The sequence below is a fragment of the Camelus bactrianus genome, chromosome 27 (genome assembly GCF_048773025.1).
Source record: "Camelus bactrianus isolate YW-2024 breed Bactrian camel chromosome 27, ASM4877302v1, whole genome shotgun sequence".
Taxonomy (NCBI): domain Eukaryota; kingdom Metazoa; phylum Chordata; class Mammalia; order Artiodactyla; family Camelidae; genus Camelus; species Camelus bactrianus.
The window spans coordinates 25,825,467-26,355,586 of NC_133565.1; the positions used below are offsets into that span (position 1 = coordinate 25,825,467).

Genomic DNA, 530,120 nt, shown 5'->3' on the forward strand with positions numbered 1-530,120 from the left:
CCCACACAGCACTTCCCTTATCTGAATCCAAGCCAATATAGAGAAGAGTGTGGCAGCTTGGCCTGGTTCCAAATCAGCTGTGACTCTGGATGCAAACTTAATGGATCTCTCATCTCACCGTAGCCACAGGTCTCTCGGAGGTCATGGTTACATAAACTCGGGACTGACCCACTGGTGTTATTTTATGTCTCTAAACCACATGGAAGAGAAGCCAGAGTGAGGGGAGATGGGAAAATCCCAGGGTCCAGGCCATGATGCTTCAGCACAAGGGGAATAAGGACTTCGGATACATGCAATGAACCCTCGGAGCTGGTGTCCCCTCAGGCCCCAGAATGAATGGAGCTGGCAAAACCCTACCAGGGCTGAGAGCTCAGATCCTGAAGTCATCCTGAGTGCTGATCTTTGGTTTATTCTTCTGTAAAATGATCACTTGAGCATAAAATGTATAAAGAACCCGATGCACAGGAAGTACTCACTAGTGGAAATGTATTTTCTATGGAGATGGTTGGCTTTATCCTCTCCCCACCAAGTTCAAAGCAAAGATGGACAGACTCCACTGGATGCCACTTTCTCACATGAAGCTCCACACCCTTCAAGCTGACCTATCTGGAACAGGAGGTGCTAAGCCAAGGCTGGGGGCAAGAAGAAAGGGGACTGAGCCTGTGTGCTTTGAGAGCTGAAGATAGCAAGAAACCCTCCCAACTCTCCCACGTTCTTTGGAGAAGGGGAAAGGAGCTTTGTGTCCATGTAGCATAAAAAGAACTTGCCAACTGACACCAGAACATAGTTTATTCACAAATAAATAAATACATACTAGGCAGAGCCTCCTGCCTGCCTCAAAGTGTCTACCCTATGGGTCTCTCCATCGCGGGAGGGATTGGAGAGAGCCATCCTGGATGGGGACAGACTCTCACGTTCAACAATGCCCATGCCAGTATCCCCGGTGCCCTCTTCCAGGAAAGGGAGCCTGGAGAGGGACCGCTTCGAAGGCGCGGCGGCCAAAAAGACGTCGGTGCTCACAGAACAGGGCGCCAGTTGTCCGTCGTCACTCCAACTGTTCAGGCCGGTGGCCACTCCAGGGGCATCCAGGTCTCCAGTAGTGCCAGCACGTCCCCGTCGCCGGGAAAGAGCTGTGGGGAGAGAAGGGACAGCGTGGACCTCAGCGTTGCCCGCCGAGCGTGGGTGTCCGCCCTCGCGAGCTCCACTCTCGGGGCATTCTGGCGGGGAACGGGACCCCGTCCCCTACGTGTCCTCTCCCTCCCCTTGCCGCTTGAGCGTCCCAGGCACGCCAACTATGTTGCCCGGAGAGGCTGGGCCACCGGTGGCGGGGCAGGTCTCCGGAGTGCGCGCCGGGAGCACAAGACAGTAGGTAGCGCCACCCACCACGGTGCAGAGCGAGGAGTTCCACGCGAGCAAGGAGGTACTAACCGGAGATGCGTGGTCTGGCTCCATCGCCTGCCCTTCGGGGCACGCCGCCTCGTGGTAGAGCACAGGCGGGTCGCGCGGCTTGGGCGCCTCTAGGGGTGCTGGGCAGGCGGGCGGGGACCCCCAGCACGCAGCGGCGCTGGCGGCTGAGCCCAGGCCGGGGCCGCACGTCTGCGTCTGCGCGGGGCCGCCGTCGGGGCACAGCGGGCAGCCCCGAGGGAGCGCAGAGTCGTTGCGTCGCCGGCGCCGGCGCTGCAGGCTCTCCTCGCTGAGGCCCAGCACGGACGACAGGTGGCCGATGTAGCGGATGGCCAGGCGCAGGGTCTCGATCTTGGTCAGGCTCTGGCCGGCGGGTGCCACGGACGGCGGCAGAAAGCGGCGCAGCTCGTGCAGGGCGCGGGCGAGCGTGCGCATGCGCAGCTTCTCGCGCTCGCTGGCGCTCTGCCGCTGCCCGCTGCCCAGGCGGCTGCTGCGCGCGCCGCGCCTCCCCGCGGTGGGGGCGCGGAGGGCCGCGCGGGCCACTGGCCGCCCGGGGCTAGGCACGGGACTGCCGGCCGGGGCGCTGTCCCAGGAGTCCGGGGACGAGGCGGGGGAGCAGCCGAAGTCCCTGTCGGAGGTCGGCGGCGGCCGAGCTGGGCCCCAGCTCGCAGAGAGGATCCAGGACTCAGTGAGCGGCGGACACAGGAACTGGGCCATGACAGCGGCGGCGCTTCTTGGGGCCGGCGGCCAGCGACCGCTTTATCCCGAGCCCGAGGTGTGAAGTGGCCCCTTCCAGGCCGCATCAGCACTTCAAAGCGGGCTCGGGGCCTGGCGGGGCGGGGCTTGACCCTTTGAACCAACGGCGGGGAGGCGGGGGGAAGGTGCCTGCCCTTTAGCTGAGCCAGGTTGCCCAACCTGGGCCCTCACGTTGGCACCTGACCCAGCCACTGGAGCCTCCTGCCTGCGCCAGTGGCCAGCGCTGTCTAGGGTTTTGGGCAAGCTCAGCAGGATAAAGGAAGCAAAATCAAGGAACTGAAAGTCCAGTACCTAGGTTTGGGGCTGCCTTCACCTTTTGGAGACCCTATGCAAATTCTTAAATTTTCTTGCATCTTTGTTTCCAGTTTGTATAACGGGGCATACTGCAGCCAGGTCTGTGGACTCGGGTATGGACGGGATGGGGTCCTGAATCCTGCCAGAAGGGAGAGGAACAGTAATCTGTTCCTCCTCTGAGGCAGGCTGGTCCTGGATGTGCCCTTCCCTGGTGGTGTTGAGTGGGAGGGACACCATGAGGAAGCTATCCCAGGCAAAGCCAACTAGCTGGCTGAATCTGGTAAGGTTCTGGATCGTCTTAGCCAAGAGAGGGGAAGCCCACTGCCCTCTGGGACGCCCTCAGCCTGGCAGTGTCAAGGGCTTGGCCTGGTGCCACAGCTGCCACCACTGGCCCCTAGCTGATACTCTGCCACTTTGGGGCAGGTAAGATGGGCTTTGCCAATGAAATGTGAGTGAAGATGACATAGAAAAAGCATTTAACAAAATTCAGCACCCCTTCCTGATAAAAATTCTCAGCAAACTCTGACTAGAGGGGAACTTTCTCAATCTGATGAGAGGCATCTAGAAAGAACCTACAGCTAACATACTAAATAGTGAAAGACTGAAAGATTTCCCCCTACTATTGAGAACAAGGCAAGGATGTCTGCTCCTACCCACACCTCTTCAACGTTGTATTCGGGGGCCGGGGGGGGGGGGGTGTTCTAGCTTGTGCAAAAAAGAAAGAGAAATAAAAGGCATACAAATTGGAAAAGAAGAAATAAAACCATCTCTACTTACAGACAACATGACTGTCCACATGGGAAATCTCAGAGAATCTCTATTGCCTGGCTGACCCCCCCAGGGGTTTGAGTTTGCACCTTGTCACAATAGCTACTTCATGCCTACTCTCCAGCTAGACTGTGAAGTACCTGGTGTCTGGCATTATGTCCTCAAGAGAAGTGGTATCTAGGGTCTCATTCAGTGTCGGAGGGTCTGGTGTTTTAAATCCCCCATGTTTTCCAGTTCTGTGAGACTGATGGGTGAGCTGGTTTGTAGCAAAGAAAGCTAAGTGGCTTGGTACTTTCCCTCTGGGCATCTTTGCTCACCAGGGCCTCCTCCCCTTGTCTCTTTTTTTTTTTTTTACTGCCTTTGGCCTCCTTTCACACCCTCTACACCCCCTCCTCTGCAATCTGTCCCAGCAGCCCTAGATGCTTATGCCCATGGTCACATTAGGAGAGGCAATGCCAGCCCCTCTTTGGGGAGAAGTGGAGGAGCCCACACTGTGGGCATATGCCATAGGACCCATCATATTCCCAAGGAGAGCCTGGCCCAGGAGGACCCTGCTCAGCCTCCAGCTGTCAGCAGGGTCTGCTCTGTCTGGACCCTGGCTGATGGATACCTTCCTGGGCTTCTAGATCCAAGCCAAGAACCAGGCATTGAAGCCCAGTGATGGGCCTCTTCAATCCCACTGGACCAGAGGTAACAAACAGTGGGAAATGGTTGTGCACCCAAGCAGAAGCGGGTGCAGAGTAAAGGCTGGACAGGCCAGAGGGGTGTGATCCCAGAGGTCTCTGGGCAATCTGCTGCCAGCCTCTGAATATAAAAAATTCCTCCAATTCTACATGATTTTGATTTCAACTTTGTAGCTAATAATTGAGAAGACTCGGGATGACCCAAATTCCTAGGCAATCAGCCATCCTTTTGTTTTATTGTCATATCTTTATTTATTTGAAAATGTAATACATGCACATGATTAAAAGTCAAGAGGTGAACAAGTAGAGAGGGTATAACAGATCTCTTTACTATCCTGCCTCTGAGGCCTCCAGTTTCCAATCCAGAGGAAACTGCTATTAATGGTTTGTTGGGAACAATGCTCTGAAGTGAATTTTTACTTAAGGACAAAATCAATCAGACATTCTATGGATAAGAGACCATATGTGTGGGAGGCCAACTATATATCCTGAAAACAGCTTGGCCCCTGAGGATTCTCAGATCTGGGGCCCAACCATTCATATTCACTGCTCACTTACGTGGGAGCCACCGAGAGACCTGGAGCAGGAGCAGGGCACCATGAGCGGTACATGGCAGGAGGATCTCTGATGTCAGGTCTGAGAGAGAGGTACAAGGACCCAGGGGTGCCTGTGGAAGCAAAGAACCCACAAAAATGGCATGAGAGAGGCAGGGCAGATGGGAGGGTTCCACCCCCAACTCCAACCTTGGGGTCTTCAGCCCTAAGGCTGACAAATGGAGGTGCCACATGGGAGTCCCTCCTCCTGTTGCTCCTGGGTCTCGGGGGCCAGTGTGTGCAACAGCCACGCAACAGCTATGGTCAGTGGGCCTGATGAAGCCAAGTGGGGGCAGAGGAGGGACCCCCCAAACTGGAGCCTGGGCTCTACCCTCTCCTGTCAGCCAGCTCCCTTTTCCCTCTCCTCACGCCTCTCACCTTTGATCTCCTTATCACCAGCCTCTCCGGTGGGTTGGGTTCATTAGGGAGCTGCCCGACTTAATGAGTTCTCCGGGCAGGGCCCACATGCCCTCCCGCTGGGGTGAGGACTTCACACCTCTGGGGCCTGTGTTTTGACAAGTGCCGGAGCCAGTGGCTCCTGCTCCCCTGGCCCGAGCCTGCCTTCTCCTGCCAACGTGTAAGGCTGGGAAACGAGGCCTTGGGGCAGCCCCACTGAGCAGAGGTGGGAGTTCAGTCGGGGTCTGTGGCCAGGGTTGGGGCAGGCAGGACAGAGCAGCACCCTCTCGGGTTTGGGCTGGGTCTCAGCCTTCCTGATAGGAACCGGCCAGCTTCCTCAAGCCAGGCCTGGGTCCTGGGCGCTGCCCTCCTCCCACCTCATGAGCCTCAGTGCCCTCATTTCCCGGCCAGCCCCTCTGACACAGGAGTGCTAATCAAAGGTGCAATGTCAGTGCTCCCCTTGCAGCCCCTAATCCCCATCCCCGCCGGAGCCAGAGGCCCCAGGAGTAGGAAGCAGCTCTCTCCTACCGCCAGCCTGTTTAGCATCAGCAGGCGCACCTCCTGGGAAGCTCCTAATCTGGGTGTCCCCTACTGCCAGGGGTCTTCCTGCCACACCACAGTACCAGCCCCAGGGGCAAGCTTTTTCAGGGGAGCAGTTATTACTTATGTCCCCCACCTTTAGGCAGCCTAGGACACCCCTTGGGGGTGTGGCCAGTGTGGCTCAGAATAGAATCCCTGTCCTGTCACGTACCACCTGTGTCACTTGGGTAACTCTCCATCTCTGGTCTCCAGCCTCTGCTTCTATGCCATGAATAATACCTACTGTGCTGACAGTTGCAAGGATCAAATCATACTGCATGGACTGTGCTTCATGCAGCGCCCACATGCATGTTCCTGCTGTCACCTGTGGCTTGGCACTGTGCTGGGGCTTGGCTGGGTCACAGCTCACAATCACACTGTGATGTGGGTATCACTGCCTCACTTTATAGATGAGGAAATGAGGTGCATAGAGTTGGTCTTGTGCCATATGGCTCAGAGGGGCAGAGGTGGGATCTGTCTGACTCTGTCTGGGACCAAAGCTGGTGTTCTGTCCTCCCCACCACCTCCCCTGTCTCTTCAGGAGGACTCCAGTGGCTGCTTTCCCCCTGGAAGGCTGCCCTGGGGTGGGGACACTGCTGGGACCTATGGAGATATAAAAAGAAAAAGGTTTCCAGACCCACCCTGGACCTGCTTGAACCAGAATCTCTAGAGATTTGGGGTATTAAAGGTAAAATCTGAGAATTACGAAGCTCAGCCACTTTTAAGCAGTAATGCCCTGTAGTGAACACCTTCTCCCCTATCCAGAGAGTGGAAAAGGCACAGGGAGTGCCCAGCCCCCCACCATGGGTCCTAAGCCCCCTTGGGTCATGGATAGATGAGGCCACGCTGGTGCCGGAGAGGGGGCTGCAGCCACCTGGAGCTCAGAGCAGAGGGCCCAGCAAGAAGGCTGTCAGCTTCTCCTCCAGCTCCTCCTTCCCCATCAGCCTCCCAGCTAAGGCCTCAAGTCTCCCAGGAAGCCCCTTCCTACTGAGATCACCCCCACCCCTCACACCTTTAGCTCCTGGAGCCACCGAATTGGCAAGCCATATGGAATAGATTATTCTGGACCCACAATAATCTGATTATCTTGGTCATGGATCAGCTGGATGCGCAGCCAGTGGAAGTCACAGGAGGCAGAGGAGTGACGAGGAGGGAGGGGGTGGGAAGAGAGGAGAGAGATTTGTCAGATTCTGGTAAAGGCTCAAGAGGAAGTGCCAGAATCTCTCAGGTTCTGGGAGCCGGGCTGAGAATACAGGGTAAGTAGATCATGCCTCTCTCCTTAGGGCTGTCACATTGATGCTCCTTCACTTCACCTGGCTTCGTGGAGTCTAAGTCTAAGCCTTAGAGTGAAACATGGGAAAACCGAGGCGGAAAGGGGTTATGCCCAAAGCAAAGACGCAGACATGTGAATGTGGGGAAACTTGTCACACAGCCCCTCAGTTTCTCCAGCTGTAAAATGGACCAGGGACTCCCAACTGCTTGCTGAGACACCTTGGGAGACTGCATGCCTCGGCTGGAAGGCACCCTTCTCAGGCCAGAGGTTTGCCCCTGGGTGTCTGGTATCCTTGCATTCCCAGTCACAGACAGAAGAGGGCGCTGCCCAACCACCTGGGATCTTGGGATCTGAGCTGGACAGCGCTACCTCCAACCAAAGGCCCTTTTTTCTGGGTCCAGGATAAGGAGGTAATGAGCACCAGGAGCCAAGTAGATGTGGAGCTGGGTTAAGAAGTGTGTGAAACTGGCTCAGTGTGATGGGCTTTGTGACTCTGGACAGGCTACTTGCTCTCTACAGGCCCCAGTGTGCTCATTTATTCACTGGGGAAAACATGCACCTGTATGCAGAGAGGCAGAGCAAGATGGAGCCCAGAGGAATGAGGAGAAGGGGAACAGGTTCAGGAGGGCAGGGGCCAAGCAGGGCTTGGGTCCCCCTATCTTCCCTACACACCCCTGGGAGCAGAGGCTGGGACTGATCAGCCCACAAGCTGACCAAAACTCTAGGCAGGGGATGCCCTGAGCTCCATGCCCTCGCCAACTCCCCAGTGAGGATTTGCAGGCCCAGCTCAGTCACCAACTTGGGGCGCCTCCAACACCAGCCCCTGATGAAAGCACAGGATGGAGCTCTCTCCAGGCAGGATGCACAGGTTTCTGGCCCCTTCTAACCCCACCCCTGCCCTGGCTGACGGCACAACAGCACAGTGAGGTGCCAGGACAATGGTGAGGTTCCTGCAAAGTCTCTGGGTAGCTCAGGCCCTCAGCCAGCTCCAGGTCATCTTTCCCAAGAGCAGGGGAAGGAGCATACCCCCATCTTACTTCCCAGAGGTATCTGATTTCAGAGCCAATAAAAAGCAAAGTAGGGGCTCCTAGGACTGAGCTGGACTGCCTGGGCAGGCCCTGGGGGAGTGAGGGGCCTCTGGGCATAGGATCCTTTGCCGGGGTGGGGGTGACAGCGGCATCCCTGGACAGAGTGAAGAATATGTAGGGGGAGGGGACAGAGCATAAGTTGGCCAGATAATCAATCAAGCAGAAGAAGGGTCTCTCACATGACCAGTACTGATTATGTGCCACAGCCTGAGGACAGGATGAACTCAACCCTCAGCTCTGGAGGTTTCCCCACCAAGAGAAATCCAAGATCCAGCCCTTGAATGAGCCAAGGAAGTTTCCTTCACCCTTGGAGATTGTGCCCCACCCCAGGCCCTGGAAGTGCACAGTCAGTGCCCCGCACAGGCGGCCAGGCTGGCTGAGGCCCCCGGGAGGGCCAGCACTGCTGCTGGCCACCCACAACCAGGTTGGCCTCCACAACCCACCTCCGGGGCTCCCCAAGACTGGCCTGAGGCTTCAGAACAGCCTCAGCATCCTGATAAGAAAAGATTAAAAGTGTAAGTGAAGACCTGCTGCTGAGTGACAGAACCAAGTCCCAGAAAAATCCCTTCAGTATGACTCCACTGATAAAAGGAAAAGCAAAAGAAAACAAAAATCAGGAAACCAACCCCTACACAGAAAGGCATCAAATGATACCACACATTTTGTAAGGGTCTACTGAGTGTATGTGCGTAAATGCATGCTCAGCGAATCTATGATGATGTACCAGGACTTACCTGGTGTGGGGAGTGGGGGCAGGGCTGGGTTCTGAGGGGTGAAAAAGGGAGACTTTAATCTTATATGTAATGTCTAAAAATATAGGTATAAGGTTATACCTATGTGGAAAACTTTAAAGCATCTGTATACACTAGAGAATTTGTTACCTAAACTGTTATCACCACACTGTGGAGTACCAGGCATGCCTTAAAAATCCCACTGCAGAAATACAGCTACTGATATGGAAAGTTATTAATACTTTAGAGAGAAAAGCTGGTCACAAAACAACATGCTCTTTTTATAGCCAACGGAATTGAATGCAGGGACTAGAACAGACATTTGTACACCAACATTCATAGCAGCATTATTCATAATAGCTAAAAGGTGGAAACCACCCAAATGTCCATCAACAGATGAATGGATAAACAAAATGTGGTATATTTACAAGAGAATATTATTCAACCATAAGAAGGAATGGAGTTTGGGCACACATTACACCATGGATGAACCCTGAAGATATTATGAAATAAGCCAGACACCAAAGGACAAATACTGTATGATTACACTTATGTGAGGTAACTAATTAGACAAATTCATAGATACAGGAAGCAGACGAGAGGTAACCAGGGGTTGGGGGGCTGGGGGTAAAGGAGATTTTTGGCTTAATGGGTATAGAGTTTCTACTCAAGGTGATGAAAAAGTTTTGGAAAAGTGGTGATTGTTGTACAACACTGAGAATGTATTTAAAGCCACTGAATTACACACTTAACAATGGCTAAGATGGCAAATTTTATGTTATGTACATTTTACCACAGTTTAAAGGAATTTTAAATGTTAATATACAAAAACTATTGAATTGTACTCTTTAAACAAGTAAATGTATGGTATGGGAATTATATCTCAATAAAGCCATTATAAAAAAAGAAACTATGTATTACCAGAAGTTTCAAAATATGGGGAAAAAACTCAACATGCTCTCTCAATATCTCTATCTCCATGTTCTGTATTTGTAGGGATGCTCAGAAAAGGTTAGAATGCAGAGACAGGGACCAATGTGTTAACCTGGTTCTCTCTAGGTGGATGGAAGTGGGGGTATTTAAAATTCCCTTCTTTTGATTGTATTTTCTCGCTTTTCTGTAATGAGTATGCATTGCTTTGATAAAAAAGAAAGAAAGAAAAGGAAGGGAGGGAGGGAGGGAGGAAGGAAAAGACTTTGCAGCCTCCTCCCCCCCCCTTTTTGCATTCCAGCCGTAAAGCCTGCAGACCCAAGCCCCCTTGTGACTTTCAGCGATCAGGCTGTGAAGGCTGGCTCTCCCCTCCCAGAGCCTGCAGGAGTGAGCACTGCTCATTCTCCCACTTTGGCCCTCCCAAGGGGTGCAGGACCACAGATGGTCACTCCTCTCCAGCAGGGAAGGCAATTCTCATGGAGTCCCATATGCTGAACACATGATGCTGCATCTAATCCTCCCAGCAAGGACACGTTTCACAGATGAGGAGGTTGAGGCTCAGATGTGGACTGAGCCCAGACATGGCTGTCCCTAGGCATAAGCCGCCTCTGCCCTAGGACCTGGACCAGGCAGTCTTGGGGCCTCTGCAGGCCCTTTCACACCAGCCTCCTTAGCTCAGCCTTCTTGTTGAAGGAAGAGCAGCAGGTCCACCTCCAAGCCCCTGGCCTGCTAAACAGCTCCATGGATGCCTGTGGCCCCAGTCCCTCCCATGTACCCCCAGCCAATAGTGGCCACATCCTCCCCACCTTTTTCCACATTCCCTCCCGTCAGATCCTCCGCCCATTCCCAGCACCCTGATCTAGTCAGCTCTTGGAGTGAGGTGACTGCTCTCTCCTGACTGGTTCCTGCCTCCAGCTCTTCACCTTCCAACCCCTCTCCTTCCTCACAGTTTCTGTGAATCTCATTGCCTCCCTGAGTCCAAACCCCTCACTCAGCAGGACTTTCCAACCCCATCTGGCTACCACCTGCTTGTCTACACCCCATCCCACCCTCCCCACCCCGATCCCAGGGTTCCAGCCGGCTTGGCATCGCCCAAATTAGTCCTGGGCTTCCATGCTTCCAGACTTGCGCTCACACCTTTCCCCTCTGCCAGGAATGCCCGACCTCCACTTGGAGAAAATCCACAATTTCAGGTCCCTCCCTTCCTTCAGGGACCCACCCTAATCACCCGGCCAGGTAGCTGATCTCTGTTACCCACGGGCTCCCAGCACATCAGGCCTCCACAGACTCAGAGCCAACTTGTCTTTTTCCTCCAACTCACAGCTCCCAGGGAGCAGCAGAGACTTGGCCTCCCTGGAGCCTCAGCCCCCTGATCCAGAGTGGTGTTTCCCAACTGGGCTACATGGCCTTTGTGGGTTTGAATTCTGCCTCTCGGGGAACTAAGGCAAAGGAAGTGGCCTCTCTGGGCCTGGGGTTTGAGCACTGAACAGGCACTGCGGGCGTGGTGCTGGGTGCTGTGCAGGGTAGAAGTGCTGAGGCCCGGTCAGGGTGAGTACAGTTCCAGGGGCTACTCTGTGACCTTGCCTGGTGTCTGTCAGCCTCTGGGCCCCCGGTGACACTGATGGCGCTCTGCCTGGCAGGGCCTGGTCATCGGGCTTCCCTGGCTGTGCCGAGTCAGGTACCTGCCCCTGGGGCCAGGGGAAGGGAGTATCTGGGCAGGCTGACTTAGCACTCCAGGAATGAGGGACTGTGCAGCACCACCCCCATGGCCTCCCCTGCTCCCTCCCTCCCCATCCCAGGGACACAGGCCCTGCCTTTTCCCTGGGCCTCCCAGGGTGGGGACCTGCAGGCTCCCACCCCCACCCTACAAGTGCTTTCTGGGGTTTCTGAGGGGACCTGCTGCCTGCTGTTTTGGAGGCCCCTCCAAACCCTCGTTCCCAAGTCAACACCTTCTGCCCTGGGGAGGCAGCCTTGTGTCAACAGGCAGAGGGGAGGTGTGAAGGCAGCCACAGTGGCCAAGGGGGAGGCTGGGCTGGTCCTCACTGCTGGCTGGTAATGAGAATACCACACAACCCCTGCAGCCCCCAGGCAACCTGCCTTCCTTCCTCCCTCCCATGTTCCCACAGCCTGACCACCCCCAGGGCCTGGAAGGGACCCAAGGGGAAGGAAGGGAAAGAAGACCTACAGGGCAGAGACCAGCCCTGAAGCTGGCTCCAGGGCCTTGGGCCTGTTCCCTGGGGCCCTGCACTGCCCATCCTGGGAGAAAGAGCAGGTGGAGAACTTCTGGGAGCAGGGCTGGGGGTAAACAAACAGTGAGGCTAAGCCACTGAGCACAGGCTGACCAGAGGCACTGCTCTCCCACAGCCTCTGGCAGAGCCAGAGCTGAATGAGCACATTCTGAGTCCAAGCTGGGCCTCTGCCTTGTCTGGGGCAAAGTCTTGTGAAGTCAACGAGGGGATGATGGGCCGGAGACCTCCATTTCCTCACCTGTATAATATGAACATTGGCATGGATACTGCCTGCCTCACAGTGCCAAACTGACTAGTGCCACACCGACAAGCTGAGCCAAAGGCCACGATGGCCTTGTAGTTCCAGCCCTGAGAGCAGGCCCAGCTGAGCCAGAGCTGCAGGCACAGAGAACAGGGGTGGGAGTGTCAGAAGCGCTGAAGCACCTGTGAGGCCTCATTCTGCCCTTCCCCTGCCCAAGACGTCCTGAAACCAAGGTCTCCTGTGGCTCCCTCACAGAGCCCTGTGGGGGCAGCTCCTATCCTCTCCCTGATTCTTGACCTCAGCTCTGAGAGCACCTCAGGGATCATAAGGTTCAATTGTCTTGTTTTATGGTACTTATCAGTGTTGGCAGAGGCAATAACAGCCATACACTCCAGCTCCCACCTGTTCCTAACAGGTACTCATCTGACCTCTTCCTGATCACTTCCAGGAACAGGCCACTCACTCCCTCACAAGACAGCCCATGTGATCTTAGAAAGTCCTTCAGACTCTCCTTGGAGTACTCCCATCTTGGCGTCTGGAGACAACTCCCGTGTCTTTTCTTTTTTGGATGAAACATTCCCAAATCCTTCAACTATTTCTCTGGTGACCTGGCTTCAAGTTCCCTCACTAACCTCCCTCCCCTAAGCTAGGGCTTGTCCCCTGCCCTCATAAACTATGGCCCCCCCAGGTTTGACCACTTACCCCGAATAGGTAATAAGACACCACTGCCTCCTTGGTGGAGGAACCCCTGTTTCTTGCAAATGTGAATGGGGTCACATGTGTCACCATTGGTGCCTGGAAGGCAAGAACTACCACGTCCTTTCCACAGTTGCTGCTGGTTATATGATGCCTCCTGACCATGAACTTAGAGGGAGGGTACAGAGGGCTCTATGGATTCCACCTTATTAGTAATTAGATCTGATGAGTTTTCCAGCCTGCCAGAATCTCTTTAGATCCTGGCTGTAACCTAGTTAACTTCTTGAGTTTGGATCCTACCCCAAATTAAATCAGTTCACATATCTTCTTTCAAGATCATAATGCTGCCCATGACAAGGTTGGGAATAGAGCTGCTGTCATATCACTAGAGACCTTCTTCCAGGTGACCATCCATCCACTAATCTGTGGGAACACTGAATCTGTTATAAATTCACTTAACTTAAGCTCACATGGCCCACGTGTTAACAAGGATACTCTAGGAACTTCTTTATTATGTGGATAGGAATTATTATGTGGCTGCTCATAGCACACATCCAAAATGACAAGGACTTAAACAAGATGGTAATTTTTCTCTCATGTTAAAGAAATTCAGGGTTACACAGTTCTGGGCCAGAATGGTACTTCCATGTTGTCATCAATGCCTCAGGCTTCCTTTTGCTCCACCATCCTTAGGTATGACTTCTGTCCTTGAGATTGCCTCAAGGTCACAAAATAGTTGCTGAAGCTCCAGCCATCACATTTGTTTTCCAGGATGACAATATAAGGATGTACAGCCACAGGAGTGTTCCTCTCTGCTTTAAAGAGCTTTCCTAAAAGTCCCATACAATATTTCTACTAACCTCTCATTGGCCATTCCATCTGCAAGGGAGGCTGGGAAATGTAGTTTTTTAGCTGGGCATATCACCATTCATCATAATATAGAGCCCTGTTATTAAAGAAGAAAGAATAGAGGCTGTAACAGATGCTGTATGGGCAACTGGAAGTGTCTGCCACACTAGTGAACATTCTACTGACCATGTTTCCCTGATCTAGCTATCACTTTCTCCTATCATGGGAAGCAAAGGGTAAGCCCAGTGTCACTCACAATGAGGCCCAGAAGTTAATCACCTTATCTAAGAGCACACAACCACAGATGTCCCTCCTTTTACCAGGTGAGTCAAATGAAAGAGAAGCAAAGACTGTCCAGTTGGAAGCCCCTATGGGCTGGGGCCCAGATGTAACTTGTTCATGCAACACCTGGGGCTGGTTCTAGCACACAGGAAGGAATATGCAAGGTTCCCAGGGCTAGGGACAGGCTGGACAAGCATCTAGGCCAGGACCCAGCCCACCAGGAGAAGCTGGTTCAGATCCTCTACTTCCTAGGCTTGAGGGGCTGGCTGGCTCTGGCCCCAGCTCCAGGCATTTGGAGTCTCCCATTGCCTTGGCATTGCAGCTCTGGTGACCCCTTCCAAAGGGAACCAGGAGCTAGAATGCCCTGCTGAGGATGACCCCCATGTTGGGTCCACAGAGAAGAAGGGCTGAAGATGGAGGATAGGGCAGGATGCCTGAGGCCTGGTGCTAGGGTGAGTCTCAGAGAAGGAAGGAATCACCCTCTAAGGCCAAGGCTGCAAATGTCAGCCTTCTTACCCACAGCCTGATCTAGTCCTTTACTCACTTCGTTCTGCTGCCCCTGAACTTGCTATATGCAAGACTTATAAACATAGGCTCTCTGCTAAGCTCTGTGGCATGTATATCTTACTTGGCCCCAACAACTGCCCTGGAGATCAAAATCCCCACTTTATAGAGGGAAAAACTGAGGTTAAGTTGCCCAAGTTCTGACAGCTGGTAAGGGGTGGAGCTGGGACTCCAAACCTAGGTCTGATTCCATCACCCAGCCTCCTAACCATTAAGCAACACTGCCTCCCTGTGCTAAGTGAGTGGGGCTGGCAGACAGTGTGCCCTGTGCTCCCGGAGCCTGGCTGAGGGGCCTAGTGAAGGGCCAGTGGCCATAGCAAATCAGCTCCAGGGGCCCACCTCCCAGAACTTATGCTCTGCCATCCCACAGTCAGTCTGAGGGCTGGGCTCCAGGGCTAGTTCAAACCAAGATAGGAGGAGGCCAGGCTACCCTAGAGAGGAATGGACAGCATGCAGGGCTTTGTGCTGATGGCGAATTCCCGTAATTCAACAAATCCTTTCACAGGAAGGCCCTCCGGGCTTACTCTAATGAGTAGGGTGTTGAGGGAGAGGAGGATTAATTCTAGAGATTCAGAACCTTCCTGGAAATCACAAGGCCATTCCACAACTCCATATTAAGCTACCTGTACACAAGGCAGCACTCTTTGGTAAGTAAAACCACATTAAAGGTGCATCAATAATGGACTGACTATGGTGTGAGCACACTATGGAATATTCCACTGCAGTGAAAAGGAGTAAGCTGGAATGCTCAATATCAACAGAACAGCAATCTGAAACTTCAGAATCCAGATAAAAAAAATATATGAAACCTGATGACTCTTGTTTAAAACTGTCAGTTACATTTATATAAATTCCTTGATGGTACAATATGTCAAGATCTTTATATTGTATTGTGCAGGTTTGGACAAATAATGGTTTATTATAAATGATTTGCCATTATTTTAATCCTAAAAAATATAAGACTGTTTTCTAAGTCCCTTGCCCTTAGGAAAAAGGATTATCTTTTTTTTTTTACCTTAGTTTAAACACTTTTAAATCATGAAATATTGCATAACTAATTGCTTCTTTCCAAAGACTTTGAAATCAAGGCCATTGTTAATTGATTCCACCTTCTTTTTGTGGGATGGACAAATTAAGAATGTCCCCTCCTCATTCATAGCGGCTAGAATAAACTAAACAACAGTTGCCCAGACCAATGTTATTCAATACCAATTATTGCTTCATCATGATATTAGAGTAGTAACTTGGCATATCTCCTCCAAAATTTAAAAAGTAAGTTCTGAGGAGAAAGTGATGCAATTTCATCTTTGAAGGTTTATCTGTACCTCCTGCCATTTAATTTTTTTCCAATTGAAATTATCCACTATGATTTAAATGGATGAATATTTCAATCAAGACCAACTAGGAGTCAGCTAAATACATGCCAAATACATTTTGACATGGAATGCTATAAGATATGCTGTTGAATGGAAAAAAGCAAGTTGCAATTATTATTATTACCATGAGGATGAGGCAACTTGAGCCTCAAAGGAGTTAAGTGAACTGTCCAAGGTCACACAGCAAATAAAGAGGGTCTGACCGAGGCCTGCCTGGGGGCCCACCTTCTCCCATTTTCATCACTCACTACACTCTGTGCCTCTTCTCCAGGCTGCTCTGTACTATTTTTCAGGGAAAGAAACTAACTATGGACAGTGAGATGGCCTTCTTGGTGTCAGCAAAACAGCAAGTGCAGGTTCTGGGAACCCAGAAATGGTCCACCTGTATGTCCCCTTTCCCCAATTGCCCACCCTCCTGCCATCACTCTGAGCAGGTCCCTCAGGGCTTGTCTTGACGCCTTATCCAGCACACTTGCAGGCACTGGGTTGGAGTTAACTGGGCACAGTCCCCCCGGGGAGTGATGATGAGGGAGGCGGCCACTCTATGCGGGGGTCCATAAGTCATTTGAGGGCCAGTCCGGCTGCCCCCAGACAATGGCACTGCCCACCACTGTCAGGCTCCCGGGCACTCACCAGCGCAGTGGATGGGGTGGGGTGGGTGGGAACACGGTGAGAAGCTTAGCAGCTCCATCCAGATGCGAATTGTCCCTCCCACACTTTCTGGGCTGCAGGGACCTCCATTAGAGCCCTTGAGGGGTCAGAATCCACACCTCCGCAAATGGGCCCGCTTTCCCAGGACCCCCCTGCCCAGACCTTCCCTGGGCTCTGTGGGTTTTGACACCTTTCTGTAACCTGGTGGGGGTCCACCTCGCACCTTGGGCCCAGATAAAAGCTCAGTCCTGGAGGTGGCCGGCCCAGCTTCCCAGAGCCCGCAGCCCGGCCATGGCCCAGTCCCCTCCTCTGCAGAGCCTCTTCAGCCACGACCAGTGGATCTTACCCCAGGGTTGGGGCTGGGCCGGCCACTCGGACTCCACGTCCCCGGCCTCCTCCTCAGATTCGTCAGGCTCATGTCCCTGCGACGGTGGCCGCGGCCCTTCGCAGCCCATGCCCCCAGCCCGCAGCTCGGCAGAGGCCTCCTCGACAGCGCCGGGACGTGCGCGGACCCGGCCGGCAGGCGGGCAGCGGCAGAGCGCCAGCGAGCGCGAGAAGCTGCGCATGCGCACGCTCGCCCGCGCCCTGCACGAGCTGCGCCGCTTTCTGCCGCCGTCCGTGGCACCCACCGGCCAGAGCCTGACCAAGATCGAGACGCTGCGCCTGGCCATCCGCTACATCGGCCACCTGTCGGCCGTGCTGGGCCTCAGCGACGAGAGCCTGCAGCGCCGGCGCCGGCGACTCAGCGACGCGGTGCTCCCTCGGGGCTGCCCGCTGTGCCCCGACGGCGGCCCCGCGCAGGCGCAGACGCAGGCATGCGACCCAGGCTTGGGCTCAGCTGCCAGCGCCGTGGCGTCCTGGGGGTCCCCGCCCCTCTGCCCTGGATCCCTAGCAGAGCCAGATGGCCTGGGGAGCAGGGTCCCCGACATGGGTCCCTGGGTGACACCCTCTTACTGCCCTGGGATACAGTCGCCCCCACAGCTGTCCCAAGGGAAAGCCCTTGACGCGGTGCTTTGGACGCCATCCCAAGCTTGTTCCGGAACACAGACACCCCCAGAGCACGGGAACCAGGCCACGCCCTGGACACCGCCGCCCGCATCTCTGGAGCTGGCTACAGTGTACCAGGTACGCGCCAAGGTTCTCTTCGCTTCCCTTGGTGTGGTCCCCAGGCTTCGATTGGAAACAGAGGGGGTGGGTAGGCTCTAGTTTGAAAAGAATCTCATACTTTTTACATCCAAGGTTATCTAATCCAGCTGTGGTTAGGAATGGAGAGAAGCTGAAGGAATAATGAAGAGTACCCTGACCTCCTTGGGGAAGGAGGTGGGGCCCTGGAAAGTTAAGGCCATCACTACCTCTGTCTAGAAGCCTTCACAGCCATGTGGAAGAGGGGTTGTTCCTAGGACTTACTTTAGAGTCTGGGAGGAAGGTAGCAGGGGCCACTTTCAAGAAATTCGCTCCAAGTGTTCCATTAAGAGTTGTGGGGGACGAGGCCTGGCTGACCCTCGCAGTAGGGGCTTCCTAAGTAGATGGGCCTGAATCTGGTGACCTTCATTTCTCCTCAAGCTTCATTCATTCATGAGGCCCATGGATGAGTAAATCATAGTCCATAAAAGAATATAGTAATGACCAAATTTATCAAACGCTTACTATTTGCCCAACACCATTCTTGGTACTTAACATGTTTTAACTTATCAGCCCTCCAGCAACCCTATGAAGTAGGTTTTATCATCATCCCCATTTTACAGATGAAAAAAACTGAGACTAAAAGAGGTTATCTGAGTTCTCATAGCTAGTGAGCGGCAGAGGTGGGATTTGAACCTAGCAGTGTTATTTCCGGAGCCTGTACTCTTAACTATGCTTCACTGCATCCATGGCACCAGGACAGTTCAGCAGCTGCCAGCCACACTGTGGGGAACATCCGGGTTCCAGGTCTCAGAGCATCAGGCAGTGGCTCACTAACCAGCTGCTCTTGTCTCCCTCAGGGTATCTCTGTGTCTACGGAGTCCTGTCTGTTGCCAGAAATCCCTCCCCTCCTGCCCTGCCCAGCAAGCCAGAGACTCCAGCCTCAGACCCAGTGGGGATGCTGGAGCCACAGTGCAGAGGTGCTGACCAGCTCAGAAGACCAGGGACCAGGCCCCGCCTTCCAGCTCAGTGATGAAGTCCCTCCCCAGAGCTCAGGCTTGCAGCTTAGTGGCTGCCCTGAACTTTGGCAAGAAGATTTAAGGGGGCCCACCTGGGCATCTTCTACTAATGGCCTTCCCTGCCCCCTTTTCAACCAGGAATCAGGCCTGTAGTGTATGATGCCCTCCTCACCTGCTATTTCATTGGTTATCAGGCTTTCCTTTAGCCAAGGATGTCTTTCCCAAATGATGTCTTTCCTGGAAGCAATGTTTTAAACAGATAGAGGGGTGGCCTCCCTGGCTGAAGTTGGGGCTGACATGGTCTGTCCACTCCTAGATGTCCCCAAGAACGACCAGTGCTTAGTAGAGCACAGCCCGAGCTGCAGTGGGATGGTGGCTGCTTGACCACAATAGTTGGTCGGGCTGGGACTGGCGGGGGAGTGGATTTTGAGGGGTGGGGTTGGGAAGAAGCCTTTATGCTTAGATTTTGTATGTCTTAAAAAACAAAAACAAAAACTTGGTTTGGTCTGTTTTTCTTCTGTCCACCTGGGTTTTTATTGCTTCTGGAAAAGGCAAAATGTTCCTATCCTGCAGGGAACAAGTCATGCTGTTTTTCTTCTGGAATCCAGGCCTACCAAGGTTGATGTTGCCCTCACTTGCGAGTTTGACAGTATTTATTGCCTGAGGGCTCCACCTGGCCTGCTGTGCCTTGTGGCACGGGTGGGCTAACACTTGGCCCTGTACACTTGTCTCAACCCCATCGCCACTGCCCTTTTCCATTCTTCTGGGTGCATTCCTGCTGACCCAAAGGGCTCTTTCACAATTATGTGAAATTGTTTCCAAGGGTCAGTAGTGGCTCCCACGCGCTAGGCCCAGTGTATTAGTTTACTAGGGTGGCTGTAAGACAGTACCACAAGTAGGGTGGCTTAAACAGCAGAAATTTATTTTCTCACAGTTCCGGAGACTACAAGTCCAAGACCAAGGGGTCAGCAGGTTTGGTTTCTTCCGAGGCTTCTCTCTTGGCTTGCAGATGGCCGCCTTCTCGCTGTTATCCCACGGCCCAATCTGTGTGTCTGTGTCTTAATCGCCTCCTTTTATAATGACACCAGTCATATTGGATTGCTCCCTGCTCCGTATGATCTCATTTTACCTTAATTACCTCTTCATAGACTCTATCTCAAAATACTTTTACATTCTGAGGTATGAGGAGTTAGAACTTCACTGTGAATTTGGGGGGGACACAGTTCAGCCCACAACACCCAGTACTAGGTGCCAGAGAAAACCTTCCTCCATTGACAGGGTAAATTACAGGGAAAGAAATGATCAGCAAGGGGGTTTATACACTTTGTGACCAGAGAGGCTGTACCAGCCTGGTTGGAGATGGGATTGACAATGCAGTTTGATTCCTGAGTTACCTGACCCATTAGTCCTGCTGCATTGATTTATGCAGCCTTGAGCAAGACTAAGAGGCACCTTAGATCTTGGGGAAAGTGTGCCATGATCCATTAGCAAAGGCTGCCATGGGCTTTGGAGCCAGCAGTGGTGGTGACTTCATCCTGTATCTGCTGACTGAGGAGGGGAGAGTTACAGGATGTTGGAACTGAGCATTGAAGGATGTGCTGCAGGAGTTCGCCAAGAGTAGGCAGAAGAAACAGTATGACCCTGGTGATGGTTGTACAGCAATGTGAATGTACTTATGCCACAGAACTGTACACTTAAAGTGGCTAAAATGGTAAATTTATGTTATATACATATATATATACATATATATCCAGATAAAATACTTTTTAAAAAGGTTTATCCTGAATAAAACCAAACTTGAAAATATTCTCTAAAAAAAAAAAAATGAAAGAGAAACCATATGAGCCAAGTTGAAACAGAGGTGGCTACAAGAAACAACAAACAAGCAGAGGTGGCTGAAGTCCAGAGCTGATGGAGAAAAGTGACGAAGTGAGTTGGAAAAGGAGCTCAGAGGCAGGGTTGTGGGCAGCCCCACATGGCGGCGTGGGGAGGCATCTAGCTCTGTGTCCTGGGTAGAGGAAGTGGTGATGGTTGGGGATAGGGGTGAACTGGTCAGAGCCCCTCTTGGTCATTTTGGCTGCTTCATAGAAATGCAGCCAGGCAGAGGCCTCTGTAATGGTGCAGCGCGAGAGAAGAGGGAGGTAGAAGACCGGAGCACGAGCTGCCACATGCAGGACCTCCCATCTGAGCCTGCACGGTAGCCCCGTTGCCTGGGGACATTCCCTTTGACATCAGGCAAGTCACTCCCTTTCTGTGCCTCAGTTTTCCCATCTCTTAAAGAGGAACTGGCTTAGGTGACCACTGAGGTGCCTCCTTCTCCTAACCTTCTAGAAGTGGGTTCTAGTTTCTGCCCCAGGGCCCTCTGTTAGAGACTGCCAGCCACAGCGGAGGATGAGAAAACCTCATGCAAAGTTACATACAGCAAGGAGACAGATACACGGCGCAGCCACCCTCGGTGCCCATTCTCCCTGCCTGTGCATGCTGCGAAACCTCCCTGAGCCTCGGTCTTGTTGGCCGTGAAGTGGAGGCAGTAATAGACGCTACCTCTCAGGGTTCTTAGACTTGGTACATAGTAATTGCTCAGTATATAACAGCTGATGGTCCAGTCCAGTGGTTCCCTAACCTGGCTGCGTGTTGAACCATCTGGTTCCAGGGTCCCACCCAGAGAGTGTGGTCCACTGCATCAGGCTGGGGCCTGGGAACCTTGGGTTGAGGCCCAGTCAGATTCAGGAGCAATGGATATCTTTTGCTCTATTTTACAGTTGAGGAAACAGGCCTGGGGCACGGGGGAGATTGGGGGAGGCATGGGGAGCAACTTCCTCTAGCTCTCCAGCTAGATTTGGACATCAGGCCCTGACTCCCTTTGTGCAGTGCTCTCTCCTTCCCAAGAAAACCCAAGGTCTTGGCTCCACAGTCCCACAGCATCTGCATCAAAGGCAGAACTGAGCAATGCCTGTCTCCTTCCTTTGGCTCCCACCTCTCTGGGTCTAGTCCTTACAGGGACAGAGAAAGGTTCTCGCCGGTCCAGTCCCTGATGGCCACGGCAAGGGCTAGAGTGGACCCCGAGTACTGGCTTTCACCAGCAGAAGTTAGAGCTGAGCATCTTCTGGAATTTGTCAGCCTTGTTCTCCCAGCTCCCCACAAGGGGTGCTCCTGTGGGAGGTGGAAAGGTGGAGGCAAGAGGCTGTCCTCACCCTAGCTGGAGTTGCCTGGGACATTTCGTAGATGCTGCTGGAGTGAGGGGAGCAGGGCCCAGGGAAATTGGACTAATGCCCCACCCCTGTCCTCATCCTGCGAGGGAAGGCTCAGCCCTGCCTCTCAGGGCAGCAGCTCTTGGCCTTCGTTTGTGGCTCCATCGCAGGCAGACTGCTGTTGGCTGCACATCTCTGCTAAGTGCCTGGATGGTGCCCTGCCTGGGATGACCCATCTACCCCCATCTTCATGGGCACCCAGTCACCATCCATGAGTGATGGGACATTTGCTGAGTACCCCACCCAGGCCTTTCAATGACCCTGCAGTGCAGAGGACATGCCCCCTGAGGAGCCTCACAGAGGGTGGGAGAGGGCACCACCCTCAGCTGCTTCTGGCTGATCCTCGGGGCCTGCCATCCCCTGCTGGCCATGGGAGATCAACCCACCTGCAGACAGAGCACTGGACAGGGCATGAGCAGGCTGGATTCTAGTCAGCTTCTGCTCTGTGTGCCACCTTGACCTAGGTTCTGCAAGCAGATCTCTGGCTCTGCGTGTCCTTACTGCATCCCTGGAACCGATTTCCTCCAGACATACAGGCCATTATGAATGCCTGCATTGTAAGCTGTGAGGCGATGCATGTGTCATGTGAGGATGTCACAGACCCGCCACAGCCCCAAATGGAGAACCGGCTTCCACTTATGTGCCGGCATCGGAGTCAGAGTCTTAACCTCCCTGCACCTCAGATTCTTTATCTGCAAAACTGAGATAAAGACAGTCCTTATCTCCTGGGACTCTTGAGAACCAAATGAGATAATGCGCATAAACGCTTAGCCCAGTGCCAGGCACAGAGACTAGGATCCCTGCTGATTCTCCTACCTGGAGGCCAGCCCTTCCCCAGGGACCCTAGGTGGAGGGGCTGGCCTCTTTCCCAGCTGGGACCACCTGAGGGGGCAGCTGCTCTCAGGTCCCCAGAAAGTCAAGTGCCAGCCGCTGCTGCTGGGCCCCGGCGACAGGAAGGGCTGGTCCAGAGGGGCTGGGCTGGGGGCCTGTTCCTGGTTGGTGGAGGGACCCATAACCAGGGCTGGGCCCGCCCCTTGGCCCGCCCCATCCTTTGATGTGCAGAAGGCAGTGGAGCACAGAGGAGCCTTCCTGGCCCCTGGCCTGCCGGCTAGCTTCTCACAAGAGGAAGGAGGCTGGGAGGGAAAAGGGCAGATGGGGCCTTGAGACAGGAGACAGGGCTAAGGATGATAGTAATACTCAGCTCTCCTTAAGTGTCAGACTGCATGCTAAGTATGTGAATCTCCTTAGATCCATACACCAACCCTATAATAGATTGTCTTTATCGTGTAGATGAGGAAACCAAAGCCCAAAGGTTTAGATCACTTACTCAAGAAACAATGGCTGGACTTCAAGACTCTAGCTAGAGCAGCTTATGGTGATGTCAATTGGAGGTGACCCCTGGGCTGTCTATCTGTTACCTCCCTCCTTCCCTCCCACAAGACTTGGATGCTCAGCTGGACCTTGTTTGCCAAGAAACTTCCACCAAGGCTGACGTGGGCCATGAAGTCCTGAGGGTCCCAGACCTTCTCAGAGTTGGCTCTTACCATTGGCTGACCTGATAATCTGGAAGGTACCTGCCTTTTTCTGTATGCTACTCTTGAAAACAACCAGTTTACAAATTGGTAAGTCCCCCATCTACCAGGGATCCTGGAGAAATGGTTCGGACATGTCCTTAGCCAGTGAGTGGTCACACCAAGCCTGGATGCAGGGCTTGCTATCCTCACTGCACGCCCCTTTCTCTCATTGTCCCAGGTATCCTGTGTGTGCTGGCTGCAGTACAGGAAGAGGGGCCCAGCCAGCGCCCCAATCCCTTGCCTCACATTAGTTCAGGTGCAGATTCTAGCTTCTGAAACCACGGAAACTTCTGCTTTCTGGAAAAGCACTCCCTCCACTGTCAGGACCTGCTCTGTGCCTGGCATCAAGCCCCCCTCTTCCTACTCCACCACAGGGACCACTGTGTCCAGGTCCCTCCACCTCCCCGTGGTTCCCTAGCACCCAGGGTCTCAATCCTGCCAATGAAATGACCACTGCAGGCAGACACTGCCACACAGGAGTTCTGTAGGAAGGGCCACCAGGCTGGGTACTTCTCCCCTCCTATGCTTCCTAGGAGTCCCAGACCACCATGTGCCCCAGGTTCCCTCCATCCCAGTCTCTCCAGCTGTTGTGCAGACCCACTCCTGTTCTAGTTTAGTAATGAGTCTGGAAGCTCATCTAGAAATCCTTTATTTACATTTTCTCTTAGAAAAAAAAATAAAGATCTGGTGCCCTGTTGATCCCTCAGGTTCGGGGTCTTTATGGGGAGGAGAGGGAGGGCACAGGGCAGCCTGCCAAGGCCATCCATCACCCCCTGAGGGCTTCTGTTCATCTGGCCCTGGAGCTGGACTTCCCTGAGATCAGTCCCAAGGCCTTGGGCGACAAGAGCCATGCCAGGCCTGGGGTGGGTTGGCACAAGGAGCAGAGGCTGGGAGGAGGCACTTGGACAGTCTGACTATCAGAAACTGGATTGGCCCCCAGGGCAGAGTGGAGACAACAGAGGCTGTTCCTAAGGGGAGGACGCTGGTGCCTCAGGCTTCAGGAATGGGAGCCCTGCTGTGGGCCCTGGGACACACCACACAGGCATCTCATATAGGGGCCAGGTCACTGTAAGGACCAGGGTCTGTTAGCTGTTTTCTGTGAACCACTGTAAGACCACCTCCTTGTTCTCTTTCACCCATTTGATGTTGGCTTTGGTCTTCTCCAGCGCTTGCTCCAGAGCCCGGGTGCCTGAGCCGAAGCCTACGTCCATGTTGTTCTGCTTGAACTGCTCCAGCTGCCAAGAGAAGGATAATTCTGAGCGCCAGGCTCGGTCTCTAACACAGCCTTGAAGAGAGGGCTGCCAGGCCCTCTGTCCAACCCCTTCACATTAGGGCCCCTGGGAAGGGGGACCATAGCCTGTTCTCCAGGACAGGAAGAGCCAGTCCTTCCCTCTCCTGGGCAGAGGTCAAAAATGACAGCCCCAAGGTTAAATCTGGCTCCTACGTGTATTTGGCCTTCACTCTGTGGTTCTTCATTGGGTTGACCCTTAGTTTTTAATTGAATTACAGTCTCAATCCAATCAAGGGAGGGGAGAGGGACAAATTAAACAGACACCACAAGGAAGCAACCAGCCAAATTCACTGTAGCCATTTCTGTTGTACAAATTACCTAGTTACTTGAACAAATAAATCTTCTTTTTTTAAATAGATGCTACAAATTAAAAGATACATTAGTATTGGAGGTTGTAGCCAGGGCAATTAGACAATAAAATAAAATTAAAAAGCATCCAGAAAGGAAGAAGTAAGCGATTTCTATTTGCAGATGACATGATTTTGTATACAGAAAATGCCAAGGAAATAGAAAAAAAAAAACACAACTATTAAAACTTATGAGTTCAGCAAAGTTGCAGGATATAAGAGCAATGTACAAAAATCAGTTGTATTTCTATACACTAGCAATGAAAAATCTGAAAATGAAATGAAGAAAACAGTTCTGTATACAATAGCATCAAAAAGAGTAAAATACTTAGGAATAAATTTGACAAAAGAAGTGCAAGACTGGTATGTTGAAAATGACAAAATGTTGTTGAGGGAATTAAGAAGCCCTAAATAAAAGGGGAAAGGGACTCAAATAAGTCTAATGGATTGGAAGATTTAATAACATTAAAATGAAAATACTCTCCAAATTGATCTACAGATTCAGTGCAACCCCTATCAAAATTCCAGCTATCTTTTTTTTTGCAGAAATTGACAAGCTGATCCTAAAATTCATAAACAAATGCAGACTCAGAATAGCCAAACAATCTTGAAAAAGAACAAAGTTGAAGGGCTCATAATCCCGATTTCAAAACTCACTACAAATCTACAGTAATCAAGACAGTATGGGACTAGCATAAAGATGGACAGATAGATCGACGAGATACAATTGACAGTCCAGAAGTCAACTCTCACATTTACAGTTAATTGATTTTCAGCAAAGGTGCCAAGATCATCCAATATGTGAAAGAGTAGTCCTTTTAATAAATGGTGCTGGGGCAATTGGATAGCCACATGCAAAAGAATGAAACTGGACCTCTGCCTTACACGATATACAAAAATCAAGTCAAATTTGGTCAGTCCTAAATGTAAGAGTGAAAATGATAAGAATCTTAGTAAAAAGCATCAATATAAATCTTTGTGACCTTGGATTAGGCAGCTTTCTTAGATATGACACATAAAGCACAAGCAACAACAACAACAAAAATAGAATTCATCAAATTAAAAAACTTTGGTGTATCAAAGATACTATCAAGAGAGTGAAAAGACAATCCACAAAATAGGAGAAAATACTTGCAAATCATTTCTCTAATAAAGGCCTAGAATCCAGAATATATAAAGAACTCTTACACCTCAACAATAGAAAGAGGTATATACCAATTAAAAACTGGGTGAAGGATTTGAATAAACATTTCTCCAAAGAAGATATACAAGACATTCCTCAAAAAAGCACATGAAAGGATGCTCAACATCATTAGTCTTCAAAGAAAGGCAACTCATAACCACAATGGGATACCACTTTTCACCCAGTAGGATGGCTATAATTAAAAAAAAAAAAAGGAAAATAACAAGTGTCTGCAAAAACATAAAGCAAATTGAACCTTTACACATTGCTGGAGGGAATGTAAACTGGTGCAGTTGCTTTGGAAAAAAACATTTTGGCAATTACTCAAGTAGTTAGACATAGTTATGAAATGACCTAGCAGTTCCACTCTTAGGTGTACGCCCAAGAGAAATGAAATCATATGTCCACTCAAAATGTGCACATAATGTTCATAGCAGCATTATTCAGAATAGTCAAAAAGTAGAAACAACCCAAATGTCTATCAACTGATGAATGGATAAACAAAATGTAGTATATCCATGCAATGGAAAATTAATCAGCCATAAAAAGGAATGACACATGCTACAACATGAAAACATTATACTAGGTGAAAGAAGCCAGACACAAAAGGCCACATATTATATTATTCCATTTTATGAAATATCCAGAATACGTATATCCATAGAGACAAAAAGTAGATTGGTGGCTGCCAGGGGCTGGTGACAGAAGAATGGGGAGTGACTGCTAATGGGTATGGGATTTCCTTTTGGAGTAATGAAAATGTCCTAGAATTAGATGGTGGTGACGGTTGTCCAATCTTGTAAATATATTAAAAACCACTTAAAATGGTAAATTTTATGATACATGAATTGCGTCTCAATTTAAAAATAAGAATGAATCAACCTAATGCAATGAGTTACCTTTGGCTTCTGATTCAAACATACAAGCCAACTGCAAAAAGAATTTTTAACTAATGACAGAGAATTTGAAAATGGCCTGGATATAAGATGATAGTAAAGAATTGGTAATTTCCTTGGATTTGCTAATGACAGTGAGATTATGTTTTAAAAATTCCTTTATTTTAGAAAGTAAAGTATTTATAGTGAAATTACATAATATCAGTGATTTGCTTGGAAACTGTCTGCCCCAAAAAAGTGTTGGCAAATATTGACAATTATTCAGTCTGGGTAATGGGTACATGGAGGGTCATTATAGTATTCTCTTTACCTTTTGCCTATATAAAAATTCTAAGATGAATATTTGTGAGTGAATCTTAGCTAAAATATGAATGTCTAGATTGGATTCCCCAGAAGCAGAGTCTGAGATAGGGTTTCAAGTGTCATACATCCTCCTTCAACTGCTCTTGGATTACCTATTATATATGCAATGCACAATAAAAAAAAATTGTGATTGAATTTTGACATTTAAAGAGTCTGGATACCCAGCTTCCCCTAGAAATGAGGAAGGCCAGGCCACATGGAGCCCTGCTCCACCGTGAACACATGCTGTGGGAGCTGAGTGGCGGATGCCCCTTGAGACTGGGGATGGGCCCCTGGGCACCACCCCAGGGTCTGGGGCTTCTTACCTCCTGCAGCTCTTGCTCTGTGGAGAATCTTCGGGTCACAGCCTGGATGAGGTTGGAGAAGGAGAAGGAACCACCACCATAACTGCAGGGCAGGGAGAGAGAGGAACTGTGAGAGGGGCTGGGAACCAACAACGTTCAGTGACTGGCAGGCGGCCCCGTAGCCTGTGCCTGTCTCCATCTCGTAGGTGTGATGAAATGACGCTCTCAAGGAGACACCTCTAGGGACTTGAACACAAGTGTCCATTGTCCTTGCTCCCATCTCTTCAGAGAACACTTGCACCATCAGACTTTCTTTCCCCCAGGTGGGAAAAGGGATGCCCGGCTGCCCTGTCTTTCGATTCCTGCCCCTACTCACACTCAAGCTGGGTTCTTTTTTGACCACTCCTATGCAGTGTCTACCCTCCACTCTGGACCGTGTGGGGTCCTATGCACACAGACCAGCCTGCGCACCCAGCCTTGGTGCTCCTTCCCCTGACATGCTCTTGGCCGACTCACTCCTGAAAGAGCTTCTTCCAGTTGCTCTGGACAAAGTCCCAGGCCAGAGGTTGCCCGATGACATTGCTGGCAATGCTGTTAATAGTGGAGGTGGCATCCTGCTTCCGGATGAGGTCAGGGTTCAGGGTGTAACTCAGGTACCTGGGAGGGCAGCATGCTGCGTTATAAAAGGACCCTGCCTGCCCCCTCCCTGCCCCCCATCTCTCCGGCATCCTCTCCTCAGCATGCTGAGGGTTGAAGACCCCTTGGTCCTACCTCCCTCTTGTAGATGGGACACTGAGTCCCCTAAGCAGGGTCACTGACTATGCCAGGTGTAATAATTGACAGAGATCTGGTGCCTGATAAATATCTTATGATGAATGAATGAAGGAAGGGGTGAGCCCTGTACCAAGTAAGGTGGGCACTCCTGTCTCTGACACTGGAAGTGACTCTTCTTTCCTTAAGTCTAGGAGATGGCATATGAGGCACATAGTGGGAGCCAGGAGCCTCATCCAAGGGTTTTGGAAGGTTGCCTAGCTGGATGTCCAGAAGGACTCAGGTCCAGCTGCACCAGAGCCCTTGACAGAGAAGAAAAGGCTAGGAGCCTGCAACAGTGAAAAGCACAGGGCGTGGACTCCGACCAGGATTCAAATCTTGGCTTTTTCATTTAGTAAAGCTTCTGCACCTTGGTCAAATTGTTTTGCTTCTCTGAGCCTCAGTGTCTTCATCTGTGAAATGGGGGAACATACTGCCCCACATCATGAGTTTGCAAGGATCCCACGAAAGAGAGTGTGGAGACCTGGCTGGTTCTTTCTCCTACACACTGAGATCCCAGTCCCTGGTAAGGAGGGCAATTCACCCAGCCCCATCCTCACCTGTTTAGGAGCCAGACCTCATTGCTGCAGGCCAGCCCTGAGCGGAGTTTGTCAGCCTCATTAACCAGTTGGGCTTTTTGGAACTGCTCCCAGGCGAAGTCCCACTCCTCCTGGCCACCCTGGGCGATGGCGTTGCAGTAGATGGTGGACCGCAGGTTGGGGTGGATCCTGGCGTGGGGTGGGGGTGTCAGGGGTAGAGCAGCAGCAGGGAGGATAGGACAAGGGTCTGATGAGGACAGAGCTGTGGGCTTGATGGACAGATGAAGATCAGGGGAGGAGTAGGGGACACACTCACGGGTTATTTTCAGGGTCTTTCATCCAGCTGCTGAAAAGGGTCTTGGCCAGCTCCTCACACTTGGACAGCCCATTGGAGCAGGCAGTGCTGATGGCATTAATCTCATTGTACCTGCCCCAGGGGTGACACTTCATCAGCATGCCTGGCCCTGACTCCAGCAAAGATGCCCCCACTGACACACAACTCTGGCAGGGCAGCAGCGCTGGGGCTCTGAGGCTGCAGCCCCCTGGCCCTCTGGGTCTCTGTATTTGCCTTGCCTTGGGCAGCGGGAGGAGGGCTTGCACAAGCTCCAGCCCCACCTTCAACAAGTAGAATCTGAATGACCAAGTCAGTGAGGGTACCTTGGAGTTTCAGTTTGGTCATTTGCACGAAGAGGCCAGGTGGGTTCACAGGCCACACAGAGCCTCAGCGCGGGGCCTCCTACTCCTAGATGGGGGTCTGTCCTTGACTGGTGGCCCTGGTCCAGCCAGGAGCTGGGAGCTCCAGAGGAGGATGCGGCTGGGGCATTGCTCTGTTCCCCAGGTCAGGGTGCCCAGGCCACCAGTAGTCTTCAGACCCAGGAGAGGTCATACTCACTGGTCCATCAGGTTTTGTGGGCGCTCTGTCCAGTTTTTGGTGATACTTTCAAAATGTTGGAAGAGGGGTTCGACCTGCTTCCTGAGATATTTCTGGGGAAAAAAAAAACATGAATAGCTTCAAAGAGGAGACTCATACCCGACCCACCTGGAGCCCCGCAGAGTCTCTGGTGTGAGTGGGCAGGTGTAGCAAAAACTAATGGTTACAGAAGCAAGAGACCAGAGGCTAAGGGCCTTGCCCAAGGCTAGACAGTGCTCAAAGGGGCCAGCACTAGTCCAGGTTTCAGATGACTGATCTGAGATTCTTTCTCCTTAAAGCCTCAAGCAGCTCTGACACTGTGTGCCTAAGTGTCACCATTTCCTAATATAGAGTTAGGACCCCCTCCCCCACTGCCTGACGAAGAATTCTGCCTTTATTGTGGGGAATGTAGGAAACACAGTAGAACACAGGCAGAAAACACTAACCACCCTAGAATTTACCAAAACCGTGATTTCCACATTGGTGAGCTGGCCCCTTTCTTGCTCTTTTCTAGTGAGCATATCTACAATTCTGCATGCTGCTCTTTACCTGGCATTGTCACGTAAGCCCCATCCCATGTTATTAAAATCCTTTGCAGACTCTGGTTCAACATAGTAGATTATCATGTGTGTCAACAAGAATCCACATCCAAACATAAAAGGAATAAACCCCTAAGAACCAAGAGAATAGGAGAGGAAACAACAGTGGATGAGACATCCACACAGTTGGGAGGCAGAAGGCAGAGAGAGGGAGATGTCACAGACTTGGCAGAGTGGGAGAGTCTGCAGCAGAGCACCTATCGTGGGGGATATGGGGACAGAGGCAAGGAGACTTGCTGTGACCAGGCTCAGAATTAGAGGGCTGAGTGTGTGAGGGACAGGAGTGAGGCAGGGCTGTGAACAGGGCGATGCAGTCAAAGTCTATAGAAGGACCAGTCAAACCCCCAAGCCCCTGCTTATCTCTTTGCATCAAGCAATACCCTTCCTTCCCCCATGGGCAAGGCTGAATCAGAGGCGCTCAGAACTAGGGTCCCCAGACACAGTGGGAGGGTTGTTGGACTGCATAGAGGGCCATAGGGGAAGGTTTCCATGAGGAATGGGGGTGTCCCTGCTTTCCTTCCCTACCCTGATCCCGGAAAGTGAGCCTCATTCTGTAAGATAGAAGGTCACTCTCTGAAGACTGAATGGTCTCAAGGGAATACATTCATGGATATTCTTTTTTGAGGGTCCCCATGAGGAGTTACTGGGCCACCGAGTCTCCCCACAATGAGACTAGAGGTGACAAGCTCCTCCTCCCCATGAAGCTTTCAATCATGTTTTATTGCCTCACTTTCAAATCAGAAGGGGCAGCTCAGCCTCCAACTTGAAAGAGGAAGCCAAAACAAATAGAAGACTTGGGGGAAGTGAGTCAATGGAAGAAAAAGAAAACTTTGTAAAAGCCGGTGACAAATATCCTCTGAAGGTTCAGAGAAGATATTGCACAGGACGCTGGAGCCAGGAACAGCAGTTGGAAGCTTAAAAATATGATAGAAAAAAAAAAAAAACCAATCTGCAGAGGAGAGGTGGTGTGCTAAGCTGAGGGCATAGCCCAGAAGGCAGAACAAAAGTCAACAAGCTGGAAAATAGGCGACAAGAAAACTAGAGGGCCAATGTGAGAGCAGTGAGTTGTATTAACAGGGGTCCCAGAAAGAGAGAACCCGGGGGGCGGAAAGGGTGGGGAAGAAAGTTTAAGGGGGTAATGCAAAATTACCCAGATTGAAAGAGTAGAAGGATGAGAAAGGACCACAAGAAGGACCACCAGGATTGAGAGAAGAGCCCACAAGCTTCCAGAAGGAGGAATCCGGCCACATTCAAAGAACTGGGAGTGAGAAAGACTCTGGGCTTCTCAACAGCAGCATGAGAGGCTTGATGCCAGTGGAGCAAGATCTAATTTTTCTGAGGAATAATTTCCAACCTACAAACTTCTAAACCCAAGTAAACTCTCAATTTAGTGTGAAGGTGAAATGAAGACATTTCAGAAAATCTACCTGAAAAAATCTACCGCTTACGAATCCTTTCTCCAAAACTCCTTAAAGATGTGCTCCCCAAATAGAGAGAAAACTCAAGGAGGAATCCATGGATTCAGGAAGCAAGAGATGCAACAAGGGAGAGCCTCCCAGCATGGGAGCTGAGTAGCAGTTCTAGAAGGGAGCAGGTGGACAGAGGGCTCCAAGAGGGAAGCCTCCAGGAAAAAGCAAAACTGCTGTATTGTCTGATACATTTGTGTAAGATGTATAAAAAAGGAGACATCTATGTGGCTCAGCAGAGAATGATATTTAAACAATCACATAAAGTGGGGGGAGGCTATAGCTCAAGTGGTAGAGTGCATGCTTAGCATGCATGAGGTCCTGGGTTCAATCCCCAATATTTCTTCTAAAAAATAAATAAGTAAACCTAATTACCTCCCCTTTGCAAAAAAAAAAAAAAAAATCACATGAAGTAAATTCTGAATACTGAGTTGACCAAATATTGTGATTTAACTACATCAGGAGGATGGGGTGAATCCAAGGTGTAGGTAGGTTAATGAGTTAAAATAAGTTAAAACCTCATTAACCATAACAGGAAGTTAATAATGTGAAAAAAATTTTAATGATCTCTTCGAGTAGGATCTAATGGCTAATCTAATAATATTCCATCAAATGGATATTCTAATTTACTTAACCAATCCCCAAGTGTTGGATATTTAAGAGTTTTTGCAATGAACACCCTATGGATTCAGCTTCATCCAGAGCAAGCAAGTTTCCCTCTGATCTGCGACCCCCCTACCCTCCCCATCATGCTTCAAAGCCCTTAACATCTGCATCTCCCTCCAGGCCCCTAGGGCAAGCTAGGCAGGCACAGTCCTGCTCCTTTCACAGAGGGGATCACTGGGGCTGGAGAGGATTGCCCCCCGGGCGACAGAGCTGGTGAAAGATGGGCTTTCCCCTCCACCTCCACGCCCTTCCTATACCGTGGCCTTTTCGGTTGCCTTCTGAAGGTGTTCGTTTCCAAATCTAGCAAATTCTGCTAGAAGTCTGTGTTCTTGCCATGTCCTCTCAGCCTGCTCACCTTTTCAGTCCCTGCTCTCTTCACCTCCACGTCCCTCCTGACCTGTCACCACTGCCAAGCCCACTCGCAGCAAAGGAGCTGGTGTTGTGTCAGCCTGGACGTTTCACCACCCCAGGCAACATTTCTATTCACTTCCCCATGGTATAATTTGGGGCACTGGGGAATTCGTCCTTGAACCCTGCCCTGTCCCTCTGTACCTTCATGGGGCCGTAGACCTCGGAGCGGTCGAACATGAGCTTGAAGTAGCTCAGGCTGTTCAGGGCGGCCTGCCAGGGCATGTACTCTGTCTCTTTGTTCAGGAAGAGGGTGTTGTTCAGTGCCAGGGTGACAGAGACAATATGAGCACTAGGGACAGATAGAGGGGCTCAAGTAAGCACCCCCACCCAGCCCAGCCTCACTGTGGGAACCCCAGCCTGCTCCTAGAGCCTGAGGTCCCAGAGTCCCAGCTGAGCCAGCTCCAGCTTTCCTGGGGAAACGAAGATCTGGAGGGAGGGGGGACGTGGATGCTGGGTGGTGCCACCAATAAGGCCAGCCCAGGATTGGCCCTCACCCACTGCCAGTCACATTCCTTTTCTTATTAACCCCATTTTACATATAAGGAAACTACAGCTCAGAGAGGTGAAGTGCCTTGCCTAAGGTCACACAGCCCATAAGAAACAGAGCTGAGATTCAAAAAGACAAGAGGCCTGTGCCCTTTACTCTGAACACCTCTTCTCTGATTTGTTTGGCCCTCTGGGCTTTCCTCCCTCCCCCTCCTCCTCAGGCCATCTGTGCACATTTGGTTCATAAATCCCCATGTCTATGGGTGACATCACTTATGTCAAGAACTTAGCACCTGCCAGTGCTTACACACACAGCAGCTGCTCAATAAATATTTGTCTATTCATGCTGCATCTCTCCTGTCCTGTCCTTTCCAGATTCTTTTTAGCACCTAGCACTTGCTAAGCACAGTTAGCCCTCAGGAGAACCTTGGTGCCATGGAATACAATGTGGTTTGGGAGTTGGACAGGCTTGTGTCTGGCTGTCATGGGCTACTGTGTGACCTTGGGCAAGGTATTCAAACTCTGAGTCTTAGATTTCTTATTTGGGAAATGTGGGCTGTAACACTAACAATCTCTGGGGAAGTGAGGCCAAGGGAGAGGTGTCTGGAGCACTTGGAGCCTGCTGCGCTATGCCGGGCACACAGTGAGGACACTGGGAGGGAGCACTGGCTCTCACTATGGAATTGCACTTGCCAAGTCACCAGGCTTCTGTGGCTGAGCAGGCAGGGCCCGAGGAGGAAGGAACACTCACTTGGCCAGGTTGAAACCATCGTAGATGACCTGAGCCCGATTGATGACAGGGATGGCCTAGAAGGGGCAACAGAGTGTGTGACCTTGGGCTGGCAGTGGGGGCAGGCCCTGCAGTCTGGGGCACCCCCCTGTGGCTGGGCCTGGGGCAGGGGATGGGGTGGGGAGGCAGGTACCCACCGAAGGGTCTATCTGCAGCTGAGACTGAATCATCCTCCAGTTGTTGTCATCGTAGTTCACCTGGTAATAGCCTGTCACGTTGACATTCAGCAGGACCCATTCATTCGTTCCAGTTTTGAACAGATTATCCTGGGCTGTGGGGAGAGACCAGAGCTGGGGCGGGGCTGCTCAGGCCACTGGCTGATCGGACCCTCAGCCCTCCTCTCTCCAGGCTTCTGTAGAGCAGCCTGGCAGCGGTGGGCCCTCACACCGCCCGGGCAGTGCCCAAGGAGAGGGGCAGAGAGGAGGTGCAGGACAGGCTGCCAGGCCTCTGGCTGGCCGCTGACCTCGCACAGAACAGTTGCCACCTCTGAACCTCAGCGACTGCCCTGCCTCCCACAGGCTCCGAGTGGCTGGGCCAGTGACATCTGCTGGACAAGTACATCACCACCACCACCTCTGGGGCCACTTAGACTCAACTCCCCAGGCAGTTGCTCCTTCTCCACCCCACCCCTTCTTCCTCCCATCACACCCCAGTCACAAAGTGGGAAACCCAGGCAGAGCCTCCCACCCAGCAAGCCCTGCAACGCTGCTCATCTGTTCCTTGGGGCTCCACGCCCCCTCCTCGCTGCTCTCCCGCTACCCTTTCTCCTGGCAGCCAGAAGGCATCCTTCCACATCTGCAGGTCAGACCCAATTGCTCGTCCACTTCCCACCTACCACCTACTCGGAATCTTCCTAGCCTGAGGACATGGCCATTGTCTCCTGCAGCCTGCAGGGACCCACTTCACCTGGAGCCAGGATACACCTCTGCCGGAACCACACTCAGTCCCCACATTCTCTCCTACCTCATGCCTTGTACTTGCTGTTGACTGCCTGGACTGCTTCTCTTTGCCGCCATTAGCCTGGTGGACTTCTACTCTTCCTCCAAGACTAAGCTCGCCTCCTCCAGGAAGCCTTTCCTGACCTCTCCATGAAGCTGAATCTCCCTTATTCCCAGCTCCCTGCCCCCCTGCCCCAGTAGCTCAGAGACCATACGTGCCTCTCCTAAAGCGCTCAGCACAGCTCTGGAAAGTTTGAACTCCTTGTCTTCCTTCCCTTCATCGGCAGCCTTGGCCTAGGCAGAGGGTGACTCACCTTGACCTTGATTTCCTCAGTGCCTGGCAGAGAAGGGCTGCTCATATTATGTATCAGGCACTGTTGTAAACATTATGTGGGAATCCTCTCCTTTAATCCTCACACAACTCTATGGGGCAGATGTTGTTCTTAGCCCCATTTTATAGATGAGGAAACAGAGACAAGAAAGAGATGGTAACTTGACCAGAGTCACACAGCTGGGCAGCAACAAAGTAGAGCTTAGAACCAAAGAAGCTGGCTCCATCTGTTGAATGGAGCAATGAAAGAAGCCCCCCGGAGGCTGCCAGGACCCCTGGGATGCGGGCCAGGAGCGGCTATCCCCCAGGGCAGGCCAGGCTACCTTTTTCCTGGCCCTGCAGCCAGTAGTGGGCCTGCGGTGTGCCATTTCTGATAGACGAGATGGGAACAATCCACAGATAGCTGCAACAAGAGACCCAGAGGCCAGGTGTAAGAGATGGCGGCTCTTGGCCACTGCTGGCAAAGGGCAGCCCTGCCTGGGCTCCCAGTTTCTGCCTGACTCTGGCACCAAGCACCCCCATCCTCCTGGCCCAAGAGGGAGACTGTCTACAGCCACCAGGGCAGGGGCCACAGCAGGCCAGGCCCTGCTATGGTCAAGGGCCCCATAGCAACTCCCCCTCATCCTGCCTAGGCACCTGTCTCGGTGACCCCATCTGCTCACTTGAACTCTGAGGGGCGGGTGACGTTGGAGTCGGGGTCAAGGAGGAAGTGTTTCTGTGAGATGTCCCCTGTCTTGGTGTCCACAGTGATGACAGGGAAGCCCATCTGCAGGGTCCAGCGGTCCATGATAGCTCTCACAGTGTCTGGCAGTTGGATGGACGTCTGATTGTTTACAGCCTTGGGCAGAGTGAGATGGTCCAGCCATCAGCAGACTGCCATTCTCCCACCCCACCCATCCAGGGCAGCCCCTGCACCCCTGGCCTCTCCCTAGTGGCCCCACTTTGCTGGAAGGCAGTGGAGGAGCACTGGGCTGGGAGGCAGAAGCTGGGGTCCTAGGCCGGCTCTCTCTCTCCTCGGCTGCCCAGTGCTGGATAAGCCAAGTCTTCTTGGCCTCTGGTTCATCCTGCACTAACTGAACAAATCTATATGGTCCCTCCATTCTATGATCCAACCTGGGGTGGGGGGCTGTCAGGGAGGGGCACCCAGGATGCCCATGGCTCAGCCTGAACAAACCTGGGAGAATGGGCAGGGAAAGGAGGCAGAGATGAAGGAAAACCAGTGTCCCAGTGTCACAGGGAGGGCGAAGGAGAGAGCTGTGGGTGACGTGAAGGAAACACCCCTGGGTTGGGGTCTGGGGGTAGGCTTAGGGTGGTTGTTATTGTCTTAAGTCTTTTTTCATCTTGTTCCATGTGTGTGCCTCGCTTTTGTAATAAACCAAACACATCTGTTAAAAACTGAGAAAATAAAAAACTAAAAACAGCATACAAAGAGGGCAGACCATGTCAGAAAGTGCAAGCCAGTGGGGAGAGGAACTCTGGGAGGCTGCAGAGAGAGGGGGCTCAGGGTAAGAGGGAGCAGGAGGGAGAGATGGAGCTGGAGGGTGCCGGCATCGAGGAGGACTCAGCTTTGGAGGAGAGGAAGGAGAGGACAACTGCGGCAGGGCAAGAAAGACAATGGAAGGGGAAGGGAGGGACTGAGGATGTGGGAGGTGGGGAAGGTGGATCAGGCTCATGGCAGATGGATGTTGGGCTGGAGACCGGCCAGGAGGGCACTGGAGCCCACCTGTGACTCTGTGACAAGGTCCTGGGCCTCCCCTCCCTGTTCAGGCTGGTCATGGAGCACAGGCACATTGAGGGGTCAGTCGGGCTGACAGGGCCACAGAGAAGAGGGGGCAGCTATAAAGGAGAGGATGTGATGGGGGAGGATGGAGAGAATGCAGACTCCAGTCTCAGGAGGGGCAGGGCGGGCAGGAGGGTGGGAGCGATTGGAGGGTTTGCCCCACAGGCAGGGGCTGTTAAGGGTCTAAGTGGATAGGAATGAAAGGTGGGGCTGGATGGGAGGGTCAGAGCATGCACTGAGGGTGCTAGTGTGGGCAAAGTCAGGCCTGGGAGGGGCCAGCGGGGCACAAGGCAGCCAGAAGTGCTGAGTAGGCAAAAGACTGGCTCCAAAGTTCCAGGCAGAGGAAGGCCTGGGCTTGGGCTTGGGAACATGAGAGCCTATTTCCTCACCCCTCAGCTCCCATCACAGAGCTCACTGCAGCGGGAGGCAGGCTGCCAGCCAGGACTCCTGACCCAGGCTCCCTCAACACCTCCCCCAGGAGTCATCATTCTGCCCATTTTACAGATGAGCAAGCAAGGCTCCCAATGACCTGCCTGGGAGGGTAAGCAGTGGAGCTGGACACATTCTCTTACATACTCCCCAGGGACTTTCAGCATCTCAGGACCCCCATAGAATGGCTTCAGTGGGGCTGGCTGTTACTGACCTTCTGCAAGTGCTCCCACAGGTCTAGGTAGGTGGTGTTCTGATAGGCAAAGGCATTCAAGTAGGACTGTGGAAAGACAGGGCATGGTGAGGGTAAAGCTGATGCCCCCAGCCTCTACCACTCAACCTCTGTGGTAGGCTGGGGCCTGGAGGAAACGCCCCCCACCTCATGGCTGAACCAAGGGTACTCACTGCCAGGCCCTTCTTGAACAGTTCCTCAGTCAGGAAGTCAGAGAGCATCCTGATGACCGAGGCTCCCTGGTGGAGGGGAGGGGGCTCAGAAGACTGCACTGAGCCAGCCGGACCCTGTGTCCCCACTGGGTTGGGACAGGTGCTCCCAGAGCCCCGGCTTCAGTGGGGCCCCTGTGGGCTGAGTCCCCACCTCCTTCCTTATGCCCCCCACTGTCTCAGGACCAGCACGGAGGCTGGGCAGCACCTTGCTGTAGGAGATGGTGTCGAACATCTCGCTAATCTGGGCAGGTGTGTTGACCTCCTTGGCAGGGGTTGTCAGCGGGTGGGAGGAGGCCAGTGCGTCCACAGCCATCACAGGGTACACGTCATTCGTCACTATGAGGTCTTTCTGCAAATCCCCAACAGCCATTAGGAGACTGGCCTGGGAGGGGGTGACCCAGGTTTTCCCCCACCCCAGACCCTAGGGGCTCCAGGGCAGTGGGCTCACCAGATTCCAGTTGGGCTCTGCATAGTCAGCACCCAGGTACTCCACGTAGGAGGCAAAGCCCTCGTTCAGCCACAGGTCATTCCACCAGGCCAGAGTCACCAGGTTCCCAAACCACTGTGGGGGAGGGAGGTCAGCCCGGCAAACCACTCTGGCTTGTAGTCACTAACAATACCCAGGGCTACCGTTCACCAAGTGCACCCCGTGTGCCAGTCTTGAGCTCGAGACTTTACTGGCATCACAGTGACGCCTCCCTGCTATCTTGCCAGGTGGAACCCTCTGCCTTCCTCAGCTGCGAAGGGTAGAGTCACAACATATGCCATCTCCTCTCAAAGCCCCCCTCTTTCTTTGTCTGCATTCCCCATGATGGGGGCTACCTGGTGGGCCAGCTCATGAGCAATCACAGTGACCACCCGCTCCTTGTTGCTGATGGAGGAGGACAGTGGGTCGAACAGTAGCGCATTCTCCCGGTAGGTCACCAGCCCCCAGTTCTCCATGGCACCAGCATTGAAGTCAGGCAAGGCAATCTGATCTGGGGAAGTCAATGGCATTGGCAGGATGGTCTCTTGGTATAGACACCCATCTGCTTCCCCCTAGCACAAGGCCCCTCACTCACCAGATTTGGGGAGTGGGTATGATGTAGCATAGTGATGGGCAAAGAAGTCTAAGATGGGACCTGTCTTGTTCAGGGCATAAATGCCATGGCCCTCCGCAGTTGCATTAGGCCGAGCCCAGATCCTGATCTGCAAAGAAGATAGGGGTAGGTCAGGGGCTCCTCTTGGGTCATGGTATAGGTGGGCCAAGTCCCAGGGCACAGCAGGCTAGGGGACCAACCAGGTTAAACCAAGAGCTTGGTCACGGGGTAGAGGTGCAATCTTCACCAAGCTTTTGAGTTGTAGGGAGGAGTTTTTGGAGCATAAAATAACAAGTCTTCACCATGAGTCTGGCACCCAGGGGCTGGGAACTCTTTCTTTGTGAGGAGGGTCTAATTTTTGAGATGCAGAGACTGAGAGTCAGAGAACTTAAGACATTTGCCCGAAATCACTCAGAACTGGGATTCACTGTCTAACAACTCAGGAGCTGCGACAAGGATGAGGATAAACAGGAATATCCACTCCCTAGACCAGGACCAATCCCGGGGAAGGACAGGTGGGCTCAGCTCCGTACCAGGACATCATTGGCTGACTTTCCCTCCACACACGTGAACTCGCTCACGATGAAGGCCAGTAGGTACGTGGACATTTTAGGTGTGGTTTCGAACTCAGTGACGTTCCAGTTGGGGTCTCCCTCAAGTGGGACACTGGGACCTGGGCAGGGAGTATGCAGGCATGTCGGGGTGTGCCCTCTCCCCTGCCCTGAGTCCCAGCCCTAGGGGCCTGCTTCCCAAGGCTGTGTGGTCCCAGCCAGACCCACTCACCTTTGGGCAGCATGTTGGACAGGGCCGTGAGGTCCTTGGGGTGGATGAGGGTGATGTTGAACGTGGCCTTCATGGCTGGTTCATCAAAGCATGGGAAGGATTTCCGGGCATCTGGAGCCTGCATCTGTGTCGTGGCCAGCACCCTGCCCAAAGCAGGGGGTTAGAGGGTGTGCAGCATAATGTCTGTTCCCGTGGGAGTAGGCAGGATGGGGGCTATAGGGTGTTGCTGGGTGTCCACAGGATGGGGTGCACAGATGGCTCTCCGGCCTAATCCCTTCCCTCCCCACCTCCCCCAGGCCGCCTCTGGGCCCACAGGCCAGCTGACAAGGGGGACAAGGCTCCTTCTGGACTGAGGGTCAAAGTCCTGACAGTCTCTGTCACTGTATTAGCTGGGAGACCTTGGGCAAATTTCTCTCCTTGGAGCCTGTTTTCCTATCTATCTAAGAAGCACTGTCATCACTAATCCCTGACTCCCTAATGTGGTGTAGAGGGGCCCTCTGAGAAACGGCTCCATAGCTGCTCTACCAGAGCTGTGGATGGAGCAGTGGACCAGCCAAAGGCTCCAGAAGGTTCAAAGGCCTCGAGTCCAAGCCCTTCCTTGGCCCCCAGGATCCAGCTCTGCCTCAGCATCAAGCATCTGCCCCCACCCGGCAGACCGAGCTCCGACTTACTTTTTAACGTTGCCTTCCATGTACTCGCTGCGGTAGAAGCCTGCCAGGTCGTCGGCCAGCTCCCCTTCAAACTCAGTGTCCATCTCATACATTCTGCCTGCCTCCAGCGAGCCCTTGAGGTGCACCACCAGGTACTGGGTGAGCTCTACCAGCTCAGTCCTGTCGATGCTGGGAGCCTGGGTGCCCCCCACGCCCCGCAGGACAACCATGTGCTCCTGGGTGGTGGTGTAGTTGAGCTTCTTGCTATGGATGATGATGACATTGGTGGGCTCCTTGCAGATGAAGCGGACGGTGCTCGTGCCCTTGAAGATATACAGGCCCTTATCGTTGGGGGTGAGATAGGGCCTCAGCTTCACATTGTAGGAGTCGGGCAACAGGGTCGTGGGTAGACGGTATTGGTTCCACGGCTTGCTCTGGTCCAAGGTGGTGGCTGAACTGGTGGAGGGGGTCGTGGAGGGGGTCGTGGAAGGGGCCACAGTGGCACACTCGGCATTCTTGTTCTTCTCCTGGGCGTATACCACAGACAGAGCAATGATGGTGGCCACAGCCACCACGCCCAGGAGGATGCCCAGGATGCCCAGGGCCTTGGAAATGTAGAATCCCTTTCCCATGGTGAGGGTGGGGAGGGAGCGCGGGGAGGCTCAGGACAGGCGAGGAACAGGGCAGCCTCGGGCCAGGTTTATATCCCTGAAGGGGAGGAGCCCTGCAGCCTGCAGACTGGGCAAAAATTAACCAGGACTCAGACAGGCGAAGGTCACTGGATTGGGTACGAACACACTCTGCCCAGGTTCCGGAGAGGAGATCCAGGAACAGTGTGCGGAGTGCGGCTCAGGGGTGCCTGCTGGGAGCAAACAGTGTCTGGTTACAGGCTGCAGGCTGCCTGTGAGCCCACCAAGGACTGAAGGGCAGGCTGCGGGCCCAGCAGTGAGAGGGAGCAGCCAGGTGGCACAGCTCTGCCTGCGAGCTAAGTGGGGGCAGGAGCAGAAGGACTGAGGTTAGATCCAGGAAGTTAGAAGGACTTCCCAGGAACAAGAGATGGGAGGTGAAAAGAAGAGGAGAGTTGGTTTCTGGCTTGGGTCAAGAACACACTGGGTCATCCATGTGGTTACATCCTGGAAGGATGCCCAGGGCTCCTCAGCAGCATGGTCCCAGCCTCCCTTGCATTCTTCCAGAGCAGGGAGTTCTTCCAGGCTCCCCTCCCTTTCCCTTTTTTGCCAAAAACTTTTCCCTCAATTATCAGCTCACTGAGTAGAATGAAGTAAGTTGTTTTGCCTTTTTTTTTTTTTTTTTTAAAGAGAGGAGTCTGGTGGAGGCTTAACCTCTCCCCAGCCATGACCTTGGGCAGGATATTCACCTTTCTGAGACCCCTCTCCTCATACAAATAATAGAATTTACTTCTTATATTTGTTGAACAGATTTAATGTGAAAACATATTAAACATCATATGGTAAAAACTAAAAATCCTTCCTTTCTTACCAAGAGCTCATTCATTCTATCCTTAAAAGGAACATATTACTTATACTCAATACAGTATGTTTTTACAGGAAAATGATGCTCATTGTCACCCTTCCCATCTACCAGCCCAATTTCTCAGACCTCAACACCACCTGACCCTCACCCCAACATCCACCTCAACCTGTCCTCCAGTCTCACCATGTCCTTGGTCACAGCCACTCTCATTGTTTATGTGGGCACTGCTGGATCCTCATGGACTCCTCATGTCCATTGGGGCCCCTCAAATCAGTTTGCCACACAAATTGGATCATTTTACACCACTTCTTAAAACCTTTTTGCTCTTGGAATCCAGACCAAACCTTCTAAAGACACCTACAAGTTCAAGTGCTATCACTTCCTAGCCTCATTCTTACCACACTCCCCTGTGTTGCAGAACTCCAGCTACTCTGGGCTTCTTTCTGCCTCTCCACCACAGGGCTTTTGAATATGCAGTTCCTTCTGCTTGGCTCATTTTCTCCCCCTTCTTGCCCTGTTTCCTAGTCATCATTCCTATTCATCCTTCAAGTCTTTCTCAGAGAAGACACCCTGACCTCTCTGACCTGGTCAAGCCCCTTAGCACCACAAACCTCTTCTTCAAAGTCCTATAACTCAGTGCAGTTTTCCATTTGATCTGCATGGTGGTGACTTGAGTGTTGCCTGTCTCCCCCACCAACTGCAGGTCCCGTGAGAGCACGTTCTTAGCGGCTTCTGCTCACTGGCACTAGACACGGTGACTGGGACACAGTAGTAGCTCAATACATACTTGATAAGTGAATGTACACATGCATGAACGAGTGAATGGGTGAATGAGTGAAAGAGTAAGTTAATTCAGGAATCACTCCTTATTGAAGTCTTTCTAGTCCCATTTCCCCACCCTCCCATCCCCACTCCCACTCTTGCTTTGAGAGAATTGTCTGCCTCTTTCTCTCAGCTCTCCTCCCACCATGGCAGACAGGCAGGACTCTCACTAAGGCCAAATGCATCTCAGGGCTCATGCCTGTCTCCTCCATTAGCTTGTCAGCTCCTTGAGGGCCTCATTCAACTCCCACTCCCTGCCTTGGCTTGGGCTGGCCACCCTCCGAGACTGCTTGAAGGCTTGGTAAATTAATGCGTGCTTGGACTGACTGTATGCATAGATTAATTCATTCAGGCATCCCTGCAAGAGTGAACGATTGCCACCTGTCATCCGGCCATTGGAAGCCAGGGTCTGAGTGTGGGGTCTTCAGGGGAGTCCTGGATGCCCATCTTTGAGCTTGAGGGTGCTCTGAGCCCTCAGCACATCCCTCCTTCTCTCTAGAGACCCGCCCCTAGGGCCCCGGTCTGGGCAGTGTGGACTTCCCACTGCAGTGACCTGCAGCCACCCTCATCAAGCCTGGGCTGATGGCCAAGGGGCACAAGTGTGAAGCCAAGTACCTGGGGAAGGCTCCAGCTTGGGCACAGTGACAGAGGGAACTGTGGCACCCGCGGCTGACTGAGGATGAGAAGTCCGTGCTTCCAGTTTCCTTCCGTGAGAGCTAAACTTGCCAAGGGAGGCCGTCTTTATTGCATCGCTGTAGGCTGGCACGCAAAGACCATCCATTTCCCTGCACTGAGTTTCACTCTGTAGGGCCTGCAGCCCACTTTCACCTTTGCAGCAGAAGGACGCACAAGCCTCCCTGAGGTAATCCCTACTCCAAACAAAGAAAGAGGCCCTGCCTGACCCACTATGGCCTTTTCCTGTTTGCTTTGGACACAGACCACTGGCCCAACTGGCTGGAATCTTTACTCTTTTGGAAAGGGCCTCTGGTCTTCAAAGTTAGTGCAGCAGGCAGTTCATTGCCCTGTAATGAGAGGTCCCTGTTCTGGGCACCAGGCCAGCCCAGGCTGGGGGCACAGAGAGGGGCATGTTCCACAGCTTCCGCTTCAGTGATAATGAAAAGGGACCCCTCTTCTAACTCCCTGCTGAGGCCCAGGCATGGCCATCTCCACACCCGACTGGGCAGCAATAACCATGCTGTCCTCCCTTGTCACCCAACCTGCCCACACACCTTGGCACAGGGATCTCCCTAACCTGCTTGAACCTGGTCTCTGGCTCCTTACTGCTTGCAGAATGAAACCTCAACTCTGGATTGAACCTGAAAACCTTCTGTGAACTTGACCCTCTGACCTTTCCTCTTTCCAATGGCCAATGTGGCTCCAGCTGTTGCAATTTCCCTGAACTCTCTGGACTTTTTCATACCTCTCTGTTCCTTTACCTATGCAGCTTCCACTGCCAGGAATGCCTTTCCTCTCCCTCCTGTCAAACTCCTACCCATTCTTTAAAACCCAGCTCAAATGTCACTGCCTTCTCATGCACAGGCAGCCCCTTTCCCTCAGTGCTTCTCTGGCCTCTGGTCCACACCTCTATCACAGCACATATTAAAGGCCATTTATTTGTTCAAAAGCTTTTCAACAGACCTAGGCACTTCAAGGGAAGCCTCTGTGACTTTGTACACCCCTCCATGCCTAGAACAGGGCAGAAGCCCAGTGCTAGCTAAATGAATGACAATGTCCACAGTCCTTGCCATGGCTTATAGGTCCAGTGTGATCCAGCCTCTGATGATGCTCTGGTTTCATCTCAAACCCTCTCCCCCTGTTACCTTCTGTGCTCTGGTGGAATGGATACACCAATAAGAAAATGAGAGGCAGTGGTTAAAGATGGATCTCAGCATAATTCAGACCCTTAATCCTTGGCACAGATTTCCCACCCATGCCTCATGCTCCTTCTTGGGCTCCGAGATTGTGCATACAAATCACCTTTGTGAGTTTTGCCGCATCTGTGATCCTGCTATATGTTACTCACTTACTAGTTTTCTTCAAATCAATTCACTACTTACTCCCCTTCTGAGCAATAATGATATTTTAACTTTTCCAATACACATTTCAATTTATGACTGTTGATTTAAAAACTATTCATCCAGGTAGCTCCTAAAATCATCTTATACAGCTGCACTCACTTTGGGAATCACTGTTCCATTGTGTATGATTCTGGGGGTGGCATCACCTGCAGGCTGTCTGGCGTGGAGCCTTTCTGTAGGTGAATTAATGTGTGTATTCCTTTTTCTGTTCATCTCTTGATGTGGGAGAAGCTGAGTCCTCAGCCTTGGTCTCAACCAAAGCAGCCTTTCTATCTACGGGTTTATATTATTTCTGCTCTGCTTATGTTTTGGTCCAGAGAACAAAAGTTCTAAATTAAGAAAAAAAATTAAGGTTGACAAAGATCATGCTAGAGAATATTTAAGGCATAGCCTCATATGTAGAAGATATCAACTGAATAGGAAAAGATGGGGCTACAAGTTGCTTTCTACATAAACAAGAAAATACCAGGAGCCTGGGAGGGGCCGTGGTGGGGAGAGTTGAGGACCAGCTGACAAACAACTGTGTGATCCAGGCTCCCTCACAGATCACAGGTCTTGGGGAAGGCTGCTGTTCATGCTCACTCAGCTCCTCCCTACTCTTGCCCTCCTGCCTATCAGCCACAAGGCTGGGCAGGCAGGGAGCTAAGGAACAACCTGAAGTCCATCTGTCTGCTCTGAAGGAGCAGTGAGTAGGGAGCAGGGATGAGGCTGGGGCCCCAGCACAGGCTTCTGAGGTCTCTACTCACAGCTGCATGAGGCTGGGCCTGGGCCAGCCCCTAGGGTGCTTCCTCTGGGAGCTTTGGACACTGTCCACCCTGTGAGAACCACAGAAGGCCCCTATGGGAAGTCAGCTCCTGTCTTGTCCTCTGGAGCCAAAATGCAGGGCACTCAGGACAGAAGGAGCAGAAGGGGCCCTCGCGGAGTTGGAAGAAGTACACCAGCCTTAGAAGGGCAATTCTGGGCTGCAGATCCTCCCTAGCAACTCCCAACTGTGTAACTGAGCAGATAGTCACCACCAGGATAATGGTGGTGACACCATTTGGCTGGTTCTATTGCTTAACTGTATATGCCTCCTAAAGCATCTTCCCACACAGCCCACAGTTCCTACTGTGCAGTGCCTATGAGGTTAAAAGACCAAAGGAGGAGACACACACCTTTCAGCATAACACATGATAGCAAGTTATAGAAGGCTGATCGGAAAAGGATGAAAGGTCTTATCATCTTTTAGAGGAACTTTGTGTCCCTCTTCTGAATGTTATAGGTACACTAAGGGGCATGGAGTGGGAATGGCTGCTGCAAGGGACGGCTGAGAGACTGGGAACCTGGTGGAAGCCAGCTTGGGGCTCTGCAAAGGGGCCATGAACTCCCTATCCCCAGACCAGGACCTGGAGCTGGTGGTGGTTCTAGGAAGTAGAACTCCTTATCCGCAGGGGAGTGCTGGGTGTTGCTAGCAGACACATGCCTCTGTGGAGGACCCTGGCCTGCCTCCAAGGGTGCAGCCGGACCACTGTAGCATCTCGGATGACAGACACCCAGGGTTGGGCCCAGGCAGCCTAGAGGTGATGACTGTTGTCCTATGTGAAGGAAGGCACCCAGGAGCCTCAGTGTGAGCAGCTAGCCCACTGTCCATGCCATCCCTTGCAAAATGTCATAAATAGCCTTCAGCACAGGGTCTGGATCTTCCACCAGAGTCACAAGCCCAGGAACAATTCCAAAACACTAGCACCTTCCCACATGGGATCCTCACCTGTCTCCTCAGGATGCTTAGTGGTAAAACTCTTGAAGCAAAGGGGCTGGAGGGCTTGGCTTAAGGGTTGTGGAAGTGGGAAGAAGCCAGTGCCCCACTCCCTAGAAGGCTGAGGGAAGCAGAGGGCAGGGAGGGGACTGGGCTGCCTCACACAGCTGAGCTTGTTTCTCCATCTGTGAAATGGGAGCAGCTCTCCTGGGTCAGCTTTCTGCCACTGACAATCTAGCCTTAGACTCTAGGGCTCTTTAGGGAGGTGGGCAAGTGGAGGATGCCAGCCCACTGCCAGAGAGGGGCCAGTTGCCCTGCCATCCCCAGCTCCCCTGCCCTCAATGTGTCGGGCCAGTCTTTGGTGGATTGGAGGCCCATTTCCACATCTTCTGGGCCATGCCCTCATTTCTCACCTTCCCCACCTCACATATCTACTGCCAACTCCAAATACAGACGACCAACCCAACGGCCAAACTGGCCCAAGACTCCCCTTTTACGTGTGAATAAAGCAAGGCTCGGGGAGGTCCAGGTCATTTAGAGACTCAGGGACGAAGCCACAATCAAGCCTCAAGTCTGAGTGAGACCAGTGCTCTTATCTCAGTCACACTTCCTGGTAGGAGTGGTCCCTGGGCTGGGATGGAGGGAGGAGGCAGATCCAAGTCACAAAACCTCAAGGCATGACCCAACTGGGCCCTCCTGCCCACTGCACTGCTAGGGGTTTTGGAGGTGCTGGGGAAGGACCCCACTGGCCCCATTTGGAGGACTCCTCCCCAGAACAAGTGTGGGTTGCAGTAGGAACATTGGTCTGTCTCGACTGCTCCCCAGGGAGTGCTGGAGAGCCTCGGTTCCCACCGCAGGAAAACCTGCATTCCAACAGTTGTTGTAAAGAGCAAGGGAGACCACGATTGTAAAACGGGTGCTTAAAAATAGTAATTTCCTTTAAAATAGGAGTCCGCTGGAGGGCTTTGGACAAAGGCAAACTGTCCAAGGTTGGTGAAGGGGGACTCCTGCTGGCGCCCTGGCCCCGGGCGCCCTCCTCCTCTGGGGCCTGTACAGACCCCTAGGCTGGCCGGGATTGCGTTCATGTTTGGCTCCGCCCCACCCACTACAAGACTGAGCAGCTGTACCTCGCAGTCACCATGCAAGCAACTTTAGTCCCCAGGCCAAACTGCCTCAGACCCCAGCAGGGCAGAGTCCTCTGCACCAGCGGGGTCTCTCCATCCATCCTCCCCAAGAGGCGCCAGCAGCGCCCCTCCCCACCCTGGGGGCCCCCTCTCCAGGTGGGCGGTCCCCTGACCGGCTGACCGGCCTGCTGCGGAGCCAACCTGGTCGGGAGATCCTAGCGGGATCTTGGCCAAAAGAATCCTTCGCGCTCCCTGGCCCTCAGTGTACCCGTCTGAGAAGGGGGCGTCAGCAGCGGACGTCGGGGTTTCTGCGCGCTTGCGTCAAGGTCCCTTCCTCACTCCCGCTGCCGCCCGGCAGCCACCCCACAGCCCCTGCGCACCCCGCAGCCCCTCTCCACCGAGCTCCACTTGCCTGCGGCCGCCGGGTCCCCCAACCCTGGCCCGCTCGGATCCTCCTCTCCGGAACGACGAGCCGGGCCAGCCACCGACGCTGCCCACCAGGACCTGGCTCCTCCTTTCCCCGTATTTTTAAAGGGAAGTAACCTGACCCGACCACTACTCCTCTCGGGTTAACCCCTACCCTCCCGCAGTTCCGCCCGGACTCCTCCTCCACCCGCCCGCAGGCTCCCTGGAGCCCCAGGATAGGGAGCGGCTCCAGCGACGGCCGGGCCCGCAGGCGCTGTCCTCGCTCTTGGGTTCCAGGTCTCCTGCTCCCTCACCAGCACTTCTCCACACAACCCCGCTGTGGCCGCAGCCCCAGGGCCCGCCCCTCCACACCGCCACTGCCCCTGAGAGAGGGGCACAGCCTTGTCCTTCTTGTTGGGCCGGGGGGGAGGGGTAGGGTTGGGTGGGGAGCCCCAGTCATTCAGCAAAAGAAATCAGGCATCCCCGGGCGATGATTGTTTGAGATAAATAAATCTCAGAAGGACATCATTTAACTTTCGTGATACCTGGGGCTCATCACTGAGAAGGCAGAGAAGTAGCAGGACCTAGCCAAAAAAACCTCCAAAAGACTGGAGACAGGAGTATGTGGCTTCCAGAGACTGTGCAGCCAGAGGCAGGGCAGTCCTCTTCTCTGCGCATCTTTTTACTGGGCAGTACCAGATGATATTTGTAGTCTTTTCCTATGGCTGCTGTAACAAATTAACACAAACATAAAACAACACAAATTATCTTACAGTTCTGTAAATCAAGTCCAAGATGGGTCTCACTAGGCTATATTCAAGGGTGTCCACAGGGCTTCCTTCTGGAGGCTCTGCGGAACATCCATCTATTTGCCTCTTCCAGCTTCTAGACACTGCCCACATTCCTTGGCTTGTGGCCCTCCTACCATTTTCAAAGCCAGCAGTGGCCCATCCAGTCTTTCTGTATCTCTCTGACATTAACTCTTCTTTTGTCTCCTACTTCTACTTTTAAGGATCCTTGTGATTACACTGTGTCCACCCAGATAAGTCAAGATAATCTTCCTATTTTAAAGTCAGCTGATTAGCAATTTTAATTCCATCTGCAATTTTGATTCTTCTTTGCCACATAGCACAGCATATTCACAGAACCCAGGGATTAGGACAAGGACATCTTTGAGGAGGGGGGCATTACTCTGCCTACCAAAGGTTCAAGATACCTTCCAGAATCTCAGGTTTAGAAGCAATTTGGAAATCACTCAATCAAATTGACTCTTCCTCATCCATTACTGGGATCTCTGGGATAGTTTAGCACTGTACCACACGGTCCAAAGTGGTTGCTTTTTGAATGACTTGCACTTGCTCTTCGTTTGGAAACAGCACAGTGGGCCAGGGTGCCTCCAAGTAGCAGCCTTACTTCCCCTTCTAATTTGTTGCTGTGCTCTTAAAAGCCAGGTCACAAGTTTATTGGAATATAGAATTGTGTATAAAGTAAGAGTAAATTGGCTCTGAATGAGATCCTAGTGCTACTTTGGGTTTTCTTTCTCTCCCTGCCTGGCCCCCTCCTCCAGCATATTTGACATAATCCCCTCTATGGCTGACAACCCAAAGAAAGGCTCTATCACTCCCGAGAGAATCTTCCACCCTGGGTCCCTACCTCTCTGCCTTAGAGTAGAATACATGCCGCTGTGGCAGAAGTGCAGTCCGACTTTCTGGAGGGAAGTTTGGGGATAGAAGTGAAGGTCACTTTTAGGAATTTAGCCTAATGGAATAGAGTATTTATGGACAAGGCTTTTACTGCAGTATTATTTATAATTTAGGAAAATAAAAAAAAAGCCCAAATATTCAGCTATAGGTGATTGGTTGAGAGAATTATGGTCTTCCCATATGATGAAATACTACCCCACCATTAAAAACAAATCATGTTTCATAACTACTGAATGAAACCATGGGAGAATCTTTTTAGAAAAAAATCCCAGAGTGGGGAAGTCCTTTATGAATATTATATAAAACCTGAAGCCTCAAAAGAAAAGATTGATAAATTTGACTACATTAAAAGTAAAATTTCTGTGTTGCAAAAAACGACAACAAGGGAAGTCGAAAGAAAAACTTTAAACTGCAGGGGTGGGGGAGGGGAGGATCGGAGACTACAACTCAGAACATAGGCAAAGGGCTGATTTCTCTCATATGTAAAGAGCTCCCACAAATCATTTCAAAATGAACCACCAATGACTCAAATGGAGGAAAATAAGTAAAGGATATGAGGAAACAGTTAATGGAAAACAGAAAATTTTAGTGGGCCCTTAAAGATATAAAAAGATGCTCAACAACTCATCAGAAGGAGTATCTCCAAAGATATTATTCTTCACTTACCAGGTCAGCAGAAAGTTTGGTAACACAGTATGTTGGCAAGAGTGGGAAGAGAACAAGCACCCTCATGCATTGCTGGTAAGTGTGTAAACTGACTCACATGAGAGAGGCGATTTGGTAATATTTATCAAACATCTAAACACATGTCCCTTTGGACTCAGCACTTCCACTTCTGGAAACTTATCCTACAGATATCCTTATACCCAAGCGAAATGGGGAATGTACAAGGCTTTTCATTGCAACACTGTCTGTAGCTGGAAAGGACCTAAATGTCCACCAGTAGAGATGGGAAAACAACTCTTCTTGTATGTCCATGCAATGGAATGTATGTAGCTATAAAAAAGGGATATGATGCTATCTATGGAATAATTTTCAAGATCTATTGTTAAGTAATAAAAGTTGGGTGCAGATGGTTGTTCAAGTAGCTTGTCAATTGTACTTTAAAAGTAGAAAGAAAAACACATAATTTACTTATACATAATGTATATAATGACCCATAGATACACAAGAAACTGCTAACACTGATTCTTTCCCAGGTGGGTAACTGGACAGCTAAAGAACAGTATGGGAAACAGATTTTTCAATGTATCCTTTTGTTCTTTTGAACGTTGAACCACGTGAATACACTGGCTATTCAAAATATAAATAAAATTAGAAGTGCAAGACAAAAATACCAGAGGATTAATAGATTTTACGATATAAAAATTTAAAAACTTTCGTATATATGAATGAAATTGATTTGATGTTTGGGGTTTGCTTTGAAATAATCAAGGTGAGGTGGGAGAAGTCAGGGCTGGCTGCTCAATAATACAAATGATTTAAAAAGTCAGAGAAAATCAGAAACAACTTAATGTTCAGTAATTGAGGATTAGTTAAATAAATTATGGTCCTCCGTGTGAAAAAATGCTGTGCCACTTTTTAAAAAATAATAAATCATGTTTAGAAGTACTAGAAGAATCTGCTTTGTTTTGTTTTAATAATGATTTTGGAATGGGAAGACCTAAGTATTAAACAAAGCTCAGAAGCCACAAAATGAAAGACTATGAAATTTTACTCCACAGAAACAAAAATCTCTGCATTGCAAAAACCACTATAAGCAATGTCAAAAGGAAAACTTCATACTAGGAGGAAAATTAGCCTTATCTTGATCACTGTTGGAGCTCAGAAGTGGGAATGTTGGGAGTTCATTATATTGTTCTCATTACCTTTGAGTATTCTTACAAATTTCTGTAATAAAGAGTTAAAAGTCATTTAAGTATATGCAAACTTCTGTATAGCAAAAGACAACTATTACACCAGACTATAAAATTTGCAAAACGTACAACAAAGGATTAATGTCAATAATGTTCAAAAAGTTCCTGCAAGGTAACTTTTAAAAATAAAGATGTCACAATTGAAAACTGGCAAAAACTCAAGGAAGAGGAAATAAAAATGGACAATCATCACATGAAAAGTTGTTCTACCTTACTTGTATTCAGGAAACACAATTTCAAAACAATGCAACTTTTGCCCATGATATTGGCAAAGATTTTGACTATTAGTAACACCTAGAGCTGGCCAAGGTGTGGGGAACTCATGTTTCCCTATGCTCCTGGAGCTCTTGTGAAGTGCTCTGACTGCTTGAGAAAGTAAGATGGCAAGACCTATCACAAATTTAAATGCACATCCTCTTTGACCCAGTAACCCTGCTATCCTAAACCCAGGGGGAACCCAACTAGAACTTAAAGATGTGTAAGAGGAAGTTTATTGCATTATTCCTTGTTATAGAGGGGAAAAAAGGCCAAAGCATCCATAGAGCCTCATTTAAACAAAGTATTAAACAGCCACAGGAAACATTACACAGCAGTTAGAGAGATGGGAGTTAACTCTGTTTATATTACCTTGGAATGATGTCCCTGGCATATTTTTAAGTTAAAAAAGCAAGTGCCAAAGTAACATATTAACTATGGTCCCATCTTCATAAGAACTCTCTTGGAACATGTAGACTTGTAGAGTGTTATGAGTGTTGGGCTGGTGAAAATGCACCTGCCAAATGATTAACCTAATTGACTTCAGTGAAGGAGACTTGAAGTAGGAGATGGGGGAGCAGGGGAGGGTGGGACTACCATTTTTAACTCGTACACCTGTGTATTCTTTGAATTGCTGTACTACTTTTGGAGCAACCAGCACCACCACCAAAACCATTAAAATACTATTTTTAAAAGAAAAGGAGATAAAAAGCATTTGAAAGGGGGAGATGGAAAGGGTTAAGTTTATTCACATACTCATCTGGTCGATCAGTCAGTCAAGAAACACTTAAGGAGCACACACTTCCTGTGGGTACCAAGCTCAGCTCTGTGCAGGCAGGTGGTACCCGTCCTGGAGGACTCATGGACTACCTGGGCAAAAGCAGCAAAGATAATTATAATGTCCGTGGAGCAGGGGCTGGGTCTGTACTGTTTTCTGCTGTGCCCCAGTTCCTAGCAAGGGACTTGACACATTTCAGGTGAATGAATGAGCCAAGTTTCACACAATTGTCATGACAGTGGGGAGGAGGGCCACTCTGCCTGGGGAGGGCAAGAGAGGGCCAATAAAAGAGGGAACTATTTGAGTTGAGTCTTGAGGATTGAGTTGGATTATCCTGACGGACAGGTGAAGGGTGTCCCAAGCAGAGGGACCCAGCATATGTGAAGGCAGTGGGGCAGGTGCCTGGAGGAGTGCGAGGCTGGTGGGGGCAGGGACTGGACATTGGAGACTTGAAGCCATATTAAGGAGTTTAGACTCTATGAAATCTGAGCAAAGGACAATGATGAAGTCAGATTTGTCTTTTACAGTGAGCCTCTGGGGATCATGTGGGGACCAGCTTGAAGGGGAGTCAGGTGGGAGGCTGGGAGAGCCACTGGGAGGGGTAGAGGCTCTCCAGAGTCAAAGGATCTAACCAGCAGGCAGAGACTGAGGGGCTTCAAAGAACCAGCAGTTAGGGAATATTTAGGAGGCTTGATACCCAGAATTTCACGTGGGTGGGCAGAGGGAGGGTTTTGGGGGAGAGAGGGAAGAGAACCAGAGCTGCTGCTCGGTGCTGGAGTCAGCACTTCCTGGAGCTGAGATTTTTTTTTCCTTTTTTCTCATTGTTGTTGTTTTCAAGAATTCAGCTTGGCCAAAAATAGACTCTTGGACATAGAAAACAAACAATGGTTACCAAAGGGGAAAGGGCAGGGGGAGAATAAACTAGGAGTTTGGGATTAAGAGATACACAGTACTATATATAAAACAGATAAACAACAAGGACCTACTGTATAGCATAGGGAACTATATTCAATTTCTTGTAATAACATACAATGGAAGGGAATCTGAAAAAAAATGTGTATGTATATGTGTAGCTGAGTCACTTTGCTGTACACCTGAACATTGTAAATCAACTACATTTCAATAAAAAAATATGGAAAGGAATTATATATATATGTATAACTGAATCACTATGCTGTACACCATAAATTAACACAATATTGTAAATCAAGTATACTTCAGTTAAAAAAAAGAAATAAAAAAAAGAATTCAGTCTGGGTTTTACAATAAAACTGATCAAAAACACATTTTTTGGAAAAAAAAAAAAAAGACAAAGAACAGCTTTTAGAGCAAACTGTCTTGGTGAGGCCGGAAGTGGGAAAGAGTCTGTTGTTGATGTGAAGCTGGGCCCAGTGGGGTCCCAGGCGTGGAAGGGACAGAATGGACTAGAAGCCTAGCAGGAGGACAGAGGTCCCTGAGGCTGGGTAAGAGAGAGGGACAGGCCAGTCAGGGCAGGAAGGCAGAGTAAGCCCTGCTCCCCTGGGCGGGCTCCCATCCTGGTGCTCCCTCTGCACCCCTCCCACCCACAGGCTGCCCTGGGAGCATCCCGTGGGCAGGATAGGATGCTCAGAAGGACGCTAGCTTTACAGGCGGACATGTAGTTCTGGTCAGGGTCCGACTCCTACAGGCTGGGCAACTACCTTGGAGGATTACTTACCCCCCAAGTCTTCAACTTCTTTGTCTGTGAAATGGGAATAACCCCTTATAGACTTCTATAAGAGCTAGGGTGCATGATGTTTACCCAAAGGCGCTCTTAGTATTGATACCTCCGTGGATGATATCTATGCAGTGTCCATCTTTGACCCACTTGGCACGGCCCATGCCTCTTCTGGCCTTGCCTCTCCCTGGGCATATCAGCCTCTTTCTCCAGAAATTCTCAGCTCTAGGGGCTGTCTCCTCAGCTACCCCTCCCACATCTCTTCCTAGGCCCTGCCATCTCCTGAAAGTGCCCTTCTCCTGAGCTCCGTCACGGACCCTGGCTCCTCCACACATCTGAGAGCTCCAAGCCTCACCTCCTACTCACCCACCCACAGTCTTTTCTGTCTGCCCCCCTCTGCAGGTCTTCCTTCTGCCCACCGTGCTCCCTGCTCTCCCTCCGTTCCCCTACCTGCCAGTCTCCTCCTTTCCCTCCCAGCGCTGCCCCATGCAGTGGAGGAATCTCTGTAACATGCCCATTTTCACCCCCATTAACAGGTTTCCTAGGGCTTCAGTAATATATTTCTACAAACCAGGTAGCTGAAAACAACAGAAATGTATTCTCTTACCGGTCTGGGAGTCACCAGTCTGAAATGACAGTGTCAGCAGGGCCACAGTCCCTCCAAAGTCTCTGGTGGAGGAGCCTTCAGTGGCTCTTCCAGCCTCTGGTGGCTCCAGGTGGTCCCTGGCTTGTAGCTGCATCACTCCAATCTCTGCATAGGGGTCACATGGCCTTCACCTCTGTGTATCTCCTATAAGGACACTTGTCATTGCATAATCCATGATCTCATCTCCAGACCCTTAACTTAAATACATCAAACATGCTTTTTCCAAATAAGGTCACATTCACAGGTTCCAGGGATTAGGACTTGGACATGTCTTTTGAGGGGACACCATTCAACCCACTACACTCAGCAGGGCCCTGGGGCCCTCCTCAGCCGCCTCAGCCTCTTCCAGGCCAGCCTCAGCCCACTCCCCATGTGGCTCACCTGAAGCACACCCACCTCACCCCCAATCCTGTCCTGCAGCCTCCCCTACCTCCAGCATCAGAGAGAAAATCACAGGCATGATTTCCACCCACCCAGAGGGCCCCACCTTCGTGGCACCTCGAAGACCTGCTCCAACATGTCTGGCCTCCCAGGGCTTCCTTCTCTTGCTCTGGCAGCCTGAGACCATTTCCAGAACTCCCTTCTCTGAAACCCCAGACTCTGGACAGTCAGCTCTTTCTCATTCCCTGGGACCTCTCCACTTCCTCATCCATGAAGAGGACAATCTGGAAGGAGGATCTGCGAGGCCCCTCAGGCTGTGGCATCCTGGAATTTCTTTTCTCCAGAGCCCTCAGGAGGCACGGGGCCTCCACCAGCCCTGCTTGGCCCCTAGTGCTCCAGGGCTCCTGAGAGGCCCAGGCTGTTTTGGAACGAGGTCAGCCTGCCCTTGGCCTCTCCCTGGTACTCAGCTCTGCACAAACCGTAGCCCCCATGACAGGCTGCCACAGGAGAAGTGGGGCCGTGGGCCGAGTGGTCGCTGAAGCCGACTTCAGGCTCCTGGGGGACCTGGGGCCTGCGCCTGGCTGGAGGTTTCAGGAAAGAGTTAGGCCAGACCCTGTGTCCAACACTGGCACCTTCATGGGGCGGGGCTGTGTGGACAGCAGCAGTTAAGGGTCAAGCTTTGTACCCTGGCTGGGACACTTAATTAGCTGAGTAACTCTGGGCAAGTAATTCTGTTTCCTCATCTGCAGATAGTAATAGCTCTTTACCTCACAGGGTTGTGGTGCGGATTAAGTGAGGGAATACACAAAAGATTTGTCAGGCAGCAGGGCTCAAGGCATGCTAGCCTTTTCATCACCATCATTTCAGGCAGCCCTGGGCCTCCAGCTGTCTGTACTTGCCTCTTCCTTCAGACCCAGACCTGAGCCTCCTGCCCAAGACCCTAGGGTTCAGTAATACGATGATTAAATGCTTAACAACCCGCAGTGGGTGGACATGAGGGGTTAGCCCTGATTTAGTGTTTTTCCCATCTCCATGGTGTAAATAATCCCACCAGTCTGAATTCAAGCTGCCGGAAGAGGTGGAATTGAGAAGAGACCGCCTCCACCTGACAAACACGAAGTGTGTGTGCAGAACCGCCAGGAGCGTAAATACCAGCCAGGCGTGGGAACATGATTAGGAGGAAGTAAGTTCTGACTATTATTACCTTTGTTTTTAACATGTTTTATTTAATTGTAAACATATATAATTTTTAATAATGGCTATGTTTAACAACTGTTTCATGACATTCCTGAAATTTTAAGTCAGCTCTCCCAAGTGGGTACAAGGGGGCTCCAGAAGCCCACTGCTGCCATGCTGTGCCCTCTCTTCCAGGGGACATGGGGCTGCTCTGAAAACTGTGAGGCCTAGCATCTGCCCACCTCCTCTTCCCCCAGTGGTGACTCTTGGGGAATGCTGCATTTCAGCAGGAGCTGCCTCTGGGGCTCCTTGTGAAGCCCACATTCAAGCCTCGGGACCCTTACCCCTGGACACTTGGCCTGCCACTCAGACTCCTTCATGGTTAAAAGACACAGGTTTTGAATTCAAGCACACTTGGTTCAGATTCTGGATCCAACCTTTAATAGCTGAGTGACTCTCAGCAAGTAATTTAATCCCAACGAGCCTCATTTTCCTCATCTGTAAAATAATAAGAATTTTATTAGAATTCTAGTCTAATAGTTGGGTCTCCTTTAGAAACAGTTTATTGAGGTCTACTTAACATACAATAAACTGTACATATTTAAAGTATATATGTTCTGACTTCTATATATTCATATAACCATCTCCACAATTAAGATAATGAACATATCTGTCATCCCAAAAGTTTTCTCATGTCCCTTTGTAATCCCTCCCTCTTGCCTTTCTCTTTCCCACCCAATCCCCAGGCAGCCACTGATCTGCCTTCTGTCACTATAGATTAGTTCATGTTTTCTAGAATTTTATATAAATGGAATCACATGCTCTGTGCTCGTTTCTGTCTGACTGCTTTCACTCATAGAGTTGTTTTAGGATTAACTGCTCAGTGCCTGGTGCAGAGTAAGCACTCGCAATCCACGAGTTGCTGTAGCAGTCAGCTGAGGCTATGTTATGTGGCAGTAACAAACAGCTCCCAAAATGTGGCAGCTAACAACAAGGTTTATTTGTTGCTCACACCACATGTCCGTCATGGGTTGGCTGCAGCTCTGTACCAAGTCAGCTCCACTCCAAGACTCAGGTTGAAGGAGCAGCCCTTATCTGGCACATGCTGGTCCCCTGGCAGAGATAAGAATGAACATGGTAGCACCATACCATGACTCCTGAAGTTTCCTCATAGAAGTAGCACACCTCACTCACACTCAGGTCATTGACTAAAGCAAGTAAGGTAGCCAAGCCTGATGTCAAAGGCATGAGAAGCATCATGCTCTCTCAGAAAGAAGCAATAGATATTTTGAACAGTAATAGCATCTACCACAGCTGCATTCACTATTATCGTTGATAACTTTCCACGAGTGGAGATCACACAAAGGCTCCACACACATGATCCAGCCTGCTGTCCCCTAATGCACCACCATCCTGGGCCGGGCTCTCTCCTGCCCAAGGGCCAGGGGCCTCCCATTCTCCAGTGCCTGGCTCATTGATTTGGAAATTTAGAGAATAATTAAGCCCACCAGGCCCCACATCTCTGTCATCTTGGCCATGGCCCACTCTGTGCATGCATCCCATCCCCCTGTCAACCTTTCCTCCACTTCCCACTGAGCCCCAGAAACCCTCGTCCCATGGCCCATGCACCTCATCTGTGCCTCTCCTCTGAGCTGGCTGCCTAAACTGGGCAGCATCCCCGTAAGCTGGGCATTCTCTCTGCACACGGCTTCCCTTCTCTCCCGTGACCTCTCCCTCACAGGCTTTGCCCACTGTGTCTCAGTCTTTTCTCATTCTGCTCCCCAAACCTAACTTACACTCACCCCCAACCTTGCTCTTCTGTGGTGCTGGAAGGAGCAGGGTCTGTTATGGGTGGGGCTACCCAAGCTCCTGGTCATCGTCTGCCTCGCCCTTCCCCATGCTTCTCTCTGTGCTGGATGACGATCCCCAAGTCCTGTCACTTCTAACCCTAGAATTTACCACAAATCCTCCACTTCTCTCCACCTCTACGGTCCCACCCTGACCTGATCAGGCTTCCTAATTGGGTTCCTGGAATTTTTTTTTCTCCCTTTTCATTCATTCTTCTCACGAAAGCCAGGGCAAACTGGACACATACACCTCCCCCACCGATGCCCAACAAACACACGGCACAGACCCTCCCTCCCTGGCTTCCTGCTGTCCTCAGGAGAGGCTCCACACTGTTCCCTGCCTCTGAGGCCCCAGCTCTACATCACCTCCCCAACCTGTTTCTACACCTGTCCTCAGCTACTGGCAAGTCCTTAATTGGCCCAGTTCTCACTGTCGCTGGCCTCCCAGCCTCTGCAGGAACTGGCTAATTCCTTGATGAGCGAATGAGTTGTGCCAATCCAGGAGGTCTTTCCCCACCACCCACACAAAAATGCTCAGGCCCGCTGTGCTTGCGGCACCGCTTCTCAACCGTACAGATGTGAGGGCTGAGAACACGTGGGTCTTGTCCAGCCTGGGAGGACGGTGCTGGGGGATGGGCCATGGTGGAGTGGGGGAGAGTGACAAGGATAATGGTAACAATGACCTAACATTTATTCAGCTCATCCCATGGGCCAGGCACTATCTCCAGTGCTTCCCAGGGACAAATTCTTTTTATTCCCTTCTTAAAGCCATATGTTATTATTGAAGTATAACAAGCCTGGAGAAAAACACAAAATCATAAATTAAGAACTCAGTAAAGGGTCAGTAAGGTGAGTATTCCCCGCACCAGGAACCCCACTCCTGCCTCTTCTTCTCTGTCCTCCTAGGACACCCACTATCCTGTCCCAACTTCTAAAACCATACATTCAATTTTGCCTGTGTTTGAAGTGCAAATACAGGAAACCATACAACCTACGTTGTTTTCTGCCTGGCTTCCCACGCCCGCGTTGTGTCAGATTTCTCCATGCTGTTATGCGCAGTTCTAGTTTGCTCTTTCTTGCGTCTGTGCAGTATTTCAGGGTACTTACTTATTCATGCATTCCATTCTTGATGGGCATTTAGTTGTTCCCAGTTTTCGGAGGTTACACATAGTGCTATTAACATTTTTGTTCCTGTCTTTTGGTGGACACTCATTTGGCATTAGTGAGTCATAGGATAAGCAATGTACTAATGCCAGTGGATTCTGCTAGGTTTCCCACCAGCTGTGTATAAGCTTCTGGATTAACTCTTAATCCTCAGGACAACCCTCTGCATGCGATGTGGTAGACAGCATCTCTTCCTCGCTCAGCCAGCTCCCCACTGTGTGATGCTGGGGCCAGCCTCCTCTGCTTGCCATCCTGGTCCCTGGCCCTGAGCTTCACTGATCAGAAGCACTAACCTGGAGTCTGTCTATTCAGGGAAGGCCAGCAGGGTCTGTGGCCTTGGGGTTCAGTGTTGGCAGTGCTGGTGGCATGTTCTGGAGGATTTTTTTCTCTTTTGTCCAGGTTAGCTTGGCTTTGGGCTTCCCCTCCTTCATTTTGAGCCTGTGAGTGCTTCCCCATAGCCATTTTAGTAAGCTTCTGGGTTGGTTCTATTGTTTGCAACCAAGAACCTTGACTAATTCAAGGAAGCTGTTTTACTACCATTTCACAGATGAGGAGACAGAAGCAGAGAGAGGTTAGGTATGTTGTCCAAGGCCACACAGCAGGCAAGTGGTGGAGCCAGGATTCAAACCCATTTAAACCCAAGTTTATAATCCATTCAGGGCTCTATGCCTAGATGATAAGTGTGCTCTCGTACACTATTCCTACAACCAGAAGTTGGCAGCTAAATGACTCAGAGGCTCACACAGGAAATCAAGAAGCCAGGCCCCATGACTTCCAACCCATAGAGCTTCCTGCCTTCAAGTCTGGAGTGGGTGTGGAGTTTCACAGACGTTGAGAGGGAAAGAGCAGAAGTGTTCCTTCATTCATTCATGAACAATCATTTTATTTACTGACAGCTGAAGTGGGTCAGGCACTGTGCAAGGCACAGCAAAACAGCAGCAAAAAATAGTGAAAAAACAGAGGTTGACATTACATACACTCATGTCAGGTGATAAGTGACATGAGAAATAGAGAAGGACAGGGAAGTCCTCTGAAGGTAACATTTGTGCAGAGATTCTCCTGAACTGAGGGAGTGAGGAAGACCTGAAGGCAGGCAGAGGGGACCACCAGGGCAAAGGCCTGGCCAGGCCTGGAGTCTGTGGCCTTTCTGGGGCCACGGGAGCCCAAAGCAACTCAGCAGGGCTGGGCTGGGCTGGGGCTGGGAGTGAAGGACCTGACAGGAAAGGGTTATAAACCCGGCACTGCGGCTCAGAGAGAGGCCTGCCAGGGAGGGCCCGCTGCAGGCGACCAACCTGCACCAGGCCCAGCGCGATCCAGGTAGCGTCATGGTAACACCTGCCTGTTTGGCACAGACCTTGGACTGAGGGATTTCCTTCCAATCTTGCAACATCATCGTACACTTTTAAACAGCTGATGGGTTGGTTAGAGCCTAGCCAGACCCCAGCTGGTGGACAGGAGGCAGGTAGAGGCTGGGAAACTCAGCAGAAACGAGGGGGAATTTCAGCAGAAAACACCCCGAAGTGCCCAGTCCAGCATCTGAGCGGGAGCCACCTCGTCGTAGACTGGTGCTGAGGAAGCAGGTCCAGCTGTACCTCCCGGATAGACAAAAGAATTTCGAGAAAAGCTGGCTTAGCAATTGTCAGTTCAAATCCTAGCTTGCCTCAGTTAGATAAGCTCTTCCCTAGCAAGAAAGGATTACCTCCCAGGATGTACATGTTGCCATCTTTGGCCTGCAGCTACCTCATGCCTGCCAGAGTAAGATTTGTGTGGCCTGCAGACAGCTGAGGAGCCACTCGGAGGCTTGGAGAGAGGTCAAGGGAAGGGCACCCAGTGCCCAATACTCAGAACTGGTCAACTGGAGGAAAGCTTCACACCCAGGCCGCCCAGGGCAAAGGCGGTGACCTTCTGTGGGGGGTGTGTCCAGAGCTTGTGGTTGTCTCTTGGCTTCCAGTTTCACTGCCAGCTTGTGAGGGTCTGGGGATGGGGTATGAGAAGCCTCCTTGTCCCTCCAACTGCAGTGCCCGAGTAGTAAGCGACAGCCTGACTCACTAAGCCACAGGTGCAACCAACAAAGCTTTATCTCCCCCTTACCCAGGCCAGCAGAGGACCGAACAGCAGCTCCAGGTGTGGCAGCCTCCTGGCTTCTCCCCGTTGCCACAGAAGAGGCAGGGGCCTGGGGGCAGAAGCATCTTGGCCCAGCAGTAACCTCCCCAAGCCCCCATTCGGTATCTTCACCTGTCAGTGCCTGAGCCATACCAACTGGTAAATATTTTGAATATCACGTGAGTCTGGGGAGCCAATGGACCCGTCTTTGAAAAATTTACCCAGCTCCCTTTTCTCAACTGCCACCAAGTGCTTGGTCCCTTTGAGTAAGCTCAGGTTGAGTTGGGGTGAGGCCCTCACTTCAACTGGCAACTAGTGCCCAGCAGTGCCTGTGCAGCACCAGCCCGCACCTTGGCCTCCGACTGGGAGCTCGCCTGCATCTTCTCGGCCCTCATCCCATATGACAATGAGGTGCTGGTGGTCAGAGGATAAGATCAATGCCCTCATTAAAGCAGCTGGTGTAAATATTGACCCCTTCTGGCCAGGTTTGCAAAGGTTCTGGCCAATGTCAATGTTGGGAGCCTCACCTGCATGCAGGGGTGGGGGGACCTGCCCCAGCAGCTGGTGCTGCCCCAGCAGGAGGTCCTGCCCCCTCCACTGCCACCCTGCTAAAGAAAAGTGGAAGCAAAGAAAGAAGAAGCTGAGGAGTCTGATGAGATGGGCTTTGGGCTTTTTGACTAAACCACTTTTGTAATGTTCAACAAAAAGCTGAACTCTCAAAAAAATTTTAATATTTACCCGTACCTCTTTCTATCACTTCAGCTGTGCCTTTATCCCATGGGTTTGCAAAGGGCATTCATCCTCATCGATGCAGAAGACAACCCTCAACCTGACCTCCTGAAGGCATGGCACAGTCCTAAGTGGCAAGGGAAGGCATCCCTGTTCCCAAGTGCTCTCAGGAGGTCAGGCTGCTGTTAGAGTTGAACAAAAAGGTAAGGTTTGCTCTTGGAAAAGCCCAAAGATCCCATTTCTCATGGGAAGCATGGAGTCCCTATAGGACCCCAATTCTCGGCCAGGTCTGCTTGGCCAGAGGCCCTCACCCTGGTCCTGGCTAAATGCTGATTCCTTCCACTGTGCCTGCGGGACCTCTCCATTTCCCGCTGATTCTGGAGGAAGGGGGTTCCAGGCTGTGTCCCCCACACTTCTGGTCCTACCAATCACGTTTGCTTTTCCATGTCTTCAAATTCCTTACTGTAAGGGAAGCTTCACTTTCCAGAGATTTCACCACTTTCTCTACAGCTTTATCTAGTGGTGGCCTCTAGATATGTGCCTGGGACCCCACATGTGGGGCCAGGCCAGCAGCCACTGTCCCTATCATCCCTCCGCAGCACCACCTTTGAGGCCTTCTGCCAGGACTTGGCACTACGGACTGCAGTCTCTCCTTCCCAGCGCCACCAAACGTCTCCCAGCTAATTGCATCTACTCCAGCTTCCATCCCTCTACAAAAACCCCAATGATGACAGCAGCCTGTGCTCATGGAGTCTTTTGTGGTCTTCATCAATTCTCAGTTATCCCTCAAACAACCCCCGAGGCAGGAGCTATTGGTACTCCTTTGTGGATGAGGACACTGACCTTCCCAAAGCTCTGTACGTCACAGAGCTGGATTGTGATCCATGCTTACACGACCACCTTGTAATTTAGATCTGCCCCACCACTAGGCTAGAACCACCCCTTCGAAGTTCCCTCACTTCCTTGGTGGGGGCAACAGCAAGACTAAGAGAGGTAATCTCTTCTCAGTCCCCAGCCCTTGGCCTCTCAGCCTTCCCACTGAAAGTCCTCCATCAACTTGAAGTTGCTCCACTGTCGAGACTCCCCTCTCCCTTCCTCTGCCCACAGGCTGTGTCCTCAACCCTCTCCTCTCATCCCTTGGCCACATTACTCACCCCTACGGCTTCAACCACCATCTCTCTGGGATGGATGCTCATTTCCTCTCCTGCCCACTCCCACATTCCCAGCTGGCTGGTGGATATCTGCTTCCAGATACTCTCAGGCAACTCTAACTTCACATGTCCACATTCAAACATGGCTTTCTCCCTCTCAAACCCTTCCTCCTCTCTCAAGTAACACCCTTGCTGGTCCTCCAGTCACTTGGGCTCCGCTGTCAGCAGCTTTGCCTTTCTCCTCTCCGTCCTCCACAGGCCATCAACTGGTCCCTCCCTACTGGCTGCTCCCAATACCATTACCAAGGTTCTCCTTCCCAAAGTGCTGACTGAGCATGAGGTCCTGGAGAGTGTAAGCTACAAGTTACTGTAAGAATGACTTACTGTTTGCCTCAACCATTTGCTGATCTGATAATTTATTGAGTGATACATACCAGGCATATTCCTAGCAGCTGGGACACAGCACTGAACAAGAGGCAAAACTCCTGCCCTTGATGGGTGTACTTCCTAGGAGTGGGGACAATAACTGCAAACCAAACACATAGTATGTCAGTGCCATGGAAAATGGAGGCAGAACAAGGGCTGGGCTCAAATAGGTGTGCACTTTGTACAGGGTGGGCTGGGGGGCACTTCCTCCCTACAGAGGACGTCATGGTTGTAATGGGCTGAGGTCAACCGCCAAGATCGAATGGAAAAGAACTCTTTTGGGAAGGTACACTCAGTTTTGGTAATAAAAATCAAGGGGCTTTGTTTCTTAATCTTTTAAATTGGAAACACTTGTTCCTACCAGGGATGGGGGTGCTTAGAAATTTGGGGGAACAGGATGGAAGCCTGGCTGAACAACCTTTTATTTTAAATTTTGAACTATGTGAATGTATTTCCTTTTAAAAACAGTAATTCATTGAAATAGGAAAGAACTTAAACAGTCTTTTGGGAAAGATTACTCATTTCCGTGGAACCATTTCCTTAAAGGAGGCCTGTCTGCCTATCTGCTAACTGCTGCCAAAACACTGCAGATGTGGGACCCTCCAGTGTTCTCCAGTGGTCAACGATTAACCATGAAATCAGTCATTCGGCAACCTGTGGGCATTGGCCACGTGCTGGTATACGCAGGTATGCAGACACTAGGCTCACAATGACCACAATGAGATGGGTACCCTCTTGGTGGCAGAGTAGGAGACTTGGGAAGCTGAAGACCAGGATGTGTATGAGCAGCCAACAACCCCCCACCCCCAACTGGGTCTCTCTCCTACCTAGTGGCTCTCTGTCTTGGCGATCACACTCACTCCTGATCTCTTATCTTCAGGCATCAATCACTGCTGCATTCTATTTGGAAACCCATGGATCACATTAAGGAAGCCCCCTACTAAAGGCTGGTTCACAAGACAGGGTTTAGCCAGCAGTCTGGTTTTAGCCATACTCCCCTGGTTTCTTTTCTGATGAACCTGGGGCCAGAGAGGGCTTCACTAGGCTGGCTCCGTGGAGGTGGAGGCGGTAGGGAGGAAAGGCTGGCTCTGCATGTGGCAGAGGCCTGAATAACAGGGACCTGAGAAGACTTGAGACATCTTGACTTAATCTTCAATGTGACAAGCACAGGGCCATTAGTAGGCCTAAAAGAAAGGTGGGTAATTAGGTGCACTTTATGGACTGAGTGTCTGTGTCCCCCTAAATTCATATAAGTCCAATTCCCATTGTCATGGTAGTCAGAGATGGAGACTTTGGGAGGTAATTAGGTTAGGATGAGCCCCCGGGGTGGGATTGGTGATCTTATAAGAGGATGAAGCGCTCAGAGCTTTCTCTTCACGATGTGAAGACAGAGCAAGATGGCCCTCTATGAACCAGGAAGTGGGTCCACATTAGACACCAAATCTGCTGGCACCTTGATCTGGATCGGCCTGCAGAATGGTGAGAAATGTTTGTTATTTAAGCTACCTGGTCTATGGCATTTCTGTTATACCAGCTTGAAGATAGGCTGTTTGGAACATGGACAGCAGGGGGTCAGCTGGGTTTGGGAAATGGGTTATTGTCCTTTAAATATTCCATATAGCACAAAGTCACTAACTACACTTTCCACAAATTCAGGCTGCCAGTCAGATTCAATCTGAGCACTCAGAAATCCTCAGTGGAGACAACAGTAGGAGGCAGAGCCTCATGTCTGTCTTCAGTGCCTAGAACTGAGCCTGGCATTCACCGGGCACTTAGAAATTGCATAATGGATGAATATTAGATTTTAATTAGTGGCAGTGAGCACTAAAAACCCAGTGTTCTGTACCATTTTAGGAAATTCTCAGTATAAACCATCCAGGGCCAAGGACTCCCAAATTCAAACCCAGCCCCTATTTTCACACCTGACATCTTTCAGCAGCAATGTTTGTATCCCTTTCCAAAAAAAGGCCAGTGAGGATTTCCTCAACATACTAAAGCTTATGGCTTTGCTGATAGCAGGTAAGAAAGCTAGCTGGATTTTCAGGCAACCTCAAGCAGTTAATGAACAATTACTGTGGCCTGTCCAAAGGGACCAAGTGTTCCAAATAAAAGACCAGACTCCAGTTTTATGTCACTTTTAGAGGCAGTACAAGGGATGATGTTGGGACACCCACTGCTGGAGTCTATAGGACCAGTCAACAGTTTTGGGGAATCACTGGTTTCCGACAGGCAAAACATTCAAAGACCATCCCAGGAAATTCAGGACATGTGGCTGTCCTGCAGCAATACAATAAACCATAAAGTTTAACTCAAGAAGAATGGTTCTAGGTGTGTGACCCTCAATACAACACTTAACACTCTGGGTTCCGTTTCCTCACCAGTTCAGTGGAGGCATGTGGAGGACCCTGTGGCTCTTACACTCTATGCTGTCACCGGCTACCTTAGAAAAATACCCCCAAAATTAAACCCTTTAAAAGAATGATATCGGAGGTTTCGACATCAGATATATTTGCCTACATTTCCCTCTGCCAACATGAGGGCCTACCTTCTGATCAGCACCGCCCATCTCGGAGGTTACCGGACAGGTTCACTAAGAGTGAGGACAAGAGGCTGCTGGGAGCAAAGGGCAGCAACCACGGGAAGCAGTGTTCAAAGTGGGAAAAGACACGGTTCTGACACAGGGTCATGTCGGGCACCATCTCCCATGGGCTCTGCGAGAGCATCAGGAGGCTTGAGGAAACATTTTGGGCCATGGGCTGGTAGGCACGAGAAGTCCCCAGGTGAGGAGACTTGACCGTGACGGTGCAGCGAGCTCCCTAATCTCAAGGTAGCTCAGCACTGCATCTGAGACCTGGCCTCTGAGGCAGTGCAGGACTAAGAGGCACTACTCCAAGGAGCAGTTTCAGCTCTGAGTTAACCACAGGAAGAAAGTCTTATCATACCTTATTACATGTTTCCACAGCTAGCTCTGGGGGACTGTCACCAGAGGAGAACAGGGCATGCGCATAAGCAAGCTTAGGGAGGTATCCCTCGCACACTGGGGAGAAGATGCTTCACTGCCGCAGGTCTCAGTCAGCATGCTGCCTGTGTCCCCAGCCTTTCTGTGTCAGGTCCAGGACGGGTGATCCCAGCTGAGGCTCTCATGCTCCAGAAGCTGATACAGACAGCAGTGGGCTTTGGAGAAGACTCATCATTCATAAGACAGCAGCTGACTCGTCTGCTCCTCATGAGGAGAATGTATTTTAAACCTGGGAAGTTGTAATTCTGAGATGTTCCACGTGTTGCCAGCCTTGCCTTCTATAGATACAGGGCCTCTTCCCTCTAGCTATGGGGGGTGCTCTCTGTATCGGCAGAAATGGGGGCGCAGGCACCAGGTTTGTGACTGGACTGTGTCCTGCATATAAACACCTGTGGGATAGAGCCGGGACTGTGGCAGTTGGGGGATGCACTCTGCAGGAGGTGGTGATTGGAAAGCTATACAAAAGGTTTCTGGGTATGACAATTCTAGGAGAGCAGGTAGGCAATTCTGGTTCTCATAAATCTTGTCCTTGTTTGCCACTCACCACATCCCTTTTCTAGCTATGGCACCTTGCCAGGAAAGTCAATTCTACAGGACCTCAGGAGCCTTATGGTGCTAAGCTTGAAGACTTGAGTCAGAGAATGTCCTTATGGTAGAGTTCTGGGAGCAGAGGGGCCTCTTACTACAGTTCCCAACCCCTAGGAGTGGCTGCACGTGGGAGGTAAAGGGGGTGAATGGCTTGGTCACCTGACCCCTACCGAGGCAGCCGGAGCCCCTCACATCTGCAGCGGCCACGTGTATGAGAGAAGGGCAAGGCTGCACATGTGAGGAGCGAGCACAGGCTAGTGGTGACACAGGACTCCTTCCTGCTCCAGGACAGAAGGGCCAGGGCCCGAGACTGGACTCCTCTAGGGCGCAGAGTGGATTCTGCTGCAGGACTGGCTTGGCTTTGCTGGTTCTAAGAACTCAGTTCAGCCATCTTCCATTCTCAGACAAACTGGGACAGGTTGGGGACCTTGATGTTGAGATCGCCAATGTTGATGTTCCGAGGCATCTCTGGCAGGTTGATGTTCTTCACAGCAGACACAGCCCGGGCGGGCGCTGCCGAAAGGCCACCCTGAGGAGATGTGAAGGTGGGTATGAGACAAACCCTCAGTGTCATCTGTTTAATGTTTAAAAAAAAAACAAGTGAAGGAGGCCTAGAAAATGTCCAAACTGAGCACAAGAAATGCAAGTTTTAATTTTTCCCTCCTACTGCCTCAAAGGTAGTCAACAAAACAACCTTTAGATTAGGGGGAGATCATGGTACAGGGACCCAAACTCTGAGCTCCTAAAGGCAGGTTGTGCCTTATGCAGTATTACAGCCCCAGTGCCAACAGCGCCTGGCACATAGTAGGTGCTCAATAGATGCCTGCTGAAATAATCTGAGGTGGTTTAACCAAGTTATGTTCCGTATCAGGGGCACTTTTCAGGTTATGAAACAAAATAAAACCCTTTCCTTAAGAGACTGAAGACCCTTAGAGACAAGTGTTGTAATCACAGGGAAATTCTCAAAGGGAAAAAGGAATGTCACAGCTTAGGACAACCGCCTGCCAACTAATAATGTGAGGTGGAAAAGAGTCGGCTTTGGAAATGTCATGTGGCAACAAGATGGGAGGAAGGACACGTAGGAGGTGGAGTGTACCCACAGACACAGATGGTCTGGAAACAACACAGAGAGGAAAGATGCCTACGGTCAGCCCTCACGCTCCAGGCTCAGCCCTGGTGTGTGAAGAAGGGGAGAAGCTGACGAGGACATTCTCAAAACCATTTCTCCTTATTGATCACTTTCAGGATTCACTCCCGTTCTACCCTCGCCCAGCAAGTCTCCATTTCTTCTGGTTTCCAAACCCCTTGCCTCTGACTCACTTACTATTCCTGGAAGCTTCCCAGCCTGCATTTCTAAAAGAACTAAGTTGCCACAATAGCTGCGGTCTGGAAAAGCTTCTTCAGCAGGACTGCCAGTCCTCACAGAAAGAATTCCTGGTTTCGCAAGATCAAGTTCCATTACACAAAGCGATGAAGCTCTTTAAGACATTCAGATAATTAAAGAGGTAATTTGTTCTGCTATTTCTGCCACGTGTGAAGGTCTATGCCTGTAACCTCTACTGCCTGGTAAGGCTGATGAAGGCTATGGAGAGACCTCAGGGTAGGTAGAATTTACTGTGAGCATTTGTATCAAACCCAGCACTATGTGGGGGCGGACCTGGGGTATGTTATTTTCAAACCCAGCCCAAACTCTACGGTAGCTTTTTATAAGTCTAACTGGAAATAAGGAAATTGGCAACTCTGAGGTCTGAAAGACACCATGAGAAATGGCTGCTGGGAGATCGGACTCATAGGCACACAAACTAGGAAACCACATTGGAACTGGAGAAGGGGATTCTGGGTCCCTCCAGTGAATGTGTGGTTTTTAAAGGAGGAATTACAAACCACAAACATGGGCCATAACCCTTCAAGCCAGAAGCTATTTGCCTTCCTGTGCTATCTGGCTTTTCAATTCACACTTTTAGCCTTATTCTTACCTGTTTAATTTTCAGGGCTGGCCTTCAAACCAATGAGTTTTGATGGACTCAAGGAAGAAAAAGGGTAAGCAGAAAACATTCGTAAGGTTCCCCAGCAACCCACACCAACACATTAGCCATTCCTCCTTCTGTCCAGGACTTCTCTAACCAGCCAGGGCAAAATGATTGCTGCATACTCACCTCAGATTTCTCCAGCCTGTTCTGAGCTTCAATCTGAGCCACAATTTCATTCATGTTTGTTTCCAACACCATCCCACCCATCACCACCTCCTGAAGGATGTAGTGTACCTGGAGGAGAAGCAAAAATAAGAAGGGTAGAGGCCTTTGTAGTAAGTAGGGTGTGGCCCCAAAGAAAATCTCATGGGCTTTCCCGGAGCAGTGTGTGGTCAGACCTGACACTGGCTCCTGATTCACAACAAATGCCTCAGCCCCCTGGACCACCCACCTCTCAAGTCAGACCACAGGGGACTCACCCACATCCTGGCATTTCAAGACACAAATCTCTTTCACTCAGGGCAGGGTGGTGGTGGCTGAGGGCACAGGCTTCATTTGAAGTCAGACTGTGTTTACACTTTAGCTCTGCTATTTGTTAGCTGGGTGACCTTGGGCAAATTATCCTTTCCATGCTTCAGCTTCCTTCCAGGACTGTGGTGAGGGCTGAATGAGATAACCTGTGTAATGCACCTAGCTTGGTGCCGGGCACACACTCTTGAGTTCTAAATAAATCATGATGGCTTTCATTACTAGTGTTACCATCATAAACACTGACTAGCATTAAGTCAGTACAGCTATGACAGAACAATCCCTATCCAAGCACATTTCCATGTGAAATATCTCATCTCCCAGGGCCTTCATATGCTAGATCCTCTAGCCTGTGCTCCGTTGGAGGCAAAACAGGCCCATTCCTTTGCACTTGTCCTCATCCCATATCTTCTAGCTTAGATAAGAAACCAGGTTCAGCATGGATACTTTTCTGGTCATGAGGCTCACACTTGGGTTCAGGTTCCATCTAGCTAGAAGTTTTCCCAACAAAGCTGAATCTCAGACTATTGTGGAGCAGACATGTTGAATGAATGAAAGGCTTTTCATGAAGTCTAAGTAGCATCTGCCTTTGGTTTTAGGGGCTTAGAGGATGGATGACAGTGTGGTGGTGGAAACTTTACGGAGAAAGTGTAGTAGTAAAAGGTCTAATATAGGGTATTATGGGGACCAGCAGTTGGTTAATAGAAAACGTCAGTTAAGACTTCTGATTTGAACACTGCATCATGAAATCATAATTTTAAAATGTTATTCAAAATGTGTTTCATGGGCAAAAAGGAGAAATAAATAAAAATGCAATCTCCATTTTCAACAAAATTAGATTAGCACAATCCCAGTCCTCAAAACTGGTGTAAAAGCTGTCAAAAGCAGGGCGCTCAAGCAAGGGCTCTTTTCCTTTTGAGAAGGAAAAGAAAGGATGTTACAGAAAGAGGACACAGGAAGACCTGCAAAAATATACTTCTTGTAGGTAAAGGGCACATCCTTTGAGACCAGAAAGAATCCGTTTTTGCAAGACAGGAACTTCCTTGGACCTGAAGTTGGGGCTAAATGAGAAACCACCCAAACAATTTGCCTCACAGAGCCGGTCTCTGTGGCAGCAGAGAAGATCAGCTTTGCATGGTGGAAAAGCTCACAGATGCCCATTTCTCTAGGCTAGGTAGAGATAAAGGGCAAAGGAATTCATCCAGAACCTGAAATCACGAGAACTGCAGCCAGCCTGGAACACAGACTTGGCGCCTCCCCTAAACAAGCAACCTGCAAATAGCTAGTCCCTGAAAAACTCACCTATTTAAAGATGAGTTAAAACATGTAATCTGCACAGGATCCAAATAAAGATACAACAAGAAGTAAACTAGGAATGAAACAGGAAAACCAAAAAGCAGACTAAGACTACAACACCGGAACAATGCTGCCATGGAGCAGATAAAATATAATATTTTGCAAAGTTGAAAAAAGAGAACTATGAAGCAAGAGCTCAAAGCAGAAGAGCAAGAGTTTATGGGAGAGGTAGGGAGACAACAAGAAGAGAAGACGTAAATGGAAAGGAAAAAACATACAGATGAAGATGAGACTGGAAGGAACAAAAGGGAGAGGAGTCAATGCTGAAAACAGGAAGAAACAAAAAGGAGAGAAGTTTTTTTAAAAGCAAGTAATATAAAATGAAAGAGTGATAAGGAATAGAGAGAAAATGAGTTACAGAAAGACAGTAAAGGAGATGCTACACGTGCATAAAAGAAAACAATAACATGGAATGAAACAAATGTGTAAAGACTCAGTTCATAAAGATGACAAAAATAAAACCCAAGATGTTCCTGAAAGGGCACATTGTATCCCAGGGACAAACTGACCCAGCACAGTGAGTGCCGAGATAGACCTTGAAGGTGAGAATTCTGGATTTCTGTAACCAGGCCAAAAGATCAAATCACTTAAAAAAGGGACAAAAATCTTGAGAATTTCCACAGTAAAAATTCAACAGTAGCAGAAAAAGGAGCAATACTGACAAAAATTCCCAAGAAGAGAGAGCGTAACCCAAGAATTTTACACCCAGTTGACTGTCAACCAAGAGTAACAGAATGGGAAATATTGTTCCTATGAGTTTTTGTTTTTGGTTTTTTTTGAGCAACCTACAAAAGAAAACACTTCTGCCAACCAAGAGGTGATCGAAAAACTATGGCAGAAAGACTGGCAGTGAGCACTGTATCTCCTTAATGGCAGGACTAAGACGGGATTAGAGTGACAACAGAATGTCAGTGCTATATGCTTTGACAATGCAGAAAAGCTACAGCTAGCAAAAATTAGGGAGATGGGGGTGTGGGGGTGAAGGAGGGAGACAGAATAATAACACTGATTTCTTTTTTTTTTTTTTAATGGAGGGAGGTAATTAGGTTTATTTATTTAGTAGAGGTACTGGGAATTGAACCCAGGATCTCATGCATGCTAAGCATGCACTCTACCACTGGGCTATACCATCCCCCTAATACTGATTTCTTTATCCTCAATGACTGAGAGCCAGTGGACAGCACTTAAAACCGACAACTCTGTAATAAAAGATAGTTATTTTGACTTTTATTGTGACTTCCCCACCAAAGTCTAAGCCCACAATTGTCTGCTATAAACAACACTGAGAGCCATCAAACTTTTGATGTAAGGCCAACAAGCTCTTTTCTGCTGGCCTTTATTCTTGTATAAAATTCACCCATAATGCATCACCTACAATTTCCAGTTTCTCTAAAGGAGAGGAAGAACTCACACTCCTGTGAAGCAGAAAGTACAGAATTTTTCTAGATTTTAGGTTACCTCCATCTCTAGCCTTCTATAGTTATCCTGCCCATACCTAATTCAATTTCATTTCCTTTTTAAAGTAATTTGCTTTTCCAAAGCATTGACCTTAGTTTTCACAGAACAATTCTTGCCTCACCCATGGTTCATCTGTATATTAGTTAAATTACATAATTACATACCAATATAACTGGCATTAACAGGTCTGAAACCATCACAACTGACCTTTGGTAAGCAAAGTGACTCCCGTGGTGTAAATGAGCAAAGGAAGAGCAACTAGGGATTAGCTCACCAGCTGCCCATGTTAATCTGACAAGTCACTGAAGACTTCCTTCCACTGAACATGAAGTAGACCATGAAAGATGGGTGACATTTCTCTGAGTGAAGATAGGGGGGCCTTGAGAAAGCTGGAAGTTGCCAAGCATGAGTGTGGGGAAAAGGCAGCCAAGAAATAGTACCAAACTCACGTACCTAAAAAAAGAGATACAGTGAGATCACAAAGAATGGTTCTGTAAATGGCAGGAGCTGACTGATGGACTGATCTAGAGTATGCCAGGAGAAATGTAGGTAAACACCTCAGAGAATACTGAGAGTTAAAAGATCAAACCAACACAGGGAGGGGAAAAAGAAATCTGAAACCTGAATCATGTAGGTGGCAATAAAAACTAAAAGAGAAGAAAGCAGAGAAGTAAAGGTCCTCAAGAGCCCTGAATCCAGCCTAACACAGTGCGCACTGAACAAATATGAATTATCAAGTAATAATAATTCACAGTTTTCTGCTATTTCAGCAACCGTCTAAAATAATGTTAGCAAAATTCATTCAGAAGTGTTTAAAGTTTAAAGAAAGTGCTACTGATTGTTTAGTTCTTGATAAATCCCAGGAGTAATCACAACAAGGAAGAGTTTCACCTGAACATAAAGATTAAGATAACCTCAGTTAATAAATAGGTTATCTTTAACAGGAGGCAACAGAGGAAACTTGGTTGATGAATCAGAAATGTTAGTGGGTAGAATGCTGGTTGGAAACTGGTGTTTCACAAGATCAGGATACATTAACTTACAGCCACACTTTAATGAGTGAAAGCCGGTGTTTATAATTCTGTCCCATTAAAATGTTTCTCTTAAAATCCTCCAAAACATACAAAAAGGAGGAATGATTACCAGAATCAAAATGTCTATTTCTCTGAAGGCAGTCTAACCTGCTGTCAAGACTATTCTCTCCTCCCCACAAATTTGGACATCTCACTCCCTTCATTTTTCTTTTCCAGAAGTTGTCACATCCTCCTCCCTCCTTTGAAGGTACTTGCTTCTATGAAACTGGATCCACAAGGCATCCAATTTGGCCCCTCTATTCTTTTCTGTCACTATAAGCTAAATGTTTGAGGCCTTTCCCATCTCATTCCCTAGAGGCAATATGAATGTCCTGATCAGGATGGAGATCTTTAAGTTTGTGCCCTGGGCTCCCCAAGGGAGCTTTTCTGTGACCCAGTTTACTAATAGATAAAATAAAAAGAAATTTGGTGCATGCTGAGCATTCAACAGTACTTAGGTACAGCTTTGGGACTCCTGGAAGGTGTGATTGTCCTGTTCTGAAGAGCTTGAATCAGACGGTCTGTGCCAACAAAGGCCTGATAAGCAGTTTCACTATGAAAATGCACAGAAAGGGGGAAATAACACTGGGAAGCATCAGAGGAGAGTTAAATGTCTAACCTGCAGAGACTTCCTGATGGCAGTTGGAACAAGGGCCTGTAGAACTGCTGACTCTGCTGAGAATTGCTAACCCTAACTCTCACTCTCTCTACCATTCTTCTTGCTGATCCCATTAAGCAGTTCTGTAAAAATCAGAGACTACAAAAATCATTCTTCCAAGATTTGAGGTGACGAATACTAAGGCTTGGGCCAAGTAAATTCAAGGAAGGCTAAGGACCTCTCCAGGCTGAGATAATCACCCTCTTCTCAGTGATCCTGCTGTGCCCAGCGTGCATCTCTCCTGAGGCACCAATTCAGTACACTGTCACATTTTTCACTTGTCTGCCTCTCCTCCTCGACTATGATTTTGCTTGAGGGCAGGTTCTATGTCATACTCATCTCTGAGTCCTCAATACTGAGCACTGTGCTTGGTTAATGGTGGTACTTCATAAATGCTGGCTTATCTGGCTCAGAAGTCCTGATTTTGAGGAGACACAGGCCTTTTGAGTTGGCCTGGCTTCCCTTTCTGGCACTGAGAAGCACGCTCTACTGCCTGGGACACAGGGGTTAACCTCTACAGATAAGAGTGGGTTCAAATGAGCTTGCTGCTTTCATGTCAGGATTGATAGAATCTAAGAAGGAAAATAAAAGTGTCACTTCAATGATAGAGGTGCTCCTTAGGGACACAACTCTGGAAGTGCTGGGGATGAAGATAAGACAGATCAGTTTCAACAACCCTATCTAAGGACAGAGGATTCCAGGATCTTCAAGAGTTCATCCTTGGTTATATTTCTCACTGAAGTCAAAATAGTCCTGAATCCAAGCCAGGTCAAGAGAGACCATCCCTGTATGGCTATTAGCATAAGTGACACCACTGTAGGCCTGTACAGTTCTTCTTGTCCTTCTGCTCATCCTACTCAGGACTGTACTGTGTGGTAAATCCGTTCTCTGTTGTCAGGGGCCTTGTATGTAACAGATACTGTTTAATAATCATTAAGATCAGGTGGCCTCTATGCTCTGTTAATCCCCAATGATGAGGACCTTTGCTGATGTATACCTGGCATCCATGAGACTAGTAACCCAGTTATAAATCTTGAATTAGAAATGCACATCCTGTTTCCAAGCACGTACACCCGCTACCCTAGGTTAACTATAAAACTGTCCCAGAGGCCCCCTGGCAGTGTGGACTGCAGTTGCAAATGCTTCTGGATCACTGTCCGATCCCACCCTGTGAATAAGTTAACCTGTAATAAACTTATCCATTGACTATATAGAGCTGCCTGCCTTGTTTTTCAGCCTCAACATAGCTTCTCAGTTCGGTGGGCAGTTTCTGTTTCCTCCGTCCTCCAACAATCACTAAAAGCAAACCGATCTGGTACTTGAAGATAACAAACATTACTCTTTTTCCTCTAGTAAAAATTCAGTCTCCAGACATTAAGTCGGCTATGTTCCAAAGGTTTTATTTTTAAGTGTTAAATTTACAATGTATTTTTCTATAGATATAGTAAATAAGGTTCTCATACTAGCAGCACAAAAAAGCTGACTCAAATCCAAAATACTATTTGGAATGTGGTACCACACAGGACCCCTGCAGCTACAACTAAGTTCCATGAATACTGCTATTTCTATAGTAAAGTGCAGTTCTATTTTGGGATGGCAAGAACTCATCTAGCTGAACTCCACAGGCAGTGAGCGTAGGTAAGATCTTCCAAGACACTAGTGGCATATTAATGCACACCACACTCCAAGCTCAGTCACATCCATAGAATCTCTAAACGTGATCAATCCCTACCAGGTGTTTTGCATTGGAGGACAAAAGCCTGTTGTACCACAAAAGACAAGGGCTCACATCCCCACTGCCTATCCATACTTATATCTTTTTCAAAGCCACTATTACCACAGAGAAGACAATAAAACACTGGTCAGATACAAAAGAGCATGGTCACAGTGCTTGTATTGGAACACAAGGATGCCAATACTGCAACCCTCAAGTTTTAAAAAAGAACTATCAATCACTAATAAGATATCTAGTCTACTATATAAAAACTAAGTGCTAATAACTTTTTCTACCCCTTCTTGGCCTGAGTGATTTCATCAGTTCCTAGGAAAGGCCTCCAGAGAGTAAGGAGGGAAGAGATTGTTGGTAGGAGGGGGTACACATTATCTCCTTGTTCATGCTGGAGGCTGTGGCCGCTCTTAATAGGCCAAAGTGTAGGAGGACGCTCTAGAAGGACTCAGCACCGATAGGGGAAGAGAAAATCATCTGAGAGTCATTTTGCCCAGAGTCAGTCTCTAGTTCCCAAATTATCCACTTTAAAAAGAAATGAAAAGGGGAAGAGAGCATAAAAATGCCTTCCAGAAACCTGGTATGCTCTGCTAAAGTAAAGAAAGCAGGAAAATGTCTCCTGAACCACTTTTGACCTTCCTTGGTCTTTAGACTGGACATTTCCATGGTTCTCTCCAGATATCTTCTTGTCTTGAAATTCCACAAGACTCAGTCCCTAGCTCCTGGTTTTCTGTTTCTTTGTCTTTCACTCACATGATCACACAGACTTTAATGAAAAAAGCAAATGAATCTTGTGGAATCTCATTTTATATAAGGTTTAAGTTCTAAAGTCACCAAGTAAGATGGAAACTATACAGAGCCCAAAATCCCTTCAATCATCTATGTAGTCCAACCTGGCTAGTCTTTCCTCCACCAACGGAAATGATTACTTTTTTCGCCCCCGTTAAGCACTAGATGAAGCAGCTGACTTGTTACAATGAAAATCTGTATTGTATCTTTAAGCATTAAAATCACTCTGAACATTGTAAGACGCTCATGACAGGCACATGACAGACACGTGACAGCTGATTCAATTCTTCCATCTCACACTCACTCCAGGCATACACTAAGGGAGTAGAATTGTTGGCAGAATCATTCTGTATTAAGAATTTTTATTCTCTTTCTTTTTGCCAAGTGGTTACATACACAAGATAATGTATTAGGTTCAAGGCATTCATTCATTTTCACCATATGACTGTAATCTGAAACAATGTCTATTTTCAAATATGCTTAGTATCGTAGAATGTTAAGAGTTGGAAGGGAGAAATGAAGATAAGATGTGGACCCTGTCCTCCAAGGGCTTAGAGAGCAGGGAAGATAAAATATTTATGGAATTAACTACAATAAAAGGAAAACTGTGACAAGTACTATGACCCAAGTACAAAATATGAAGTTCAGATGAGGATAGGCCTTAAACTAAATGGAAGAAAAGGCTCCCAGGCAGGGGGAATGGAATGGCAAACCACCCAGTAACTCATTAACTATTCTTTATGGCTCTGCTAATAATTCTCCTTCTTTAATAAAAGGACCTCTCACTGGTTTCATGTTTTGTGCTCTTGAGTATGTATCATTGACTGTAGCAAAGTATAATCACTGCATACTATTCTTTTTTTTTAAAAACAAATTTCTATTATGAGTCAATGTTCTCTGTGAAGTAATTTTCTTAAAATGTTCTAGTAGGACTTTTTCTTTTTTGTCTACCGTTTCATCTTCCCTCATTTCCTGCCTGCTGGCAATATTGATCCTGAATTCTAAGCACAATACTGGGTAAAGGAAATGGTCCAGGCCTTGTTCTCTTGAATTTTATCCTCCTTCTGGCTGGTTATCTGCTAACAAAAAAAAAGCCAAATACATTCCTTACCACACTGAGGATGCTCAAGCAGGAGAGGACAGCAAGGATAGCAGAGCAGCGTGGAGAGTACAGGCTCTAAAATTAGTGTCCTGGGTCTGAATTCTGTCCCTGTCACTTACTATTGTGTGACCTTGGAGAAACTGAGGAATCCTAGCTCTAAAACTCAATTTCTTCATCTGTAAAATGGGGGAGAACTACAGTTCTTACTTGACATAGCTACTCTAAAGAGAAAATAAGATGATACAGGAAATAAATGAGTCACCGTATTCAAAGCACTCAGCCAATATGTGCCTCACACTTACAAGTGAGCACCTGATGAATACTAGTTAATGTAGTCATTATAATTTAAGTCATCTTGTCCAACCTCCTCCCCGATGCAGGAATTTATCCTTTGGCTCTTCAGACAGAAAGATCCTTCACTTTGGTGAAGAGGGCTCACTACTGTTCCTAAACTGTCCAGTGTACTATGGAGCAACAATAACTGTCAGAAAGTTCTTAACTGTCCTGAGCTACAAAGTGCATGGAACCATTTCCATTGCCTGGCCCTACCTGTGTCCTCTGGAGCAGCAAAGAGTAAGTCCCTGCCCTCTCACCTGGGATTCTATCACTCTCTCTAATCTGACCAAATGGCGGGCAGTCAGGTATGTAAAGCACAATTTATCTGACCATCAAGAAAAAATCCCAAATGCCATGCTTAGATCCACAAACCCATTTCTAAGGAGATGAACTGCATCCCCATCCTTCCTGTTCCTTCTAAGGCACTGCTCCTGGAATGGCCCTGGGCCCTACTCTACCCACTCTAGCCCTTCACATGCTGGGCCAAAAATTTACAAAGCAGTAACATCCCTAAAGGCAAGTTATATAAATAGTCGGTGTTGCTGGAACATGACTTTCAAAAAAGGAAATGGCAAGAGGTAAGGCCAGAGAAGCAGGCTGGGAAAGATCCTGGAGGTCTTTGTAAATGATGTTAAAGGGCCTTAGCTCCATCCTTTTGGCAGTGGTCCTCAACTCTGTTTCTACATTCACAAAAATTCACTTGTATAACATACTTCTCTCAATCACTCAGTGTCACTTAACATTCATAAGGGTTTTGAGGAAGGCAGGGGAAGGAATGAAGCATGCCCTCCTTTTCCTTAGGAATCACTGCTGTGGGGGATACACAGCCATTGAATAATTCAAACAAGGGAGTTAGACAGTCAAAAACACACTTTTAATATGTCATTAGGCAGGTGTGTAAAGGATGGATTTAAGGAGGTAATACTAGAGGGAGAGAGAACAGTAGGAAAAAAAATTAAAATAAAAACAAAAATCATCATTTATTGAGCTAAAGAATTACTAATTCCAATCCTCAGAATAACCATGAATGGTGGATGTTAATGTATTTCATCAAAGCCAAGACGCCTTGATTATAAATCACATCATTATTTCATGTATCACTAAAAAGGAAAACATTGAAATGCTAATTAAACAATGAAATGCCACTGACTATAAGACAAATCTGGATTTGATATGCTAAAATTATAAATTACAAAAAAGGGAAGTCTAAGAATTGATGAAATATGGTATCATTCCTGTTTTACAACTGAAGAAACTAAGGCACAAGGAGGTCTGGAAGAGGGTTCCTAAGTCTCACCGTTAGAATCTGGTATAGTCAGAAAGCAGCCTCCAAAGCCGCTTCAGGCAGAATCCCACTCAGGGAGCACGGGGCTCCTCCTGACTCCACCCAGAGGTTTTCTCCCACGGGAGCAAAGGCACCCTTGAGTGAGTCCTACCTGACACTAGTGGGAATACATAGGTCATAACCTTAAAGTCAAGGTCTAATTAGAATCTAGCTTTTAAAAATAGGCCTCTAGCTGTATTAATGAGACATTATATCAGAAAAGTACTTTGAGAAGTAAAAAAAAAAACACACAAAGAATTTGGACAATCAATCAACTATATCAATTAGCCTATCAACTATATTTTAGTGCCCTGTACTATTCAGATAATCAACAAAGTATCACATACAACACTATTCTAAGAGTTTACAACCTACTGGAAACAATTAGGACTATAAACTTCAAAGCATAAGTAAGAAGACACATTGCCTGGAGAACAATACTGGGATTCAGAGAAGACTTAATCAAATGTAAAACTTGAGCGGGGAGCCAAAGTCTGGAAAGCTTATTAGGGGGAAGGTGAGGATTATTTCAGAGTGGGGATGTGGTATGGCCAAAGGCAAAGAGGTAGGAACTAGCACTGTATGTATGAAAAACAGAGGAAGGTATGGTATGTCTGATGGGCCTGAGGGGTCTGTGTCCCCTCAGCAGAGAGTCTGAGGGATGAGAAGTCCCACAATCCAAGGTCCTTTGAGGCCAGAGGGAAGAATGTTGACTGAAGGGAAAATGAGAGAAATGTTTTCTATGGAAGCTTAAGATGAGTGAAAAAGGTTGGAGGAAAGATGGATATAGCTGCTATAATTACCTAGAGCCGATATGTTAGTCACCTGGGAAGAAAAGGGAAGGCAAAGGAACAGGGAGAGGAAGAGGTGGGACTGAAGCAAACACTGAAAGAAGAACCAACACCATCTTGTGACCACTTGGAAACAGAAGGCAAAGTAGGCATCCCTGAGATTTCTTGCCTTGAAGAAAGATGGTGTTGCTGATAGAGTTGGGAAAGTTAAGAAGACAATGGGTGAGGGGGTCAGTGGGTGAAGGGGCAGGCATAAAAGAAGGTGAGGAAGAGAGGAGAAAATGAGTGGACTGATGTACACTAAGTTGGAAGTGGTGGCAGGTCACCCGGCTGGAAAGGTGCTATACACTTCTGGAAACAAAAGCCTTCAGCTTGGGTGGGAATGAGATGTAGATCTGTCAGCCATTTGTATCAGAGCAGATAAGTGCCCAAGGACAGATAAAGAGAAAGCCAGCAGGGTGCCAGGGGCAGACCTGTGGGGAATGTGCCCATTTCTCACACTCTGTAGGCAGGAAAGGAGCAGTGTCTTAAAGCTCAAGGGGTCAGGCCCAGTCAGCAGAGAAACTTCCATTCCTTCCCTGAGATTTCTCTAACCAACATTAACACGATTCTCTTAGGGTAAATTCAGGTATATGGATTCTGAAAATCTAAAGGGACGTATGTGTGTAGTGACCGGACAAGAAACCAGCAAGTGCTCAGCTTCAGGCTGACTTCCTTTCAGTGCTGGTAGTAGTTAAAACACAGGGGATGAGCCTGGGCATCCCTCTGGCACAGACTGCTGAAAACGTCTCCTGGTACAGACCTGGCCGACCTCAGAAACAGGTTCAGCAACTTGTCTTCTACAGAATGTGAACCTTAATTCTTGAGGTCATAAGATGGTAAGGTCACAGAGATTTATCAGTGATGAAGATGTCAATGTAGTGTACTGTCTTCACCCATCTAGATCCATTGCTTTCAGACTCATTAACATGCCCTGAGGCGTACTCTCGGTGTATGCTGTACACGCTCTCTGACCTCCCCACCTGTATTCCGGAGGTAATCACAGTAGTTCCTAGGATAGGGTGAAGGATAAGTTGTAGACAATCTATTAATTTATCTGGTTTCAAGCTAAGTCTTTGCCTCAGAGCAGCAGAGAGCAATTCAAACTGTTTACTGTACTAGGCAATCAAACTTATATAGAGAGAAGATTGTACTAAAAGACTCAGGTTGCTAAACAGGCATATGCACACTGTACAACATTTCTGAGAAGTTAGTCTCCACACTTACCTAGCTCCCCTCTCCAGAGGCAGTGACTCTCACAATCACTTCTGCAACAATCGCCCACAATGATTTATCTGCTCCTCCTTCCCCATTCCTACCTCATCACCTATTACCTCCCCTCTTTCTCAATTCCATTCAACTATACTGGCCCCAAGGTCTTTGGACTCGTTCAATCTACCTGGAATGTGCTTCTCTAGGGAGCCACATATCTCTCACTTCTCTTACTTCTTTCAGGTTTTTGCTTAAATGGCATCTTATCAGAGATGCCTCCCCTAACTGCCCTGTATAAAATATCAAGCCATATTCCTCTGCTCCTTTTCCTGCCTTATTTTCTCCCCTGCAATTATCACCACCTAACATTTATTTTACTTTGTTTTCCTCTAGTAGATATAAGATTCATGAAAACTGGAATGTTTGATTAACTATTTCCCTAGAATAGTGCATGGACAAATGAATTCAATAATGAATAACTAATATGTGCCAAGTACTGTGGTAATAACTGAAAATACAGCAGTGAACAAGACAGTGTGATCCTTACCTTAATATCTGGAGGTGGGAGGTTGTCAAACAAACAAAAGAATGAAATACTTACTATGTATAGGCCCTGTTCTAAGCACTTTCCATATATTTAATGCTCACATCCACCATATAGGCTAGGTGCTATCATGATTTCCTGTCCACACATAAGCTCCTAAGGCACAAGTCGTACAGTTCCTAAGTGGCAGAGCCAGGATTCAAGCCCAGACATGGAATGTGTGCTCTTAACCAGGCAAATAAGCAAAAACAACACACTGTGTTAAATGCAGTGGCAAAACCAGCTGAGGATGCTGGGGGGAATGAGACAAGTATAACTCTTTCAGTCTACAAGCAAGGAGGGGAATGTCAGGAAAGGTTTCCCTAAAGGATGAGTCAGAACTGTCAGTTCAGAAATAAAGGAGGTTGGAAATTCAGTTTTGGACATAACAAGAGTTTGAAGTGTAGTGAGCTGAGACGGTACTTTAGGAATCACCAGCAGGAAGAAAACTGAAGTCAAGGGATTGAATGAGATTTCCTTAGAAGAGAGCATCTAAAAGAAAAGAGAAAGACCATTTAAGAGGTAAGAAACCCAAAACGCCAGATAAAATGGCCAGGAAGGTAGACAAAAACATCAGGTGAATGTGTATCATGAAACTATGAACAAAGAATGCTTTAAGAGTGAGGAAGTATCTAAATTGCTTAGTGAGTAGGATACTGGGAAGTGTCTACTGGACTCAGAAACGCAGAGGACAGGCTCTCCACAGTCTGATCATCATCTACTTCCTCAAACTTCTCTGGACTAATCCCATATACACACCCTGCACTCTAAACTAGTGCTCTTCAACTAGGACAGTATTGCTTCCACCCTAGAAGGCAATTGGAGTTTATCAGGTAGGGAGCCTATTGGCATTTAGTAGAGGGGGTCAGGGATATCAGCAATTTAATGAAAAACTGCACTGCCCAAAATGCCATGAATGCCTCTGCCAGCAGACCCTTTGTCTAGCCAGAGTTTATACAAAGTTCCCAATCTCCTGTGGCCTTCACCTCCTAATGTTCACATGTTCACATTCCTCCCCACCCCTTGCCACATCTTTAGCCTTTGTTCATACACAGGGTTATCACCGTCTAGTTTATTAAAGATTATTGGACATAAAGTACCTAGCAGAATGCCTGGCACTTGACAGTTACCCAATCAATGTTAATTTCCCTTCCTATGATTACCACTTCCTTTGATGATTACAGTCCTCCCATGGTATCACTGGGCGGTTGCTGATTCCAGGACCCCCCACCAAATACCAAAATCCATGGATGCTCGAGTCCCTTATACAAGCTGGTGTAGTGTTTGCATATAATCTACACACATCTTCCCTCATACTTGAAACCTCTAGATTACTTATAATACTTAATACAATGTAAATGCTATATAAATACTTATAAACACAATGTAAATGCTATGTAAATAGTTGCCAGCATGGCAAATTCAAGTTTTGCTTTTCAGAACTTTCGGGAATTTTTTCCCCCGAATATTTTCAATCTGAGGCTGGTTGAAACTGTGGATGTGGAACCGCAGAGGACTGACTGTATTCTACTCAGGAATTTATACAGTCTCATCACTCTCCTCAATTGGTACTGATCTTCCGCCTCAAATTGCTAGCGTTTTTCCCCAGCTATCCAATTTGGGGCTGTCACACTTGTGCTCGTCCAGCCTTGCCAGAATCAGCACGGGCCACAGCACTCAGTGAGTAGGCTGCCCAACATGCTCTGATATCTAGGACCCCAGACTCTCAGCCAAAAGCCACAGATGGACCAGCATCCATCCTGCCCTCCTCCATATCAGAGCCTAGTCTCAGAAACAGCTCTTTCTTTAAAGTCCCATTCTTCTTTCTCTACTGCTGATTAAATATCATTAAGTAAAAGAGCTCATGGTTAGGTACTGTACTCTTCTGTATAAATAATTTATATACACTTTAGTTTTATGGAGTATAATATGCGGAAATACTATATATGTTGGACTAACTGCAGTGCTTGTGATCACTTCTATAAAAAGTAGTACAAAATGAGAGTTCCCTCCTGTAACACTATGCCTACTGAAAAATCATTCAATTTACGGCACCTTTTCTAAAAAGGTTGCTTACTCCAAGACAGAGGAATGTCTGTGTGACTCAGCTTTGTAGTTGGACTATGAACTTCTTGCAGGTAGAACAACTGTCTTTTCCATCTTTGTACCTCCATATAACACAGTGTCCTCCTCATTAATGTTTGCTGTTTGATGATCAGAGAAAAAAAGATAAAAACATTCTTAACAGACAACAGTACTTTACCAAGGTAAAGTACAAGTACCAAGTACCTTGGCCAAGGCAAGAATAGATAATTTGAGGAAAACCTCTGTAAGGAGGGAGGTCCCTGCCCCTCAGATATGGAAGCAATTTATCCTATTGGGGAATTTTAATTTCATATGTCACCTTAAATTCATTTGGGAAGTATATAAGATATAAATGCCAAATATTCCATTAGAGAAACTGAAAGCTGATAATGAGATGCCTTTTCCTAAGATTCAACCGTGTTTCCTTCTTACAAGTGTTCCTCTACTTTTCTGATACTTAAATTTCTAAGTTCCCACCTATAAAGTGATACTGAAAAAAATGTCAGTTCTTCCTTTAAGAAAATAAATGAAAAAAACTGTGTTGATCATTACCAATATTCAAAACCACTTCAGGTTCTCCCCCATCCTGGGCACATGGTAGAACTGCACTTCCCAGGCCCTTAAGTGTGGCCATGTGACTGGCTTTTGGCCAGTGAAATGTGAGTGCAATGGATGTGTCACTTTGAGAGCCAACACACAAGTGCCCAGGTGGAAGTACACACTGATGAAGATTTCCATCAGCTGGATGCCCCCCAAGTGACTACAGTCGGCAGAGACACCACAATGGCCACACAGTCAGAGAGAGAAATAAATCTTGCTGCTAAAAACTATTGAAAATTTGGAGTTATACTATTATCTAGTCTATCGAGATTGATAAACGTATCAAGCCTGGCAAAGGGTTCTCAACTAGGGATCAAGAAATTTTGTTTTCCATCGCAGAGTAAGCTGATTCTCTCCTGCATCGTGAAGGGTAACAGCAAGAACAGCAGAACTGCATCCCCATTCCAGCCTTTTAGGGCACGTACACCTACATATCAGCAAGCAGAGTGATATACAACTTGTTTTATCTGCAACACAAGCAAGTAGTATCACTGATAACAAGCTTTGCTATAACTACAATCTTGACAAACACTAGGTTTTATTGAAAAGGCCAGATAACAAACAGCTCTAAAGGTCAAATTGTGCCGTTTTGTGTACACAGTCACCCTAATGCCCTTAACCAGTAACAGAAAATGATGAAATAACCAGAAAGGTTCCTGTAATTTCCAGTGGCCATCAATGAGATTGTACATTGAAGCAGTGCAAAGTTCAAGTAAGTAAAGTGAGAGTGTGTACTGTAGCAGATTTCAAGGGTGGTTTGGAGCAGTCTGAGCTTTTCTTTCCTTTTTTTAAAACAAAGTATAGAAATGTTAGAAAAAATTAAAGAAATCATTATTGCTAATCTCTCAGCTGTTCTGAGAGAACAAGATACTGGTTTCTGAAAAACATTTGCCACAAAATTCTTATCTATCAGGCATCAGCAGAAAGGGCTCAGGATGTGATGGGACAGAAGGCAGGCCTCAGTGCCCTCGGCTCTCTTAGGCACATCCAGAAAGACAAACAGGTAGTGAGAGATAGTCAGACGTGCCAACTAGCACCTTTCACAAGAACTAAAACTCGAATAGAATGTCGTGTTCTTCTAGGCCCAAACAGCTCCTCCTCCCTCACTAAAAACACACAAAACCTGTGTCCTTTACTATTCCTTGATCTGGGAGACACGCAATCAGGACATCGGTCTCAGTGTCACTGGGATGTGGATGCCATTATGAGCTTTCTTATCACAACCTCTACTCCCAGAAGGGACACTTAACAAGCACCATCCATTACTACTATTTATGATCCTTTCATCTTAGGGCTCAATAGTTCATTTCAATTTTGAGCCCTCAGCATTTTCCCATTTCAGCAGCCTATATTTAGCAGAGATTTTAAATTCCATAGTACAAGGTTTCTTGTGCTCAGGCCTGCCCAAAAGCATATGTTCCAACTCTCCTGAGACACGCCATTACAGACTGAAATCTAAAAAAAGGCTGGATGAATTCCCTTGACACTGCCATTAAATTGTGACTCTGATGACCAAATGTTGAAAGCCCAACTGAGTTCCAAATCCAGCTTTGCTGATGTATCAGAACATTAGGTTATTCACATGGTTTTCTTTGAACAAAACTCAATTCACCAAAATTAACACCACTACCTAACTCAGTCATGTTGTTGAGCTGTGTCTGGGGATTTCTGAGAGCAAAAGGGAACTAACTGCCCAGGCAAGGAAGCTCTACATGCACAGTCTGGAGAGGGGAGGACTATGCCAGAGACTACGAAATCAGACATTACTCCAGCCTGCAGCATTTTAAACCACGAACAAGCTTATGAGGCTAGAGACCTGAGAACTCTTTAGTGATACTCACCTGTAGACAACTCACTCAGTGAGAGGCACCATGCTAGACCCAGTGAGACAAGGGCAAACACAAAGAAAAGAACTGTCTAATCAAGTTGAGAAAACATACAAATCTACATAAACTAAGGTACATAGGGACAGAAGTTGCACTATATATTGTCTACAGATATTATGACAGGTCAGGGTGACCAGGACAAGCTTTAGGGTTATAGGATCTGAGCTCACCTTGAATGACAGGCTGGATTCAAGTTACAAAAAGATGTGAAAAGGCAATGTAGGCAGAGGCTCTGAGGCAGGAATTACAAAGTAATGATGACTATGCACTCTGGCTAGAGCAGAAGGTCTCGGGCTGGAAGTAATGGTAAATGAAGCCAAGACAGAATAGGGACATACTGTGGACAATCTTGAATGCCTGGGCCAGGGAGTCCAAGCTTGATAAAGGGGAACCAAAACAGGTCTGTGATAAAGGGAGCAGCTAGGCTAAAGGGTGCTATAGGAAAACGAATCTAATTCCAGTGTGCAACATCAACAAGAAGAGATAAAATACGGTTAGAAAACCTGATAGCACAACTGAAATCAAGAGACACCATAGCTAAAGACAGTGTTTAACCCATAATTGAAACTAGGATTAAAAAATACATATAGATAAAGGATATTACTGGGACAAATGGGGAAAGTTAAATATGAACTATATATTGAATAACAGTATTTATTAATGTTAAATTTCCTGAATGTTAATTATGTTGTGGTTAATTAATTAATTATGCTCTAATTAAGTATGTTAGAGAATTATGCACAACACTTTATATAAGACAGTGTCCTTGTTCTTAGGAGATGTCTGCTGAAGTATTCAGGGTTGAAAAGTTATGTCTGCAACTAACTCTCACATGGTTCAGGGAAAAAAAACTATATCTAAAGAGATATAAAAGCAAGTGTGACAAATGTAAATAACTGGTGAATCTAAGAACAAGATATAGGAAGGACTCTACTGGTTATATATATATCACATACATACACACACACACATATATATATGTGATATATATAAGATATGAGAAGCAACGGTTTTAGTGACTGATTGGCTGTTGGGGGCAAGGAAGAGGGAGGAAAAGTTTTGAGTGTACAAGACACAGAATGGTGGTAGCACCACTAGAAAAGGGAAGTTGGGGGAAGAAACATTTTTCAGGAGACACATGCTGAATCTGGCTTTGGATAAGAAGTGGCAAGAAGAAACAAGATACTAGAATAAAATGAGAGAAATGTCTTCAGGAGGTTGGAAAAATAAGAATAAAACTCAGGCCACACATCATGACTAGAAATTACCAATTTAGGAACCACCTAAGTGGATAATAGTTTAAGTATAAGAAACAGATGAGACCTGAGATAGAAACACAGGAGGAAGAAGAGTGAGGTGAAAGATGACTGACATCATAACTTACTGGTAGAAGGTGGGAAGAGAGTAAGAGAAAACATCAGGAGGGTTCTATGTGACAGAAAAAAAAGGATTAAGGCAGTGCTCCATGGAATGATCAATAGCACGAAATATCACAGAGACATTAAAGACAGCGATGACTGGCAAATGGGATTGGGAAGTCAGTGAATTTTGGGTAGAAGTGAAAACCAGGCTACAGGGCTCCAGAAAGGGGACAGGTGAAGTAGAAACACAAGACTGGGTATAAACCACTCACTGATTCAAGACGTTTCCCTTAAATGAAATGATGGAAATGAAACTATAGTTAAAAGGAGCAGTAGAAGCATGGGAAGAGCTAGACTTTTTTTTTTAACATTGTTTTTATTGAGTTATAGTCAGTTTACAATGTTGTGTCAATTTCCAGTGTAGAGCACAATTTTTCAGTTATGGGAAGAGCTAGATTTTTTAAGAGATTGGGGCAATCTGTGGAGATTTGTAGTTACAGAAAAAGCAGCAAATAAAGACACCTCAGAGATGAGTTGAAGGAGTGAGATTATGATGTATGTTGAGGAGACAGGAAGAGTATTTAGTTCTAGAAAGGGAATGGAATATACCTTTCTTTAAGACAGGAAGAAAGGGTGAGAGAACAGGTGAAGAGAGAAGCAGTGATAAAAAGAGGATACACACAAAAACAATTTAGGAGCTGAGAAAGAAATCTCAAGATTAGAAATAAACAAATTTCCAGGGCAGTAGAAATTTGGTCCTATCTGGTCCTTACACAGGCCTGCTCCTCCAGGCACACCTGTTTAGGGGAAATGGGGCAGCTATCCATGACAACACAACACAGAGTGTAAAGGTCTGATGGGAGTTCCTGACGTGAGGTGGAGAGATTCTTCAGTTAAGGATGGCGTTCAAGATGATATTCCTATTTGCGTCATAACAGGTCTTTTGCCTATCTGAGTAAAAAGACCGTTTTCTACTATCAATAGGAGATATGCCTGAATTAGCAGCTGCTCTATATGAGGGCAATGATAAGTCTGAAATCCCGCTGAAAGACAGTCACCTGCTGGAAGACAACTTCAGATATTCTAGAGGCGAGTACAGTAAGATTTGGACTTCTTGCATCATCGCTTTTCAAAGACCTCAGGAGATATGGACAATAATTTCCTGATGTCATATGAGTAACTAAAAATAAATGGTTTCATAAATTGTAAAAGAAATCTGCAGCAGCAGCAAAACACTTTATAGAACTTATCTGAAGATAAGACATATGAGATTAAAGAACAATATTTTTATGGCCTTTTATTTCCTTTAAAAGGAATGCCCAATAAAATAGCTGGGTTGGAATTACTTTACTGCTTTAGCAGGTATCCTTACAAATATTTAAAAAACAATATTAGAATAGGCAAAAAAAATCATGATTATTTCAGGAGATGGAGAAAAAGCTTCTGATACATTTTAACACCCTTTCAAAACTAAAAACTCTTAGCCACTAGGAAGAGAAGAAACTTCCTTAACCTGATAAAAAATATGTACCCCAAAACCTACTATACTTCAAACACTATATACATATAGCAAATACTAACAGGGTAAGGCTTCCCTTTAAAATCAGGAACAAAATGAAATGCCCACTCTCACCACTTCTATTCAACATTAAACTGGAGTTCCTAGTCAGTGGCGTAAAGCAAGAAAAAGACATGAAAGGTACAAGGATTGAAAAGAAATAGGCAAAATGTTTACATATAAAATACCAGAATTAGTAAGAGTTTAATAAAATCTCTGGATTCAACATCAACATACAGAAATAAAGTATTTCCATATTATATAGCAGCAATAAACAAAAACCAAATAATTAAAATATCATTAAAAAATTTATACCTAGATACAGGTATCTAGGTATAAATTTAATAAAGGATATGTAAAATCTCTATGGGAAAATTGTAAAAGCTCATTGAGAAAATGCAAAGAAGACCTAAAGAAATGGATAAAATTGATATTGCAAAAATGTAAATTCTCCTCAAATGACCTATAAACTCAATGTAATTCTAATCAAAATCCCAACAGGGGTGTGTGCGTGCCTGCATGTATTTGTGCATGCGCACGTGTGTAACATAAACTGACTCTAAACTGTATACTAAAATGCGAAGGACCCAAGCTCAACTTCCATAGGACCTGCAATTGCCTTCTCCAGATGTATCACCCAATAGGCCCCTAAGTTTTCGTGTGTTGGGCAGCTGGCATTCACAGACAGCTTCTGTAGACAGCTGGCACTCGACTATAGGTTCCCTAGTATCCAGGCAGTTTGTGTTATCTCCTCACTGGTAAGGCTATTCTTGCTGCTGCCTGATAAAAAGTGAGGAGGGGAGCAGGGAAGTCACTCCAGTAGAGACAGGCCCTGACACACCTCTCCATGGGGACAATGCGTGGATGGGAGACCTGTGCCTCCTCTTCCCTTGCTTGGGAATTCCCTTTCTCTAGAAAAACCTGTCCCTTAATCCATGATCTGAGATGTGGATTCATCTCCGGCCTGGGAAACAACAGGTGACATCTGCAAATGAATCTGCTTTGAACCAGATGGTAACCCCAAGGTAACACCTTGTATTTCACAATTTAAAAAAAAAAAACAAAAAACTTGTTTTAAAATAATAACAATAAGGCCTACTGAAGGAATTCCTCTGTTCCGGCCATATTCTCAAGTCTCTTTATCTTAACCCCACTAGTACAGAAGAAAACCAGATTTCAGCTATGGCTCTCCTTGGCAGAAATTACAAGACAGAAGCACCTTAAACAACTGAAAGGCCTAAAACAAAGCTAACTGCCTGCAAAGAGGTGGGTAAGAGGTCTCTGAAGATTCTAAGATCCTTTCATATGAAAAGGGAGAGTGAGCACCTCAAAAGCAACAGTGAGCTCTGGAAGGCTTGTGAGGCTATGAGGGAGCCCCAAGTCAAGTATCTACAAAAGGAATGGGGTTCTCTTGCACCAGGCTGCTCAGGGGGCCACACAGCCAAGCCAGATGTTGACAGAGAAAACTTTACTCCATGCCGACACTCAACCTTAAGAATGCACTCACTGCATTAGCTCAGAAAGTGCCATCTGAGAACCCTGGAGAGACTGAAGACCTATTAGAAAATGAAAAAAAAGCCCTCCGGATTGCAATAATGGATCTAAAAATACCTACCTCATCATGATGAAAACAGATTAATAAAGGATCATGGCTTAGTAATGAGTAGTAGTCTCCTAAAAATCATTATTGCCCTCCAAGGGCCATGGACATAGTGACAATAACCAGTGGAAGAGAAACCAGGACCAGGTAAACCTAAGATGCACCAGCCTCTACCAATGCACAGCACTGGGTACAGAATGTGCCCAGATGAATAAAATAAATATGGCAGTTCCTATCCCGTTGCTGGCTATCTCCCATAATGAATCTGGCACATAAGACATAAGACATAAGCCATATCACAGGTATGCTAGCAATGCAAAACTGAAAACAGGTACTTTGGGCCACTTCAATTCTGCCCGACAATCTGCTTCTCTACAGAGTATCACCTGACCTTAGACTATGTTACTGATGTCTTAGTCACTGTATTACCCTTTAGGAAAAAAATGTAAATTTCACTAGCTAAGTCAAAAACATCTGTGTTTATTTCAAAGCTTCACTGTCATTGGACTATGCCTAGGAAATTCATTTCATAATCACATAAAACTATTTATCTGTCAGCCTTATAGCCATTCTAGTGATATTACTGCCCTAAAACAAGATGAAAAGATGAAACAATATAGGCCCAGTAATAATCTTATGTGTGTTAAAACTGGTAACAAATCTTAGTAAAATACTCCCAAACTATAAACTTAAGTTATTAAATAAAACAAGTTCTAGGACTATCCCTGGAGTGAAAAAAAAAAAAACAAAAGAAAGAACATGAAGCTGTACAGATGACTAGAGATGTCTTAGGTTCTTAGTTTCCTAGTAACCCTGGTTTGAGAGAGTAGGTACCTTATCCATATGGAAGATCAAATCCAATTCACAAACATTTTCAAAACATTTATCCAGAGTCTCCACAAAAACCTAGGAAATAAGGAGAAATAGATACATAATTCACATCTTCATAAATGTCACATTTGAAAGGGGGCAGTCAAGATACTATTTACCTTGTGATAAATCTCAAAAAACAAAAATAAAAACAAAAAACCAATTCAAACCTACCAGCACTAGCTGATTACACTATTTATCCCAATTCGAAGGGGACAACTGAAGACAGGACAATCTTGTTTTTAGCACTGCAACACAACCAGCGGACACATGTGGCTTTCTTTCTTCTTTTATAAGCACTCATTCATATAAAAGAATAACAAATTTAAATAACAACTGCCTTTATACTATGTCCTTTCCCCAACCCTCCATGTATACATGTACAAAAACTTTTTCATTATTATAGTGTTAACATAATTCTGTCCTGGTAATTTCAATTAACTTCAAATCACTTTCCATGGATCAACTTAATTAACTGGCTTACAATTTTAACTTCTTCATTTAACTTTTAAATATAACATTTAAACAGAAAAGTGTACAAATGATAACAGTATAGCTTAATGAATTTTCAGAATGAGTATATCATGGAGCCACCATCCAGATACTGAAATACAGCTTTACAAGCTCCCGAGTAGCCCCCTTCATGCCCCGCTAGACAGTACCCCCTCTCCAAAGGTAACCACCCTCCTCGTTCCTACCATCACAGTTAGTATTGTCTGTTCTTGAGTTTACATAGAAGGAGTCATAATATCATGTACTCTTTTGTCTGGCTTCTTTCACTCAACAATGCTTGTGAATTCTTCCATGTTGCTACATGTCATAAAAGCTTATTCATATTCACTGCTGTATAGTATTTCATTCTTAAATTTATTTATCTATTTTCTCTTATAAATGGTACATTTGAATGTTTTTAGTTTTTGACTGGGTATATATTGATATAAATGGAAATTATATTTCCAATGACTTTGTAACAAACTATTTGACATTATTTACTAGTACTCTACAACATAGCAGTTCTACTCCTAGTACTTACTCAACAGAAATGCATACAAATATATGCCAAAAAGTACATACAATAATTTTATAACAGCACCATTTATAACTCTTTACATTTCACAGTGACTGAAAATCCACTGTAAGGATAACACACATAAATATGGGTTTATTTTCAATCACTGCGCTAGGCACAGTGAGCCATTACAATTTAGCAACTCAAGTCCTTCAGTTTGAGGAAATTCTACCAAATAATTTTGTTGAGAGTTTCCTCCCTTCCACAGTCGTAATCTTTCTTTTATTGGAGCTGTTTATACTGGGGTATTGGACCTCCCATTTTCTTATCTTTTCTCTCCTGTTTTCCTCTCAGGTTTTTAATTTCTAAGAGATCATTTTGCTTGGTGTTTCTTGTTTGTTTATCAGCCCATTTTCATTTGTCATCTTCTATTTCTCTGTGGCTTTATTGTTCTCCTTTTTTTGTTTGTTCTTTGCTTCTATTTTCTCTGAGTTGTAGTTTACAGTTTGTTCATTTTAATCTCCACCTTCCATGTCAGAGGCTTTTCCTAAGATGTCTGATTATCCTTGTTTTTTATTCGTAAGAATGAATGGCTGATTGGAAGCTCTGTAATAATGGCTAATTTCCCCGGGATTCATTCACATGACGTTGCCCTCAGACATCCCCAGGAGGGCCTCTTGTAAACTCAGGGACACTGACGTCAGACCATGACACTGTTCAGCTTATCTTCTTGTGGGAGCTTTCGTCTAGCAGTGGCAGATTACCCTTTTCTTACACAGCTACTTAGACTCAGTTTTTCCAAACTAGCAAAGTATCATTGAGAGAATATACATCACATGATAAAACTACAAAAAGAAGCAAAGGAATGATGAACTAAAAAGTCTGAGGAAGGATGCAATGAATGAGGGGGATGGAATTCAGGGGGGATATACAGGAGCTTTAAGGCACTGGCAGCATACTGTTTCTTAATCTGAGTGACAGTTTCATTTTATTGGCATTCTTCAAAATGTATGGGCATATTTTGCAAGTTCTGTATTTACATGTTTCACAATGAAAATAATTTAAAACAATAATAATCTTACTGGGATTCTGATTGGGTTTTCAGTAATTTATAATTTGGAAAGTACAGTTGACTTGAACAACACAGGTATGAACTGTGCGGGTCCACTTACACTCAGATTTTTTCCCACAGTAAACACTACAGTACCACACAATCCCCAGTTGGTTGAATCTGAAGATACAGAGCCATGAATATGGAACTATGTACATGAAGGAGCTGTGTATACAGAGGAACGGGGTATACGGGAGGGCCCACTGTAAGTTGTATGTGGATTTTCAACTGAGTGTAGGGTCAGTGCCCCTAACTCCTGGGATGTTCAAGGGTCAATTGTACTGACATTTTAATGAGTTTTCTCAATAGGCAAAGGGTATGTTTTATTCCTTTATTTTGCTCTTTTATCATATTTTCAGTATAGTTTTAAAGTTTTCTTCACACAGACCTTACATACTTCTTATTTATTCCTTGGTATCTTATGGAACTTTTAGCTATTGTGAATGGGTCCCTTTTAAATACTGTATTTTCTAACTTATTATTGCTAAGGGAAAGCTATTAATTTTTATATGTTAAACTTGTATCCAGGCCCCTTCCTGAACTCTATTGCTAGTTCTAATAGTTTTCCAGTTGATTGTTTTGGATTCTCTAGGTAGATAAGAATTTCACCAGCAACTATTATATATTCTGAAGCCTAGTAAAGCCAATCCCTCATTATTGCCCTTTTCCCCTCAAAATATACTTCTGCATTTCTTGGCCATTCATTTTTCCTGATAAACTTTCCTTCCAAGTTCTACAAGATCTCCTGATGGACTTACACTTGGTTTCCCATTTAAACTACTGATTACTACTGTCATCTTTGCCCTGCTCTTCCCAGTAAGGGGAGGGCTTCTAGCTCCACTTATTTCAAGTATTCCTTTACATTTTCCTTTAAGATTTTATAATTTCACTGGAATCAATGTCAAGTATTCCATACTAAGTTAATTCCCAAACACTAAGTATCCTTTGTCACTTCTGTAAGTGAAATTTCTTCCTTTGCTGTTATTTCTTAATTTTTTTATTATTCATTAAAAATGTTTGTTCAAATTTAAATAAACAGTAAGAGACACCCTTGTTTTCATGAATGCCTGTGGATTTCTCCCCTGAGATAACACTGGCTCTGGCTCGTGGTTTTCAAACTAAAATTGGCTGTTTCTATGTAACTAAGGGAGAAGAGAAGAAAGATGCTTTTCACTGTATACTCTTGGTATGCCTTTTGAATTCTGAACCACGTAAATGTATTATCTCTTCAACAGTAAGTAGTTTACACTGAATAAATAAACATACACTAAATAATCAAACAAAAATGCTTTCTATTCCAACTTATAAATATTTCAGAAATATAATTTGGGTAATTATTTCTCTCAGCATCTACTGATGAAATTATATTCATTCCCATATTTTTCTTACTGCTGTAATAGAGACTCTGAAAATTTTTCATTGTTAAACTGACTTGTATCCTTGGAATAAAGACTATTTCAACACAATGAATAATTCTTCTTGTATGCAGTATTCCTGAGAGAGAGAATTTTAGAGCTAGAAAAGAACATCCAGTATACTTATAAATCAAAACAAACACACACAGAGCCAAAACATGTAACAATAATCCTAAGGCCAACAAAACGTAAATGATTTAAGACCACGCTGCTTGTTAATGGGAGAGTCCAAAATAAGAGCCAGGTCTCATGACTCCTTGGTTCAACTGATTATTGGCTAAGATTTTATTTAATAATTCTATACCAATAATAACATGCAATATTTGACTAACATTTTCTTTTTGAGAGGCTTTTGGATCACAACCAATTTACTCCATAAAATGCATTTAAGTAGTATGATTTTTTTTAGTGAGTCTAAAAAAAAAACTTTTATAATAAAGAGGTCTTATTATACTTCAACATTTTTTAAAAATTCCACTGAGTCTACTAGGGAGTTAAGTTTTTCATTTAACCTTTCTTATTTCATCCTGATGTTGGATTGTCTTTTTGTGGACCTACTTTGGATATTTATTTTTTTGGAGTCAGCTATTTCAAATATACTGGCAATGTAACTACACATATCACCCTCTAAAAATATTTTTATGTTTTCTATTTCTGATTTTTACCTTCTTTATATTAAGATAACTGTTAATTGATTTTATGCCTTTTCAAGATCAAACCTGTTAGTTCCTATTATTTTCACCTTTTATCTATCCTCCCAAATCCAGTGCACACTAAGTATTTAATAAATGTCCATTACATTATAAAACTACATTTCTCTTTTTGTCTTGTTAATATAGATATCTGAAGTACATTTCCTTTAACAATTGCATCTCAATTTTTTAAATATGTTATATTTCCTTTATTTTCTAATACACTTTTATATGTACCTTTCTACAGCATTCTACAGTTTACAATACTATAAAGTATGCTGTCACAATTGAATTCTATAACCTAGTATTTCACTGTTTAATTGAAATAGAGTTGACATACAATATTGTTAGTTTCAGATATACTAGTGGTTTTACATTTGCAAACATTATGAAATGATCACCACGATATGTCTAGTAACCAAACTGTCTGTTTCCACACACAGTTATATTATTGACCATATTCCTTAAGCTGTGTATTACATCCCTGTGGCTTATTTATTTTATAACTGGAGGTCTGTACCTCTTAACCCCCTTCACCTTTTGTGCCCTCCATCCTCCTACCCTCTGGCAACCACTCATTTGTTCTCTGTATCTGTAAGTCTGTTTCCATTTTTACAGCCCCAAACTTCTATATTCAGGTGGTGGATCCATGACTTAAACCCAGGTTTTCTGATTCTAGATCTTGAGCTCTTTCTGTTATGCCACACTGACTCTCAATGTCCAGTCTGACTCGGATGTTAAGAAAGCACTCAAAATTATCTTAGACAGGAATCTTTTTCCAGATGTTTTCATTATTTATTTATACTTTTATGCATGATAAGTGAATATGATATACGAAATTTTTTGCTATGAAATTTTAATCATCTTAAATCATTTTCTGAACATGAGTGTAAATAAATAAATAAAATTTTAAAGTTGCTATGTCCAAGAACATCACTCTTTAGAAGAGTATAGTGTATTTGAAATAAAAATACACATTCAAAATTTCCATTTATTTGTCCCTATATTACATTTATCTTCTTTCATTTTACCTTAATAGAATAAAATACAATTGTAAGCATGTAAAGTTTGTATTTTAAAACTAGAGTTTTCTTTTCTATGATTGTTGTTATTAGGTTCTACTGCAAACTTCTTTTGAGTGCTTTCAACTTAAGCGACTTGTTCAAGTCACTTAAAGGAAGCCCATCTAGAGTATCGTGTATGAAATGATGGAATTGTACTAAATTAATGTTTCCCAATGCAGGGTCCCAAATATCTCAGTTTCCATGAAGGTAATGAAAAGAATCTGTAAGCTATTTCTAACTCTCCAAAAGCCTAAAAAAATCATGTTTACCTATATCAAGAATGCACAGACTAACTAAAACATCAAGTTTCTTTGTTTTAGGTTAGAATTACAAGTGAAAATATAAAGTATGCATTTTTAAATGTCATTTGGTTTGACAGTTGAAAAAAATTTCAAAACATGATGTGATGTTGTAACTTATAATGAGAAATATTTAGCATTCATCCTTGCTTCTGGCACAGCGCTCCTAAAAATCTTGGAATTTCCTAAGTGATAAAGGTGTCTTTTGTTCTGTTAATAAGGACTTTTTGGAAAGCAATTGAAAATGAGGACTGGCTGCCAGGGGAAACAACCATGTGACTAGAGGTTTGGCACTTTCAGTCTCACTTCCTGACCTCTGGGGAGGGTAGAGAGGCTGGAGACTGAATCAATTACCAATGCTCAATGATGTAATCAATTACCAATGTAAAAAACCCTCCATAAAACCCAAAAGGGACAGGGTTCGGAGAGTTTCCAGGTTGATGAACATGTGGTGATCGGAGGAAAGGGGCATGCCTGGAGAGACTGTGGAAGCTCCGCACCCTTTCCCCATACCTTGCTCTATGCACTCTTCCATCTGGCTGGTGCTGAGTTATAGCCTTTTATATTAAGCTGGTAAACTAGTAAGTAAAATCTTTCTCTGGAAAGTTATGTGAGTCGCTCTAACAAATTAATCAAACCTGAGGAGGAAGTCATAGGAACCTCTGATCTATAGCCAATCAGTCAAAAGCACAGTTGACAGGCAACTTGGACTTACGATTGGTGTCTATCTCCAGGTAGATAGTTTCAGAGTAAACACTATCAAATTTACTACTGAGTAAATTTGTGGGACACCTGGTTAGTGTACATGGAGAACTAAGTTAATTGTTTGGGGTGGGGAGAACATACACACCGGAATTGGTGTCAGAATCATATAAGAAAACCGAGGGCATTAAGAGGGCTGGGAAACCAATGAATCCAAAAGTAAAAGTTCTGCAAGTTTTTATGGGTTTCTAAGGAGCTTTCTCACAGCACCATCTGGTGGACATCTAGCAACTTTTACCAGTATCAATATATAGAGACTGACAAAAGGATCTATACGATGGTTACTCAAAAATCCAGTGCAAATTCTCTAAAGTGGCTGCCATCATTACCTGCTACACATACCTGGATGAGGTCCAAGATCCCAAGTTCACTCTCTGATGAATCCACACAAAAAACAAAGTAGAGGGTAGCATAGTGCCGATAAATCAGTTTGTAGTCAGAGCCACCAATCAAACTGTAGAAGATGGGAAACAGTTAATGCCCATATCTTAACTGAACATATCAAAGAGAAACTCTGCACCAAGGAATGAGAACAGACCCAATAGAGAGGGGGAGGACAGGCCGAACAGGCCATTTCTGCCAGGTGAATGGCAACCAAATTTGGCAGAGGTGCCTAAAGCCATTTTACCTCACTTTTTCTTCTGCACATCCTCCCAGAAACCAAACACCTAAATATCTGAAGCACAATCATTTATCTGCTTCCAAAACAGAACTGGGTCTCTCCCTGAGCATATCGTGCTAAGATCAGCTCAAGCTGCATAGGCACTCACCGGACACTTGAGTACAGCCTGAAGAAGCAATAATGATGAAAGTGGATATATGGGGAGAAAACTGATCATTTACCTTCCACCCTCCAAGAAGTTACAGATGTTGTCATCCCGCTTGAGAACTAGATGGAAGGTCTCTCGAACAATCTGCTGTTGAATTTCTTCTGGCTATGGATTAAAAGAAATAAAGTGAATCAGTGGGAAAACTACATCCCATCAATGGAGATGGACAGGAAGGGAAGAGCTTCCAAGCTGGGAATGATCTGAACATTTGGTACCAGTGTCCAGAAAAGATAAAAATGATGAGTAGAGAAAAAATAAAAGGGGACTCTTTGGAAAAAGGGACAACAAGGCTCTGTTAAAGGGATTAAAATGGAGTATATTTACCTAAATATCTAGTCTCTAACCATTACCGTCCTGACAGGTAAGCTGATATTTCTTTATTGTTAACAACCAAGGAAAGAAGTACTGACAACCTCTCATACAAGGTCAAAGAATAACTAGAAGGCCTGGTCCTGAAATATTTAGTCTTACCCTAGAAAACATCTATGCCATGGTAATTAACAAATGTCAACAGGTCTAACACTTCAATGAAGTCAAAATGTAATCGCGTACATGCTTTAAAAACCTGAATTTGACATCTTTTGTACTGGTAATACAGATATTACATTTAAGATGCTGTGTTATCAACAAAGTACTACTGAGAAAGACAGAAAATGTTCTATTTACAGATTAGAATTTTGAACAATTGCAGAGCTACAAATATGTTTTTTCACTTACTACACATGAGAAAGCCCAACTATGATGGAATCTGTTGATAACCCACATTTGATTTCTACTTGTACATATCAGTTGCATAATAAGCATGGTTTAAAAAAAGGATAATGAGAGGGAGAAATCAGTCATTAAGACAAAAGTAATTAAAAGCTCTACACCAGTGCTCTCAAATCTCAATGTGTAATGAATCACCTGAGAATGCTGTTAAAACGCAGATTCCAATTTAGTAGGTCTGGGATAAGTTCTGATAGTACAGTTCTAACAAGCTTCCAGCTGATACCAATGCTGCTGGTCTGGGGATCACACTTTGAGCAGCAAAGCTTAAGGAAACCTTCAGATTGAACTTGCCTTAAGAGTCAGATAATAGATTCTAGTAAAGTTAACCCCTTTCTTTCTACAGCATGAATTTAGGCTTGAAATGCTTAGTTATCTAAAAGAAAAAGATGAAAAAATAAGGAAAATGTCATTGTACAGAAATTATTTTCCATAACTTTGATTTAACATGGGTATACAGTGGCTCTCCGTATTTACTGAATGGATGAATGAAAACCTGCCAGTCACTGGTCACTATAAGTTTGAGTAAATTAATCTCTATTTTCTGGTTTCCATTTAAAGAACTCACAAAGCTCACAGATGCCAGGATGCTGTAAAGGATTAACTCTGTGTACTCAGAAATACAAAACATGCTAAGCATGCTAAGCATCAGCACTTTTTTTTTTTTTTTGCATCAGCACTTTTTTAAACCAACAAAAACATCTTTCAAACTAAAGCCTTTTATCTGACTCTAGGGGGAAGTGGCAGTAGTTAGTGGGGTAAATGGTGAAGCCACCTAATTTCGAATTCAACAAAATGGCAACCTACCAATTGCTTACTTATCTCAATTATTTTAATAATCCCTCCTATCTTTTAGTACTCTGCAGTGTTCAAGGTTAATTTTCACTCAGGAGCTAATTCAGTTCTTATAAAAATCCTATGCTCTCCAAACATATACACATGGTCAATAAGGACATGAAAGATGCTCAACATCATTAGTCATTAGGAAAATAGAAATTAAAAACCACAAGGAGAATCCACTATAAACCCATTAAAATGTCTTTAATCAAAAAGATAATAAAAATGTTGATAGGGAGGTAAATTGGAACTCATACATTGTTGATAGGAATGTAAAATGGTGCAGCCACTTTAGAAAACAGTTTGGCAGTTCCTCCAAATGTTCACCATAAAGTTACCATGTGGCTCAGCAGTTCTACTCCTAGATATATACCCAAGGGAAATGAAAATACATGCCTGCATAAAAGCCTCTACATGAATGCTCATAGCAGCATTATTCACAACAGCCATAGGTAGAAACATCAACTGATGAATGGACAAAACATGGTACTTCCACACAATGGAATATAACTTGGCAAAAAAAAAAAAAAAAAAAAAAGAATGAAGAACTGACACATGCTAGAACATGGGAAAAAAACCTTGAAAACATACAAAGTGAAAGAAGTCCATCATAAAAGACTACATATTGTGTGATTCCATTTATATGAAATGTCCAGAATAGGCCAATTTAGAGAGACAGAAAGTAGATTAGTAGGCCCTAGGGCTGGGGGAGTTGAATGGGAAATACCGAAAGACTGCTAATGGGTAGAGGTTCCTCTTTGAGATAACGAAAATGTTCTAAAATTGTGGAGATGGTTGCATAACTCTGTGAAGTATTAAAAACCATTCTATTGTATATTTTTAAAAGCTGAACTGTATGGTATGTAACATATCTAAAAACACTTTTAAAAACCTGAGGGAAAAATTCACACACACACAAATGCAAATACAAACTGAACAGTGCTATTGAATGCTAATATAAAATGATATAATTATTTAACAAAATATAACCTAGCTAAAAAATTCTATGAAAAAGGTAATTTTGTTTTCTTTACTATCTAACAAAAGAGGAAGTAAAATCTGAAAGAGGTTTGTTAACTTGACATAAGGGTAAAAAAATGTGTTGCTGAGACCTGCACTAAAGTTTTCTGACACTTTCCTTTCTATGGTTTCACCAGCCCATAATTATGTATGTAACATTTTGAAATCTAGCCAGGAAGGGATAAAACGTCGGGGGAATGGGGGAGAAGCGCAGGAGGCAAATAATTTTTTTTTTCCAGAAGAATGTTTTTGGACAATGCAAATTCACATATCACGTACTGAGCCCTCATGTGGCAGCATTTATAATTTCTCATTTCCTACTTTCACACTGACTTTCTTCAACTCTGTATAGCGTGAAGGCTATCTAGTCCCTGGGCAGTCCCTGCCAACACTGAAGCAAAATAATTCCAAGAAAGCACTTTTCCATATCCTCTGGCTAAAGCAAAACCATTAAAAAGCTGCATACTTCTTTCTCCTCGAGAAACTGCGTTTAACAACTAACAAGATTAAAGTCACTTCAATCATTCAGGTTGTCAATGAGGCACACCCACCCACTACCACTTCAGTGCCCTGAGACCCTGGGAGAAGTGTCACAAAATGGCACAGAAACGCCAGGGTCCAGGAAGAGGTGGGAAAGAGCAAGGGCAGCGGGCGTAGGGTGAGGGCCTGACACTAGAACCCCAGTCCGGGGAAGGCTGTCTTAGGGTTACGCGAGATACAGGAGCCCGAGGTGGTCAGCAGGCTGTACGCCAGTGCGCCAAAGAAAGGGAAGGGGGCGCGGATGCCCCGAAAGGACATGAGGAAACTGGGCCGCACTCACGAAACGCTGGTAGAAGCGGACCAGCCGCGGCTTCCCGTGATTATTGAAAACAAGAATCGCCTGAATCATCTTTGCCCGCCACGCTTCTCACCACCGGCAGCTGCCAGAAAACATCTCCTTCCGCCACAACACGGACGCTTCCGGTTGGTGCACTGCTGAGAGTGGCCCCCGGAAACTTGTCCTGGCGCCCAGAGCCCCGACCAGGAAGAGTCCGGCTTCCCGGCACGCCTTGGAGGAGGCTGCAAGGTGCGCGGCGCGTTCGCCGGGGGTGGGCTGGTACGGACACTGAGCTGGGGAGGGCAGTCATCTCGGCCAGAGTCGGTTGTCCAGTCAGGGCCTGGGCAGGACGGGAACCCGAGGCTCTGTGCCCTTCGCTCAGACCGACTGATTGCAGCAGAATCCGGGGCCTGACGCAAAGCCGAGCACGTCGGAAAAGCAGACCCAGAAGCAGAATTCCCATCAGCAGCTCCCAGGTGAAGACGCCGCAGGAGCCTCCCTTTCTCATCGTCTGCGTTAATACATACAGCCCTGCCTTCCCCTTAACTCTGCAGAATGTTCCGCGGTGTGGAGATGCCAGCTAATTTAGCCATTCTCCGGGGAACGATAGGGTCATTTTTTAATTTTTCAGTATTATGTACATACGATGCTGCAGTGAATCTCATAGATGCCTCGTGGGCAAAACAGCTTTTTGTCCATGATAGCGAATGGTGGAATTAGGGGATCTTTAATGCAATTCCATTTAAAAGGTACCAGCGATTCCAAATTGGTAACGTTTTTGTATTTCCTTTTAATGACTTACTCGGGGTGAGGTGCAGCACGTCCCTATGCTGCGATAGAGCTGCAAATTAGAATCACCTACCCAGAGGGCTGTTGACAACATGTATTAAAAGTCCTTAAAATATATAGAACATTAGGCTCAGCATTTCCAGTCTTAGAATTTATAGTAAAGTGATTGTGGACGTGTGAAAAGATTTAGCCACAAGAACGTACACCTTAGCAGTGTTATTACAGGGGAAAATGGGAAGCAAACTAATTATTCCAAAATAAGAAATCGGTTAAATGCACTGATCCACATGCATATGAGAAATATTAAAGATTTGTTTTTAAAAAATCACATTGTGAAAGATTTACGGTATAGGGAAATGTTCATGGCATATCTGTAAGTGAAAAGATTACACAAAGTATGTACAGGGACATCCAACTTTGTAAAAGATTGTAAGTATATACACCAAAATATGAATAATAATTGTGTTTGATGGAATGGCAGCATTGTCGTGTACAGCACAGGCCTCTGCAACCACAATGCCCTAATTAAAACCCTGGCTCTGTTGACCACCTGGGCACCTTGGGCAAGTATCATCATTTGTAAAACAAACATAATACGTTTCATTTACTATAAAACTGGGGTTTTTTTCTACTTGAAAAAAAATGATTCTACTTACTTCAGACAGTTGTTATAGCACAAGAGGAGTCAATATTTGTAAGTACTCGAAGCAGTGCATGGTATATAATTGAGTACTACATAAGTGATTGTTTTTAAATGGTGGTGAAATTATTTTTTCCTTTTTTAAATTTTCTAAAATAAAATGTATTACTCTTGTAGCCAGAGTTTTTCACTTAAAAGAATGCAAAGGCAATAAATAGGCACTGAAACCTTACAAAATGTTTCAAATGTTGAGGAGGAATACCAAAAAAAAAATTCAAAACAGAAGAATAATGAGTGAGACCTAATTCAAATTGTCATTACAGGGAGACTTACTGAAACGTAACGGATAATTTAAATATAAAATTACTTTAATATGTGATGTAGAAGACATCGTACCCTGACAGTAGGAAGGAATTCAATATATTGTGATAACTGGTTAGCAATCTGAAAATAAGCAATTTAGTTATCTCACTTCATACCCTCTCACAAATTAAAGGCAGAGTGGATCAGAGTTAAACATAAAACCAGATAATGAATACAAGAAAATCATAGTGAGCATCTAACATCTGAGAAGACTATATATTACGAAGTTTAGAAGCAGTAAAAATCACAAAAATTCAACAGACTTATCTATATAAAGATTTTATGTTTGTAAATCAATTTTTTAAATGGAAAAGTTTTTAAAAATATGGCAAATGGTTATACTTAAAATAAAAATAACTGATACACCAAAAAGACCTTCCCCCTCAGTAATAAATGGGGAAAGGGACCAAGTAACAAATGAGGAAATAAGCCTAGGAAATGAACATGAAAAAAAAAAATGTTTAAGCTTGCTAGTAATGGGGGAATGGGCTAATTAAAATGAAAGTATTAACTTTAAAATTAAAATTATAAAGTATTATTTTCACCTTACCAAATACCATTTTTAAAAATATTACCATACCCATGTCTGGCAAGGGTAGCATGAAAATGGTCCTCTCCTACATTGCTGGTGAGATTATAATTTAGAACAAACCTTTTGGAAAGCAATTTAGCAATATAACAAGACCTTTACAAAAAATTCCTAGGTTCCCAGTAATCCGACTCCTGGGAATCCATCCCTAAAGAAATAACCTCCAAAATATAGCGTGTGCATGTGCGTTTGTGTGTGTGTGTGGCAGGTGAGACTGAGGAAACTATAATTTACAAAGGTTTTGACACAACTCCAAATAGGGATCAATTAATTACCCCTATTTTGGAAAAATGACAGTTATTAAGGTAGTCAGTATTAAAAACAATAGTATGAAGACTAGCAATGTAGAAAGTGGTTATATATCATTAACTGGAAAAGGATTATCAAATTTTATGTGTTGGTATAATATTGCAATGACAATGTCTAGAAATTGCATATTCCAGATTAGGCCACTCCCCCAACTCCATGGCTTTGCAGGGCCTCTTCTCTGCCTGTCTCTAGATTTCTTTCCATCCCCACTGCCACTGCTATAGATCAAACCGCTTTAGGCTCTACCCCTCAACTGCAGCAGTCTCCTAGTTGGGCTCATTAACTTCAGTTTCTCTGTAGTCAAGTGATCTTTGAAATAATCAAGTCAGATCTTACTGCCCTCCCTAGGATCACTGGCTCCCAAGGTATTAAGGATAAAGTCCCCAAATACTTAACATGCTGAAGGTGCCACACCCGACCTCCAGCCTCATCTCATATACACTTCCACTCCCACCATTCTCTGAGCTCCAGCCACGATGGCCTTTTCCTTCCAGGAGCTCATCCCCACCCATCCGAGACATCAAGCCCAGTTGTTACCTAGGGCTTTCCCTACTGACACCCTGGGCTTCCTTGTTTAGAAGAGTGGCCTGCCCTTATGAGCTTGCCAAACCCTTTGGCCACAGTGCTTTGGGCAGCAGGATGCCCTCACTGGGTGCCTCTCCTCCAGTCAGGGTCCCCAGTCCTCTTCCTGTTTAACCCCTCCCCTGACCACTGCCATCGTTGAGGTCCCAGTGTGCGCAAGAGTGAGCCAGCCCCATTCGGACACAGGACACCAAGGAGGCTGCTTCTACAATAGCCGAGGTGAGAGATCACAAGGATGTGAACTGTGAAAAGGGCAGCAAGAACAGAAGAGACCCAAGAGCAGTGTAGTGACCTGTGACTGCAGGTGGCCTAAAGGAAGTGTTAATCCTGAGCCTCACAGCCATATTTTTGAGCCCAGGCTCAAACATGCAGGAAGGCAAATGAAAGTTTGAACCATGACAATCAATGCTGGGACCTCAACCATGAAAACCATGTGAACCATATGAAAAAAATGGAGATAATAATCACATGTGCCTCTTGGGATTGTTGTGACAATTAAGTAAGATACAGCAAGTGCTTGGCACAAGTACTAGCACCCAGAAGCACTCAACAGTCAGTGGCTATAGTTATTATGACAGAAAGCATCTAGTGCTGTGTTTGACACATTAAGGGACTCAATAATATTGTTAGTTTACCACCACCCACTCTTTCCTCTGAGGCAAGCAAGAGCCACATCCCACCAAGTCCCTACCCATTCTTAGGACATGTAGATTTCAACTCCAGATCTCTTCATAGATCTGGGTGCAGGCACACAACCCAGCAAGGCAATGTTCATGGCCAAAAAGATATGGCTTTTGTCTTATAGGGAGGTTGCTCAGCTGGAAAGCTGTTTACATTTGATAATAACCCCGTCAGTGTAGAAGAATCCTCTCCTGAAGATTCACTCATTCATAAAAAGTTCTCAAGGTACAAAAGAACAAGAAAAAACGGTGTTCTGGCAGAGTGAGTCAGAGATGGGGACCAGCCAGCCACACCTGTGAATGCCCTCGGCCTCCTTGAGAAGAGCATCCCCAGGAAAGCAGCCAAAGGAGGTCAGGAGACAGGAGCCCCCAAGGTGGTAGAGAATCAGAGGAGTAATAAAGAACTGGCAGCTCTGTGGGCTGAAAAGGGCAGAGGGGACATGGAGATCTGAGCAAGAGAGCAGAGACTACAACACAGAGTGCTGCCGGGTGGGGCAGGGGGAGCAGGTGTGGAAGGAAAGCAGGAAATACACCAAGGGCAGAGGAAGGAGGCCCTGCTAACTTCTCCTCTGAGCTACTCTGCTTGCAGATGAGGGATTTCCCCCAATTCTGCACCAAGACCAAGCCCAGGCCCTCTGACTGCCCTGCTGCTTCCAGAAACAAGGCTACCACTCAGGGCGAGGGCCATCATGAAAATGTCTGGGAAGACTAGACTCACATCCCAGGAAGGACCCTCCATGAGCCACAGCATCGGGTCCCACTGCTAACGTTGGGGTCTTGGATTTGATTTTAGTAGAGCTGGTTCAAAGGGTACTCCATGGCGGCCTTGGGGAAGAACCAGGTAAGGCTTGGTGGACTTCTCCTTCGAGCTCCGGAGTAAAAGTTGATGGAAGAAATGCTCAACAGTGCTGGTGGGCCCCGGAGGCACTCCATCTCCTCAGTCATCCTGGGGGTAAAGAGACGTGAATAAAGCACATTTCATAAGAGTCTTCTGTAAGTCATCAGACAAACAAACAAGTCATCAATTGAGTGGTACCAGTGGGGCCTGCCTTGGCCTCATCTCAGAGTTGGCCCAGAGAGCCGGCCTGGCAACTCCAATTGTTTTTCAGTCCAAGACTTACTCTATTAAGACAAAAGGGAATCCAGACCCTCTACTCCACCTGCCCCTGCTTTCTCTGGCAAGCGTCTTCATCTTCATCACCTAGATAAACAGCCCATTTTTCTGACACTGTTTTAAACGTTCAGTTTGGGACCTTTTGACAACAATTCAAATCTTCAGGTGAAATATACCTCAAAAAATCAAATCAACTGTGAATAGGCTGGGGATCAACTAGGAGGCTGACCTCGGGGCCAAAAAAACTATTAAGGACCAAGTCAGCCATTTTCCAGCCACTCTGGGCAGGGAGCCCAGAACAAAGGGGGAAAAGAAAACTGCTCATTCAGCTGCTCAGTTGCCCCAACACGGCTAATGTATTCACTAGAAGTGGAAATGTTTGGAGCCTTAATGGCATTAAGTCTCCTTGGTTCCCCTCTGCACTCCATTCTTTCGTTTCCTGCTTTCATAAATCTTTGGGGCTCTCTTGTTGGTTAGCACAGTTCAGACTCACCAGAAAGAAAGGTCCCAGATTGTCATCCTTCATACCTTGAAAGAATTTTCCTGATGCTAACACTTTCAGGAATTCCACTAGGAAGTAAAGTTTATGCTGCTGTCTCTTTGCCCAACGTACATATAAAATTCCTGCCAAGAGATAAACCACACCAATGCCAAGTCCACAGTCGCCTCCCCTGACTTACCCACTCCTCGTCTTCTGCGCCGTCCCCCTGCTCTCGGGTCTCCACCACAGCCCCTTCTGAAGACTTTTGGGCCATGATGTTGTCTGTCCAGGACGCCCCTGTCTTTCCATCGCCAGTGAAATTACACTTGGTCACTGTTCCAGCCTCAAGTTTGGCTAATGAATCTGAAAGAAGGGAAGAAGATGAATGGCCTCTCTCCCTGCGGTGGAAACAGTGGGAGCTGGCCTATTCTGCTGAGTCCCCTCGGCCTGGGTTAAGCCATTGCTCTCTGCAGCCTGGGTGTGCTTAGGGAGGCCCTGGGTGGGACCCCCAAGCACTAGATAGGAAAGGCCACCTACAGGAACCAGGGGATTGGGTAGCACCCCAAGATCCAGACTGTCCAGGCTACTAGCCCTAGGGCACTTGTCCTGGGACTTAGGAATAAATCTCAAGGGGTCATGTCCCCAAGGAGGCCAGACCTGGCCGGCTCCATGAGATCTATGCAAGAGTGGGGAGCCTTGGACAGGAGGCCAGGAGCCCCCACAGGCCATAAGGAGCATCAGATCACAGTGAGGGCTGCACTGCTCACCCAGGAAGGGGCCATCGCCCCGAGTTTTCAGCCGCACCCCAGCCCCCAGCTCGAGCTCCATCGCCTCCATCTCTGACTCGGGCATCCAGAACGCCACTGTCTGGTCGGGGGTGAGGCTCTCTGTCAGCGCAAGCAGCTCTGGCTTATTCACCAGCCCCTTCAGCGCCTCGGGCGTGAGTCTATCGGTGTCCCCCTTGGCTTCCACCTCTGCAAGCACACAGCACAAGAGGGTTATGACCACTATAATATTGCAAGCACTTTGGGAGGGCCTTTTAGGAGCCAGGTGAGGGCTAAGAGTTTTACGTGCTCACAGCCACATGCAGGAAGGGCTCTGAATATCTATCCTGCCAGTACTCACCAGGATCTCATGGCAGAGGAGTTATGGGCACAAGTTCTGGAGCCAGGCTGCCTGGTACAAATCGGCTTATATGCTATGTGACCTCAGGCAAGTCACTTAACCTTTCCCTGTGCCTGACAAATAGGGATAAAAGCAGTACCTACCTGATAGGACTGACATGAGATGTAAAAAGAAATTTCTAATGCACGTAGAGGACTTAGCACCAGGCCTGATGCACAGCAAACCCTCAGCAAGTGTTAGTGGCTTTTTCGGGGGGGTGGGTTCTTTGGCTTTTTTTAGTGGAGGTACTGGGGAGTGAATCGAGGCCCTCATGCATGCTAAGCATGTGCTCCACTACTGAGCTATATACCCACCCCAAGTGTTAATGTTATTATTATTCCCTTTGCACAGATGAGAAAACCAAGGCTTAGAGAGGTTATGTAATTTGCCCAGGGTTACATGGCTAGTCAATGGAAGAGGCAGGATTCAAGCCTTTCTCACAACTCTGCCTTTCCACGGAGACGCCAGTGACCAGGCAGGGCCCTCTTCCTGCTCTCAGGGTTTCCCTGGCTGGGGTGGGGTCTGCTGGAACCAGCAGCAAACTCTGGTGGTCCCCAAACTCTCTACTGGCCTGCTCGTCCCAGCCCAGGCAGAGTGCAGAGGCTCAGGAAGGATTCTAACTGCGTCTCACCTGCCTACCCTGAAACTCCCAAACCTACTAATCCCGGGTTAGGGGTGGGGCGCGGGTCCCAGTCCCAAACTAAGAAGTGAGGCCTCGCAGGGCTGGGAGTGTGGTGACCCTGCAGCTGTCCACAGGCATAACCAGATGGCTGCCAGCCACAAAGACCGGACCACACCTGCTCACGGTGTAAAACCTCTGCCGCTCCGTCAGGGATGCCTTCTGGGATTCCCCAGACACCTAGCTCACACAGAGGACTTTCAGACTGCTCCATCTCCTCAGCTCCTCCTCACACTGCCCAGTGTCCCCCGATAAACCACCTCACTGCCTGCTTCACAAGGTAACAGAAGCCAGAGGTGGGACCACTCACCTCCCTGCCACCACCTAGCCATCAAGTTACCTATAACCAAAAGAAACCCTTCCTCCTTCCCTCTGGTCTCAAAGGACAAGGTGTCCCCCTCCTGCCTCAGGCCAGTTCATCTGGGCCCCAGGTCCCAACCCCGCCCACCTCCGGGACCTGCCTCTCCTCCTCTCCCAGATCTTTCCTTAACACCTTCCTGCATTCTGGCTTGGACACCCACTACCCCAGACCCTGCCTCACCCACCAGAGCCACTGGGTGAAGCCCACTGGATGCTACCAATTCCGACCTCACTGGGCCCTGGGCAGCACCTGATCCCATTGCTACCTCCTCACTCCTGTCCCCCTGGGCTTCGCTGGGCTTCAGAGACACATACCCTCCCCATCCTGCTCAGACCCCTCCAGTGTTTCTTCCCCTGCTCCTCACAAGACTCGTTCTCTGTCCCTCCCCCATTGTTGCTGTGCCCAGGATGACCTCCCAGGGAACTTCGTCCACTGGCACAGCTTCAATACCACCCATGTGTGATGACTCCGTAACGTGTGCTGCCAGCCAGCCCTCTTCCTGGGGTCCAGAACTGTATCGCCAAGTCCCCATTGGACATCTACCTCTCCCCGGAAGTGCCACCATGTAGCTAATGGCATGTGTCCCAAACAGAACTTTTCTCCCCAGACCTGCTCCTCTTGCACTCCACCCTTCAAACCTAGCACCCGAGCCCAAAGCCGGGGGTCATCCCAACCCCCTCTTCATTCTCCCCATATCCAAACCCTGAAGCCATGGTCCTTCCTCTATCTTGAGTCTACCCAGTCTCTGCATCCTTGCTGACCGGTTCTTAATCCTGGCCCTCTTATCTCCCTCCCTTGCCATCACAGCCTCCTAACAGCCTCCTGGTCTCCAGTCTCTTCACCTCCCCAGGAATTTCTAAAAACAAATCTAATCACATCACTCACCTGCTTAAAAGCACCCACTGCTGAGCACCCCTGCAGCCTCGATTGAGCACCCTCCCTGCATGGCTTCTCTTCACCTGCATCCGGAGCACTCAGTTCCCAGAATGCCTTTGGTACCCGCCCCCTCCCTGAAACACCCTTCCAAGCCCTGGCACCTGGCTGATTCCTACTTGTCTTTCAGGATTCAGTACTGGCGTTCCCTCCTCCAGGGAACCTCCCCCAACCATGCCTGCCTGGACTCAGAGTCCCTCCTCAGGCTCCAGTCATGGCCTGTCCATCTCCTCTACCAGACTGAGAACATCTCGAGTACAAGTCTGAGTCTTGTTTGTCCCTGGACCCTCAGTGTGTAGTTTAGGATCTAGCATGTGGTAGATGCTCCTTAAATGTTCAGATAACTAATGAGCAACTGAAAACAAGAATGGATAAAATGATAGAGGGATGGATATTCCCAGTCAGATTCAAAAACTTCTCATGCACGACAGGCAGCAAGGAGGTCCTTCTACAGCCAAAACTGGGAAGAGGAATGAGACTACAGAGGGCCCAACAACGAAATGAGAATTTTGGCAGGAAAATGAAGGTCAATGGGAGCCAGGCCTGGGCTCCGCATAAAGGTAGGTTCATGGATGGGTCTGCCAGACTGCAGGAGACAGCAGGAGTGGGAAGGCAACCCAGCCCTCAAGACTGAGGTGAGGCACTGCAGATCTTCTGAGTGTGTGGGGGACCCTCGGCCAGTCATGAGCTTTAAGGCCACCCATGCTAAGAAGACACTTTCTAGGGGCCAAGAAACCCTGAAGAAAAGGAAGGCCACAGTGTAGGAGGGCCCTGAGGGAGGAAGGGCGGAGGGTACCTACTGTAGGATGACATGAGGAAGCCTGTGTTCACCTTCCTGGTGGCACTGAAGTTGGGTTCGATTTCATTTCCTTTGGGGTCGAACTTCCGGCGATGGATGCAACTAGGCCGGACATACAGCACATAGTAGCGCTCCTGGGGCCGGGCAGAGAGAGAGTGAGGGGCTGCTGCCTTCCCTTCACCCTCCAATACACATACTCCCCACGGGGCTCCAGCTGCAGCCCTCCCCCACCTCTCTCTCTACCCTAGAATCCTACCTCAGCTCCAAAAGATACTCAAACTGGCCAGAGGTGCCCACTCCCAATATTCACTCATTCATTCATGCATTCATTCATGTGTTTAGTAGAGCACTTGCCACCCACGATGAACCACGCTAGATGGGCGAGAGAGGGCAGGCTCGGAGCCTGCTCCCAAGGCCTCCACACAATCAGAGACAGAAAGAATATACAGGAAACTGTAACCCAAGCACCAAGGACTCCAAATACCATAAAGCAGGAGTGGAAGCATCCAGAATGCCATGGAAAGGACACTGAAATGGAGTTGTGAGTGAGGACAGCCACTGTGCCTCTTCCAACGGATGTGGGTCCTGGAGCAAATCACTCCTAGCCTCAGTTTCCCCTGTTGCCTGGAAACAACGTGATGTCTACTTTCAGGCATGTTGTAAGGGTTCAAGAAATAACAAAGGATGACTGAGACATTATGCTGTACACCAGAAATTGACACAACATTGTAAACTGACTATACTTCAATAAAAAAGCATGCAAAAAATAAAAAAAGGGGGAGAGGAAGAGAGATGACAAAGGGACAAACACAGCGTAAAGTATGAAGTGTGCTGTAAATGCTGCTGCCAGCTATCCTAATCAAACAGGCGGCCGAAATGCTCCCACAGATTAAAGAAAAGGAAACCACCTTCTGGGAGAAACAGGAAAGGTGAGGTCTCAAAGGGTGAAGAAACCTGCAACTGTGGGAATAAGGATGAAGGAAGATTATTAAAAGCCTGGGCAGGAATGTAAAATAAAAGACAAGGTTCCATGTGTATGTTAGAGCAATGCAAGACCCCTCCAGGCCTCGTGGGAGTCCAGGCTGGGGATGTAAATGGGATCATTTAAGACCGGCCTTGAGCTGGCATTTGGAGTTTGGATTTTACGTGGTAGACTAGAAGGAATCCTGACAGGTTTTAGAACAGCAGCGAGATCTGAGAGATGCCTTTCAGGAGACAGGTCAGCAGCAGGGCAGGAGTGAGTGCTGGGGACAGCCAGAAGGCAGGAGGGCGAGGGCGAGTGCGAGGTTTGATGGGGACAGGCTGAGTTCCCGAAGGCCCCTGGGAGGTGAGTGGACATGGAAAGACGAAGGGAGGGGACGGGAAGATGGTCAAGGTAGGAGGCCAACAGGACTAGGATTACTCACCTGCGGAAGGGGTGGAGGGACACAATGGAGGTTTGCAAGCTTGTGGCTGGAGAGGGCAAAGGGGTGGGGTAGGGGGTTACTGCACTATCATTAGGAAAGAGGAACTCAGAGGAGGCAAGTTTGGAGAGGGGCTACGAGAACAGCCTGCTGTTGAGGACAGACAAGACAGGCTAGTCCCGCATCAGCGGGGGCTACTGCTGGGCTCTCCTGGGCAGGCTGGCTGGGGGCTCCAGGTTGGTGCGCCCACCCTGCTGACCTGCGTGCTAAGGAGGGGAGGATGCAGCAAAGTACCTCTTAGCATGAAACTAGTGCGGAGCCTGGAGGGGAGGCTGTTACCTGATATGCAGGAGAGAAACCAGTTCTGTGTAGTCCCAGGCCTCTGAGAGGGGGTTTGATAAGCTCAGTTCTAGAGATCTAGGAGATACGGTGGTCAGCACATCTGGTGGGGGAGCTTTTTGAAATGGAGGTGGAAATGCAGAACTAGTACTCAAGAAAGAAACACTGGCGAGTCCAGGATAGTGAATGCCAGGTGTGTCCATGGACCCCTGAGATGGGTGGTGATAAAGCCACATGGTGATGACCCCAGGAGGCTGAGAGAGAAGGAACAGAAAGGGATGGACATGGGAACTGAAACCCTGGGTGGTGTCAGCAGCGCAGATTTCACACTCAGCCTGGAAACAAAGGCCCAGAACACAGCAACCCTTCTCACACCCCAATGTTCCTGCACCTGTACACACGTGGAGATCCAGGTCCTCATTGGTGACCTGCTTTATAAAAACCCAATATTCTAAAACATCCTGTCACACATGGTGATGTCAAAAGACTAATGAGTGCCTTTTAAAATATTCACCACTCTGCAAATGGAGTCAATTCAAGGCACCTTCTGACAGCAAACTCCACCAGTACATTTAAAGTAATTCAATTCCAAAAAATTCAAAGTGCACCTGATGTCCCAGCCACATAGGCTGGGGAAGGTCACTGCTGACCCTGAAGCCACATAGGCTGATAACCTGCTCTGACCTTGTCCATCAGGCCCCGGGGCAATGGGGACCACCAGACCAGAGGACAGGAGCTGGGCCCTCAGCCCCACAATAAAGAGCCACTCATCCTGCCCACCCAGCAAGCCTCCCAGCACTCTAAATCTGTCCCATCAGAAGGTGACAGGACCTCTTCAGAGGGACTTCCAGCCCACACAGCACCGCATCCTGAGTCCCGAACCACTCACTTCCCTCCTCCCTGCTTTCAGCCCTCCCAGTACGGGCCACAAACACACCCCTTGGGTTTAGGGCCTGATCTGTCTTCTCAGCAGGAATGCTGGCCCTCCCATCTGTTTGCTGCCCAACATGATCCTAACTGATCTCTTCCACTTATGGCCCCTTTTGGCTGCTAATCTCCCAACCCACCCATTCGCCCTGTGAGCCCTTCAGGGAAAGAGCTGGACCCCAAGTCTTGGCACTGGCAGAGCCAAGCAGAGAGAGATGCCTTGGTAGGTGCTCTAAGTAAACATCCTCACCTTCCTGCCATTGGCATCCAAGATGCTGTGCCGAGATACATCGACCAGTTCTCCCTCCAGTAGGACACCATTTCCCCTGGAGATGAGAGAGAACGAGGGATCAACTAGTGCTGTCAGTCCTCAGGAAAGAATCACAAGTGCGGCCCAGGTCAGAGCCTGCACTGGAACAGAACCAAGTCCCAGGTGTGTCTCCCGTTCACCTGGCCCCTGATTCACTGGGCACCTGACAAATACGGAGCAGCCCCTTTATCTGTGCTTCCACACGGGGCCTCCACTCCTCTGAGGCCCCCAAAGGCTGGGGTACCGTCCAAGGAGTAGGAAGGAACATTGTCAGGCTGCAAGACCAAGCTATGGCCCCTCCTGCAGGGACTACTATAACCAGAGCGTCAGTCTTACCTACAAAATGGGAGCGTAACAGCCACTTCACTCTATGATGATGACGTAAGATCATGTATGTTAAGGTGCTTTGTAAACTATTAAGCATTTACTAAATATAAAGGATTTTACTTTTTTATTTAACCAAATTGGGGGTGGGGGGTTCCCTAAGCTGCTATAAAGTATCTCTTCACCTGCTTTAAAACAGTTTCATATTCCTGTTCTCTTTCATATCCACTTCAGAAGTGGAGAAAGCCAGACTCGGAAGTCTCTCATTGAGAGGAACTGGACTCCTGCTTCCCAATTCTAGTTTTCATAGCAGAACCTGGTGACTTCCTTTTTTGGAACCATGGAAATAGGAGAGGGGTGGGGACAGCTGAAGGGATGGGGATGAAAATTGAAAACTCCCTGTACCTTGTTTGCCCCTATCCACCCCCCTTACCCTCTTACCCCCTTAATTCTTTGGCATTGTAATTGCAAACGGAATGGTCCATTAGTTGTCATAACCGCCATGTCAGTGATGGCAGGGCCTGGCCCTCCGAATCCAACACACGCCTCTAGGCAGGCCTTGCCCTCCCCTAGCCCTGGCCAAGCCAACACCCACCCGCTGTTTGGGTCACAGCACGACATTGTCCCTTCTGGAGCGGGAGTGCAGCCTGCGCAGAGGCCTGAAGGCACGGCAGCGTGGCAAGTGGTGGAGTTTATAGTCACCGGGGTTGGGTAGAGACAAAGGTTGGCGTGAAGTAAGCAACGCCTTTTGAGCCCTGTTTTGGAGTCATGACTGGACCCTCTCCCGAGGTTACGGGAAAAAGAGGGGAGTTTTACGCGGATCTGTGTCTTAGGGAGCGAGCTCCAGCTATGGGGCGAAGGGGAGCAATGGGAGGAGTGGACCGGAGGCCCGGGAGGCCTTTGGAGAGCCCCGTCTTTCCTCCCACCTGCACCCAACCCCAGTGGCCCACTACCCTCCGCAATCAGGGAGCCCAGCTTCAAAGCTGAGCCTCGGGAGCCGACAGAGGCCGAGCCCCGGAGTCGCTGGGGAGACGAGGGCGGAGCCTACCCCTGGTGGGCAGCGGGGTCCCAGGCCCTGGGCAGCCGCGCGCTCTGCACCGCCTTGTTCCGGAGGACGCTGTCCTGGTAGATGCGGCTCATTATCCCCGCCGCCGAGCGCCCTGGAGACCCGGCGCAAGGAGCAGGCACTCGGGGTTGGGGGCACCGCAGGGGGAAGCGCAGGGAGGACCACAATTCCCAGCAGCAGGTCTGGGACAGGCGCGGCCCGGGATCCGGGCGTTCCCGGGCGGAATTTAAAGGGGCCGAGCCTCATTCCTTCCCGCGAGACCGTGCGCGAGGTGGGAGGTGGGAGGTGGGCTTCCGGGAAGACCCGGCTGGGGCCTTAGCCCGGGGCGTGGGATGGGCGTGGGATGGGCGTGGGATGGGCGTGGGGTGGGCGTGGGATGGGCGTGGGGTGGGCGTGGGGTGGGGAGCCACGCCCTTCTATTTCGCTCCCCTTTCCTTGTTACTAGAGGAAGACCCATGCCCCACACACGCACAAAGGGGAAATTAAGGCCCAGAGAGCCTATAGGATCAGCTCTGAAGGATGGGTTTCCAGAGCAAGAATGCAAAAAAGGGAACAGCCTTCAGAGACGGCCGGGTGGTAAGTACAGAGCTGCTCTTTATGCACCCCCCACCCCACCCCCGCGCTTGGTCGCACAGTGGCTGAGGGAAGGGTTCCAGGAGTCTGTAACGAAGGAGCCTGGGCTTGGGTGTCAGATCAACAGCCTACCAAAGTTATCCCAGCTGTGTGAGTTTGGACAAGTTCCTCAACCCTTCTGAGCCCGTGCCTCCTCCTCTGTAAAACGGGGTCAGTATCAGAGGGGTTGTAAAGACTTAATAAACTCACTCTAGAACGGAGCATTCGCACAGTTCTTGGACCCCTCCCCAGCTCCCTACTGTCCTTTGCCCAAGTATGTAACATTATAGGGACGCATTTTCCAAGCCTGGGTGCAGGGGTCTGTTCTGACCCCGGGATGGTTGGAGAGCCTTGGTTCTCCTATTTGACTTATTTGTGCCAAGTCCTGGGGCAGACGGAGCCCATTAGTGAAGTCAGGTGTGGCCTCTGGGGCAGCCTTCAAAGGGGAGGTGGCCAGGTAGATACCTGGGAGCCCAAGATGAGCTGAAGAAGCCCCCCTCCTCCCACACATTCTGACTTTTGTGGGGTTTAGTCATTTTTGTTTTCAAGGGCTCCCTCCCTCCCCCATAAAAATGTTTTTAGATTATATTTTATGACTGGGTTGACATAAAGATGAATATATTAATATATATTATGACATTTTCTTTGGCCTTTTTTCCCTTCTAATTTAAAAAAAAGCTAAAATATTTTCTGATGTCTTAGGCATTGTGCCTAATGGATTAGTCAGCCCCACACCTATCTGTCTGTCCTACCTGGCTGCTCCCTAACTTCTGAGAAAGAGGGACATAGAAAAGCCTTAGTGGGAAGCCCCTCTGGGCAGAACTGCCCTTTGGCTCTGTCTTTTCAAAACTCCCCAGGCTGATAGAAGAAACTCTCATAACTCAATAGAAAAAACAAACAACAACAACAACAACAACAAAACACTACAATCAAAAAATAGGCAAAGGAACTGAATAGATATTTCACCAAAGGAGACATAAACATGGCCAACAGGTATCTGAAAAGCTGCTAAGCATCACTAATCATCAGGGAAATGCAAACCAAAACCACAATGAGATATCATGTCACAACTGTAATGACTATTGTCAAAAAAAAAACGATGTTTTAGCAAAGATATTGAGAAAGGGGAACCCTTGTACAGCATGGACGGGAATGTAAATGGGTGCAGCCACTATGGAAAACACCATGGGATTTTCTCAAGAAATTAAAAATAAGACTACCAAATGATCCAGCACTCTCACTTCTGGGTATATATCCGAGGGATTTGAAATCAGGATATCAAAGGGATATGTGCACCCCCATGTTCCTTGCAGCATTATTCACAGTAGCCAAGACATGGGCGCAACCTAAATGTCTGTCAATGGATGAATGGAAAAAGAAAATGTGGTATATGTATACAACGGAATATTATTCAGGCTTAAAAAAGAAGGAAACCTTGTCATTTGCAACAACATGGGTGAACCTGAAAGTGAAAGAAGCCAGACGCAGAGAGACAAATACTGCGTGATTTCATTTACATGAAGAATCGAAACTAGTAAAGCTTATAGAAGCAGATAGTGGAATGCTGGTTGCCAGGGGTTGGGGGGAGGGAAAATGGAGAGATAGTAGTCACAGGGCACAGTTTCAGGTTTACAAGATGAATAAGACCTAGAGATCTACTGTATAGCAGAGTGCCTATAGTTAACAGTATTGTATTATATACTTAAACATTTACTAAGAGGGTAGATCTTATGTTAAGTGTTCTTACACACAGACACAAAAGAAAGAAGACTTGGGGAAACTTTTGGAGATGATAAACTATGTTTATAGCATAGACTGTAGCAATGGCTTCACTGGTATGTACTTACCTCCAAATCCATCAAGTTGTATATCTTAAGTATGTTCAGCTTTTTGTGTGTCAATCATACCTCAATAAAATGGTTAAAAAAAGCCCAAACAAACCAAAAAACTCCCCAGGCTGGTCACAGCCACAAGGCTGGCACGCCACCTCCTCCTTCCCCTTTCTTTGTCTTCTTCCCGCTCAAATGGCTCCAGATCTTCCCTGCCTTTTATGGCAGCTACCAGCCTGATATGGCTATTTAAATTCACATTTTAATTAAACCTAAATAAAATTTAAAAGTCTATTCTTCAGTCTCACTAGTGCCGTTTCAAGGGCTCAATGGCTAGCAACATGTGGCCAGTGGCTACCATGTTGGACAGTGCCGAAACAGAACATTTCCATCATTGCAGAAAGTTCTATCAGACAGCACTGCTCTGAATCCTTTCTTATAAGAGTGATCTTCTGCTTATTGGGCTCTCACCTCACCCCATCAGCACAATAGGCAGACCAGGCATCAGCAAGACAGGGAACAAAAAAGAACAAGAACATTTTTTCTTTTGAAAATTTTGGTATTTCCTAAAAAGCATCAATCATTTGGGGGAAAAAAACAACTTTGTTGGACTTTCTTACACCTATTTGTGGGTTAATGATGTCTCTATACTAAATTATAAACCATAAGGTGCAACATGGAGACAGTTTAAGCTTTGGACCCATCAGTTCCATGGTCCCTTTTAAGGACAGGGTTGAAGGGCCCTAACAGTGTGTTCACATGGGCATATGCTTTCGTAAAATTTTCATAGGTAACGCAGTTTTGGTTCAGTCAGTTAAGACCACTATCTCTTCTTGCCCTAATTGTCCTTTGCTTCATGTCAGATGATGTTGGAGTGAATCTGAGTGGGGGGAAGCTGACATGAGATACGTATAGTTTGGGTTTTACAGAATAGATTTATGTGGTCTATAGTCCTTCCTACTTATAATTCGGTTTTTGCCAGCCAGCCTGGTGTAGGAGAGCCCTACCACCCTCTGTGATGACTCATCTGATGTAGGGCACAAAGTGTGTGACATAGAGGAGCAGAGCACGGGGGTCACATCACAGTAGAAATGTGCCCTGCAGTGCCTGGCACTCAGATGGTGTGGGGAGGATAGGAGGGACAAGGTGGGAAACTAAGGAGCCAGAAGCTGATGTGTAGAAAATTCCTTCACTTATCAAACAGGGAAAGTTGTAAGCAGAAGATTTGGTCCTCATTAACCTGAAACGGAAGCACTTTTAGGAGTGTCCTCACTAAAGCTGTGCATGTAATGGAAAAGCAAAATGGAATTCATCAGAATTTCTGTCGGGCACAAATACGTAACCAGTAAAACAAACCAGGAGTGCTTGTGCATGTGGACTCTTAGCTTTTATGCGTAAGATCACATCTTAGCATATCTGACACATCTCGTCCTGACAAAGTCTGGTGGTTCCAGAAGAAATCGTGTGCTAAATTGCTGCCAATGCAGTGAAATAGCCTGAAGAAAACACATGCACACCACAGAGCAAAAGATGCAAAACAAAGGAAGCACTCAAGAGGGAAAGCAGAACATAAAACAAGATGCCAGAATGAGAACTAAATCTATCCATCACATTACATCAATAAATGCAAATGGAGTAAACCTAGTGTGGAAAGAAAATCTATGATGTGCCTTTGTATCTGACATCTTTTAATGCCACATCGGAGCCTCTTGGCCGCCAGTGCCTTTGACCTATCCTGTCCTAGCCAAGCTGCTTGGGCTCCAGCTGACTTTATGCAGAGACAATCCCCAACACCTCACCTCAAGGCTACACTGCACCACCTTAAAAGAAGACATTCAGGATAGGATTGTGAAATTGGATTACCTGTTGTTCTGACTGGCAGTAGGGACAGTATGGCTAGTGGCAAGTGGGTGGCGATAACGCTTAGCATGATGGGGCATCCAAAATACTAAAGTTTTCTTCTGTGCTTAATTGGGATGAGGTGCAGGTGGAAGGTGAAACTGAGCTGGAAAATGGAAGGTAGCATTTGATTGTAGGGGGGCAATGATAATTATAAGAAATGTAGAGTAGGCTGGCTTTTATGAACAGCATAAGAAACCTGCAAAAAGAAAATGATAGGCTTAGAGTAGCTAACAGCCAACTTGAGATGTGTAAAAGCCATGGGGAGCTTAATGGCAGTTTTTAAGGAGACTCTTATCTCCTGCAGCTTCAGGGCAAACTTTTGAAAGTCAGGGTCTGCAGCTGATTGTAAGGGGGACTGTGCTGCCAGAGGAGGCTGACTGTGCAGCTGTGTTAGATCTGTCAAATTCAGAGCCCTGCTAGGAAAAGCATGGGTCTCTGGGGTGGGGACAGTGGGTGCATGAGCATGAACACCTTGAACCCCCAAATTCCCCTGAATTCTCCTGGCCAGGAGCAGCCTCTCCCCTAATCTGGAGACAGTGCAAAGACCTCACTGGAAGCAGGTGCCTTGCAAGATGTCATTTGCTTTTCTTAAGATCTGCCTCTTTCACCCCTCATTGCCTCCAGGCCCACAGTCAGAATCGGGACTCACCACAACCTGAGCAGGAAGTTACAGTCCCTCCTCCCAGAGGATCAGCTTACCCACCCAAGGAATCACAGGACCTGGTCAACATGTGCCATCTGGAGTGAAGGGAAGCCATGTGGCACTGGATCTGAGGTGAATGACTAGGGGGGATGGAGCATAAAGCTGGATTGGAGAGAATTTATTGACATGGGGCATTCACCTGTGATGTGGCCTTCAATATTCTAGCAAGGTTCCCTGGAGCTGGTCTTAATAGTATGTGGAGATGCCAGAACTTCCTTGACACACACTACAAGACTCCAAGAGAGAGGGCAATGTTAGAAGGGATTTACTATGTAAGACCTGAGAACCCACCATCTGACTAGGTGCAGAGGCAGTGAGCAAGCAAGCAGAGGGCCACTGGTATCTTGAGATGCCCTCTGAGGTTAATGAGAGTAAATAAGTAGTTCGACCCTGGAATTAGACTCCCAAATAAAAGGAAATTTATTTATTTATTTAGAGTTAGTGAGTTAAAGGCTGATGTCATCCAGTGTTATGGATAATTATGGTCCCTTGTCAATACCCAAACCTGAGTCAGTTTTCAGAGTTCACTGAAGGGGGAGCCAAGTCCCCTTGAGGAACAATAAGAGGTCTTTTATCACACCAACCATTTCTCCAGTTCTCTGAGACCCACCAAGTGTCTTACAATCCAATTTAAATCAGACATTAGCTACCTGGAGTTGGTATCAAACTCCACGTTTAAGATCTGTGTCCTACTTCAGACACCAGTCTCAAGTTTCAGATCCCCAAGTTACCTACAGTTCTCCCTGACTTAGCTACAAAGTTCGGGGGTCCCCACAACCCCTCCTCTCAGGTTCACTAAATTGCTAGAATGACTCATAGAACTCAGCAAAATGCTATACTTACTATTACAGTTAATATAAAGGATACAAATGAACAGCCAGATAAAGAGGCTCACAGGGCAAGATCTGGAATGATCCCAAGCACAAGCACTTCTTTCCCTTTAGAGTTGGGGTGTCCCACCCTCCCAGCATATGGATGTGTTCATCAATCTGGAAGCTCTCCAAACGCCACCATTTAGGGGTTTTTATGGAGCTTTCATTATATTGGCATGATTGATGTAATCACTGGCCATTGGTGATTAACTCAATCTCCAGTCCTTCTCCCCTCCCTGGAGTTTGGGAGCTGGGGCTAAAAGTCCCAAGTTTCTAATTAAGCCCTGGTCTTTCTGGAGACCAGCCCCTATCCTGAAGCTATTCAGGGGCACTAAGACTCACCTCATGAGAACAAATGATTCTCCTATCACCCTTATCATTCAGGGAATTCCCAGGTTTTTAGGAGCTTTGTGCCAAGAACCAGGACAAAAACTAAGTATTTTTCTTATTATACCCAAAGCACCACCACAAGTATATATATAAATAGTCTGCCAGTCCTGCAAAGGGATCTGTGGCCACTGACTGAATAGCTATGCATTGGGATAAGGGGATATCCAGTTCTTTAACAGTTCTTTAAACCTGTTGAATAGAGTTGAATAATGGATACCCGTAATGGGGTCTCTGCTGAAGCTAATACCAAAGGACCTGAAACCATCATGGCAATCCTATCAGAATGGGCTGATGGAAGTCAGGCAGTAAATGGACTTTTGACCCAACTCAATCTTTCTGTCCATTCAGTGGGACTGTGGAATGACCCTGTGCTAATTCCCCTAGTTTCCACATTAATATTTTGAAAAGATTTACTTGGAAGCTAACAGTAACCTTATGTTGGTTTTCTGACCTGGGGACCAGGGGCCATGCCCCTGAGGACCAGGGATGGGAAGAACCAGCAAAAGCCTGTGAAACTGCCTCCTCATCTCCTAGACAATAGAGTAACTCAGAAGTAATACCACATCCTGGGAGGAACTGCAGAGACTAGTGCCACTCTTAGACACTTAGAGGGTGCAAGGGTGCTGGCTTCCATCATATCTTTGTTCAATTTAGCCTTTTGTTCAACCTTGTCGAAGCTGATTTTTGCTCTGAAACTCCTGTTGGGCTGGCGTGGACTTTGTAAGATCAACTTCAGTCTCTGAGGCTCTCCCTGCCCCATCCTGCTTCCTCCCCTACTTTCTGTTCACAGGTGTTAGATCTGCATTGTGGTCTGAAAGCTCTGCCTGCCCAGTCCTGCTTCCTCTTCTTTTGAGTTGTCACCGGTGTTACCTCACAACAAACCTCTTGCACTCCTAATCCCATCTCACCGTGGGCTTCTGGAGGACCCACGTGGCATACCCTCCTCTCAGTTATCCTGCCGGGTGTGGTGTCTACTCTGAGCAGCTCAGCACAGCCTCTGGTACTTTGTTTGCTGCTGTAGAGGTAATGAATGCATTCTTCCTGATCCTCATTGGTTGAAAAAATAAAAATATGCTTGCTTTTATGTGGGAAGGACAGCAGTACACAGTCACAATTTTTCTCTTGGGCTATGACATCTCTCTTGCTCTTTGTCACAAAACACATCACAGGGACCTCAGCCATCTTATCCTACAGAACATTAGGTTAGTCCACTATATTGATGACATCATCCTAATTGGACCTGGTGAGCAAAAATTGGCAAGTACCCTAAATGCCCTAGTAAGACACATATGTGACAAAGAAAAGACACATATGTGACAAAGAGTGAGAGATAAAGCCCACAAAAATGTAAAAGTCTGCCGCATTGGTGAAATTTTTATTTAGTACTCTTGGATACTCCGAGACATTTCTATTAAAGTAAAAGGGAAACTGTTGCAGCTTGCACAGGAGAAAGAGCACAGTGCTTGGAGGGCCTCTTAGGTATTGGAGTCAGCATGCAACACCCTTGGAAATACTGCTGCGATCTGTTTGCTGGGGAACTCAGAAGATTGCCAGTTTCAAGTAGGGCCCAGAGCAAGGAAAGACTGACAAAGGCGGGGCAATGACAAACTCATTTCACACCTATGAAGATGACTGTTATATGGAAAACAAAAGCAGAAACAGAATTAACAAGTGTTGGCAAAGAATGAAGAGAAATTGGAGCCCTTGTGCATTGCTGGTGGGAATGTAAAATGGTGCAGACGCTGGGGGAAACAGTATGAAAGTCCCTCAAAAAATTGAAAATAGAATTACTGTATGATCCAGCAGTTCCACTTCTGGGTGTTTACCCAGAAGAACTGAAAGCAGGATCTCAAAAAGAGATTTACACACCCATGTTCAGAGCAGCATTATTCACAACAGCCTAAAGGTGTAAACAACCCAGATGTCCATCAGTGGATGAATGAATAAACAAAATGTGGTTTTTACATACAGTAGAATATTATTCAGCCTTAAAGAGGAAGGAAATACTGGTAAACGCTACAACATAGATGAACCTTGAAGACACTTGCTAAGTGAAATAAGCCAAACACAGAAGGACAAATGTTATATGATTCCACTTATATGAAGTACCTAGAGTACAGACATACTTCATTTTTATTGCTCTTCACTTAACTGCATTTTTTTTTAAAGTTGAAGGTTTGTGGCCACCCTGCATTGAGCAAGTCTATCGACACCTTTTTTCCAATAGCATTTGCTCACTTCGTGTCTCTGTGTCACATTTTGGTAATTCTCACAATATTTTAAACTTTCCCACTAGTACTATATTTGTTATGATGATCTGTGATTTTTCTTCCCTCTCTTGGTTTTTTTCCTCCGTTTTTCCTTTTTTTTTTTTTTCCCCCTCATGTCCTAGTACTTAAGGATAGAACCAGCAGACTAGAAGCTGCTAGTGCCAAAGACATGATGCCAAGGGGACAAGAGCCCTTTCTCTCTACCTCTATACATTACAGGGACCAGGACCATATGCCCAATCCCCACCAAGAAAAGGAGGGTTGATCTGTGATCTTTGATGTTACTATTGTCACTGTTTGGGGGTGCCACAAACCTCACCCAGATGACAGTGAACTCAATAAATGTTATGACAATGGGAACAGCTCAACTAATGTCTGTTGGCCCATTTCTCTCCCTCTCCTCAGGCCTCCATATTCCCTGAGACACACAGTATTAAAATTAAGCCAATTAATAACCCTCCAATGGCCTCTAAGTGTTCAAGTGAAAGGAGGAGTCCCATGTCTCTCACTTTACATCAACCACTAGAAATAATTAAGCTCAGTGAGGAGGGCATGTGGAAAACTGAGACAGGCTGAAAGCTGGACCTCTTGCACCACACAGTCAGCCAAGTTGTGAATGCAAGCGAAAAACTCTTGAAGGAAATTAAAAGTGCTACTCCTGTAAACACTTGAATGATAAGAAAGGGAAACAGCCTTACTGCTGACATGGAGAAAGTTTGAGTTGTCTGGATAGAAAATTAAACCAGTCACAACATTCCCTTAAGCCAAAACCTAATCCAGTGAAAGGCCCTACTCGCTTCAATTTTATGAAGGCTGAGAGGTGAGGAAGCTGCAGAAGAAAAGTGTGAAGCTAGCAGAGGTTGGTTCCAGAGGTTTAAGGAAAGAAGCCATCTCCATGACATCAAAGTACAGCTGCAGCAAGTTGTCCAGAAGATCGAGCAAAAGTAATTAAATGAATTAATGAAAGTGGCTACACTAAACAACAGGGGTTTAATGTAGATGTAACAGCCTTCTATTGGAAGAAGATGCCATCTAGGACTTCCATAGCTGGAGAGGAGAAGTCAGTGCTTGGCGTCAAGCTTCAAAGAACAGGCTGACTCTCTTGCTAGGGCTAGTGCAGCTAGTGACTTTAAGTTGAAGCCAGTGCTCATTTACCATTCTAGAAGTTGTGGGGCACTTAAGAATCATGCTAAATCTACTCTGCCAGTGTTATAAATGGAACAGAAAGCTTGGATGACAGCACATGTGTTTCCAACATGGTTTATTGAATATTTTAAGCCCACTGTTGCTCAGGAAAAAGAAAGAAAGAAAGAAAGAAAAGATTCTTTTCAAAATATTACTGCTCATTGACAATGCATCTGGTCACCCAAGAGCTCTGATGGAGATGTACAAAGATCATGCCTGCTAACACAACATCCATTCTGTAACCCATAGATCGAGGAGTAATTTGACTTTCAAGTTTTGTTATTTAAGAAATATATTTCACAACGCTGTGACTGCCATAGACGGTGATTTCTCTGATGGATCAGGATAAAGTAAGTAGAAAACCTTCTGGGAAGGATTCACCATTCTAGATGCTGTTAAGAATATTCATGACTCTTGGGAAGAGGACAAAATGTCAACATTAACAGGATTTTGAAAGAAGTTGATTCCAACCTCTATGGATGATTTGGAGGAATTCCAGACTTCTGTGGAGAAAGTCACTGCAGATGTGGTAGAAATAGCAAGAGAACTGGAATTAGAAGTGGAGCCTGAAGATGTGACTGAATTGCTGCAATCTCATGATAAAACTTTAATAGATGAGGAGCTGCTTTTTATGGAGGAGCAAAGAAAGTGGCTTCTTGAGATGGAATCTACTCGTGGTGAAGATGCTGTGAAGATGGTTGAAATGACAACAAAAGATTTAGAATATCGCATAAACTTAGTTGATAAAGCAGCGTCAGGGTTTGAGAGGACTGACTCCAATTTTGAAACAAGTTCTACTGTGGGTAAATGCTGCCAAACAGCATTGCCTGCTACAGAGAAATTATTTGTGAAAGGAAGGGTCAATCGATGTGGCAAACTTCATTGCTATCTTATTTTAAGACATTGCCACAGCCACCCTACCCTTGAGCAGCCACCACCCTGAGCAGTCAGCAGCCATCAACGTGGAGGCAACACCCTCCACCAGCAGAAAGATTATCACTCACTGACAACTCGGATGATGTTTAGCATCCTACAGCAATAAAGTGTTTTTTAATGAAGGTAGATACATTGATTTTTTTTAGACATAAAACTATTGCACACTTAATAGACTATGGTATAGTATAAACATAACTTTTATATGCACTGGAAAACCAAAAAATTCATGTGACTCACTTTACTGCGATGTTCACTTTATTGTGGTGGTCTAGAACCAAACGAATATCTCCAAGTGTGCCTGTAGTCAAATTCATAGAGACAGAAAATAGAATGGTGGTTGCCAGGGGCTGAGGGGAGGGAGGAATAAGAAGTTGCTGTTTAATGGGTATAAAGTTTCCGTTTGGGAAAAAAAAAAGTTTTGGAGATGGATGCCTCACAGCAATGTGAATGTACTCAACGCTGCCAACCTGTACACTGAAAAAAGGTTAAGATGGTCAATTTTTTGTCATATATGTTTTACCACAATAAGAAAAAACAGAAAAATCAGTACACACATCCACTGTAGAAAATATGACAAGCGAAAGGAAAATATTTTTAGAAATTGCCTAAGGCGGAAAAAAAGAAACAGATTGAGTCTATATCTAAGATGATATATGTAAATTAAAAAAACAAACACATCCCTATCCCAACACTGGATGTCTTAGTTTGCTGGGCTGCCATAACAAAATACCAAAGAGTGGGTAGCTTCAATAATAGACATTTATTTCCTCACAGTTCTGGAAGCTCGAAGTAAGTCTGAGATCAAGATGTCAGCAGAGCTGGTTTCTTCTGAGTCCTCTTTCGTTAACTTCTAGATAGCCATCATCTCCCTGCATCTTCACATGGTCTTTTCTCTGTGCACGTATTTATCTGTGTCTAAATTTTCTCTTCTTAGAAGGACATCAGGCCAACCCTAAAGACCTCATTTTAAACTTAAGTACCTCTTTAAAGACCCGATCTCCAAATACAGTTACATTCTGAGGTTCTAGGGGTTAGAACTTCAACATAGGAACTTTGGTGGGAACACAATTCAGACCATAACACTGTCATTTAATGAGACGTACGTAACCAAGGACACATAGTTAAATACATTATATCATTTGATGAGATGTATGTAACCAAGGACACATAGTTAAATACATTAGTGGGCACCAGGGGACAAGAGTGGGGAAGAGAAGAGTTGGAATGGGAGTGGAAATGGTGCAAAAAGGGGAAATGTCATTAAAAATTGTGCGCACGCAAGCATATGTGTGTATATTAGAAATGCAATAGAAATGGGAGACTTTAATTTACCTCTCTCAGCCCAGAACAGATGAAACAGACAAAAATTATTCATTAGTATCTTAGTATGCTATCTTGCTATGAGTGTGCTTTGCCATTTTTTTCTTCATTGTTATTTACCAGTTTTTAATTTTTTTCTCTCCAAAAATCATTCTTTGGGTGTATTTATTAGTTCTGGCATCTTCCTCTTTCCTAATTCATTATTTTATCTTTTTAGCTTTACACATTCCTTCCTTTTGTTTTTTTACATTTGTTTTGTTGTTCTTAAAAAAATGTCCTGAATTGAATGTTAAGTCCATTTTTTTTTATTTTTTATTTTTTTAAATCATAGTTTTATTGTGTAAGTCCATTTATTTTTGATCTATCGGGCTTAGCAATCTCAGTTTGTAAGGTTGTATGTTTTCCAAGCTCTAACGCCTTCAGGCCTTGCCATCTTCCTGATGCCCTGGCGATAGAGGGCAAGAGTCCCCCCACCAAGAGCCCCAGATTCTGTCCTCTTCATAGTTTTGAGAACTACTCCTTTCTCGGTCCTCTCAAAGGGACTTGCCTCTTTTTCCTCCACATACCATATGCCTCAAGACTCTTAGGCTTCCCCAGAATAAAATCTCAAGTCATTCATGTGTGACTCCACATTCCCATGGGGAGGGTGTAGGTGTGCATATGAAACACCAGTATATGATAAAGGTGCCATTGCTGCCTGGCAGGGAAGAGAAGGACAGATCAATAAATGGTGGCAGGACAGCTGAATCCCAATAAGGATAAAAAATTTAAAGTACTGTGAAAATACCAGGAAAAAAAAAAAAAAACAGAAGAAGGCCTAATAATTTCAGTGTGGGATAGCTTTCCTAAACAAAACCTAAAGTCTCAGCCGTAAAAGAAAACTTTAATAAATTTGCCTCTTTGAATTCTGCACTGACATGCCAATGGCATGAAAAAAGGAGGTAAGAGAATAATTGTTCTAGCTTTATAAATGGCCTGTGAACATGTTAAAAGATGCTCATCCTCATTCATAATTAAAGATATGCAAATAAAACCATTGAGTGTGGTTAAGCATCTTTTAACATGTTTTAAAAGCCACTTATATTTTCTGTGAAAGCCAATTTTTGCTTTCATCTGTATTTCCCCCTAGTTTGGTAAAGATCAGAACATTTGATAATACAGATTTGGATACAACATGAATAAATAGACACATACATTTTTGGGGAAAATATGTGTGTGAATTGGTGCTACTTTTTTGAAAGGACACCTGACAATGCTATTAAAACTACAAAGACATAGATCTTAAAAGCTTTCATCACAAGAAAAAAAATCTGTAACTATGTATGGTGAAGGATGCTAATTAGACGTCTTGTGATCATTTTGAAATATATACAAATGTTGAATCATTATGTTGAACAGCTGAAACTAATATAATGTCAATTATATCTCCATAAAATAAAATAAGCCATAAACACATCACTCTTATTTCCCAGGGATTCAGTTTCTAGGAACAAACAATTTCTATGAATATATTCCTTTGTGTGTGAAATAACACATATTTGGGCATTGTTTGAAATAGAATACTAGAAACAACCTAACAGTCCATCAGTGGGGGACTGGCTTAATAAATTGTGAAACATCAATTCAAAGAAATACTATGCAGCCATAAAAAAAGAATGAAGCATATATATACATAATATATATAGGTGTGTGTGTATGCAATATTTAACTCTCTCACTTGCAGTTAAGTAAGAACAGCAAAGTAAAGTAGTGTGCTTAACAATCACTCATTCAGTAAATATTAAATGAAGACTTGCTGTGTGCTAAGAACTGTCCTAGGTACTGGAGAAATAGAGGTAAACAGAACAGCTTAGATCCAAGCTGTCATGAAGCTTGCATACTGGTAGAGGAGAGAGGCAATGAATAAATAAAACAACCCAGAAAGGAGATCATTTCTGATGGTTGTAAATGCTATGAAAGAAATGCAAGAAAGAGATGTGACAATGAATGGTTGGGTGCAGGGGGGCTGCTTTAGAACAGGTGGTCGGGGAGACTTCTCTAGAGGTGCTATTTGAGTTGAGGAAACGGGGCACAAGAAAAAAGCCTTCAAAACAGGAAAGAACTTAGGGTGCCAAGGGCCACAAAGATGGCCAGTGCAGTCGGAGTGTGGTGATTGTTGGGGACATCTGTACAGATGAGGTCTGAGGGGTTTGTATTTCACTCTAAAAACATGTACTCATCATGTTTTAAAAGGGCAAATATATGTATACATAAATACATTTCTTCTTGCATATGTGCTTGTTTATGTACATAATATTTTTGGAAGGAGAAACAAGAAACAGATCATGGTGGCTGCCTCAGGGGGACTGGGGCTCCAGGGCAGGAAGGAGACTTATGTTCTGTAGTGTATCTTATTGCTGTTTGATATTTCTACCATGTACATGAATTACTCTTTCAATTAAAAACTAGTTAATTTTTTAAACTATGAAAAAGATCTTAATATTCAATCTCAGTTGTAACCAGGGAAATGCAAATTAAAACATCAGGGAAATAAGATTTTTTAGGAGGGATTTAAAAACTTATAAAGCTCATGAATTGATGAGGATATGAGAAAAAGGACTTGTGTATTGTTTGTATATTTTATTTGTGGGAATGAGCCTTGGTAAACCTTTCCTGAGGATCACAGGCCTTTTTTTATATCAAAGGTCTTGACTTTTTTATTATCTCTTTGCCTCAACCATTCCATGTCCATGAATTTCTCCAGAGGAAAGAACAGATGCAAAGATTAAGCTACCAGGATATTAAACCTATCATGTTATAATAGGGAAATTATAGGAGCAATTTAAATTCTAGCAATAGTCTTTTATTTAAATAAACTATGATATATCCATACAATGGAACTTTATGACTATATTTAAAATACTCTTAAAGAATATTCAATGATGTGCAAAAATGTTATCAATGTACTGTTAGGTAAAAGATAAAGTTACAAGAGTGTTCAATTTTCCAATTTTAGCACAAATATATATATATGTATACACATACATATACAAAGACTGCAAAAATATTAACAGTAAATCATGAGTGATTTATAGACTCTTTGCTTAAAGAGTATTTTAAAAATGATTTTTACGTTTTGGTCCTTAAATGCATGTAATTAGATTATAATTCTCAGAGAAGAACACTCTATCATTGTTTAGTCCATGCATGGTCACTTTCATTTTATTTATTTTGATTTGTTAATGTTTGCATTTCTATGAGGAACTGCCATGAATCCACCACCCAACTAGAATTGTGCCGATAACTATTTGGCGCCTCTCCTTTCCCATTTCTGTCCTTCCACAACTAAAGGTAACCACCATCTTGAATTTTGTGCTTATTATTCCCTTGCCTCTTTTCATTTTTTATTTTTTTAAATTGTGGTAAAATACACATCACATAAAATTTAACATCTGAACCATTTTTTTTTTTTCATGTAGGTACTGGGGATTGAACCCAGATCCTTGTGCAGTCTAAGCACTCACTCTACCACTGAGCTATACCATCCCCCATCTTAGCCATTTTTAAGTGTACAGTTTAGTGGCATTAAAAACATTCATATTTCTGTGCTACCATCACCACCATCCATCTCCAAAATGTTTTTCATCTTGCTGAACTAAAACTCTGTACCCATTAAACAATAACTTCCCATTCCCGCCCCTGCAGTCCCGGCAACCACCATTCTACTTTCTGTTTCTATGACTTTGACTACTCTAGATACCTCACGTAAGGGGAGTCAGACAGCGTTTTTGTTCCTTCGTCACTGGCTTATTTCACTTAGCATAATCTTCTCATACATGTTGTAACATGCGACTGGATTTTCTTCCTTTTTAAGGCTGATTAATATTCCATTATATGTATAGTCCTCCTTTTGTTTACTCATTCAGATTATCAGTAGACACTTGGGTTGCTTCTAGTGCAATTTTAGCTGTTGTGAAAAATGCTGCTATGAACATGGACATACACATATCTCTTTGAGCCCCCACTTTCAGTTCTTTTGGATATATACTCAGAAGTTGAATTGCTAGGTCGTATGGTAGATCTGGGTTTTTTGTTTTTTTTTTTTTTTTTTTTTTTTTGAGCAACTACCATACTGTTTTCCATAGCAGCTGCATCATTTCACATTCCCACCAGTAGTTTACAAGGGTTTCAACTTCCCCACATCCTCACCAACAGTTGTTATTTTCTATTTTTTTGATAATAGCCATCCTACTGTGTGTGAGGTGGTATCACTGTGGTTTTGATTTGCGTTTCCCTAATGATTAGTAATGTTGAACACCTTTCATGTACTTGTTGGCCATTTGAATATCTTCTCTGGAGACAAGTCTAGTCAAGTCCTTTGCCCACTTTTTAATTTGGTTGGTTTTTGTTGTTGAATTGTACGAGTTCTTTATATATTCTGCATATTAATCCCTTATCAAATACATGCTTTGCAAAATTTTCTCCTAACCCATGGCTTGCCTTTCCACTCTGTTGATTGTGTCATTTAATGCACAGAATTTTTTCATTTTGATGTAGTTCAGTTTACCTATTTTTTCTTCTGTTGCCTGGGCTTTTGATTTTATATCCATATAGCCCTTCCTTTGTAAAAATGGTTTTATCGCACATATGGTTGCCTTAACAATATATTTCCCTTGTTTAAGAGTCTTGTAAAAAAGTATATTGCACTCTATGTGGTCATCTAAGGAGTACTTTATTCACTCAGCATTATGCTGTCCAGATTCATACCTATTGTTTAACACCTAGAGCTAGAGTTCATTTATTTTCAGAGGTATATAATATTCCACCATGTAAATATACCCAAGTTTATTCATTCATTCTCCTACCAATGGACATTGTATCAGTTCTAGTCTTTTGCTACTCTGCACAATATGTCTGTGAACACTTTCATGTCCCCTGGTGCATTTGTATAAGAGTCCTCTCAGCTATCCACCTGGGAGTCATTGGGTCATAGGGTATAGGAATACTCAAATGTACACAATAATTCCAAATTATTTCAAAGTAGTTGAATCAATCTACACACTCACCAACAATATTTATGAGATCTCATTGATCCATATCTTCTCCAACACTTGGTATAGTTAGATTTCTTATTTTTTGTTAATCTCATAGATGTTATAGTGTCTCATTATGGTCTTCATTTTCATTTCCTTGATTAATATGGAAATTGAACAACTCTTCAAGTGCCTATTGGCCATATGTGTTTTCTCTTTTATTAAATGTTTGTGTCTCTTGCCCATGTTCTGGTAAAGTTGTTTATTTTTTTCTTGATGGATTTGAGGACATTCTATGTATTCTTGGCAGCAGTTCTTTAGATACATATATTGTAAATATTTTCTGCCTTCTTTCCTCTCAATTTTTTTATAGTGTGTTGACGAATAAGTCTCTTAATTTAAATGAAACCTATAAATCTTTCCTTTCATAGTTAGAATTTTTTGGCATCTTGGTTAAGAAATCTTTCTCTATTCTAAAATTAGAGAGATATTCCTTGTATTTTTTTGTAAATGTTTTAAAGTTTTACTTCTGGCATTTAGGTCTATAATACCCCCAGAGTTGATTTTTGTGTGTGTGTTGATCTGAGGAAGGGATACAATTTATTACTTTTTCGCCATATGGATAATCAATATGCCTAGCTCCATTTATCAAACCGTCAGAGGCAACACGGCAGAATGTGAGAAGCAGAGAGTTCAATAATTGGATATGGGTGTGGGAGGCCTGAGCCTCAGGGAAGTCTGCTGGGGGCTGCTGAGGTTTATTCCTTAATAATAATTGACGGGTGAGAGGAGACTGCTTTCTTCCATGTTGTCATATGAGGATTTGATGCTAGGGGCCGTTGCAGCCATTGTGTCCCCAGTGGGGATTGTTGTTGACACACAGAAAATGGACAACTAGACATCTGTAAAGGACTAAAGTCTTTGATGATGCTATTGAGCAGCTGAACCAACTCTAGAAGCAAGCGTCTGGCACATATTAGGTCCTCAACAAGTATTTTGGAATAAGTAAATAAATGAATACGTATACCCACACAGGACCACTCCCTGTGCCACCATAAAGCCCAGTTCTTTTCTGCCTCTGTGCCTTTGTATTTTCTGTTCCTTCTACCAGGAATGCCACTCCCTCACCATCTCCATCTCCTAAAATTTGGCTCATCCTCCAAGACTCATCTGGAATGCCACCATTTCTCTGAAGCTTGCCCTAATCTCCTAAGGCTAATGTGATTTATCACTCCCTTGAATACCCATAGCACTTTGTAATTATCACAACTACCTTTTTAAACTTTTAAAATTTAAGTAAAAGTTTAAAAATTAAGACCCAAACTCTGCAAACTAGAATAGAAAACCAAAGCAAGGACAGTATTAGAAAGCATATATGTAAGCCATGGAGTCCACAGTTATTAAATATGAGCTAATTCTTATTAATCTATAACAACTCCTCATATTCCCCTGATTTGTCTTATATTCAGAACTAAATACATCCCCCAAAGGTTATTTGAGATGCCATCTTTGTTGTGTCATTTTTCTCTTTTAATGTGGAAGTTCTACTTGCAAATATCTCTTGGCTTTTTATTCTGGTCCACTGATCTGTCCGTGTAGTACTACACTGTTTTAATTTTTGTAGCTCTGTGAGATATTCAAGAAACCGACAGGGCAAGTTCCCCTTTGTAACTCTTCTCTGGCTGTCTGCTTGGACATCTGGTCACATTTTGATGGTATTTAAATCTTCGTCTTAGATACTCCATGGGGAAGTAAATGATCTCTGAGGGTTAGAATGCAAGAATCAGGGTTTTCCTGAGTCTGCCAGCATGCATGCCAGTCTGACTGGAAAATTCCTCACTGGCTTATTCATAAAGAAATAAGTGGTGTTAAACAATAAATAACATTTGTGAACGATCTTGGAGAAACACTGTATTTCTGCTTTGAGGGCTGGTGTTATAGAGATATCCTGTGGATTTTTCCTTACAAACTGTCGTACTTGGGCTGGATATTGGGGAACAGGGAAAAGTTATCATTTCCCACAGCCAGGTCACCCACATCCTGCTACAGTTGGGTTATGTTGATTTGAGAAGAGCGAGGGGCTTCAGAAATCCACCTGTGACAATGCTATGTGAGATTTTGTTTTAAAATTTTATTATTTATTATTTTTTCAGATCTACATGTTCACTGTAGAAAATTTAAAAAACAGAAATATAAGGAATGAAAATAACCTATACTCCTTCATTCAAAATAACTATTGTTAACATTTTAATGAATTTCCTCCAGTCTATTTTTTTATATATAACTGAGATCTTTCAGTATATACACATTTATTCCATGACTTCTACTTGTATAATTAAAATAATCCATAAAGATAATTTTTATAATCATATAAAATTATATTTTATGTACGTGTAGAAACTTGTTAAACCATTCCCCTACTGCAATACATTTAAGTTCCTTCCAAGCTTTCATTTTTATAAATGTAGCAGGGTCTCAAAATGCAATACGATAGCTGGGATGTGGAGGAAAAGATGTAGTGTTTTTTGGGTTGTTTTTTGTTTTTTTTTTCTGGTTTTCCCAAGTCCTATTCTCTGGCTAATGTGAAAAAAAAAAAGTTACCTTTAAAATCTTAGTCCTTTTCAATAATCCTTACATGAAAGGCTCAGTCTTTCTAAGAAAAGTGGTCAGTCTTACATTCCTGACCAGTAGACAAAGAAGCCAGTAAAACTTTATGATAAGACCAAGCAGGTGCTGATTAAAAGAAAACTCTGAAATGAGGATCTCTGATTATTTCAATATGGGAAGTGGGAAGAAGGAGAGAAATCAAAGAGAGAAGAAGGGTAAAAGAATTGTTTTATTTGAAGGTATGATATAAATTCAGATTAAACTGTAGAGCTGGCATATAAATATAGTTCTAAATATTTGCATTAAAATTTTAAGGGTAGAGAAATTCCTGAAAAACCAATAAAAATTATAGCAAAATATTTTTTAAAAGCATAGACCTGAGAGGTGTGGAGAATGGTAGAGAGAACAAGAGCAGGACAATAAACAGATGGACAAGTGGGAAAGAATGCAGTGGACCCAAGAAACTTGAGTCCTAGGGTAGAAGTTGGAGGTGGATGTACTGCGAAGAAAGAATACTACAGAAAAGAAATATTTGGAGAATAAAAAATGAACTTTTTGGAAATTAAAAACATGACAGTAGAAAAGAAGATTTGGAAATTAAAGTGGAGAAAATCTCTCAGAAAATAGAGCCAAGAGACACTGAGATGGAAAACAGAAAACAGAGGATCAATCCAGGAGGTCCAATGGTCAAATAATTAGTCCAGAAAAAGAAAATGGAAGACAGGAGATTATTTAGAAAACAACTTAATTTTCCAGAATTTTTGCCTTGATGCACAGTACCACTGTGAACACTTTTATATAGTTAAGAACACATTTTCGTTGCTTAGCCTATGCATGCTCTCTCATTTTATTCACTTTGCTTTGCTTATGGATGCATTGATTTATATAAGGAACTCCCGTAAATTCACCATCCAGCTAGCCAATAACTATCTATGGGCTTCTTGCCTTTCCCATCTGAGTCTCCCCCAACTAAAGGTAACCACCATCCTGAATTTTGTGTTCTCATTCCTCTGCTTTTGGTTTTTTATTTTTATCTTCTATTTCACTATAGCTGATTTATGCAGTTGTGTTAGTTTCAGGTGTACACTTCAGACTCTTTTCCGTTATAGGTTCTTACAAGATATTGAATATAGTTCCCTGTGCTCCCTTGCTTTTTAAAATAGCTTTATCACATATGTAATGCCTACTCATCATTATACTGTGCAGATTCATGCCTATTGTTGCCTGGACTGTAGTTTATTCATTTTTTACAGCTGTGTGATAGTCCACTATATGAACATACCAAAGTTTATTCATGCATTCTCCCACCTCCTACCAGCGTAATAGGTTGGGGAAGGTATGTATATGTGTGTGCGTGCATGTATACCAATAGTGAGAGTTCAATCTTCATCCTCTCCAGTGGAAAGTCAACGGATGATGACTAAAAGTGAAAAATCAAGAAGTACTGATAGAGGTATCACTTGGAGATATTATTTGGAGATAAAGAAGTAAATATGAGAAGAATCAGCTGAAGGAGTGAAAATGGTTTCCGCTGGGGAGGAAGAATTGGTGGGGGGACTTTGGAGGCGATGGCTCTTTTGCATAACAACTGATACAATGATTAGAGTTTTATACTAAGTGCACATATAGCATTGGAAAAAGGTGAAAACATTAAAGGTAACCACTGAATAACAGAAATGGCATATAGAGTTTGCAAACCATCAGTGAGGAAAAAAAAAAAGAAAGAAGTGTGATTAACAAGTTTCTTCCATATAGAACAGGGAACTGTATTCAATATCCTGTAATGAAAAATAATATGAAAATGAATATATGTATATATACTTGAATGACTGAAACATTATGCTGTACACCAGAAATTGACACATTATAAACTGACGATACTTCAATAATAAATAAATAAGTGTGATCACTCCAACAAATGGTAGGAAAAGAAATAAGAAAAACAATTTTAAAAAGTGTATTCGTTTCCTGTTGCTGCTATCAGAAATTGCCACAACCTTGGTGGCTTAAAACAACAGTTCTGGGACTTAAAAGTCCAAAATGGGTCTCACTGGGCTAAAATTAAGATGTGGACAGAGCTGCATTCCCTTCTGGAGGCTCGGGGGGAGAATCCATTTTCTTACCTTTTGCAGCTTCAAGAGGCTGTTCATGTTACTGAGCTCATGGCCCCTTCCTCCAGCTTCAAAGCCATCCTGGTCGAGTCTTTCTCATACCCCGTATCTCCCAGACTCTTCTGCTTCCCTCTTCCGTGTTTAAGCGCTGTCATTATTACACTGGCCACACCTCGATAGTTCAGGATCCTCACCCTATTTTAAAGTCAGCTAATTAGCAACCTGAATTCCATCTGCAACCTTAATTCCCCTTTGCCATGTAATTTAACATATTCACAGGTTCCAGGGATTAGGCCGTGGACATGTTTGGGAGAACATAATTCTGCCTACCACAAAAAAAATATAGCCAATAGAAATCATAGTTAAATGGAAAAAATAGATGAAACTCTAGAAAGAGGGGGGAAAATGGAGAGGAGGAAGTAATTGAAAAAATAATGGAGACAAATTCACCAGAATTAAACTCAGATGAAAGATTTCAGATTGAAATGAGCCACACAGACCAATGAGCAATAAGGAAAACCCACACTTAGAGAACTAATAGAGAAATTTAAGAATGTCAAAGACAAAGAGAAACTTTAAGTTTTACAAGAAGAACAGATTTTATCGAAGGAAAAAGATCCAATTTACATCAATTTTTCAGTAGTACTGGAGGCAAAAAGGCAATGGAAACTTCTTTTCAAACGTTTGAAAGGAAAAGAATTTAGAGACCTAAAATTTTACATACAGTCAAACTTTCTTTTAAATATGAAGTCATGATAAAAAAAATCATCAGGTATACCAGGGCTAAGGTTTGCCACAGAAAAATCTACACTAGAAATACTTTCAAATAAAGTATTTAAATACTAGATAGTACAAGAGGTATAAGAATTAAAGGTGATCAAAGTTGTCTTTAAAACACTTTTAAGATGAAACTAAACGGTAAAAATACAGTATCAATGTGATGGGCTATTGTCTTATTAGGAGTTATGAAAAAAGAGAAAAAGCAACAAAATAATAAATTAGTTGCTACCAACACTTCCAATTATATTAATCACTAAAATAATTTTTAAATGTCTAAACTCCTTTTAAAAATAAAGACAGACATTGGATTTTCAAAAATGCAGTTAAACATCATTTATATGAAATGCACCTAAAATAAGGACACACAAATCTTAAAGGTAAAAGGATGGAAAAAAACATTGTGTAAACATAAACTAAAAGAAAGATGGTGTAATCATATTATTAGATAAAATGGTCTTTAAGACAAAGAGTATTATTAGAGAGGGAGAAGTTCACTATATTATGAAAGACATAATTCTCCAAGAAGTTATAACAATTTTAATCTTGTATGCAAGTAATAAAGTATACAAACAAAAACTGATAAAGATGTGGGGGAATTCTTAAATATATCATCAAAGTGGGAGATTTCAACATACCTCTCTTGAATATTGATAGGTCAAGCAGAAAGATATTCAGCAAAAAAAGAAAAAAGAAAATATTCAGCGAAGATATAGAAAATCTGAACAACATAGATTTCATGTGGGAGAGGTGATCCTTCGTCAGGTGACAGAGCCCAAGGTGAGTAAGAAAGGCATTTCTAGGGGAGATCCGGAGGGTGGCAGCAGCAATAGACTAGCTACATACAAAGGGATTAATTGTATAATTTAATGTATCAAAGACAATGGGAATCAAGTTTCTCACTCAGAGAAGGGAGTTACAAATACAGAAAGAGAATGCTACAGTGTACCCTGCGGGGTTGGATTGGAGATGGAGATATCATGTGAACTTATGGTTTTCAATATAAATAGATAAAGGAATATATGTAGATATAAATACGTACATAGAAATACCCTTACATCCATTCCCTAGCTCTGTCCACCGAGAGATCCTGGGAGAAGTGACAACCCTACAGCTATGCACACACTTAGTGTCCATATTTGCAGGGCAGGCAAAGAGCAGCTGTAAGAGAGCTGTGAGCTGGTCTATTCCCATAGCTCATTCAGGGCTTGGAGATGGGTTCCAGCCAGCTTAAGAGGAGGGGTAGCGGTGAACACCTGGGCTATCCCTTGAAAAATCACTGAAAAACACAAATTACCAAAACTGGCATAAGAAGAAATGGACAATCTGAATATTCCTGTATCTATGAAAGAAATTGGGTTTGTAATTTAAAAACAAAATCTTCACAAACACATACGCATCCACATACATACACATAGGCAACTTTCCTAGAGGGAAATGTATAGCTGTGTAAATATTTGTATTAGAAAAGGAGAAATTTCTAAAATCAGTCTTCCACCAACTAGAAAAAGAAGAGCAAATTAAACTCAAAGTAAGTAGAGGGAAAGAAATAAGATAAGAGCGGAAATCAATAAAATAGGAGACAAGCAAACAGAGAAAATCAATAAGACCAAAAGCTAGTTCTCTCAAAAGATCAATAAAATTGATCAACCTCTAGAAAGACTGATCAAGAAGAAAGAAAGGAAGACACAAATTGCCAACACATTTTGATTGAAGTTTGTTTTACTCTTACGTTAAACATTCACATAATTCTAGAGTCAAATCTACAAAACAAGGTATATTCAGAAAACTATAACTTATACCTTTGTCCCTTCCACCCTCTTCCCTTCCTTTCCTATTGGTAATAAGTTTATTTATTTTTCTGGCTTATCCATTCTGTATTTTGGCATAAGAAAATACATGCATAGTGAATATATTTATAGCATTGTTTTAAGGAATGTTGTGTTTCACAGATGGGGGGGTCTCATAGGGTGGTTTAAGATTCTTGTGAATATAGTCATGTTCAAATACAATCAATAAATCCAAATAAAACTCTCTTTGTGTGTTCAAGAACACATGCAAGAGTGTGTTCAACAGATCAATGACTATAGTTACATTCCATAAGTATCTACAGAGTATGTAAAAGGGATTTGTCCTGACTCTGCAGACGGAGAGTTTCATCTTTTTGTTGACTGGAGAGTGACAAAGCATCTGGCCATCTGAATTAGGTTTCTGTGCAAAATTTGTTCAGTTTATTTTTCAGAATCCTATCTTGCATTCCATAGGTCCTGCTAATTCCAAGTGATGCAGATTCCCTTTATAATTTGACTAGTAATGTTCATGGCCCTGATATCATTGGTGGGCAAGTGCATCCTGGCTGGAGGATGGGTCTTTCAAAAGTCTTTTGTTGTCAGTGTTTAAATTTGTGATTCTTTTCATTTTATAGAGTGATGAACCTTAACTGAAAATCCTGACCAAAACAATAATTACTTGTTTGTTTTCTCCTGAGATGAAATGTAATATCAGCATTGATAATACAACTAGTGAATTGTCCTCAGTAGCCATATGGTGACTATACCTACCGGGTGATAAGCATTGGTCGTAATTCCTGATTCTGCTATGATTGTATAAACGCTTGCATAGCTGGATTCAATTGTTTGCATTTCTTTTCAAATTAGAGGTGATAGTGTTCTAATAACTTACAATTTATACCTGGTGGAGACTTTCTGCTACTTACCCTTACGTGGCAAATGTGTTTAGTTGCTACTGTGAAAAATCTCCTTTATAAAAGATGGGTGGAAAACCTGAGCCATCCTATACGAGTTTAGATCGGCCTCTCTCTAATTCAGTGCTGGTTATATGTGCAAAGTTCCTACATAAAAATTACTAGACTCTCTATATTTGTCTACTGTTTAAAAATATAAACGTTTATCTCCTCCCTCTTCTGAACTATCAAGGTTTTTGATTTGTTTGTTGTTCCTTTTTAGGCCCAATTTATATATATGCATATACAATCACACGTATGAAACATAATGTATTAAACTTTGTAAAAGAATGTGGTTTATGAGAGAAATGTTTAAAAATTGATTATTCAGAAAATAAGGAGCGATAAATGCAAAGAAAGTTTATTCTCTCTTCCTGTCTCTCTCCATATATATCACACACACATATATATGCATATGTGTGAGAGATTGTTATAGCAAACAATATTGAATTATTATCTTACTTGTAGTTTTAAAAGCCTTGATTTGAAAACATAATTAAATCTTAACATGGGAAAATTTTAAGCCCAAACCAGTAACGCATTAATTCTTTTGCTAGAACCAAAAAACATTTTGAGCTTAGGAAAAACCACTTTATTTTACCATTAGACAAAAACACAGAGTTAGATCTCACGTAGGGATTGTGCTGTGTCCATGAATCTTTTTTCCTTTCATTTGAGCTCAACTATAGTACTGATTTAGGGTGTAGAGGTCTAGATGATTTTCATGATTAGCATCATTGTGACACAATACTGGTTATTTTTAAAAGAAAAGATGTCTTAATTTACCCTTAGGGACGTATTAGAGAGAATACCTATTTATTGATAGAGTTTTATGTGAGTAATGAAGGTTGGAATCTAGAGAAATATGCACTTTTATAGTAGAGACAAAACTCTTTTGCATTTTATGTTGTGCAGCTAAATACAGACTCATTTTAAAATTTAATGTAAACATTTAGTTTATTTATGACATTATTTGTCTTTGTCACAGGAATAGTCTATTGATTTCCAATTACTCACAAATCTGGGATAAAGTAAGATATTTTTAAGGTCAGTATTGTTTTTGTCCAAAATCTCCAAAGCATAAGATGGTAAAAAAATAGAATTAAGTGAATATTAAAATATAATGTGTTACTGTTACTGTCAATAATAATTAGGGAAATATTATACTTTGAAAATATTACCCAGAAAGTTTAAGTAGAAAATTTCAATAGGTCTGTATATTTGCAATACTATTTGAGTTTCATAAGGACCAATTTATTAAAGGTACAATTGGATTATAATATAATCTTTTATATATATATAACACAACTTTTACTTTGTTTCATTAAAATCTTAAGCAGTTTTAAGCCCGTTTATTAATAATATTCATATGTTCCAAATTTTACATTCTGTTGTAATTGAAAAATGATACCACTTTTCAAATAATTATAGTAAAAAACATAAACATTGAATTTACCATCTTAACCATTTTTAAGTGTAAAGTTCAGTGGTACCACATATGTTCATATTGTTGTACAACCATTGCCACCATCTATCTCCAGAACTCTTTTCATCTTGTGAAGCTGAAACTCTGTACCCATTAAACACTAACTCCCATGTCCCCCCTCCCCAAGCCCCTGGCAACCACCATTCTACTTTCTGTGTCCATGAATTTGATGACTCTAAGTACCTTATCTAAGTAAAATTGTATAGTATTTGTCTTTTTGAGTCTGGCTTATTTCACTGTAGCATGTGACAGGATTTCCTATCTTTTTAAAACCAACTAGCATTCCATTATATCAATATGCCACATTTTATTTGTCTACTCATCTATCGATGAACATTTGGGTTGCTTCCACCTTTTGGCTATTGTGAATAATGCTACCATGAATGTGGATGTACACATATCTCTTTGAGACCCTGCATTCAATGCTTCTGAGTTATATACCCAGAAGTGGACTTGCTAGATCATGCAGTAATTCTGTTTTTAATTTTTTGAGGGACCACCATACTATTTTCCATAGCAGTTGCACCATTTTACATTCCCAACAATGGTGCACAAGGATTACAATTTCTCCACGTACTCGCCAACACTCATTTTCTGTTTTTCTCATAGTAGCCATCCTAATTGTTGTGAGGTGATACCTCATTGTAGTTTTAATCGGCATTTCCCTCTTGCTTGGTGATGTTGAGCATCTCTTCATGTGCTTATTGGCCACGTGTCTATTTTTTTTGGAGAAACATGTTACTATATTTTTATCCCCGTATCTTATTATAATATCTTATTATTTTTCAAAATGGCCTCAGTTCTTGGCAGCATAGAAGATAATTTTTTTCATGTTTTCAATTTTTTATCCTTTATTACAGTGATACAACTAAATCGTTCCTTTTTAGTTGGCAATAGAACCACAGGGCTTATAGTGCAAAGCAGCAGTCCCTGTCTCCCTCCAACCCTACCACTTAGTCTCACTGGTGAACACCAACCATTGTTAACCTCAATATTTTTTTTTTCTGGGTATTTATCCTGATGGGGTTCAGGACATGCTACCCAAAATATGGCACCCTGGCAAATTACATATTTGAAGTTGAAGGAATTGTTTTTAAAACAGCAGAGTCAGGAAGGTCACTCTGACCTCCCCCTACCCCCTTCCTCTGTGAAACAGGCCATAAATCTCTCACGTGCAAGGTACCCTCCATGCACCGGAAGGGGAGAAGACGTTCTTATCACGAGAGATGGGGAATTCAGGGCCAAGAAGTCTGTATAAACAAACCTTGTTAAACTAAACTTAATCGGCCTAGTTACTCCTTCACCATTTACTAACCCCAGCCCAAACCCCTTTGTCTTGTCAATGCTTCACAAATTTATTGTTTCTTTATCTAAAAAGGTATAAAAGCTTCCTGCTCTGGTCACTTCTTTGGGCCTTCATTCTCTTGTGAAGGCTCCCATATACACATAAAAATTCAGTAAGATTTTTAGGCTTTTCTCCAGTTAGTCTGTCTTTGTCAGTTTAATTTTCAGACCCAGTCAGGGACTCTGTGAGGGTGGAGGAAAACTCTCTCCTCCCCTAAAACGTCTTCCAAATAATATGCATTAAAAAATAGTCCTTGATTTTTCATTTTAGGAGATTATCATTTGACTTCCCACTGCAGAAGATTAGGATTAGCTATCATGCACATGCCTACACAGACCCCTACCTCCTACCCCATCATGACCAGATGCATATATATAACTGAATCACTATGCTGCACACCAGAAACTAACACAACATTGTAAATCAAATGTACTTCAATAAAATGTAAAAAAATTTAAAAATTAAAAAGAAAGAAAACACTTTCATCGACTAAAAAAATTACATTAAAAAATAGTATGGCCTAAAAGCAGACACATAGATCATAGAATAGAAAGCCCTGAAATAAACCCACTCTTATATGGTCAATTAATCTATGACAAGGGAGCTAGAATATATAATGGAGGAGAGACAACTTCTTCAGTAAGTGGGGAGAATCCCTCCAGTTGTGATTATCCTTCCGTTTGTAAGTCACCTCCCGGGGTGTGTGTCTTGACTATGCTGCATTTTTGCCCCTCTCCCCATCTCATTGTGGTGCCTTTTTTGTATCTTCAGTTGCAGAAAATCTTTTCTGCTAGTCTTCATGTCATCCTCATAGACAGTTGTTCTGCAAATAGTGGTAATTTTGGTGTGCCCATGGCAGGAGGTGAGCTCAGGGCCATATTGGCCATACCTCCACAATTTTTTTTTTTTTTTTGATATTTTGGGACGTCCATTCTGGAGCCCACCGTCATTCGTTCATTTCAAAATTATTTGCTGAGTGTTTCCCGTGTGACAAGACCATTCTAGCTGCTGGGGATACAGCATGGACCAGGACAGGCAAGGAGACTTCAGTAAGCTTCCACTCAAGTGGAGGATGGGGAAAATAGACAACAAGAATTAAATATTATGTTAGGAGATGATATATGCTATGAAGAAAAATAAAGCAGGGCACGGGGGATAGATGGTGCTGGAGGAGGCAGATTTTACAGAGGATGATCAGGAAGGGCCTTTCTAAAGAGGTCATTTGAGCATGGACCTAAATTAAATAATGGAGTAAGCCATTCAGCATCTGGTGGAGGAGCATTCCTCATGGAAGGAATAGTCAGTAATGTTGAGATGTTTGGTCACAAATTAAAAGTGAGAGTCTTCAGCAAGATCATGGATTTTCAGCAGTTAGTTCATGTGCAGCTACAGAGTTAGAGGAAGGTTGAAGCAACCTGGGTGAGAGTTTTGCCAGGGGAGTTGAGAGTGCAAGGAAGGGGCTATGATGATGTGATAATGGAAGCTAAGCTGTGTAATGAGGGTAGCTGGTGGAAGGGGGCTGAAGAAAGATGGTTGATGTACACTGAGAAAGTGATCAATGCATTGGAGGTTACTGCAGGGTTGAGACATTGATGGAGCATGAAATATGGGAGGAGGTGGTCAGCGAGTACAGTGTTTAGGAATTGAACTTTTTGAGGTAAAAGATGACAAGAGCTAGAATAAAACCACACTTTGGCCAGGAATGTGCCTTGCACAAAGATTCCCAGCAAGAGGGCAAGCAGGAAAAAAAATCCAGTCCACATTCCCCTCACCACTCCTGTGCCTGGGGCCTCTGTTGCCCAGAGGAGATGACTCTTTCTAATTTATCCCTGTGTGCTTTAGCGTCTACTCAGTAGCCTGGGTTCAGCAGCATTTCCGGGGAGGGTCAGAATTTGTTTAGAGCAAGAAAGTAAAGGCAACGCTTTCACAGAAAAGTTTGAATTTGCAGGGGAGTTGGCTGATGAGAGACCCTGAGACCCAGAGGCATGGTGGTAGGTTCAGGGGTAAAAACTATTAGAAGGAAACAGAATAGCTTTATAACCTTGGGGAGGGAAGGAGCTCTTAAACAAGAGTTTTTTTAATTTAAGGTCAAAAAAAAAAAAATCAATGCATTTGACCATTTAAAGATTTGAGTTCAATAGAGTGCCCTGTAGACAAAGTGAGCAGACTAATGACAGTCTGAGAAAAATTTGTGCAAAGCCAAGAACAGAGCCATAGCTAGAACATTCAAGAACTGCAGATCAGCAAGAAGAAGACAGGAAACTCAGTTTTTAAAATGGCAAAGGATTTGCTAGTTAATGCACCGAAGGGGAAACACACCTGGCTAGTAAGCACATGAAGGGATGTTCAGTTTCACCAGTAATGAGAAAAATGCAAATCAAAACAACAGATACGACTTTACTAAAGTCAAGAAGTTAGGAGTTATTAAGTTCTGGAGAATAGGGGTGAATAAGAACCCTCGGGACCCAGAAGTAGCCCTTTCCTCCTCAGCTCCAGCCCCACATGTCCACAGTCCTGCCATCAACCCCATTTGCCAAAGGAGCTAGGAGGAACCCCCTATAACAGGCCTGCTGACCTCGGACGTGACTGCAAACCCTGAAGCAGCCCTGTGACCCAGCTCCAGCCCTGCTTTATGTGGTTCCAGGGGCAGTTCTGCCTGCTCAGGGACCCAGCAGGAGCCACAGCCATTCACACCTCTGATAACAAGCCCACTGTCTCCAAACCCAACTTTGAACCAAGAAGCAGCCCCATGACCTGGCTCCAGCCCTACTTAACCACAGCCCTAGAGGCAGTCCTTTCAATCTGGGGACTCAACAGGAGAAGGTCTTTACCTGCTAAAACCAGTCAAGACTAGAAGTGTTTGCTTCTTCAAATGCACAGACACCAATGCAAGGTTATACAGACCATGAAGAATTAGGCAGTCATGACAAAACAAAGGACACTAATAAAGCTCCAGGAACTGATCCTAAAGAAATGGAGATCCATGAACCGCTTGACAGAGAATTCAAAATAATCATCTTAAAGTAACTCAGTGGGCTGTAAGAGAACACAGATAAACAAGTAAACAAAATCAGGAAAACAATACATGAAAGAAGTTTATAAAGAACCAAACAGAAATCCTGGAGCTGAAGAATACAATGACCGAACTGAAAAATTCAACAGTGAGCTTCACAACAGATTCATTCTTGCAGAAGAAAGAATCGGTGAACTCAAAGACAGGTTATTTGAAATTATCCAGTCAGAGAAACAAAAAGAAAAAAGAATGAAAAAGAGTGAAGAAAGCATTTGAGATTTATGGATCCTATCAACTGAAATAATATATGCATTATGTGAATCCCAGGAAAGAAGAGAGTGACAGATAATGGACAGACAAAGGGCAGAAAACCTATCTAAAGAAAAAATGGCTGAGAACTTCCCAAATCTAAGAAGGGAAATGGACATCTTGATTCATGGAGTACAAAATAAATAAAGAACTCAACTCAACAGCCAAAAAACAAATGACCTGATTTTAAAATGGGCAAAGGACCTGAATAGACATTTCTCAAAAAAGAACATACAAAAGGCCAACAAATATGAAAAGCTGCTCAAAGCCACTAATCATCAGGAAAATACAAGTCAAAATCACAGTGAAATATCACCTCATACCTATTAGAGTGGCTGTTATCAAAAAGAGAAAATTATGTTGGTGAGGATGTGGAGAAATGGGAACTTTTGTTCACTGTTGGTAGGAATGTAAGGTAGTACAGCCATTATGGAAAACACTACAGAGATTCCTCAAAAAGTTAAAAATAGAACTACCAAATGATCCAGCAATCCCATTTCTGATATATATCCAAAGGAAATGAAATCAGTATCTCAAAGAGATATCTGTGCACCCATATTCATTGCAACATTATTCATAATAGCCAAGATATGGAAACAACCTAAATGTTAAACAGATGAATGGATGAATAAAATGTGACATATAGAATAGAATATTATTCAGCCTCAATAAAGAAGGAAATCCTGTCATTTGCAACAACATGGATGAAACCTGAGGACATTATGCTAAGTGAAATAAGAGAAATACTTCATGATCTCACTTATATGTTAAACTCATAGAAGCAGAAAGTTGAATGGTGGTTGCCAGGGGTTGGGGAGTAGAGGAAGTGGGGAGATGTTGGTCAGAAGGTACAAGGTTTCAGTTATGCAAGATGTGTATTTGGGGATCTCATGTACAGCATGGTGACTATAGTTAACAATACTGTATTGTACACTTGAAATTTGCTAACAGGGTAGATCTTAAGTGTTTTCACCACACACACAAAAAAAGGTAACTATGGGAGGTGATGGATAGGTAAATCAACTTGATTATGGTGGTCATTTCATGATGTAAACATACATCAAAACATCAAATCATACACCTTAAATATACATACCTTTTGTCAATTATACCTTAATAAAGCTGAAAAAATTTTTAATTAGAAAAACTCATGTCATGAACCAACTAAAATTTTCAGCTAATGGGAGGGTACAATCATTTAAAAAACTGTTTCAGTATCTATAAAAGCTAAACATATGTGTCTGCTATGACCTAACTGTTCCACGGCTAGGTACACAATCAATAGAAAAATGGGCATATATATACCAGAAGACATATCCAAAAAAATTATAGTAGTTCTTGTGCAGAGGGTATAGCTCAGTGGTAGGGTGCGTGCCGAGGATGCACAAGGTCCTGGGTTCAATTCCCAGTACCTCCATTTAAAAATAAATAAATGAATCTAATTACCTACCCCCCTCAAAAAAAAAAAAAAAAAAAAAGAGAGAACACAAGATGGGCCTCCAAGGTGCTAATAATGTGTGTTTCTCATCTTGGGTAGTGGTTACCTGGATGTTCACTTTGTGGTCATTGAGTTAAATATGTTTGTTTTGTGTACTTTTCTGTATGCACATTATATTTTACAATGAAAAAGTTTAAAAAAGAAGAGGATTTACTGGCAAGGAAACATTACTGAAGTATCATAAAGTGAAAAAGTTCTACAAAACTATTTCTATGGCATGGTCTTAATTGTACTATGAATATACATTTATACGTGTTTACATAAATTAAATGATTTGGAGTGATATACACCAAGGTAAAATGGTAGTTATCCCTGGATGCAGTCACAAGTGTTTTTTATTTCTTTGTGTCTGTGTATTTTCTGATCTTCCTGTAATAAGCCTTTATTGCTTTTCTAATAAGAAATAAAGTCATTTTGTAGTATCAGCCTGGGAATAACAGATCAATAGAACGGAATAGAAAACTGAGAAAGAGATTCAATAGATATAAGAATTTGATGTGTGGTAACAATGGGATTTCGGTCAATGGGGAAAAGATAGGCAGTTCAGTACATTTCATTGGTTCAACTGGCTAACAGTTGGGAAGATAAAGTTGAGCTCTACCTCATACCAGATGCTAAACAAACCCCCACGTGATTTAAATGCAAACAAAAAACTTTAATCTTACTAAGTAAAAGCATAAAGTTTTCGAAGGAAATACAAGCAAACAGTTCCAACATCTTAGAGTGGAGAAGGCTGTTCTAAGCCTCGTATCAAAGTTGGCAAGCACAAAGGGACAGGTTGATGGACTTGACAATATAAACACATAAAACTGTAATAAAGGTATTTTAAACACCATAAGTTCACAATAATAACAGCTATAAAATACCTAGGAATAAATTTAAGAGGAAATGTGGAATGCCTAATAACTTTATTGGAAGTCACGAAAGAAGACCTGGGAAAATGGAGCACTTGGTAGAGGGAGTGGAATTTATGCACTGCAGCTCTGCCTGTATTTCAAAAGAGAGACAGAAAGAGAGAGAGAACCTAAACATTCGTAAATTAATTCTTCTGACTGCATGATGTGCTGTGGTGTAAAAGAATGCATTAGCTCTACATGCAGGGAAGATTTCTCTGCCGCTTCCTCTCACACCCCCAAGCCTGGAGGAGGAGGAGTTGCTGGGCTTAGATTGGGTCCTGCTTAGCAGGGGTGCGTCACTGTGTTGAATGGACATGCCCATGCGTGGTCTTCCCTATGCAGCCCCTCCATGCACACCCTGATGTTCTCATCACTCTCAGGCTTCCTTGAGACTGGCCTGGCCAAGCCCTACCTTCTGCCCTCACCCTGGGATCTGCTGACCTGCTTCAGATCCCCCTTACCTCTGGGCTAGTCAGATGCCCAGACTCAGCCCAGGCTCTGTGCTACCATCCAGCTTCTATCCCTGAGTCCTGTGTGAGACTGTGGCCAGGCCCGCGAGTTCAGATTGCCCTCAGCCTCCTGACCCAGAAGACAAATGAGGATGCATGGTCACATGGTTGCAGTGTGACTGCAACAGGCAATGTCTAGTCATCACTTTATAACCAGAGGACACTGTGGCAACGTGGCATCGTGCTGTAGGAAGAAGTGATTCCATGAACCCAGATGCTAGATCTGGATGGTGTGAACAACTAGAAGCAACTCTAAACTAGCTAGTAAGCTAGAATAGCATATTAGTGAAGAACACAGACTTTAGACTGCCTGCTTTCAAATCCAGGTTCTACATCTGTCTAGCTCTGTGGCCTTTGACAAGTTAGTCAGCCACTCTGTGCCTCAGTTTTCTCCTCTGTAAAGTACTATTATCCTAAAATAGTATTATAGTACTACCTCCCTTTCAAGGCTCTTATGAGGAATAACCGAGTTAGCATATGTAACGCGTACTTAGAACCGTGTTGGTTGTTAGCATCACTACAATGGAATCCAAGAGACTCAGAAAAGCCCCTGCAGAGCTCCACCCTCTCCAGCTGGCTGCTCTAGCACCTCTCCTGAGAGGGAGCCAGGAAAGGGGAGAAGTCACTTTCTAACACCCCCAGTCCTCTGTCACCTAGCAGTGCTGGCTGAAACTCACCTCCTGTGTGCAAAGTGCAGTAAAAAGTAATTGCTACAAGATGGAAGCATCAGGGCCCACATTTTGTGCTGGTTCTCAAACCCAGGCCTCTCTCGCATCAGGCATTTGCTCTGCTAATGAAATGAATGGTGCTTCGATCCTCATTTGGCTGCTGATCCAGGGACATGAGCTCCTTTCGGAATCTTTCATGTGATGGGCAAGTGTGACCTTCCAGGGGTTCCTGGTTGCGGTCCCTTCAAAACCCCACCTCCACACCGCTCAGGGATGATGTCAAAAGATACCCATCATGTGTTGTTGAATGAAAAAGCAAAAGGCAGAACAGTATGTCCAGTACAACAGTATGTGTAAAACACACATGAAAATGTATTTTCAAAGTCTAGAAAGATGGATGCCAAACAATTTGGAGTGGTTATCTCAGGCTAGTTTTCCCAGGGACAGGGGTGAGGGGGTGGAGTAGGGCGCACTGCAATTTTGCTGTAGACCTGTTAGTAATGTCTGTCGTTTCCATAGCAAGCATATGCAACGTTTGCTGTTAAAAAAAATAGTAATCTTTTTCAACGTATATCAAATCATGGAAAAATATTTGCAACACAGATGGCAAACTAAGGGTTAAAGCAATATCTAGAATTGTTTATGAGCAGAAAAAGTAGTTGAAAAGAATAGAATAATACAATAACAGTGGTTATCCCTAGAGTAGAGCTTAATGAGATATTTTAATTTTCTTCTTTATACCCTTTCCTATATTTTCCAAACATTTAGCAATAAAAATGCATTGTGCTTTTCAAGTCAGAAAAATATGATTTTTTTAATTGAAAGGAAATTCAACAATAAACATAATTAAAGAGAGGATCCAAAAGGAGACCAGAAGGCTTAAAAGGTTTGAAAGGACAGAAGGTAAAATGAGATCATTGAAAAAGGAAAAATAATGGGGAATAGTACAAGTCAGAACAGTAAAATATATACATGAAAATAAGACAAAAGAACAAGGTAAGATACTAATTTTTTTATTTTTAATATTAAAAATCAATAGCCAGAAAGGTTGAAAAGAAACTGCTGGAAAGCAGGCCGGGGTGAGTCCTCGTGCAGGTCTTGCAGGAAAGAGACCCTGGCTGAGCCCCAGGAGTGTGACACGACCTTTGCCAACTTTGTGACCCCCCCTCAGCAGCCAGGTGAACTTCCCAGATCCTCCGCCTTATCTCAGACTCATGTGCACACTTGTCTAACACTCCCAGGACTGCAAACTCCATGAGGGCCCATGCTGGATGCCCACGTGCTTCAGTTCCCACTAGATCCATCCCTTCCCTGCCACTTGCTCCAGACCATCCTGAAGCCTTCCAGGCTCCAGGCCGCAGCAGTCTCAGGTCAGGCATGCAGTGCAGCCCCCTGAGAAGCCTCGGCAAGTCATCTCACCAATCCAAGACTTGGCTCCCAGCCATAAAACATTGTGGCACGATTAATCACATGATATTTGCAAAGTGCCTGGCACACAGTAGGTGATTAGCAAATGCTTAGGGAGTCAGTGACTGAGGGGCATCCCATCTCCCAGAGGGTAGCACAGAAAATCAGAATTCCAGCCTACCCAGGCTCCACGTAGGCACCACTCTGCCCACCCACTAAGACAGACCCCTCTTAGCAGCTCCCTTGGCCTGTACATCAAAGAAAGCACAAAGCAGCCCCATACTAACCCCAGGCCAGCTGAGGAGACTCTACTCAAGATAGAATGGGGCCCACTGGGCACAGAAGGGAGCCCGGAGGCTGGCACCAAGCCTTCGGCAGGCCTCCTCCCTACCCAGCCCCCAGACCAAGGCCCCTCAGCCTGAGCAACATCCTATGAGCCTCGGTACAGCTCAGAGCCTTCAGCCAACTCAGCGGGGCCCCTGAGCTGCTGGCTGGGGATGCATTTGTGGTCATCAGTTAATTTTAGGGTGACACTCCTCCTTAACTTTCCAATATGTCCTTAAACTTATAGCTGTAGTCAGCCCACGACTAACTGTTGCTGGTAAGAGCAATGCAGGCTGTCCCAGGACTAGGGCTGTGCTTGGCAAAAGGTAATGCGGAAGCAAATCACCTGGGATTTTGTGAAAATGCAGATACTGATTCAGTAGGTCCAGGGTGGGGCCTGAGGTTCGCATTTCTAACCAGCTCCACACGGATGCTGCTGGTCCAGGAACCGCACTTTGAGTGGCAGCTGCTAGACGGTGCCTTCATGCCCATGCAATTATTAAACCGGGAGGACTCTGAGACCATGTTTTCCTTCTTCCTATTAAGACCAGAAATTCTTCCTGCAGCATTTCTGGTGACAGGACAGTGCCTGGCATGTACTAGGTGCTAAATAGATGTTAGTTGGCCCGAAATAAAATTACTTCCAGGAATAGGAAGCTCTTCTGGTGGAGGCAGTTCTCTTATGGTTAGAAAGCTCCTTCTGTTGAGCCCACACAGGCTCCTGAACCTGCCACCCACTGGCCTTGGCACACCCCATGCCGCTGCTACCACCAGGCCCCGTGGCACAGCACCGAGGCTGAGCTAAGTGTTTGCAACCTAAAACACAAACAACAAGCCAACAAAAAGGATGGACTCCCCAAAACTGAAAACAGTACAATCACAATGAATAAATGTTTAACTGTCTGCAAAATTTAACATTTGTCAAGCAGACAACAGCGATGCAACTCTTACATAGTTAGATACAAATTATATTTAATTGTGGATACAGGTGCATTTTAATAAGCTTCATGTGACCAAGGCCAGATGGCTTCATTGGAGAATTCTGTCAAATATTTAAAGAAGAACTAGGACCAATCCTCCTCAAACTCTTCCAAGAATGTTGAAGAGGAGGGAACACACCCAAACTCACTCTGTGAGGCCAGCATTGCCCTCATATTAAAGCCAGACAAAGACACTACAAGAAAAGAAAACCATAGACTGATAAACACTGATGCAAAAGTTCTCAACAAAATACTAGCAGACCAAATTCAACAGCCCATTAGAAAGATTATGTACCATGACCAAGTGGAATTTATTCCTGGAATGCAAGGATGATCCAACATACAAAAATCAATCAAAGTAATACACCACATTAGCAGAATGAAAGACAAAAACCACATGACCATCTCAATTGATACAGAAAACGCTTTAGACAAAATTTAACATACTTCTGTTACGATAACATTCAACAGACTGGGTGTAGAAGGAAACTACCTCAATATAATAAAGGCTACATATGACAAGCCAACAGCTAACATTACACTCAATGGTGAAAACTTTTCCTCTAAGGTCAGGAACAAGACAAGAATGTCCACTCTCCCCACTTCTTTCAACATAGTACTGCAAGTTCTAGCCAGAGCAATTAGGTAAGAAAAAGAAATAAAATGTGTCCAAGTTGGAAATGAAGAAGTAAAATTATTTCTGTTCACAGATGATACAATCTTATATGTAGAAAACCATAGAGATCACACACACACACACACACACACACACACACACACACAAATTGTTAGAATAAACAAATTCAGCAAAGTTGCAGGATGCAAAATGAACACATGAAAATCAGTTGCATTTCTACACACTAACAACGAACAACCCAAAAAAGAATCACACAATGAAAACTACAAAACATTGCTGAAAGAAATTAAAGAAGACATAAATAAATAGAAATTCATCCCATGTTAATGGATTAGAAGATTTTGAGCAAGGGTGCCCAGACCACTTAATGGGGAAGGAACAATCTCTTCAACAAATGGTGCTGGGAAAACTGGACATCCACTTGCAAAAGAATAAAGTTGGACGCTTTCTTTGCACCATATACACAAATTAATTCAAAATGGATTAAGACCTAAACATAAGACCCAAAACTATAAAAACTCCTTGAAGAAAGCATAGAGGAAAAGCTTCATGAAATTAGATTTTGCAGTAAGTTCTTGAATATGAAACCAAAAGCACAGGCAGCAAAAGCAAAAACAGACAAATGAGATATTACTTCATAACCATGAAAAACAGAAACTCACCCATTTAAAAAACATTTGTTTAAACAAAATATTGACCAGGATGTGGAGAAATAGTAACCCTTAAGGACTACTGTGGATGGGAATGTAAAATGGTACAACTGCTATGGAGAATAGTATGGCAGTTCCTTAAAATTTTATATAAAAATACCAGATGATCCAGCAATCCTACTTCTGGGTAAATATCCAAAAGAATTGAAAGCAAGGAGTTGAACAGATATTTGCACACTCATATTTATAGCAGCATTATTCACAACAGCCAAGAGATGAAAGCAACTGGAATGTCCCTTGATGGATGGATGGATAAACAAAATGCGGTATATACATACCTTTAGTCTTTAATCTAAAAAAGAAAGGAGGGGGAAATGGGAGTTTTTGTTTAATGTGTACAGAGTTTCCATTTTGCAAAATGAAAAATTCTGGAGATCTATTGCACAACAATGAGAATATACTTAACACTACTGAACTATACACTTAAAAATGATTCAGTTGGTAAATTTTATGTTATGAGTTTTTTACCACACACACACAAAATTTAAAACCATCCCCAAAAATGGGGAGAAAAGGAAAGAAATAAAAAAAAATCAGGTGATTTTGAAGTGCCCCATATTTGTAAACCACTGACCCAGTGTGAATCTGGATGGCTTCTGGGAGGAAAAGCAGCTTTGAGCTGAACAGTGAAAGGCAAACATGTTTTTGACTGGGTGAAGAGGAGGGGAGACATTACCAAAGAAGGAATTAGTTCAGCAGAAGCATCATTAGCATCATTGCAAACACTTCTTGTAAGTGCCTGTCCTGTGTGAGGCATGCGGTTCACGTGTTCTCTCACTTAATCCTTACAACAGCAACCCTACAATACGAGGTGGGCACTAAGTGTCATTTTGCAGAAGAGAAGGTGGATGGCAGTTCAGGGAGCCATCAAGGCAACTAAAGCAAACAGTGCATGTAGAGATGAGGCACACTGGAAGGGAGGAGATAGTCAAAGGCCTTGATACCAGGCAGAGACATTCACGTGATACCATGGAACAGGGAGTCATTGCAGGTTCTGGAGCAGAAGCATGATGTGTTTCCAGTGGTGCTGTCAGCAGGTGAATGTGGAAGCAGTATGTGGGGAAGGCCTGGCTGAGCCTCTGTGCTCTGCACCAGGGTGGAAACCTGATCAGTACAAAAGGGGTGACAAATAGATGTGCAAGTTGGAGGTCAAAGGAAATCAACCCTGAAGCAGATGCCCATTGTCCATCTCCTCCCACCCCCAACACTCCCAGGCCTCCTCTCTGAATGATTCATATCCCCTGGGGTTCTCCTGGTTCTCCTGGTACCTGCTCTACTCCCGCTGAGCAAAACCAGTTGGGGCAAGTCTGCATTTTCCTGCAGTTTGGCATGGGGGACACCACCGGTCCCTGTGACCGCCCTCTGCTGGAGGCTTCTAGGCTGGCAAGTGTCTGCAGGCTCTGGACATTGGGCCCAGTTAACCTTCATTTTTTATTAGAGTGATAGGTTGTCTTTCAGAGCCTCGGTGATATTAATTACAGCTGTTGTATAACAACATGATGTTTCACAGAGGACAGAGTTCTCTGTCCCAGAGGCATCTGGCCCCCAGGACCATCACCCACAAGAGGATTGACTTCTCAAGGATTCTGGACTCCCTCCTCTTTCTGCTTCTTAGCACAAGCCTTCAGCCCCCAAGCCCATCCTCAGGAGGGCCGATCAAGCAGAATCCTGGGGCTCCGGTGGGTTATGCTGGAAGCTGGTCTTTAACCACGGAGAATTCTAGAACTCTGATCTAAAAGCTGGACACAGATGACCATGACAGGACAGTCCTGCTTCAATAAAGAAAGGCAGTGAAGTCTACTGTTATAGGATTCTTCCAAGAAGGGCCTCAGCCTCACACGAGGAACACCATAATGGAGTCATACATTGCGCTGTCAGGTTTTCAAACCTCTTTTAGCAACAAACCCCTGGAACCTTGGCTGCTGGGCCTTCTTGGCACTGAGGCAGCTCTGCAGGGCCCAGGATTCCTGGGGTCACAGCTACAATCCCTTCCAACCATAAGAATCCACACTTTACCATTTGAAGCCAATCAAATAGTATTAAATGAAGGAAGACAAATATATTTGAAAATCAGATTCACCCTGGGGGGATCAAGTGTTTGTTTCTGAATTAACCCAGGCTGGATTCAGAGATTCCCAAGTTTCTGATTTATTTCTCCTCTTTTGGTAATAAAATGAAAAATTTTGAAGTATGGAGATGGAGAACAAGCCAGAGACCATACTAAGTGCTTTAAACATGTTTCTCTTTTCATCTTCACAGTAATCCTCTCACCCCCATGAATAAAAGGAAGCTGGAAAGTTCATAAGTGATCTGCCCAAGGTCTCCCAGCTGGAAGCCAGGATTCAGATTCAGGTCTGTCTGGCACCTAAATCGATCAGCCTGTCTCCCTTCCACCCCCTCAGCCCCTGTCCCATTTAACAGCCCCACCCCACCACTTCCACTATCAGGGATCCCAGCGCACACCTAGTTCTTTGTTGCTGCCCCACCCGCCTCCCTACCACGTCCTCCAGGGCATAAAACAGAGGTAAGTGCGTTAAAAATTTATACCGTACACTGGAAAATGGCAGGTCCCAAAACAGAGAATATTAAGACCACCTGGGGCAATAAAGGATTCTGGAGAGTTTTTGAAGTGTTTCCACATTCCACATTTCACTTAATGCCCACATGCATCCTGTGAAAGAGACCAGTGTTAATAGCTCTGTTTTATAGATAGGACATGAGGCTCAGAGAAGCTGTGACCCATCCAAGGTCACATAGTTAAGGAAAGCGCCTCAGTCAGGACTAAAGGGATGTAAGTTTCTGGATGGAGAGGCACTGGCTAGAACCCAGCTCTTCCGCAACCTGGGCCAGCGCTCCCGCCATCCACTCCAGGAAGCAGCAGTCTGCATAACGATCTGAAGACAACGTCTCCCCACTGAGCTCCTCCTCCCCAGCACATGCTGTTTTCTCATCCTTCTTCTTTTTTTCTTCCCTTCCTTTTTTCTCACCATAAATTACATCCCTTGTCTAAAGAATAATTAATGCCACTTAAATAAAGGGAGCAGCAGCCTCATTCCTGTGCTCACATAATTAAGGACTGTCACTTGCATCGCCTGCCTGTGGACACACCCAAGGTGTACCCACCTCTTACTGAGCTTTGAACTATGTGCCAAGCAGGTGCATGCTTAGCTCAGTACATCCTCACCACAAGTCTCTGAAGTAGGTTTCCATATGCCCTCTTTGCAGATGAGGCAGTAGAGGCCCAGAAATGTCACTCATGGCTTGTTCAAGGTCATATAACTTGTAAGTGGCACAGCTAGACTTGAACCTAAGTTTGTCTGACACTAAAGTCCATGTTCTTCACCCCACGGTTCCAACTGAGGGATAACCAAACTGTGGCCAGCCTTTACTTCTCCATCTTTAGAACTCTTCCTGTTAACAGAATACTTTAGCATGCATATAGGTTAGACCAGGCTTGAAGATATCTAATGATAATAATAATTGCGTTCACCACATAGTGGGTGCTTACTTTAGGCATTGTGCTTTACCCCATTATGTCTTTCAGTCCCCACCAATACTTTGTGAAGTGGATACTGCTAGCCCTGTTTTACAGATGAGGTAACTGAGGCCACCAGCACATAGTTTGTGTGTGATAAAATGAGGATTTGGACTCAGGTCTGGGTGATGCCTGAGCCCTTGCCTTAACCGCCTCTCCCCACCTTGCCTACCAGGTTTACTGTTCTTCCAAACATGACATGAATTCTCTCTGCCTCTGGAGTTGGGCCAAAAGAGGTATGTCTGGTCAGTTTGGCCATCAGGAGATTCAGAGCACCCTGAGTGTCCCGTCACCTTGTTTCTGCCTGAGGCTGGCTGCCTTTCCCTGCAAGAGAACTGCTCTGGGTTTCAGGACAGATGCCAGGTATCAGCTAGAATGTCTGCTGGAGACCTGGGAACATATGTGACTTGCCTGTTTGGAAGTACAGAGGAGACTGGAGCTCACACTGTTTAAAAACAGTTCCCTTTCTTTCAGCAAGATGTGTGTGCACTGCTTATCCTCCAAAGAGAGGAGTGGGGTATTTGAATCAAAAGTGTGGGATCTGGGAGTCTGCCAGGGGGCTCACTAAGGCAGCAGTCGATGGTTGTTCGAGAGAGGGCCCCTTGGTTGCCAAGTGACAGAAAACCCAAACCAAACTGATTTAAGCAGTTTGTTGACATACAGAGCTAAAACCCCAGGGTAGGTGGAGCTTCAGGTGCAGCTTGATCAGAGAATCAAAGGATGACTGACTCCAAGTCCCGCTTCTCAGCTTTGCTCTCCTCCACACTGGCTTCACTTCCTGTCACCGCAAGATGGCGGCCATAGCACCAAACCTCACACCCTCTCAGGAGAAGGGAGGCAGTGATCTAGTCAGTCAAACAACTGAGTTTCACTGGCTCTAGCAGGCGTGGCTTGGCTCAACACTGACAGTGGGAAATGTGATGCATTGATTGGCTGGGCCCTGGGGGTGGGGATCAACATACACCCAATAGCATGGACTTAGAGAGACAAAGGGTAGTGCCCTCAAAATCATATTGGGATGCATTATAAGAAGCAGGATAAGTAGGTGTTGGATGTCAGAAAGAAAGAGAAAAAAGGAAGGAAAGAAGGAAGAGAGGAAGGAAGGAAGAAGGAAAGAAAGAGTGGTTATGGAGATGTGCCTAACAGCTTCCAGACAAGCTATGCTCCAAAATTTCATTTGTAAATCAGTTTCTAACTCATTACATTTGTACCCATGTGGTTGAGAGGGAAGGGGGAATTTTTAATTGTAAAGTTCCCAGACTAGCCTAAAAATTTTTATTTAATCCATAATATAGTGGAAGTGCTTGGATATTTGCAATGAAAAATAGAATGCAAAACTTACAACCGTGGATGATAAATAAAAAGAATTGGGATCTGAAACCTTGTCTTTGTTATGAGTGCTGATGCTTGAGAAAAAGCAAGTTTAATTAATGAGACTAAGCTAGCAGATGGAGACTCCAGTGGGGATCTGAAGGGGGCTTCTGAGCACTTCCAAGGGCTCAGGAGGTTGATGGCAGGGCTTTCTGTTACGCTGAATTTCCCTTTACATATTATAGTTTTCTTTATTCTTGATATAGGTGTGTCAAGAACATTCTTACATCTTCTTCTTCCAGGTGTACAAGGAAAATGAGTCTTTGCAACTCCACTATGATTCAGATCATTCTGGATTCACAAACGCAATCCAAGGGAGGGAGAGGAGAGCAGGAGATGGTCCCACTGCACCTGGGCAAGAAGTGGTGGTTGGGGGGCAGGGCAGGGGAGGGACTGGAGGCTGGACACTGAATGTGAGAGGCTGGCCTACCTGGGGGGTACCCAAGCCTGCAGGACAGAGTAAAGGAGAAAGCTGCCAGCCTCCTCCTATTAATCACAGGCACAAGATGCATTCAAACCCATCTTTCTCCAGCACTCTGCATTTCCCCTGTCAGACCATCTAGAAGTATGGGGACAGCAACCAAGCTAAGCCTAGGCCGACGGCCCCCCTGTTGGTCGGTGAAGTCGGTGAGGTCCATTCTCTGGCAGGTACGTGCATTGCTTCTGTCTCCTTGAAGCAGCTGATTGTATATTTACTTTCCTCTTCTTTTCACTTTGCTTCTCTCCCCACTGGCAGCTGGGACACAGAATTTCCTTGCCTAGAACACAAATCTGACCCCATCACTTTGCACCCCTCAAAACCTTTCAGTTGCCTGGTGACTACAGCAACATTTCTCCAAGTCTGTCCCTTAGAATCTTCATTCTTTGGTCAAATAAGTTTAAGAAATCCTCTATCTCATACCCATTTTAGAGAATCCAAACCCAAAGACAAATGAAGGTCTCCAAGCAGTCTTTTGGTAAAGGACATCTTTTACTTTTTTACTCCATCAGTTCTAAACCTTGCTTGACATTGAAGCCCTTCGTATGTAATCTTATTTAACAAACACATTTGGGGAATCACTGGTCTGCAAGATAAAATCTAGATACCTTAACACAGCATCCAAGACCCTTCCTTTCTGACCACAACCCCTCTTTCCAGCCTCACTGCCTAGAGTTCTTCCACCGATGCTCCCTGGTTCCCACCACACTGACCACACACAAATGCTTTGCACTTTCATTTCTCTGTATTTTTGTTCCTATTATTCCTCATTCCTTCCCTTTTCCTTTTTCCTAGGAGCTCCATTCAGATGATTATTTTGTTGATATGAATGATGCACACCTACTGAACGCCTATGTGCCAGGCCCTCTCCAGTCAGCTTTACCCACTCAGGCCCCTGGCTTCAGAGCTGGAGCAAGATGCTGACAATGACTGTTGCCTTCTGTGCTTTGATACCCCTTTCCACTTGGCTCCCACAGCCTCTGATATCAAAAGCCCACTCTCAATTCTTGGTTATCCTAGACCCCCTCTCCCTAGCTTGGGTCTCCAATCAGATTTCCCCTCTCCACTTCCTTCCCTCTTAGAAAAGAGCTTTGCAGCACCTAGTTGACAAGGATGATTGAAACCCTCAGGGTTTGTTCATTCATTCATTCATTCTACAAATATTGATTGAGCATGGGGGTTTTTAAGTTCGGCATGGTCTCACTGCACCACAGGCCAGGGGAGACAGACAGGAAACACAGCCTTATGAACAATTCAATAATTGCTAATGTGCATAAGAGAAAAGCAACAAATAACATACAAAGGAACTCCCATAAGGTTATCAGCTGATTTTTCAGCAGAAACTCTACAGGCCAGAAAGGAGTGGCACGATATATTTAAAGTGATGAAAGGGGAAAACTTATAACCAAGAATACTCTATCCGGCAAGGCTCTTGTTCACATTTGATGGAGAAATCAAAAGTTTCACAGATAAACAAAAGCTAAAAGAATTCAGCACCACCAAACCAGCTTTACAGCAAATGGTAAAGGAACTTCTCTAGTCATCAAACCATAAGAAAAGAGAACAAAAGAGAGACCTACAAAAGATTGCTTTGGCAGTTCAGGATCTTTTATGGTTCCATATAAATTTTGGAATTGTTTGTTCTAGATCTGTGAAGAATGTCATGAGTATTTCGACAGGGCTTGCATTGGATCTGTGGATTGCTTTGGGTAGTATGGCCATTTTGATGATGTTGATTCTTCCAATCCAAAAGCACAAGATACCTTTCCATTTCTTTGTATCATCTTCAGTTTCTTTCATCAATGTTTCACAGTTTTCAAGAGTATTGGTAACTTCCTTGTGTAAGTTTATTTCTAAGTATTTTGTTGTTTTTGATGCAATGAAAATGTTTATGCCAGTTATAAAATTCTAGTTTTGAAGTGAAAAAAAAGTGAATGAAGGTCTGCAAATGGCAAAATATCTTTGTTTCTTATGGATGAGGTGTATTCCATTATATATGTATGCTGCATCTTCTTTATCCATTCATCTATTGATGTGCACTTAGGATGCTTCCATATCTTGGCAATTACAAATAATGTTGCTGTTAATAGCAGAGTGTATGTATTTTTTTGAATTAATTCTTATTTTGTGGTTGGCTTTATTCCTTTGATAACTATGTAAGTTTAAAAAGCTAAAGCTCTAAACATTCTTAGAAACAATGAACAGTACATATATGTAAATTTAAAAAATATGTGCAGTATATTGTGTATATGTATTTACATGCAATACATTGTATATGTGCAGTCAAATTGTAACAATTCTACCAAATAAAACTGAAAAATGAAAAATAAGAAACAAATAATTGCTAATGTGCAAAGTGTTGCCAAGAAGTGGGGGGAGGGGCCTATGGGAGGGACATACCAAGCACCTAACCTGATCTGGGAGTCCAGGGATGGCTTCCTGGAGGAGATGAAGGCCCAAAAGAGATGGGACAGCATGCGAAGGGCACAGGTGGGGGGACTGAGGTGTGTTTCAGGGCTGCAGTGAGTACAGAAGAGGAGGGTGGCTTTGGAAGAGGCTGGTGAGTAACACATAGGGTCCTGGGAGTCTCCTTGAACACTCAGCTCAGTGACTAAGGTCAACAGGCTTGGGCCATGTGCCCTCTGTGGGGCCTTGGGCGGGTTTTGTTTCTGTTTCCCTAGCTGCAAAATGGGGTGTCTTCTCCAACACCTAGCTAACTTTAATAAGCATCTACTATACACCAGGCATTTTTCTAAGCACTTTTCATTATACAACTAATTTAATCCTCACAATACTCTAAGAGATAAGGTACTGTCACGACTTAGCAGATAATGAAACTGAGTCACTAAATTAACTTGTTGAAGGTGACCCAGCAAGCTGGAAGTGGTAGTATTTACCTAGTAGGGCTTCCAGAGTTGAACAAGATAAAGTAGGTAAAGCACTTAACATAGCTCCTGGCACACAGTACAGTCAGCCTTCCATATCCACAGATTCCACATCCCCAGATTCAACCAACCTTGGATTGAAAATATTAAAAAAAAAAAATCTAGAAAGTTCCAAAAAGCAAAAGTTGAATTTGTCAATGTGGTAACTATTTACATTGTATTTACATTGTATTTACATTGTATTGACAACTATTTACATAACCTTTACATTGTATTAGGTATTATAAGTAAAATCTAAAGATGATTTAAAGTATACAGGAGGATGTGCTTAGGTTACATGCAATTACTGTGCCATTTTATAGAAGGGATTTGAGCGTCCCTGGATTTTGGTATCCGAGGGGATCCTGGAACCAATTCCTCATACTGAGGGAGGACTGTGGTTGCTCAATAACTTTTGCTATTTATTTTGATGTATCCTAAGGCCAATGGGAAGCCATTAACAGGCTTAAAGCCATTAAGAGAATATTTTTTATTTATTTATTTTTTTGCAGGAGGAAGGGTCAATTACTTTCCCAGTGTCAAGTACATAGTAGGTAGAGCTGGGATTTCAACCCAACTTGTCCAGATCCAGAAAAAGAGAGGCCAGCCACCTGTAGGCACACAGCAGCTCCACTGTGCATGCCCACGCAGCGTAGACTTGTGCAGCTCAAGTGTGAACAAACTCTGGGGATCCAGACAGCAAAAGAGAAGGTTCCTGTGGGTAAAACAGAGGGTTTCCACTCTACTCCAAGTGCTTCCAAATCCCTTTGTGCTCATCATCCCTGCCCACCTCTTCTTATGGTTTCCTCCCCACTCAAGGAGGCTGTAAAGCCAACCTTTCCCACATGCTCTTGGCCCTCAGTCCCCAGGAAAGGACATCTGTGTGGGGGCGCTAGACAGAATACCCTCAGTTTTGTCTGCAGACTGAGCCATCCCAGCAGCTCTCTTTGGATTTCTTTCTTTCTCCCTGCATTGCACCCTGATGCAGAAAATGCAGGCAGGCAAAGCCGGTGCAGGACAGGACCACTTACCCCCTGGGTAGGGAAGGGATGGGCAGCCCATATCAGCAAGTCTCCAGTTAGAAGGATTTGGGCAGGCCCCCTTCTGCCCCTGCCTACCTCCCATCCTCCCCTCTGCTGCAGTTCCCCCAAGTCACCCATTTCCCAAGATTGAGCTGATCCTGGGGCCCAGAAGAGAAGTTGGAATCCTAATCCTCAGAGCCAGCTTTCACTTCGGATTTATTTAAATGACTTTGAGTACGAACATTTTTCTCTAGTTTTGATTCTGGTATTTTCTCTTCAGTGACCTGACTCATGGTATGTTTTAACCATTTATCTATTGGATTTTACAGTTTGAAACACCATATATATGAGCTTTTAGTGTAATTTTTTAAAAGGGCTTTAAAAATATTTAACACAGGACTTTTTCTTTTAAAATTACACAAGTGATACATGAGTATATTGTTGTATAAAATCAAAATTCATACAGTTCAATTAGAGCGAATGTCCCCTTAGCCCACTCCAAATGTTTAGTTTGTGTATATCCCTCCTGACCACTTTCTAGGTATATACCCACCTAACATATTCATATAGCTTTGTTTTGTGCACATTTTTCTTCTTTTTATAAACATTATACTAATTGCAACTTGCCTTCTTCGTGTAACAATATATCTTGGAGATAATTTTTGTATTCTTAGCATGATAAAGTTTGCCTTACATAACCAAAAATGTTCTCTTTTCCCTTGATTTCTTCCATTGGTTCTAAGCTTAGGAAGTCATTTCTTCTCCAGGTGTTTGAAAGTGTCTCTTTTTCCTACAACATTTTAATGTTTGGTTATTATTATTATTATTATTATTATTATTATTATTATTATTATTATTATTATATTACATCCAAATAAAATTTATTTATTGTATTTTGCAAGGTTAGGATACAGTTTTTCCCCCTAAATTGTCAACCAGTTGGCTCCAAATAATTTTTTTTAGTAACACTTTCTTTTCCTGATGATGGTATTTTATTACACATTAAATTAATGTGTATCATTGTCTCATTCAGAGCTCCCTAATTTATTAAAACAACTATACATTTTTGCCCTAGTACTGCATAATTTTAAATATTACAATTTTCTAATACGTTTTGTGGCTAGAAAGTCTATTCCCTCCTTACTCTTGTTTTTACAAAATTTTCTTTGAAATTCTACCTACTTATTCTGCGAAATGAATTTTATAATTTCTTAGGTAAAGGTTTGAAAAAAATCACATTTGGATTTGCATTAAGCCTGTAAATTAATTTGACCTTTCCATCTTTACATCATTTAGCCTTTGCATCAGGCATTAAGTATGTCTCTTCATATGCAAGTCTATTCTTTTATGCCTTAGGAAAAAGTTGTAGTTTTCTTCACATAGAAAAGGCTGTATTCTGGATTAATTTATAATAGCATGAGGTTAGCCACGCCTCAGAAATTCAGTAGACACACCTCCCTTCCCCAGTAAGACGATCTGGACTCAGAACTTTGGGGGCAACATTCTTGATTCTGTCTTAAATTCTTCCTCAATTCATTTATTCACTAAACTAGTATTTATTTCAAATGCCTGCTATGTGCCAGGCCCAGTTCTGTGCAGCAAGCAAAACAGTTTTCTTACTATTATCTCAAAATAAAAGGTTTAATTAAAAAAACACAATTATCTCAAAATAAAAAAGTTTAATTAAGAAAACAAAACAAAGTTCTCTCTTCGCAGGAAGCTGACTCCAGTGGGGAGAGAAGACGGGAAACAAGTAAGCAATTAGGCATATGTCAGATCAGATGGTGTGAAGTCCTGCCGAGAAAAAGTGCAGCCTCCGAAAGCTGGTCAAGGGTAGGCGCTCTGTCCGGGGTGCTTCTGAGAAGCTGAAGGAGGTGGTTTAGATTTTCTCCTTCTGATTCTGTCAAACAGAGAAAGTTCTCTATTTTTTTTTTTCCAGAAAACGATCTCTGAAGCTTTTAAATTTGTCAGCCATTTCACATAATATCCTTTTATATTTTTAAAGTCTATTTTTGTTGTCATTTCCACCATTTCACTGGCAGTTGTATCTGTTTTGCTCTTTTTCCCCATGACGTTTGTCCATTGTATTATTTAGACCTTGTTTTTACAAAAAGAACCAACTCAAGGACATATGTGCTAATCTGTTTTTCTACTTTCTAATTTATTTTTTCTGCTTTTTTCCTGATCTCTTCCCCTTGTTTTTATTTGGGGTTTTTGTTTTTTAATACTTCTGAATTATTTAATGAATATTTTGTTTGTTTAAATTTTCTGAGTTTAATAATACAACCATTTAAAAAAACGAAATAAAATGTTGAGTAAAGCTTTGCACACATAGTTGGTTTTCCTAGGCGTGGTTCTTCCTTGTGTTTTTTTCTAAATTAACACTTAATTCCCGATTCCCTCCTTTTTCCAAAAGCTATTTTGGAGAACTTTAAATAGTCAGTTTCTAACATTAATTTCTAGTTTTAGCATGTTATAAACAAAGGATGTGATCCATATGACATCCGTATTTTTAATTTATTGAGATTTTCTTTGTGGAGGAAACGGATCCATTTTTTAAAACTATTTTGTGGATCCTGGAAAATCAGCTGAGTAACTTATAGCCCAAGCCAAAAGTCAGTATATCTTCAGGAACTAGGGGAAAGAACAAAATGTGAACAGGAAGTAAACTCCAAAGAGGAAGTGATTTTGATACAGAGGGGACAAAGAGCTGGCTTTTTTCAGTAAGGACTAAAGACCAGGCACTGTGCTAGGCACTTTGCATGTATTGTCTCATCCAGTGGTGAGGCAGGACTCCTCAGAGCAGGAAACGAGGCCCCAGGGGAGGTTAAGTAACTTCCTAAAGTCTGTTCCCCGCTTACAGCCCTGTCCCCCTTGCTTTGCTGAGCAGGTTCCCACGTTTCTTTTAAGACTCAGTTTAAATATCACTTCTTCTAAGAAGGTTTCCCAAAGAGAAGAGCTGGGTACCCCTCTTCTGCTCCTGTAGAAGTCATCACTAGTCACATCTGTCACCCTTGGTTACCTGGGAGACCCTTAAGGGTGGCCGACATATTTTGGGTTCTCAATAAATGTTTGTTGATGAAGTGAAGAATAAAGACAAAAGGGCCAAAATAAAGGACCAAAAGAGAGCTCCTGTCTGAAGAGTCAACATAGCAAAGCCATCACCTTATGGCACCCCTCCCCCACTTCTACCAAGCAGGTGATGCCTAGGGGTTTACAGGTAATATACTGACATTAATAGCTCGTTCTGTTTGCAGCATGCTTTGATGTCTACACAACATTATCCTAACTGCATTATCTCATTTGATCTCCAAGAACACAGGTCGCCCTAAGCCCATTTTTTAGATAGTGAATATTCAGAAACTAAGTCTGTCCAAGGTCACACAGCTGGCAAGTCACCCTAGCCGAGAACTCTTCAGACTCCTGTCAATGCCACATTCAAAGTGAACCCAGGTCCCTCTCCATGCTAAAGCAGACATGCAGACCCCGACGCCGCACACGCACACACCTTGCTGTCTCGGTAGAGAAGACTTCAAATTCCCCTCCTGTCTTGCTCATCATCATGGTTTCACAATGGAGTCTTTCTTTTTCAGACATGTTTAATTAATGCCTTAAAGGAAATTCATGAGAGTGATCCCTGATGTTACACACTTATTCATTCCTCTGTTCTTATGGACAATAAACACTGACTGAACATTTACTGAGCCCCTGTTATGAATGCAGAGCCAGGTACTCCGCTAGCCCTGGACACTGCGACCCAGGTGCAAGCTGTGGAGGACAACTTGGGGGGACCTTCAAGGCAGCTCTGCCCACAGTCCACCCACTGCTTCCAGGCCTGCCTCCTCCTCCCCCATCCTCCCAGTTCCCACCCCACACCCTCTTTATCTCCCTTCACAAAAAGCCCCATTCTCTTTTTTGCACAATACACTTTCACAATAGATAGTCTATTCAACTCAGAGCCCAAATCATCAGCAACCAAAACGCTAGTTCCTCTTTCCTCCTAGGTCTTCAGACATTTCCAGGGGAGGAGAAATAACTGCATTAGGTAGTGTAACTTCCTGTTTGCTTGGCTTTTTCTCCTGCAGACTGGAAGCTCCTTGAAGGTCTGGCCCTGGGTCTTTTCACCGTTGACTGTGGAGTGAGTGAGAAGCCCAGGTCTTGTTCTCTAAATATATAGGTTATTGTTTAAAAATTCTATAATCATTATAGAAATTTGGCAAATATAATTCCAACAAACACAAACAACTTTTTAACTTGTTTGTATTTCCTTCCCAGTACTTTATATCTATTTTTCAGGATAAATATATGTATATACGAAATTGGGCAAAAATATAATTGCATATGCCATTTTATATCTCGCTTACTATATCACATTTTCCAGGTCATTACATATTCTTCAAAAACATAGTTTTTAATAGCTGCACAGTGTAACAGTAAATGTGCATGCCATAACTTCTTTAAACATTTTCTCATTGTTGAATACTTCAGTTATTTCCTTTTTTTTTTTTTTTTTGGTTGTAGTTTTTTGCCAACATAAATAACAATTCGATAAACATCCTTAACTCACATCTTTCTCCACAATGATGACTCTCCCTCAAATAGACTTCTAGAACTAAAGTTTGCTAATCAAAAGACACAAACTTTTAAACTTCCCTTGACTTAAAATATCAAATTATTTTCCAGGCTTTGACCAATTAGCTCTCTCACAGCAGTATTTGTCATCATTGTGGCTTTTATGTGTTTATTTGTTTTCAACTCTTTAGTGAAGCTAGCAGTTTCCTGCTTATGGTAGGTGGCCCATGTTTCTTTTAGCATATTTTTATTCTTATATTTATGCAAATAAGGCAAGTTAGCATATTGGTCCAAACCATGATAGGAATAAAGCCATCTTTATACAAACATGTACCCTTGGACACAAGCGGCATCAGAGGAGGTGCACCCTGACATTATTCCTTAAGAAATAGTGCAGAAATGTCAGATGTTCACCCTATCTATCCACGCAGACTTTTGCTTTGAGTTTTCCTGCAAACTGAGTATTCCAAAATTGTTACTATATTTCTTGACAATTTTGAGTTGCTGCCCAACGCATCTTCTGTCGGACTCCAGCCATTGACTTAGTTTTCAGTGACTCTCCAGTTCCAGGTCCCCTTCCATCTCCCACAGACCCATCCTTTCAGGAGCCCTAGGTCCATCTCTGCTCTCTGCGGCCCCGTTCAGTTCCACCCTGGGGTCCTGCGCCTTGCACTGGCTGGATTTCGGTGGGAGGTCTGATAGTCAAAATCGAATATTAGACATTGCAATATATATCCACTGATATATATTTTTCATGTTTGTATGTTTCTGCCAATGAAAGAAACAGACTTTAATCATCACCCACTAATCTCCCAGCAGTTACTCTGGTGAACACATCAAGTGAAACACTGAAGAGCTGTTTCATACCTTTACTGGGCTTAAAGAGTCCTGATTTTTAGAGAGATGGATATGAACGTTCTGGAAGGTCTGTGACACGAATGTATCCTCTCTCAGGGAAATTGTGAGGATTGATAAACTTTATACTAACAAATCTTCTCTCCTGTTCCAGCTAGGGGGAGAGGGGGTCAGGGGGAACAACTGTGGGGCTCCTGAAATGCTCAGGGGAGGCATCTGTTCACTCCTGCATCAGAACAGCTGATTTCTTTCTCTCTGTTGTGAATCTGGAGGCTTCCTTCTTGGGTTTGAGGAGGTCAGGGGATTTGGCTAAAAGGTGGTGGCGTCTGACTGTGCACTTAGGCCCTTGCTAGTACTTCCAAACACTCGTACAGTCGTCACAGTTTACCAAATACAGTATCATTCACTACACGTCATACGTTACCTGTTTACATTCCTCCCAGCAACCCCAGGAGATGGACATTGTTTAAGTTACCCATGTCAGAGAATGAAGTGGGTCACCTGCCCAGACAGGTTCTCACAGGGAGGTGATCTGGAAGAGAAAAAGGTAATGGGGACGTACCAGGAGGGGACTGTCACTCTAAAGGAGAAAACAGAGATGCTCTCAACTGGAAACTCGGGCTGCAAATTCTGGCTCAGTCACTCCATAGATGTGACCTTGGAAAGGTTTTAAATTTTTCTGTGCCTTGGTCTCCCCAGCTGTAAAATGATCAGAATATAACATTTACCTGGCACAAAGGTGACTGTGCAGTGTGTTTATCATAGCAGGTCCACAAAAGTGAAAAACTGGAAATATCCCACAAGTCCAGCAATTTGTTTAACCAGTAAGAGAAGGGCACGGAATAATATCGTTCATTAAGAATGATAATGTGGATGTCTACAGACAGGGAAAAAGATTTGTGACACCATTACCAGGTAAAAGTGGTTGCAGTTTGGTAGGAATATACCATTCTTGTTTAATTTTGTAAAAATAATGTATCTACACGTATAGTCATTCACTTGTTTAACAATATTTACTTTGTATAGTTTTATTACTATGTGCATTTATGTTTAGGTATGTGGACATAAAATGTCCAAGGATATACACCAACACATGTCTCTACAGGGGTTCTTTTTCAGTTTTGCTTAGCTAGTTATCAAATTCTCTCAGAATGAACTTGTGTCATAAAGAAATAAAAGAAGTGTAAAAGGTTTACAATGCAGGAACAAGAACCCTGGAGTCTGCCTGGATCCAGGGGGGCATTTTGCTGGTGCCAAGTTCATCTGCAAACTGCTTGGAGAACAAGGAACCCAAGCAAAGGACTAAAGAGGTTTTGAGAGATTTAATTCAGGTTCTGGAGGAGTCAAAAGTCTTTCTCCCCCTTGCCTCACCAGTGTGAACTTCTGTGTCTAGTTCTCTTCACTGAGCAAATACAGCCAGGCGCCTGCTCCTAGGGGCCCTCCAGGATTTTACGAGGCCCACTCTCTTCTCTTATTTGTTCTTCGGTCAGGCTACACTTCCAATGATCAGGCCAGGCCTTAGTAACCACAGTCTTCACATTCTGGTCCTGTTTCGGAGACAATACCCTGACCACCTAGATCAGACATAGGTGTTCCCCAACCCCAGCCACCCACGGGGACACAGGGCATCTTTGAAGGAATGTATCCTCCACAGCCAGCTCATTGCGTTTCTGACATGATGAGTCACTCTACTTTTAACTCAGAACATAAATCTCATTTCCAGGTTGTATGGGCACCTCCCTGGCACTCCCTGATTTATAACAATGAATAAAAGCTCCCATGTATTGGAGCTTATGTCCCAGACATTGAGCTGGGAATGGGACCATTTAAACCTCTCAGAAACCCTGTGAGTCAAGTGTTTTCATCCCTATTTCACAGATGAGAAAACTTAAATTTAGAGAAGTCAACTTGCCAATATGCAGCAAGTAAGCCTGGACCCTTAAACATAAAAAGACGTCTCTGCACCCACAAGTCTTCTTACCCTTTTTATAAGTAAAGAAATGGAGTCTAAGTCATCCACTGAGGCTGTTAATCACCCCAGTTTCACGAAGTTAGCAAGTGGAAGAAGCTAAAATTTGAACATCTCCCTGGTACCCGGCCCCCTCCCCAACTTATGCCCTGACACACCCGCCACTCTCCCCTCCCTGAGTTGTGCCCTGACACTGCTGTCCCCACTCCCCCACTTGTACTGTCCATTGCAGCAAATACTTGTGGTAGTTTTAAGAATCTCTAAGAATATGCTATCTTGCCCTAGGGCCTTTGGACAGGCTGTACCTTCCTATGCATTTGCCTGGCATAGCCCTATTCATCTAGATGTAACCTCCTCCAGGAAGCCATCCCTGACCACCCTAGTCCAAGCAACCTCTTAGGTGCTTCCTTGGTTCATCCTTACATGGAACAAGTGGCATTTGGTTGTCTGTCTTCTTGCTTTTCCCCCTGCCAATCTGCAAAGCCTGAGTGAGGATTGTGTGTGCTGAAGGTCCTTAGCACCCAGAACAGGAGCGGGCACAGAGCAGAACTCAGTAGGTATTTGTTGTTACATGAATGCTTGACTCTTAGAGCTGTTTTGCTTTATCTAGAAGACACAGCTTAGGTGCATCAAGCAGGATATAAAATGACAGGAATGTGGCTTCTTTCCCAATAAGAGGGCACCGTGGGGGAATGCTCTGGGGTCATCCAGGGCTCACTACCCTGATATGAAAACCATGGTGTCCTCCTTGCTAAAGCAGTCTCAGGCTACTGTTTTCTCACTCCCAGACAGAAACAAATCATGTTCTGAGTGACTGGAGTCATTGCTCACAACACCAGGAGCTGGTTTAGGGTGGGGTGAGGGGCAGTGGCCTTGGGGATTCAGTCTCTAAAGGAGTAGGTCTGCGGGCTGAGGGGGAGGGGTGAAGAGTGGCAGGTCCTGTCCCCCGGAGGCTGCAGTCACTGGGGGAGAGACAATGGGGCTCAGCATCTGCTCCTCGCTGGGAGAAGGGACCCTCCAGTGAAAAGCCAGGGAGAGCAGGGAAGTGTGGGAGGAATTGATGAGGAGGAGGGGTGGAGCCAAGGAGACGCAGCCGGGAGGAAGGAAGAGAAGGGGAAGGAAGACAGAAGGGAGGGGAGAGGATCCAGGCTTTCCTTCCTCCCGATGACCTGGTCCCGAGCTGCAGCCTCCTCTGGCATTGTTTCCTGCGGCATCTCTCGGGGCCCACGAAGACTCACGTTTCTCCCAGGCCCTGGCAGCAGCCCCAGTCCAAGGGCCAGGCATCCAGCAGGTGCTCAATACTTACTTGGGAAAATGAGAAATGTGGCCAACTTTGCTCTGGGAACTTTTCCCCTGTCTTCTCCTCACTTCTCCCAAGAAGCAGAAGGCAGAGCAGGTCTTGGGAATACGCCCAGGCGCCCCAGGAATAATTGACCCTTTCTGGCGGCTCTGCCGCGTTCTGTCCGAGGGCTCCGAGTGGAGAAACGGCTGGGAGTGGAGGGCGTCCTGGAGGTTGGAGGCCGAGCGTCCGGCCTGCCCCGGAGCCCAGGGAAGGCGAGGTTGTGCCAAGCCCCGCGGCCCTGCGGAGAGGCGCAAGGGGCCTGACCCCCGCGCTGCCGACAGCCACGCCTCGGCGCCCCCCAGCAGTGCGCCCGCGGGCCGAGGCCCAGGCCCTGGGATTGAAAAGCCCACGAGCGGCCGATCCCAGCGGCCCCTCCGAGCCCCTTCCCCACCCGGGTCCTGGCGCTCGCAGCCCGCACCGCTCCCTCGAGTCTGGACGTCCAGGGCTCTGCAAACAGCTGTTTAAAGGCTTTTTACAGTTCAGTGCTCTGGGGGGATGTTTGTTCCAAGCCCATCTGCCTACTTTAAAAATATATAAGTAAAGAACACACCCAGCCCGCCACCTCTGGTGGGGAGGGACGGGCTCGGCGGCCCCCACCCGCACTTAGGAAGGAGCCGGCACCCGGCACCCGCGTCCCCCCACCCCCACTGACTCCTCTAGGGAGGACGCCCCCGGCTTCCCACGGTGGGGGGCGGCGTCCCCCGGCCTCCTTTGTGCCGGGCGGGGCCGGGCCCCCCATTACCATGCTCCCCCTTTTCCCCGCTTCAGTTAATCTTTGTTCCCCTTTTCTGCTGGGAGGGGAAAAAAAGAGAGAAAGAAAGAAAAGGAGGAAAAAAGGCGTGACTTGATTTTCAAACGAAACTCCCACAGCAAACAAAACCCTTTTAGAGAAATAAGAAAGGAGGAAGGAGGAAGAAAAGAGGGAAGAAAAAAGAAGGGGAGAGAAAACCCTCCAGGCTTTCAATTTGAGTGGGAGAGTTGAACCGAAAGAAAGAGAAAGAAAGGAAGAAAAAACCTCTCTGCGGTAGAAAGAGAAAAGAAAACTTGGGCTGACAAGAGGGGGGTGGGGGGGGGTGGAAGGAAGTGAGAAAACAAAAGAGAGATAAAAGGGCTGCTTTTCTGTCTCTCTCTTCCTCCGCGAGCTGGCTTAGGAGGAGCTGTTTTGCATCCCTTCACGTCAGCCCTGCCTCATTCCCTTCTTCCAGGGAGGGAGAGCGAGCGAGCGACCGAGAGAGGGGGAGAGAGAGAGAGCGAGAGGAGAGGGGGAGAGAGAGGAGAGGGAGAGAGAGAGAAAGAGAGGAGCCGGAGGGAGGGCGGCAGGAGCAAGCTGCGGGCGCGCGTGGAGGCGGGCGGCGGGCGCGCAGCAGCAGCCCGGGCGGTGGGCAGCCAGGAGCCCCCGGCCCCGGCCCGCCGAGGGCCCCAGCGCAGGAGCCGCGCCCGCACCCAGGGTGAGTGTCCCGCGCGGCCCAGGGCCCCGGCCCTGCAGACCCCCGGGCGGCGCGCCGGCGGGGGCGCGGGGGGCGCGGGGGTGGGTCGCGGCGGCGGCGGCGGCCGACCCGCCCCCCGTCTCTCCCCGGAGACGGCCGCGCGCAGGCCCGCGCCGCGCTGCAAACATGTCGTCTTTTCCTTTCACTTCCACATTCCCTCATGCCGGAGAGCTGGAGGGAGAGAGGAAGAGCCGGGGAAAGAGGGAGAGATGGCGTCTGGGGGGGGAGGGGGAGGGGAAAGGGAAGGAGGGAGCGAGCGAGCGAAAGAGGGCGAGAGCGAGGAGAGCGCGCGAATGAGAGGGAGAGGAAGAGAGAGAGAGCGAGAGAGAAAGGGAGGGGAGGGAGGGAGAGAGAGAGGCAAAAATGAAAGGAAAGCGCGGCGGCGGTGGCGGCGGCGGGGCGGGAGGCCCGGAGGCGGCGGCGACTCGCGGGCCCGCACGTGGGTGTCCCGGCGCCCGGTGCGCTACCCCCAACGCCCGCCCGGGACTTAAAGTTTCACCCCCTCGCCGCGCCGCCCCGCCCCGGCGGCTGCCCACAAACTTTATTCTCCGAGCGGGTGGGGTTGCTGCGCGTCCCCGCCGTCCGGGGTGGGGGAGGGCTGGGCGCGCCGCTGGGGTGTCGGGGGCGCCCCCAGGGCAGCCGGCTGCCGCGCGCCCGGGGCCCCGGACCTGTTGAAGGCGCTCGCTGGCCCGCGGGGTCCCCATGGCCTGTCCTTAGCCTCCTCAGTCCTAGTTCCCCTTCCTCGTCGCCCACTCTCTCCGTTTTCTTGCGGTCATTTTCCTAATTGGACAGAGCTGTGGGGTGTGATCGCCGGCGTCAGATTTGGGGCCCCGAGGCTGCCAGGTGGGCACGGGGACTCTGGGACCGACGGGACAGCCCCTGCTGGCGTGCAGAGCTCAGGGATCCGGCCCTTGTGCCACCGCCCCCCTAGCCGCGGACTTGCTAACTAGTGCGTATCGTTGTGTGTTTGTGTGTGTGTGTGTGTGTGTGTGTGTGTGTGTGTGTGTGTGTGTGTGTGTGTGTGTTCGTATCGTGTGTGTGTGTGTGTGTTCGTATCGTGTGTGTGTGTGTGTTCGTATCGTGTGTGTGTGTGTGTGTGTGTGTGTGTGTGTGTGTGTGTGTGTGTGTGTTCGTTCCCAACTTGCCTTTTAAGATGACTTTTATGGTCGCTGCAACTGTTTCCCTCCAGTCTGAGCTGTAGTTCGGGAAGATTTAAGAGGCCAGGGAGGTGCTTGCGTGGGTTTTAACTAACTAAAAACAATCAATGTATCTCTAAGCTCTGCGATGGTTCCGGCAAGGCGTATCCAGAGCCTGGGTGCGTTTTCACAACTACCAGGTGCTGGTCCTTCCCCGTCTGAGCGGCCCAGTGAGGGATCATCCTCGTGGCCCACTCTCGAGCTGCGGGCCGAGTGCCCTCACTGCTAAGGGCATTCCGAGCGCTTTAATTTCTGTGCAAAATGGAAACTCCAAGCTGGCGTAGACTTGGAGGGGATGTAACCAGTTCAGGCGGGCGCCTGGGAAATTCACGAAATTCCCCCACAGGTGTGCAGAGAGGGACTTTGAACCTTGGGGGTCACCTGTCCAAGTTTGAGACGGCTCTTTCAGTGCTGCCTTAGTACACGTGTAAGTAAAAACAGTCAAAGTTCATTTCTGCCAAATAGAGGGCCTGGAGCCTGCATCCCTGTTTTGCCCTCTCCAGCCGCCTTAAAAGAACGAGTGGGGCCAGGTGGAAGGAAAGAAACCCACCCCTAATCGTCATTAGACTTTAGAAAACGTATTCTTAGTGTTTATGATGATCAAAGCCATAGGCTTGTCTGGTTTTGATTTTTTAGACTTAGTATGGCTGTCCCTTTCTCGTTTGTTTTAAAGCAGATGTTATTTTCTAGAGCTTTCATGGTGGTTTTGTCAGCTGGCCCTCAAACCACGTGTCACCTTGTGCCAGGCACCTGCCAGTCTGGAATCAGGACCTCTAATTGGTCACCTATAGTTCTAGCTGCAGTAGTGCTCCAGTAACCTGCAGGACCCTGCTTTCTTGCATGAGGGCAGCAGGGGCAGGGCTGCTTTTGGAGAAAAGGAGGTGTTGGCCGTTTGGGTCACATTTTCCTTTTCTCCAGGTTCACCTGGTTGCCTGTGTGCTGAGGGAGGGAGATACAGTGAGTGGAAGTGAGAGCAAAGATTCACTCGTCTCAGAGCAGATTCCTGGGTGAGTCCTTGTCCTGTGGTGTGTGGCCAGCAGGCCATCTGTTCTGTACTTGGGTCACTTTCATTCCAACCAGGCATTTTCTACCAGGGAGACTTATTTTAGGCTCACTGTCTAGAGACAAGGAGACAGACAAGGTCTGCAATGGTTTTTGAATTGGAGGGAGACTAATGGGCCCACCAGAGATTTTGCATACCTTCTATTTTGGGTTTGCGTTGTGGCCCAGGGATATTTCCATCAGAGTTGTACTTCGAAAACCAAGTTTGATGTTAGAAAGGAGTAAATAAATAGAGGAGGAGTCGGGTGCATCTCAGGATGCTGCCCACAGGCTCCTCATCTGGCTTGCTCACCCCTAGATCCCAGGGCAGGGGCTCATTTTGTTGAATTAAGGAATCTGTGAATCTGGTGAGTCTCATACTAGTGGTGGTTGATCCCAGCCCTTAGACTTCAAAGCTGGAAGACGACCTTAGAGGTTGTCTGAAAGAAACTAAGGCATGAGAAGAGTTCCATACCTGAAGCCGCACAGAAGTGGCAGAGCCAGCCCTCAAACACAGGTTTTCTGAGTCCATTTCCAGTGCTCTTAACACAAGGCGGTGGCCTGTATTCCTGCTGAGGATCCCGAATCAGGCTCCATCCAAAGAATGTGCCTGTGAAAGCATAAAACCATGGGCTTATTCTACCCTCATGAGATAGGTAAATGAAGGCCCTTATGTTCCAGTTGTGTTATACTTACTGTTCCAGAGGATTTGACAGCCAGTGTGACTACTTGGGGAAACCGGGTGTTTCTGGCTTTTTAACACCTACTTCTTCAAAGTCCACCAGTTCAGCAGGGCAGCAGTTTAGTCATCGGGATGTGCCTAAGTCACCCTGAGTACTTTTTGATCTGGAATGCTTTCTTCATGCTTTGTACTTGTGTGTGATTTATTTAGGCTTAGTCTGAGGAGAAGAATGGGGATGTAAGAAAGGACCAGAGATGAGAACTGATCTCTATTCATGGGTTAGATCTCTTATTACCCTCAGTTCGTGAGGACAGAGGTCTTTCTTTGTTCATTACTAAGCCCCTGTGCCTAGGACAGGGCCTGGCACATAATGGGCCCTCGATAATACTTGTTGGATACATGTGCTGGACATTAGGAAAAAGATCTCTCTTCCAGGAGGAACCCACGGATGACAACACAGAGGCAGAGACAGGGAGGTGATTGATGGGAGCTGCAGAGTTTTGCAGTGAGTCATTGCTTAGAACAAGCTTTAGACAGGTAAGGCAGGAGGGGCTGGGAAGAGTAAATCTTGAATGGGGTGGAGCCACTGGATGGAGACTTGTGCAGAACAATAGGCAGGTCTATAATTTGACCGGATATGGGGAGGATAATAATAATCATAAATCTTGGGCCAGGCTTGTGTAAGTGCTTTATGTGTATCATCTCCGTTAGTCCTCATAGGTGGTAGTTACCCCATGGTTATTCCCATCTGGCAGACTGGGGAGCTGGCGCACAGAGGACTTAGTAACTCATCCGAGGGCACGGAGTTGGTATCTGAACCCAGGCACACTGACTTCAAACTTTGCCTCCCATAAATGATGATTTCAGACATCTCTGCCCACATCAAGGAGCATTCAGAGCTTTGGGGTTCCTCAAAAGGATGACAGCAGAAAATCTGGAAAAGAAATTGTTGGTCTGCAGTAGAATGAAGCTGGCAGGGAGCATGCCCTCTGCTTCCTTTGCCAGGGCCATCACGGTGTCCGAAGACTGTAAGGGAATACTGATTTGGGGGCCCTGACTATTCCCCAAGCAGAGTGGCTAGTTCTAGATCAGGACAATTTTGTACTTGATAAGGATTTAGGACAACTTTTCAACTTAAATTTTAGTCAGCATGTATTTGAGACTGGTGAGAATTTTTAAAGCCAAAAGTGTCACCATTGGCCATGAGGCCTCTAGAAGACGTTTTCCACGATCCATCCTACTCCAGGGTGCTGGTCCAGGCTATTCCAGCCCACAACAGCTGCCTTTTTATCGACAGTCTGTTGGTCCTCATGGAGCTTGCAGTCTCCCTGGGAGACAGGTATTAAACTGATAATCACACAAATACTCTTTGATTACAGTCGTTATAAATGCTTCAAAGGAAAAAAGTACAGAGACTATGGGAGCTGATAATCAAGGAAGATGGGGAAAGGGAGGCTTTCCTGAATAAAGGGCAGTTAAACAGCCATGCAAAGAGTGGGTGAAGAGGCTTTAACCAGGTGGGATAGTCCATTAACCTTGATGTAAACCTTGTTACTCTGTATGTGGTCTGTGCACCAGCAGCTTCAGCATCACCCGAGAGCTTGTTAGAAATGCAGAATCTCGGGCCCACCCCAGACCTGCTGAATCTTCATCTTAACAAGATTCACGTGCCTGGTAAAGTCTGAGAAATGCTGATGGAATCAAAGTACCCAGTTGGGAGGTTCGCAGCTGAGAATGAGTTGGGTGACCTCAAACAAGTCACCCAACTTGGAATGGCTTGGAGGAGTAATAAAGAGGGAAGGAGATCATCCTACAAGTTCCTTCTGGCTTCTCAGATCTTTGGCTTCTCCTGGTGTGTGCTGTCTCCAAGATTTTTGAGGGAAAGGACCTGGGCTTAAGACCGCATCTACTTCTGCGGTGCCTTTGGTGGCGGCCAGCAGGCAATACTAGTGCATGCTCTGGTCTGACTTCAGCGCTAGAGGGGTCAGACCTTTGTCTGGGGAAAGATGGGCGTACTTTGCCAAAAGCATGTGGAGCTTTGTGGAGCACACAGAGAGCAAGAGAAAAATGTGCAAAGGTCAAAGGGCTTTGAGGGAGGAAGGTGTGACATTTTGCCAGAAATGGAACCTAAACCAAGGGTGGGAGGAAACTGCTCAAGAGTTCCGTGCATGTGAACATAATACTTCAAGAACTGCCATGGTGTTTCGCCCCTGAGATCCTCACATCACTGTAGAGAGAAGCAGAGGATTGGAACCAGAGCTCCTAGACCCTCGCAGCCATGGTGGGCTTCAGTTACACCTGCACCTATGCAGACAGTTACGTGTATGTGCACTTTGCTAGGGAGAGAACCTGTAACTTTCACCAGCCTCAAAGGGGTCTGCAGCCTCCCAGAACTAGGGGCCAAAGGCTTTCTTGACTCATTTCTCCCAGCTCTTTTAAGCCCATATCAGTCGCATTGTTTGCAAATATTTTCTCCCATTCCATAGGTTGTCTTTTCATTTTGTTTAGTTTTCTTTGCTGTACAAAAGCTTATAAGTTTAATTATGTCCCATTTGTTTATTTTTGCTTTTATTTCTATTGCCTTGGTAGACGTAACCTAGGAGAATGTTGCTACAATGTATATCAGAGAAAGTTCTTCCTACGTTCTCCTCTAGGAGATTTATGATGTTTTATATTTAAGTCTTGAAGCCATTTTGAGTTTATTTTTGTGTATGGTGTGAGGGAGGGTTCTAACGTCACTGATTTACATGCACTGTTCAGCTTCTAGCTCTTTTATTATGCAGCACTTACTATGTGCCAGGCACTAGTCTAAGCACTTTCCATATATAAGCTCATTTAGGTTGACTGCTTTTCCTGAGGTCACACACCTAGTAAGTGTCAGAACCAGGACTGGCACTCAGGCAGTCAGGCCCCAGAGTCCCTGCTCCTCGCAAAGTCTACCTTAGTAACAGGGCAGGTGGGACTAGGGGAGAGCTCTTTTTGGTAGCGCAGAAATTGAGATTACAGAGGCCCCCGCTTTACAGGTAAGTATCTCCCAGTTGTTCATGCATAAAACTGAAAGCGGTTTTCCCAAGGAAATATGTAACAAATAGCACTGGGTTGCCAGGCTAGCCCGTGAGAGCCTGCGTCACTACTGGGCTCAACTCATGATTGTTTGCAAAAAGAAGAATTAGAAAACAAGACTGCTGCAGTACTGCAAGGTAAATTAAAAATTCTAGAATTGGACAGAAAGCACTTGAACACAGTCAAGTAAGGGGGGTGAGGTGGTTGGAGGATATTGGGGTAGATTCTGAAAGAGGGGATTAACGGATGTTAGAAGCCAAAGCAGGGCCAAATGTATGTCAAATCAGCAGCTTCCAAAGGTAAAATAAGTGGCTTTTATTACCTACTAATTAATGTGTGAGCCTCACAGACCTGACTCCTCCCCCATCCCTAGTGCCTTACCCCAAGTACAGAGGCTTTTTGTCTTCTCTCTTATTCACTTCTGTGCTATTTGAATATTTATCAGTATGTATTATCTTTATAATCTAGATATTTGTAAATGGAGTAAAGGGACTATTAGAAGTGGGTTGATCTCTAGGGGGGTTTTAGTTTTATCTTCTACGACCATCATCATTAAGGAGTTTCTGATATTAAATATGTATGCTCTATCATGTGTGTATTTCGGGAGTACCGAGAGGATTTTCAGGGCAGCGGGAAGCTGAAAATAAGGGCCCAGCTGCCTTCCCTTTCTTCCTTCCCTTCCCCTCCACGTGTAATAAATCGAGAATCAAAATCAGGTAAGACTGATCACTACGGAAAGCAGGAATGTCCACCCTGCAGATTTACACAGGAGAATAACTTCTGTGATGACTCTTGGTTATGTGTGGTTTGTCTTCTGGTTGGTGCCTGAACACCATCCCCGACCCCGTCCCATTCCCAGTGAGGCCAGTGGGATGGCTGGATAGGGAAGGTTGTTTTGCATGTGTTTGGTAAAAAAACCGTACAAACTTGAGTGGTTATGTTATGTGCCACATCAAGATGTCCTCACAAAGACCATGTCTCATCTGGCTTCTCAGTGAGCATGAGGAACCCTTGGGAGACTGATGGTGCTGGTTGGTTAACCTCACCCTATGATGTCCCATCCTGGGGCTCCCAGGCCCACAGTCTCACCTCCCATCCATTCACTAGCCACAGACCACAGGACCACTGTGGACTCTTCTGGACCATTATCCAGAAGCAGCTCACTGCTGAAATTCTGAATTCTTCCAGTTCTCCCACTGCACAGCCCTCCTTGAAGCAGCTTTGCCCACCACTGCCCCAAGCTAAGAAACCTCTGCCTGGTCACCCAGGCCTCATGACCACCGTCAACCCTCATTCCCATGTCCCACCCAGGATGCCTCCCTACGACTGAGCACTGGACATCCTCCTGTGCCCAGGTCCCCACTACAGCTACAGACATACCCTTCTCCTTTTCCTTTGGCCCTGGGTCTCCCCGACCCCACTCACATTTCAGTTCTCTTCACCCTAGGACTTCACAAAGAAGAGTCCACCCTTTCTATCCCTACTTCCTCTCTCCCCTTCTCTCCAGCTCTGAAGCAGCAGAGTATCACTCTGACTCCCACCTGCTCTCCCAGAGGTCATGGTCACCTCCTAATCACACCTGGTGGCCTCTACTTATCTGGCTTCTCAGTAACAGGTACTGTCATGAGACCCTTGCCCCCAGTGGGTTCTGGCTCGTCACTCTGGATCCTCCTCCCATCTCTCTAATTATGCTTTTTCTGCTACTCCCTCCTCCTCTGGCTATGCTTTGGTGCCTCAGCCACAGTTCTCTGCTACTTGCTTCCCATCTGTGTCTATGGTTTCAGCCTGCACAGCCTGGACTCTTGGTCTATATTCCTGTCCTCATGTATCCTGTTAATAGCCTAGAGCTGGGATTACTTAGTTATAATTTTGGGTATATATGGATATCTTCCTACCATCTTAGTTTGTGTTTTCTGTTTCTCCTTTTTCTGATTATTCTCTCTCTCTCTTTTTTTTTTCCTTCACTCTTTTTTCTCTTTACTGCTTTGGAACTTATATACTCTATTTCTGTTCTTTTGATGCATGGAAACTGCGTAAGGTTTACGGTTAGCTGGTGTCCATATCTTTTTCTGAGCAATGCACGGATCTGGGGATGCTTTATATAAAGTCACCATTGTCCCTGCTCACATTCAGTTGTCATATAATGGTTTAGCTCTGTCTTGTTTCACTCTTTAATACCACAAATTGGGCATTATTTTCAGTATTCTATATGGTTGGTTAACCTTTAATTTTCCACATATTTATCACTTTACTTATATTTCTCTTTGCATCTTAGGCTTTCTTTGTGGAATCAGAACATCATGTGGTGGGTGATTTAATTATAAACTTCAGGTTCCTGTTTGACTGAAATTTTATTTTGCATATATTGTTAAGAGATTGTTTTCCTGGGTATAAAACATTAGCTTGGCAATTGTTTTCTCTTTGTATTTAAAGATGGTATTCCACTGTCTTCTGCCTTTCGTTGCTGATATTGAGAAGTTGGTAGTCCAGTTATTGATCTTAGGTAATTTCTTCTCCCTGGTTGTTGTTTTGTTATTGTTGTGGTGATGGTGGGGTGTGTGTGCGCGCGTGTGTGTGTTTGCAGTTTATTGTATTTAGGAGTGGATTTTATTTTATTTAGCTAAGTGTTCATTAGACTTCCTGAAGCCAAAGATTAGTGACTTACAGTTTTAGAAAAATTTCAGCCTTTATCTCTTTGACTATTATCTTTCCATCATTCTCTCTCTGGTTCCTCCTTGGCAACTCCAGTCTGATGTATGTTAGAACTTATTCTCTCCTTTACATCTCGTAACTTGTTTTTCATTTTCAATCTTCTGGGGTTTGTTTGTTTTTTTTTTAGTGTTTTCTGGGTAATTTCTTATTTGTCTTCCAGTTCACTAATTCTCTCTTCAGTTGTCTCTAATTTTCTGTTTGGACCTTCCACTGAGGTATTTTTAATATCAGTGTTAACTCACAGATTTTAATATATTTGATGTGTCTTAATCCGTTTATTTTCCTTGATGTTCATCCTTTAGGTTTTTAATCTGGATGACTGTTTTTATTTCATGTTTCTATTTAATTCTTTTTCAAGTATGTATGACCTTTTTAAAAATGACATCTTACTCCTTACTTGTTTTCTAATTTATTTTGTTTTATTGTTTACTCCTTACTTGTTTTTAAATCTCATTTTATTTCCTTGATCGTATTAAACATATGTATTTTTTTGTGTCCAGTAATTCTAATACCTGGAACATTTGCAGGTATAGTTCTATTGTTTGATGCTCCTGCTCTCTCCCACTCATGAGGGCTTGTTTCCTTATGTATTTTAGGATTTTTTATTGTGAGTTTAATTCTTAGCTTGCAGTTTTGAGGACAGAGCCCACACCCACATGCGGGCCTGCCAGTGACCACAGATTCTCAGAGGAGTCTTCATTGAAAACTCTGCACACAGCTAACACTACTAGCAGGCACCCCACTTTATCCCATTGTTCCCTTATTGCCAAATGCCTTCCCTGCATATTTGAACATAGTCCTAGTCATGTCAGGTCCAATTAAAAACTATGTATCTTCAGAGCCTTCTCCATGCCATCTCTTGCAGAAGTAACCGGCTCTTCTACATTCATTGACACTCTAACCTTACCTATTCGTCTATAAGTGGGTGTGTTCAGACCCCACACTGGACTCTGAATTTCTTAAAAGCTCAGAGCTTTGTCATTTATTTCTGGAGCCCCAGTGCCTGGCTCACTTTGAACAGAGTAGTTACTTAGTAGATGTCTTTTGATTGAACAGAGTTTATGGCAAAATCAGTATTTCTATTCTTGTTGAATAGTAATAAAAAAAAAATCACAGGCACTACCCTACCGCATGATCTTAGACAAGTCCAGTTTACCTCTTTGGATCTAAGTGACCTTAGCTATAAAATGAAGGGATGCTTCTGAGATTGCTAGTTGCTGTAAGATACTGAGATTCAATATAACTTGTATGACTTGTCAGTCATCATCATATGGATCAACTCTTGGTTCACAAATGGAATGAAGGGATAAGAGGGTCTTGGAGAAAAAGAATGCAATTCTGAGGTAATGGCATGATTTGGACAAGAAGAAAGAGAAGGAACTCAAAAATTAATATGAAAGGTGACATTTTAAAATTTGTAACTTGAGACAACGTGGTGGCTATTCATTTTTTTAATGAGCACTTTATAACAAAATAAATTTCAGAAGGAGTAAAGATGGTACATATAAAAAATGAAGTCAGGGAAAATACTTTCTAAGTTTGACTTAAAACCCAGAAGCTATGGAAGAATAGATTAATATATTCATCCCTATACAAGTGAAAAATTTCAGTGTGGCAAAATCATGAACAGAGTCAAAAGAGTCTCTGCTTCTCAAAACTGGGAAAACATTTTTGCAACATATATCAGAGATAGAGCTAATTTCTTTAATATCTAAAAAGGAAATAAAAGACCATCAACACAATTTTTAAAATGGGCTGTGAACATGGACTGTTCACAGAAAAGGAAGTACAAATGGTTCTTAACCACAAAAGGTATTCAGCCCACTAGTAATAAGAGAAATGCAAGTTAACTGTGCTATGGAGAAGTGACAGTGGGAACAGATACTCTCATAATTGCTGATAGAGTGTGAGCTGATACCACCTGTATAGAGAGGATTTTGCCAATATTTATTAAAAGTGCACAAGCAACTCCACTTCTGGGAATGCCTCTCACAGGTATAAGCATGTAACATGTAAAATGATGCATTTTTCGAGATAGTGTATCAATATAGTTGCTGATGTATTTTCTTAAGAAAATACAGGACAGAATGCCTGGCTGTGCGGCATTCTGCAAGGATATCTAGGAGACTGGGAACAGTGGTTTCCCATAGCAGATACTAACTTTTCACTGTGTTCCTTTTTCTCCATTTTGAATTTTGTACTTTGTGCATATACTACCTAATTAAAAACTATTTTTTTTAAAGGAGAGAAGAAGGGAGGGTGGGAAAGACGGAGGGAGGGAAGAGGATCTCACCTTTGCATTTTCACGTAGGCTATTTTAATTACTCTCCTCAGCGGCCCCTAGCGAGGTTACCAATTTTATAAACCAAGAAACCGATGCTCGAAAGTCTGCAGTGACCTGCCCAAGTTCATGGAGAGAGCCTTCGAATCTGGCATTGAATCCAGTTCTCACTCCAGAATCCCTGGGCTCATGTCTGTAGATCCGTATTTTGTTTCCTTCCTTTATTTTTAACTGACATCTCATAGGTCGAGGACCAATGGCTGTGCCCCATGGCCTAGGCCCACCCCCTCAAGGGAGTGACTGTAAAGTTCCTTTGGCCTCCAGCTGCCCGGCTGGCTCACAGGTCATACTGGCCAGAGCTCAGGCAGGAGGTGGTGGAGCCAGCCCAGAACCCAGCCCTCCACATCAGACACAATGAGGAGGATTAGGGATGGGCTTTGCAGTCCTACCTTTGAAGTTCCCAGCTTTTATCAGAGTGTCTGAACCTTAACATTATTTCAAGGGAGCTTTTATTACTGTCTGTATGAACTGGCCTCAGGTAGGCACCAGCTGCTGCCAGGTGCCGAGGGAGCACTTCCTGGTGCCTTCAGCTGGTGCCTTCACTTTGTTTTATGGCAGGGAAGTTTTCAGGGCTGAAGGTACTTGGATGAATCTGGAAGAACCACTTTTTCTATTTTCCATCCACAGGTGCAACTGGATGGCATCTCTTTAATTAAACAGAGAGAGAGGTGGTTTTTTGATTTTTGGTTTTTGGGTTTTGGTTTTTGTCTCACAGAAACACCTGTGCTGTTTTCAAAGTAGGGTATTGACTACTTCCTCTTCGCTGAAGAGAAGTTCTTTACAGAGAACAAGGCTAAAGGTTTTGGCCATATATAATATGAGGCTGTAATTTTTAGCAGCTTCACCTGGGGGAAGAACTTGATGTCTTTAAGAGATACAGAACCATCTAGCACTACCTGTCCTCGTGTGCAGTGTCCTATTCATTTTCTAAGTTGGAGCCATCATTTCTTAAGAAAGAGGCAGAGTCCTTTGGGGCTGAGGAATGCTCCTGGGAGTAGAAAGTCTTCAGGATCTGAGGGCCTGAGCTGACATGTCCAGCACCCTGTCACTGTGCTACTTGGCATCTTTACAAGGGATGCATCCTAATGACCCACACTGTCCATTTTTGCTTGTTGGGCCAGTGGAAGTAGAAGTGCCTTGAACGTCACAGAGCTGTACCCACGTAAAGTTTGCACCTGACTATTTGCTGAATGCATGAAGGGATGGAGGCACCCAATAAACGTTCCCCAAATGGTTGAATTTAAACTTCGAGATAGATTTTAAAGCTATTGATCAGAAAGAGGACTGGAAAAATTCAGACATCTCCCATTGCTCCTCGGGTTTTCCTGATGCTTGAATAATTAAGCCCATGCCCTGCAGGATTTTTCCTTCCTTGGGCTTTAGCTCATTTTACACTAAGGCCAACTTCTGTCAGTGGTACGCTCTGAGTACTCCCGAGCGTTCCACTCTGTTATCTTCTTGTGTTCTAGCTCATTATCTGGAAGAACCTCTTGTGTAACATCAGGTAAGTTCTGTTGCTTCAGTTACAGAGCTTGTCAGAATTTCTCTTCCAAACCCCTCTTTGGGGGCTTTTATACCTTGATTATAAAAATGCATACTCTTTTACCAGCTAGGTGAAAAAAATCTCAGCTCAGGAACTGGCTTTTAAAAAATTCCTCCCTCCTCCCTTTTTAAAAATTAATTAATTAATTAATTATTTTAATTTTGGGGACAGGTAATTAGTTTTTTATATATTTATCTTTAATGGAGGTATTGGGGATTGAACCCAGGACCTCATGCATGTTAGGCATGCACTCTGCCACTGAGCTATACCCTCCCCCTAATTCCCCACTTTGAATTCACTGTCTAAAGAGATGGTCATTGTCTTTTCCTTGATCAAGGACAAAAGTAATATTTGTTTTGTTTTTTCACACCTCAGCCCCTCTGCCTGTTCTCATTTCCCTCCTCCCACTCTCCGATTACCCCGTGGCAGTTACTCCGAGGGCCTGGACAGAAAAGTGGGGTCCTGACTGTTCTCAGGGTTTGGCTCTTGACTCTTGACTCACCCTTCCTGCACTCACTTGGGCCTTCTGGAAGATTTTAATTCCTTTTCACTGGAAACTACCTCCTAGTCCTTGAAAGTATACTTAGGTGGTTTTAAGTGTCTCTGTCCAGTTTTGCTTTGTTTTGTTCAAATCCTGTTCAGATTTGAATGTCCAAGGAATGTACAATCTCTTGGATCTTGGATCCCCTCCTTTTGTTTTTTTAGAGAATAGCTTTTATTGATTTTTTTTCTTGTTACAAAGAGATTTATGATTGTTGCAAAAAAATTTAGGAAATAGAAACAAGCAAAAAGAAGAAAATAAAAACCACTTATAATTATTAATATTTCAGTATATGACACACCCTTCCAGTGTATATTTTTTAATTTAAAAAATGAGATTTTTTTCAGTTAGGTAGAATTATTACAGTTCGACTGCACATACACATTATATTGCATGTAAATACATGTATACAGTATACTGAGAAAAATGAGATTATACTCATCATGTCGGTGCATCTTACTAGTTTTGCTTTTACTTGACAATGTTATTAAATTTTCCATTGTGTTAAATGTTCTCCAAGTTACTTTAGAGGGTTGCATAGTAGTCTTTTGAACAGATGGATCATAATATATTTAAGCAGTTGCCTTCATTTAGGTTGTTTCTTTTTCTCTCATAAAGAATGCTGTAGCTTAGTGGTAGAGCACATGCCTAGCATGCACGAGATCCTAGGTTCAATTCCCAGTATCTCCACTAAGGAAAAAAAAAGAATGCTGTGGTGAACATCCTTGGGGTATTGTTTGATTATATCCTTAGGGTACATTTCTAGAATGGAATCCCTGCGCCAAGGGCACATTCTAAACTCTCTGGATTTGGATGGTTAAAATGGCCTCCAGAAATGTTGTGTAGTATTTTTGATTCCTTTTAGGTGAATATTAAGTCATCTTCTTTTAAAACCGGGTTGTGCGTTTTTAAGACACACTTTCGAACTGTTTCACACGTGTTGATTAAGAGTGACTGGCCTGGGAAAGGCCTGAGAAACCCGGGGCACTGCTGACCTGGGAAAGAGAACCTCCAGTCCTTGCCTCTTTGTTTGCAGTGGGTCTCAGCGCTGAGGCTGGAGGTCTTTTTTGTTTCCTCTGACTGCAGGCAGCTGGGCCAGCCTGTGGCTCCCCTGGGAAACCTCAAGGAGCCCATCCTTAGGGTGCCTGGCAGCAGTGCTGTCTTTGAGGATCCCTGACTCTCTCGGGGAGCTTAGGCTGGTCTTTCTTCCTAACTCCATAGACCGAGGCTGGTCCTCCCTGGCTCGGTTGGTGTTTGTGGGAGTGGCATGGAGGACTTCCTGTGCAGGCCTCAGACTTGTCCCGTGGGTCCTGCCGGGTGGGGGGGGGGTGCCTCTGCCCAGACCTTCAGCCCTTGCAGCCCGATTCCTCAGTCATCACCTTGCGGGGGTCGGGGGGCAGGAGGGAGGTTTGATGGAATTATGGCGGAAGTAACATATGCTTAGGCTAAATTGGGCCTTCCTGTTCCAGCTCCTCACTCGTCTTCCTCCTTTTCTGCCCTCTTCCTCCTCCATACCAGCACATTCTTTATGGTAGCTGGTGAGGCCTCTGAGGACCTTCCCTCCTTCTTACTCCTTTCTTCTTGGCTCCTGGTGACACCTAGGCTAGTGCCTACATACCCTCTGGACCTGGCACCTCCTGCTCTTTCCTGCATCTGCTCTGTTCTGGTGCCGGGCCCCCCATCACTCCTGTGTCCAGCTGAAGCCCAGTTCTAGCCTGCCCCCTCCTTTCTCAGGCCTGACAAGAGGCCACAAGGGCTAGAGGAGGCCCAAGCTCCCCCAACCCAGAGAGACACGGTGTGCCAGCTGCTGCCCGTTGGGTTGCAAAAAACAAAAACACAAAACCCAGCCCCTAGAGATGAGGGATGATTCGGTTTCTCTAAACTTGACGACTTGTGTGCTGGAAACAGGAGGCACGGGTTGGGAGAGGGAGGCTGGAGGTTCCCCTGGGGTGGGCTTTGTTTAAAATTTAATATACTCTTTCTTTCTCTGAACGCACCAGTGCAGCTTCTAGCTCCTTTGTCACTTTAGCCCCGTTATCTGTCTGGTGGATGAGATCTCTTATCTGCCTGGTCATGCCTCTCTTCCCTGAATGGACCATCCCCATCCCACAGTCTCTACCCTCCTCCCCCATTTGAGACACAATGTTACAGACCTCATTCTGCAACCTTAGATTCCAGTGAAACTTGTCACCTTGCTTCTTAGCTAATTAAGATTTGGAGAAAACCAGGGTCCACATTTAACAATCCTGGACCCACCCAAGGCACAAGAAGTAGGCAACTTTGGTGTCCTATGAGAGATGGTGTGGCACCTGCCCTTAGCAGTGTGGGAGAGTTGGGTCCGAGGGTGAGGGTCTCCGCTCTGGGTGGTCCAAGACAGAGTTGATTGTTTGCTCCCATGTGTGCTGCAACTTGGCACCTGGCACCTTGACCTTGGGAAGCTCTGCAGGGTGGAAAGCGCATTCTTCACAGAAACACAGAACCGCTCTTCTCCCTATGAGCAGGACCACATCTCAAATGTCGCTCCCCAAGGAAGTGGGCTCTGAGGCAAGAGGAGGACCCCACTTCAAGCCACAGGACTCAGGATCAGAGGAGCCATGGCGTTCCGTACTGGCTTGCCATCTCCTAGCCCCGATGAGCCACAGCCTCCCCAACCATGCCTTGGTTTCCTGGCCTGTGAAATGGGCTCATGAACCTGCTTTTCCTAGGTGTGCTTGATGCTGTGTAGTACATGGTTATCATTGTTACCTGTGTCCTGCAGGGCTCTGAAGTTGGAGAGAGCCCTGCACTGCCCCGAATCCTCTTTTCTCTTACAAATCTCCTTTTGTCATCTCTTTATTCCTTCATTCAGTCAGCAAACATTTACCGGGTACCTACTAAACTCTGTGATGTAAAGGGGAATGGCATGGTCTTTGTCCCTAGCAGGCCCTCAGCCAGAAGGGCTATGGGATACGCAGACAAGAGCACAGAAAGTTCGCTCTTGGGATGTGGTGAGGGTGTGGAGGTGTGCAGGGAAGACTGCCTGGTGGAGGTGGTGTTTAGCTGAGTCTTAGATGATGAGAGAAGCCTGGGCATTCCGTTGGAAGACTAGACTATGCAAAGGCCAAAAGAACAGGTGCATTTGAAGAGTCAGTGGTGGTTTGGTGTGGATGGGAGGTGGGGTGTGGAGGTGGGATGGTAGAAGATGGAGCCGGAGGTGTAGGTAGAGGCCCATCTGGCAATGTGTCCAAAGGCTTGGACTTCACCCAGAGGCCTGGGTGAACTACCACCAATGAGCAAAGAAGCAACATGACAAATCGCACTGGCAGAAGCCAGGGGACATGGGACTTACGTTGTTATTCTGTGTGGGGAAAGCCCCTTGGAAATGTCAGTCTGAGAGTTGAGAAGCCCCTCAGAGGAGTAAGTGTAACACTTTTGCTTGAATCCTTTCTCATTTCACCTAAAATTTCTGCTCGGCACCAGCTATTTACAGATAGTTTACTAACGTACATTTTCTATGCTTAATTGTTTCTTAAAACTCACCAAGAAATAACCCAGTAAACTTTTTCCAGTGGGGTATATTAACGCATATGTATAGTCACTAAATTGAGAAGGTAGGAAGATCTTCTAAAATGTTGCAGGAGTGCATGAGCTTTCAGGCTGGATTTCCCCAATCCCAGCAAGTGAAGAAGGAGACTGATGTTTGCTGAGCACCTGCTCTGGGCCAGGTACTGGGCTAGACTCTTTTAATTCAGTGACTGCAAGAAACAGCATTCCTGACCCATTTTAGAGGCAGAGAAACTGAGGTTCATGAAGGTGGCCACTTTTCCGAGGCCTTACACCTATAAGAGATGGCAATGGGATTTGAATCCGGGTGTGTCTGAATCCAAAGTTCACACTCCCTTCATTAAACTACTCTGCCACCTAATTCCCAAGACACTGGAAAAGTAAAGCAGGAGATGTAGAGGTGGGTCAGATAAGCTGCTGGAGAGTGTTGATTTTTAGGGAAAAATTCAAGCTAAAACACTTGCCCACTCCTTTTCTCCCTCAGCAAGTTCTGGGGGCCAACACACTGGTAGCACCCCTTCCCTGAGGAGCACTCTTCCAAAGGATAATGGTTGCAAGCCCTTGGTTACGTTCTGAGCTGGGCGATTCAGTCCACTGTGTAGACACTGCATGGAGAAGAGGTGTCTATAAGTGGCATCAGGATTAAACATTGACATGCTTGAAGTTCACTGTCCAGAACAGCTAGGGTGGTAGACAGAGATCTGCCTGGGTATAGGAAGCCATGGTGGGGTGGGGGGCGGAGGTGGCAGGGGCAAGGTTTATCAAGGAAGAGACAAGAGACATTCCCAAGACACAAGCTGCTTCTCCGGGGAGCTCTGCACAGGCCAGTATCTCTGCCCATCGTCACACTTCCTCTGGCCTTTGCCATCTTTGCTTGACCATCTTAATACATTCCCTGTGGGTCAGGATTCTCTTCCCTGACTTTCTAAGTGTCCCCAGACTCCCTACCAGACTGGGCTGGGGCTCACTGGAAGCCAGTTGAGACATCTGAAGGCCCACTGTGCCCCTTCCTCCCTCCCTCCTCTCTGCCACTGTCTTCTAGCAGAGGACTTGGTGAGGGAGGGTGGAGGGCAGAGAAACAGAAGAGAAAGACCCCATTGTGAGATGACTCCTGGTAATGGTGGTAAACGCAGGGCCACAGTGCCTGATTGGGGCATTTGCTGGATACGTACTTGTGAACTTGTGATACGTACAGATGATGGGGCTCCCTGGAACCACTGCTCCCCTCTCCTGAAAACACTTCCGGTCACAGACTTCTCTCTCCCTCATCCTTTCTCACCCCTATGGCCACTCCCTTATCTTCCCTCCCTGCTTTCTTCACAGTCACGGAGCAGGCTTCTAGACCTCTGCATTTTCCGGTCCCACACCCTGAGCAGGCAGCCAGTAGGAGCATGGCAGCCCCCTCTTCAGAGCTGCTGGTGTTGGGCTGAGTGGCAGGAGCTGGGAGAACAGCCACCTTGTCCATTTCCAGGGGCCAGAGCTCCTCTGAATTCAGATGGGCTGTACAGTTGACCTTGGGTTGAAAATGCAGTTTTTTGAGTGGGCCTCAGAGAGCATGTTGAGGTAGAAAGGAAATAAAAGCTTGCACATGTCAGTAGCAGTAGTTGGATCTCACTGCTTTGAGGGAAAACTTCTCCGTGACAGTGATGGGCGATGGTCATTTGAATGTGAGGAACATGGAGGGACAAGGGTGGTGCTCCTGGGTGCCCCTTGGGAATGTTCCTCCTGCAGGGGCACCTCCACAGCCGGAGGAGCTGTGGGCACCGTCCTCAGGTGTCAACACTGCTTGGGGTCCAAATCCAATTATCCCTCAAATCCTTCCTGGTGACTTCTTAAGTCTCTAGCCAGGGGGAGGTTGCAAAGACAAAGCTCAGAGCAGAGCATCTCTGTTACCAAACGTTTGATGAAATCTTATTATTAAAATAGTAAATCTTACGACTATATAGAAAATTCAAAAATACAGAAAATTGTGAAGAAAGTAAAAATTGCCTGTAATCTCACCAATTAGAAAATACCATCACTGTTTTTAGTACCTTTATACATTTCTTCGTAGTCTTTTTCCGTGCGTAGAGGTAAATGTATTGTATTTTAAACTGCTCACAAGCACGTTGAACTTTATATCCTTTTTCTTTTTCATTTGACATAACATTATGGCAAGCAGAAACTTTTAAAAAGCACTTGGGCTTTGCAAGCGAGCATATGCTCTGTGAATATTTCTGTCAGCCACCAGTAACCAACTGTAAGATCTCACGGTCTACCCAAAACAGAAATTGTGCCAGTAGGAGAGTCCTTTGATCACCATGTGGTAAATCTAGCCAAAATGCTGTAAATTTAAACAGACTAGAACTAAAACCTAACCACTTGAAAAAATTTAAAACACTCTCCTACATTGCTGTTGGGTCAAGGAAGAAATAAAGAACATAATGACAAATATTTAGAAAGCAATTGAAAACCAGAGTGCCACAGAACCAAACCAATGGGAGACAGCTGGCAGTATTCTCATAGCCTTGAATGTTTTTATTATTAAAAACGGAGAGAGAAAGAGAATAAACCAAGCATTCAGCCTGAGATCTTTAAAAAAAAAAAGAGTAAAAAACAGCCCCCAAGGAAAATTGGAAGGAAAAAATAGTAAAGATAAAGGCAGAAATCAATGAATTAGAAAATAGAAACACAGTGGAATTAGCAAGTATATCCAAGAGCTGATTCTGTTTTGAAATAAATCAGTAAAGTGGACTAACCTTTGGCAAATCTGTTTGAAAAATAAAAGAGAGAAAAGAAAAAAAAAATAGGAATGAGAAAGGGAACATTGCAATAGATAGATTTTAAAAAATAAAAATATATGCACAATAGGCTTAAATTTGAAAATCTCAAGTAAATGAATGCTTTTCTGGAAAGGTATACGTTTTGTTAATTGAGAAAAAAAATTGTAATCTTTATCAAAGCACTGCCCCCTCTACCCGAAGAAGGCACCACTCCCAAGTGTTTTCGCTAGGTAATTCTTTCAAATTTGATAAGACTGATAACGTTAAACTGTTCCATGGCTTAGCAAAAGATGGAGAGCTCTCCAATTCATTCTACAAAGCAAAATGAGCCTGATATTAAACATGGCAAAAAGACCACAGTAAAGAATGAAAATGTTATGTTGGAAACAAAATTCAGTAATATATTAAACAAGTCATCCACCATAACCCAGTGGGGCAAAGCAGGGAGAATTGTCAATATTAGGGAAGCTTAATATAGTAACTGCGTCATGCTAATGGGTTAAAGAAGTAAAACTGGATTGATTCCAATACATTCTGGGAGGGTAATTGATTAAAATGGAACAACCATTTCTAACTAATCAATACACCAAAAAAAAAAAAGAATAGAAGGGTGCATTCTTAGCATGATTAAGGATATCTATTTCAGACCAATAGCCAATGTTATAATTAACTGAGAAACACTAGAGGCATTCCTGTTGAAACCAGTAACAAAAAAAGAGGCCTGCCAATACCATCACTGTTTAACATGGCTTTAAAAATGCTAGTCAACCCAATAATACTGACACAAAAATATATAATAAAGAAGGAGTAAACATAACAACAGTATGTACAATTTATACCAAATCTTGGGCTGGAGGTTAGTTTCCAAAGTTTAGAAATAAAAAAAGCCATCCAAAAATTCAACAGATTTGACTACATGTAAAAAATTATAACTGCTTTGTAAATTCTACAAAACAATTGAGAGCTGGAGGGAAAAGAAAAGATCTCAAGACACTTAAAGGGTTTTAATATTTTAATGCAACCGGGAACTGGTTTTAAAAATCAAGATTTAAAGTTGAAGACAAAGTGAACAAATTATATAATTAGCAGATAAAAAACCCAACCCAAAGAAATGCTGGATGACACGCTCCATCAGATCAGGGATCAGGTCAGTTCAGTGCATGACAGATACTGTGTTGATTTAATATTTGTTGAACAAACGAATGCAGCACAAGTTTTTAAAGTACGATACCATTTTTTACCTTTTAGATTAGCAAGAGTTTTTTTTTCAAGGGTTTATTATGGAAAATCTCAAATCTATAGAAAAGTTGAAAGAGTAGTACAGTAAATACTCATCCACCCAACACTAGCTGTAACAGTTATGAACATTGGCCATATTTGCTTCACCTGTACGTGTATATATTTTTTTCCTGAGCCATTTTTAAGTAAGTTGCAGAGCACATATCACTTATCCCCTGAATACTTCAGCTTGCAAATGCCAAATCTCCCAGAATTTAGCAATCTGTGTAGAGGGTTTGGGAAACTGCCACACACCATGCCCTGCGGGTGTCTCTGCAGACTGCCCTCGTCCTCGAAAAGGCACTTGGAAGTCATAGTCATGCCCACATGATATGTAAGAGAAAAGAAGGTACACGTGTATTGAGTGTCAGTTCCTTAGCTGGGCGTTTTACTAATAGTCTCCTGTTAAATCCTCTGCACAACTGTATGATGGGGGTGTTTTGCCCACTTTGGGGGAAACTGAAGTTCATAGAGGTTAAGTAACTTGCCCAAGATCATATAATGGCATTAGTTAACCCTAACCCATCTGACACCATCAAATTACACAACATTTGCCTCTTCCCTCTATCTTCTCTCTGCATGAGAGAGTGCAGTGCAGACAAATCGAAAGCAATCTGAATGTCCTTCAGTGCGAGAATGGGCAGGGAAGTGGCAATTTGTGCTCTCTGGTGAATGTTCTGTTTATGAACGTGGATTATTGATTATGAACATGCAACACGGAAACTTGCTCATGTCGTCCAGGGAAAATAAGCAGGACACCAATCTGGGTTGTACACATCATGATCAAAACCATGTGAAAACCACATGCTTGAAGAGGACCAGAAAGAAATATACAAGAAATGGTTGAGTTAGGATGAGGAGTATTAACTTTTCTTCACTTCTGTTTTTTCAAACTCTTTGCAGTGGGTGGTTTTATTAATTTTATGATAGAAATTTTTAATCAAAACAATTTATACCCACTTTATAGTTTTGTAGGCTCATGGCAGGAGAAGGCTCTGCTCTGTTTATTGCTGTTCTTTTCTGATGCCCAGCCCCTGCCTGGCATATATGGACATAATAAATGTGCTGGATGAGTGCTCACTGGGAAACCCTGCAGAGTGGCTCAGCCCAGGAACATGTTTGCAGAGAGCTTCTGCCAGCTGGTCTGCCCAAGAGCAAGCACAGGCCAGGTGTGTCACGAGGTGTGGCATTTGCAGGATAGTGAGCTCTCCTGGTCCAACCAGAAAGTCTCCTCCAAGGTGCAGGGACCATTCTGGCCATTCAGCATCACCAGGGCATTTAGTGCTAATAAGAACCATCTGGAATAAACAAACCGGCTCATACAGAAACAGATTTTTTGTCATTCTCGGACTTTTGAAATCCATAATAATGATTCTATGAACAATTATTATTAAGTGCTTACTAGAGGCCAAGCTAGGTGCAGCCACCAAACCATTCCCTCATTTAATTTTTTTCCTCATTTAATTTTCTCAACAACCATGAGAGTTAGTAATTATTATTTCCATTTTATAGATAACGAAACTGAGGCACAGAGGAAAGAGGCATGAGTTCCAGGGCAAGTCTTAGTTTTGCCAAGAACTTGACTTTCAGCAAATCTCAAGCTTTCTGGGCTTTAATTTCCTGGCCTGTGAATAACAACAGTGGACCCTAGTTGAGTGTGTGCTGTGTGCCAGGCCCAGCTATGTGGAGACTGAGACCACCTTCAACAAACAAACTGGATTTATTCCATGGGTCTCTCTATACCACTTGGCCCAGTGGAATAAAAAAAAAAAAAAAAAAAAAACAAAAAACGAATTTGTTTTGTTTGGGCTTGTTTTATTTTCCTAAGACCAAATCTTCAGAGCCACTCACTGCTTACACCTCATCATTCCTGGTTCTTATGCAGTAGGGCATCTTCAGTGGTCTCACCGTTTGTTATTGCCTGCTGGGGAGCCTGTTAATTCGCAGTTGCCTGTGTCAAGCCCCAGATCCCCTGAATCTGGGTAGGACCCAAGAGTCTGCATCTTAAAATACCTTCAGGTGGTTCCTAGCTGCCAGTCTTGTCATGGCCAACCATGAACTGTTATTTGGCCTTTTTCTTCTGAGATTAAACCTGCAAAGTCCTGGGCTGGTATAAACCAAAGCCCGTTTTCATCTGGAGGAACCCAGCGGAGTTACATGGTTAAGGATTACAAATTTTGTACCCTCTACTGAGCACTTGTGAATTTCTCATTGACAGAACATTCTCTTCACACCTCAGCTCCATGGAACTCAGCAGATCACATGTAGTTGATTGTACATTCCAAGAACACTTAAGAAACTTAAATGTATTATTTTCTGTTTTTAAGAAAGAGGAGAGGCAGGTGAGATGACTGTGGGAAATCAAACGCCCCCAAAAATGTGGCAGTTAAGAACTCATGTTTGAAATATTAAGAAAGGGCAGATTTGAAGGTCTCTTACTTATGAGTAGACCTTTCATCTAAGAGAAAAGATATACATCTGCACTTAAAATTCTTGGTCAGTGTCACGCAAAAGGGTGAGCCATGGACTGATGCTGTTCAGCACAGTGTTACCCGGCCAAGAGAAATAGAGAATGAGGCTTAGAAACTTTTATATTTTAACATTGCCATGACGATGTCCAAGTGGGTCATTGGCAGCTGCATCTTGGACAGAGTGTGGACCTGTGTGGGCATCGCTGAGCTCCTGTGGCAGGTCAAGGGACCAGGAGCTGCCTGTTAGTGTTACTTCTTCCAGGGATTCAAATAAAACCGATCCTCCACTGCAGAGAGTATGAGAAACACTGGGTATGTTAAAAGGTGTGCTCTTCAGTTTAAGAAGTAGGAGAAGAGTTGGGGGAGAGGTGGACGACTTCTCACCACCGTCCTCCAAATCCCAACAGGCCAGTTCATGCAGAAGGGGGTCCACGGCGCACCACTGGATTCCTTTAAAACCTGCTCATGGAGCCTGCAGGAGAGATCTGTTGGTCCTGGGTGGGGCCAGGTGCTTTAAGAGATGGCCTTCAGACTCCTGCCAGGCCTGGCTTTGGAAACTCAGGCACTACCAGTTGTGACCTTGGTCCTCTCTGCTTCACACCTCAGAGTTTAGAAAATGGTGGGTAACTGGTCCCTCCTGGAAAGTTTTTCGTGTGAGATAGAAATGAGATAACACACACCGTCCGCACTTGGGAAAGGGAGGCTTCTTTGTATTGTTGTATCTGCGTTATTTGAAAAAATGGATTGCATTGTGGGTCTCCAGGAAGTTGCCAGCTGCCCTCCCTGTTTCCGAATTCCTCTGTGTGTGTGTGTGTGTGTGTGTGTGTGTGTGTGTGTGTGTGTGTGTGTGTGTGTGTGTGTGTGTTTGTGCTCTTGGTGGTGGTGGTGGAGTTGTCAGGAAACAACCATCAGTTTCCTGCTGATTAATTCAGTTCCTGGCGGGCCCTCCCTCACAGGCCTGGCCTCCTGCCTCCTCGGCTTACTCTCCTGGCCCCTTCTTAGAGGCCGGCCTGCCCTCCTGCTGCCCTGGGCCCAGACACCCTGCAGGCCTGCTGAACCTGGCTTTGTCCTGGCCATGAGCAGGGTGCTGGGGCCCAGCCGCCTCTGGTTTTGCCTGCACATGTGTTTCCTTTGCGCACCTGGCACCTTTGGGGACTTGGGCCTCTTCCAAGTCACCCCCTAGGTTGGGCCTAGGAGGTTTTGATGATCTGAACTGCAAGCCCTTGAAAATGATGCTGTTAGGGTCCTCAGTCCCTTTAGAGAAGGAGGCCTGATGGCTGGGGCCTCAGGAAGGTTTGGATGTAAAGTCCCAAGATTTCCCTGATGGTGGGAAGGGAGTCTGCAGGGAGTCTGCCTTTGGTCTTCAGAAGGGAGGTACCGGCTGGGGGAGAGACCAATGGAGTGTTGGGATTTGAGAGTCCCTTGCCTGTACCTTGGCCCTTGAGCAAAGGGCCAGCAGAGAAGGGGAGCACTGCAAGGGGAGGGGCCTGGGCTTGGCACGGTCCGCTGGCCGTAGTGTTGGGCTGAATCTGCCTCAGCACTTCACTTGGAGACTTGATAAGCACACGATGGTCTTGTGAACAATGCGGGAGCCACAACACAAGGGATAGTCTGGGTCCCAGACATTCCAGGTGGTGTCTCCAGTCTGCACAGTGGAGGATCCGGGTCCTCCAGGATGTAGGTCTTAGTGTCTCCTCAGCCACCAGCCAAGGGTGGAAGGCAGGTCTCCCAAGACTGGATGGGTTTTGTCCGACAGGCTTTCAGGCCTCAGCAGGACGATGCTTTCTGCACACAGGGATGCAGCCGGGACCATGTTGTACCTGGTGCACATGGCAGACCCTCATGGCTTCTTGAACACTTACACTTGGGCACCTGCACCTGCCCTGCTCCTCACACGTTTCGTCTGAGTCAGGCCCGGCTCTTCAGTTGGGGTGGGAAGCCCCGTACTTAACTACTACCTGGTGGCTGAGTCAACAGCACTGGCGTGCATATTTGGTTAGCAAACAGGGAGCAGCAGTTGGAGCCGGCCCCCTGCCTTCCTGCTCCTGTCTTTCTAGCAAAACGTCCTCTGGAAAGGTCATCTGGGACTGCCTATGAGATTTGTGGGGCCTGGTGCAAAATGGAAATGAGGGCCCCTCGTTTGAAAATCAGTACAAATTTCTAGACGGGCACAGCAGAGCATGGTGCCCGGGGTGGGGGCCCTGCGGGACGGCACCCCAAGGGCAGCACTGCCCAGCCTTGTGGACTTCGGGGTGAGGCTTCGAGGGTGGCAGAATTGGGCATCCCTTTGGTAGAGGAGGGACTTTACATCCAAACCAGCCTGGAGTTCTGAGACATGCTGGCCCCACTCTGTCCCGTGGGCAGCTTTTCTCAAGGGTGGGAGTGATTCCCACCCTCACGTCTCGTCTCCTTTTTGTTCCTCCCTACCCTGTTTCCCCCTTTCTTTGTAACCTCAGAAAGCTCTGAGGCCCTCTTTCCTTCCCATCCCTCCTCCTTCTTTCTTTCTTCCCCTCCGCCTCTATTTCTCTCTTCCTCTTTCCATTGCTTTCATCCAGGGGAAAACCCTTCCCATGTTTGCTGTGTAACATTTCCCACTCATTCACTTGATGCCGTTTGATTTTAACGTATTTTTGAAGGGCACAGGGGAGGGTGCTCCTTGGATTTCCGGAGCCTTTCTCTCTGGAGTGGCCCAAGTGAGCACCTTCCCCCACCGAAGGACGAGGGACATCCCTTCAGTGGCCTCTGGCTCCATCCAGATGGTCTCTGCCCACCAGGAGCCTGGAATGAATTCTCATTGTTAGCTTTCGTCACTCACCGCCTCCACCCCACATTCAGCTGTCAGCCCCACTGGCCACAGTGGAAAGAAAGCCTGCTCCATTCTTCCTGGTGACACCCATAAGCCCTGGGGACAGGCCTGGCTAGGGCTCCCAAGGCAGCAGCTTCCACGCAGGTCTGGAGCTGGAGGGCAGGGTGCTGGAAGGGATGAAATAGATCAGCCCATGAGACAATGTCCTGGCCTCTCCTCACCCTCTCCACACAGTAACCAGAAGGGTTTTCAGGACAGCAATTGGCTCATGATACATCCTCTCCTAAAAGCCTCCCCTGGTTCCCCCGGCCTGAGAATGCAGCAGACCCTCTGCGTGGCCTTCAAGGCCTTACCTTTTTGAGAGGCAGGCAGCCCTGGGTTCTGAAGAGACACTTGAGCCACAAGTAAGTGTCTTGAAGAATACAGGAGGTTTGGGAAGTTGGGGAGATGGAGAGGGATGGTTCAGAGGCACGCTTCCTAATGTGGGCATCAAGGGAACGTCTGGGGAGGAGGGGCAGTGGGACTAAACTTAAAGTCTATCTCAGCTCTGAGGACCTGGTCTCCTGGGAGATGGACCCAACCCTGGTCACTTTTGGGTCACCTGAGGGGCTTTTACAAAAGACCGGTCTCTGGGGGTGGGCCCATCCCGGGTGTTTGCGTTTGCTTCCCCTGAGAATCCCTTCTGCTTTTCTCTGTTGATGGGAGACTGCCTTGCTCACTCAGCCCTGAGCCCCCAGCCAAGATGAACTAAGGGAGCACTGTGTAGACATGGGGCCCCTGGAGAGTCAGCTGGAAGGGATTTTGTTCAGAAGGGGAAACTGAGGCCTGATCACCAGTGAGTACCACCACTGGGTAGCACAGCCTGGGGGTTTAGGCCTTCACCGCCTGGCTAGATAAGGGCTAACTAGATAGAATGTGACAGTTGGAATGATCTCCAACAGGTGCATTGTGACTGATAGAGCATCCTTGCGCTCGTAATCCCCACAATCTGCATCCTTTTCTCTGACCTTCAGATGAAGGATCTGTGCTTGAAGAGGAGAGAGGCAGGGATTCTGCCCTCAAAGAACTCGATATCTGGGGGGTGACGGGCCCAGGCATAAAGTATTAAAATCTGGATGCTGTGATTCCAGGCCTGTAAGGAGACAGGCTTGAGGGAGAAGGGAGGAGTTCTAGGGGAGACTTGATGAGGAAACAGAGAAGTGAGGGTCTGAGGGTGTCTGCCCCCTTAACCCACAGGCCTGGCTTGCCTGCTGACATGCTAAGTGCTGGAGCCACTACGCTGTGTCCATTTGTGTACCGATTTCCCCTTGGCCCACAGGCAGCTGGGCTGGGCCAGGCCGTATACCCCAGTGTATGGTCCCAGTGTATTTCCTGCGTGAACTGTGCAGGTTGGGAAGCACTGCAGTGGCCCCAGCTCTTCCTCACAAGCACACCACTTTGGGCATTGGGCAGGTTGGGTAAACAAACCGGTATCAGCTCAGCAAATGCGAAGAGCAAAGCACAAGTTGCCTGCGTGGTCTCTTTCCTCGTCACTTTTTACTTTGAAAATGTCAAGCCTAACAGAAGAGCTAAGAACCTTCGTCTAGAGTCACAGCTGTTAACCATTTTTGCCACGTTTGTTTTATCTTGCTCTCTTTTAAATGGTTTTGCTGAATCATTTGAAAGTGAGTTACAGGCAGCATGATGGTTCACCCCTAAATACTTCAGCAGGTATCTTTTAGGAGCAATGACTTTCCCCTATGTAACTACAATACCATCATCATATCTAAAAAATTACCATTATTCAGTAATATCATCTAATAAATACAGTCCTACTCACATTTTCCCAGTTGTCCTCTAAAAATGTTTGTTTAGGTTCCTTTCCTTATCCAAAAAGGCTCATGTGTTGCATTTGGTTGTTATATTTCCTTAGCTTTTTTTTTAATCTAGACTAGTCCCCCTGCTTTTTGTATGTGTGTGTGTGTGTGTGTGTGTGTGTGTGTGTGTGTGTGTGTGTGTGTGTGAGACACTGGCTTTGAAGAGTCCAGGCAAGCCAGCTGTTGGGTAGGATGGATTCTGACTTTGTCTGATTGACTATGTTCACGTATAACTTTGCATAGTTTTGAAACTCACCTGATAATCGCTTCATTGGGTCTAAAAGCATCCTAAGGCAGAAAGTACAGTGGAGGATGATTCCTTTGTCCCCTACCCCTGTGTGAGTTGTGGGATGTCCTATCCAGCCACCTAAAAAAAGAGGTGGCTTTTGTAACATTACATTTTATTTATAAAATGTTTCAGCTGACCCTAAAGGTCATTTCACTTGATGTCATGGTCACTCTGTTCCGTAGGCCAGAGCCCCTCACTCACAGCCTTTAGACTCAGTTCTAACAAGCTTGTTTATCTGGCTTCCCAGACCACAGGAGACACAAGGTGCAAACTAGGAGGAGGAGCAGGGCAGTGGAAGGGGTGCCACAAGCCTAGCCTGGGCAAGGCGTTCTCTTCATTTAGTGGATGGGATTCTGAGAGGTTGACTTTGTGCCCAGGTGCACGGCATTAGGCAGAACTGGACCAGAGCTCAGCCCTTCTGACCCATCACTGCAGTGGCAGCTGGGAGACTGGGCAGACTTCATGACTTTGCTGTGTTTGCCCCAGGACTGGGTAGGTTATAAGTTGGTGTCACCGAACCTCAGCCCTGGGCCCAACATACACATCCCTGAGTGCTAGACTGAGACTATTGAATATGCTTGAATATGATCTCACTTGTCTTGATGATTCTGGGTCATGGTGATGAGTCTAGTTAGCTGTGTTCTGAGGTGTTGGAATTGCTTGCCCCACCCTGAATGGCCCCAGGCTGCGCCCTTGCTGTCAGCTATCATAGTCCCCGCCAGCAGCACTCCTTCCGCTGCCCTGCTCCTCCTCCTAGTTTGCACCTTGCATCTCCTGCAGTCTGGGAAGCCAGATAAACAAGCTTCTTAGAACTGAGTCCAAAGGCTGTGAGTGAGGGGCTCCGGCCCATGGAACAAAGAGTGACCATGACACCAAAGGCCCTTCTTGGAGGCACCTGCTTCTAATTTACTTGTAGGCTTTCTGTGTTTTGGAGGATGGTACCCCACATTCTCTATTCTTGGGGGAGTTTAGGTTGCCAGAGAAGAGACTTCTGGACAAGTGGGGTGTTGCTGTTACATGTTTCAAGTTTAAAAGACCTAGAAAAGAGCGTAACATGCAGCAGGAGTGGCTGGTGAGAACAGTGAGCATGTGTGTGCGTGAGTGCCAGAGCGCCAGGGGCGCGGCCGCCATGGTGCTGAGGTGGCTCCGGCCGGGGCGAGGTGAGAGGTCCCTGGCTCAGGCCAGTGTGCTCCAACCATCACCCTCCCTGTATGTAACATGCTACCTTCACACAGGTCGGCTGTATTAATATACCTGCCATATTCCTGAGGCTCTGGGCCCCTGCAGGCGAGCTGCAGCACCCTGGTCTCTGGATCTCCTGGTCTCCTTGGGAAGGGTCCCTGGTACTTCTGATCTTATGATTAAAGCCACGTGCCAATATTCTGCAGTTCTTTCCTGAAAGTTTTTCCCTCCATTCTGTTCTCCCTAATTGTGTTATCTTGGGCAGGAGCCCACTGAATTCTGTCCTTCCTCAAAGAAATTTCTATTCTTATAAACATATAAGCATGGTACCCTTTGTTTCTTGGCTGAGGGCTCCAAGGAGTTCAGAGTGATCCCAATTTGACTTAACAGTGATTCCTTTGCCAAGCCTTTTTTGCTTGTTTGCTTGCTTTTAATTTTGTTTTTTATCAAAATAATCCATATGTATCTTTTTGTGTATGTCCAGCAATACTGATGGGCTTATAAGAATAAAGCAGAAGGCCCCTACCCACCTCACTTCCCCCACTCCAGCCCTCCAGACTGGTTCGCTGCTTTCAGTTCTCTAGTTTCTCCTTTCTCTTATTCACCTTCATACTCTAAAAAAAAATGTTTATCCTACTGCTTGTCAGTTTACCAGTTTTGAACGTTATGTATTACCTCCGTATTGTTGCCTTTCCTACTAATATTGTTCTGCCACCATTTAGGGTTAAATTTACAATATAAATACTGTTCACTGTGAGCCTAGCACTGAGCTATCACTTCTTTTATTGTTCTCACTGGCTTGGTTTTCTCTGTCGCTGATTCTTCCTAGTACACCAAAAGATCAAGAAACATCCATCAGATGTTTAATCTGTTAGTTTATTGATCTATTCCTTTTTTTCCCCTAGACACTGAGATATCTCACCAGTGAAATTCTTTAAAGCTTTTTCAGAACAAATGAAAATTTAGTTCATTTTACTATATTAAAATGATTCCATGCCACCTCCTCTGAGCTGCCCACCTCCCCACTGCCCCCGTCCTCACCCTCACACAGCCCTTGGCACACTAGATGCAACCATTTGTTTTCTTGCCTGTCACTCTGCACACCAGGAGTTCTTGAGGGCAGGGCTGGGCTGCTTCCGGGCTGGTGGGCACCTAGCAGGTGCTCAATAAATATGTTTTGCGTTTGCATTTGCATTTGTTGGGGTGAAATGCAAGAGTGATTATATGCTCCTGGTAGTTCAGTGACTTTTCTGGCCCCGTGTGTGCTCTCTTGCATTTTCCATGAGCCCCTTCTCTCGGCTTCCTTCCTTAGCTTTGGAGGCCCTTCTGGGCCTGTTCTGACTTAGCAACAGCCTTTCCCAGATGAACCTAGCAAAAGCAGGGTTTTAATTCCCAGATTTGTGCTGCATGTCCACCCCCACCCCCACTAGATTGGCCTCAAGCATCTCAGGGCCTGGGATTGGTCCTCGTCACTTTATAATCTGAGCCCACGCCACCGAGCTCCGTGCAGACTGATTGCTCAATAGATGAGTGAGGTTGAGGCTCGCTCAATCAGTCAATAAACCAATCAGTCTTCCTCCACTCAGCCTCTCTGCTCCCAGGCGTTTCTCATTATCCAGCATTTGGATGATCAGAAGGAAAAAGAAACCTCTGCATAAAGGTGACCCCATTTCAGGTTTCATCATGACTCACTGAATATTGAGAGACAAGAAGAGCGAGAGAAGGAAAGACAAAGAGGGGGCCAGGGATGCTCACCTGCGATCTCAGAGGACATTTGGTCACTAGACTAAGGGCCATGTGCAGGCAGGGGCCATCCTGTGCAGTTTACCCCAGAGATTGTGTCTTGTGCCGGTACAGCCCCTGCGCCTGGCAGGTACCCCACCATAATTGATGTCTGCTTGAGGGAAGGAGGAAAGGACAGAATCCAAATCCAGGCCTGTTTCAAAAGAGGGATTTGGGATTGTTTGGGGCACCTCCATGTCTTTTAGTCTTTGGGTCTTGGCCAACTCAGGAAAGTGCTGATCTGATGTGACCACAGATCCCTCAGAGCCCCCTCCCTTTTAGGACACTGATCTGACAGTTGGCAGCCAGTGAAAAGGACGGGTCCACCCTCTCACCCTCCTGGACAAGGGCCTGGCCTGAATAGGCAGCAAGCAGGTTTCCTTGAAGCAGTCCAGGGAGAAGACACCTGATCCCAGGGCCGATTCAAATTATCATTCACTTTCCACATACCCAGTGCCTCCTGGAATTGTCCCGCTGAGCGGACACAGCCCAGGTTGGCCTCCAGCCCGACCAGCTGCCTCACCCTGACCCTCCTCCTTTGCCCTCCTACCTGGGCTCTCCGCTCTCAGACCAGAGCAGGAGAACCAAGAAGGGCCAAGCTGCCTGCGGAGGCCGGGCCTCACCCGCAGCGTTGTGGCCTGGGACTCTCCCGGCCTTGGCTCACCCGGGACCAAATGGGAGGAGCCACAGCCTGGTGGCCGGGCCAGGGCAGGGGCGGCCGACCCTGAAATAAAGCTGATGGCCGTTGGCCTGTGCCCCCCACTCCCTGAGAGCCAGCACTTCTCTTGAGGGTGTAGTGAGTTTCGGGGGAAGCCTTTAAAGCAGCCCTTTGATGCTTCTCCAGGGGAAGTGCATTTATTTTTTGTACTTTTAGGAATTAACTTGCAGTTCCCAGCCTCTCCCTCCCTCCCTCTCTCCCCAGAAAGGAGAGAAGGAGAAAAGAAGAAAGGGTCTGCATTGTCCCAGTGATTGGCACCTTCTGTGAATGAGGGGTCACTGCATCGGGCTGCTCCTTTTCAAGAACTCCCTTCTCCCCTGCCCGCTGTATTCACGCTGAAACATTCTTTCTTTCAAAGCTTCTGTCTTTCTCTCCCCCTTTGTATCTCTGCTTTCCTTCCCTTCCCTTTTTTGCCTTTCATTCTCAGCACTCACCAGCTCCCTCGGGGACCGCTCTCTTCTAGTTCTCTTTTCTCGCCCTTTTTTTCTTCTTCTATTCAGTTCCTTTTTTTTTTTCTTTATGCCCCCTTTTTTTTCACATTTCTTTTTTTCTTTTCCTTTTTCAATAGTGCTTCTGTTTTCAAGGGATGGGATGAGTAGAGAAGTTGGTTTATTTGAGGAAGGCAGAATGTGGATGTTTTCCTTTTCCCCAAAGCTCTAAATGAATAAAAAAGAATCACCACACAGGACACCGGCTTCCTCTGGGCTCCCACTTTGAGAGGGAAAGGTGTTTGGAAAGGGTCTCCATCAGACAAGCAGGAGCTGTTCATCACAGGTCAGGCGCTTCTCGCTGAGAAATCCTGAATCCGTCACCAGGACAGTTGGCTACCAGCCTGGTGCCACAGCCTGCAGGATGCAGACACGGCCCTGGGGACAGTCTTCCTTTCTGTCTGGCTGCAGGGCCGGCCTTGATGCGAGGATGAGTATCAGAGGTGGATGCGGAGTCCCCAGACCTCCCTCCTCTGTGGGAGCCTGGCCTTCCTGGCCAAGGGAGGGCTCAGAGAGGCCATGGGAACCTAGTGCAGGGCTGAGCGCAAGGAGGAAGGCTGGTTCACATGCAGCACCACAGTTGTCAGGCGTGGCCCTGGCTGTGGGGGCAGTAGGCCTGTGTCGGCTAGCCCTGGAGGCCTGGAAAGGAGGCTGGAAAACTGAAACAGCAGAAAGGAGGAAGCTGGCATGATAGATGGCTCTAAGGAGCCGAGTAATCCTTGGAGTTTAGACAGGTGCTGACTGAAGGTCTGACTCCTAGGGAACATTGCAGGATGGGTAGGGGCGTGCACATGGTGACATCAGCATGGAGGTGAGAGTTGAAGACAGGAAGAGGGTTTCTCCGAAGCAGCCCCTGTAGGACAAGAAAGCAGAGGCAGAGGCCTGAGCCCGGCACTACTGGGATGAAGGAGGCAAAGGAGAGGCAGAGCTGGAGGGCAGGGCAAGTGGCTGGAGCCAAGAGAGGGTGGCGCTGTGGCCTGGTCAGGTAGAACCTCTGCTTGGAAGGGCTCACCTGTGACCTTCAAGAGGACAGTTTAGCTTCATAGGAGGAGATGGAGGACAGGGGCTGAGGAGGGGAAGGAGGATGTGGGACCTGATCCCTGTTCAGGGGGTGGAAATAAGGCAAGACATTGGGACTGCCAGGGGCTGCACCTGGGTGGAGAAGGCAGGCCTAGAGGAGAGAGGGGCCGGGTCTGGGGGCCCATTATTTCCCTGCAGAGGGAGGGACTCAGGTTGCAGGTCTGGAAGTCCCTTTGCCCCTCCTCAGAGTACAGGACAAAGGGCCAAGTCTGCAGCTGTGGTTCCTGCCATAGCGTCCTCAGACAAGCTCAGAATTGCCCAGGGGCCCCGGGAGGGGCCAGGGCACCTGGGGAGACACAGGGATCTCTGGGAAGGAGCCCTGGGGTGTGTGGCCTGGGTGACGTGGAGCTTGGGCTCCAAGCCTGAGTGTGCTGGCACAAGCTGCCAGGCCTGGAGGTCTGTGCTGGCGGGAGCCTCCCAAGGGGAAGCCCAGTTTCTCCTGATCCAAAGTGGTGCTTCATAAACATTTGAAGTGTGAATTGGATTCTCATTAGCGGATGGGGAATGGATACAACACAGCGTACAGCCAAGGGCTGTGTAAATTGGAGAGCCCCATACAAAGGAGGGCACAGGGCACAGGATCCCCCCAAGCAAAACTGGGGCAGAGTCCCAGCCACATCCACAGAGGAAAGTGGAAGGACAAGTCAGGACCAGGCATAGAGGGTGGTATGAGCAGAGAGCCAGCAGGACAGGTGGGGACAGTGAGCAGGCTGGTGGCGGTGACTGGGCCCAGGTGGAGGAAGATCATCAGGGAGGTGGATCTGAACCCCCCTGAAGGATGGTTCATTCAGGAGACACGTGTCGAACACTTGTGTGTAAGTTCAGTAAATGACATACACTTCAGAGGAGGACAGCCTGGGGCTCCAAAGGACTGAGAAGAAGGCTGTGTCCTCCCTCTGAGTCTGGGTGGCTGAGACAGGTGAGCTGTGGGTGGGGGAAGCAAATCCTGCCTCTGGGGTCAGTAGCAATTTGTACTCCAGGGAAGGGATGGAGATAGCTGGTGAGCAGACACCATTCCTTGCAGAGTCTCCCTGAGCAGAGGTCCTGGTGCCAGGCTGGGAAGACCACCCACTGCCCTCCTGGCCCTGTCAGCCTCTTAAGACACCTGCTGCCAAAGTCAAGCCTGCCAGGGCAGGCTGCGCTGCCCATCAGGTTTTTCTGGTTTGGGCAAGAACATCTCCTTACACCCCATTAAGGCACCCACAGACCTGGAGATGAAAGGGGAGCCTGATTTATGAAGGCAGCTCGCTCCTGGCAGGAGGAAGGGGGTCTGCGTTTGTGAACAGACTTCAGAGACAGACATGCTTCCTAGGCCCCTCATTTCTGCCCCCCAGGCAGAGGACCTGGTAGTCAATCCTCCCTTCAAGACCTGGCATCTAGGGGCTGGCTCTTCTAGTAAGTCGCTTTGTGGCCCCAGGCAAGTTACCGGATGCTAATAATAGTAGCAAACAGGCTGCCAGCTTCTGCTGTAAGCACTTTGCATATTTTCACTCTTGAAGCAGGTGCTGTCAGCACTGCCCCCACCTTAGTTGGGAGAAACAGTCTCAACGCTGAGAAGAAGCAGAGGTGGGATTCAAACTCAGGCCTGCAGATTCCAGAGTCTGAGCTCTAAACCAGTACTTCTCAACTTGTTTTTAAATTATCATTTTTTAAAATTATTATTTCTAATCCTTACAGGCTGATAACCTATCAGCCCTGCCTGGATATCATAGCAATGTGAAGTTGCTGTAAAGTTTTCTAAATGCTGCCCTCATCTCTGTGGAAGCAGTCACAAGGAGCACTGCCCTAAAGGAGTTAACCTTTCCGTGCCTCAGTTTCCTTATTTGTTGCATGGTGGGGGAAGGGTGTTACTAGTCAACCACACAGACTACGGTCAGTATTAAATTAGATAATGCACTCACAGTTGGCACAGGCTGGCGCCGTAGCTCTCAGGATGGGCAGCCAGGCCACTGACATCAGGATTTTGCCACCTGTCGGGTGGGAATAAGAGCACTGCCAACACAGGTGCTGCCCAGAGAGGCGCCCGCTCAGAGCGGGCAGGGAGTACCCAATGGCACAGTGCCTGGAAAAGGCTTTTGTAGACCATGGAGGGCCCTGCCCGTGCGACCAGGTGTGCTCGTCCCCCTGCCTGGCCTGTGTCTCTGAGTCCCTGCAGAACTTGATTTACCGGGCACTTGGGCACAGGTCTGGGAGTATTCAGAGGAGGGAATCCACTGAGCCCCCCAGAGGCGGCCCAGGACGCTGGCCAGTCATTGCCATAGCACAGGGAAGAGGGGGACCCTTGCCTCCTGCCCTGAGCACATGTGAGTTACATGGTCGTCACACAAGAAGCTTCCTGGGCATTTTAGGTTCAAGGAATGGAGGCGAGCACGAGGGGTCTTATTCTCAGAATCACCCCTTTACCCTGTGATCCATCGGCGCTGTGTTTGCTGAGGGTAGGGCATCCCAGCTGTTAGGGGCCAGGCTGAGAAGGTGCCCGATGATCCCAGAAAGAGACTCTACACTGTGGTGAGGGGAGTTGGGTTTTGTAATTCTTTTAGAAATTTAGTTTTTTGAGCTACCCTGATAAGTTGTGAAATTTCAGAAAAGAGAAACCGTCTGGCATCTGTGATGATGGCTTCTGCAGATGCATCTGTAGAAAAGGTGTCCCTACCGCTCCAGGGCTCCCCTCTGGGTCCTAGGGCCCAAGGGACCCTCTCGGCCCCTCAGGCAACCCAGGAGTTCTTGTGTGGGCCAAACACTGGCACTCAAACCTTCCTTCGAGACCAGGTTCAATTCCAGCATCTCTTCCCTTGCACCTGTTTCTCTCCCTCCAAATAGCAGCTGCTTTTTCCAAATGTTCATGCTCTTACCACTCCTATGTTGGATTTACTACAGATATTTTTAGAGTTAATAAGAAAATAGCAAATATTTCCGAGCCCTAGGTGATTCACATTGTGTGTTTACATATATTGCAATGGTAAAAGCAAAAAAAAACCATTTATCAAATGCCAGCCCCTGTGCCAGGTGCTGTCACTTACTTTATCTTGGCCATTCCTGTGGGAAAGGCAACTGTTACTCCCATTTTACAACTGGGGAAGCTGAGGCTCTGAGAGATGAAGCAACTTGTCCCAGGCCTTCCAACCAGGAAGTGGCCTAGCTTACTCCAGACCTCAGCCGAGGGCCCTTACCCTGCACTCCACAGCCTGCCCTGAGGAGCCTCAGCCCCACAGGCTGTCCTCACAGTGGGGAGAGTGGTGAGGAAACCCTCAACTCGACCGTCAACGCCTCTAGTGAAGGCCAGACATTTGCTTGTTTCATAATAGTCATTAAAATCATTTTGGCTTTAGGGTCAAATACCACATGCATTTGAATTTTAGCAACTGGGGACACATGTCCCAGAGCTCACCACTCTGCAGATGAGGTCTTCTGAAGGTCCTCGGTGTCCTCCTTTATGATTCAGGTCAAAATGGAAACCAGTTCCCGCTCTGGGCTGAGCTGGCCACACTGGCCACCTTCTCCTCTGATGTCTGCAGACCCACGCTCCTCCGGGGACCTGCCCTCAAGGTCCTCCCAGGCCCCACTGCCCTCCAGCCAGGTCTCCCCGGAGGTTTTCCTGTCTCTGTCCTCCAGTCCTCCTCCCACCTCTCCTCCAGCCTACAGATGACAGGCCCTCTCACTGTTAGTTCCTGGTAAGGTCCAGACCCAGAGGGCCTGACTGCGATGCCCCCATCCTGTGGCTCCAGCCTCTTCCTCCTGCCTTCTCTGCCGTGGTCTCCCCTGAACCTCATATCTCACATCTGTATCATCTGCATCGTGGGCTACCCCCACCACCACATGCATCTTCCCACCTGGACTGCAGGGCACTCAAGATTGCAAGCTTCCCCCACTCTCGTGGGTCCTGACCCACAACTCACTGTATGAAAGTATGGTTCGTTGGGTGGTAAGGAAAGCACAGATTGGCGCAGTGCTCCTGCTCGCGGCTGATTAGAGCTTGTGTGGACGGCCGTATGTGCCTGATGTCTGCGTGTGTACACTATTAGCCTAAATGTTTCCCCAGCTGTCCCTCCCCTCAGGAGATACATGCAGGCATTACGTGAATGAGAGAGGCATTCTTTACTCCTCTCCTGGCACAAATCCGTACGCAACTTGGGTGTGTGGGTGACTGCAAAATAAATGTTGATTACAGCATCGGCTCCAGGAGGCAGTTGCTGCCAGGGACGCAGGGGGATGAATCATGCTGGCGGCTGTGAGACAGGAGAGGGCTCCGTGGCCAGGCCACACTCCCCGCCTGTCCTTGTCCCTCGGCATCTTCTCTGCCCACTGCTCTTCTCCCTTTTTACCTTCCCTTCATCTCTCGCTGCATCTGCTGGGGGAGGGGGCTTCCTAGCCAGGTTCTCCCATCTCTAGGCCTCCCCAGCCCCTCCACCTGACCTTTGTGTCCTGAACACTACAGAGCATGCTTGTTGGGTTCATGGGCTCCAGTAAACCTCCTAACAGCTCTGGGAAGTGGGAAGTTGTTCCATGTCAGATGAGGGGACCCAGGCACACCCAAACCAACATGCAAGGGGTGAGACCAGACCCTGCAACCCGTGCCCAGTGGCTGTGTTGTCTCCCTAAGTGCCAGTTTACATACAAGAATGTTCATGACCCCTTTAATTTTTTTTCCCCTTAAATTTAAGGGAGAAAAAAAAAAATCAAAGTTGCTTTGTCCTTTTGTGGTACCTCACACATTTTGTGCTTATTTCCTCACTGTTAGTTTGCGCTCCTGTTTCATGGGTCTTAGTTGTTCTCTCAAGGCACATTGGGAGGTCCCTAAGGGTGGGGATCTTTATGTCCCACCCACAACCTGCGCCAGCCTGGCCCAGGGAGTAAATGATGATGGGGATGATCATAGCAGCAATAGGTCCCAGTAACTGAGTCGTTTCTATGCACTGGCCTTATTACCAAATACGTTATAGCTGGGCCGACTGTACTACCCTATTTTATTATAAGGGACTTGAGCATCTGCTGATTTGGGTATCCACAGGGGTCCTGGAACCCATCCCCCACAGATACCTGTATTTCCCTTATTTCCTTTACCTTAAAAAGCACAGGCAAAAAAAAAAAAAAAAGCACAGGTGTTTAAGTTAGACCCAAGAATGAAACCCAAAGTCCACTTATTCCTCTCGTGTATCTGATGACCTTGACTGGGTCACTCAACTCCTCTCTGCCTTGGTTTCCTCCTCTGTAAAGTGGGTGTGTTATCAAGATGTCCTTCTTTATATACATGATCTCCTTAGGTACAAGCCTGGCCTGAAGGAAGGGCTCAATTTGTGGTAGATCCTTTTCATATCAATGTCCCCATCTTACATACGAGGAAACCGAGTCCCAGGAGAGTCGAGGAACTTGCCCAAGGCCCCCCAGCTCACACATGGCAGAGATAGGAGTGCAAGCCAGGCCTGCCCAACTGAGAGCTGGGCTCCTCTCCCCTCGTTCAACAGCAGAGTGAGGGGCTGACCTTCCTGTTCCCCCTCCCCCTCTGCTGCTTCCCATCTCTTCCTCCTTGGGCTGTATTCCTGGGGTTCCTGAGGTTCTAAGCTAACCTTTTAGGGGAAAGACAGAGCTGTTGTGTCATAGGCACCTCTGTGGGCTCAGCAGACCTGGACCTCAGGCCTTGCCAGTTGCACCTGATAGAGCTACTCCAGTGGGGCATTTGGGTCCCAGGACTTAGCGGCCACCAATACCTCCCCCCAACCCCCCACCCACAATGCATCACACTGCTTGTGGGGCTCCTGAAGGTCCAGGGCCCCATTCTTCTTCATGTGGCTTTGGTTTCCCAGGGGACTTTATACCATTTTCCACCAGCCCATGTGTTCTCTCTGTCACTTTGAGACACTGGGGCTCCAGCCATGATCAGCTCAGCTTGCTTTGTTTTCTGGAGTAAATCTCTCTTTCTCCTGTCTTTCTGATCACTCCAGATTAAACATAGAAATGTAGAAAGCAGGGTTGGGGAGGCTGGGCCAGGGGTCGGCATGACCCTCCACTCCTGGGAACAGGAAGAAAGGGGAAGAGCATGATTATAACCAGCTCAAATCCCTCCTTTATCTTCTGCTGGCTCTGTGACTTGGACAAGTAACAGCTTTTCCAAGCCACAGTTTGCTCCTCTGTGAAATGAAAATTAAAATGCCCATCTCCCTGGCATGGCCTGGATCGAGGGCCTGGTCGGTAACAGAAGCTCAGTTAGCAATCACTGAAAAGAAATTGGAAATAGCTGGCAACCCTCACTCTGCCTTGAACAGCGGAGATACAGCCCTGGGTAGGAGAGCCCACAAGCTGGTGCTCTTCTTTTACTCAGGTAATTTAGGACCACAGCAAAGAGTGAATTTGAGAAATGGATGAATCTCACTATCCTGTTTGGAGTGAGGGGAGCTGGGTACCTTGAGCATCCGCTGTGGGCCCCAGTCTGGGGCCAGGCCCTGTGTCTCATCCAGGCATTCACAAGAGGCAAAGTGGGGCCTGGAGGAGGTGTGGGGCCTGGAGGAGATATGGGGCCTGGGGCAGTATATGCGTGGACCTTCCCTGAACTGCAGTGAATTCCTGCTGGGGCAGCGTTGCAGAGGGATTCTGGGCCTGGCTTAGTCCTGGGTCTAGGTCCTTCCTTGTTCTCTCCTGAGGGGGCCTCTGGTGCCTCCCGTAACCTGACCTCAGAGAAGCAGGGCCAAGCCCCCTAGAGTGCCTCCCCCCAGTGAGCCTTTGCCCCTGGACACCTCCCACCTGTGTGTTTTCTTCCTGTGGTAGGTGAGGTCGATAGAGGGCCTGCATGGTAGCAAGGCAGGAGGTCCATTCTGGAATCCGAGTCTAGCCTTTGGAGGGGACCCAAGAGAAAGAAGGCTGGCACTGATGAAATGGAGTTTCTTTTTTTTTTTTTTTCCCTCTTTCTTTTCTTTTTTTTTTTTTTTAAGCAAGAGATAAATAAATGTTGCCCTGAGATGACAAGAGATCATTGAAGGAGATAAAAGGCGAGTAAAAGAGATGAGAGACCAGAAGGAAAGGACAGAGGGGGATTTGGACTATACACTGCGATGAGGGGAGAGATGAAAGAGGAAAGAAAGAGATGGGAATGCAGGACTGAGTGGCAGAGTGGAGGATGGGGTTGCCACGGAAACGGAAGGAGGGACAGGAAGACAGGATGGAGAAGGCTGAGGGCTCAGTGCGGGAGGGGCCTGAGACAAGCCTGGGGAGGAGGAAGGGAAGCCATGAGGGCTTCCAGGTCTGAGTCAGGCCTCATTGTGGGGAAACTGAGGTGGGCAGGGGAATAAGACCTGACCCAGAAAGCTCATCCCCGCCCATAGGTGGCAGAGTGGAGAGCGCTGGGCCTTGGCGCCCCTGGGCTGACCCAGCTGGGGTCTGCTTCCCTACCTGTGGGGGACTGCCTCTCTTTAAGCCTCAGTTTCGACGGCTATAAATTTGAAACGGTACTCCCTACCCCAGCGGGCTGCCTGGAAGCATAGAAATTACATGTGTTCATCACAGGGCCTGACAAAGTTTAAGCCCAGTAAATGCTCCTGTTGTTCCTTCATTTGTGGTTCTTATCTTTGTCCATGAACTCGTAAGCCCAGTTTTGTTTGTTTTTCCATGTTACATTAAACTGGTGATCTTTGGGTCCAGCAGAGTGTGCTTGTTTGGATGATAGACATACTTTTTGCTTCTGGAAACAGAGCCTTCCAGAGACCTACTGTCCCTTCCCCTGGGAACAGACATTGGTCCTGAAGCTCAGGGAAAGAAAGTACAGATTTGGCTGTTTCCACCTGAGGCTCAGCAAGGGGCCTCTTATTTTTCTTCACACTTGAACATGGAGACTCTCAAAAGGGCAACGATTCATTCTGTATGTGCACCCTGCTGGGAAAACACTGATGAGCACACAGACGAGTTCTCTGCCCTGCCCTCATAGGGTCTGCTATCTAACTGGGATACCAGATATTAAGCAAGTAATCACGCAATTAAGTCTGTCATTATAAACTGTTAAAGCCCAGGAAGGAAAAGTATTCAACTTATAGCTGCTTAGAACTTGGGGGATCAGATTGGTTGGGGAGAGGGGAGTCAGGGAAGGCTTCCTGTGGAAGTGATCCCTGAGTTGAAAGCTGAAAGGTGAGGGACAAGGAAGAGCATTCCAGGCCTGGGAAACAGCATGTGAAAAGGCCTCATGCAGGAAGGGCTGTTCAAGAAAATAAGGAAAGCCCATGTGGTAGGAGCAGAGTGGTATGAAGTTGCCACGTCAGCAAGGACCAAGCAAGCAAGTTCTTACAGGTCCTTGGTGAGGTGTCTGGACTTGATGCAGGCCAACAGCCTGGTGGGGGAGCCTGAGTGTATCAGGTGGCTGCCATGTTTGATGTAGTTGGATAGATGGCTGGGAATACACCAGGAATTGAGCTCTCAAGTTGGTCCCCATCATGGGGTGGGAGCCTTGGGGCCTCAGTTTCCACATCTGTAAAATGACAGCACTGTACAGGAAAGTCCCCAAAGTTCCTTCCCTCCCTGTTGATGAAGATTCCAAGACCAGCCTTGAGGGTACACAGCCGAAGTGGCCTGGGTGAAGGGCCTTCAACAAGGCCAATGTCCTGCTGTGGGAGAACCTAGCTTTCCTCCTTTGTGGCAAGTGAGGTGTCAGGCATGAGGGCCCAGGGTCTACAGCTTCTGGGGACCTGGTGACTTCAGATCAGAGATGCCACATCACTCCTGCACTCGCGCTGAGGGGAAGCTGCTGTGTGATTTGTGTGGGGCTCTGCTCACTGCTCAGCATTTGCCCCCAGCAGTTTGTGCAGCAGACTCTCATTAGTTTGGGCAGGCTCGTTTCTACAAGGATCAGAGACCCACCCAGCTCTCCTCAGGACAAAGGGTTCAGCGAGGTTTCCCGAGGCAGGCAGCAGGGGCTGGGAGCCCACGGCTTTGCTTCTCTGGAAGCGCTCACTCCCTCCTCCTCGGAGGGCTGGCCCTGGCCTGCTTAGGGTCTCTGCCTCTTTGTCCCAACTCATCTTTGGTTGAGGCTTGATGTATAGCCTCATTTCCAGTAGAGGAACCTGCTTGGGCTAAGTCCATTTGGGGCGTGAGGAGGAGCAGGCTGTAGCTCTGGGCTCAGCTCCTGTATGAACCATTGGGGGTTGGGGGGTGCAGCACGGGGGCCCTGGGCTGGGGAGGGGGAGGAAGGGTCCCACCAGGGGTGGGTGTCACAACTTTGGGGGGAGGGCACTATTCATTTACCCTTAAGGCTAGTTCACGTGAGAGTGCGCATCAGTTCTGACTGATTACTTTCGAGAATCAGAGTGAATTGGGGAGGTTTTGGGAAATATGATGTCCAGGTCCCAGACCCAGTGATTCTGGTTTAACTGACCTGGGGTGAGGCCTGGCACTGGTGCTCTAACCAAAGCATGCCAGTCGGACCATGCAGAGCCAGGGTCTCTGTCCTTGGAAGAGTTGGAATTACGAGGTCACATGAACACAGTGGGCCTGAGAGTGTGCCTCTCACCATGGAAACTCCAGTCCTCCTTTCCTTGGGTTTAGAGGTCCCCATCACCTTCCTGGAGGAGAGGGCCTCACACAGTGGCCACTCTCCCAGCCAGGACCACCTTCCCTTCCTGGTGGGGAAGAGCACGGCATTAGCAGAACTCTCGGGCACGGATTTCCCCTCAGTCTCATTCATTCATTGACTCATTCATTCCGGGTCTCTTGGTAGCTAGACTTCCTCGGCTCCCCTTTCCCTGCCCTGGCATCCTTCTCTCTGGACACTCCCCTGCTGGGCCCACTCTGCTCCCCTGCAGGCACTGTCCTTTGGGGTGGTCGTATGGTGGGGGAGATGCCCGTAAACAGATGCAGTTATGAATTGGCATGATTGTATCAGCACTCTCTAGAGAAACAGCACCAGCAGGGTATACATACAGAGAGATTTATTTTAAGGAATTGGCTCGCACAATTGTGGAGGCTGACAAGTCCAAAATCTGTGGGGCAGGCTGGCAGGCTGGAGACCCAGGCAGATTTCTATGATACAGTCTTGAGGCAGAATTCCTTCTTCTCTGGGAAACTTCCCTTTTTCTCTTAAAACTTCTACTGATTAGATAAGATCTGCCCACATTAAGGAGGGTAATCTGCTTTACTTAAAATTTACTGATTGTAGATGTTAATCACATCGACTAGACCACTCACAGCAACATCTAAATTAGTGTTTGACCAAACAACTGGGCACTATGGCCTAGCCACGTTGACACAAAAAATTAACCTGGCTGTGGAAGAGGCCCTTGCCCTGCCCCAGGCTAAGGAGTGTCTGATGCCTGCACTGAATCCTAAAGGATGAAGGGATATTCACCCAGTGCCAGGGAAAGGCAAGTCCTGGCAAGTGACTCAGCCTGTGCAAGGGCCTCAAGGTAGGAAACAGGTGTGTGTGTGTGTCTGTGTGTGTGTGTGTGTGTCTGTGTGTGTGTGTGTGTGTGTGTGTGTGTGTGTGTGTGTGTGTGTGGTGCAGAGGGACAGGAAGGCTTAATGCAGCATCAGGGAGAGCTTGGCTGGAGACAGCCTTGGGCAGCCAGCTAAGACATGGGAACTTCATCCTATAGGTCATGTGGCTGAGGATAGGCCTCTGGGCCAGAGACCTGCTTTACCACCATCTCACTGTGTGACCTTGGACCAGGACAAGTCCCTTCCCCTCCCTGAGCCTCAGTTTCCTTATCTGTAAAAAGGGGTAGGTTTACATAGTAAGTATCAGGCCCTCCTGTGGTTTGTGGGTTGGTGGCCCTGCGTTGGTGGCCCAGCCACTCTGACCTCTGGAGACAGGGCTTAGCAAATCTGTCCCCAGAGGAAAGGGGAAGCTGAGGCAGAGAGAGACTTCTGTAAGGAAGAGACTCACGTACACACTTCCCCCTCGGCCACCCCGTCCCCACCCCACTGCCTCGTCAGCGCCAGGCCCAGAGCTGCTAAGTCGAATGAGGCCTTGTGGGCTGGACAGAAGTGAGACTGGCAAGGAGCCCCGAAGTTTGCACAAGCCCCCAGCTTTTGCTTCTGCTTCCTCTTCCTTTCATGGGATGTGAGCAGAGTTTACCCTCAAGTCTACCCTGAGGAGGACAACAGAACAAACAAAGAGGGTAGTTTTGCTATAAGTTCAAGTCCCGTGAGTGTTCTTCTACAGCCATGTGCATGCCTGGGACTTCTGTTCCCCCCCCAGGCCCAGCTACCTGCCCACCCCACTCCATGTTCAGCTTCTTGGGACCCAGGGCCTGGGGCTCCTGGGGCAAAGGACCCTGACAGTATAGCTGGTGACAGGGGCAGGAAGAGAAGCCAGAGCCAGATCCCACAGGACTTGAAAGCCAGACCAAGGAGTGAGCTGGTCCTCTGCTGCTCTGCTAGGTCCTGCCCTGGCCCAACCCCAGCGCTGTGCCTCCTGCCTGCCAAAGATCCTGGTGCTTCAGGTTTTAGGCTCAGCTCGCTCAGAGCTGCTCCCCGAGGGTGGGAACTTGTGCTCCCTACTATATCCCCGCAACCATAAACGGTACCCAGCACCTGGCAGGTACCCACTAAACGTGTGTTGAGCCAGTGATTCACTTGCAGAACTGGAGGCCATAGCCGCAGTCTCCTGGTGATTCAAGGCCAAAGGTCAAACTTTCTCCCGAGCAGAAGCCCGGGGGCACTGTGGGGCCTGTGTCAGGGAACAGGCCCCAATACCTACTAGGCCCTCAAAAATAGTCATCAGAGTAATCGATCACAGGGTGCTTGGTGACATCCCAAGGCTGGGCTGGCAGAAGCCCTAGAGCATTCCTGCGTCTTCAGTTGGTTTTTGAGATGTCCTGATTGTGGGAGTGAGGCAAAGGATAGCCAGGTGGTCACCAGGTCCTATTGGTTCTTCCTTCCAAATGGCTCCTGTCCTGCCAGCCCCAAGCCAAACCAGGCCTCAAGTGCCTTCCACCCGAACTCTGCCCCACTGTCTGTGTTCCAGGGACACTGGCCACCCTAAGCTCCCCGACCTCCCCTGCTCCCAGATCAGGAATACATGAAGGGGTCCCAGTGAGATGAGAGGAGCGTTTAGAGCAGCGTGGAGAGGAGGTGCTGTCATGTCTTGGGGAAGGGACCCTGGAAGACAGGCAGGTAAGCCAAGGATTAACCCACCCTCAAGATTCCAAGAAGCCTCTTGTGCCCATTTTATAGGTCAGAAAATTGAGACACTGAGGGGTCAGGTGACTTGTCCAGGGTCACACAGCAAGTCACTCATTAATGCACTTGACAAGCTCATGTCAGTATTTACAGAAACTGTAGTACAGCAGTAGATGAAGCAACAGTGAGAGCTCTGGGGGACTGGGTCCCTGCCTGAGTTGGGAAGGCCTCCTGCTGGGCCCCCTGGGATAAGACTTCGGTCCCTCCCCAGGGGCTGGCCTGGCCTCAGGCCTGGGAGGGGGTGATACCGAGCCCTGGGAAATAGGGCAGCCCTGGGCCTCTGGTGTCACCAGCACAGTCCCCTCCCCCTCTCTCCACTCTACTCCTTCCCCTCCCCCTCCCCGGCTTTTGTTTCTTGGTCTCCACAGCCTGCCTCTCTCTCTCTCTCTCCCTCTCCCTCTCCCTCTCTCTCTCTCTCTCTCTCTCTCTCTCTCTCTCTCTCTCTCTCTCTCCCTCCCTCCCTCTCCCCCCTCTCTCTTCCCTCCCTCTCTCTTTCCTCCCCCGCTCTGTCACTTTCTCTCTCTCCCCCCCACCCCTTCTCTGCTGTGGCCTCCCTTCCCCCTACTCCCAGTGCAAGTCTTTAAACTACAATCAGACAGCAATTCTGTTTCCTCTATTTCCCTGCCTTTGCCATTTCCTCTCTCTCCACCCCGGGGACTGAGGGTGTCCTGGTAGGGGACTGAGGGTGTCCTGGTAGGCGGCCGAACTGCATCTGCTCCAGCTCTGATGGCCCCTCATCTCATAGCCCAGTCTGTGCAGAGCCCGGGGCAGTCTCCCCTTTTTCTTGGACACTGTAGAGAGATTTTGTTCCGTGCTCTCTGATGGGAAAGAGGCCTTGCCCTGAGAAAGGAGGTGCCACAAGGGGGCCCAGGCCGATGACAAAAAGGGCCTTGAGGTGTGGGGCCCGTCCTGGCACCCAGATGGGGTGCACATGGCAGGCTCTCCTCCTGCCCTGGGCAGCCCATTCCAGACATAAAACAGGAGGGTTGTGGCCTGTGAGGACGAGCTGGTCGGGGGTGCCAAAAAGATGTCCTAGGAGGAGGAGGAATAATGACACTGGGCTTGCAGAGCCCCCGGCTTCCCACTGGCCATCCCTGTGCATGATAGATGAACACGCTTTCAAAACACAGGTGAATTAGATCCCGTCTGTCTTCTTTCTCTGGGGCTGTGTCTCAACAGAGCCCCTCCTACACACGTACGTGTACACACACATACACTGTCTGGCTGCCCCAGTGAACACTCAACCCCATGAGCCTCTTAAATGCATATTTACAGGGTGATGTGTGTCTGGTCAACCAAGTGTCCATCCAGTAAAAGAAAGTAGGGGCCTGACTGGCCAGACGGGCAGATGGGTTGATGGAGGCTTCCAGGAAAAAGCGCATTCTGATTGGAGACCCAAGAAGGGGCTTTGCCCTCGAGGGACACCCCAGTTCCCCAGTCTGGCCAGAGTTTTGGAACAGGTAGACCGGAACAGATCTGAGGCTTCACGTAGCAGTTTGCCCGGGGCCTGTCCATGCATTCCTGGGGCTCTTGGGAACCTGACGGGGGCAGGGCAGCACCTGGGAGCTGAGGACACTGGGCTCAGAGTCATGATGTGACCTCCTAGGTTGCAAAGATGGTGGAGTAAAGCTGCAGATATGGAGCCCAAATGGGGTTGGGCTGTGGGGCTGGACAGGCCCAGGTGCAGACCCAGCTCTGCCCTCACTGACAGGGCACTCTTGAGCTTGCTACTTATGCCCCTGATTCCTGGGCTGTAGAGTGTGCCACAGCTACCCCCACCCCAGTGCCACCCCTGGGCTTGTTTCTAGGATTAAATGGCTCTCCTGGGACCTGATGAGCACTGTCATGGGAAGCTAGCTCTTCTGCCCAAGTCTGTGGTTAGTCATTGGCACCTCTGCGTCCCCTCACTTGAGAACAAACCCCTCGAAAGCAAGGACAGTGAGCAGGTCCCCGTTGACACCCAGGCACAGCTTCAGTCCTCTTGCCCTAAAGTCAAACCTCATGCCTGTTCCTATAGGAGAGGGACACCTGGTGGTCAAGGGCAGGTTTGCCTTGTACCTGCGGTCCTGATGTGAGCCTATGGAGTGGCTCCTATCACTCTTAGAAGGTCCCCCCTAACAGGGATGGAATATTACACGATTACCCTCCCTGTAGGGACCACACCAGACCTGTGCTCCAGCTCCTGCAGACAGCCGCTGGCTGACTTTTTCACCCTCTCATCTGCCAATAAAGCAATATTAAGGGTTTCTTTGCTTCTGTTCCCTTCAGGTGCCAGAAGAGGGGTGGTGCTAGCACTGGGGCCAGGAGAAGAGCACGGGGGAGGGAACTAACATTTCCACTGCGGTCCTTGTCCCATCTCCTCACTACCCCAGGAGTCAGGCACCACTTCCTGCTCTGCAGAGATGAAACTGAGGCTCAGGATGAGACAGGATGTGCCTGAACCAGGAAAGGGCATAGCACAGATTTGGATTCAGAATCTGGGGCCAAGTCCCGGCACAGGCTTCGCTATTGAGGCCCAGCGCCTCCCCTCCACTGCCCTGCCTTTGGGGAAGTCTAGATAAAGTGCTGAGCTGCCTATTTTCTCAAGCCCACAGCAGACACGAGGGCAGCCGCTGGGTGCCGCTGCCGTGGGGGGCAGTGATGCTCCCCCCTCCACCGGGGGCTGCAGTGGGCACAGTGGCCTCCTCTGGACACCATGGGGGCAGGGACCTTCCTCATCCATCCTTCATCTCCAAGCACAGGGCCTGACCCATCACGGGGATTTAGCAGATATTTGTTGCACTAATCAGTGAATGAGTTCTCAGTCTCTGGAGATTGTCACAGAATTACCCACACCTTTGCTGAATTTGGGGCCCCAGAATGGAGAAATCTCTTAGCTCTGTGGTTTTCATTAGAAAAGGCTACTTCCAGAGATTTGGGCAGATTAAATAATAGTGGTCCTTTTCATTTGGTGAGGGCTTTATAATGAATTAAGCCCCTTCATCTAACCTGTGACCACTGGGCTCTCACAACCCTTCCATGGGAAGGTGTTTCCATCCCCATTTTTGGTTGGGGAAACTAAGATGCGGAAGTGATTCTGAACTGACTTTGCTTAGTCACTTGTATGTGACAGAGCTGGGACTTGAGGCCAAGATGCCTGACTCCCAGTTGAGTGCTCTTTCCAGCGTGGGTGGGAGGTGGGCTCTGAATCAGGTTTCGCTCCCCCCACCGCCCCCAAGCCTCTTCCTGGCAGACCCTGTGTCAGAGGTTTCATTCCATCTGACCCCTTCCATGAGAGCTCTGCTTTAAGCTTAATAGTTTAATCTTTAGTGTCCGTTTCAAGGAGGCTAAATTCCTCTCTGGGGTATTTTATTTTTAGCCGGCTTCAGGAAGGGGAAGCTCCTCTGGCCTGTGGGGGGAGGGAGACACCATGCTGGGAGCTGGTTTCCTGAGGAAGGGCCGCCGCCGACCATGCACCTGACCCTGGCCCTGGGAGGAGAGCTCGTGAAGCAGGCAGGAGCCACCCCATGCTTGTCTTTCCTCCTCCCTGTGGAGTGCCTGTGGTGTGCTGTAGTGTGCCGGGGGAGGGGGGTGGGGGGGTGGAGTGCAGTCTGATGAGTATCCAAGGCCAGAGAGGAGGCCCTCCCACATCCGGGCCCACGGGGAGGGCTGGGAAGCCCCAGGAGCCAGAGGAATTTGAGAGAAGCCTGGGGGACTGCTGGAAGGGGCTAGGAGCTCAGCCAGGCTGGGGAAAGGGCAGCCTGGTGGGAGAATCCCTGTGCAAAGGCTGGGCCACACGGAGGGCACTGGTGCGGCCGGAGCTCCTAGGAAGGCAGGAAGCCGACACATCCAGGATTTGAACTGGGACAGGTGGGATCACCGGCTTTTTTAGAAACACCTGTTGGATCAGAGAGCGTGGCTGTGAACCTGGGAACCAGTGTTAGCATTCATTCCAGCCAGTTTTCTCAAACATGTTAGCTGTCACAGAGCTCTTCTTTCAAATGAGATCTTCTGCGGAATTCCAGTGTACAAATCAGACACGAGCTGTATTTTAATCAGTATAAATTTAAGTATTTAAATATCTAACATTTAGCTAATCAAGAACAATGACCTGTTGTGATAGACACAGTCATTTTGCATCAGGGCTGGTAGGTGGTAGCAGCTGTCTGACATCGGCCTTGGCACCTAATTTATTTTTGTGTGTTGCCTTGTTTTTGCCGAATATATATATTTTTAAAAACCAAAACACTTCATTTACATGGCCAAGCCATTACAAATGGTGACAGTTGTTTAACACCTCACTGTACAGTCTCAAATTCTATGCAAAATTAATTATACCTTGGCAACAAAGTCAGTGAGCCTACTGAATGTGTTGCAGGGATAGATTACATTTGGGTAGATAAGTCTTTAAAAATCAGTTTTCAAAGAAGCAGAATCTTTATTTTTTGCAATTTTGGATCCAATTTTTGAGGAACTTCTGAAGGACATGCTGAGCATAATTTGAGAACCACTAAGGAAATCCAACCTCCCTGTTTCACAGATGGGAAGACTGAGGCTAGCAAGGGGGCAAGGCTTACCAGGATCCCACAGGGAGATGGAGGAGATGGTCAGATACACAGAGGATGTCATTGCTCCCTGTCATTACAAGTGTGTCCTGTTCCCGAGGCAGGAATAGAAAGACATCAGGGACAGACACACCCAAAACTGGCCAAGCCTTTGCTGAGTGTGTGTCTGTCTGTTGTCTGTCTGTGCAGCATTGAGCCAGCAGTGCTAATGTTCCCTTCTCCTCCTGCAGCGATGCTCTCCTAGCCAGCCGCCACGGGATGGAGGGCTTCATGGACTCAGGGACACAGACGGATGCCGTGGTGGTGCTGTCCTTGGCTCAGGCCGCTGTGCTGGGCCTGGTCTCAGAAAATGAGCTCTTTGGAGCTACCATAAGCGCCGAAGCCTTCTACCCAGACCTGGGGCCGGAGCTGTCTGGGGCAGCCCTCGGGGAGCCTGGGCCTCCGGGGCCTGACGTCTACCAGCTGGCCTGCAACGGGCGGGCCCTGGAGGAGCCAGCAGAGGAGGAGGTGCTGGAGGTGGAGGCAGCCTTTGAGAAGCACACCCGGCGGAAGACACGGCCCCCCGTGCGGCTGGTGCCCAAGGTCAAGTGTGAGAAAGTGGAGGAGGAGGAGGAGCAGGAGGTCTTCGAGGTGTCCGTGCCTGGTGATGACAAGGATGCAGGTCCAGCAGAGGCCCTGGCTGAGGTGGCCAGTGGCGGCTGCGAAGCCCTGGTGCAGAGCAGCGCCGTCAAGATGATCGACCTCAGCGTCTTCAGCCGCAAGCCCCGGACGCTGCGGCACCTGCCCCGAACCCCGAGGCCAGAGCTGGACGTAGCCCCTTATGACCCCCACTTCCCTGACCCGGCCCGGGATGGCTTCCCTGAGCCCAGCATGGCACTGCCCGGGCCGGAGGCCTTGCCCGCAGAGTGTGGTTTTGAGCCGCCCCACTTGGCCCCGCTGAGCGACCCCGAGGCCCCCACCATGGAGTCCCCGGAGCCCGTGAAGCCGGAGCAGGGCTTTGTGTGGCAGGAGGCAGGCGAGTTCGAGGCGGACGCGGCTGGCTCAACGGTGGAACGCCACAAGAAGGCCCAACTGGACCGGCTGGACATCAACGTGCAGATCGACGACTCGTACCTGGTGGAGGCGGGTGACCGGCAGAAGCGCTGGCAGTGCCGCATGTGTGAGAAGTCCTACACTTCCAAGTACAACCTGGTGACGCACATCCTGGGCCACAACGGCATCAAGCCGCACTCGTGCCCGCACTGCAGCAAGCTCTTCAAGCAGCCCAGCCACTTGCAGACGCACCTGCTGACGCACCAGGGCACCCGGCCCCACAAGTGCCAGGTGTGCCAGAAGGCCTTCACTCAGACCAGCCACCTCAAGCGCCACATGCTGCTGCACTCAGAGGTCAAGCCCTACAGCTGCCACTTCTGTGGCCGCGGCTTTGCCTACCCCAGCGAGCTCAAGGCCCACGAAGTGAAGCACGAGAGCGGCCGCTGCCACGTCTGCGTCGAGTGTGGCCTGGACTTCTCCACCCTGACCCAGCTCAAGCGCCACCTGGCCTCCCACCAGGGCCCCACCCTCTACCAGTGCCTCGAGTGCGACAAGTCCTTCCACTACCGCAGCCAGCTGCAGAACCACATGCTCAAGCACCAGAACGTGCGGCCCTTCGTGTGCACGGAGTGCGGCATGGAGTTCAGCCAGATTCACCACCTCAAGCAGCACTCGCTCACCCACAAGGTGAGGCCGCCTCCCCTGCAAGGCCTGGCCCCTGAGGCCTCCTCTCCTTCCTCTCTACCTCCCCTCCCCCTCCCCCAGGGGCTTTGCCCCCAGCCTGAGGCTCTGCCCTCTCCTGCCTTGCTTTCATCCAGTGCTTCCCAAAGTGCTGGATGAGATCATTTAGGTGGTGAACATTTCTTCTTCTTATAGTTATTTTTATTTTGATGAATATTAGAAAAAATGTCATTGAAATTAGTTTTTTAAATAGTAAAACTTTATTTAAAAACTTTAAAAATTGACTGTTTGAGGAACCCCTGCAGGACCCAGGGAGCACAGTTGGAGAATCACTGATTCTCTGTTTTATGGCTGGGAGGACCAAGGCCAGGACGCCACAAGGACGGGGAGGAGATGGTCAGAAGTACAGAGGGCTTCCTTTGCTCCTCGTGGTTACACAAGCATATCACAACCTGTGTGACTTCCTTTTAGGGGAAAGCTAAAAATATTTCATTTTAAAAGGAGATAGATGTAAGGAAAAATATTTGTTATGGAAAAGCACAGTTGGTTCTAGAATATGATGAAATGAGGCAAAGTGGTTTGTGGTTTGTGAAGACGGAAGATACAGACACACTGTTCCTATCCACTATGTCCCCAGGCATAACCTGGACCTCTCCTACCTTCCTCTTCCCTCCTTCAGGCCTCTGGCCACCCTGCCTTTCAGTCAACGCCACCTTCCTTTGAGAGGCCCTTACTTCCAGGCAGGGGGACTGAGTTCTCTCAGGTCCTATAGTCCCATTCTGGCACTTGGCCGTCCATAGTTGCAGCCCCAAATCCAACCAACTTCACACTTTGAAGATGAAAGTGCACAGAGCTTCCTCTCTCCGTAACGGCAGCCTTAGAGATACTGCAGGACAATCTTGTGTCCTCATCTCTCACAGTGGACACGACAGTGAGTGGGGGAGCAACAGCCTGCCAGGCCGAGAGTCCAGCCTTCCCCAGCCCAGGGGACTGTTTCTGCTAGAGTGGAGATGGTTTGTAGGTTTCATTGCAGATGTGCCTCCATTCAATTGGTGTCACTACCTAGAGTGTAATGTTAAGAAGGATTCTGAAGCCGAACCTGGGCTGGGCTATAAAACTAGATGATTGATTATTTATGCCTGCAGGGGGTGAGAGTGGAGAGTGATAAGTATATGTGCTATATATTTGCCATCTTTCTCCTCTACTAGGAGACTTTAAAATCCCCACAAGTCCACAGAGTGTTAAAAGATAAATAATACCGTGAAGAAAAAGGGGAAAGCAAAAATCAAAGGCTAATAGACACAACATTGTTAAATGACTATTACTCAATAAAAAAAAGTTAAAAAAAAATCAAAGGCTAATAAAATTGAAAACATTCCCATTAGCAGCCTAAATTTGTAGGATGCGCACATCATGCACTTATATAGAGAGCTCCCAAAGGCAGGGCCCCCTGGTGGTCATACATGTCATCTTCGCTGTGTCAAGCAAGCATACAAGACAGGAGACAGCCCCTGTCAGCTAAGAGAAATAGAATCAGGAACCATTACATTATAAAACAAAACTTTACCAATCAAGCGGTTGGGACAGCAGCTGTGACCACAGAAATGTGTCTGTTCCACTGGGATTCTACTAAAGTACTAGGTTTCTAGGAAAGAGTTCAGCTCCCGACTTTGGTTCTCACATTCCTCCCCAGACAATACACTGGGTCTCCTGTGCACACAGCACCTTGTCCTGCTCTGGGGGTCACCTCTAGACCATGGTAAAGCATGTTGATCATTCAAACCAGAGGGTTTTCCCTTGGAATGTTTTTTTTTTTTTTTAAGGGGGAGGTAATTGGGTTTATTTATTTTTGGAGGAGGTGCTGGGGATTGAACCCAGGACCTTGTGCATGCTAAGCATGCGCTCTACCATGTAAGCTATACCCTCCTCCCGTCCCTTGGAATCTCTGTCTCCTGGGGCTGAGTTCCCCTAAGTTCATCATTGATAAGAATCACCGGGGGAACCTGTTGGGATTAAAAATCCCTGAGCTTGCTGAATCAGAATTTCCAGGCAGGGGCCTGAGAGGCTGTATGTTCAATAAGAACTACAGTTGGTTCTTAATCACCAGGGAAGCTTGGAATGCACTCTCGGAGGTCAGTGGATGGGCTTCCAATTTCGAGAACTCTTTAAATTCTACACAGATCTTTGTGTTTGTCATTTTTCCTGGGGTTCCTATACCTTTAGTCATACTCTCAAAGGGGCCTGTGAACCAAAAAGACCACCGAGAAACAGCACTGAGGTGAAAAACATGTACATACATCTTAATCCAAGGAAGCCATCCAGACCACCAGGCTCTGGATGTGTCTTCTTGACCACAGGCACTTGGTGCCTGGTAGGATGCCGGCTTGTAGCAGGTGCCTGGTATATGGTTGCTGAATGAATGAATGAGCAAACGAACACGTTTGCCTTGGTGTGCTGGTACAGACCTACAGAAGGCTCTTTTTTTTTTTTTTTAAGTTTTGTTGTTGTTTGGTGGGGGAGCGGTAGTTAGATTTATTTATTTTTAGAGGAGGCACTGGGGGTTGATCCCAGGACCTTGTGCATGCTAAGCATGTGCTCTACCACTTGAGCTGTACCCTCCCCCGAGACCTACAGGTTTACCTACCCTGACAGGCAGGAGACAACAGGTGTGTGGATTTGAACAATACGACCCAGCCAATCTCTGCCTATCACTGGAAGGCTTCCCGGAGTCAGTGGTTCTGCCCCAGCCACTCCAGTGGTTTCAAACAAGTGGCACCTGTTTGGAACGTCCCCAGAAGTCCTTTCCTAGAAGTGTGCGCACGCTCTGACGCTGTGGTCCCTGCGCACACACTTGGAGAGCCTGTGTCCATTGTGTGGCCCTGACCATCGCTCCCACCCACTACAGGGTGTGAAGGAGTTCAAGTGCGAGGTGTGCGGCCGGGAGTTCACCCTGCAGGCGAACATGAAGCGGCACATGCTGATCCACACCAGCGTTCGGCCCTACCAGTGCCACATCTGCTTCAAGACCTTCGTGCAGAAGCAGACCCTCAAGACCCACATGATTGTACACTCGCCCGTGAAGCCATTCAAATGCAAGGTACCAGGCCCTCAGACCTCGAGGCAGGACTTGCCCACGGGTGGCCCGGGCTCAGCATGATGGCAGCAGCAGAGACCCAGTGTGGGCAAGGGAGCCCTGTTTGGGTGAAACTGCCTGGGCTCTGGGGGTTGGGTGGGCGATGGGGGTTCCATTGTACAAGCTACTGCTGTTGTTTTTTGAGGGTTGGAGGAGGGGATGAAGGTCACAGTGCAGCCACAGGGGAAGAGCCTAGGCCTGGGACTCAGTGCAGTCAGAGATTTGAGCCCTGGGTTTCTGACAACTCCGGCTCAGGGAATGTGGGGCAGACCCACAGGAACAGTGACCAGCAAGGAGTGGCTTAGTCCTCTGCCTCTTGGGGTTACATAGAGAAGACAAAGTGAGTACTGTCCACAGCAGATGGGATTCCAGCCCAGCCCTGGAGGTGGGAGTGGCTGGGGGTCTGGGGAAGGCGGGCTCCCCAGGCTGGTGAGGCTGGGTTGGTGTGTTCCAGGTGTGTGGGAAGTCCTTCAACCGCATGTACAACCTGCTGGGCCATATGCACCTGCACGCGGGCAGCAAACCCTTCAAGTGCCCCTACTGCTCCAGCAAGTTTAACCTCAAGGGCAATCTGAGCCGGCACATGAAGGTCAAGCACGGCGTCATGGACATCGGCCTGGACAGCCAAGGTGGGTGGGCCACACACAGTGGACGGAACAGGAGCGGTACTGTCATGGCACACTCAGGAGCCTCCTGTCCAGTTAGGGGCGTGGGGAGGCTGGCCAGGCCTGAGGCCTCGTTGGGGTGGGCTCAGGTCTGGAGAGGGGGCACCCTGGAGGGCCACCATGGTGATAATGATGAGATATTTATGTGCTCTTCAAAGGACTTAAATGGGCTCACATAAACAATAATAAAAATAATATTTGTTGAGTGCTGTGTGCCAAGCCTTTATTAACTCACATGACCCTCACAGGGAGGTTGGCTCTGTTATCACCATTTTACAGATGCAGACACTGAAGGACAGAGAAGTTAGGTAACTCATACAAGATCATTGCTGAGATGACATTTAAAAAATAAATCGATGGGAAAGAAATTAACAAAAGGGAAAATGGCAACTGGAAAGATAAGGGAGAGCCAGGTGAGGTTACAACTCCAAGTTCCCCAATGGAATGTCCTAGGGGCATGCAGAGGGCTCTGAGCTTCCCAGTAGCCAAGGCAAAAAGTGTAATACAATCAGTCACACTCTTCATAGTGCCAGCCAGAGAATGTAGCCACGTTCTCAGAAGGCTCCTCACCTCTGCAGTTGGTGGAGTTTTCATTGGCTGTTTGTTATAACATCCCTGCATGTGATAGCCTCTCCCCACAATGCTGGTCAGTAGCAGAACTTCAGTCTCTCTGGCCTCCTTATGGGAAGCACTTTAAGGTCTTACAGGAAAGAGAAGCCAACGGCACTTTAGGAAGGCTCCTTGTATAGTCTGGAGCTATTTGAATTTCTGTGCTCCTTCTGAGACAACTAGCTGGGAATGTACCATGCAATACCAAGTGAGTTGATTTGCCATATGAGATTGCTCACTAGGAGTCAGTCATGCTGGGGAGTGGCAGCAATAACCCTGATTTGGTTTGGGAGCAGCTGACCAGTGAATGGCCCAGGTTTTCTGACAGAAACAGGTGTCATCAGTTTTCCATTCTTGTGGAATGAAACCGTATTGACTGCACATAGATGCTCTATAGCCCCTTCTTACTCAAAATGTGGTTGTAGGACCAGCAGTGTTGGCATCACCTGGGATCTTGCCAGAAATGCAGACTCAGCTCCACCCCAGACCAGCTGAATCAGGATCCATATTTGAAAAACATTCCCAGGTGATTTGTTTGCACCAGAAAATTTGAAAAGCATTGACTAAAGTGATAGTTTTCAAACTTGAGTGAGGGAGCATGAGAATCACTGAGGGCTTGTTAAAACAAATTGCTGGGCCCCACCCTTCAAGCTCTTAATTCTGTAGGTCTCAGGTGGGGTCAGATAATTTACATTTCCAACAAGGTCCCAGGTCAAACCAAAGCTGCTGGTCTGGACTCACTTTGAGAACCTCTAATCTAGGCTCTAGAGAACTGGTTCTCAAACTTGGCTGCACATTTGAATCACCTGGAGAATTTTTGAAATGCTGATGCCTGAGTCTCAACCACAGAGGTTCGAGTTGATCTGGTTGGTGGCCCAGGATCCAGATTTTTTTAAGCACTTCAGGTAATTCTATGTGTGGTAGAGTTTGAGAGCCAATACTCTAGTGGACCTGCCAGGAGCTAACCCACCAGGTGGGACCAGAACAGGATTAGTCCTTTTGGAAGTAGCTGTCCCTGCACACCTTGCTTCCAGGAGGTGGTTAAGACATAAGCTCTTTCCTTCTGAGGTCAGTAACCAGGGGTGCATAGGATTGCTTTCTTCCTGACTGTACCAGATGACAGAAAGTAAAGCAGGAATTGGCATGGGAATGGCTGCGGCCAGGTCCGCCCGCCACTCACATATAACCTTGGTCTAAGAAGCTCAGGCTTGACACTTGTGCAGGAGGAAGGCAGCATACATTCTAGGTGGAATCACCTAATAAACTATAGGACTGTAATTTGGGGGATAGGTCAGTGTCCTTGTAAAAGATGGTAGAGATTATTATTCCCTGGGGCCAAATGGACAGGACCAATAGAGTTAATAAAGATAAAGAGAGGTTGCAAGGGTAACAGATACAGAGATAGAAATTGTCCCACAGTCTTTATTTACCTTGTTTTTAATCAACTATATGATATGAAGGTGTGGCACTAGGATCTGAGGAAGAAACAGCCTAGGGTCTATAAGGTTCAGTACAGTTGGCCTTGTTTTATAAAGTCAGAAAGACTTACAGTGTGTCAGATGCTATGGGCACAAGTAACAGACACTCCATTCAGACGGGCTTTAACAATAAGGAAATAGATTAAGAAATGACTTCAAGTCCAGGCTATCTTCAGAGTTGGCTCATTCAGCCCCTCAATAATGACATCAGAGTGAGGCTCCCTCTATCTGTCCAAAGAATTAGCTGTGATTTTCCTCATGGTCGCAAAATAGCTGCCAGTGGCCTTCAGGTCAATATGCTTCTTTAGTTAACCTCCATTGGAAGAGTAAGAGCCTGCTCCCCTTTGCTCTGTGAAACCAATGAGAGCATTCTAAGAACTCACTAGCAGGCCTTTCCTCATGATTCATTGGCCAGAATTGGGTCCCATGCCAATCCTGAGCCACTCATTGGCAAGGAGCAGGATTAGTCTTAGACTAGTGGTTCTCAACTGGGGGTGAGTTTGCCCCCCAGGGGACACTTGGCCATGTCTAGAGACATTTGGTTGTCACAACTGGGGTGATGCTACTGGCATCTAGATAGTAGAGGCCAAACATTCTACAATACTCAGGACAGTCCCCCACAACAAAGAATTAAGGCCCAAGACGTTAATGCCAAGGTTAGAAAACCCTGCCTGAGATTTATCAGGGCTACGTACACCTGGGCTGGGGTCCATTTCTCCCTAAAACACATCGCATTTCCTAGGTGGACAGGGACAGGATACATATTGAGAGGCTCAGCCACAGTCGCTGCCAGCCAGTCTCCCACTGTCCCCAGATCATACCCCGGGCTTCCCTCCCTCCATAGCTCATTGGAAGGCAGCCCCACCCAGGCCTCCTCTGTGAAGTTTTCCATCTGGCTTTTATTCCAATAGTAAGAGCTTTATAATAAGATTTCAACTTGATAAAATTATAAGAGGCCTCTGAAGAGTTTTTGTCTTTGTTAACCTACCTTGGGTGTTTGTTGGGCTTTGGAAAACAAGGCCTGAGGATACCACTGGGTGGAGATGAGAGGAGAGACAGATCCCTTCAGCCATTTGAGGCAGAGCAGCACAGTGGATCAAAATAACAGCGCCTGCTGGGTGCCCTCTGGCAAGTTGATTAGCCTCTCTGAACTTCCTTTTGAGCTCCTAAGTGGGATTGCTGTGAGCATTCATGAGACAGTATATGTGAAGTGCCTGGCATACAGTAGGTGCCAAATGAGTGGTGTTGCAGACATGATATAGCACAGGAGGCTTTCATATGGCAGAGGGGACCAATGAGAAACATCGCAGAGGATAAATAAGTAGGGCTTAGTGACTTAGGTGGGTGTGAAGCATGACCCTAAGAAGGGTTCAAGTCCAGGCCTGTACCCACCTGGCACACACACAGCTTTAAGGTTCAGGTCCAGCAACCCATCTGAGAAGCCACAGGCGTTGGAGGCCTCCCAGAGCAGGAGGGCAGAGGAGGCAGCTGAGTCTGCTGGAAGCAATGACTGGGAAGTCCTTGCTTTAGTTCCCCTCCCTGTGTGGGAGTGACTGGCTCTTGCCCCAGGTGGCATCCAGGCCTAACTGTGCCCTCCCTTGCAGACCCCATGATGGAGCTGACCGGCCCCGACCCCTCCGAGCTCGACAGCCAGCAGGAGATGGAGGACTTCGAGGAGAACGCCTACGCCTACGCCGGCGTGGACAGCAGCGCCGAGGCCAGCGTCCTCACCGAACAGGCCATGAAAGAGATGGCCTACTACAATGTGCTATAGCACAAGCCGGGCCGCCCAGAACGGGGCGAGGAGGGCGTGGGGCGTGGGGGGAGACCCCTGTGCTGTGGGCTGCACCTCCTGCAGCTGAGAAACGAGCTACTGCCCCACTGTCCCGAGCCCTCCCCTCCCACTCAGTCATTTGCACCACTGGGGACTTTTAGACCAAGTGGAGACTGTACTACTGGCCTCAGCTGTGAACCCGGCACTGGTCCCAGGCGTTCTAGGGAAGGAAGGGTAACATGGGAGGCCCAGGTCTGGGTCTCTCTGGCCTGCTGCTCTGGGAGGGCAGGAGAAATGCAGATGGGGGCCATTTGGAGACAGGTCACAAGGGCACAGGTTCTCAAGTCTCTCCAGGCCCAGCAGAGCTGGGGCAGCCAGTGAGGGCAGGGCCATCCTGACAGCTCCTCAGGGGTCCTGTCACTGGAGGAAGAGATCTCTTGAGCCATGCCCTGTTTTCCCTCTGGACCACCTCCTGCCTCTAGGGATGTTTTAGCTCTTGTGCTGGTCAGCACTGCCCCCCTCAACCCCTACCAACCCCTGGACTGGGAAGCGCCCAGGCCCCAGAGTCCCCTTCCCACCCTGTCCATGGACAGCTCGGCAGGGCTCTCTGCCTTCTACCTCCTGGTGCCTCCCACGCTCTCCTCCAGCCAGGTGTGCATGCAGCCCTAGTCCTGGCTTTAGGAAAGTGGGGTGTAGCCCAACTCCCAGCTACCGTCCTCTCCAGCCAACCCCCTGAAAGCCCCCATCTTACATCCCTATTTGGAGGTAGGTGTCCCTAAAGTGGATTTCAACAAACCATCATCCAGTTCTGTCTCGAACTGGGGCAGGGTTCCCCCGCAAAGCCGGGACATGCCTTGAGTCAGGCACACACTAACAAAGACAGATGAAGGCCCCTGGAGTGAGGGGGCAGGGCATGGTGAAGGGGCCACTGGGGACCAAGAGGGGCTGTCCTCAAGGACAACCTATATGGGGGGAAGGGGGACTGGAGTTTTTCCTCTTATTTAAGGACTAACAAGTATCCATTTTGAGGGTGGGGATAGCCGACAGTCAGCAGGGTCCTGGGAAGAGCAACATATTTAAAAAGGAAAATGAAGACCATAGAGAAGAAAAAAAAAATTTTTTTTTTGAGCAAATGGGGCTATTTTGAAGGTAATTTATTTTTTTCTTTCCAGCTGTGTCACCTATTTTTTTCTGATGGAGATGATTTTCTTTTTCCCAGTGGAAGCTCTCTTGTGTGCTTTGTGTGCTTTGTGCCTCCCGGACCAAGAGCCGCCTGGCTGGACTCGGGCTCGGAGGGGATTGTAGGTCTGGCCCTGGGGGTGCAGCTGCTGGCAGGGAGCCTCAGGAGGCCAGGGTGAGGCAGGAGGAGGCAGAGCCTGGCAGGCCCTCCAGCCCCTCAGGCCAGTGACTCAATCTGCACCACCCAGAGGAGTGGCCAGGGCCACTGACTCCCCTCGCCCATGGCTCATTCCCTCGCTTGCCCACTCTCATCCCCTGTCCCCACGCCATCTCCTGCCCCCGAACTGAAGACTGCAGGCCCAGGTCAGTGAATGAGCAAATTCAGGAATGCTAGGGCACCCAGACTCCCAGCCACTTGCCTCCTGAGGCCTCCAAGGGGAGGAGCAGGCAGGGCCATTCCCAAAGGCATGGGAGGTAAGGCCACCAGCTTCAGCCCAGAACCAGGAGGCGGGGAGCGACTGAGGAGGAGGTGCCAATTTGAAATGCAGCTATCCCCAAGGCTGTACCTTAGGACCAAGCCAGGCCTCAGGGTGGCTGAGATCAGGACCGATGGGAGGACAAGGTAGCCTTGGGATCAGGCAGCCAGCTGCCCCTTCCTTCTCTGCCAGAGTTCATGCTAAGCAGCAAATGAAAGGGCTGGGGGCTCACGGAAGCCTCTCCCCAGATGTGGCTCCTAGACCCCGAGGCCCCCCAGCCTCCCAGGTGCCCGCCATGATGACCCTCAGGTGGCAGTGACCCCGTCACTGTAGAAGACATTTTCTCCTGCTGAGCAGAAGCATCATCCCCTGCAAACTACCTCTTCCCACGTCTTTATCCCCTGGTACCAAAAAGAAGCCTGTACCTCCTCCTTCTCCTCTTTCCTGCCAGTGCAGTGGCCTTGGTCTTGGAAACCCACGGGAGAAGGTCTGGCCCCAGGGTGGGGCTCTCTCTTCCCCCAGCCCCACCATCAGCACCAGCCCTCTGCGAGGTTCCATACTTGAACGCCTCCCCCTCTGCCCTGTGCCTTGGACCTGGGCAAGGCTGAGAGAAGGAAACAGCACAACTCACAATTTGAGCTGGGGGGTGGCTCGGCAAGGCTCCTGTCCTCACCCCCCCACCCCCACCTTTTCAAAAGAGGCGTGCGGCCTCTCTGGTGACTTGGAAACTCCTGGACAAATTCCATTCTAACTTATTTTGACATGTATACAAACCAACTGTTTAGAAATTCCACTTGTGCAAAGCCCTACTGTGTTTTTATGTTCCTGTTTAAAAGAGACGTTTACTTAGCAATAATTATAAATAAATGAATATTCTTTAGTGAGGTGACTGCGAGTGCTTCCTTCCATGGTTCTTGGGAGCCTAGTCCTCACCCTTCCCCTGGAAGGAACTCCTTATAAGTCTTCACTCTCCAGGGGCCTGGAGGAGACCCAGACCTTCCTTAGCACTGGAATGACCACCTGCAGGGCTCCAAGCCCAAGAGAAAGGGGCGCAGGCCAAGGCACCAGAATTCCCACCACTTGCAGAGAAAAGCCACTTCCTCACCAACAGGCCACCAGGACAGAAGCCAGCTCATGATGCCAGCCTGGGCTTCAGAGGCTGTGCCTGCTGGGGCGCTGTCAGGCCTTTGCTACTGATGGAGAGGAAGGGTCCGGAAACCTTGAGCTTCCCCCTCCAACCAGGAGTTGGGCCCAGCAGAGCCAGCACACCAGCTTTTCTTTCTCAAGTGCTGGGAGTGCAGTGACTGAGAAAAGAGTGGTCTTAGAACAGAAGGCAGCTATCAGTGGAGGTGGGTAGCCACATCCCATCTCAAAGCTACCAAGACTCCCAATTGTCTGGTTTCAGGAGCCCACCCAAATTTGGGAAGTGGACTTTGGGTTGCCAGGCATTTGCTTTATCAAGTCAAAATGATACAACTCTTCTCCAGAACACTTTAACACTGCAAGTAGAATATAATCCCTGCATAAAGGATAGCCCTTTAAATTGGATCTGTTAGCTTTATAGAAACTTTTATAAACTTACTTTTCTAGTTTTGCCAAAGAATAGGGAAGAGGAACCCTGGACCACGTGGGGGCCTCCACTCTCGCTCCCAATCCTGAGCCCCAGGCAGCCATGGAGACGAGAACCAAGGCGGCTACTGGGTGGGACCTATTCTGAGGACCAAGCAATGAGCAAAAACGGAGGTCTGCAGGTGTTTGGATTAAAACCAGCAAAGGAAAATAAATGAAAATATAACCAGGATCTATTGGGAAGTGACAACAATCCTAAAGTGGAGAAGAGGACACAGAACCAGATCGTGCTGGGGAACTCCAGGGAATCTGTCCTCCCCCCGGGGGGCCCTTCAGACTGGACAGAGGCCTGCTGTTCCTAAGGCACCCCAGTGTGTCCCTGGTGGGACCTCCAGCCCTGTGAGGGCCTCTGCCTCAAGCCCCAGCTGCCTCCTTCCCCTCAGGGACAAACACAGCAGACCGTTTTGTGAAGAGCTTTTTAGTAGCTAAATACGGCACCATGTGTTCCGAGGGCAATATAAATTACAGTATGCAAAACATACCACTGGCTGAGGTAAAACACACCGTTTCTGCCTCACGTCACCATGAGGGGAAACACAGACACTTTTAAAAACATCTTGCTTATAAAAAATGTCCCCTAGAAAGGCCTCCTAAGAGGGGCTGTGAGGCTCACCCTCTGCCGCCTGGCGTCGCGGGGACCTGCTCGGCTCCGGCCCGGCCACCAGCGGCCTGCAGCGCTCCCGCCCCGGCTACTGCTGGCCCAGAGCTTTGTCCAGGTTGTTCTTGATGGTGTCCAGGAAGTCCGAGGTGTTCAGGAAGTGCTCATTCAGCTTCACACTGCCGAGAGAGTGCCTGCGCGTGAGGGCGGCTCCAGCCGGGCCTCCTGGGCAGTGGTGGGGAGGCCTACAGGCCAGAGGCCACCTACAGCCAACTGTCAAAGGGCCACAGCCAACTCAGCAGGACCCCAGTAAGGCCTGTCTTGTTTTTCCTAGGTGAATGGGCAACTAGATACAAGTTCTCCAGGGAGAAGCTGGGAGGTGGCTGCAGCGGGGGATGGAAAAGGTTCTGAGCAGTTAGCCTCAGGGATAGGGGCCCACTCTCTGGGCCTGGTGTGGGGAGGCTGGCCCAAGCCATCTCTCAAGGCCGTGGACTGTCCTACCCCAGGCAGCTGAGCTGACTCAGGAGGAGGCCTCTAAGAGGGGCCCTGGGCTTCTTTCCACCCAAACCCGAGGTCCTGGAAGGCCAGCCCTGCCCTCTACCCCAGGCCACCCACTTGCTGAGGCCGTGGATGCAGCCTGCCAGGTCCTTGGTCATGGCTCCACTCTCCACTGTCTCGACACACACCTTCTCCAGGGTCTGGGCAAACCTGCAGGGTACAGGGCAGTGAGACCAGCTGTGTGGAGGCAGGGCCCAGAACCTACCCTGGGCCAGCTCAGGCCCCTCCTCTGTACTCACCTCATGAGATCTTGGTTTCCGTCCAACTTTCCCCGGTGCTCTAGGCCACGTGTCCAGGCAAAGATGCTGGCAATGGGGTTGGTGCTGGTAGGCCGGCCCTGGGGCAAGGTGTCGCAGAGGGATCAGGAACCAAACAGCCAACAAGGGGGCCACCTGGACACAGCTGCCCACCTCTAGACTGACAGGGCCAGGCCCGTCCTCCCAGCCCTCAGGGCCAGTGAACTTGGGGCCACAGTCCTCGCACTCACCTTCTGGTGCTCCCGATAGTGGCGAGTGACAGTCCCATGAGCAGCCTCAGCCTCAATGGTCTTCCCATCCGGGCAGACCAGCACGGACGTCATCAGGCCAAGGGAACCAAAGCCTGGAGAGTAGGAAGACCCTCCTCTCAGGGCCAGCGCCTCTCCTCACACAGCTGCCCTCCAGCTGTTGTAGCTGCTTCCCAGCTTATGTCTCCACCCACCCCCAACTGTAACTAGGAAGACAGGGACTATTTCAGGCTTGTTCCCCTTGTCCTGGGTCTCCAGGGCCCAGCACAGAGCAGGGGGGGACTCAGAGGTGGCTCTCATCAGCCATTAGCATACATCTGCGACCCCTACCTCTAGGTACACCAGAGTCCACGGCCCTCCCGGGCCCGAGACCCCCTAGAGTTCTGCCCACCCACCCTGGCTGGTGACTGGGAGACTCATTCCAGCAGAAAAAATAAAGCCTGCTGCCAACTATTTCACAGCAATCACTTTATCTGCTCTTTTAAGCTACATTAAAGTTTTGTGATTTATGTCCAAATTTTCCCAAACCCAGATGTCAGCCTTTCATGTTGTCAAGGTCTCCTGGTCTTCTTCAAAAGCACCCCAGGGCACCAAAATAAGAATTGTAAAGGTCCAAGAAAGAAGAAGTGGGCAACTTCTAGAGGAAAATTATTTGTCTAAGAATTTTTGCTGTTAGGGCAGAGGAAGGGGGAGCCCTTCTCATTTTTACTGAGAACTTCACACTCAGCAATTACTTATATACTTAAAGGTACCTTTCATGCTTTCTCTTGTCTGCTAGGGCTTTTCATCCTTCCATCCTAGACAGGAATTGTTCTAGTGAGAGGATCACACCAAACTTTTCCAAATAAAGTCAAAGGTTTTTATAAAGTACTGGGACCTTCTGCCTTTTCATCGCAACCCAGCACGGCTTCACTTTACCCCTCATCAGGGGCTCGACCCCGCCCACTTCTCAGAGCCTGGCTTCTCTTCCACTCTCTGTGCCTTACCTGCTGCCACTCCCACCATCTTTCCCACCCTCGTTCCCAGCACAATTGGGCTATTTCTTTCAGTTCTTCCCTAACAGCTTCATGCAGGCTTTCTGCTGCAACCCAACTTGACTTTCAGGACACCCTAGGGCCTGGGAGTTTGCCATCTTCCTTAAGTATTCTCCTACATCCAAAAGGTTCCCTGCGCAAAACAAATTCTCTGTGATTTAAAGAACACCCGCTTGTGTTTGATTTCCTTTTTCTACTGGCGTCAATCACTTGGCCCCTTCATGGACAGGAACCAATTCAGGGCTCACACCTAGCCCTTTGGAACCTGAATTCCTGTGTCCTCCTTTCTCTGCAGCCTTAGTAATACCCCAGTCCAAACCTAACTTACGGTCCTTCCTCACTCAGACACCAGGGAGCTCCTGGCCCCTGCTGTCCACAGGAGACCCTGCAATGAGCACGCAAGATCCCATCCTGCTCCTCCACTAGAGAAGTTTTCTCCTCAAAAGATCTGAAAATTCCCTCCTCTAGGGAAAACGAACAGTCCACCCATGCAGGGGGCACATGTGGCTAGCATACCCTGGGCCAGGATGTCTGACTGCACGTCTCCGTCATAGTTCTTGCAGGCCCACACAAAGCCACCTGAAGACTTGAGGACCTGAGCCACCATGTCATCAATGAGCCGGTGCTCGTACCAGATCTTGTTCTTGTCGAATTCGGTCTTATAGTGCCTGGGAGCAAAAGGGTCTGCTGTGGGGAGAGCGCAGAAAGCTGACAGGTTGGGGAATCCCTCCCTGAGCCTCTGAGCTGAGACATGCACTGGGACAGCCACCTCCCCGAGTGGATACAGGCTGAGGGGACAAGGAGGAAGGATGCAGTCCAGGGAGATAGTAGAGGGAGAGGCAGTTACTTCTCAAAGATCTCCTGGAAGATGTCCTTGAAGCGCCCGTCGTAGGCTTTCAGAATGGTGTTCTTGGTGCTCATGTACAGCGGCCACTTCTTCCGGATGGCATATTGGAAGCAGCTGTGCGCAAAACCCGAGATGGACTGCAGGGAGAGAGAGGTCCCTGGCATGGTCCCCCAGGGCAGGCACGGGCACCAGGAATAACAACCCTTCCCTCCACACAGCCCTCACAGGCAGTTGGGGTTAACCCAGCCTCCCTGGAGTGAGCATCTGATGCTCCTGCTGGCCCAGCACCCACTCCCAGCTTCTGGGAGGAAGCAGCCCCCCAGCTTTGCTTTGGAAAGCTACCACCCTCCCCAGTTCTTAGACCATGTGGCTGGGGTGGGGCTAATACCCACAGTCCCCCTGCCTGTCTCTGGAGTTGACAGTGTGGCCCTGGCTTATCCAATCAGAGCCCTTCCTCCCCTCAGACTCCATGATTGGCTCAGAGATGGCCATGTGACCTAAGCCTGTACTTTTGCTAGAACCATGAGCAAGAAGACTCTTTTCTGATAGGATAGTCAAGCTGGCAAGGGATAAGCCTGGAGCTACTTGTGGCCATTTCTTCTTGGCCTGAGAATGAGGCCAACCACAGAGGAAAGGAAAGCCAAGCGAGGGGTGTAGGGAGGGGAGGAAGTGCTTACCCACTTTGCTTTAAGCCAAGAGTCTTGACAACCAATATGCCCCAAAAGGTGCACCCGAGAATGAGGGCAGGAACCTGAGCAGGAGCGTCTGGCTGAGCAGGAGAGGGGCAGCCCCTCCACACCAGGCCCCCCGCAGGTCCCTCTGAACACATCTGAGATGCGTTTGCTCACAGGCCTCAGACATTGTGCAGGCCACCAATGCAGGAACAGTCAGAACCACCAACCCGACGTGGTGGGAGACAGAGACAGGCGTGGGGGAGGGAGCCAGGCAGCCGCGTGCTCACCTCGTCCGTGTTATACATGCCCATGCCCACGCCGCCAGCAGGGAAGTTGTACACCTCCCACTCCCTAGCGCCGCTGCCGTCCTTCGGGGTGAAGACCACCTTGAACGTGCCGGCCCGGTCAGCCACGAAGTCTGTGGCCTTGTACTGCAGAGACGAGAGGATGGCTCAGGCCAGGGGCTCTGGCGGGGGCCCCAGGCCCCGGGAGCCCAACTTCTTCTGGGGCCAACCTGGTCGCCGTGGGCGTGCCTGCCAATGGTGATGGGCTTGGTCCAGCCAGGCACGAGGCGTGGGATGTTTTTACAGATGATGGGCTCCCGGAAGACAGTCCCCCCAAGGATGTTCCGGATGGTTCCATTGGGACTCTTCCACATCTTCTTCAGCTTGAACTCTATGAGGACAAGCATGAAGTGGCCCCCCTGCAGCCCTCATCTTCCAACCAGAACTTGAAACTTCCACAAGAACACAGTCAGATGGGGGTCTTAAAACTCATGTTGCAAAACAGTCCAGGAGGCAGAGGGGCAGACGGTTTAAAGAAGCTACCCTCACTGTGACAGCATCAGCATCCGCTTTCTCCTCCTTCCTGTGACTGATGACACCCACACTGGCCAGAGCCACACAGTGCAGCAGAAGCACCACTAGCATAGGAGCCAGGGACACAGACTCGGGTCCCAGCTTTGCCTGAGGCCAGCCCCTCAACCACCCCTCCCTCTACAGCCTCCTCCACAGCAACCGCCAAAGCTCCGCTGTTCACCAGGCATTTGCAACAAGACCGGGGTCATATCACAGCCGCTACCATCCCAGCCACCCATTCCCTATGCCCTCACACCTTCCACACGGGCCTCATCGGGGGTGATGGTGGCACACTTGACAGCCACACTGTACTTCTGGGTGGCCAACGCTGAGTCGATGGTGACCTGATCATTGGTCTGGTCCCGGTTTGGAAGCCCCAGGTCAAAATACTTGAGCTGGACGTCCACGTGGGGCAGGATGAGCTAGAGACAGATGGCCAGGGCAAGGCATCAGCCCAGATGACTCTGACCCAGGGGCACGTGGGGGCCATGGCAGGGGACACCCCATCAGGGCGGGGATGGGGAAAGCCAGCAGAGGACTGGCCAAAGCTGGTGGGAGGCTGGGGCTCTGGAAAGTAGCCAGCAGACCAGGCAGCAGCCCCTTGGAGGGCTCATCCCCTAGCATGGACCACATGCCCCCCGAGATGGCCCATCAACTCAGCTGAACCCCAACTCCCAGTGCATCCAGAGTTCTCTATACAGTGGGTTCCCTCTTCTTCCTCATTCAGAAGGGGCAATTCTCAACCTTCTTCTTGTGGGCAGACATACAATGCAGGGGTCACCACACGGTGACCACCATGCACTCTCCCCGGCAGAGCTAAACCACAGAGACTTTGGAGAAGCCAAGTAGCCACCCTGGGAACCATCTGCCATGGTGGCTCAAACATATCACTGTCCCTACAACACACATCACAGCCACGACTCACAGTGACATCCCTGAGCCGCTAAGGGAAGGTTAATTTCGTGCACAGCTGCAGGCTGTGTCACTGTCCTGCATGCTGGCCTGGTTCTCCTTTCACCCCCTCAAGGAAGCACTTCGGAATGGAGGAAATCAAGAAGATATGATACAGGATCAGCTCACATCTTTTAAAACATGCAGGCATCGGCACCAGCACGAGTGAGACACAGCCTTCTGAGAACAGCCCCCGCCTGACGTCACAAGAGCCAGAGTGGTCTGGACATGACAGAAGGGTGGATGGAAGGAGAGAAACAGGAATGCTCCTGCCCACCAGAGTGACGGGTGAAACCTGGGGACCTGAAGCAGGGCCCAGGAGACCTGTGCTGGGACTGAACACTGAGCCTGGCCAGCCACGGGGAAGGCCGCCCACTTCGGGAAGAAACTACCTTCTCCTTGATGAACTGCCAGATGATACGGGTCATCTCATCGCCATCCATCTCCACCACTGGCTTCGCCACCTTGATCCTCTTGTCAGCATCTAGAACCAGGCACACAGTACATCACACCTCTGGGGAGGGTGGTGGGGGAGCCCCTCTCCTCTCCGGCCAGACCCACCCTTCACCATGGAGGAGTGGTCAGCTGCAGTCCAGCTGCCCAGAATTTACTCCTCCTTTTGCAAGAGCAGCTCCAGGACTGCTCAGGGCACCTGGATCTCCACTCAGTATGGCCAGCTAGGACTAGCCAGAAAGTTGCCAGCCTGGCCAATCAGATCCTCTCCCCTAGAATCTGACGGCAGAGGAGATCAACACAGAGAATGAGAGCCAGCTGCGGCCACCTTGTCAAGCAGCAAGCTGGGGAAATACCCAGTTCCTTAGGGCAGCCTGGAACCCCCACTTGTCTAATCCCTGCAATTCTGTGAGCTCCCCATGTCCTTCCAACAACTTTTTTCTCCAAGTTAGCCAGTCACCAACTCTTGTCGGTTGCTTGCAACCTGACAGGCGACTAAATTGAAGTGAGGCGGGAAACTGTATGGAGCGCCTCCCACGTGCCTGGTGGTGTACCACACCCTTCACATGATTGCATTTAATCCTCCAAACCACTTCTCCCCACTTTAAATGTGAGGAAACTGAGGCTCGGGGAGATCATCAGCTTACTGCCAAAGCTCACACAGCCTGAAAACAGCAGATCCAGGAAGATCTACACCTTCCTCAATGGGCACTTGGGAATGGAAGGCAGAAGCCCTGATCCATCCCGGCTCAGGTCAGCCAGTCCTGCCAGAGATGCACCCAAGGACTGGAGGGGTGGCTGATCCAGACCCAGGGAGATGGTGGAGGAGGAAATAGGAGCCAGTAGAGGCTCTTCAAGGAAAGTCTGACTCGTGAGACGAACCAACAGTCTGGGAAGTGAATTCCAAAGAAAACGCAAGAAAATGGCCCATTCAGTTAATCAGTGCAGGCTGCCATGGGCGAAGCTTGTCGAAACTTACCCTGAAGCAAATGGTCACCCAAGCACCAGCATGTTCCTCCGTACACAGCCCGAGAAGCAGCAGCGACCGCAGAGCACAGCAACAAGATGTATGTAAATCCTACAACCCGGCCGCAGTCACCAGGAAGTCTCACCCACCACTGAACCCCAGATGAGAGCAGATCTGCTGAGAGCGGTGCCCCGCCCCCAGAGAGGCCCTCCTTAGCTCTCACTCGGGGCCCACTTTTATGTTACACACAATCCTTACAGATATGGTTATAGGTCTTCCGTCTCACCGAAGATGCAACACAGCAAATCAGAAGAGGGGACAAGGATGTTCACTTGAAAACTCCAAGTGACATCAGCTAATTTGAGAGCAAGGGATAGATGCTTATGAATAGCAGGCCTAGAAGATGAAGCAGCAAGGCTACTCAGGCTCATTGGTAACAAAAGCAACCACAGCCCAACAGACCCCAAAGACATCACTGTCCTCCGAACACACCTGAGCCATGACTCATGATGACATCCCTGACCCGCTAAGAAAAAGGTGAACTATGTGCAGCAAAATGATTCACTTCCCAAAGACGTGCAAACAGATTTTTTTCTCTTTTTTTTAATCTATAAAGCAAGAAAAATGAGACCCAGGGAGTCGGGCTTGTGTCAGCATCAGGACAGATCCCAGGGCCCTGGCTCAAGTGCAGCCTCTGGCTGCCCTTGTGGGCCAGATGTAGAGAAGCAGAAAGCAGAGACTCAAAACATTTCATTCCCCAGAGAACAAGGTGGACACGGCTGGCACTGTTCCAGGACTCCTCTCAAGATAGAATGGGGACTTTGGACCCAAGCACTGAATTCCTTCTGCTCTTCTGGTCTAAAGCTTGAGTAGAAGGGCTTTAGGACCTGCAGAAAGTCCACTGGGCTGTTGCAGAGCTAGCTTAGCTTTTAGAAGCATCTTCTATAAGTTAATGACAGCTACTTAATTTTTTTTTAAATTGTACTAAACCTATTGTTTTCAAGATCCCTAAGGAGAGATTCATTTGGGGGGCCAGTCCTAAAGGTTTCAGCCTCAGCCTGGGCTCGACTCAAGCTTTGGGCTTTAGGCTTTAGGCACAGCAGCCTGTGGCTGTGAACATCACACCTCCTCCAGGGGGAAGCTCAATGTCAAGATCACAACACGCAGCCCTCCCAGCTGGGCGTGCAGGTGTCCAACCCTCAGAGACCAGAGGGCCCACTTACATACAACCAGGTGCTAAGCACCCCTTCCTGAAACACCTAAACACAACAGTGCCTGTCCTCAAAGAGTGAGTATGGAAGGGAACACCTACAGGCAATGGAGAGAGCAAGCAGCACAGTTATCAAAATCAGAAGTGCAGCTTCCCTCAAAGCGACTTCCCAGAGGAGCTGGGGGACAGGACGGCGATGTGAGCCACAGCAGCAAAGGTTCTCTGTGTTTGGCCCAGGTAGTGGGATTTTTTTAATGTTAATTGGTGACCAAGGTTTAAAAATGAGGTGATTTCAACAATGAAAAAAACAAATAACCCAATTGATAAATGGGCAAAGGACTTGAATAGATTATTTCTCCAAAAATGGCCAAAAAGCACATGAAAAGATGCTCAACATCACTAATTATTAGGGAAATGCAAGTCAAAACCACAATCAAAACCTCACACCCATTGGGATGGCTACTATAAAAAAAACCGAAAGTAACAGATGTTGGCGAGGATATAAAGAAACTGGAACACTTGTGCACTGATGGTGAGAATTCTTTCTTTATGTAAATGGTGCAGCCACTATGGAAAACAGTATGACGGTTCCTCAAAAAATTAAAAAATAGTATTGCCATATAACCTAATAATCCCTCTTCTTGATATATATCCAGAAGAATTAGAAGCAGGGTCTCAAACTACATTCAATATCTTGTAGTAACTTATGGTTAAAAAGAATATGAAAATGAATATATGTATGTTCCTATATGACTGAAGTATTGTGCTGCACACCAGAAATTGACACAACATTGTAAACTGTATGTCAATAAAAATATATTAAAAAAAAAAAGCAGGGTCTCAAAGAGGTATTTGTATACCCATGTTCATAGCAGCATTATTCACAATAGCCAAGAGGTGGAAGCAACCCAAGTGTCCATCAACAGATGAATGGATAAACAAAATGTGATATGAAGCTTCAAGAGGAAAACGGGACTCTTTGTAAACGAATCCAGGAAGTTTAAGAAAAACTTTCCTCCAAAAAGTGACTCGATGTTCATGATTTCAAGTTTTTCCAAGGCTGTGCTCCCCACCACTTAAACATGGATGTACTTGCTTTGAAACTGAAAAAGAAAGTGCTTCCCAGTTTCTGTGATGGAGCTGAACCTAGTTCAATAGCTTTTGCTGCTTGTCCTTTTGTTTCAAATTCCATAAGGGCAAATTCCCTTTGGATCACTAATAGACTTACAATGTGGTATACTTAGATTAGATAAACAGCATCACCACATTTCCCAAAAACTCTTTCAATCCAGCTGTGATTAATACTTCTGGGAAGCAATATAATAAATTAGAAACAATATTAAATATGTAAGGATTTAATAGGTATAATGCCTAAGCGTTTCACAATTCCTATACTTCACTCAGAAGGTCAATAAATTTTAACTGGAATATTTTTTTAATGTGGTATATGCACATAATGGAGTATTATTCAGCCTTAAAAAGGAAGGAAATGCTGACACATGTTACAACATGGAAGAAACTTGAGGACATCATGCTAAGTGAAATAAGCCAGTCATAAAAAGACAAACACTATATGACTTTACTTCCATGAGGTACCTAGAGCAGCCAAAATTATAGAAACAGAAAGTAGAACGGTGGTTGCCTGGGGCTAGGGGGAGGGAGGAAAGGGTATTTGTTTAATGGGGACAGAGTTTCAGTTTTGCTAGATGAAAAAGCTGTGGAGGTTGCTGAACAACAATGTGAATGTAGGAGGGGAGGGTATAGCTCAGTGGTGGAGTGCGTGCTTGGCATGCACGAGGTCCTGGGTTCAATCCCCAATATCTCCATTAAATAAATAAATCAATAAATAACCGAGTTACCTCATCACCCCTCAAAAAACAATATGAATGTACTTTTTTTTTTAACTGTAGCTATTTAACTTGGTAGCCTTGTAGCTTTTTTGCTGTTGTTGTTGTTAGGGAAGAGGTAATTAAGTTTATTTATTTACTTATTTTATGGAGATACTGGGGATTGAACCCAGGACGTCAGGTGTGCTAAGCACACTCTACCACTGAGCTATACGCTCCCCACCGTGAATGTACTTAACACCGCTGAACTGCATGCCTACAAATGGTTAAGGTGGAAATTTTTGTTACGCATTTTTTACCACAATAAAAAAGTAAAGAAAATTAAATTTAAAAAATTTTCAGTTTAAACCAGTGAGGTGAGGGGGACAGAAGATTTTACTTAAAAATCCAGCCCTTGAGGAATGAGTCGCTTCAACCACACTGAGCAGGCGCTCACTCACTTGTGGCTGAGGACAGCCTCTCCCCCGATTCCAGGCCTGCCACGTGCCCCCCACCCCAGAGCACCCAAAGGCATCGGAGTTTGAGACCTTGTCTGTTGTTCAGCCAATATGGGGAAGGCACCCCTATTGTCTGCCCCTCCCTGGAAGACAAGTGGTGACAGGAGACCTGAAATCCAAGGAACAGCAGCTGGGCCTGCTTGAAGGCCTCCAAGGGACAACCACCATGAACTCTTCAGATGACATGCTGCACAAACGCTGTCCTCTTGGCCAGAGTGTGGGATGGAATTACACCAGTCGCAAGAGGTCCATTAGGCCAATTCCTAGCACCGAACACCAAGTAAGGATTTCAAAACCCACCCCCAGTTTCAGGATCTACTTGCTGCTCAAGTAAATAGATCTAGCCTCCAGGCTAGATGTCCCTCCCAGGAAGGCCGACCTCAAGAGCTAACTGCTTTCCCCACATTCCTACCTAGGCCACTCTCGCTCTGCTCTCGGCAGACAGAGAGGCTGCTCAGCCAGCGTGGCCCAGTGGAATGTGGAGGGAAGCCCTGGGAGCTCAAGGAGGCAGGGAGGCAATTCTGGAAGAGACTAGTATTTTCTTTGGTGACATCCTTCACTCCTCCCTTTCTCTCATACGCACATCCAAACCATCAAAAAATTCTATTGGCTCTTCTTTTAAAAATGTATCCAGAATCTAACCACTCCAGTACCGTCACCCAGGTCCAAGCCACCAACCTCTCTTGCCAGATCCTGACTATGGCCTCCTACCAGCTCCCTTAAGCCAGACTGCTCCTGTTAAAATGTAAATCAGGTCATGACACTCTTCTTAAAACCCTGCAAAGCCTCCCTTTTCACTCCAAGTAAAGGCCAAAATTCTCAAAAATGGCCTATCAGCCCCCCATGACCCCCACTACCCAACGTCATCTCCCCTCACTCACCACCGTGCTCTCTGAGCCAGCCTCATTCATGCACACCTTTCCTTTCTGTTTCTCCCTGTCTCCTCCACTCCCTCAGTACTTCATTCAGTGGGCTCTTTTCTGATTGCCCTACCCAGTCTTTCAGCCACATCTGCCTTGCTTATTTCTCCTTCTAAGCTCTTGTTACCGTATATCACACTAGCAAACTTCTATCTTGTTTACTGTCTGTCCTCAAATTAGAATTTAAACTCCATGAGGGCAGAAATCTTTGCCTCTTATTTCCAGCTCTGTCCCCAGAGTGTCCCTGGCACAGTGCCTGGCACATAGTAGAAGTACAATAACTGTTAAGTCCATTAATGAATGTCAAGTGACGGTCATTTCAGCTGCCCTGCCCTAACCTCCTCTTTGGCTAAACAGCACTCTCTCCCCTCCCTGAGCCGGGGATGCATTACCACACAGAGGCCGGTATGCTTTCACCATCAAAGTGCACCAGACCGTCACAAATGCACAAGGGTAGCATCTCTGCCGGGCACTGGGCTCCCAGCCCTGGAGAAGCTCACAACTTATGGTGAGCTTATTTGCAATCTGCTGGCATTGTAAACATGGGTTTATAGAAGTGTAAACTCCAGGGCAGGCCACAGAGGCTGGCTTCTAGTAATCAGAGAGCAGTTTCCAGCACCTCATCCTGGGATCAGCGAAAGAGGCCTCAACCTCACATAGAAAACTTGGGGGCAGGCCCCAGGCTTTTCCAAGACTTTTCTTCAAAACCTACTGGGCCCAGGAGGGAGCTCAGTGGTAGAGTGCCTGCTTAGCATGCATGAGGTCCTGGGTTCAATCCCCAGTACCTCCATTAAAATAAATAAACCTAAAATTAAACCTAATTTACCTTCCCCCATAAAAACAACCGTGCTGGGCCCAAACAAGACCTCCCAAAACAGCTCTGATGAGGCTGCTGTGGTCTTATCCCATGTGGTTGAAACAAGGCTCAGTGGAGAGCACATATGAACTCTATTGATGGGTCTGCAAAACTGTGAACAATCATTAAATAATCTGCCATGGAATCTAAGAGTGCAGGCAAGTCACCAAGATCTGAAAAGATAGGGACAGGGTGAGAAAATTAAGAAGTTGCCAGGCTAGGAGCTGAGCAAAGGAAGGCTAGATAAGTAATTCCTCCTCTGAGCAGTTGGTAAGAGCCCACCCTCACTTCCCCAAACTCACTTATCAGAACCACCACCAGCAGTCGCTGAAGGCTTATGAGTTGCAAAACTAGAAAGAAATACGTGTGGGAATCATCCGGCACCAAAAACACAAGAATATTTTTAACCAAAGCATATTCTTTCCTTGTCATTAAGGGGAATGCCAAGTATTCTGTCTCCAGCAGTGTTGCAAGTAATAAACTAGCAGAGGTCACAACTGCATAGTCGCGTGTCCAACTCAAACACCAGGCATGCTTCTCATTAATAACCAACCCCACTCGCAGGCTTCTGGAAAGACCTGCAACTGACTGCTCTTTTTTTGTGCCAAAATCCAGGCCCCAAAAGGGGCTTTGTATTCTTGTTTGGGGCGGGGTGGTTTCTTTTTTTACCATCAATGCAGGAAAAAAGGGAAAATTGGAGAATATATTAACTTCCACCATATTTTGCTGAAGGTGGTTCCATATGGGAAACTTTGCTTGGGGCCTGAGGGCAGTTGGAACCTTGGAGTTGTAGGGCTGACCCCTTAGAGACAAATCTTTTAAGTACAGAAGCAGAAATGCCCCTTTCTCCTTGAAAGAGGAGGGAGGTGCTGGGGCTCAAGCTCCCCTCCCCATCCCAGCTCTGGTCAGCTGCTCCCACACTAGGTTAAAGATTACCTACTCTAGCAGAAAGACTAGGCTGCCTGGGCTCCACCCCCTCTTCCTCACTCCAAGGGGCTGCTGGCCAGGTCAGGATTGGGGTTTCCATGGCAACAGGCATTAGACAGGGCCAAGGGACCCACATTGTTCCCTGCCTTTTGTAGCTGGGGATGGAGAGCCACGGGGCAGGCCAATGCCCACATGCCAAACAGTGCAATGAAAGTTTAGGCTAAGTCCTGCTTATTATGACCTGCTTATTAAGACAATTGTTTTCTCTCCTAAGCAAGAGGCTCAGGGTACCACAGAAGCTGTTAAGAACAATTTGGGAAAGTGACATTCTGGCGCAGCTGCCAGGTTTCCCAGCCGGGTGAGCGGGGCAGAGCCAACGAGCAGCGCAGGAGCCGGCTACCGTGAAGAGGCAGGTCAAGCCAAGGAGAGGCCCCACGATGGAGCTTCAAGTACGTCGACAAGGAGAAGGGGGGCGTCCAAACAAAAGGAGAAAATTAAAAGGACGCTCCTCCAGCTGTCGCGTAAAAGGCTCCAAAAATAGCTGACGAGGGCCTGACAGCGAGAACGGATTACTGCGCGCCTGGCTGAGAAGGAAGGGGAAGTGGATGCCTCCTCCCTCCCCTCCTTTGTCTGAGCAGGGACCGCGCCGCGACCCTCCCTCTAGTCGGGGGGGCAGGCCGTGAGCTCCAGCCCCAACTTAGTTGCTTTGTCTCCCTCCTGGGGCGCAGGGCGGGCAGGATACCCTCCCAACTCCGGACAACCCCCAGTACTCCCTGCAGGAATATCTAGGGGCGCGGGGCAGCAGGGCCGGCATCGCCTGGGCCACCAGTTGCCACCTTCCTTCAAGTCGCCATCCCTGAGCTTGGCACAGCCTGGAAGGTGGGACAGGGGAGCACTTCCCCGTCCGCCGGCTCTTGTGTGCCGCACCCCGCCGACCCCGACCCGCGAACGTCCCGGGTAGAGCTCGCTGATCCCCGCCCGGAAGGCCGCCACGTCGCGGTGCGGGGCGCGCACCCCGCCCGGACCCTCCTCGTGGCACTCACAGTGGCGCCGCGGCTGCTCTTGCAAGTTGGGGGCTGTCAGGGCTGCCGGTGCCCAGGCCGGCCCGGAGCCGGAGGCTCTGCAGAGCGAGCGTACGACCCGCAGGTAACCAGCCATCCCGAACGGTCGGGCAGGCAAGCGAACCAACTGGGTCAAAGAAGATCCGAGCGCCGGCCGCTGTTCCCGGCTGCCTGGCGGCTGGCTGCGGAGGCTTGCCAGGAGCGGGCCGCGCGGGTAAGGCTGGGGCGGGGCTGCCCGGGCCCGCCTCCCCATTGGGCCTCACCGGGAGGAGGCGGGGCAGGCCCCGGACTCCGCCTCCAGCCCTGCACCAGCCCGGAGCCCGCCCCTGCGCCCAGCCCGCGCTTTCCCGGGCGTTGCCGAAGCCCAGCTCCACTGAAGCGAGAGGCGGGTGAGACCCACCCGGACCCGGGAGTCGGGGCGGGAGGATTAGGGGAGCTGTTAGCGGGGCAAACCCCTCTTTCCAGGATGCCCTATTTAAACTAGGGTGTCAATTGCTGACATCGGCTTAAAACCAAAAAGGCTAATCTGAGCAAACTCCTGCATCCTTTGCGTTGGTTGGACTGACACGCCAAGGTGCATTAACCAATGAGCGCTCTGCGTTCTTGAACTAAGACCGTGGGCACCTCGGGTCTCTTCAAATTCGTTCTCAGATCCTCCTATCCCCTCCACGAGTTGCATAGACTGACTCAAGTTAACAGTTGAAACCCCTATGCTTCTCACCAGAAGGTCAAGCTGCTAGTCCTCGAAGTTATTCAGCATAGCCAGAGTCTGTTTCCTCCTGTACGAAATGGGAACTGTAACAGTAACAGGGCTGCCAGGAGGCGGGTGGAATAACATACGTTAAAGGCTTGGGGCGCACCCTGTGCTCAACGACAATCACCAATGCTTATCAAACAGTACTCAGGCAGCCGGGGCTGAATAAACTCAGCATCTACCCAGGCAAACAGTTCCAGTTTTGCCTGCTTTCATACAAAAGGCAATACTGATTGGTTCTACCATAAACAACCGAAGTCTCCCTCTCTCTGTCTTCATCCACAGTCTTGAAATGAGGCACCAAATGGACTGGGTTTTATTTTAAAAAATCTGACCCCAGCCCCCCACTTTCCTACCCACACCAGCTCACTCAAATACTAGCCTCCTCTTTCTCCCCTGTGTTCCCAGCTCTCCCCTTCATTGCCTCAGAGTCAACATTGCCAGATGGAGCCCCGCCAGGAAAGTGACCTTGAATTACTGACTTCAAAACTTCCTTCTCCCTATCTCAGCCAGGCAGAGCTACTGCTTTGGCCCAGAGATCCCGTAGACTGGGCCCAAGGGGAGGCTGTTAGGGGCCCCCTGAAGTCTGAAGCCTCAATCAAAGGCCTGACCTTGAGCCAGCATGTCCTAGAATGACAAATTATCCCTTTCATTCTGTTCCCAGTTCTCTCGCTCAGAACACAAGCAGAGACCATGGAAGTCTCTGATATTTGGCTTTTATGCCATCTGGTATTATCAGGTACCAGGGCCTCATTGTCTATGACTGTGAACTGAGAATGGATTCCTGAGGATCCTTTTGGCCCAAGCAATCAGATTCCATTACCTTAGTCAACTGCCTACACTGCCACTTCTGAAATGGTCATAAAGAAATTGCTGTCCACCCCCAGGGGCTCATCTGTTTCTTTATATGGTGGACCAGGGTGTCAGAGGCCTGGCAAGAGGCAATACTACAGCTTTACTGTGTTCCAGAGTCTGGCCTTTACCTGCGGGGGGTCAGGGTGGAAGCACATGTCCTTTGCAAGCACAACAGCAGCCCAGGGCAGTCAAAGCAAAGTCTTCAAATTAAACTGCTCTCATTGCCTACCTCCCATGTGCAGCCTTCCCCATACAGTATCTATTTGATGAGCCAGCTGGTGTCAGCTCCATTAGCTCAGAGAGGTTGGGACACTTGCTCAAAGTCACACAGCTGGGAAGCAGCGGAACTGTGGTTCATGCCCATATACCTGGTTCATAGTCCATAGCTCTCTTAAGGAGAAATAAGAGGAACCAGAGCCCCTATTTATTGCACTTGTTTGAAATTCTTGGTGGTGGTAACCACTGAAAGGCACTTCAGAGAAAGTTGATGTTTAAAGGAAAGGTGCTTAAATCTTCCAGTTTGGGGTCAGGAGAATTGGAAACTCCCACCCTTACACATTTTAATCAAACCTCAATTAGTTATTGAGTCTAGGTCATAGGCAAGTTCCCTGTGGAGGCACAAAAATGCCTATCACTCAGTCTCTCCCCTTCAGGAGCCAAAAATCACCACAAACCGGGTGCAAGAAGAAAGGGTCCAAAGAGGAGTTTAGATGACACATTAGGCATCTGGCAAAGAGAAAATCATCTGATGGGGAAGACCCTGGTGAGCTAAGAGCGGGAATATCCATGAAGCCTGCTCTTACGGGTACTAAGATGTGGGAGGAGGCTGGCCAGGCAGACTAGAGTGAGGGACTTCACTTCATCCACGTGGACACTCCAGGGCGTTAGTTTCCTGGTATGTCTGTATGCGAGGGTAACATCTGGTAACCGTGGTGGGAGGATGTCAGGGAGTGGGAGATTAGGCCTGGGGAAGGGAGGCCAGGATTCCTGAACCAGGGACAGGCCTGACACAGGGGCCTGGCAGAACCCTCAAGAAGTGCAAGACTCCACAGTGCAAGACGGTGGAGAGATGGCATCTGCAGGAATTGCAGCAGGCTGGATGGGGGAGGAGTCAGAGTGACTCAGACCTCCATCCCTGGGCTGGAAGAATGGTGATGCCATTATTAGAAATCAGACAAGGGGAGGGGGGAGGGTTGTGGGGGAGGTGTTGATAGCAGAGCTATTTATGGTCATCTCTAAACTGATTTCCCTGCCAGTAGTCTGTGCTCCCTCCCCCTCCCATCTGCCCTCCCCGTCACTCTGTCACTGAAGCACAGCCCTGAGCAGTCACTCCGCAGCTCCAATACTGGAGTAGCCTTCCACCAGCTGACACAACAAAATCTGAACGGCTTATAACATTGTATGGCCTTCACCTCCCTCACCACCCTTCTCTTCTACTATCCCCTCCCAGTAAGAACCCTAAATTTAGCCATTCCCCTGAGTCGTCCTTGACTCTGAGCAGTTAGTTGCACTATCCCTTCCTTCTACCAGGTGGATTATTTTTTAAATTTTTTTTAATTGCATCAGGTGGATTCTTTCCACTCCCCAGAGTCAGACCCGACTCATCCTTGATGGCCAAGTGCAAGCCCATCTTCTCAAGTCTGCACTGGGGGTGAGGGTAAGGGGTGGGGATGCACAGCATTCATTCACACCTGAATCATCACAAAAGGTCAACAACTCCCCAGACCCCCTCCTCCTGATGAAAGAATACAAAATATACCTCTGATTTTAACTTTGTAAAATGAATCTATGGACAAGGACAGATGGGATCCAGAAACAAATTTGGAAGATTTTAAAACAGTATTTAATTTCATGAAATTTTCTCTCAGAGTGCTTAAGTTAATCTTCGAAATTCCAAATAAAACATGAGATCCAAAGTTGGAACAGGGGAAATGATTGAAAGGCATTAAAAAGAACCAGAGGCAACATTACCACGTCGGTAACAGATACCCAGAGCATAAAGTTTTCTCCTAGTTTGTGGCAGTCTTTTGTTATGATTGTCTCATTGCCTGGGCAAGTCACTGAATTTCTCTGAGCCTCAGTTTCTTCAACTGCAAATGGAGATAATAACAATACCTATTCTAGCAGTTATTAGGGTTAAATAAATTCATGCAGATAAAAACGCTTAAAATCGTGCCTGCCATACAAAAGAGAAAACTGAGGGTGGTGTTAATACTATTCCTTTACATCCACTCTACACCAGTTTATTGAGCTCCTATGATATGACAGGTGTGACCCAGGGTTGGACAAGAGGGCACATTTTATCCCTGAGAGAACCTCAGTCCACTGGAGATGCAAACAGGTCATTTCAAAATACAACGGATGTGGCTGGAGCGCATTTCGGTAGCATCCATCCTATTATAAAATGCACATAACCTTTCATCCAGCAATTCCACATTGAGAGACTGACACCATAGAAATACTCACCAAGTTGTGCAGAGACGTAAGTGCAAGGTGTTCACTGCAGCACTGTTAGTAATAGGGAAAAATTAGGACTGACCTAAATGTCCCTTGTCAGTTGCATTAAGAATGAGGTAGATCTATATTTGCTGATGTAGAAAAATGTACTGTGATATACTAAGTGAAAACAGAAAGTTGCAGAGAAATATCCCACCGTAATATACATACATATATATGAAAAATTAAAGGCACGGAAAGCAAAGTATGGGGAGGGAGGATAATGAGAGACTCTCAATTTCTAATTTACACAATTCTATGGGGTTTGAATATTATATATCAAGCATCTATTTTGTAACAAGAAAAAGAACAATCAAGATTTATATAGCTATAGATACAGATTTTTTTTTAAATTTTAAACACAGTAGTTTATATGCAATTCGGTATCATCCAGAGTGTCCCATATCCCAGCACAATTTGCTCTGGCAGCTTCCTTTAAATTGAAGCTTTGGTCTCCCAATCTTTCCATTCTCGGGCAAAGCGGAGGGTTAAAGGGGCTAGGGGAGGGGAGGAGGAAGTGAGGTAAGTGAAGAGGGGTGAAGGCCCCCGCCGGCCACGCCCCCTGCCTGCGGCTCCGGCTGGAAGCAGCCACCCCAGGTGCTCCGGAGGAGGCGGCTGGGCTGTTCCTGGGGACACAGGAGGACGAAAGATCAGAAGTTACTGAATGTAAAGTTAGGTGGAGGTGCGACCTAAAAGTGTGGTCCATCCTGGAGGAGGCTTGAAGGGGGTGGGGAGGGTACCACGAGATCTAAACCATTTTCATAATACTACTAACAAGTCACTTGCCTTTCTCTCTGTGTTAAAATTTGCTCAAGTGGTGCAGAAGCACCAAGGGGGAAACTGCTGGCACCTCACCCTGAGTCATGACAGAAGCTCCAAACTGTACTGGTAGTGACTTTATTGTTCACCACCATGCACTCTCCATCATAAAAAAATTTTTTTTTAATTTAAAAAAAAGTATATTAATAAGATCCTCTTAATAAAGCATTGAAAATAATAATTTGATTAATTCTTGAGTATACATCTTTCCAATATCCTATATAATAAAAATGGAAATATATACAAAGCACTCGTGCTGCAGATGCAGGTAAGACGGTAGTCTCCTGGAAAAGCTCTCAGAAGGAACCCGAGTGCTTTATTTGAGTTGTGAGCCGCAGCAGCTGCTGTCTTCATAGAACACCATTTTTACCGGAAAGAGCAACTGATAGGCCATTCAGACTTGAACATTTGGCAGATTTTTTTTCTCAAAAATGAATGAAATGAGCCAGTCACTTCAAGGAAAATAACTGACAGTATTTGTCACCAATGATTTTTAAATTTGAGCTTTCAAGAGAAAACTAAAAAATTTTCCGGTACCTCCTCCAAGCGGAAATCAATGAAGAAACCTAATTACCTCCTCCTCAGCAAAGAGAAAACTAAACTTTTAGAAAACTTGTATATAATCTCCTTGAGCTTGAGAGCTTCCCAATTCTTAATGATGTTTCTAATGAGATTAATGGTATTACCAAATAGGATTTTTTTTTCATATTGTATAATGAAATGTGTCAACTTTTGGAAGATCTGCCTAACTCAGTGAACCAGTATTTTCCAAATGACTAATGCATGATGTTAAAAAATTATCCATAGGTAAAAGATCTATTCAAGAACTGACTTGAGTGCAAGGGGTTTGAATGTAACAGAGTAGGAAAGGCATGTTGATGTTGTTTCAGATTCCACATTGCAATTAACCTTTGAGAAAGTATCACTTGTGCATTTTGATATAGTAAGAAAATACCCTGGGTCAGGCCTCACCCAGTCTCAGCAACTGGGAGACGAAGGTTGGGCAGGAGTCCCGGCCTGGATACCCCCTAAAAAGAAGGCCACCAGAGCCTCGGCCCAGTTCAGCATATGCAGATCAAGGAGCCCCTGGTACTTGTGGTGCCCACCACGGCCAGATGCAGCCCCCAGACCCAGACCGTGGTGCAGGCCGGGTACATGGATGAATCCCAGGTTGACCCGCGGTGGCCTCCGTGGGCTGCAGCCCAGCTGCCCAGTCCGCATGGAGCAGCTGCACCAGCTTGGAGCCCTTTACTGGAAGCCGACAAATATGAGAATGATTCAGAATTAGCAAAGATTCGTAAAGAGAAACTACTTCTTTGGTGGACGTAATAACCATATGCAAAGATAAATTGCCAAAATACCAAGAAAAGAGTCAGATGTTTTGCTGGGAGCATTTGTACTTGGGTGTGAGATTTGCTGCCTCTTGGAAAGCAGTGGATACTTTGATGAAAGAGATAAAGAGGACTCAGATTTTCGTGGAGAAAGGAGACGTGGTAACTCTTCCTGCAGGAGTTTGTCACTGCCTCACGCTGGATGAAAAGAGCTACGTGACAGCTGTGTGGATGTTTGTGGGAGAACCAGTGTGGACCGCACACAGCCGGTCAGCCGACCATTTCCACTCTCAAGGACAGAACACGAAAAAAAAATTGGGGGGTGGGGGAAGGTAATTAGGTTTATTTATTTATTTATTCTTAGAGGAGGTACTGGAGATTGAAGACAGTACAGGAAATTTTTAGCAGGGACAGCAAGAGATGCTCCCTGGGACCTAATATCCTCCTTGTAAAGATCCTAAACATGATAACTGAGCAGAAAAATTTTCTCTTTGCTTTTACATTGTGGACTTGAAGCTACTTCATCTCCTCCAACATTATTTGATCAGAATATTTTTTAATAAAATGAGCTAGAAAACTGATTTTTACATAGAAACAACTGGAAATGTGAAGAAATTGCAGTCATTTTTTCCAATTTAATCAAGATCAGTGGATCAGACATTTGTTCAACATTAACCTGAATGAAAGTTTTATCTCCTGAAATAAAACTGCTTAGATGGAGAGGAAGGTATAGCTCAGTGGTAGGATGCATGCTTAGCATGCAGAGAGGTCCTGGGTTCAATCCCCAGTACCTCCATTAAATAATAAGTAAATAAACCTAATTACCCCCTTCCCCCCCAAAACTGCTTAGATGCTTTATCTGGACATGAATTTTAGACTTTAAGCCAGATATCAGTCAACACCATGCCTGCCTTATAAGAAAGTTGTAATATAGAAATATTTTTGGTCTTTGTCCCCAGTTCCTGGCACAGAGCACCTAAAACCCTTGGAATTTCCTGAGTGAGAGGAGTGGCCTTCTGTTAGCCATAGGTAATCCTTTCTGAGCATCTCAGTTCCACCGGAACAGAAGCTACTATGCTCAGAACCCTTCTGGACGTCACTCTGTGGATCTCTTCATCTGGCTGCTCATCTGTGGCCTTTATATAGACGAAAATAAATTGGTAAATGTAAATCAACATTTCCTGAGTTTTGTGAGGTGTTCTAGCAAATCATGGGACCCAAGGAAGTGGGGATGGGAATCCCTAATTTTCCGCTGGTGAGTCAGAAGCACGACTGTCCTGGGTGTGCGATCGGCATCAGTCTTGGGGGACTGAGCCCTTAACCTGTGGGATCTAATGCTGTCTCCAGGTAGACAGTGTCGGGGTTGAGTTATGCTGTAGGACATTCAGTCCTGCTGAATTGCTTGCAGTTGGAAAACAAACTAGTGGTATAATAGTAGATAACATAACTAACTAGATATAGGACACTTCTTTCTCCCAAAATTATCCCTTGGAGCGGAGAGTGGGACGGGGAAGAGCTCACATATTCAAGGCACGCTCTCAGTTGCTTATTCTACTTGCCACTTTCTTGTTCAAAATAAAGTAAATGCCTTAATTAATTCATTAATTTTCTAAACTATTCTTTTTTGGGGGAGGAGGAGTAATTAGGTTTATTTATTTATTTATTTGATGGAGGTACTGGAGATGCAACCCAGGACCTCATGCATGCTAAGCAGGCACTCTACCACTGAGTTGTACTCTCCCCCTAAAATGCCTTAATTTAAAAAAAACAGAAAACAAAAAAACATTGGTGTCCGGTCCCCTTCCTGCTGCAGTGAAATCTCAAGTTCCACAGATTCCTGGAGGCTCTTCTAACCCAGGGTGCTGCCTGTACTTGTTTTTCTCATCTCTCATTCTTTTTAAATTCATGCTTAACTCCTGTGGGAGAGAATAGCTGTCAACAGCTTTAATTAAACTGTACTTGTAAAAAATTATTTTCTTCTACTCCACTTTACATTTTTGGTATTGTTGATCTTTAAACATTAAATGATCTTTGATAATGGGAGGAAAAAAGAGAATATTCTCAATATCTGAAAAAGCTATTAAAATACCCCTCCCTTTTCCTTTTCCACCTACATATCTATGCGAGGCTGGATTTTCTTCATATACTGCAACCATAACAACACACGGCAACCGACTGAATGCTGAAGGAAATGCGAGAAGCCAGCTATTTCTGGTAAGTCAGATATGAAGAGAGCTGCAAAAAATGTAAACAAAGCAACCCTTGTCATTAAGTCTTCTGTTTTGGAAAGTGTAGTTATTTTTAAATGAACATATAAGCATGTTTAAATTTTTCTGTTTTAACTTTAAATTCAGTAAATACGGCTTTATATAATCCACATAAACAAAAGCTCTTTGGAGTCCTCACAACCTCTAAGAGTGTAAGGGGGTCCAAAGACCAAAAAGTTGGAGAATTATCCTAGAGGAAAGCACTAGCAGCTCAACCAAAATGCGAGCCACGTTGTCACACACAAGAAAGTCAACATTTATACAATAATGCGATGTAATATGTAATCCACATTAAATGGTCCCAAGATGTCCCAATAATTCCTTTAAATTTGGAAATGGGGTCTGGGATCCAGAATCAAGGAATAGGCATTGCATTTGGTTGTCATGTCTCACTAGCTTTCCGTAATCTAAAGTAGTACCTTGTTCTTTTGTGAGTGGATGGGTGGGAAGTGTTTATAACATTGCTGTTTTGGGAGGGAAGGTTTAGTTTAGTGGAAGAGTGTATGTTTAGCATGTACAAGGTCCTGGGTCCAATCCCCAGTGCCTCCATTAAAAATAAAATAATCAATCCTTCAATCAATCAATAAAGTACCTCCCCCCACCAAAAAAAATTAAACTCTTAACTTGACTGTACAAAGTTTAAAACTCATCATTTTCTGTATCCTTCTTAGGAATATGAGAAACTTAGATGATTTCTGTCCAATTTCTCCTCTCCAATCTTCCATGTTATTATTCCAGAGTGTATTCGTTCCACTGGGTTTTCTGAGGCTCTTCATATTTTTTAAATAGCTTTATCAATATGTCTGCCCTTTCCCTAGCTCAGCAAGGTGTCTTACATTCCACTCCTACCTCCTGAGTTCAGTTTTCTAATAACTGAAGGGCATCATTGAACAGACCTTTCCACAAAGATCTGTGAGTAATTAACTTTCTCTGTCTCAAATTGTTCAATTTTATCTCCATTAAAAAAAACCCCTGAAGTATAATATATACATATGCATATACAGAAAACACATAAATTATTAGTGTACAACTTATGATTGATTGTTGACCCATTCACTACCCAGATCAGAAAATGTAACATCACTGATACCCACCTAAACGCCCCTCAAATCACCTCCTAGGCGCTATGTTTCCCAGCTTCCCCAGAAGTAACTGCTAAACTAACTTCCACTAAAATAGGCTGGTTTTGCCTATTTTTGCTTTTCTGTAAATGGAATCATACAGTATGTACTCTGTGTGTCTTCTCAACATTGCGTCTGTGACATTCATCCATGTTTTTGCAAATAGCTGTACTTTATTAATTCTGTTGCTATATAAAATTCTAATTTATGAATCTGCCACAATTTATGTATCCATTCTACTGTTCATGGACATTTGGATTGTTTCCAGTTTGGGGCCATTGTTAATGATGCTTCTGTGAATGTTCTGGCACTTGTCTTTCACTGCACATGTGTATGAGATTCTGTTGGATGATAGTTAGGAGTGATTTACCGGGTCATAGGCTACATACTTAAGCATTCAGCTTTAACAGACTCTGCCTGACAATTTTCCAAGTGTTTAATTTATATTCTTCCAGCAATGTATGAGAGCTTCCGTTTCTCTGCATCTTTGCTAACAGTTGGCATTGTCATTCTTTTCAGTTTTAGTCACTCTTGTGGGTGTATAGTGGGTTTTATGGTGGTTTTAAATTGCATTCCCTGTGGTCTCTGTGGTGCAATTGCTCAGTGCGTTAAACTGATAAATTGCATTTCCCTGGAGACTAGTGAGATTGAGCTCCTTTTCATATACTTATCGTCCATTTGAATAATCTCTTTTGTGAAATGCCTGTTTCAAGTTTTTTGCTTATTTTTTCCATTGGATTGTCTGCTAGTTTGTGATTTATAGGAGTTCAGTATATATTCTGATGTATGAGATCCCCTTTGTATACATTCTAATGAATGATGATATATATCCCTTTTTGGATATATGTATTGCAAAATTTTCTCCCACTCAAAAATTCTTAATTTTAATTTAGTCCAACTTATTAAGCTTTTATGTTTATATTTTGTTTCCTGTTTAATAAATCTTTTCTTAACCCAAGATTATGAAAATATTCTCCTAGGGGGAAGGGTATAGCTCAATTGGTAGAGCACATGCTTAGCACGGAAGAGGTCCTGGTTTCAATCCCCGGTACCTCCTCCAAGCGGAAATCAATGAAGAAACCTAATTACCTGCCCCTCAGAATACAAACAATAGAAGACACATACGTGCTTTCACTTGCTCCACAAACTTGTCTTTTCCTTTAACCCATGCTGATACATGATGTATCTCAGATTTCTTGGAATTAAAAAAGAAAAGAAAATATTCTCCTATAGTATCTTCTAGAAGCTTCATTGTTTTACCTTTCACTTCAATATCTATAATTCCTCTGGAATTTATTTTTGACACACCCTATTTCAGATGTTAAAATGTAGAAAACCATATGTATCCAAGAATTGATAAAATTCAGTTACTTTGCAACCTCCATTTTAAATTTAAGTTTAACAGGCATTTTTCTCTACCATTAGATGTCCTACAAGACTTTTTAAAAGAGCTGCCTGATAGTTGTTAAAAAGAGACAACAGTCCCCAAATGGAGTCACTTTTGCTAAACCCCACGTCAGCAAATCAAGGCTTAATACCTAACCTAATGGCAATTTCAGCCTCTCCCAGGAATGTGATCTTTAACCAGCCAATTTGAAATTACCTGGTCAGCACTAGTGCAGTAACATGCATGATAGACCCCACCTTCCCCCCAAAGGGAGGTGACCTTGCCTGAAACAATCCACTTTTAACTAGAATAAGTTCCTTCCCTGCCTCCTTCTGCCTATAAAATCTTCCCTTTTGTACAGCTTTTCAGAACTCCTTTCTGTTTGCCAGATGGGATGCTGCCCAATTCATGAGTCATTGAATAAAGCCAATAAAATCTTTACATTAACTCAGTTGAGGTTTTTTTCTTACTATATATTTTTATTGAAGTATAGTCAGTTTACAATGTTGTGTCAATTTCTGGAGTACAGCACAATGCTTCAGTCATATAAGAACAAACATATATTCATTTTCATATTCTTTTTCACCATAAGTTACTACAAGATATTGAATATAGTTCCTGTGCTATACAGTATAAACTTGTTGTTTATCTATTTCATATATATTAGTTAGTATCTGCAAATCTCAAACTCCCAGTTTATCCCTTGCCACCCCATCAGTTGATTTTGTTTTTTAACATAGTAATCAGATGCCTCTCACTGGAGAAGGAGCTCTGGAATCAGACAAGCCTGGTTAATATCTTGTCTTCATGTCTTACAATCTATGTAAACTTCAACGAGTTATTTAAAGTTTCTGGGCTTGAGCTTTCATGAGAGGTACCAAGGTCTTGAACTAAGTTGGTTCCATAGCTGGATCTCAATTCCTAATAGATAATTGATTGATTTAGAAGCACTACATCAACTGAAACAGTAGATCAGTTAACTATAGAACAGTCTTACTTATTCATTAAAGTCTCCCAAAGACCTGGGACATTCTGGGAGTCCACAGTTTTATGGGATGTGACTAAGAACAATAAAACAATGTCAAAGTGAATGCCCTTTGGCAGCTGAAAGCCAAAGTCAGGGCTGGCGCCATGAAGGAGTGGCCATTGAACCACTTAGTCACATTCCTTTATTAGAGTATCAGATTATTCTCTATCTGTAGAGCTAGTGATTATAAGAGGATTCCACCTTGTCTTAGCTGGTTGCGTTGGGGGAGAGTTGCTAACTTCTCTGTGGCTTACTTTATCCTCTATAAAATGGGTAGAGTAAAAGTTTAATATGGTGATATTGTGAAGGTGAGCTGAGGGAGGATGAGATTAGTGTTAAGTGATCAATAACAGACACTATTATTCACACCAGTGGTGGCGGATAGACCAGTAAGATTCGGGATTACACTGCAAAACTGGAGTGGGGAAACTCCAAAGGCTAGAGTGGGACTCTGACACTGTTTATGTGGGACAGATGGAGAATGCTGAAACTCATGAGAAGTGGCTAAAGACAAAATTCCAGACATCAGTTTATCCAGTGAGGTGCTGGTAAATGTTTTTAACAACCAGCTCTATGGAGGGGGTGTGTGTGTGTGTGTTGATTTATAGTATTTGCTGATTTCTGTGGTGTAGATACTTCCACGTGGCCAATTTCAAACTATCAACATAGCATCACTGAACACAGAGTTGTATAGGATTTGCATCTTATAGTATTTCCACCAGATAGATACAATACATGTAAATATCCTCAAGAGGAGAAATACTAGCAACATACAGTAAAATAGGAAGTGATGAGTTTTGAGTCCTTTAATATGATTTATTTAATTGTAAGTTTATATCACTTAATTTTTAAGAGCATCTATGTTTAGTAACTGGCTTACAAAATTCCTGAAAATTTAATCTTTGGCTTTCGTGAGCCAGTATAAGCTGGCTCCAGCCACCACTGACTTGGTCCAAGGGTCCTCAATGGGGGCCTGTGCTGTGAACAAATAGCATTCATGTTTAAATTCAGGACCTGGCAACTGGACAAGTGCTAAGGGCAAGTTCAATGTACTTCTTAAGAACCAGTGCTCGTTCCCCTGGTAACTGTGTCCCTTCCTCCAGGACACAGCCTAAAAGGTGACCTTTTCTTTCCCTGGCTCTAAACTGTTTACTGTTCTGATCCACCAGCACCTCCCCCAACGTCAGGACAGACTGTCTCAGGAATGCCTGGGACATGCACGGAGGGCATTTTGGCCAGCCACTTGCTGAAGGATAATCAGGTGCTCACAAGGTCATCCAGATGACCAGAAGGAGAGCAGCAAGCGTGGGAAGGAGCTGCCGGCTCCTGGACTCTCAGCCCCATGGCATCTGCACTGCTGGGTTAGGAATGCCCTTGGCAAATAGACCGCATCAGTCTCCTGCCCTCATATGTTTCAAAACCTGGATTCAAACTACCATCTCAGTTTAACCTCACTTCTCTCTGTTGCTTCTCTACCCCTAGCAAGTAACAGAGACAGTCATAATGCTGACAACTACGTGCACTGTGTATTTGCTCTAGAATTATCCCACTTAAGCCTCATACCAACCCTATGAAGTAGGTACTATTCTTATCCCAGTTCTGTGGATGAGAAATCCAGGACTTAGGGTGCTGTGCTGATTTCGCCACAGTCATATGGGAAGGACCCAGTATTTTTCCTTTCTCCCTCAACTGACTTCCTTCACACGGTAGCCTCAGTTCATACGTGATTATCTTGCATTCTTCAACATGTTGCTTACCGCTAGATATTCTCAGTACAGAGATGGTGGTGGAAGCCAAAAGATTGCTCAAAGAGAACGTGGGCTGTGAGGATGCAGAAGGGGAGGGGAGGAGGGATGGTTGAGACCCTGGGGGGCATCAGCACCTATGGACCCTGAGGAAGAGGAGAACTAGAAGTGCTGTCACAGAAAGTGCGAGCTGCCCGGGGATGGACCACAGAGGGGGAGCTACAGAGTGGACAAGTAAATGAGCACTGAGAGGTATCCCCTGGATTTAGCAATCCAGAGGCCATCAGTGACCTTGGCAGGGGCCGTTCCTCCATTTCTCAGCAGGATGGTGAGGAGAGCAGGAACCCAACAGCGGTGGGTTGAGGAAAGGCTGGGAGGTAGCAAAGTGGGTCCACCAGTGTAGGCTTCTCTTTCACAAGAAGGAAGCAGGAGGGAGGTCCTAGACGAAAGGAGGGCTTTGGGAATTTGGGTTTTAGGTTGATTGTTCGTAGCTGGAAATATCCTTAGCAAATGTAAAAGCTGAGGAAAAGGAGCTGGCAGAGGCAAGGCTGACAATGCCAGTGAGAGAAGAGGGTAAAGGTGGCGGAGGCCACAGCCCCGTGCGGGGTCCAAGCCCCAGACAGCAGACAGGAGAGCCTCCGCCTTCTCGCCTGGGGAGGAGGGAGCTGCCATGGTTGCTGCCTGGTGGCTTCTATTTCCTCTGACAGGTGGGAGGCAGAGAGTGAGGGGGGTGAATGGTCAGTCGGGGGCACTGGGGAGAGTGGTGGACTTTGTGACAAGCAGTTTGGGAGAACTGGAGAAGGAGGCTGCAGAGAGCCAGCTGAAGCAGGAAGTAACGTAGGTGCGACAGTCCTCGCAGGTGGCTTCACCCAGCAGCCTTAGACTTAGACTTCTCTGGGAATGCGGGTGTGTCTGTAGCCCTGAAGCTCGTTAAACTCACTCATCATCAACTTTCTTACTGCTTTTGCCAGCAGGAGGTGACACTCTCTCTGAACACTAAAGACAGCTCCCCACTGCCGCCCAGTAAGAACGGCATGGCGCGAGGGTGCTTCTGGATTTCTTCTCACCACACAAGGTCACCAGGAGAGGTCAGCCGTCTGCAGCCTGGAAGAGGGTTCTCACCAGACACGGAAATGGCCAGCGCCTTGTTTTTGGATTCCCCAGCCTCCAGAACTGTGAGAAATAAGTGTTATTTGTTTAAGCCACCACCAGCCTTTGGTAATTTGTTAGGGCAGCCCGAGCTGACTGAAACAACATGCGTGGTAACTCCACGTGCAGAATGAAGAAGTGAGTCATTCTGCCCAGAACAGAGGAGGGCTTCCAGCTCCAGGTCAGTGAATTTTCCACCGTGTCACGGGATGTATCACAAGGGGCCGCGGTCTCCTGAGATCTCGCCTTACTTGATCAAATAGTAAATATGTCCTTGGGATTGACCTCCCGGGACTGAGTGTAGATGAAGAAATTCATCACAAGCATGGCCCTTTTTCTCTGAACCAGACTTAACCTCTTCAGTCATTTAGACCTGAGTTTCATTAGGAGGCAACTAGGTTTCCCCTTTGGTCAGTCAATGGTGGTTACACAGGAGGCCCATCTGGAGAGAGTTCTGTGATCAACTAGTCGGGTCTGCCAAAGGCGAGGCAGCAGGAAAGTTAAGACCTGCGTGCTAAATATTTGTCCAAGCAGTAACAGGTGGAGTATGTGATAGACGGTAGGATTAGCTTTGCTGAAAGCTTAGAAAAGAAAGAGATTAAAGATTCTACCAGGACAGGGCCGGGTAGGGGGGTAGGTTATAGCTCAGTGGTAGAGTGTGTGCTTAGCATGCATGAGTTCCTGGGTTCAACTCCCAGTACCTCCAAAGAGAAAGCTTCTACAGGAGGCTTGTTTCTTCAGCCTCCTTGCTGAGTAGTTGAGAGTGGTATAGCTTCTGATGGAGAATGTTTATCTCTACTTGGGAAGTCAAGGTACTCAGAAGGGAGAAGCACAAACAGACAGCAGCTCTTGGAGTTTGGAATCCCCCATCCCATTCTCCGCCACCACTGAATCCAGGGTACAGTGACCAGGGCAGTTACCAGGATTCCTGGGCAAGGCTTCCTCTTGGCACCCAGACCTGAAAAGATCAGCAAGGCCAAGGATGTGTTGAAATAGCCTGGCAGGAGGAATGCTGAGTTTGTCTTCCTGCCAGAGGCAGGCACAGGATGTACCAAATACAGCCTGGTCCTTTGCTCTAGGTACAGATGAATTTGGAGTCTATGGGGCCTGAAGCTTACAGTTGGGTTGCCAGGGCAGGGGATCCTTTTTAAGAAAATAGTACAAAATTAGGTAGACCCTTGGAAGGGGCCTATGCAAGTGAGGGACCTGGAAGCTTAAGCTTCAGAAAGAGATATGTGTGGAGAGGAACATAAAATAGGATGAGGAGATAGAGCATAAAGGAGGGGGAGACTGCTCTAGACTGGGGTCCTCAGGGAAGATTGACTTCTGAGCTGCAAACCAAATGACAAGGAACTGGCCAGGGGGCCATCTGTGTGAAGAGCATTCTGAGCAGAAGGAACAGCACATGCAAAGGCCCTGAGGCTAAAACAGGCTTGGAATGCCAGGACCCGGAGAAGATCAGTGTACCCAGAGTATGGTGAGCTGGGGAGAGGGCTAAGTGGTGAGTTCAGAAGAATGGGCAGGGGCTGGTTCACACTGCGCCTTGAAGGCCTGGTAAAGACACCATTATTCTGGGATCTGTGGGAGGCCACTGAAGGCTTTTAAGTGAGGCTAAATATAAAAGGAGCGTTACAGTGGTGTGTGGAGAATGGTTTGTACAAAATTCCAAAAAGAGCACAGCCAGTGGAGGGTGGGAGTGTGTCAGCAGGACTTGGCCCTTCTAGGTCTGACAGTCAGGGGGACCGCCACGGGGACAGAGTGGTGGTTCCTCCCATTTCCTCTGAGTCTCCCTCTGATGAGCCTGCCCATTACTCACGTTCACCCCACAGAGCACTTGGGAAACCAAGGGCTGATCTGTACCTGCACTGCTGGACTTCATGGGTCTGGACGGCTTCGGAAATCCCAGGTCAAACCCGTTTCATATAGACAGCCTCAAGGTGCCCTGAGCAACCCCCAAGGACCCCGGGAGTGAGCACCCTTGTTTCCAGCATATCCGACAGCCATGTTTGAGGTGGAAGGGAACGAAGCCCTCTGAGCAAACACCCTGCTACGGTCTGGCTGGGACAGCGGCGGCCATGCCCGCTCCTCGGTCTTCAGATGACTGATGTCCATGGGAACCTCTAAGATGCTCCAGCCTCGAGCGGGAAGCCTGCCACTCAGGAGGAGAGGAAGGAGTCGTATTGCTGCAGGTGGCTCATAAACAGGTCTGCCCTGTGGTGAAGGGGGAGGGAGACTGGAGTGGGAAGAGAGTCTTCAAGCCAGGGAAGGAGGGGGCAGTGGGGGCCTGTGGAGCTGGAGCAGCAGGGGGATGCAGTCAGGGCCGGGAAGCCTCGGGCTCTCCACCCCCACAGCGCCCCAGAGGAATCCGCAGGGATTAAGGGCCTCCCTGGACAAGGCCAGGACAACATCCCTGCATGCCTTGGAATCTAAAGCAAGAAACCAATCAATGTGGTAGCCCACCTGCTTGGGTCTTGGGAACGGGAGGACCAGGTGGGGAAGAGCTGGTCTCCTCTCCTGTGGTGTCTGCTGCCAGAGAGGACTGGGTTGTAGCAGTGTGTGTGAGACATCCGAACAATGGGCTTGGGGCCAGGCCAGAGTGATTCTTGCTGGGCCAGGAGGAAAATGTTTGCTCACAGTTCAGGTAATGAGAGAGTCAAGCTGGAAAAGGGGAGGTAGAAAAGCACCTTGATAAACTTGAGGAACTGGTTAACTACTAATCGGATCCCAGCAGGCCTGCCTTAAGTGGGAACAAAAAACAGCTGGGGCGGTCCTGGGGATTCCCAGAAAAAACAACCAGCCGACCATTAAACAAAGAAACAATGGAGAGAGACTACAAACAGTGCTTGTGGCCTGGATACTCGACACCAGTGATCCTCAACACCAGTCCACCCTGAGACCCTGCCCCCAGTCTACTGAAAATTAAGGCAGGTAAAGCTATCTTTGGAGAGAGGGAAGCAGTGAGAGTTGTGTTCAGCTGTCAGTGGAAGGAGACCAAAAGACTGAAAAGGCTAATGCAGGCAACCTGGGTGGGGCCCCAGGAAGATAGGATTGTAAACAGGTAAAAGAAACCTCATTCTATCTCTTTTACTTGGTCAACACAAAGCTCTTCTTGGGATGGGGCAGGACAGTTGGTTGACAAAGAGCCAGAAGGTGGCAGTGTCTACCCAGGGAGGGGCGGTGGGCAGGGCCCCTGGCTGAGATGTCCCTCTCCAGACCACAGCCAGAGTCACCCAGGTGTGCAACTCCATGTCACCCCTTGCCCTGATCCACACCTGCCAGGTCTTCCTCCCTTGGCCTGGTCCCCGAGTTGGTCTGCCCATGAGGCAAGGCCAGGCAGGGACAAAGTACCCAGGCAGTGACCTGTGTGCCAGCTGGGCTGACCTTGGACTTTGCGATCTAAATAAAATCTCTTCCCACTCCCATCCCACAGGAGGTAGGGTGCCTAGCATCCTCCTCACTGTTTCCAGGGTTCAAGATGGCTTGTTTTCCAGTCCCCCTGGCTGGAGTCCTGCACCACTGACCTCCCAAGCCCCCTCCTCACTTCCCTCTGTTGTGCACCCATCCTGGACTTGGAGTCAGTCTTTTATCTATGATTTGTCCTTACACAAGACATAGATTGGGGCAATAGAGGAGGATACTTGGCAGGAAAACAAACAGTTCAACATGAAATATTACTGATCCTGGGCTAAAAAGTTCTTTGGTATAAAAATCCCAATGATGTTTCTTGCAGAAAGAGAAAAATCCATCCTAAAATTCATATAGAATCTCAAGAGGCCCTGAATAGCCAAACAATCTTTAAAAGAAGAACAAAGTTGAAGGTCTCACACTTTCTGATTTCAAAACTTACTATAAAGCTCCAGAATCAAAACAGCATGTGGCTAGCATAAAGACGTAAGCCAAAGAAATAGAAAAGAGAACTCAGAAATAAGTTTCTCATATTGAGAGTCAAATGATCTTCAACAAGTGTGCCAAGACCAATCAATAGGGAAAGGACAGCCTTTTCAACAGCTGAGGCTGGGAAAATTGGATTTCCACATACAAATGAAAAGTTGGACCCTTACTAACACCATATACAAAAATTTACTCAAAATGGATCAAAGACCTAAACGCAAGAGCTAAAACTACAAAACTCAGAATGAAACATATGAGGACAGCTCCATGACGTTGGATGTGGTTTATATATGGTTTCTTGGATATGACAGACAACAAAATTAAAAATAGACAAGTTGAACGATGTCAAAATTTAAAACTTCTGTGCATTTAAGGAGACAATCAACAGAGTGAAAAGGCAACCCACAGAAAGGAAGAAAATATTTAGAAATCATAGATCTGATATAGGGTTAATGACCAAAGAATATAACTCCTACAACTCAACAACAGAAAAACAAACATCTGATTTTAAAATGGGCAAATGATTTGAGTAGACGTTTTGTCCAAAGAGGATGTTTAAATGGCTGATAAGCACATACAAAGTTGATCAACATCTCTAATCACTAGGAAAATGCAAGTTAATACCACTTCAAAAAAAAACACCACTTCACATACATTAGGATGGCTACTATTTTTAAAAAAAGAATAAATATTGGTGAAGAGGTGGAGAAATTAGAATTCTTTTTTTTTTAATTTATTGAGTATTCGAGGATGTACAATATTATATAATTTTCAGGTGTACAAAATAGTGATTCACAATTTTTAAAAGTTATATTCCATTTGTAGCCAATTTACATTCCCACCAACAGTGTACAAGGATTCCCTTTTCTTCACATCCTCACCAACATTTGTAGTTTATGTCTTTTGATGATACCATTCTGACAGGTATGAGGTGATATCTCATTGTGGTTTTAATTTGCAGTTCTCTGGTGATTAATAATGTTGAGCATCTTTTGTTGTGCCTCTTGGCCATCTGTATGCCTTCTTTGGGAAAATATCTATTCATGTCTTCTGCCTATTTTTCAGTTGGGTTATTTGGGGTTTTTTAATGTTGAGTTGTATAAGCTCTTTATATATTTTTTTTTATATTGACCACTACCAGTCATATCATTTGCAAATATTTTCTCCCACTCAATAGGTTGTCTTTTCAGAAAATGGAACTCTTTTACACTATTGGTGAGAATGTAAAATGGTACAGCCACTGTAGAAAATAGTATGGCAATTTCTCAAAAATTAAAAATAGAATTACCGTATAACCCAGCAATTCCACTTCTGGGTGGATACCTGGAAGAATTGAAAGCAAGATTTCAAAGAGATACTCGTATGCCCATATTCATAGCAGCACTCATCACAATAGCCAAAAAATGGAAGCAACCCAAGTGTCTACTAGTGGAGGAATGGATAAACAAAATGTGGTTAAAAATACAGTAGAATGTTACTCAGCCTTAAAAAGGAAGAAAATTCTGACACATGCTATATCGTGGATTAACCTTGAGGGCGTTATGCTAAGTGAAATAAGCCAGACACTAAAGGACAAATATAGTGTGTTTCCACTTATATGAGGTACCCAGAGGAGTCAAATGCAAAGAGACAAAGTAAAATGGTGGTTGCCTGGGGCCAGGGAAATGAAGAGATTTAATGGGCACTGGGTTTTAGTTTGGGAAGATGAAAAGAATTCTGAAGATGGATGGTGGTGATGATTACACAACAAGGAGAATGTACTTAATGCCACTGAACTGTACACCTAGAAATGGTTAAGATGGTAAATTTTATGTTATGTGTATTTTACCTTTGCCGCTGCTACTTTGTCCCTGCCGCTGGGAATTTATCACTGTATACCTACCTCCCAGGCTGAGGCTCCTGCCAATTTGTTCCAGCCCCTCTTCATTTTCCTGACCTTCTCCTCCATCTTCTCTTTTCTGGGGATCCCTTTCCCCCAAGTTCCTATTAACGACCCCCATAAAGGTGTTTAGTCCTCATGTCCCTGGCACCTTCCCTTCCTCAACCAAAGAGGTTGATCGAGATATTTTCCTAAACAAAAACTTTTCTCACCCAGCTAAATGCATGGAAAACGTGGCGTCTGGCATATACCTTGGTCTCATGAGAAATGGAGTCGCCCAAATGCACAGCTGAGACTCCATCTTCTCTCCACCAGCTGCCAGGCTGAGGGTAGACCCGGGGACCCCAGGAGGAAGTTTGTCAGAGTAAAGGCTCCCCTGGGCAGCCTTTTGGCAGCCTGCTAACAGCCCCTGCTGTTACGTTCCATCTGTCTGAGCATCACAGATCAAGCCTCAGAGGTGCAGGGCCTGAGGAAAAGCAGAGAGTGATGGTGGCCAAGAGGAATCACCAAGCCCAGGCCCGGTGAACTTAGCATAGGATACAGAGGTGCTTGGGGACCAGAACCTGGGAAAGTCTGGAAGTGATGGAGGACTGGGCATTGAGAAAGTCCACACCTGCATGGAAATCCTGGGATATGTGTGTGTATATCTGTGTGTAGATGTCCCCGGAGAGGTCTTGGGGGGTGGGGAAGATTAAAGTAAAGACCAGGAGCTCTCACCGTGGGTAAACATAAAAAGCCTGGCCAGCACACAGACAATGCCTTCCAGGCATAGATCTCCAAAACAGAGGCAAGAGAGGCCTGTGAGAAGTCTTCAGAACAAAAACTACCACTTAATAAGCACTTATCAAGTGCCAGGCACTAAACGCTGGATAGTAGCTACAATTATTCCTGCTACATGCCAGGCAGGCATTGTTCTAAGCCAGCTGTCTAATAACCAGACAATGCCAGCCACATATGTAATTTAAAATATTCTAGTAGCTGTGTTTTACTTTATTTATTGTTTAAAAATACAAGCAGATGTTTATTGACACGTATACCTAATGTATACCTGGGAGATCTCCAAGTGGAAATTAGTAACTTCTCCGTGTCTTCAAAGGTTTTTTAAAAAGTGAAATTAATTGTAAAATGTATTCTATTTAACCCAGGAGATGCAACATGTTATCATTTCAACATATAATCAATAGAAAAAACTATTTGTGAAATGCTTTACATTCTCTTTTCTTGAGTCTTCCCCATCCCATGTGAAGTTACACTTACAGCACATCTCAGTTTGAAGGAGCCATACTTCAAGTGCTCAATGGCTGCTGGTGGCTGGTGGCTACTCTAGTGGACAGAGTAGTTTGGATGCATTAATTCTCAGTATAAGCTCTTTAGATACGTTAATGCATTTAGTCCCCATCCTCGTGCTTTGCTATTCTCATTTTTACAGAAGGGGTAAGCACTTTGCCCATGGCCACCCACAAGGAAGGTGGCTAAGCCAGGATCTGTACCACCAGGCTCAGCAAGGGTGGGTCGGGGATCTGGGCTGCTGCTGTCACCTTTCTGTGTCTCATTCCACCTTAGGACTTAAAGAAAAAGGCAGCCTGCTATTATTCCCCCTGCTTTGCTGAGGGGCAGCTGAGGATAAAAGAGGCTTACAGATCTGACCCTCTAGGTGGTCCCAGTGGGATCTGATTTATGTGGGGGGAAAGCTTGGGCCACATCATCTCATAGTGCAGTGAGCACCAAGAAAGGAAAGGGCGTGGCTACTTGCATCCCACCCTCCAGGTTGAGTCCGCTTGGCAAAGTTCAAAGGAAAAATGACCCCCAAGACTCAAAGTGGGAGGGAAAAAGCTGTCTGCACCATTCTCTACACCAGTATTTTAGACGGCTGCCTAATAGTCTAGCAAACAATGTACCATAATTGATTTCAGCAGAGCCCATTTTGGGGCAATTTTTCACTAATATAAATAGCCCTGCAGTGAACATTCTTGTAAATTCATTTTGCCAATAATCCAGTTTACAAGCAAAAAGTTTTTATTCTCCATTACTTTATTGTCTGGCATTCAAGGAGTGTAGGAGGGAGCTCAGTGATCTCAGCAAAGCCTCACCTGTCCTGGTGCCTGGAAGAATCCCTGCACTCGGCCACTTCCTTGTATGTTCATAATTTCACCTTCTTGTCATGTTGGCTAGTTTCATCTGCATCCAACACTTGGAGCCACCCATCGTCCTGCCCTCTAGTGAGCTTCCGCTCAAGAGGAAACATCTTTGGCTACGGAGTTGGCCGGGACCACCTCTCCTATGCAAAAAAGATCCTTCTTCAGGTCCTCCATTCAGCCCTGCTCTCAGGGGAGTCATATTGGAGCCACATGGAGCTTTGCCTCCTGCTTCGTGGAAATGTTTGTGCAGGTCCTGGCTTCCTCCCAGTTTACATCTGACTACCCTTTTACCCTTCAGCCTGGTTTTATCTCACTCAGTGGGTAGTTTTTGTGCCAATGGGAGCTGGACTAACACAGTGCTATAAATTGCCTTTCTGTGTTTTTAACTAGAGCAGAGGTTTTAAAGTAGGGTGCATGAATATTGGAGGGAAAGGACACAAACCTCCTAAATTATGTGTCTGCATGTTTCTGGGGAGAGGTTGCTTATTTTCATTCAATTTCCAAAGGGGTCTGCGACCCATGAGAGGGTCAGAACCACACCTGGAGTACATGTTTGGCTCGAGCAGCCACCAGACTGGACATTGCACTGTCTGCTTTTTTGAAGACTTTTACTGGCCAAGAATCACCTTTCTCCTGATTCCTCCGTCTCTCTTTCCCACCCCAGGGTCAGGTTTTCTATTCAGGACCATCTATCACACAGAGAACTTTAGGGCTCTATGAATGCTCTTTAGTGCGTGTAGGTGGCTGGGGGCAGCTTTAGTAGGGAGGCCTCACCTTTGCTGGATCCTGCTTGATCCCTGCCCCACAGGCTGAGGCTCAATTTCTAGCCACATTAAAAAAAAAAAAGTTACAAATTACTTCCTGAACCAGTGCGTTTCTCATGACCAGCAATAACTTTCAGTGTGAAAATTTGAAATGCCAGGAGCTTGTGGCGTTGATTGTCTTCTCTCTCTTTTTAATGACATAGTGGATTCATTTGCTAGGGCTGCCGTCACAAAGCACCAGAGACCAGGGGGCTTAAACAATACAAATGTATTTTCTTAGGGTTCTGGAGTCTAGAAGTCCAAGGTCAAGGTGTTGGTAGGGTTGGTTCCTTCTGAGTCTTCTCAGCTTGCAGATGGCTGACTTCTCCCTGTGTCTCTACATGGTCTTCCCTCTATGAGTGTCTGTGTCCTAATCTCTTCTTATAAGGGCACCATTCATATTGGATTAGGGCCCACCCTAATGAGCTCTTTAAAGGTCCTTTTTCAAAATACAGTCACACTCTGGACAGAGGAGTAGAAAAGTGAAAGTTACAAGATGCCCCTTTACAATGGGGAGACATCGCGTCCATGCACTGGGGCTACTGGTCGCCCGCACATGACAGTCCTCTCCTTGGTGTCCTCATCACTTAAGGGAATAAAAGTGTGATTTGGAGGATGGTTTATGAATCTGTCTTCAGGGTAAAGATGTAAGTTTATTTGAGGAATGACGGGTAACTTGCCTTTTTTCCCTTTCAGTATCTTTGTCTAAACTAGGACTGCTTTCATCTGAGAGGGCACCCCCACTGAATCTTAGGGCCGTTGGCCAGGGAGCCCCTCGATTCCAAACTAACATCTCTCTTAGCTTGTCTGCTTTCATGTCAGGTACATCTTCTGAGCTTTCTACTCACCTGTGCTTTTTCTGGCCATGCCTCTTGGCCTGAATTTGTGCCCAGCCTGGACCAGAAGCAACACAAACTCTTCTCTAAAAGGATGGCCGTTTCTCACAGCCAGAGCGCACGAGGCTCTTCCCCCCACAATTTCTGAATTGCTTACCCGTGAGCCCCTGCCACTTACATCTCGTTTTAAGCCCAGAATTCTTTCTGCAGTTCCAGAGCCTTCCGTCTCACTGCTGGGCATCTCCATTTTCACGTGCCGCCTTGTCCTCCTGTGGCTCCACGGTCCCTAGTTCAGAAATGAGCACACCTTCCCTCCAGTCACCTGCGTGGCACCGCTCCCATTCAACTGCCTTGCCAGGTGGAGGTGAGGATGGAAGACAAGAGAGGGTCGCTGTCCTCTACAGTGTGAACTGTACTGGCCGTGCCCCTGTCTGTCCCCATTTGTATCCCCTGAGTCGGGCAAGGAGCCAGGTCCGCAAAATAATAAATGTTTGTTGAATGAAAATACATACATACATACATACATACATACATACATACATACAGTCACATTGTGAGGTACTGGGGGTTAGGACTTTAACATGTGAATTTAAGGGACATAATTCAGCCTATAACACATAAGTTACATTTTTGTGATTACAAAAGTAACATATTCAACATAGAAAATAAAAATGAAGAAACTAAGGTAAGAATCTCTGCAAAGGTCATTCTTTTTCTTAGTTTTTTTGTGACGTATGTAAAGTAAAAGTGAAATCCTACCCCGCTGTCTTCGCTTCTACCCGCTCCCCCATAAAGAACACGACTGTAGTAACAGAGGCCACATCTCGAAGCTTTTTTTGCTTGTACGAGCTGCTTCCAGGAACATCCTTGTCCACGCATCCCTGGTCGTGCCATGCCCTACAGTCCATGTATTCCTGGAGAAAACATCCCTGTGAGGGGCGCTGTGGATTAAATCTCTGTGCACATTTACAATGATTCTAGAATTGTTTTGTTGGAGGGTGTACAAAATGCCAATCACTAGAGCTCAGATTTAAAAGGAAATTGTAAAAAGAAGGAATATAACGATGGCTTCCTTAAGGCGCTGTAATGTTGACTGTGCTTGAGTTTAGGTAATGGGGCAGTCATTTTTCCTTACTTCCATCTTCCTACTAAGTTGGATTTTCTACATGTTCTTAAATGAGTTTATATTACTTTTTATAGTGGAGGAAATAAACAGCTGTAATAGAATACCACCAGGGAGGACAGTGAAAAGGGACTTTTAGTTCTGTCCAGAGCCAGGAGACAGAAGAAAGAGCAGGTCTGCTGCTAGACGCCGGGGGAGGGAGGCTGAGGGGTGGGAACCCATCAGGCAACGGGGCCTTTGCCTTTCAGACCTGGAGGAGAAGTGTGTGCATGAATGAGCATCGCCAGGGAGGAAGTAGTTCTTAGCTAGTCCAAGATGAATTGGAGAGTTTGTAAATGAGCTCCTGGCTACTTGAAATAAGGTCCTTTGGCCTGGGCTAATTATATCCCCACCACCGGGAAATGGGATGCTGAGTCACTGCCTGCAGTCTTTGAAATATTACAACAGAAAATGAGCTGGAAGTCTGGAGAGGGTCAAATGGCCATTTCTGATTTTGAAAGGGAAGAAAGTGGAGACTTTGAACATTAAGCCAGAGCGCTGAGCAGAAACAGAGGGGCGATTTGAGAAGCCCCAGAAAAGGAAGCAATGATTCCTGGGAGCCAGAATGGGTTCATCAGCCCCAGCTCCACCCCACCCTCAGCTCGAAATGCTAGATGTGGATAGCCTGGATCCGGCGGGTCTCCAAATAGACTTCTGGTTGTCATCTTTTGTGGAGAGGGAGAGTCTGGAGCAGATACCAGTATAAGTCGGTCAGATGGTAGCAGATTAAATTATCATAACCCCAGATCAGTGGATTGATGTCAAGGTCTGTATCAAAAAGCTTTCAGTGGGGAGGGTATGGCTCAAGTGGTAGAGCACATGCCTAGCATATACAAGGTCCCGGGTTCAATCCCTACAAACCTCCTCCAAAAATAAATAAACAAACCTAATTTCCTCCCCACCAAAAAAAAGATAAAAGAAAATCTCTGTCCTGCCCAGCATGTTTTCTCAATTACTAGGGATTAGGGATGCAGCAGAAAACAAGAAAGATACAGACCCCTGCCCTCGTGGAGTTTATAAACTAGTATAACCTATTACCAGTACTAGAATCTACTCATTTATAGAGGAAAGTTTGTTTTTGTTCTAAGGAAATACAACTATTTCTTTGACCTCATTGAGAGAGGTCTATACAGCTCATGTACTGTCCCTTCATGGTCTAAAGGACCTTGTGGCCTGACAGGTGGGATAGGGTGCAAACCTCTGCACACAGGTGGAGCCCAGCAGTGTCCCAGGGCAGCGCAATTGGGCAGCTGGCCTCTGCAGGTGAGGCACAAGTCGCCCCCCAGGCACAAACCTGAGGTGAGGCCACTCTCTCACTCACTGAGGAGACCCTCCTGGCTGCCTCCCCAGCAACTTCTCACTTCTTTCTTCTTAAAAGTGCAGCAATCCTCCCCACCTCAAGTTCCCACCTCTCTTCCTTGGATCCATATGCCTCAGGGAAAGTTGACCCACACCTCAGGAGTGACCCCACTAACTTAAGAGGAATCCTATTCCCCTTGGTTCAGGAAAGGGCATGTGACCCAATCTGACCAATATCCTGAGGAGAAGTCCAGGTAAAGGGAAAGAGTGACTTCTGGGAAGTCTTCTCCCCACTGAGAGGAAGCCATAGTCTACCAATTAGGAACGTTTTCATCAGCAAATAACAGAGCACATCCCTCTGGCCACATCCTGACAAATAACAGTTTAAGAGTGAAGCTATCTGATGAGCTCAGTACAAAGTCTGAAGGTAGGTGGTTCCTGGCATTGGGTTGGTGCCTCAAATAATATCAAGATCAACATCTCTGTGATTGTCTTTGGTTTTTGGTGTCAAGAAGGCTGCCACTCCAGTCATTCTGTCCATGTTAAAGCAGGAAGAAAGGGGCCATGCTAGTGGCACTTGTCCCTTTTCTAACCAAAGTTTTCTCAGAAATTCCCCAGCACTCTCCCGCTTTCATCTCATTGGGCAGAACTGTGTCACATGGCCACTCCTCACTGCAAAGCAACCTGGGAAAGTGAGTTTTTAGCTCTTCTTGTCTAAAGAAGAAACAGAAAAGGGAGAAGCGAGTTGGGAACTGGCACTGAGTTAGCTCTAAACAGAAAGTGACCCGCCTAATTTCTGAACATCTCAGGTCTGGAACTGCTGCTGCCATCTTGGTTCCAGCCTGAGCAGGAAGCAGCACTGAAAAGGCCAGAGCAGAGAGCTGGAAAAAAAAAACCTGCATCCAAGGTCAACAACCCAAATGGAAATTAAGCAGAGTAGGTGAAGACAAAGGTCACAGAAAAGGAAAAGCAAGTAGCCCTTAAGCATATGAAAAAATGCTCAACTTCATTCAACATGAGAACAATTAAAATGGAAATGACGCTGTTACACCACTTTTCACCTATCAGATTGGCAAAAATCCAAATGTTTGCCAATATGTTGTTGGTAAGACTGCGAGGAAGCAGGCACTCTCATGTGTGAAGGGCAAAATGGCACAGTCTCCTGTGGCAGAGAAAGACTGAACAAAGGAACACATGAACTGGGGTCTTTATGTCCTCATGGAGATGCCATATCAACTTACCTGGAGCCCACTCTCCCATGGGACTTCCCATTAAGTGACACCATAAATGTCCTCACTGATTAAGCCAGCTTGAGTAGGGTTTCTGTTACCCAGAACCAAAAATATCTCAAATGATGCCCTGCCCCCCACCCTGAGCCCAGGAGCAAAGTCATTCTGTCTAGAAGCCAGATCTCAGAGTCTAATGAGGTCAACCAGGGACTAGTCAAATCCTAACAGGTACAGGTCCAAATGCTGAGATCATTGCCGACAGCAGAATCCCTCCCAGAGAATGGGCCACGAGTTGTTCCAAAAGCAGTGGGTGGGCAGCTGCCTAGGGTAATATTCAATCCTTGTGGTCACAAGAAGGGGCTGTGTCCCCAGCAGTTAAAAGACTTGATGGAAGGAGTGGGAGGGTATAGCTCAGTGGTAGGGCACAGTGCGTAGCATGCATGAGGTCCTGGGTTCAATCCCCAGTACCTCCATTAAAGTAAATAAATAAATAAACCTGATTACCTCCTCCCCCACCCTGCAAAAAAAAAAAAAAGAAAAAAAGAAAGAGAGACCTGGTGGAATCCAAAGGGAGAGATGGTCCTAAAAGTGGGAACTTGGGGCGGTGAGATGACTGCCTTAGGTCTTCTTGACCCTGTGTCTTTAGCTGCTTGGTTCATCTGATTGTCTTTAGTTGAGTTTCTTACTGGCTGAGCAACTTTCTGGTTCCTGAGGAGTTCCAAACTGTGTGGCAATTGTATACTCCAATGTGAATGAACAAATTGGCATTCTCTTTGTCTTTTGAAAAACTGCTAAGGTAGGATGGAAAGTCCTGGTGGAATCCCTCAATCCTTGCTCTCAACATTCCTCACTAATGAACTTCCTGATCTGAGATGTTTAAACAGTTGGCACATGCCCTCCAGCTACATCGTATTTCATAACCCATGACCTCTATAGTGAACCCAATGACCAAAACACACTTCCAGGCTGTTCACGGACAGAGTACATGGCTCCCACCTGTACGACAGCCCCATCCATGTGTAGGCCTGCATCTATCTGTTCTGCCCAAGTGTTCTCTGCAATGAGAGGGAGAACACCTGCCCTCTGGGGCTGGGAGACTTCATGGCTCTGGGGATCCAAAGAACTTGGTTTGCTCCCTTCTAAGATGGAGGCAGGACCAAGGCATAATCAGTAGAACACCACCGAGATTGTACTGGCAAGGGGTACCCTGATGCCCCCAAGTACAGCCTTAGGTCTGCTAGAGGCCGTAAGAGATATACAGGTGGGCCAGGTCTCCCTGGTAGTGGTTCACATTTGATCATGTGGCAGCCCAATGGCAGGAGCAGGAGGGTGGGAAGGAGTGTGGGGTCTTTGACAAGTGTGGACAGTGAGACAAGCTGCCAGGTGGGCCACCAGGCCTTGGGGGCATAATGGTTATACCTCCAAATGTGTATAGATGCCGACCTCCTCCTTGACATCTCTCCAGCCCCAGGAGGCCTCAGTCTGTGGGCTTGGCACTCTTCCAGGCTCCTCTCATATCATATTTCCAGCAAGTGTCCTGTCATCAGCCCTCCACCCACTCTGATTACTGCTCTCAGCACATGCATGTTTAGTTTATACCCTGCTGTTAATTTGTGATGGTTTGCAGGTTGTGTCATGCGTGTATATTGTTTCTAAGGTGGATACAGGCCCCTGAGATCAGGATCTGTCTTCTACTTTGTTTGTTTGTTTTTTTTTAATCTCCATCTTCCTCCTCCACAAACACCAGCACCGCGCAAAAACAATGAGCACCTAATACAGGGCATTACGTAACGTAGACAAAAATGCTTGTAAATAAGTTAACATCACCAGTGCTCAGAGGTTTGCCCCCAAGGTAAACAAACACTATGTAGGTGAAAAGCTGAGTTTTCAAAGCTGAGGAATGTGAAGAGAGGAGCTCTCACAACTCATTTTACAGACGAGACACCCATTTTCCCCGACTGAGCTATTTGAATCACAAAAGAAGTGAGAGGCGTGTTCCATAACCTCACGGAACGTATTAACCTGGGAAGATTCTTCATAGAGCTGGCAAATATGTAAAACAACCATTTTCAGACATCACATCCTCCTGCCTTTGCAGATACATATAAAAGAAATGAAGAGTTGGAAAACATTTGCTTTGGCTTTGGAAAATCTAAAACAGGTTTTTCCAGCAGTCTTCACTATGAATTTACTTGAGATATCAAACTGTCTAACTTAACGTGATTCGAGTTCTCAGCTTTTCAGAAATGTATTTCCTTTTAAACCCACACCTTCCTCCAAAATTAAAGGCACAAATTGTCAGGGAAGACCAGGATGCTAGGTGGCTCCTGGCCACGAGGGGGAGTGGCCTCCCTAGTCCTGGGTTAAGGAGCTGACCATGGCGGCTCCCGCTGTGCCCAGGCTCAGCCCAGCAGGGATTTCAACCCTTTCCCTGTAGCCCAGGTCTAGGGGCTCGATGGACAGCAGACCTCTTCTCCTATTTGGGCAGCTCCCGCAACGGGTATGTTTGGGGTGCAGAAGGCCACGAGCGGTCTGTCTGGGAGGAGGTCATGTTTAAATTACAGACTGGGCAGGAGTGCTGCGCTGGCAGCTTCACCCAGGAGTCAGGAGGGCGGTGGTGTCTGGGGCATGACCTCCGGTGGCTGTGGTGCTGGTTAGGGCGCTGGGCAGAGCCAGGCTGGCGAGGCTGAGAGAGCGTGGGTGTGGCAACCACAACAGAGATGAGGCCCACATGGGGCCTGTGGGATCCACTTTGTCCCCGGCCAGCTCCTCCCAGCCTGGCCGGAATTGGAATTGTGTGGTGTGTCCCAGGCAGAGTCCACACTTTTCAGCGAGGTCCTCTGCGGTCTGGCTTCATCTCCCTTCCTTGGTATTACCTTCCCTAAAAGTAGCTCGTCTCCAGCCAAGCCGAGTGACCTGCCCTTCCCTCAAATGATTTGTACTTTACTTCACTCATTTATTCATTCACTTACTCGTACCACGCACTAAGCACTATGGAGTGCCCACCGGAGCCAGGCACTATGAAGATACAAGACAGGGTCCTTCACAGGCAGCGGTCTTATGCCTCCATAACTTTAGTCATGCTTTGCTCTCTGTCACTTTCTTCCTGGCCAGATTTTACCCTCCCTCGTTGACTTCCTCAAACTTCACCTGCTCTAGGAAGTCCCTTCTGATGACTCCAAAGTGAGGAAAAGTACCTAGTCTGCCCCGTTTGCTGTCATATCCTGAGTGCCTAATACTGTACCTGGCACAAGCTGGGGCTCAACCAATGTCTGTTGATTTGAATGAATCAAGTAATCTTATTTGTTTATGACTTCACAGCCCAGATTGTCTAAAACTTTCACCTGGCAAATCATCAAGTCCTGCTTGTGACATCTCTCCTACTGAACTGTTGTGTTTATTACCACCCAATGCTTGTGGGTTGGATTAGGCAGGGCTCTTAACTCATGAGGGAGAGGAAGGAATTTATTGGCTCATTGAAACACACCACCAGAGGATGGGCAGGAAGGGCTAAGCCAGCCTTAGGGACGACAGGAATCTGGGATTATAGTGTCAGGAAACCCTGCTACTCATCATGGCTTCTCTCTGTCATGTCTTCATCCCCAGCTTTTGCAAACAGGCCTTCTCCACTCAGAAAACGGCTGTTAGCTGGTCTGGATTTTACACCCTTCAAGCTCAGCAATCCAAAAGGAATAGGATTTTCCTCTCCAGCTCCAACTTTGAAATCCTGGTAAAAGCTCTAATAGGCTTGGTTTTTCTGGATCACATAACCTTATCTTGGATATATCACTGTGACCAGGGGCAGTGATGTAGGGTGATTGGCAGCCCTTACATGAATAGCTGAGCTGGACTAGTGAAGAAGCTGATCCCCAAAAGATGGATGAGAGAAACAGACACAGCCATTGGGAAGAGCTGTGACCACCACCCTGATGTATATTTACAACAGTGATGGTGCTCGTGTTTTCATGTATACTCCCCGTTATTGGGAACAAGGATCATGCATGCACATAATGCCTTGGCTGATAACAAGAACTTGATAAATACTAATTTATAGGAAAAGGAGTTTAGTGTTTTGTTTTGTTTTTAGCTGAAATCCCTGGTGGAACTTGCCTGCATTTGGCATGAACCTACAACTGCCCATTTTGTCGTGGCGGCTGTAGGTGGGGTCACCTGTCTCAGGGTGTGGAACTAGAGAGAATACTGGTAGCTGTGTTATGACTTGAGCTGTCGCTTCCGGTTTTCCTTCTGAGAAAATCTTCTAAGCCCAGCAGTGTGAGTAACACTGGCTTTTTGTCTCAAATGGGGAATGGCTCTAAGACTGGTTTTTCTGTTTGTGTTTCTTTGTGTATTTTGGTAGAAAGCAAAGATGGCAATTTTCTAAAATGGCCTCTTCCTTGGATGGGGTCAGGAGTGTGGCCATTTCAAAAGATGAGGCATTCCTCTCGGAAGAGCTTCAGGCTCTCAACAGCCCTATTGGGTACTGTTATTGTACCCATTTCTTTGATGAGGAAACAGAGGCCCGGCAATGGTAACATGCCCAAAGTCACAGGGCTATGGGAAGCGGGGAGGAGGACAGCAAGACATGCCTGGATAAGGAGCCATGCGCCAGAGGCTTTGCGTATCTCAAATAATTTAATCTGCACTGCAGTCCTCTGAGATCAGAATAAGATGACAAGCTTAGAAAAATGTGAACACCTTGCCTAAGGTCAGAGAGGTAGTTAGGGCTGGGATGCAATGGTTCCAAAGCCCATACTGTTTTCACTTCCTTATATGGTGTGACCTTGCACAGGTCACTTTATCTCTGTGTGCCTCCATTTTTTAATCTGTGCTATGGGAGTGATAAAAGGACATGCCTCCTGGGCTTGTTGTGAGGGTTAAATAAAATGCTTCTTAGGGTAGTAAGAGTACCGTGAGCGGACACTATTGTTGTTGTTGTTATTAAACCATGAGACCTCCCTCTGGGTCACAAGTCAGGCCGCTCCCTGTTGCAGAAACACCAGATCCCGTGGGAGCCCCTTTCTGGCCCAGGTGCTCCTGAGGCCCAGCTGCAGGTGCCTGGGAAAGTTTGCATCGGGAATAAAGGGAACAAAGGCTCCAGGTGCTGGGTTGATGCTTTGTCTGGCTGCAGGCCTGTTTCCTGCTCGATCAGGTTGCTCCTGGCTGGCTGGGCTCCTGGCAACCCCTCCCCCCTGCCCCTGGCCAGCTGGGCAATGCACTTCCTTTCTGGAGCCCAGCCCTGGGAGATCACTGGCTGAAGCAGGAAGCCTTGGGGCACTGTGCCCTTCCTCCAGCTCTGTGGCTTTAGTGAACCCTCTCCTATCCTCCATTGGTGGCGTGACCCTGGGGGGACAGGCTGGGGCTCAGGGGTCAGGACCAGAGACTTGGACTTGAATGCCAGCCCAGGAAGGAAGCAGCAAAGCCCCCTAGTCAAGCAGGCTTTCTCTGCCTCTCAGTTCTAGTATGTAGCTTCAGGAGATTGGACTGGTTCCTGGATAAAGCCCTTGAAATCCCTAAAAATTCCTTGGGGCACCCACCACAGCCTGTAGGAGATGGAACTTCCAACCCAATGGAGGGTGATCTTAGTACAGGACAAACTAGATCATGTCCTGCTCGCCTCCCCTTCAAACCCACCACTAGCCCTGGCCCTCCTCCCTGCCCGCCCTCTCCCACTGCAGCTCCAAGCCACCAGCTTCTTGAAGTCCCTTGAATGGGAACACTTTGTGCTCCAGGTCTTTGCTTGGCTGTCCTTGTCACTCAGGTCTTAGTTCTCAGGTGTCACCTCCTCAGGGAAGCCTTCTTTGGTCACCTCCTAAACTAGCCCCTGCCTCATCCCCCTCTATCAACCTCATCCTGTTTCATTTCACTCAGGGCCCTCACCTCTCTCTGAAGCTTCCTCGTTTTTATTTGTCCCCCTTTTTATTGTCTGCTTCTCCACCGGAATCTAAGCTCTGCGGGGAAAGGGCCTTGTCTGCCTTTCTGTCTACTGCCTCCCCAGCTCTACAGTCCCTGGCGCTCAGGGGGTCTCTCTAGATCTCCCCTCTGTCACACCCACTTTTGAAAGAGGGTCTTGGTGTCCGTTTCCATCATGTCTCTCTGCTCTGGGCAATGGAACAGAGCTGTGGTGAGGCAGTTTTGCAGGTATGAAAACACTTTAGATTTCCAAAACACTTTCACATGTGGTGCCTCGTTTAAACCTCACATCACAGCTACCTGTAGGACAGGTAGGGCAAGAGAGAAGCACCGTTTTATAGATGAGAAAATTGAGGTGCCCAGAGGCTTAAGGGACTTGCCTAAGCTCATATGCGTCAGAGGTGGAGAACCAGGACTGTAATTTGAGACTTAGGAAACTCTTTCCAGGACTCCAAGCCAGGCATGAGAATGCCTTAAAAGAGAAAATTCACATTTCAAACATATTTTTCCATTAGATCACGTTATAGGTGGACAGATATTCCGAATCATTGCACGAGGGGGTAGAACTCTGATCTCCAAGGTTCTTTTCTGCTCCAAGTTTTTCTAGGTCTCTATGATATATGTGTAACCCTAAGTCATATCCAGGGAAACTCTAAAATTCTTGCCCTCTTCCGTGGCTGAGAAATCTGTTTTTAACTTGCTCTTCCGCCATGGAATTACGGCAGTGCCTCTAAATAGTATGTGGTACATAATACTTAGTGCTCCCCACAGTCGTATGTCACACCTAGTTTCACGTATATTCAACTGCAGATGAGGCTCAGAGAGGAGAAAGGACTTGCCCACCAGGAAAGTGGCAAAGGCAGCTCTAGAACTCAGCTGTAGAACCAGCTGGTCTGACTCCAAGCAGGCTGTTTCTCCCACCATGCTCTTCTGCATGTGAATTCACTCTCAGCTGCATGGAAGATGAAGTTCTTCAAGACATAAATTGTTCAAATCATAACGCCACCTTTAGATGCCTTTATTAAGCTCATTGAGAGCTTAGTAAGTCTTGCCAAGGTCTTCTGCTAGATCCTGCAGCGGGACAGGGAGGAGATGAGAGGCTTCCAGCTGCACTCATATGATGGAATATACAGCAGCTCCTCCCAAAGAGAGCAGAAATCTATGCCAACTGGTACTTGGCTTATACATGCCAGTGTGGTGATGCAGGCATATGTAGAGATGGTCTGGAAGGCTGTACTTCAAAACGTCAATAGTGGCCTCTCTAGGGATGGCCTCCTGGGTGATTTCCAGTCTCTTTTTATGTGTTTTGGTATTGTCTGAGCATATATTTCCTTTATAATCAGAAGAAAAAAAAAGCCATTTTCATCTTAAAGGGAATTGAAAAAAGCTATTGAAGAGAAATAAAAGAACAGGAAGAGGGCTTGATATGTGTATGACCAATGTTTTCAGTCAAATTGCTCTGGGAATACAATGCAGGGAAAACCTACGTCAGCTGCTCATGGACCCTCTGTTAGGGGGACATTCAAATTACAAACGTAATAAGGACAAATTGGACATCTTCCTCTGAATGAGGCCACCGATTATAATCCTCTCTGAACAGCTCTCATCTTTCTCAGACTCCTAAGGATGAATGTCACAGCCCTTCCCAAAGATTGTGTGGTGGCGTGGAAAGAAAAACGAGAAGCGAGATGACTTGTTTATGGATGATAGTCAATGAGTCAGAACTCATGCAGCGCTCTGGAGTTTCCAGGCCGTTAACTTATCTGCCTGAACCTGTGAGTCAGGGTCAGTCCAGCCCAGGTGGTTTGTGTACGTGCATCCCTGCCCTGCCCTTCCGGGGCCAGCTCCCAGCCTTCACGCATGCACACGCACCGTCGCTCACCCACCTCCTCATCCATATATCCTGGGAAGGGTGCGGGCATGCTTGGCTTATTCATCTGTCGATTCATCCATTTGCAGCCCTCTTGAGTGCCAAGCTCAGGCTGTAAACAGACTGTAAGGTATGAACCAACAAGGGAAAGTAAATAGTAGTACTTCCTTTCCCATAAATGTTGCAACTGCCCAGCCATAGCTTAGAGCATGTATTTTGTGAATAACCAGAAATACCCTATATATCAGCCAATAGTGGTCAGTTGTAACACATTGTATTATGTTCAGAGAATAGACTACTATGCAGTGGTTAAAAAGGATGAAGTAGACCTGGGCACAGTGATATAGGAAATGGTTAAAGAATAAGGAAAGTTGCATAGCAGGGTGTATATTATGCTCCCATGTATGTGAATGTGTATTATGACTCTTATTTTTAAAAAATGGATATCTTCACAGTGTAAAAGATAAAAACTATAGAAAAATTTAGACTGACATGAAACTTCCCATTATGCCTTGGAGTAGTCAGGATAAGCTTGGTTATGCTGTGGTAACAAACACTTCTAAACAGCTCTGGCTTAAAACAACCGAGATTTATTTCTTGTCTGTGCTTTAATTCCCAGCGTGATTTGCATAGGCTGAGCTCTTTGTAGTCAGCCCCTTAGTCATCGTAGCACCACTATCCTCTTATGATGCCACCCTCCCAGCATGAGACTTCAGGGTTCAACACTGCAAGGGAAGAAAGTATGGGAACCGCACGCTGGTTCTCGAATGCTTCCTCCAAAAGGGACACCTGTTACTTTTCCTCATATTTCACTGGCCAGAGCAAGTCACATGGCTACACCTAACTTCCAGACAGTATGGAAGTATAATCCTCCCATGTACCCAGAAAGACAAGACAGCTGGAAATATCGGTGAGCCCTGGTAATGTCTACCACCCACCCCAAGCCGGTGGCATCGTTCCAGGCCTTTATGTTTACATTGATATACATAGTAGTTCTATAGTAATTTTAAAATAGAACACAGGTTTGATACTCAGACTTATGTCTGAATCTCAAATAGGTTACTTACCTGCTGGGTTCCCTGAGACAAGATGCTTGTCTGCCCAAGACTGAGCTTTCTCATCTGTACCTGTTTACGGGGCTGATGTAAGCATGAAATGTGATAGTGTAAATGAAGCCCTTCATAAACAGTGGCTTACAAAAGTAGGGATGTCTAACCAGGAAATAAAAAAGGTTTGAGGGTGGTTGTTTAGAGGGCTGGAGGTGGGTTGTACAAAGAAATATGGGGGAAAGAAAGCCCTTCCCATCTATCAGAGGTTTCTAGGGCAACACCTGGACCAGCTCTCTCTATATCAATGGGAGATGTGCTGTGGGCTGGGAGAGAGGGGCATCTTAACGGCCAGACAGTAGCTGCCTGGTGAGATGGAGCGGTGGGTCAGGCGCAAAACAGCTGCTCTGTGTCAACCAACACCGTTCAGCAGATCTGGGCTTCGCTCCTTCCCAGCCCTTGTCTTCTTAAGGCTGAGTGTGCTGTTGAAGAGAACAGCTTTCTAGAGGGGGAGGGTACAGCTCTAGTGATAGAACGCATGCTTCGCATACACAAGGTCCTCCTCTAAAAACAGACAAATAAATAAGTAAACCTAATTACCTCCTCCTCCCCCCCAAAACAAACAAAAGAGGATGTCTTTCTAGTTAAAGGACCCATCTTCATATATAAATATGTTATTTTAAGAAATAATAATCATCCCAACATTTCTAGAGGATAATCCGGCTGCATTTATCAGAAGCCTTAAAAATACACAGATCCCTTGATCCAGCAGTCCCCAGAGAGGAATTCAGCCTAAGAAAAATAACAGAACAAGTGAATACAGATGGATTTTTGTGGCTCATAATGAGGAACTGAAAACCTAAATGTCTAGTCACAGGAGAGTGAACAAACTATAGAACCCTTTGTTTATCTAACAATATATATATATCTCATATATGCTTGGACATTATGAAAAGATAAATACCAAAATATTAGCAATTAGTTACTCCAGGGGGTGGGAATATGGATTTTTTTTTCCTTGTGCTTATCAGAATTGTCTACTTTTTCTGCAAAGAACATGATTAAGTAGCAAAAGGCAAGGATATTTAACTCCGTCTTCAGCTACTTTTTATTATCTATCAATAGAACAATTATAATCTGCTCCCCTGGAGAGGGGACTGGGCCCTTGGCTGGGAGTCAGGAAACCTTGGTTTGTGCTGTGCGTGACCTTGGCAAGCTACCTGGAGTGGGAGGTATCTGTGTGAACTTTTTACAAATAGATACAGACCCAGAGAAAGGCCCCACACCGTGCCGCAAGCCCCACAGTTCATAGTGCCTGAGCTAGATTTTGAACCAAGGTTTCCTGATTCTGGGTCAGGATTTTCTTACACTCCATCACAGCCACCCCTCTTTGAGCCTCATCTCTAAAATGACAGGGTCAGAACACAGTCCCTTCCAGCTGAAAAGAGTCAGTGTCCACAGGAAGTTGCCCCTCCCCTGTCATTCCCAGTGCATCACAGGCCCAAGCAGTTGGTATGCATGCCCTATTTGTCAGATGCCAGCCTTCCCTAGGGGAAGGGACTCCAGGCTGGGGCTGGGGAGCTCTGGCTTACCCTCGGCCATCTAGAGGGGGGCAGCGGGCATGCACTTTCACCAGGCATCTGGCCGGGTGCCTGCAGAATTGCCCATGAGGGCTGGCTGGGGGCCCGGAACTTGTTGTCTTTCCCTTTAAACAGACACAGGCTGTCTGTTGAGATTCTGGAAATATCTGACCTTTTGCAGAGCATCTCAAGAGTCGTCAGGGAAGGCTGGAGGGAGGTCCCTCGCTTTCTGTAAATGCTTTAACCCTTTCCACAGAACCATTAACAGTAACAACAAAAAAAGAGATCAGTTTCCAAGGAACTGGGAAGATTTGTTGGGCCTGTTTTCCTTTGGCTTGTCTGGGGGAGGTAAACCATGCCTGGGGGCAGAAAAGAGACTTTCAGCCCAGACATCTCCTGCATCACTTTCTCAGTTCCTGGTCTCAGGGGCAGGAGCCTTGGCAACCAGACAGAGGGCTGAGAAGGAGGAGAGGGGCGGAGACAAGAACAAAGCAGGCCAGAACTTCAGGGCAGGAGCGGGAACTGGTCCTTGGACTGACTGAGCAATGTATTCCTTCATACATCCTACAAATGTTTATAGGGCGCCTACTGTGTCTCAGGCAGGGTGTGAGGCATCTGTGACAATCCAGATAGAAATATCCTATGCCTTCTTGGAAGGCTCATTTTATGAGGGAGTAGGCTATGATGAAATAATCGTAAGTGCAAAAGTCAAATAACTATAGGGTTTTCTTTTTTTTTGGAGGGGGGAGGAAATTAGGTTTACTTACTTATTTAATGGAGGTACTGGGGATTGAACCCAGGACCTTGTGCATGCTAAGCACTGTGCTCTATCACTGAGATACACCCTCCCCTCAACACTAGAGTAAAGTGCTGGGAAGGGGACAAGCACTGCTGAGAGGGTCTGATGGTGGGGGTTTCATTTCTGAAGGTCAGAGGAGGCTTTGTTGAGGAGCCTTTGAGCAAAGCTCTAAAGCTTTCCTGCTTGAAGACTGAGCACATCTGCACACATCACACGGAAGCTTATTAACAAGCAGAATCTTAGTCCCCACCCTACACCTGCAGAGTCTAATTCTGCATTTTAACCAGATCCCCCACGTGATCTGAGTACGTATTTAAAGTTTGAGAAGGGGTGCTAAGGGTTGAACTAGGAGTTACCGGTCTAGGTACAGCTTGAAACAGGAGGAGAACCTTCCGGGTAAGAGCCCTGGTTGGGAAGGAGCAGGCAGTGGGATGCTAGAGTCAAAGGCTCTGTGTGTGTTTATGTACAGCGGGCCCTTGAACCACAATAGGGGTTTGAAATGCACGACTTCATGTATATGCCGATTTTTTTTCAGTAAATATGTACTCCGTGATCTGCAGTTGGTTGAATCTGCCGATGCAGAACAATGGATACGGAGGACCAACTGTAAAGTAACAGACTGCTCTGGTCAGCACCGCCAACCCCTCTGTTGTTCAAGGGTCGACTGTAATTTTTTTTAAGTGGACAGGACTTGAGCATGCTTAAAAGCTTTTGGGAGGAAACCAGAAGAGAGGGAGGGAGTGGAAGACTGCAGTGGAGGCATAGACGGAGGAGGGGCCGTTCCTACAGCGCGGGCTTCTCAACCCCACTACAAGCTAAATTACCTGGGGAGTTTAAGAAATAGCCATGTCTGGGCTCACCCCTAGAGGCTCTGCTTTAAATGATCTGCAGGTGCAGCCAGTTCCCCCACGTGACCCTGATATGCAGCCAGGGCAGAGAACCACTCGTGCAGTAGAAAAAGGCTAGGAGAGGACGGGCCATTGGTTGGAAGTGGTGGGGCATACTGGGGCCCAGGAGGGTCCCCCATACGGGAGGGGCCTCAGATTTAGACTTCGGATGTTATTGCCAAATGTATTTGTATCTATCACCAGTGTATTTGTGTGAGTGTGTTAAAAAGCACTAATTTGTCGAAACACTTAAAATAGCTGCATTGTTTGTAGCCTGGTTTTGGCATGCTCTCTAGCCCAAGACCACCACCCTTTTCATGAAAGTAGCCTGGGTCTCTTTTAATTCAAAAAGGAAAAAGATAAGGAAGACCCCCAGCTCATGATTTTTATTTTACATGTGAAGTAAAGTGGAGGCATTGGAAGTTTGTGGAGAAAGCTTAAGAGAGTTGTTACAGGGAGTGGTACAGAGAGGTGAGCACAGAGATGAGTAGGACAGCCAGGCAGTGTTGAGGGTTCTTCTGGTGACCTGCGTTTGTAGTGTAACCTTCCGCTCCTGAGTGACGCTCCCCAGCCGCTGATCAGGAAGAAGTACCAAGAAGGTGGATCACAGAACTCACCCATGGCTTTTTCCAGAGAGTGAAAATATAGCAGCAAAGGAGTTTATAGAGGATTGAGGCAATAAGGTTGTTGGACTTGTGGACTCTAAGAAAGGGGGAAGGAGAGATGGGGATGGATCGGAAGAAGGTTGAGATGCTGGTGACGTCCAAAGAGATGCTGGTGAGGTCAGAGGGACTATGTTAAACCAGAAAGCTGGAAGGAAGAGAGATGGTGCCAGAGAATGCTGTCTGAACTGAGGACCTTGGTGATAGAGCCAATTACTGGTGATAAATGGGAGTGGTGGCTTAGGTGGAGTCCGGAAGGTCACTGGGGACCTGAGAAACCAGATTTAGGATGTGTCTTCCACGTGGATGCTGAAGTCAGCCAAGGCAATGACAGGGCTTTAGGTGGAGAGAAAGATGGGGAGCCATGTGCCAAAGTCTGCAGTGACTACAGGGGTGTGGCCAGGAGGTGGGTGGACAACCTCAGGGCATTTACAGGAGGATGGAAGAGTGTGGTTCAGGAGAGGCAGGGGGATGTGATCATCAAATGTGTGGATGGAGCCTGAGGTCCCGGGAGACCTGGGGAAGGGTTGGGAGGGGTGCAGGAGGAGGAGAGCCAGGAAGTAGAGGGTATTACGGAGGACGCCAGTGAGACAGAGAAAAAGCTCAATGAGGTTAAAGGTTTTAAGTAATGACCGTTGTGCTCTCTACCCGCAGCAGTGGCATCACCTCATCACTTGGGAACTTATTAGATATGTAAATGTTGGGGTCCCACCCGAATCAGCTGGATAGGGCCCAGCAATCTGTACTTTTAACAAGCTTTTTGGTGATTTGATACATGTTCAAGTTTGAGACCTTGGTATTGGGAACATGGTATTGGGAAAAGTGGTTCCCTTTATGGAAAAAAATAAAACTGAACCTCTATCTTATCATAACATGATAAAGTGGACTCCATATGGATTAAAGACCTAAATGCGTCCAGAAAACAATGAAGTCAATAATGTAAAATGTTGAAGAATATCTTTGTGACCTTGGGGCAGGAATTAGCTTCTTAAACAAAATTTCAAAAACACAAACCAAAAGGCAAAAAAAAGTTTTTTTTTTATTTGTTTGATTAATCAGAATGAAAGGTTTCTGCCCAAGGATGGATACATTGACAAGGTTAACAAATGACAAGACTGGAGAGAATATATTTGTGATATCTGAAGCCAACAAAGGGCTAATACCTAGATTCAGAATATACTAGGAACTCCTGCAAGTCAGTAAGAAAAAGATGAGACTCAAATGAGGGGGAAATGGGCAAAGATATAAACAGGTGATTTACAGAAGGAGAAATTTAAAAGTTAATAAATACAGAAGGAGATGTTAAGATACATTAGAAATCAGAGAAATATAAATTAAAACAATGGCTCTTAGCAGTTTTAGTCATAGTAGCTCCAAACTTCCCAAACTGGAAACAACCCGAATGTCCATCAATAAGTGAAACAAATTGATATTTATATAATAAATACTACTCAACAGTAAAAAAGAATGAACTATTGATACACCTCTCAAAGGCATTATACTTAGTGAAATCAGCCAGACACAAACAAGAACATACTGTATGGTTCTGATTCCATTTATATGGCGTTCTAGAAAAGGCAGAAAAATCTAGTGATAGAAATTAGGCCACTGGTTGTGAGGGCTGGGCCAAAGGGCATACAGAAATCTTTGAGTTGATGGGAATGTTTTGTATCTTGATTTGGGTTGTGTTTACAAGTATATACACTTGTCAAAATTCATCAAAATGAGCATGTAAAATGTGTGAATATTACTGTAGGTAAATTATACCTCGGTAAATTTGATTTTAAAAGATACAGTGTTGTGGGGGGGGTATATAGCTCAGTGTTAGAGCGTGTGCTTAGCATGCACAAGGTCCTGGTTTCCATCCCCAGTGCCTCTGTTAATTAATAAATAAATCTAATTACCCCCCTCCCCCCAAAATACAATGTTATAACTTTAGATCATTTAGATTGGAAGAATTAGCTGGATAATGCCACGAGTTGGCAGAGGGGAGGGGTCCATGGCTAGTGTGTAAGTAGACAGGGTATCCTGTGACCCAGAGCAAGTCATATCCTTCAAATAATTTCAAAGAGATTCTCACATGGCCCATAAGGTAGAGAGGCATGAAGGCATTCACCACAGAGTTCTTTATGGAGGTGGGGAGTTGTAGGCTATTTGGGGAGTAGATGGATAAAATGTGGTAGACACACACCTTGGAGTACCCTGCAGCAGCTAGAAGGAGTAGCTAAGATGTACCCAGAGCAGCATGGATGGGTCTGTGGAATAAAAGAACAAAAACCAGAATGAGGAATATGACAAAATGCCATTTATGTAAATTGAAAATACAAAACAAGCCAGTTAGAAAATGGGCCAGAGACATGAATAGACATTTCACAAAAGAGGAGATCTGGATGGAAAATAAGCATATGAAAAGATGTTTGACATCATTAGCCTTTAAGGAAATGCAAATTAAAACCACAATGAGATATCACTGTATACCTGTTAGAAGGGCTACAGTATAAAACAGTGATAACACCAAGTGCTGGCAAGGATTTAGAAAAACTGGATCTCGTGTACATACCTGATAGGAGTGTAAAATGATATAGCCACTCTGGAAAATAGTGTAGCAATTTCTTAGAAAACTAAAGCTGCAGTTACCATAAAACCTAGCAATCCCAAATTTGGCATATATCCCAAAGAAATGAAAACTTACATCCATACAAAAACCTGGACATGAATGGTCATATCAGCTTTATTTGTAATAGCCCCAAACTGGAAACAATCCAAACCTCCTTCAGTGGGTGAATAGTTAAACTCTGGTTACACCCATACAATGCAATACTACTCAATAATAAAAAGGAATAACTACCCACACATGCAACAGCCTGGATGAATCTCAAGAGCATCATCTTTAGTGAGAAGTCGATCTCAAAAGATTCCATTTATCTAACATTCTCAAAATGACAAAACTATAAGGATAGAGAAGTGGTTAGTGGTTGCCACGGCACTGGGATGAGAGTAGGGGAGAGCATGACTATAAAAGGACAGCATGAAGGAGATCCTTTGTGATGATGGAACCCTTCTGTATCTTGATTGTGGTTGTGGTTACACTAATCTATTCATAAGATTGAAGAGCATAAGCAATACTATTTACAATAGCCAAGATATGGAAACAACCTAAATGTCCATTAACAGATGACTAGATAAAGAGGTGGTATATATACACAATGGAATATTACTCAGCCATAAAAAAGAATGAAATAATGTCATTTGCTGCAACATGGATGGGCCTAGAGATTATCATATTAAGTGAAGTAAGTCAGAGACAGAAAGACAATTATCCTATGATGTTGCTTATATATGAAGTCTAAAAAAAAAGAAGAAAAGATACAAATTTTATTTACAAATCAGAAACAGATTCACAGACACAGAAAACAAACTGTGGTTACCAGAGGGGAAGGCAGGGGAAGGGATAGATTAGGAGTTTGGGATTAACAGATACACATTACTATATGTAAAATAGATAAACAACAAAGACGTACTGTATAGTACAGGGAACATATTCAATTTCTTGTAATGACCTGTAATGGAAAAGAATCTGAAAAAAATATATATGTTTATGTATATGTATAACTGAGTTGCTTTGCTGTAAAACTGAAACTAACATTGTAAATGAACTATACTTCAATAAAAAATAAGAATTAAAAAAAGATTGAATAGCATAGAATATACACACAAATAAGGGCAAGTGAAAACTGAATGATAAGCTCTCTATTCTATTTAACAGTATTATATTAATTTCACTTTCTTGGTTTTGCTATTGTTCTGCAATGGGAGGATGTCACCGTTGGGGGAAGCTGGATGAAGTGCTTATGGGACACAATGTACTATTTTTTGTAACTTTGTGAGTCTATAATTATTTCAAAGTAAAAAAGTTTTTTTTTAAAGTACACGGGTACAATTCTCCAATACATCTTGCAAGAATGCTTATGAACAAAAGCATATATTAAACAATGTAAAATGGTAGCTTATGGGGGGAGGGGTTGGAGGAGAAAGATAAAAGGGAAAGAACAGCCACATTAATCAAGGGACCCTGTGCAGATAATGTGCTGGGAACTGAGAAGGTGATTAACTCCAGCCTTTCTGCACCTGAGGTCCCACAGCCAGGAAAGGGAGGGGGATTGAAGACATTAAAGATAAGGTCATTTTTCAATACCTTAAAGATGTTTTCTTTTTTTCAATAAAAGGCTGGAAGAAGGTTGGAGGAGGAGGAGAGGCAGGAAAAGGGGGGTGGGGAGAAGAGGCAGAAAAGGGAGGAGGGAGAAGGAAGAAAAGATGGTGGAGACAGAGAAGGAGGGGAGGGGAGGATGTGGACAGCATTCTTTCCTGGGGGCTTTGGGCTGATCTGGAGACAGAAAGGGTCAGGGTCACCTAAAGCCCTCTGGAGCTCTGAGGCCCCACAATGGGCCTAGATTCCAGGAGCTCCTCTGAGCAGCTGGTGCTCAGCAGGACACTACGTGACCCACGTGCAGGAAACTTAGAAGTACTGATTTTTGCATATTCTCCTGCCCCCACCTCCACCCCCAGCAGAGGGTGGTTTGGAAGGCAGAGCTAATAAAACAATTGGACTATTTTAAAAGCCATTTGCACAAGTGCACTACTTTAGCTATAAACACAGTATGTTTAACTACTAATTGGAGACTTGGAGGAGGAAGGAAGAATACAAAGAACAAAAGGGAAATGATTGAGGAAGAATGTAAAGGCTTATTGATAAGGATGCTCTTCTGGACATTACTTAGGATAATGAACAATTAGAAACAAGTTAAATGTCCAACTGTAGAGACTTGGTTAAAAATGTATGCTACATCACATGATAGATATATATTAAAAATGAAGGTATGTGAGAATTTTTAATGTTATGGAAAAACATCTGTGATATATTGCTGTCCTAGGGAAAAGTCACAAAAGAGTACGTACTAAATAATCTTTTGGCTAAAAAAATGTAAACGTATAACTATGCATAGAAAAGAGACAGGAGGATATTCTCCAAAATAGTAACACCTGTAGACTTAATTTACTTTTTAAATTATTTTTTCATTGAAGTATAGTCAGTTTACAATGTCGTGTCAGTTTCTGGTGTACAGCATAATGCTTCAGTCAGTCATATGCATATATATTCCTTTTAATATACTTTTTAATTATAGGTTACTACAAGATATTGAATATAGTTCCCTGTGCTATACAGTGGAAACTTGTTTATCTATTTTATATATGGTAGTTAGTATCTGCAAACCTCGAACTCCTGATTTATCCAACACTCATAGACTTAAGATTTGTGCACTTGACTCCGTGTAAATTGTATCTCAAAAAACTATTAGAAAATATTAACACTGGTGGCCTCTGGGAGGGTATTTTTTTTTCTTTGAAGCTTTATTGTAGTAAATATGTGTTCACTTTTGTAGACAGACAGCAAAAGAACCACCTTTTTTAATCTATGGGAGAGCACCCTCCGCGGAGTTTGGCAGTCCCTTAGCCCCCTCCTAGAAGAGAGGCAGCCGAGGAACAGTGGCTTTAAGCCTTGCCTGTCCTGGGAAGAGGCTGGTCCTTAGCCTCTGGTTTCACCAGCCCCTTGACCGGCCAGCTCTGGCCAGCTCAGTCTCTTAAACGCCCAGAACTGGTTGTTTCAGGAACCGCCCTGAGAGCTGCTGTTGCTTTCCTGGAAGATAGGCAAGCCAGGAGGCAAAGGCTGCAGAGGGCCGAGCCAAGGTCACTTGATAAATGTTAGATATTTATAACCGTATCTCTCACCCCTCCCGCAGATCTCCTCGTTTCGTTTCACTCCTACAGCGTGGCCCATTGCCGATTAAGGGACGCGGTGAGCAGCGTTTACCGCGGGTGGAGATGTGGGTGGTTTCGTGGCGGGTGGCTCTAATGCTCCGCTCTCACTTGCTTCTTACTGTAAACAATACTACCATTATTAAGAGCTGACCATGTGCCAGGTGTGTGCCTACATAATTACATTTCTCACCACAGCCCTGTAAGGTCCCTACTGTTCTGAGGCCTACTTTCCAGATGAAGAACTCGAGGCACAGAGAGGGTAAGGAACTCGCCCTAGGTAACACAGCCAGTTGAGAGGTAGTAGATGGGTGCCAGTAAATTGGCTTTACTATGCATGCGCAGGCAAGCGGCCCCAGGTATGGTTCAATTACAGACCTAGAATGACAACCCCGGCCCTCTGGATTCCAGCTAGTGAGATTGCGCTCTACCGGGCCCAGTTCAGGCCAGGCTGGGGCTCCCAAGGTCAGGAGGGGGCAGCCCCATAGACCCAGCGGCCTACTGGGGCCGCCCAGCCGTCGCGGAGACAGGTCCCGACTGAGACTAGCAGCGAGTCTAGAGTCGCCATCAACGCCCGGGGCAGTGGTGGGGGACTGCTGGACAGCGGACAAGTCCCAGAGGGCGCCTCCGGATAATTCCCATAAACACCAGCGGGGCGGGGCTTGGCCGCCGCCCAGTATTTCCGGGGACGCCACGCTGGACTGAGTGTTCGCGGGACACCCCAGGTCCCTCGGGAGTGCATCGGGCCGGCCTCGAGGCAGGGACGGTCTGGGGACACTCCGGGAAGAAGGTCCGAGCCGCCGCGCAGAGGTGACCCTGTCGTGGGCGGTGGTCGGACGTGGGCCGTGACACTCTCAGGTAGGCGCAGGGGACTGGGCGGGACGTAGCCGCGGCCCCGGGAGGAGGCAAACGGAGGAGGGCCGCTGAGGCGGCCGCTGCCTCTGACCCCCACCTGCCGCCGGGCCCCTCTCCCAAGAGGGCGCCATCTGCAAGCCTTGATGGGCACCGGCGCCCGCCACTGGGGGAGCCTGTTGCCATGGCAGCGCAGGAAGCTGGGCCCACGTTCCCGTTGCCACCCGGGGCCTCTCCGCCAAACCTGCCACTAAGAGGCAGTAATCCTGGCCCTGGAGGGAGATCGTCTGGAATTTGGGAAAGGCCTGGGCCCCTCCTCAGAATGCTAGTGGGTATGACCTTTGAGTTAGACTCTGTCCTAGCTTCTACTCTCTGAGCGACATAGTGTATGTATGGTTGGGAGGGAAAGGAAGTCAGGGTGCTGGAAGTGAGGCTGCTTTAGTGGTCTCTCTGGAGACATTCTGGTCTGGGAAAAAACTCGGGGGCCCAGGGTCACCTGGGTAATGCCATCAACCTCTGTTCACATTTCCTCACCTGTGAGTATGTCATTTGGTTTATGAACCACAGGATTCTTGTAAGGGTCGTATGCCATAAGGACAGGGAAGCCCACAATTTAAAAACAAACAAACAAACAAAAACTTGTTTTCCATAGATGATTTAGCACTGGAAAAGATTTAGAAATCTACCCGGTCCCACCCCCTCATTTTCATAGGGATCTAGAGAAGTTAAGTCACTTCCCAAGAGGACAGTGAGTTGGGAAGGTCAGGATTTGAACTCAGTCTCCTGACTTCCAGGCCATGACTCTTTCCTTTGGTGATTATTATTACTGAAGCTCAGGGAAATCTAGGCTATGTCTCTCTGCAACCTGGGGATCAAATTTTTGGTGACAGGTGATCTAAAGATGAGGACACTGGCAGCAGGTGAACTAAAGAATGGGGAATGGAGCTGGAGGCTTGGGGAAAGCTGAAAGAGCCTCTCCCTAGTGCATATGTCCTGTGCCTTGGGGCTCTGTATTTATTTTTTTTTTTTTAAAGGGGGCTCTCACTTTAATGTAGTATCTGACAGGCTTGCCCTAAATAAATCCCCAGGAACCAAGCATTCAGCAGCTCTCCAAAATACCATCTCTTCTGAAGCCAACAAGTCTGTTGAGATTGTGAGAATGAGAAATCCTTTTGCTGCCCTAAAGCAGGGAAATGGTACTTCCCACATCAGTAAGAAGAAAAGATTCAGAGGAAGGTGGAAAAAGAGATCCAGGAAGGAACACTCGAATGAATCATTTGGAAATGATTTGAGAGTCAGCTAGAGCAGAAAACTCATTTAGTAAACATTTGCTGGGTACCTGCTATTTCCAAGCTCTGCACTGGAGATTAAAAACCTGAGTTGGGCAGGCCTAGTCCCTGAACTCAAGAGGCTTGTAGAAAAGATGGAAAGAGAAGGATGTGGTGTGTAAATATTTCACCACAGCATTGTGAGTGCCTTAATAGATATCTGAGCAGAGTGCAGAGGGAGCTGAGAGGAGCAACTCTGGAAATCAGTTGAAAACAGCATGGTTCTAGCCTGCAGAGCCTGGGGCACTTCTGGAGTGCTGCCAAGTTGGCTCTGGTCACTACCTTGGTTGGACACAGAGGAATGAATGAATGAAATTGTCTAAAGAAATGTGGACAAGGACAGGTATTCTCTGGAAAGAAGAGTTGAAGGGATCCTGATGAACTGCAAGCTCTGTGAAGGCAGAACCATGTCAGTTTCCTTCACCTTCAGCAATGCTTACAAGGCAGCAAGTGCACAAGAAATATTTGTTGGGTGAATGAAAGAAGGAAGGGAAGAAGAGGGGAGGGAGAAAGGGAAGAAATGACAGTAGCTTATATTTTCAAGAGGAGGATGGCTATAACTTGAGACAAATCCCTTGCTGAAATTCTAACTATAGATAGAGTATCTTCGTGGGTTCTGGAGTCAGATCCAAGTTTTGGTCCTAGCCCTGACTTACCACTTACGTGACCTTACTTAGCAAGTCCCTGAACCTCTCTGTGCCCCAATTTCTCATCTATAAAGTGGGAATATAGTAATTCCTATTCACTCTCTTGTGAGAATTAAATAAATGACTGAATGTAAAAAGCTTAGCACAGTGGCTCACTTATAGTAAGCGCTCAGTAAATGTTAGCCTTATAAATGTCAACTTTGCTTTAGGTGGAATAGTTTGCCAAATAATTCATGTCAAGATTATATAACTACTCCTAAATGAGGTATAGTTTCTTTTTACCTGATAAAGGCTAATGTTTGAATGTTTAGATCAGCATACTTCAAAGAAATGATTCTTGACTTTTTTGGGGGGAAGCAGTGATCTTCTGAAATCAGATGAAAGCTCTGATCCCTCTCATCAGAAATGGCCTATCATTCTTGGGGTTCACAGCTCACTGGAGCCAACCTTTGGGGTTAAGGTGCTTCCTGCTCTGCTCCACTACTCACAGGCTGTAACAAAAGAACTAAGGCAGCATTCATAGAAAGAGAGCTTGGGAGAGGCAAGGTGGGTCTGCTCCCTTTCAGGTGGGTTGTGAAGACCCTGTGGACTGGGTGGGTCAGACCCCAGGTCTAGGCCCCTTAAAGCCCCCTCCTTTGCTAGAGCCAAGCTGGGCCCACTCAGAACCTCATGGCATCCTCCAGCCTGATGCCAGTCACAGCACATAAACGGTGCTGCCAGGAGTCCCAGGAGTCTCAGGCCTGGGCTGGTGTGTAAGATCCTTGTCCAAGCATGAATCTTTGGTCCCGTCCTCCTACCAGCTTTCTGCCAGTGTTGTCTCCTGGTGCCATTGCTTTAGAGTGGCAAGTGAGCACACCAGCACAGGTAGTGCTTGCCCCCTCCATCCTATCCAAGCAGTCTTTAGAGCCACAGGAAATCAGTGGAACACCCCTGTCCATCTTCAACCTGATGGGATCACCTGTCTAGGCCTACTCTCCGCAGGTAGTGCAGAAACCAAGAGCAGGACTCTCTGTCTGGGAGACAGAGTAGTAGCCACCAGGTGACCTAAGTGACCGGGAAACTACAGGGGTCAGAGAGCCCTTCCTCTTTGGGAGGGAGAGCCTTGTCCTCTGGAAAGGAAGGTTTGTTCCCTGGGGTGGAAGAAGGGCTTTGGCCTTCAGGTAGCAGTAGCCAGAGGTCTGGGGCTCAGTGGAATTTAAGGAAGAAGAACTTGGTGGCAAATGGAGAAGAAGATTCCTGGTTTTTTGAGATATTGGGAATGGAGGGCCTTCAGGTCTGATAAGCCAAACTAGGAACCAGACTTTCGTCTAGACCCTATGCTCCTTGTTTGTCATCCTTACCTGGCCTAGAACATCTACTTCCCACCTGTGAGTGGCTATAGTGGTTTCAGAAGAAAGAGAATCACTGAGCAGTAATTGTGCCCCTTGGGATGACATGTGCCAAGCATCAGCCAGGCCAGTTACCCAGGCTCTCCAGGCCCCCTCGGGGAGCAGGCCTGCATCCTTCCTGAACTTGTGTTGGGGGCAGGGGTGTGACGGCAGCAACTTCGTGCTCTGCCGTGCCGGGACAGGGACAGGCTGAGCCCTGCTGGTTGCACCACAGCCCTGTGGGGCAGGGGGATCTCCTCCCAGGGAGTGGCCAGCTCAGGCCCCAACAGGTTCCAGCGGGGGTGGCTCTGGGCAGACGGCGGCGGGCTCTTTACCGCAGCAGCGCACCTGGGGCCTGGGCCGGGCGGGCTGGTTCCTTCTCCCTGTGAGAGTTGCAGTCTCAGCACTGGGCTTGTAGGAGGCAGCTGAACCTGAGGAGAGAGCCCAGAAGGGGGTCCTCAGGGTTGGGCATCTAAGATGGTCACGGCCACTTTCAGGTGGGTGAGGTGAACCAGTTATGCAATGAGCACGGCTTTGTTCACTGAGCATCCGCCTTGTGTGCAGTGTCTCATCGGCTCTCCTAACAGCCCATGCAGTCCTGTCAGTGCTCCTGTCTCACCGATGAGAAAGCCGAGGTTCAGAAAGATTGTGTGGTTTGCTCGCAGTCCCCAAAATAACAGATAGTGCTGAGAGTCTCTTTCTGATGGAGGACCTGATGTGCTTAACCCCTGGATTCTAAACACTTAGTAGCGCAAAAAACACAAGGGACCAGTGGAGGGGAGTATGGTTTTGGGAACAGAGATGGGCCATTTGCATTTATTGCCAGTCCCTGGTTAAAAGCTGCTTGTGAGATTTGAAGGCAGTATTGGCACTGGCCCTGTGGATGCCCTCTGCTACAGAGGGCACTGCCCCAGGGAGGCTGTGGCCCCTGGGATCTGGAAGTCATTGGCTGATTTAAAAGCACACACAGGGTGTGCCAGCTGGTGTCGCTTCCTCATCAAAATGTATTGATGCTGCAGCTGAGCCGCTGCCCAGCCTCTGGGGAGGAGACACCAGCAGCACGCCCAGCCAGAGCAGGGTGGGGAGCTGCAGCTGCAGGTTGGCATGAGAGGAGGGCTCAGGGGTATGAGGGGATGGTGGCAGGGGGCCAAGGCCTGGGGAGCTGGGCCGCAGCCAGTGCGTGTCTGCAAGGCCTTGCTGGGCAGCTGCCAGCCAGAACCCGGGAATGGGAGGGGACGGGAGGAGCTTGAGTGCTACTCCGGGACAGGACGAGGCGGGTGGGACCTTGGGTTCAAGCTCCACTGGGCTTGGCAGGAGGCCCCTCCTCCACCACCAGCAAACAAAGCCGTGACTCCCAGAGTAGAACTGTGGGAGCTGGAGAGCCAGGCTCCCCTGGGTGGGAATGAGAGCGGCAGGCCTGGCTCGGGGGCAGCCTGGCAGGAGCCATCTGTGCCCAGGGACATGGCTGGCCTGCGGCAGCCAGGGCAGAAGCTGTACCTATAGATGATTAATGAGAGGCTGACTGTAGTCTGGCTTGACCATTCCACTGCGGGCACTTGCCCTGTGTCTAGTTCATTGCCCTTTTCCTTTGTGCTGAGCAGGTCAGAGAGGCAGTGGGCACATACGTTCGTTTGCTTTATATTTTCAGCCATGCTTCCCTTTATTTTCTTTCTCCTGTAACTTTTCTTACATCCCTCACTCTCTCCTTTTTCTATAGCTATTCTCATTTTCTTTTTCTACCTGATCCTATAGGTGAGTTGGGTTTTTTTTTTCCACCTTTTGGTCTCTTTGCTTTTTTTTCCTCTCATGATAATAGGTATAAAGTATAAATTTACATATAGGAAAATGCCCAAATCTTAAGTGTACAGCTCAAAACATTTTAATATCAGTATTTACTTGGAAAACCAACACCCAGATCAAGATATCAAATATTCTTGTCATCCCTGAAGTTTTCTTGTCTATCCATGAGGCATGTGGCCCCTAGTCTGACATTGCTCATCACGGAGAAATTTTGTTTGGCCTCTTTGCATGTCTTCCTATACACATTTTACCTCTCATTTTTGTATTTTTATCCTTCTTATGTGTGCACAGGAGAGAGAGAACCTCAGAGAGAGGGAAGGGAGGAGGGTGAGGATGGATGGACAAGGGCTGTGTGAGTGTGGACGGAGAAGGAGGGCCAGGTGAATGATGACTTCATCTCGCTGGCTGCAGGCACGGAAGAAGCGTTGCTTTTCTCTCCGTCTCTTTTATACTCTCTTTCCAGGCTGCCCCCGAGCTCTTTATAGACACCAGAGTTCTGGCTGAGAAAGACTTGCCTGCATCCAAGAGTGGCCAAGGGGAGTGGGAGACATGGCGTTTGCTTGGGAACCACTCTCTAGCCCACAGGAAATCAGCTCAAATGAGGTTTTTCTCTGTCAGGCATCCTCCTGTGTTTTCTACTCTGGGGAGAACAAATTAGCACGCTAACAGAGGACAGTGGAGCCCACAGGGCCAAGGCTGCTGTGCTGGGGGCATGGACTAGAGGGCTCTTCTCCAGGCCAAAAGCTGGGTCCCTCATTTTGTCCACCCTGTGAAGTTCCTACTTGAGTGCCATCCAAGGCAGTGGGGGTTCCAAAGACAAGACTTGTCACTGTCCTTAAGGGGCTTGCCACCCAGGTGGCATAAGACACACTTGAAGCATTTGAGCAGCCATGAGCAGGATATAATTAACCACCAAGCGAAACTGTATCAGCCCCTCCCTGCCTCCTCTCCTCAGAGACCAGCACAGCAGTCAGACGACCCATGTGTTGCCCAGACACTATGGCTAACCAGCCTTGCTGCCATTTGAGGAGCTACCTGGTGTGGAGATCCAGGCACTCCACAAATTCTGATTGAGCTCATGCCACTCATCAGGTCCTGTTCTAGGGAAAATCAGTAAGCAGAAGATAGAAGGAAATGCTGTAGCTAGTGCCTTGATTTCAATACGGTTTCTTGTGAATTTTTTCATACTATTCTTAATGGATACTATGAAGAAATGTGGGCTGAATAGTGCAGTTAGGAGATGACATAGCTAATTGCTCAACCTACAAAGGATATTGATCAGTTTCAACCCTGATGGTGGTCTGCAGTGGCACTGGGCTCTGTTTTTGGCCCTGTCTCACTAAATTTTTCCCCTAGATTTACAAAACACTGATATAAAAAGAGCCATAACTTTTCTATATTAACCAGTTGTTAAACTTTGTCACAAAGATGCTCACACTCTTTCTAACACACACACACATTTGTTTTGGCTGAATCATTTGAAAGTAAGTTGTAGACATCATGACACTTCATGTCTACAGAGCTTGGCAGGCATCGCTGAAGGACAATGACATTCTCCTAACACAATACTATTATCATACCTAAGAAAATGAACAACAATGCCATAATAACATCTAATCTACAGTGCATGTTAAAATTTTCCCAATTGCTCTATGGCTTTTCTTTTTCTTCAGGTTTTAATCAGTGTTCACATATTGCCTTTGGTTATCATGTCTTTTTAGTTTCTTAACCTAAAACAGTTCCCCTGTCTTTTTTGTCTTTCATTAGGTTGATCTTTTTGTAGAGTCTAGGTGATTTATCTCATAGAATGCTGGATATATCTGATTGTGTCTTCATTACTAGATCCAGGTTAAACACTTTTGCTACAAGGATTGATGAGTTGTGTATTTCTTATTGAGTCATATCAGGAGGTAAATGATGTCAGGTGTTCCCACTACCAGTGATGTTACTTTCGACCCCTTGATTAAGATGGTGGACACCAGAGCTCTCCCTTAGAGAAAGTTTCCCATTGGTAATTCATAAGTCACCTGCAAGAGACTTTGAGACTTAAAGTTTCCTAACAATCTTCCACCCAATGTTTTAGCATCCATTGATTATCCTTGCTTGAATCTAGATTTTCTAAGTTTGCCATTTCTTCTGCATTTATCAGGCAGCACTTTTCTAAAGAGAAAAGCTTCTTTTCTAGCCCTTCTCTTTCTTCCTCTGTGCTTCTCTGAGTTTTATTGTGGACTAATGGATTGTTTTATTATAACGCATTAGAATCCATTACTTCATTATGCTTCCTGATGCTCAAATTGTCCCAAGTCTGGTCAAGAGCTGGCCCTATATCCTTTTGACATGACCCCATTAGTCTCTAGTCACTTCCTTGCTTTCCGGCCCAATACAACGTCCCAGGCTCACCTTTGTACTTTCCCTTTCATTTCTCTAAGGAGTCCTGATACCTTTTATTGGAGAGTGGTATTTAGAAACCAAAAAGTGGGTGCGCTGCTCACCTAATATTCTTATCAGTGACTTCAATAAAGGTTAAGGAATGCTTATCAAATTTAAGGATGACTCAAAACTTGGAGGGGAAGCCAAATGTATAATAGAATCAATATTCAAAATGATTTCAATGGGGTGAAATTTAGACCAGGCCCATTCGATTTAAAAGAGATCAATACAAGGTCTTGTCCTTAGGTTGAAAAGTTAATAGCATAATTTCAGGTTTGGGGGAATTCTAGACCAAAGTTGATATCAAAAAGTAGCTCTAGTTGTTAGTTGACATGAGCCAGCAGTATTCCATGACTCTTAGGTTTCATTCATTCATTCAGCCAACACTTATAGCCTACTATTTGCCAGGCACTGTTCTAGAGGCTAGGGATATGTTAGTTAACAAGCTGAAAAAACAAAAAATCCCTGTCTCCTCAGTCAGCATTCTTGGGGGTAAGAAGGCAGGTGGGGAGTTCAGACAATGAAGAAAAACCACAGCAAATAAGCAAATCATGCAGTGTATTAGAAGATGATGAGAAAATATATATATATATATATTTTTTTTTTTTAGTTTTTCATTGTTTTATTAGGGTCACCACCACCTGTCCTGCTCCCCCAAATCTGGTTGGGCACCTAGATGATGAGTACTTTGAAAAAACATCTCACGAACAACAAGGATTTATTGTATAGCACAGGGAACTATAGTCAGTATCTTGTAATAAGATATTGGAAAAGAATCTGAAAAAATATATATACACATGTATATAAAACTGAATCACTTTGCTGTATATCTGAAACTAACACAATATTGTAAATCAACTGTAGTTCAATTTTTTTTTTTAAATCTCAGGGTAAGAGGAATTGGGGGAAGTTCAGATTCTTCAAGAAGGTGATCTTTGAGCAAAGATTTGAAGGAAGCAAGAAACTCAATCGTGTGGCTATCTGGGAGAAGGGTGCTCCAGGCAGAGGGAGTAGCCAGGGCAAAGGTCTTAACACAGGAGTGTCTGTAAGTGTGCCTGCGGTGGAGTGAGCTGGGGAAAGCAGTGGATGATGCAATGGTGATGGGATGAGGATAACTGAAGGCCTTGCAGACTATTGTGAGGAACCATTGGAGGGTTTTGAGCAGAGAAGTGCCATGCCCTGACTTTGCTTTGAAAAACTCACTCTGGTTGCTGAGATGAGAATAGGTTGCAGGGGAGCAAGGGTAGAAGCAGGGAGACCAGTTAGGAGGCCCTTGCAGTATCCAGGAGAAAGAGTTTGGTAACTGGGACCCCAGGAGGTAGTAAGTGGTCAGATTATGAATTTGCTAGTGGATTGGATGTGAGTGAGAGAAAAGAAAGGAACTAAGGTTTTTAACCTGTGCAATTGAAAGATGGATTTGCAGCTTAAATGAGATGGGAAAGGCTCATACAGATGGAGCATGTTTTGGGGAGTAGAGGGGAGAGATCAGGAGCTTAGTTTGGGACATGTTGGATTTGAGATGCCTATCAGACAAGACAGCCTGGTAGAAATGTCGGGGCCATTTGGAGTTTAGGACAGAGGTCCTACATACAGACAGAAGCATGAGCATCATTGGCTAATGATGGATTGTCACCATTAATAGAGGTAAAGTGTCCAAGGCCTGGGAAATGCTAGAATTATGGGTAGTTGGTGCTGCCCACATCCCATGTGGAATTCTGTGTCCACTGCTGGGAGACCCTTTAAAAGGGGTACTGCTAGCCAGGACCATACCCATAGAAAGGTACTGGGATAGTGGAGGTACAGAAATCATGGAGCATGAGGAAGCTTGGCTGCAAGTGAGGAGACCTGGGACCATGTGAGTGCTGTGCCCACACCCTGGCAGCCACCCTGTGGGAGGCCCTGGGTGTAGGGTGAGAGTAAAAGGTGCTGGCTCTGAGAAGGCTAATTTTGGCTGGAGGTGCAGAGGAACTTTCCAGCCACTGCAGCTAATTCCTGGAGAAACTGCCCCCACTGCCATGGAAATGACTAGCAGAGGTTTTCAAAGTCCTTTTGACTCAAACTACAGGAAGAATTACATTGTGCTGTGATCCTGTGCACATTTAGTAAAAGTTAAAACAGGTTTCCCAAAGCTTACTTCTCCTTTCTTTGATTATTGCACTTTGATAGCTTTCATTCTGTTTCTCTTTCTTTTTTAATCCTGACCGGGATCCACTAAATTGATTTCAGGACCCAGTCTGCATTTTGAAAACCCTCCTCTCAGCCCCTGGGGATTCAAACTGCAGGAGATTGGGGGTGGGAGCCTCTGGGTTTCCCTTCCAGGCCACGTGCAGGTTGTGGAGGTCTCACCTCCTTGGCAGAACATTAAATCCTATTATCCCACTTAAGCTAATCTTGTCCAGCTCCCCGACCCGAGGTTTGTTTTTACGTGGACAGAATTCCAAGCGTGGACGACCTCGCAGGGTACCTAGACTAAGTGCTGAGCTTGTAGTGAACGCACAGCCAAGACCTAAGATGGACTGACCAGTGCAGAAATTAGGTGCAGAAGCAACTAGCTGCGGAGTCTGCACGAGCTTGGCAGAGTTCATTTGGTTACGGACATGGGGATGCCAGAAGCATTAGCGGGGAGCGGGGAAGCCGGGGGAAGGGGACCGGGGAGGATAAAGGGGGAAGACGGAGGCCCGACCCTCGGGCACACGATAGAGAGACCCACAAGTTTTCCCCAGACAAACAGGCTCACGGAGGGTCCCAAAGGCGCCGGAAGGGGCCGGGGCGGCGGTGGGAGGGTCTGAGAGGTGGGGGCGGGGAACTAGGGGTCTGCCTTCCTCCGCGCCCCGGCGCTTTCGCGGCTTCGGCAGCTACCGATCTCTGGGCTTGGTCCCCTCCGAGCACGCACCGAGCTAGGTGAGCCCAGCTGGCGCTCCTCGAGCCTCCGTCGCCCAGGAAGGAGGAAGGGGGAAGGGGCGGGTTGGGCCAGGAGCCGAGCAGGGAGAGGCAGGACTAACCGCCCAACTTCCTCCTTCGGCCCCTCCCCCCCGCGCTCTCGGGCGAGCTTTGACCGAACGGGGCCGGCGGAGAACTGCGGGGCTGGGGGGCGGAGGGGCCAGCGTCCGCGGCAGCCCACTTGACCCCACTTCTCACTCCGCTCCACCTCCCAGGTCCGGAGGCGGGGGGTCGACGATCAACTCCGGGGCCGGACTTCGGGGCGGGGCCGCCGTCCGCGAGTCCAGTTGAGCCACCTGAGCAGGAATCTGGAGGATGCCGTGGCTCCCCGCTGTCGGAGTCCCTAGCGCCGCGATGGGCCGGGAGAGCCGGCCTCCGGCTCTGCTGGGTGCGCTGCAGCGCCGGCCGCCGCTGCTACTGCTGCTGCTTCTCCTTCTCCCGCCGCCGCCGACTCGGGCGCTCGCCCCTCGGATCAGCCTGCCTCTGGGTGAGTGCTGGGGCGACCCCGCTGGGGGCCCGGGCTGGGGTCGGGGGAAGGGGAGGCGGCCCCGAGAGGTACCTCGCGCAGAGGTTGCGGTGACAAAGGAGAAAGGGAGGGAAGGGGTCTGTCGGAGGCTTGGGGTCCATTAGGACCCCTCCTCCTTTCAGAATGCTGCAGGGAGGGAGGGAGAAGGGAGCTGTGGGGCCGTAGGCCCCTTTCTTCCATTCTTTTAATGGGCAGGGAGGGGAGTCTCTCGCCCACTGTGTCGCCCCTGCTCGTCCCTTGGTAGGGCGCCCTTTTAGCGGTGGCGTCCACCCCCACCCCCCTCTGTCTTCCCGCTGGTCTGCCTGCCCATCTGCTTGTCTTTGATGCTGACCAGAACCAGCCGCGGTGCCGCCCCCTGAGGGCGGCGCGGGGTGGAAGGGGCCTTGCTTGCCATCCCATAAACACTGGGGTTCTGGTATTCCAGCAAGTCGTGGCAGGACTTGGTAACCGCGGCGAAGTGGGTGCCCCATTCTCTCTCCACCCCTTGTTCAGACTTGGTGGGATCCCCCCAGGGGCTGGGAACTACCACACTAGGTAGGGATGGGGCACCTCTGGGCTTTGAGACTTATAGGCCCTGGGAAGGACTTCTTGGAGCCACCCAGGAGTACCATCCTCACTGACCAGGTCCCAGGTCTGGTGCTAACATCTGCTTCTGTGGCTCCCTCCTTTCCAGCCCTCCAGTGTTCCCTCTCCTTACCCCCCCTTTCATCTGGTTGCTTTTCTAACTCTTTGAAATTAGAGGGACCTAGACTCCAATCCCATTTCTACTACTCGGTAAGTGAGTCCCTTCTTCCTGTGCCCCAGTTTGCTCATCAGTGAAATGGGCATTGTCATAGGTACTTTGCAAGGCTATCTTGGAGACTTCATGAAACTGAGTGTATTAATAGGCAACGTATATTGATGTCCAATAGATGTTGTTTCTCCAAGCCTTTAACTTCTTGGTTGTCACATTGTATAAGTTAGAATAAAAGATGTGTACATTGGAGGTTACAGACTAAAACTATACCAGACTTCGTTCTCTTTACAGCATCCCCACCTCTAAAGGCATTCCATTTACAAAAGGAAAGAGTAGCAGAATCACCACTTAAATTAAGTCAGGGTCACTAGGGAAACCCAATCTGAAACATTGCAGGATAGTACTGAGAATATGGCCTGGGTTCAAATCCTGCCTTAGCCACTAGGTAACCATGTGACCTTGAGCAAGCTACTTAACCTCTCTGGGCCTTGATTTCCTCATCTGAAAATTGGGATAATAATAGCACCCACCTCGAAGTTGCGATGATTAAATCAGTTTATGTTTGGAAAATCCTTAGGACAGGGCTTGGTACGTAGAAACCACTCCGTTAAGTGTTAACTATCATTATTGCTACGTGTTAAGCATAGGCTTCATTCTGGCACATCCTGCATAGAGCTGGGTGACTCTGCCTGGGGTGGGGGCAGTGCTGGTATGTTAGTTTGACGACAGCCCCTTGGGTGCTCCAGCTGGGTAAGTGAGGATAACAGGTGTATCCGGACCCAGGCCTGCTGCTGCCTTGTTGTTTTTTCTGTTGTGGCCATAACTCCCTTTGCCCTTAGACCCTCTCAGCTTTGTGAGATGGTGAGATGAGGTGGGTGCAAATACTCTGATGGACTCTGCTTCTGGCCCTGGAAAAGCTGGGCTGGCTCACATGGAGGGCCATGTCAAATGTAACAGGTATTGTGTCCAATGCTGGAGCTGGCTGGGGACCTCTTGGTTGGGGTGGACCAAAAGGCAGAGTGGAGGAGCAGTGAAGAGGAAGTGAGAGGACCTGCTTCCTGAGAGCAGTTGGAATACTTGGTCGTTACGACCCACATGGCTCCATGACCTGGCCCACTTCCAGAAGTTCAGGACTGTGGCCAGACTATGGTAGGCTTCTGCCATACACCAACACCCCCTGTACACATCACTTGGTGCTATGGTCTGGTTGTCTGTACCCCCCAAAATTCATATGCTAAGACATTCATGCTCACTGTTAGGACTGCGCAGACGGCATGCGTTTTGTGCCCTGCACAGAGGCACCGAGCTGAGAGGTGGAGAGGGCCCGAAATGCAGTTCAGACTCTGCTTTCCAAGCTGTGCATCCTAGAGAAAAAGACCTTCCACTATGTTCTTGAGGCTGGGTCTCCCCAGAGGAGACCTCTTTCTAGTTCCACCAGAGCCCTGGAATTGTTTAGCAGCATCCCAGCACCTAGACTCGTGAGCACGTATCCACACTTTGCTGAGCCGCACTGCACTGCACACAGAGTGTGCAGCTGGCCTCATGGCCTCCCTGGGCTTCCTCCTGGCCCTCTATCCCTGCTGCCCCCTCCCATCTACATGCAGGTCCTCCCAGCTGGCTGGGAGCCCCAGAGGGGAATGCCCTGGTGACTGAACAGGCGCACCCTCCAAGTGTGGCCTGAGGCGGTTTCCTGCCTCATCCCCAGGGGCTCATTAGATGTTCCTGGCAGTGTGCCCACCCTGGGCAGGCCCATGTTGACCATGGGACGCTGGGCTTGAGGCCCCAGGCCCCTCCCTCACAGAACAGGGACAGAGGCATGGAACGGAACATGCCCCCCTTTCCTGCCACCTGCCCTCCTGTACTGAATTCCCACCCAAGCTCCGCAAGGGCCTGGAAGCCTAGGGAGAATGGACTGTGTCTGTGGTTTAAAACAGAATCCCTGGAAGTAGAGCATTTAGTTTGCATCTGGGATTCTTCCTGTGGAACCCTCATTACTGTTGATCAGCTGCAGGTACCTGGGGCCATCAGGAGGAGGTTCCCTGCTTGTGGTCTTACCTAGTGGCAAGGAGGAAGAGGACTGGGGGTTCCAGGGTCATCTAGGCAAGCAGAGGCCTTAAGAGGAAGTTTCTAGTCTCTGTGAAAGGAACACTTCAAAGAAGGCTGTAGGATTTTGGTCCTGTTGCATTGGAGACTGTGTGGTCTGGAGTTTCAGGACTGAAGGCTTTGCAGTAGTCAAGAGTAGGAGAGATGCCAAGTGGAAAAAATGGCCTCGGGTGTGCACGATGCGTGGCCCAGTGTTTTCCAGCCTGGCCACGTGGGAGGAAACAAAACACACCTGTTCCTGGGCTCATGAAAGTTGTATTGAGTCCCCTTATTTGGGCAATTAAAAGCAGTTATTAATTTATCGCTGCCCTTGAACTGCCTGGCTGGAAAGCTCTGGACACAGTGTTTCCAAACTAGATTGGATATAAATCCGTAGGCCTGCAAACTGCAACCAACAAAACCTCATTGAGCAGAGAGAACAGGGCATTGGCCTGAGTCAGCTGCTTGTCCTCTGACCCCAAGTGGGCACCCAGGGTCCTGGCTGCCCTGAGAAGCCCCGTGCAGGCCACTTTCTAAGTCTTCTGCTGCCTGGCTGTTGGCCTCCCTCCTTAATGTGGCCTCAGCATGACATGCACTTTTGTCTTCAACTCTGTCCCATGGGCTGGCATCTTCATAGCCGGGGTGGAAAAAGCTGTAACTGTGGGTGCTAATAGTTGGCTAACTGCACAACCTGGGGCACGTGCCCACCTCCTCCAAGCCCGTCTTCATATTGGCAAGATGGGAATAATAGCAGGACCCATCTCTCAGGGTTCTGGGAAGATTACATGAAATAATGTATGTAAAGTGTTTGGCACAGTGCCTGGCACGTGCTCCAGCCCCAGTAAAAGGTAGCGGTTTCTGTTCTCTGTGGTGGAAATTCCCTGCCCGCCTTGCTGGGTGAGATTATTTGCATCAATTTGGTAGACACTGTCTGAGTACTGGCTGTATGCAGGCCCTCTGCTAGGTGCCAGGAGCTTCAGGCCAGGGAATGAAGTGGTGTGCAGACCCTGCCCCCTTCCCCGGTGTGGAAGACCAAGCAAGACCCCTGGGGCTGATTGGAGACCATCCCCAGGGGTCCTGCTTGATTTACTCCACTTTTCAAGTGCTCCTTGGTCAGCTCTTTCAGAGCCCTCTTCTGCCCCAAGAACCTCCTCTGCCTGAGGCTGGACGCACCTCTCCCTCTCCCTGCCCCTTGCTGGTTTCACTCTGCCCTCTGCATAACCCACATTTAGCTTGGTGTGGAAATGCCTGTGTGTCAGCCCAGCAAAGCTCTGAGCTTGCACAACTTTTGGGGCACATCTGGATACATCTGCACGTTCATCGTCCAGACAAGGGAGTTGGAGAGGATGGCTCCAGGCATGGAGAAAAGGCTGGGCTCAGGCCATATCAGTCGCTCCTTACCCCCCTCAAATCCTTGGATGCCAGGATCAGAGGAGAGGCCTCTGATGTGCCCACACTGGGGGGCAAAGGGAAAGAGGAGCATGAGATTCTCACCTTCTCAGCCTGCCTGCCCTCAGAGCTCCCATTGCTGTTTCCTCGCCAGCCATCCTCCCATCCTCCTTGCATTCTCACCTCCCTGTCCTGGCAGTGCGCCCGAGTCCAGGACGGAGAGTGGTTTCCACAGAAGAAGCTGTCTTAGGACAGATACCTGGGATACCCGGGGACTCTTAGGGCCCCACTCCATCTCCCGCCATTCTCCATTCCTAGTCACTCATTAGCCACCATTCCTGTGTGACCATCTCCACTGCGGGGCAGGAGCCAGCCCTTAGGTGGCACAGCTGACATCCTTATGTTTGTGTTCCACCATTTAGCACCTACAGGAAGGTAGAAGGTGCAGTAACAGGTACAGGGCTACTGTGGGCACCAGGCTTTTAGTTGTCTTGTTTCCACGTTCATGATAGATGGAATTATCCCCATTTTACAGATAAGATAGCTGAGGTTCAGAGAGGTGAAGCATTCTGTCCACGTCATACAGTTCTGCCTTGAAAGCCTGTGACCTGACCTGTTCTCCATGGGACCTCTCTGGCCTATGCTCCTGGGTCCATCTGTGAAGCCCATCGTGGCAGCTTAGTGGGGATGAGGGAGGTGGGGGGCTTGTGGTGAAGGGGTTTCAGTGAGGCTATTAGACAGATGGTTCTCATTTTATCTTAACTCTAAAGAGCAGCCAAGTGAACCAACACACTGCCTCATTTTTGGCCTTCCTTTGCCCATCTTCTGAGAGAGATGTTAACAGGAAGAGGGGAGAAGACCACCCAGGACAGAGCACCCACTGGGTGCTGATCACTGCTCTTGAGTGTGGGGCTGGTATTGTTCTATCTCATACAGATGAGGGAACTGAGGCTCAGAGAAGCTAACTCAAAGGGTCAGGGTCATGCAGCAAGAAGGTTGGAGACCAAGCCTTGGGCCACAAGCTCTCTGCCTCAAGAATCACATTCTTTCCATCAGAACATCTGCCTCCTGCTTCACCTGTGAAATGTTCAAAAGCAGTGAAATGACCCAGCTTGGCCCATGAATAGTTGATAGGTTATATATTTCCATCTGGTGAAGAAATCTATTGAGGTCACCCCTTGGATGGGACAAGAGGTCCAGCTGAGGCCCCCGATGGTACAGCGTGACTGGAAATAGGGCAGACGTTGCAGACTTGGCTGGGAACACAGCACACTGGAGACTTGGGCGGACATCTCAGACAGACGTTCACAAACGAGGGGAGCGATGGTGCATAGCCAGCAAGGAGATGTATTTTGTTTGGCCTCCAAGTAGTTTAGAAAAACTTTAATTCATTGTCAATATTTAAAACTCTGGAAATTTTCTATAAAAATTCAGGTTTCCAGTTCTTCTGAAGGTCTGGTGAGGCTCTCATTCCACTGAGTCTGGGATGAAGCAGCAGGTACCCCTTGAGAGGAGCTCCTGCCATAGGTGGCTGCACCCCCACCTGCCCTTGTCCCCCTTCCCTGCACAACTGGGCTTCTGAGGTGGCTGGAGGCTGGGTATTTACTCAGAGCAAGGATGAAGAGAGGGAAGGCAGTAGGAGGGGTGGAGGGGGCGGACGTGGGGAGGGCCAATCCTGATGGGTGGTGACCCCCTAACCTGGGAGCTTGTTGTTTCCACATGCTGCATTTATTCCATCTTCCCAGCAACCCTGCAGGGGTCCCTCCCAGGACCGGCAGGTCTTGTCCAGCTGGTCAGTGATAAAAGTCAGGACTCACACACAGGCCTTGTGACTCTTTTGTCTGGTCCCTGTGGCCTCTCCTGTCTCCCTGCAGCACTTTGAGCTATCACACTTCCGTCTAGAACCTGGGATTCCAGGACTGAGCTTTGGGGAAGGGACAAGTGAGGGACAGTGCTTCTCAAACATACTCTTGTGAACATGAGGCATCAGGACCTCCAGACTTGTCCCTTTGAATCTAGGGTCCCTCCCTGGACCAGAGCATCCTGAAATGGGAGTTGGGACTCTGTCAGTCATTCATTCAGTTGACAAATGTTTATGAACAACTCTTGGAACTCACCTGGCCAGATGATACAAATGTGGGAAACAAATAAAACAGCATTGCGCCTCAAGGCACCCTCAGCTTGGTGAGAAAGACAGGCACAGAAAGCCCTTCATCATCAAACAGTGTGGCCAGTGCCCCAGGAGAGGTGTGAGCAGGAAATGATGGGTGCACAGAGGAGGGGCCCTCGCCCCACTGGGGATTCAGGAAGGCTTCCTAGAGGAGTTGAAACTCAGCTGAGTCTCAAAGGATGAGGAGGAGTTAGTCAAAAGGAAGGGCATTCCAGGCAGGGGGACTGGCTGGGCAAAGACTAGGGAGGAGAAATAGGACCTTGGGTTGCAATTCACTGACTTAAATGAGGGGAAGGAGGGAATGTAGCAAGGGCTGGCATTAAGGGCTTGGACAGTGGATACAACTGAGGGTTTTTACAAAGGACAGTGACAGTTCCCAGAGAGCCCTCTGGCTGCAGCGTAGCAGCTGGGTGCAGGGCTCAGTTGAAAGGCAGCTGCAGTGGCCCAGGTGAGAGAGCATGATGGCCCCCGTCAGAACTGTGGTAGTGGGGATGGAGAGGGGAATATATTTGGAGAATACTGAGAAGAGAAACTTGGCAGGATTTGATCATGGATTGGATGTCCATGGTGAGGGAGTGGGAAATCAAAAGTGTGACACCCAGGTTTCCTGCCTGGTGAGTGAGGCCACACGGGGACACAAGATCCCAGGCCAAGGAGTGATCTGGAATCTGGGGAAGGGGGGTCAGTGGGGGAGGTGCCCATGGAGGGTCTCCTGCATAATGGGATCAGGCGTGTTGGAGGAAGACCTGCAATGGATGAAGAGATTTGGGAGTTGCCAGCGTCCATGCCATTGAAGGGGATGGAAATGGATGTGTGGCCCAAGGACTAAGGGCTGACCCCAGGGAACAAGAACATTCAAGAGCAAAAGCCTGGAGAGGCTGAAGGTGACTAATAACCTAGACTCTGGAGCTGGTGGCCCACGTTCAAATCCCAGCTCCAACGTTCTTCCTAGCCAGGTAATCGAGGGCAAGTAATTTCACTTGTGCCTCGGTTCTCTCACCTGAAAAAAGCAGGTGGTGCTACCTACCTCACAGCAGCCTTGCCGGGACTACACTAATCCGCTGAAAGTGCTCAGGAAGCACTGCAGCACGTTAGCTCTTGGAGGCATGGAGGCCCAGGACTGTGAGGGAGACATGAGGTGACCCTTGAGACCCATGTGGCAGACACCCAGAGGACAGGGGACCTCCACATGCCCCGGAGGCCGTGTGCCCGGGCGTCTGGGGTTTGGCAGCGAGGTGATGCCTGGGCCTGGTGAGCGTGAGGCCGTTTGAGGCCTGACTCCCAGTCAAGGAGTGAGTGGGAGTGAGTGGGAGTGAGGAATGGAGACGGCGCTGAGCGGCTCTTCTCTTCAGGAGTTTGGCTGAGAAGGAGGGGAGGGAGGCACATGAATTTCCAGGATAATTACTGAAGGGAAAAACTGCTCTCTGAGAGGCAGAAAAGTTGCTGATACAGGACTCAAGTCTCTGGGGAGATGGGGAGGGAGGCAGTGGGAAGTTGAGGTTTGTGCCTGATGGCCCCAGTTTCCTCAGAAAAAGGAGGGCATCTGTGGGAGGAGGAAGGTAGACCCTAGGGCAGGAGCCTCAGGAAAGAGGGGACTGCGGGGAACAACCAGCCGCTGAGCAGGGGGCTGGAGGAGCTGACCTTGGTCCTGGGTGGGGTGGGGGCGGGGGCATGGATGGGAGGGAGGTCCATCTCCCAAGATGATGGTAGCTCACGGCAGGTCCTGGGTTAGGACTCTGCTGGCCAGTTGGGCACAAGGCAAGTGTCTGTGAGGGGCTGGGGGCCACCCTTTGATTCTGGCAGGAGCACTTGGCCGGCCTGCTTGGGCCCATAGCAGTGGCCAGTTGGGAAGTGGGCTTTCCTGAGCGTGCCTGTCCAGGAATACAGGATGCTTCTAGGCTGGGTTCCCTTGATTTCTCCTCTTTCTTGGTTACCTCTGTCCCTGGGGAGCACCTGTGCCACACAGGCCCCCTTCCGTGGCCAGGGACTCTGCCCTGGCACTGCTCTGGTGACGGCAGAGTTTGGCCCACCACTTCCGGCCCTACAGGCCACCCTGCCCCGCACTTGGGCGGTGTGGAACGAGGGCGGGCATGCAGGTCTGCCGCTGCTGTGCCCTAGTTTGCCGCTGGGTCAGCGCTCCTGTCCGGGAGGTGGAGCTCCTGCTGGTACAAGTGGGTCCAAGGGGCCCGTGTAACTCCCTGGGGAAGAGGTGCTCCAACACAGCCTCTTGGGAGGCTCTCGGGGACTTGTCCAGGGCCCAGACCCTCCTCTGGGGACTTTGCGATTCAGGCTGAGGGGTAACCAGCTGCCTATCCCCCCTTCCCCTGCCAGGGGTACCTTCCTGACTCTGACTCCCCAGAGAAGTTGTTTTCTGGCCTAATCCTGCTGGGGCCTGCGGAGGGCGGGATGTTAAGGCCAGGTCAGCGTCAGCTGTGGTGCCCCTGGGAAGCCACAGTGGAGAGAAAGGTGAGGTGGGGCTCTGAGTCACAGCCCTGTTCAGCTCTTGGCTGGCCTGGGTGTGGACTGCCCAGGGTGGGGATGGTGCTGAGCCCTGTTCCCGTCTCACCCCAGAGATCTCCAAGCATCCGGTGAGTCACAGGCCAGGGGAGAAACTCTAGATGAGGCTGGGGGCTGAGTTGTTCCCGTATCACCTCCTGCTGAGATCCCAGGCCCTGAGGGTGTGGGAATGGGGCCCTGCAAGGGGCTCTGACAGGCCCAGCCCATGTGCCCTTTCCGAGGAGGCTAGTGGCCCAGACAGCCCTAGGCCAGCCCCCATCCTACTTTCTTGGAGCTCTGGAGAAGCCACCAGCTCAGGCCTGCCCAAGCTGGATGGGAAGGTTTCATCCCACCTGGGAAAACCAGCCACAGCTTCTCGCAGCCCAGCTTTCTTTGCACTGAACTAACCCACTGCGTAGAGGATATGGAGCATGTCTGAGAGGCACAGGCAGCCCAGGAGACCGCACAAGACACACTCCCTTTGCCACACAGAGCAGAGTTAGATGCCAAGACTGACCCTGAGGTGTGCCAGCACTCACAGGGAGCCGAGAGCATAAACACCGCCCCCCCCCCCCCCCGCCGAGTAACCTCTACACAGATAGCACCCCAGAGCAAACACACAAGCACGGGCAAGCCCTGAAGTAGGGCATGTACGTACACACACACACACACACACACACACACACACACACACACACACACGGCAAGCTCAGACAGGACCCACAGAGACATCTAAGCAGTGACTCTGGAGGCGACCCTAGGCACCTGGGCGCTCAGGTGGGATCACCACTCAGAACACTGCGGAGCCGGGACCAGCTCACACACACGAGATGTGCCTGAGACACTGGCCCATGTCTGAGCTGATGCCCTCTCTTTGGCTGTGAGACCCTCGTGACTAGGTGCAGGCCTAGGTTAGAATCGCCCAGGATGAGTTTTTTTAACCATGAGGACCAGGGAGGCCCAGCTCCCAAGCAGCCCTGCTCCTCTGGCAGCTCTTGCTGGGCTGGATTTTCCTGCAGGGCTTTTGATTTTGTTTTTGATCCAGTTGAGTGTTGATCGTGTGCCAGACACCATGCCAACACCAGGACAACGTGTGCAAAGTTGAGTAAAGCGCTCAGTAAATGTGGGTTATTATGTATATTGTTATTTACATATATAATCTCATTTCTTCTCATAACAACTCTATGAGGTGAGGTGCTATTATCCTCATTTTACAGATAAGGAAAGTGAGGCTCCAAGACGTTAAGTGGCTTGTCCTGGTGGCAGGTGGCTAGTAAGTGACAGAGGCAGAATTTGAACCGAGGTCTCTGATTCAAGTTGTGTCTTAATCTCTGTCTCACTGAGACTCCCATTTGGGAAGCCAGCTCCACTGACCAGCCCTGGTGAAGTCCACAGGGCAGAGGGGATCGTGAAGGGCTAGGCCTTCGGGACACCATGGCTTTGAGTGTGAGCGTCTCAGGGCAGAGGGACAAAGAGGGAGCAACCCCAGAAAGCCTGGTGTTGGGGGCCCCTCGCCTGCTTCTCGCTGGTGTTTTCTGTCCTTTTGCCATTTCATTGACTGTACTCCCAGCGTGGCTGGAGGAGGTATGGTGTGCTCTTGAGCAGTGGGCTTGTTTGGAGGGCTGGGCTGGACCAGGGCCGGGCAGCTGGTGCCCTGGCTGGCCCTCCAGCCTGGCTGTGCTCTGTCTGCATGACCCTTGGCCGGTCCCCCCCACCTCACCCCAGCCCGAGTGAGGCTGAGCTGCCGCCTGGACTTCAGCTTATCTCTGACCTTTGGCATTTCTGTGTCAGACTCCAGGAGCAGCCTCCTGCCCAGACTTACAGGACCCACTTGGGTAGGAATTCCCCTCCTCTGTAGGCAGACAAGCATTGGCAAATTTGAACCAGCCCTTGCTGTCAAGACACTGGAGGGCTACAAAAGACGAGGAGGGGCTGCGGTAGCTGCCCTGGTCTCACTGGCTCCTCCCGTGCCTGCTGGGCATCTTCTTTTCATTATCCCTGGAATACAAATGAGGAGACTACAGCTTGGTGCGATGACGTCTGCCCTACAAGGACCTGCCTACATGGTGCTTCTCAAAGTGTGCTCCTTGGGCCTCCTCCAGAATCAGCTGGGAGCTCATAGAATTGCACCTTCTCAGACACCATCTCAGGTCAGCAGCATCCGAGTCTCCAGGGGCAGGTCCTGAATCTGGAGTTTAGATCTTCTAGGTGCTTTTGCTGCATCCTGCAGTTTGCAGACCAAGGATCCAGAAAGCTTCCCACTGCAGCTGCTTTTGCTGTGGGGCTTTGTATAAGTTGCTTAAGGTCTCTGAGCTTCTATTTCTTCATTTGTAACCTGGGGATAGCAGCAGTTCCTACCTCACAGGGCCGTTGTGGGCACGCAGGGAATATCTACAACACTTTTAGCACAGCACCTTCCTGGGGCAGGTTGGGTGCACTGTGGTGGTTAACAGGAGATGATTCTTCCCTGCAGAATGCAAAATGGTCAGGCTGCTTGTTCCAGAAGGCTGATCAGCTTAGTGGCACAAAGTAAAAGCAGCATAATTGGGCTCCAGTGGGTTGGGAAATTTTCTGGTTGAGAAAAGTGGAGAGTTAGTGCTGGAAACTTTCCTTGAGCCTCCCAGTGTGTAGAGTGCTGATAGGAAGTGGTAAGGAGTTGGGAATTTGAGGCAAAAGACCTTCAGTCTTGTATGATTCTGGACTTAAGAGTTCAAAGAGAGGCCTTAACCTCTTCAGACCACAGCTGCCCTGTGTGGTTTCAGCAGCAGAGTTCAGACTCTGGATATTAGTCAGGACTTTGCCCTATGAATTCCTAGTGCAACCCCGGTTTTGACTCTGGTTCTACAGTGACAAGCCTCCTAACTGCAGATTCCCCTTTAGATTCCTTCACTGGTACCTTGTGGTAGCACCTTCCCTCACCAGGAGACATGGTGGGGAACAGCCTTGGGAACGCCATCATTCCTGTTTGCTGGTGGGATGTCCCAATGTGTTTGCTTGGAATTCCTACCTAAGTGCTTCCTTCAGCATTAGTGGCTAGGAAAAAAGCTTAGCTTTCATAGAAAGGCTGGTATGTGTTCTTCCTCTTGAATAATGAGGATAAGGTAACTTGATTTCCCTTTTTTCTTGGCCACTGGGAGGCTCAGCACTAAATGCAGTGCCTATCTCCAATAGGTGTGTTGAGGACCTTATGACCTGCTTATGTGAATCTGTCCTTTGTTTCTGGTTCAGACATTTTCTTCACATTTTTTTTTCTGCTCCTGATTTTAGTGTTTATATTTTACCTTCTTTTCTTTGTATGTCCTTGCCCTTAGTGGAACCACACTGAGGGTATGTAAAAACACCCACCATGCAAACACACATGAGGCCGTATTCACAACTGCTTTGCTGGCATGTTGCACTTTTTGCTTCCTCAGCTTCATGAAACTATTTGTTTGCGTGGTTGTGATCCACCGGCAGTTAGGAGACGCCTGGGGTTGAGCAGGGTTACTGCTTCTTGCTTGTTTTTCTTTTCTTATCAGCTGCTTAGAATTTTTAAAATAATTTCTCTCCAAATCCTTTAGTCACTGAAAGCACAAATGGTACCCTGGTGGATAGATGTGTGCATTTCTTTTTATCTTCTTTCTCTCCTTCTAATTTATTTCTTTAACATTACGCAAGTATAACCTGTAGAATCCAAAAATGATAACAAGAGCAAAGGAAAAAAAATTACGTATGATCCCACCAGGGATACCACTTTTCAACATTTTGTGATTCATCCTTCTGGATTTTTTTTTTCTATTTTTCTATTTTTCCCACAAAAAATAGAATCTAACTATACATACTGTTTTATAATCTTAATTTTCATTTCATGGTAAATAATTAGTATCTTATTACATATTTTACAGCAATGAAAGATACTTAGAATTTATATCAAGGATACATGCAGTTAATTTTTTTTTAAGTGTACAATTTCTTATCATGAAAAGCAACAACTGCCTCAGTCTCCCCCAGGCCTGGGTGAAAGAGGCAGCGTTAATCATTCAGACTTACACGCTCGTTTCCTCCCCTTAAGTCAAATGCTTGTTCCATGATTTCTTGGCTTATCTGACTTACTGGTTTGCTGCTGAGAACAATAAAGCTTTCCATCACTTTCATTACTCTTCCGCACTTCCTCCATACATTTTCTGCCACTCCATTTAGTCACTTCTGTGATTTAAAATAATATACCTAAGCCTCAGTTTCTTGTTCCGCTAACATTGACAGTCCCTTATGGTCCTCGTTGTTCTCAGAGGAAGAGATGGAGACCACTTTTTCCTCAACTCCCCTCACCCGCAGCCTCACAGTGTCCGTCTATTGTACATTCAAGCCTCTGAGGTCAAGATTGGTAACATTTACATTCTGTTTAACCATGAATCTTCCATGAGTGACTGTGAGGTGGTGCCAGGGGTTGAAGAGCAGCGCCCCGATGTTTACATTCCTCTGCCAGTGGAGATCATGTTCCCTGCGACCCATGGTGGTGGGCTGTGCTTACAAGACCTTCTCTTGGGTCTAATGCCACTCAAAGGAGAGTGTCAAATACACTTTCTTTGCTTATATTCTGTTAGGTGCTCAGAATCCATCACTTTATATTTTTGTTCACTTCATATTTTGACCATGCCTTTCTTATATAACTTTGTTTGCTTGTCTTTCTGGAATTTCTAATGCAACATCATTTTACCAGATGCATAGTATTCCAGCAAATAAAGTATTCAGATTTGTTTTCACCCAGTGCCCTGTGGATGGACATTTGGGTGGTTTCAATTTGTCATGAATATGTGTGGTGCTATAATTAATGTTCTTTTACATTCATCATTGTGTGTTTGTTTCTTACATAATATTTGAGAGTCTGGGAATGCTGCTCTCCTTTAACTCCCCTTGTCCCCAGCCCCTTGCCACCTACTGCCTTGTTGATCTGCTTCAGTAAGATTGGCCCATTCTAGAAGTTGGTATAAGAGAGTTCTCGTGAGAGGGATGGCCCCCAGGTAATGTCCATCTTCCTCTCTCCAGGCTCCGAAAAGCGACCATTCCTCAGATTTGAAGCTGAAAACATCTCCAACTACACAGCCCTTCTGCTGAGCAGGGATGGCAGGACTGTGTACGTGGGTGCCCGTGAGGCCCTCTTTGCCCTCAACAGCAGCGTCAGCTTCCTGCCAGGCGGAGGGTACCAGGAGGTGAGATGCTGCCAGGGCTGACTAGGCTGGGCAGAGGAAGGCAGTTGGGAAGATGGACAGGAAAATGGACCTTCTGGGCCCAAGGATGATGCAAGCGGGAGAGGGGGAAGGAAAAGAGAGGCATATTCTTCATTCCCATTTGCATTTACCTTCCCCTTTCTCATTCCCCAGCTGCTGTGGAGCGCTGATGCTGAGAGGAAACAGCAGTGCAGCTTCAAGGGCAAGGACCCACAGGTGAGCTGGCCTCTGGGGGCTGAAGGAGGGAGGAAGGCCGGAGGGGGGAGCAGATGCAGCCAGCTGTGGTGGAAAGGGCATAGGCTTCTGAGAGGGCCAGACCTGGGGTTGAATCTCAGCCCTGCACTTATTATCTCTGTGACCTTGGACAAGTAGATTTGCCTGTCTAAGCCTTATTTTACTTAGGATTCAATGAACTAATAGGTATAAAGTACCTGGTACATAATAAGTGCCCAGATAAACGTTGGCTTCCAGGATGAGCAGTGACTGGGTTGGCGTGGGAGTCTGTCCCTCTGAAGATGGTGCCTGACGTGGCAGGTCTGACATAGTCAGGCTTGGTTTTGGCCAGACCACTGGGTGGGGGCTGGGCCAGCCTGGGGTTCTCCTGGAGGACTCCCCACCATTCCCAGAGGCTTGCTGGTCCTGAGTGCAGGATGGGGAGGTGAAGTTGAGGGCAGAAGAGCACTGGTCTTGGAGTCAAGACACAGGTTCAAGTCCTGATTTCTTTTATTCAATAAAAATGTATTAAGCACCTGCTCTGTGCCCAGGTGCTTTTAGACACTGGATATATCATTGTGAAGAAGAAGAAATCAGTCTGTTTAAAAAGTGGTCACATTACACTTCATTAAAAAAGTGACATTTGAGCCAAGATCAGAAGGAGGTGAGGGAATTGACCTGGAGAAGAAATAAGACTGTGGATCTTACTTGGAATAAGGTATTTGGGGAACCACTGGCGGGCTGAGCAGAGGAGTGACATGGTCTGACGTGCGTTTTTAAAGGGTCACTCTGGCCGCCATGGTGGAGAGCAGCCTCCATAGAGCGAGGACAGAGGGAGAGAGACCAGGGAGGGGCGAGAGGCCATGGTGGCTTGGACCAGGGTGTCCCAATGAAGGGAGTGAGAAATGCTCAGATCCCAGGTGTATTTTGAAGATGGGGCTACCAGAATTTCCTGATGGAAAAACAAGGGGTGTGAGAGAGGAGGAGTTGAGGCTGGCTGTACGGTTTGGGGTCAGGAACTGAGAAGACAGAGTTGCCATTAGTGAAAGGGGAAAGATCTCAGAGGAGAGAGTTTTGGGGGAACTATCAGAAGTTGGGTAGGAGATGCCTGTTGGGCCCTCTCAGAGGCAATCTGCGAGTCTGGGGTTCAGGGTTCAGGGTTCAGGGCTGTGTGTTTCCTCCTCCTCTGGGCTGTAGCTTCCTTACCAGGTGGGGCCAAGACATCTCAAAAGGGAGGGATTCTGTGCCTTCACCCCAGACCGAAAAGTTTTCCAAACAGAACTAGCTGAGCCCTGAGCTCCCCCTCCTGCACACATTTTTCCTGGTCCTCCATCTACTCTGCCCTACGAGACTCCTGGATTCTCTTTTACTCTGGATTTTGAGTGCCAAGAGGCAGAGGCCTCACCACCACCCATCCCCAACCCAATCTGGCTTTGGTGGGATGGACTCGGTGATGCCCCCTGGTGGCTTGTTTGGGCCTGACACCCTCCTCCCTCCTCCAGCGGGACTGTCAAAACTACATCAAGATCCTCCTGCCACTCAACAGCAGCCACCTGTTCGTCTGTGGCACAGCTGCCTTCAGCCCTGCATGCACCTACATTGTGAGTGCCCCCCCCTCACTCTGGGCTTGCCTGAGAACTGCCCCTCCTTCTGCCCCTAGCACCGACCCCTGTTGAAGAGCAGGGCCCAGCAGCAGCTTCTTGGCAGCAGTGGGCCCTGACAGCCCAGATGGCCGAATTGCCCTGTAGGGGATGGGGATGGGATTACCAGCGCACAAAGATTCTGGTGCACCCACAGTCTCGCCTGCTTGCTTCTTCCAGCTCTCTTCCCTGCTCTCGCTCAGTCACACCTGCCCACCTTGTCCACCCTCCTCAACTCACGCACACCTTTGCATTTCTGCCCTATGCACACCTTCACAGAGGATGGCATTATGAGGCTGTGGGTTGGAGCACCAGCTTTGGAGTCAGATGTACCTGGGTTTGAATCATGTCGCTGCTCTTCCCTGGCTCACATCTCCTTTCTAAGCCTCCTCTCTTCTCTGCCAAGTGGGGCAATAGTGTCCACCACATAGGGTCACTGCAAGATGGGGCTGGCACCATGCCCTGGGTGCTGGGATGAGGAGGACGGCCCATCAGACACCTCCCTTCTCTCTGGCACACCCCACTCCTTTCCCACCAAGCCCACTCACTCCCTGACATGCCCCTGAGCTCTGCCGTCTGCTCCGCTGCAGAACATGGAGAACTTCACTCTGGCCCGGGACAAGGTGGGGAATGTCCTCCTTGAAGACGGCAAGGGCCGTTGTCCTTTTGACCCCAATTTCAAGTCCACGGCCCTGGTGGTTGGTGAGTATTGGAGTCAGGGGACAGGGGGCTCACTGAGGCTCCATGTGGCAGGGGGCAGGGTGGGCTCCGGGACTGAGCTGGTGGGCCCACACCAGGCTGATTCCCAGGGGGTGCAGTGACCCTGGGCTGCCATTGGATGGGCTTTTCTTAGTTCCTACTCCCTCCTCTGTCCATCTTGAGCAAGATGCGGAGCATTTGGGTCACTCCAGGCCCTGAGCGGGAAGGGGCCGTGCCGAGGGCCCATTCCCATGGGAATGTTCTCTTGGCAGATGGTGAGCTGTACACTGGAACAGTCAGCAGCTTCCAGGGGAATGACCCGGCCATCTCCCGGAGCCAAAGCCTCCGCCCCACCAAGACCGAGAACTCCCTCAACTGGCTACAAGGTGATGCCTTCCCACCACCCACCAGTGGGCAGTCACGGGAGCCCTCAGGAGGGGCCCTGTCTCCCCAGCAGGGCCTGAGAACAGAGTCTTGCCTGTCTGGGATTCTTGGGCTGACTGTGCTCCCCACTGGCCCCCACAGACCCAGCGTTTGTGGCCTCAGCCTACATTCCCGAGAGCCTGGGCAGCTTGCAGGGGGACGACGACAAGATCTACTTCTTCTTCAGCGAGACTGGCCAGGAATTTGAGTTCTTTGAGAACACCATTGTGTCCCGCATCGCCCGCATCTGCAAGGTGACGGGGGCAGGCCATCCCAGAGACCCCGCATGTGGCTTTCTCCTGTCCTTCATGAGGAACGGCCTGGCTACTGATTTTTCTCTCTCTCAAGTTATAATGTCTCCATTTGTTTTTTTCTTACTTAAAAAAATGTGAAAATACACACAAAAATCACTTACAAGATAAAGAGGCAGCACGATACTGTGATGAAGAGCATAGACTGGAGCCAGGCCGCCAGGGTGCAAACCCTGCAGGTCGTGTGATCGTGGGCAGTTAATTTCTTTACTGAGAAATTGGTTTCCTCCTCTGTTCAGTGGGAATCATAACAAAACTCCCTCAGGGTTATTAGGATCTGTGGAAAGCTTCTAGGAACATGGTAAGCAATAACTAATTATCGACTGTTTGGTTATAATCCCACCATCCCATCACAATAAGTGACCACTGTTAACATTTTAGAATGTTCCTTGCTAATCCTTTTTTTTTTGCATATGTATAAATACATATGTATTTATATTATTTAAAACCATTGACTATTCAGTTCTTTAGCTTCCCTTTTTGCTCAGCAGTGAGTCATTCGTGGACAGACTCCCCTTCGTCCTTTCTCCTGGCATCCTGCAGTAAAGAAAGCACTCTGTTTACTTGGCCAGCCTCCTGGTGACAGGACCTATATGCTGCAGCCTCAACCTTCTTAATTTGAAACGGAACTCATGCCTGGCTTTATGTCTGTCTCAGCCACCACTGGGGAGGGGCCAGTGAGGGACACCAAGCATCCCATCCTTGCTTGAGCCTAACCCTGGCCTCTCTCTTCCTCTCCCAGGGCGACGAGGGGGGCGAGCGGGTCCTGCAGCAGCGCTGGACATCCTTCCTGAAGGCCCAGCTCCTGTGCTTGCGGCCTGACGATGGCTTCCCGTTCAACGTGCTGCAAGACGTCTTCACACTGAGCCCCAGCCCCCAGGACTGGCGTGACACCCTCTTCTATGGGGTCTTCACATCCCAGTGGTAGGGCCCCCAGGACCCAGCTGGGAAGGGGTAGTGGGACAAGGGGTGGCTGGGATTGGGGCCCAGGAGCCAGCCTCTGGGCCCTGCTGGCCTCATTGTGAGCCCCAGGGCTACTGGGCTAATCCGGCCACTTCCTTTATAGGCACAGGGGGACCACAGAGGGCTCTGCTGTCTGTGTCTTCACCATGAGGGACGTGCAGAGGGCCTTCAATGGCCTCTACAAGGAGGTGAACCGTGAGACGCAGCAGTGGTACACCGTGACGCACCCCGTGCCCTCGCCCCGGCCGGGCGCGGTGAGTGCTGCTCCCTGCACCAGGGCAGGGTGCTGGGAGGATGGGTCTCCACACCATGCTGGGGTCACTTGCTTTCTCTGAGCCACTTTCTCATCTTGAAAGTGGGGACAATGCCCAGGCCTGCTTGTCTTTCTGGGTTCGATGTAACCACGAATGTTGAAATGACTTCAGACCTCCCTTCAGGGTACTGACTGCACATGCCTCTCGCCACCCCCTACTGTGAGCTCCTTATTTAGTTATGAAGTGACTGAATGACAGGCTGTGGGGAAATAGTCCTTTCTTCTTTCCTTCCAGTCCAGTGGGCTTCTCACCAAGCAGCCCTTGAGATAAGGATGAGTGCCTGCAGTTCTATGGGAGGTGATCCCAGGAAGCAGCAGGAGGAAACAGGGAAGGGGAGGAGGGGGCAGAGCTAATACCACTGTGCGCAACTGGAGCTCAGTCCCTGGGGCCCTGAGAGGCTTCGTGGAGCATATCTCAGTGTTGTCCCACTGGGGTGTTTGTCACCAACTCCTGTGACTCGGCGGTCGAGGGTCACTGCGGGGTATCAATTCTTGGGGCTTTTACAGAGAATGCTCTCAGGCAGAGAGAGTCAGGAAACTCCGGGCAGTATAACTGCAGGCGCCCTCATGCCCCTACGCTAGGAAGCCTTGGTCAGCCTGGGCTTCCTGAGAGTGCTGGAGAGAGGAAGCTACAGGAGCAGGAAGTGTGGTCACGCTTCTTGAGGCCTGGGGCTGGGGGATGGGGGAGTGGACAGGAAGGAGGGGTGATGGGTGGGCAGAGAGGGGAACCCTGGCAGCTGGGGTCCTTGGGTGCCCCATACCCTTGGTTTTGCTCCTGGGCCTCCACACCAGCACATCGGCTCCACAGAACTGTGAGTGCTGTGCCATGGCTCCTGGGTGGGGCAGATACCCCCGCTGTCCACTGGAGAGGCAGGGCTGGCAGTGCTAGCAGGATCTGCAGGGCCCCCATCCTGCTGGCTGCCCTGAGTGCCACTCACCTCAAGCCACCACCTTCTCCTTCAGTGCATCACCAACAGTGCCCGGGAAAGGAAGATCAACTCGTCCCTGCAGCTCCCCGACCGGGTGCTGAACTTCCTCAAGGACCACTTCCTGATGGATGGGCAGGTCCGCAGCCACCTGCTGCTCCTGCAGCCCCGGGCCCGCTACCAGCGTGTGGCGGTCCATCGCATCCCTGGCCTGCACCGCACTTACGACGTCCTCTTCCTGGGCACCAGTGAGTGCCCACAGCGGGGCGGGCTTGGAGTCACGGGGGCCTGGCTGTCAGGACGTGGGGAGCAGGGCCTGAGTGCTGTCCGTGTTGCAGGTGATGGCTGGCTGCACAAGGCAGTGAGCGTGGGCTCTGGAGTGCACATCATCGAGGAGCTGCAGATCTTCTTACCAGGACAGCCTGTGCAGAACCTCCTCCTGGACACTGACAGGGTGAGCAGGCAAAGGAAGAATCCAGGCGGAGTGCCCCCCCACTGCCCCAGCAAGATGGAGAGATCCAGGCTTATGGCATAAGCTATCAGCACGTGGGGGCCCAGAGCACGAGAGGAGGCCCCTTGGGGGGTGGCTTTGGTGGGCACTTGAGCCGGATGTGACTCTGGGTGGTGGCCCTGGCTGCCTGTGCCTGCCTCTTATCTCCCGTGTCTGTGCAGGGACTGCTGTATGCTGCCTCACACTCTGGCGTGGTCCAGGTGCCCATGGCCAACTGCAGCCTGTACCAGAGCTGTGGGGACTGTCTGCTCGCCCGGGACCCCTACTGCGCTTGGAGCGGCTCCCACTGCAGGCACATCAGCCTCTACCAGCCTGAGGTGGCCTCCAGGTGAGAGCTCCTGAAGGCTCCTCCCACTTGCCCATCCTTATGCACTAGGCTTCCAAGCGCCTTCCCTAGGCCCTCTGTAGAATCACCACAGCCTCATTTGTGTCCACGGTCTTGGTGTAACTATCAGTCAGCTTCCCTTCCAACTCTCAAAAGTGTTGTAGTTCAGATTATGTTTGCCTTACCCATCTGTAAAGCAGGGACAAGGTTTGGTAAATTATGAAATGTTACAGTTATGAAAAGCCTTGCAGGAGAATGTGGATTGGCATGTGAATGAGGTTAAGTAACAAAAAGTAAGGGCTATGTAATAGTCCGTTAACAAACCCATTAAAAATTACTTTCAGGATCACTTATTTAGATTTAAAATATAGATTTAAAATATAGAAATCTTAGAAAATAGAAATAAGCACAAACAAAATAAAAACTACGCTAATCTACCACCTACAGAGACTCACAGTGAGATTTTGATAAACATCCTCCCAGATTTTTCCATGTATGTGTAAAATAAACAAAAATAAAAATGGGATTGTCTCATTTGTAGTGTCCATGTTTCACTTGGAGATTCCAGTTCCAGTTTTATATTTCAAAAAACCAATATGAGTACACATATGTACACCTGAAGCGACACACCAAAAAACGCTACCTGCCATTATCACTGCATGGTGGATTGTGATTTTTGTAATGTTGTTAGCCTTTCTGCTTGGTTGAGTTTTTCAGATTTCCTGAAAAACAAATCAGTGCATGTGCATTGCTTTAAAAGAGACAGACAGGGGAGGGTATAACTCATCTGGTAGAGCACATGCTTAGCATATACAAGGTCCTGGGTTCAATCCCCAGTACCTCCTCTAAAAATAAATAAATAAGTAAACCTAATTACCTCCCCCCAAAAAGTAAAACTAAAAAAATTTTAAGAGATACATACATTCATGCAGCTCCAGCTGTCCTTCCAGACTTTTTTTAAGGGCTCATACTGCTTTTGTAAGTCAGGAAAATATTACAGTAACTTTTATTTGAATTAAGTACTGTGTGGATGGAGGAGATGCTAGCTCAACCCAGCGAGGTGGGGAAGCCATTTGCCTTTCACCTCTGCTTTGGGCCTGGTGGTCCCTGAGCCTTTCCCCAGGCCCGTGTCTGCAGGGCCGTGTGAGGGCCTCCACTGTACTGAGGGTGGGGAAATGCAGGCTCATGGCGGGTTCCTGGCCTATCCTAGACTCTCTTTGGTTTTCAGGCCATGGATCCAGGACATTGAGGGGGCCAATGCTAGGGACCTCTGCAACACTTCCTCCTCCAAGGGCCGATCTCCTGTAACAACAGGTAAGGTGTCCCATCTAAGGGTAGAGGAGAGGTGGGGCCAAGTCTGCCTAGAGGGCTCCTGCAGGCAGTGATGGGTATAAATGCCTTTCCTCACTTCCTCATCCTTCCAGCCCTACAAGCAGGGCCCTGGCAAGTGAGACCCACAGTCCTCGAAGTCCCCAGTGTTGCCGTCAAGAGTACAAGGAGCTGGGTGAGCCTGGGGATGCTGTGGACACCAGCCCCGCTATACCCTGTACTGTCCCTCTTCTGCCGGCAGGTGAGAAGTCATGCAAGCAAGTCCAGTTCCAGCCCAACACGGTGAACACCTTGGCCTGCCCCCTCCTCTCCAACCTGGCAACCCGGCTCTGGCTGAACAATGGAGCCCCAGTCAATGCCTCGGCCTCCTGCCGCGTGCTGTCCACTGGGGACCTACTGCTGGTGGGCAGCCAGCAGGAGCTGGGGGTGTTCCAGTGCTGGTCACTGGAGGAGGGCTTCCGGCAGCTGGAGGTCAGCTACTGCCCAAAGGTAGTGGAGGAAGTGGTGGCGGACCGAGCAGACCAGAGCGGCAGTGTGCCTGTCATCATCAACACATCCCGGGTGAGCGCGCCAGCCGGTGGCAGGGCCAGCTGGGGTGTGGACAAGTCCTACTGGACCGAGTTCCTGGTGATGTGCGCGCTGTTCGTGTTTGCCATGGTGCTCCTCATTTTATTCTTCCTCTACCGGCACCGGGGCGGCATGAAAGTCTTCCTGAAGCAGGGGGAGTGTGCCAGCGTGCACCCCAAGACCCGGCCTGTGGTGCTGCCACCTGAGACCCGGCCGCTCAATGGCATGGGCCCCCCTAGCACCCACCTCGACCACCGAGGCTACCAGGCCCTGTCAGACAGCTCCCCAGGGCCCCGGGTCTTTACAGAGTCAGAGAAGAGGCCGCTCAGCATCCAGGACAGCTTCGTGGAGGTGTCCCCAGTGTGTCCCCGGCCCCGGGTCCGCCTGGGGTCTGAGATCCGGGACTCCGTGGTATGAGAGCAGACTTCCAGAGGCGGCCACCCTCTGGGGGCCGGGAAAGGTTAGAGGAGTTCGCTGGACCTCTACTCCTCATGGACCACCACCGTGGGGCCCAGCCCCCGGGAATGATGGAGCCAGCCGGCCTGCTGCCAAGTAGCGAGGCCCCCTCAGTGCCAGACGGCCATGGCCCCACAGGTCCTGGCTGAAGATGGGGGCCTGCCCAGGTGGGCAGAACAGTGCTCCTTATGTAAACTGAGCCCTTTGTTTAAAAACAGTTGAAAATGTGAAACAAGAGTGAGAAGAGTGAGAGACAACACAGGAGTGCCGCACACATAGCCAACCCGGTTCACAGCCTCCCAGCCTCGTGGGGGCCTTGGGCTCACCCAGAGTGGTTGCTGGAGACACCAACTGGCCTCTTCTACCTTCAGCCTTACCCTACTGCCACAGGCTGCTCCTTCTCACTGCAGAGCCGGGGCCAGCTGGGCTCCGGTGGGTCCTCCTGTGCCAGCTGGCCAGGTTGTTGCAGCTGTCATCCCGTCACCTCAGGGACCGGAGGGCCGTGCTGGCACCACAGCCCTCAGGAGGCTCTGGGCCTGGACCCACCTCCTGGACCTCTCCGGCCTGTATCAGGCTGTGGCCACAGGAGAGAGGGCAGTGTGAGCCCAGGAGAGAGTACGTGACAGTGTTCACCTTCCCTCAGAATTCCAGGAAGAGACGGTTGCCTGCCTTCCTCTATCCCAGCCTACAAACCTGTGTTTTTTTCCCCACACCCACCCTGGCCCTATCTTCAAACCCAGTCCCCCAGTTCACCCCGACACCCTGCCAGCCTCCACTCTAAGGGATGTTGACACTGCCCTGAGCACAGGGGCCCTGAGTTTATGTGGGTTTTATATTTTTTCTAATAAGATGCACTTTACATTTTTTTTTAATAAAATCTAGAATTGAAATTGAATCATGGCCCTTCCTCTTAAAGGCCTGTTGCTTTCTGAGGTTGGTCTAGTTCTCTGAGTTCTGGGAGGTTCTAGGCCTCCTCTTTGAGGTGCTTGTGGGCCAGAGCCAGCCCATCTTGGCCAACCACACCTCCCAGGTTCTTAAGGTGGGAATTTTAACACAGTGAGAGGGTGGGTGAGGGGATTTGTTCACTCTACCTCAGTCCAGGGATGGGGCACAGGGTCTTGGGTTGTGTGTGTGTGTGTGTGTGTGTGTGTGTGTTTTTAACTTAGAAAAAAAGTTTTAAAAAGGATCATCCAGTAAAAGTGACGTTTTTCTTTTAGGACACAGTTCTATAAAGTTTAACACGTGGAGAAATTCATGTAAACACCACCAGTCAGGATCCAGAAGAGCTCCATCCCTAGCTCTACCCTGGCATACTCACACCCTCACGGTGTACTCACACCCTCACTGGCTCCTCGGGAGGAGGGTAGGGAGGCAGCCACAGTCTGACTTCCTTCTTTAGATCCTTATTCCCAGTGTGATCAAAGGCTCCTGGAAGCCCACTCCTTCCTCATGCCAGCATTTCTAGTGTCACACAAAGGCTCAAAACTTCTAAACCTTTATTATTGATTAGTAGAAACACAAACAGAGCGGATAACAATGGCAGTGAGAAGGGGAGAGGCCTTGACGTGGAGGGCCCTCCCCTGCCCCGGGCAAGACTGCGCAGTGCCAGCTCCAGGCTGGGCCAGCTTGGCCGGCCCTGGCAACACAGGTGTAACCTTGGCCGCAGCTCAGTAGTGGAAAGGTTCTTTGACAAGGTGCTGGGACACACGCTGTGGCTTCTGTCACAGGACAATCTTAAAGGAGCTGAATAAAAGAAGAGTGCACTGGGTTTTCTGCTAGAAAAGGAGGGTAGGGACTAAACCGAAACTTACCCACCTCTCCCCCAGGACCCTTTGGAATGAGCTAGGTACCATATCTGTGAGTTCCCTTCAGAAGAAGAGCTACTGTAAGGTATTCAGAGGAAGAAGGAGGCTTTCTCTCACCCCAGGTACCACCTGTCATAATAATGTCCCAGACCCGATGCAGCAGATGGGGACCACAGTCATACCTGGCAAAGTCTGGTGAGCGGGAGATGACATGCTGGAACTCAGAGAGATTGATGGTTCCATCCCTATCAATGTCGGACTCTTCTAGGATCTGGGAAAGGGAAAGCTTCAGGCCAAAGCCCAACCCTTCCCTCCTGCTCCCTGCCCCGGAGCAGCCTGGCCCAGCTGCTCACATTGTCAATGAGCTGTTTCATCTCTGAAGCGCTGAGCCGTGTGTCCTCACCCTCTCCTGTAAGGCAGTTCACAAGCTGGCTCAGGTCTTCTCTGTTCAAGGTTCCATCATCATCAAAATCTAGAGAGCAGACACAGGAAGCCAAAAAGGATGTGGTCAGGATGAGCTCCAAGGCTCCATGAATGACCTCCAGCTCCCAAGTAGTACCACTGCAAAGACCGCTTGGGAAGGGCTAGTGTTCCACCCGGCTCCTGGTCCTTACCAAAGATGCGAAAGGCATAGTGGGACTTGATGTCTGGGGTTGCTGTGTCACTGAACACACTGAGGAGGTCCAAGAAGTCCTCAAAGCTCAGGCTGTCTCTGGTTGGGGATGTGGAGAAGACCCTGCAGATTCGCTCCTTGAAGGGGTTGGCCTAGGCAAGAAAACCCTCTATGAACACCATGGAACGCAGCCTAAGTCACACATTCCAACCCCACCAAGAACTGGAGGGAGCAGTTCAGGATTGCGGGGGAGAACGATCAGCACTTTGGGGCCAGCATGGAAGGCAGGGAGACCAATGTGACTCAGCTGGGGAAGGGACAGGGATGGCTTCCTGGCAGTCAGAGCTTAACCCAAAGGCAAGCCTGGCAGCAGAAAAGGAAGAGGAAAGCATCCTAAGCAAAGAGAAGAAGATGGGCTGATTATTTTAAAACACATTTAATTGAGCACTTACTGTCTTACAGGCACTAGGCCAGTCACTTTGTGTACAAATTTTCCCAGCAGCCCTATGGAAAGGCAATCAACCTCGGGAATAGGATTTCTCAAAATAAGGTAATTCAACTCCTCTTAACAGACAAAACTTCTTTGAACCTCCAAGAATATGTCTGAGAATCTCAGTTTGAAAACATCCTTCTAGATAATTCCCCTGGATAATTTTGGTAAAGCCCTAGCCCCCAGGAAATTGGGGCTAACCAGATAAAAGACTAGAATGGGGACCAGTGATGGCATGATCTCAAAAGGAGTAGCAGAGGGAGGCTAGGGGGCTGGCACCTTGAGTTCTGGAAGGCTGAGGATCTGTTCCAAGGACACCCGTGCCTGCAGTGACTCCTCCACACCCCGGTGCTCCAGGGGAAGCAGCTCACAAAACCGCCTGTGGGCTCTGGCAGAAGGAGGGGAAACTGTTGGTGCGCCTTCCTGGGTGCATTACATCCCCACTCCTTGCCTTGCTACCCATCATAAACCAGGTGAGGAGCTAAGCCCCAGACATTGAACTTCTGAGTCTCAGGCATGATAAGCCGAAAGCAGCTATATCACAAGGCAGTACAGACTGGGAGTCCATTCTTGTAATGGGTATTTACTGAGGGCCCTCTGTATCCCAGGCACTGTGCTGGGCCCTGGTTCTAGAGCTCCCCAAGGGATGGAGAGGTCGGGAAGGAGCCAGAAGCTGGCCCTGAAGACCAGTGGAAAAAGAGCTAAGTTGAAATCTCATTCTCTTTCCAGGAATCTCTTACTGCTCCTGCAGCTATCCTGAACTGTCTACGCCTTAGGCCCAACCTCATTCCAATTGGGATGTTTTTTACCAAGGGAAGCCCAGGAATCTCCTTACTCAATTGCCCAGGCCACAGAAAGCTGGCACCTGGCTAGGAAAGGGGTTCCTCTTATTCAGAGTGTAGTCTTAGGCAAGTTACCAAACTTATCTGAACCTGTTTCATTGTCCATCTACCTCCCTCGTGAGGGTTAAGTTAGGTAATGTAGGCAACCACTTAGCACAGTTCCTGGCGCATGGGAAGTACTTCATAAGCGTTAACGGTTACTGTATTATTCTGGTAAAGTTGGGGAAAGGAGCCTGACTCCGCAAGGCTTCTCTGGCTTTGCCAATAGGCAAAGCAGCCCAGAACTACAGCAGCCCCTGACGGACTGGGACAGGAAGTTCGTTTACGCAGAAAGCAATGGAGCGCGGGGTCAAAGAGCGCCCATCTATGGCTGGAGGCTGCGAGGTAGCTCCGCGGTGCATAGCTGGGGCCGCCGGCGCGGGCAGGTCGGGCGCGCTGGGAACAGGGCATAGCCTAGGGCTGGGGGCCCTGGACTCCAGTTCTGGCTCAACTGCTGACCTCAGGCAGGCCTTGCCCCTCCCTCTGGCGGGGCCTCAGTGTGCCTATCTGTAAGACAGACAACCACCCCCATCCCCCGTCTTGGAAAGCCGTCCCTAGAGGATCCCGGAGGTGAGGTTCGGAAAAGGACTTACAGTAGGATCTCCTGCTTGGTCAGGAACGTCAAATCCTGGAAGGCAAAACAAGACAGGAGGTCAGTGGGCCGCCGGGAGGCCAGAGGCCGCTCCCGCCCTGCCGATACTCAGGAACCCCTCTCCCGAGCGCAGAGCCGCGCGCAAGCTCCCTAGAGACCGGTGTCTCGCGCACCTGGTACTCGGCCAGCAGCTCCTTGGACAAGCGACTGCCAGAGCCCCCCATCGCCTCGCCGCGCGCACAGCTCCGCCAACTCGTCTCGGGACGCCGGCAACTTTCTCACTTCCGCCCTCGGGCCGTGTCACCACCCGGTCCCCGCGGCAACCGCTCCAGGGGCCACCGTCCCCGGGCCCGCCCCCTCCTTGAAGTTTCCAGGCGCTCCCAGCCAGGTTCAGCCTGCCGGATCCCGGTTCCGGGTGGTCCCTGGCCAGCTGGAGGCGGGGCCCGGGGCGGGGCCGGACGCTCCGGGGCGGAGCCCAGGCCTCACGGCCCCGCCTCCTGGGTGGGCGGGGCGGGCCGCGGCTCGTGCTTTTTTGCGTGCAGGCTGCGCATGCGTTAAGGGCGCCAAGACGTCGGTATGGCCCGAGTCGGAGCCTGCAGGAAGTCGCGTGCTGCATCCGCCTCACCTGCAGTAGGTGGTGTCGGCCACGGCGACCTTGGGCGGAGTCTGGTAAGGGGCATCAGGGAAGTCTCTGGAGCCAGGGTAACCGAAAAACCTCAAGACTCGCTGAGTGACCCGACGCTGTCGCTTGCCCGTCTGCCGAGCGAGGGCTTTTCCACCCAGAGACGTTGCCACCCGGCACTTCCTATACATGTATTGCAACCCTCATTCTACCTCTCCAGAAATAACCATAACCTTGCTGCCTACTGAGGCTGTTTACTGAGGGTCCACTGAATGCCAAGCGCTGCGCATGATTAGCTTGATTCTTACAACAGTTCTGCAAGGTAAGTTCTCGTTTTACAAATGTGGAAATGCAGAGGTTCAGTGTGGTTCAGTGACTTGTACAGGCTCCGGCATTTAGAAAGCAGTCCCTCCAATCTAAGGCTGTTTTTCAGGGCTCCCCACTGCTGTCCTCTGACCCCACCCTGCGCCCAGACTGCTTGCTCAGGGGAGGTAGGGACTGAAGCTGACCTCTTTGCCCTTGTCCCTTCTCAATCTCTAGGACAATGCTTGACACATAGTAGGCTCTCAATATTTATTGGATGCATGCATAAATGAATGAATCTACACTATTCCAAAAGGTGAGGATTACAACGTGCTGAGTTGAGGAAGTGGAGCTGAGATTAATTCTCTTTTTGTTTTCAGCTTTATTGAGGTATAATTGACAAAATTGTAGGAATTAATTCCTGATTCTTTCAATTCATTCCACTTGCTGATCTTTGTAAAGTCTGAATATGAGCATGTCAGTCTCAGTTTAAAGCCTTTAAGGGGTTAAATACCAAATAGCAGCCCTCTGTAATCTGACTTCAGCCTCTTTCTCTTTCTGCTCAGGCTTTCTGTGTTTCAGCCACTATGGGCTCTCAGTTCCTCTTCTGTCTTATCCTCAGGGAATCCTTTCCTGATTCCCTAGACTAGATTAGGAATCTGTCTTGCAGAGTACCCAGTGCTTCTGGACAGCATGCTATCATGTTTGCAATCTGTATTTGCTTGGGTGATGATTGGGTTAATGTCTGTTTCCCCCACTAGACTGCATGCCCCATGAGGGGCGATGAAAATCATGATCTCCAGGACCTGATATGTGGCAGTTGTGGAGTAAATGCTTGCTGAGTGACTAATTTTCCCGGCACCCAAAAATAAGGTGATCATCTGAGAGTGACTTAGTAAGACTCAGATATCAACCTGTGAGTCCCACCATTGTAGAAATACCCCATTCCGGAAAGTAGAGGCTACAGAGCAGTGGGAATACCAAAACTAGTCAAGTGACTGGAGTGTGGTCCCTTGACTGTTGGCTCTTTCTGTCCAAGAAAGGGTTGGTCTTCAGTTAGTTAAAGGTAAAGAGCAAGAAGCTGTCACAGTGTCTCCTGTGCTAAACTGAGGAGAGGGAGTGCTGGGCAGCCAAGGCGAATCCCTGGACTTGTTGCTGAGACTCTCACTTCATGGTGAAAATGTGGGAATTGGCTGTGTGCCGTGGTGACCAGCTATGATCTAGATCTCCCAGCCACCTCACTTGACTGAACCTTTCTTTATTGAACAACCTTTTGATTATAATTTTGCTTCCTGGTAGATTTCTGTATGGAGGAGGGGCTGTACCAACCAGACAATAAGAACATTTTGTGCCATTTGGCATGATTCTCATTATAAATTATTAAATAGTCATTCTGAGTCAGCCAGCCATCCCTGGTGAGACTGGTTAGCTGATTGTCCTTCCTGTGCCTGATCAACCCTTGAAATAGTGATGAAACTGGCTGACTTAAAAATAGCTTCTAGTGCTGCTTGTTATAAAATTATTTTGTTTCTTGATTGGATCTTGTACAAGTTTGCTCACTGATCATATTTTGCCAATGCTTGGATTTTGAATTCCACCTTTTTTGTTTAGTTTTTTTCCCAAGACATTTTTTTCCCTGCTTGTGGTATTGTTTTCCTCTTCCTGTTTTCCTTGAGATGTTAGATAGGATGGCCACACGAAGTTTCTCTGAGGCAGTGACATTTGATCTGAGACCTGAAGGAGCCAGCCATAAGAAGAAAATCTGGGACAAGGGTATTTTTGGCCAAAAGAACAGAAAGCTCCAAGGTCCTGAAGAGAAACAAGTTTAGGAAGAGTGAGGAGCAGAGTAGGCAAGGGAAAGAGGGGTATGAGAAGAGTTGAGAGAGGGAGGCACAGCTAAGCCTTGAGAGCCCAGAGGCCATGATGAGGAGACTTTGTTCTAGAGGTTCAAGGTCACATCACTAGTGAATGGTAGAACTACAATTCAGACACCTTGTCAGCCTCCAAAACTTAATCTCTCACCTTTCTCCCGGGATGATACCCACTGCACAGGCTTATTGTGAAAGTCACCTAAGCGGATTTGGAAAGCCCCCAGCCCATAGCTGGCATGATAAAGATATGCAACTAGTGGTCCCTTTCTTATAAAGATTCTGTCCTGTCAGTGGTCACCATGATTTGTCACTTAAGTATTCCTCTTTATTCCTAGGTAATACTCTTTGCCTCCTAGTTCACTTTAACTTAATTACAACTGTACCTACTTTCAATTGATTCTGTTGACCAATATGTCTTTACTTATATTTTTAGTCTTTTGGTGTCACCTTGGTCCTGGGTCCTTGGTCCCTCTCCCTGGGTTTTAATGTTATTCCAAATTTGTACCCAGCCCAGACCTTACCCTTGACCTCCAGGTTTGACTATCCAGCTGCTGACACCACTTCTCTTGGATGCCCAGGCTACATCTCAAACTCAAGAATCAAAACTGAACTCTTGATCTCTCTCTTCCTCTAGTCACCCTATCCCCACCCCACCTCCCCAGCCTCCTCACCTCTGTAAATGCCGCTGCTGCCGCGCCCGCTTCCTGGAGCCGAGTTGCTCCCAGTTCTTCCCTTTCTGTCAGTCCCCAGAGTCAGCATGTCAGCAGGCCCTGTTAGTTCAGGCTTCAACATGACCCATACCGCCAGCTCCTCTCTCTCTCTATTGCCATCTGTGTTGTCCAGTCACCCTCATCCCTCACCTGGCCTTCAGAGAGGCCTCCAAAATGGTCTCTGCTTCCCCTTTGCTCCCCCTACAATCCACTTTCCACACAACAGTTAGGAAAGGTTTATAAAATACCAGACGATCCTCATGCTTAGAACCTGCCAGTGATTTCTTACTGTTTAGAATAAAATCCATCTCCTGGGAGGAAGGTATAGCTCAGTGGTGGAGCATCTGCTTAGCATGCACAAGGTCCTGGGTTCAGTTCCTAGTACTGCCATTTAATTAATTAATTAATTAATTAATTAATTAATTAAAAATTCCATCTCCTGACCAAGGCCCTGCAGCTAATCTGGCCTCCCCCTCCAGCTTCATCTGGGGCCCTCATCTCCCCTTTGTCAGCCACGCTCCAGTAACACTGGCTTGTTTTCTGTTCCTTGAACAGGCCGAGCACCTGCCCAACTCAGGGCCTTGGACTTGCAGTTTTCTTTGCCTAGAGCACACTTTCCTCAGCTCTTCACTGGGGGCCTCTTCTCATCCTTCATATCTCAGCTCAGCTGTCATCTCAGAGCCCTGCCCCACCCTCTTGTAGATGTAGGATGCCCTGATCCCCCTCTTCTGTTGTATCACTTGTTTATTTCCCACCAAACGCTATCACCATGGGGAGTCAATGTGTTCCTTTTGCTTATCATCTGACTCCACCCCAGGATGTAAGTGCCATAAGGATAGGGACTTTGTTCTCCTTATTTGTGACCGTGTCCTCATTGCCTCATACACAGCATTACTCCATAAGTACTTGGGTTTTGTGGCTTAGCTGAACATGGAGCAGGGTGCCTGGAAGACGTGCCCCCAGAATGTCAGCAGTAGGGATGAGATAGGCATTGAACCTGAATAAATTAATGAATGAATGAGAGAGTAAGTGAATACTGTCTTAAGTTTAGCTCAGCAAATTACTGGATTTCTGAAATCTATTTTGAGACTCACTTAAAATTTTTTTTAATTGTGGTAAAATTATATAATATAAAATTTACCATCTTGACCTTTTTAAAATTGTGGTTAAAAAACACTTAGTGTAAAATTTAACACTGTAACCATTTCTAAGTGTATAGTTCCATAGTGTTAAGTATATTCAGACTGTCTGGTAGCCAATCTCCAGAACTCTTTTCATCTTGCAAAACTGAAACTCTAGACCCATTAGTCAATAAACAATTCCTCAGTCTCACCTCCCCACGACCCCTGGGAACCACCATTCTACTTTCTGTCTCTATGAATTTGACCACTCTAGGTACCTTATATAAGTGGAATCATACAATTTTTGTCCTTTTATGGCTGATTTCATTTGGCATGATATCCCCAAGGTTCATCCATGTTACAGCATATGTCTGCATTTCCTTCCTCTTTAAGGCTGAGTTATATTCCATTGTCTGTATATACCACATTTTGTTTATCCATTCTTTTGTTGGACACTTGGGTTATTTCCACCTTTTGGCTATTATGAATAATGCTGCTATGAGCATGGATGTACAGATACCTCTTTGATACCCTGCTTTTAATTCTTTTGGAAGAACTATTTCTAAGTATAGTTCAGTAGTGTTAAGTATTTTCACATTGTTTTGCCACCAATCTCTCGAGCTTTTTCATCTTACAAACTAAAACTCTATACCCATTAAACTCAGTTTGACTTTTAATATGTCATTTTGTATGTTTTGTATTTTATTAATGTGAAGTTTCTGGACCAGCAGAGCTGAGGATACCAAAACTTGTTCTGAAGCAACTATTGAGGTAAACCTTGTTCTGAAGTCCTATCTGGGCCAACAGCAGGCTGTCTCCCTGACACCTCTGGGTCTGCAGGGCTCCCGGGGCCCAGTGGAAGATGAAGATAGGCATAGATTTCTACCTTAAAGGATTGACCCAGGGCACTTATGCACACATTGGGACATCCTCACCCAAATGATTCTACGCATGGCCATTTGGAATCACTACCCAACAGTGGAAAAGCTATTCTCACAAAAGGAGTAGTCAGCTTTGAAACCCTGGCCATCCTCATGTACTGGAACACTGGTACAGTTTCCTGGAGGGCAGCTTGACCTGAGCCGTGAGCCTACTCTGACCCAGCGATCTACTAAGATTTTATTTTAAAAGAAAATAAAAACATCTGCAAAGATAGATGCATAGGATGTTCATCACAACATTGTGTATAATAGTATAAAATTGGCAACAACCTAAATGTACAAGTTAAACGTTGGTTAAAAAATCAAGACCCATCTACATGTGAAATTGAGGTTAAACGTAAATTGCGATTTTCCCCTGGGCATTGGATAAGGTTGTATTTTATCTTTATTTTTTTCCTCCATTAAGAAAGTTTACTCAATATATATAATTTATAGAAATAAAACAATTTTGATTTATATTTTTAATTCAGCAAAAAAATATGCTAATCTGCAGGTGAGTGAATTATGAGTGATTTCTGTATTTTCATAATATTTTACCAAAGGCATGTATTAACTTTTTGTAATCAGAACAAACAGTAAAGGTTATTTGAAAATAAAAATAAAATCTCTGGAAATGGGATATCATCATGCATTTTTCGCCTCTTATGATTGTTTCAGGTCAGCCCCATGGCTATTTCACATGATTCAAATGAAACTTCCTATTTGCTACCTCCAAACACTGAGGACTGGGAAGGACACAACATTCCTGACTTTGTCTACGGGCAGAAGGAACTTGTGCCAGAAGGGATTCAGTGGCCGAGGAACACACCCAGCCTCCCAGACACACTGCCACTGTCTCGCTTTGACTCTGCACTCTGCTCGGCCTGGAGGCAGCGGATGGAACTGGGGCTGTTCCGTTACCGCCTAGGGGAGCTGCAGACCCGAACCCTCCCTGGTGCTGTGGGTTTTGTGGCTCAGCTGAATGTGGAGCGAGGTGTGCAGAGAAGGCGCCCCCAGAACATCAGGAGTGTGAGGCAGGCGTTTGACCCTGAACAGTTTAACTTCAATAAGATCCGGCCAGGAGAAGTCCTCTTCCATTTGCACCGGGAACCCGATCTCCCTGGTGTGCTCCAGCAAGAGGATATCCTTGTGGTGATCAACGTCAGCCCCCTGGAGTGGGGCCATGTGCTGCTGGTACCTGAGCCCGCCCGAGGGCTCCCCCAGCGCCTGCTGCCAGGGGCACTGCGGGCTGGGGTCGAGGCCGTGCTACTGAGCTCACACCCGGGCTTCCGCGTTGGCTTCAACAGCCTAGGTGGCCTGGCCTCGGTGAACCATCTCCACCTGCATGGCTATTACCTGGCGCACAGACTGCCTGTGGAGGGGGCCCCCAGCAAACCCCTGGACCCTGGGGGCCGTCTGCATCTGCTCCAGGCCCTCCCAGCTCCTGGCTTTCTTTTTTACACTAGCAGCCCAGGACCTGACTTGGAAGCCTTGATAAGCAGGGTCTGTCGGGCCACTGACTATCTGACTGACCACGAGATTGCACATAACTTGTTTGTGACCCGGGGGGGCCCACCTGGAAAGACATCGTCTTCCTCAGCCCTTACAGGGGTCCGAGTAATTCTGTGGGCCCGGAAGCCCAGCTTTGGAGTAAAGGAAGGCGAGGCGTTCAATGTTGCCCTCTGTGAGCTGGCCGGGCACCTCCCTGTCAAAATGTCCCAGGACTTCAGCAGCCTAACAGAGGCAGCTGCTCTGGCTCTCATCCGAGACTGTCTGCTGCCCCCAGCCCAGGCAGAAGAGGTACAGGCAGCACTGGTAGCCTTGACAGCCCAGGAGGAGCAGTAATCCTTCCAGAAGTATTTATTTTGTAACTGAGCTAAGTCTTTTTCCAGAGAGCTGTCCCTCATGGTCATGTGGCCACTTTCACGAATGCCTTCTCACCTGTCTCAGCCTAAGGGGAGGGATAAGAACTGGTAAGTGGTCTCTTTAAAGAGGAGAAACCTGGGAATAAATCGAATGAATGAGCCCTGGTGGATGTATCTGTTGCTTTTCACCTTTCTTCTTAGACAAGCCCCAGGGATGTCAAACCTATAGTTACAAAGGGAGTGTGTTCAAGAGTTACACACTCCTGACTTTATATGTGCAGACTTTCCCTTTTGTATCAAGTCTTAGCAAAGTGATAGTTTAATCACTTCCTCTGTTCTTGCCTCTCTGCTCGGTCTTCCTTTGCCCCCCACTGAGTTTTATTTCTTCATCCTATCCCTCCACCCGATTTGGCTCCCCCATCCATTTGCCCCTGTTGTAGCACATTCTTCGCCCACCTAGCCACCTTGAATTTTCCTACATCCCCAATGCTGAGCTGAATGTTCTCATTTCATGTGAAAACAAGGTGTCCTCACAACTTGAAAGTTGCAGGTCCTCTTAATACCCCCTTTTAACAGGTGAAGAGAACAGGTTTAACAGATGACAGAGGTTTAGTAACCTGTCCAAGTAGCTCAAAAGTAGTGCAGTCAGGACTGCAGCACAGGGCAGTCAGACACCAGAAGCTGCTGGGGCTGTGCACGTACGACCGACTGCCAGTTAATAAAGTCTCACTGAGATAAGGCAGAATATGCATCACAACCCATTTCATAAGAAAAAGTTTAAAATTTAAACTCCTATAAAGAATTTTTGGTCACCTTCATGTTTTTGGCAGTGATTTTAGCTTCATGCCTCTTTCTGCAAGGCCTTACCTTGCAGGCTCCAATAACATCACTTTATTTTGCTTGCTCTCTCTCTGAAGGTAGTGCAGATGACCATTATAGCAAAACTGGACTTTGCGTCCAAGGTGATGAGCCCAAATACAAGTATTTTCCAGTTTTTCCCTAGGGCTGATGTTTAGAGGAAAGCATTCTCCAGCAAAAAATAAGTTTTTCCATAAAAAATTTTAAAAAGTCGAGTAGGTTTTCTTTATGGTGGTACTTCTCAGCCACACATACTTTGCGAATCATCAAGAAGGGGATTTAGATGGAAGCTTTTTCTAAGTTTGAATATGGAACACTTAGGAGGCCCTTTGTACTCAGAGCCCTGAGCTTTGAGCACAGTAGGAAGGTGAGAAGAGATAATCCAGCCCAGGGCCTCTCCACCTCTTTGCTTGCTTTTTAATGGAGGGTCTCTGATACTAAGGGGTTTTGGACTTGATCTAATGGGAAACTTTGAGAGTTTTAGGGAGGAGGATATAGCTCAGTGGTAGAGTGCATGCCTAGCATGCATGAGGTCCTGGGTTCAATTCCCAGTACCTATACTAAATAAATAAACCTAATTACCTCCCTCCGTTAAAAAAAAAGTTTTAAATTGGGGAGCAGCAAGTTTACATTTTAGAAAGGATACTTAAGCTGCAGTGAATGAATGGATGCAGCAGGGAAGAACAGAATCAGGGAATCCAGTTAAGAGGTTGATGAATGGTGAAAATTCAGGCAAGAAATGACGGTTCAGGTACTAGAACAGTGCCTGGAACACTGCTTGTTGAAAGAGTAAGAAAAACGTGTGTCCTGGAAGGTAAGGGACTTAGAAGCATCTCTAGGAGAGGGTAACAGAGATGATGTCTTTACAGGTGCCCGTCCCCCATCCTCGGGTCACAAACAAGTTCAAAAAGTCTATGAATGAAAAATGACCATGTCTTTTTAAAGGTGGGAAAAATTTTAAGTGTCGTCTAGATTTAGGCACGTGGGATGAACTTAAAATGACAAATTGGGCTGAGTTTGGTAGAGGTGGTGATCAGAAGTCAAAGTGGCTGGACGTCAGGAAGAGACCACAGTGAAGTCTGATGAGCACCTTGAGGGCATGGGTGCTAATCACGACCGTCCCTCGTTAAGTGCTGAGACTGTGCTCAAGACATGGTAATTTTAAAAAAATGAAGAAAGGCAAGCAGGTATTTGTCCCGAGCACGACTTGGCCAAATCCGGTGCTTGGCCTGTGGGTTCAAGGAAAGGATCTGGGTAGGGCTTGAGCGAACCGGCGTGAAAGCGGAAAGACTGCAAGTCCCATTATGCATCCGGTCAGCTACAGCAGGAATTCGGCCTCGCGGGCCGCGGGCTTGATTCCACCGCCAGCCCCCGCCCAAGATGGCCTCGGCGGGCGCCCAGGTGGGTGTGGCTTTCGGGGAGGCCCCGCCCCCAGAACGCTGCTCTAATGGGAGCCTCCCTCGTGTCCATGGCGACGGCGGCGGCGGCGGCTGCCGGCTTGGTGAAGGAGGCGCCGCCGCCGCCGGGATCTCCGAGCTAGGCACGAACCCCAGGCGCAGTGGGGAGCGGGCTCCCCCTCGCGATTGGCCGGGACAACCAGTCCTGTGGAACAAGGAGGCGGCTCCGGAGGACCAGCAACGCCCAAGAAGAAGCAAGAGCCAGCTGAAGGGCGGACATGAACGACCAGCTGAGTCCAGCACCAGGCCGATAGGGGCAGACCCAGCAGCTCCTCCTCCTCGGAACCTCGGGTGGGCGGTGTCTGTCGGGGGCTCCCCCTTTGCTCTCAGAGCCCAAGGGGTCTTGGCCATTGGGTGCCTGGCCCCAGTGCATATAGAGAAACTGAGTCGTGGGACAGGGAAAAGGCTGGCCTAGGCGATCTTTGGTCTTCAGCTCTGTTTTAAAAGCAAAGCACCCCCTCCCCGCCCCAGCGCCCCAGCCATCCACCATCACATGGAAGAATAAAAAAGCTATGGTCATGGTCGCTGCCAGCTCAGATCAGCCCCTGAATGCTTCCTAGAATGTTATTTGGAGTGATCTTGGATGATGGGGGCTTGTCAGCGAATCCAACATCTCACGGGCAAACCACAGACCCCATTACCTACTTGGAAACATCGCATTCTGTAGTGGGACTGTTCTGTTCTGAAGGAGCAGCAACATTCCTTATAACACAATGAAGGTCCTTAGCTGGATTTCTGCAGGCCTTCCCGGGCCTGGCGGGAGGCCTGACATCCATATACATACATACATACATACATACATACATACATACATACATACATACGGGAGGTCTGACATCTATATATATATATATATATTTCACTCCCACCCCTCTCCCTTCAGAATCTAAAAGGATGGAGCCAAGTACCTGTAAGACCAGTGAATCAGAGGAAGACTATGTTGAAGAGGAGGGATCTGAGGAGGAATGTGTTAAAGGGGAAGGTACCACCCCTTCTAACCCTTCTCAGCAGGCACTCTCAAAAGCTGACTGCAATGCATTTATGAATGGAGTTGCCTTATCCGTTGTAGCCAAGAAAATACCAAAGAAAGTCATAACCCCAGCTGACCCAGATGACGTAGAAGTTGGGAGGAGAAAGAAAAGGCGGAAACACAGGTAATGGTTCCCTGGACCCCCTCACTTGCTTAGCTCCAGAGTCATCCCCTGCCCTTCAACAGCTGGGATCCAAGGTCTTCCCTTTAGCCTAGGAAAGAGGACAGGGCATACAGGAGATCATTAACCTTTTGATACTACAAAAACAAAGAAAATTCAGAACAATTTGGGCTTGTCTAGTTTAGAATTTCAGCAAGTTGATATCATCCTGGCCTTTCCTTTGAATGGCTTCTAGAGAAAATGAATTGCACTGTGCATTTGTTGGGTGTCTCTTTATTGGGGTGCCTGGCAGCCCAGGGTCTATCCTTCTCTTCCACTCTTCCTGATTTCTGCTCTTCCTCCATTCCAGACCCTTGGCCATCAACCTGACCAACTGCAAGTATGAGAGTGGTAAGCACCCAGCTCGTCACTCACGCCACTGGGCATAAGAGGGCACTTAGGGCTGTGGCTTTCACCCTGGAGATGGTCCTCCAAGCTGCTCCCAGCCCCCAGATCTCGTTAGGCTGAGGCTGGTCTATAACCTGTACTGAGCCTCCTGGCTCAGCTACAGGCAGTTGAAACATCATAGTTCGAGTTTGTCTCAGTGGCAGGGCAGGAATCTCCACAGTTGGCTAACAACAACAAGAGAATGACTGAGGGTCATCATTGCTCCACTGTTCCTAGATTTTACCAGAGATAAGATGAAACCAGGTTAAAACTGTTTTTTCAACTCAGATTTTGAGGGCGTTTCAGCAATTAAAAAAAAATCACCAGTTAGGTCAGTCATTTCTAACTCCCCTTATCCCCCCAACCCAGGCATCATACAAGGGGACCCCCAGAGTGTGAGGCGCCAGTGTGACCCCTACTAAGGGTCAGCTCTATGGGTCAGAAACTATCCTAATTGAGATAGAAGACTGACAAGGACAGGGAGCTAGGCTCTAGTTTTCTGTCACAGATTTTGGAAGGGCCCTGACAGCCTCATGAGCTTGGAACTGTCACATGGTAACTAGAGTGTGGAGCTGAGGTAAGAACTATCCCCCTCTCCAACCCACTCTCTGGTCAGGTCTGTTCCTGACCCGACCCAGCTACAGTCCCAGAGCTTGTTACCAGTGCCCAGGCTGGCTCCACTGACCTCCCTCTCTCCACAGTGCGTCGAGCAGCCCAAATGTGTGGCCTGAAAGAGGTGGGGGAGGACGAAGAGTGGACAGTGTACTGGACAGACTGCTCTGTTTCACTGGAACGAGTCATGGACATGAAGAGGTTTCAGGTACAACCTCCCCACCCCAGATCCTAAAGGGACTACCACTCCAGAATGACGACTTGTATCTTTCTGCCCAGGCACCTGAGGCTGCCACTCTGGGTGGCTGTACCCTTGTATAGAGTAGGAGAGATCATAGCCAGGGGCTTCTAAACCAAAGGAAATATTTTCTTCTTGGGCCTCTGGTACTTTTGTTATCTGAAGGAAGTGTCTGCTGGGCACATTCTATCTCAATATTTGCCGCTTACCTGGAAGCATCTGTGCTCAGCTGGCACCCTCCAGGGCGGGTGAGCCTATCCTAGGGGGAAGATTGGGAGGCAGCTCAGAGCTAACAGTAGAGCCAGCTAAATGATCCAGCCTTCTAAGCAGCTCAGCCTAGCTTCCACATCCATTAAGAGTCAGTGTGGGGTCCTGCACAGCAGTGAGAAAGTCAGGAAAGATGGACCAGGGTCCACAAGCAGACTATTACTTCTTATCGGTATTTTTGTTACCCTCTGGTCTTTGTGGTGGTTCGCAGTAAAATAATTTTAAAATGTCTGCAAGCTTATTTTGAGATGAAGCTAAGCAGGGAGCTGAGACTGTAATGTGCCCACAAATCATGGGAGAAGATCCTGAGAGATAGACAGAGAGAGAGAGAGAGAGAGAGAGAGAGAGAGGGAGACGGCTAGACATACTCAAGAAGCCCCAAAGAAAGGGCAGGCAGGGAGCAGTTGTAAGATGAGGGTAACAGTAACAGCATTATTGAGGGTTCATTACACAGCAGACACTGTTAAGTGCTTTTTCATTCTCATGTCAATAAATTCTCAAAAAAATAGCCTTATGAAAAATAAATTTTAAAAAATTTTAAAGATACTCTTTATGTTAAGGACATAGGTTCAGGAATACGTGTTCACATAGCTAGTGCGGGGGAAAGCCAGTGCAAGAGCACTGAGCCTCCCAGCACCATGCACTGCAGGCCGAGCAGTGGGGGTTCCACCATGGCAACGCCTTGCCTTCTGGGAGTGCCAGGGCCGCCCATTCCCTGGAGCTGGTTCTTAGTTTCCTTTCTCCTTGGGGAAATGTTTTCGCATTTGCTTTGTGCCAACACACACCAGTTATTCCTACAGGACTGGGCCCTGGTAGTCTGAGGGATGTTACAAGGTGGCTGAAAGGCCCAAAGTCCTGGCTAGCCCTTCTCACTGCCCCTCATTTCCTAACCTTTCTGTGTATGTGTGTTTGGGGGAGAGGCCAATGGACAGATTCTCACCTACCTTAGGGAACCTTCCCTTTCTCCGTTGGGGTACTAGGTGCAGTGTTTACCTCCACTGTGACTTCTGCCTTGACCTTCCCAGTCCTTCTCCACTGGTACCTGGGATGCCCAGGCCCCAGGAACTGCCCTTTACTCTGGTGGGTAGTATAACCAACTGGCTCTGTTTCAGAAAATCAACCACTTCCCTGGCATGACAGAAATCTGCCGCAAAGATCTGCTGGCTCGGAACCTCAACCGCATGCAGAAACTCTATCCTACAGAGTACAACATCTTCCCCCGCACCTGGTGCCTCCCCGCAGAGTGAGTGATACTCCCCAGGTTGAGATACTTGGGGAGGAAAGGGTTCACCAACTCAGTTCTCACCAGACTCTGGCCTTGGGACCTAGAATGTCTTAGATGGATGGAAGTAGGAGAGTTTGGGCTGGTTAAAGAAAAGTAGGTCTCAAACTACTATGTATAAAATAAGCTACAAGAATATATTGTACAACGCAGGGAATATAGCCAGTATTTTATAAGAACTATAAATGGAGCGTAACCTTTACAAATTGTGAATATACTATATTGTATACCTTATATAATATTGTACATCAACAATAACTTATATAATATTGTACATCGACTATACTTCAACTTAAAAAAAAAACCCAGGGGGAAAAAAAGGAAAAGAAAAGTAGGTGTGAGACTGAGTACTCCAGCAAGAGCATAGACTGGATAACAGGAAGAAGTCCACAGGGACAGCCATCATGCACAGAAACCCTCTGACCAGCCATCATGCACAGAAACCCTCTGACCAGCCCCTCTCTGCACATAGCTACGGGGACTTCCAGTCCTATGGTCGTCAGCGAAAAATCCGCACTTATATCTGCAAGCCAGACAGTGGCTGCCAGGGACGTGGCATCTTCATCACCCGAAATCCACGGGAGATCAAGCCAGGAGAGCATATGATCTGCCAGCAGTACATCTCCAAGGTGAAGGGTGCCTCAGTACCACCAGGTCCCTCTGCCAGCACTGGGGTGCCCCATCTTTCCCAAAGCCAGGGAGGCTAGTTTTAGGCCTCCACCCTTCCTGCTATCCCATGTCAATCTTGGAGGCAGTGTGGAGCCAACCTGCTCTGAATCTGAGTTTTTTTACTTTCTAGATATGTTGTGATCTTGAGCAAATTTCTTAACTTTTCCACGCCTCAGTTTCTTCATTTATTAGTGGGTATAAAAACAGTAACTACTTTATATGGTTATTGTGAAAATTAAATGAGTTATTATGTATTTGAAGCACTTACAACAGTTGGTGGAACATATTAAGTACTTAAAAAGTACAGTCAGCCCTCCATAGCCACAGATGTGGAAACTGTGGCTATGGAGGGCTGACTGTACTATGCCACTTTATATGAGATTCATGGATTTTGGTATCCCTGAGGTGTCCTGGAGCCAATCCCCTGCAGATACTGAGGGACCACTGTATTATTATTTTTCCCCGGTGGATTTGCATGCTCTCAGCCCTTCCTCATTGACGGCTTCAAGTTTGATATGCGAATCTACGTCCTGATCACATCCTGTGACCCTCTTCGGATCTTCATGTATGAGGAGGGCCTGGCCCGCTTTGCCACCATGCCCTACATGGAGCGCAGCCACAACAACCTGGTGAGGGGCCAGGTGGCAGTGCTGGGAGGCGGGGCAGCACTCTCTTCTCTTCCACTGCCAGTAGTGCTGAGGTTCTATGGAAAAACCAGGTAGAGGCTTGTCTCGCAGCTAACTTATCATGCATGAACAGGCAGTGAAGCCTGTGAGCACCTCAGCACCTAGCTGGGAGGAGAGCATTCAGGGGGTGGTGACTGCAGAAAGGCCATGCCTGCAGGAATGGCACACTCTTCTCCCCAGCTTACAGGACAGTCCTTGGTGAAGAGGGACAGGAGATGAGCCATCCTGGGGAGGGGAGGGCAATCAAAAGGCAACAAAGGGCTGGAGAGGAGAGTTGAGTGGAAGCAGTCTGAGACCACATGGCCACTGTCTTCCCAGGATGATGTCTGCATGCACCTGACCAACTATGCTATCAACAAACACAATGAGAATTTTGTCCGGGATGATGCTGTGGGCAGTAAGAGGTATGCCCTACTCTGTTTTCTCCTCTTTCTCTGTCCTTTAGCCCCACAGTCTCAGCAGCCCATGAAACTGAGATGGCTCATGTGAGGTTGAGCTGGCTCAGCCTTTATAGACCCCTGTACTGTGCCTGACCACCAAGGGCAGCCCCAAACCCCACCCTGTAACTAAGCCCTGCTCCAAGCTCATGGCAGCCCTTTAAAGCACAAGAAACCGACACATGGAATTAGGGTTAGCATTAGTCCCCACTGGTCTTCCTCTGAGCACTGGGCCTCACAGGAAGCTGTCAACACTCAACACCTGGCTGCGAGAGCATGGCTACGACCCCCAAGAGCTATGGGGGGACATCGAGGACATCATCATCAAAACCATCATCTCAGCACATTCTGTTCTTCGCCACAACTACCGAACCTGTTTTCCCCAATATCTGAGTGGAGGTACATGTGCCTGTTTTGAGATCCTTGGTTTTGACATCTTGCTGGACCACAAGCTGAAGCCCTGGCTGCTGGAGGTGAGGATTATCTCCTGGGCTTTACAAAACCAAGGTCCACCCCTGAACAGGACACCTGGGATAGAAGTGTACGCAGGTGGTGGAACAGAGAATGGGGGACACAGAGGCACAAGGGTGGACAGGAACTAGAAAGTGTAATACCTCTGCACTTTTGACCTGCTGAGTCCAGTCTTAGTGGTCTCTGGTCTCCACATAACAATCCAGGTTTTGGATCCCAAGTGTTCCTCATGTAAGCCTTACCTTTAAGGACACTATAGCTATAGTCAGGCTGTCTGATTTGTCCTCACCAGCCTGTGTGTTGGAGGGTTCTCTGTGGCAGAGTCCTTCAGCCTTGGAAGTCAGAACATTGAGACTCCTTGGTTGAGGCCACTGGAGGGGGATGTCTCCTAGACCCTCCAGCTGGGCCTGCAAGAATCATGACCTGCTCAGGTGGACTAGGAGAGGGATGAATAATGACTCCTCCTGGCAGGTAAACCACTCTCCAAGCTTCACCACTGACTCACGCCTTGATCGGGAAGTGAAGGATGCACTTCTCTGTGATGCCATGACTCTTATCAACCTCCGAGGCTGTGACAAAAGAAAGGTGATAGAGGAGGACAAGCGGCGAGTCAAGGAGAGGCTTTTCCAGTGCCACCAACAGCCACGAGAAGCCAAGGGCTCCAGGTGTTTGACATGTGTTTAGTCATGTAACTTACCTTCCTTGCTATTAGTTTCCTGAGAGTATAAGTCCTTCTCTAGATGGAGACGGCAGCCTAGGGCTGACTAGCTATTAAAAACAATTTTCTTGCATAGATAATACATCATGTATCATAGATAATATCTTCAAAATTCAAAAGACACAGTGAATAGTCTCTCTCCTACCCTCCTCCAACTACTCAGTTTTCTTCCCTGGAGCCAATCAATGTTTCTGGGGTCATGTATATACTTTCACAAACATTTATGCACATATATATGTGTATTTATATAAACTGTTTTTCTCCCTTTATCTACCCAGACAGTAACATAACTTTCTCACACTCTGTACCCAATGTATTTTAGAGCTATTTCGTATTAGCACATAAGGAACTTTATGTGGTTTTATTGGCCATTTTTTTTTTAAACAAAGCTCCTCTATAAACCATTTCCTAAGAAAGTTTATAACGAAAAAACACAGAAAACATTTAGTTATTCAATAATAGGGTAATGTTTAAATCAGTATTGTTTACCCACTGTTGTTTAATTTTAAGATGGGTTTAAAACATGGTAATTTGTTGCTGACACCAAATTATAATTCATTAATGATAATAAAAATGAACTGGAATCGATTTAGGATTATTTCTATAATAGCATCACTCTTCACCACTTGCATTGCAATATGCAGGACCAGTGTGTATTTGATTTGCCGTGATATCCTGAGGGCCTGGCACACAGCAGGCATTCAGATGTTTGTGTGAACAAAGGTGAAGTGTAACTGTAAGATACCCTAGGTATTCCCATGAGACTGACGGTGCATGTGACTGTTAGGAATCATGCCTTTCAATGGGGAAAAAAGGTTAAAAACTACTGGACTTAATAAAAGTACAATCATAGACTCACTAGAATACTAGGCCATTTTAAAATGTTGTATGATCCCATTTTCTTCTAAAACAAGGAAGGAAAGGAAGGAATAAAGAACAAGTGAGTGGCAAGGCAGGATTCAAACTCAGTAAGTCCTGCCCCAGAGTCCATGCTCATAGCCAATATGCTAATTTCATAGTAAGATTAGAGGTTTCTAGCTTCTTTCTGCTCTTCTAAATTTTCTTTAATTAACATATACTACTCTGTAATCAGAAACCTAAAATATTATGATAACTTGGAGTGCTAGTTTATGAATGGATGCCTTTATATTTATGATGAAAACCAGATTTCTGGAAGTCAAGCCTGTTTTCATGGATACACACAGGTGGGACTGGCCATAGATGGGCCTGGTAGCTTTCATCACACAGGCAGGGGCCAGAAAGGCCATTAGCTAGCAGGAGGTTCTCAATGCCTTAGCCAGCCTTCCTTTCCCTGTTGAACATTCTCACAGTCCTTCCCTGACTCACCCTGAGCTTGGTTTCCATAGGCGAGAACAAAGTGAGTCATCCCATGCAGCACTGCTGGACCAGGAACGCTATGAGGATGCCCACCTTGGGGGGTACCGGCGGATCTACCCTGGGCCCAACACAGAGAAGTATACACCCTTCTTCAAGCACAATGGCTCCCTCTTCCAGGAGACGGCTGCTTCCAAGGCCAGAGAGGAGTGTGCCAGGTACTTTGCCCTGCACTCTCCTCTGTCCACTTGTGTGGGGGCAAATCCTGAAGCTGAACTGCTCCTCTGCAGGGTGGAGAGGAAGCCAGATACTTGAGGAAAGAGGAATGGAGTTATAAATTCTATCAGACTCTTAATGACTCAGTTTAGTAGGCTTTCCCATCTTCCCCCTCCTTCCTTTCCCATCAGTCCTCAGAGCAGATCATAATTTCCTGCTTTCTCCCCATCCCTATTTTCCCTCACCCCTCTTCTCCCGAACACAATTTCTCCAGTATCTGAAGCTGCTATGTCTTGTCAGGCAGCAACTGGAAGAGATCCGCCTTAAGCAGGAACAGCAGGAGACCTCAGGCAATAAGAGACGAAAGGAAAACAAGGACCAGAACCAGGGTGAATCGGCAGGGGAGAAGAGCCAGTCCAGGGCCCGGCTCAGGAGCCTTTCCACCCACTTGGCTTACAGGAACCGGAACCGGGAGAAAGAGGTGTCAGGGGTTTTGTGGCTCTTGCTTTTCTGCAGGAAAACAGGTTGGGACTACTAGAGAAGAGGAGTCTCTTCTCCTCCTGTACAAGAGAGATGAGTTCCTAATCAGTACACTGAATCTGACTTTTTGGAACAGGAGGTGAGAGAGTGGATAGCAAAGGGACCCTCCCACTAAGGTCAGGGAAGGGACAAAGATAGAGCGGGCAGGAGTCTTGCAGCCATCCTTGTGGATGATAGGGGACTCATTGGAGATCCTGCATTCATCTCTCATGTACCTTGCAGCTGCCACCAGTACACCTGGACACCATGCAGCCTCAAGAAATTGTGGAAGAGGAGGAGCTGGAGCGGATGAAGGCCCTGCTACAAAGGGAAAATCTCATCCGAAGTCTGGGTATTGTAGAGCAGCTCACCCGCATTCTGCACCCCAGCCACCAGGGCCAGAAAAAACTTCACAAGTATCGGGTGAGAGTCCCTACACAGCCTCTCACAGAACAAGGGAACAAGGGCTATACTGGCACATGGTGGTGGCCACAGCCAAGGAGGCTAATGTGATGGTATCTGGCAGTGGAGCCTGGGAAAGCAGGGTATGCTGGACCTTGGGAAAGGGTCTGTTGGTTCCTTTTGCATCTGTTCCCAAGCTCCCTTGTTTTTAGTAATGACATCCAGCAAAGTGCAGCTCCCAACCTCCTCACTTACAAGAGACTTGTTCTCTATATTCCTGTCTTGCAGTAACCCAAACTCATGACTGACAACTAACAAGGCCACCACCCTCAGTGGCCTCTGTGTAATTCGTCCCTATCACTGCCAGTGCCATGGCTCTAATGGGAGAAAAGTAAACAGTTTTGGGCCAACAAAACAGCTGCCGAATTCACTGTTCCCTCGGCTAGTAGAAAACCTGTTGGGTCCTCTGTTTTTGTTGAACCCTAAAGGAGTAGCTGGTTAAACAGTGGCCACAGCCTAGAAGAGATTTCTTTCAGTTATCTATTTTCTTCCACCATTCCATCCAGACTCACAAGAAATGTGGTAAGGGGCTGCTCTTCTCCTCTAGCCTAGATTTCACCAGGACAGGCTGGGCAGTCAAGAACTGCAATCTGTGAGTTTGGTCCCATTGGTCCTCCTGAGAAGGGCTGCCAAAGAGCAGGTTCCTCACTTCCTGCATCCAGTTCAGCCCCACGAGTTGATCCCCAGGATCTTAGGGCCACCGTCAAGCATGAATGCTGCAGTTCCACATCATTCCTGGTGCCATCTGCAGCCCAAGAACTTCAACTGGATAAAAGCTCCAGCAGCCATCGGCCTCTGTTCATTGTCAATGAAGACATCTGGAAGGCACTATTTTCCCAGTGCCAGAGTCAGCCTTACGAGCCGTAAGTATGCAAAACCAGCTTTGGTCACTCTGACTCGTGCAAATTCCCACTAGCAAACATTACAGCTGGGATGCTTCCAAAATATTATATGGCACTTCCAGCAGTGTGGGAATGAGGAAGGTACTGGACCCATTTATTTACCTCCTATGTACTAGACCCTGGTTATAGAAATAGCAGAAATACAGTCCACAGCACTCAATAAACAGTAACAGGGATGTGGACAAGTAAACACACCAATTACAATACAGCGTGGTACTGATGCTGTAGGGAAGCATGGGATGCCATTCCTCTGTGTTGGGAACTGGGCAACAGTTGGGAAAGAGGTGAGCAAATCTCTTCTGTGAATATCAACTCAGGGGGACCCATGTTTCCACTGCAGAAGGCCAAGCCAGCAGAAGACTAGAAGCCATAAACCAAGCCCTGGCAGGACGAGTGTCATCCTCTTTAACCCCAAGCCAGGGCCATCTTCTGCAACGGGAAAGAGTGGTAAGTGGCTTATGGATTGAATGCACCTTGCCCTCCATGCTAGACTCTGGAAACAGAGCAGCCAAGGCCCAGGATCTCACCCTCTGCCCTGCCTCTGCACCCCTGCTGTAGCACAACCCTGCACTCCTGGACAGCAGGCACCACAGGTAAATGCAGGAAGGAAGCCCAGCACTCAGGCTCTCCTGGAGAGCCCCCTTCAGGTTTCCAAAGGGGCAAAGGGTCTTCAATCTTTGCTAACTCAGACCGCCACCAAACTTCAGTTTGAAAAGCCCTGGCCAGGAACCCTATTTGCATAAGGCAAAACACAAAGACGCCCATAATTCCTCAATTCCATAAGATTATTTCCGGATCAGTAAAGACTATAAGATGAAGAGAAGCCAGGGCGATGTGCTCATCTCTAACCTTCAAACCTCAGCCTGGATTTACCACTAGATGATGGGTCTGACCCCTGGGTGAGGCCCGGGACGGGAGGTTATCTGGGAGACAAGAAGCCCCTTTCCCAGAGGAGCCGAGTCCCCACGGCACGGGACTGTCGCCATCAGTGGACCGCCAAGAAGACGCCCTTCCCGCCGCCGTGGCGGAGACAGGCCGGCCTGGGCAGCCGTTGGGGCAGAGGGGCGGCTTTTGGCAACTGAACCCATCTTTTTATTAAAGTTCATGCCGTTTTGCAGGCGTGTCCTCTACCTCATTCCCGCCCGCGAATGGCAGGGAAGTCTCCTCCATAATTACAGTCAGGAAGGGTGGGCCTTGGAACGGTTCAAGCTCTGAAGTCACGCCCTCAGCCGGAAGCGGGAAGGAGGCGCAATCAACCCAGCTTCCTGCCTGCCCCCGTTACTTCCGGTTCCGCTCCTGGCTTCCGGTGCTGAAGCGTTTTGGGTTATTGAGGGCTGTTTTTGTCGACATGGCTGTTGCTCTGAACCTCTTGCTGGGCGGGCGTGTACGTGCAGCGGTCGCTCGCTGTGGGTTCGCGACCCGAGGGGTGGCGAGCCCAGGCTCTATCGGCCGCGAGCCGGACCCCGATTCTGACTGGGAGCCGGAGGAGCGGGAGCTGCAGGAGGTGGAGAGGTACCAGCTCCTTCCCGGGCCCTCAGCCTGAAACAAGGCCTCGTACCCCGGCGCCCCAGGCCTCGCCCTCTTGGCCCATAGGCGTTCTGCCGTGGCGTCCGCAGCGGCCCTTATTTCTCACCCGTTGTCAGGGGCGCAGAGTGTTAGCTCCCTTGGGACCACGGGTCCCTTCACCAGTGACGTATTTCATCGCCCGCTTAGAGAATTCGGCAGCAGCTTGTGGACTGCTGTTGTTCTAGGTGTTAGACTTACGGGGCGGTGTACTGAGCAAATCTGGGCTGGCTTATATGGCCAGGTTGCCCTTGCAAAGAGATGCGGGTTGGGCGCCCTGTGTTTAGCCCAAGGCTCTTAAACTACCCATCTAGCTTCCACGCATGGCTGCTGCCATTGGTTCTCTCCCCTAGAGCCCTGAAACGACAGAAAAAAGCCATCCGGTTCCAGAAAATTCGAAGGCAAATGGAGGTGCCAGGTGCCCCGCCCAGGACCCTGACGTGGGAAGCCATGGAGCAGATCCGGTAAGACTCTTGGTAGTTCGGATCTGCTGTGATGAGAAGTGAATGATATTGGGGCCTAAAACGCTGTTTTTATATCTTTTACTTTTTAGTATTTAAGATTTCTAACAGAAAAGTGAAATAAAACGAACTTCACTAAGACCCTCATCTAGGTTTAATAGTTTTTAACTTTCTGACATGGTTCATTTTTGCTGAAATTTTTAAATAGTAAATTGCAGGCGTCACAACATTTAACTCCTTTAAAGTAGATCATGACGTTCTTGACTAAGTTCCAGGGATGGAGCTTCCATGGTTTCATTTCTCTGAAGGGAGGATCCATATATTAGAAAAGAGATCCTTTTTTAAATGTGAAGTTTTTTGTTTTGAATAGGTAATATATTACATATGGCTCAAAATTAGAACAGTATAACATGACATGTATTAAGAAGTATTAATCCCACCCAGTCTCCTCTGGAGACTATTTTAAATAAAGTTTTCTGTGTCATTTTCTAGGTTTCCTTATGCAAATACAAACAAGCAAGTATGAATATAGAATTTTATTTTCACTTCCTTGATCACAAACAGTGTAATACTATGCTGTTCTGCACTTTGTTTACTTAACATATTTTTACACTTCCCGAGAGAGCTCCTCATTCTTTTTTGTAGATGCACAGTAAACTGTAGTTTATTTTACCAGTCTTTTATGGTGGACACTTGGGTTGTTTCCACCCACGTGCTGTAACAAGTAGTGCTCTAGTGCATAACTTTGTATACACAGCATTTCACATATCTGTCAGAAGTCTTTGTACATTTCCAGAAGTAGGGTTGCTGAATCTAAGAGCAAATGGATTTGCCATTTGATAAATATTGCTAAGTAGCCCTCCATAGGTCATGTACCATTTTTCCATTCCCATTAGAATGACTCTGGAATTGAGACTTAGAGTAAAGGGGATTCTGAGAGCTGATCAAGATTTTATGAGGCTGTAGCACCTTTGTCCTGTCAGCTTCCTCTCCTGTCTTGGATACCAGCTTTTTCAACGCTTACATCTTCCTACTTATCACCTCCCCTTTTGTGATCAATATAAATATCATTTTATGACAAAGAAAAAAAAACAGACCATTAGGTAAGAACCATTTAAAGTTTCTTGGTCTTCCTCCTTACCTTCCATTCCCATTACCTTACACTTTATTCACATCTCAGGGGAAGTGGTAGCTCTTCACTAGTCTAGAACCAATCCTCTGGGTTCTCTAGGTCAGATCCCTACCTAATTGATGACTGCCTCCATTTCAACACCACTGAACTGAGCCTCAATAGGAAAATTTGCTCATGGCATTCTGCCACTTAAAATCCTTTCTTCACTGTTGCTTTGGGATAAACTCCAGAATCACTAAGCATGATACAATCTTGCTCCTTCTCACACTGTCACACAAGTTGAGCTGTTCCCAACAAAGGTGATGTACATTTTGTATTTCACATGCTTCTCACTCTGCCATTATTACCTTTGCTCTTCTTCCTCCCCACTCCCCTCTGCCAGCTTATTAAGGCTCAGCCTTTCAGACCAGCTCTAGCACAGACTTCCTGAAGCAATTCCTGGGCCACACTGCAAGTGTTGTGATAGCCTGTCCCTGGGTCTCTGAGTGCTCTCACAGCATCCTCTGCTGTGACACTTGTCATAGTGTTCTTACCTGTCTCCACCACCAGATTGTATGTTCTTTGAAGAGAAGGACAGTCTTCATGCATCCCCAGGTTTTAACTGGGGCCTGGTATGCAGTGGAAGGTGGTCAGCTGATATGAAATAAAGTTACTTGAGTGGCTGAGTATTGTCAGTGCACAGAAATGGAACACAGCCATTTAGTAGCACAAAATAGAGACTATGTTTGCAGTTTTTCCAAGCCCTCTTTCCATGTATTTATTGCTAGTATTATCAGTTAACTATCTTGATAGGAGACTTCACAGATTGAAAACCTGTTTCTTTTTTTCTTAGGTATTTACATAAGGAATTTGCAGAGTCCTGGTCAGTTCCAAGATTGGCTGAAGGCTTTGAGGTCAGCACCGATGTGATTAGAAGGGTTTTAAAAAGCAAGTTTGTACCCACATTGGAACAAAAACTGAAGCAGGATCAAAAAGTCCTTAAGAAAGTTAGGCTTGCCCCCTCGCTCCGGCAGCTCCCAGGCTCTGGGGTTACCTTGAAACCACTTTCTGCAGGCCATTCTGTATCAGGCTCTTTGCTGATGCCGGGGGATGAAGTCTCATCCAAAGGCCATGTTCACATCACAGCATTGAGAGTGATCAAATCGAACACTCACAGTACAAATACACCAAGGAGACAGAAGGGAAGGAATAAAGGAATCCAGGGCCTGGAGGAGGAGAGCTTCATGCCTGTTACTGAAGCCCTAGGTCATCTGAGAGAGCTGCAGAAGTACTCCACCAATGATTGTGAGGGCACCAGGGCAACTGACTGTGATGGATGGCCGAGTGACAAGAAGCTGGAAGAGTTGAAGGCAGGGGAGCCAGATGACCAGAACTTTAGCAACAAAGTAGTACAAAGGGGGCGAGAGTTCTTTGACAGCAATGGGAACTTCCTGTACAGAATTTGAGCGGAACCTGGCTTGTGGTGATGCTTCTCGAAACACAGCTGAGCAAGTGTATTTGGATCTGCCTGGATTTCTGTGGATGGATTATCCACCTTGGAATGGGGGGAAATGATGAGCCTGGAATGTGAGATGAAAGCTGCTTAGATCTGAACCTGACAAAGGGGAGAGAACTTCACAGAGCAGATATGTATGGAAGAAGGGTGAGTGACTGGCTGGGTGGATTCCAGCCTCCTGGATCACTGCTCCTAGTCTGACCTGTGTGGATCTTCAGGATTTACCCTTCTTTCCTGGGCTCTTTGTTGAAACCAGCCTGTGTTGTGTTGCATGTGTTGTTAGGAGTTTTTGTGATACTTTCAGTATATGTTTGGGAGGAAATGAAAAATTTGCGTTTTCACCTCATTTACTTTTTGATTAATGAACTCTTTTAACAGTTCTGGAACTGCTTAGTCCATTGGTTGATTTCATTATGTGCGAAATAAAGTAAAATGTAGCAGTCTGTGTTGATTGGTGCTTTCTGGGTTTGGGAGGGTTTCCCTGTGAAGGGAAGGGAAGAGGCAAAGGGTCCCTTGTCTAAATATTGGGAGAGAGATGGGGCTAGAGGAACCCCCAACAAAGAGCTCTGTGCAGATCAGTCCTACTCAGTGATGGATTTTTTTTTCTATTAAAAAAAAAAAGCTGAAGTAGAGTTGATTTTTAATGTTTCAGGTGTACAGCAAAATGATGCAGTTATATATAAATCTATTCTTTTTCAGATTCTTTTCCATTATAGGTTATTATAAGATACTGAATATAATTCCCTGTTCTATATTATACAGCAGGCTCAGTGATGGATTTTGACAGCTAAAAACTGGATATTAGGCCTTCCCTAAACACCCAATCTAAAGTGGCTACTCTGAGGAGGTGGGTATAGCTCAGTGGTAGAGCACATGCTTAGTTAGCATGCACATGATCTTGGGTTCAATCCCCAGTACTTCATTAAAAAAAGTAGCTCCTCTTTTAGTTGCTAGGGCTCTGAAAGAGATTGGGGTATGGGGGTTTGACAAAACAAAAGAAAAATATGCAAAACAAGCAAAGACTTAAGGGCTCTCAACATAATCTCTAGCCACTTCTAAAAGGTTAAGTATCTTACAGTTTTTATCAGATTTTTACAAAGGTATTGTGATTTGCACAAGAACAGCTGCTAGGCCCCCTTTTACAAATAAGGAGCTGGTCTCAGGTTTTTGGATATGCCCAAGACCACACAGCTGCAAGTGAGTGACAGCACTGAGACTGCGGGACTTGAACTCAGTTCTGATTCTCTCTTTTTTTTTTTTTAATTGAGTTATAGTCAGTTTACAATGTCGTGTCAGGTCTGATTCTTAATTCAAGGCTTTTAAAATTCCAGAAATCTAGCACTGCCTGGCATAATTTCTGTTAATTTACTGATTGTTTTAGAAATACTTAACACTGGAAAGCGATTATCAATGGACCAATAGAATGAGACATGGCAAGCAACATAAGAGTCCAATGACAGTTTTCAACGATGTCTCACTTTAACAATTTACCAACAAAAAATGGCTCAGAATTTGAATATATGAAGGATATTTAATGAAAACATTGATATTCCAACCCTGTCATTCCCAGTCTGTTCATGTATCTCACTGCTATTTCAAATGCTATTAATAGCAATTGCAACATCACTGATTACTGTTAACTTGAGTGTTCAGTAAAAATGGCAAGGCCCTATCATATGCCAATCAAAGTTAGAAAATCCACATTCTGGTAACAGCAGTGGACAGATAGGACCTTGTTATCCCTGCTCTGTCACTATCATGTAACAAACGTTTATCAGTATTTTTATGATTTTAAAAAAATGGTATTTTGCCATTAGAAACTTATAGGCATTTCGGAGGAGCAAGATGCTATTTGTTTAAACTTCCATTTATGACTCCTGCAAATTGTGCCCTTTCCCCAGGGGGCTATGGAAAATTAGAAGCTTTTATTGCAAGCTTGGATATGTTTTCCATTTGTCTCATCCCATACCATTCTAATGCTCACTAAGCTTAAATCTTTTTTTCCATTCTTGCAAATACTGGTCTTTTAAGGCTTTTGCATTTACTAATTCTTTGTCCCCAGATTTTCACTTGGCTTGCTCCTCGGTTCTTGTCATTCAGGTCTCAGGTCAATGTTGCTTTCTTAGGCCTTCCCTAATCACCCAGCTCCCTTCATGTTCTATCACCACACCTTGTTTAATTTTCCCCAGTATTTGAAATATATTACGACTGTATTATTTGTCATCACCCACCTTTCCCGCATTACAAGGTAGATCCCATGAGTGCAGGAGACCTGTCTGTGTTCATTGCTGTAGTTCCAGCTCTCAACATAGATTTCAATATTGGTTGGGTGAATGAAGAAATGAATAGGGAACTTGATACCTATCAGCTGGTCCACAATGGCAGAAAGCTGTGCATTTTACATTTGCCAGCCTACACATCCAGAACTCAGCCAGCAAGGCCTAAGCTTCCTGTAGGTCGACCTGTTCTTGTTCTGTCCTGTCCTGTCACTGTGTCTCAGATCCTAATCCACCAGCACTGAGGTGTTCTGGGGAACTGTCCCCACTCCCACCCCCACAGCCCCAGCCCAAGCTGGGAGGCTGGAAAGGGGGAGGGAATCATTCAGCCTGTGTTCCACTGGGCCAGGGTCTTAGGACCCCATAGTGCTCTGTCCCCAGGCAGTCCTGTTTTAGGACATGATGAAGGACTTTGACACCACACTGGATGAGGTGGAGCTGCACTTTGGGGACACAGGTGAAGCATCTGATGGAGGACGCAACAGATGACAAGGCAACATTGGACAAGACTGTGCCCAAGTTGGAGAGAAAGTGACTGGGTGGAATGGGCACCTCAGCAATCCTGGGGCCAAGCTCTAGAGGCTGCAAACTATAACAGAAGGGATTTAAGTCCCTCCACCCTTGAGGGTACATATGTCACTTATCTGCAAAGGGCCACTTCTACCTCTCTGTGCAGCTGAGATTCAAGCTAAGGAGGGGTGGGTAGGGGGAAGCTTAGTAAAAAATACCAGATGAGCTCTTGAACCCTAGTGTGAGCATAAGAGCTTTGTTTGTTTTTTGCTTAATCTATTACAGAAATTTTCAAACATTCAAAAGTAGAATATTGTAATGCAATGAACCCCTGTGTACCCATCACCCAGCTTTAACATTTAACAAATGGCCCATCTTTTTTCATTATCCTGCATACTTGCCCCACATCTCCCCCTGGCTTATTGTAAGGCAAAGCCAGACATCATATTATTTAACTGGTAAGTACTTCAGTATGTGTCTCAAAGAGATAAGGACTGCTTTTTAACATAGGCATATAAGCCATTACTACACCTTGAAATTTTTAGTAATTCTTTAATATCAGCTAATCAGCTAATATCCTCATAGTATTCTGGTTAATTTCTTTGAATTGGGATCCAGACAATGCATCATGTCATTATGGCCCAGAAGTCTCTTTTATTCTAAAGTGGTTTACCCTTCCACTTTCTTCTCCTTGTCATTTGACAGATCATTTGACCCATATAATTTTCTGCATTTTGGATATGGTTGATTTTATCCTTACAGTTTTTTTTTTTAACTTTTTTTATTGAGTAATAGTCATTTTACAATGTTGTGTCAAATTACAGTGTAGAGCACAATTTTCCAGTTATACATGAACATACATATATTCATGGTGTATTTTATCATATTCTAACTATTCCCTGTATTTCCTATGAACTAGTAGTTAGGTTTTTTTTTTTAATTGAAATATAGTCAGTTTACAATGTTGTGTCCATTTCTGGTGTACAGCACATTTCAGTCATACATATACATACATATATTCATTTTCATACTCTTTCATTACAGGTTATAACAATATATCAAATATAGTTCCCTGTACTATACAGAAGAAACTTGTATACATATTTTATATATAGTAGTCAGTATCTGCAAATCTTGAACTCCCAATTTATCCCTTCCCACCCCCTCCCCCACTGGTAACCATAAATTTGTTTTTTATGTCTGTGAGTCTGTTTCTGTTTTGCAAATAAGTTCATTTGTCTTTCTTTCTTTCTTTTCTTTTTTTGATTCCACGTATGAGTGATATCATATGGTATTTTCCTTTCTCTTTCTGGCTTACTTCGCTTAGAATGACGATTTCCAGGTCCATCCAAGATCTCGAGGTTTGATCATGTTTAGCTCTCGGCAATGGGTGATGCTGTGTATTTCCTATGCATCTCACCAGGAGACGATGATGTGATGTTACCACTGATTAATGAGTTCAGATATGTCAGCCAGATCTGTCCATTATAATATCTCTTACAAGATCTTTTCCCCAACAAGGTAGATATAGATCATTACCATCACTCCTGAAAATTCACTAATTTTCTTCCCAATTTTCATTCCCAAAGTCAATCACTTTTCTGAAGTTTTTCTTGCTCAAGAAGCTGCTATAAACGGCATCATATACATGACACTCTCGTGTCTGGCTTCTTTCGTCTATTCAGTTATTTTTACTGTATGAACACGCCACAGTTTATTTATTCATTTTCCCACTAAGGGCATTAATGAGTGAAAATTCCGGTATCCAAAGGTAACAGCTGGCGGGACTGCGCGTCCATTGGCTCCTAAGGCGTTCCTCTTCTCTCCCCTCACACCGGCCCCGCATCTTCATGCGTCTCGCCTGAGGTTCGGCCGCAGTTCGGAAGCCCTAGAGTTCCTGGCTGGAGGCTAAATTTGTGAAGTAGATTTGATTGACAGCCAAGATCCCCAGTGCTCGGTGCCCTCCGGACTCCGAGGTGGTTTCGTCCATTTCAGGAAGTTCTGAAAATCGAGCAAGTGCCCAACGCTTGCTTGAGTGAGGCAGGAGGAGAACTGGCGTACCCTTCAAAGTTAAAGACATAATCCTCTTTTGAAAGGAACGCTCGCCGCTATCCAGGTATGGGACTGGAACGATGACGCGTTGCCGCTCGTTCTGAAATGTCCCTTCCAGGACGCCGTCCCTTTCCCCTTACGCTAAGCGCTGGGCGAGCGTAACGGACTTCCGGGAGGTCTAGGAAGTCGCCTTTCTCTTTGGCTGGAGGCGGGTTTTTCTGCGGGTGCAGACCCGAATCCCGCTGACAAGCCGAGTGGACCGGGAGGGGCAGGACGGGGCACGGAGGCTGCAGGCCTGAGGCGAGGTCCCCTGAGGCTGCGGCTGCCTGACTGAGAGGTGGCCATTCATTCCTCGAGTGTGGCTGAGGAGCGAGGGCCCCTTCGGGGGCTCTTTCGAAGTCAGCTGCCAGACCTGAAGGAGAACCACCCTGCGCTTACCCTGGGCCGCTGCTGGCCTTCTCAGAGTGGAGGGCACCCCACTTCTTCCACCCTGCGGCTGAGGTGACCGCTGCCATGGCTTTTCCCCATCGGCCGGACGCCCCAGAGCTACCTGACTTCTCCATGCTCAAGAGGCTGGCTCGAGACCAGCTCATCTATCTGCTGGAGCAGGTCAGTGCCCGCCACGCCGGGGGCCTTCACTGCATCAGCAGTTTTGCACTCTCTGGATGAATAGTTCTTTCTTCCTGAGTTCCCTTGATCTTGCTCTTGGCCCTTGGTATTGTCCTTGGAGCTTCTGTGGCAGGTCCAAAATGAAGCCGGAGGAAAACCGGTGGCAGTAAGGAAAAAAACCGGTGGCTGGAGGAAAACCGGTGCCTGGGATAACCTGACCAGGGAATTAATGGAAATCACCCCCTCCCTTTTTTTTTCCATACAGGCAAGGGAGACACCACTAGTGCCAGGCATCACTGGGGATGGAAAGATAGTTAAGACATCTTTGTCCTTAGGGATTTTACACTCCAGTGGGATGTATGAAACACAAAGTACCCCACACAGGGTGTCATGAGTAAGTGGTAAGGGAGTGATAGCTAGGGTGCCTGAAACAATCATTTCTAGCTAGAGTGATCTAGCAGTTTTATGGAGCTGGAGTTGAAGATAACCATATTTTCCTTGGAGATGGGAGGGGATGTTCCAGGCAGATGGACTGGTAGGAGCAGAGCTGAGGAACAGGGAAGGACAAGGCATGTGGAACAGGGAAGAGAACGATTAGAAGTTACACTGTAGGCATTAGGCAGCCACTGAAGATTTTTTCTTCCATCTGTGGCATGAAACAATACTTGAAGATAATTCTAATAGCTGTCATGGAGTTGGGTAAATGGGCAACAAGAAGGCCAGTTAGGAGACCATAGATCAGACTGAAGTAATAACAAAGGCCCATGCAAACTTAGTGGCAGTGGAAATGAAAGGGAGTGATGGATTTTTAAGTCATGGTGAAAGAAGACTCAAAGATTTATTAATTGGTTGTAAAAATTAAGGGAGAAGCAAAGCTGAGTTTGAGATTTTTAACTTGGGTTAATAGGAAAACAGTGCTGTTACCACAATTGTAAGGATTACATATATAGTCATTTGTTTAATGTCCATTTCCCCCACTAGATTGGAAGGTCCTTAAGGACACGGAACATATCTGTTTTGTTCAACATTGTATACCCAGTGAGTACCCAGCTTAGAGTCAGGCACTTAGCATGTGCTTAATAAATATTTGTTGCATGAACATTGAATGGAAGTGAGAAAAAGAATTAGAAAGAGAAATGGGTTTGGTGAGGGAAGTTGATTAGTTTGGGTTTGGATAGGGTGAAGTTAAGATGCTAGTAGGAAGTACTGCTTGTAACATTCAGCAGATAGAAATGTAGGGTTGCGGCTGGGGTGAAGATGGGGACTTAGGAGAACCTCAGGGGATGTGAAACCATATTTTATTTCTCTGTAATAGGTCCTGGATGGTAGCACAGTGATTTGCACATGAAAGACACTCAACAAATGTCTGAGGAGTTGAAAAGAGATGCTAGTTAGAACCACTAAAAAAAATTCTATTACATGTTCCATGTATCTCTTAACCTATTTTTGTTCATATTACCACCAGCTTATCAGGTCCTCATTTATTACCCCATGCTTGGGCTGCTTAATCACATGAATGGACTGTTGCATTAATCATATGAATGGACTCCTTGCTTCTGGTTTCTCATATCTCCAATCCATTTTACCCTCAGTTCCCGGATTTACCTAACTGAAATTCTCAGCTAAGTGGATGCTTCAGTGCACAAAAGCTTTCTGTTTTCCCTTGTTCTGTAGAAGATGAAATCCAAATTCCCCAACTTGACATTTGGAACCCTGCATGCTCCAATTCTAGTCAAATGTTTCAATCTTGTTTCCCACCATTGCCCTACATCAAGATTTCTCAACCTGGGTGCTGTTGCATTTTGGCCTGACTTTTTGGGCTGGTAAATCCTTTGTTGTGTGTCCTGTGCATTGTAGGATGTTTAGCAGCATCCCTAACCTCTACCCACTAGATGCTGGTAACATCCCCTGCACCCAGGTTGACAACCAAAAATTTCTGCAAATATTGTCAAATGTCCCCTGTGGGGCAAAATCATCCCTGGTTGGGAACCACTGCCTTACATGTACCTTACCCATCAGCCAGACAGAATTGCTTGTTCTGCCCTCACATTCAGCCTGTTCGCTTTCCCTGGCCTTTGCTGGTTTGCCATCTTAATTTATCACTGCCAACACTCTACCTATTTGTCAAGGCCTAGATGAGAGGAAACTTTGAATGACTTCCCCCTCTCTGCTGCCCAGTATGGCCTCTCCTTCCTCTGGACAGATGAGAGATTAGCATCAGGAGTGATGAAATGGGAACCAGATGACAGGGATTTGGGGTGGTAGAGGGGGTGGGTGGGTGAGGACCATCCTGGGCTATGTTTTCTGCCTTGGACTTAGGTTATTTTTGTAATTAGAAGATAAATGTTATTTAAAGAGATATTTGGCAGTTAGTTGAGGGGTTGCAGGATATACGGTACGGATTTGTTTTGTTTGGCTTTCTTCAGCATGAGATCAGGGTTATCAGGAGGCAGAGTGGAGGAGGCAGTGCAGTAGAGCAGCAATGATGGAGGACAACAAGGTCACTAGCGAGCAGGAGGGTTGAGTGATAAAGACTTAACCTTAGAAAGAAGGTGAAATATCTTTCCACTGGTGCAGAAAATGAGAAGACAAAATAGGTGAATATGTAGAGAAATGTCAGCTGTGAATATAGACCATAAATTAGGGGCTGGGGTAGATGAGGTCTAGTGCCCTTCCACCTCAGAGACTGTGCTTCCATTTTATGGATGGCTGGATGGGCTCTCAGCCAAGGGAGCTTGTGTGACCTGTGAGTGACCCAAGATACTGTCTCTGTCTCAGCTTCCAGGAAAAAAGGACTTGTTCATTGAGGCAGATCTCATGAGCCCTTTGGATCGAATCGCCAATGTCTCCATCCTAAAGGTACCTGCCCCTTTACCCAGGTGGGCTCAGGCCCCTCTTTCCTCATTAAGCAGTTTTTCTTTTGGTGAACAGTATGAGGTACTAAACAGTGACTACCCTTATAGGGTAGATATAGGTAGCTGAGTTGAGTGGACAAAACAGGATTGATAATGCTGTTTGTATTCTTTTTGAATTGTTTTATTTTTGGTTTCTCTTTTGGCACTTTGAGGAAGGTTCAGTGGGATGGTCATCAGGGAGATACCTTGTTCCTAGAATTAACATAAATGGGAGGGAGCCCTTCGAGAAGAGCCCTGTCTTTGTATCACACTTTGGGTTTCTAAGCACTTTTATATCCATTGTTTTGTTGGATTCTCTCTGTAGCAACATGAAGTAGACAAACTGTACAAAGTGGAGAACAAGCCAGCTCTCAGCTCCAGTGAACAGTGAGTATCTGGGAAGGTCTGTCTCAGCTCCAAGCTGGAGGAGGTCCCTGCACATTTGCCTTTCATGGCTCCTTGGCCAAGATCTGCACCATGATATTTGTGATACGGTTCACCTCCCTGCACTTCTACAGTTTCATCCATTAGTTATGCTTTAGCCTCTTGATTTGTCCCCCTTCCTGCAGTTCCCCCCTCCCTTGTCTCTTCTCTCTAACCCAATCTACCATCTTTAACCAGATTGATTAATCTTTCAAAAATATTTTCACTGTGCCCCTCTCAAGAACCTTCAAGGCTTCCTTTACTTACTGAGTGAAGTCCGCATCACTCACCACAGATTCCCAGGCCGTCTCCAGGGAGGCCTCACACCCCTTTTCCAGCCCGGTCTCTCAGAGATGCCCTGGAGCTTGACTCAGTATGCGCTCTCACGTGCTTCCAGTTCTGTGCTCATACCTCCATGCTTTTGGCCACTCTGACCACCCTGCCTGAAATTCTTTCCTATCTTCACTGCTCTTGTAAAAATACCCAGCCTTCAGAGCCCAGCTCCCCTCCTCCATGTGGCTCTTAGTTGCCATCCCAGGGTGATTTTCTCCTCCTCTGGATTTGCATGGGGTTTAGTGTTTGTCCTGTTCACTTGGCACAGTCAGTCACATACTGCCTGTTGTCTGTTTTCTGTTTTTATTTTTTATATTTCTCAACCTAAGTAATGTACACCCTCCCTTGGAGGAAAAAAGTTCTCCTAGATACATAGAGAATACATCCATGAACCCCAGTTTGAAAAGCATTATTTTATATACTTTCTCGTAATGTGTTTTTTAACGCTTGACTGTTAATCTACTCCATACATAGGTGCATCTTATTTTGCCCAATAGACTGTAACTTATTTGAGAGCAGGAGCTCCTGGGTCCACCATAGGGCCAACAAGTGCCCCCAGCTCACCCCAGTATGCCTGTCTTATCAAGGGGAGTCTCCTATGGTTGATATGTGGTCGGCCAAGAGAGCTGGCATGGCTTTGGCTGGGGTGAGAACTGTAGCAAGTGGTGAAAGGGTTGACATTGTTCCAGTTTCTACCAACTTCATTATTTTTCTTCATGAGGTTTTTTTTTTCCCTTCTCTCCCATAGATTGTGCTTCTTGGTCAGACCTCGCATCAAGAATATGCGGTACATTGCTAGTGAGTGTGCCGGGCTGTTCCATGTAACTGAGACCTGGGGAAGCATGGGAAGGTCTAAGGGCCTTGGCCGTAAGAACCCTTTAAGGAGAAAAGACTTGCTTGGGCTGGCCATCCCCCTTGTAGAGGCTCTCCACTTCCTTGCTCCTAGTCTAACAAGTGGCCCATGGCATTCTAGGTTGCATCCCTTCTGTCTGTAGGTCTTGTCAATGCTGACAAATTGGCTGGCCGAACTCGTAAATACAAAGTGATCTTCAGCCCTCAGAAGGTGAGTTTGGATCCTGGTGGGCATGGGGTAAGATAGAACAGAATTGGGAACTGGGAAAGGGGAGGGGAAGGGGCCAACAGCTGTATCTCCCTCTAAGCAAATTATGTGTGACTGAACAAAATATCTGTCATTGTCTTTTCTTTAATGTAGTCCTGATCATTTAGCAGAGGGTCTGTCATCAAACTTCCCTAGATAAGATTGTGGGATTATGAGAGGTGGCATCTACATAGATTTCTTTTCTTTTCTCTTCTTTTCTCTAATTGAAGTATAGCAAGTTATAATGTGTCAATGTCTGGTGTACAGCATAGTGTTCCAGTTATGCATATAGATACATATATTCATCTTCATATTCTTTTTCATTAGAGGTTATTACAAGATATTTAATAGAGTTCCCTGTACTATACAGAAGAAACCTGTTTTTCATCTGTTTTTATGCATAGTGGAGACTTCTTTAAATGAAAAGATTGACAGTTTTGAAGTAGAACCTACTATGTATACCTTCTAACACAAATTCCTGTATGGTAATGGTACACAACGTTATGGCTTTTCAATGACTTTCTACCTATATCCCTTTAATAATAAGTATAATAAATCATCCCTCACCATGCTCCTCTAAGGCATGTGGCTGGGCTTTCCCTGGGTTGTTAGAACTATACCAGTGTACTTTGGAAAAACATTTTCTTGCACAGGAAGGGAAACTTAGAGACCATTTTACTGTACCTGACTTCGAGTAGCTTAGGAAACTGAAGCCCACAGTCACACAGTGAGTTAGCATAGCCAGGCTAGGTTTCTTCCGTCTTTACTTCAGTAACTGCAGTGTTTGGTGATCTATCAGAGTATCTCCGTTTCTCGATTCCATCAAGCTCCCCTCTCATCCCCACATCAGTGGGGTGCATCGTAGGTACATCCTCAATCTCATTGATTGGGAGGAATGATGTACCAAGCCATAGACCTATAAAAGCTATACCAAGCAGTGCATACCACACCTAGAGCAGGTAGAAATTAAACTGGAAAGCACAGGGATTTATTCCTTTGCTATTTTCCTAAGAAAATTCTAGAGAAAATAGCAGCAGGTAAGACTAAAGATGCTGAAGCCAAACTGTTTCAGTGTGAATCCTTGCTTTAGCACCTATTACCTGTGTGATCTTGGAAAAGTTATTTAACTGTTCTGTGTCTTAGTTTTCTCATCTATAAAATGGAGTTGATAATAGTGCTTATCTTTTTTAAATGAGATGACTTTCAGTTTCTGTTGAGATGTCTAGTGGAATCACAGGCTTCTACTGTTTTCTTATCACATAAAAGGACTAAAAGGAAAGAACCAATGACCTTCCTTTGAAGATCATTTGAAGATTGATAGCACAATTTTACAGCTATTTATTTATTTAGTGTTGGTTTCTTTTCTTTCTTTCTTTCTTCTTCTTCTTCTTCTTCTTTTTTTTTTTTGTGGGGAGAGTAATTAGATTTGTTTATTCATTTTAATGGAGATACTGGAGATTGAACCCAGGACCTCATGCATGCATACCCTCTAAGGTATACCCTCCCATCACTGAGCTATACCCTCCCCAATCTTTCAGCTATTTATCCTGTTCAGGAATACAAATATATCAAGTATAACATTGTTGTTAGGGCAAGGAAATTATTGAGTCAAATAACCAATCAGAATTACAAGTTGCTTTTGAATGTTATTAAAGGAGCTTTAGTAATAATTCCTAGTTTTTGGAGTCTCACAAAACCCTTTTTTTCAAATTTTACTTCCAAGAACAGATCTGTTTAAATAGGGAATAGGACAAGTTGGTAATAGTTTCAAATAATCCTGTAAACCTCCATATCACACAGAAGAACAAAATTGATATTGATATTTTTAAGTGAATTTTCTCTTTCTAACACCCTATCTAGTCAAATTCTTTGACCTAATTTTCCATCACAGGATGATCTCTCCCTCATTAGCTGTAGGGAAGAGGAAATCTTTATCTCTTCCTGAGACCCTTTTTGTTAATTGTGAACATTGGCAGTCTTCAAACCAGGCTCTGGAATTCCATCAGTTAGCATTAGAAGTAGGCCCTTCAATTTCAGTTTTACTGACAGAAATGAGTGAGGGGTAATTAGGACTCTTCTGTGTAACCATAAAACAAGGAGCACATAGCATTAATCTGCCACATCTCATAGAGCTTTGAGCGTCAAGAGAGGTAATCCTTCTGAAACACTAACAACAATGCCTAGTACATGTAAAATGCGTCCTACACACCCACTGTTATTATTGTCATCATCCTTATTAGACGGAAGTGCCCTCAACTTTCTTATTACCTTCAAATGTTTCATCCTTTTCCTACCCATCTCAAAGGAGGACGAGCCACTGGCCTTGTCCCATCTAAGATCAGCAGCTCACCCGTGTTCTTGGCTCCATCTCTGCCTTCCTCCTCCACTCTCTTGCTTCATCAGGTAGACTGTTTATATCTTCAACCATGTCGGTCTCTTCTAAACAGTTCTCCATCCTTCATCTCTTGTCCCTATCAGGGACTCTCCCTTCTTTCATGGCCAGGCTTCTGTTCGGAATTATCTGCTGTCACTGCTTCTGCTTCCTCACATCCACCTCCATCTTTTCATCTAGTCCCCTAAGGCCTCTGTTGTCAAATCCAGTGATATCTATTTTATGTTCATCCTCCTTAACTTATCTGTCAGTGGACACTGTTGCTCATTCTTCTTTGAAGCTCTGACCTCCTCTGCCTTTAGAGGTGCCGTTTTCTTCTGGTCCCACCTCTCTATGTATTCTTCCTCAGTCTTCTCTGCCAGGTCTTGGACTGTGCACCCTTTTAGTTTTGGTTCCCTGGAGTCCTACCCTTAGCTCTCTTCTCTCTGTGTGGTCTTTGGACAAACCACCCACTTTAAATGCATCATATGTGCCATTGACCCCCCCAAGACTGTATGTCCAGACCTCCCTCAGTGTCTCCAGAGGTCCCATGGACATGTCCTAACCAGAAGTCCCTCCATCCTCTCTCACGCACTGTGCTTTACCTACACCTGCTCCTCCTCCTCTTTTTCTAGAACCTCTCATGCCCTTCTTCCCATCTCTGCCTGCAGGACTCACCCTTCCATGACAGTTGAAGTCCCTTCTCCTTTGTAAAGCTTCTCCAGTCTCTCAGGAAGAAAAATACAATCAACTTAATGACTAAATAAAATGGCTGAAAAGGAAACAAAGCATTAGGCTAGATGATAACGGTGGTCCTTTCTAGATCTAAGAGTCCGGGTTTGCTAATCTTTTTCATTGGGTTCAACAAGTGTGGTCCTCAGCAATGACCACAGAGGAACTCCTAAGAAATGAAAAGACCAGAGAAGACGGTTACTAATCAGCTTCCCTTTCTCTTCCAGTTTTATGCGTGTGAGATGGTGCTTGAGGAAGAGGGCATCTATGGAGGTGAGAGGAGATGAGTGTGAGTGGAAGGGGGAGGGCATGTGGAAGAAGGACATAATGGTTGTTCCCATCTCCTCCTTTCCCATGTCTCATTCCTGTCGGCCTATCGGGAGGAGAGGGTCCTGAGAATAGGAAGTCAGACCCCAAATTAGAACACTAGTGAGACAGCGTGAAAGGGATGCCAGGGTTCCAGTTGGAAATTACCAGCCGCTGTCCTCTCACCTTTCAAGACTTCCACCAGGAGAAATTGTGTCTTCTTTCTCTGTGTTTGCCTCACTCCATCCTCCATGCAACACAAACCTGGTCATGGTACTCCCTGCTAGAAATCCTGCAGTGGCTCTGAATAAAGCCCAGACTCCTCAGCGTGGCTCCTCCGCCTCTTCAGTCTGGCCCCTTCCTGGCCTTTAGCCTCATCACATGCCTCTCCTATCTCCCGACTCACTACCCTACAGCCCTGGGGACTTCACACATCTGTTCCTATTGCCTAGAATATTCCTCACTCTACAACTTTTTGCCTACCTAGACCATACTCAAATTCTAAGCCTAATGTCACTTTTTTAGGGAGGTCTTTCCTCTACCCCTAGTTGAGGTTAGATCCCTGAAATATTTGTGTCCATGGATTGCTGTTTTACTTCTTTGGAGCACAAAACTAATTACGTTTGTCTGGTGCTCAACTCTCTTTCTACACTGGAGGCTCCAGAAGTTAGGAGTGTGTCCCTCTTCACCACCACATCCCCAATGTTTAGCCTGGTGCTTGCACATATGTGGCTTTCAGTCAGTATTTAATGAATAGTGAATGAATGTATGTTTTGCCAGCACGCTAATGAAAACACACCATTTATCACATTGTATTATAGGCTGTTATGTACGTGTCTCCTTTCCTTACCAGCCTGTGGGCCCCTTCTGGGCAGAAACTGTACCTTATTCATCTCTGAGCATCCTGTGCTTAGTGCAGTACCTGGCGTGTGGCAGGCACTCAGGAATTTTTGCATGACTGTGGTGGACCATCCTTTTTTTTTTTTAATACATTTTTAAATTAAAAAAAATTCTTATTTTGGGGATAGGCAATTAAGTTTTATTATTTTTAGTGGAGGTACTGGGGATTGAACCCAGGACCTTGTGCATGCTAAGCAGGAACTCTACCACTTGAGCTATACCTCCCCCGTGGACCATCCTTCTTAATGTGGAGCTACGTGCCTTCTGCAGGGAGGCTGATGCTCTCTGTACCCACAGATGTGAGCTGTGACGAATGGGCCTTCTCTTTGCTGCCTCTTGATGTGGATCTGTTGAGCATGGAACTCCCAGAATTTTTCAGGGACTACTTTCTGGTAAATGCAGGGCCCTTGGGTCTTGGCATCGAGGGGTGGGGACAAACATGGGGTCCCGTGGGCTAGAAATGTGGATTTAACCTTCGTCCAACTCATGTAATTTATTATGAGTGATCGTGATTTGGAGATTGAATGTTACTGGTTGATGTCCATGGGGCTTCCTTTGGGATCAATGAAAATGAGCTCTTTCAAGCATTGCCCAGACCCTGCCTTTCTGCTCCAGGGCTTCTAGGCCTAGCCACTTTCCAGATGGATCTGTCGGGCTGATCCATATCTTTGTGGCCCATGTGGTCCCTGCAGGAAGGAGATCAGCGCTGGATCAACACTGTGGCACAGGCCTTGCACCTCCTCAGCACTCTCTATGGACCTTTTCCTTACTGCTATGGAATTGGCAGGTGTGCCAAGGTGAGCAGTTTTGTTGTCCTGATAGTCCCTATTTCACCTGCTGTCTACCCACTGAGGTTGTTCATGGGCACCTGTGATGTGAGGTATATTCTTTACTTTGCTTTTATTGCTCCAGAATAGGCCTCAGAGAGAGCTTGTGTGGCTAACAGAATGGCAAGAGCCAAGGTCCTCTGGGCAGCATTCCTAAATCTTTAGGGGCAGAGATATTTCTTCACTGGTGTGGGGGAGGATGGGGAGGGATGGACACAGATGGGTGTCGAGTAGGTAATATTGTTAATAATTAGCTTCCCTCTTGGGATCAAGGAGAAGTGTCACATGAGGTATCAAAGAGGTTGGGTTCTGTAGGAGTGGGGCTGCAGTACGGACCTGGACATAAGATTGAGAATTTCTTGGGTCCTGGCAGATGTCACATGAATTGTGGAGGAACCTGGAGGAGGAGGAGGATGGTGAAACCAAGGGCCGAAGGCCAGAAATTGGACATATCTTTCTCCTGGACAGAGGTAAACTATGCTCAGCACTCCTCTCATCCGTGGACCTAGAAGACATGAGAATGTGGAAAACATGGTAACACAGTTAGGATCCTCAAGTTGGGGCTGTAAATGCCAGTGTTAATTGGGATCATGGGCCCTTGGGCCCCTTGGAAGGCACTTGAGCTGATACTGAGCAAACTGGGTAAGAGGCTGCGTCAGGGAGGACCCTCATGGTCAGGGATCTCGCTTTCAGACATGGACTTCGTGACGGCACTTTGCTCCCAGGTGGTTTACGAGGGCCTGGTGGATGACACCTTCCGTATCAAATGTGGTAAGTGGCATCTCGGCGGGATGGAGGTGTCCTCAGCTCCTGGAGCCTCCCGCGGTGGGGCGGGGCTTGTGGGAGAGACCCAGACTCTGACTATTTGGCAGGGCTTCCAAATAGTTTGGGGGGCCTTTAATGGCAGTTCAAGAAAGGGAGGAGAAGGAAGGCCTCATCAGAGATCCTCATAGCTGTCCCCTCGTGCTTTCAAAGGGAGTGTTGACTTTGGCCCAGAAGTCACATCCTCTGACAAGAGCCTGAAGGTGCTACTCAATGCCGAGGACAAGGTGAGTGCTTAGGTCCCAGAAGTGGATTTACCCGGGGCCACTGCTTCCATGAGGCTGTGGGTCCCGGTGCTGGGAGTGGAGGCTGAGTCCCCCAGAGAGAGGGATGCCCCACCACTTAGAGTTTACCCCAGAGCACGTAGCAGGGATTTGACATATATGTATTGATACCAGTGCAGATGTCTTGGTACTTTTGCTGGAACAGCTGAGCACTCTTCCTGTGCTGTCATGACACTGATGAGGTAGGAAGGAACAAGGTGAGGTTCTGTACAGTAAGTTCTTCCTGTCTTGTTCCCCTCACAGGTGTTTAATGAGATTCGTAATGAGCATTTCTCCAATGTCTTTGGCTTCTTGAGCCAGAAGGCCCGGAACTTGCAGGCCCAGTATGACGTGAGGCTCCCCGCCCAGTTCTCTGTCTGCTTCCTCAGTGGCTCCCCTTCTGATACTAGAGTGGGTGGGCACTGAGGGAGGGTAGTGGTTGCTCACATCTGAGGGCAGAGAGGTTGAACTCATGGGACGTCCCCACAGCGCCGGAGAGGCATGGACATCAAGCAGATGAAGAACTTCGTGTCACAGGAGCTCAAGGGACTGAAACAGGAGCACCGCCTGCTGAGCCTCCGTAGGTTTCAGCTTGAGGGCAGGGTGAGGGAATGCTGAGAGATTTGCCCCCAGGAGGAGGTCCCCGTCATCTGGCAGATAATGCTTTTATTTGGTCTAAAGTGGGAAGAAGTGCTTTTGCATTTTGCCTTAAGAGGTTTTTATTCTTCTGGACAATAAAGAGACATCCTTCTTGAACCAGGACTATGTCAGCTCCCCTTCCATCCTCTCTGCAGATATTGGGGCCTGTGAATCCATCATGAAGAAGAAAACCAAGCAGGACTTCCAGGAGCTCATCAAGACTGAGCATGGTAACTTGGCTACTTCTCATGCTCTGCTTCCCTGGCTCCCAGACCCAGCCCACCCTGAAAAGATGCTCTCTGGCTCTTTCCAGCTGATGCTGGCTGTGTGGAATGCTGGTTCCTGCTAGAAGTCCTGGGGGCCCCTTAACCCACCCCAAGGATGGAGAAAGAGATGGGGAGACAGATGCCCATTAGCATAGACGGCAACAGCTGAGCTGCTCCCCCAGTAACAGGCTGTCCTCTGATTACTCACAGCGCTACTGGAGGGCTTCAACATCCGGGAAAGCACCAACTACATTGAAGAGCACATAGACCGGCAGGTGAAGTGGGGTGGGGAGGGTGAAGGATGCGGGGATGTGGTGGGAATGGCATTTAGAGGTGGGGCTCAAGCAGAAGGAAGAGGGGAGAAGAATGCGTTATGACACTTGAATTCTCCTTGCCTCTTTCTTCCTGTGCAGGTGTCACCTATAGAAAGCCTTCGCCTCATGTGCCTTTTGTCCATCACTGAGAATGGTGAGTCCCAGGGACAAAAGATGCCAGATTGAAAAGCTAGACCTTAGGAATGGAATAAATCATTTTGAATGAGAGAGAACTATCTTAGCAGACAGAATGTTTCTGTGTAATCTTGTGGATTCTTTCCCCTGTAAAATAAAGCAGTTTTTGTTTTGGGTGAAACAGGTCATAGAGTAATTTATTGTCCCAGCCCTAAGCAGGACCATATCCAGGCCCCTAGAACAAGGCCTGTCCCACCATAGGACTGCAAAGGGGTAGAGCTGGGCAGCAATTCTCTCATCATTCCATCTGGCCTCCTATCCTCAATAAGATTTCATAATAAGGACACAGTCCAAGAAAAATCAATTTCATAAACATTTTAAAAGCCTGGACTGCCCAACCTTTCATGGCAACTTGTTTTGACTGTTGAAGTCTTCCAATTAGTGAACATTCTTTAAGGTTGTTCCTACCCAGAGAAGTAGTCTGCTTATTCTGGATTCCCTTTAGTGTAGTTGGAAGCCCATTTCTTCTTACCTCTATGGAGAAAAATGTCTAAGACGGCACTTTGGGAACTCATTTAAACACCTTTCCTATTGCTCCGTAGCTGTAAAGCAGTTCCCAGGAGAACTGGCCCATAGCCTGGAAGAAAAGCCCAGGAAGGCCCTCCTCCTCCCTTCTGCTGCATCCCACCGCACCTCCCACTACGGATTGGATTCGCATTCGTTTCAGTGTTCCTTCCTCAGGGCTCTTCCTTGGAACTCTCAGATCCAGGCTTTATAAAGTTTTTAATAAGCAAACTTAAATTTAGGAGTCAATTTAGAGTCAACTGCATAGGATGTAAGGTTAACATCATTTACTGATGCCTTCCTTCTGATTAGGGTTTTGGGTTTTTTTTGTTGGTTTTTTGTTTTGGTGGGGGGAGGAGGGTTTGCTGGTTGGTTGGTTTGGCTATACACTTTAGGACACCTCAACTGGCTCATGAACCTGTTGTCATGAACCTTGATTTTCCTCAGGTTTGATCCCCAAGGATTACCGATCCCTGAAAACCCAGTATCTGCAGGTAAGGTCAGGAGAATGCATTCTTGAGGGAACTTGGTGGAGGGAGGTCATTGGACATTTTTGAAAGAGGCAAAAGAAATGGTCCCGTTCTTGCCCACATCACCACCCTGTTCCCATGTGGCCTCCCTCTCAGAGGTTGTGGGGATAGTCACCCCTCAGCACACAGAGACCCTTCCCACTGCTGTTGTATCACTCTGCTCGCCTCTCATGTGGCCAGTGCAGGGGGAGTTTGTACAGTTCAGCTATTGGACCCAGTGGTGAGTTCTTACCCCTGGACTCTCCCTCCCTTTAGCACCTTGAGAGGCAGTGATACAGCTTTCCTTCCAGGTCTTCCTCAAGTCCTGCCTCATCTGTGAAGCCTTCCCCACCATCCTTACATCCATAGCTTTCTGAGTTCTTTCATTGTTTCGTGCTGCTTTTATTCTTCTTTGGTGTTTGGTTATTTCTGGCATGAAAATCTTTCCCACAAACAAGAGTGAGCTCCTCAGGGCACAGACTGCATAATCCTTCACCTCGTGTCAGCTAACAGTGCTAGACCCCTGGCAGACGCTCGGTAGAGAGCTGCATTGCATTTTCTTCAGAGCTATGGCCCTGAGCACCTGCTCACCTTCTCCAATCTGCGGCGAGCTGGGCTCCTAACAGAGCAGGCCCCGGGGGACACCCTCACAGCTGTAGAGAGTAAAGTGAGCAAGCTGGTAACGGACAAGGCTGCAGGTGAGCAGGAGCCCAGGTAACCTGTTTCCCCTCCTCAGCTGTTGTTGCCTCTTCTCAACAGGCAGAGCACCCTGAGAGGGAAAGAATGAGCTGGGGGTTGGGGGAGGAAGTGATTCCTTACTGTTAACTGTCCTCACTGCCACTACTTCTGCTAGTAAGAGCACTTGCCGGTTAGTGAACACTGATGTGCTAAGCCCTTTAGATACAGTTCCTCATTTAATCCTCATAGAGTTTCTATATGGTAAGTTTTATTATCTCCATTTTACAGATGAGGAAACTGAGACTTAGAGAGGTTAAGGGACTTGTTCGAGGTTCCTCAGTAAGTCAGATTTGAACCCAAGTTGGTTTGACTCCAAAGGTCATACACTTAACCAGTAAACTAGGGTCACCCTGTAGATTGCATTTAGTAGACAGCTGGTACCCTGTAGGAGAGGGAAGACTGTGAGTGGCAAGAGTGGTGAATGTCTTCATCAATTCCAGGGAACTAGAGGTGACTAGCTTTGAGGGGGATCTTCAAATGTGATAGGTCTTGCTATTTGAGAAGAGGTGGTCCTCTTATTTTCTGGATGGTATAGCCTGTGGCAGCATCATTAATCCATAAACCTTAGATGAAACTCAACACTGATTTCTTTCCCAGGAAAGATTACTGATGCCTTCAGTTCTTTGGCCAAGAGGAGCAATTTTCGTGCCATCAGCAAGAAGCTGAATCTGGTATGTAGAACAGGGGTGGGTAGGGGAGGTGACAGGTTCAGTCCTCTGTGGAGTACTTTGAATCCACAAAATCTTCTCTGTCATTTTGTTTTTATAAAGATCCTTTCATTTAGTAGCATTATAGCATGAGCTTAATTTAATAACAAGAATAACACAAAGATTCATTCATTTAATAAACATGTAACAAGCAGCTGCCAATGTCACAGAATATGCTAAGTGCTGCTTCAGTGACAGACCCATCCCATGTCACTGAGGGGTCAGAAAGGGGCAGCCTTCCCTCTTGCCCTTCTTAGGGAGCATGGGAACTCATTCAAGAGAATCAGCAGGTACTGAACAGCTTTCATCTTCAGTTACGGATTCTTTTTTTTTTTTTTCCAGAGGTAATTGCTGGTTCTCCCTTTAGTTGAAGTATGAACTGTTCTTAGGGATATGCCACTTTTCTCTGACCCTGTAAAGGCCTAGAGGGTTGAGTTGTCACTTGCCTCATGCAGTCCCTTTTACCCTCTAGATCCCACGTGTGGATGGCGAGTATGATCTGAAAGTGCCACGCGACATGGCATATGTGTTCAGTGGGGCTTATGTGCCCCTGAGCTGCCGAATCATTGAGCAGGTGAGAACAGGTGACTTGCTCCCATTCATATTTCATGCTCTCTGCTTTCTCTTAGTCCCTGGCCTGGCCTAGTTTTTAACTACCCTAGTGACTGGCAAGAACCCTGGCAGTCTGACTGCTACTCGACTTGAACCTAGCACTTGTGCCTTCCCAGGTGCTGGAGCGGCGAAGCTGGCAGGGCCTGGATGAAGTGGTGCGGCTGCTCAACTGCAGTGAGTTGGCATTCACAGGTGAGTGGCCTTGACCGGCAGAGGGTGGAGGCGGGCTGGGTGGACTGAGAGGAGGGCTGGATGCATCACCCAGTAGAGTGAGCGAGCGAGCAAGTGAGCTGGGTGAAAAGCTGAGTCTGGTCTGATATTCGCAGACATGACCAAGGAAGACAAGGCTTCCAGCGAGTCCCTGCGCCTCATCTTGGTGGTGTTCTTGGGTGGCTGCACGTTCTCGGAGATCTCAGCCCTCCGATTCCTGGGCAGAGAGAAAGGTGAGAACCAGCCTCCATGGGATCCTGAGGGCAGCACTCAGGAAGCCTTTTTTACTGGGCTCTGGGTACCACTTGCTGCCATTTGCTGTGGGCTGAATAGCAGGGAGCCCGGTTCCAACAAGCTTGCATGGCAAGTTGCTGTGCCCAAGAGCATGGCACTGATGTCTCTGTGTCTGTAAACTGGTACTCTGACCCAGCTAAGGCAGTGGAACTGGAGAGGCTTGACATGGCTCATGTTGGGGACCTAGTTCTGCTCTCAGTCACATATGGTGGTGCTTTTGACTCCTTAGGGTACAGGTTCATTTTTCTGACAACAGCAGTCACCAACAGCGCTCGCCTTATGGAGGCCATGAGTGAGGTGAAAGCCTGAAGTTTTCCCTGCCTGTGTTGAAGTCTTCCCTGGACACATTCCTCGGATACAGGAGTTTGACTCCCAGCTACTAATAAATGTCTACCAACTGTCCTACTAAGAGCTGGGAGCAGGGAACTTATTTGGGATTTAGAGAAGAAATCTGAGGAGAGCGTTCACTTCCTGCCCCCAGGATATTTCTTTTTGTTTATGAGGTACAGTCAGTGCTGATGAGGAGGAAGGGGATCTTTTGCTAAATCCTGTTTAAGTATCATTGTAAATAAAGCCTCTACTCTCAATATAGTATGTTTAATTCTGGACATGTACTTCCATTTTGATTAAAGCAGAGGGGACTTTACGTAGGGGCTTTGTCTGCTCCGTGGCCTGGACTCCGTATTAGCTCTGGGCCTGGTCTGGTTCTTCCTTGAAACTTTCCCTGTACTGGACTTTCCTCAACCATACAATGAGGGGGATGGATTAGGTAGATGATCAGCAAGCACCCTTCCAATTCTAAAATTCTGTGATTCATTAAACTTTAGAAAAAAAATGAGTTTGTTATTTTAACTTGAGGAGGTACTTGAATTTTAAGCCTTTTGTTTCTTATTGCAGAATGAAAGATTGTGTCCCTCGTTAGAGTAGTTTCAGGCATTGGCAGACTGTGGTCCTATAAAGATCACGAGTGCCCTCCTAAGTGCTGATTCTAGTGAACTCTAACCACATCTGTTAGTGGTTTCTTTTCCATCCTCTTTGAACTTGATCTCACTGATGAGCACCCTTTCCTTCCTGAAATTCTTGTATTCAGCTTCTGTGACATGCTTTTTTGTCTTCCTGCAGTCTTCTGGGCTGCAGTTCCATCTCCTTTGATTCCTCTGGGCATCCCCCTTGGTTGACGTCTCCTCTCGCTGTCCTTAGTTGTTATCCTGTTAACCTGTACATCTCAAACTTTTGTCTCACTGTTGAGCTTTACACCATTATTTCCAACCTGATCGTTCCACAGGCACTTCAAACTCAACACGTCTAAGATAAACTCTCAAACTGAACCTCTTGTCCCCACTTGGAATCCCTAAATCTGCTCTTCTTTCTGTATTTCCTTAATCGACATTCTTATCATCTACTCGGGTTTTCTTTGTGCAGGAAATTATATCCCTGACTTCACATTTTTTATTTTTAGCCCCTACGTTCAGCTGGTCCCCCTACCTATTATTTCTAAATGCTTCTAGTTCATCTTCTTTTCACCATCCCCGTGGCAGAGGTACTTGTTTTTGGCTTGGCTTTTGCAAAACTGTCCCTCCCGGTTGCTCTGCCTCCTATCTGTTCTCCTGTTCACTTTTGATAAGTGCTGCCACTTGTCAAAAGAAAGATCCTAACCTGTGTTGTTGGATCATCAAAAGTATTCTTTCTGAGGGGAGGGTAATAGCTCAGGAGAGCTATGCTTAGCATAGCTAAGAGCATGTGCTTAGCATGCATGAGGTCCTAGGTTCTATCCCCAGTACCTCCTCAAAAAAAAAAATGGGGGGAAAAAAGTATTCTTTCCATAGAAGAATGATAATGCTATATGAGTACAAATTCCAAGGAAAATGCATACCTCAAGCGTCTAGCTAGAATCTTAACAGTGCTACTTACATCAGGCTAGTGTGCAAGATCAAAGACACTGCTGCTGACAGAGCTGTTAATTTGCAGAAAGAATATGTGGCAGTTAGAAGATTCTATGGCCAAGTGAATAAACAGTCACAGTGCATTGCACTTACATTCTAGAACAATGCTGTTCAATAGAAATACGACCCCTTTTTATACACACATTAAACAGTGTTGTATGTGCTGAGTATGTGCTCTGAATTGATATCTTCCAACGGTTCTGTGACTTTGTTAGCTTCAGAACTACAGTGTAAAGGACATGATAGCAAAATTGGTCTTATCTCTGGATACTTACAACGCTGGCTGTGGGAACCTATCTGAAGATCACAAGTTTTTGAAGTTTTCTGGAAAACTCTCAAGTTAATCAACAAAGAATGCAAGTAAATTTTAAAAGTGGTGCCTGTAGGCCACACATTACATGGTATAAATGTTTGGCACACGGCTGATAAGTTAAAGGATGTTGAAAGCATCAGTGAAGTTCTTGGTGAGAAAACCATGGTCCTGACGGTGGAGCAAACGAGCGTCTTACTTTTCCTACATGGAAAAGGCAAATGAAGAGAATTCACAGAAGTTACACTTGGCCAATACACGTGGGGGAAATGTACAATTTCAGTTATAATCAATTAACTATGAATGAAACAAGGAAATGCCTAGCAAAGAGGTTTAAAAGGACAGTAATACTCCACGCTGCTGAGGGTAAACGGAAAGTACTCTTCAGGTGAGGCTCCTTTGGTGGGGAGGGCAAATTAATAAATACAACCTGTCTGGAGAGGGAGTGTTCAGTGATTACACTTCTAAGAACCAACCCTAAGAAAATGATGCAAAGATACAGGTATGAAGACCTTTATTTGTACAAACTGCAATCTAAATATCCATCAATAGCAAAATTGTTGAATTATGAATCTACACACCAATATATTATGCAACCATGAAAAAATGGGAAAAAAGTATAAGCATTTAGGCATGCAGTAAGGATACAAAAGTACTTTGTCGCTTTTGAGGTTTTTTTTTTTTCTTTTTAATATTTGGAGGGAGGTAATTAGGTTTATTTATTTATTTTAATGGAGGTGTGGAGGATTGAATGAATCCAGGACCTCATGTATGCTAGGCATGCGCTCTACCACTGAGCTATACCTTCCCCCTTAAGTTTTTAAATTTTCATGTAACAATTATATACACCCATGTAATTTGAAAGAAAACCATGATTTTTTAAATTTACCAATCGTTACGTGGACAAATCACTCAAACCTTTTTGAGATGGATTCCTCCCCCGTAAAATGGCAATAATACCTAGCAGGACTGTTAAGATTAAATGGGATCACTCGCCTAGAAAGGTACCAGGCCGGTGAGCAGGGTTCAATGTCCCTTCCCTTCCCCTTTAGGGCACGGTTTCCTTTATCTGGAGGAATTGCCACCAAAGGTCAGTCTCCAATGAGCGAGGGAAACAAGGCACCAGGCTTTTCTGTTAAATTCTGCTCCTGCCACCCGCAGGCTGAGGGCAGTGAGACCGTTTATGCGCCAAGCCGGGGAGACCCGGCGACCTCTGGGCGGCAACGCGCTCTTGGAATCAAAACTGCGTGGGGGCCCGGTGGGGCTCCGACGAGGTGGCCGGCTCGCGAGGAGGATACGAAATGTCCTGACTACTACGGAGCGAGGAAAGCGAGCCGCGCGCGGGCGCAGGCGCAGATTCCATCTCCAGCCAGTGAGCTAGAGCTTCCCACGTCCTTTGCGCGAGCCTCCGCCCCAAGTCCCGGAGCGCCGGAGGGCGGGGAGAAGGCGGGGCTTAGCGAGGAGCGACGGGCCGGGGCACCAATCGTGGGGCTCCTCCGTCGCGGTGTTAGGTTTGAAATCCTGCAGAGGCCTAACGGCTCGCGGGCGGCGACCGGGAGCGAGCTCGCCGGCGCTTGCGGGTGGTTACTGTACTCTGGCCCGCGTCGAGAAGGTCGGGGTCCTCGACGCCCGCCTGTTTGGAGCGTCCGTCATGAGGAGAAGGTGAGGGTTTAGGAGGAATCGAGGGGGCGCCGTAGGGAGGGACGCCTATCCCGGGTGCGCCGCCGGTGCGGGGTTCGAGAGGCCGCTCTCGGCCCGGGGCCTGGGTGTCACGTCAGCTGGCGCCCCAGTGAGGCTGGGAAGCGGTGAGCGGGCTTGGCGGTACGGAGGCCCTACTTGACGCACAGCTTTCCGGCGGCCGAGGGCTCCCGCAGGCCCCAACGCCCGGGTGCGGGAGGAGCGCAGGTGAGAGGGAGACGCGGTGGGGCTGGGAGGCTATTCTTGTCCCCAGCGCCCCGGGTGCTCGGCGGTCAGAGCCGGCTTGGGAGAGCCCCACCCTCCCCGCCCGCAAAACGTCTCAGGTGCTGCTGCTTAGCACCGATGGCTTGTTCTAAGTCCTGAGTCTTTTACGGTCACAGTTCATTTTTCTTTAAATAAAGCCGTTAAGTTTTTAATTTATCGTTTTTCGATGTATCTGTGTTACAGTGTTAACACTTTACTTGAATTGGAAAGATAGCTTGGTTTTTTTGCAAGTTGAGAAATTCCGGTTAAAAGAATTCTTTGCCGGTTGTTGTAACAACTCCTCAAGCGGTGCTGGGAAAGGAGTGTCCAACTTCAAATCGGGACCAGCCACTTACCAGCCTCGTGATTTTGGGCAAAGATGTTGAATGGTCAGTTTGCTCATCTCTAAAATAATGTCAATGCATAGGACTTTTGTCTTAAAAGCGATTCAAATGTTAGCCTTATTTTCGGAAAGTAGTGGGTGAAGCGTTGGATGATTCATTATTAAATAACTTGTTTTTGGTCAAACTGATGTATGGCTCTGTAAGGTTCTTTCTTCCATGGTTACTAATTCCAACCGTTCCTTTTCAAATGCTTGCTCTCGGGAGTTTGGGAGTGGAGTACAAATCACTGGTACCATTGGAACAGCAGATTTCAGGTATAAGGCTGTGGATTCCAAATATTAACTAAAAAACAGCTCATTTAAGCTGCTTTGGGTTTAAACAAATGACACGTTCTGAGGACTATTGAAGTTTTAAATGGCATTTTATAGGAAATTTACCCCAAGTTCATGAACAGTGTTTGGATTGTTCAGGCATCTGCTTTCAAGAGTGAATGAAAGAGGAGGAAAAGATAATTTTGGTTCGGCTGACAGATATAATTAGGCTTTAAAAGAGCAACTAGAATTACTCTACTAACAAAACCAGACTTTGGGGTAATCTGAATTTCAGGTATTCATATTTAAAAAGGACTATGAAAAATATGCTTGAGAATGTCATGGTTATCAGATTGTTCACTGAATTAACCATTGGCTGTCGATTTCCTGAAGCAGGTTATACAGAGGAGCTTAACAAAACTTCTCAGGAGGGCTTTAGAGAAAAAGTAGGACAGTGTATCAGTGGACTGCTGTCAGAAGGTAGGAAATTATTTAGAGGTCCATTTGCAGTATCTTCCAGTCTTAGTGACTTAGGTTCAAGAGAAAAAATCGGCCCTTTTTACAACTTTTGTATTCTTGGGTGGTATTCTTGTAAGCACACTTAGATTTTTGGTGATGTATTATTTAAAAAATCTCAAATTTGCACCTTTTGGGGAATTACCTGAAACCAGGTAGCAAAGCGGTACATAATTGTATCATGATAATTATTATTCACTATGATTGTGCTGAGGCATCTTAAAATCATACAACTTTTTTGAAACATCAAGTTATTCGTTAAATGGTAATAAGTGGAGAGAAATCAAGCAGAGAAAGGTGTGGGATAGGGGAGTTGCAGGGTTAAAGAGATTGGCCAGGAAAGGCCTCCCTGAGAAGATGATCTTTGAGAAAAGATCATCTTCTAAAGGCAGCAAGGGGCAAGCCATGGGACATGTAGCGGAAGACAGTCTAGGTTGAGGGAATAACAAATGCCAATCAATGCCTGAGGTAGGATAGTGCTGAAATGAGCTAGGAGTCCAGTGTGACTGGAGTAGAGGGCTCTGGAGGCCTTTGTAAAGGCAGAGGCTTTTCCTCCAAGAGAGGGAATTATAGGAAGATTTTGAGGGCATGGAGCCTTGTGGCTCCTGTATAGACAATAAGCTTAGGGATGCCAAAGCAGAAGCAGGGAGACCAGTTAAAAGGCCAGGAGAGTAGTACAGGCAAGAGATAACAGTGGCGACCTGGACCAGGGAGGTAACAGCAGAGATAGGGAGGAGTGAGAGTCTGGCTCTTCTGAAAGTATGGCTAATGGCAAGGATGTAAGAAAGAGGTGTTGGGATGATACTAGGATTCAGTCATACAATTGGAATGTTGTCAATAGCTTTTTAATTCTTTGAAAACTGTACTGTCATGAGAGCAATTTCTAGAACATGTGGTAATTCCAAACACCCATTTTCCAACCAAATCAGATTTGTTTAAGTTATTAGCTCCGAAGGAGGGTTAAATTTTTCGTTATAGCAAATTGTGTAAATACTGCTTCTAGTTGCCCATTTGCTGGAGTTTAGCAGTACATTTGCTGTATAGATGTTTGTCTTGGTTTTAACTGGATTTGAGATTATAAATTTTATCCTAATTTCATGTCATTTTATTTTGTAGAAGTAATTTGTTTGACTAAATGAATTAGTGATCATATCTAAGTTTTTCAATTAAGTCACAAATTTAAAACTTCAGATTATGTTCCAGATTTTTAAAAATAACAGCTTTATTGAGATATAATCCTCATACCGTACAATTCACCTAAAGTGTACAATTTAATGATTCTTAGTGTATTCATAGATTTATGCAACTATCACTGCAATGAATTAACATTTTTTATTATTCCTTTAAAAAACTCATACCCATTAGCAGTTAATCCTCTTTTTACACACTCCTCCACCCCCCTGAATCCCAGCCCTCAGCAACTACTAATCCACTTCTGTCTCTATAGATTTGCCTATTCTGGATATTTCAAATAAATAGAATCATATGTCCTCTTTTGTGACTGGCTTCTTTCACTTGGCATAATGTTTTCAAGGTTTATTGTTAAATATTATTCCATTGTATAGGTATATCATATATTCATTAGTTGATGGCTATTTGGGTTATTTCCACTTTTTGGCTATTATAAATCATGTTGCTATAACATTTGTGTACAAGTTTTGTGTGAGTATATGTTTTTATTTCTCTTGGGTAAATACCTAGGAATGGAATTGTTGGGTTGTGTAGTAACTATTATGTGTAACTGTTTGAGGAACTGCTAGACTGTTTTCTGACTCTTCTGTACTATTTTACATTCCCACCAGCAGTATACAAAAGTTCTAATTTCATATCCATGCCAACACTTATTACTGTCTTTTTTATTATAGTCATTCTAGGGGCTGTGAAGTGGTATTTATTTGTGGTTTTGATTTGCATTTCCCTGGTGGCTAATGATGTTGAGCATCTTTGAATGTGCTCGTGGGCCATTTGTATATCTTTTTTGGAGAAAAAGCATCTATTCAGATGCTTTGCCTGTTGTGCCAGATTTTTAATTGTTGAGAAAAGTAATCACTTTACCTTCTAGATGTCTTACAGAGTTAGGCGGCACTGCCTGTAAATCTGTTGTCACTATCTGAGAACTCATACATTCTTAAGGTAGGTAGAAGTTAGAAACATAGTGAACCTTTGGCAGGAATTCTAGGCCATTTGTTCTACATTTATTAGATAATTACTGTGCACTGGGGTAAAATGAGGATGGATACAATGTGATGGTCCCTGCCCTGAAGTTTATGGTCTGCTAGCTAGGGGATGACTGTGAGGAATCTGCAGCTTTCCACAAGCAGGTGGAAGGTAATGTGCAGAAGCAAGGCTGTTCAGAAACCAAGAGCTACATGTGGTTGAGTGAGGGGGACTCTGCAGGGGACACTTGGCAAGTTCAGCTGGCTGGAGTTTTAGGGGGTGAGAGGTAGGAGGGGTTAAGTGACAGACTTGGAGAACAGTTTTAGAAGGCCCTTCCTTTGAAGGTGTTTGGTTATACTATGTTTCCTGAGGGTGGTGGGAAGCTGGAAGTTAAGCAGGAGCTTGATTGGATTTTGTTTTCATGAGAATCTAGCTGTTATGTGGAGATTGGTGAGAATTGGAGATGGAGGGGCAACCAGACTGGAGAACAAAGGCTGTAGAGCATTCTCGGAAGGCGTGCCCCTCAGGACTGGCCCAGGCTGATCTGGCTCAACTCTAAGGCTTTGCAGACTGAATATTGGCCACAGTTTAGATCTTATAGGTTATTTTAAATAAAATGCTAAAATCAGGATTTTGACTTGTGCATTCTTTTGTCTTAAAAGTGGAGTACAAAGGGATTATTTGCCTGAGGAAGCACTTTAGTTAAATTTTGATTAATTGAGATTAAATGACTTAATTACCTGTTAACATTTCTAAAATGAATGGAGAACAGTCAGTTCTTTTAAACACTATTCATCATATGGGTATTGATGCCATCTGGTAATTGTGCAAAAGCTTTTCTCCTACTAGGACAGGCAACCTTTAAACTGGATTTCTTGGCTAAAGAAATGTCTTGGGTGTAAATATATTAAAAACCTATGGAGAAACTGATGTCCTTGGGGATCTAAGCTGGTGATTCAGAACCACTGAATAACCTGAGACAGAAAAGGGGACAGTGAGAGCCTCTTGGCTCATCATTTGCACACAGAGCTTCAGTGACTTATTCTTGGCCTCCCTGCTGACTGATAGCAAAGCACATCCAGATTCTAGTTTCTCTGGCGCCAGACCAGTCTCTTTGTTATCCAGTTGTACCAAGAAAGGAGAGAAAATGTGTTCTTTAACATTGTATGAAGCAGATTAAGGGTTAGCATATTTAAGTAAAGTTTTTTTTTTAAAGATGAACAGAAGGCACCCAGTTAAATTTGTATTCCAGATAAATAATGAATAATTTTTTTTAATAAATTTTTTGTAATTGAAGAATAACATACATACAGAAATGTATAAAAATCAAATGCAAAACTGATGGATTTTCACAAAGTATACATGGTATAACCAGCCCTCCTTGTGCCCTTTCCAAAAGTCACCACCTCCAGGGACAATGACTGCCACTATTCTGACTTGTCAAAGCGAAGCTTAGTTTTGCCTGTTTTTGAACTTTGTATAAATGGAACCACATAGTGAAAGATGCTTGCGTTATCTGACTTCTTTTGCTCAGACTGTTTTTCTTCCTCTTCCCCAACTTTTTGTTTTGTTTTTGTTTTTCTACATTAGTTATTTCTTTTACCTTTTTTTTTCTTGAAAATTTCAGTTGTAATTTACATACAGTAAAATTGACTCATTTTACTTGTACAGTTTGAGTTTTGGTCATTGTATACAGTTACATAATCACCATCACCATCAAGATCTAGAAGCATTCCGTCACCCTAAAGAAGTTTCCTTGTGCCCTTTTGCAGTTGATCCCCTGCCCTAATTTCAGGCAGCTCATTTGCTTTCTTCCTTTCACTATAGTTTTGCCTTTTTAAAAATTTCATAAGATGGAATCACATAGTATGTAGTCTTTTTGTGTTTGACCTCTTTCATTTAGCATAGTTCAACATAAAGTTTCTGAGATTTATCCATGTTTTGTATTCATTTCTATATTATTCCATTGTAGGAATGTACTATTTTTGCATTCTATTGATGGACATCTAGGTTGTTTCTGCCTTCGTGCTATTATGATTATGCTGCTTTGATCATTATAGTACATACAAAGGTACATATGTGTGCATTTCTGCTGGGTATGTATAGAGACATGGAACTGCTGGGTTCAGCTTTAGCAGATACTGTCAACAGTTTTTAAAGTGGTGGTATCAGTTCACTCTCCAGCCAGTAGTATATGAAAATTTTGGCTTTTCTGTATCCTCACCAACACTTGATGATTATCTTTTTAATTTTAGCCATTCTGTAAGTTAATAGTTATAATTTAAGTACAACAGCAAAGCCACCTACTGAATGGGAGAAGATATTTGAAAACAATATATCTGACAAGGGGTTAATATCCAGCATATACAAAGAACTTATACAGCTCAACATTAAAAAAAAAAATCTGATTTAAAAATGGCCAGAGCATCTAAATAGACATTTTTCCAAGGAAGACATACAGATGGCCAACAGACACATGAAAATATGCTCAGCATCACTAATCAGGGAAATAGAAATCAAAACCATGATGAGATATTCACCTCACACCTATCAGGATCATGTTATTAAAGACAACAAATAACAAGTGTTGGCGGGTATGTGGAGAAAAGGCAACCCTTGTGCATTGTTCGTGGGAGTGTAAATTGGTGTAGCCACTGTGGAAAACAGTATGGAGTTTCCTCAAAAAATTAAAAATAGAACTACCATATGATTCAGCAATTCCGCTTCTGGATATTTATCGAAAAAAAGCCAAAAACTGTAATGAGAAAAAATATATGCACCCCTGTGTTCATTGCAGCATTAATCATAATAGCCAAGATATGGAAACAACCTAAGTGCCCATCAATAGAACGAATAAAGAAGATGTGTATGCACACACACACACACAATGCAATATTACTTAGCCATAAAAAAGAATGAAATCTTACCATTTCTAATAACATGGATGGACCCAGAGCATTATGCTAAGAGAAATAAGTCAGAGAAAGACAAATACTATGTGATTTCACCTGTATATGGAATTTAAAAACACAAAACAAATGACAAAACATAACAAAATGTAAACATAATAAAAGATACAGAAAACAAACAGGTATTTGCCAAGAATGGTAGGGGGCTAAAGGGAGAGAAGAAATAAGTGAAGCAAACTTTCAGTTGCAAAATAAATGAGTCATGAGTATGAAATGTACTGTGTGGGGAATATAATCAATAACTATATAATATCTTTATATGGTGCTTATTGTGGTGATCCGTTTGAAATGTATAGAAATACTGAATAACTGTATTCTGTAACAGGAACAAACATAGTGTATAGGTCAATTATATTTCAGAAACAAACAAACTCACAAAAAAAAGATCAGAGGCTTAGGTAACCAGAGGCCTGGGGATGGGAGGAAAGGGGAATTGGATGAGGGCAGTCGAAAGGTACAAACTCCCAGTTATAAGTATTAGGGATGGAATGTACAACATAATAAATAGCACCACTGTATGTTATTTACGAAAGTTGTTAAGAGACTAAATCCTAAGAGTATCATAAGAAAAATAATTTTTTTGTATTTCTTTTAATTTTTTTACCTATGTGAGATGATGTATGTTTACTAAACTTATTGTGATAATTCACTTCATGATGTATGTAAAACAAGTCATTATGCTGTATACCTTAAACTTATACAGTGCTATATATCAATTATAGCTTAATAAAACTGGAAGGAAAAAATAAAGAACAGCAACAAAATCATGGTAACTTGCCAGCTATTTTATAGGAGCTTCTCACCAGCAAATTCTGGTGTTAGATGGGGGTTTTGTTTTACTGATATCTTTGGCTTTTCTTTAACAAAAGCATTTAAAATTCTTTATTGTACTGCCATAGGTAGAACCATTGATGAAAGTCCAGGTTCTGAGTATTATTCAGAAGACTGAACTTCCACAGTGTAATATGATACTGAATTTTGCTTTGCCAGTGTTATGGTATTTGGAGGGAGAAGGAGAGGGGAGTAGTTAAAGATGAGTTAAACTGAAAGCTTGTTTTCAATTTGTTTTAGCCTTGAACCCACTGAGAAACTAGTTTGTTTAGTTCCTAAGAATACTGCTTTTAGTCTGGAGGCAGTAACTCATGTAGCGGGCTTCTCTTTTGCTTTTTAGTGAGGTGCTGGCAGAGGAGTCCATAGTATGTCTCCAGAAAGCCCTGAATCACCTTCGGGAAATATGGGAATTGATTGGCATTCCAGAGGACCAGCGGTTACAGAGAACTGAGGTTGTAAAGAAACACATCAAGGTGAGTTGAGTAGTAATGGTCTCTGTGCAGTGGGACAGGGGAGGATGTCGCTGTCTCATCTAAGATAGCATATAGAGTGACACTAGGGTATCACAGGCTCTTCCTGATTTTGTTTGTTTTTAAGTCCTTTCTTAAAAATTTGAAATTACGAGGGTTTTGCTGTTATTTGTTGTTTGAGGCCAATGAGAAACCGAAAATTTTATGGGACTGTTTTCTGTCTTGTAGGACCTCCTGGACATGATGATTGCTGAAGAGGAAAGCCTGAAGGAAAGACTCATCAAAAGCATATCCATCTGTCAAAAAGAGCTGAATACTTTGTGCAACGAGCTACATGTCGAGCCATTTCAGGTACACAGCAGGGTGTCAGGGGATCCTGCTTGGGTCTGAGGTTTAGGGAAGAACTTTGACTTAGGGCTGCAGGAGGGAAGTTTCCTCACAGGGCTGACACTGGACATGAGAAATGGGGAGAACGTGCTGCCTAGTTACTTGGTTCCAGCAAAGTAATTTTCACTTATGTAAAGAGTTGCCCTGTTGAGAGGTGAATAAAATTTATAGGACATGTAACTGCAGCAATAAGTGTTGCAATGCTTTAATCAAAAACAAGCTTCCTCTTACTATCAGTTTGTAGGACATAAAATTTCTTTTTTTTAACTCTGAGCTAGGCATAGATGGTATCATTCCATTCTTCTCTGAAAGAAAATAAAAAGGGCTACCTATGAAACAAGTGACCAGTGATATAAGGAAAAGTTACCCAGAAAGCCTGCCTTTGTGGTTTTTTTCATATCCAAAGCTACACACCACTGAACCAGCCAGAATGGCCATGAGAAGAAATGTCTCCGCAGCTGGAGTATCAGGAAAGCATAGTCAAATTCAGAGTGTGCCGTGTTTATCTGTGTACCTTGTTGTACTGTGGTCCAGCACATTAGGGCTTGAATGAGGACACCAGCAAGCATGACATGAATGACAGGAGCCCCAAAACATATTCCTGATTAGAACCAGTAAAAACTGTGTTGGGAACATAAAAATAAAGACAGAAATGGAACTTGGAAAGGTAATTAGAATAGATGTAGTGCAGGGACAGCATGTGATGGCTAATGAGGTACTAATAAGGTCTCCAGTCCATCTCCCTGTTACAGGAAGAGCTGCCTGGGTATCTAGATGGAGTCAGCCTAGGAGGAGGAGTCTGCCTTTAAAGGTTAAAGATAATTCGTATCTGCTAGCCAAGAGTAATCAGGCTGACTGTGATATCAGTAGAGTTTTCTGAAATCAACATAAATGGTATAAAGATCATTGATTTTGGATAAAATAGTTTCTTTAGTCTTTTTTTTTAAACCTTTAATGTGAAATTGGATAACAAGTTGGTAATACAGTGGTACATCTCCCTTAAATTACATCACAGTTTTTAGTTCACCAATGTTGAATGAAATTTATAGGACATGTAACTGCCTCTTTTTTGTTATTGTCGTTTTCCCTTTTTTTTTTTTTTAAATTAACACTATTTAAAAAATTTTTTTTGTGGGGGGAGGTAATTAGGTCTATTTATTTATTTATTGAGGTGCTGGGGATTGAACCCAGGACCTCGTGCATGCTAAGCATGCACTCTACCACTGAGCTATACCCTCCCCCCAACTGCCACTTTTTTTCCTTCTGCTTAACAGTTAGGAGAAGAGCAAGGAGTAGTAAATTTATTTTTATTAGTTAGGTAATGTTTTTAGGATTATTGGGATAAGCATTTAGTTATGAGCTAAATATACTACAATCCCCAGTACCTCCATTTAAAAAATTTAAAAATAAATAAATAAATAAACCTAACCCTCCCAAATAGAAATAAAATGGTAAAATAAAAAATAAATGAATATACTACCCTATAGGTAACTCAAAGCAAGCTTTCCAACCAATTTTTACCTCTTGTTAAAGTGCCCTAGTACCTTTCCATAATGGAGACCTTCCTTAGGGGACCCTATTTGTGCCATATTCTATTATCTTTGAATTGACTTATTTGTAAGTTAAAGTAAAAGTTTATCATCCTAGCCCACTTCCACTTGAACCTTAACAATGGTACCTTGTCTCATACAGGAAGAAGGAGAGACAACTATCTTACAACTAGAAAAGGATTTACGCACTCAGGTAGAACTGATGCGAAAACAGAAAAGGGAGAGAAAACAAGAACTGAAACTACTTCAAGAACAAGATCAAGAACTGTGTGAAATTCTTTGCATGCCCCACTATGACGTCGACAGCACCTCAGTTCCCAGCTTAGAAGAGCTGAGCCAGTTCAGACAACATGTGGCAACTTTAAGGGAAACAAAGGTATGCTTACATTCATGTTTCTGTAAAGCTATTTGATTTTCCTCTAGGTATCTTGTAATCATTTTCTTTTATAGGCGTCTAGGCGTGAGGAGTTTGTCAACATAAAGAGACAGATCATACTGTGTATGGAAGATTTAGATCACACCCCGGACACAAGCTTTGAAAGAGATGTGGTGTGTGAAGATGAAGATGCCTTTTGTTTATCTTTGGAAAATATTGCGACACTACAGAAGTTGCTACGGCAGGTAATGTCTGCTCATATTATGGCCTGGGATCTCCATAATATCTGGCAATTTGAGAAAACTGACAGTTTTTTCCTTTGTTAAAGATAATGAGATAGTATTATATGATGTACAACCTTGATTTATTTTTAAACAAAAAAGCCTTAATTCATATATAGCTCTAAGGATATACAATTGAGACTTTGGATGAAATAGTAATAGTTATTTGAATTAGCTTACTGTTTAATTGAAAAAAAGTATTTTAATTAAAAATTTGAATTCTAGTCCTTGGGGATCTTTCCATAATGACAGCCTTATGGTTTGTTTTCAGAAGTCGTGAAAACACACCTCTTCACAATTTTGTAAAAGTGCTTCTCCATGTGGGTACAGATGTAACCTGTGGGAGGTCTCTGTGCTGCTGTCTTTTCTGTAACTGCTGGCTTTTCTTGCTACAGCTGGAAATGCGAAAATCACAAAATGAAGCAGTGTGTGAGGGGCTGCGTGCTCAGATACGAGAGCTCTGGGATAGGTTGCAAATACCTGCAGAAGAGAGAGAAGCTGTGGCCACACTAATGACTGGGTCAAAGGCCAAGGTCAGGAAAGCGGTAAGAAGCCCAGAGGGTTCCAGGTCAGCATTTGGTATCAAGTCTGATTTCTTTACCAGCTTCAGCGGTGAGTCAGCCTGTTTTTAAGACAAGCATCAGGAAAGGGTGGCAGTAGCCTGCTCATCTTTTATTTTCTGTGTATGTTTCTTAGGTTTCTGATTCTTGTGATATCGTATAAAGTGTTGACTTGCCTCTGTGGTTTTGTATTGTAGTTTTATTAAAAGAGGGGAAAATTTTTTGCAAATGTATATGAACATACAAGTATGTATGACAAGCACCTCTAATAGATCTCTTTGTTTCAGCTGCAATTAGAAGTGGATCGGTTGGAAGAACTGAAAATGCAAAACATGAAGAAAGTGATTGAGGCAATACGAGTAGAGCTGGCTCAGTACTGGGACCAGTGTTTTTATAGCCAAGAGCAGAGACAAGCTTTTGCCCCTTACTATGCTGGTTAGTACAGAAGCGTCGCTCTTCTTGTGGCCTGCTCACTTGCCTTTTACAAGTGCGGACATTCACCAGGAAGTATTTCCTCTGCTGAACAGATACAGCTACCTTTTCAAGCCATTCAGCATAAATTGCCATTCCTGTTCAAATAAGTATTTGCAAGTACTATTGGGAAATAAGAGATCTCTTGGTTTCTGAAGCAGTATATCACTGTAGCCAGTAGTTGTGAAGCTCAAGTTTATCAGGTGCTTACTGTATGCCAGGTGCAATGTCAGACTCTTAGCAGGATTATCTCACTTCATTCTCATGTCAAGAGATGAGACACTGAGGCACATAAATGTTAAACAACTTAACCCAGAGACACACAGCAGGTAAATGGCAGAGCCCACATTTGAGCCTGTGGAGCATGACTCCCGGGGCCAGTGGAGTTCTAGTCTGACCTGAACTGAATGTAAAGATGATGCTGTCTTTACTAAGTTCAACATTTTTCGACATATTCTGTGACTCAGCCCTCTATTGGGCAGGGTAGAAAGGAAGAATGTGAAAGAAACCTAAGACAAAGCAAGAGATGACACAGAGTTTTGAGAATCTTAGTCTTTTTAGTCCACACCCTAGTCCTTTAGCCTCTAGTCCCACCAGGCTGATGGTGGCAAACCTGGCTTTTATTATCCACAACAGATACTTACTCATGTATCATTTTTACCATAAAAAAGAAAAATCTATTTCCATTTCAGAGGATGAGGGATTAGTAAATTGGGATACTAAATACTAGAGGAAGTTTTTGAAACTGACTGGGCCTATATCTTGCAGAGGACTACACAGAAAATTTGCTCCAGCTCCATGATGCCGAGATTGTGCGGTTAAGAAACTACTATGAGGTTCACAAAGAACTCTTTGAAGGTGTCCAGAAGTGGGAAGAAAGCTGGAGGCTTTTCTTAGAGTTTGAGGTATTGCCCTAGATTTTGTCTGTTTTCCTTAGAGTACAGTGAAGTGTTAAGAAAGCATCCCCTGTATAGAGTCAAAGGCCTGTTTCTTTTGCTGTTTACCAGCCTTCTAAAACTCTGTCTTTATCATTAAGTCTGTGAATTACTGCTCACACCCATCTGTATTTGTCAAGCTTATATGCAGAAACATATAAGAGAAAAACCCAAAATTAATGCCTTCAGTAAGGCTGAAGTTTCTTGCATAAAGGAGGTCTAGAGGTGGGCAGTGCATGCAGGGCAGGAATGGCCGTTCCACAGTCAGTGGGGTCCCAGGCTTCTCCAGCTTATAGTTCCTCAACCACTAAGGGGTGGCTCTTGTCCTCAGGTCCAAGGCGGCTCAAGCTCCCACTGTAGTGTTTCCAGCAGCGTGATAGAGGAGGGAACACGGAGGCATTGCCTCTCCACCCGCTCTAAGGGCTTTTCCCAGGCTCTCTTCACAGCACCTCTGCTGAAGTGCCGCACCAACTGCTGGCAAGTCTGAGAGAAGTGCTACTGCAGATAAATTCAGGTTCTGTCACTAAGGAAGGAGAGAATGAATGTTGGGACAGGCAACTAACATTCTGTACTCTTCCAACTTTTGCTGTTTCCTTAGAAAATTGCCTGGGTTTTAGTGCATGTTTGTGTACTCTGAATTCCTTTTCTTCTCATAGACTTAGCATGAATAGATAGGTTCCCTTAGAGGATTTTAGAGTTCAGAGCTGGGACTAGGATGAGACAAGTGAGGAACCTCAGGCATGAAATTCAAGGAGACCCATTTTCAGGTTCATACTTCTCCCTGTTAGAGCTTGAAGGGGCTTTTAGAGAATCCTGAGTTTCAAATTCCTTCAAGTTTACAGGTGAGAAACTAGGACTCAAGTAGAGAGAACTGTATGAGAGCTCATAGCTGTTGAAGAACAGGTGTTCTAGTTCTCAGTTACTACTTCTGTTTGAAAGCGAGGAGGAGGAGTAAAAGTCAATGAAGAGCTCAGCCACAAAAAGAATGACGTTTTGCCATTTGCAGCAACATGGATGGACCTATATAGGGTTATTATGCTTAGTGAAATAAGTCAGAGAAAGACAAATACTGTATACTATTACTTACATGTGGAATCTAGAAAACAAGACAAACTAGTGAATGTAACAAAAAAGAAAGACTTACAGATATAGAGAACAAACTAGTCGTTACCAGTGGGGAGAGGGACGGGAGGAGAGGCAGTATAGGAGTAGAGGACTTAGAAGTACAAACTACCATGTATAAAATAAATAAGTTACAAGGATATATTGTACAGCACTGGGAATAGTGGCCAATATTTTATAATAACCAAAAATGAAGTATAACTTTCAGAAACTGTAAATCACCATGTTGTACGCTTGAAACTTCCATAATATTGTAAATCAACTATATCTCAAAACGATACACACACACACACACAGCCAATAAAGAGCCAAATAAGCAACCCTTGTTTACATGCCAGTATTTAAGAAAAAATAAGAAACTAATTACCATTCTCTTTAGTTTTTGCTTATAGGCAGTTACCAATCAAGTAGTCTGGAAGGGAAACAATTTCTTTAAGAGTTTGGCCCCCAAATTGTCAAGATTGTTTCTAAACTTTTCTGATTATCTGTACTTATTTTTGAGTGTATTTCACCTAATTTATATTTATAAATTATATGCTTATATTACTATTCTCATATGCTGTATACACTATAGAATAACAAAAAAGAAGAGTTAAAAAGAATAAGAAGCCCAGCATTTTACATTTTTTGTCCATTTTGTGAGGGTTAATTTCATAGAAAGCAGATTATCTATGAACTCCACAACTGAGTACATTTAAGCTGCGTCATCTCAATATGCTAGAAGTGAGTGAGCAAGTAGGGGTGGCACCACCAGGGCCTCTGAGTGGAGACCTCCGCCTCATCCCCTACATACCCCATTTCCCATCAGAGACATCTGAACCAGTAAAGGGAGCAGTGAAATTGTGCAATAAGTATTAAAGCCTGTCTTACTTTTTAGATTAAAAAGGAAACAATAGTTTTCCTGTACCCTCAGTGTATGATCTTACATATGCCCAGGAGTGCTCACACCCCACTCCCTCCTTAGAAAGCCACCATTTCTCACTGCTAAGAGTACATGGGAATGCAGAACTCTGAAGTTTTCTTAATGGTATGTCTCCATTTATGAGAGAGGATTCTTAGCAGAAGTGATTGATCTGATAGTCCAGGGTTTACTCTAATTTAAAATGTATTTTTCACAGAGAAAAGCTTCAGATCCAAGTCGATTTACAAATCGTGGAGGAAATCTTCTAAAAGAAGAAAAGCAACGAGCCAAGCTCCAAAAAACACTCCCTAAGGTAATCCAGGGACAACGCCAGATAAGAATTTTTGATACTTGGCTACAAAATCCTCACTTCTTGTATACCCTGTGGTTTAAATCATTTTGCCCTAAAACTGTCTTCACTTCCAAAGCTTAGGCAAGGATAGTTAAGTACATACTGTGCCTTCCTAGTATAAGCAACTGAATATCCAGTTTTATTAGCTTTTTAGGGCTACCATAACAAAGTACCAGAGACTGGGTGGCTTAAACAACAAAAATTTATTTTCTTACACTTCTAGAGGCTAGAAGTCTGAGATGAAGGTGTCATCAGGGTTTGTTTCTTCTGAGGGAGGACTTTCTTCTGGCTTACAGGTGGTTGTCTTCTCCCTGTATCTTCACATAGTCCCCCTTCGTATGTGTCTATGTCCATATTTTCTTTTCTTATAAGGCCACCAGTCATGTTGGATTAGGACCCACCTTAATGACCTCATTTTACCTTAATTACCACTGTATCCAAATAAAGCCACATTCTGAGGTACTGGGAAATAAGACTTCCTACATACGAATTTGGCAGGGGACATAATTCAGCCCATAACACAAGATAACCTTCTGAGAAAGTGCTTTGGACTTATTACTATTCTCTACTTTAATAATAATAATAACAATATTTAGCATTTATCAAATTAAGTGCCAGGTACTATTTCAGAGTGCTTCCTGTTTATTAATTCATTTAATCATCATAACATTTTTATGAGATTGGTATTTCCATTTTTACAGATGAGGAAACTGAGGCACTGAGAATTTAAGTAACTTACCTACCTTTTCACAGCCAGCAAAAGGTAGATTCTAGATTGGAACACAGATAGTGCTGCTCTTAGTGCATACTGTCTCCTTAACATTGTTGGTCTTCCCCATTGCTGCCTCCAGCTTCAGGCACCAAAACCTTAGTGGTCAATTCTGGGTTCTTGCCTTTTCCCACCTTCATGTGTATTATGAATGAACCATCCTGAGACTCTAACCTGTTCCCACGTGGGTCCAGTTACCTGAGTCATACTAATGATACTCTGGGGAAAGAGGAGGCATTCTTTGGGCTTCACAACCAAAGATTTGAAGTAATTAACTTGTCCTTGTTTCTGGTCTCAGCTGGAAGAGGAGTTAAAGGCACGGATTGAAATGTGGGAGCAGGAGCATTCAAAGGCATTTGTGGTGAACGGACAGAAATTCATGGAGTATGTAACAGAACAATGGGAGATGCATCGATTGGAGAAAGAGAGAGCCAAGCAGGAAAGAGTAAGTGAACCCAATTTGGGAAGATAATGAGTGAGCAGCCCAGCATCTCTGCCAGGGCTCTGGGTTGGTTGAAGAAGTCATGGCAGCTCTTTTCATTTCTGGGCACAGGGACTTGTACTAGATTTCTGGCCCTGCCTCTGCCCCTATCTCAGACTTGTTCTCCTTCTGGGATTTATCACTGTTGCTCTGACTTTCACACAGCAACTGAAGAACAAGAAGCAAACAGAGACAGAGATGCTCTATGGCAGTGCTCCGCGAACACCGAGCAAGCGACGAGGACTAGCACCTAGCACGCCGGGCAAAGTGCGCAAGGTAAACACGAGACCCCGTGAGCCGCCATGTACGAGGCATTTTTGAGGCTACGGCTCTTGCCCATCTCTTGCCTTCTGTCCTGCAGAGATGGGAAAGGGTTTTTCTAGCCTTCCAGGTTGAGTCCATTTTAGAGAGTTTAATCCTGAGTAGTGGCTTGACAGCAACAGTCAAGGAGTGGCCAGCTTTGATGTGTGCCAGTGTTTGAGGCTGGATTAAACTCAGAGGGCCAGTACCTGCCAACATTTTATAATGACAAAATCCTTCAGAGGTTCAGCCTATAATTCCAACAAGTGACCATGGCACTATGTGAAAGAAGCCTTTGTGCTTAGGAAATGGAATACCTAATACTCTTTAATCTCTAGGGCAGGAAATCAGGGAGTTCCTTCCTTATTTCCTCTCTGATAAATAAAGGGGAGCATTATTTTCCTTTTTCTTCCTCAACTCATATTTTATAATGTATTAAAAATATTTTAAAAATTGCCTGTAATGTAACTCCAAGACAACCATTGAGAATATGTGTTTTTCCTGCTTTTGTAAAAAAACTTTTAAAAATAGTGTATTTTTACAAAGTAGAGATCATGTATATAATTTTGATTTCTGCTTTTTTCCCTACTTGGTATTGGTTGTGATTTTTTTTTTCATAGCACCAAACTGTCTCCAAATACATGCTCATTATTCACTGCCTATTGTTTTGACATAATGCCATTTATTAAACTAGTTCCCTATTGTTTAATATTAAGTAGTTAATTTTAAATTTTTATTTATTTTTTATTATTTTTTAAGTAGTTAATTTTTTATTATGAAAATAGTGTGACAAATTTTTTAAACATGTGTTATAATATTTAACTCTAGAAAGGTTTGCATTTTCATTAAAAGTTTGAGGACCTCTATACTAGATGCTGAGAATACAAAGATAAGTGAGGCAGCCCTGGCTTTCAGGAGTGCTGCATTAAGACACGTCTGCAGTCGTGGCTGCACTAACCATTCAGTCTGTGACACCAGAGTGGTTATCACAGGTTATGCCTCCAGTGGCAGTGCCTCACTGTTACGGCGGCTCCAGTCTTTGCCAACATGTGGTATTTTCAGAATTTAAAGTTTTTGCCCATCTGATGAGTGTGAAGTAATATCTCATGATTTTAGTTTACAATTTCCTAATTACTAGTGAAGTTGAACCTTTGCCTTGTTCATTAACCCAGTTCTGGATTTTCTTTGCTGAGAAATCTTTTGAAGCTCTTTTTTTTGGAACATTTGTCTCTTTCTTACAAGTTTTATAAGACTTCTTGTGTATATTCTTGTCGGCTGTGTTACAATAGCTTTTCTCAGCATTTTTATGTCTTCTGTATCTTGTCTTTTTACTGTTTATAGTATTTTGTTGATGAACAAAAAGTTCTTAATTTTAATACAGTGAAATGCTTTCATTCTGTTTTCCCTATGGCTTGTACTTCTTGTACCTTGCAAATAATCTATCCATGACCTAAGACCACAGAGGTACTTTCCTATGTTGGATTTCTTAGTTTGTATCTTGTATTTGAATAGTTTTGCTATCCCACTGAAGGTTTTTCATCTACCTAGAGTTTTTCTAATTAAAAAAAAAAAAAAAGCTTACAGCTCTACTGAGTAAAATTGACACATAATATTTAAAGTGTATACTTTAATAAGCTGTGACATACGTATACACCTTGAAACCATCACCACTATCAACAGAGTGAACATACTTTCACACCCAAAGTTTCCTTTTACCTCTTTGTATTCCTTTGCATCCTTTACCCCAGTCACCACCCTGACCCACTCCTGGCAATTGCAGCTTTGCTGTGTAACTGTTGATTATTTTGTATTTTCTAACATTTTCTGTAAACAGGTAGACTCATACAGTATGTATACTTTAATGTCTGGCTTCTTTTATCTGTGTTGTTGCATGTATCAGTAGGTTACTCCTTTTTATGGTTAAGCAGTTTTCCATTGGAGGCATATACCACAATTTGCTTATCTAGTTGCCTGTGTTGATGGATACTTGGTTTCTTTTTAGTTTTTTGGCTGTTACACATAAAACAACTATAAATATTTATGTGTAAGTCTTTGTATAGATATATGCTTTCATTTCTCTTGGGTAAATACCCAGGAGTGATATGGCTGGGTCATTTGATAGGTGTCTGTCTAACTTTCATCTGCTAGATGGAACTTTCAGCACTTTTCACAGGTTTCCCGGAAGCTCTTCACCATGAAAACAATCTTAGACTGCTTCCCATTCTCGCTTCTCTGTAGTGTAGGGATGGGTTACTAAGTATGTTATCTCACATCATTAACCTCTGCTCTTCTCCATAGCTGAACACTACCACCATGTCCAACGCTACGGCCAACAGTAGCATTCGGCCTGTCTTTGCGGGGACAGTCTACCGCTCCCCTGTGTCTCGACTTCCACCTTCTGGCAGCAAGGTTAGTATGCTCTGTGTACAGGCACATCCCCAGCACTGCCCCAACCTATGTACTCCAGGGCCTGTTGGGAGGAATGATATTGAATAACATCCTGTGGACTGAGAAGGAACTTTGAGACCGAAAAATGAAGCAGGCAACTCCATAAAGTGCAATTATGAAGTTTATTGTGGGTAATTTACCCACAGGATTGGGCCAATGATCCAAAGGCATTAGCAGCTGTACGCCATGCTGAAGGGGGAACAGGGGGATTTAAAAGGGCCAAAGCTAAAAACAGCATCTAACTACTAGGGAGAGGCACATCTATACTGACAGGAACCAGGCAGTTTTCCTTCTCTCAGGGTCTTATGACCATTAATCATGTGCATCAGCAAAAGACATTCTTCTAGTTTCCATACCAGATGAAGGCAAGGGTCAAAGTTGGTAAGGAACTTATCTGGCTTGGGCACATTCCTTGTGAGTAGGCTAGAGCTGTCAGGCAAAAGATAGGGTAGGACTGTAGGCATCAGATGTAGCTGACAAAAAGGAGTCAGTGTGGTTCAGCTACACAGGGCCCCACCTACTTGTTCCAGTTTCTAAGATCCCTGGATTCGGTTATCATTGAGATGCTGAGAGTTGACAGATGTAAGCTAGCTAATCTGTCAAAACCTAAATGAGAGAAAGAAGAGCATGGTCATTCTGAGCCCCACTAGTATCATGGGAAGCACTGGGGATGTGACTGGGAAACTGAAGAGCAGGTGGTGGTCTCTGTAGGCTCAGTTCAAAGCCTGGTCTTCAGTCCCTGCATGTGGGTTCTAGCCCAGTGACACTGGATCACTAGACCCAAATACTCTTGCACAAGGAGAGGGGTAGTGGGGGAGTATATGCTAAAATGTGTTCAGTCTTACAAGTATTTTACAGACTACACACAAGATAGGTGTTCTGCAAATCATTAAAAATTTGGTTTTTTTAAAGTAGAAGTATAGGATTACAGACACATGAATAATATAAAGATGGTATCCAGCCTTTGACAGCTAGTGTGTGTGTAGTCATTATAAGGTTGATACATTGATCTTTCTTTCCTCTACAGCCAGTCCTCACTTCCACCTGTTCGGGGAAAAAAACACCTCACAGCATCAAGCATGGAGCCAACAAGGAGAACCAGGAACTCAATGGCAGCATCCTCAGCGGTGGGTACCCTGACTCGGCCCCCCTCCGACGCAACTTCAGCATTAATTCTGTTGCCAGCACCTATTCTGAGTTTGCGGTAATTCACCTTTTCTAATATCTACCAGTCTCTGGGGAGCACACAGTTGGGGCAGAGTGGGTATCTTCCCAAGGGCACCCAGGCTATTAGTTAGGACAGTTCTTTGGAGGCTGAGAATCCCTTTCCTGCCTTGACCGTGGCATGAGGTGGGGGTGGTTTGAGGTGGGTAAATAGGAAGATGGCAGCAGCAACCAGACATTTAACCCGGACCCTTCTGCTTAAGAAATACCATTCCCTGGCTGCAGGAGGTGACCCTTCTAATCACTGCCCTGGTGCTCTCTTGGTGGAGTTCTTGGTAATTGTCTTAATTCTTTGTTCTTAGAAGGATCCGTCCCTCTCTGACAGCTCCACTGTTGGGCTTCAGGTCTGTATGGCAACCCCTGCATGTCCCATGTCCCTTTTCCAAACTGATCTGTCGTCTGCTGGCTTCATTCCCATCTGGGCACAGGGCTACACTAACCAATAATCTCAGCTGTACTATCATAAATTTTTTTTAAGAAAGCAGTAATTCCTAATACAGATTTCAAAAATGGTAAATATCTGTTTTAGTTCCCAACAGACTAACCTGATTAACTTGTTCAGACTTGAATTGGATTCTCAGCCCCACCTTAAAGTCAGGCAAATTTTTTTTAATCATGTTATTTCACAACAGAAAACCTTCACCCTCCCCAGCTGTGACATTAAAGGCCTCCAATGTGCTGGAAAGAATAGAGGCCCCATCACGTGGGGAGGAGGGCCCCAGCTGTGTGCTGCCTACGAGGTTCTTGGCCTGTGTGCTGATTATTTCCTGGAGTATATATATCTTACTAACCCCTCAGAGCTGAATTGCCAACTTTCTGTCTACTCTGAGCTAGCCAATGCTCATTTCTTTGCCTTTGCCTGTTTCTACCATATTAAGCTGCTAATTTAGCATTATATGAGTCACTAGAAGAGTATTTTTTTCCCCACAATGCTCTTTGGCTCCTAGTAACCTACTCCATATTTGCCGACACTTAACTGTAGTGCTGTTTCCTTAACAATGTCTATTCTCGCTTCCCTCAGTGTCTTCCTACTGAGAGGTGAGGCTGCCCTTCACCCTTGGGAAGGATACTGAGTTTAAAGCCTAGGGTGTCAACTTTCTTGCTACAGTGATGGAGAATGTGACAGCTGCCCAAGGCTACAGCTCATTTTGAGCAATGAAATGCTTCATATTCTGTTACTTTTTTCAAGTTACTTAACTGGTGTGGTTCTGCCTATAGAAGTGGCTGCTTGTCATTCTGGCTAGCTGACTGCTGGACAAAGTCTAGCTTTCTCTTTTCCATTTTTTCAGCCAAGTCCCATTTCCTACACTTGGGGCTTAAATGTCTGTTTACCTCTGGCTGGGACTGGGGGAGATTCTTCTGGTTTTGTTTGCTATGGCTGGTAGACTCTGCCAGGCAGCACTGAAGCCAATAGACTAACCTCTACTAACATCTGTCTTTCTCAGTGATCATTCATGCTCTGTCTTCTACTTCTATACCATGTGCTCCAGCATGAGATCAAATCACCAGCAGGTTACAAGGCCCTCAGCCCCAGGGATTGGTAGATAAATGCTCTGGCCCATTGTTTCATAAAGGGCTCAAAAGAGCAAAGCTTATTGCCTATCTAGCTTGACAACTCAGTACTTTGTGAAGTGTAAGGGATTTCTCTTCTGTAAGGTTTTACAGAATGTACTGGCTGAGGAGAGGGGTCAAGGGCATATGTGCACACGCTTATCTAATATAATGGTGCTCAGAGGCCCTCACCTTTTGTTCCTAACACAGCCTGTGCTGGGCTAGGGACCACTGTCTTAGACAAACAGCCCTCAGAGGGCCTTATGTTGACACTTAACCCATGTTAACAAGGGTGGGGCATGCATGAACTGGGGGGGCAGTACTGCCACTGATGTTACTTATTTTTCAACAGCGAGAACTTTCAAAGGCTTCCAAATCTGATGCTACTTCTCGAATCCTCAATTCGACCAACATCCAGTCCTGAGAAGCCCTGATCAGTCAGCCAGCTGAGGCTTCCCGTGCCTAGACTGGACCTAATTATACAGGGGTGGTTTAATGTTTCTTCAGCGTAGGTGTGCTTGAGAGCCTGGACAAGTTCCATTTCCATGGGCCTAACTTACAGAAGTGAATGAGTTACAGGTGAAAGTCCAACATAGGGCTTAGTGGGTCCTTAGATACTTGGTTTTATTTTGACTCAAGAAATACATTAAAACTTAGTTCCTAGCAGTAAGTGTAAATTTTAGCAGATGAACCTAATTTCTTTCCCTACCCCAAATTCTACTTGCTAATGCACATCAAGGGCTTATTACATATACTTCGCCATTGTGTAGGAAAATGACTGTGCCCAGCCCTGGGGTATGGGACATGAAGCAATTTTTGGCTCATACACTTATAATTAGCAATTAACATCTTTTTTGTTTAGGCATGTTCAATTAATGCTATAGCTACAATAGCTTTGCCCTCACCTAAAGGCCTTTCCCCACCACACAGGACAGCCTTCCTCCTGATGAAGATGTCTGTGTGTCAGAACCTGGGATGGCCTAACTCACTGCCAAAGAGGTGACAGGGAAGCTGGAAGCGCCTCTGTTAAATTGTGTACAGTTCTGTTATATAGGGCACTGCCCTTTGTTGGGGTATGTGTATGAATACACATGCTTGTCTGAACTCTACTTCAGTTTTCCTCTGGGTCCAGTTCCCCGATCCCTGTGCCCCTTATGCCTGAGTTCTTGTACCCCTCTCCCTTTGCCAGCCATGTTGGGAGGCTGGATGGGTTGGGCCATTTGTCGTGGAGAGCTGGAACTTTGCACATGTCAGTACTGGGGAGTTGTTCCTGCTTTAGCGTCCACGATGAGGCTCCTTCTTTACCTACCCTGCCAATCACTACTGTGCTCCCCAAAGCACTAGTATTTATTCTTCTGTCTGCCTGCGCCAGTACTACTGTCAGCACATTGAATGGTTCTCAAAGCTTAACCAGTGTGGATTTGGTCTGCATCAGCCATGCTGTTTAGTCATACGTATACATGTCCTGATTTTAAAATATAAATATATTCTTAAAAATAAATTAAAATGTGTATACTTGTGTTTCAAAATGTATATATTGTGGTATGTTTTCATTTTTTTCCCCAGATCACTTTTTGGTTGGTTTTGTCTGGAAAACAAAAGATTAAAATGACATACAAGAAATTTTTAGTTGAGAGGATGATTTTCATTCTTTTGTGTATTTCTAAAGAACATCTTATTCTGAGAAAAGTTTTTGAGAGGAATAAAAAGCCTAACTCCTGATGTACAGAGGCTGAGGTACTATTAGGAAACTTCTGGTTTCATTGCTATTTGTCATTAACAGGACTGGCTTTAATAGGGTTAGGCAGCCTGGCTTTTTTTTAAGCCACCTTTATATTTATTATAAAACACATACTTAACCTGTATACGCTGATAAATTTTGACATATCTACCTGTGAGAAACCATCAAGTTTCATCAAATCAAGTTACTTAACATAACTGTCACCCCCAAAAGTTTCTTCCTTACAAAGCCCCTTTGTAAGTCCTCCCTTCCATCCCCACCCCATCACCACTCTGCTTTCTGTCACTATAGAGGAGTTTGCATTCTCTAGAGTTTCATATAAGTAGAATCATGTAATGTATGAAAGTATGAATTTCTCTATATCTTTTCCAACACTTGGTATGGTCAGTCTTTATTTTAGCCATTTTAGTTGATGTGCAGTGCTGTCTCGTGGTAACTTGTGCTTCCCTAATGACTGATGATGTTGAACATCTTTTCACTTGCTTCTTTGCCATCATTCTTACCTTTGGTGAAGTACCTATTCACTATTTTTGCCCATTTAAAAAACTGAGTTGTGTTCTTACTGTTGAGTTTTGAGAACTCTATATTCTACAACAACTCCTTTTATCAGATGTATGTTTGCAAAGATCTTGTCCCTGTCTGTGGCCTCTCCTTTCATTCTTTTTTTTTCTTGTTAGTATAACTGATGTAAAACAATTTATTTCAGGCTTTCATTCTTAGTGTGTTTGAAGAGCAGAGGTTTAATTTTGATGAAGTCCATTTGTTCTTTGGATTGTGCTACTGTTGCTTTAAGAAATCTTTACCTAACCCAAGATGATGAAGACTTTCTCCTAGAAGCTTAAAGTTTAGATTTTACATTTATGTCGGATCCATCCATTTTGGTTCTATATGTATCTATCTATATGGCTCCAGGTGTGGCTTTAAGATCATTCTCTTTGTATACAGATACCCAGTTGTCCAGCACCATTACTTGAAAAGCTAAACTTTCTCCACTGCAGTGCCTATGTACCGCTTTCAAAAATCAGTTTATCATGTATGTGTGAGTTTCTGTTCCACTAATCTGTTTGTCCTAATGCCAGTACTACCCTGTCTTAATTACTGTAGATTTATACTAATTCTTAAAATCAGACAATGTTAGATTTCCAACTTGGTACTTTTAAAAGTTATTTTGTCTGTTCTAGGTCCTTTGCATTTTCATATGAGTTTTAGAAAAAGCTTGTCAATTTCTACCAAAAATCTGGTAGGATTTTTGTTGGCATTGCATTAATTCTATAGACCAATTTGGGGAGAACTGACATGATGACCCACAGACAAGGCATATATCTCCTTTTATTTATGTTTTCTTTCATTTCTCAGGAATATGTTGTAGGTCATGTGTATAGATCTTTTATAGCTTTGTCAGGTTTATCCCTAAGTATTTCATATTTCTTGTAAATGGTATCTTTAAATTAGAATGTCTGGTTGTTATTTGCCTGTATATAGACATACATTTGAATTTTGTATATTGCTCTCCATCCTGCAACCTTGCTAAACTCATTTATTAAAAGAAATGAGGTAGGAATGTAGTTTGGTGCAGCCATTATGGAAAACAGTATGGAGATTCCTCAAAAGACTAAAAATAGACTTACCGTATGATCCAGCAATCCCACTCTGGGCATATATCCAGAGGGAACCTTACTTCAAAAAGATACATGCACCCCAATGTTCACAGCAGCACTAGATAGAATAGCCAAGACATGGAAGTAACTTAAATGTCCATCAACAGATTACTGGATAAAGAAGTTGTGGTATATTTATACAATGGAATACTACTCAGCCATAAAAAAGAATAAAATGCCATTTGCAGCAACATGAATGGACATGGACAGTGTCATCCTAAGTGAAGCCAGAAAGAGAAAGAAAAATACCATATGATATCACTTATATGTGGAATCTGAAAAAAAAAAAAATGAACTTATTTACAAAACAGACTCAGACACAGAAAACAAACATGGTTATGGGGGGGAGGGGTGGGGTGGGGGTGGGAAGGGATAAATTGGGAGTTTGAGATTTGCAGATGCTAACGACTATATATAAAATAGATGAAAGAACAAGTTTATACTGTATAGCCCAGGGAACTATATTCAATATCTTATAGTAACATGGTGAAAAAGAATGAAAATGGGAAAAAAAGATATTACAGATTGATAACCTCAGGAACAAGAAAAGGAATATCACTATAGGCTCAAACTTAAAAAGAACAGTAAGTGACTACTACGAAGCTCTGTGCACAGAAATTTGACAACTGAAATGGACAAGTCCCTGAAAGACACAATTTACCAAAACTCACCCCAAAAGAAATCTAAGTAGTCCTATAGCAATAAAAGAAATTTTCATCATTGCAAGCCCTCTGAAAATGAAAACTCTAGGCCCAGACGGTATTACTGGTAGATTCTACTAAAAATTTAAAGAACAAAAATAACATCAATTCTGTACAATTTCAGAAAACAGAAGATGGAACACTTTTCAACTTCTTTTATAGACCAGAATGACCCCAGTACCCAAACGACAGAAACATAAAACAAGAAAACTATAGACTAATATCCTTCATGAACACAGACACAAAATTCCATAGCAAAATATTACAAAATTGAATTTAAAACTTTTAGAATACATCATAATGAAATGGGGTTTATCTTGGCAATGCAAGGCTGGCTCTACATTGCTGGTGGGAATGTAAGATGGTATAGTTGTTTTGGAAAATTGTCTTGCATTTCCTCAAGATAAATTACTATAGGACGCAGTAATCCTACTCCTAGGTATTATACCAGTTGAAAACATGTTCACACAAAAACATGTACAAGAATGTTTACAACATTATAACAGTGAAAAAGTGGAAATAATTCAAATGTTCATCAACTGATAAACAGATAAACAAAATGAGGTGTATCTCTTCAGAATTTTACACAGCCATAAAAAGGAATGAAGTACTAATACATGTTACAGCATGGATGAACCTTGAAAACTAACTGAAAGGATTCAAACAGAAAGGCAATATATTATATGATTTCATTTATATGAAATAGGCAAATCCATGGAAATAGATTAATGGTTGCCACAGGCTGGGATAAATGAACAGTCACTGCTAATTGGTAAGGGGGTTCTTTTTGGGGTTAAGAACATGTTCTTACATATATATATATATACATCACTTAGGATGACAACGTCCATGTCCATTCATGTTGCTGCAAATGGCATATATACCCTCACATACACAGTCAAATGATTTTTGACAAGGGTGCCAAGACAATTCAATGGTGAAAGGACAGTCGTTCCAACAAATAGTGCTGGGAAAACTGGATGTCCACACGCAAAAGAATGAAGTTGGACCCTTACCTAACACCATATACAAAATAACTCAAAAGGGATCAAGGACCTAAATGTAAGACCTAAAACAATGAAATTGGGAAAACAAAAGCTTCACGAAATTGGACTTGGCAGTGATTTCTTATATATGACACCAAAGTTATAGGCAAGAAAAAACAAACTGGACTTCATGAAAATTTAAAAACTTTACATTAAGAGACACTATCAATGGAGTAAAAAGGCAACCCACAGAATGGGAGAAAATATTTCCAAGTCACTTACCTGGGATTAATATCCAGAGTAAAATGAGAACTCCTAAAACTCAACAACAAAAAAAGACCCAATTCAAAAATGGGCCAAGGACTTCAATAGACATTTCTCCAAAAGAGATGTATGAATGGCCAATAAGCACATGAAAAGGTGCTTAACATCACTAATCATTAGGGATATGCAAATCAAAAGTACAATGAGATACACCTTACACCCATCAGAGTGGCTACTGTCAAAACAAAACAAAACAAAACAAAAAACCCAAAGTGTTGGGTGAGGATGTGGAGAAACTGGAACCCCTTGTGCACGATTGGGGGGACTATAAAATGGAAAAGCCACTGTGGAAAACAGTATGTAGGCTCCTCAAAAAAATAAAAATAGAATTACATTATGACCCAGCAATTCCACTTTTGGGTAAAAACAGTGTCTCAAAGAGGTATTTGTAAACCCATGTTCACAGCAGCATCATTCACAACAGCTAAAGCATGAAAGTAACCCAAGTGTCCATCAGCCAATGAATGGATACACAAAACGTGATGTATACGTAGAGCAGAGTATTATTCAGGCCCAAGAAGGAAGGAAATACTGCCGTATGCTACAACATGGATGAAACCTTGAGAAGATTATGCTAACTGAAATAAGCCAGTCACAAAAAGATAAATACTGTATGATTCCACTTATGTGATGTATTTAGAGTAGTCGAAATCATACAGACAAACAGAAGGTATAATGGTTGTTGCCAGGGATTGGGGAGAACGGGGAGTTATTATTTAATCGGTGTGGAGTTTCAGATTTACAAGATGAAAAGAGATGAGAATGGATGGTGGTGATGGCTGCACAGCAATGTGAATGCATTTAATATCCCTGAAGTGTACACTTAAAAATGGTTAAATAGTAAATTTTTATGTGTATTTTAACTCAATAAAAAAAAGAAGAAATTACGATCAACAGGAGTATATATATATAACGAGGAATATCCATACAATGGAATACCATGTAACAATAAAAATGAATGAACTGCAGGACACTATAGATGAATCATTAATGTTGATGAAAAAACAAGACATAAAAGAACATACCCAGAGTGATTCCATTTACCTAAAGTTCAGAAGCAGACGAATTATATTGTATAAAGATGCATACAAGGACGGTACAATTCGAAATGAAGACAGGGAAGAGAAATAACAAAAGAAGATGGCCTCTAGTGGTTCCCCATATGGGCACTACCTCAAAATCACCTGGGGTGGGATGCGGCAGCTTTAAAATTACCCACATCTAGGTTCCACACCCCTAAGTTCTGATTTCACTGTGTCGGCAGTGCTGGCCTTAGGCATCCACTTCCAAAGCTCTAGGGTTTCTAATGCGAGGACAAGTTGAGGATGCTGCTCATAGGTGGTGCAAGAGGGCTGTGACGGGGAGGGGCGAGGGCCGGGCCTTTGGCCGGCAATGGTGTTCCTTGACCTGGGTGAAGTGTCACAAGCATTAGCTTAATAATTTTTTACTCTACCGTACATTTATTTTATGCCCTTTTGTATATGTCAGCTCTTCTCTTTCTCCACAGCATACACATAGGTGTTCCAGGGACCACAGCTCACAGTCCTTACTTGGAGTTGCTTATCTACAAAGTAGTCCACACGGCAGGGCCGATCCAAGCTGGTTGTGTCCTTGTGGCCAAGCTGTCCATATTTACCTAAAGTGAAATAAGCCCTTTTGCCATCCTCTCCTCTCCCCTGGGCCTTGACGCTTTTCCCCTCCAGGGAGGAAAACCAGCCTGCCAACCGAACTGCAGGCTTAAGCCAGCACTCTGCTGGTGTCTGCTCTGTGAAGTCAGGAGACAGCACCATAGAGCCTCCAGGACCAGGCAAGTCTGCAGGTCCTCAAAAGGCAGTGGCCAGCAGCCACTCCAGGCAAGATGCTCCTCCAGGCTCCCCACTCCTCAACTCAGATGCTCAGAGCAGACATTTTCATTTTACCTTTTTCTCTACCCAGTGCCAGACCAAAAGATGTTTCTCACAAATGCTGGCTAAATATTCCCTTAAGAAAAGTAGACGGGAAGTACTGATATCTCCTATTTCTCTGCTGTCTGGTCTCTGCCCTTCTAAGCATGCCTAGATCTGTTCCAGAGAGGGGAATAGACAGCTTTTCAGTCCCGGTCTTCCCAGTGGTCAGGCTGCCCAGGCCCCTGCTTCCACTTGTCTGCATGGCTATTGTTACCTGTCCTCTACCCCCAGGTCTTTCCTCCCTGTGGTTTAAGCATCACAAAAGCAAACAATTTACTTACCCCAGCCCCAGGTGTAGAGCTCCCCGGTTCCTGCAACCAAAAGGACAGTAAATGGCCGTCACCAATGCTTTTTGACAAGGCATTTGTCCTCCTTGGCCTGCCACAACCCATAGCCAGCACATCACAGTCGTCCTGAGGTTTGCTTGGCAAGGGACAACATACTCTCTTTCTCTTTAACAGCTGTCTAATCACATTTGGGGTAAAAAGGATCCAGATTGAAAAAGCTTATCTTACAAACGAACTTATTTACAAAATAGACTCACAGACATAGAAAACAAACTTATGGTTACCAGTGGGGGAAGGGCATGGGAAGGGATAAATTGGGAGTTCTACATTTGCAGATACTAATATACATAAAATAGATAAACAAGTTTATGCTGTATAGCACAGGGAACCAGATTCAATATCTTGTAATAACCCATGGTGAAAAAGAATATGAAAACAAATATATGTATCTTCCTATATGACTGAAGCATTGTGCTGTACACCAGAAACTGTGCTGTTCACCAGAAGTATTGACTATACTTCAATAAAAAATAAATAAATAAAACATTTTTTAAAAGAAAAAAAAAGTTTATCTTCCTATACGCCCGCTGATTGGCCTGACTCTCACAGCTACCGAGTTCAAGAGTCTTAGAAGCAAAGCTGAGCAGGCCCTGCTGTCAGGTGAGGAGGCTGGCAAACACCAGCCTCCCTCCAGAAGAACCTTTGGGGTCTGACCGGCCAGGGAGCCACTATTAAAGCCATGTCGGGGTGTACTGAGAGAGGCAGCTACCTAGTACATGACAAAGATGCTTGAAATGATAGTTTTTTTAGGTGACCACACCCTTTTCTGCAGCTCCCAGCTGGAGACTGGGGTGGAGTGACTTTCTGCTCCATCCTGAACCAGCCTCCCCAGCCCCACTCACTTGTCACCACCGCTGTGTGCCGGGATCCACAACTGGCTTTGATGGCATCCAAGCCCATGGGGAGATCCAATAAAGCTGGGAAGGGCTGAACAGCTATAAAGGGGGCAGGGGCTCCATTCTCACCCCTGGCTACTCTCTTCACTTCAGAACCATCTTCATTCAGTCCTGTGGCTTCAGAGAAGCAATAAGAGTGATGATGACAATGATGGGTAACACTCACTGAGCACTGATTGAAACCTTATCCATACATTAACTCACTCAATACCACAGCTGAAGCACAAGCTAAGCTCCAGAGCTGGTGCTCCCAACCCCTACCTTCCCCAGGAAGTGCTGGAGTTGACAGGTTTATGGGGAGTGGAGTGCTGACACTGGCATCAGCCTTGCCACACTCCCTCTCATAAGGGGCTCAGAGTCCTGGCTGTGTCCTGGGGGTCCCAAGGATGTCGCATACACCTACCGAGCACTGTAGCTCTCAGGCCAGCATATAGCCAGGAGTCAGGAATGACAGAAACATGTAGAAGTCAAGAGTTGACACTCACCTTCCCCTGTGACTGTCTCTCCATCCTCCGCCAAGCTCCTGGTGGGCAGGGCCAGCTGCCCTGATTCGTTCCAGCCCCATATATAAATATCCCCAGTTTCTGAAAGACATAAAGGGAACCCCATTAAACAGACTGTGAATAATGCCCCCTCCACCTCCTCGGCCCCCTGCATCCATCCAAACTCCCCTATTCTCCACTAGCTCCCTGGAGACAACTCCTGCCTGTCTGCCCAAGTCAGCACTCCAGGCAGGTGCCTCCCTCAGGCCCAGCAGCTTCCCTGCCTCAACGGGTCCCCTTTCCCCTCAAGTGCCTTCAGGTCACCTTTTCTTAAAGAAGTCTCTTACTGGATCTTCCTCTCCACTTCTACTTTTTCCCTTTGTTGTTAAATTGCTCCCCCCCCACAACTTCCACGTTGGAATCGTGTCCCCAGAAGTTCCTCAATGATCTCTCTTTCAAATCCACTGAGCCCAGGCCCCTTTCTTCAGTCCCACCTGCCACTGGTCCTGCTCAAGTCCTCTTCTTCAAAAAAATTTTTTTTAATTGAGGTAGCATTGGTTTATAAACACTATATAAGTTTCATGTGTACAACACTGTATTTTGACTTCCGTATACATTACAGAGCACTCATCACCGAGAGGTTAGTTTCCAACCGTCATCATATAGTTGACCACTTTTACCCATTATGCCCTCCCCCTCCCCCCAGAAGACCTCTAGAACCTCTCGCCTTTCTTGCCCCCCACAACACTATAGTTTGTTGTTTGGAGCAACAACCCTAATGCTAAAAATTCACTAACAATAGTAGCTAATTCTTATCAAGAGTTTAATCTGTGCCGGTGTTTTAAGCACAACATCCCCATTTTATTTAACAGAAAACTTGAGGCACAGAGAAATTAAGTACTCTGCCCAAGATCTCGAGAAGCAGAGTGATGATTTAGACCTAAGAAGTCTGGTTTGAAGTATCTGTGCCCCAATCACTACACCAAGGCCTCAAATTCCTTTTGGACCTTAAGTGTGAGCTTCCCCATTGGGCTCACTTTCCAGCCCTCCTTTCTCTTCCCTTCAAGCCTGACTGCCAACCCAGGCCCATTGCATGAGAACATGGAGGAGAGATTACAGGCATAGGTGGTTTTTAAAGATCCCTGGTGACACTGAAACCATGACCCATAGAGGTAACAGAAGAAGGCAACTGGTAGAAATTCTTGAACTTGTCTTACAGAACAACAGACAAGGGAACTGCCTGGTAAAACCTCTTTGCTTGTAAACTGACTTCATTAAGTTCATTTTAGTTTTTTGTCTTTTTTTCTCTTTAACTGCATACGCTCCCAGCTTCACACAACTCAGCTGTTTTTACAGGAACTTGGAGTCAGCTCCTGCCCAGTGAAAGCTGGCTGGGGACTAGTTGGGACCACTGACCCTAAAACTGGACCTGGGCATATGGCCAGTGAGTGGCCTTCTAATGTCACAGGGCTGGAAAACTCCACCTCAGATCATGCTAAGTGCCTCCATTTTGAATATGCAGAAGCATGTAACCCAGATACCTGCTCAAACACTGATTACCTCACCTTTTCCCTGCCTCCAATCATCTTTCCCCTGCTTACCCCATAAATACCCCAACCCCCTTTCAGGGAGGCAGACCTGAGATTTATTCTCCTGTTTCCTCACTTGGCTGCCTTATGAATAAACTCTTGGCTGTAAACCCCAGCACCTCAGCATTTGGCTTGCTGCGCATCAGGCAAACAGACCTGGTTTGGTAACAATACAGGTGGCAGCCAGAGCCCCAGATGCAGATCCTTACAAAGATCATTGGCTCCCAGCCCCACCCAACAGCCTAGGAATCAGCTGCACCTGGATCACCTGCCAGAGCAGCAGACTCAACATAATCCAAAATTAAACTACTCCTTCTGGCCCTAGGTCACCAGCCACAGCACCACCAGAACTCACACTCACCACCAGCATCCTCCTCGTGGGCATCTAAGTGTCCACTGTGTGCTACACATCATGGCTCCCTGGGCAACTGCTACCTGCCTTCCTCGTATTCCTTGGCTGGGCTGCCTCTTACCCCTTCATTTCCTCTTGGGGAGTATTTTAGAAAGGTAGCACTGGCTGGAGGCAGATGGATGGGAGGCGTAGGGAGACCAGTAACAGAAAACTGCAATGGCCTGGGTGTGAGTGGGCAATCGTGGCGGCAGAGTGGCTTCACCTGGGAGGCAATGGGGAGTCATGAATGACTGGGCTGACTGATGTGGGGTGAGCTTTCAAGGACGCCTGGATATGCCACCCATCAAACTGGGAAAGAAAAACTAAGGAGGCGGAAGGTTTGGAGACTAGGAGCCCCTGAGCTGGTTTTTGAAAAGCACTAGGTTACTCACCACTCACACACACAGAGTGCCAGCCTCCTGCGGCCACCTCAGTCATGGGTAGGCCTTGGAGCGCCTCCAACAGCCTCGGCTCCGGCTCTGCCTCCAGAGTCCCGTGGCCCAGCTGTCCGTGCCTGAGTAAGGGAGACCTTAGTCGGCTACAGAAACACCAAGAGGCCTCCTCCCCTCCCCAGTGGCACTCTCCCACCCCCTATATGCTCACCTCCCACTCCGAGCCACGTTTACCTGCTCCGCCCCATCCGCGCAAAGGCCCAGCCGGCCCACCAGGCCAAGCCGCCACTCACCTGCCTCCGCCCCAGGAGAACACCTGGCCCGCCGCGTCCAGCAGCAACGCGTGCTCGGCGCCCAGCTCCAGCCGGCGAGCCCGCAGCGTCGGGGCCAGAGGCCGGTAGAAGGGCGGCCGCGGGCTCACGTAGGCACGGACGCAGGGCAGCAGCGGCAGCGGCCCAGCCTGGGTCTCACCGCCGCCGGGTCCGTCTTTCCGCTCGGCCTCCGGCACCACGGTCTGGGCCCAGAGGGGCTCCCCGCGCAGCGCCGAGCCGGGCGCCCAGGCCTGAAGCTCCGCCCCGGGTCCGGATCCCGGCCCGGGTCGCAGCACCACGAGGAACGCCTCCGACGCCCACGCGTCCTTGCAGCCGCCCGCGGCGCCGCGTGCGGAGCCGGACAGCTCCACCTGGCCTCCACCTGCGGGGGCGAAGAGCGGGCTGGGGAGCGGGTGGGACACGCACCCAGGGCCGGGGGCCGGGATGGGGACGGGGGCGGCGCTCACCGGTCACGAAGGCGGTGTAGCTCCAGCTCGCGCTCACGCGGCAGATATCGAGGCCCGCGCCCGGCGCCCTTAGCGGCTCGGGACTGAGTACCTGGTGCCCGCGCCCGGAGCCCAGCGCCTGCCCGAAACCGCAGAAACCGAAGCCGAACCAGGCCCCGGTGCGCTCCCCGGCCATGCCCCGGCGGCGCCCTCTGCTGGCTGTGACCTGGCTGGGGCGGGTGGCGGGACCGAGGATTAGGGCAGAACCGGACGAGATTCTTCCAGATGAGCCCTGACGGGACACTGCAACTGCCTTACCAGTAAAATGGGGAAAATGCCATCCTCCTAACCACAGAGGCAGACGATATGCATTCCACAAACGTTCGCTGAGTGGGAGGCTTCGCTAAAATCCTACCAGATTTAGGATTCTGAGCTGCCTAGAGTAGGATACTTTCTCTATCCTCCCTTTTGACTCAAGCAACTTCACTGTCCCACGAAGTGGGCAGGAGCTATTTTAAGTGGCCTCTCCTTTAGGCGTTGGACTAGGATCTGAACCCCTCCTTCTGAATTCCTAGTGTCTGACATATCTCCCCATGTAATCTTGCGAACTAGAACTGCCTCTATTTGGCACAGGAGACTCCCAAAGTAATCCTTATCCTATCACACAGCTTAGGACTGAGCGGGGCTGAGAGCTGAACTCGGCTCACCAACTCCACATACAGTGCTCTTCTCACTAGTAAAAAGCAGAGTGTTTGAGAGGCAGTGCCCTGCACGGGTTAGGTCCAGTTCCATAGTTTGCCTCTGCAGCTAGTAGTGTCTGTGCCCTTAGCCAATTTACTTGAGCTCTTTCAGTCCAATTCAGTTTTTTCAGTTTTACAAAGCTGGAGAGTAGTGGAGGGTTTGTACACACCTTGTAGAATTCTTGGTAACAGATGCAAATAAAGGGTTCAAGTGCTGGCACATACTATGGTTAAGTACACTAAGTTTACTAAATCCAGTACTTAGAATTGATAAAAATGACTTATTGGTCTCGAGGGACCTACACAAAGCAGTTTCAACTGGACCTCATCTAGTCGTTTATTCCTTTCACACACATTTATTGATCCCTTACTCTGGGCTGATGAGAAGCTCCCAAGGAGCTCATGCGTAATAGGGAAACAGACCCACAGTCGAGATTACAACAGCAAGGCCACTTTATCCGTACAGCAAGTTTGGTTTGATCAGAATTTCAATGGCATCTTCGAGCATTTGAAGTCAGATCCTTGGTCTTTCCTTGACCTTTGCCTAGTCTCCTAACCACTTCCGGGTTCAATCCAACCCAAGGAAACCTCTGACCTTGATTTTGACCCTGTGCCCTACACCCCCTCAAGAAGCTCCTTCCGATGGACAAAGAAAGTGAGGGGGCGTCGGGCGGCCGCCCAGGAGCTGTTCCTCAGCCCAGGACTTGGTTGGCAGCCGCAAGTGGAAGGATTTGAAGAGCCGCGCCCTAGACAAGGCGCCCATTGGCTGCCGCAGTCTCCCCGGGGCCAATCGCTGGCGAGGGCGGTGACGCCATCGCGCAGGGCGGGCAGCCGCTGGGCGGTACTCACCTTGCCTGCAGTCCCCGCCGCGGCCTGTCTAGTCCAAGCTCGGTCGAACCGGTCCCGAGGCCTACTGTGGCCTCTGCGGCCTAGGGCGTGGAGTGCGCGAAACCTCCGATGGTTGTGGGCCCGAGGCAGAGATTGGACCAAATGGTCCCGCCCTCCGCAGCCATGTGCGGGGCCTCCGAGTTCGGATTGGAAGCCTTTGGGGATCACCCAGAGCCATCTAAAGAGTTGGCGACGGGCGACCCTGGTGACGGGTACCGCCTGTCATTCCCCCTCAGCGTGGTACGGCGGCGGCTCGCTACTGGACACGCGCGGGTCTGATGCCCAACAAGAAGCAGCCGTATTAGGCGGGCTCCGGACAGATTTTACCATTCATTGGCTCGGAATCTGTCATTTATCTCTGTTGAGCCAATGAGCTTCGAGCTGGGCTTAGTACAAGAGTGTAAGCAGACAGGGAAGCCCGCCTAGCCCAGACTTTCCTCCCACCCTGCCCAGTTACTGGAGTTTCCCTCAGGTTTCCCAAACCCCAGATCCCGAGCACTGCCTGAGTGGAGATCACTAAGAACCCTCAATACAAAGGCAAAAGTACTGAAGGGCCTACATGCATTTATTTCCACACAACTGAATAGTTTACCTATTCACTTCTTAGGTTTACATCTTGACCCTCTAACAGGATTAAGTAGCAATTCAGTGAGCTCTGGGGTGGGGAATCCATTGGATTCCTTCGAAGAGGTGGCTGTGCTGCTGTAAAGCTGCGCTGCACACAGGAAACCATGCCCAGCTCCTGCTCCAGACTCCACCCCACAGCCAGCCCTCCCTGTCCAGCGACAGGGCACACATTTGTTGAATTCCACACAATTTTATTAGAGGACCCAGGGGTGGTCCTGCTAGTAGGCTCAAGTGATGCTCACAGCTGGTGAGGCTGCGCTGTGTCCTTTCCAATGCCGAAGATCCACAGGCTGGGTCAGGATGCAGCTTCCCCATTCCCAGCTGTCTACAGTAGTACCAGAAAAGGGCCCTGCTGCGTGAGGCTGGAAGCAGTGCTGACAGAGCAGGGCTGTGATGAACAGGGTCCCTGACTCAGAACAGAGGACATCAGAGGGCAGCTGGGGAGGAGAGGCCAGAATGTTCGACATTCCAGCCCCCACCAGCCAAAGCCCCCTCTATCCTTGCTCCCTGTGCTGCAATAGGTAGCGTGTCCATGAGGCAGGCCCTCACTCTCCATCTTGGCTGGGTTTGATAAGCCCATATTCCACTGCTTTCCCCAGGCAAGCTGTGGCAGCCCTTGTGACGGGGCTTTCCTTGCCCTTAGCCAGCACTGACAGGATCTCCAGCACCTCGCTCTCCATCAAGGTGCTGGCAGTCTCTCTCGAAGCCTCCACCATGTTCAACACCACCACAGTGCCCCGGTGCTGCAGCTCCTGGTTGGGGCTCAGAAGCAGGTCCTGCAGGATCTCCAGCCAGTGTGTGGTCTACAGAACACAGGGCAGTGTGACCATGAGCAGCAGGCTCAAGCCTGGCAGGGAAGACACCCACACACCCTGGGACTGCCCTCTGCCAACCGAGGGCAGTTGAGTGTTCCTGGCCCATCTCTCCTCCCCCACCAAGAAGAGGCACTGACCACTTGGGGGATGCGGCTACAGAGCGAGGGCCGCATGGAGGTGAGCATAGCCAGGCCCCCGGCAGCTGCCCGCTGCAGCAGCTCGTCGTCCTCTCCGCTGTACAGCACCAGCAGCTTTAGCCGGTCATTGCCCTCAGCTTCAAAGAGGTCCTGTACCTGTGGCCAGAGAAAGGCAGTGGGTCGGGTCAGCCAGGGCACAGCCCAGGCAAGAACTGGTACTTCTGCATGCCTGCCCGCCACAGCTGGCTGGACCAATCCTTACCTCCTTGCTCACGGCCAAGTTACACATGCACTCCGTGGCTGCCCGGCGGATCATCTCATGCTCCTCAAACATGTAGCCCTCAATCATGGGCACAGCCTTCTCCTTCAGGATCTTCTGTCTGTGGGGCGGAGAAGGGAAGGGTCAGAATCCTCAGAGCCTTTGCATCCACCACCCCCACCCTCCTGTCCCCATACAATCAAGCACTGGGTCAACGATGTCCTTGGCCAATACCCAAAGACCCCCCACCCCACACCCAGTATGAACTGCAGTGGCTTCTAGCCTTCTAACCAGGCCTAGGAGATAGCAGGGGACCTTGAAAAATGCTCTTACGTAGGAGTTAGGAGACCCAGGTGGTGGTGATGGTGAGACTAATACCTAACATTTGAGCACTTACCCTGACCCAGCACTTGGACTGCCTTACTCACCACAGCCCTGTGATGAAGGTGCAGGTGTGATTATCATTACTATTTTGCAGAAGAGGAGACTGAGGCTAAGTAGTGAGTAATGTGCCCAAGGTAACAATTAGCAATAATAGTTAATGCGTCTTGACTGGGCACACTGCTAGGAGCCAGGCACCTATGTAGTAAATGCTTTTACATGTATCTTCTCATTTAATTCTCCTGACCACGACTCCATGACACGGGTACTATAATCATCCCATTTCACAGATGGGGAAATTGAGGCACAGAGAGGTTAAATAACTTGTGAGGTTACACAATAGTAACCAGTGAAGCCAGGATTTGAACCCCGGCAGTCTGACTCTAGGGCCTGCACCATCACTGCCCAATTCCTTGCCCTCTTACGGAACACAGCACAAGTCAAACTTCTTGGCCTGTCTCCTCAACTATGATGCAGAGGAGTCACTGTGAGGAGGAAATAAGTGAGTGACTGAGGAGTGCTTTCCAAGCTGTAAAGTGCTTTAGGAGGTAGTCTGATACCCTGATGCCCTGCCCAGGCCCTACATCCCAAGGGACCTTACCGGAGCCTCTCACTGATCCCCGCCAGGTTCGTCAGAGCCATGAGTGCCTCAAAGTTCTGAAGGCCTGAGCAGTTGAGGTGCAACAGGGAGACAAGGGGCCGGACCACCTCGTAGATCTGCAATATGCAACCACCTGTCAGGGCTACATGCCTCAGCTCCCACCCACCTCACAGCCCTGAAGATGGAGCCCTGAAAGAAGGCTGCCCTCCCCATCCCAGGGCTCAGCAAAGCTCTCACTTTCTGTCAGCCCCAAGGAGGAGCCACAGCCTGGGTCAAAGCCACCAGGGCTGAATGAAGGGGTGGAGGACAGGCTAGTGCTGGAGCAGGAAGACACGTACCCGCTCTCCAGGAAAGGTAATCTCTGGGTTGGAGGTGATGGTGAGCTTGGCGAGAGCCTGGGCTGCCTTCGTCTGCCCCACGTCAGTGCCTTCCAGGGCCAGCGGGAGCAGAGCCTGTAGGGACAAGCCTGTCAATGTCCAAGATGTACCCAAAAATGTAAGGCCCGAACCACGAGGCCTTGAGACCCTGACTGTGCTGCCCTCACCCTTCCCCAACTCTCTCCCCAGCTGAACGATACTCCTGCTCATGCCCTCTCTCCTGAGGTCTCCCAGTAAGCCACCCAAACCCTTCCTGGAACACACAGTAAGAGCTAGACATGGCTTGTGCCCGGCACTGGGCCATGAAGGTCAATGACACAAGGGAAGAGAGAGCTCAGGACCTATTAAGGTACAAAGTGCCGAGGGCGCTAAGGGCCCGCCCGTTTCAGCACCACTCACTCATCACGAAGACATTCCTGCTGGTCACTAATAATACTTTTCCATCCCACATCTAACACTCACCTCTTGTGTAGCAGCCACTGAGTCATGTTTTATAGACCATCAGGAAGGAGTCTGTAAGCCTGCTTACCTTGCCCCCTCCCTGAGCAACCACAGTGCCGCGGTCCTCAACCTCTTCCACCAAAGCCAGGAAGACCCTGCAGGGAGAAGGCCGTGTTGGGTGGGCCGGCCCAGGGCTCTAGCAGGCAGACCCGCCACTTCTGGGCTAAGCAAAGGAAGGCAGCCACACGGGGGGTCCCCCTGCTCCAGGTGGCCCACAGCACAAAGACCTGCTCCCTCTGTAGTTCCGTCGGCAGCCTCGAGGCTGATGAGCTGGGAAAGGTCTGGGTGGCCGAGACAGGCTCACCTGGAGAGCAGCTCCCTGCAGGAACTGGTCAGCACAGGGCTATCGGTCTTCGCCATGCACGTCATGGCCGACACCACACCGGCCGCCAGTAGCTTCTTCACCCGAGCCCGTACGAAACTAGGTTTGTCCTGGGGAAGGAGGCAGCTTAGCAGTGGGGCCTCAGCTATTAGGTAGAGGAAGTCGGGGTGGGGGGGGACCCTCTTCACAGCACAAATTGATGAACGTGAAAACGAAGGGAAAAAAAGCCACTTAAACAGAAGGCTCATCTGCTGTGGACGCCTCAGGTCAACTCGTCCCAATGACACGGAGGCCCCCAAGCTCCTCCTAGCGGCCCCTCACCTTGGGGTGCTGCTCGGGCACATGCTGCTTGGCATACTTGGCCAGCTCCACCATCTTGGGGTCTGGCTCCTCATAGTCGTAGCTGTTGGTACAGTTCACCAGCGCTGAGGCCACTGCAAAGAGCACCGACCTCTCCTCGGACTGCCAAAAGCAGAGGGGCCGTCAGTTGGCCATCAAAGGGAACAGAGCAGCACCAGGATAAGTGCTGTCCAGGCTCTCAATTCTACTGTCAGCTGGACCACTCAGGCATCAGGAAGAATCTAGGAACCTCCCAGGCCCCAGGGTGGCCCCAGACTTTGGGAGCTCATATACTTGGCCTCCCCGACTCCCCCTAACAGATCGTCTTTCCCAGTACTGCTGGGGCAGGTCAGTGCACCTACGCCACACAGACCGGTCACTCAGACTACCAGCTCTCCTGCTCTGGGGTCACAAAAGCCATTAGCCAAGACCTGCCAAGAAAGCCCCATAAGCTCTAATCCTAGACAGTGTCCCCAGATGACTGCAGGAACCCATGGGGCTACCTTGCTGAGCTGGAACAGAGCCTTCAGGGCAGCCTCATCCTCCACAAACTCCTCCTTCACATCAGCGTCGAAGGTGAGGTACGCCAGGCCCTCCACTGCCCAGCGCCGAGTGCCCGCGTCAATCTGGTCATTGCACAGCCACCTGTGGACATGCAGGGTAGTGACGAACATCAGAACTGGGGACAAGAGGAGCACACCAGGACCAAGGGGGAAAAGCCAGGGACTGGGGCATTCCCACCACATATACAGAAATAGTTCACATGGCAGTGCAGGAGGGTCTGACCCGGGGAGGGCAGGGCAGTGAGGAGGCCCCAGCGTCCACCTAGACCCTCCTCTCCCGAGATCGAGCTGGCGGGAGGGGGTGGCAATGCTAAACGACTTACTTTCGACACTGCTTGGCCAGTTTGCGAGTGGAGCCTTCAGCAAACTGCTTCATGCTGAAGTCAGTCCCTCCAGCCGAGCCGAGCTTACAGAGTCCCTGGTTGAAGAGGCAAGATGCAGCTGCTGGCCAAGGGACAGGGGCAGAGCAGGGCTCCTCCACAGCTGGTGTGGGCTGCCCCCAGCATTCTTCCAGGCTCTCTGGGGCCATGCACACCCCCTCAGGCTACCACCTGGAGCCCTGGGCAGCAAAATCAGCTACTGGGGTGGCCACATGACATGGCATCTGGTAGAGACTGACACACTGGCCATTGTGCAGGCCTGGGCCCCCGCCCTTCTGATCTGCACAGGGATTTGCTCTGTTCATTTTCCACATCATACAAGGAAGCTCTTTACAGGTGGAGCTAAGATGTGTGGGGAGAAGACAATGCCTCAGCCAAGACTAAGATCCTCACAGGTTGGAGAAACCCAAGACTAAGTACCCCAAAGAGGAGGACCGGCTTCCTCAAGGTGACGGCTGCAATAGGCTCACAGAAGCCAGGTGGCCCCCGAACCACCAGCTCCTGGGGCCACCTGCCGGCCCAGCCTTCTCATACAGCCCTTCTGACCGGCCTGGCCCAGCGTGCCCTCCAAAGTCCTCCATCAGCTCCTCCTGGTGCTGCTCCCATCGCCTGCAGGGGGCAGCATGTGCCACCCCACGTTCTCAGTGTCCTTTCTGCATAAGGCTCATCTCCCTGACCCGACCATAAGCCCTATGTTAGGAGGCGCCCGGGTCCCTGCCTCTGGCCTCAACAAGGCCCTGCATGTCCCATATTTTCACCTAGAGTCTGCTTGGGCCGCACCCTGAGACACCAGCCAGCCCGGCACCCTTGCTCAGCCGCCTGCCGGCCCATTCCAGGCCCGCCGTCTCACCACCAGCGCCCGGATGCGGATGCTGTCCTTCTCGCTGCGCTTGTACAGGTCCTTCAGCAGAGAGACGCCATTGGCCGTGATGAATGAGGCCCTCTTGGCCTTGCCAGCTGCATGGATCAGGGCCTCCACAGCCACCAGCTGCTCTTCCTCCTGCTCCGAGGCGCACAGAGCGATCACGCTCTCCATGACGCCATTCATCTCCAGGGCCCTGTTGCCAGCGTCACATGGGCCCTGCAGGAGGCAGGACACCGTCTGGATGGCCCGCAGCTTCCCGGCCAGCCCTTGGCCCTCAAACCAGCTCCTGAGGGGCACAGGGTGGCAGCTGTCACACTGAAGCCAGCATCAAAGGACTCTCCTCCCTCCCTTTCCCTCCACTGGCCAGGCATCAGCACTACTTGGGCAAGATCAGCAAGCTGCCAACGGGAAGACCAGGACATTCCCCTAGACGGCTGGCACTGGTGTTCTTCATCTCGGCTTTCATTCCAGCCTCCCCAACGGCATCCACCTCATGTAGGTCACTCGCACTCACACCACCCCATTCGTCTGTTTTCCTGTACTAAGATCTGAACCTGTGCTGCTTATTTCATGACCGGTCCTCCATCAGTCTTCTAGCTGTGAGCTCCATAAAGGTAAGGACTGTCACGTTGCACGGCTGTGTCAGAACAGACACAGAGGCAGTGCTCAGCGAGCAGTATGTGCTTGAGGACACTGGTTACATCAGAGAACTGACTTGAGGAAGAACGTCCCTGGGGAAGTCACTGTGGAACAAGAAGTGGGCCTTGGGAGCCCTGTGTCTGGCCCCCACCAGTCCTCCCAAGGCGGCTCTTCTTGTGGAAAACCTTTCACTGCTGTCCCTCCCCAAGGAGTCAGAACCCTCACTGGAACCCTAGCACTGGGAGGTGGGGCCCAGTCCCTCACTTGATGTAGTTTTCGCAGAGTCGGTGGAAATTCTCCCTCTCAGCATCACACTTCAGGTCATCGAAGAGCTTGCTGAGGAGAATGGAGGCACTCATGCGGCTGTTTGCCGTCACCGTGAGCTCCCCGGGAGGGTCCTGCACAGAGCCCCCCACCTCCAGAATCTTTTTCAGACCTGAAAAGACACTCTATTTAGACAGCAGAACACTAGTTCCAACCCCTAGGTTTCCTAGGAGATGCACGGAAAGGCAGGACCACTCCTGGACAAAGTGGACAAAGGTTACGGAGCGCAGACAGGCTCAGAGCATCTGGTTGGCTGATCCACCGCCTCTGAGGGCAGTTGTAGGGTCAGGGAAGGACCTCAGAAGTGAGGTCTGCGTGCCGGCGTGCCTGTGGGGCCGACTGCGCTGGGGCTTTGAGGTTCCTTGTTTGTAGAACTGAAGGGGAAAATAACACCCACACCTTGTAGGGTTATTGGGGTAACAAGAGAGGATGAGCACCCAACAGATATGCTTATGCTGGGGCTTATGCAAGCTTTTCTCATTTATCTTTTAGGGGGAAAGAGAAGTATGAATTTATTTATTAAACGTTAAGAATTTTTTCCCTGGTGTAGAAGTGATACACACTCACTGAAAAAAACTTCAGATAGAGAAAGCTGATCCAGCCTCCCCGTGAACCTGCCCGCAGGCCTGCTCAGTGTGCGCGCAGGTGCACATGTACTCGGCTAAAGGTCCAATGCTGAGTTCCCTAAAGGTACAGCACAGGCCACGTGTGCACTTCAGTGCACACACATGCTGGCTGCAGTTGCTCCTGGGGACAAGCAGGCCCTGCCACCCAAGTAAGATGCTACACATATGCTTGGTCTCTTTCTGTCCCTTTTTAAAACTGGATCACCTACCGTGGTCGATGACCCAGAGGGTGAGGCCGTTGTTGGGATCCTTAGGAGACTTCCGGGGCACCACTTTAATCAGGAGGGTCAGGGCATTGTCTCGGCCTTGGCCTGAGACCCCCACCTCAGTCAGTAGCTCCAAGAGATTACTGATGAGGACCTTCAGCTCCCGGGCGGGATCTGACAAGAAGAAGACATTAGTGCCCAGACCTTGAAACGTGCCAGTAGGGAGAGGGGTCTATATCCTGGACTCTGGGCTCCAGCCTTCCCCACAGGCACCCTGGCTCCTTAGAACCCAGAGTAAAATACGGTCACCAAGGCATATTCCTGAATAACCTGCAGCTGTAGCCGGCCTGGCTGGCTCAGTCCCTTCCCCTCCACAACAGCAACCCTCCAGGACACAGACCTGTTTCCACTCACCCACGATGATGGCGCCTTCCTTGCCCCGGAAGCCTTTCTTGACGCCTTCCTTCAGGGCATCAAACATAACCTGCAGCAGGTGGCAGGCTGCCAGGGACACAGCCTGGTTTTCCACACCCAGGATGGAGACCACCTGCCGAGTTCCCAGCATGCTCAGGGTTGCCACTGTCTGTGGGAGAAAGGTGGAGACAGCCTCCCGTTGGTGAAAGGCAGCCGTGGAGATCTGTGACTGTGCGTCAGAGAGGATGGTCAGAGGTAAGGACATTTGGGTGGAAGCAGCTTCACGCGAAAGCAAAGTGGGCCTGCCTGAGGGTGTGGCCGGGGTGATGCCAGGATTATCATGTTGGAAGGGCTTCCTAAAGAAAATATTCCAGGGGAAACACCCCCTCCATCTCTCTCTCTCTCCTGGGCTCTAATTAGAGAAGACAAGGAATATCGTGGCCCTGAGAGCAGCTGCTTTGGTTTGTCTCTCCTTAGGAAGAAGAAACATAGGCCTAGACAAAGCCATCCGACTACCAGGCCCAGGGGCACCAAGTTCCTCCCCAATAACAACCCTGAGGTTCCGTCTACACCCTGGGGATGTGGACATACATGGAATGAACCACAAGGCCTCTCCATCCATTTCTAAGCTGAAAGAACCCAGAAGGTCCACTTGGGTCCATCCCTGTTCACATGAGGATGGGCAGGAAGGCTGGAGAAGGCAGATGGAATTCATACAGTTTGACCATTCTTAGTCCTGGGAGACCCAGAAATAGACCCCAAGCTTGGTCTGAAGAGCTTTCATAGACTATTTCACAATTCTACCTCTGATCTAGGAACTGTGGGCTCCTCTAAGAGCAACCAAGGGTCAAGTCCCTGTCCCCTGAATCCAGCCAGCTCAAGAAAGAGCGTGAACTTTGTGACACTGGTCCAGGGAAGGGCTGTCCTTGCTGAACTTGAACTGTCTGTGCGGGACACCCACCATCTACACGAAGAATCATCTCAAGGTCCAGCCCTACATACCCAGTCATGGTCTCGATGGTAAAGATGCTATGAGTGACTTCACTGACCACATCACTCACTGTGAGGACACCTCTCCAAGGGAAATGCCAGTTTGATGGTGAGGGAAGGTATCCTGCTATCCACAACCAGCTAGCTTCACCACACAGACAGTGAGGGGCCAGAGACCAGGCACCTCTGGGGCTGACTACAGGAGAGCCGAGGCCCACACTTGTGAGCCCACCCGACACGAGTGCTCAGGGTGTCAGTGGGCTGCTTTTGCTCTTTCCTGGCCCCACTTTGTCCCAAATCATACTGGCCTTTTTTTGTGTCATTTTAATTTTGCCTCTCTTGTTACAGATCTCCTTAGACTTTATCAGATGAGACGTGGACCGGTGGGTGAATGGACAGACAGACAGACTGAGGCAGTAACTAGACCCTGCGCCCCACCTACCCGTGACTGATGCTCAGAGCAAATGCCGACTAGCGTGCGCAGAGCCGCCAGCATCAGGTCGGTCTCTCCTGTGTCCAGCAGGCGCTGCAAGAGCTGAACCCCATTGCTCCGGAAGATCTTCTCAGCTCCAGCATCCTCCCGGGCCAGTACCACCAGGTTCTGAGAAGCCTGCATCATAAGAAGGGCATCATAATATGAGCACCGCACACAGCACAGGGTGGGGCATGCAGACACCCTGAGCTCTGGGTCTCACTGCTTCCATTTAGCAGCTGAGTGACCATGGCCATAAATTTAACCTCTTTGAACTTCAGTTTTCTCCTCTGTAAGTAGAGGGAGGAGCTTGCTCCCTCACTGACGGTTCAAGTAAATGGAGCTCTGAGTCCCTGGCAAAGACTGAAGGACAGAGACCGTGCCTCAGTCACCTCCACACACCCAGCTCCCACCACAGGGCCTGGCCAATGAGGTGCTCAGTGAATACTGGTCCCCTCTCCTTGGCTCACACTCAGGACCCAGGCCCTCTGAGCTCCAGAGGTTCTGTGAGCCCAGCTGCACAATCTAAGAGCGACACACAGCAGACCAGGCCAGCAAGGACATCCGGGGCCAACAGCAGCACACAGGGAGGGGCGGGCAGCACTAGGGGAGTTCAGTCCCTGCTCACTTGTTCTTATACCTTTTGCTTTTTCTCAGTTCCTTTTTCTTGTGGGTCCAATAGTATCTGAAACATCTGTTCCACTTTGGCATCCGTTGAGGACATGTACCGCACCTACGACAAACCAACAAAGCATGGCAGGAATCATCTCTCTTGGCCAGAGACAACACATTCCCTCTTTGTCCTCTCTGGCTCCTCCCAGCGCCTGGCTCCTGTCTCTGGGAGGCACAGCAAGGATGTCTGGGCTTAGGGCTCGCACTAAGCTACCCTGGGCAGGAAGAGACTCGCCTGGCAGCTTCTCCTGTACTTACCTGGCTGTTTTCTTCTCTGAGCCACTTCCCGCTTGGGCAGCACCCATGCTGAAGGCAGTGCCATTCGGAAGGGGTGGCGTCCTATTAGCCAAGAGGCAACCCACTCCTGGGGGGCCATGTATGTCGTGGCAGCCTGGCTACACCGCCTATGGCACTGAACTCACACTTAAACCTCCTGCAGGGAGCCAGCAGGTCACGAGGTAGTTGCTAACACTCCCTTTAGGTTGAGGATTTTCTTTTTGATAGATTTTTTGGGTTTTGTTTTGTTTTGTTTTAAAAATAATCTAAACAATGAAGCTCATCCCTTAACAAGGCCCTCTCCCTTTCCCAGGGTCCTGGGCTTGGATAGTAGCACGTGCCTAGCATGTGTGCCGCTCCCCTCTCCCCTCCGGCATCTGTGGCAGAGCATGAGTGATCAGTCACAACACAGGCCCAGGCAACCTACTTCCCAACCCTTCTCAACACAGGGCTCTATGCAGCCCCTGCGGATCAAAAGGTAGCTCTCAACATTTTGATAATGTGTTTGCCATCATATTACTTGTTTCCACTGTGTCAGCATTTTAACACCAAATTATCTGACTGATTCAAGCTTGATTATAGTTCATAATGACCTTTAGATTCTTTTCTCCTAAATTAATTTTTAATATATGTAACACACAATGTCTCTTTACTTAAAAAAAAAAAAAAAAAGGAACAGATCAAGCAAAATCTCTTCCAAAAAAAAATTTACATATCCAAGTGTACCCATAGGAAAAAACATGGTATTATTTTGGGTGCATATGTGGGGGATCATGTTAACATAAATGGTATCATGTTATATGTGTTACTGTATATTTTGCTTTTTTTCCACTTAAGTGTCAGCTTTCCACATTCTCACATGTGGATCTGCCTTGTCTTGGTAACTATAACACAGGAGCCTATAGTAAGGACATCACTCGGTTTATTTAGCCACTCCCCTATTGCTGGGCATTTAGGCAGTTCCAATTTTTCACTACTACAAGCAAGGCTGAAACAACCATACACACACCTGCTAGCGTGCATGGGCAACGCTTCTCTAGGAGAGAGAGCAAGAAGTAAACATACTGAATGACAGGATATGCTCATTTAAGACATACGGTAAAGGACATTTCAAAGGAGCTGTACCAATTGATACCCCCTCCAGCAGTCATGAATGAGCCCATGTCCCTCCTAACCTCACCACTTAAGTGTCTATCTCCCTTCTTCTAGCGATGTGTACAAACTTTAAATGCTTGTCAAACAGACCACCCAAAAAATCAGCACCCTGCTGTTATTTTAATTTGTTTTTTCTTAACCACTGGCAAGGCTGAGCGCCATTCTATAAGATGATTTGCCATCAGTATCTCCTCTCCAGAGAACTATGTTTATACCTTTGACCCAGATCCATTTACCAGTGCCCCTCTACAACTGGTCAATGCCTTGCTCTCTCTGTTACTCGCATACCTTCTCCTGAATCTGGCCCCCGATGCTCCGCAGGGCCTCCTGGAAAACTTTGTTCTTGGGCTCCAGGCTCACGCATCTCTGCAGGTCAAGGACAGCCTGGTCGAGGCGGCCCAGCTTCTCTAGGGCTTGGCTCCGCCGGTAAAGTGCTTTCACATCCCCACCATCCTTTTCAATGGCTGAGCACAAACGGGAGCTCTGTCAGCACCCATGAGGCCACCATCTCCAGGCAAGAGCAGTAGGGAAAGATCTCGAGGGCCACAGAGGAAGGTGGGGGGACGGATGTGGGGCTCAGAACTTCAGCCTCAGAAAAGGTGAGGGTAGCTGCAGAAAAGGAAATGCCCGGGGAAGTGGGAAAGAAAGAAGGCAGCCGTGTTTCAAGGGTGTAAGGAGGAGGAGAAAGTGAAGGCGCAATGGTCCCAGAATCCCTGCCCCATCACAGAAGCCTCACAGCTCCACAAAGGGGCCCACATTCCCGTACCTTTGGATGCCTCCGTTTCTGCTTTATCGTAATCTTCCTGTAAGAGAAAAACACGGGCCTTAGAGGCTGGTCATCTCCTTTTTGGGGAATAACTGGGCAAAAGAGTTGTTCTCCTGAGTCACCAGATCTCCTGCCACCTAGAGGCCCAAAAGGCACGAGACAACTGTGGGTGGCCTGGGAAGGTGAATGTCCAGTGGGGGCCCAAGCAACAGCGAGATGGGCAAGCAGGGGCCTGGGCAGGCCAGAGGAAGAGTAGCCGGCTCCCTCACCAGCTTCAGGTGGCAGGCGGCCCGGTTCCGGTGCAGAATGGCCTGGTCCTGGGGCGTTGCGCCCAGACCCAGGGCCTGGGTGTAGGCCGTCAAGGCGCCTTCGTAGTCCCCGCATTTGAACAGATCGTTGCCATCTTTCCGCAGCTGCTCTACTGAGCTGGCCTGTGGAAGAAAGGGATGGAAACGTCGGAGGTGGACTCAAGAGTGAGCCGGGGAGCTATGGGGAGAGGAGGCTGGTGTTAGGGAGCGAGTCTCACGGAGGGCCAAGACTGAGGGAGGAGGAGGCTAGGGAATGGTCAGAGCAGGAGCGACGTGGTGATGGCGCGGGGGGATGTGTACGCACCCCGCGGCCAGCGGGCCGGGGTTCGGGGGATCCCTGGACCACTCACAGTCATTTCGGAGCAGGCGTTCCAGGCGCGCGCAGGCGCAGTTTCTGGGGCGGGACGGCTCTAGGCTCGGGAATCCGCCATCGGCTGCCCCGCCCCAGTCTTACGTCAGAGGCGGTGGCAGCGACGGGGCGGGGCCAAGGCGGGAGCGCGCCGGGAGAGAGGCGGGCTGGTCGGCCCCGGTCCGCAGGCGCAGAGAATCCCTGGGCGCCTTTAGTGTGTTCCAGCCGAGACCTGCAGGGGGCGCGCGGCGGAGGACCAAGAGGGACTTCCGTTCCTGCCGGTGCACTGGTCCCTGCCCCGACCGCGGCAGAAGTGCACGAGGTCTGCCGTCATCAGAGCCACGAGCAGCAGGCTGTAAAGACCCAGCGCTAGGAGCGGGCCCGGGCCCCTGTGGGAGAGGGGAGAGTATCAGGATGCTGGCCCCAAGCCGCGCTCTCGCTGCTGCAGCCTGTGAGTTACAGAGCCCCTGAGAGCCCGGAGAAAGCGTGAACCTCCACACACACACACCCTAATCCAGAAAAATGTAGAATTTGTAAATACAAATTCAGGGAGCTCACAGGTACCTTGAAGTCATCCATGGACAGACTCAGAATTGAAAAGTCCGACTATAATGCGTGGAATCCACGAACTACAATACCCTCTCAGTACTGACACCCGTCCCACCCCAACCCGCCACACAGCACAGTGTCTCCCTGTTACCCGCTTTCACAGCCCCCTGAACTTTTCCTTCACAGGTTTATAATCATTTATTTACGTGATTTTATGCTTGAGGTCTGTCTCTCTACTAGTCTGTAAGCTACAAGCCTCCCACCCCAGAAATTAGTATCAGAGCCCCAGATACTGGAACACCCTGTCAGTGTTCCAGTGCTCTGGGGCTGGAGTTCTCACCTGAGGATGGGAGGAGGTGGAAGGGCAGACAGATTGACCTGGTACCAAGACCTCAAATTCAGCCCGGGTGCAGCAGGAGCCCCCCGCAGCCTGCAGGTGGCAGCAGTAGGCTTCCTCCGGAGTATCAGAGAGCCGAGGACAGAAGAAACCCGGGTAGTGACGGCCATCAGCATCCCAGGTAGACTGGCACAAGTGGGGGTAATGGGCCAATGCTAAAGGGAGGAGCGAGGGGGTAGGAATGATCTACCCACCCAACTCCATCCCTTTTGGAGAGTGAAAGGGATCAGCCATTATCAGAAGGGCAGCCTCTCTTCCAACCCACCAGCTCCCCAGAGCAGCCTATACCCCATTAAAAGAAGAGGGTACCCGAGGGGGTGGTGGGCAGAGGAGAGCGCTGTACCTGAGAGAGAGGTCGGCTGGGCAAGCGTCATCCAGTTGAAGAACAGCAGTAGCCCTACCAACAGGCTTGTCAGCAAAGGGCCCGGCCTCCTATGGAAGCCCATGAGAGGTCACCTCCACCTCAGCCCTGGTCCTAGAAATCCCAACATTTGTTGCTAAGCATGGCTCCAGACAGTAAGGAAATAAAAATCAAAGCCCCAAAGCACCATTAACACAAACCTGAAGCTTCTCTGTCACTGACCTGTAGTGACTGAGATTCTATTTTCTATTGGAAAACAATGGGACTGTGGCTCCAAGCTGCCTAAGGTTCTCTGAGGTGAAGGGGAAGAGGACTGAATGAGCAACAATAGAGAAGTTGAGCCATTAGCCTGAAGAACAGACAAGCATTTAGAACCAGATATGTTTCTCTCCACCCACTCTCAACTTTCAGGCTGCCACGGAAGCCCTGGGAATTCTGATTGTTCCATTTCAGGCCCCAGAGACCTCAGTTTCAGCGTTTGGAGCTTCCCTCCCTAACTTCTGCATCATGGCAACCACTAAGACTAGGTGAAAACCGAGGGCGAGTGTTTTTGTTAACATTTCCCCCGAGACCTCATCTGCCCCAGCTACCAGCCAAAGTACAAAAGCTACCAATCGGACTGGAGTATACTTAGCTACCAGCCAACCCCATTTCACAAGGAAAGCTCTCCCAGGGTCGCCAGGTCTCTCTTACCCCTCATACCTCATAGATGCTACCTGATGAGACAATTTCTCCACAAGGCCAAAGGCCACCAGCCAGCCGTGCTGTGTTGTCCTAGAGTCTACAGAGGCATCATGCTCCCAGAACAGCAATGACAATACTTATCACCCCAGAGGCCCACAGCAGTGCCTGGGGACTGAAATAGGAACCCTCATGGCACAAGAAATAAATGTAAATTTTGTTTCCAGCACCTGAGAACAAAGAAGACAATTCCTACAGAAACAGCACTGCGGCCTGGGAGCCTAAGTCTGAAACAGTTAGGGAGGGCTCCCAGTGTAGGCTCCAGTTTCCAGAAGATCAGGCCCTACGGTCTTCTGACCCCAAATGTGATGCTCCCCTGCCCATAGCAACCAGGCCCATCCTTGCAGGGAGAAATATTTTCAGAGCACTTTAAGAATTTTCAGCGCATCGACAGGTTGAAGATTGTCTTTTTATGGTGAGAGAGGCCCCTCCTGGGGAAACTAGGTGACTTGTCCTTCTTGCAAGTTACCATAGTCCCCTGTGCCTTTCTGCCCTGGACACTATAAGGACACTGTAAGGTCATTGTCTTATTTCTTGTCTGTTTTCCTCCTTCCCCCAAGCTGTGGGCTCCCATAGAGCCAGGACATTCTTTTTGCACCCTCAGCAGACTGCAGTGAATCAGGGGCTGCGATGATGAAGGCAGCTTCCCACACCATTGCTCTCACTTCAGCCCCAGAGGAACTCGTCTGGGCCAGACTCCACAATCCTCGGGCCTCCGTGGCGCCAGGGGGCGCTGTGGACTCTCGGGCCACGCTCCCCGGGCTCCCGGGACCAAAGTTGTCCGCCCCAACCGCGCGATGGGCTCCGAGGTGGCCCAGCTGCTGGAGGCTGCGGACTTCGCTGCTCGCAAGCACCAACGGCAGCGGCGGAAAGACCCCGAAGGGACCCCCTATATCAACCACCCTATCGGTGGGCGCGCCGCCGGGGGAGCAACGGCAGCAGGGGGTGGGGCTCGGGAAGGGAATGCGGAGGGCATGCACCTCATTGAGCACCAAGTACCAAGCTTTGTGCCAGGTGTTTAAGACTCACAGCAACCTGGGGCAGTAGGCATGATTGTTCCCTTTGTACAGCAGACATGCAAAAAAGAATAAGGGACTTGACCAAGGTCACCCAGCTAGCGAGGGGTCACATCAGGCTCTACAAAACCCATAATACACTGCCCCGGGACTCCCTCCTGTCTCACTTCCTGCTTTACCCCGTCAGGTGTGGCTCGGATCCTGACCCATGAGGCGGGAATCACTGACATTGTGGTGTTACAGGTAACTTTCCTCCTTCTCTGCTAGGAGGCTGGGGTGGGGGTCAGGGGCCCCATTTAGCTCTGGGCACCACTTGGCTGGTGTCACAGGACTGAGTGGAAGCCTGTCCCCAGGCAGCTCTACTCCATGACACGGTAGAGGACACAGACACCACCCTGGATGAGGTGGAGCTCCACTTTGGGGCTCAAGTGCGGCGTCTGGTGGAGGAGGTGACAGATGATAAGACTCTGCCCAGGCAGGAGAGAAAGCGGCTGCAGGTGGAGCATGCACCTCACAGCAGCCCTGGGGCCAAACTGGTGAAGCTGGCAGACAAGCTGTACAATCTGAGGGACCTGAACCGCTGCACTCCAGAGGGTACGCTCCCACATCTTTTCGGAGGGAAAGGGGAGGCGTGCCCACCTTCTGAAGGCAAAGGTTGATCAGTTTCCCTTAAAAAAAAAGCCTGAGTGTTCTTATTAATTCCCTGAACTAATCTTATTAGACCACTCTGATCTTTCCTACAGTAGAAATACAGTACCTGGGCCAAGGAGAAGTCTTCAGGACAAATCCTAACATCAGGAACTCATCTCATGGCCTTGCACCAAGCCCTTTAGGAAAGTGGGCAAAATCCAGTGCTGTCCTGGACATGAACATTTTTCTGTCCATTCTTATGCAGGATGGTCTGAATACCGAGTCCAGGAATACTTCGAGTGGGCAGCACAGGTGGTGAAGGGTCTTCAGGGAACAAACCCACAGCTGGAAGAGGCTCTAAAGCAGCTGTTTAAGGAGCGGGGGCTGACACTCTGAGCAGTGCTTGGAGCCATCTGGTGGCACAGACTCCATCCTTGCTCAGACCAGAGAAGACTCATACTCCAGCTTTTGCTTTTTGGTACCTCCCAAGCTCCTTCCCTCGTTCGCTCAGCCCAGATATTAGAGACCAAAAACACTTGTCTTTTCTCACTCTGAAGATCCCTTGCCAACTGAACCGAGCCCCAGATTGTAATCTCATGCACCCCATCTATTTCTAATGCATTCACTCCCCTTCTCCAGGTCTTGGGTCTGTTTGCTATTTTGCTTTATGGGATCTCTGGCCCCTCAGGGACTTGGGCTTAAAACTGCTGATTTGAAAGTCATTATGCAAAATAAAGTATTTGGATAAAGGTTTGAGTTGCTGTTGCTCCTTCTCCAGCCTCTCCACTGGGGAGCCAGTAGATGGGATACCTCCCCTTCAGTAGGGCAGGGTTCCAATTATGTGCCCCTGGGACAGGTCCCTCAGGTTGAGGGCCTCAACCCCTCAGAGCCTGGTTTCTTTATCCGTGAGCTAGGTTATGTAATTATCAGGGTTGGATTATGTAACGTGCCTGATGGAGCCTGACACGTAGGTGCTCAAAAACTGGTAGTCTTCCTCATTAAGAAAGTTGGACAAGTTGACATATGTATTGGAAAGGAGTGCCAACCAGGTTACTGGTAGCTCTTGCTGAGCATGAGCGAGCCCCCAGCAGCAACATGATGGGGCCAGTGGGGGACTGCGGTTCCCTCATATTCCGGATGGCAGCTGAAACTTGCTGCAGTTTGCAGCCCACCCCGCCTCACCGTTAGCGCTCCTGGGTTGCTAAGCGACAGGAACTTCCGGGTGCCTCGGGAAGTGGCCTGGGAACTGACCCACTCTTGGAGCCAGGCGGTAGGCGGGGTCTGGAAGAGGAGGAGGAGCTTTTCAACGTGTCCGCGTGGAGGGATCAAGTAATGGATGGGTTTTTGGTCGCCGCTGAGCAGTTAAGGCTTATTAGTCCAAATAAAAAGAATACACTCGGGGTGGGGTGGGGGGATGCGGAGGTTGTTAGGTCAAAGGCGACTTCGGGGTCTCAAGGTGCTTGATGTTTTACAAAACCTTTTCACGTGTGTTACCTCATCTGTTCTTTATAAGAACCAAATGAGATAGGGATTATTGTTTTCATTTATAGATGAAATACGAAGCTCGAAGAGGTGAGAAGACTTGTTAATGATAAATAGATGGAATAATGACAGAATCAGGACCAGAATCTTTCTTTTTGCCACATTGCTGGGCCTTTTCAAGCAGACAAGAATGACCAAAATTGAGGTTAGCTCCAACCATACTGAATATAGTAAAGAGCACGTATAAAGAAGCTAATGGATCTGGATTACAAGTCTGAGGTCTTCCTGGATAACCTGTTTAATCTGAGCCAATGTAGTGGATTTTTAAAATTCAATACTTTTTTAAAAAAGCAATCAAGAAACTTATGGAAAAGTTGGAAGTACAATGTAACTTTCCCCTGAACCACTTGAGGGTAACTTGTTGACCTGATGCCCTATCACTCCTAAATATTTTAGTATTTGGACAAAGAAATTCTACACAAATCAAACTACAACCATCAACATCAGAAAATTAATGTTAATATGTTACTACTTTAAGTAAATTAATGTTAATACATTACTACCTTAAGTCTGTGATGATAGGAGACTTCACAGATTACTTGTATGCTTATTTTGGCCTTTGCTTGCCTGGGAACCAAAAGTTTTACTTCTGGCCTAGAATTAGAAGAACAATAGAGAGATTCCTGGCCACCCTGAGGATCTGACTGTCCCTGCTAACAGCTGTTACATTAAAAGTGAAAGCCAAGGATCTGCCAGATTTCTGGGTCTTTTTTCCCTCCCTCCTTAATTCTCACTCACTGTCTCTCCATCTTTGTTTTTTTTTTACTATAATTTTTTTTCTGATAATTTTAAATAATTACATTTCCTCATTTACACAAGGAGTTTCTGACTGTTTCCTCTTCCCTGTTCTCTTTAGTCTCTCCTAAAACTATTAAACACTGTGTCATGGCTGCTCGGTCTATCCTGCATCTCTCTTAGCTTCTCATTTTATTTCTGTGATGTGTTCTGGATGATTCCTCAGTCCATCTTCCAAACCCACAAAGTTTCTATCATTTGCACCTAATCTAGTGTTTAGCTCATACATATATTTCAATAATTGTAGTTTTGCATTTCCAGGACTTCTAATTTGGGAAATCTGCCCCTTCTCATTTATGTTCTCAGTATAAGGATGAGTATCTTCTTTGAGCCCTTTGATAATTATACACATTTTCAAAGTCTTGTTTTGGACTGCTTGGATTTTGTCATGGTTTTATTTGCAGCCTCTTTTTTCTTGCCTGCACTCCTCACTCAGACAGGCAGGCCCTGGTGTCCTGACATCCCTGCATTATTCCTGGTTCCCTGTCCTGCGTGTGAGCCGCACAGCCTCAGCTTCCATTGTGGCTGCAGTTGTTCTCTCCATTCCTGGTCGAAGGAGATTTCCTCTTGTCTTAAGTATTACGACGCTTTTATATTTCTAATACTTTATTTAGTATTCCTAGGCATTAGGAGTTGAGGGGGCAGCAGTACATGTGTGCTTACTCCTCTAGTTTGAATGCAAGTCCCCAGGCATTCCGACAAGGAAACCCCAGTCTTTCCTCCTCTGCCGAGCTGCTCAGGCCTTCTACGCCCAATGCTGTGTCCTACGTCTTCAACCCTGTCACATTCCAAATGCCAATGAGTCCTTATCCTCAACCCCACACAGGCTCCCTGTGCCTAGATGACCGGATTTCAGAGTTCTTTCAGTTCAGGTTTACTCTTGACTAGGGAGGTCTAAAGTCAGAGCAAACATGGATGGAGACTCTCTGCAGAATCACTTGGTCCCGGCAACTGTTATGATCAAATCAGATTTCCCACTGACCCTAAGTAAAATTGAGGTTTGTTGTGAAGGAACTGGTTTCTTCTCTATCACTTCTATGAAAATTGCCCCTTGAAGTGTTTGTTCTTTGTACATAGCTTTGTTAGGGAAAAACAAAAATTGGTTCAGAGATCTCTCTTTTGGATGGTAAGTCTCATTCCTACCACCCACACTGTGATTTCTCCCTCTATGCGTGCACAAGTGTCATTAGCTAACTACAGTGACAGGCAGTGTAGTAAGCAGGTCAATTTCAGGTAAAGATGCCATTCTCTCCACACAGGTGCTCATGGTTATACCCATCCCCTAGGCAAGCCAAATTGGAGCGCTGTCTGGGCCTGGCCCACCCTGCTCTGGGAGACCCAGCTTTTACATAGTTTGAGTCTGCCTTTCTTCTCATGGTCCATGCTGGCCATACAGCCCTCCCTTCTTCATGGAAACAGAATGGTTCTAAGCAGATGGAGAGTTGTAGAACGGAATCCTGCCCCTTTCCAGTGGTTGAAGTTGCTTCTGTGTTATGCCCTGATTTCAGTTTTGACTGTAACCCCCAAACCTGTGAGGCCTCAGTGTCAGAACTCCGTGGGAAAGGGTTGCTGCTAGCCTTAAAATAGTCGGCCCATTTCCAAATTACATGTGCAAAAGACTCACCTGGGAGCTTGTTTAAAATGGCAGATTCTTTGGCCCCTATGCCCAGCTATTGGTTCAATAAATTGTGCCAAGGAATCTGCTTTTCCCTCTGTGCACTAAAGGGAGATTTTGTTTCCTGCTCTTTTTACAATTCAGTCTCCGGGATCCATGGCTCTGCTGCACAGATACCCATTCCAGCACCAAGGCTAAAGGAGCAGCCGTGGTCAGGACAGGCCAGAAAGCTGGGATTTCAATAAGCAATTCTGGTGATTCTGGACCACACCTTGAGCAATGCTGCCTTACATAGTTCTAAAAGGCCAGTGTTAGGAGTAAACATTTTAGTTCCTGGTAGATGAATAATTTCATTGCACATCTAAGACCTCCAAAGAGAATTAGGCTTTATTCTGCTAATTGCCTAGGGGTTCACAGATTCTTCTATACCATTTGATTATAAATTATATTATACTAGCAAATAACACCTACTGTAGTATAACTGTTTAGCGTCCTTTACTAATATGATTGTAGCTTATATTTACTGAGCTTTTAGATGCACCAGGCACCGGGCTAAGCACTTCACACTGACAATCTTCCACTATGATATTGACGCGCCCTGGCCTGGTGCTGCAAGGACCCTGGATGATCTGGAAGAACTCAGCTGGTCACTCTTGAATCTTTAGGTGACTGCTTACCAGTCCCCAGTGACTTGCTCTAAGGAGCAAGCTCTTCTCCTAAAGTAACTGTACTCACTGATTTTTTTAAGGGCTGCAAATATTTTCTCCCACATCAGTCATTTGTGTTTTAACCTTTATGGTTTCCATCATGTAGAAACTTTCAATATATTTTTGGTGGTAAAACCTGTTTATCTTCTCCCTTATTATAGCTTTTAAGTTTCACGTTATGTGTAGAAAAGACCTTCCTACACCAGAGGTACAAAAATATCCTGTATTTTTCTCAGTAATTTTGTAGTTTAGTTTTCTGGGTTTTCCCTCTGGAGCTAATTTTTGTGGAAACTGTGAGGTAGAGATCTCTTACTTTAATGGCTAGGCAGTTGTCTTGAAGTAGTATTTATTAAATAATCCATCTTTTCCCACTTAAAATACTCCTTGTGTTCTATACCAAATCCCCTTCCACCTGGGTCTGTTGCTGGGCTGTCCCTTTGGTTCCAGCAGCCTGATCCCACTTCCAGGTCACAATGACTGAACTCATGGTTGATCGAGAGTCCTTTGAGAAGTCCCATGGGACAAGTGCCTCTTACCTGCCTCAGCACCACTGCTCTGACACACTGTCATTCATAATTTCCTTAGTATTCTCACACATTTCCTCTTCTAAATGAACTTTAGAACCTATCAAATTCCAAAAAGTATCCAATCTCACTGGAGTACATTGACTTTATTTGGAGAGAACAGAATTTGTACAGGAATGTGATGTGCATCGTTTGGGTAGACTCAAGGGATGCTCTTAATTCAGCTGATTCTTTTAGGCTGTATAGGTTGGCCATTCTGTCGTCTGCAAATAATGACAGCTGTAACTCTTCCTCCCCTCTTTCATCTGCGCCACTGCAGGGGTTAGCAGTGCCAGAACATGGCTAAGTAACAGTATGTCCTTGGCCAGCTTCTGACTTGACTGGGAGTGCCTGTGTTGTTTGACTCTTTAGAATGCCAGTGACTGCCGGTTTCAGACAGAGACACCTTTATCTCGATTAGGATGTTTCTTTCTAACCTTAACTTACTAAGCGTTTAATAAGGGATAGATTTTAAATTTTACCCAGTATCATTTCAGCATCTATACAGACTATCATAAATTTTGCTCTATTAACCGAAGCTTTGATGAAGGCTGATAAGTAGCCACAGTGCCTCCTAATTTCATCTACATATTCCTCGTCCCTGCACTAGAAATCGAATACTCCAGTAGAAGGATGTACGTGGGTGAAGCTTCATGCCTGACCATAGAGACGGTGCTGAAAGCCTTCTCAAGTTCCCCACCACACCGGGTCCTAGAGGCTTCACTTTCTTTCCAGGGAAAGGAAATATGCCCAATCAAACATCCCCATGACAGGGAGGAGCTCCTGGGGACAGAGGTGCACAGAGTGCAGGAACCAAAGAGAAGTCAAGTAGGATGAAGAACCTCTGTGCCCCTGCCACCATCCCACAAATCAACAGAGACCGAGATGCCAGTTTGAGATGGGGTTTTGGTACCTGAAGTGTCCTATGACCTCTGGCCATGACGGTCTTCATGAATCCTTCCTGCCACTCTGTAGCCCTGGCCAGGGTGTGCAGGTCAGGGAGCACTTAGAGAGGAGCAGTCACAGAAAGCAGCGATTCCTTCTACTCCTCCACCCCACTGCTAACTCTCGGTCCCCTTCCCCACCTCCTGGCTTCACTCTGCTCCTGCTCATCACACCAGGACCTGTGGTCTTTATATAACCACAGGACTCCCCTAGAGCCAGCTCTCGCCTACGGGGACCCTGATGCTGGGCTGTTACCCACTTGACCTCCCCTGCTTCTCCTCCATCCCATTTGGGGGAAAGGACAGGTGTTTGAGCCTGTGCCCAACTAGGTGGATATACTCATAACCCAAAGCAGGGCCGGCACTGCTCACTCTGACCAAGGGCCTTCCCTCCTGCATCTCACTGGCGTCTGCCCCACCCACCCAACAGTGGGCTTATGGGTTGCCCCCAAACACAGAAGCCACAATAAACAGAAAATGAGGGCAGAGCCCAGTCTGTCACAGTTCTGAGAGGTAGATCGGGACAGGATACCCAGTGTGGCTCGTCCACCCCGACCTTATGTGAGGAGGCAGTCTCTGTGGATGAACGTTCTCTTCAGGCCACAAGAAGCCTAGCCCAAGCGGAGGCGAAAGGTGGCTATCTCCATGGGCTCCAAATAGATGTCAGTGCCATTGGAGGGTGAGGCCAGAGGGTACAGCAACGTCAGGGAGGTTGGCTGCAGGAAAACCACATCCAGGCCATGGAAAAGGCTCCCCAGGGCCACCTGTGGGGAGGACAGAAGGTGCAGGGCAGTGCGGGCGCCGGAACACTTGATGGTGACGCTCTTCCTCTACGTAACCTGTGTGAACCTCACAGAAGCTACGGGCCCTCTCCGCAGCAAGGTGCCCACACACACACATGAGTTCACTCAACCCGGAAGCCTATCTGTGGACCTTAGGATAGGAACTGTGGCACTGACTGGGAGCTCCTTAGGACAGGGACCATATCTTGATTCACTTGAGTCACTGGCACCCAGCGCACGGAGGCATTTATCAGTGCTAGCGTTTGCTGGCTTAAACAATGAATAGAGCTTACAAGGTAACAGCGTGATGAACTTTGGTTTTTAATTTCTGGTGTTTCCAATTGTTTGACAGAAGTACCTACTCATGGAACCGAAGTTCTCCATCTGTATGCTGCGTCTGGAACTGGCCCCTGCCAGGCCTCAGAGGCTTTGAAAACAAATGTTGACAGCTTCTCCATTCTCTCCATAAGGCCCCAGAGTAACCTCCTCGTTGCAGCGTCACCAAGCTCGCTTAGCCTGCCATCCCCAGATGCTCCGTTTCCCTGCCCTCCTCTCATCAGGGGCTCCCTTCCCACATCTGGGGCCTGCTCACCTTGCCTTGGCTTGTGGTGCAGTTGAAGCCCAAGTTCTTGGCCTCAAGGCCACAGTCAAAACCCTTGCGGTGTAAGATGAGTGCAGTTTCTGCTGAGGGCAGGCTGTCGTCCTGGATAACCGACACACGAAGGGCAGTGGGGGCAGGGGGTCTCTGCAGGGCTCACAGGTGCAGCAGCACCTCTGCCCAGAAGGCAGGACTGGGACAGGGAGGAGCCCAGGGGACGAAAGGCCAGGATTTGGTCCCGGAGGTACAGTGCCCAGCAGGATACTCACCTCAGCCTGCAGTGTACGCAGGTTGAGCAGGTGGAAGTCACAGGGCACTGAGGAGGCCAGAGGATGAAATGAGCGCAGAGCAGGGCCTGGGAGCTGCCTCTTGGCCACGGGCAGGGCAAGCACAGGGGTGTTCAGGTACATGGAGGTCAGGTGGCTTAGGAGGGACGGGTAGCTGGTAGACAGGCCATCTTGGACCTGAAAGATTGGTCCGAGATGTGGGTGAAGACGTGGAGCCGGGAGAAGGTGAGGGTGAGGATAAAAGCACATCCAGGTCAGTTCCTTTGGAAGGAACCTCTCTGATGTGTCCGGATACAGGGGTGCCTGACCCCAGGACCCTTATAAGTACAGTCACTTCCCATCTCAAATGACTGAGAAAGGGCTACTTCACTGGCCATTTCTCCTCTAACTCTGTTGGGTTTTGCTTCCGTAACACTATCATGAGCAACACACTCCCATCAGCAGTGTCCCTATCACACAGAATTCTCAGTGCAGGGAGAAAGATGGAAAAAAAGACAGACAGATGCTTCATCATGGAAGATGGGCCTCTGATGGAGAAAGTCCTCGGGGCAACCCCATGGTTTCAAGCATGACTCAGGATCCACAGCACCAGCCCTGATTCTTGGGCCCCAGGGTCCCCACAGCTGTGCCGCCTGAGGATGACATGATAGATGGCTGACCTGACATCACACTCACAGGCCTAAGCTGAACTTTCTTCCATGGCAGCTACTCTTCCACATTCTGGATTTCTGTCCCTAGTGCCACCCTCCTTCCTATTGTCCATAATCTCTCATTTCCCTCAGCCACGATCTCCATTCCCACTGAGCAGCGTCCTCACAAACAGCCCCAGCTTCTACCTCCCAAAGCTTAGTTCAAGTCACCAACATTTCCTGCTTGAATAGCCTTTAACCTGTCACATCTGCTCCCGTCTCCCTGAAGATCCATCCTACTCCCTGCTGTTGGACTGAACTGCTTACGGCAGAGTCCAAACAGTGTCTCCCTCCCAGCTCAGATCCTTCACTGGCCTCTAGGAGGAAATCCATACTCTTCACCAGGCATTCGAGGCCCACTACTGTCTGCCCCAACCTACCCACCGATGGCAGCCCAGCACTGGCCATTAGAGCTCACTACAATCATGGAAATATCCTATATCTGCACTAACACAGTAGACAACACATGTGGCTATCGATCACCCGAAGTGTAGCTAGTTTAAATGAAGAACTGAATTTGTTATTGTACTTAGTTTTAATATGGTTAAATAGCCATTTGTGGCTAGTGGTTCTCACACTGGACAGGCAGCTGTAGTCTAGCTGAATGAACTCATGGCCATTCCCCGCTCACATTGTCTTTCCTGCCTCCTATCCTGTGCCTTGGTTCAAGTGTGTAGGGCAGACTCCCATTCATCGAAGATGCGAATGGATGACACCTCCTCCAGGAAGTTGTCCTTGATCCCCTTGGCCCACTACGTTCTCAGGACCAGTGCACGCACCCATTTTCTACCTTATATTTTCACACACATAGCTTGTCCCCAACCCCTACTCACGAGAGGATTCCCAGAGAGCAGAGTTAATATCTTATGCATTTGTGTCCCTCTCAGTCCTTACAGCACAGCAGCTATTTGATGAGTGACTGAGCCCCAGACGTGGGACACTGAGCAGCAGACTCTGCCATCCACAGGCTCCAACTCTGGCTACGAATCGCTAACACTAGTTCAGCACCCCATTGCTGGCCCTTACCTCTTGGTTCCTGCTCCTGCTGTTGTGAAAGATCAAGCCCCTAAGCATGGCTGCCAGTTTGGAGAAAAAGCCAGGCTGGTGGGGGCAAAGAAAGCCATGAGATGAGCTGGGTCGGAGCAGAAAGGGTTAGAGGACATGGGGTTGGGAAGGCGGGAGATGAGCATGAGGAGGGCACAGGCGATAGGGTGACAGGGTGCTGTGGGAGAGGGGCGCTCCGTGAGATGCAGCAGCACAGCGCAGACACACTCCCCGCCGCCCCGGGGAGCAGGCCCTACTCTCACTGTCCCTTGCCCACCTCCAGTACGTTCCTCAAGCCCAGACTGGAACCCCAGGGCCACCCAAGGAGCCTAGCCTGACCTGGCTCCTTCAGGGGAGGCCCAGAACTTACCTCCCTGCCCGCGGTTCGCCGTTCCAACAGGAGACGGAAATGGTTGCAAGTTCTCTTGTTGTCCTTGAGCCCTTGGCCCAGGCCCCGGTTGTCGTCCTGCATTAGTCGCCGGTCCAAGATCACCTCCAGCTGGCCTGGGGAAGTTAACTGTGAGCCCCCAGCCTGCCTCCCTCACCCCCAGACACCAACCTCTGGAAGAAGAACCCCAACCACAGGCCCGAGGGGAAAGCTCAGGGAGCTGGCTGGAAGCTGAGTCCTTCAGGGGACAAAGCAGCTGTGGAACCTGGAGCTGGAAGGGGCTTAGTGCCAGACTGGTTTCACAGGGGAGGAAACAAGAGCCCAGAGCAGGCAGCCTGACCCTGGCAGTTAACCACCTGTGCTCTGTGGCTCAGGAGTAGGGCTGGCCTGGGTGCCCAGGCAGGGAGCCGTCTCTAGACTGGCTGCATGAAATGAAGTAAACAGCAAACACAAAACCCCATCATCAGCCAACAGCAGCTGCTGCAGAGGCCCTGGCCTGGGGCAGGTTTTCTCAGGGTGGGCAGATTTTGTTGGGACTAGAACACGTGGTCTCCAGCTCTGCCCACTGCAGCTGTCAAAAGGAGGGCTGAGAGAGGACAGCCAGATGGCTTGTCAGGCAGAGACACAGGTCATCTGGGGTTGCCCTGGGGACAAGAGGTGGCAGATGATCACCTCTGCTTTCTTTTTAAAATATGCTTGGGAAAAGGACTCTCTGCAAAGCTGACATACATTGGGATGAGGATTTTTCCCAGCACCTGTTTTTTAAGAATCTCTTGAAAGGAGCCCACATAGATGGCTCTATCTGCCCTCCTATCTCCCCAGCCCTGAGCAACCACAGAAAGACACCCCAAAATTCTAAAATGGACTCCCTGCATATAAAACAATCACTTAGCACGTTTTTCCAGAAGGGCAGAGAGAACCAACTGGGGACACTGGACTGGATTAGGAATTTTATAGCCAAGGTGACCTGGGCAAAGAGGCAGCAGAGCCACACTGCTTCCAGCAGGGAGTCAGGTCCCTACTGTGCTCACCACAGGACCCCGCAGAGCCTGGACTGGGCACTCTTGGCTCACCCCTGCACAAAGGTTCCATCCCCAATATGGATGATCTGAAGGCCTCCAAGGCCTCTAAGTGCAAACTATTCACTTTATCCTGAGGATACGAGAGCCACCTGGGCTGACCCGGTGTGACCAGTTCCAGGTCAGTCTCCTCATGTCCTGGTTTTGACTCTTAAGAATGTCATTCTCTCTTTTAATGACCACTAGTAGGAAAGCAGGATGTACTTTTCTCCTTTGCTAAGTATTTCATTATAACGCTGAACATACTTTTCCAACTTCCCCTACTCCCACCCCTGACCAGGAGAAGGGGGTTGCACACTTGAAATCACCCAACACCCTGATGCTTCTGGAGTGGATCCAATAGGCCACCTACCCCCCCCCACCCCAGTCACCTCCACAGCTGCTTACACCAGGGGAAGGGTGACGGCAGGCGGCTGCCTTCCTCTAAGGCCTGCTGGTGTGTGACTGACAGGAGCTATTAATGGTTTGCATAGACTGGAGAGTGGGGAGGCCTGCAAAGGGGACAGGCCTGGGAGTCAGGGATGAGCTTCTCAACCTTGCCTTCCACCCTCCACACAGCGCCTGTTCCCCACTCACCATCGTGGAGGCTGGAGACGCCCAGGGCCTGGGCAGTGTGCAGCGTTAGGCGGTTCTGTGCATCCTGGAGGTAGGCCATGACTGGCATGGGGTAGAAGTTGGCCTGCAGGGGCAGCTTCTTCAGATACCGCCGGGGCTGCACCTGTGGGGCAAGGCCAGCAGATCAGAGTGTCCGGGCGCTATCTGAGCCCCTTATCACTCTTGACTCTGATTCCTCCTCCTCTGTTGTGGCAGACCACCCACCGGGGCCTGTGAAAGAGGCAGTAAACAGCTCAAGTTCTGCTCCATGGGGTCTCCCAGGCCCTGGCCATCACCTGGAAGCCGTTGAGGTCCGTGAAGAAGGTGCCCTGGCTGTGGATGTACGTCTGGATGCGCAGGGCCAGCTCCTTGTTGACGTAGTCCCGGATATCCACCAGTAATGACACGTCCAGAGACAGCCCCTCCACCCCTGGGCACAGGACAGCGGGAGGGGCTGAGTGGCGTGAGGGTGAGTCACAGCCCAATCCCAGGCAATTCCCAGCATTTCTGGACAACCCCTACTCTGAGAGAATTAGGTGTCATTCTTGTCTCCAATGATACATTTGTTGGGCAGGAGGAAGAGCATGTCACAGCCCACAGAGCCCACACTTCCTTCCCAGCCTTCCTCATTGGTGAGGCTAACCTGGCAGGTTATAAAGCCGGACCACCTGGTGAACGTGCTCGTAGTAGGCAACCACCTCTGAGAAGAAAGGGCCTTCTGTGACGCGCAGCACAGGGGGGTCCTTGGGGACGTAGGGCTGGGGAAAGAGCAAGTGGCAGCTGAACCCACAGCACGGAGTACAAAGCAGGGGGGTACCAGCCCATGGTCAGGCAGGACGTGTTCCCAGTAGGCTCTGGGCTGAGACCCGTGGCTGAGCCGGGCCCAGGCCCCCAGGTGGTATTCCTCAGCCCTCTATACCCACCAGGGATAGCATGGGTGAGGCACCCCGGCAGGCTGGGGTCACCCTGGAGGAAGGCCCATGCCCTTCCTTATTGCATGTGAACTTTAATTCACATCTCCTAGTGCCTTCTGCTCACGAGGCTCCCAGGGCCCGCTGGGGTGTGCAGTGTCTTTAGGGTACCTTGGCCTCGCCATCAGGCAGGAAGAGGTAGGCTCCACTCTTGTCTTTGGATGTGCGGGTGCCATAGATGAGGAACTCCATGTCTACCCGCTGCTCCTGCTCCTCGTCCACCCTTCGGATGCTCTGCCAAGAAACACAGCCCTGACCCCTGGCCCCACACCAGCATGTCAGGCTTGCCCCCTGGGAGGGCATGGACGTATTTCCCCAAGGAGCCAAGCCCACTTCCCTGTGCTGTCAGCTCAGAACTGAGAAGGCCCGCTCCTTGGTCCACCCTCAGTCAGGTGGCAGCAGGCTTCCAGGCAGAGGCAGCTTGGCACGACCCCCCGACATGCGTGCCCTCCTCTGGCTTCCAGCCCCTGGCCCTTTACCTTGAGGAGCCCAGTAAGGCCTGAGAACCAGACCTGCATGTAGCGGTTGCTAAGGGCGAAGTCGCTGGTGCCAGAGTCAATGATGCGCAGCGGGAAGGCCTCGTGCCTGCTGATGGACAGCTGCCGCCCGTGCAGGTAGATGCGTACAGAGGAGGGCAGGGTGCGGGGCCCGTCCAGGCCCAGGTGCAGCTGCAGCACACCGAGGCCCAGGGCTGGCAGGCGGACGGGCAAAGACACCTGTGGGCATGGGAGGGGTGAGAAAGTGCGGGCCACGGCATGGGTGTCAGTTCTGGACGCAGGTCTGGGGTTCAGGCCCTGAGAGCCTGATCAAGTCCCTGTACCCACCAGGGCCTCTGTTGCCTCCACTGAAAGGGGAGGCGATATTCCTTGCCCCTTGTCAGACATTCACAAGTCTCAAAGAACATCTGAAAAACTATGAAATGGTAACCACACAGTAAGGTTTCAACAAACATATGCTGAATGAACAAATGAGGGGGCAACATAATCGACACTTTTACCATCATCACAGTATCCCAAACTTCACCTTCCTCTCAAGGACAGACTCAAATCCCAGGAATGACTGTCCTTGGGGCAACCCCTCTCCCCAGGACTCCTGTCACCAGCCTGGGGAGTAAGAGGGCCACAAGCAGGAGGGTGGGAAGCTGGTGTAGAAGGGCAGAGTGAGGCCCCAGGGAGAGGCCAAGGATCAGCACACAAGGCCGAGGCCGGGCCCCACCTGGTAGACATCAGGGGCCATGTCAGTGGCAGAGTTCCAGTGTGCGCTGATCTGCACAGCCAGGGGCTGACCCTCCTCTGAAAGGACCCGCACCCGGGGTGAGCTGACCAGCAGGGACACCACGCTGAGCCGCTCCTGTTCCAGTGGGTTGAATAGCACCACATACCTGTGGGAGAAGGTAGACTCACCCAGGAGGCCACTGCTCTGGGGCAGTGGAAGCTGGAATGGCAGCCAGGCCAAGAGTCCCTTGATGGTTCAGCAGGTGTGGGGGTGGGAGGGTGCCTAGAGCCAGGGAGGGACTGCCATTGTGCTTGGCATGGCTCACCTGGGTGAGGAGTCCAGCTGGATCACTGTACGCTCTGGTAGTGCATCATGATTTAAGCGAGTGTCATCCTGGAATGAAGCGGTTGGGAAGGGAAGAACCATCATGGGGCTCAGCCCGACTTGGAGTCTTGCTTCCCCCGCCCCCCACCTGTCCCAGACAAGGACCACCAGCTGGGCTGGGCACACATCTTTCACCCCAGGACCGGGGAGGAAAAGGAGCAACACGTTCATACCACAGCTCTTGGCACGGGACTGAACACACCAGAGGGTCCCCCCGAGCAGATGCAGAAGCGGGGCTCACCATTTGGAGGAAGGGCGCTTCAGGGTCAAAGTGGTAGGTTTCCTTGTCCCCCAGCACCAGATAGTGAGCTGCATTAATGACGACCTGCTTCAGGTTGACAAGGGAGCGCAGAAGCCTGGGAGGGCGGGCAGGAGAGGGACCATGGGAGAGATGACCACCGAGAGGCTGTCCACCTGCCAGCAGGACGAGCTCTTGGTGCATCCTCCTTTTGGGAATCATGGGCAGAGGCTTGGAGCTGATGGGAAAGAGGAAAGGGCTCCCACCTGACCCCATAGTCCACCACTACTGCCTCCTTGGCAGTGCCAGTGATGGCGTCGTGGTGCTGGAACAGCCCCAGTGTGCGCCGAGCTTCTGTCAGAAGAGCGAAGTTCGAGAGCGGGTACTGGCTTGCCAGTCCGGAGCGGCGAGCGTGAGCTACAGCCAGGCTGTACAGAATCTCTGCCCCCCTGTGCAGAGAGAGAAGTCAGCCTCCTGCCCACACAGCTCCCCGGGGCCACCCTCACGCTGCAAGCCCCGCTCCTCTTCCTCCCACCCCTTCTCCACCTGTCTTGGTCTCCATGCCCTTTTAGCCCCTTCTGAGCCAATCCAGCCCTTCCTTAAACCCCAAAGGCTTACTCTACTCACTCCAGCTTGGAGTGGGGGCAGGTCTCACCGCAGGTGGGCTTCCAGGACGCGGTCCAGGCTCTTGTAGAAAGGCCGGGAAGTGTAATAGCCTGTCCAGTAATGGTCCTCCCGGTCCGCGTAGGAGAAGAAATCCCCGCTCAGCACAGGAAAACCTGGAGGCCGGGCCCCTGGCTCCACCCCTGTCCTCTTGTATAGAGCGTCAAAATAGTCAGAGAGGGTGCCAAACTGGGCCTGTGGGGACCCCAAAAACCCGCTTCCATCAGTTTTAGAGTCTGCTGAGAGTTGCGGCTCCCAATACTGTGGCTGGGGGCTAAAGGCAGGGATTTTGCCTACGCAGAGGGCAGTCACGGTACATCCTATCCTTCTGGGACTCACAGAAGCTGGGGAGCCTGGGAAAGAACTGTGACACAAAAGGGAAATCTTGCCCCAGAATTGGGAACAAACCCTTGCTTTGGAGTGGTAACACGGAGCACGAAACCTCACAGGAAGGGCTGGGCTGCAGCACCGCTGAGGCCCCTCCCCAGCTCAGCAGCCCCTCACACCTGCACATGGAGGTCAGGCTTGCTGTTGAGGAAGTCAAAGAGCCGCTGGTAGTTGAAGAACTGGGCATCCCACTCGTGGGGCTTGTCGTATCGGAAGTCATCGCCCAGTGGCACCAGGAGGACGTTGCTTCGGAACAGCCGGGACTTCTTCCTGTACTGGTCCAGGAGCAGGCCTGCCCTGTGGGTGGGGAGGGGAATGGGCCCAGCATGAAGTCTCGGTCACACAGGATCAGGAGCAGAGCCAGCATGAAGGAAGCCCTCTGATACATCCTCATCACGGAGTCACTCAGTTTGTGGGCAGATACCTTGTGGGGTGGGAAACCCAGTCCCAGGGAGCTCAGTGTTCTCTGGACAACTGGAGAGTTCTTCCTGATGCATGGCTTCAACTCCCTGGCCCCAGTTCTGCCCTTGGACACCACACAGAACAAATCGGTCCTTCCTCCCCATGACTATCCTTCAAACATATAAAAGATGTGTTCACATTCCCTGTGCTTTCTCATCAGGCTCCACCATGCCAGCTCCTCCAGCTATTTGGTCCCTACACAACGGTTTAGAATCCGCTCACCAGCAGTTCTCTGAGCAGCCCATCTGCCAGGATCCTAGAGTGCGGGGCCCAGCGCTGAATATGGGAGTCCAGGGTGGGCTGACCCGCCAAGGCAAGACAGGCCACACACCTCCAATCTGGCCAGAGCCACCCTGGGAGCTGTGTAAGTACACAGGCGCTTGGCGGCCCCCGCCATGCTGACATCAGTGACCATGTTTTCCGTGCACAGAGCCCAGCAAGATCTTCTCTCATCCAGAATTTTCCTACTCTGTTTTCTGAAGCTAAGGGTGGAGCCTTACCTTTATATCTAATAAATTTTATCTGGTAGATATGGCCCACGTGCCAACCTACTGAGATCTTTTGGGATCCTGACTCTGACACTCCAGCTTTGTTTTGCCTACCAGTTAGTGGGAGAGAAGAGCCCAGACTTGGGGGCCAGACTTCACCAATGCCAGCTCCCATGCACCAGCTGCGCAACCTTGAGTAAGTTACTTAACCTCTCTGGGCCTCAGTTTCTATAAAATGAGGATAACATCAGTAACTACCATCATAGTATTACGAAAATTGAAACGAACTGAACAAACTAGTATTTGTTAAACAGAACAATGCCTGGCACATTATAGGAACTATATATAAACGTTTATTATTTTCTTTTTCATACAAGTCACTAATAAAATCAATAAAAACCAGAGCCCTGTGGCATATCATTAAAGCCTTCTTCTCTTTTTAGACCGACCTGATAGGCATGTTACGGGTGTCACAGTTCAACCAGCCACTAATCTATTAACCATACTGGTCCAGCTTGTTCTTTTCCACTTTGCTCTCAAGAAAGAACTCATCAAATACCACTTTCCTCTAATTTACCAGCCTCACAAGCCTTTTAAAGAAGAAAATGAAGTTACCGCCAAAGACTTGCTCTCTAAACCTGGCCTGGCATCTGTAGATCACAGCTGCTGCTTTAAGAAAAATCATGCCTTAAAAGCCCTAAATTCTTGCTTGGAATCAGCAGTCAGATTTCTGGATTCTGGAAACAAAAGACCACTTTCTTTCTCTCTTGGTCACATGCTTCACCTCTTGGACATCAGGGAAATCAGAGTCTTGCAACAGGAAAACCAGTTCAACTTGTTATATATATATATATTTTTTTTTTTGGTGGGGGGAGGTAGTTAGGTTTACTTATTTATTTATTCTTAGACGAAGTACTGGGGATTGAACCCAGGACCTCGTGCATGCTAAGCATGCGGTTTACCACTGAGCTACAATCTCCCCTTCTCAGCTTGTTATATTCTTAAGACCAATCCAGTTCTGGCTAAATCGTTTGTTTAGCTCTCTCATAATCCACCCTTTCCCGGGGGAGCTGATTTCAGCAACGTCTTTAGGGGTCCCTAAGGATTCTCTCAAAGGAAACAGGTCTGCTTTTTTGGAGGCTGGAGGCTGCTGGGTGGGATGCAATGTGCCTCTGAATGGGATTCTGGATGCACAGAGCACTGAGGATCCTGGCCAACTTCAAGCCAAGGCAGGAGGCCTGAGCTTAAAGGCATCCCAGGCTAAAGGTTGTACGGCACTGCACCTGATTTGAGAATTATTCACCTCTGAGTCAGTCTGCTGGCTCTGACAGTTTGTTAGGACACTGGAAAACGTTCTCATTCTAGAAAAGGTGGTTCCTTTGAGCCACTCTAGTTTTCCTGGGAGACGCAGTAAAAGAGCTGCCACTGTAGCGGCTGTGGGCCCGAACCCTCCACCATTTTATGGATGTAGAACCAGAAGTTCCCCCATGCAGCAGAGCCCAGACCAGAGGCCAGCTCTCCTGACTCCTCTGTTGAGGGAAAATGGCACCACCACGCCCATTCTAGGGCTGCGAGCACATACCTCTCAGCCACATTCTCCTCTGTGATAGCCCGGGGCGGCACCTTCCAAGGGCAGTTGATGCGCCCACCGGGCAAGCGCTTGAAATCAAACTGGCAGCAGATCTTGGGATCTGGGCCACATGTGTGGGGGACATCATAGCTGTAGAAGGGCATCATGTGGCAAAAGATGTCTGTGCTGGAGTCCGAGTCTGTGGAAGACACATCAGGCAGTCAGCCTGGGCACAGGGATGCCAGGAGGACAGGCATCTGCTCCAGCTAAAGGCAGCCCTGATAGAGCGTGAGGCCTGAGCTAGACTTAAGGCGGCAGAGGACATGCAGGCCAAGGGTAAGGACACAGGGAGGGCTGTGGAGCCCTCAGCTCCTCCAAGGGACAGTATGCTCAGACCCCTGGGACAGATAGCAGGCCCCGTAGAGGCCAGAGATCGATGTGATCCCCACCTAACCTGAAGGAGAGAGCTTCTGACAGTCTCCACCAGTGCTTGTTGGTCTGCTTGGAAGGGCACATGGGTCTTATTTCTGATATCCCTGTCCTTTCCCAGTGAGAACTACTCTGTGACCCCCTCCACCCTACCTGGCCTTACCCCAGGTCTGCCTCCACATGAACTCCAGGCTGTGGGTAGCAGCAAAGTGCTTCTTGATGGCATAATGCACCCTCTGAATCAGCATGCTGGTCAGGTTGGCGCGGCGCAGCAGATAAGGCATGGTGGGGCTGTGTCCAAAAGGGTCCACTGCCCAGCCGGAGCGCGGGGTTGCACCTGGGCAGGGGCACAGAAGCCAGAGGCCTGAATGCCTCACAACCTGGCCTCCCAGTACTGGGGCCCCAGTTCCCCTCTTGCCGTCACACCAGGTCCATGCTGGTAAAATTAGCCTAGAAAGGAACCACCTCTGCCTATTCCTATGCCTTATAGCCACCTGCTGTCCTCTGGGCGCAGACTACCACTCATGAGCCAGACTCACCGAGGTTTTTCTCCAGCCACTGGTGTCCCTCAATGAGCTGGTCAATCAGCGCAAAGTAGTGGGAGTTGGCCTCATCCGGCATTACCCAGCCTCCTGTCGCAATCTCTAGCTGCCCGTTTCCCACCAGCCTAGAGTTAAGGACTCACACTCAGCGTGGGGTGGAGACCCTTTGCTCAGTCCTGCCAACCAGATGCCAGGACCTATGTGTACTGGCCTCACTGAGCCAGCTCACCCGAACCCAAGGCCAAGAAAATAGACATGTGCCCTCCCTTCCCTCCAGCCAACCTCCATGCTGCCCTGGCTCTGCTTAGCCCTGGACCTCTGTCCGTGCTTCCAGGGGCTAGGCCCTGTGCTTTTTTTGCAACTGTGTTCACACTACTTTGATTTGAACTACCACTTCTTGTCTTCTCAGTCCCGGCCCCTCTACCATCATGCCTCATCTCTGACATGGTTCCCTTTGCCTCTCCCTGGCCCCTTGGTACCCACAACTCCAGGAGACAACCTCACACCCATCCTAGGGCCCACAGCCCTCCCGTGCTCCCCAACTGGCACTGGCCTTCGGACTGCCGCTTTCTTTTGGGCATTGATGTTGTCCCACCACTTGGCGAAGAAGGAGACTTCTGCCCAGAGGAAGCGCCGCCGGGGGTCCTCCTGCAGCTTGGACACCATGCTGTTAAGGATGTGCTGGGTCTGCTCGGTGTAATACTTGTCAAAGGTCTTAATCCAGCCTGAGGAGCCAACATAGGGTCCCCTGAAGATGCCACCCTCTTCTTCAACTCTCCCTCATCTTTGCCGTCAGAAAGCCTACTCCACAGCCCGGCTCCCAGAGGTCTGCTGGGCACTCACCTGGGTCATTGTGAGAGTGTGGGACAACAAACACCTGCAGGTCTTCAGTGTCCCAGTCATGAGGGCTGTAGGAGATGTCAAACCCTTGCTTCCACACGCCGCCATCCACATTGTCAAATGGTAACTCCTCTGATACAGTCAGCATCTGCCAGGCAGGAGAGCAGCTCAGTGCCCCAGCCATGGCCACCGTGGGTCCCTGCCAGCTCTGACTCTTACCTGCAGCTCTGGCTTCTGGCCCCGGCCCCCCAGAGCAAACTGGCAGTCTTGAGGAGAGATGGAGAAGAAGCTAGGCCGGGGCTCTGGTGGCACCACCCAGGAGCTGTTGGCCGTATAGTAGGGCAGCAGGGCAGGTGGGCCCTCCACGTTGGCTGTCAGCTCCAGGACGGAGTCCTTGATGTGGCTGATGATTTCATGGTTCTCCTCCAACAGCTGCTCCAGCTGTTCAATGCGGTTCTGCAGCACAGAAATTTGACTCTGCCAAAAAAACCAGAAAGCAGTCACGCCCAGCTCCTCACGTCACAGGATCTCTGCATAGGGCCCAACACCTGAGGCCCTCCCCAATCAAAGGTAGGACCATGAGCCTACAGGGCTGCATGGCTCTGGGCAGGCAAGGGAAGAGTTGCACACCACTACGGAGAACTGTAATCCTCTCGGTTTGGGAGTACCCTCACTCTCCAACTCACAGTTGGCAAAGATTTCATCTCCCACACCTACTCGCAACAATTGGCGTTGCCTATCTGGAGCATCGTGCTGACAAGGACTGCACTGGGGCTTAGTGGGAAAGAATGCTGCAATCCATTAGCAATGTCTGCCAAGAATTCAGGAGGACAAAGTGACAGTACATATTGCCATTTTTTCTCTCCATTCTTTTTTTTTTACCATCATTGTTTTCAGCTATGAGTTTCTAGAATATTCCTGCTCTGGGCTGACATGACTCTCCAGCTGGGGCAATAACCTGATCCCAGATGATTTGTATACAAAGAGATTAGCAGCCAGGCATGACTCACCCGGGGGAAGTTCCCACCATTCTGGTGTCGGGTGGGATCATGCTGCACTCGGTCCAGCATGAGGTAGAGTGAGAAGACAGCCACGCAGAAGATAGCAGCCCCACACACTGTCACCTGCTTTTTCAGCTTCATACTGGCCTCCACACACACCTGGCTGGAGGGACATCAGATGTAGCTCCAGAAGGCAAAATCCCCTTGGAGGTCTTTCCACCAAATGCTCCAATGAGTTCCTGAGGGCTGCTCTCGAGGAACACCTATTTGCCTGACTCCAAAGAAAAGGAAACTTCCAAGCACTAAACCCCAAACTTCCAAACACTGGCTATGGATCCTGACCCAACCTGGATCGTATTCTCTTGGTTGAGATACAAAAAGCATAGAAAGAGGCACATCTGAGGCCAATCCTGCCTGGTCCTGGTAGCAGCTCTGCCCCTAGAATGGAGATGATGCTCTCTCCCAGGCAGATGCTATAAAAAACAACCGAATAACAACTTCCCAGCTGTGACTCCTGAGTTCACCATACAACTTCCTGATTATAACCAGCCGCTCTCAGAGCTTGCCTACAAAAAAAACACAGGCAGTTAGTTAAAGGAGGTAGGTGTCCAGGCTCCCTGGCCATGTGCTTCTAATTTGAGAGGAACAAACTGGTATCTGTTTTGATTTAAAGGATATAGCTAGCTAAATCCCCCAAGAGACTCACAAGAAAGCCTTTCTCCCTGCCCTCTTGGATCAGACTCACCAGAAACAGTGCCTGGCACAGCTCCTCTCTTATTCAAAAACGCAGAATGAACTTAAGAAGAAGCCACAGCTTCTGTTTCTAACATAAAGAGCCCTACATCTTCTCCCTGTTAGTTCTGATTCCTGCAGTGGGTAACTTTCAGCCTCTGCTTATAGAGCATTTACGGGACCCCCTTGGAAGTCAACAGTGATTGATGTAGAAGATCCCCTGGGTAGGGAGAAGCTAGGCACAGCTGCTCGGTTGTGGGGCAACTTCAGAGAACCAGTGCCTTCCGCCACCGCCCGCGGACCGCACTTGCCTGCCTGCCGGGCGGAGTGGGGCCGCCAGCTGCCGGGCGGAGCGTGGGCAGGAGCGGCGACTCCGGAGTCTTCCTCCAGCCCTGGGGCTGGGGAGCTATGTCGCCTCTGCAGCGTTGTGCCCTACTTAGGGCGATCTGATTCCACTCAGGAGTCTCCGGGCAATATTTTTAGCCCTTGGAAGCTGGGTCCAGGCCAAAGTAGGTGGAGCTGAGGAGAAAGAGTTGGATCACAGGGGGCCGGCACCTGCCGCCGGGTCTTCGGCTGCTCGTCTGTCTGCCAGCCCAGCCCCCTCCAGGCCCTTCCCGGCCGCGGCCCTCCCCGGTTTTGCCGGCCCCGGGACCGCAACGACAACTGCCCAGTGAGGGGGCTCGGGCCGTCTCCGACACCGAAGCGCCGCAGGCGCTCTGCCGCTCGAGCCCGGCCTCGGCCAGGGCATTCGTAACCCTCCCCGCGCCCAACCGGCGCGTTACCTCTGCGGCCGGCCTCCGTCCGCACCGCTCCGCGCCCCGCTCCCCGCTCCCCGCTCCCCGCTCCGAGCCCAGCCGGCCGAGCTGCGCCCCTCACAATTCCGGGTGCGGCAGCCGGCGCGGGGGCAGCGACTCAGGCGAAGGCGAGCGCCCGCCCACCCGTCACCCCCCACTCCGCTGCACCCACCCGGCGCTGCTCCCTTGCCTCTCGCGGCCGCCAGGCCGAGCGGCGTGCGTGGCGGGGACAGCCTCGCCGCGCCCACGCGCCGCCCCGGCCCCGCCTGCTCGCCGCGGCCCCGCCGCTGTCTGCCGGTGCGCCCCGCGGAGCCGGGCCTCAGGCAGCCCTCTCTCGGCTCCGGGGGCCAGCCGGCGCCTCCCGTGTTGTCAGCGTCGTGGCCCCGGGCGCCGGCAGCGTGTCCGCAGTGCGCAGCCGCAGTCCGGTCCCCGGCCTTCGCGCGCTGCGGAGCAGAAAGGAGGGGCGCGCAACTTTAGGTTTTCCGAATCTTCCTAGAGTAAGCATGTTAACAACCGGTGGTATAAACATTGCTCCCGCACTTCACTAGCCGAGCGATGGAGTACATTTTCCGAGCCTTTCCCGGTTCCGGTGTCGGTATCCTTAATTTGATGCAGCTGCGCTCCTCAGGCGAAGGGGTGCTGCCTCCTATTGGTACGGTGCAGGAATCACCATCCCTCTCCGTGCTTGCCACCAGTCAGTAACAGTTTTCCTGTTGTTCTCCTTTTACTGGGCATCTGAGTTGTTTATAATTTTGCAGCATAATAAACCACATTAGTGAACATCTCCATGAATTCCACACTTGTCTTCTTTTCAAATTATTACCTTAGGACAAATTTGCACCAGTGAGGTTACCTGGGCGACAGATAAGGACTGATAAAGGCTGCTGATACTTGGCATTCTATTGCCCCCCAAAAGGATTGTGCCAGTTTCCACTGTCACTTACAAACTGTGGGAAATTGCTTAAACAACTTTTTAGTTGGTTAACTAGATTTACAAACACATTTCATTGTTTTTACTCCCCTTTCTTTTATCACCCTCAGAAATATTTTTCCAGATTTATTTGCTAAACTAGAATGCCTGTTACTAAGGTGTAAGAGCTAAGCTGGGTTCATCATCCTCTATGTGTGTTTTGCCCTGTGTTCTGGGAAATTTACCTTCCAACCTTCCTAATGAATTTTTCATTTTGGCAATCATAATCTTATTTTCAAGAGCTCTTATTGGTTCTCTGGTGGTTTATTTTTTTAAAAAATTGAGGTGCAACTTACAGTATATGGCACAAGTCTTAAAAGTACTGCTTGATGAGTTTTAATAAATGTATATACAACTGTAATCACCGCTCAGATGAAAACATGAGACTTTCCCATCGCTCTAAAAGTTTCCCCTCTATCAAGAGTTTAAGCAGGCCCTAAGTGCAGCATGGTAGCTAACAGGGCGACCAGGAACACTATGCAGCTGCTAGGTGTGCCTACTACACTTCCATGAGACCCAGCCAGCAAGGAGATGACAAGCCCCAATAGATCCAGACAGCTATTACTCACACAGACAGCAAAAGCAAGACCAGCATGGTGTGGCAGCTTTCCCTAGTCACAGGCCAACACTGAACCAGAGGGACCAGATGACAGGCAGCATGGTGGTAGGTCTCTCTGTGGCTGAGGTGCCGACTCAACTACAATCAGACAATTTTATGGCCTGCAGCTACACTCTAAATGGAAGGAGGAGGAGCAAGGTGGAAAGGCCTGCACTCAACTGAAACTCGGAAGAGGGAGGAGAAAGGGCCTTGTGGCATTTCCCTCAGAAGAGGGTGGCTTCTCACCAGGCTGCTTCTCCCCTTGTTCCAACAGGGATCATAGTGTGTTCTGCCAAGACTTGGGTTGGACTGTGGTCAAGCCTTGCGCCCAGGCAAGGTGGTCAGGGCACTGTGTCAGAGCTGTTTCTGAAAACTCTACTTCCCACCACCCCAATCTTCCATGCATCCAGCTAAGAATTCTTTCCAGGAGCATGTCACCCCTTAGATAGTCTGATTCATTTTACTGATGGGAGCTTGGACCAAATCTTTTCTATCTATCTTAGACAACATCAGATGAGCATGACCATAACTATGCCTCCCAGCAGGATGATCAGGCCCAGTTGCAGGACAGACCACAGCCAGTCTCCTTATCTGGAGCCAAACCACTCTGTCCCAGATACCACTGGGGATCAACCTGAGAGCCACCCTGTTTATGACCTGAGAGATAGAGCACTCCACTTTTCCTGGTTCATTAACCTAAGTGCAGCAAGACATGTTGGCAACTGCATATTTGCTGCCTTGACTGACCAGCATGAAGCCTGAGGCAGTACGATTGTCTATCACCACTTACACTACATAGTTTAGACTGGTTGGTGTTTGGCAGACAAGTACAAGCCTGATGTCCGTAAGTATATCCAGGGCAGTAGAAGAAGCATCGGGTTAGAATTTTCCACCCTCTGGCTCCTCTTTGCCACCATAGCTCCAATAGCCTGTTTCTTGGAGGTAGGCCTAAGAGGGTGAAAAGAAGAGTAAGAAGGACTAAATATGTTGTTTGAGTCTCTTATAGCCGACTGGGGCCTCTTCTCTCCTTCCCAACCTCATAGTTAAACACTCTGTCCAAATGAGAAGCATCCTTCCCTGGAATGGCCACATTTTGAATCCACGCCATCTTGTTCGAGTGTGGGGTCCACTGAGAGCTGAGCTTCGGTTGTTCACTTATCTGTTTTAGTTCCTTCTTTAAAAGTACATTCCATCTTTTGTTGGCACCTGCCACCTATTGGTGACACAGGGCACAAAATGTCCAGCAAATGCCCCCTGAGTACTCTTGGTTGTAAAGGCAGTGCTGTTGCCCGACTGGATGTGTTTGAAGAACCCAAAGATGCAACATAGTCCATTTAGGAGTCCTTGAATGTTATGGCCCACATGCACTGTGCGGACAGGAATTGCTGTGTTGTACCCAGAAAAAGCCATCTACTGCATCGATGCAATGCCCAGCGGTACCCTCAAGGGGAAAGTAGAGGACACATAATAATTTGTTAGGACCAACCAGGTTCAGTGCCCCAGACTTTGTGCTCCAGAGCTCCCTCTGCCACTCCACTGTGTAGCTAGTAATCCAGGCACGTTAATTAGCCTGGCCCTGGATTACAGATGAGCTGCCATGTCCTGTGTGACAGTGTACCCAGGTGGCAGTGGTTCTGACAGCTTGTTGGTTTCACTGATGTTCATGGTCAAAGGGTCCTTTTCCACGGACATCCCTGTATTAGGATTCTACAGAGAAGAACGAATTGGAGATAAATAGATGTAGGTAGAACTACATAGATAGATATAGATTTATTTTAAGGAAGAGCCTCACACAGTAATGGGGGCTGGCAAGTCCAAAATCTAGAGGGTAGACCAGCCTGCTGTAGACCCAGAGAAGAGCTGATGCTGCAGTTCAAGTCCAAAGGCCGTCTGCTGCCGAATTCCCTCTTGCTCAGGCTTTCAGCTGATTGGATAAGGCCCACCCACATTATAGAGGGAACTCTATACTTTGCTTTACTCAAAGTCCACCAATTTAAATCTTAATCTTAACCAAAAACACCTCCACAGAAACAATCCAGAATCATATCTGACCACATATCTCAGCACCATGACTCAGCCAAGGTGATATATAAAGTAACCATCACGATCCCCATGGGTTGTGAACAGGGGACAAGTGTCACATATAATCTGTTGCCATCATGCTTTTCCTACAGGAGTGGGGACTTGATTATGCAGCTGTCCTGCTGCTAGACTCTAGACTGCTAGCCCATTGGCTGCTGCCCACAAGTAGCCATAATGTAACAAGGTGTGTTGGGAATTGACTTTGTGCCATGTTTTCCAGGGCAAGCACATAGCCAGCAGCGCTGCCCATTGTGTGTTGTTCCCTTTTCCGTGCAAAGTGGTAACCGGTGTTCTCTGTGGTTGCATAGCTGCAGAAGTTCAGGACACTCCACTGGCTGTTAATGCTCTACATCTGTCCATGAGCCAGGCCTGGGTCCTCAGGCATCTCAGTATACTGAGGACCCTGAGGACCCCAAGGTGCTGGCACAGACTCTGCCCCTGGGGATAGCCACATCTGGTGCCTGAGCACCCTTTCATGCAGATAGGAGATTCCATTAATGCCTGCTTTACTCTGCCCTTGGATGTACCACTTCCCTTTAATGACAAACACTTACTGGGTAATGCCCATTTCATTGGTGTTTAAAATCTAGCCAGTATCTTGAGAGGGAAACTAGTTATTTGTTCTTTTCAGGCCCCTTCCCTCTAAACACCTGCCTTTCCAACCCAGCTTCTTCCTAGTTGCCCACATGGCTCTAGAACACAGCAAATGTTCCATGGTGGAAAGCTGGCTTTGCATTTCGAGTTCCTCCAGGTGCCAGTCCATAGCATAGTCATTGTAAGCACCAGAAACTGTCCATTTCTTTTTCCCCCAATAGAGTCTCTGCTTGGGGCAATTCTGATCATCAGAGATGTCCCAGATCAGCAAATGTCTCAGGGAAAAAACTACCCACCCATCACCAGGTCAACTTGGACAGACTTTCTCCTCCTTGAAACTATAGTTCATATGGTCTATATTTCTCCTACCACTTGCCACTCTTTAAAAATTACTATCTTCACCTTACGTTTCCTCCTAGCTGTTGCAATGGGTGTGGGGGCCTGAGGAGACCTACCACATCCTATCAGAAGCAGAAGTTCTTCAGTTCTGCTTTTTACCACTTCTGATGGGGCTCCACTGTGAATTCTCAGTATTTTCACTGCATCACATCACACTCTATCTTGATTTCCTTTTGTTTAAACAAGTTTTAGGCCTTTTAGCTCTTTGAAAATATATGTTAACTATTTCCTGAACTTTCTTGAGGGGTGGCCATTCCACCTCAAATTTCTGCCTGCTTTGTTCTTTGGTGCTGTAAATCTTTCCCAGTTTCTGTTTTTCAGTTTGTTCATACATCTTTGTCTTCCTGATCTTCACTAGCTAGAAAAGTTTCAAATAACTCTGTAGATTTGGGAGGGGGGAACTTAGGGAAGGAGGTGAGTTGAGGGCTCCCTGCTCTGCTACCCCACGGCTCAGTAAACTTGTCTTGAGAGATGGAAAGTGTTTTCTTTCTCTGCAGCCACTCTCGTCTTCTTTGAGTGGAACTTTAACTTCCCCTAACACTTTTCTCTTCCCTCCTGAATCTCATGTGACTGCTATACACATACATAGTGTCTCTAATATTTATAAGCTAGTGACTTTCAAACCTCAGTTGCCAGCCTTTACTTTACATCTGGGCTTCCTGACTTATGGGTCACACATCCCCATAGGCCCGTCAGATGCAGTTTCTCCAAACTCCCCATCCTTCCTGCAGCTCTGCTGCTTTGCCTATGATCCTTTTTCAGGAATAACACCACCATCTGGTCAGAAGCCTGTATATCATCCTGATCTCCCCACTTCCTCCCCGTGCACGTCTCACATCCAGCAACTACCAAACCTTGTTAGTTCTGCCCTGTGACCACTGCTGGTCCTCCTCCTCCCTCAAGGCCATGCTACAGAGCCTCTACTCCTTCTAAGACCTGCCCTCCAGAGGAGTGCACATGCCAAGAGGACTTAATGGGCACAAGTGGTTTTATTATTTCTGCCTGGGGGAGGAAGCCCTGGCAGGAGCAGGGATGCACAGCAGACACGGTGCTGCATCCCTGCTGGCAGCATGGATACCGGTGGCTGGAGTCCAGGACAATGAAGAGCTGTCCAGTGGTGTGAGCTGGAGCTGGTGAGGAGGTACAATCCTGCCTGCAGAGGCCACTGGCTTGAGAAGTGGGGCCCCAGCCTCACCGATGCCGCTTTCGGATGCTCTGCAGTTCCTGGTAGATGGTGCTGAAACTGGGCCGCTGCCTGGGCTCGTAGGCCCAGCACTGCTCCATGAGTCTGAACACAGCATCGGGGCACAGCTCCGGGCAGGGCAGGCGGCCCCCTGTGAGGACAGGCACAGCACACTGGGCATGAGGAGGGGGTCTGAGGGCCTCTGGCAGCCCCTGAGGGCATACCTTGAGCAACGGGAGCTGCTTAAGGCACACCGTTCATAAGGACACATTTTTCTTCACCAAAAACACAGAGGTTCTAATCTCAGGCCACCGTGTGCTAGTTGTGTGGCTTCTGCAAACCTCAGTGTTTCCTTCTGTAAAAGGGACCTACCTCACATGCTGTAAAGAGTAAATGGAATAGTGTATGGCTTGGCACATAACAAGGGGTCACTCCTGTTTTGGTAGCCACCTGATTATTCTTATTCTGCTCCACTGGGAAGGTTAGAAGATTAGGGTATCTGGAAGAGTCCAGCTGGCACACTAGAAGAGGGCTTGGCTTGGAGGCTGCTGTCACACCGCAGGGTTCCCTTACCTTTCTCCACAAACTCCCGAGTCTGCTGATTGCTGAGGTTGGGATAGGGGGAGGCTCCCAGGCTGAAGGTCTCCCAGAGTAAGATGCCAAAGCTCCACACATCACTCTCGGAGGAGTAGCGGCCTGCCAGGAGGTAAGGCAGTGTGAGTGGGCTGCCCGCGTCTGCTGGCCAGAGAGGGCCAGGGGTCAGGACCCACGCCCAGCATCGGGCCCTGCAGCCAGAGTGGAAAAGGCCCAGGTACCGTAGTTAAGCGCCTCGGGTGCCGTCCACTTCACAGGGACTTGTCTGAGGCCCCCCGAGGCTGCGTAGATCCCATCGGCTTCCTCCCGGGACATCCCAAAGTCACTGATCTTCAGGACATTCTTCTCTGTCACCAGGCAGTTCCGAGCAGCCAGGTCTCTGGGCGAAGCAGGACGGGGGCTCATTCAGCCAACATCCATGAGCACCTGTCACCTGCCTGGCCTGGGCGCTCAAGACACAGCCATGAACCAAAGCTGCTCCCTGCCCCTGGGACTCCTGGTCCGTCAGGGAGGGAAGCTCCACCTCTGGAGCTGGTGCCTGCTGGGGAGGGGAGTGTGGGGTGACAGCACTGCCTGTGTCGGGGCAGGGGCTGGCTGTGGGACTGGCAGGGGTTGCATGAGGTTGCCACGCCCTCGCCCTCACCGGTGGATGCAGCACTTGCTCTCCAGGTACTCCATGCCCGCAGCTGCGTCCCCAACCATCTGCAGCAGAGTCTTCACCCGCAGGCGGGCTCCCTCTGTCCGCAGGAAGGTCAGGAAGTCTCCCCCTGGGGGTGGGGGGAAACTGGTTGAGACTTCTGGGGATGGGGGCAGATCTGGCTGGGCTGAGAGCCCCACCCTTGGAGATCAGCTGTCTCTGCTCACCCTGCACAAGCTCCATGACAATGTAGATGGGCTGTTTCTGGGTGCAGACGCCAATGAGACGCACGATGTTGGGGTGGCTGTACTGCTTCAGGATCCTGGTGGGGGGCGGGGGGGGGCACTGCTGCTTAGGCTCCTGCCTTGGGGTCTTGTACACTCACCTCCTCAGCCCTGGGAGCCCCAAGGAAGCCCAGGCAGCCCGAGGGAGAATGGGAGAAGGACAGCAGAAGAGAAGAGCTCGGCCTCTGAGGCCAACAGACCTGGATGTGTGACTTTGGGTGGGTCCCTGAGCCCCTTCCCCTCCACACTATGGGGGCCATGAGGATTAAGTACTTGGTGTCACACCATGCGCAGAGGAACCCTTCACATGGGGAACCTATGGTGATGGTTATTTTGATCACCCACCTTGCTTCCTGCAGAAACTTGGCCTTGAGGTCAGGCGGGAGTGTCTCTCGACAAGATTTCACTGCCACCAGGGTGTTGTCCGCTCGCAGGCGTCCGCTGAATACTTCGCCAAAATTCCCCTGAAATGGTCTTGGGTTCCCACCTGTCTTCTGCAGACCGTGGTCCTCTTCTCTACTCAGGGCACAGCCTAGCTTGTCCCCACCCACCCCTGACGCTTAGACCTAATCATCCCAGCTCTCCAGTCAGAGGACCGAGTGTACACACGGGGATAGACAGAGACAATTACCTCTGATTTGCCACGTTCACTGAGAAGTGACAAGGAAAATCCAAAAATCACTTTCACTTGCATTGGAAAAGCATTTGATTTTTAGAAAAGTGACTTCTTTCCTGAGCAGGTATTTTATAGCTCACATGAACAGAGTGTGTCTCCCCTCCCTGAGGAGGCTGGGGGGTGGGTGCTAGTGGCAGAGCCATCTCTGGGGAGTTCTCGGGACGGGTACTTTTGGGAGAGTGGCTGGACGGGGAGTCAGAGGTACACGTTGAGAATCAGAAGGAGGCAGGGAGGCCGAAGTACTCTCTGTAGATGAGGCCTTGTTGTGACTCTGCCTGAGGGCTGGAAAGGCAGTGGTGCTGGGGGAGGGAAAAGCAGGCAGCCAGGAGGCTGGAAGAGCGCACTCAACTCACCCGCCCAATTTGCTCACCCAACACCAGGTCCTCATGGCTTAGTGCCCACTTGTCCTGGGGGAGGAAGGAGTGGGAGGGGTAAGAAGTCAATGAAAGGAGGGCATGCTGGGCCCTATGAAGGACTGAACATCCCCCACCAATGCTATGTCTTTCATTTCTTGGTGCCTTGGTTTGTTGGTCTGTAAAATGGGGATTAGATCACATCAGGATCACACTCAGGTGACTCCGGGGCCAGGCAAGGACACTAAGTCGGGGAGCACCAGCCTGGTGCGTGTGGCCCAGGGAACAGAAGTGGCCTGGACATTCCAAACTAGAGGGAGGCTGGCCCCCTGGGGAGTGAGGAGTCCCTTTGCACCCTGTATCTATACTGGGGCCTGGCAAGCTCTTCCTCTGATTCTATGTGGGCTTGAACCTGCACCCCCAAGCAGGAGGCAGGGGCTGGGCGGGGCGCAGGCTCACCTTGGGCACGGCCCTATTCAGGACAATACCGCTCTTCTTGGTGAGGGGCTGTTGGGAGCGCAGCAGATGGTCGATGAGCAAGGGGATGCTGGGAAAGCCGTCTCCTTCTAGTCGGTACAGGTTCTGTGGGACAGGGGGACCTGGGGTCAACAGCCTCCACTGCTGAAGGGGCCTGAGCCCTGGGAAGGGAGAGGAAAAGCAGCAGGGAGAAAGGGACTGCCTGGGACACGAGGCAGAGACCTGTGGCAGAGGCAGAACCTGATGGCGCATGACAAGTCTGCTCTCCCATCCTACGGGTGAACACACGCTGAAGGCTTAAGCCTCTGTTTCAGTGCAGGGACTGGGTAGTCTCTGTGGCCTCTTTCAGCTCTGCCAGGGAGGCGTCTGAGACAAGGTAGCTCCTTCATACCTTTTCAAGGTTATTCCCTGATGAGGTGGAGGGGAGGGGAAGGATGGGAAGGGGAAGACTTGGGTCCAGGCCCCACTCACATCAGCAGACTGGATGATGAAGTGTCGGGGCTGGCCGTCCCACAGCACAGACAGCACGTACTCCTGCTTGCCCTGGCTCTCCCGGACCAGGAAGTCCCCGGAGTGGGTCAGCAGCTCAGCCACCTCTGCCCGCGGGATGGCCCCATGGTACCACAGCTGCTCATGCAGGGGCTTCTGCACTTCTGGAACGAGCTGCAGTGGTGGGGGTAGCTGGAAAGGGGAAGTGGGGAGCAAGGAGGGGTCAGTCAGCCAGCTCGTCATGGGAGGCCACCAGGCCAGCCAGGGCCAATTGGGGAATATCTATCTGTCTGTCTCTGCCCCTCACAAACCATCCGAGTACCACACAGAGCCATCCATAACCCTTGAAGCCAGGGATAAACTTGCTCAGGTTTGCTCCAGGCAGAGCTGGGATGGGGAGCCCAGGCTGGCTGATCCCAAACCAAGCTTTTGCTTTTTCCACCAGGCCCTCACCCACTCCTGGAGCAGGGAGAGCCACAGGGTAACAAGGCTGCAGGTCTCTTCTTGAATCCCAGGGAAGAGGGGACTCCTCAGTAAAGAGAGGTGGCATGAGAATAGCCACCTTTCTAGGGCAACCCAGGGTACATCTCTGAGGCCCCTGGCCTGGTCCACCCCTTAAAGAAAGGCAGTGGTGCCGGCCCAGGCTGGGCTCCACTCACCGAGAACTTGGGGCGGAAGATTCCTGAGATGTGGCTCTTAAGGATCTCCAGGGTGGGCGTCCTTCCCCCTTCTCGCTCCTGCTCCTGAGGCCAGGGACAGACGTCAGCGGGTGGCCAGGCTTGGGGAGGGGGAGGGCGAAAATGAGGAGCGCGGTCTGGGGCGGGCTGGCGGGCATGGCTGGCAGCGTGGGCAGTGGGTGGGCGGCTCACCGAGGATGAGGTGGAATGGCGGTCATCCTGCAGGAGCAGCACGGGCTGGGGCTCGCCGGGGCCCAGCTGCTCCAGCTTGGCCTGCAGCAGCTCCTGCTGGGCCTGCAGCTTGGCTTGGCTGCACAGTGCTACCTGCAGCCCCTGCAGCGCCTCGTGCAACACCTGCTTCTTGCCCAGAAGCTGCACCCTGCAGGCAGGGGCAGGTGGAAGGGTCAGGGAGAGAGAGGGGCTCAGCCTGCTGCTAGTGGCTGGCAGTGGGTCAGGCAGGCCAGAGGGATGGAAGGGAGGGCCAGGAGGCTGCTGTAGGTGGGCCCCACTCACCGCTCCCGGGGGTGGATATTCTGCTCCTCGTTGCAGAGCTCGTGCTGCAGCTGAGTGACTGTCTCCCGGCGGCTGAGCACCGTCTCAGTGGCCACAGCCAGTTCATCTGTCACTGAGGTCAGCCTGTGCCCAGAGGAAGGGCAGTATTAGAGCCGTGCCCCTCAGATGCATCCCTGCAGAGCCAAACAAGCCTGGTGGGCTGGCCACAGCTCTGTATAGACAGCATCCACCCCCAGGCCCTAAGCCAAGCCACCACACACGTGTGCTGCACGCTCTCCACAGTCAGCTCGTTCAGCTGCAGCTCCCCGGGCTCCAGCAGCTCAGTCTCCTCAAGCAGCGACTCATCAAAGGTGACACAGGGTGGGACGTCAGGTGTGGACCTGCGGGGAACAGTGCCCGTCAGTGAACAGGCCAGCAGCCCTGGCCCTCGAGAGCTGCAAGGAGGGGCTTACCCATACTGTTGCAGGAAGCCTTGGTACTCAGCCTCAGGCTGGATGCGGGCAGCCGCTGCAGCCATCTCCCGGTGAATGGCCACCACCTCGTCCTGCACTAGGCTGCTAATCTCCAGGTATTCCTGCAGGATCTCCTTCCTGCCCCCAGACAGGAACCCCAGTCAGCAGGGCCTCAGGCTGGGCATGGCTGGGAAGCTTGGGGCTCATGTAACTGGGTTTGGATCCACCCTGGGGTTGACCCCACACCCATCATTTACCAGCCAAATGACTACAGGCAAATTACTTGGCATCTCCTGGGAGTTGTAAGGACCCAATAAGAGCCTATGTGCAGTGTGTGGTGCGAGGAAGTGCTCGGTAAATGTGAGCTACAAACATGCCTACTCCGGACAGTCAGCCCAACAGCTGGGACTCCGGGGTTCTGATACACACATAAGCCATGGATGTGCTGCTGACCCACATTTATAACTCCAGTCCCAGCGCCTCTCAGAGCTCCAGTCTCATGTAACCATCCACCTACTCAAACCGTCCTGTTGGACATCTCTTAGACACCCAAACTCCCCCAGCTAAAAAAGAAACTCCTGTTCTTGTTTCCTGAACCTGTTTCTTGCATAACCTTCTCCACAGAGACACCATCTCCTGGTGCTCGGGGCTAAATTCCTGGAGTTATCCTTGACTGCTCTATTTCACACCCTGCTTCCAATCCATGAGGAAACTCCACTGGCTCTGCCTTCAAAGTACACCCAGGACCTGACCACTTCTGCCCTCCATTGTTACCGCCCTATCCAGTGGCCATGGTCTGTGGTCTGGATCACTGCAGGAGCTTCTTTTCTGGTCTCCCTGGTCCTCTCCTTGCCTCCTGACGTCTATTCTCAGCACAGCACCCATACTTAAGACAGTTCAGATCACGTCACTCTTCTGGTCCACACAGAGCCCAAGTCCTGCTGGACCCTCTGTCTTCCCTGGACTCCTCCAGCCTTGTGTCCGACTCTGCCCTTCCCTCACTCTGCATAGGCTACACTGGCTTCCTTGTTGTTCCTGGATTTCAGGCACTGTCCCATGTCGGGGCCTGTGAGCCTGCTGGTCCCTTTTCCTTGAATGGCCTTTTTCCAAATATCCCCCTGGCCCACTCCCATACTTCTGAGGCTTTCCTAGACCACTCCATTTCAAACAGTAACCTCCTGCCCTGTCCCCCGTCTCCTCGTTCTCTTTCCTTGTTTTATTTTTTCCATAGCACCTATCACCTGTATTTTATCGATTTCCTTTTCTTTCTTCACAAATGAACAGTCTAAAGGGCAGATATTTTTGTCTACATTCCCTGCTGTATCACAGAGGCTAGAACAGTGTTCAATAAATACAATAAAACCCTGCAGTAACAGCCCTGGAATGATGTAATTTGGATGTAAGTAGACTGGCACCTGATTATGTGACTATCACTTTGACAGGGCTGGGTTTTCTGGACCCTGCCTCTGGGCACAGGGGCAGGGCTTCAGGGCTGTGATGGGGGTGGGGCGGGGCTGTGGGCTTACAGGATGCAGGCCATCTCCTGGTGCAGGTCCTGCAGGGACTGGAGCAGGCCAGGCAGCATGAGCTGGTGGTGGTGCTGGTGGTGCAGCTGTGCGGCCCGCACGCCCAGCACGTAGCGGTTATGGTGAGCGAAGAGCTTCCATAGGCTGCGAACATACTTGTCCTTGGCCTTGTCACGGTCCTTGTCTGACAGGTGGGGGCAAGGGGGTGTGGGTGACAGCACAGAGGCCTAGGCAGCGTCCCCTCCCTGAGTACCTGGGGACTGGTCTGAGCTGGCTTGGGATTCCCGCCCTGCCAGGGAGGGAGGGCAGCCCCAGACCTTTGCTGGCCTCCTGGTACTTGCGCCTGGCCTGGGCGCTGTCCCGTGCCAGGGCTCGGTACTGGTTCTTCAGCTTCTCAATGTCCTGGCTGTGGGTCTGGAGAGAGAGAAGAAACCAAGTGGGACAGTAGGTCCCCAGGGCATGGGAGATTCCTGCTCAAGGTGAAGCCCTAAACAGGTCCTACAGTCCAGGCAGGCAGCACATCCAGGTCCATCCTTCAAGAAGAGCCTGGAGACCTCTGGGATCTAGCCTCTGCCGTTGAGGTTAAGGTCAGAGGAGTTGGGTTAAGGGCAGGTCCCTGAGGGAGGCAGAGAGGTGGACTGGGCAGGCTACAACTGTCCCTCCTTGGCCTAGAGTAGTATCTGGTGGCAGGTGTGTGTGCAGCCTGTGCAGTTGTGGCACATAACTCCACACTCAGAAGGGCTCTGTGATTGGTTTAATGCTCTATTGATTCCATCTTGAAATTCTTAATTTTATGACAAGGGGCCCCACATTTTCATTTTGCGCTGAGTCCCGCAAATTCCGTTCCTGGTGGCAGGAACCATAGATGGTTAACACCAGAGTTCTCATCCCAGATCCCTGTTTGTGCACTGGCATACTTTGGGCAAGCTCCACTCCTCTCCTCTGAACCTCAGCTTCTCCATCTGTAGCTGAGCTAAATGCATAGACTAGATCAGCCTTTTTCTTAAGGGCCAGATGGTAAACATTTTAGGCTTGTAGGCCATGCGGTCTCTGTTGAAACTATTCAGCTCTGCCATTGTAGCTCTTTAGTAACCATGGATAATATGAACATATACGGGCAAGGCTGTGTTCCAGTAACTGCCTACAAAAACAAGCAGACCCCCTGAATTACATGATCTTCTGAGGAGAGAGTGGAAGGGGTCAAGACTGACCACCAGGGGCCGCTGTGGGTCCATGGAAAGGCTAGGTTTGGGGCTGGTAGAAGGGGTGTGGTGCAGGCAGCAGCCCAGCACATCGAATAAGGAGGCTAAAACAGCCACATAAATAGCTCCAATCACACAGTCTCTAGACTGAGAAGCTGGGAAGGATTCAAATGCCAAGCAGGTCCACTTCGCAGCCCTGGTCCTTAACATCTGAGTCAGAGGGCCATGCTGCTGCCTCATGGTGTCTCTAGGGCCCTGGGAGGAGCCAACCTGGACTAAGGGCAGGCAGAGTAGCCCTCATTCCTCTCACTATCTCTCAGACCCCATCGGGTGCAATGCGGGAGGTGGGTCACAGACCCTGCATTCCTCCCAGGCGATGGCTGGATCACTCATCCTTGTACTCCCAGCACTCAGCGCAGGCACACAGTTAGGAGACAGAAAATGCACAGAAAGGCCAGCCTGAGGTGGGGGAGGAGGCGGGAAGGAAGCTGCGGCAGGGCTGGAGCAGGCCTTGGGTCAAGCCTGTGGTCAGATACTTCCACTTCCCCAGAGAATCCAGGGGCTCTTGTGCAAAACCAGCGCGTTTAGGCTCAAAAAGTAGGCAGAAATGACCAGGTGAAACCCCAGTGCCACCCACCCACCTTGGTGAGTTCCTGCTGCAGCTGCTGCCACTGCTCGCTGTAGGTCTTGCGCAGCTGCTGCCGCTCCCGGATCAGCAGGCTCAGCTTGCTCAGGGGCCCTGAGTTCAGATCTTCCGCGTGCTGCCTCAGCACCCGGCTCAGGCCCTCCGTCTGGCTGGTGATCTCTGCCCACGACTACAGCACACACGAGACGGGTGAGATGGGGAATGCGCGACGATGGCTCTCAAGCATGGGCCTGCCGAATCTCCAACCCTCCCCAATGGGCTCCGGGAAAGGAAGGGGCAGGCAGATATACCCATGCCTGGCACACAGAGGAACTCTTTGGTCAAGGGTGGGAAGAAGGTGAGGAGGTCTAGGGTCCGTAGAATCCCACCTGGCTGATGGGGCTATGGAAGCTGATGCCTCGGCTCTGGCCCCCACTGTCCTGTAGTGACATGTGGTGCAGAAGCCCTGCATATTCCCTGTCACTCTTGACGCGCTGGGCCATCCACTTCCTCATGCCCTCCAGGAGCCGAAGCTCAGCCTCCTGCATCTGCTGCACTGCCCCGTGGCCCTGTGGGCTGCATAGCGCTGAAGAAAAGCCCATAGTGTAGTCCTGGAGAGAGAGAGAGGAGAGGCCACCACTGGGGGCAAAGCAGTAGTTGGAAATGGAGCGGTGGGACAGGGAGGCGAGGGGCTTTCGGGCCAAGAGGAGCCATGAGGAGCTACAGACAGGCAGGAGGTGGGGTCCTGTCCTGTTGAAATATAGCCATAGGTACAAAATGCGGCCTGGCCTGGGAAGGCCCTCATTGTTTCCTGCGTCCCTGATGCCAGGAGTCCCCTTCCCAGCCCTGGAACAGAAACCTCCCAGAGCCTCCCTCCCTGGGCCCTTCCACCCAGCACCCAGCACCCACGGCAGAGGCACAGTGCGCAGAGGGCCCTTGGCAGGGCCAAGCCAGCCCCTGCTGGTGCCCCCGGCAGCCACAGCCCCGCCACCACAACCGCCCCTGCCCTTCCACGGACCCTGCCCCACCAGGCCCGTGTCCGACTCTCAGACTGCCTGCCCAGCCCCCCTGCCCGCTGCCCCCTGCTCCTACCACGGCCTCCTGGGCCTGGGGCAGGAGTTACCCGCAGCTGTTCCTGGGGCCACCGAGGACAGACTCAGACTCAGGCCCTGCACCGCCCGGCCAGTTCCTGATTCCGCGCTTCCTCCTCCTGTGGTTTCAGTTGGCCCAGGCCCCGGGGCGGGCCGGCAGAGGGGAAGGGGCGGGCGGGAGCCCCTGACGCCTGTCCGCCCCCCTGCCCAGCGCCGGCCTGCTGCCTCCAGCCGGCCTTATGGCCAGCCGCGGAAACGGAAGGGAGGAGGGGGCCAGGAAAGAATGGCCCAGAAGAGAGCAGCCTGCGCCCAGCACTCCCCAGGGCCCGGACAGCGCCGGAGAACACAGGGAAGGGGCCCACGGGTGCGGGTGCGCGGTCGGCGCCTGGCACAGGGCGGGGCTGCAGGTTTGCATGGGGCCCAGAAGCCTGGGGTCCAGGGCCTGGGGGCAGGCGGGCAGTCCTAGCAGCAGGCCAGGGCTGTCCCAGAAGAGGAAGGGGGAAGCCTAGTCCAGGGCTTCCCCACCCACTGGATTCCCCAAGGAGAGCTCAGGCGCCAGTCTCCATTTGAATAAAATTTCCAAGTAAATATCCCAGAGAGGCCTGCTTCTCAGGCACAGATCCTGGTGGAATTGGCATCATTCCCTTACTGCCAGGCAGGGGCTTCTGGTCCCAAGGGAAACCTGGGGCAGGCAGGGGCCTGGGCTGGGGAGTGGGGAAGTGTGGCATTTTGAGAGTGGGACTCAGGCTTTCCCCAGCAAAAGTCATCTTGCTTCAGTTAGGCCCCACTAAAGGCCTCAACCTTATAGCTGGTGGCCGGGCCACTTCAGCCAAGGGAAGCCCTGAGCAACTGGACACAGGCCATTACTCTCCACCCCTCTGGAGTTCAGGCCTGTGGGGGTGGAAGTGCTTAGCTAGTCCCACCCTTGGGGTTTACTTGTCCCACCCCAGGACTTGTTTCCAGCTGCTGTCCCCTTCCACATCTCACCTGAAGGAGGCCCTAAACCCCTCGGGAGATGGACTTTGGGCACCTAGAGGCAGGCAGGACATCATGTGGGCATGTAACTTGCCCCCAACCCCTACCTACCCCCACCCCATCCCATCCCAGATGCAGCCCCAGGATTCTGGGAAGAACAGTTATCATCACACTGGAGACCAGGCCTGGTTTGCATAGTCTGCACGTTTAATCACTTTAAAACCTCTAACATTATCTCGTGTCCATTAAATAGAACCAACAATGCTGGGCCTGTTTAAATTACAAGGGAAAAAAAATCACTGTGCACCAACCCAGTATCCTACAAAACCAGCTGGGCTGGCCACAAGGGTAGGGGGGATAGGAGAGGAGGGGGCACCCCTGGGCAGGTGGCTGGGTGCCAAGAGGGGCTGGGGGAGAGAAAGAAAAGGGGGCTCCCAAATGGGAAGGGACTGATTGTCCTAATGGGAGGGGTGTGAAAGGCACGTCAGAAGAGAGGGACTTGGGGGGCAGGATGGGTCAGTGCTTTCTCCACCAGGGCACAGTGTTAGAGGGGGCTCGACACCACCGCCTGCCCACCCCTGGCATTTGGAGAACCAGTGACCCATGAGCCCTTGGCACAACGAGCCCCATCTGAAACGGATGACAGCCTGCCCCTCCCACCATGATCTTCCTTTCCTGGGGCCCGCCTGGCCTGGCCTGCCTCAGGATGTGGGGCTTACCTACTCCTCACTCAGCAACACGTTGCAGCCCCCCACACCACAGGGCCAGGACAGCGGGGGAACAGCAGGGCGGACAGTGGGTGTGGGAAGGTGATGGTCCAGCTGCTACCCCCATTAAAAATACAAAAAAAAAAAAAAAAAAAAAAAACAAAACACAAAACCCAAAAAACAAAAAACCCACCAGCATCTAAAGTGAAATAATCACAAAGTGAAAATATATCCTCAAACAGCCCCTGAGATCCCCACAGGGGAAAGCAGCATCGGGTGGGAGGCGGGAGAGGCCGGCTGGGCCACCGTCCCTCCCCACCACCCACCCAGGGGCTCCGGGACTGTGAGTGCCAACAGCCCAGGTAGCCCCGGGCTCAGAAAACAGGGACTTGGGCCCTAGCGGGAGGGGAGGGTGCCAGAGAGGGGAGGGTGGTCAGGACACCAGCATGGGGCCGGGCCAGCCTCACTCAGCAGGCAGCCAGCTGTAGTGGAGATGGGCAAAGGGACACACATGTGTACACGTGCGCACCCTGGAAGTACCTGCCTTGCCTTGGTCCCTTCCTACACTCACTGCTTCCGCCCAAGGCTCACCAGAGAGGTTGGGGACAGGGTCAGGGATGCAAAAGCCCTTGGAGAGGTGGCCTCCTGCTTCAAATACCCACTAGGCCAGCCTCCCTGCTGCCTGGATGGGGACCATTATTGCTTTAGAGGGACAGGGGAGGGCAAGAGCTGCAGCCCAGGTCAGGAATCTCGTGAGGGAAGGGCTGCCCCTCTTCACTCTGCAGGGACCTCTGGCTGGGGCCTGGACCTTGGAAAGCTGCCCTAAAGGTTTCACTCCTTTCTCCGCATGGAGGGGTGCTAACAGTGGGGAGAGGTCCTCCCCTGCCCCCGTAGCTGGTCCTTCGGTCCCACCCCAGGCAGTCAGGTGGCCCAAGATGGGAAGCCACCTCTGCCCCTCTTGCCTCCCAGCTGGGGTCCAAACCCAGTCCCAAGATAAAAAAATACTTTGGTGAATTAAAAAGTGCCCAAGGAGGGGATGGGCTCGAAGGGGCGGGCAGTAGGCGCTCGTCAAAGGGCGCTCTGGTCTTTGATAAAGGCGGTCCTCTCGCCCCGGCCCTCGTCCTCTTCTGAGTCGGATGGGCACTCCTCCTGCCAGGCTTCGGGCGGCAGCCCCTTGTAGGAGATGAGGCCACGGTCCATGGTGTACACTTTCACCCCTCGGAAGCTGAAGCCCGAGCGCAGCTGCAGGACCAGGAAGACAGTGACGAAGACCAGCACGATGAAGGCGCAGCTGAGGCCGGCCACCAGCTCGGGCAGGTGCGAGGGCAGCAGCCCCGCCCGCAGCCGCGGCTCTGTTTCCACCTCCAGGGGTGGTGGCCGGGGTGGCTGCTGCTGTGGCGACTCGCGGCTGCTCTGGCTTTGCCGGGAGCACGTCTGCTCCACAGGGTCCAGGGAGGCGTGGCTGGGGCAGCTGAGGCAGTCTGTGGGAGCTGGCCCCTGGCATGTGGCACACGAGGCGTGGCAGGGAGCACAGACGCTGGCCCGGATGGTCTCCACGTCGTTCTCAGTGCTATAATGTGTGTCGAGGACTTGGGGAGCGAAGCCTGGAGGGCAGTGCTGAACACAGCTCTTCTGGTGCAGGGAGAAGCCTTCCTCGCACACTGCCAGCACAGGAGAGAGGGTGGACATCAGTTAACCTCCCCCTGACCATCGAGCCACGAGTTTGTGGACCTCAGCCCCAAGCACAGTCACTGGTGGCCCTAGGAGCTCCTCGCTGGAGAACTGTGGTCATCTCAAGGGCCCCAGGGTCTCTTCACACCCTTTTTCCTCCTTTAGGACGAGCACCCTCTGTCCCCTCAGCCTTGGGCCCCCAAACCCCAAAAGCATCCATGACTGACCCACACAGGCCTGGCCGGACGTGAGGGTCTTGCAGCCGATGCTCTCGGGAGGTGTGGGCAGCCCCTCAGAGGCCGTGCCGTACAGCACGAGGGTGAATTTGGTCAGCGTCCCTATTGTGGGGGATAAGAGTTAGAGGGCACTGGGACCATGCCTGGCACCCCAGACCCCGCCAGCTCTCCTTGTTCCCCAGCCCTCAAGCGCCCCCAGTACCGTAGTTGTTGGCTTCGCTGGTGTTTTCAATCTCTAGGACCCACTCGCCAGAGGGGTCCTCATCCCAGGAATGGGTTGTCATGAAAGCCCAGTCATTAAACCCATCTGCAGAGTAGTCATGTGGCCTGGAAAGGAAAGGACACACAGCTGCCTGAGGCCTCTGGGAGACCCCAGCCAGGGGACACTGAGCCCACAACACACGGACCACACACCCTCCCCCAGTGCTGGGACGGAATTGCCTGCTGGCTCTGTTTCCCAAGAGGCCACATGTTCTGAACCAGAAGATTCTGGAAATGTGCAAGGGCATTACACATGGGAAGGCACACAGACGTGGCATTTAATAGCAGAATCAGAGATTCCTGCAACATGGGACAGTCCTGTAGGACAAAATCGTCTCTCCCAAAACGCCACCAGTGCCCCCATGAAGAAGTATTTGGTGACCGTCAGGACTGTGTGAGTGAATGAATGAATGAGTGCAGGTAGGGTAAGAGAGAGGACGAGCTAGGCAGTGGGGAGGGTAAGCACCTGGCGGCCAGCAGGGTGGAGCGGGTGCCCATGGGGCTGACCAGGTGGATGGCCAGGTCACCGCGGCGATTGTAGGACAGGGTGAGCCGCGCCTGAGCGTGCTCCAGCTGTGTGATATGGCTGGGCTCCCCCAGGCAGGCGGTCACGGTCTTCCGCACCTCCAGTCTCTTCCCAATGTCCCTGTGCAGACAGCAGCATTATGGTCTATCAGCCTGGCCCAGGGGGACCAGTGGGCACCCCTGCGACCCTTGGGTCCCACTTGCCCCCTCCCAGCCAGGGTCCAGCCCTCACTTGGGCTCAGTGAGGATGTCGATGATGCACTTCCGCTGGGGGGCCACTGTCGTCCAGTTCTGGGCCAGGGCCACCATGGCACCTGCATCCAACAACCCGTAGCCATACGAATGGCTCACTGTAGGGCAGGGAAGGCAGAGTCAGCTAGGAGGCACAGAGTGCCCCCCACCAACTGCCCATCCAGCCCACTGGCCACCCTGTCCTCACCTTTGCGGCCTACACCATTGGTGGCCCAGTCGTTAGCATTGAGATGGGCTGGCTTTGAGGTCTGTACCACCAGGTGCTGCATGTCCCGCCAGGTGAGGTTCTTACTGCAAAGGAGCAATGGAGAGGCTTGAGGGCTCAATCTCTTTGGAGAAGGCTGGAGACCCAGGGCTGTCCAGCAGAGGGCGCTAGTGGGGGATAGGGTTGCCCCTCAGCCCTACCACTTACTTGGCCTCCAGAGTGAGAGCGATGATGCCGGCTGCCAAGGGGGCTGAGGCTGAGGTGCCTGTGTGAGACTCTGTACACTTCTGCCGCAGATCAGTGGTCACCTACCAGAATGATATTGGGCCTGTGAGGGTAAAAGGCCCCAGAGGCCACCTACCTGCCCTCCCTCTGCCCACAGGCCCTGAGCACCATAAATGGGGAGCCAGGGCCAAGACACTTTGGTCCCAGCTTCTGCCTTGCTAACTTGCTGTGGACAGGCCAATGCCGGGCCCTTTCCGGGCCTGCTTCCCAAGGAACAAGGGGGTTGAACTAGAGGCTGGAGATCATTAAGAGCAATGTATGTTTTTAGGGAGAGTATACACTTCTCAGGGGCTTCAGCAATAGCTCCATAGCCCCCAAGGGTCTGAGAGAGCCCCCCAACTCCCGTTCCATGATGCCTTAGCCACTACCACCCAGCCACACGCAGGTGGGAGGCAGATGGGGTTGGAAAGAGAGCCCTGGGCAGAGCCAGCAGGCAGCCCCATTTCCCAGCCTCTGCCTGGGAAAAGACTCACAATCTGCTTCTCGTTCTGGTTGCCACTGCTATAGGTCGTGGCCAGTGTGGACGAGCAGGCCTCACTGTACCAGGGCACGTTGCCGAACTGCGTGGCGCTGCTGATGGACAGCGTGTAGATGCTGTTGGTGTAGCCGTCGCAGTTGCAGCTGTCGTGCTCCCGACCCCCATTTCCTGAGGCCCAGACAAAGATGGATCCCAGCCCCCCACGGCCCTGTGGACACAATGGGCTGGGGTCACTCAAGAGAACAGGACTTGGGGGAGGCCTGGCAGGAAGACACTGCTGGAGACTGGGAAGGCTGGAGCCTCATTCTCCGGGGACCCTCTATCCACCCCCACCCCCATTCCCCTGTGAGATCCCTGATGTACCTTATGTTTTTGCATAAAAAAAATTGACCCAGACCACCACCCAAACGCTCAGTGGTGATTCCAGACAGTGGAATTATGGGCAATTTTTATTTACTTTATTCTTTTTCTGTCCTTCTAATCCCTTAACATTTTAATAAACACGCTCCGTGTAAAATTAAAATTAAACACAAGACTAAGTAAACAGGTACAGAAAAACACAAAGAAGAAAGTAGGGAAAAGATAGTGCCGCCCAGCTTGCCCCTCAGAGGCTGGGCCTGGTGTCCAGGGCTGGGCCAGGACCCCCACCTCACCTGGCTGACCCCCCGGAAGAAGGCCTCTTCAGCAAGACGGGCTGGCCCATCCACGGTCTTGCCATCATCCTCGGGGCCCCAGCTGGCACTGTAGATGTGGATGTGGTTGGGGTTCAGTCCCAGTGAGCGTGCCTCCACTGCATCTGTCACTTCACCATCCAGCATGCGCACCCCTGGCCGCAGAGGGGGGCGGGGAGAGGGATGCTGCGTGGGTCCAGCTGCCAGGGGCAGCCCCTGGAGCACACCCAGCCCTGCACCCAGAGGCTGGTGCTTGGAAACTGTAAGCCCCTTAACTCCTCAGCCGGCTGCTGCCTCTGCCTCTCAAAGACAAGACCCGGGCAGGGGAAAAGAGAGCACCTCAGCCCTCAACCACACCTTCCAGGCTAGGATGTGTCTCTGGGGTCCCAAAGGACCATGGTGGTCAAGGCCTGCCATGTAAGGACTCAGAGTGGGTGGTGAAGATTTAGGGAGACGCCTGTTCAGAAACACTCCCTCCACCATGCAGCACAGGGCCACCAGCACGGGTGGTTCAGCTCTTTGAGTTGCTAAGAATCCTCCAAAGAAGATCCATGTGGTCCAAGGATCCAGAGGGGAAAAGTGACAGACACTGGCTGGATGGGAAGTGAGCAGAGGAGAATCCCACCCGAAGGGTCCTCCCAAAGACAGGGAGGCCAAAGCCCACACGCACCTCCAATGCGGGCATTGTAGGCCACGCCAACGCCACAGACACCGTTGTTGGCCACTGCGGCCACCTCACCCGCACACCGCGTGCCATGCCTGTCAGGGCCAAGAGCACAGCATTAGCAGTGGATAGAGAATGGCAGATGCAGCCTGAGGAGCAGGAAAGGTCACACACCGCTCCATCCTTGACGGCTGTCCCATGTCTGTGCACAGTTCCCCCTCTACACACTCCACTCAGCCTATGGCCACCTCCGCTCTCATCAAACCCTCCCTCAGAGTTCCAGTCAGACCGGGACTGTGGAAAAGACTTCAGTCTCTCGGGCTGGGCATGCCTTAACACAGACTGAGCCCTGCTGCCTCAGTGGAAGAAAGAAGGGAAGCAGAGGCCAAGGACTTGCCAATTTTTACCTGTTGTCATTCATCTGTGTGTACCGGGGCTGGGGGTCAGGGTCCTGGTCGTTGACATCGAAGCTGGCCCCAGGATCCTAGAAAAGATGTGCCCATCATCAGGGACAGCCTGACCACACTGACAGAACAGGAACATCCCTAGATGCCCCTCGCCAGGGATCGCTGCCTCCCTCCCCCATCTCCTCACATAATTGCCTGCCAAGTCCGGGTGGTTCTTCTCAATGCCATCATCCAGAATGGAGACCACAATGCCACGCCCCGTGTAGCCCTGGGCCCAGGCGTCCTTCACGTTCAGGTCCCGCTGGGTGATGCCAGACTGCAGAGACACCCACCCCCATCACCCGCACTTATGAGATGTGGCTGTGGGGGGAGGTTACAGGAACCCTGAAGAATCCCTTTGTCACCCCCAAAAACTCCTTCTCCACCCGCCCCTGCTCCTGAAATGCCACCACTGGTTGTCTGGGCTCCACGGAATTACAAAGGACTCTGGAAGGGTACTCCTCAGGCTTAGAAGAATGGGCTAGAGAAAGATTACTCAGCAGACAGATGAAGACTGAGTGGAAGCCTCAAAGTCAGCCTCATCCACCAGCAGGACCCCTCCGTGGATGGATAAATACAGCTGGGGAGACAACGTACCAGGTACCACTGCTGGGGAAACTTGGGGTCCGTGGGCTCCTGGTATATGTCCCGTTTGGTCCGTCGCTTTGCCACCTGCTGCTCCAGCCACTCTACCTGTGAGGGAGTGAGGGAGAGATGGTGTGGGTGGAGGAGCGGGGAGGGAGAGTGAGGCCTCCTGAAAACAGAAAGGGAAGGGCAGCAGCAGGAGGGGCTGGGGCTGCACTCACTCGAGGCTCCCGCTGCAGCCGGCTGTGCCGCGGGTGGTGAGGTGATAGGGACCGCTTTGTCACTGCTCGATGCCAGAAGTGGTAATAGTCGCCGAAGATCTGCAACAGAGCAGGGAGACTGAGCTGGGCTTTCCATCTGTCAGTCCCTGGAGAGGCGGGGGATGGGGGTGGACAACCGGCTGCGAGGGGAGGCTCACAACGGCAGAGGGTGGTGGGCACCTGCTCCCTGCCCAGGACCTAGCAAGAGGCACAGGGACCAAGGGGGCTCACCCTCCCTGGGATATGCTGGTCCACTGAGTTAGAAGCCCAAGGGCAGGACAAAACACGGCTCTCATCCCTGGCCAGAACACGCTTCCTACCCAGATGCCCCTGAGAAGACAAGCCCCAGAGCTCCTGCTCCCGGTGCCCTGCCCTCACCGGCCCCACCCCCGACCATGTCCTAAGCCTAGTCCAGCAGGAGGGAAGAACACCTACCTGGCCCAGATTGAGGAAGCCATGCTTGCGTGCCACACTGTCAGCCACGGCTGGGCCTCCAGGAATGCGCACGGCCCAGGTATTAGTGAAGACCTTCTGGCCACGGGCATCGGCCACCAGCAGGACCAAGGCTCCTGCTGCTACCACCCATAGCAACCAGGGCCTCAGCTCCATGGGGGGGGACAGGTGGCCGGGACCCCGGAGCCCCCGTCTCCTTGGCCTGGTCACAGGGCCTCGGCTGTCGTGTACCTGCTCACTGCCTGTGGCCCGGGGCTGGCTGGCGGGGGCATGGGGCCGGGACAGGCAGGGCTGTGCGGGGAGGACGAGGGCTGCCGGCTCTGAGAGGAACAAGCAAGGAAAAGGGGGAGAGTCAGTCTCTTCCCAGCCACGCACTAAAGATGCCTTCCCCTCCAAGGCCCAATCCAGGACTGAAAGGGGCACTGGGGGAGAGGGGTGAAAATCCGGCCCCTTGAGGGCAGTCAGGTAGGTGGACAGATGGACCCTCCACACACAAGAATCCAGGAGCAAGATGAAAAGTAACAAGGTTTGAGTCACTCAAAACCAGAAGCAAGAACTGAATAGATGCTTGCCAGAATCAAAGTCAAAAAGATGGGTTATAAAGCAATAGATACACACGATCCCTCTTGGTTTTTGAAAAACTATTTATATGTGTATGCTTATATATAACCACAGAGCAAAATCTGGAGGGACACATGCTAACATGTTAACAATGGTTCTCTCAAGATGGTGAGAATTATGAGTAATTGTTTTCTTCTTTATGCCATTGTATATTTTCCTAATTACCCAGGTCTATAAAATATTATAAAGGATTACAATGTTGGCTTTTTCGTTTTTTAATGAGTAGCACCTACACAGCTCACTAGAGTTTCCTGGTTCAGCAAAGCAGACCCAGTAGGGAGTTATCTGCAAAGACCCACAGTCCCTGGTAAGAAAGAGTGGGCAATCTAAGGTGGGATGGGGGCTTTGGGGCCTGAGCATGGGGGATCGCAGTGGCTTCACCTTCCCTCTATGGCCCAAACAGGCGACCATCAGCAAAGTCAGGGTCCTTTTTACGCTGTTTCCTGGGAAACGCTGGGGCCACCCAGCCCTGGCCTGCAGGCCTGCGGCAGCCCCTCGGTTGCTCCACGCCCACCAGCCTTGCGTAATCTGAGCCCGGGCAGCCAGGGCAAACACTGGCTGCTGAGCCAGGAGCACCAAGGTGAGGCTGAATCAATAGTCCCCATGTTGTTTTTCCTCCTTCAGCAAACAGACAGCTGGACCTCTCTGCCTGGGGCCACATAACTGTCCCCACATAGGGCCCCTGGCTAGCCAGAAGCCAAGCCCCTTGGGGTGGGGAGGAGCTGGGGAAGGTCCTAGTGGGGCTACAAGAGGTATCCCACCTCAGTGCCAAGCTTGTTGAGCAGAGCACTGCCCACAGGGCCTGGGATGCACCCACCACTCCTAGGGTCCGGTCCCAAAGGAGGCCACTCTGCTGGATGGCAAAACAAAGCTCCCTGGCTCACCCAGGCCCTGGGGAGATGGGCAGGCAGCTCACCACTGGGAACCCTAGGGGCTGCCCTCAGCCACAACCAGCCTCCCTGCCTGTTCCTGCTGTGGTCCCACCCTGCAGACTGGAGAGACTCAACACACAGTTCTTGGAGTATTTTCAGTTTACACCAAAATAACCTGACAGCTGATGGCAGGAGGCATCCACAATGCAGCTCCTCCTCACCCTGATGGGCAGAGTCCACAGGGTTCCCGGACAGGCCAGAAGCTACAGCCCCATGATGCTTTGGGCGACCAAGTTCCAGAAAGCTGGTCTGAGCAATGGCTGGGCAGCCAGATATCTGGCCCGAGGGTATGAAGAGACCCCAAGACTCTCATTTAACTGAGGATGTGGGGCCCTATCAGGCAGAACCTGATAGCAACAAAGCCTCTTCTACTCTTCTTCCCACAATAGCTGCCTGGTCCAGATGCCAAGCAGGCCACCTCCTGATGACAGAGCTGTGAGCCACGTAGCTCCCAAATCAAGACTGGGTTCATCTGATTCCAGCCCAGGTTCCGGCACATTGTGGATGGAGCTGCAGCTGCTTGGCATTAAAGACAATCAGCTATCACCTCGCAGCACACAAAAAGAAAGCAGGCTTCAGGCCCAACCAAACAATCCCCCAAGAAGGGACCAGCCTTCCTCTGCCCAGCATCACCAGCCATGGTGAGCAGTGGATATGGCTTCCACAGAGCCTGAAGCCCCCAGATAGTTCTGCCTCAGCATCCTGGAGGGAAGGAGGACCACCTCCCAAAAGAGCAGGCACTGAGAACAATGAATGAATGGGATTCTCCCCACCCCCATCCCAGACTCTGACTCACCCTCTGAGTCCTAGTTTAGCTCAAACCCAGAGGCTTGCTGTATCTCTAGCCTCCTGTGATGCCCTCTCACATGGGACTCAGCTCCAGGCTGTGGCCACAGGGAGAGCTGTGGGTGGTCTTCCTGGCTTTTATCAAAGCCCGCTTCTCCAGCCCCAGGAATCTCCCGACACAGGACACAGCCCCTCTGAGGCACCCAAACTGAAACTACCCCCATCTGGCTGCTGTTTCCCAGGCACTGGGGGTCTGACGTGGACAGGGCTGCCTGGGAAAACTGATCAACTCTCTCCAGCAAAGAGACACCAAGTCAGGTCCCGTAACCGGCATTGAAGGCTCTGCTGAAATTCTGAATTCCAGTCCCCACTCAACTACTCATTTGCTGAGTGATCTTAAACAAGTAACTTCCTCTCTCTGGGCCTCAAGTTTCCTTGGTAGTAAAAACTGCTAGACCAGAGGTTTTCAAACTTTTTTCTTTTAAGTCACAGAATCACTTTCTAAAAATCAAATCTTACGTAGAAGTCCAATATAGTAAATAGTAAAACTTGGGCGGCTACGGTTGAGACAGGTCAGGCTTGGCTACTCTCCCATGCTGTGTCCATACCTGGACAGCAGCTGCCCAGCCCTCGCTAGGCCACATCACCCTAGCACTTCCCAAGGCAGAAAGAACTCCAACACCCTCCGGTGGAGGAAGGTCTGCATCCCCAGGGGCAAAGGGTAGGGAATGGATGGAAAGCAGGTACTGACCTGACAAGTGACTGCTGTAAGACCTGTCTGGCAAGCAGGCCGCCCCTCAGTCCAGCCACCCCACGGGGGCAGCAGGGGCCTCGGCCAGGCCTCCGCGGGAGGCAGCCCCAGAACCGTCCTGAGCCAGCCTCCCAGCGCCCGCGGATCCGTCACCTGAGTCTCTCGCCGCCCAGGTGTGCGGACGGGGGCGAGGCCCCGGGGGTGAATAATCCCCTCCGCCACGCGGAACAGCCGCTCCTCCCCTCCCCCGGCGGGAGCACAGGCCCTCCCCGGCCGCGGAGTGGGCGAGCCGGCGGCGGCCCCCGAAGGACCGCGGGGAGGCGGGAGCACCCAGCGCCTCTGGAATTCTCTCCCCATCCCGCCCCCAGCGGGGGCCCCGGCAGGCGCTTCCTGAGGTCAGAGGGCTCGCCCCGGCCCCAAGCGGAAAAGTACCGGCACCGATAGAGGCCGGGGGCCGAGCCGGGCCCGGCGCGCTCAGGTGGGCTGCGGGTCGCCCTTCCTGCTCCCCACAGCTCCACCTTCGGGGCCGGCCCCGAGGGCAGTTTCGAAAGCCGGGCGGGCAGCCGGGCCCGAGAGGCCCGTGTCAGGGCTGCCTCGGCTCCAGCGCCCCCGACCATCCCCCGCCAGGGCGCCCGTGCCGCGGAGCCCGCTCCTCCGGCAGAGCGGCCCGGTACGGCCGGCTCCCCTCCGGCCCGGCTCCCGACGCTCTGCCTTCCTCGGGCCCCGCGCCCTCGCCGCTTACCCTAGGGAGCTCGGGCGGGGAAACTTTTACAGGCGAGCGTCGCGGCGGCTCGGGCGCCCCTTGGCCGAGCGGAGAGCCCGGCGGCGGGGGCCTGGGCTCGGCGCGGTCCCCGCGCCCGGCAGCAGCGTCACCGCGCGGAGGCGGGGAGGCGCGGCGGCGCGGCCTCAGCCGAGCCGGCGACCAGGGCAGGGCTCCGCCTCGGCTCCGGCTCCGGCGCGGGCGGGGGCAGCGGCCGGGCCGCGGCGGCGCGGCTTGTTTACTCCGGCCGCTGTCAGCCGCTGCGGCGGCCCGGGCTCCTCCTCCTCCGCCGCCGCCGCCGCGCCCCTCCCCCTGGCGGCACCACCTCCGCGCACCCCGGCCGCTGCCGCCGTCCCGCGGCCCTGGCCCGCCGCGTCGCCCATGCTGCCCGGGCCCGGGCTGCGTTCGGGCGGGAGCACCGCAGACAACGAGCGCCGGTCCCGGAGCGGCGGCCCTGCGGCCTTCCGGGGCGCCTGCTGCCTCCGGCTCTTGGTCGGGCGGGGAGGAAGTGGGGCCGGCGATCCCAAAGCCCTGGCGGCGGCTCGGCGCGTCCCCCAGGCCCCGATGCCCGCGCCCCCGCCCCCGGGCTCGGCTCTTCGCGCCGCGAGCTCCCTGGGCCGGCGGCCGCGGAGACCCGAACTCGGAACTTGGGGAGGGCTCGCGGCGTCGCTCTGAGCCCAGTCTCGGCCGGATTCTGGGGGGAGCTGGCTCTTTCCTTCCCCCACTTCCCCACTTCTGAGCCACGAGCTTGGGCACCACCGGGTTAAGTGCCCTGGGATGACGCACCTGGGGTACCCCACCGGAGGTCAGACTTCTCCGCGGCTGGGCAAGTCCTCGTGGCCTATTAAGAGGACTCACGATTTTGTCTGCATCTATAAAGACAGGTGAATAAGCGGAACAAGTAGCCCATCCCCCTTTAATTTTTTTTTAACTTTTTTTTTTTTAACTCCAACCGCCTGCCAGGCACCAGGCCAGTCACTTTATATTATCTCCTCCTTATGTATATTATTTAATCTACATAATCCTCCCAGGCTGACATTATTAATCCCATTTTACAGATAAGGAAACTGAGGCACACAAAGTTCAAATAATTTGCCCAGGGTGCCACAACTAGCAGGTCTCAGATCCTGGAGGAGGTCGATCTGGGGCTTCGGCAGAGCCTAAATCCAGACTACTTGCAATATACCAGCCGACTTTTCTCTCTCCCTGGGTCCTTGCCCTAGAAAACGTCTGTGCTACTTGGCTGAGGCCACCAATGCTTGAGCTGAGGAAGAAAAGAGGGGCAGTATGGCCAGGAGCTCCCCAGGCTGGGTTACTCCAAGGTTGCAGACCAGTCCCTGCCCATCCTTTCCTGTTCCCTGTGAGATATCCTGGAAGCACAGTATTACCTTGTGGCCTCCTCAGCACAGGTTTGGGGATAATAACAAAAATGATCACCGCTGAGCACGTACTCTGAGCCAGGAGCCCTTTGTTCTCAGCTCTTTCCCTGTGTGAACTTATTTTGTTCTCACCACTAACCCCATAAGGTGGGTATAATTTTCCTTCAGGCACCTCTTATGTATCGCTATCTACACTGTACAGAGGAGAAAACTGAGGTCCTGAAAGTTTAGGTAATATTCCTTAGGTAAGTAGGTAATAAATCAACCAACAAACCTGGGTTCAAATCCCTGCAGCATTATTTCATTCTCAGAGCCTCAATTTATCCCTCTGTAAAATGGAGATAATGTTCATTTAATGGGTTAAGTTACCATTTGGGCACCCATGCAAAAACTGGAAATTTGAGGAAGAATGTGGGGTTCTGAAAGTTGAGCTGAGAGGTAAGTCCAGTTGGCCCTATCTCAGAGTGGGAACCACCACCGGCCCCCAAAGAAGCAGATTCCTAGGGGCCACCCTGGGGTAGCCTCCAGCAGCAGCACCAGCCACATTGGGAGAACAATACTTCAGTCAGATTGAGGCAGGAAGTGAGTCACGGTTCTTCCTCAGTCTGTGAGCAAGAGAACCTCATTGAGGGGAAATAGGGACAGTGCTCGCCCCACCTAGCCTCTCAGTCCCCCAGTGCCTTTCCCACTTGTCCTCTGACCTACAGAAAGGTCAGCCTGGAAAGAAAGCAATCCTGTCTGAGTGCCCCACCCATCCTGGAGGCTGGCCCCAGGGGAGCCGCAGTGGGGCTGAGGAGGAGGGGCTAGCCCTGTCTCAGACGGCTGCCATCCTGGCAGAGGAACTGGAGCTTTCCAGTTTCTTCCCGACAGCCTGCCCCTCCAATCCTGCCTTTGGCACGAGGAGAATTTGTTAAACTGTGTTGCTCAGAAGTGCATCACTGAGGGGAGGAGAGAGGAGAGGATTGAGCGAGTGAGCACCTGTCCTGCCTTTGCCCAGAGCATCTTCACCTTAGTCCTGCTCCTGGGTTAGGATTTCACATACACTTGTATTTTACAACAATCCTGTTGTTAAAAAAAGAATGTGGAAGCCACTCTCCTTGAGAATGGGCCCTCAGGAGAGAATCCAAGCTTGCCACAGCTGGTGACTGCTAGCCAGCTTCTTCCCTTATCTCCTGGAACAAGTCCTGTGGGCAGGTTTTGTTCCGTTTATCACTCCCCATTTATCTGAGGCTCTAAGGCCAGAGGGAGCTAAACCGCCTGTGGAGCCGGCACCCCCCCCCAACTTGGTACCCTAGGAAGCCCCAGAGCCTCTGGATCACATGATCAGTTTTACAGTTAATTGGACAGGGGACCCTAGGTGACAGAAGCCTAGAGACAGGGTGGAGGATGACCTGTGAAGAGGAGCAGGGCCTGATGGGTAAGGCCTGAGGGAGGAAGGACCCACCTTCCCAGCAGGGATCCCAAAGGAAGGGTCCAGCCAGCCAGGCCTTTCTTGATCCTTGGATTTGGAGCTAATCTGGGAGGCTCCTGGGCAATGGTAGTCCTATGGTAAAATCCAGCCAGTCACCCTCACCCCAGGAACTCCCATTGTCCCCTTCTCTCCAAATCTCTTCCCCACCCTCAGGCACCTCCAACAAAGCCTTCAGCCGAAGCACCCACACCTGGTTTTAATCAAAATGTCTACACCACATCCATACATGCATAGATGGCCAGACAACAAAATTTAATTGGTGTTTTCCCTAAAAGGGTGGGATTTGAGAGCTTTTTGTTGTCTTCTTTTTGCTTACTTGCATTTTCAGTAATTTCTACAATAACTTTTAGAATAAGATAATTAAACTTTTAGTCATGCAAAACTGAACAAAGCATGCCCATACTTCACCATCTCGCTCCAGAACACCTGGGGTCCATCCTGAACGCTGCTGGGGCAACAGTCAGGCTCCTCCTAGCCCATCATGGGGCAGGGCCCTTCCAGTTCTGGCTAAACCACTTTGGGAAAACCTCCTTTATAGGACAGGCAAACAGGGTGTCTGTGGGTGGGGGGAGGAGCTAGAAGTCGGTTGGTGATGCATCTGGTCACGCTGGGACAGGATCCCGGCACAGCCAGCCCTTCTCATTTTCCCAATTACTGGGCTACATCTGCACTTAACCTCTTACCTGCTGGCTCCCACATCCCCAAGTCACTGGTCAGTTTAATGGTTCCCTTCTGCCTGCTTTGTGTCTTCTGCTTTACCTTCAATGCCCAGCCAGTGCTACTCACAATTGGACACCTAATAGGTGCTTTGGGTACAGTCTAGTCTGGCAGGCATTCATTAAGCACCTGCTGAATGCTGGGCCCTGGAGCCTCAAGCTGAGTCCCCTAGAGCTTGTCCTCAGGAAGGCAGCGAGTTCCTCTGGTAGAGTTAGACAGAGGTACCTGAGAAACGCCAGGATCTTCCTGAAGCTGTGCCCTCCCTTCTGGCCTTGTAGCTCCAACAAGCTCTGCCCTTCCTTCTCCCTCTTGATCCAGAAAAGTAAAACACTCAATTAACATGTCTTGTTGAGTTTTCCAATTAGTTTTGTAATCTGGACCAGAATTTCTCAACCTTGGCACTACTGACATCTTAGGGCAGATGATTCTTTTTTTGTGGGAACAGTCCTATACATGGTAGGATGTTAAGCAACATCCCTGATTTCTAAGAACTAGGGGCCAATAGCACCCTCACCCCCGTTATGACAACCAAAAATATCCCCAGACATTTCCATATGTTCCCTGGGAGGCAAAATTGCCCCTGGCCGAGAACCACTGGTCCAGAGTGAGGGATGGGAGTGGCGTGGGTTGGCATGCCAGGGTTCGAGGCAGCAGGAGTTGTCTACTCAGAACTTTGCACCCAGACAGCTGGCAGCAAGGGAGAAAACTCCCAAACCCCAAACTGCCAGGCAGGGCAGCGCAACAATGGGGCCATTTAGTGTTCAGGGCAAGCAATCTTATGTATCTCCACGACATCTGAGGACATGGCTCTCAGGAATGCTAACGATAATGCTGCATCGAGGAGAGGAACAATCACGCTGATCACACTCTGTTTACTTAGGTGAGGAAGTGGATGAGACAGCTTTGCATTAAATATGTATTTAGAAAGCAGATCCGTGGTTGCTGGGGGAAGAGGGGCAGGGACGGGCGGGGCGGGAGGAAACTTTGGGGAGTGATGGATATGTTCATTATTCTGATTGTGGCGATGATTCCATGGGTATACACGAACGTAAAAACGGATTAAGCTGTACACTTTAAATAGGTGCAGTTTGTAGTGTGTCAATTATACGTCAATAAAGCTCTTTTTAAAATGTATTTCATAGTTCAAAGTTTTAGTGCTTGAAAGGAATTATTTTGAAAATTTACTAACGTGAAGTAGCCATTTCTTGACTGTGCCAGATAAATGGGGGCGGGGGGGGGCACTGTAGAACGTAAAAAGAAAACAGAAAAAAAGGAGAAAAGGATCAGGTACCTCAAGGCTGACCCAGGGAAGGCAGAAAGGGATGCTGAGAACATTCAGCTCAGGTGTCCTTCCGTGAAGCCAGCGAGAGCCTGTCTGCTGGCTTAGAGGAAGCACTGGAGAGTTTTCCCTTTGGGTGATGCTATCAAACCAACGTGTCTGGAATGGTATTATCAGGGGCTTGGGAAAATAAAATAACAAATTTAGTGCTGGCTGCCAGGAAGGGAACAGATGAATCTGGAAATTACAGGCTCCTCCACTACCTTTAATCCCTAAAACAAACATTGCTGGGGGAAAAGCCAGTTAATACCTGGAGGAGGGCAAGTACTATCCCTCAGTGGGGCTGGTACACCTGGGGAGCAGAGAGCCTTTATAGGAGCCGGCTGCATGGGAAAGTTGCCAGCACTGCCCGTGCCCAGGGCTGTGCACTCGGCAGGGAGGGGTGCTGAGAAGCCCAGGAGGGAGAGCTGTGGGCGGCCAACAATGCCTCTCACTGACAGTTCAAGTGCTTTTTAGTTAATAGGGACTTCCACTGAGGTTCTCAGGAGCCCTGAGTGAGGCAGGGGAGCCAGGAGAGGCTGTGCAAAGCGAATGTTCTGTGACAATAAAAATCTCTGTTTGTGGAGGGTTGATTGTGCACTAGGGGCTTCATTCATTCCTTCCTCAAATATTCACTGAGCACCTGCTGGGTGCAGGCCTTGCTCCAGGGCTCCAGTGGTAAGGGAGGCAGACAGCAAGTAAATAAGTAAATAAGTTTATAAGAGAAGTTCAGCTCATCCTATGAACTCAGAAACAAAAATAGCAAAGGGTGGTGCTGTAGTCCCTGGGGAAGTCAGGGAAGGTCTCTCTGAGGAGGTGATATTTGAGCCAAGGCTCCAGCAAGGGACAAAGATGTGAAGGTCTGGAGAGAAGGCGTCCAAAGCAGCAGGCAGAGGAAACCATGGGACATGGGCCTGCTGTGTGAGCTCCTGCCCTCGGAGAGCAGGCACTTCCCAGAGTGCCATGGGAGAGGGTGACAGTGGGAAGAGATGGGATGAGAGGGGTCAGCAGGGCTAGACCACGCAGCATGTGGCAGGCCGGTCAGGACGTGGAATTGAACTCCCGCAACAATGGGCAGTTTGGGGGGAATTTTACTACTTTGCCCCTTTCAAGGGCCCTTCTGACTACTGTGGGGAGAGACAACACGTGGAGGGTAAGAGTTGGAGCCCCACAAGAGCTCTATGCAGGAGGTGCCATCTGTGGCCCTCCCTGTTACACGAGGGGTGAGGGGTGTGGCCTGGGGAAGTTGGGTGACATTCATAACCCAGGAAGCAGGTTTGTGGGCTCCTGAACAGGCCTGGGAAGGGTGGACAGAAGCCCTGCCACTGCCTACGCTGGGAAGGCCCGAGCTTCCTCAGGCTGAAAGCTGGCCAGGACGGCCAGGCCCAGGCCCCCACTGCCCAACTGCTTGGGTGGTTTCAGGTGTTTCTCCCTAAATCACACTGCTATCAGCATCTTTAGCTGCAGACTTGGCAGCAAGGGAGGCCCTTGAATTAAAGCTCAAACTCTCAGAAAGCTCTTTCCCTGTTAGGCACCCTGCTAAGTGCTTTCCTCCGATTGCCTCTATTTTTCAAAGCATTCCTGGGCCGGCATGACACCATTGTTATTCCCATTTTACAGACGAGGACCCTGAGGCCTAGAGAACCTGTTCGGATCACAGTTAGGACGAGGAGGATCCAAGATTTGAACCTGGGGAGCATACACACAAACCACTTAGCTTTCTGCCACTAGAAGAGAGTGAACTAGAGCTGAATCAGACGCCGATTCCTGAGGCACCGTGCTGTGGGTAGCTCTGCTGTGATTCACCTTTGACTTTTTCTTGGACAAGGCTTGTTTACCTGTACTCTCCTCGCCATACATGTGGGTGTTTATGTAATGTGTGCACTACAGAACTGTGGGGCTGCCCTTCCACCACAGAGGGTGCCAGTTAGCAGTCCAGCCCTAGGCTCAAATCCAGCCCCCCATCCCTGGGCAAATTACTTAACCTCTCAAGGCCCCAGTTTCCTCATCTGTAAACTGGGGTAAAAACTACCCAGTCCATCAGGTGATACCTGTGAAGTGTTCACTCAGCACAGGGCCAGGTCAGCCACGGTGGCTACTATGATTAAATGAACCCTTCAGTCTGAGGCAGGAAGGCTCTTCCAGTGGGCTGGCCATGGAAGCGTCTCTAACTCCTCCTCATTGGCCCAAACACAGGCGTTCATGGATGAAATCTCTGCCCTCACCCTGGGACTCTTCCTTGGTGCTTTTAGGTTGTTGTTTCCCTAGGAAGAGACCTGCTAGCCTCGCACTACCGCTGTGTTCAGAGAAGCCTTTGGTGTGGCCTGGTTCCTGGGTGGCCCATGAGGTGCCATGTAACCATTTTGCAAGCTGCCCGCTCCTTTGACCTCTTGCCTTTGAGGTCGGAGGTCAGTGGACAGTCCTCTGAGGCAGTGCTTCCCAACATGTTCACATCATGACGTGCAGCAAGTGTGGACAGCCCCCTGGGGCAGAAGGACCAGGCTGATTGAAGCTGGTGGGGTCTCACTGGCAGCTGCCACCCTACACCCTGATGCCTGCTTGGGGCCTGGGTGCTCCAGAACCTGTCTCAGACACAGGAGTGGGCAGTGCTCTTTAAGGGGTCTGGCTACAGGGAGATAGGTGGCTGTACTGTCTCCCAACACTGGCCACATCGTTGTGCTGCTAAGTTCTCTCTGCATAGAGGCCCGGCAGGGCCAATCTTCCTGACTGTCTTGTTTTTAGAGAGAAGAAATGTTTTCCAGATAGTATTCTAGGAAGATCGTTCTCCTGGGAAGCAATAGGGCTCTTTATCCCTGTCAGTACGTCTCTAATCTGAGTCTTGTGCATTCCCTTTATGGGGAAGGGACCCCTGCAGCCTCCCCAGTACTGATTAAGGTAAGTTATTTTTGTTGTATTAGGCATACTCCACTTTTTTAAAAACACCCTTATTGTGGTATGATTCCTGCACAGTAAACTACACATATTTCACATGTACAATTTGATGAATTTTGATAGATGGGCATACTCCTTATAGTTCTCATGCAACCAGCAATCCAAAATGATTCAAAACTATATAGAAAAATACACGTAAAGCAATCTTGTTCCTACCTCAGCCCCTTCTGTGCAGACCCCTTCCACACTTACCAGTTTTTATTAGATTGGATTTATCCTTCCAGTGTTTCTTTCTGCAAGAAAGAAGAATAAAAGTTATATGTACACACACAATTATCTCTTTTCTTATACTTCCCTCTTTTTATCAAAAGGTAGCATATTAATTTTTTGTTTTTTTTTACTTAGCAATACATTCTGGAGAAGTTTACACAATAAAAATAAAACCACAAACCCAATACGATTCAAAGTGACAACATTAGTTTAATGGGAAGGATGATGTTGTTTGGCTGAGACAAAATTGCCACTTGCAACGATATGGGACTGACCAATGAGAGCAGATCTCCTTTTGAGTTTGACATGCCTATGGATGCTGCCGTGTGCTGGGGAATGACTCAGTTCTCCCACTACTTTTTTCTACTTGAATTACCGCAGTACCTCTGTTTGCACAGTGGGCTATTACATCATTTGGCCTGCACTTGGCTTCAACGCATCATTTACGCATTAAATCCGCCTCTGTTCTTTTCTTGTTAGCCAGCAGCAATTAAAAAGGACTGTTTGATGCCAACACCATCATAAACACAAATGCAAACTTGGGCAGTGAAATCCTGTGTCAACAGTAGATTGTAAGGTGGTCGTGCCGACAGTAATGATGATGAAAATAATCATAATGGCTAACATTTACTGAGTATTTGCTATGAGCTGGCATTGTGCTAAGTGCTTTACATGCAGGGTCTTATGTAATCCTCCAAACAACTCTATAAAGTAAGCACTACCCATTTTACAGATGAGAACATTTATTTAGTCTTAAAGCAATTAAATAACTTGTTCCGAGTCACAGGTGCTCGAAAAGTTACAATCAGAATTTGAATCCTGGGTCAGACTAACCCAGTGATCACTACAAGGGCTGGTAGCTGGGACAGGAAACTTACTACGCTCTTTGCCATCAAGTCCTGGCCACAACTGCTCACCTTGGCTAGGTGCTGCTGGGCTGGGCCAGGCAGGATGCGTGGGGCCTGAGGCAGAGGGTGAAAAGGGATTGCATGGGTCACAGCCCCCCACAGGGGCCTGGACTCCCTGGGACCTTCTCCCTGAATCCTGTCTGAAAGTGTGCTGAGTCTGTAATGTGACCCTGCCTCCTCTCTCAGTATCAAAGTGAACACACACACACACACACACACGCCAAAAATGACATTTAGAAGAAAAGAATCTATGTCCATGACTGGTGACTATAACAATGACACTTTGTCAGGTTCTGACAAAGGACTGAAAGTTCTGAACATTCTTTACACAGTCGCTGGCTGGCTGGGCTGGGCTGGGCCTGGGCCGTGCTCAGGTTGAAAGCGTGGACTCTGTAGCCTTCTCCTCCCCGTGGCCTTCCACCTCCCTCAGCTCCCACCCAGCCTCACTATCTCTCCTGACCCCTCTCCTGTCAGGTTTGCTCGTCCCCTTTCCTGAGCCTACTCTTGTTCCCTATTGAGACCTCAGCCTGTAGCTCCAAATCCAGGAGAGACTGGGCGGTCAGAGAGGCCTGGAGTGACGCCTCAGCCCGTGTGGTTACCAAGTCACGTAGCATGTCTGACCTTCATCTGCTTCCTGGGCAATGGGCATATTAACAGTTCAACCAAGAAGACAGTAAACCAGTAGAGTCCTATTGGGAGCTGGCTGCCATCCTTGTGAATGGCATCCCCAGGGTAGGGGTTTGGCTCTCAAGGACCAGGACACCTGGGGCCCACCAGGCTACTGGAGCTGACTTGCTCTAGGATGTACATGACAAATGCCTGGGCCTTCCATGCCTGGGTACTCCCACTGCCTGCCAGAGACCCTCCCCTGGCAAGGGTCCCAGGGGGTGTACACAGGCCCAAGGGAGGAGAGGAGGGCACCATTCTGTGCCTCCCTCCTTACCCTTCCTCAGATCCAGGCTCAGGAACACTAACACCCTTCCCCTTCACCCCCCGCAGCCCCTCCTGTTAAGCCTTCCACATGGCGTAGTAATTTAGTAATTTGGTTTCTATTTTCCTAGAGCAATACAACTGATTGTAAAAACTAAATTGCTAACTTATCCTGTCCCTTTGGCTCAGATGATATGCCAGACACTGATAGAGTTCCAGAAAAGCTGGTCCCATCACATCGTTCCTGGTGTGGTCTTTGCTTGGCTCACCATGGTTAGACTTGGGTATTCTTTTCATCTGGGTTTGCCCTTCTGCTGGAATCTAACCCTTTCCTGTTTAAAAACTTTGGCTTCTTGCATTACAAGAGCTACGCATATGTAAACACCATCCACCCTACCCTGTGCTTTCCTGATCTCATCTCATCTCCCACAGTCCTCCCCCTTGCTCATTTGGCTCCAGCATAAGGCCTCCCTGATGCTTCTCTATCCCTCCAACAGCATTCCTGCCTCAGGGCCTTTGCACTGGCTATTACCTGTCTTGACCTCTCTTCCATGACATCCATGTGCTCACTCATCTCTCAGGACTTTGTCACTTTCAGGGCCTCCAGTATGTGAAAATGCAAATGCAGCACTCCCCACCCTCCTCCGTTGCTTCACAGCACTTTTCACCATTGGACACACTCTATAGTCTCCTTATTTGTTTGCTTGTTGACTTTCTTCTTCCACTAGAATGTCAGCTCTCTCTGTTTGTTTTGCTCACTGCTGTATCCCCAATGGCTACAGTGGTGCCTGGCACATAGTTGGTGCTCCAAAAATACTTGTTGAGTGAATGATTTCACTGTAGAAAAACTTGAACCTACCTCAAAGCACAAAGATGAAGATACCTAGAATTTCTGTCCCTTCCAATTGAGCGCCTCATCTCTAGAGGAATTTAAGTGGAAACTGAGCATTCATTTGGTGAGGGGTTGTGGAAGGGCCGTGTGTAGTGGATGAAGGTGGGACTCCTTCTCTCAGGAAAATTCTAGGATCCTATAAAAGGCTCCCCATTGTTTTACCCGAAAACTGGGTTTGCTTCTTGGTGGGTGTTGAGCCAAAAGACACAACCAAGCCAAAGAGCCAGAGAAGGAAGGATTTATTACTTGCAGCAAGTAAAGAGAACACTGGGGATCTTTCCCAAAGCAGCGTCTCCTCAAACAGCAAAATTAAGGAAGCTTTAAGCTAAGGGAACATGCATATTCATGAAGGGGGTTGGTTGATATATGCGTATTCATGAAGGGGCTTGAGCAGAGACTAATTCAACATAGAATTGGGCCAAAGGTCAACAGAGTCCAAACTTTAGTTGATTGAATTCATGAGGGTCAGAAAAGGTCAACATCATCATTCCTCAGGTTCTGACCAGGCTGGGGTCTCAGCATGTAATTACTATCCTTTACCTGGGTGGGGGCCTTAATTCCTGCAGAACTCAAAGATGTGTATCAGACAGAGTGTGATGTATATCCCTTGAGGAGGGACTAGGACCCTTTTATTGCTAAACTATTGTTTCTTGACTCCTTTTCCTTTGTTTCAGCTTTCCTTCACTTCCTTGAAGATCATTAATTACCAAGACCTGTTCCAGGGCAAACATTGTGGCCAGGCTTAGATCACAAAATGGCTTAGGCCAAAAATGGCTTCTTTTATGTCAAGAAAGCTATGCCTGGTTCTGTTTCTCTGGGGACCCCCTATCCTATCTGCTTACAACTGCCCAAGTTGTTCTTGGCCATTTAAAGCCACTGACCAGCACAGGGCTTTTCCCTTGGCCCTCAGCACTGGGTGTGGAGCCCTACAACCCAGAAGACTTGGGAAACAGGGTGGAGTGGAATCATCTGTCAGAGCCAAACAAGACTGTCCCAGGAGGAAATACAGCAGACACCTGCTCGGGTTCAGCAAGCAGTGACAAAGGTGGGGTGAAGTCACTCACTGATTTGAGGAATGTCAGACTGTCCCTACATCCTCAGATGTGTCCCCATCCACCTGCCACAATGTCTGGAATCCCACCACTAGACTTAAGTTTCTGCTTTTAGCATGCGCTCTGGGGAGAGTCAGGTGTTCTGCCATCTGAGCCACATAAATCAGGTCTGAATTTGCATGTTGGCTGAGAATGGGTCTTGAGGGGGTGTGAGTTTTGGTAATGGGGGCATTTAGAAGCAGGGCACTGTCAGGAAAGTAGGCAGCCTATGAGCACTGGTCTCCATGACGGGAGTCCTCAGAGTCGGAGACCACAAGGTAGCAGTGACCTCACAGATAAACCCAGTGCAGGCACTGGAGCAGGTTATCTGGGACAGGAAGTGGCTATGGGAAGCATGAACCAATGCAAAATCCCCTCTACAGCTGCATAATTTCTCCAAGGACTCGGTCTTCACAGAAATGGGGTTATTGGGCCACCTCACCTATGGGGTTTGTTTGGGGAACTCCTTGCGGGTTCACTTGGGACAGACACTTAGGGATCACAGTTACGGTAAACACACAGCACACACGCCACCACTTCTTTGTCCTAATCCATGGCAGACATTGCTAATCCGTCACCACACAGCTGTGAACTCTTTCTTGCCACTGCATTCTAGATGGCCACTGCTAATCTATCAGAATTCACACATGAGGTGAGATTAATGGCTACTGTTGGTGGAAGAGCCATTCCTGAGTGAGGGGCAAAAGAAATCTGTCTTTACCATCCCTGCCCCTTGGGAATCACAGGGTTCGGATTCCTCAGATGAGGAGACTGAGGCTCAGGGAGGGAGTGAGACCTGGCTAGGGTCACGTGGGGCATTAGTGGGGAAGGAGGGTCTGCAGCTCTAGTCTTCCTACTTCTGGCCCAGAAGCATTTGCCTGTGACTGCTCAGTTGGTCTGGGAGACAGAGCACATGTGTGTGTCCCCACGTCCACATGCCCAGTGGAAGAAGACGTTACAGCCCCTCTTGTCAACAAGTGCAGGAGGTGAAGTCTCTGGGTGGTTGGGTTGACCTTATAAAATTTGGACTTTCTGGGCTCCATGAGTCAGCGGGGCAGCAGCGGGCAGATGTCAGGGAGGCCCAGTGCCTGGAACATGGCTGGGGGCCCAATATGTCCACTTGAGCCTTAGTCTCCGGCCTGTGTCCAAGGCAAACTCCTCAGTACCCTCAGACAGGGGCGGCCAGTCCCAGTCCAAGGGACAATACTTGCTTTAGGATGGTTCCCATTCTGGGCAGGTCATCTCCTCTCTCTTGGCCTCAGATGCCTGCTGCATCAATAAGGAAGCTCACCTGTGGCTTAACATTGCTGAGCCTCAGTTTCTTCATTCATTAAACGGGTTTAATGCTACCTCCCCTGCTGAGATGTCACAGGAGTGGGATGAACTAATTCTATAAAATGCTTGGCATGTGCTTGCACACAACAGGTGGTCAGGGAGGGCAACTAGAATTACCTGAGGATTTTCCAGCTCAAAGAGCCCAGCCTGTGACCCGCAGCTTTCTGCGGGAAACTGCCTCTTACACTGGCTCTGTAGTCACCAGAACTGAAATACCTTGGCCAAACCTGGAGGGTGAGAAAATCGACTTCTCCTGAATTTGAGGGAAGGACAAGGGGGATGAGGAGCGGCCCAAAAGTTCTGAAACAGCGGCTCCTGGTGCCCATGTCCTATGGCCCCCTTTGTGCGTTAGTGGGAGGAACCATGGACAGAGGCCCCCTCCCATTTATGGAGGGAATTCCCTGGTTAGTGGGGACTTGGTGGGTAAATCATCAAATCTGCTTGGAGACAGGTTATGGCAAGGGATGCCCACCTCTGGCTTCCTAAGGGCCATTCCTGGGACCACTGCCCTGTGTGCCCACCCATATCACACAGGCGATCCCAGGGAAGGAGACATTGGTAGCACTGGGTGGGAGGAAGAAGTGTTGGCATCGACTGATCCATAGCATTTTAAAACAAAAATAATTAAAAATTTAAAAGGAGCTGGTTATAAAATGGTATGTAAGCTGAAGTTTATATACACACACACTGAAGAAAACTAGAAGGAAACATACCAACAGGCTGAGAATGGTTGTCTTAGGTGACTGGCTGGAGGCTGGATTTATATTTTCTTCTCTATGCTTTTCAAACTTTTGGACAATAAGCACGAATAGGATTTGCTTTTGTCATCGGAATAGTGACAACAAAACCCACTACCTTTAAACAAAGGTACACAAAGCCTATGGTTTGGGCTCCAGCTGTGAGCAGAGGGCCAACTTCCTGACCTGCTCTGCAGGGTGGTGACCCTCAGGCTGGGGTGGGGACAGGTCCACCCCGGGAGATCCGGTTCTCTGTCCTTCAGGCCTGGCGGGTAGTGGCGAGGGGAAGGGGCCACAGGCCTCCTCCCCAGACCTCTCCATACCCCCATCCTGAAGGTGGCACATGTCCTGCCAGGCATCTTGCTGGCTGGCTGGCAGGCCTGTGGCTTTGGCCCACGCCCACTTGGGGACTGCTGCCTCCCTCCCTGCCGGGAACTGGGCCAGGCGGACGGACGTGGTGACAAGCAGCAGTGACGTTTCCCCCACTTCCTTTTACCTGCCTGGCTGCGTTTACTGCTGAATCAGGGTCCCTTTGGGGACAGACGGTGGGATGTGGCAGGACGTTCTGGTGGCCTTGAGGGCCAGGCAGGCTTCAAAGAGACGCAAGATGCTCCGTGTAAAATCAGAGCACTAGCAGAGATGCTCTGTGTCCCCACGTGTGTCCACCTCCAGGTCCTATGGTTGGTTCTGTGCAGTGTCTCCTCTTGGCTATGAGGCCTGGCAGGGCCCCAGGTGCTATGGTCTCGGAGGGCCTCATTTGCAGCCTTTGGGCCCTCAGGGGACCCCAACATTTGCTTGTGCCTTGACCTGAGCACTCATCCATGCCCCTGGCAGCATCCTGTGCGGTACACATGGTGGCAGGTGCCATGGGCTGGCTGACCTGCCCACATTCCCTCCTTTCTTTATCACCTCCATTAGAGAGACCAGAAGAGCTTTGGAGTTCTTTGAAAAGGGACACTTTAGACATTTGGTGGGGGGATTCCTTATGTAAAACTGGTCCATGCATTGCAGCAACCCTCTCCTCCCACCAGACTCCCAATCACGGTGACAATCTGAAATGTCCCACACATTTCCACACATCCTGTCAAGCTGTGACTCTGGCCCTGGTTGAGAACCACGCAGCTAATGCTGCACCCCTCACCCTTGCTCAGGTGGGCAACTTACGTGACTCCACCTCGGGCAATGAGCTCAAGGGCAGGTCTTCAGGGTGAGGAGACTTTCTAAGAGAAGGGACAAAAATCCTCTGTCTGAGTTCCCCAAACAACATCAGCAACCATGCACACTGGGCTTTTCCAGGTGAGAGAAACAGAGCCGCCATTTTGCCAAAGCCAATGAGTATCGGGGTCCTCGGGTACCTGCAGCCAAATGCATTCCTAACTCCTACAGGTGGGGAAACAGAGGCAGAGAGTCACTTGCCCAAGTTCTCTTTCCTGGTGAGGAGTAGAGGCAGGATTCACATCCAGACATTCTGGGTCCAGAGGCTCCATCTTAGCCACTGAGCGAGGCTGACTCTGAGCACTCCAGAAGGCTCAGCCCAGTTTACACGTATGTGCCTGAGTACATCTTTCTTCCTGAGAAGAGGGTTCATTCCTTTCATCAGATTCTCAAAAGGTCCACAACAGGAATGAGACCTCCTTCTTTTTTTTTTATAGAAGATCTCCTTCTTTTGTTTGTTTTTCATCTCACTCATTTTACAGGTAAGCCCCAAGAAGGGAAATTACTTGCCACACTGGTGACCAAGCTGAGAAGGTAACTGGGTCCCCCCTGCAATTCTGTGCCCTTCCTATTGCCCCCTCCCTGTCCCCTCCTCCCAGCCCTCATGGCTCCTCCACCGAAGGCCTGGACCTGTAACCTGCCTATTGGCCTCCCTGCCTATTGTTCTCCACTCTGCACATACTGAGAGGCTCCCCCTCAAGGCCTGCTGTGAAGCTGCCCCACACATGTCAGCTCTATGTGCTAATATTTCCCTGTGTCAACTGTCTTAAGACAGGCCACAGAAATATTTTTGGTCCCATATGGTTTTCTAAAACCTTGCTGCTCCCCAACAGTGGGTGGAGTCCATTTCCCCTCTCCTTGAATGTGAGCAGAACTTTGTGGCTGCTTTGATGAAGAAAACATGGCAGCAATGATGCAGTGTGGCCTCCAAGGCTAGGTCATAAAAGTGATAAGGCCTCCCTCTCTCGACCTTTGACCCCATCTGCCATGTTGTAAGGAAGTCCTGGACACAGCAAAGTTCCAGGACATAGAAGTTCCAGCCAGTGCCCAGCTGTCAATCTCCAGCATTGCTCACCCCGTGGGAGTGCAGGGGCCTTCAGGGTTCCAGCCCTCTGCTTTCAGGTCTTCCAGCTGAGGCCCCAAATGTGATGGAGTAGACAGAAGCTGTCCCCTCTGAGTCCTGCCCAGAATCTGTGACCTAGTAACAGTTGTTTCACTCCCTTGCAGGAGACTACTAAGAGTATGCACTTAGAGCCAGGAGCTGTGGGGAGCTGAGGATGCTTCTGAGTAGGGGAGCCGTGTGATGATGGTGCTGGGTTAAGAAAGCCTCTCGGTCCTTGTGCAGATTGGAGAACAAGAGGCAGGGAGGCCAAGGTTAAGAAAGCCTCTCGGTCCTTGTGCAGATTGGAGAACAAGAGGCAGGGAGGCCAAGGAGAAGGCTACTGCACTGGTCCAGGTCTTTGCGAGGAGGGGCTATAGGACTAGGAGGAGGGGCAGGGGTGGGAGGGCAATAGAAAGGGCACAGAATTGCAGGGGAGGCCCAGTTACTATCTCAGCTTGGTCACCAACATGGCCAGTCATTTCCCTTCTTGGGGCTTACCTTTATTACTTGCAAAATGAGTGAAAAAGACCAACAACAACAACAAAAGGTTGTTTCTCCTATTTCTTTGTGCATAAATTCTCCCCAGTGCTCCAGGCCTAGCCTATGTCTCAGCCCCTCAGGGTCAGCCCCTTCAGGCAGGCTCTCTCTCCTCCCAAAGACTCTGGTTTTGCTCCCATCTCTCACATCTTGCCTTGCATACATGTCCTGCTTGCTGTATCTCATTGATAATTCACTTTTATTTTGCTTCCTTTAATTGCCAGGCTATTTCCACTGCATGACTGTCTCATGCTTTGATGATGTTTCCAGTTTCCCTCCCGGGGCACTCACATGAGAGCTTCTGTAGAGTCTGTACCCAGAGGAGGAAGGGCTGGGTCATGGATATGCTTGCCTTCAACCTGGCAAGATGCCACATCATGCTCCTGCCAAATGGCCTTATCAATCTATTCCTCCACCAGCCATGGGGTCCACATTTGGCAGCATCCTTTTTTTTTTTTTTTTTTTTTTTAAATTTTTGTGAATTTGGTGGGTGAGACATAATATCTCATCGTTGTCTTAATTTACCTTTCTCTGATACCAGCAAGGTAGAGCCTCTTTGCTCATATGATTATTGGCCATATGGATTTCTTTTCCTAGGAGGTATTTGTTCACAACTTCTGCTGAATTTTCTGTTGGGTTGGTTGTCTTTCTTCTTGATTTGCAGAAGTCCTTTATATATTCTGGAAACTAATCTGCTGGTCGTATGTATCGCAAATATCTCTTCCAGATTGTGGCATATCTTTTAATCTTGTTTATGGCATTTTTTGTTGAACTGAAGATGGGAATGTTAATGTCATCAGACTCATTATATTTTCCTTTACAGCTGATGCTTTTTGCACCTAAGATATTCTTCCCCCAAGAAGCACGAGGAGACTTTCCGAGTTGCTGGCGGCATCCTATTTCTTGGCGTGGGTGCAGGGTACAGCGCCGGGTTCACTTTGTGAGATTTTTATGGAGTTGTACATGTAAAATGTGCACTTTAAAAATGCATATTGTAATTAGCAAAAGGTTTATTTAAAAAATAAATCATTCTTTACCCTGAAGTCATAAAAATATTCTAGATTTTCTTCTAAGTGTGTTAAAAATTTTGCTATTCACATGTAAGCCTTGAATCCACCTGGAGTTGTGTGTGTGGTGTTAGTTGGGATCTAATTTTACTTTTTCCATCTGGACCACCACTTGTCCCAACACCATTTATAAAAGAGTCTGTCGTTTCCCCACTGGTTGGTGATGCCTCTCTGTCATGTAGCAAGTTCTCGTTCATGCACAGCTCCGCCTCTGGGCCCTTCTTCTGTTCATTTCATCTCTTTATAGCCTGATGCCAAAGCTAGTCTGCTTAATTTCCTTAAAAAGTTTTAACATTTGGTAGGACCCGATGAAGGACTTGAAGACAGGAAATGGTTGAGCCGGAGTGATGCTGCAACGAGGTCACTCTGATGAGGGGAGGATGGACTTTAGAGGACAAGGCCAAAGGGTCAGGAGTCCAGCTGGTGGCTGCTGCAGCGTCCAAGCCAGAGGTGAGCAGCTTGGCCAAGAAGTGGGCTGACGTTGGATATGTCGTGGAAGTAAAGTGGATGGGGTTTCCTGACGTATCAGAAAAATTGGGGACCAAAGATGACTCCTTGGTTGTTGGCCAAAGTAGCTGGTGGTGCCATTTGCTGAGATAGGAAAGCTGGGGTGAAGGTGACAGGTGGACTTTTAGAAAGTGCCCAATAAATGACTGTCTGGATGAATGAATGAGGGGGTGCAGATGGGGGAGTGAGTGGGGGTGGGGGTGCTGCCCTACTTCCTGCAGCCCTTCCAGAGGATTAAGCACCACCTTCCTTGTCTCACACCATCAGTTGTTTCAGCACATGTGTGTCATTTCCCCCAAGCAGGACCGTCATTGTTGGGGGGGAGGGACATCTTCCCTGCCCGTGCGCTGGTACCTCCCCACCCCGACCCTGGCTCAGCGCAGGGCCCCCCAGATTCTTGGCTGCAGGACACTGGCCCATGGCAGGCTTCCAGTCCCAAGGAGGCCCAAGGCACCTGGGGAGACAGAGCAGGCCCCTGAGGCTGCAGGTCCCGCTTTGTTACTCACCTCCCTCCTCAGTTTAGGAAGTGGCCTGGATGAGTCTCCATGTCATTTTAGGGGAGCTCTGTGCTGTTTGCCAGATGAAGGAAGGAGCTGTTGGTCTCACTGGACGTGAAGGAGGCGCCGCCGCAGTGGAGAAGCTTCCAGCCTCGGAGGCCCTGCTTGTGGGTGGGGCCTCAGACCGGGGCAGTTTTTGCTGTTTACAGCTTACTGCTGCCTCGTCATCCCCAGCTGTTATAAAAACACCTTTTGTCTGGTGGACGTGGAAAATTGCATCTGAGCACTCCAGCTGAGTCATTTCTCCGAGCAGGCCTTCAGCTGGGGCAGGGATTCTGGCCGGGCGGGGCCTTGCGTGGGTCTGTGTTGATCCTGCGGGCGGCTCCGGTGGCCTGGCCAGCCCACTCAAGCCCCAGTGCGCAGGCATCGCTCATTCATTCATTGAATCAAGATCGATTTTAAGCCCTTTCTCTGTGTTAAGAGTAAAGCCCTGGGGGGGCTCAGTGGTTGAGCGCCTGCTCATGCATCTGGGAGCCCTTGGCCGGCAGCTCCACCCATCCCACCACCGTAACCCTGGCCAGGAGTGACCTTCAGACTGGGGCCCAGCATGACTCTTGGCAGGAAGGGGGAAGGGAAGAAGGGAGGAGGGAGGAGAGCGGAAGAGGCGAAACCAGTCTTTATTAAGCAGCTACTCCATGCCAAGCCCTGAGCTACGCTTGTTCTTAGGGCCTCATGCCTGGTCCAAGAATGCTGGCCACTTAGGCTGCAAGGCCCTGGGCCAGTGACTTCAGCTCCTAAGTGTTCTACCCTCATCTGCCTTGTCTTCCTCATCTGACCTCAAGCTTGTGAGGATCAAGTGAGATGATGCAAAAATACAGTCAATAATGATCCTTCATGTTTTTATAACTAATAATGACATGGTTCACATTTATTGAGTACATCCTGCACCAGGCTCTACACTAAGTGTCTTCCTCACACTAACTCATTTAATCCCCCACCCCCCAGCAACTTTGAGGCGAGTTCTGTTTTTAGCCCCATTTTATAGAGAAAAAAAATCAAGGCGCAGCGACATTAACTTGCCCAAGACCATGGGAACACTAATGCTGGAGCCAGAGTGCTCCGCAGGTGATAATCACTTATATGTTATGAAGTACATCAGGCCGGTTGGATTAAATTGGTGTTTCTCAGTGTAAATTCTCCAGAACCCTCGCCTTTGCTCCATCAAAAAAAAAATTTGCCTTACCATCAGATAAGCATGGAAAATGCTGGAACATGGCAATCTCCTCCTGGAGAGATTCATAGGGCACTCTGATATATCAAAGGCTCTTAGACGTGCTGCGATTAAAAGGGAAAAAACGAAGAACCTGTTTATGTTTAACCCAGCATTTCCAAGCTTGTTTGCTCTGAGAGCCTTATTTCTGAGACGCCCTTGGTGAGATCAAGCTGGAAACGTGTGCATTTTCAGGAGGCACTGCTGCCCTTCATTACAGGTCCTTTAGTGTCTCATTCTTGTGTTCTCTCATTCATTCATTCAACAGATGTCTCTTGAGTTCTCACAGGTGCAATGAGAGAGAAGACGCGACTTCTGTTTTAAGAATCTCATGAGTCTGATGGAGGAGACAGAACTGTGTGATCAGAAGTTCAAGGGACCAGGGGAGCTGAGTGGATGGCACCTACCCCGCCCCCTACCCCATCTTGGAGCCCCTACATTGTCTCTGAGGTCCTGGGGGAGGCGTGACCTCAGCAGGCCGGGTGAAGGACTTTGGTGGCCAGGGGTGTAGGCAAATCTTTGTACATCAGTGGAAAATCTCTGCATTAACTCAAATTTTCAGGACACCCCTGGGATTATCGGGTTCCATTCTATGAAGGCTATTTTACAACCCTGCAAAGCATAGGTAACCGATAGTAATGCAAACTAATTCTTGTCTATCCTGCAGATTCTGCACTGACCTTTAGAACAGACTGACTTCCCCTGCTCAGTTTTGTCTCTGTTTCCTCATTCGTTTCCATATTCCCATCAAGAAATGTGTCTGTTCTTCACATTCTCTTTTGATCTGGTTACATCTCCCAGTTCCCTCATCAATTGAGGGGTATAATAAACTCTTTAACACATGATCATTTTTATATATGTGTGACAGTCATGATTTTACCTCTTTTTAAAAGAATGGTAGCAAGTGGCTCCCCGGGCAGAGGGACATGTGGGCAAAGGCCCAGAGGCTTGCTCTTAGCACTTGGCATTGAGCAGCAGGCGGCCTGACCCCATCCTCAGCTGAGCAGACAGCATCAGGAGCCACTGAAGGAGGCTGGCTTTTCAGCCCCCACTCATGAAGGGTGGAGGCAGCTGGAGTAAAATGAAAACACACTAGTGACAGGCATCGATGTGCACAGAAACGAGGGACTGCTAGGCTCGCTGGTGCCTCCTGATCAGTGTGTCTGCAGGGAAGCAGAGCGCACTTCTGCAGTGGGGTCCATCGCATCTCTGACACTGCGGTTAAGCAGTCTTTCCTCACCGGTGGTTGGGGAGAAGACCACGGGCTCGGCTGCTTTGTTCAATGAGCCCGCTCTGCACACAAACATAGGCAAAACTCACCAAAAACAGGAGTGAGTGGGCACACGTGAAGCCTTGTGTCTGAAACCAGGCAGATTCCTCAAATGCTTGTTGAATCACCAATCCTAGGCACAAGAGCCCTTAAGTTAATTAGCTAAAAATTCCTAAAGCGCACAAAAGAAGGCGAGAGAAGCTGGACTCTCCGTCTAGGATCGTTATATGATACGTGCACCATTTGAGGGAAACTGGCTTGGCTCCTCCTGCCTCACCCCCAGTGGCCTCAGGTCTGGGGGGAGGACTCTTCATTTCTCTTCCTTCTCCCTCTTGTGGGCTTGTTGCTGGTAACTCTGGCCGGAGTGCTTGTGTCATCCTCAAGGACCAAGGACCGAGGACTGGCCCTGCTTGGGGGCCGTGGGCCAGGCATGGCTTTGTTCCCGCTACCTGCCTGGGTGGCACTGTCAGGGTCTTCGGTGGGACGCAGCCTGGGCATCTACGACATGGTGCTGGGCGCCAGGCCAGCGCCGATGAACCTGACCCACTCTGCTAGCACAGAGCTCACTACCATGCGGAAGGGTCAGGGCTGTGGGCACAGGGGAGACCCCACTGGATGTTCCCGCATCACTAGGGGACGCCATGTAGGCAGCTGAGGGGCAGAGCTAGCAAAGGGGAAGGAAACGGCCATTCTGTCTCAGGATCCGCCCAGACTGGATTCTGAGCTCACACAGGTGCTCTGGAGGGACTCCTAGGAACACAGGGGATGGAGCTGAGACCAGTTTCCCTGGGACTGGGTGGGCCACTCCCTGAACCCCTCTGGAGGCCTTCTGAGGGGTGGGACTGCTAGTCCCCTTTTTTCCTGGCAGGTGGCCCAGCAGGAACCCCTTTGCTCCCTGAGCTCTGCTTCCTAGTTTGATTTGCATAACAATCTGCCCAGACCAGCTTTGTACCTTGTGCACCCAGGGCTGGAGCCCAGCATTGCCCTCTGGCCAAAAAAACCCAACCGACCAAACAAATAAATCTCTGGCGTAAGGAAAGGCCATTTTTGTTCCAATGTAGTCTTTCTGAGAGTCCTTGGAGACTGGCTGATTCTTGGGGACTGGCTGGCTCTGGAGTGAGCTTGGGTCTGTCCCAGGTGAGGGGCCCTCCTGGAAACTGTGCCCTCCTGGCGTGAGGCCCAGCGTCCTGTCTATGGGGCCTGCCAGAGCCCTTGGAGTATTTATCCTAGACACACACACACACACACACACACACACACACACACACACACAGGCACTAGAGGGATGTAAGACAAGGGGAGTCATCACAGCTCTGCTTGTCTTAGCAAGACTAGAAATAACCTGCATGTCCAACAGTGAGGGAGGGGATCCGGGATTCTGGGCGTCCCTTCAGCGCAGGGCTGTAAGGGAAAAAGAATGAGGTTTCTTGGATGGGGCTGAGAGAGGAGGGGCAGCTCTTGTGCCCCCATGTAGGCTCTGTGCCCATCCCTCAGAGTGGCCACAAACGTCTTAGCCAAGGCGCCTGTGTCCCTCAGAGCCCCCTCTCCCCTGCAGCCTCACTCAGCACCCCTGCATTGCGCTGCTCTGTCCCTGCTAGGCCCTGGGGCTGGGCAGAAGTGAGGTGGAAGATGTCAGAGCCTGCCAATCCCAGCCGTGTGTCCTTCAGCAACCCATTCAGTTCTCTTTGCCTCAGTCTTCTCATCCATGAAATGGGGACATTTTGCCCACCTTGCTGCTGAAATGAGCACCTAATACACAGAATAGGTGTCTAATAAGGGTGAATGTGACTTAAATTTTGTCCACTGGGAACTGTGGGAGTGCAGCCCAGAGGCCAGACTGGGGTCAGACTGGCGGGTGAGCCATGGGCTCTGGCCTGGCCTGTCACGCGCTCTGTGTGCGTGTTGGGGGTGCTGAGCCAGCTCCCCAGCACCCCCCCCCCCAGCAGACTGAGGGGAAGAGTTCATGCCACTATTTCCTGAGGGAGGAGGAGGCACATCAGGCGACACAGGGTGACAGTCCCAGCCTTCACCCCCGCCCCCTGCCTGCCCGGAGATTCACCCAGCACCGTCGGGGTGGGGGTGACCTCAGTTCACCCACCTGTGCTGGGGGCTTGCCCTGGAGCTGTATTTGCTCAGTGAGCTCGCTGTGTGAAGAGAGAAAATGATTCGAGGGAAATTCTGCAGGAGCTGGTGGACACGGTTGGGTGAGGCTCCCCAGGGCTCTGAGTGGGCGCGGGGGCTGCGCTGTGAGAGGTGAGGGGTCTGAGGAGGAAGTTCCCACTGGGTCTGGAGGCCCTTGTTTCCAGTTAGACTCTTTATTGCTTTTCTCCCCTTACTGACTTAATGATTTCCCCTTTCACCCTCCCCTCCTCCTTTAAGCTCATATCTCATTGTTATTCTTTTAACAAACCTTAAAATAAAAATGCAGATTATCTTTTTTATTCCTCTCAAGGATCCCATGAGGAAGACTTTACCATGTCCTTATTTTTCAGATGAGGGAAAGTCAGAGAGGACAAGGGACCTGGCTGAGATCACCCCACTGGTAAGAGACCAGGGCCCAGTCTCACCCACGTGTCTTGCTGTCTCTTTGACACCAGGCTCTGGCTCCCCCGGGGCCACAGGGCTGAGCAGAGCCAGACTGGCCAATGGGGGGCTCACAGCCCACAGCCAGGGGCAGCCCACAACACTGTGGGGTTGAGAGGGGTCAGGGAGGCTTCCAGAGGAGGGGCCTTGGGATCTGGTGGTGAGGGAAGAAGGGCAGGAAAGGGATTCATGGAGGGAAAAGCATGTGCAAAGGCTGGATGGGATGGGAAAGGGGAACTCAGGTAGTGTGGCTGGAGTTAGGGTGTGAATGAAGACGGTGGGGTCAGGGTTCCACTCAAGAGGTGGGAGTGGGAGGTGAGGGTAGTGAAGTCAGATGGGCTTGGGCACCTCCTAGGGAGGACAGCCGTGGCCATGTATGTCCCAGACACTTCTCAAGGCTGCCTGGGTCCAGTGCCCACTAGAATGAGTATCTGTGTCACAGGCTTAGGAGCCTAGGACAGGGACAGGGACAGGAAACTCTGGCTGGAGGCTCAGAAAACAAGCTCGTTGGTTCTTCCAGTGGAGAGGGGCCGAAGACCCTGGGACCAGCTCCTCTCCCGCTTTTTCCAGGATTCAGCTGCTGGGGTTGGGATCTGCCAAAACACTGGTCCTTGGGTTGTCTTCCTAAAAACCTTATTTACAGTAAAGTGTTAATGACTCATACAGCTTAAAATGTAGTATTTCTCAACTCTGGCTGTTCAGAAGAATCATCTGAGGTGTGTGTGAAGGTAATAACCATTGTTTTTCTAAAAATGATACATACTCACTCTTAGACAAAACAAGTAACACAGAAAAGTACAAAGAAGGAAGCAATAATTCCCTCCATTAGAATGCCGGCTTCCCGAGCATGGGCTTTTTTCTTCATTTCCTTTTGGTTTCTTTTTTTTCCTTTTTCGGGGGTGGGGTGGTAATTAGGTTCATTTATTTACTTACTAATTTTAATGGAGGTACTGGGGTCTGAACCTCCTGCATGCTAAACAGGTGCTCTACCACTAAGCTATCCCATCCCCGCTTCTGAGCGCAGGATTTTTATTTGTTCTGTTCCCTGTATTCCCAGCACCTAGAACTTCCTGGCACAGAGTAGATGCTTATTAAAGCCCACCACCCCTGTTAACATTTGGTGACTGTCCTCTATACACAGAGAACTTTGAACAGACAAAGAGGTATAGGTAGAGAGAAAAGTAAATAGATGGAAATAATTTTAAAACATGAGATTGTACCACACCTGCTATATTTAAGCTTAAAGTATTTAATTTTAATTGAGTTTAGCAGAAAGAAAATGAAGAAATTGCTGAATCTTAAATAAATTTTTACTTTCCACAGAGATATTGGTTTATAACGAATTTCTCTAACAGTAAAGAAAAAGATTATGAAACTCATTAAGAGATTGGAGTCTTGGGGAAGAAGAATAAACCCTTCACTTCGGGCAGGCTCAGTTTTTCTTGTGATGAAAAAAGTGATCACTTCCTCTGCATCCTCCCTCCCCACGCTCCAAAGCTCCTGATTTTGATGCTAATATTTTCACTTTGTCAAGGTTTATAATAATTATACCCTGTTCGGCAACCATAGTTCTCCTGGTATTTTGTCTTAGTCCTGTACGTAAATATATTCTGTTCCATTTTTTTAAGAACATTGTGTCCCTGAGTTTTGTGTTTGGAGTTCTCTCTCCACTGTATCAGGAAAAATTGTGAAAGACTTTGAAATGGACCACCATCACCACCACCAAAGACCGGTGGGTGTCCAGTACTTAGGGACTTGTGCCTTTCATCCATGTCTTTGAGCAAATCTAACTTGTAGGAAACCTATAGCAATGCAAATGAGTCTTGTCCATCCGAAATGCAAATAGATTTTGTCCAGTGGAATGTAATCGATTGTTACCTGTGGCAACTGATCAGTTTTGCACATATCTGTAAATTCATTTCGGTATTTCTTGTCTGATGATATATGTGTATGTTGTTCCAATTTTCTTTTGAACCAGTTGGGAAATATTGCTGTTCCCTAATGACTTCATGAGTTAAACAAAAATTCTGACATGTGTTCAGTTTATATCATATGAGAGTCATGATTTTACCTTTGAAAACGCAGACACTTTTCGTTTTCATTGCTGAGTAGTTTTTTTTTCCTTCCAAAAAAGGCCTAAAAGTGCTATTTTCCCCGACCTTTTCTGTGTTGTCTATGAATCTGGACAACCTCGCTGGGTGAAATATTCTTGATTTCCCCCTTTTCATACCACTTTGAGCACTCAGCTCCCTTGTCTTCTGGTCTTGAATGTTGCTGTGGAAAATTTTGAGGCCGTCGACCAAAAAGGCTACAAATAGGAAAAGAGTTTATTCGGGGTCTTAAGAATTGTAACTTCTTAAATTCTTTTTTTTGGGGGGGGCAGGTAATTAGGTTTATTATTACTATTTTTTTAATATATCATATTGTTTATTTAAAATCTAAGAAGTTTGAATAAAAATTAATCTTCATAATTGCTTCCAATATAAAAAATGATTGAAACAGATGATAATGCAACCAAAAGGAAATGGATATCATAAAAACTGCCTGATTAACTAAATCAATAAAAAAATGAAAGTATTATCCTGTGTTGGTTACATTATATTTCAAACTATTCAAATCGGAGTACATTCTAGCTATGAGTTAAGTTCAGGAAAAATTGACAATGAGAGTCACCTCCTACACAAAGAAATATACTTCTTTGTGTATTATTACTATTTTTTAATGAAGGCACTAGGGATTGAACCCAGGATCTCGTGCATGCTAAGCATGCACTGTACCACTGAGCTATACCCTCCCTCCCTGGGGTCTTAAGAATTGTAAATCAGGAGACACAGACTTGGGTAAAACCAAAAGAGACTTCAGGGAAGAGAAAGAGTCAGGGGCTTGTTAAGGCAAAAGGCATGAGGTTGTATGCTGACACAAGAAAGGGAACATTTGCCTTTAAGGGATAGGCTGTCATGAGTTATTTTCGATAAGGGTCCAGTAAGCATCTGGAGTTTCTGAAACATTGGGTAGATGTCCTAGATGTCTGTGTTAAGATGGTAAGTGCTCAAAAGGTCAGATTCCATGTGGGCTGAGGTGTACAGAAGTCATACTTCCTCGGTGGCCTCCAGGCTCCATTTTAGAGAGCTCCCTTAGAGACACCGACTCCATTTTGATTTTCCTCTCGCAAGGCCAGATTGCTTTTCTTCTCCCCCTTATTGTTGATTTGGTGCTTCCTCCTGGGTGCCTGAAGGGTTGTGTTCCAGATGTCCATCAGTCTGAATCCCTCTCGTGCCCTCTTAATCTGTGCAGTCGGTTCCCCCTTCGTTTCAAGGAGAGTTTCTCTGTTTAAAAACAATTTCTTTGCGAGGGAGGTAATTAAGTTATTTACTTACTTATTTATTTTAATGGAGGTACTGGGGATTTGAAGCCAGGACCTCTTGCATGCTAAGCATGTGCTTTCCCGCTGAGATCTACCCTCCTCCTAGGAAGAGTTTCTCTAAACATTCTTTTACTTTAGTTGTGGGATAATCGACTTCAGGGACTCAAATCATCTTAGGTTGGAAGGTCTGGGTTCCATGAGGATTGTCTTCTAACTCTTTGAATTTATGTGTCCTCTTTCTCTGAATTCGTTGTGGTTAGTTCAAGTTTCTCTCCGTGCTATGAATTTGCTTTTCAGGAGAGAGCCCTGCATTGTAACTCTGTGTTTAGATGTGTGAAGGTCCGTGTGCAGCCTCCCATCTTCAAGCTCTTTTTGCATTTCTCAATGCTATATTTTTTAAAAGTTTGTTTATTTTTAATTTTCTTTTTTGTTGTTGAAGGGGGATTAAAAGTTTGTTTATTTTTAATTTTCTTTTTTGTTGTTGAAGGGGGAGGTAATCAGATTTATTTGCTTATTTTTAGAGGAGGTACTGGGGATTGAACCCAGGACCTCATGCATGCTGAGCATGTGCTCTACCACTTAAGCCAGACCCTCCCCCCCAGTGCTATTTTTCAATCATCTCTCCTTTGTGCTCTTTTTATCTTCGATTCATATTCTCATTAACTTTTCTCTCTCCTCAAGCTATTAGTTTCAGGGAAGCTGCCTTTGATCCTCGGCCTCATCCCCTTCCAGCCGTGCCCTCGTGATTTCCTTCCCCTGCCTGGCAGTTGGCGGGGTGGCCTTGCGAGTTCTTTTCATCTTGCTCAGTTGACTTGAGCATCTCCTGCAGACCCTCTACTCGTTCTCACACAGGAACCAGGCTGCAGTCCCAGAGAAGGACAGTCCCCGAGAAAGACTGCTTTTCTGGTGCCCAAATGTGCAGGGGTGGGGGAGGACCCCCCCAACATTGCTGGGGGCACGGGTCTTCTGTTTTCTGCCATCCCTTCCATGCCCTGCGCCCGGGCCCCCTCTGCCCCACCAGGTGTGGGTACTCCTCCACATCCCAGGCAGCCCGGGGTCCGTGAGGGCGGAGGGCCCTGGAGGCCGTTGCAGTGGAGGTTGTCTTCTTCACATGTTGGCCCATTCTCTTCATAAACAATTTGTCATTGTTACTCATTTTGTCAGGTTTTGGGGCAGGAGAGTCTGTGTTCTCCCCTCACTCTGCCTTCTAAAGTCTCAATGCCTCTCCTAGGTAGGCCCCTACAAATGCAATTCTCCAGGTCCTGCCTACCCAGAGGCCCAGAGGCTCTGATTCCACCCTCCCCACCCCAAGTGATGTGGGTGTACAGGCCAGGGTTGAGGACTGATGGGTCATCTACCAGGGCCATTTGCATTTTTATCAATTTAAAAGAATGTGGCTCTGATTATGTAAAATCACATGGCAAAGAACACTTCACAGTTTTGGAATGTCCTCATGGGTAAACAAATTGGATCATTCATTCTTTTGGTGCAGCCTCAGAGGCCCAGAGAGGGGAAGTGATTGCCCAAGGTCACACAGCAAGTCAGCAACATGTTTGAAGGTTGGAAGAGATAAATTTGAAGAATTGGCAGTGCCAACCTCAGATCTGGGCCCTGGGGATGGGGGTAGCCCACCTCCATGGGCTGGAAGGTTTTTGCCTGTGGCTGGAGCCCCCTTCCCATCTGGCAGAGAGGATATGGTTGTGGCCCTTGCCCTGGGGAACTCTGGCCAGGAGGGAAACTGGCTGTCCTAACCCACTCAGGAGGAGTGACCCCACCTCCCCTCGAACCTGCCACACCCCATTCACTCACAGCTCCGCGGCTGTGTTAGGAGCCCAGGGCCTGGTGAGGAAGCTGCCTCAGAAGAAGTGGGGTCAGCACTGGGGAGGGGTGGGGTCAGGCCTCTCTGGGAGGGTCTCCCTTCTTCCCCGGGAAGGGGCTGCTGGAGCAGTTGGGGCCACGACAGGGCAGTACAACTTGACCCTCCCTGGAGAGGACGGGCCAGGACCCTCAGGGCAGCTGGGCAGAGCCGCTCAGAGTGTCTGCCCCTGGCCTGTTCTCCTCCTGCCCCACCGACCTGGTGACATCAGGCAGCCTGAGGGGACTCCTGGGCCCTCAGGGAATGATAGGACCCTCTCAGCCTGTGGTGATAGTTGGTTCCTGCAGAAGCACAGGCCCTCTGTATTGGGGCTACTGAGCTCAAAACAGTTCCATTCCACCAGGAAACAAGCAATACTTCATTGGAGTATTTTTGTAAGGAGATGGGGAAAAGGCATCTCTTTGTTCACCATAATAAAGCTGCAATTTAATGTCCCTCTGGGCATTTCTGATCTTTCCCTGCTAAATTCTCCCACCCCATGTGTTCTGGAGTCCCTTCTGTGGCCAGCCTGGCCCTGTATTTGCACTGCACTCACCAACACAGCGGGGCTGACGGCGCCTCCGAGTGTGTCCCAGGGTGTGTGTGAATCACAATGTGGCTGCGCCACTCTGGAAAGTACAGGAAGTGACGCTGTGCCAGGGTCATCCTGACCCCATGAGCTCCAGGAGCACCCAGGGAGGAGTGGACAACTCAGGAGTCAAACTCAGGCCGCCCAGGCCCCAGCGGCTGCTGAAGCCAACCGTGAACACATCCCCGCATCGACGGGCTTCTGGGCTCTTGACAGCAACCTCCCAGAGGAGACAGGTCATGTGGCCACGTCTGTCCCACAGGGTCTTGTTTTTCAGATGAGGAAGCAAGGCCAAGGAAAGCTCAGGGCTCCTGCAGCTGAGATGCCCCAGAGCCTGGACTCACCCCATTCTGCAACTCCTTCGGCTATTCTAGTCTGAGCTGCAACATGGACACCTCTCCACACCCTGCTGAACACGTGGCTTACTTGGTCTGTGATGGGGCATCTCCACTCACTCTTCCCCAAGGCTTTTCTCCCTAGAGATTGAGGGCAGCTTGTCATTAGCACTAATTGTTTTCAGGCATTTTTACCTAGGGTTTTACACTTCCTAATTTGCTCTCACCACCTTACAGTGTTGAGTCCTCTCCTCACTTTGGAGAAGGCCTGGCTCTCAGGGGAGGTGGTGCAGAGCTGAGCTCCTCCCATCTTTGTAGCGAGTCTTCGTTTCAGAGAGCCCCTTGTGTTCCTGGGTGGGGCTGTACTGTCCAGGGAACGTTTTGTGGCCTTCTTCAGCCTCTCTGAGGAAGGGTCTCTTAACCTTTCAGGGGTGCTGGCCCCTTTGACCGTCTGATGAAAGTCGTGGCCAGACTTTTCCCAGAAAACTGCACAGACATATAAAAATAGTAATATAATGTAGGGGTTTATATGCCCTCAGACATCTATCCCTGGAACTTCCAGGGGTTCCTAGAGTCTGGATTGATACCTCCTATGTTAGGAGATGCTCTCTGCCAATCTTCAGAACCCAGAATCTGGATGCTTATGATGCTTGGAGAACTGGATGTAACCATCCCTGGAGGCTTCTTTTTTAAGTGGGCAATTTCATAAAAGGATCAGGTTGAGAATGGCTGAGCCCACTGAGTGAGAACTACGTCCAGTTTATTTGCCAGTCAACTTCTGCACATATCTATACAACAGACAACACACACACAGACTGGGCCTACTCTACAGTAACAATAATTCATGGTCAGTGAGTGCCAGGCATCATCTCGTTAAGTCCTTGTAACAGTCAGTCCCATAGGGTTATGCTATTATGATCAGTCTGAGGCTCAGGAAGTTAAGTAACTTACTCAAGGTCACACAATAAATTGACCCAATTGACCTTTAACCTCAAGCACTCTGACTCCAGAGCCATTTGATAGTCTTCCTTCCTGTGAACTGGTGATAAACTCTGAGCTGGGGGTGGGTGGGCACCTGGCCCCATCCTGTTCTGAGACTTGACTTTAGATGCTGCAGGGTCGAGGCAAAGAGAGCCGGCTCTAAGTGGACGCTGGAATGACGGTTTTCTGGAAAGCCTCTGTAGCACATGGGCCCCTATCTCGAGAGCTGACAGACTGTATCACGAAGTGGCATTTGCCTGGCGTGGCAGGGAGACAGAACTCCTTCCTCAGGCAAATTTGGGTGGTAATGTGACCCCATTTGACTCCCCCAGGCTGGCAAGGCCTGGGAAATGTCAGCTTACACTCTTTCCACCGCCTTTAAGGTTTCCTTTGCCTCTAGTGCCCTTTGCAAAGTGCCTGCGGGAAACGGCGCTCCTGCTTCAGCTTCCCGGTTGCCGAGTCTCTTTAAGGCGGCTAGACCTGTGAGACCCCCTCCTGAAAGTGGCTCTCCCTGAGCAAGGCTGTTCCACTTGTATATTTCTAAACAGCCTCTGGATGGTTCCGACCCACCCACCTGCCTGGCCAACATTGCGGGGAAACAAAGATAAGGATGCTTTGCCCAAAGCTAAATTCCCAACAGCTGAGGTTCGAGTTCACCCTGTGGGCTGACCCCTGGTGCCCTTTCCCCTGCCCGAGGCCAGTGGGCCCAGGGTGGCTGGCAGCCTCAGCGTCACTAGGGAGCTTGTTAGAGGTGCAGACCCTCAGGCCCCAGCCCGGATCTGGATCAGAAATTGTTTTAACTAGCCCTCCAGTGATGCTGAAGCTTTGAGAACCACCGCCCTAGGCTGCTGCCTTCTCAGCTGGGATCTGAAGCTCTGCATAGGCAGCAGTGACTGAAGTTTGAATTCCAAGACTTCCGCACATCTTGGTCCTCCCCACGTGAGCGAACTCCAGATACCAAGGCCAGAATAGGGAGCTGGACACTCACCAGTGGTTAGTGTACCAGTGGTACTAATCTTAGCCCACGGTAAACAAGACGTCTCCAAATCAATACATGGGGAAATTGACTAGCTTTCTGAGAATGAATAAAACACTAATAACCAAAACATCAGTCACACGTAAAATAGGAAATCTAAGTGAATACTGAGGCCAACTGGAAGGCAGCTTTCACTCGTCTTGGTGAAGCCAGCAGAAGCGGTGAGGGAGGAGCCTCCAGTAGGCCGTCTGCCGCCCTGCTCCACAGGTCTGGCAGTGCCAACTGGGCTGCAAGATTCTAAGCTCCAGCAGGCCTCAAGCCCCTGGCCCCAGCCTCCTGTCTTATCCTCTCATGGGGAGGGCGGTCTAGGCAGATGCCTTCACAGTGGCCTCTTCCTCCACCCATCCAACAAATGTTATTAGGCACCTGCCGTGCGCCGGGTCCTCCTGGCCAGAACCCCGCTGTGGGGCAAAGCACAGACCCAAGCTAAGGACTGTGGAGGGAGTGGCGGGACTTGTCGGGCGGGGGTCCTTGCAGGCTGGCTGGCATCCCTCTCTGCCTTCCCCTATGTAGCACCCTGTCCTTGAGCTGGAGTTCCTGCTGTGCTCCCTATGGTCACCTAGGCAGGTGACCCAGTTCAGGGCCCTTGCCTCTTGAAGTGAGGAGGGTGGCCAGGTGGAGAAGTGTGACTTTCTGCTCAGGGATAGGCAGGGCAGCCCCCAGTGGGGTTGGCTGGACCTAGGGATCCCCAGTCTAGGGGCCACGCGATCACTCCAGCCTCCTGCACCCTGAGCAAGTTAAACTCCATTGACGCCGGCTGGCCTTGCTTGGTCCTGGCCCTGGCCTGGCCCTGGGAGGGGGTGCTTGCTCGTGGCCCTACAGCCTATTCCTAGCTGGGGGGTTCCAACTCCATAGCCCTCCAGAGCAAAGCTGAACCTGAAGGTGGTAGAGTGGCTGTCCCTTGCTTTATTCTGATGATAAAAATGATACGGAGCTTTTTGTAAAAAGTCAAGCAATTTAGAAAAGTAAAAATTATCTCAATCCCACCACTGTTAATATTTTGATGAGCAACTCTCTCTCAACACACACATACACACACACACACAGGTAAAGTGACAAATAAAATCTTTACTAGCCATGTTGTTCAGTAACCTGTTTAAAAAAAAAAAAAGAAGATGTCATTTACAGGACATACAACTGCTGAGCACACTGTGCCTTATGGCAGGGCCCACCCTCCAGCCTTGTGGACCTGGGTTCCAGGCTGGACGGAGGGGTGGCAGGGATTTACAGTGATGCCATAGGACTCTGATCAGCTCCTCAAAAATATGCTGTGGATGACTTTCTAGGTCAATAAGCAGAGCATTCATCACATGCTCTTAAATATAAAAAATAAATTAGCACAGAGTTGGCTTTTTTGAGGGGGAGGGGGTTGATGTGGCCTTTGAGGACTTATTTGCGAAGCATGGAGGAGGGAGGCATCATGGGCTGGACAGAACACTCACTTTTGCACACACACGCACACCATGTGCACTGCAGGAGATCCTGGGCCTCAGGGGCTGAAATGGAGCCTGGACCAGAGGCCCCCAAGTTGACCCCTCAGGTAACAGAGTGTCCTCGTGCCTGAAAGGGGTAGGGACTGTTGGTATCACTTATGCAGGAACGCCATTTCTCTGGGATGTCTTTAAAGCATGTCTACAGCCCCTGTCCCTGCCCCATTTCCCCTCCTTGGCCAGTGGAAGTTGTCCTCTCCTGTCACTTGCTACCCTGAAAGCTGCTAATTCTCTTGCTGGACAAGCAAGGGACTCCTGCCTGTCTGCTGGCATTCAGTCTCACCTGCTCCAATCCTTTTCTGACCCTGTGGTCAGAGCACTTTTTCTAACACTCTAATCGGATCACGTCTCTCCTGCTTCAGAGCCTTCCCTGGGACAGGTCCCTGCTCCTCAGCCAGGACCATCTTGGCTGGCTTTTCCACCTCTGTCAGCTCTTCCTGAGCCCAAGGAGGTCCCCTCACAGGCCAGGCTCCATCACATCTCCATTCTTGACCTCTGTGGGCTCTGCTTCTCTTGTTCTGAATTCCTATTCATTCACCAGGGCTTGAACTTCACCTCCTGTGCCCCCTAGATGGGATTAGCTCTCCCCGGGGGCTCCTGCCACACCCTGATACCCCAACACTGTTTCTCTTCTCCTTCTGCCGAGGTGAATGTTTGCAGCTTCCCTCACTGACTGTGACCTCGCTGAGGGCCAGGGCCATGCCTGGATTTCTGTGTTTGGACCAGCAAATGTTTGCAGACATCCAACCATACGGTGCCCACAACCGTCTCAGAGGCAAGGGCCGGCTGCTACGTTTATTGTGCAGATGAGTTGAGGCTCAGAAAGGTCATGGAGCTTGCAAAGGTCACCCAGTGAGTACCAAGGCAGCAGGGCCACTCAACTGGATGCCGGGACCAGCGGTGACAGGTAAATGGCGGTCACCCGTCGCAGCGCACGTGCAGCCTGCAGGCGGTGGGTCTCGTGGGGCTCGCGTGGGCGGACTGCTTGCTGACACTAGCTGTTAAACCACGGCCGCCACAGACGTTCACGCTTCCGTCTTGAGGTTAGTGGGGTTACCTACTCCCCAGGTCACGAGGGGCTCTGGGCCCCTCGCTAGGAAGGAGGCCCTGGGGGGTGGGTGGCTGGGTGCGAGCAGGACTCTGGCCACAGGTCACGTTTCTCAGACGAGCCCCCTTCCAGGCTGGGGTTTCAGACCCTTCTTGAGAGCAGTGCCCAGTCACCGCCCCCGCGGTGCCCTGCTCCACGTTCTGCCCCGTGGAGGGAGAGGGAGACTTCCCTGCAGGAGGCAGGGACCTATGTGCTCTGCTCTGCTCTGAGCGAGCTGGGCAGGGGCCAGGGCCTGACCCCCATGGGGGCTCGAGGCTCCTGGCAAGGACTGAATACTTGGGGCCAGGACAGGCTGATGCCCGAGGCCTGTGTGTGCATGCGGCACACTCAGGGACAGAAGGTCCCCTAGGGTGAGCTCCTGCATCCTGAGCGGACCCAGGGGCTACTGGAGTCACTGATGGTCACTGAAGCCTCTGTGGGATGGTGGAACCATGTAGTTGAGCTGTGATGACATCAACCCCCCATCCTCCACACCTGAGGGCAGCAGGGACCCAGCCTTAGGCCCTCATCCCTGCTTGGGAAATGCCTCCCCTCCCCAGGGTTCTGTGGACTCAAGTTCAGGCTTCTGTCTCCCCTCTTGTCCTGTCCTCTGACCCTCTGCCCAGTAAACAGAACAAGGGCCCAGCAGCCCACTCCAGCCTCTGTGGGATTGTGTTCCCTCCCTTCCTCCTTCCTCTTTTGCCGAAGGGAACACGAGTCTGGCTGAGTAAAGCCTTTCTGGGCGTGGGAAGAACGGGAGACCGAGTGCGTTTTGGAAAGCAGGAGCTTTACAACGGCCAGGGGTGCTTGTCCTAGCAGTCCTGGTGGAGCTCTTGCCTCCTCTGTCCATGGAGTGGAGCACATAGCAGGGGCCAGGCAGGTCTTGGGTCTCCTGAGCACGTCCCACCAGCCTGCTTCTCCAAATCCTGTCTGTGAGGCCATGTGGGGGATGTGGCTGCTGCCTCGAGGAAGCAGTGGCTGCTGGGTATTCCACCTGGTCCCCGCTAAGGGTCCATAGGTCATCATGCCTCTGCCCAGGGGTCTCTGCCAGGGAGGGAGCCCAGGGCTGTGTGAGATTCACGGCTGCTGCCAACCCAGGGCAGCTGCTCAGCAGGAGAACCGGGCAGGGACTTTGGGAGCCTCCTAAGCCTAGGGTGGGCTTTGGGGGTTCCAAGTAGCTCCAAGTTGTAGGAGGAGAAGCAGTTTCTTAACAAGTGCAAGAAGGGCCTGGACCACAGCCTCCACTTCCTCTTCTGGAGAAAAACCACAGCTCAGCTGCGCTGGCTGATAATTCTGCAGCTTCTGTCCCTGGAGCCTGCCTCAGAGGCTTGAAATTTTGAGCAGGTGGCCCCTGGGCTTTGGATGGAAAAACAGGGTTGGGAGAGGAGGCTGGATTGTCCAGGGAAAGAGCACAGACCTGGATTCCTTAGAATTTATCATCTAAACTGGAGCACTTTCAAGAATGAAAGGGAGCTGCCTTAATTATTACACCAGGGCAGCAGATGCAAACTGGGACTCTTCAGGGCAAACCAAGATGTGTGTTACCCTACTTACTACCATTTCCCAGCTGTGTGGATTTGGGCAATTACATAACCTCTGAATTCCGGTTTCTGCATAAAAGAGGTTAATATCATGAGCCTGCCTCCCAGGGCTGTTGGAGGGATTAAATTATGTGAATTATGTGAAAATGTCTGAACAGCCCTTGGCCTAGAGTGGGCTCTCCATGTTTGTTCTCTTCCAGTACAGTGAGGTAGTGGGTTCCCAGTCCCTGGAGGTAAGCAAGGACCTGTTGGCTCTCTGCAGTGTTTTCGTGGTGGGAGAGGGACCAGGGAAGGTATGTATACAGCTGGAGAGCCAGATTCCAATTCTTCCTGCGTCCTCCAGAGGGCTGATGGGGAGGGTGGGAGAGCCCCAGGCCTGGCCTCTGTCTTTGGCTGCCTGAGTTCCCCGGTTTTGGTTCAGGGAACATTTGTGTGCTTCTGCCCTCCTGAGACTGCCCCGTGTGGACACGACTGTACTCTCTGAGGGTCCTGGAAGGTGGCTGGAGGTTGAATTGAAGGAGGCTGCTTACATTTTCTGTGTCTGCTCCTAGGGACTGAGACACTGAACAGAGATTGTTCAGACCCAGAATTTTTAGAGGTGGGTGTGGGGTTGGCCTTTGCCACTTGACCCTGGGCTAGTCCAAGGTCTTCAGGCCTCAGGATCCTGCAGGGAGGTCATGTTCAGTGACAGGCAGGTGAAGGGGCCGTGGGTGGTGCTAGCCCTGCTCACAGCCTCTGCACTCCACCCCGGGGCTCCCATGCACTGCCTTCATCGGTCTTCCCCATTGCCCTGGGAACCCCTGCAGGCAGAGTGGGCAATCTTGAGGGGAGCTGTTTCCAGTATCTGAGCGGAAGAGGCACTCAGTAAAGGAATGAATGAATCAGGTCAGAGCTGGGAAGTGACCCAATGTCTGCAGCATCCCTGCCCAAAGCCAGAGATGCTGCAGGTGGAAGGGTATGACCTCCTGCCAGGGACATTATCCCAGTAGCCTTGAATACTGGCTAATTCGTCCTCCATTTCCTCTCTGACGAACCTCCCCTGAGGTTTTGACTACAAACTGGGGCTCATTGGAAAGGTGGTTTCTGAAAATGTCAGCTCTGGAAGGTGTCTTGAGGTAACAGTGCACAGCAGCCCTCAGCAGACTCCTGTCTGGCCGGTCTCCTCCATTAAACAAAGGAGCCAAAGCCCCAGGTGGCGGTTGAGGCGTGCTGCTCCGAGGACGGGCCCCGGGGTGGGTCCAGGGCCTCCCCCTGCAGAGTCTCCAGGCTGAGCCCACAAGCCTTCCAGTCAACTCTGTCTTCAACACCTTTGGCCCAGGCAGGGCCTCCTCAGCTCAACCCTCTTGATGGAGGTCAAGGAGAGAAGCGGGACACCAAACAGGTGAGTCACCAAGGGTACGTCCCAGCTAAGAAAAGATGGCTCCAAACACAGGGTACTGGAACTCTGAAAAGAGGTGCCAAAATCCCAATGTAAGACTTTCTGGCCTATCAGCCTATTAATGGAGGATCTTGAAAAGTAAGGCTTCCCTGATACTAACAGACGACACCAGCATTCAAAATATTCTCACAAGAGAATGTCTGACCCTTCTCTGTTGACCCCAGATCTGGGATATCATCCAGTGCCGACAATTTGACAGGCAGAAAAATGGCATCTTGTTG

General features: G+C 48.0%; 19 protein-coding genes, 2 long non-coding RNA genes, 3 other non-coding genes and 2 pseudogenes across 75 annotated transcripts; 12 read left to right on the plus strand and 14 right to left on the minus strand.

Moving 5' to 3' along the window:
- Positions 1 to 771: 771 nt before the first annotated feature.
- LOC105069063 (mesoderm posterior protein 1-like) lies at positions 772 to 16,888 on the minus strand. 2 transcript variants are annotated; one of them, XM_074354061.1, is made up of 4 exons: positions 16,750 to 16,888; positions 13,542 to 13,627; positions 1,429 to 4,572; positions 772 to 1,130 (listed from the first exon to the last, which is right to left on the minus strand). In XM_074354061.1, the coding sequence occupies exons 3-4, from the start codon at positions 2,119 to 2,121 to the stop codon at positions 1,059 to 1,061; spliced, it is 765 nt and encodes a 254-aa protein (XP_074210162.1). In that variant the 5' UTR covers positions 2,122 to 4,572; positions 13,542 to 13,627; positions 16,750 to 16,888; the 3' UTR covers positions 772 to 1,058. The 2 variants fall into 2 exon arrangements, with proteins under 2 accessions (XP_074210162.1, XP_074210163.1); XM_074354062.1 differs by lacking the exon at positions 13,542 to 13,627 and having other exon boundaries at positions 16,750 to 16,884.
- MESP2 (mesoderm posterior bHLH transcription factor 2) lies at positions 16,680 to 19,031 on the plus strand. Its single transcript, XM_074354060.1, is given in 3 exon segments — positions 16,680 to 17,528; positions 18,386 to 18,623; positions 18,626 to 19,031. Coding segments are annotated over 3 exon segments (1,101 nt in total). The 5' UTR covers positions 16,680 to 16,694; the 3' UTR covers positions 18,655 to 19,031.
- Positions 19,032 to 24,002: 4,971 nt separating this feature from the next.
- On the minus strand, positions 24,003 to 48,660 carry ANPEP (alanyl aminopeptidase, membrane). 2 transcript variants are annotated; one of them, XM_074353920.1, is made up of 21 exons: positions 48,507 to 48,660; positions 40,866 to 41,706; positions 40,195 to 40,337; positions 39,945 to 40,084; positions 39,394 to 39,520; positions 39,155 to 39,309; positions 38,781 to 38,894; positions 38,538 to 38,681; positions 38,294 to 38,359; positions 38,103 to 38,168; positions 36,342 to 36,517; positions 36,003 to 36,082; positions 34,548 to 34,681; positions 34,372 to 34,427; positions 33,276 to 33,423; positions 29,975 to 30,066; positions 29,399 to 29,509; positions 29,104 to 29,271; positions 28,250 to 28,390; positions 27,755 to 27,836; positions 24,003 to 24,604 (listed from the first exon to the last, which is right to left on the minus strand). In XM_074353920.1, the coding sequence occupies exons 2-21, from the start codon at positions 41,474 to 41,476 to the stop codon at positions 24,455 to 24,457; spliced, it is 2,904 nt and encodes a 967-aa protein (XP_074210021.1). In that variant the 5' UTR covers positions 41,477 to 41,706; positions 48,507 to 48,660; the 3' UTR covers positions 24,003 to 24,454. The 2 variants fall into 2 exon arrangements, with proteins under 2 accessions (XP_074210021.1, XP_074210022.1); XM_074353921.1 differs by lacking the exon at positions 48,507 to 48,660 and having other exon boundaries at positions 40,866 to 43,211.
- A 7,703-nt stretch (positions 48,661 to 56,363) lies between these two features.
- LOC105069246 (large ribosomal subunit protein P1 pseudogene) lies at positions 56,364 to 62,845 on the plus strand (annotated as a pseudogene).
- Positions 60,924 to 103,767, minus strand: AP3S2 (adaptor related protein complex 3 subunit sigma 2). Of its 2 annotated transcripts, none has more exons than XM_010955073.3 (6): positions 103,610 to 103,767; positions 100,178 to 100,269; positions 99,677 to 99,788; positions 92,947 to 93,018; positions 70,234 to 70,341; positions 60,924 to 68,606 (listed from the first exon to the last, which is right to left on the minus strand). In XM_010955073.3, exons 1-6 carry the CDS (start codon positions 103,676 to 103,678, stop codon positions 68,478 to 68,480), a joined length of 582 nt encoding a protein of 193 aa, XP_010953375.1. In that variant the 5' UTR covers positions 103,679 to 103,767; the 3' UTR covers positions 60,924 to 68,477. The 2 variants fall into 2 exon arrangements, with proteins under 2 accessions (XP_010953375.1, XP_074210023.1); XM_074353922.1 differs by having other exon boundaries at positions 70,234 to 70,337; positions 92,943 to 93,018.
- Positions 103,768 to 105,382: 1,615 nt separating this feature from the next.
- Positions 105,383 to 117,573, minus strand: ARPIN (actin related protein 2/3 complex inhibitor). The gene is made up of 6 exons (XM_010955074.3): positions 117,441 to 117,573; positions 116,009 to 116,084; positions 113,091 to 113,223; positions 109,921 to 110,127; positions 109,353 to 109,516; positions 105,383 to 108,504 (listed from the first exon to the last, which is right to left on the minus strand). The coding sequence occupies exons 1-6, from the start codon at positions 117,530 to 117,532 to the stop codon at positions 108,496 to 108,498; spliced, it is 681 nt and encodes a 226-aa protein (XP_010953376.1). The 5' UTR covers positions 117,533 to 117,573; the 3' UTR covers positions 105,383 to 108,495.
- Positions 116,974 to 164,234, plus strand: LOC105069065 (uncharacterized). 20 transcript variants are annotated; one of them, XR_006724928.2, is made up of 9 exons: positions 117,844 to 118,034; positions 122,426 to 122,576; positions 124,557 to 124,789; positions 140,642 to 140,764; positions 158,769 to 159,033; positions 160,054 to 160,106; positions 160,220 to 160,280; positions 161,658 to 162,063; positions 162,689 to 164,234. It is a non-coding gene; the product is annotated as an uncharacterized LOC105069065 (long non-coding RNA). The 20 variants fall into 20 exon arrangements; XR_006724930.2 differs by adding an exon at positions 143,716 to 143,774 and having other exon boundaries at positions 117,839 to 118,034; positions 158,769 to 158,861; positions 158,957 to 162,063; XR_835291.3 differs by having other exon boundaries at positions 117,841 to 118,034; positions 158,769 to 160,106.
- On the minus strand, positions 126,148 to 126,296 carry LOC123616934 (small nucleolar RNA SNORA57). The gene has a single exon (XR_006725029.1). It is a non-coding gene; the product is annotated as a small nucleolar RNA SNORA57 (small nucleolar RNA).
- On the plus strand, positions 150,226 to 150,297 carry TRNAP-AGG (transfer RNA proline (anticodon AGG)). Its single transcript has one exon. It is a non-coding gene; the product is annotated as a tRNA-Pro (tRNA).
- A 1,347-nt stretch (positions 164,235 to 165,581) lies between the features above and the next one.
- On the minus strand, positions 165,582 to 174,362 carry LOC123616894 (uncharacterized). Of its 2 annotated transcripts, none has more exons than XR_006724938.2 (3): positions 172,638 to 174,362; positions 169,348 to 171,965; positions 165,582 to 167,739 (listed from the first exon to the last, which is right to left on the minus strand). It is a non-coding gene; the product is annotated as an uncharacterized LOC123616894 (long non-coding RNA). The 2 variants fall into 2 exon arrangements; XR_006724939.2 differs by having other exon boundaries at positions 166,688 to 167,739; positions 169,348 to 172,813; positions 173,659 to 174,362.
- A 31-nt stretch (positions 174,363 to 174,393) lies between these two features.
- Positions 174,394 to 238,042, plus strand: ZNF710 (zinc finger protein 710). 4 transcript variants are annotated; one of them, XM_045516720.2, is made up of 5 exons: positions 174,394 to 174,526; positions 226,366 to 227,854; positions 230,754 to 230,945; positions 231,436 to 231,610; positions 235,338 to 238,042. In XM_045516720.2, the coding sequence occupies exons 2-5, from the start codon at positions 226,394 to 226,396 to the stop codon at positions 235,505 to 235,507; spliced, it is 1,998 nt and encodes a 665-aa protein (XP_045372676.1). In that variant the 5' UTR covers positions 174,394 to 174,526; positions 226,366 to 226,393; the 3' UTR covers positions 235,508 to 238,042. The 4 variants fall into 4 exon arrangements, with proteins under 4 accessions (XP_045372676.1, XP_074210313.1, XP_010953378.1 ...); XM_074354212.1 differs by lacking the exon at positions 174,394 to 174,526 and adding an exon at positions 175,891 to 176,025; XM_010955076.3 differs by lacking the exon at positions 174,394 to 174,526 and adding an exon at positions 176,269 to 177,013.
- On the minus strand, positions 188,844 to 188,916 carry TRNAV-AAC (transfer RNA valine (anticodon AAC)). Its single transcript has one exon. It is a non-coding gene; the product is annotated as a tRNA-Val (tRNA).
- Positions 238,043 to 239,193: 1,151 nt separating the features above from the next.
- IDH2 (isocitrate dehydrogenase (NADP(+)) 2) lies at positions 239,194 to 253,758 on the minus strand. Its single transcript, XM_010955077.3, has 11 exons — positions 253,536 to 253,758; positions 245,208 to 245,299; positions 244,121 to 244,286; positions 243,522 to 243,682; positions 243,295 to 243,438; positions 242,334 to 242,470; positions 242,003 to 242,154; positions 240,435 to 240,547; positions 240,187 to 240,284; positions 240,005 to 240,097; positions 239,194 to 239,568 (listed from the first exon to the last, which is right to left on the minus strand). The coding sequence occupies exons 1-11, from the start codon at positions 253,648 to 253,650 to the stop codon at positions 239,481 to 239,483; spliced, it is 1,359 nt and encodes a 452-aa protein (XP_010953379.1). The 5' UTR covers positions 253,651 to 253,758; the 3' UTR covers positions 239,194 to 239,480.
- Positions 253,759 to 253,817: 59 nt separating this feature from the next.
- LOC141575277 (acireductone dioxygenase pseudogene) lies at positions 253,818 to 312,025 on the plus strand (annotated as a pseudogene).
- Positions 311,989 to 335,329, plus strand: SEMA4B (semaphorin 4B). The gene is made up of 14 exons (XM_074354208.1): positions 311,989 to 312,160; positions 326,098 to 326,261; positions 326,433 to 326,495; positions 327,995 to 328,093; positions 328,723 to 328,834; positions 329,104 to 329,217; positions 329,357 to 329,508; positions 330,308 to 330,489; positions 330,632 to 330,782; positions 331,805 to 332,015; positions 332,106 to 332,221; positions 332,440 to 332,606; positions 333,832 to 333,917; positions 334,174 to 335,329. Exons 1-14 carry the CDS (start codon positions 311,989 to 311,991, stop codon positions 334,914 to 334,916), a joined length of 2,532 nt encoding a protein of 843 aa, XP_074210309.1. The 3' UTR covers positions 334,917 to 335,329.
- A 1,105-nt stretch (positions 335,330 to 336,434) lies between these two features.
- CIB1 (calcium and integrin binding 1) lies at positions 336,435 to 339,761 on the minus strand. The gene is made up of 7 exons (XM_010955079.3): positions 339,510 to 339,761; positions 339,338 to 339,372; positions 338,143 to 338,251; positions 337,375 to 337,525; positions 337,114 to 337,232; positions 336,943 to 337,031; positions 336,435 to 336,698 (listed from the first exon to the last, which is right to left on the minus strand). Exons 1-7 carry the CDS (start codon positions 339,558 to 339,560, stop codon positions 336,677 to 336,679), a joined length of 576 nt encoding a protein of 191 aa, XP_010953381.1. The 5' UTR covers positions 339,561 to 339,761; the 3' UTR covers positions 336,435 to 336,676.
- A 139-nt stretch (positions 339,762 to 339,900) lies between these two features.
- On the plus strand, positions 339,901 to 346,913 carry GDPGP1 (GDP-D-glucose phosphorylase 1). Of its 2 annotated transcripts, XM_010955082.3 has the most exons (3): positions 339,901 to 340,280; positions 344,680 to 344,734; positions 345,562 to 346,913. In XM_010955082.3, exon 3 carries the CDS (start codon positions 345,571 to 345,573, stop codon positions 346,726 to 346,728), a length of 1,158 nt encoding a protein of 385 aa, XP_010953384.2. In that variant the 5' UTR covers positions 339,901 to 340,280; positions 344,680 to 344,734; positions 345,562 to 345,570; the 3' UTR covers positions 346,729 to 346,913. The 2 variants fall into 2 exon arrangements, with proteins under 2 accessions (XP_010953384.2, XP_010953385.2); XM_010955083.3 differs by lacking the exon at positions 344,680 to 344,734 and having other exon boundaries at positions 339,903 to 340,280.
- A 151-nt stretch (positions 346,914 to 347,064) lies between these two features.
- Positions 347,065 to 363,593, plus strand: TTLL13 (tubulin tyrosine ligase like 13). Of its 3 annotated transcripts, none has more exons than XM_074354209.1 (16): positions 347,065 to 350,217; positions 350,564 to 350,604; positions 351,342 to 351,460; positions 352,870 to 353,000; positions 353,512 to 353,668; positions 354,194 to 354,337; positions 354,713 to 354,798; positions 355,073 to 355,304; positions 355,774 to 355,967; positions 357,388 to 357,573; positions 357,872 to 358,052; positions 358,334 to 358,513; positions 359,100 to 359,415; positions 359,795 to 359,901; positions 361,371 to 361,481; positions 363,443 to 363,593. In XM_074354209.1, the coding sequence occupies exons 1-16, from the start codon at positions 349,958 to 349,960 to the stop codon at positions 363,452 to 363,454; spliced, it is 2,457 nt and encodes an 818-aa protein (XP_074210310.1). In that variant the 5' UTR covers positions 347,065 to 349,957; the 3' UTR covers positions 363,455 to 363,593. The 3 variants fall into 3 exon arrangements, with proteins under 3 accessions (XP_074210310.1, XP_074210312.1, XP_074210311.1); XM_074354211.1 differs by having other exon boundaries at positions 359,304 to 359,415; XM_074354210.1 differs by lacking the exons at positions 361,371 to 361,481; positions 363,443 to 363,593 and adding an exon at positions 360,013 to 360,567.
- Positions 363,594 to 369,093: 5,500 nt separating this feature from the next.
- Positions 369,094 to 386,101, plus strand: VPS33B (VPS33B late endosome and lysosome associated). Its single transcript, XM_010955086.3, has 23 exons — positions 369,094 to 369,552; positions 372,331 to 372,411; positions 372,772 to 372,833; positions 373,951 to 374,000; positions 374,198 to 374,265; positions 377,632 to 377,677; positions 378,908 to 379,002; positions 379,303 to 379,407; positions 379,811 to 379,907; positions 380,131 to 380,208; positions 380,413 to 380,486; positions 380,787 to 380,873; positions 381,012 to 381,102; positions 381,317 to 381,391; positions 381,638 to 381,702; positions 381,841 to 381,895; positions 382,888 to 382,934; positions 383,515 to 383,647; positions 384,285 to 384,358; positions 384,867 to 384,968; positions 385,123 to 385,198; positions 385,333 to 385,449; positions 385,740 to 386,101. The coding sequence occupies exons 1-23, from the start codon at positions 369,457 to 369,459 to the stop codon at positions 385,817 to 385,819; spliced, it is 1,854 nt and encodes a 617-aa protein (XP_010953388.1). The 5' UTR covers positions 369,094 to 369,456; the 3' UTR covers positions 385,820 to 386,101.
- Positions 386,102 to 389,248: 3,147 nt separating this feature from the next.
- On the plus strand, positions 389,249 to 412,543 carry PRC1 (protein regulator of cytokinesis 1). Of its 5 annotated transcripts, none has more exons than XM_010955088.3 (15): positions 389,249 to 389,425; positions 397,173 to 397,305; positions 397,531 to 397,653; positions 399,382 to 399,615; positions 399,690 to 399,860; positions 400,292 to 400,441; positions 400,744 to 400,891; positions 401,696 to 401,832; positions 404,103 to 404,198; positions 405,305 to 405,451; positions 405,653 to 405,763; positions 408,086 to 408,196; positions 409,263 to 409,439; positions 409,762 to 409,803; positions 411,363 to 412,543. In XM_010955088.3, exons 1-15 carry the CDS (start codon positions 389,415 to 389,417, stop codon positions 411,432 to 411,434), a joined length of 1,863 nt encoding a protein of 620 aa, XP_010953390.1. In that variant the 5' UTR covers positions 389,249 to 389,414; the 3' UTR covers positions 411,435 to 412,543. The 5 variants fall into 5 exon arrangements, with proteins under 5 accessions (XP_010953390.1, XP_045372685.1, XP_010953391.1 ...); XM_045516729.2 differs by having other exon boundaries at positions 389,252 to 389,425; positions 409,263 to 409,362; XM_045516728.2 differs by lacking the exon at positions 389,249 to 389,425 and adding an exon at positions 389,958 to 390,093.
- A 4,489-nt stretch (positions 412,544 to 417,032) lies between these two features.
- Positions 417,033 to 425,128, minus strand: RCCD1 (RCC1 domain containing 1). Of its 3 annotated transcripts, none has more exons than XM_074354184.1 (8): positions 424,810 to 425,128; positions 423,242 to 423,450; positions 422,757 to 423,156; positions 422,464 to 422,585; positions 420,095 to 420,193; positions 419,556 to 419,720; positions 418,648 to 418,677; positions 417,033 to 418,056 (listed from the first exon to the last, which is right to left on the minus strand). In XM_074354184.1, exons 2-8 carry the CDS (start codon positions 423,414 to 423,416, stop codon positions 417,905 to 417,907), a joined length of 1,143 nt encoding a protein of 380 aa, XP_074210285.1. In that variant the 5' UTR covers positions 423,417 to 423,450; positions 424,810 to 425,128; the 3' UTR covers positions 417,033 to 417,904. The 3 variants fall into 3 exon arrangements, with proteins under 3 accessions (XP_074210285.1, XP_074210284.1, XP_074210283.1); XM_074354183.1 differs by having other exon boundaries at positions 419,556 to 419,726; positions 423,242 to 423,446; positions 424,810 to 425,126; XM_074354182.1 differs by having other exon boundaries at positions 419,556 to 419,726; positions 424,810 to 425,125.
- A 267-nt stretch (positions 425,129 to 425,395) lies between these two features.
- Positions 425,396 to 438,365, minus strand: UNC45A (unc-45 myosin chaperone A). The gene is made up of 20 exons (XM_010955092.3): positions 438,214 to 438,365; positions 437,825 to 437,986; positions 437,556 to 437,592; positions 437,078 to 437,253; positions 435,327 to 435,419; positions 434,657 to 434,824; positions 433,225 to 433,393; positions 432,814 to 432,984; positions 431,919 to 432,090; positions 431,001 to 431,301; positions 430,094 to 430,188; positions 429,711 to 429,852; positions 429,190 to 429,330; positions 428,851 to 428,978; positions 428,575 to 428,641; positions 428,007 to 428,120; positions 427,669 to 427,784; positions 426,690 to 426,807; positions 426,428 to 426,583; positions 425,396 to 426,278 (listed from the first exon to the last, which is right to left on the minus strand). Exons 1-20 carry the CDS (start codon positions 438,217 to 438,219, stop codon positions 426,021 to 426,023), a joined length of 2,790 nt encoding a protein of 929 aa, XP_010953394.1. The 5' UTR covers positions 438,220 to 438,365; the 3' UTR covers positions 425,396 to 426,020.
- Positions 438,366 to 441,007: 2,642 nt separating this feature from the next.
- On the plus strand, positions 441,008 to 442,659 carry HDDC3 (HD domain containing 3). The gene is made up of 4 exons (XM_010955094.3): positions 441,008 to 441,169; positions 441,464 to 441,519; positions 441,630 to 441,870; positions 442,172 to 442,659. The coding sequence occupies exons 1-4, from the start codon at positions 441,058 to 441,060 to the stop codon at positions 442,300 to 442,302; spliced, it is 540 nt and encodes a 179-aa protein (XP_010953396.2). The 5' UTR covers positions 441,008 to 441,057; the 3' UTR covers positions 442,303 to 442,659.
- Positions 442,660 to 447,216: 4,557 nt separating this feature from the next.
- Positions 447,217 to 464,824, minus strand: MAN2A2 (mannosidase alpha class 2A member 2). 9 transcript variants are annotated; one of them, XM_074353919.1, is made up of 25 exons: positions 464,422 to 464,822; positions 463,767 to 463,974; positions 462,733 to 463,289; positions 461,942 to 462,199; positions 461,726 to 461,870; positions 461,436 to 461,607; positions 460,880 to 461,007; positions 460,504 to 460,677; positions 459,924 to 460,110; positions 457,511 to 457,688; positions 456,997 to 457,199; positions 456,608 to 456,790; positions 456,345 to 456,459; positions 456,045 to 456,112; positions 455,720 to 455,885; positions 454,984 to 455,220; positions 454,616 to 454,738; positions 454,177 to 454,291; positions 453,830 to 453,963; positions 453,516 to 453,657; positions 451,843 to 451,976; positions 451,455 to 451,529; positions 449,722 to 449,916; positions 449,447 to 449,557; positions 447,217 to 448,836 (listed from the first exon to the last, which is right to left on the minus strand). In XM_074353919.1, exons 3-25 carry the CDS (start codon positions 462,862 to 462,864, stop codon positions 448,684 to 448,686), a joined length of 3,528 nt encoding a protein of 1,175 aa, XP_074210020.1. In that variant the 5' UTR covers positions 462,865 to 463,289; positions 463,767 to 463,974; positions 464,422 to 464,822; the 3' UTR covers positions 447,217 to 448,683. The 9 variants fall into 9 exon arrangements, with proteins under 9 accessions (XP_074210020.1, XP_074210014.1, XP_074210013.1 ...); XM_074353913.1 differs by lacking the exon at positions 451,455 to 451,529 and having other exon boundaries at positions 462,733 to 462,882; positions 464,422 to 464,817; XM_074353912.1 differs by lacking the exon at positions 451,455 to 451,529 and having other exon boundaries at positions 462,733 to 462,886; positions 464,422 to 464,817.
- Positions 464,825 to 469,862: 5,038 nt separating this feature from the next.
- FES (FES proto-oncogene, tyrosine kinase) lies at positions 469,863 to 480,164 on the minus strand. 3 transcript variants are annotated; one of them, XM_074354273.1, is made up of 19 exons: positions 479,704 to 480,163; positions 478,970 to 479,191; positions 478,597 to 478,770; positions 477,071 to 477,167; positions 476,754 to 476,937; positions 475,228 to 475,365; positions 475,036 to 475,155; positions 474,776 to 474,898; positions 474,455 to 474,641; positions 474,245 to 474,328; positions 473,568 to 473,777; positions 473,079 to 473,201; positions 472,620 to 472,673; positions 471,936 to 472,054; positions 471,534 to 471,628; positions 471,313 to 471,436; positions 470,891 to 471,048; positions 470,649 to 470,771; positions 469,863 to 470,226 (listed from the first exon to the last, which is right to left on the minus strand). In XM_074354273.1, the coding sequence occupies exons 2-19, from the start codon at positions 479,180 to 479,182 to the stop codon at positions 470,084 to 470,086; spliced, it is 2,469 nt and encodes an 822-aa protein (XP_074210374.1). In that variant the 5' UTR covers positions 479,183 to 479,191; positions 479,704 to 480,163; the 3' UTR covers positions 469,863 to 470,083. The 3 variants fall into 3 exon arrangements, with proteins under 3 accessions (XP_074210374.1, XP_074210373.1, XP_074210375.1); XM_074354272.1 differs by having other exon boundaries at positions 479,673 to 480,163; XM_074354274.1 differs by lacking the exon at positions 475,228 to 475,365 and having other exon boundaries at positions 479,673 to 480,164.
- A 667-nt stretch (positions 480,165 to 480,831) lies between these two features.
- On the minus strand, positions 480,832 to 511,194 carry FURIN (furin, paired basic amino acid cleaving enzyme). 7 transcript variants are annotated; one of them, XM_045516737.2, is made up of 18 exons: positions 511,070 to 511,194; positions 500,225 to 500,265; positions 488,328 to 488,665; positions 488,124 to 488,222; positions 487,854 to 487,952; positions 487,645 to 487,740; positions 487,196 to 487,324; positions 487,009 to 487,085; positions 486,608 to 486,696; positions 485,920 to 486,092; positions 485,262 to 485,474; positions 484,711 to 484,811; positions 484,486 to 484,589; positions 484,279 to 484,396; positions 483,988 to 484,167; positions 483,463 to 483,587; positions 483,252 to 483,362; positions 480,832 to 483,014 (listed from the first exon to the last, which is right to left on the minus strand). In XM_045516737.2, the coding sequence occupies exons 3-18, from the start codon at positions 488,499 to 488,501 to the stop codon at positions 482,422 to 482,424; spliced, it is 2,481 nt and encodes an 826-aa protein (XP_045372693.1). In that variant the 5' UTR covers positions 488,502 to 488,665; positions 500,225 to 500,265; positions 511,070 to 511,194; the 3' UTR covers positions 480,832 to 482,421. The 7 variants fall into 7 exon arrangements, with proteins under 7 accessions (XP_045372693.1, XP_045372694.1, XP_045372692.1 ...); XM_045516738.2 differs by lacking the exons at positions 500,225 to 500,265; positions 511,070 to 511,194 and adding an exon at positions 495,449 to 495,570; XM_045516736.2 differs by lacking the exons at positions 500,225 to 500,265; positions 511,070 to 511,194 and adding an exon at positions 492,982 to 493,069.
- Between the last annotated feature and the right edge of the window lie 18,926 nt (positions 511,195 to 530,120).

Coding starts and splice junctions, on each gene's coding strand:
- LOC105069063 (XM_074354061.1), bottom strand. CDS start 2,121: ATGGCCCAGTTCCTGTGTCCGCCGCTCACTGAGTCCTGGATCCTCTCT. Junction 1,131..1,428: donor AGCCAGACCACGCATCTCCG/GTTAGTACCTCC, acceptor CTCTCCCCACAG/CTCTTTCCCGGCGACGGGGA.
- ANPEP (XM_074353920.1), bottom strand. CDS start 41,476: ATGGGAAAGGGATTCTACATTTCCAAGGCCCTGGGCATCCTGGGCATC. Junction 40,338..40,865: donor ATGGAAGGCAACGTTAAAAA/GTAAGTCGGAGC, acceptor TGCTTTGGGCAG/GGTGCTGGCCACGACACAGA. Junction 38,360..38,537: donor ACACCATCTCCTACAGCAAG/GTGCTGCCCAGC, acceptor CCCCTCCACCAG/GGAGCCTCGGTCATCAGGAT.
- AP3S2 (XM_010955073.3), bottom strand. CDS start 103,678: ATGATTCAGGCGATTCTTGTTTTCAATAATCACGGGAAGCCGCGGCTG. Junction 93,019..99,676: donor GGATCTTGGACCTCATCCAG/GTATGTGTAGCA, acceptor CTTATTTCCTAG/GTTTTTGTGGAGACTCTGGA. Junction 70,342..92,946: donor TGATCTTCCATATGGATAAG/GTACCTACTCTC, acceptor CTTCTCCTCCAG/GTACACTACATCCTTCAGGA.
- ARPIN (XM_010955074.3), bottom strand. CDS start 117,532: ATGAGCCGCATCTACCAGGACAGCGTCCTCCGGAACAAGGCGGTGCAG. Junction 110,128..113,090: donor CTTCCTCATGTCATCCTACA/GTAGGTACCCTC, acceptor GTGTGCTTGCAG/AGGTGGAAGCCAAGGGGGAC. Junction 109,517..109,920: donor GGGCGATGGCCCCTTCCTGG/GTGAGCAGTGCA, acceptor CCCTTCTTTCAG/ATTCATTAGCCAAACTTGAG.
- ZNF710 (XM_045516720.2), top strand. CDS start 226,394: ATGGAGGGCTTCATGGACTCAGGGACACAGACGGATGCCGTGGTGGTG. Junction 230,946..231,435: donor TGAAGCCATTCAAATGCAAG/GTACCAGGCCCT, acceptor GGTGTGTTCCAG/GTGTGTGGGAAGTCCTTCAA. Junction 231,611..235,337: donor CATCGGCCTGGACAGCCAAG/GTGGGTGGGCCA, acceptor CCTCCCTTGCAG/ACCCCATGATGGAGCTGACC.
- IDH2 (XM_010955077.3), bottom strand. CDS start 253,650: ATGGCTGGTTACCTGCGGGTCGTACGCTCGCTCTGCAGAGCCTCCGGC. Junction 245,300..253,535: donor AGAGCAGCCGCGGCGCCACT/GTGAGTGCCACG, acceptor GCCTGGTTCTAG/ATGCTGACAAGAGGATCAAG. Junction 242,155..242,333: donor TTCCAGGAGATCTTTGAGAA/GTAACTGCCTCT, acceptor TTTTGCTCCCAG/GCACTATAAGACCGAATTCG.
- SEMA4B (XM_074354208.1), top strand. CDS start 311,989: ATGCCGTGGCTCCCCGCTGTCGGAGTCCCTAGCGCCGCGATGGGCCGG. Junction 326,262..326,432: donor CAGGCGGAGGGTACCAGGAG/GTGAGATGCTGC, acceptor CTCATTCCCCAG/CTGCTGTGGAGCGCTGATGC. Junction 326,496..327,994: donor TCAAGGGCAAGGACCCACAG/GTGAGCTGGCCT, acceptor TCCCTCCTCCAG/CGGGACTGTCAAAACTACAT.
- CIB1 (XM_010955079.3), bottom strand. CDS start 339,560: ATGGGGGGCTCTGGCAGTCGCTTGTCCAAGGAGCTGCTGGCCGAGTAC. Junction 339,373..339,509: donor AGCTGCTGGCCGAGTACCAG/GTGCGCGAGACA, acceptor TTTGCCTTCCAG/GATTTGACGTTCCTGACCAA. Junction 338,252..339,337: donor ACCAAGCAGGAGATCCTACT/GTAAGTCCTTTT, acceptor TCCTTCTGCCAG/AGCCCACAGGCGGTTTTGTG.
- GDPGP1 (XM_010955082.3), top strand. CDS start 345,571: ATGGCTATTTCACATGATTCAAATGAAACTTCCTATTTGCTACCTCCA.
- TTLL13 (XM_074354209.1), top strand. CDS start 349,958: ATGGAGCCAAGTACCTGTAAGACCAGTGAATCAGAGGAAGACTATGTT. Junction 353,669..354,193: donor GCCAGCAGTACATCTCCAAG/GTGAAGGGTGCC, acceptor GCATGCTCTCAG/CCCTTCCTCATTGACGGCTT. Junction 354,799..355,072: donor GATGCTGTGGGCAGTAAGAG/GTATGCCCTACT, acceptor TGGGCCTCACAG/GAAGCTGTCAACACTCAACA.
- VPS33B (XM_010955086.3), top strand. CDS start 369,457: ATGGCTTTTCCCCATCGGCCGGACGCCCCAGAGCTACCTGACTTCTCC. Junction 380,874..381,011: donor ACTTGCAGGCCCAGTATGAC/GTGAGGCTCCCC, acceptor ACGTCCCCACAG/CGCCGGAGAGGCATGGACAT. Junction 382,935..383,514: donor TGAAAACCCAGTATCTGCAG/GTAAGGTCAGGA, acceptor CATTTTCTTCAG/AGCTATGGCCCTGAGCACCT.
- PRC1 (XM_010955088.3), top strand. Junction 397,306..397,530: donor TTGTAAAGAAACACATCAAG/GTGAGTTGAGTA, acceptor TCTGTCTTGTAG/GACCTCCTGGACATGATGAT. Junction 399,616..399,689: donor CAACTTTAAGGGAAACAAAG/GTATGCTTACAT, acceptor TTTCTTTTATAG/GCGTCTAGGCGTGAGGAGTT.
- RCCD1 (XM_074354183.1), bottom strand. CDS start 423,416: ATGGCCGGGGAGCGCACCGGGGCCTGGTTCGGCTTCGGTTTCTGCGGT. Junction 418,678..419,555: donor GCACACAGCGGTGGTGACAA/GTGAGTGGGGCT, acceptor TTTTGGTTGCAG/GAACCGGGGAGCTCTACACC. Junction 418,057..418,647: donor GCTCTACACCTGGGGCTGGG/GTAAGTAAATTG, acceptor ATTTCACTTTAG/GTAAATATGGACAGCTTGGC.
- UNC45A (XM_010955092.3), bottom strand. Junction 437,593..437,824: donor CCGCCTGCCACCTGAAGCTG/GTGAGGGAGCCG, acceptor TTTCTCTTACAG/GAAGATTACGATAAAGCAGA. Junction 434,825..435,326: donor GAACTGAGAAAAAGCAAAAG/GTATAAGAACAA, acceptor CTTATGATGCAG/GCTTCTCAGAACCTGGTGGT.
- HDDC3 (XM_010955094.3), top strand. CDS start 441,058: ATGGGCTCCGAGGTGGCCCAGCTGCTGGAGGCTGCGGACTTCGCTGCT. Junction 441,170..441,463: donor CTATATCAACCACCCTATCG/GTGGGCGCGCCG, acceptor TTACCCCGTCAG/GTGTGGCTCGGATCCTGACC. Junction 441,871..442,171: donor GAACCGCTGCACTCCAGAGG/GTACGCTCCCAC, acceptor ATTCTTATGCAG/GATGGTCTGAATACCGAGTC.
- MAN2A2 (XM_074353919.1), bottom strand. CDS start 462,864: ATGAAGCTGAAAAAGCAGGTGACAGTGTGTGGGGCTGCTATCTTCTGC. Junction 457,689..459,923: donor GAGGAGAATGTGGCTGAGAG/GTATGTGCTCGC, acceptor CCCCACCCACAG/GGCAGGCCTGCTCCTGGACC. Junction 457,200..457,510: donor AGCCTGACCTCCATGTGCAG/GTGTGAGGGGCT, acceptor GGGTCCCCACAG/GCCCAGTTTGGCACCCTCTC.
- FES (XM_074354273.1), bottom strand. CDS start 479,182: ATGGGCTTTTCTTCAGCGCTATGCAGCCCACAGGGCCACGGGGCAGTG. Junction 477,168..478,596: donor TGCAGCAGGAACTCACCAAG/GTGGGTGGGTGG, acceptor CTCTCTCTCCAG/ACCCACAGCCAGGACATTGA. Junction 470,772..470,890: donor ACCCGAGGCGCTTAACTACG/GTACCTGGGCCT, acceptor ACCTCCTGGCAG/GCCGCTACTCCTCCGAGAGT.
- FURIN (XM_045516737.2), bottom strand. CDS start 488,501: ATGGAGCTGAGGCCCTGGTTGCTATGGGTGGTAGCAGCAGGAGCCTTG. Junction 487,741..487,853: donor GGCTGCAGCGGGAGCCTCGA/GTGAGTGCAGCC, acceptor ACTCCCTCACAG/GTAGAGTGGCTGGAGCAGCA. Junction 486,093..486,607: donor CTACAATGCCCGCATTGGAG/GTGCGTGTGGGC, acceptor CTCTGCGGCCAG/GGGTGCGCATGCTGGATGGT.